The sequence below is a fragment of the Onychomys torridus genome, chromosome 13, assembly GCF_903995425.1.
Source record: "Onychomys torridus chromosome 13, mOncTor1.1, whole genome shotgun sequence".
NCBI lineage: Eukaryota > Metazoa > Chordata > Mammalia > Rodentia > Cricetidae > Onychomys > Onychomys torridus.
In genome coordinates this window covers 20,491,094-21,067,809 of record NC_050455.1, presented here as the reverse complement: position 1 = coordinate 21,067,809, position 576,716 = coordinate 20,491,094, and the positions used below count along the sequence as shown (strand labels likewise).

General features: G+C 37.8%; 2 protein-coding genes, 1 non-coding gene and 3 pseudogenes across 4 annotated transcripts; 5 read left to right on the top strand and 1 right to left on the bottom strand.

Moving 5' to 3' along the window:
• The first annotated feature begins 52,868 nt into the window (after positions 1-52,868).
• Positions 52,869-62,541, top strand: Syt4 (synaptotagmin 4). The gene is made up of 4 exons (XM_036205093.1): positions 52,869-53,177; positions 55,982-56,796; positions 58,555-58,675; positions 59,810-62,541. Exons 1-4 carry the CDS (start codon positions 53,144-53,146, stop codon positions 60,115-60,117), a joined length of 1,278 nt encoding a protein of 425 aa, XP_036060986.1. The 5' UTR covers positions 52,869-53,143; the 3' UTR covers positions 60,118-62,541.
• A 14,256-nt stretch (positions 62,542-76,797) lies between these two features.
• LOC118594955 lies at positions 76,798-77,532 on the bottom strand (annotated as a pseudogene).
• A 108,115-nt stretch (positions 77,533-185,647) lies between these two features.
• Rit2 (Ras like without CAAX 2) lies at positions 185,648-503,072 on the top strand. 2 transcript variants are annotated; one of them, XM_036204820.1, is made up of 5 exons: positions 185,648-186,098; positions 247,704-247,760; positions 281,292-281,362; positions 330,943-331,134; positions 501,964-503,072. In XM_036204820.1, exons 1-5 carry the CDS (start codon positions 185,996-185,998, stop codon positions 502,189-502,191), a joined length of 651 nt encoding a protein of 216 aa, XP_036060713.1. In that variant the 5' UTR covers positions 185,648-185,995; the 3' UTR covers positions 502,192-503,072. The 2 variants fall into 2 exon arrangements, with proteins under 2 accessions (XP_036060713.1, XP_036060712.1); XM_036204819.1 differs by having other exon boundaries at positions 281,289-281,362.
• Positions 498,002-499,652, top strand: LOC118594921 (annotated as a pseudogene).
• A 43,252-nt stretch (positions 503,073-546,324) lies between the features above and the next one.
• On the top strand, positions 546,325-549,833 carry LOC118594954 (annotated as a pseudogene).
• Trnak-cuu lies at positions 546,914-546,986 on the top strand. Its single transcript has one exon. It is a non-coding gene; the product is annotated as a tRNA-Lys (tRNA).
• Positions 549,834-576,716: the final 26,883 nt, after the last annotated feature.

Below are 576,716 nucleotides of genomic sequence, written 5' to 3'. Positions count from 1 at the left end.
ACCCTAAGAACTCCACCAGAAAATGTCTATGGATTACAAACACTTTTACCAAACTCGTATGATACAAAATTAACATAGAAAATAGGCATACTTCCTATATACAAATGCAAACTGACTGAGAAGGAAATCAAGGAAAATAGTACATTTCACAACAGCCTCAATTAAAAAAATATTTTGGGGGTAACTCTAATGAAGCAAATGAAAGACTGTATAATAAAAGCTTTAAGATATTGAAGAATGAAATTGAATAAAATATCAGAAGATCTCCACACTCATGGATTGGTAAGATTAATATATTAGAAGTGGTCATCCAACAAAAACCATCTTGAGATTCAATGCAATCCCCAACAAAATTCCAACACAATTCTTCATAGAAACTGAAAGGACATTCTTTATCTTCATATGGAAACACAAAGAACCCTAGTATGCTTAAAACAACCCTAGGTGAAACCCAAATACTACTGTTCTGATAAGGAACATAGCAGCAGATGATTTCTAACAGCATTCTTCTATACCCATAGATCAGTGTCTTGCTCAACCTTCATCAGAGAAGCTTCCTCCTGCAGTAAATGGGAACTAATACAGAGACCCACAACTGGAGAATGTGCAGAGAGTGGGAAATTATTGAGCACTCAGTCCCGGATGGGATATGTCCATCAAAACCTTCCCCTCAGGGCTCAGGGAACTATGCAGAAGAGGAGTCGGAATGACCATAAGAAATGGAGGGCATGGATGACTCCAAGGAAAAAGTATTCTCCAGACACAACAGGACTGATGCACATTTGAACTCACAGTCTCTGTTGCAACCCCACAAGGCCTGCACGGATTCAAGGCAGATAGGGTCCTAGGCTTACAGGGGGAAGTGGACATTAACTTCTGTTCTTAGCCAAGAAGGTATCTCAATTGTCAAGTGCTTGCAAAGAAAGAATAGTTTTCTCCAATGGAGTTTCACTGGGTATACAAACCACACTTATGGGCAAGCCCCATGCTCAACAAAAAATGAACTCAATGGTATTTTTGGAGGTCTTTTTTTTTTTTTTTTTTTGATCTTATATTTCTTTGTTTGGGCATTTTATACCTTACTTGTCTTTACTTGTATATTTTGGTTCTGATTTTGTATTTTTGTAAGGTACTTGTAAGCCACGAGCCACGTGGCAACTTATAGACTAATAGAAATGGGTTAATTTAAGATAGAAGAACTAGATAGCAAGAAGCCTGCCACAGCCATACAGTTTGTAAGCAATGTAAGTCTCTGTGTGTTTACTTGGTTGGGTCTGAGTGGCTGTGGGACTGGCGGGTAAGAGAGATTTGTTCTGACTGTGGGCCAGGCAGGAAACTCCAACTACAAAGAGAAAACTACAGCTACATATTTTTATGGATTTTATGTTTTTTTGTTTTTTCTCATGCTTTTTCTTTTCTTTCTCTAAACTATTTTTATTTGCCCTTTCCCCCTAAAGATTGAGTGAAAGGAGACATGGAGTTGGATGAGTGAGGGGAGGTGGGAGGAGATGAGGGAAGGGATGAGGGAGGGGAAACCATGACCAGAGTATACTGTACAAAAATGTCATTTTTAATTGAATCAAGAAAACAAAGGAATGAACCATCCTCTAAAATTTATTTCAAATGACAACTATTTCTCAAAATTGTTGTCTATCCCGTGTTTATGAAGGAACTGTTGTTTACTGGTCTTCTCTCTTCGCCATCACGTATAACATGGTATGTTTTAGATATCCAGAAACAATTCAAACGAATTAGAATCACTTGAGTGAATATACAAAGAAAAAAGTCACTCCAGAATTATTCTCTAGGAAGTTACTTTTATTTTTTAATATAGAAAAGCAACTTCAACTTTGCCCCAAACACAAGCAACACTGTATACACATCAGCGCAATTTCCAAGACCGATGTTTGCTGGATTATTGGTTTACTTGAATGACTTTGAAGTCAAAACACACATACTTGAATTAAGCCCTTCAAACAATGGCTTAGTATAATGCCCCTCTTACTTTACAGGAAGTATAATGTATTGAAACTATCTACTTTTAAGTGTTTATATTTCTGGTAAAGGCAGATGGGTGAGGATTTCGATTTGCCATCTTTCACTTCCGTGTCCTTTGTTGGTGGTTCCTCTAAATGTTCTAGGGGTGATGTTGCTCTGTCATCCACAGCAGTTGCACCCTTATGGCCATTACCACGGACAGTGATGAGCCTCACAAAGCCATTATCTTTTACTTTGACACCTGCATTAGCTTCCTACCTGACTAACTGACCTTTTGCATACTCCAAATGTTCTTTTCCTTTCGACTCACAACTATTTCCCTGTGCTCTAGGTTTACTTTTTCAGATCCAAACTAAACTACTTTGAATATGTTCTAACTTTTGGATCCAGACAACACCTGAAACCTAAATTTCCTGTCAAATAGGACTTGCATGTAAATTGCAGTAATTGTAAATTATGCCAAAATATAACATGTTATATTTGTAGATTTTTCAATCACATTCTTTGGACAGATTCCAGATGTGTGCAAGTATTCTCAGTTCTTAATGGAGGAAATCCTAAGAAGTTCTATAGTGACACTAAATCTACTCCACCACAGAAAACTGTATAATGTCCTTGATTGAGTTAGTACCTGACTGTCATATTATTCTGGCAGTTCCTTGGTTCTAATTCAGGATCACAGCTATGGTTAAATGTTTCATTGATAAAACACTAAATTTGCTACATTATTCTGCATATAACTTAAATCAAACTAGTACCAACCTGGGATTTTCAACCTTACTGGCTAGATTTCATGTTCTTGGAATGTTGTATACATGTTACCAGAGGAGAAAAGTAATCAGCAGTCTTACCCAGCTGTGAACCTTGTAAACTACAATAATGACTGACCTGGTAAAATACGCCCATTGCTACAATAATTATGTGAATGTTTTGGGAGTAACTAACCACTTTTTGGTTTGATTTAAGGCCCCTATCACAAGATTGAATTCATGGCATATACTTTTAACAGGACCAAAAATAAACAAACAAATAAAACCCCTGAAGAACCTCGTCCTCCAAACAAAAATAAAACAAAACAAAACCTCCCAAACAACAAGAAACCCAATGGATGGCTAGGTCTTAGGCCCTAAGGGAAAGCCTACTAGTCCTATTCTGCTAAATGAATGTAGTAACAAAGTGTGCTGTAAGTTCTTATCTTTATAGAGAGTAGAGCATTTCTACACTGTCACCAGTGAAGCTTCTTTTCACACTAGATGATGATTAGTACTGAAACCCCTAACTGACCAAGGTTCAGAGAATAGAGACTAAGTCCTTAAGTCTAAGTGGGACATAGGTATCTCACCTCCTTTCACTGAAAGCTCAAAAATTGCTGTGGAAATGGAAGTAGGAAGATCGTGAAAGCCACAGGTAGTACAATGAACAACATAAACTGAAACAGTGAGACAGCTGAAGTGTACCCTACCAAATAGAATACTGAAAAGAAAAAAAGACAAACAGTAACAGTTACATTTGCAAACCAAACATCCATTTTTTTCTATCAAAACACCAATAAAAAGACTATAAAAGGAACCCTCAAAACTCAAAGGAAAAAGTAAACATTCTACTTAGAAACAAGGAAAAATAAATTTAGGAAAAATTTAAAACTAGGAAAAATAAAATAAGAATTTCATTGCAGAAAAACATACACCAAAAATAAGCACACAAATTGTGTTCAATGCATTAATAAATGAAAAGCAACATTTCAGCTGGGCAGTGGTGGTGCACACCCTTAAACCCAGCACTCGAGAGGCAGAGGCAGGTGGATCTCTGTGAGTTTAAGGCCAGCCTGATTTACAGAGTGAGTTTCAGGACTATACAGAGAAACCTTGTCTCAAAAACACAAATCTTAACCAACCAATCAACCAAAGAAAAAGCAAAGCAAAGCAAAGCAAAGCAAAGCAAAGTAACATACCACTAGGAAATGAATGCCAACACAAAACAATACACCTATCAGAATAGCTAAAATGAGTAACCAAAACTCCAAAATGCAAATGAGAACGTGGTGAGACTGAGTCATTTAGTTGGAAACAGAGATATGGCACAAACACTCTGGCGAAAGGACTGGTGTTTTTAAAATAGATTGCACATGGGACTGATGCCTGTGATGAAGGACATCTGTCAGGGGATGTCCTTCCTTGGCTTCACATATAATCCAGAGGAAGAGGCTTCATGTTCATGCCCTTTCAAGGCCTCCTGATAATTTTGCCGACAGAGAAAGACTTTCTCCTTTGTTATATTTTGCACTGTCATGCTTTGGGCCTATTTTTGAACAGTGATACAGTATGGTGTTTATTTATCTGCCGAATCCACAGTACCACACTAGAAAACTGCATGTGAGATTTCAAGGGTGTTTGACTACTCACCCACCTGACCTAGATGCTATGCTCTCAGCAGACTCAATTCTGCTTCTATTTTTTTCTTTAATAAAAGCTTTTGCTTTTATGGTGCCTTATACTTTAGGTTGAAAGGTATAATCTATAGATAGACAGGTATCCCAGCCCTCCCTACAGGCTCAGCTAGCCAAGATCCCAGGGGAATTTTAGGAAATTACACTGCCTTCTACCATTAAAATGCAGGGAACACATTTCCTCTATGGTGACACAGGTTGGGATTTTATTCTAGTAAGAAGTAAAGCATTTCCATTTTCTTCTAACAAGTCCAGAACAAGGTTGCATAGTTACTTCGTAACTATTCCCCAGAACTACTTTAATAGTAATAATAAAACAACTTTGATTTTAACAATTAAAATCATGTTAATATAAAATCTCATCTTAATATTGGATTGCCATCCCAAACTACCCAATATTAACCACTAGTGTCAAGAACAACAAGAAACAACCAGTAAGAAATTGCCTACCAGCAGATTAAAGTATCCACTATATCAATGATGACAGGGCACTGTGCAGGTAAACACAATGAACAGCAGCACTTGTGAGTCACATTCTAGTCATGAAGGACACCTTAGGGATAATCCTCCTGCCTTAGTGTTAGCCTCCCACTCACGGCCACAGGCATTCCATGTGAATGCAGAAAGAATTCACAGAAAGCTCTTCACAAAAATGTGTTAGTCTCCCGGTCAGAGCCCCTTTGCTCTCTGCCTCTATCAATGTCGGATGTTATCCTGAAGACTCATCTCCTGCTGCTTTCCTTTCTGAGTTCAATGAAACTGGGGAGTGATTAGTTGATCTTAGAAAATCCATTTTTATTTCTCCTAACATCAACAACTGTCCTTGCTGTCCCCAAAACTACCTACTGAATTTAGTTCAGTGTTTATGAAAATCAACTTTCTAAACATTTATGTTAGAACAAGAAAGGCATATTTTAAAATGATTCAGTATATTTTTATATGTATGTCTTAGTTTGAGTTTTTATTGCTGTGAAGAGACACCATGACCACAACAACTCCTATAAAGAAAACATTTAATCAAGGGGCTCCCTTACAGTTTCAGAGGTCAGTCAGCTATTGTCATGGCAGGGAACATGGGGATGTACAGGCAGAGGTGGTGTTGGAGCAGAGACTGCTACATCTGTCAGGCAACAGGAAATCAACTGACTCACTGGGGTGGTATCTTGAGCATAAGAAACCTCAAAGCCCAGTTCCATGGTGACACATTTCCTCTAAGGAGGCCATACCCACCCCAGCAACGCCACATCTCCTAATAGTGCCACTCCCTATGAGATATGGAGGCCAAATACATTCAAACTATCATAATGTGTTATTAATTTCCCACTAAATTGTATTTAAAATGTTAATTTTCTTTCTTATAAAACTATGTAGTATATTTTATTTCTTGCCTGTTTTACATTTTGATAATTAATACAGTGAATTAATGTCCTTTAGGTAGATTTCAAGATTTCAAAAATAATATACCAGAGTGGTAAAGAGTTGCTATGACAGCAAGGTAAGCAAAGAGGAATGTATCATATGATCTTGCTTTCCGAGGAACATCATTTTAACTGTTTTGTTAAATAAAATCAAAGTGGTGTTGTTATTTCCTCCACCTCAATTTAATACCTTTACTTATCCCGTTCTAACAGTCTAAAATGACATTTTGGTGAGATAGAGCTAGTCAGTCTCAATCTAATACTTTTATCCCAAAGAAAAAGTTTTCTAAGATAAGCCCGCCCCTACACACTGTATGTGGCTACATGTGTATGTTTCTATGATACTTTACTGACAGGGCCTACTCAGGGCGCCTGCATCACCAGCATGCTTGCACTCCACTCAGATGTACTAAATTTTAATATCTCATCCTTGACAATTCCTTGTGTTTTTTGTTCTGTTTATTCATTTTTGATTAAGATTAATAGATTTTAAATTTTAAGATTATAATTGCATTTCTCATTTCCTTTTCTCCCTCCAAAAACTCCCATACACTTCTCCTTTCTCTTTTTCAAATTTATGACCTCTTTTTCCTTTAATTGTTGCTACATATATCCTGGAAATATGCTTATAAGTAACATTGTATAGATTGAGCAGGTTATCCTTACTTATTTAGAAATCCTTGTTACAGCCTCTAGGCAATCCTTGGGAACTCGGAGAGTTAAGAAGCCCTAAGTATTTTTTATTGACATCTTCAGACTAGTTACTGAGTTCTTTCCAAGTCAAGGAGCTCTGCTAAGTGGGGTGGACACTAATCCTCTCTGGAGGGTGCTAGCACTACTGTGTGGCTGAAGTGATCCAGAGAAAGTGTGATGGATAGTGTGTATGAGACAATTCTTTCCAAGTGAAATGCTTTCTGAAATGGTATAGTGAAACTAGGTTACAATAGATTCAGTTATAGAATTTAAAGATGCAGGAAAGGAGAAGGGCAGTGTTATAGAAGAGAATCAAGACTGTATAAGGAGGGGGTACATGGCCAGGGTACAGAATTACAACCAGTAAGAGGTAACTGCTATGGCTAGAAATAGGAACCGAAACACATACTTAGCTCATATGAAAAGCAAGATTAAGATTTTGAAGGAAGTCTATCTTTTTTTGAAGTTATATGTTTTAAATATAATTTTAGCTTAGTCTCTAAAAAGGGTGTTCTCAATAGAAACACTAAGAATTCCTCAAAAGCTTGACATCTTTGTATCTGTGTGTACAGTGTGGGTCTCAACAAACTATACTTTCAATACTCTTCCTGAATGAATAAGCAAGGTTTTTATTGATAGCTCCTAAAACTTCAACAGTAAACAGAAAGTCCAGCATTTCATAGCTTCACACATCTGTAGGAAAAAGTCCCAACATGCCACAGAAAAGTAATGGGACTTTATTCTTCTGACTTATGAAATCATAACTGCCAAGGATCAATTCTTTTTGAGAAATAAGAAAATTGTATTCTGTGCCTTTTTTGATAAGGGTGATATTGAATTCTTCTTCACCTATTGTAAAGAATATGCAACTGTAACTTTGGCAGAATTCTAAAGGTTGGGTCCAAATGTCGGCATGTTGACTGGTGGAATCATGATGCAGGTCTTGTTTAGAAGATCATAGTTTTGAGATTTCATGGGTGTGGTATCTCTGCCATGTCTCAGAGCAGAGGTTCTGGTCCTCTGGCTCTTACAATCTTCTTACCCCTCTCCCTTTCCTGCAATGTACCCTGATCCTTAAGTGGAGATACATGGACTGGGTTTGGGTACCCCATCTTCTTTTCTTCTCTACATTTTGATGCATTATGGATTTCTGTAATAGTTTCCATTTGGCTCAAAAAGAAGCTTCTTTGATAAACACTGAGAAATATGCTTACTGTGGGGCTAAGCATATGATTTTAGAATGCAGTTAGAAACTACTGATTTAAGAAAACAGAAGCAGTAGGTTTTCCTCTGTGCCCTATGACCTCACTGGCCATGGGTCATTGGCCATATTTACAGTAGCAGACATGATTTCTCTCTTAATGAGTTAGACTTAAGTCCAATTAGACAACTGCAGTTACCTCCAGGATAGGATACAACTGTCACTATTGCATCCTTGGTGATGTTTTGCCATGCTGGTTGATGTTGTGGGTCCAACCTTAGATGAAGAATTACAGGCAATTAGTGGCTGGTGAGAAAGGAAGAATCAGTCTTCTCCAGGGACAATTTCCTTGATAGGTTATCCAATCCCAAGTAGTCCGTCTTTTTTTAATGCCTAGATTTTTCTAATTAATTAATTATTTCCCAGCCTGATCACAGTTTCCCCTCCCTCCTTTCCTTCCAGTCCCACCCCAACCCTCCTCTTCTCCCCTCATCCACTCTTCCTTTCTCTTCAGGAAAGGGCAGGCCTCCTATGTATATCAGCTAGCCATGGCATATCAAGTTGCAAGAAGGCTAGGCACCTCCTCTCCTATTAAGGCTGGATTAGGCAACCCAGTAGGGGGAAAGGGTCCCCATTGAAGGTAGCAGAGTCAAAGACAGCCCCTGCTCCCTCTGTTATGAGTCCTACAAGAAGACCAAGCCACACAACTATAACACCTATTCAGAGGGCCTAGTTCAGTCCTATGCAAGTTCTCTGGTTGGCAGTTCAGTCTCTGTGAGTCCCTATGAGCCCAGGTTAGTTACTCTGTGGGTTTTCTTGTGGTGTCCTTGGCACCTCTGGCTCCCATTATCCTTTTTCCTCTTCCACAGGATTTCTTGAGGTCTACCTAATATTTGGCTGTGAATCTCAACATCTGTTTCCATCAGTTGCTGGATGAACATTTCTAATGACTACTGGGCTAGGAACAATCTATGAATAGAGCAGAATAACATTAGGAATAAGTTCATTGGCTTTTTTTTTTTTTTTGGCTAGTCATGTTTGGTTCTATCTTAGGTCTCTGGGCTGTCCAGCCTCTGGGTTCTGGCCCTCCAGGCTGTGTCAAGGGTGGGCTTCCTTTCATACTGGAAACAACCTAGATGTCCATCAACAAAAGAATGGATAAAGAAAACATGGTACATTTATACAACAGAGTATTACTCATCTGTTAAAAACAATGATGTCATGAAATTTGACAGCAAAATGGATGAAACTAGATAAGATCATCCTGAGTGAAGTAGCCCAGACCCACAAAGACAAACATGGTATATACTCATTTTTAGATAGATATTAATCATATAATGAAGTATAGCCATGCTATAATTCAGAGACCCAAAGAAGCTAAGCAACAGGGAATGCTGGAGGGGAGTCACACGAATCTCACTGTGAAGGGGAAATAAACTAGACATCACAGGTAAATGAGGGAGATGTCAAGATGGGGGTGTGTGGGCATAGGAACAGGAGGAATTAGATGAGAGGGGATGGTGGGAGACAGTGCCAGGAAAGACAACTGGAATCAGGGGCACCTCTGGGATAAGCTAAAAACCTAGTGCAATGGAAACTCCCAGAAATCTATGAGGTGGAGCCTAGCTAAGACTCCTAGCAATGGGAGATATGGAGCCTGAACCAGCCACTTCCAGGCAAGACTTCTGGTGGAGGGATTTGGGCCCCAATCCAGCCACATAATCTCTGACCTACAATTTGTCCTGCCTTCAAGATATGCTGGGACAAAGGTGGCACAGAAATTATGGAAATAGCCAACCAATGACTAACTAGTTCAGCTTGAGAGCCAAGTAGTCAGTTTAAATACACACATGAGCAATACTAAATGGACTCAGAAGGATGTGTGTGTGTGTGTGTGTGTGTGTGTGTGTGTGTGTGTGCTCACCCACACACATGTGCACACGTGCATGTATATGGTTATATATGAATTAATGCAACAATAATAATTAAGAAGGTCAAATTTGAGAGAGAATGGGGGACTGAGAGGAGTTATATAGAGATAAAGGAGAGGTGGAAATGATATAAACACAGTATTTATGTAGGAAATTCTCAAATAAAATAAAAAATTTTTTTCTAGCTCTGTGATCCAATCATGAAATGGTTGGCTACTCCAATAACCTTTGTAGTACTATTGCACCAACAGGCATATCTTGCTAAGTCAGTCCTTGTTATAGCCTTCAGGGTTCACAGCTGGGTGAGACTGAGGGTTATTTTTCTCCTCTATCAGTAAGCATAGCACCTTCTAGCATCATAAACACAGGCCAATGGGATAAAGCTTCCAGATAAATATCAGCTTGATTTCCCTGTGTCCTTTAGATTCAAATATATAGTGTCTTCATTAATGGGGTCTTACCACCAAGTTTTGAAAGCAAGTTAAGAATATTGATTAAAGGTTTATGTGATTCCTATTGGCCAACAATCTAGAAAGAGGTAACAAACTTCTGGTACTGGAGATTTTTTTTTTTTTTTTTGCTAGGATGGCATATCTAGTTGAGTTATTGTCTCCCATATAGGGTAAGTAGGGTAAGCTATACAGATCCTCTTTTATATATGTAAATGTGTATATTTTATGATACTTCTATAATAGTAGGTTTCCATATGACTTTTTCGAAAGGTCACAATACTAGTCATCTTTCTTCATACTTCTTTCTCTATATATCCATCATACATTCCAGTATTTTTAATTGAATACATTTCAAGAAATAGTTCAGGGTAGTCTAGGTTTTAGGATTGGCATAAAAACAGACATGCTGATTGATGGAACTGAATTGAAGACACAGGCGTAAGTTCACACACCTATGAACCCCTAAGTTTTGACAAAGAAGCCAGAGATACACATTGCAAAAATACAGCATCTTCAACAAACAGTGCTGGTCAGATTCAATAGCTGCATGTGGAAGAATGTAAATAGATCCATACTCACCACCCAGCACTAAGCACAACTACAGATGGATCAAATGGACCTCACTGGAAGGCCAGAAACCCTGAATCTGATAGAAGAGAAAGCAGGGAATAATCTTGAACTTATTGCCTCAGGAAAAGAAGTTCTGAACAGGATATTAATAGCACAGGTACTAAAAGCAGCAATTAATAAACAAGACCTCATGAAATTGAAAAACTTATGTATGAAAAAGGTCACTATCAATCAGGAAAAAGTGGCAGCCTAAAAAATTTGGAAAAGGTCTTTATCAATTACACATCCAATAGAGGGTTAATATCTAAAATATATGAAAGACTAAAAAAGTGGACATCAATAAAAATAACACAATTAAAAGTTGGGGCCCAGAACTGAACAGAGTTCTAAAAAAAAAAAAGTGAAACACAAATGGCTGAGAAACACTTAAAGAAGTGTTAAAAATCTTTATTCATCAAATAAATGCAAATCAAAACTACTTTAGGATTCTGTCTTAAACCTGTTGTAATGGCCAAGATCAATAAAATAAATATCTCATCCTGGGGAGGATGTAAGGATAGGAGAGCATTTATTCACAGTGGGTGGGAGTGCAAACTTTCACAGCCACTATGGAAATCAGTATGGCTGTTTATCAGGAGGCAGGGAGTAGATCTGCTTAAAGATCCAGTTATATCCCAAAAGACTCTGCATCCTACTACAGAGATACTTGCTCATTCATGTTCAATGCTTCTTTATTCATAATAGCCATATATTGGAAACAGTCTAGAGGTCCATCAACAGATGAATGGAAAATGAAAATATGCTACATTAAACAATGGAGCATTATTCAGCTGTTAAAAATGAAAATTTAAAATTTGTAGGTAAATGGAGCTAGGAAAAAAACCTCATATAGAGTAAGGTAAATCAGACCTCAAAATTCAAATATTTTCTCTTATATATGGATGTTAGCTTTTAAGCCTTTGATATGCATGCTACAATCTATATAACCACAGATGTTAGTTAAGTAAGGGACTATTAGGGAGGGGAGGCTCTCCCAAGGAAGGGGAAACAGAACACATAGTTATAGAGAGATGGGGGAGACTAGAATGGAAATATTAAATGGTGAGAGGGACAGAAGAGAGGGGGAGAGGGGATGTGGGGAGGGACAACTAAAACTATACGCCATGTGAGGGATCATATGGAAACCTACTACTGTAAGGGATCCCTAAAATATGTACATATATGGAAGAAATATAAATGGAGTCACTAAATAATGTGAGAGACAGTACCACAACTAACATCTTTTTTTTTTCTTTCTTATTCATGAATGCTCAGCCTTAGCTTGGCTTGTTTCTAGCCAGCTTTTCTTAACTTAAATTAACCCATCTATCTTTTGCCTATGGGCTTTTACTTTTCTCTATTTCTGTATATCTTTTCTCTCCTCCTTATTCTGTGTCTGGCTGTGTGGCTGGGTGGCTGGCCCCCAGCTTCCTCCTCCTCTTCTCTCTTCTATTTAGTCTCTCTGCCTGGTAGCCCTACCTATCCCTCTCCTGCCTAGTTATTGGCTGGTCAACTCTTTATTAGAACAATCAGATGATTTAGACAGGCAAAGTAACACAGCTTCACAGAGTTAACCAAATATAGCATGAAAGAATGCAACACATCTTTGCATCATTAAACAAATATTCCACAACATAAACAAATGCAACATATATTAAAATAATATTCTATAACAGAGTTACCCTTCAACAGGGACATAATACCTCATTCAGACATCATTCCTGTCAGAGAAAAAGCCTTGTCCCAGATATAGGATATTTCTTTTCTAAATATTGATTACTGGGGTCTCATAAGCTTGTCCAAACATTATGGTCTGTCGCTATTGCTCTTGGTTACTGCCCAGAACTTGAGGGTATGATGGTATTGCTGAAGGCACCATATACTTGGGTCACAGAACATGGAAAAATCAAGCTGGTATTAACCTGGAAGTTTTCTCCTGGCTAGCTTTCATAGACCTTAAATGTTTTTTTAACATTTAAAAATAACATCTTTATCACTAAGTGAAACCTCCAGTGCAAGGAATGGTTTACATCTACTTGAATTGTTGGCCAAAGATGTCCCATGGAAACCCCAAACATCCCAGGCTAGTATCAAGATTACTGGTTGCTCTCCAGATACTGATGGTTTGGCTCTAGTGCTGAAGACATGCACACAACTTATTGAACACAGGGAAGCTGAGCTGGGCCTAACTAGAGTCTTCACCCTACTGACTAGTATTCATGAAAGTACTCTGCATGCTACCCAAGAAGAAGAGTAAACTGTCAACTAGCTGTAAACCATGTGACTTACAAACATGTCCTACCTGTAAGACATGCTGGTGAAACCGTGGCACAAACTTTGTGGGAGCAACTAACCTCTCTCTAATTGTGTTTAAGGCCCACTCCATGAGATGGAACCCATGCCTGAACTTCGGCTGGCTAAGAACCTTAGACTAGGTATGCCATAGACCTAGGTGAAGACCAAATACTATTGTTCTGCTAAAGAAACACAACAATTAAATGACTCCTAATGAAATTCTTCTATACCCATAGATAAGTGTCTCTCAGCCTTCATCAGTGAAGCTTCCTCCTACAGTAAATGGGAATATAGAGACCCACAGTTGGTGAATATTCAGAGAGTAAGAAGTTATGGAACACTCTGTCTTCGTCAAACCTCTTCCCTTAGGGCTCAAGGAGCTATGTGGAAAAGGAGGCAGAGGGATCGTAAGAGCCACAAGGCATGGATGACTCCAAGGAAACGGTGTCTTCCAGTCAATAGGATTGATGCACATATGAATTCGTAGGTTCAAGTCAGAGGAGGTCCCAGCATTGAGAGGTGGAGGTAGAAATGGCCTCCTACTCCTAAACAAGAAGCTATCTGCAACTGACGTCTGACTGCAAAGACAAAAATAATCTTTTTCAAGGGAGTCTCACTGCATACATAAACAGCCCTGAAGGGTAGGCCCCATGCACAGAGTGGATGGTATCTTTGTAGACTTTTTGAGTCATATTGCTTTGTTTCTTTGTTTGGGCTTTTTAAAAATTTTTTTTATTTTTTTTTATTTTGTGTGTCTATGGGTTTTGTATGGCTTGTTTCTTGTGTTTTTTCCTCTTATTTTTTTAAACATTCTTGTGTTTTTGCTCTCATTTTTAGACTTTTTTTTGGTTAACTGTTTGTTTTCTAGAGAGAGAGAGAAAGAGCATGAAGTTGAGTGGATGGGGGAGGTGGGAGGATCTGGGAGGAGTTTGGGGAGGAGAAACCATGATCAGAATATACTGTATAAATTTTTTTTCAATAAAAAGAAAGTATTTTATTACATTTACTTATTAATTATTCACGTGTGTGTGTGTGTGTGTGTGTGTGTGTGTGTGTGTGTGTGTGTGTTGGTGCACTCCTGCTGTAGTGTTCATGTGGAGAAGGTCAGAGGACAACTTGTGGGAATCAATTCTTTCCTTCCCTTATGTGCATCCCAGGGACTGGACTCAGCCCATCAGATTTAGTAGCAAGCAACTTTACTTGCTAATTGTCTTGTTGGACCAGAGCCCCCATTTTAAATTATATTCTTTTAATTTTTGACAATATATTGTGGAAATATTTTCCCCCGTTACATTTTTTATACTCCTCTCACTCTTGATGACCCCCTTTTTGTCCCAAATTATTTCCCCCCTACTTCCCCATTTTCTCTTTCTGCACAGGTCATAGGTTGTGTGTGTCTGCAGCATCTATGCCGTATCCAGAAGACAGCGTTTCGTAATACTCCTTCCTCCCCATCATTTGGCTCTGACCGCCTTCCTCCTTCCTCTTCCTCAGTATTCCCTGGGCTTTGGAAGGGAGGATGCAGATGTCATCATATAAAGGGTCATGCATCCCCAGCACTTTGGCACTCAGCTCTGCTTTGTCACCCATTGCAAAAGGAGTCTTCCTTGATCAAGATGGAGAGTAGCACTGACCTGTGGTTAGTTAGATAGTTAGCAGGTAGTTTCACTACATGTTTGTCTGACAAGAAAGCAGCCATAGACTCCCATGAGGGCATGCGACCTTCCCAGGCATAGGCTTATGACCAGGTTTACAGTCCTGGGGATGTGTTCCATTTTCACTGACAAGGAAGAGGTAGCCTTGACATCAGCATTCTGATAATCCCAAACAGATAAGTAGGGAAATTCACTAGTTATAAGTTGGAGGATCTTAACCTCCTTCTAATCTTTGAATTTAAAAAAAAAATTCCAGTGTTTTTTTATTTGAAATTTATTAGTGTTTGAAATGTATTCATTAACACACCATTTTTTTTTTCACTTGTTGATAAAGCTGAACTGACAATCTTAAGGTCAGAATGAGTTAATATTTGTTCAGGGCTACCTCCAATCTAACAGCCTGCTTTTGATACACAAGGAAAGACAGAATGTATTGCTACAGAATCTCACAGTTTCTGTTGAGAGTCTCAGCTCAGAAAGAAATCACAAGCTCTTTACTATCAAAAAAAAAAAAAAAATCACGACAAATTAGTGGTAACTCCAACTGGCTTTTACTCCAATCAGGATGGATTCCATTCTGAAAAATTGGAATAAGAGGCAGGTCCTTGTGGAAGTGGGAAGAATGAACAGTAGTACAGAGAAAGCTGGTTAGCTTCCCTCAATCTGCATCAGATCTCCTTTTCTGTAGTTTGAGGCCTGGGGGGGATGAGGAGTGTGGGATGGGGGATGGGGGATGGGGATGAGAGTGGGGGAAGGGGACTAGAGGATGGGGATGGGAATGGGGGATAAAAGATGGGGGATGAGGATGAGGATGGGGGAAGGGGGCTAGGGGATAGGGATGGGTGATAGAAGACAGGGGTTGGGGAACTGGACAGGTCAGGACTTCTTATTACACAACCCTTGTTATAGTCAGGGAGGCTGCAGTCTCTTGCTTTCAGGATAAACTGGTCTGTGGAGAACTTGTCTTCTATGAAGCTGCTGTTGGATTTGGAAGCAAAGTGGCTCCATGTTGGTCCATTTTATCTGCTGGGTTCTTGTGAGAGGGCCTCAGTTTGAAGTCATAACAAGCTCCTATAATTTTTGTTTAACATGACCTAATGTCCAACCTCATATTGACTAGTGAGATTTTATGAAACCTGCTCTTAAGACTAATTATTCACTCAAAAAATAGAATGTTGACCAGGCAGTGGTGGTGCATGTCTTTAATCCCAGACAGAGCCAGGTGGATCTCTACGAGCTTGAGGCCAGCCTAGTCTACAGAGCGAGATCCAGGACAGGCACCAAAACTACACAGAAAAACCCTGTCTCACCGCCTCCCCCCTAAATAGAATGTTGTAAGAAAAATTTCATTATTTAAGGCAAATGATTGATCATTGATCCTGGGAGCATCTCCTGTGTGGGTTTGTAAGATCCACATGGAAAGCCCATTTCCTCATAATAGTCAGTTAATTTAGTGCTTAAAAGGCTCACAAACTTTTCACCTTATACTTACTTAAATCTCCCAAAAGCCAAGTTATAACATAGTATAACATGAGATGACAACAAAATCTTAGCAAAGTGTTTTCTATTAACAGTTGTAAAGACAATGTTTTCACTTATTTATGAATAGTGATTACCTGGATCTGACATGGCAACTTGCCTTCCAACGCCTGCTCAATATAAGCATCACAAGACACTTGCTAGGGTTGTAGTTTTTGAATTAAAAGCACTAGAATTATAATTAGGGACAAGTGTGGATGTGGTTTTCTTATTATAGTGATCAATGCTATAACTATCCTCCTGTTTTATAAGTGTAATAAGCATTGTCAGCTGAATCTACGTCTCTGGTAGATATGAACGTATTCAATCCCATAAAGCCAAATACTAATTTTACTTTTATAGCTTTCTAATTTATTTATTATATAGAACATATTTAAGCCACATTTATGAGGTAAGAACTCATATTTGAATTGCCTACATTCTTGCTTTTAAGAATTCTTCCTTTCTGGAAATACATAATAACTCAGATAAGAGAAATGCAGTCAAAGTATTAAGGAAAAGTCTAGGAGATAACTGGCTGAGAATGTCTTGTAGTCCCTGTACTTAGGTAGTGATAGCTGCCTCATCTCATTCCTTGTTAATAATGGTGATTTTGTTCATTCCCTGATATGTAGAGTGTGGTGGTGACTTGCTTAAGATAATAATATTATCTTACAGTATAATCACCAATTAAAAATAATTTCCAAATAGGCAGACCAATTCCTGATTCATAGAGAATGTCTCTCAAACTGATGCAGTCTGTAGACTCCACTGAGACCGCCTTTCCTGTAATAGACCCTTGGGAATATTACTGAGCCATTGATTTTTAGTTTGCTTTTATAGTAAGTTTCCCCATGCTTATCAAGAGGGAATTGAGCTTTGTGCTCTTTAGTAATTTGGTTCTTTGTGTTTTGGATTGAGGGTAGGGGATACATTGTAATGTACTTACACCCAATCGATATTTATTGCTTATACAATATGCTAAGGTATGGGCTAGTTGTGATTAAATTGTGGATTGCTAAAATTCCTCTCAAGTTCTTGTATATAAGAAACTAGGTGAAAATAAGAAAAGGTTCCGTTACCTCCACAATTTAGGGTGTCTTTATGGAGAGCAAGCAGAAGTACTTAGATATGTCTGGGTGCTGACTGTCCCTTCTGCAGCCACATGTGTGCAGTTGCAGCTATATATGCAATGTGTAATTATAGATCATCCTAGATAGCAAACAACTTCAGGAAAAGAGTTATGGCTACAGAGAGTAAATTTTGAATATTTGTGACATTGAAAAACTATTTGCTACAGCATTAGTTGTTTTGAGTTTTAGAGTTTCAAGTTAGATACAGTCTTCGTTATTTGCGTGCCAGAAGGCTGAGTCTGCTCAGTCTCCCAGACCATATCTGTTTCACAGGACCATCTCTCAGCTTCTGAGTGCAGAGGCATGGTTATATGCACTGTTTGAGATTTTCTTGTGGGCGTATTTGGTACTCTGCTACAGGCTTTTTAATTAACTGAAAATTCACTAAAGAAATATTCCACTATGGGAGCTAGAGAAATGGATAAACAAAAGGGAAATACAGTTTTATTGTAATCAGATGACTCAGAATCTCCAATAATTTGGTTAATACAAGCCCAGTTTTTTAATCAGCCATCAGGGAACAAGATTGTCTGATGAAAAAAAAAATTGGTCGTGTATTAAGAAGGGAAGCAAATCATCATGGAAGAATTAGCTTTCCCATGATACCCAAGTGCTTGATGATAGCAACTCACTCACTAAAATGCATCCCCTGGATACTACAGAACAGTACACAACTAACTTTTAGACCTTTACCACCATGAAATAAAAAAGAAAAGTCTAGGCACAGTCTAATATTGCCTTTGAGGCAACCAATATGTATATCCATTGAAAGATAAAGGAGACAAAGATAGAGATTTTTATCATGTAAATGATGCTCAGCTTAAAAAAAAAAAAAGATTCCAGAGAATGACATGATTTACAAGTGAATAATTTCTGTCATTAGCTTTTGTTCAGACATGTTTCTTGAATTGACCAGTAGTCATTGCTTCTTCATGGATTTCACCTTGGACTCCAACTTCAAATCTGCATTGGAGCCTCACCTTCCTAAAGGCTTATTAAATGTTTCCCTTTAGATTTAATGCTGCTTTTCATCACTGAGGCTACTTCCCTTACTGACCTCATCTCTGTCATCAATGGAGACACTGCATAAAGCCCATTACTATTAGATGATTCAATGAATATTTCCTTTAGCAACAATATTTTATTTTTGTTTTTTGAGACAATGTCTCACTATGTAACTGAGATTTGCCTCAAATTTATGATTTAGTACAAGCTGGCCACATACTTGCAAACTTTCTGCCTCTGCCTCTCAAGTGCTGGAATTACAGGACTGTCACACTATGCCTATATGCCTTATGTAAATAAGAAACTTAGGAAGTTTATTTTGCATGACACAGTTGTTGAACACCTTGATTAGTTATAACATGTGATCTATGTAATCTAAGGTTGACCATAATGACTGTTTACCAATATTGCCATCATCAATCTGGGGAAATGTGGTGAGATTGTATATTTTAATATAGGAATATTTTTTTACATTGATATATATATCAATTTTATATATATATAAAATGTGAGTACAAATGGAACTTGTGTCTTGGAGTGGGAAAAAAGTTAATTACTAGCAATCAATTATTTCAACTTTCATTGTTCCTCTCACATAAGGTGAAAGCATGATTATCAATTGGTCAGTTTTCATTCAGGATACTCAGAACATTTCCTCATGCTCCTGTTGGACATATAACACAAGGAAATATATATAACAAGGGAAACTTCTACTTTATCTTTCTTATATTTTGTGCTTTTGGCTATTATTGAATAATTTATTCCATCCAAATTAATTCAACTTAAAATTTAAATATAGTTTGTCATATAGAACCATCACTACATAGTACCTTTTCGTTTTAATAATTGTTTCAACCAGGTGGTGGTGGTGCGCACCTGTAATCCCAGCACTCGGGAGGCAGAGCCCGGTGGATCTCTGTGAGTTTGAGGCCAGCCTGGGCTACCAAGTGAGTTCCAGGAAAGGGGCAAAGCTACACAGAGAAACCTTGTCTTTATTTTATTTTACTCTTTCTTTCTTTCTTTCTTTCTTTCTTTCTTTCTTTCTTTCTTTCTTTCTTTCTTTCTTCCTTCCTTCCTTCCTTCCTTCCTTTCTTTCTTTCTTTCTTTCTTTCTTTTTTTGATTTTTTGAGACAGGGTTTCTCTGTGTAGCTTTGCACCTTTCCTGGAACTCGCTTTGGAGACCAGGCTGGCCTCCAGCTCACAAAGATCTGCCTGGCTCTGCCTCCCAAGTGCTGGGATTAAAGGCGTGCGCCACCACCGCCCGGCGAGAAACCCTGTCTTGAAAAACAAAAAACAAACAAACAAACAAACAAAAAACAAAAAAAATTATTTCAATAGACCACAGAGCACTAGCCAAGATTCTTAGTGTATTACCGATAAATATGATTATAAAGGACTAGTTTTTATTCTTAATCATACAAAATGATTTCTCATTTAGTGTGAGCTTTGCCTTGTGCAGTTTCATAGATCTATTCATGAGACTGTAATACACACACACACACACACACACACACACACACAAACACACACGTTTTCTTGTCATCAACTGGAGGCTGAATTTTATCAAATATTTTTTAAATTTACTATCTTGAAACTGTGGATTTTTAAAAGATTAATTCTTTAATATGAATTATATCATTTTATTTTTTTAAGTATTAAGCCAAATTTGTCATCATCTTTTGAAATATAAAGCCAAATTTGACTTTATCATCTTTTCAAATTAATTGTTATTTTCAGGTCATTTCCATTTTCTTTGAAGATTTTTTTTTGCATACTTTCTTAATTAACATTGGCTCGAGGTTATATTGAGGAATATATATCTATATACATATATATGTTTGAATGTAATAATAATATATTTAAAAAAGGAGGCCATGAATTTGAAGGATAGTGGGGAGGGGTGTATGAGAGGATTTGGAGGGAGGGAAGTGAATATTGTAATTAAATAATAGTCTCAGCAACTGAGCAAGGCTCATATGAACTCATAGAGACTGAAGCAGCGGGCACACGGCTGATACTGGTCTGCACCAGGTTCTCTGCATACATATTACAGCTTTCAGCTTAGTATTTTGATAGGACTTCTGAGTGTGTGAATGAACAGATCTTGAATTCTTGTGCCTTCTCTTGGGGCTCTTTTTTTTTTTTTTTTTTTTCTGTTGGGTTGCCTTGTCCATTTTTGATGTGATGTTTTTGCTTTATCTTATTGTATTTTATTTTTGTTGTGTTGGTTGTTATCTCTTAGAAGCCTGCTCTTTTCTAATGAGATACAGAAAGGGAGTGGGTCTGGATGGGAGGAGTAGCCTGATAGGAAACCATCATCAGGACATAGTGTATGAGAAAAGAATCTGTTTTCTTTCTTTTTTAGGGGGGGCAGGAGGGAAGAGTTTATTTGGCCCACAGGTCACAGTCTTTCATGGAGTGAAGTGAGGGCAGGCTCGTGGAAGCAGGAGCTGAAGCAGAGGCCTTGGAGGGATGCTTCTTACCGGTTTGTTTTTATGACGTCATTAGCTTGCTTCCTGCTTTCTTGTCTCAGGACCACCCACCCAAGGGTGGCACTGCCCACAGTGGACTGGCGCCTCCCACACCAGTCACCACTCAAGACAGTGTCCCAAGATATGCCCTCAGGCCAGCTAATAGAGACAATTCCTCAACTGAGGTCTGTCTTCCCTGGTGTCGCTAGTTGGTGCCAGGTTGACAGATCTAACTTGCCAGCTCTATGTCTCTCGAGCCTGAAGTTAGGCTGGGGGCACCCAGCAAGTTCCTATTATCCTCCTGTTTCTGCTCCACGGCAGGGTGAAAGGCATGCATGGTTGCACTTGGCCTTTTACGTGGGTGCTGAGGGTTTAAACTCAAGGTCTTGTGCTTACAAAGCGAAGTCTTGCTGACTTCTCACAGAGGCTGTGGCAGGAATCTATCCAAGCTTGAACTGGGTCCTGCTTACTGCACTAGGTGTCCCAATGCAGTCTGCCCCAGGCTGGTATCTACACAAGTAGCTGTCCTTCCTGTGAAGGTGGTACCACCCTCTGAGCTCTGTTTTCTTTTTCAAAACAGTTTTGCTTTGCAATTTAGGCTTGCATGGATGGCACTTGCTATGTAGCTTAGGTTGGCATCGAGTTGGCTACCCTCCTCCTTCAGCCTCTTAAGTGATGGTATTATAGACATCACATACACCACAATGCTTGGATTGCAAAATAGAAAACTTTTTTTTTTCAGTGTTTGGGACCAAGCCTGGTGCTTGGTAAGCACTTTGCCAACATAGTCATACCTCCAGTCCTTTATCTCCCCTTTGTGAAACATTTAACAGAGGTAGTGATGAAAAGAATTTATTTTAATAAAAAATTATAAACTCAAAAAGAAAACTAAAAAATATAATACCAATGTTAGAATGGCTAAATTTTAGTAATGGTATAGTCTATTAAATTATAATATTTGTAAAATATTTTAAAATGTTCAGTGCTATAGCAACATCCTCCATATTTTTAGCTATGAGGCTGTAAAAAATAGGGATGGCATAGCACTATTTCAGTTTGGATCACCACATATTTATGTATTATATTCATAGAGGAAAAACTAGAATAAATTATTCACAAATAATGAATTTTGTGGATGCAATAAGCAAAGCTTATGGAAAACATGGAGATTGAGTACACTATTGAGTAAATATACATATTTCGTATATTGGTAAATTTCCTGAATGCATATTGATTACGCTGATTTAGTGAATAGATGGTAAGTTAAGAAATAAATAGAATAATGATAGAACCAAATTATGATTTTAAAACATTTAATATTTTTCTTAACATTACCTGTATATGTATCTGCATCTGTGGGTACACATATGCCATGGCTCATGGATGATACTGAGTTCGGAGGACATTTTATTTGTATGTGGGCAAGGTAATATGTAAGTAGATACATATTTTCCAAGTATGCTTTATAGTGGCTTATGAATTTGTACCAATGGATCATGCCACATTGATAAATTAATGGCCAACTAAGTCTTTAAAATTCAAGAACGACAGTCTATTTGGTTTTTATTTATAGTTCTTTTCAGAATTCTTACTGGGTATGGAGTGAGAATAAGTGAAATGAAGACTCAGATGCTGATTATATCCATTTGTGTGGTTGTGGGTTCATTTCAGAGGCTTAGTGAGCATATATATGTTGCTTTTATATAATTATATATATGCAACATATATTGCTTACAATGATGGTAGGCATACTGGAGCAGCATAAATATATTTTAGTATTTTAAATTATTAGTGCAATTTGATATATTAATTAAAAGCATAGTATTCTAAAAGAATCATGAGACACCTAGTTGAGAGGGGTTAGGTAACCAAAATTGTATCTGAAGAGAAAATTCCTTTGTATAATGATCAGATATATTCATTATATTTATTCATGTCTCGTTTCTTCCCAGCTAGTAAAATTAGGACCAGGCATATTTTTACTAAGCAAAGGTGTTAGTAATAAATGTAGCTGGAACATAAAATACTGAGTTTAAGTTACTGATACTCAAATAAATCAGAAAGTGTGTTATTTTCACAGCAATTTCTCACAAGAGGTATTTTTATGGCTTCTGTTAAAGAGACAAAGGTATGACAATTAAGTCTAAGAGGATTATTTTGTTGAAGGGAGGAGATTAGGAAGTTTACATAGTAAAATCTTTGTGAATGCTCTTCCTGTGTTACACCAGCTTTGATCCTTATTATTCCCTGACATTCTTGCAATGACAGCAAAATGTGTTTTTGAATAGGCCTAAACCAGTTGCTGTCAAACCTTGTGTCACCCATGACTTTTGTGAGTGGAGTGCCAGAAGCTGAACAGTGCTAACTGTTCAGAACAAATTCCTTCATTAAGATCCAGGGAGTATCTGTGACGAAGGCGTGCAGGTAAGGTATTCCACCTCCTAAGGTAAGAGATAACAGATGGTGACCTTGTCTGCACAGCAGGAGGCTTATCTGAGGACTAGGGTTGCTGACTACCTGTGAGAACCCAGGGAAGATGGAACCAGTAGGAATTTTCCTTGAGTTCAGATTTTGGGATATTGTCTATTTGAAATGGTGAGTGCATGTTAAGACTTCATTGGACATGACTGTTGTAGTGTGTGTGTGTGTGTGTGTGTGTGTGTGTGTGTGTGTGTGTGTGTGCATGTTTGCCCATGCACAACTTCAATAGTTGTTTCTAAGTAGCTGTATAACTTACTTTTTCATTCAGGGTCTCTCACTTTGTTTTGAAACTTCCTGATCAGCCCAGCTGGCTGGCCAGAAAACCCCAGGCATCTACCTGTCCACACTTCCCCATCACTGTGATTATAAATGACCGTCACACCCTGCTTTTTTATGTGGTTTCTGGGGATTGAACTCAAATCCTCACGGTTGTTTGACAAGGACTTTACCAACTGAACTATGTACCCAGCCCCTAAACATGACTTTTGAGTTAATTTTCTAATGTTAATTTTTCATGTAAAATTGCAGTCCCTCTAATTGGATAAATGACCCTCTTTTACCTATTAGCATTTTGGTGAAACCTCTTCGGGAGGCAATCAGAACTTCAAAGGGACCTTCTTTAGTCATGGATGAAAGGGGCAGAAATATCACGGGGAATATGATGAATCTAAAAAGATATTTACTGCCTATTAAATACAAACTCCATGCTCAAATTCTACATTAAAAATGTGGTTGTAACAGTGGGAATTTGTGCAAATTAATTTAATAGAGGGGATTTTTGTCATGTAATGGAAAGGTTTCCAAAAGTGCTTGCTTGTTCAGGACAAAAATGGATCCTTCCTGATGTTTCTGTGGAATCACATATTTAGTTCTTTCTAGCATTAAGGACTTTGATCAATTTTCTATTTTTTATGATAAAGATTCATCTTTTCAGGTCTTCTAGCAGAACTCTTTGGGGATAAATATGTGGGTAATCTTTTAAATAAGTCTCTCCATTGCAATTATGCCATTGTTCTTGTCTTTTCTTAAGTCATGTTGGGATTAATGAATATTTCATGAACAGCTGTAGCTACAATTATCTATAGTCCATGGACTATGTATAAAGAAAAGAGTATGGCAATCTGCTATTCTTTTAACCTCTTTAGAAAAATTGTATTCAATAGGTAGATGGAAGACTTCATGTATTGTTTCTTGTAAAATCAAAGGTCTCATCAATTCCCCTGGGCTCCCAGGGGTCATATACGAGACTCTGTTCCCCAACCTTAGTTCTCAAGAGCAGAATTGATGCAGCCTATATATTCAACTCATGCATACTTATGTACTGTAGAGTTCTTCACACCTTCCCATCCTGCTGTCTCTCTGCCTCTCTATTTTTCTCCTAGCAGTCTCCAGGATAATGATATATGAGTTACTGTCTGACAGTACCAGAAGCCTGTGTGCTATCACCTTTGGCAGATGAATCTTGCTGCTCATCTGCAGAAGAATAAAGGTTTTGTTCCTATCACTTTTGGGGGTCTTACCAATAAGATATTAAGGGATTTTTTTTTACAAGAGCGAATACTTTTTCATGTAAAATCATTTGTGAAATTTGGCTGTGCAATATAGATCTTGTAATGAAAGATAAACAATATACATATACGGAGTGCTCAGACTTCATTTATCCACTTATCACCTTAACATTTCATTAGGCCCGGGTGGCATCATGACTTGGAGTTAGTATGTACTGTCCTAGATAGGGTCTTGAGCATATGTATTCATCTCCTTTCACTTCCCAGAAATCCTCAGTTTTACTTGTCTTCCTAGGCACCTCTGCAAGCTTTAAGTCAAAAACTTCTTTCTTTAGGTTGCTTTTGCTAGGCGGTTTTTCTTTCAAGACAACAAGAAAAGCAATGAATAGAAAATTGCTACTGAGAAGTAGGGTTGTTGTGATTTACTTGACCATGTAGTCCTTAAGCCTTTGGAACTGCTTTGTGGAAGGCATGTGGGAGAGTTTGGAACTTTAGGCTAAAGAAGTATTATTGTACTATAAGCTGGCTGTAATGGGCCATTCTGCTGTGAATGCAGAGATCAGAACGTTGAGAAAATCGTGGACAGTGGAAGCCTGGCTCATAAGGACTTAGAATAAACCTGGATTCTAATAAGAAATGGGTTAGTTACCATTCATAGTACATTATGTTAAATAATTTGGATGAATTTTGCTTATTTTCTGAAATCTTAATTGAAGCTGTACTAATAAATAATGGGTTAATTTGGCAAAGCATATTTCAAGAGAGGATAACGTTTAGGTTGTGCCGTTCTTATGCTTACTTGTCTTATCAAGGTAAGGTGCCCACCCTTCAGAGGTTCCAATGTGAAAAAACAAACAAACAAACAAACAAAAAAACCAAAAAAAGCAAAAAACCATGCAAGTTCATTTGAACGGTGAAAGCCTGAACTGAGAACGCAGATGAAGGGATTCCTGCTGGAAAACAGCTGTTTGTACAGATTCAGGGTATAGAGGTCACTGCAGACCAAGGGACCATCCTACATCTCAGGCGGGTAATACAACTTGGCGGCATTGTCCGTGTAATATACTGGTTTTTACTGGCCTGAAGAACTGTGGGAATGGAGTCGTCGAGGTTTGTGCTAAAGTTCCAGAGAGCCGGTGTGATCAGGTAATGTGTGACAGGGTCAGATTTCCTCACAAAGATGCGCCGAGAAGCTATTCCATGAAGCTGTGAGGTTAAAGCCTACGTTTCGGCGGTAACCCCAGGATGCTGGCGGTAACAAGACTATGCAAAGCTGAAGGAATAAAGCAGACCTGGTCCAAGAGAGGACCGGTGAGTTAGAGGTGGCAGAGCTGGAGGAGGGGAGGCTATTCAAGACATCCAGAGTGCAGATGAACTTATCCTGAGCTCCAGGTGTTAAACACAGAGCTTCGGGATTTGATGTTTTGCCTGGAAGGTTTCTGTCTGACTTTGGCACGAGCTTTGCCTTCTATATTCCCATTCCCCCATTGAGAATGGTAATGCTAGATCCACAACAGTGAATACAGGAAGTGTGTAATTGCTTAAACATTTTATTTTATAGGAGTTCACAGCTGTTTCAGGGGAAGTTTGAATGTTGGATTTTAGACAATCTTGGAGTTTTTAAAGACTGGAGATTTTTAGAAGTGGAACAAATGCATTTTTCATTGAGATGAAAATGAGACTTTAGGGGCCTGAGGTGGAATGTTATTGTTGCTTTTGTTTTTTGTTTTTTCGAGACAGGGTTTCTCTGTGTAGCTTTGGAGCCTGTCCTAGAACTCACTCTGTAACCCAGGCTGGTATTGAACTCACAGAGATCCACCTGCCTCTGCCTCCTGGTGCTGGGATTAAAGGTGTGCGCCACCACTGCCGCCTGTCGAGGTGGAATGTTTTTGTTTAAAAGGTTGTGTTTAGAGGTCAAGCTATAAGGTGCAGTGTTGCAATGTCTAAAGTCAATTGTCAACTTGACAGGTTTTAGAATTGCCATGAAACATATCTGGGTATGTTTCACTGAAAAGGGAAAACCCACCTGAAATCCGCACATTACTTGAGAAAACAGTGGCTATTGATACTATGGGGAATAAAAGAAGTTAGAGTTTCATCAGTTGGGGGGTATACAAGAAAACTTTTTTTTCCATCTGGAAGAGCCCACCCAATGATGCATTACATCAGTACCATGAGTGAAAGGACAGATAGACAATCATTTCTACCACCAGATGGTGTTTGTCTGCCTCTGTGTACTAATTGCTATCAATAATTAAACACAAGCCTCAGATTCATATGCACAAATGCAGCGATTATTAAACATTTAAAAATCATTAGAGCACATTTTTATAGGTTCAGCCAAACATAGCATCCTGATTATGATTAAACATACAGATAGTAAATAACATACTGATCCATAAATATCAATGCATGCCAAAAAACAATGAGAAGAATGCTTATGGGTAGAGATATTTTAATTTTAGATGAGAATTGGGACAGCTATTAATGCAAACTCATGCAAGACTCCCTGCTACTCCAGTTGATTTTTATCACATAGGAAGTGTCTTATTATTTCTGTCATACTAATAAACACTAATTATAGGTGTTTTCTAATATTTTGAAGTATATTGGCCACAAAAATAGACAAAATAATAATAAGAATGTCTGAGAAAGCCACATGGAGTCATATATTAGCTATTTAACTAAAAAAACTATAATATACATAGTCCTATATATATATATTTTTTTTTCTTTTAATTAACTTTTCTCATCTGGGCTGATGGTGCTCCCTCCAAGAAACCAAAAGCCATCTAACAAAACCACCAACACCAGGTGTGAGAAACCATCTTTAGAGTTGTTGGTCAAGGCTGTCCAAGAGACTCCCCAAACATACAGCCAATTGTTATTGCCTTTGGTTTCCCACTAGAGATGGAAGGTAAGTCCCTATTGCTGAAGACATCATGCACTTTCAAAATAAGTCCCAGAGACTCCTGATCTGGAACTGAGCTGAATGACTCCTCCCTGAGGACTCACTTTCATGGTAACAGAAGGTACCATGCAATTTTCCAAAGGAAGAAGGTAATCAATAGTCCTACCCAGCTATGATGCCTAGGAACCACATCAATAACTAGCATGGCATAATGATCCTAAGAGTGCAGTAAAGGTATCTTTTGTGGTAATCAATAGCTCTCTCATTGGACTTAAGACCTGCTTAACTATGCCTGGTACTGGAAATCTGACTACTCAGTGCTGGTGATGTCATAGTAATTGGAGGAGCATCTACAACTACTAATCTATACTACAATTACTACCGTAATCCTTAACAACAATCTGTAAATATTTTGTCCTTAACCTCACAAATAAGTGTAGTCTTCACTCCTGTTCAAGGAAACCTCTATTCACAATAGATAGAGACCATTACAGAGCACCAGAACCAATCACAATTCAAGTTGTGCAGCCCAGTCTTGATGGATCCATCTACAAAGCACTCAAGCACCTTAGGCTGAGGGAATACTGTGAGAAGTGGGAGCAGACAGACTGTAAGAGTCAGAGGATCAGGGAGTTTGCTGTGAGATTGTCTTCTAGTAATATCAGAAACTACATAGAGATGATCTGAACAAGGATGGCACAAATGGACTTGCCAAATTGGGTGAGGAAGAGCTCACAGGGCCTGCACCCTATGCAGAGGACTGTGGGTGACTTAGGAAAGCTGGGAGTGGAAGAGTTGATCATCCTCAGGGAAGAGGACACCAACTAGCTGTCCAGTGCCAAATCATCATCTCCGAAAACATACATACAAGTAACACTATGTGGACTGAACAATATGCATTTAGGAATATATATGTATATAATTTAAAAACATTTAAAAAGTAAATTTAAATATCTTGGAAAATGACAAAAAATAACTTGGGTTTCCTTGGCACATTTTTCTTTGGCACACTAATATACTAATGTAACTTGAAGGTGTTTCTACTGTCTTACATATTTATCTCTAAAAGAGAAATGGAGTATAGGACTATAGCTCAATCTCAGGACACTTTCTTATCATACTTGAGGTCCGCTATCAGAAAGAGGTTCAGAGAGGTAGTGTCAGAGACATAGAGACAAGGATTTCATTCTTCTAATATACAAACTGTAAAAGTAACTTTGAATTGGTTAAAATATTGCAGTATCGTTTCTTCTAAGGAAAGGTCACTACCATCTTATATGACCTTGAACCAGGATACTTACTGGGTAGGAAATTTGTATTATCATATTGATTTTAAGAAGAGGGTTAAAAGATGTCTGAGGCATCCAATGACTCTAAGAATGTGTGATTCGGTTTCATTATTGAAATAAAGCATTTGGAAGGAAGTTGGAATAGTACAATTGGGAACTGAGATTGCTCATAAGACCTGTAAGTCACACTTGATGATTCATTCAATTCCAGGCATTCCATCCACAGAGCCATTGACTGATATACTTTATGTTGCCTGATTCATCATCCACCATCAAAGCCATCACATGATGCAACCTGTACAAAGGCCTCCTTTCTGTTATGAGTCATGTGTTTAGTTGTGCTTGAGGAGCCAATAAATAATGAAAACATTCATATGGGGAGAAGAAGGTCACTGTTTTTTATGTAAAAATAGATGAACATTTTTATTACTAAATTGTTAACTGTTTTGAATAACTCCATGTCCCAAAGTACTAAATTTATTAGAAACTGTGAAAAATTACAGTGTGGGAGATAAAGAACAGGTAATCTTCTTTTAGAGATTTTTGTCTCCATGGGGCTCCAGAAACTCAGCAGATTGTCAGAAAGGTCACATTTGACTCATCTCTGTTCCTGTTCCTTTAGTTTGTGACCAGATTTCCAGAAACAAACTAGAGGTTAAGTGCTGTGGTGGGGTAGCATAGCACTTGGGGTCAAGGACAAAGGATACAGAAAGTAAATGAGTTGCCATCACAATCAAGCTTCCTGACTTTGATCAGGGTTTTGCAGTGTGCCCTCAGAGTATTTATCAGTCCCTTGCAGGGCAAGAGGAATCTCCACTGTCATCATACTGGTCTTATGATGCTCACCTGTGATAAAATTGTTATTATCATATAACCATTAAAGAAGACAAGAACTAAGCCTTGAAAATGAATGAAATGATACCAATTTCATGCTAAAACCCATTATAACAAGCAATGCATTAATCCACCCCTGGCTTCATTTTCCTTCACTTTACATGCTGTTATCAGTGAATCTTCAAATTCTTCCTAATACCTGCTGACACTGAAAATGTTTGGGCTTTGTGCTTCAGAAACTTTATCTAATGTGTATAAAAATAAAATTGTGGTGTCTTTTTAGGTCCATGAAACTTTCAAATTATTATGTTAAATTTCAACATAAATGTGGGAATATTTTAGACTACTTGATTAGGGTTTTGAAGTAATTGACAAACTGGCTATGTGAGTTTTTAACGTATTTGTCTGCCATGCATCTGATAGGGTAAAAAAATATATATATTGCATGATAAAACAAAACAATGAATTACAGTAACAGGAGTAACTGATAATTACAAGGCCTAAATATCCAAATAAAGTTAAGGATAGAATGCACACACTGCTCATACTAAGTTCACTGTTTCTTAAAAAAAAAAAAAAAAAAGAGAGTATTGTAGCAGATTCCATATTTTTATTTTTCTAATGGTGTATAAGGGAGCGAGTTTCCAATAAGTATTGCAATAAAGTAAATGGAAGGAAACACGGAATTTCAATAGAGATGTAACAAAAATGTTAGCAACCCGTGTGATTGAACCCCAACAGAGAGTCGAGCAGAGAAAATGCAGTTCATGGTCCACGCACAAATATGGATAATCACATTCTCGTGCCAGCTGCTGCTCAGACAGGAAGGCAGCAGTACTCATGAACTCAGAAAGGCTGCGGGAACTGTAGAAACAGTGAACATGCTCAACAGCATGCAAGCACGGGACATTTGTGTGCTCATGTGCTCTGGACAGAACTCTTAACTGAAGCATCTCCAAGCTGAGGATGTATTTTGAGTGGGCGAGCTTCTTTTGAAGCACTCTGTAAGGACACTCTTTACTCAATGGGGACTTAGGATAAGTGTGGCTGATAAGGAGTCCACGATAAGGGGCACTTAGGATATTGATCCTGAACCATGCCAGAAGTCACAAGCATGAGGTAGGAATGATTTGGGTTTGACCTCCCTCAATGTTTCCTATAATTGTTCAGTAACTGAGCTTGAAAAGGACTCAATAACTGTCAATAATCCAACATCTCCACAATAAAGGGAGTCACTCCACCAGATACTTCATTTATTGTACAATTTGCTTAAAGCCCAGTGGCAACTATGTTCTACTGCATATTAGTAAATTGTCTCACTGCATTACATGTGCCAAGTAGTACATGTTCTCTTTTTCTTAACTTGAAAAACAAATGTCCAATTTTCACCTGAGGATTTATTATCAGTCATCTCTTCTAAGGTTGTATTTTGACATGCGAATCATTGAAATGTTTCAAAAGCAACAAAGGGAATTGACCTCCATCCTCATCTTCTGGAAAGAACTCTTGTTTTCAAGATTCTCCTATAATTTTTTTTAAAAGCTGATCCCTGACTACAAAATATTCTGATATGGAATTTAAGTATATTTTTGATCATGGGGACTAGTAATTTAAAAGACATAGTCATGGGATTTTCAAGGCGGGGCAATCCTTTCAAAAAGCAGCAGATCTCAATATGATAATGCACATGAAGTCTGCAACCCCAGTATCTCCATTTCCTTATAAGGTTCCAAGTGCTTTGATGGTTTTGCAAATGCAGGGGCTCTTAAGTTGTAAGTGGTTCCTGAAAGCAGCAGCTAGGGGAAGCCAGTATGATACAATGCAGAACTGAATGAAACCGTTAACAGTCCTAGCAGCCCTGGGGCCAAGGGAAAGCTTAGACTAGAGTTTAAAAATAAGGAGGAAAAGTTTGAGTGATGAATACTCTTCCTACTTTGTGTGGGACACAATTTGGTAAAATTTTGGAAGTCTTAAATACCTGGTGAAAATGTACATAATGAATATAGAAAATCCTTGTTTGAAGATCATTATCAGTTCTAAGACTTAATGCAAAATTATAGCACAGTGTAGTATTAACAAAGAGGTAGAAACATTGATCAATGACACAGAAGAGACAGTCCAGAATTATGACTGTGAAAATCTGATTATTTCATTTTAATAAAGCTTGTATTATTGTGTTTTGGGGCTGTGTTTTATAAATACCAACAGGATGATCTGTAAACAAGACAATAACACATTGATATTTTCCAAAGTTTAAAAATTTTGCTTTGGGGTTGGGGATTTAGCTCAGTGGTAGAGCACTTGCCTAGCAAGCACAAGGCCCTGGGTTCGATCCTCAGCTCAAAAATTTTTTTTTGCTTTGCCTAGAGTACCTTCAAGATGAAGCAGAGACAAGTTACATATTGGTAGAAAACTTACTAGATCACATATGCAACAGAGATTATCAATATATTTACATTTCACTAGAGTATACAGGAAATCTCAAAAAATTAGTAATAATCAAAGTCAACAATCCAATTTCAGTAAGCAGTTAAAGGTCTTGAGTAGATATTTATCCCCAAAGCTATAATAAGACTGGTATGTAAGCAAGTGAAAAAGGATATTCAATATCAGCCATTAATAACTACAACTTAAAACCTCAAGATACCACTGAACAGCTTACATTTGAGAGAATGAGAGTAGTTTCAGACGTACTGATAGTACTAGCTACTGGGAGAGCAGAACAAATGGCTCACTTACACATGACTGATGGGTGTGCAAAACAGTAGTCACTTTGGGAAGTAGTTTGATTATAGATTATCAATGGCAACTTCAGCTTCCCACAAGATTCTACCAGTCTCATCCCTTGGTATTTAGTTTAGAGAAATAAAAAAAAATGCAAAGTCTTATACATGACTGTTGCAGGCATTTTGTTTGTTTCTTTGTAATTTTTTTGCAGTCCATGAAAACTTAAAGCAAACTTTGCTGTGGATATCGCTCTGCATGCTGTAAATGTGTTGCTCTGAGTTGGTTGATAAATAAAACCCTGATTGGCCAGTAGCCAGGCAGGAAGTATAGTATAGGGAGGACAAGCAGAGAAGAGAATTCTGGGAACAAGAAGGCTGAGAGAAGAGTCGTCAGCCAGACACAGAGGAAGCCAGATGTGAAGGCAGAACTGGAAAAGGTACCAAGCCACATGGCTAAACATAAATAAGAATTATGGGTTAATTTAAGTGTTAGATCTAGCTAGCAAGAAGCCTGAGCCATTAGGCCAAACAGTTTTAATGAATATAAGCATCTGTGTGTTTATTTGGGTCTGAGTGGCTGCAGGACTGGGCAGGACTGGAGAAAACACCAGCTACAAATGGCACCCAACGTGAGGCAAGAGTTTCCACCTAAAACCTGAGAAAGAAGATTCTAAAACAGAGCTAAACACAGCTTTCTAGTTGTCTCTCTCAAGTTAGCTGCAGCCTGTGGGCTTGAGCTACTATGGCGGGTTTGTGGCATGCAGGCTTGACCTACAGCATGGTGGGAAAGAGGTGTCTGCAAGCCACTCAATACACTGCATGGTGGATTTAGCCTTTGTTAGTACAGACCAAAAAGAAAAAAAAGAGGTTTGTGGGCTACATGCTACTTTGATAGAAGAATAGACCCACTGCTTCTGAGAGTTGATGGTACACATGGCTACCAGACCCAGAGCTGGCAGTAAACATACCACTGCCATGCTGGGGAGCTGAGGTGGGCAAAAAATGCTGTAGTTTAAAGCAATAAATTCACAATAAGACACATTCAGATGGAATAAACCTCTAAATGGTTTACAATGTGTGTAAAAATGTATATAGGCTTAAAAGAGAAAAAAAATATACAGTTATATAAAAATAGTTTTTTAAAAATAAAGTCTTTAAAGAAAAAGTAAAAGGAATATAAAAAATAAGCCAAGCAAAGATGGATATTACACAGAGAATTTGGATTGTGTTGTCTTTGGGATTTTTAACTGCAGAGAGACATGTGATTATAAAGGGCTGCTAAATTAAGCCAATATATATATTTTAAAGGTACCTTGACTTCAAAATTTGGATGTAAGGATATGTTGCTTTGGAAAGGAGGCTCTGCTTTTGTTTCCACCAAAAGCAAGAGGCTATGGATTTGTTCCAGATTAAGATGGATCATATTTGACCAGTAAAGACCCCCTGAAAAGTCTCCAATGACACCATGGCCCAGATGATCCAACATCCAGAATGGTTTCAAGGCAATTGGCTTAGACAATACAGCCTCACAGACTAATCCATAATACTAAAATTTTCTTTGTGTCCCTATAAGAATACAGTGCCCTCATCCAGCAGGAAGTGGTATGAAAAGCTATGCCCAAATTCCCAAATATACCAAGCTGGTTTTGGAGATTGTATTGGCTCACTTCTTCTCTAAACCCAAGCATATTGCTGAACAATAAAAGGTTGAGAGATTATTTTGCCCCATATCAGAAGAGCCCTCTGGTGTGGGACAGAGGAAAACCAACATTTGTATTTAAATTAGGTTGATTATAAATACAATCTCTTTCTAAAGAAGAAAAGGGGATAGTATAGATATGATAGGATGAAAGGGTAGATCAATTAACTTACTTTTAAAGAGCAACAACTTGTTTAGAAATGTTTTATATTACTATGGATTTTAGTTTATTGATACAAGTTTAAACTTAATTTTTTTATACTATATATATTTCTACTCTCATTTGAGGTATTATGTTTATGTAACTCATTTAGATTGTAATGTACAATTAAAAATACAGATTAATTAGTCATCTATGGTAATCACACTTGTAATCATGTTAGTTAAGTTTTCTAGATATAAATAGATATATTTCAGTTAAGTAGGTAATCTTCAAACGCTTCAAAGACCTACAGAATACAGCATTTAAAATGTTTTAAGAACTTAGACTTTTCTCGACAATGAGATGCATCTGCTCCTGGCAGCACCAAATACATCAAGGAAGATGATGGGCATCAAAGTCACTCTCTATGGAGTTTATCTTCTTCTTGGCAAAAATAGCCATTTGGGCAAGAAACTATTCTTGCCTGGACTGCTTGACAAAATGATGTATTGCCTGGACATGAAGGACCCATAGGAAGGTAATCACAGAACTTTGCTTGGTGAAATGCTTCAGGTTCCGGCTTTGCAGAGGAAACTGCCAGACATTCTACAGGACACAGAGAGAAGTAACTGAGAGACTCTAGTCTTATGGGCTGAAGACAGATGCCCCAACTTTTCAAAGGAACATTAGGTGACTGTCCAGGCTGCCAGCTGTCTCTATCTACTCTTGCAAGACTCCTAAAAGTTGCTCTCATCCTTCTCCCATTTCCCAGGTAATATTATATCCTTCTGAGACCTTTGATGTAGTTGAAGACTAGATAGTTATAATTTCCTTAGTTATGATAAAAGATAAGTTAGATATAAAACCTTAGACTCACAAATGTAGGATAGATAGGATATCTCTTCTTTAATTTTACCAAATACAAATAGACTAGATATTATAGCTACAATTCTTGCTTGATAATTATTTTGTTATATGTAATTTTATTGTATTAAAGTTAAAACCTTCCTTTTTGAAAAACAAAACAAAACAAAACAAAAGGGGAAGTGCTGTGGATATTGCTCTGTATGCTGTGAATGTGTTGCTCTGAGTTGCTTGATAAATAAAACCCTGATTGGTCAGTAGCCAGGCAGGAAGTATAGTATAGGGAGGACAAGCAAAGAAGAGAATTTTGGGAACAGGAAGGCTGAGAGAGGAGTCACCAACCAGACACAGAGGAAGCAAGATGTGAAGGCAGAACTGGGAAAAGCCACATGGCTAAACATAAATAAGAATTATGGGTTAATTTAAGTGTTAAGACCTAGTTAGCAAGAAGCCTGGACCATTAGGCCAAACAGTTTTAATGAATATAAGCATCTGTGTGTTTATTTGGGTCTGAGCAGCTGCAGGCCTGGGCGGGACTGGAGAAAATACCAGCTACAGCTTCTTTTTAATTTTTTGCAGTCAATGAAAACTGAAACCAACCTTAATGTTGTTCATTGGGCACATGACAATGAAACCATTACTGAGTTTTATGAAGTAACACTACTTAGACATAAGAAAATCAAACTACTAATGTGTATCACATCTAGATTAATCTTAGGAGATGCTATGCTGAAAGAAAGCAGGAATTCAAGAAAAAGATGTAGAATAATTCAATCTTTATGACCTTTTTCAAACCTCCCAAAAATATAGTCCAAGAAACATTTGGTGGTATGAATAGGAATGGCCCCATAGGCTTGTAGATTTAAATACTTGGCCACTAGGGAGTGGTACTATTAGGATGTATGTCCTTGTTGGAGGATGTGTGTCCTTGTTGGAGGATGTGTGTTCTTGTTGGAGGAAGTGTGTCACTGGGGTGGGCTTTGAGCTTTCAAATGATCAAGCCAGGCCCAGTGTCTGTCTCTCTCTCTCTCCCTGTTGCCTGCCAATCCAGATGTAGAACTCTTGGTTCCTTCTCCAGCACCATACTGCCATGCTTCCCATTATGGTAATAATGGACTAAACCTTAACCCTGTAAGCCATCCCCAGTTACATCTTTTCCTTTATAAGAGTTGCCATGGTCATGGTGTCTCTTCACAGCAACAAAACACTGACTAAAACATTAGTAGATTCCAAAGTATATGCATGGTGGGTGAAGTATAGAGCTATAAATTTTGATTACAGTAAAGGTTACATGAATACATATACAAATTAATATTTATTGAGCAATATGTACAAAGCAAAGCAAATTTTACTCAATAAATTAAAAATATTCTTAAAATAAATTTCAGGTAAAAGGGCAACACACAAGACAAGAATAACAGTAGACAGAAGAGGAGTCGTGATTACTAACCTGATGTTTGTAGACTACTAAATAATACATATATATATATATATATATATATATATAAAATCAATACTAAATATATAAAAATATATACTAAATTATATAGAGGCCTGTTATATAATACAAACTAGGTACTATTATGTATAGTAAGTATTTTCTAAATTATATATATAAAACTCTATTTAAAATGTAATCATTCTCCCTTGTCTGCCCCCTTCCTTATGTTTCTCTCCTCCTCTCTTTCTCTGCTTCCTTTAACTTCATTCTCTACCCTACACCAAACCTTCTTACCTCTGTTCATATCATTCTTTCTCTCTCATTCCTCTGCCTAGTCTTTCTTTCCTACATTCTTGCTACTCTCTTTCTATTTCTCTGTACTCTGATCATTTATGTTTTCTATTTATTTGCCCAGGTTACATATTTTGGAAATTTTCAGTCATTTGATCTTGGATATTTAAATCATAGCTCTTAAGTTTTTACAGCTCCAGTAGATATAATCAGCAGTTTGGAGCACTATGCCTGCACGTCAGATGGACTAAATGTATTTAAATGCCAAACGTTAGTAGGTAAGATGCATTTCATTAAAAATAGTCTGATTTCAGTGACAGCTAGGAGAGGTCAGGAACAAGTATAAAAGAGATGCCCCCTTAGGCACCAAATGCTTTCCAAAACGGAACTTTTCATTTCTTGTGGTTTTGCCTCCTTCCCACAGTTAGAGACCTCTTAACTTTGGTTTTAATCTCCTAGGACTGCTTGTGAGTTTCTCTGATGTTTTCTTTTTTTTTTTTTTAATTAATTTTTTTCATTCATTTATATCCCGACTGCAGTTTCCCCTCAAGTCCTCTCCTACTGTTCCCTCCCCCATCTCCCTTCTGCCCCACCATTCACTCCTCCTCTGTTTGTGTTCAGAAAGGGGCAGGCCTCCCATGGGTGTCAACAAACATGGCATATCAAGTTGGGGTAGGACTAAGCTCCTCCCTTTGTATCAAGGCTGGATGAGGCAATCCAGCATGGGGATCTCTGCTGCTTTCTGACAAGAAATGCTGTGAAGAGAGGTAGAATGTGTTCATTAAAAGGACTTGGAGACTTGGGTGAGACAAGTGATTTCCATTTCTTTCTTCAGTTCTTGATGCATAAAATAATATCTGGCTACATTTCCACATGTAAGTCTGTAAGCTGCTTTCCTCCAGAGAAAAACCCAAAGGGCTTTATTCGAAGGTGTTCTGTGAGCAACACTTTTCACTTGAGATGAAGGGTGGGTTTGTGAAAGGGATAAGTTTTAAAAAAGCAGGTGAATATAATTTTGTGAGATGAGCATTGTGAGGTAACAGATATTTGGAGGGAGCACAGGTGAGTAATTAAAGACATTCTGGGTTCCTTCTGGAATATGGATGAGAATATGAAGCTAGGATGTGGTCATGCTGCGTGTGGGTTTTTGGCATTGAAGTTAGTGTCTAATGCAGATGGGGTCTAGCAATATGAAGGTCAAGAGTCATTCTGGGACAGACAAGAAACTTTCAGTGGTAAATACTGAAAAGTTTAAAAGTCACAGTTATAGACCTTCTCATCCTTGCTGTCCAAATCTGGACATAACCTCTAACTGCATTTACACATGTACTTTAGATCTCCACACGTTCCTGCTTGAATTGACACATGAAACCAACCTACAATTGCCCTTTCTCACTTGATTTACTAATGTTCAGACCACAGGAATGGATACTGATAAGCTCATATTTATGAGTTTAATAGTTTACTGTTATTTCTTTCAATTCTTGTATTAACTATCCATACACATCTACCTGGTTGACGGATGTCGCACAGAGGCCTTGTGTCTGCAGTCCCAGAGGGGATATGCAGATTTGACTCTGAGACAGTTTTCAAAGTGAGTAGACAGCCATACACTAAAGGCTCAGAAAAAACCCTCATTTTTTAGAAGACATTTTAATCTCTGTATATTTCAAATTCCATTTACTTTTCTCCTATAAATAGGATCAGTGGTTGGTTATCTCTCTCTCTCTCTCTCTTTTTTTTTAAGATTGATTTATTTTGTATACAGTATTCTACCTGTATGTGTCCCTGCAGGCCAGAAGAGGGCACCAGATCTCATTACAAGTGGTTGTGAGCCACTCTGTGGTTGCTGGGAATTGAACTCAGGACCTCTGGAACATCAGTTGGTGCTCTTAACCACTGAGCCATCTCTCCACCCCTATATATCTCTTCTTTTGGGCATCCATACTCATTTGTTTGTGCATGTCTTTACTATTCTATTAACTCAGGAAACATGCAGCAGTTAAAAACAAGTGCACACGTTGGTGAACTTTTCATTATATAGCATACATAAGGACAAACTCAACAATTACAAAATGACTCAGTGAGTTAACGTCAAATGAAAGCCCCTCCTGCTCTCAACATCAGAGCTCTAGAAAGCTACTGGATGCTCCATCCCAACTAATGATCCCCTGTGACGTCTCCTGACACCATTTAGATTTTCTTGTTTACGTTCTCCTATGAGGAACCAGACAGTATATACTTGATTTGGTTTTCTTTTCTCTAATTTGAGAAATTCATTTTTTCGTATATAATGATATTTATTTGTTATTTTGTATAGTACAATATTGTATTCAATTAAATAGCCAAGCATTCACAGTACAGGGAGTTGTTTCCAACGTTGACAGTTATAAGTATTATTATTATTATTATTATTCAGATGTATGCTGTCTGTCATGTTAGATTTCCACAGCGGGGGCACTGCATGCCCACTACATATCTGTCTTTTGCTTGCAGATTAGCTACTGTCAACAGTTTCACAAAATACTTATGTGAATACAGACACGCAAAAGCAGTGACTAAAACATATTGTTGCCCATTTTTCAATGGTTAGCAAACATTTAAATAACATTTTATTTAGTCTTTCATACATTGTATACAATGTATTTGGGTCATAGCCCCCCTCCACTTCCTCCCTCTAGCTCTCCAACACATCTCCCTCCTAATTTCACACCCTTATTTGGTTTGTGTACTTGGTAATCCACTGATTCCAACTGGAGCTTCCCATCTGCTCTTGGGTGTGGGGCCATTCACTGTGGCATGTATGGCCAAAACTTTTTATCAAAAGCTAGTAAGTCTTGCAGTGGAGCTGAAGTCCTTCCTACTGTGGGAAGTTTTCATTGCCCTCAGGATCCTCTGATCCTTTCCTAGGATCATTCACTACTATGATTTCACTGGTTTCTTTTGCCTTTTTTCCTATCTTTAATTGGAATGTGTCTTTTAGACATTGATTTTCTTGAAAACAATGTGTGTATAATTTCTATTTCATAAATATATATTGCAATGCTTTTTGATTTTTTTGTGATGGCCTTCTCTGCTTTTTTGTGCCAGTTGTAATTTAGATATGTTCATGTGTTACCAGAAATCCTCAACAAGGTTAATACTTCTAGCACAATGACTTCAGAGTCTTAGATTCTCTTTTCTGTGATGTTTTAACAATTTTGGTAAATACGTTTCTGTAATTTTCCTTCTGTGCATGCTTGTAAGCTGAATCCTTCATTTTTGAAATCATTTTGGGATGAAGGGTGGTCACTCTTTTTAGATGCTGTCTTAGGGTTTTTATTGCTGTGAAGAGACACCATGATGTGGCAACTCTCATAAAGAAAACATTTATTTGGGGTAGCTCACTTTCAGTTTCAGGGGTCCAGTTCATTTTCATCATGGTGGTAAGCAGGCACACGTTGCAGTGCTGGCTACATCGTGGCTTGAAGGGAACAGGAAGTCAGACACTGGGTGGTATCTTGAGAATAGGAAACTTCAAAACCTTCCCCTATAGTGATGCATTTCCTCCAACAAGGCCACACCCATTCCAACAAAGCCACACCTCCTAATAGTGCTACTCCCTATGAGATGATGGGGGCCAATAACATCAGACTACCACAGATGCTTTCTGCTCTGTTTTATGCATCTAATTTCTATTGAAAGTTACCTATGACCATAAATTATTGATAATTTTATTCAGATGTCAAACAATAAGATTTCATACTTATTTGTGGTATGATTTTCTTTGCTTAATGTCCTTTGGCTATGGGACAAACTGAGTTACTTTAATCCTGTAGATGCTTTGCAACTCAGCCAACACAAGTTCCATTTCCTGTGTTCCAGGACTTACTTGTAAATACTACTGGGTATGCTATTTGATAAGTGGGCCAAACGAGTAAATTTATTCAGGTATTCTCTATTTGTACTGAATTTTTCTTCTGTCAGTCATGAGAACGTTTGGATGCTTTTAAAATCTAAAACATTTTAACTCAACTCATCTCTCTTCCTTGGAATCACTGTCATCAATACATTTAATCTCTCTATATTTTGTGTTCTACTCCATATTTTTTTAAATTTAAAATTCTTAGACTCACATTTTTCCTATGTCATTGTATACAATCATTTCTTTCATCTAATTGATACTTTATGATAATACATACCTTCTGCTTTTATAAATGTCTTCCTTTCATCCTGATTTTACTGGTACAAAATTCCAGGTTGATAGCTACTCTAATTTCACACATATTTCCATTTTAAAAAATAATTATACATTGAGTCCTGTATTTACATCACTTTTACCCCTTTCTCTCTCTCTCTAACTCCTTCTGTGGCCCCTACCCCCTCTTAAATTTATGACCTCTTTGTTTTTGTATGTATTTATGTGCATATAAATACAACCTGTTGAGTCCATTAAGTGTTATTAATTTGTATATGTGTTTGAGGCTGACTGCTTAGGATTGGATTACACATCAGGGGCTCCTCCCAGGAGAAGACTGACTCCCCTTCTCTCAACAGCCCTTTTATTTTAATTACTTGTGGTTCTACATCTAAGATGGGGCCTTGTGAGATTTCCCCATACAGGTTGGCATGTCAACTGGTGTTAGATTGTGCTGCCATTGTCTAAATGGTCATATTGTTGAGATTTCATGGGTACGGCTTCCCTGCTGTATTTAGAAGACACTACTCCACAGCAGGTTTTGTGGTCCTCTAGCCCTTAACATCTTCCTGCCTCCTTTTCGGTGATGTTTCCTGAGAATAGGGATGTATTATGGATATGTCAGTTGTTCTTTGCATTTTTACCTGTTGTGAACTTCTGTGGTGGTCTTCATCTACTGAAAAAAAACAAACCTTCTTTGATGAGGAATGAGTGTTGTACTTATTTGTGGACATAAGGATAAGGATTTGGACTCTAGTCTAGCATTATACTGGTTTTAAAAGTTGTTATTCTGTTATTTTCAGGTGCCTGTCATTCTATGGTGGTGTCAAGTCAGGTTTTATGCTGCTCTACACACATAAGACATAATTTTATAGTTATTCTCAAGATTTAACTGAGGTCTATGTTGATTGATATCAATCATCCCAGCAGTTAGAATTTTTTAAAAAAAATATATGGGTTGATACTTTTCAGTGGCTTTGGATATTGCAATGTCATTTTCTTTTCAGAGGGACTGATTCTGTCTCTTATAATCTCAGTCCATTTCTGGCCCAGCAAATGCTACTCATGTCTTTACACTTTCCCCATCTCATGATATTCCAATGACACTCAGAAACTTCTTGGCTTTGTTTCCTTGCACGATTATTCTGTGACTTTTTTTGTTTATAAGGAATAGAGCCAGGCAGTGGTGGTACATGCCTTTAATCCCAGCACTGGGGAGGCAGAGCCAGGTGGGTCTTGATGAGTTTGAAGCCAGCCTGGTCTACAGAGCAAGATCCAGGAAGGCACCAAGACTACACTGAGAAACAAACCAAGGGGGAATAAAAAGGAAAAAAAAAATAGAAATTTACCTGAAAAGAAAGGTGATTTGTGAACTTTCAAATTACCTCTGTGTTCTTTCTCTTGTATCCTGTCCTTGAAGTGAAATTGTTTAACCCTCAAATGGAATATTGATTTTAAGAAATTGTTAGAATGAAATCAATTAAATGAATTTATTATAATCTAAACAAAAGTTTGCATATGATTTTTTATTGTTGAAAATCAGGTGTTGACTCCTTCATGATAAAGTTCTGGAGAGATTAGGGATATAAGGGATATACCTCAACCTAAGAAAGGCAATTTGGGGCCTGGAGAGATGGCTCAGCAGTTAAGAGTACTGGCTGCTCTTCCATAGGACCTGGGTTCAATTTCTAACACCCACATGGCAGCTCACACCTGTCTGTAACTCCAGATCTAGGGCTTTTGACACAGACATACATGCAGGCAAATCACCAATGAACATAAAAGTAAAAAGAAAGGCAATTTACAGCAAGCCCATAACCAACATCAACCTGAATGGAGAGAAACTCAAAGCATTTCCTCTAAAATAAGGAACAAGACAAGTTGTGTCCACTCTCTCAATACCTATTCAACATAGTACGTGAAGTCCCAGCTAGAGCAATCAGACAACTGAAGGAGATCAAGGGAATACAAATTGAAAAGGAAGAAGTCAAAGTATCTTTATTTGTAGATGATATGATAGTGTACATGAGAGACCTTAAAAATCCCAGGGCTGGAGAGATGGCTCAGAGGTTAAGAGCACTGCTTGCTCTTCCAGAGGTCCTAAGTTCAATTTCCAGCAACCACATGGTGGCTCACAACCATCTGTAATGAGATCTGGTGCCCTCTTCTGGCCTGTAGAGATATGTGCAGATAGAACACTGTATACATAATAAATAAATATATCTTAAAAAAAAAATCCCACTGGGGAACTCCTATAGCTATAATCACTTTCAGCTAAGTAGCAGGATACAAAATTAGCACACAAAACTATAGATCCATACTTATCATCCTGTACAAAACTCCAAATGGATCAAAGACCCAACATAAAGTCAGATATGCTGAATTTGATGGAAGAGAAAGTGGGGAATGTTCTTGAACTCACTGACATAGGAAAAGACTTCTTGAACATCAATAGCACAGCTACTAAGATCAACAATTAATAAATGGGACCTCATGATACTGAAAAGAACATACTATGTGGCAAAGGACACTAACATTTGGATAAGGTGGCAGGCTACAGTATGCAAAAAGATTTTTACCAACTATACATCTGATAGAGGGCTAATAACCAGAATATATAAAGAACTAAAAAAGTCCTGGATATCAAGAAAACAAATATCTCAATTAAAAATGATGTATATATCTAACCAGAGAATTCTCAAAAGATGAAACTCAAATGGCTGGGAAACATTTAAAGAAATGTTCAACATCTTTAGTCATCAAGGGAATGCAAACCAAAACTACTTTTGAGATTTCATATTTCATGAGTCAGAATGGCCAAGATCAATTAAAAAAAATGACAGCTCATGCTGGTGAGGATGTGCAGTAAGGGGGACACTCTCATCCATTGCTGGTGGAAGTGCAGTCTTGTACAGTCACTGTGGAAGTCAGTGTGATGGTTTCTTAGGAAGTTGGTTATTGAACTACCTCAAGATCCTGCTAGACCACATGGCATCTACCCAAAGCACCCTTCATTCTACTGTAGAGACATTTGGTCAACTATGTTCATTGCTACTCTACTCATACTATCCAGAAATTGGAAACAACTTAGATTTCTATCAGTGGTTGAATGGATAGAGAAAATGTGGTACATTTACACAGTGGAATATTATTTAGCTGTTAAGAAATGAAATTTACAGGTAAATGGATGGAGCTAAAAAATAATTCTGAATGAGGTAATCCAGACCCAGAAAGACAAATATGGTATGTATTCACTTATATGTGGATTATTAGCAGTTAGGTCATTGGTAAACAAACTATAATCTGTATAACCACAGAGGGACTAGGACCTGGGTGGAGGATTGGCTTTCTCTAGGGAAATAGAATAGACAGTTACGGGTGATCGAGGTGGGCAACCAGACCAGGAGGACCAAATGGGGACAGGAAGGGAAGAGGGAAGGAAGAGGGAGGGAAGAGGGAGGGAAGAGGGAAGGAAGAGGGAGGGAAGAGGGAGGGAAGAGGGAGGGAAGAGGGAAGGAAGAGGGAGGGGAGAGGGAAGGAAGAGGGAAGGGAGAGAGAAGGAAGAGGGAGGAAAGGGGGAGTATTAAACCTAAGGGGTATTTGAGGGGTCCTGGGGAACCTAGCACTATAGACACTTCCTAAAATACACACATTTATGTAGGTGTTCTAAGTGAAATCTCAGGAAGACAGAGCCCTGATTCTACATCTCTTGCCACCAAATGAAGATCCCAATGCTGGGAATGGGTTATATCTAATCTATTGTTGGCCAAAGATGTTCCATGGGAACCCCCAAAATACCAAGGCTGTTGCCAAGGATATTGGTTACTCTCCACAAACTGATGGGATAGTAAGGTTCTATAGCTGAAGACAATATGTATACAACTCATTGAACATGGAGAAGTAGAGTGGGTCACCACCTAGAGCTTTTACCCACCATGTGCTAGTGTTCACAGTTGTGGAAAACATTCTGCTTGCTACCAAAGGAGAAAGGTAAACACCAATCCTGCTACAAACCCTTTACTCTATAATTAGTGGTCATCTATCTGCAAGACACACTGGTGCAATAATGTCACAGATCTTGTGGAGTAACCAACCATATCTGGTTTAATTTAAGTCCCAATCACTGAGAGGGAACCCATACCTGACACTGCTTGGGTGGTCAAGAACATGAGATTAGATAGGCCATGGTCCTAGGGGAAAAACAAATACTACTGTTCCAAAGGAATGCAGCAACAAAATGACTTCTAATAACATTCTGCTATACTTATAGATCAGTGCATTGCTCAGCTATCATTAGAGAAGCTTCCTCCTGCAGCAGATGGACACAAATATGGAGACCCACGTCCAAAAACATGCAGAAATGAGAAAAGAGAGAGATAAAGAGACAGAGACAGAGACACAACACACACACACAGAGACAGAGAGAGAGACAGAGAGAGACAGAGAGACAGAGAGACAGAGAGAGACAGAGAGACAGAGAGAGAGAGCGAGCACTTGGAACACACAGCTCTAAATGGGATGTTTCCTTCAATCCCTCCCCTCAGGGTTCAAGGAACTCTGCTGAAGAGGAGGTGGAAAAAGTATAAGAGCCATAGGAGATGGAGGACACCAAGAACAAGGCTTTCTAAACACATCATGCCAGACATACAAACGAACTCACAGACTGACAGCATGCACAGGGCCTGCTCGGGTCTGCACCAGATGGGGTTCTAGAGCTGAGAGGAGAAGTGTACACATGACTCCATTCCTAACTCAGAAGCTAGCTCCAACTGATAACCACTTGCAAATGAAAACTTTATTTTCTCCAGGTGAATCTCACTGGGGAAGCAAACTCCTCTTAAGGCTAGGCTCCAAGCCCAGCAGTGGAGGGCCAACATGAACTCAGTGACATCTTTGGAGGTTCTTTGTCATGTAATGTTGTATCAAGGCTTGTTTTTTCTTTTTTCTTTTCCTTATAGGTTTTCGCATATATGTTAGGCTTCCAATCTTATGTTTTTATGGGATTCTTATGTGTGTGAACACGTATGTTTCTCATGCTTTTTCTTTGGTTCTTTTCTTCTGTTTGTTTTGCCCAATTCTGATTTGCCTTTTTTTTTTTAATCTTATTTTATTATTCCTTAGATGCCTGTTTTTGTTTTCTAATCAGAGACAGAAAGGGTGTGGACTAGGGTGGGAGGGTGGGAAGGGAAGAGGAGATGATCCTGGAGGAGTTGGGGAAGGAAACCATAATCATGATATATTGTATGAGAAAAAGCTATTTTCAATAAAAGAAAAAAATCAAGTGTTGATATTTTTGGGTTTGTTATGCATATTTGTTTGTTCCTGAAATTCTATTTTTATTTAAGAAGTGGTGATACATGTGCACTTGAAATACTGTTCACCCACAATAAAGGATAATGTCCCAAAGTTAAATGATCTAGACACTGAAAACAAACAGCATCTGGATTCATTGCTCTTGGAATGTACAAAGACTGATCTCAAAGAACCTCAGGTACACTGATCATTGCCAGGTCAGAGGCAAGTTCACCAATGGATAGTAAGTTTTAGTCCTAAGCTAGTATAATTTCTAACTCCATTCTGAATAAACTATCCTTGTTCCCACAGATAAGTGTTAATGTCATCCCTCATCAAAGAAGCTTCATTTTGTAGCAGTTAGAGATGATCACAGAAATAAACAACTACTTAAAACACAGGAAAGCTGAGTATGGGGTTCCCAGTCCCAGCTTTTCCAGCTACAACACAACATCCACACTAAAGGTTCAGATAACATTGCTGAAGAGGTGGCGGAAAGGGAGCCAGAGGGCCAAGATGGCTACTGTATATGGCAGGGAGGCTGTGCTCATGAAATTTCAACAATGTGGTCACCTAAACAAGACCCTCACAGAGACACCAAGTGACATACCAGTGTTGATGAGGGAAATCTCATAAGGCCCCACTCTGAGGTGAAGAGCTATGGGGAATTGGCAGCTGTTGAGAAAGGGTCTTATTCAGGATGGAGACCCCTGATATTAAATCCAAAGTGTTCAGCACTAAACATGTATACATATGAACAACAATAAATGGACTCAGCATGTTGTATGTACACACACACACACACACACACACACACACACAGTGTCAACAGTTTGAGAGGAAGTGGGGGACATGGGAGGAAGTGGAAGGGAAAAGAGGGAGTGGCAAAATGATGTAAATATAAAACTCATGTATGAAATTCTCAAAACATTGAAAAAAGAGTAAGAATTTCTGGTGTTCTCTTGAAAAATAGAGTAACTATAAATGGTCATAATGTACTATGTGTTTTCAAACACTAAAGATAGGAGTTTAAATGATTTTACCATAAATAAATGCTAAATGTTTTGAGAGAGAGAAATGTTTGAAATGATTTAAACATTTCACAAAATAAACACATGAAGAAATGTCACATGGCAGCATATAAATATGTATGATTCCTATGCATTTATGTCTCAGTTAAAATAAGCCTAAATTAATATAAAGGAGAAAAAAACTAATTTTGTTTCTTAGGCATAATATTTTATAAGATAAAATTATGTTGGAAATTTATATGGTATTTTGATGTTTATTTTTCATCTACAGAATCTTTGAAAAATCTATTTGCTCATGTGGGAAAGACAATTTCCTTTTGACTTTAGCTGCTTGTTGTCACAGAAGATGTTGTCATCTGCACTACCTCCTGGGCCAGCAGAAGAATATCTCTGGGAGGTCTGTGACATGTGAAGGGCTTATTGGTTCAACAGGTTAATTTGTTTAGGTTTTCTTTCTGGTGTAATCATTATTAACATTTAAACTTTATTCCTGTTTCATCATCATGTAAATTTTATACTAGATCACAACTCTCCTTCAGTGATTATTGGACATCAGTTTCTCCTGTCATTACCCATGTTTGCCTTTACCATGTGAAAATAGCTATTATCAAATAATAAAACATCTGTAGAATCTCCATGGTTTAAGGTAGAAAATTTGGTGTGCTTCTACCCTCCCTACACTCCCCAACACACATATAACATATCCCAACATTTTATTGTTACAGTAGCATGAGGGACATTCCATACGATCAGAGTTGAAAAGGGAATATGGCATCTTGAGGAGGTAGAAGGAAGGCCTTCCAAGGTGACCTGAAAGAAGAAATGCTTACAAAGATTTCTAGGCCAAATTCTCTTTGAGACGCCAAGATCTACAAATTGAAGAAATTCATTTGGCCACACCTTCAAGATGAGTTACAGCCCCTGGTTTCTGGTACTCACTGGAACTCCTCTGGCATATCCCAGGGCCGCCAGAGTCATGGAGATCCTGCTGGTATTGCTCCACAGGAAACAGAACTGTGACTTAGTGCAATGAACATTTGCTGGTCAAGCTGATTGATAGAAGGGTACACCGTGTGATACACCTATTCCAATGCCAGCAGGACGAATGGAAGAAGTGTGGGAGAGGCGAGGAAAAAAAGGAGAAACAAAGACTTTTTTGTTGTTGTTGTTTTTTGTTCTTGCTTTTGTTTGTTTGTTTGTTTGCTTGCTTTGCTTTGTTCTGATTTGATTTAAAAAATTGTCTTTTGGGGTCACTGTGGAAGTGAGGGGAGGACATGATGGACCAGGAGGTGAGCAGAATTAGGGTGTATAATGTGAAATTCCCAAAGTATCAATCAATAAATTATATTTAAAACCTCCAAAATAAAAAAGATGAGTTATAGCCCCATGGAAAATTGTGTATTAGTATTAGTGAAGGCATGGATCATCTGTGTGCAACTATGGGTGTAAAGACCAAGGATGTACCAAGATGGCTTAGAAGACTAAATAGGAAAGGAAATCGTTTTTCCAGGAATGGAAAAAGTAAACCCCTTTTTCTCAAGTCAGAAATGAGACAGGATGTCCACTTTTTGCACTTTATTTAATATAGTGGTTGAATTCTTAGATGGATATTAAGGCAAAAGAAAGAAAAGGGATGTAAATTGAAAATAATTATTGCCCTCTGCTAATTATATGATCCTATATGTAAAAGACCTTAAGGTATACACTAAATAACTCATAGTTCTGGTAAACACTTTTAGAAAATCAGTAAGATTAAAAAAAGATCAGCATTAAAAAATGCAGTAGCAGTTCTATACAATAAGTAACATAATCAGAGAAAATCATGAAAGCAATTCCATTCACATTAGAATAAAAATTGAAATGAAAATAACCATGAAAGCAAAAGATCTATGCAGTAAGAATTTTAACAGTGGAGAAAGAAATTGATGAAAACCCCAGATGATGGGAAGATCTCTCAGGTTCATGGGGTATAAGAACTAATGTGGTAGAACTGGCTGCATTAATGAAAATGATCTAAAAATAAAGGCAATTTACATCAGCATTCTTTTTTACCTACTTTTCTATTGCTGTGAAGAGACAACATGACCAAGGCAACTTGTTAAAGAACTAATTTAATTGGAGAATGAGTCCATGAGCATCATGGCGGGGAGCATGGCAGTAGGTAGGCAAGAAAGGAACTGAAGCAGTAACTAACAATTTATATCCTGATCTGCAAGTAGGAGCCAGAGAGAGAGAGAGAGAGAGAGAGAGAGAGAGAGAGAGAGGAGGGAGGAGGTTGGGCTTGGCCAAAGTCCACCACCAGTGACACATGTATTCTAACAAGGCCATGCCTCCTCATCCTTCCCCAAACAGTTTTACCAATGAGGGACGAAACATTCAAACATATAAACCAGTGAGGACCATTTTATTCAAACCACCACACATTTCAATAACATTTTTTTTACAGAAATAGGAAAATATTTATTAAATTAATATGGAAACATGAAAGATCTAGTATAACTAAAGACATCCTGAGCAAAAGCAACAATCCTAGGTGTATCACAACAGCTGATCTCAAGTTACATTATGGAATTATAGTAACAAAAACTCTGGTATAAAATCCAACAGAACAGAGCATATACACACCTATGCAACTATAGACATCTGTTTCAATACAGTTCCTCAAAAAGAATATACATCGGAGAAAAGAAAATTTCTTCAAGAAATATCAATACTGTTCATTCACACGTATAAACCTGAAACTAGAATCCCATTTTATTCACCTTGTACAAAAGTCAATTAAAAATGGACCAAAGACCTTAATGTAAAACTTGACTCTTTGAAACTCCAACAGGAAATCATAAAGACACTTTGGTAGCAAAAATGGATAAATAGAATTAGGTATGTGTGTAATATAAAACCTTCCCGTTTGTGTCAGGGCCAGCATTCTTAATACAGTGATTGGAACATGGATGCCATCATTTGTTTTCTACAACCAGATATTCAGTTCACTCCAAACACCAGAAATCACCCAAACTTATTGAGGAGCAATTTCCTTTCACACACTTTTAAAGTTTCCTTGTGATTAAGGAATACCACTTTTGAATAAGGGAATGCTAAAATCATAAAGTATATATAATAAATATGGACTTTACCAATCAGATTCCATACTAAATTAAATCAAATTAACTGAATGAAGAAAACAGAATAAAAATCAATCAGTGAGTTATCAATTAAATTTACCTGGATTTTTTTAAATTACTAAGTTGAATTCAAGGGTTTTGCTAATTGTTTCTCAGAGCATAGTATGGGAAGATGTTTTTAGTGAAATAAACACACTGAAGTATAAACACTGTTGCTGGGACAGAACCTTCTGCTCCTCAGGACTGGAATTGTTTGAGGTCGTGTGTTTTGGGTGGTAAAAGGGCTGTTACCTAGCAACAACCCCTCCTCCCTTCTCTGTGCTGCAAGAATCAGCTTGGGCATGTCAGTAAATTTATTACTAGTTTGCTAGATCTGAAAGAACAATGCTATAATGTGGTAGGGCGTATTTCTCAATCATAAGAAACTTACAATTTTCCTCTGTGGATTCCATTCTTTATCTGATGTGGCTTGAAGCTTGTCTAGAGATTGCATAAATGCTGAAGTGATATTAATCAAATGAAAAAGAGAGAAACTTCCGGTTTTGATTAATGGCATTTATTTTCAGTTTGCTTTTGAAGCAAGCAATGAAATAGTTACTATACCATCAGCTCTGGGCAAGTGGTCATCCTTATCTCATTGGACCCTCTGAAACAGGGCAGCACACAATGGGTTGGGTTTTGAAGAAATACTGTTTAAGAATCCAGACAGGTTTTATACACCATTTTACCATCTGAAGGTATAGTTAATGAGGTACTAATTTTTATATAATATACACAGAATATACTTCTGTTTATCACAAATGAGCTTCACCATATGTTACAATAACTTAGCTGGGAAATATATACTTTAATACAATTTGCATCATATAATCAGTTTACTTTGAAAAACATCCCAGCTGAATGCCACTGTCATCTAATGGGGCAATTCCACTGGTGCATGCACAGGGCTGAGAAGGCAGCTACCGTGAATGATCAGATTGTTTAGGACACTACCACAGACACTGCCACAGGAAAATTACATGCAGCAACTTAGTTTCTGTGTTTTCATAGCAGGAGTATGTAAGGCTTGAAAAAAAAAGGGCTATTCAAAGAGTGCTACCGTGCCAAGTGTGTGGGAGCTGATAGAAAGGGAGAGGAAAGAGCCTTCGGCTTAGAAAATTTTCCATGATGCAGAGGGCTGAAACCAATGTCTCCCCAGACACACTGCTGACGCTCGGGGCAGCTGTTTGCCAGTGTGCAGACACCTGTCTCGTGTACAGTAGTTTTCTGAGACACCCTCATGCCTCATCTTTCTTGAACACAGCACATACTGAATTCCATTTGTTTATTAAATTTCAGAGCAAAGGACATTGTGTGCATCTGTGAAACATTAATAGGTGCAAGCCACAGCTGCTTGTTTCTTCTTTGTAAATCTGCTAAGTGCTTATTTTAAAGACTAATACCCTTAAGAGTCAAATTAATCAACATATGAGATCTTATTTTTCCAGATCTTCATTCTAAAGAATAGCATTCCTTTGAAAGTATCTGGTAATAACATTATTTCAGAATTTGGTCCAATTCTTATAACTTGTTTGCAGAAACCCAGTAGAAGCTAGGGCCTTTGATTGTAAGTGTGACTATATCAGTAGTGTCCAAATATTAAAAATCATATCTGAGAATAAATTTGACACAGTCAGAGTTAATTCCAACTCTTCCCAAGAATCTTAACTGATCAAATGTCAGATATTAAAAGGAAATTAGCGACAGACCAGAAAACAGCAGGAACATCAACCAAATGTCTAGACTAGAAATTGTTTAAATATAAGGCATGGTAGAGGGAACATGGTTATTTTTAATACATCGATTTGCAGTGGATTTCCCTAAAATGTGATAAGTATGACATGCATTCAATAGTTCACAGAATATTTTGGAAAACAAGGGTGCATTTTACAGTGGGTATTTTTTCCTTTCCCTACTCTTTATTTTCCTTTATAAATTATGATATTCTGATAACTAGGCCACATTTATTTTAATATCTGTAGATGATCAAGAGAATTTTGGATTAAGAACTGCCAGGGATGTGTTTCAGGATGCTTCTCCGCGTGACTCTGAGCCTAACAGAATAGCATAGTTAATATCTAGTAGCCCAACAGTTAAAATAATTGGTGAGTGTGCGCTGAATCCTCAGGAGGGGAGGGAGGGGAGGGTGCCATAAGGAGGGCGAGGAGGAGCGGCTGGAGGCAGGCGGGGGAGGGCAGGTGCTGATTTCAGCCCTGTAGCGTCAGGATTGCGTCAATTCGGGTTTCTGCCACGTCTGGAGTCTCGGAGACAAGCTTTTCAGAAGAGCCCAAACAGGAACAGGGCAGGGCGGCACATTGCTGATAGCAAGCGCGGACCTTCCTCCAGCCCCTCCCGCTGCCGGTGCGGGTCCCCGGATCGGCTGTAACTCCCCGGGAAGCCTTGTTCCAGGGTCCTTCCAGGTGCATCTGCCCGGAGTTCCTTCAGCACCTCGGACAGAGCACGCAGAAAACATGGCTCCTATCACCACCAGCCGCGTGGAATTCGGTGAGCAAGTTGCTGAACTTGGGGCTGTGGCTGGGCTCTGGGCTGTGCTGAGCTTTGCTCTCCACTGGATGTTGAATATGTATATTTTCAAGTAGCTAATTTGAAAGGAAGACGAGAGCAGCAGATGGTTAATTGTGGCTTACTTCCTTTGCTCGGTATCTTTCTCCTTAACATCGCCTTCTGTGATCTCACCTTCCAGAAGTTCCCGAATGTTCACTCAGCTCTGTAAGCCTGAGCTGAGGAAAGACAAGGACATCTGTTGTTAGAACGCTGCTTCATTTCTTTTCTGGATGATTCCTATTTGTGTGTAAATCTTTTAAGGAAAGCCACACACACCTTTGGTTACATAAGAGTTCGGTATGTCATAACATAACTTGTAGGTTGAGGATTTGGGATGAGTATTTTATTACACTGTCATAATTTTTTTCTGCTCTGTTTTCTTGTATCCCTGAAGTATGTTGCTAATGACAGACAGGATTCTGTGATAGCATAGTTCTGAGGACTTTGAAACCAAACTGGCTTCGGCCTGTTTCAAGTCCCTGGTTGATCTTTCTGGAGTCCAGCACTGTGTAGTTTCGTGAAAGCTGCTCGAAACTTGGATTAAGGGTCCTGCTTTCTGGATTGCTTTTCCTGTTTTTATTCCAAAATTTTGTCACTATGGTCTCCTTGTCTGCTCCAGCAAATAAACTAGACGTGCCTTTTAGAAAATCAATTACCATGTCTAGGTCCAATTATATTCTAATGGGAAAAGACCAGGGTTTTTATCTATAAGTATTTTTTAATTAAAGGATGGAGAAATTTTAGAACAGTATCTCTAGATGTATCATAATTGTGATTAAAGTGAGTGGTATGGCATAATCTCTGCTCTTTAAAGCTAAATACAGTGTCAGTAGTTACATTAGCAGAACATGAGTCCATGTTATCTTGGGTGTTTTGAACATTAGAGATAATAAAATATGCATAAATGATTTTCTCAAGCCTTTCATCATTGGATTTCTATGCGTGTATGGGTGTGCGATACACCCAGTTCTTGATTTGAAATCAGAATTTCCTTCATAGTGAGGCATCTTCAGAGACTATTCTGGTCATGCCCAGTTGTCTGTCTACTTAGAAAATATTGATTTCAACTGCTTTTATTGTTCTTCTTATATTGGCTGAAGCATTTCTTAGTTCCTGAGTTTGCTTTTGCTGCCTTGCTCTGAGTTATTAGATTGTGTGTGTGTGTCGGGTGGGGGAGGCACAAAGATTTGAATAGAAGGGAAGAAGCTGATACTGTTCAGTTGATTAACTCTTCCTCCTCCTCCTCCTTTCCTCCTCCTCCTCTTCCTCCTCTTCCTCCTTGTCCTCCTCCTTCTCTTTTTCTCCTCCTTCTTCTGTAGCATTAACTTTTTTTCTGTTTTGGAGACTCACAGCTATACTTCATTTTTATACTATTTAATTTAGTCATACAATTGAGTTATAGAATTTTTTATTGTTTTATTTTTTTAATCTCACATATGTCTCTTACCATTTCTCCATTTGATTATCTTTGAGTTCATTTTTATTATTATGAAGTAAATGCTCAGAATATTTAGGATATGGAGAAGGGACATAAAAAAGATTAGTCTTGATCTTAGAAAGTGTTAACTCTTTTTGGGCTGGGACTTTTATGTTTATTATTCACTATTTGAAATGAAACATGGATAAAATAGAGTTAAATGTGCATAATGTGTTATATTCACTTATGCAAAGATCTACTCAGTTGCTTCAATGCTAGATGTGATAGTTCAACTACAAATAATTGTTAGAAGAATCTGCTTACATATGAAGTGATATGTGCTTCAGGCAAATCACTGCTGGCATGCCACTTGGTGCCAATGATTTAATGTGTTCAAAGTTAAGAAAACAATGCCCTTTCAATTTTCTCACCTTTTGCCATATAGAAATAGACAAGGGTAAAACTGAAATCTAAATTATCAATACTCACTTTTCACTCACATTTTGGGAATGATTATGGATTTATGGCCATCATTTGCTTTTAACCCACATAGATTACTTTGTGCTTTGGATAATCCAGTGCTTGAAGAATTTTAATTTCATATTTACAAAGGGATTATAATATTATAATTATATACTATTATCAAACTATGTTTTTCTTTTACTCTTTTTTATCCTTATTAATAGATGTTTATCTTTTTTAAAATCACATTCCCACAAAGAATAAAAAACATTAATGGGTTTGTAACAATACCAATGGCCATGATGTTTTTTTTCCATAATTTTTCTACTTGTGTAGACTACTGTCTTTAGGTATTCTTTTTTTTTTCTGCTTGAATCCTGGGTGAATAGAGATGTATTAAAAAGAGTTCTCCAATATTTGTTGGTTATATATGTATATAAATGCATATATATATATTAATAATGCTTTTGGAAAGCCTCAAAATGTCAATGAAAAAAACAATGAAAATAGTACTTTCTCATATTATTGTAGTTGACTCATGATATCTGAGTAAAACAAAGTTAGGTGAGAATATTAAACATGACCCCATGTTTGTTCCAGATACACTTTTTCATTTATTTATGAAAACCTAGTGAAGTAAGGAGTTTTAAATCATAATATATTTCATGTGTGTCACAGGGCTATGTATATATAGACCTCAAGTTAGTGGGAAATATTACTATTACTCATGCCCAGAACTGTGGGGAAGTAATTCAATCTTCCCCATTTATAGCAAGAGCTAGCTCTATTATGCTCTTCCAGGAATATAGTCTCTCACTTCTATTCTGATCATTTAATGTATGTCATTGGTCATTTGGCTTTTCAGATGAAATTCCCACTGTAGTGGGGATCTTCAGTGCATTTGGCCTTGTCTTCACTGTCTCTCTCTTTGCTTGGATCTGCTGCCAGAGAAGATCATCTAAGTCCAACAAGACTCCTCCATACAAGTTTGTGCATGTGCTGAAAGGAGTTGATATCTACCCTGAAAACCTAAGTAGCAAAAAGAAATTTGGAGGAGATGACAAAAATGAAGTTAAGAATAAACCAGCTGTGCCAAAAATTTCATTGCATCTTGATCTGGAGAAGCGAGATCTCAATGGCAATTTCCCCAAAACCAACCTCAAAGCTGGCAGCCCTTCTGATCTAGACAACGTGACCCCAAAGCTCTTTACAGAGAGAGAAAAGGAGGCCATTTCCCCTGAGAGCTTGAAGTCTAGTACTTCCCTCACTTCAGAAGAGAAGCAAGAGAAGCTGGGGACACTCTGCTTGTCTCTTGAGTACAACTTTGAGAAGAAAGCGTTTGTGGTGAACATCAAGGAAGCCCAGGGTTTACCAGCCATGGATGAGCAATCCATGACCTCTGACCCGTACATCAAAATGACCATCCTACCAGAGAAGAAGCATAAAGTGAAAACCAGAGTGCTGAGGAAGACACTGGACCCTGTTTTTGACGAAACCTTCACCTTCTATGGGATTCCTTATCCCCACATCCAAGAGTTGTCCTTGCACCTCACAGTTCTGAGTTTTGACAGGTTTTCAAGAGATGATATCATTGGAGAAGTCCTGATTCCTCTTTCGGGGATTGAATTATCGGATGGAAAAATGTTAATGAATAGAGAGATCATCAAGAGAAATGCTAAGGTAATCTTTAAGCATTTAAAGTATTTATAAGGAATCTTTAGTGCAGGTTTAAAAAAATACCTCGTGTTTTCATTCAAATGATGAGTTGGTATACCTTATCATTAGTTACTGAAGGTGACAGCAAACAGAGAACAAGAAAATGGAGCAGGCAAAAAGAAATTTAATACAACCGAAATGCTCAAGGAATCTTAATGATATAAAATAAGAAGCCATGCTTTTATGATATTAATACATCATTTATGTCAAAGACATTTTTTACTTTCTATTAAAATATTTTGAAAAAGACTGCTACTTTAAAATTTATGTATATGTCTCTTAACATAGGTTATCAAAAGTGTTTCAGGGCCAGGGTAACTTAATTTGAAAGTGAAATTAAAAATTAAACCAATTCCTTCTCAGGATGTGGAATTCGAATGCAATGAGGAATTTGAATGAAATTGCTTTTGAACAAGGGCTCACTCATCCTGTCATGTTGACTTATGAAAGTCTATTTTCCTGCTACATAAAGGAAGTGAATTACTCTGCCTTCCTACATGTACAACTTTGATAGTTCTTGGGTGATTAGAAAATGACATGACATCAGTTTAGTAAACAGAACGCTTTTCTGTTTTAAATATAGAATGTCATTGATTCTAATAGTGGCATTTCAGAATAATTTATTCTCCCATACCATAATTGAAGATAAACAACAATCACATTATTTATGTCGTATTTTAAATCACAATATTTTAGAGCTAAAGTGTCTTTAGAATACTTTGTAACCACTTTCTGGTCTTCTATGTATTGATAACAGTGAAAGCCCAGGTCAGGTTCAGAGGGTTGCCCAGCTTGTCAGAGGTGCCTGACTGGTTGGGACCACCCCTTAGGAGCAGAGAGCTCCCTGGCTGCCTTTTTGCTCTCTTTGCTCTTCCTTTTTGTGCAGCTGCTTAGTTTTAGGTGGTCTTTCTTAGCTTTAGAAATATAGCCATATATTCTTTTTTTTTTGACAGGTTTTTCTTTAGCTGTTCTTAATCGTAAGAAAGTCCTATATTACTGTTTTGTTAGTTTTAAAGCTTACACTTAGTTGTCTTAGCCAATGTCTTTAATATAAAATTAAATGCAAGTAGCTTGCAATGAAGGAATCCATATTACTGTCAAAAGCAAGTTATAAAACTTGAGTCAATTCTCTTCAATACTGAAATTCATTTATTTTTTCCTTAAATTAAGGAAAGACTTTGACTATGTAGGACAAGAATTCTAACTTCATCATGATCCTGGTCCAGAATAGTGGTTGGGTGCAGAATAAGTTTTCTTTGGCTTGAATTCAAATGTCAATGATGCCAATAATAAAGAATTTAAACTAAAATAGAATATCAGCCATGTGATCCTACACATGTCAATTAACAGTATTATGTATTATATTACTATTAATAACTTAAAAGATTAAAGATATCTTTAAATAGCAAAAACCAAAGAGAAAATCTTCTTGGGAATAGAATATAAATACTCTTCAAAACATGTGTAAGTACTGGGTGTGGTCAAATCCTTGCAAATTTTAGCATCATGTAGTACCTAAAACAACCACAAGATGGCAGGCAATGGTTTTAGTCATTATAGGGCTGCACAAAAGCGTTTTCTCAGATTCCCTAGCTTGCTGTAATAAAAACAAATAGGAACATGACATTGAAATAACAAAGCCATTACACTGCTGTATGTTTTGCGATGAGAGTACAAAAACTCAAAACAAAAACTATGTCTACTGTTTTTGCCTTTGTTTAGAAGTCTTCTGGACGGGGTGAACTTCTGGTCTCTCTCTGTTATCAGTCCACTACAAACACGCTCACTGTGGTTGTCTTAAAGGCACGGCACCTGCCGAAGTCTGATGTGTCTGGACTTTCAGGTGAGAATACTTGTGAAATCCCAGAGTCCAGTCTATAGCTGGCTAATGTATTTCACAATTGTCAACCAACATTGCACTCTGATTTTGTTATTCTCAGTCATGAGTACTGGGATGTTGTTTTTTGTTTCCTTGTGTTGTGGGAAAAATTTGTGAGTCATTTCTGCCAACACTACAGAGAAGTTCTTACACCTGTAAGACAAGAATAGTGAGGAGGGAACATTTAAGGTAATGGTTTACAGAAAGTAGTGATGAATGAGGGAAAGATGTAGCCTAACGCTGCTCAGAAAAAGAGATTTTAGTCTTGCAGTTCAAATGACTTACTCACTCACACTCTTTGGTGAGCTTATTACTTTTCTTCTCATAATATATACGCTTTAAGAATTAAATTTCAGTTTTTGAATAACTGAAATAGTAAAGTGTTTGTTGTAGATTATGAGAAAGCAAATGGGCTACGTTATGGGTTAAAACAGTCTTAATTAAACTTTTCACCCTTCTATTTCTTAGTGTAGTATCTTCCTTACATTTCTTAAACACAGTAAGAAATGAGATCATGAAAATGAGTAAAATATATACTGCAATAAAATTGTAATTATGCGATAAAGAAAGTTACATAATCCTAAACCCATTTAGTAAGAATGTCACAGGAGACATCAACTCTGGTAAACTGAAAGCAAATTCTGCAAATGGCTAACCACCTTCAGAAAAGCTAAGGTGGAGGGCAAGACCAGTAGGGTTTCCAAATCCCTGTTCAACACCAAACCAGCCCTCACATAGAGACACACTCACTCACCGAGAGCATCAAACCAGCAAGCTCAGATTCTGTCCTCATCCCACTTTCTGGATTTTGTTATTAGTAGGCAGTGTGTAGCATCCTCTTGTCTTCCCCTTCTTGTTACGCTCTTGTCCTTCTGCTATTATGGTTCCTTCCCTAATGTCAGGTCCAGAACTAGTTTCTATCCTCCATTATTTCCAGTTTTATTGATGAGAAAGTTCAAACATATCCACACTTCCTATTTGTTTATACTCGTCTATGTTGTCATCTCCACTCTACTGGGGTGACATAGTCAACTAGCCATCTCCTAGGTTGGATCTGCAGCTGATTGTTGCCAACATAACACTTGTGTGTCATTGCAGATCCCTACGTCAAAGTGAACCTGTACCACGCCAAGAAGAGAATCTCTAAAAAGAAGACTCACGTTAAAAAATGCACTCCCAACGCAGTGTTCAATGAACTGTTTGTCTTTGATATTCCCTGTGAGAGTCTTGAAGAAATAAGCGTTGAATTTTTAGTTTTGGATTCTGAAAGGGGATCCCGAAATGAGGTGATTGGGCGGTTGGTCCTGGGTGCCACAGCTGAAGGAAGTGGTGGGGGGCACTGGAAGGAGATCTGTGACTTTCCCAGGAGACAAATTGCTAAGTGGCATATGCTCTGTGATGGGTAGTTTCCTGGCCATGAGTTGGAGCTTAAAGATTTTTACTAGGCGAGAAGCAATTTTCTTTGTTATACATGATTATAAGCTTGTGGCACAGCAAGCTAGCTTATTTATTTATTTATTTATTTATTTATTTATTATTTTGGTTAGAAGTGGATTAAATTAGTAGACCAGAAAACAGTTGTAAATGTGTATCTTGATAATTTTCTCCTTTATTAGAGGTGTTGGCTAAATTTTCCTAAGATACTCAGTTTCCCTCTGTGTGGTCTTAAGTGGGCCAACCAAGCCTATTATGAGCGAGCACTCTAGCTTAATCTCAAGTCACAGGCAGGTGTGCATTGTAGGTGATGATGTCACTTTTGCCTTTGTAGCAGGAGTCCAGGTGATAGTTAAGAGTTCAAAATGAAAACCACACCTTTGTGTATGAATATTAACCCATGTTTCTTCAGGTTGGGGAGATAAGGTTTTATTTAAATCCAAAGATATTTCAGAAATGTCCTCAAGTCTGTTTCTTAGTTCGATATGTCATGTACAAATGGTTGTCCTATATATCAAAGATATGCTGTCATTTCCATTTGGTTTGTAATTATTTGATACAATCTCATCATAAAAAGGGTGACTTGGGTTCATTTCACAAAGACAGCAAACAAGTTGAGATATTAATTTATTAAAGGGCTGAATTGAAGAACACTGTGGTTGCGATGAGATTTTTTTTTGTTCCTTAAGATCATGTAAAATGTAACTTCACATAAGAACCATGGTCTTGAATTATTCACTGCCCGTTACAAGCCTCAGTGTGGCCGAAGATACTCCTATTTACCTTTGTGAAGCTGTTGGACTATCTAGTGGAAAAAAATAAACTTAAGCTAGAAATTCAGTTAGGAATACAGTTTTTTTTTTTTTTAAATAAAAATCTATCAGTGTACAGATGTGTTTTCAAGGCTGTCTTTCCCCCTCAAAGAGGGCGTGGCTACCTAAGTTTTTGGCTTATTCTTTCCCAGGAAGACCTAAGCTACTTAAAGAGAAACAAAAGAAAAGAAAACATGTGTTAAATTCTGTGTGTTGTCAGGTTGAAATCAACCACATTAAGTAAAAAGACTAAGACAAACGACGAATAAGCCTATCAGAATTTACAAATATTCATAAAATATACTTAAGCTGTAAAATTAGCACAGACATGTGTGTTCTGCACTATCTTTGGAGGCCAACTTGTCTTGAGCTGTTATTTTTAAGATAGTTTAAAGAATCGTGTCTTGTGCTACTCCGAGTTGCTAAGCTCTGAAATTCTTGCAAAACTTGTTGGAGGCAAGCAGAGCTCTGGCATTTTCTGGGAAGACTTAACTCTATGGTGATGTCTTTATATTTGAGTTGTTAGAGAATCCTGAGTGTGACTTAGGTCCAGCCGAATTATTAAATATGCAAGTTAGAGATGATGTCTCCTGAAAACTTTACCCTTTGAGTCCAGTTTTGTGGCCGTACTTTAGACATTGTTGAGAATGTGTTTGATATCACAGTGTTTGTAAATTCAATGAAGACGTATTTCCAAACTACTTGTCTGTGCTTTTTACGATGACAACAAAAGTCCAACTTCCTGTAAGGAAGTGTATTCCATTCTGTCTGGACAAAAACTGAAATGACCTCTTTCATGCTTTTCCCATACTCACTGTCATCCAGTGACAATGTCATCTCACACCCCTGTCTACTCTTGCAGTCTGTGAAGACAACACGGAATGAACTGCCATCGTGTGAAATTTGGGGAGGCCAGAAGGCCTTTGTATGGATGGACATTTGATGTCATAGGCCATGGAATGTAGTATAGCTTGGAGCTCTAATGTCACGAGGCATCCTTTCCAAGTCTCCTACAGAGAGGCAGGAAGTTGATGGTGATCCAGTTTATAGGATGTTTACTGGAAAAGATTTTTTTTTTTTTTAAAATAGAAAACAAGTCTGACAACAGATGCTTTTAAAATCACGTTAAAATGTTTGTAAATAGTTTTTTAGTTTCACAATTTCAAGTGTTTTGAAGGTGGTAAGTTGATTAAAACTATTTATAACTGGTTTTAAGGAAAAGAAAGAGAAAAGCAAGGAAAGAGTTGAAACAGGCAGGGAGGTGAGTGATCTCATCGTTTCTGAAAATTGTACTGTTTATAACGTATTACAATATCAATGTGAATATCCAACTCTGCTAAAATTCCTGCACTGTATTAAACATGTAAATTAATTACTGTCTGCTTAGCCAGGCAAGCCACCCAAATAGGGAGGTTGCCGTGTCTGAAGAACTGTGTGATTCAGTAACTGACTTGTTCTGACTTGTTGTAGTTCAGTAGAAGTGATCTGGAGGAAAGCATGGTGTAAGGGAGATGGCGTCTGTTCTTTTGTGCCAGCACTGTATGTTTGTAAGACATGAATAAACTGCTGCTTTTGCCCAAACAATCTCAAGTAAGTGTTTCCTGCCAGTGGTGCCCCCATAAATCTTATCTTATTGCTTTCTGAGTTTTTCTCTTTTTCTGATAGACCACCTACACAGGTTGGGGAGCACTGGAGACTGAGCAACAAGTTCTTTCATGTTTGGAACTCTGAATTTTGTCTTGTTTTTGACAGTCGTCGGGGGCAAATATACCTAACCTGATGTGAAGTCCAATTATTAGGAAGCACAGGAACTGGGCTCCATGGTACAATAGATGGATAGGTGAAGGTTGCTTTTGGCATTCCTCACTCCTTCCTCCTTTCTGTTCTTCTCTCTTAAAGGGTGGGGATAGGCAGGAGTTTTGTCAATTGACTTCACTAGATGTTTCTAGCTCTTCTCAACGAAGCATGGCTTATCAAGTTGTAGTAAGACTCAGCACCTCCCCAGTGTTTAGGCTGGGCAAGACAATCCAGTACAAGGAATATTTTTCCAAGAACCAGCCAAAGCATTATGGGCAGCCCCTGTTCCCATTGTTAGGAGATACCTATGTTCTAAAAGCATTCAGAGGCATTAAGTATTTTCCAAGGGAATTTATCATCAGGGAAATGCTAGTTAAAACTGCAACAGAGGATCAGGGAGTTTGTTGTGAGAATCTGTCTCCTCATAATGTCAGAAGCTATATTGTAAAGTCTCAACAAAATTATTGTCTAAACATGAGCTGAACAAGAACAACAACAGACAAGCCAGAGTGGATGGAGGAGAACCCAGGAGGCCTCAACCCTACACAAAGAACTCCAGGCAACTAAGGAATGCTGAGGGTGGGAGAGACAGTCTTCTCCAGGGAAGAGCACATCAATTGGTTCTCCAATATTTATAGTTTATGAAATATTACATTGTTCCAAAGTTCAATTACAAAGAAAACACATTTTCCATTCATATCTCCAATATGTTCCCTCTTTCCCCATACTTAATGAGGGTGCTTTTCTCAGTTTTACTGTAGGTAAGTACATTTGTCTAGATATTTTCTTTCTCCTTACAATATGAGAAAAGCTGTGATACACACTTCCTCTCTGCTCTATTTTCAGTGAACAAGATACCATGCAGGAAGTCTCCTGGCTGTAGGTGATGATAATCCTTAATCTAACTTAAAAATCTATGGAGGGCTCCCTTGCAGAAAGGACTTTATGTGTATCATGGTCAAACTTACATGTGTCAAGGCTTTGTCAGAAAAGTGCGTTTCCTTCCTCATTATTGTAAGCTTGGATCCTTATATGGAAGAAGTGTGCGTTCTGTTGATCTTTATATATCTACAGTGGGTGGGCTGGAGTTTTGCATGCAATAAATACAATGAATATTTCCTTAACTAAAGGAATTTGAGCCAATAAAGAAATTAGATTTGAACTAAATTTAGGAATACTATTAGACAGCCATGTTTAGCCCAAATATGCCTGCAGGAAAAAGTGGGAGCGCACTGAAAGTATTGCAACAGTCTCTGCTACACTCATAGGTCACTTATCTGGTGAAGAATCTTTGGACAGGATCCATGCAGGGAAATTAGACTGAATTCTCATCCCTAAACAGTCATCCTAACTAGGCAGGAGGTGACAATGTTTATGTGACGACTGCTGTTCACATCAGGTACTGAACCCTGTACTGAGGTGATTTACTTAACGTCTCTATTTCTATATTCTCAGCTGGAGTTCTTTTGTAGTATGGGTACTACATCTCCAGCATCTGTTCATGGTAGTAAGTCACTCAAACACTTATTAGGTTGAAACCTCAAAAGCGCACTGCATTTTCTCATTCACATCATTTCAGTTCACAGCATGGTATAAGATGTAGGCAATATCACTCTACTTTTCTCTGATGGTAGACTCAAATGTTGGAATGCTATGTAATTTAAAGCTGGCAGTGATGGGATGGAACCTCAGGCTGCTAAATACAAAACTTCCAGTTTGTGTCACTATGTAGACCAGCCTAAGCTACTGAAGTGACATATTTTTTTCTTTACTTGCACCCTATGATAATGTTAAGTATATAGAAAATATTGAAAATGATAAAAATACTCTTTGAAACAAATTCCCAGCTTATCACCACTACCACCATTATTATTTTGTCTGTGTTTGTGTGTGTGTGACAGTGAGTGTGTGACTAACACAGATCTTTGATCATTAAGCAATAGAACTGGGATTTTCTCTAAATGATTTTAATAACTTTGTCAGGATCCCTGAACATTAATATTTGAACATTAAGATAAATTAGGAGGCCAAATCATAGAACACAGCATAGCAGAAAACTGATGCTGTGATCATTTGTGACATGAGAAAAGGGTTCAGTAGTTTAGCCCAGAATTACCATTTATTTTCTCTTAAATATCATTTTATAGATTTTACATTCTTATGTTGGTCATATGTAACTGGACTAAGAGATCCCTCTACCCTAATCTCTAAAAGTGAAGCTCAATGTTCAGACTCTTTCAGTGTGAGCCTTTACTCATCTAGGGAGCATCTTTCTACTACATATTTCTGCTTCAGTTTCTCCCTAGCTAAAACAGAGTTGAAAATACCTGCACCATGGCAAAATGTTCAAATTAGACAAAAAGATAGGAGGGAAGGTCATTAGTTCTACGTGGATACTGGTCTTCTGAAGATGCCTATTGAATTTCTTTTGATCTAATAAGTTAAAAAGAAAATCTAGTAAATTAAACTATGATGCTTTTAAAAGAGGTATTGATATGTGTAACCAGTTCAACTCTACTTAGGAATTCATAGATATATTTTAAATGATAATACATATCCATTTCAATATTTAGTTTTCACAAAAAGTCTGTAAAATTGAAATGATACTGTTTTTTTTTTTATCATTAGGTAGCTAAAATATTTACCAGGGGTTAGAATTTGCATTTTATCAGTAAAACCAAATTAGGAAAAGAGAAAATGGGAGGACTAAGTCAGGGAAAGCAAGAATTTTAGAGAAATTTTAGGTTTGAGATAGAAGAGAGCTTCCATACTCAGAGGGCAGTAAGAAAAAAAGTTCAATTACCTAAAGAAAATAACACTCATAATGACGTGACAGGGAGTTTTGAGGGGCCCAGAGGCAACCAGACAGTGATGCCTATATCTGAAATAGTGTATTATAGAAGAATTGAATCTAAACTATTTGACTGGTAACCTTCCTACTCAAGTGTTATGTGATGTGAATGCTTCTCTGCATTTTCATAGACATTAATGTGAACATGGTGTGTGTGTGTGTGTGTGTGTGTGTGTGTGTGTGTGTGTATGTGTGTGTATATGTGTGTGTTCTCACATAGCTCAGATTGTCCTCATTTTGCTATTTAGCTGAAGATGACTTTGAACTTGTGATAATCCTTTCTTTACCTTCCTACTCCTGGGGTTCAGATATGCACTACTATGTCCAATTTATAGAATACTTTTATTCAAACAATGATACTGAATGCACAAAAAGAACAATAGAAACAACAGTGAAATAATTATACAACAATAAATATAGACTAGAACTTCAAGTAGTGAAAAAAAGTAGGTGCTGAGGTTTGCTAGGCTTGACAAGGCAAATACTGTGTGTAGGGCAGCTTAGACAAGAAAAATGTATGTTTTTCTCACAGTTCTGAAGGACAAGTATATGAGATCAAAATGTCACCAGAATTATTGACTTCTGCAACACAATGGCTTCTGTCCATCCACCCACCCTCCTCTCTCTCTCTCTCTCTCTCTCTCTCTCTCTCTCTCTCTCTCTCTGTCTCTGTAGGTGTGTTCTTTATGTTCCTATGTCCTAATGTCTTTTAATTACAGATAGAGGGTCCTATTGGATCAAGCCTTTCTCTTGTAAATGCATTCTACCCAAATTGACTTTTAAATGCTGATCTCCAAATACAGCTACACTTCTGGATTTCCAGGGACATAGTTTAGAATTCACCAAATCATAAATAAGAATAGAGAAAAAAAGCATTTTCTTGTAAGGCAATATAAACACTAGTTTGTATTCAATATAAAACTATGAAGTTGAGGCCCTATTTATGAAGACATTAAACACTCCAGGTACAGTAGTTGGAGGAATCTAGCTACTGACTTGGAAGCCTACTCTTTGAGGACTAGCTTCCGTAGTATCCAAAGGTGCTATGTACGCTGCTAAGGGAGGAGAAAAGTAATTGATAGACCTACCCAGCTTTTAAGCTTACACAACCACAGCCACCATGGAAAGATACCCCAAGGATGCAATAGGTGCACTCATACCTTGGGGGTAACCGACAACTACCTGATTGGACTTAAGACCGGTTTCATAGGAAAGGATTCATACCTGGTCCTGTTAACCTGGCCAATTCCTCACACCTGGTGAGATCATAGTACCTAAAGGAGAACCCTCTACTCTCACTTTTCTAAGCCATTATAAATCTAACTGCATTTTAAAAGCATATGTTACACCTGCAGATAAGTATAGCTCTCACTCCTCACCAGAGACTTCTTTTTCACAACAAGTGGAGACTCTTACCGAAACCCACAAATGGTCAAAATGAAGAGAACTGATTGTAGGGTGCATGGTTCTAATCGACGTCTTTGCAATGCAACCCCTATACTTAAAGCCCAGAGATCATCATAAAAGAAGAGGCACAGAAAGGTAGTGCAAACCAGGAGACCAGGAGGTATACTGTACATAGTGCTTTCCATACATGCCAGGAAACCACAGAACCACAGCAATGTGGTCACCTAAGCAAGACCAGCACAATGACAACACCAGTCTACATATCAACACAGATGGAGAGATCTCATAAAGCCCCACCCCTAGGTGAAGAACTACAGGTGATAAATGTCTTTCGAGAGAGGGAGAATCAGTCTTCTACAGGAGTGAGCCCTGTGATGGGCTATCCACTTTGGAAGTGGTCAGCCTTAAACACACTCCCCACAGCCCCCCCACAACCCCCCCCAGCAACATTAAATACTCATCAGGCTCTCTCTCTCTCTCTTCTCTCTCTTTACATATCTGAGGTAAAAGAGACTATGAATTGGAGAGTCAGTGGAGGAGATATGGAAGGAATTGAGGTGGGGAGAAAGGGGTAGTGAAATAGTGCTCATAGATCAAATTATCAAAAATAAATTAAAAGAAAAGTGTGATTGTCTAAAAAATATCTCAGCTGCTATCTAAAAATTCAGTCTAAAAGTTGTCTGATGAGTAATATGAGAAATCATATTAACTATCTTTCTAAAAATACCCTGTAAGCTTAAGTATTTGTATAAACATCCATTTATATTTTAAATAAGTACTTCTCATCTGGACTGACAATGTTCCCTCCAAGAGCCAAAGACCATTTAACACTCCACCCACCCACAATACCAGGCTTGAGAAGTTTTCTTTGAAGTAGTTGGCCAGTGTTGTTCTGGAGACTCCTCAAACATTGTAAGTTATTACATTACTTTTGGTTACCCACCAGAGGTGGAAAGTAAGATCCTATTGTTGAAGACACCACGCACTTCGGACACAGGTCCCAGAGATCCTGAGCTGGAACTGACGTGAATGCCTCCTCCTAGAGGACTAGCTTCCACAGAAGGTGCCATGCAAGCTTCCAAAGGAGAGAAGTAACCAATAGCCCTACTCAGCCATGATGCCTATGAACAATAATGATCAACATGGCATAATAGCTCTAAAAATGCAGCAGTGGTATGCATACCTTAGTGGTAACCAACGACTCTCTATTGGACTTATGACTCAACAAGAGGGAAATTATACCCGGTACTGGAAACCTGGCTAGCTACCAGGGCTACTAGTGAATTCATGGATCATGGAATAGAATCAGTAACTACCACTTTACTAAACCAGCATAATTCCTAACTAAATTCTAAACATCTGTCTTTATACCTACAGATAAGTGTAGTACTCAACCCTCATCAAGGAAACATCTCTTTACCACAGACAGATACCACTACAGGAAAGAACCACAACCAATCAAAATGCAGAGTGTGAATCCAAGCCTTTTTTTTTTTTTTTGTTTATTTGTTTGTTTGTTTGTTTGTTTGTTTTTGTTTTTGTTTTTTTTTTTTTGGTTTTTCGAGACAGGGTTTCTCTGTGTAGCTTTGTACCTTTCCTGGAACTCACTCTGTAGACCAGGCTAGCCTCAAACTCACAGAGATCCACTTGCCTCTGCCTCCTGAGTGCTGGGATTAAAGGTGTGCACCACCACCGCCCGGCTTGAATCCAAGTCTTAATGGATACATGTACAAAACTACTCCTACACCTAAGCCTCAGGGAATATTATAGAAGAGGAGGCAGAAAGATTTTAAAAGCCAAAGTATCCGGGAGTTTGCTGTGAGACTGTGTCTCCTAGTAATGTCAGAAGCTACACCAGTGAAGTCTCACCAAATGACTACCTAACCTGAGTGGAAGAAGGACACTAGACAAGCCAAAGCTGATAAGGAAAAGCTCCAGAGACCTCAGCCTCACACAGAGCTACAGACAACTATTATGCTGAGAGTTGAAGAAAGTGTCTTCTTCAGGGAAGAGCACATCCCTCGACTGTTCTAAAGCATTGCTAATAGTGAGACCTATCCATTTTTACTACCCACTCTCTATAAAAGGAAGGTATTGACTGTATCTGGTATTGTTTTCCTAACATATATAGATTTTTATTGGTTGTGGTTTTCTGTAGTGGTATCTCTCTGTGGTAAAGAGAAGTTTCCTTGATGAGGGTTGTGTGGTGATATTGTGTTCCCCGAAATATTGTGTACCCTAATAAACTTATCTGGGGTCAGAGAACAGAACAGCCACTAGATATAGAGGCTAGAAAATGGTGGCACACACGGCTTTAATCCTATCACTTGGGAGGCAGAGATCCATTCGGATCTCTGTGAGTTCAAAGCCACACTGGAAACAGCCAGGCATGGTGACACATGCCTTTAATCCCAGGAAGTGATGGCAGAAAGCAGAAAGGTATATAAGGCATGAGGACTAGGAACTAGAGCTAGTTAAGCTTTTAGGCTTTTGAGCAACAGTTCAGCTGGGATTCATTCTGGATGAGGACACAGAGGCTTCTAGTCTGAGGCAACAGGATCAGCTGAGGAATTGGCAAGGTGAGGTGGCTGTGGCTTGTTCTACTTCTCTGATCTTCCAGCATTCACTCCAATATCTGGCCCAGGTTTGATTTTATTTGTAAGATCATTTAAGATTTGTGTTACAGGGTTGAGTACTAACTATACTTACCTGTGGGTATAAAGACAGATGTTTAGAATTTATTTAGGGATTATACTGGTTTAGTAAAGTGGTGGTTGCATGTTTTCTTCCGTGATCTATGAATTCACTAGCCCTGGGTAGTCGGCCAGGTTTATATACTGGTACTAGGTATATACATATATGCATACAACAACAGTTAATAAAAAAGAGGTCATGAATTTGAAAGAGAGCAAGGATGGGTACAAGGGAGGGTTTGGAGGGAGGAAAAATAGAAGGATAATGATTTTATTATATCTAAAAAATAAGTGAAACAGTAAAAAAAGAACTTAAAATTTCCTTAATTTAGAAGCAAAAGTTCTCAATCCTTGCTTTTTAGAGGTTTTATAAGACTTTTAACATTCTATTTATTGGTTAATATTTATTAATATTAAGGTTTTAAATATTCTATTTGTTTCTCCTTGCTATACATGAGCAAGGAATGTTTGCTTTATCACAACATCTAGCACAGGGAAAGTCACACTTGTCCATATCAATTTACTGTAAATATCATAATCTGACTCTTGTTAAAACTACTTTTGTTTTGTTTTATGCATATTGGTGCTTTGCTTGCACGACCTTTGCCTCTGCCTCATATACACGACTGGTGTTCATGGAAGCCAGATTATTTGATTGTGAGCCACCATGTAGAAGCTTAGAATCGAGTCTGGGTCCTCTGGAAGAGGAGCCAGTGCTCTTGACTGCTGGGCTAGCTCTCCAGAACCCCAGTGATCTGACTCTTGAAACACAATGTATATATAGCACATATATAACTGTATAGTGTAATTATCTCTAATATCAATGATGCTTTTAGTAAAATAGATGAGTACATACAGATTTGATGTTTTTATTAACATAACAAAAAAGCAGGACTTTCTGTGAATTGTGGCTTTTTCTTTTTACTTAAAAGTGAAAACAAGATCTATTATAAAATATAAAAAATTTCATAGTGCAGATTATTATATCAATGCTCATATTGTAAAAATACACGATCTCTTTTAGTTGTATTATTGCTCTATCTAGTACTTTAAGTATTATATTGAATAGCTATGGGGAGAGTGGGCAGCCTTGCCTTGTTCCTGACTTTACTGCAATTGCTTTGAGTTTCTCTCCATTTAATTTGATGTTGGCTGTTGGCTTGCTATAAACTGCCTTTATTATGTTTAGGTATGTCCCTTGTATCCTTGTCTCTCCAGTACTTCTTTCATTAAGGGATTTTGGATTTTGTCAAAGGCTTTTTCAGCATCAAATGAGATGATCACATGTGGTTTTTTTCTTTCAGTTTGTTTACATGGTGGTTTACATTGACAGATTTTTTTCATGTGTTGAACCATCCCTGCATCATTGGGGTGAAGCTCACTTGATCATGGTGGATAATCTTTTTGATGTGTTCTTGGATTCAGTTTGCAAGTATTTTACTGAGTATTTTCATATCAATGTTCACGAGGAAAATTGGTCTGTAATTTTCTTTCTTTGTTGAATCTTTGTGTGCTTTGGACATCAGGGTCACTGTGGCTTCAAAAAATGAATTTGTCAAGATCATGATGGGGAAAACCACATAGACAGCTGACGTGAGCTAGTTGGAGCTCATTGACTTTGGACTGACAGCTGGGGAATCTTCATGGGACAGAGGTAGGCCCTTTGAAAGTGGGTGACAGTTGTATGGTTTAGGCAGTTTTGGGGGCCACTGGCAGTGGGACCAGAATCTATTCCCAGTACATGAACTGGCTTTTTGGATACCATTCCCTATGGAGGGATACCTTGCTCAGCCTTGATACAGGGGGGAGGGGCTTGGTCCTGCCTGCCTCAACCTTGATAAGCCAGACTTTGTTGACTCCTTCAGAAGGCCTTATCTACTCTGAGGGGTGGATGGAGGGTAGGCTGCGGGGAAAGTGGAGTGTGAGCAGGAAGGAGGAGGGGAGGAAGGGGGAACTGTGGTTGGTATATAAAATGGAAAAAAATTTAATAAAAAAAATTTGACAATGTTCTTTCTGTTTCTATTTTGTGGAATAATTTGAGGGGTATTGGCAATTAGCTTTTCCTTGAATTCTGGTAGAGTTCTTGCTAAAACCATTGGGCCATGGGCTTTTTTGGTTGAGAGAGTTTTAATGACTGCTTTTATTTCCTGAGGGATTATAGGTCCATTTAAATTGTTTATCTGATTTTGATTTAGTTTTGGTAAGTAGTATCTATCAAGAAAATTATACATTTCTTTTAGTGTTTCCAATTTGTGGAGTACAGGTCTTTTGAAGTATGGTCTAATGATTCTTTGGATTTCCTTGGTGTCTGTTGTTATGTTGCCCTTTTCGTTTCTGATTTTGTTAATTTGGATATTTCTCTCTCTTTCTGTTAATTTGGGTAAGGGTTTGTCTGTCTTGTTGATTTTCTCAAAGAACCAACTCTTGGTTTCATTGATTCTTTGTATTGTTCTCTTTGTTGCTATTTTTATTGATTTCAGCCCTCTGCTTATTTCTTGCTATCTACTCCTCCTGGGTGTGTGTTTGCTTCTTTTTTTCTGGAGCTTTCATATGTGCTATTAAGTTGCTAATATGAGATCTCTCTATTTTTTAATGCAAGCACTTAGTACTATGAACTTTACTCTTAACACTGCTTTCATTGGGTCCCATAAGTTTGGGTATGTTGTGTATTCATTTTCATTGAATTCTTGGAAGTCTTTAATTGCTTTCTTTGTTTCTTCCTTGACTAAGTGGTAATTCAGTAGAGAGTTGTTTGATTTCCATGAGTTTGTAAGCTTTCTGTTGTTTCTGTTGTTGCTGATATCCAGCTTTAATTCATGGTGGTCTGATAGGATACAGGGGCTATTTAGATTTTCTTGTATCCATTGAGACTCGCTTTGTGTCTGAGTATGTGATTAATTTTGGAGAAAGTTCTGTGATGTGCAACTTTATTTATCAACCATTCAGAGCAACACATATTCACAGCATACAGAAAGACATCCCACAGTACTTCCCCTTTATTGTCTAATCAAAAAGGAAGGTTTTAAGTTTAACATAGTAAAATTACATATAAAAAAAGAGTTATCAAGCAAGAATTACAGTTACAATATCTAGTCTTTCTATTTGGCAAGATTAAAGAATATACTCTATCATCTATTCTATATTTGTGAGTCTAAAGTTTCATATCTAATTTATCTTTTATCACGACTAAGGAAAACTATAATTATAACTATCTAACCTTCAACTCCATCAAAGATCCCAGAAGAATATAATATTACCTGAGTAAACAGGAAGTGCATTGCAAAGCAAATTCCATAATTCTAGAAATGACAGAGACATCTAGCTGCCTGGACAGTCATCAAAGTTCCTCTGTAATGCTGGGGTATCTATCTTAAGGCTATAGGCCTTGAGTCTCTGGCATAGCTTTCAATAAAGCAGGAAATTTTAATGATTGTCTCACCTATTGGCAAAGTTCATCAGTCACTTCTTGTGTCCTGCAGAATGTCTGGCAGTATCTTCTATGAAGCAGGAACCTGAAGGACCATCTTGCCCTGTTTAGGCAAAGTTCAGTGGTCATTTTCCATGGGTCCTGTATGTCCCGTCTATACAATGTACTGTCAAGCAGTCCAGGCAAGAGCAGTTTCTTGCCCAAATGGCCAGTTTTACCAAGAAGAAGACAAAACTCCAAATGGAGTGTCTTCGATGCCCATCTTCCTCTTTGAAGTAAATTGGTGCTGTTAGGAGCAGATGTGTCTCACTGTCTAGAAAAGTCTAAGTTTTTAAAACATTTTAAATGCCACATTCTGTAAATCTTTGAAGTGTTTGAAGATTATCTACCTAATTGAAATATATCTACATATATCTAGAAACTTAACTAACATGACTACAAGTTTGATTAACATAGATGACTAATTATTAATCTGTATTTCTCAACTATACACTATAATTTCAAGTGAGCTGCACAGACGTAATACCCCAAACAGGAGTAGAAATATTCAGGAGCTGCTGTAGTACTGTAGCTAGGCTCTGGTGGTGCTGTATTGTCCTGATTACTGCTGATTGCGTTCTTACACTAGCATCTAGGTATCTAGGTTTGGGATGAACATAGGACTAGATGCTGATTTCTGAGTTTTTCTTTGTTGGATGGGTGTTTTGTTCCTTGGTTTTTGTTTCCTCTTTGGTCTTCTCATTTTTATGGTCTGTATTTCTGGAGGCCAGTATGACATCTGGCCCAGTAGGGAGTCTCCATCAGAGATGGGGGTTGTATTTCAGGTAGTAAGTGTGGCATTTGGTCGAGCAGGGGTTCTCTGTTCTGACTTGCATGGTCTGCACCTGAGCAGTGGACATCAGTCCATGTAGGATTGCGGGGCATGGTAATGGGGTATGGCAGTGGGGGCCAGGCTGTGTTTGGGAGGGAGTGCCAGTGTCTTGGGTCTTTTGTCTCTGAACCAAGGGCAGCATTCTGAGGACAGGTGGGGGTTCTTACCTGTTCTGACTCTGTTAGGAGTCATTTTATTACTACATTCCACCCCCCACCCCCCGTTTTTTAGACCAGTATTATTTGGTTTTACCTTAGGTTCCTGGGCCATCTGGTCTCAGGTTCTTGGATTGTGTCAGATATGGGTTCTATCTCATGGAGTAGACCTTAAGTCAAATCAGTTTTTTGTTGGTTACTCCCACAAACTTTGTGCCACCATTGCCCTAGCGTATTTTGCAGGCAATACACCATTGTAGATAAAGGGTTTGTGGCTGTCTTAGTGTTTATGTATCTCTTTTAGTAACATGTAGAGAACCTTCATATAACTATGACACTGGAATATAGGAGTGAAGCCTCCATGTAGGCACCAGCTCACCATCTTCATGTTCAATGAATTGTGTAGGTATTGTTTTCAGCAATGTAGCTTTGCTATCAGTTTGTGGATAGCAACCTATAGTCTTGGCAACAGGCTGGGTTGTTTGGGGATTCCTGTGGGGCCCTTTGGCCAACAACTCAATTAGATGTAACCCAAACTTGATACTGGAAGCTTCATTTGGAGACAAGAGATGGCTAGTTGTGTCTCTGTCTTCCTATTATTTGGTGACTTTATTTAGATCACTTTTATATATGTATATATTTTAGGAGATTTCTTCTATATTAGGTTCCCATGCTATTTTTATATTTTATATTTCCCCTCAAGTACTCTATGATTTTAGCTACCTCTCTCCATATTTTCTCCAACTACCCTTCTCCCTTTCCCATCCTCACTTGATCCTGTCATTTCAGATCTCCCACCATCCATCCATAGTTACTCTATTTACCTTTCCTAATGAGATCTATCTTTAAACAGATGCATAACGATTTATCCTGACTTCATGTCCACCATCCAGATAGAGTTGGTATACATCTGTGAATGGCTTTTAAGGTCCCAGAACTGTTTTTTTTCCTTTTTTAAATTGTGAATACTCAGTCAGCACTTGCTAAATTGTTGTGTGAATAGAACCAAGCCATGTGAAAGTAGAAGAGAGCCTCCACAGTGTGTGGTTCCTTAGAAATTTCTGAAAGATTATTTAGATTTCCTGCTCTTCATTAATGGGTGAAAGAACTAGTTACACCACATTTCTTCAATATGCTGTCTCATGTCTAGCATCCTAGCAACCTTTTGTACACATATGTTAAAAACTTAGTTGCTGGTTAGTTTCAAGGTCCTGCATCCCAACTCATTCGCCATTTTAAGGAAATATAGAATTAAACAATTATGAGAGTGGGAGAAATAGCCTTTTTTAGGGAAGAATACACTACTTGGGTTTTCAATATAAAACAGCCCTAAAAACATACATCAAAGTAACATTATAGTGGCTGAGAAGATGGTATATGTGTCTTCAGGAACATACACATACACACACACACACACACACACACACACACGAGAGAGAGAGAGAGAGAGAGAGAGAGAGAGAGAGAGAGAGAGAGAGAGAGAGAATAATGATTAATGGGAAAACGAGGCCATGAATTTGAAAGAAAACAAGGAGTGGTTAATATGAGGGTTTAGAGGTAGGAAAGGGAAGGGGGAAATGATATAATTACACTATAATCTCAAAAATTAGAAGAAACAACTTTTAAAAAAATATAAAAGGATGCAACCACATGACTGGAGAACTTGGACTAGTTAAGTTTAGAGCTTATCAGATTTATTTTTGGGAGGCTTAACAAGAGAAAACAGCATAGACATGTCTCTGAGTGTGAAGCATACAGTAACCTCCAAGATTCTTTTACTTTAAGAAGATGACTGCCACCTTTAAACTGACAACATTCCCCTCGCTACTGGAAACAAAAAGGCTAAACATGTCAATAGTTTTCTGGGAGCAAAGTGAAGACTCATGAAATCTACCTGAAGAATGCAATGCTCTTCTTTCCATTTGGTTGTGACTTTGCATAACTTCTAAGAGATGAACATTTACCAGTCATTTGATGCCTCATCTAAATTGATACAGAATAAGGTAGAAAAGACCAATTACTAAATGCTGATTTATTACCTGTCTAACTGCCTAAGTTTGTTCTTTTAGAATTCTTCCAGATTTCACTGTAGCATTTCACTGTAGCCATGAATTACCATCACATAGAGATACACTCATAGCTTCTGCCACATAACACAACCAAATTAAGTCACCTTCGTGATATTAAAGTCTTTCTAGACATTGCTGTCACAATTACAGACTCATTGCCATAGATTTAAGCTAAGATAAAATGGACTGGGAAGATGAAACAGTCAGTAAAATGCCTCTTGTGCAAGCATGAGGACTTGATTTGGATTCTAAACACACATGTAAAAGCTGGACGTGGTGTAGTGTTACACTAACAATGGCAAGAAGATGAGTGGGCCTAATTGGCTTGTTAGCTTAGTCAAAACAATGAGCTCCAGGTTTGTGAGGGACCTTGTCTAAAAAAGTATGGTGTGGTGACACACATTGTTTTCCCAACAAAGACCCTTTATTGAGAACTCCCTAAAACATCCAGTCCTTGACTTGAACAAGTTTCACCTCAGCTGATGGCTGACTTAGGTAAGGCTTCTTGGTGACAAGAAGGCTTCCCATCTATAATATTGAAACAGGTTCTTGACTCATGCATGAGTGTCCTCAGGGCCTTTCTTTAATCTTTTCCAGGCTTTGATTAAGCTCTTCAAATTTGTGGATATGTCAGATAAAGAAATCTCATAGCATTTGGTGACCTTTGTTTCTGCAATGTGGATCATGTCCTTACCAATATAGAAATTCACCACTAAGGCTGACCGGAATTTGCCACCTAGGGCAGAGATGCCACTGTCCACATCTGGTTCTTCATCTTGTGCTTGAAGACAAGCAGCTGAATGCAGAACTCCTGCTCTGCTCTGTAAGGTCCAGGAAGCCAGCCAGCTTGGCCACTGGCATGGTGTTGTAGAGCTTAAGGAAGCTGCAGAGGGCGGAGAGCTGGGCCTGCTGATGTACTTTATCAGAAAACACCTTCAGCTGCTTCAGGAAAGACTCTTTGTGGTCGTTAGGATGTACATTGTCATAGTTGGGCATCACAGGTGACAGGAACTTGAGGCAGGCATAGCTAAAAAGTTTTTCATAGACCTTGGGGTTACCCTTCTACATATGGAACATCTTGTCCAATTTCTCATGCAGCTGGAGGTGTATACTCTCATTAATCTGCATGGGGGACATTGTGAGAGCAATGGCCAACAGTGCATAAATCTACTCATTATGCTTGTTAATCATTTCATACTTGTATGTGGGCCTCTGGAAGTACAGGAGGATGTTGGCAAAGACCCAGATAGCATCCTGGTAGTGACACATCATCAGACACTCAAAGCCAACATGATAGTATGGACACACATTTTAAATCCCAGCTCCCAGGAGGTAGAAGCTGGTGGATATGTTTATGTTTGAGGCCAGTCTGGGCTACATAGTAAGTTTCAGAGCAGCCAAGGCTGTATAGAGAGATCCTGTCTCAAAATAATGATAATGATGATTATGATGATGATAACAACAATAATTTGGCTGGGGTTTGAGTTTAAAAGTGTTTACTACTGTTGCAGAGTACCAATAGTTGATTCCCAGAAGCCACATCAGTGGCTCATCATCATTTGTAACTCTAGTTCCAGGGTATCTCATGCCCTCTGACCTCTATGGGAACCTGAATGCACATGGTGTACGCAAACTCATGCTAGTTCACATACATATAAAGAAACAGAATATCTGAAAAAATTAGATGGAGAGAATCTGAGGAAGACACTTGGAATAGACCTCTAGGCCTACGCATGAGTATCTATGCTGTACATGCATGTATACCAACACAAATATGTGCACATAACACATGTGAACACACAAGCACACACACAGATTATACATCAAATTGCTTTTCTTTTGTTTTCATTTTCTCCCAGAGCAAGTAGTTCTTCAAATTTTGAAATTTGTGTATAATCCATATTCCTGCTGTAGAGACTACTATTGTCTGTGGCATTGGAAGAATGGATCACATGGCCTGGATTTCCAGTATCTATTCACTGGCCTCAAATCATGTGCTGTGCTATTTTCTTCTTCTTACCTAATAAAATACTCTGAAGAAAGCAAATTAAAAATGAAAGGATTTGTTCTGTTCAAGTGTACAGTCCATTATAGTAGGGAGGTTAAGGCAGCTGGAGATTGAAGCATTGGGAAAGCAATGAACACATGCATGCTGGTGCTCAGCTCACTTGCTCAATTTTATACAGCTCAAGATCCCAACCCATTCTGGCTAGTTTTATGTCAACTGGACACAAGCTAGAGTAATTTAGGAATAGGGACTTTCAATTGAGAAAGCACCTATGTAAGGTCATGCTGCCAGGAAGCCTGTAGGAAATTTTCTTAATTAGCGATCAATGTTGGAGGGCCTAACCTATTGTGTGTGGTGCTGCCTCTGGTGGTCTTGGTTCTTTAAGAAAGCAGGCTGAGCAAGCCATAAGCAGTAAGCCAGTAAACAGCACTACTCCCTAGTCTCTGCATTGGCTCCTGCCCTCCAGGTTCCTGCCTGCGTGGGTTCAGTGATGGACTATTACTTGGAAGCATAAGTGAAATAAACCCTTTCCTCCCCAAGTTGCCTTTAGTCGTGTGCTTTTATCACAGCAATAGTAACTCTTAGACACCACGTTAGGAATGATCTTCCCTACAAAATGTATGTCTTCACTTCTCAATTAATACAGTCAAGATGATGCCACAAACATGCCCAAAGGCCCACCTACCAAGTGAGTCCAGATTCTGTCAAAGTTGTCAGTTAACACTAAAAGTCACAGGTAGTGTCCAAAATTAATATAATAATATCACAAGTCATTAGAACTCATATCCCTGAAAAGCTGAAGTTAGTATAACATTTTGAAATTACTTAATTACCTAGTTCTGAGCAGTTGGATTTTCCAAAGGTCTGGGGATATTTTGAAAGTCAAGGTAGAATTTGTGTAATACCAAGAGGTACTTTGGAAGTAAGTAGTGTACTAGAAGATCAATGGCAATTTATTTCAAGTGAAAAAACATATTTGGGGTGTAAAATCTACTGGAATTTGTAATGGACAGGTATAAGAATTGAGGAGGGCTGGGTGGTGGTGGCACACGCCTTTAATCCCAGCACTTGGGAGGCAGAGCCAGGCAGATCTCTGTGAGTTCGAGGCCAGCCTGGGCTACAAAGTGAGTTCCAGGAAAGGCACAAAGCTACACAGAAAAACCCTGTCTCAAAAAAACAAAAAACAAACAAACAAACAAACAAACAAACAAAAGAACTGAGGAGGACATGAGATACCACTAAGTGAAGTCTACAAGAGAATTGTCACATGAGAAGATGCCACCTGTCTCTGCTCCAGCCTGCTGCTGTCACTCACTGCTGTCAAATGTGGAGAGACACAGACTCTGCCAAAGGGGAACACTTGCAAAGATTCTCCTTGCCCACTCATGACTGAGAGAGCAGAATGACCCCACCCACCCGTAGTTACTGACTGGTAACTATGATATAACGACATGCCCAAATTCATAAAATTTGATATGTTAAATATACACAACATATAACATTAACAAATAAAAAATACCTCGAAGGAACAATCCTACTTCATCCCATAGCCACATCCTTGAGTCAGTTTTTCAAGTTTTATTTTTATTTTTTTTCTTCCATTGCCCCCTATCACACATACACATGCTGGGTCATTTGGGACTAAGCCTTCTTCCTTCTCCCTTGAGAAGGAGACTATTTGTAGCTTATTCCTACTGAGCTCTTTTTTGTTTGTTTGTTATCATAAAAGAATTATTATTAGTGAATGTGGATTAGAGTACTTGCCCAGTGTGTACCAGATCCTGGACTTAATTCCTAACATACACACAAATATACAAGCATTAGTGAGTTAGATAATCTAATCTTTAGTTGCTTTGATGGGTCTGCATGAGCTGCACAGAGCCAAGGGATGTTAACAAGATTCTTAATACTCCAAAAGATGACTCTACTTTCTGGTAGTGATAATAGCTATTTAATTACCTTGACTTGTTTGTGCTAAATGCATAGAACCAACTGTGACATGTTTATCTTTGATGTTGAGTTGTGTTTCTCTTATGCAGCTGAAGGATGGATTCTGTGTTTGTATCCATTCTGTTAGCCTGTCTTTTTACTGGTGAATTGAATCCATTTATATTGAGAGATATTAATGATCAGTGATTGTTAATTCCTGATATTTTTTTTTGTTGTTGGTAGTAGTAGTAGTAGTAGTAGTAGTAGTAGTAGTAGTAGTAGTGGTATGCGTGTGTGTGTGTGTGTGTGTGTGTGTGTGTGTGTGTGTGTGTGTGTGTTTCCCTTATGTGGGTTTTGCTGGTATGATATTATCTATTGCCTATGTTTTCTTGGGTGTAGCTAACTTCCTTGGGTTGGAGTTTTCCTTCTAGTGCCTTATGTAGGGCTAGATTTGTGGAAAGATACTGTTTAGATTTGATTTTGTCATGAAATACCTTGTTTTCTCCATCTATGGTAATTTACAGTTTTGCTGGGTATAGTATTTTGGGATGGCATCTATGGTCTTTTAGAGTCTTCAGAACTTCAGTCCAGGCCCTTCTGGCTTTCAGGGTCTTTGTTGAGAAGTCGGGTGTGATCCTAATAGGTCTGTCTTTATCTGTTACTTGGCCCTTTCTTCTTGCTGCTTTTAATATTCTTTCTTTCTTCTGTATGTTTAGTGTTTTGGTTATTATATAGTTCAGTGATTTCCTTTTCTGATCCAGTCTATTTTTTGTTCTCTAAGTTCCATTTCTTTCTTTCTTTCTTTCTTTCTTTCTTTCTTTCTTTCTTTCTTTCTTTCTTTCTTTCTTTCTTTCCCTCTCTCTCTCTTTCTTCCTTTCTTTCTTTTTTTTCTGAGACAGGGTTTGTCTGTGTAGCTTTGAGCCTTTCCTGGAACTCACTCTGTAGACCAGGCTGGCCTTGAACTCACAGAGATCCACCTGCCTCTGCCTCCCGAGTGCTGGGATTAAAGGCGTGTGCCACCACTGCCCAACTGTAAGTTTCTTATACTTTATAGGCATGTCCTCTTTAAATTAGGAAAATTTTCTTCTATTATTTTATTGAATGTATTCTCTGGGTTTTTGAGCTGGGATTCTTGTCTTTTTAATTCTGTTATTCTATTGGTGTTTTCACAGAGTCCCAGATTTTCTGGATGTTTTATGTTAGGAGGCTTTTAGCTTTAACATTTTCTTTGACCAATGAATCTATTTCTTCTATTGTATCAACACCTGAAATTCGCTCTTTCATCTCTTGTATTCTGTTGGTGATGCTTGCATCCATAGTTCCTGTTTGCTTATCCAGATTTTCCATTTCCAGAATTTCCTCAGTTTGTGTTTTCTTTATTGCTTCTATTCAATTTTCTGGCCTACTTTCTTTCATCTGAATGTTTTTTCTTGACATTCTTTAAGGGATTTATTGATTTCCCTCAACTTTTTGGTTGTCTTTCCTTCAATTTCCTTAAGGGAATTTTTCATTTCCTCTTTAAGGACCTCTATCATCTTCATCAAGTTGTTTTAAAGATTGCTTTCTTGTGCTTTGACTGCCTTGGAATATTCAAATCCTGCTGCTGTAGGCTAGCTGGGATCTGGTGGTGTCATAGTGCCCTTGCTGTTGTTGATTGGATTATTACACTAATGTTTAGGCATCTGGTTTTGGGATGATTATAAGTCTAGGTTCTGATGTCTGAGTTTGTCTTTTTTGGATGGTATTTATTTTAATTTTTTTTTTTGTCTCTTGATTTCTGTTCCCTCTTTGGTCTTCTAGTGTTTTTGTCCTGGATTCCTAGTGGCCAGTGTGGCCTCTGATCTAGTAGAGAGTCTCTATAGAAGTTGGGAGCTAGCCTTCTGGTGGTTAGGTTGGCCATTGATGCAGCAGGGGGTCTTTGTTCTTCTGACTGGTGTGGCCTGTTTTTCTGACTGCTGTGGTCTACATCTGGTCTTTCAACTGGTATGGACTGTACCTGAGCCAATGAGGTCTGCTCCTCTGATTGGTTTAGACTGCACCCAAGTAGTGAAATCCTTCCAGTTGTGGGCAGAGCCCAGCAGTGGTTTTGGTGCTGAGGTGGGAGAGGGAGGGCCACAGGGTGTATGCTGGGGATCAGAATCTGGAGAGTGGGGCAGCTCTCCTGGGAGGCAGGTTACTCACCTGTTCTTCCAACTGATGTGGACAGTACATAAGCCAATGAAGTCTAACAAAGTTGAGGGGAAGGGCTGGTTGTGGGGAGGATGATGAAGTTGGAGGGTGTGGATGGTGGAATGATTCTTGGGGGAATAAGATGAGGGGTGCAGTCCAGTTGGCCAGGTGGATCACTCACCCACACCTCCACTTGGTGGGGACTATACCCAAGCAGTGGAATTCCACTGGAGTCGATATCAGTAATTTTTATTATTTTCACATCATCACTTTAAGTAACCATTATTGTTGAAATGAAGAAGTGATTGTAATTATACATGTATGTCACTGTAGAACTATGGATATATAAAACTGTAGATGACAATGAGGTAAAGAAAATTCAAATCCATAGATAAGCTCTACTTATAGTAAGATTTGAAAATATGAATGGGATTTTAAGAAAATCTTAACATTTGTACAGAGAATTGGAAGTTCCACTTGAATAAACATATTTGTATACACATGTATATACATGCAAATACATGCATATCTAGTTAAGTTTGCTCATTTTTGCTTAACATAAGTGACTGTTAGAACTTTCCCTAAAAAACATTTTTTTTTTAAATTTTATTTTACAAATAGCTGTTAATTTCTGGGATAAACCCTAATAGTTCACGTAGACTGGCTGCTACAGCCCTGTCTAACTTTGCTGATAGCTGGCTCCTTGAGGGCAAGTCACCAATCTATCTCCACAGGCTTCAGCCTGGGAAAAGCCTGTAGCAATCACTGTTAGAGGGATTGGTGTCTGAAAGGTCTTTTAAAGGTCTAAATACAATTTAATCTTCTTAGTCACAGTTTGGATAATTGGAAACCTATTGAAATGTGATGTGGAAGCATTGCTTTCTAAATGATAAAGACTGGGAGGTCTGAGATGGCAGATTTGGAGTAAAAGGTGGTGCTTTATTTGAAGCTGATACTTCTATGGAAAAAACTAATTATAATTGGATATATTTGACAGATATATGTCATATTTACATTACATACATATAGTCCTTTACCCAACATACCAACCCAATTTATATAACAGTTATTAGCATCATAAACATGAGTTTCTATAATATGATAAATTTTAATTAAATTTAAAATGTTTTTATCAATCCACTCAAAATTCACTGGAAGACAAACAATGGTGAGTTCAGGTGACAAGATTAGGAAACAGAGAAATATGGACTTTAGCTTTCAAAGTGGCAATATTGATGCAGCATGAACTTTGAGTTAGACTATTTCAATTTAAAGAGGCTAAAGGAGGAAGGGGATAAACTACCACGCCTAGTAAACACTGTAACCAGTAAGACATTTCTGCATACATTACCTTACCTCTTTGTGATGCCCTGAGCTGAATTCCCTCTGTTCTCTCTGCCTCATCTTTGCTGGAGTCAGCAGTTTCCCAAACTCTGACAGAGTCCTAGTTCATTCAGAATCTCACCACAGTTTATCTTTAGAGCTTTTCTGAAGGTAAGAGAGAGCACTGTCTTTATGTACACACAACACTGAAGGGCATGGGAAAAACAGTCTAAGTGGTTATGGAATGTATTCTGAATTGGTTCACAAATGGGTTGAGACACATTTGCCCACAGCAAGAGGCAGGCCTACCATGTTCTGAGCAGCTTTCCTCCCTTTGATCTCCAACTGTGTCTGAGATTATCTCTAAAATAAACTCATGGTTTGAGAGTGACCTAAACAAAAGTATGCAGAAACTCAAGAAAATGATGTAACAAACACACGTGTTATTTCTGTATCGATCATTGCTTCGTTACATTTTCATATTTTGATAAACGTATTTATATTTGTATGTATGAAAAATTATTTCCTACTGCTTCATAAGTGTTCCAGGTGAATTAAAATACAAAATTTCAGGAATATTCTTTCAGCTATTTTAAATATTCCTTATCATTATATATCAGTCCACAACTAATGAATTTTAGTGTGTTATTTATAACACATTTGAAATCCCCATAACATCTGTAAATTATTCTTTTTCACTGTGTTTTTAACCCAACATTCCATAGCTTTTTAGTTACTCCACTTTTACCTAGATGTATTTTATTTATTTCCTTTAAGTCCTGTGAGGCATATTACTATGTGGATTTTACAAAATTTATATACTAAATCTCCTTTTGGGGATAGTAATTCATTTCCCCTTTTCCTTTTCTTTTAAATTTTGTGCCATACAAAATATTCCAATTGGCATATTAGTATATGTCCCCGTGTCCCTGGTTTAAAAGTTCTTTAGTCAGTGATTTTTCAAACACCAGCATGAGCTAGGATCACACTAGGATGGGGTTCTGGACTTCTCTTAGGGATTTTAGTGAAGAACAAGTGGTTTCAGGTTCTGATTTCCAGCAAGTTCTTGTGATGTGTAGACTGCTTGCCTCATGGCATGCTTTAAGTATAAATGTGATACTTTATCTCCCCTTACCTCTCCTTCCCTCCCCTCCCCTCTCCCCTCCCCTTTCTTCTCCCCATCCCTCCCTTCTCCCCATCCCTCCCTTCTCCCCATCCCTCCCCTCTCCCCTCCCCTCCCTTCTCCCCATCCCTCCCCTCTCCCCATCCCTCCCCTCTCCCCTCCCCTCCCTTCTCCCCATCCCTCCCCTCTCCCCTCCCCTCCCTTCTCCCCATCCCTCCCCTCTCCCCTTCCCTCCCTTCTCCCCATCCCTCCCCTCCCCTCTCCTCTTTTCTCCTCTCTTCTTTCACTTTACTCCCTTCTATATTACATCTTTAAAACATTTGTTTTGACTACAGAACTTCACAATAAATTCATACTATTTTAAATGTTCTTGGATGTTTTTCTGTGTGGTCATTTCCCCTTTTGAGAGTTTCTGTGGCACAGTGCTTCATCTTAGGATTTACAGCGTGACACATATGTGCAGACTAGCACAGCCTTATTGGAAGCCACACAGAAAGCCTTGTTTTTAAGTGGATAAAGGGTAGAGATTGACATGTACATATAAAGTTTGATTTCGCTTGCATATTTGCATAACAGAGATGGAATTTTGGGGAACATATTCTCTCTACACAAAAGTTCAGGTAATTTTGTGGTAACTGTATGCATTGACTTCTTTACTATTTTACTTAAGATAATAACTCACTGTATTCCATTTACTTATTTTTCTAATTTAGTCCTCTAAAATGATCCTGCATTTGTCACTAAAGGGTTCCATTACATGAATAGTAGACTTGTGACCGAAAAAGCATTAAATCTTTCAAATATGCAGATTTCACAAGAGGGTGAAACAGGATTAAACGTAAGTACCTATTTTTCCTTTCACAAATGTCTGTGTTCTTTATTTATACCAAAGCTGGCTTTATAAAAGAAAAGGAAATGATTTTAATGTGTAAAAATAGAACTGGGCTACTTAAATTGAGGCAGCCATTTCTCTTGTTCTTCCTCATGTACACCCAGAAGTTGGAGTAGGTTTTGGGAGTTGAAATCTCTTTAGGAGAAAGCTGTGCCCAGAGGGCCACAGGGAGACACACCGAGGATGAGCTAGAAGACAGCCAGAGTGAGCAACCTGAAATCTGAAAGTATTAATGGATACTTGTGTAGTGAAGAGAGATTCATTTTAGTATTTGAAGTAATTAAATAAAAATAAATTATAGAAATAGTTTTACTAACGAGGAGTTCCCCTGCCCCCAGAAAGCTCTGTATACTATTATATCCATGATTTTGTTAACTTTTTATTGTCTAAGTCATAATATTGCAGAATACAGCAGTCTGCTAATTTCTCACAGAACCACATAGAAACCCACAGAGAAGCTTTCCCCTAGAAGAAACAACACAGAAAAAAGGATTAGTTAGGAATTCTTTTACAATAAGACATGGCTTTTATTGAGTAAGTTTCCTTCAAGAAAAGTGCAGAGATATCAGTGTGGACTATTTTACCTTCTATGTAGGTTTAAATTAAAGTAGATTCTGGGGGAAATTACCCCTTTATACAATTTGCACCTCTGTTCTCAGAAATGCCCATTTTCCCCCCTCTGCCCCTAAGAAAAGACTATGCAAGGGACAGTGTTCAGGAAAGACTCCAGTTGAGAAGTCCCCTTAAAAGGTTGAGGAGATGGTTCAGTTGGCAAAGAGAGTGAGGGAGTCAGTATGTAAGCCTGTACGTCAGGTGATTCTGACCCAGAGGATCCACGTCATTTCCTGCAACTAAAATAAAAAATCACAGTGATACCTATTTTCCTGTGGCAAAGGTTTTTGTGAGGAACTGGTACTGAGCTCATTGACTGACAAATGGTGTCTTGCATGAGAGCCTGGGATTTCTCACTACCACCCTTCACCACCAAAAAGTGGGTTTTGTGGGGGCTCAGAATGAGAACAGGTTTGAAGATGACACTGATTTTTTTCATTTTTCTTTATTAAGAATTTTTCTACTCACTTTACATTCTATCCATAGATCCCTCCTCCTCCCTCCTCCCACCCCCAGCCCTCTTTCCCAAGCCACCCTGAATCCCCCACATTCCCCCAAATTGAGCACACTGAGCCTAAGCTGGTCCAAGCCCCTTCCCACTGCACCAAGGCTGTGCAAGAACACTGATTATTATATTATACATGTTTTGCTATTATGTTCTTATTTGTTCTTTCATGGTTCTTATAGCTGGAATGTTTTTCAGTCCTGCCTGGCCCTGCAGTCCCACAGAAGCTTATAAAATAATCACTCCAAGGCTTATATTAATTACAAACTGTATGGCCTATGGCTTCAGCTTCTTGATAGCTAGCTCTTTCATCTTAAACTAACCCATTTCTATTAATCTATATGTTGCCATGGGGCCATGTCGTTTCTGGTCTGCTGGCATCTTGTTGCTCTTTTGTCTCTCTTGACCCCGCCCTTCTTCTCTCTGTATCTCTGCTTGGATTGCCTGCCTGGCTGTAAGCTTTCTTGCCATGGGCCAAAACTACTTTATTTATTATCCAATGGGAGCCACACATATTCACAGCATACAGAAAGACATCCCACAGCAAGTTGCGGCTTCACTCTAGGAGCGGAGGTATATCAAAGCTGTAATACCTTACTTAGGTGGTGAAGATTATAGTTACCATACCTCCTTGTGCCCTAAATTGTCTAAGGACTCTTTCATTTACTTAGACACTATTTATTCAGGGAGGCACAGCATTTAACTGTTTGAGCCACAGAGGACAGTTACAAAAATTACATAAAGTCAAGAGAATGTGCAACATCAGATCTTTGACCTGGTTTTGAATATGGAGTACAGTTTTGGAAAACAAGTATACTAGAGTTGTGGGAATTTTCGGACCAAAAACATTCACACAGAGAGTGTTGAGGGAGACTCTTGACTCTGTCTAGGAGGAATCATGGAAAGCATTATTATTATTATTATTATTATTATTATTATTATTATTATTATTTACACATATACACTATTGTGGATACTACCCAAGTGCAATATTGGCCAGCCTGAAGAAGTGAGTGGATTGTGACATAAGGAGACAGTTTGGAACTCACAGTGTTCACCTTGAGTGCAACTTCCCAAGTGATACCTGGGAAAGTGCAAGGAAGGACTGTGGTTTAGGAGACATTAAAGTAAAATCAACACACTTGTCAAACAGCCCCTAATGTGCTAGAGCCTGAAGCTTCCTCCTGTGTGCAAGTCTCATGGCTTCAGAGGGAAAGGTACGCTGACTGTCGGAAGCCAGGCTATACCTGAAAGTGTTACAGCTCTGGAGGAAGAGGTACCCTGACTGGTTAGGAAGTCACATATACCTGAAGCTGGGTTCCACAGGATGTGGCAATCCTGTTCCTCCCTGAGAGAGAGCCCTACATCTGAGCTCTGCTCTGTTCCCCTAAGGAGTTTCCCAGCAGTGGTTTCTGTTCCTTCTCTTCTTTCCACAAGGGAGTTTCCCAGGAGAGAAGTCCACTGCTTCTCAGTTTCTGCCAAGTTGTTACTTCTCTGCTTCACTCTGCTAAAGGGGAACCTCTGCAGAAATGTAGCAGTCTGCTCAGGCTCCAGCAAAAAGTTGTTACTTCTGCTCCACGCCCCTAGGGAAGTTTCCCCAGCAGAGAGGTCCATTGCTTCTCTGTTCCACTCTGCAAAGAGAGTTTCCCAGCAGAGATTCTGTTCCATTCTGATGAAAGAAGGTCTTCATCCAAAACTCTTTCAAGACATTTATTTGGGAAGAAGGAATCCAAGGTAGCTGCTAACTGAACAGACACAGGGCTTATATGGCTTCTTGGGGGTGGAGATTTTCCAGGGAGAATTTCAGGGTGGGAATTGGTCAGAGTTCAATCCCCTTGAGCTTGGACAAGCTCTTACTGGTTGCTTTTGTGCTCAGGGGTTGGTTGGTTTAGTGCTAAGAGATTGGTTGGTTTCATGTTCAGTTGGTCAGAGGCAGATTTGGCTCTGGTTTCAGGGCCAAAGTGTGTTTCTTTCACTGGCTGTGGTTGCAGGGCAGGGGGGATGTGTTTCTCTGGTTTCAGGGCCAGGATGAGTTTCTTTGGTGGGCCCATTTACCCTGCAACATGTGCATTTCATATAGAGAACCAAGTCAATTTCTGAGGAGCTTCATTAGCTCGAGAAGGCAGAAGTTAGTGAGAATAAGGTAAAAAAAAATTACCAGGCTTTTGAGCATAGGTGCCACTTACTAAGTGAGCTTGGGCTGGATTTGATTCTGAATCTCAAGCTCAGGAAAATTAACTTCCAAAAGAAAAATCAAAAGCAAGACACCATAACCATAATTTGGGTCTCCTTAAACCAACTTATCTATCATGTTGCTTGATTCCTTCTTTACATTTCTCTATCAAGTCGATTATAAATGATCAAAACTAAAACAGATGTCTTCCACATCTCAAAACAAAGTTGAAAAGGCCGTTAAGGTGGAAATGGTAAAAGCAAAAGGACACACACTTGAACTGTTGTTAACGTCATTGAATCACCTCGTTAATCCTTTCTTTGTTAGTTTACCATTTGATAATACCTTCCTTTTCTGAATTACACGCATGTCTCATACAGCCTAACAGTGGAAATATTCTTGTTTCTTCAGGAAGGGAAGGTCTTTGATTGTAAATACTGTGAGAGCCTGTGTAAAACTCTAAGGAACAGATCAGATGACTAATATAGTATAATTAACACACGTGAGTAATAGCATAACGTGAGTAATCTAAAAAAGTAAACGTTGAAGGGCACACCACTGAATGAAAATGAAACCTCCCAGAATTCTCATACTAGAGCTTCTTAGGGGATTTTGGGAACTCTGGCATTTTAACTGTTTCAGTCACACTGAAAATAAGCTGACAACTGTCAGAGAAACTTGAACCCCACAGGCCAAACGAAACAAAACAAGACGAAAAGAAAGACCAAAGTCATTTAAAACCTAATCATGTTGTGATACTTACAGTCACCAACTCATTTATTCATATTTGAAAATTAAGATAAGTCTGAAGTAATTATGGCAACATATATCACTATTATAGGAATCCCAACAAATGTCCAGAGTATTGAACTAAATAAAGCAGTGTGTTTTACCAAAGCTGGGAAAGGGATCTATTTCATTTTTGAACCCATTTATTATGAACTCAGCATTTATCATCTCTTCTGTCCTCTCCACATGCACACCACACCACACACACACACACACACACACACACACACACACACACACACACACACACCAACCTTCTTTCCTAGCACAGAGAGTTAGGGTAAATGCAATGAGGGAAAACAAACGTTTAAACTGTTTACTAACAATGGATGGCACCGTAGGAAAGATCACTAATAACTGAGGACAATTAACTCTTCACAATAAAGTCTCATGCCTATGGGTTGGTGATTTCATTTTTAAACCGTATCTAGTTCTAATTAGGTGAGTTTGCTAGGTATTACCATCAGAGTTTTGGTAATTATGGAAACCCTTGAAATGCAAAACAGATTACAGTGTTGTGTTGTTCTTTCCTTATATTTAAGGGATTTTTTTGGAATGTTTCCATTTTTAGTTTAAACAACTACCATAAGTCATGGAATGTTTTGTGGGTCAGTGAATCATGTTCCTCGGGATGAAGAACCTAGCTGAAAACTAGCACCACCACAAATGACTGGAATTGAGAAAGGAGGCAAGGTAACGCAGTGCACGTGCTCTGGAGCAAAACCAGTCTGTGTTGTAGAGACGCACCGAGTCTTGTCTTTAGCAAACAGGGTTCGGAGGTAAAGAGCGAAAGGAGTCCCCGGTGAACTCTGCCCGTGGCCTTGAACTTTCACCAGCTCCACAATGTTTGTGTGGAAACAGGAATCTTACGGATTTTTTTTTGTTTGTTTTTGTTTTTTGTTTTTTGTTTTTCGAGACAGGGTTTCTCTGTGTAGCTTGCGCCTGTCCTGGATCTCACTTTGTAGACCAGGCTGTCCTTGAACTCACAGAGATCCACCTGCCTCTGCCTCCCGAGTGCTGGGATTAAAGGCATGCACCACCACCACCTGGCTTTTGTGTCATTGTTTTAGGGTTCAGAATAAAGGACATATTTAACATCACCAGCTAGATATACACTGAATTTTTTTAAAAAGCAAAGACTATTTTTAAGGTATAAATTTTGTGATATTATTATTCAATTTGAATACAATTTCCATTTGTATTAGAGTTGCCAAGACTTTGAAAAGTATGACAAGATGGACTCCAAAGATCTGATTAATATTGCAGCATTATCCATGAATAGAGGGTGAGAAGTCCTGTCCTAGCAATAGTCCCCAGAGAGGGGAAGTGACTATTTGAAGATGTACAGCTAGTCAATAGAAAATCTTCCATATTTTTTGCAATGAGACAAGTTAGAAATATATGCCATGGAGGTCCATATAGGATCAGAGTGAGGTATCTTGAATGCATTAAATAGTTCATGGCTAATCAAATCTGATTAAAACTTGTTTCAATTACATTTTAATGATTTATCAATTATTTGGAATTCAGTGTCATCTCGGATGGGATCATTTACCTTTCCATCTGCATTTTTTTGTTGAACTACCCAGAAATGCTGTAGTGAAGCAGGGGACACCATTAAAACGTTACTGTTACTGATAGCGGCAAGTGCTAATGAAGAGCTATGAGCACAAAACCATTTGTTTCCTGTGTTAGACTAGAAGGCCACAGCTCGCCCATGGGCTTACACATCAGGAGTTCCATGCACTGTCATAATAAAGACAAGGGCATATGTTCTTATTTTCTATCTAGATTAAAATACCCTGAGGGAATGGCATATTACTTACAGACTTACAATTCTTTAAGGCCTGCTATTAATAGCTGTCATTTTCTTGCATTTATTCTCTATGTTAGGATCTTTAAAAACATCTCTAATTCTCACATCACTTCTATAAAGAAGATATTATTATCTGTCTGTGTCTTTACCTCTGTTTATTTCAGATAAGGAAACTAATGAATAAGGCAGTTGAGTAATTTATGGAAAGTCCCACAGCTGACACATGGCATAGATTAAAAACTAGACCTTTTATAGTCTGGCTTCACATGTGTCTTATTTTGTTCATTATAATTTCAATATTTCTGTGGTGTGGCATGCACGATATTAAGGTCAGAGCTTACAGATGATGAAGGGATTCCAAAAGGAATTTTGCAGTTATAGTTCTACAAATTACAATGCATTTTTAATTAATAGTAATTTCACAATAATTTTCTTTTTTCAATAAAAGTTTTCAGCAAAGTGTATCATAGATTAGAAGAAAATAATTATGTAAAACCCATGACTTTTAGATGTATAAGATAGACTTTAGGTGTTGCTAATACAACCACATAACTTGATAGTAGTGATGAATAGTGCTTTCTAATTATTCATTCAGGGCTCACCATGTTAAGCATGATTAAAGTTTTATTACAGCCAATTTTCACGTCAGTCCCGAGGGCTGGGAATATACAAGGTTAGAGAGCAGAGAAATTAAGCATATTACTCAAACTCCTAACTAGTTGACAGAAGAAGAGAAGTGAAGATTCATTCAGAGCTCTGTACTCAGGATGCTTAATCTTGTTTCTGCCCTGTCTTAGATGTTTAGGTGTCACCCAGAAAGTGGTGTTATGGTTTAATATTGATTGTTGGTTTGACTAGATCTAGAATCAGTTTGAGTACAAATCTCTCTGCATGTCTGTGAAGGATTATCTATACTAGGTTAATGGATGTAGGACAATTCACCCTAAATGTGGACGATATCATTCCATAGGCTGGGGTTCCACATTACGTAAACAAGAAGAATCTCGTTCAACACAAGAACTCATCATTTTGTTTCCTGACTACACATGTAATGTGATCAGCAGCTTCATGATCCTGTTACCATCTTCTCTGCCACAATTGGACTTCCCCACAAACTATAAACAAATACGAACCCTTCTTTCATTAAATTGGTCAGGTATTTCATTGCAGAAACAAAAGAGATAACTAATATAGAGAAACAAATGTAGGAGTGTGGCCATTGATGTGATAAACCTGATCATAATGTTCTTAGGCTTTTGGAACTGGTTTGTGGGAAGAATGTAGAAGGGCTTGACACTTAAGGTTAGGGAAGCCCTTGGATGATGTTAGCAGAGCTTAATGGACAATTCATGTGGGATTTAGAAGACCAGAAGGCTGGAGGAAATGTAGACAGGTAAGGCTTGGTTCATTAAGTTTCATAGAGAAACAAAGACTCTGTCAGAAACTGGGCTAGGAGCCACTCAAGTTATATTCTGTGAAGAATCTAGCTACATTCTACCTGTCCTGAGAACTTGAGTGAGATTGTTATAATTGCTAAAGAGAAACCATCCGCATTGGGACCATAGGTAAGCTAATCCTAAAGGCAAGATATCACCCACCAGCTTTACCTTGTGAACATTTAAATTAGTTTAAATGAAAAAAAATTCAAACTGAGAATGACACAGAAAGAGCTCTCTCCCCCAAAACAACAGCCTAAGAAAGAGATTTTCAGACTGAATCACCAAAGCACACAGGCACTGTAGAAACTATAATCTAGGAGAGGCAGCCTACTACTTGACATGGCCTGCAGAACTTGGCAATCCAAGCGGTATAGCTTTTGCAGACATGTAGAGTATTGCTCCATGGTCTTAGAATACTTCTAATGCCAGCAATATGTGGCAGAGTCAGAATGGTGGTTTGAATGAAAGTGGCCTCCATAAGCTCATAGGGAGTGACATTATTAGGAGCTGAGGCCTTGCTGGAGTAGGTATGGTCTTGTTGGAGGAAGTGTGTCACTGGGGGAAGGCTTTGAGGTCTCAGATGCTCAAGCCAGGCCCAGTGTGTCACCCTCTCTTCCTGATGCCTATGGATCCAGATGTAGAACTCTCAGCTGCTTCTCTAGCACCATGTCTGCTTGTGTGCTGCCATGCTTCCTGCCATGATGATAATGGACTAAGCCTCTGAACTGTAAGCCAGCTCCAATTACATGCTTTTCTTTATAAGAGTTGCCATGGTCATGGTGTCTTTTCACAGCAATAAAACCCTAACTAAGACAGTTGCAGTCCCTGCAAGAGACTCTGAGGGCTCTAGTATGAAGCTGCAAAGGTGAAAACTAAGTTATAATAGACACCCAAAGATATTGGAGATGTCAGACCCATGGGAGTCTGCTGAGGAAAGCTGTAGTTATGTGGTAGATTAGCTCAAGACAGTATGCTGCAAGAGGCAGAACTGGAAGGTGTGTGCTGCCCAAGCCCTTTGGAACTTAGACATTTACATCATCAAGTTGTTATGCTAGACATGGAGCTTCAGTTTTTTGGCGTTTTCCCTCCTGGGCTTTGGTCTTGAATTGGTCTAATATTTGATTTCTATGCCTCTTTTCCTCCTTTTTGAAATGGGAGTGTGTGTTCTGTTCCACTGCATGTTAAAAACATGTGAACTATTTTGATATTAAAGGTGTTCAGGGGCTGGGATCCCAGATGTTGCTTGAATATCAGAGGAGACTCTGTAATTTGGAATTAACACATTTGAATGATGTTAGAACTGTTAAAAATGACAGGATTTTTTTTTTTCAGGTTGGACTTAATGAATTTTTTCCTGGAGGGTTTTTCCTGAGTCTGTGGGGACAATGACTGGTAGGTTGGGACTTAAAAGTGATATGTTGCAGTGTCAAGATGACTAGGATTGGATTTGTGATGATTTATGTCTCAACTTAACTGGATATAGTACCTTGGAGTCAAGTCTCTAGGCATGCCTGTGATGATTATCTTGATTAGGTTAACTGAGGTAGGAAGACCCACCTTAAATGTGAATGGCAACTTTTCTGGGGCTAGGGTTCCAGACTACCATAGAATGGAGAAAGTGAACTGATCACAGGCATTCTTTTCTCCTTCGGCTCTGCAGTATGAACAATGTCTCTTGCTCTTGTTACCACAGCTTCTTCACCTCGATAGACTGCCCCTCACACTTTCAGCCAAAATAATGATCTCAGTCAAAGAACGATCTCAAAAATCACAATTTCAGATAGTTGGGTGTCAGAACACATGTGGTTACAGAGGCAAAAGCTTTGACACACCAGACAGGATTGACAGCGATGGAAAGGTTATCTGCAGGAACACACACTAGAACTCATGATTGTTCAGAGTTTATCTCCCACACTGAAATCAGTGACTAAACTCGAACACATAGTTCCAAAACGGCCTTCCCTTGCTTAAAATCCTTCTAGGGGTGTAGAGAGGGCTCAGCAATTAAGAGCACCTACTGCTCTTCAAGAGGAACCCAGGTTCAATTCCCAGCACCCACAGGGCAGCTCACAACCACCTATAACTGCAGCCTCAGGGGATCTGACAATCACGTTTTCTGGCATCTGGGAACACTAGGTATGCAAATGGTGTAAGAAAGACTCATAGGCAAAACACCCAGACACACAAAACAATAAAGAAAGACTGTAGAAAAATCTTTCCAGCTTGTAAGAATGAAAGATGGCATGTTTTCCATGAGAGGACATTCCATAAAGTTTCAATCTTTTTTTTCCTTGTGGCACCTTCCTTAATCATAAGCCCACACAATTGCTGAGAGTTCTATAAAAGACAGATTAAGAACATGTGTTTGGTGACGTATCTCTGAGCAAACAATTTCATATTCATTTTCAACTCAATAAATATATATATATATATATATTTGAGACAGGGTTTCTCTGTATAGTTTTGGTTCCTATCCTGAATCTCATTCTGTAGACCAGGCTGGTCTCAAACTCACAGAGATCCCCCTGGCTCTGCCTCCTAAGTGCTGGGATTAAAGGTGTGCAACACCACCATCTGGCTCAATTCACAAAATATTTAAGTGGTATATTTACTTATTTTTTTCCCAATACTCCTGTAACTGAAAGTTTTTCTGTGTCCCGGCCTGCTGGTGGTCTGGACAAATCTCTCCCACTTGCACACCCCAAGTAAACACATAGAGGCTTATATTAATTAAAACTGTATGGCCATGGCAGGCTTCTTGCGATCTAGTTCTTATACCTTAAATTAACCCATTTCTGTTAATCTATCAGCTGCCATGTGGCCGTGGCTTACTAGTCTGCTGGCATGTTGTTCTTTGGTAGCTGCTGACGTCTGCCTCTTCCCAGAATTCTCCTTGTCTGTTTTTCTCACCTATACTTCCTGCCTGGCTACTGGCCAATCAGCTTTTTATTTATCAACCAATCAGAACAACACATTCACAGCATACAGATCAACCCACAGCATACTCCATATCTGGCAACCTGAGTTTCAGCTAGGTTCAAGTCTATCCCATCATCACAAGCCATTCTCCTGCATGAAATCCCATTGGTGACTACTAGAACCACAGCTAATTTTTGCTATTAACCATGATCTTGACTGTGTAAGAAGCCAAGATTAGCTGAGACCTGTGTTTTATCTTGGTAGTATGAAAGTCATTTACCAAGGAAAATGATAAGCAAAGATATTTATGGCATGAAAAGCAACAATGTTTACCCAAATTGACATAGTTACAGGGGAAATTACTTCTTTTCAAGAGAATGGAATCTCTGGCCTGGGTAACCTAACATTCCAGAAGGACTAGTGAATCACCTGACAGGACCATTTCTCAGGAAGGCAGGATCACCTCTAGGAATGCAGGCTTACCTTAAGCCATGCTAAAATGACAGGCAGAATAAATGATTCCTTTAATGAAGTAATATGCCTTTCCTTCACGGAATCCCTGTCCCATAGTGCAGCCAAGGGTCATGGGGTCTACTCATCGTTTTGACTCCTGATTTAGAAATGTGCAACTTTCCCTCTTCCTTTTCCTGTCTCTTTTCTGTGCTGGCCTAAACCTAAGTAAGCTTTCTCTAGCATTTTGGGATTCCTTATTCTTTCTCTAAAGCTCCCCGCAAGCCCCGCCATGTTGTTGCTTATCTGCTGTGTGATTGGCTGACCTCTAGGCCACTGCTACTCAAAGGCCCTGGCTCCTTCAGTCTCTTCCTCCATACAGTTGCTGAGATTTACAACTTGCCTGCTCTGTTTTCCCCCCTGTTAAACTAATAAAACTGTCTCTCAGCCTCTTTTGAATCTGTTCTTAAATTATTTTAATAATGAGACCAAGAACCCCAAGAGTGGACCCTGACATCCAGGAATCATCTGACAACCACAAAGGGACTCATTAAAATTTTCAGTCACAAAACTATGTCACCATCTGAGTACCTGGGATACTTACATTTTACATTCCTTCTGGTCCTTAGGAACAATTAGCTCATATGGACAGGAAATTGTAAGTAGAAAAAAACAACCCATGTCTGTGTTTTGCCCTCTTTTCAAGAATCTAGGACTGTGGACACAAAAGCCCTTACGGAGTCCCCACGTGTAAGACAGATGTTACTTGCAAGTGAGTCCTTTTTTCATATACTGGGCAGCTCAGAGTGGTGTACTTTATTAATATATAGCTTAGCAAGCAGTATAACTTATTACTTATATTTTTAAAGAAAATCTTTGTGTTGCCTTTTAAGATACAGTTTTTTCTTGATATCTCTTCAATGGAAATAAAGTCTTATTAGTGGTACAGTCTCAAATGTCTAGATTTATGCTAACTCTGTCTCTTTTTCTCACTCTAGTGTGAGGCAGTTGTCATATTATTTGGAAAAATAAACTTCCAAGTGGTTTGGCTGGCACAGGTAATATTGTAACCCATTTCTTTTAGTGCTGGACAAGCATCTTAAATTAACAAAAGTTCAGTACCAATGAGAAGTTTTTAGTATCTCATGTCACTGTTTTAAACTTGACTTAAGTTAATTTTCCACTTATCCATTATCCATTATATCATTTATGTTAATTATGCTTAAAACATATTTCTTTCTTTTTCTTTTTCTTTTTTTGAGACAGGGTTTCTCTGTGTAGCTTTGTGCCTTTCCTGGAACTCACTTTGGAGACCAGGCTGGCCTCGAACTCACAGAGATCCACCTGCCCCTGTCTCCCGAGTACTGGGATTAAAGGCATGTACCACTACCGCCCGACAAAACATATTATTTCAATGCAGCCTATATTTTTATTTATTTACTTTGAAGAATGTAATGACATTCCTTGATGTAAAACCCCTTGGTGTTTCACCTGTTCATCTCTCTTTCCCATGAACCCCTGACAACTACAGATCTTTTAGTATTGTTTCCATTTGCCATTTTGGAGTCTGTCAAGTAGTCAAATTATGCAAAATGCAGTCTTTTCGAATAGACTTATTTTATTTAATTACATATATTTAAGGTCAAGCATGACTTTTGATGGCATACAGATAATATATAGGCAATATTGACCAATATTCCATTGTCCTTGCATGACAAAATTTTCACTCTCTAGATGAAGGACACTTTGGATGCTTCCAGGCTTTGGCAAATTTTAGTAGCACCACTAGAAACCATTATATGCAAGTTTTGTATAGCCGTATGTTGTATGGTTATTTGTGCAAATACCAAGAGTGATTTCCTGGGTTATATTGTAAGAGTATGTTCAGTTTTCTAAAAAACATCAAAGTGTCTTCACATTGCTCAATCTTGGCTGTCTATACTATTATGTTGTTCATGCAGATATCCAACTGTTCCTGCACAATTTATTGAGAAGACTGCCTTGTCTCCAGGGACTTGTCAAGAACCAGTAGCCTCAGCTTGTATGTCTGCAATTATGGTTATCTGCTCTGGCCTTTGATCTATTTTTTGGATGGGTGGGGCTCAGTCCAGATTTGAACTGATTTCTACTATAGGGTATAAAGAATTCCAAGCCTTTGCATTGGGAGATCAGCCTATTTTTCAAATCTACCCAAGATTCATCATCTTATGAAAGCCTAAGCTACTTTTTACCCATGAAACTTCATTACAATGAGGTATTACATCCAGAAATTGAAGGAGAGTGACCATGTCACTTAAAATATACGATTAATTAAAAGTTAAATTAAATGATGGCATTGATCAAAACAATAATTTGCTTCTTTTTCTTGAAAATTAGCATAGTTTACCATCAAAACTGAATCTTAATCTAATCTTTCAAATCTATTATTTATGAAGACCATCATCAGAAATTACTAATAATTTGTCCTAAACTCAAAGCACTTTAAGTAATTTATATTTTGTTACTCTTATTTTATTAAAATATTATTTTTACCTCATTATACTAGAATAACTTTTAATGTATTCAAAAGTAATTAGATTGTTTTTATTAGAAATACTGAAGGAATGAATTTTATGTTTCAACCCAAGAAAAAAACAGTAAAAAACAGAGACAGAAAAATTTCCTTGTACAGTGCTTTCAGACTAGAAGATTCAGATAGTGTTTTCTTTATTTTTAGCCTATACCAGACATGATTCCAGATTCACAAGCATCTCTGATGATATACTTGTGGGTATGTTTTCTAGGATGAATTATAGTGAGTCTGAGATGTATTTCTGCAACTCCACAGCTCAGCAGGTAAAGGTACTTGCTGCTAAGTCTGAAAACCTGAGTTTGATCCTTAGAACCCATATAGTGGAAGAAGAAAATTACTTCCTGAAAGTTATTCTCTGTGGCATATGCCACTGCCCATCCCCAGAAATAAATAAATGCAAGAAGAGGTGTAAAGTTACTTTTTGAATTTGCATACTAATTGAGTGGCATTTCAGCCTTAGTTTCCCTTTAATTTTTGAGATTATAATTTAATTGCAACATTTCTCCCTTCCTTTTCCTCCTTCCAAACTCTCCCATATACCCCTCCCTGTTTTCCTTCTATTTATAGCTTCTTTGTCACTAATTGTTATTGCAAACATATATGTATTTGTATATACATTGTATCCCTAAATATAACCTGTCGAGTCTGTGAAATGCTTCTTGTACATAAGTGACTCTGACACTGGACAAAAAATTGGTAAGCTCTTCCCTGCAGAGGACTCACCTCTCCTATTCTGAGGCTTCTCAGTTGCATATATATATATATATATATATATATATATATATATATATATATATATATATATATAGTGTGTGTGTGTGTGTGTGTGTGTGTGTGTGTGTGTGTGTGTGTAGGTTAAGGACTCATGGACATTTCTGTATCCAGTTCGGCATGTTCTTAGGTGTCATCCTTGTTCAGCTCATTTTTAGGCAGTCATGTTGGTGAAACTTTATGGGTATAGCTTCTGGTATTACTAGGAGATACAATATTATAGCAAATTTCCTTATCTTTTGGCTCTTTGAATATTTTTGCCTCCTCTTCTGCAATGTTCTCCAAGCCTTTGGATGGGGAATGTTTTGCACATATACCCATTACAACTTTGCATTTTAATTGGTTGTGATATTCTGTCAACTTGTTGCAAAGAATTTCCTTGATAAGGAGTTTACATTTAGTTGTGGGTATAAGGACAAATTATTATATGTTGTTGGTTGTTTTTTATTCTTTGTGTCTTTGGAGGGCCTGCCATCCAGCTCCTAAATAAATCCACAGAGGCTTATTCTTTCTGAAGCTTCCATCAGTGTTACAGTCTGTTGATTTCCTGTTGCCTGCAAGATGTAGGACTCTCAGCTCCTCCAGCATACCAAGTTGCCTGCATGCTGCCATGCTCTCTGCTATGATGATAATGGACTGAACCTCTAAAACTGTAAACAAGCCACCCAATTAAATATTTTCTTTATAAGAGTTGCCATAGTCATGGTGTATCTTCACAGCAATAAAAATTCTAAGACAATCACATTAATGATAATCAAATGCTCATCTTTCTAGGTGTCTTGCTCCTGTATAATGCTGTTTGACTGTATTGTTTCCCAAGTGGAAATGATCATGATGAATAATTTTCCAACTCTAAGATTCAATGATTCTATGATCATAGTCTAATAATTATAACCCAGAACTGTTAATGCTTATCAAACTACTTTATACCTGACACATTAAGTATACCTCTTCAAAAGATCCGAAATCAGAAAATTATTGCCATTTTCGAGCCTGGAAAATGAAGATACAGAATGCATAAATTGCTCATTGCAAAAATAACTCATTCAGTGAAAAGACTGGAGAGAAAGAACATTTGACAGGTTTTTAAAAAGCATTCTTCAGGGGTAATACCTTGTTTATATTCATTTATGAAGCTTCTAATGATAATAGCTTCACCAAGATACTACCAATTATTTAACAAGGGAATCATCCCTAATCTGAAGACAGCTTAAAGTTAAAATAGCTCTTTGCAAACAGTTTTTGAAATGCTTATTGTACACAGTTTTTATTTCAAAGACACAAGCATCATATACAACTCCCAATTTACCGACTCAAACCATTGAATACTTGACTTTTAAAATGAATTTTATTGGACAACAAAACCATTTTATCTGAAGATGTGGTTTTTCTTGGTCAATTACAGACCCAATAACATTTCCGTTCTTCCTTGAATTTTCTTGTTGTTTACCATCACAACATACTTAATTTCAAAGACCTGTTCTTCCATGTGCCACAGTGCTTAGTGAAAACTTGATTGTATTGGGCATCTGTTATACTAGAGCTTATTGTTTTGTCTGTTACTCTGGGCCTCTGTCACCCATTTCTCTGTCTTGTTCTAATGCAGATGTGTGCATATACATGCCCACTTGCTCACACTGTTGCACACCTCCTCTAGAGATTTATTATTAGTGTTGCTGAGAGTCACTCTTTTTTTTTTTTAAATTAAGAAAATGTTTTTATTCATTTTACCCACCAATCAAAGATTCCCCTCTTCTCTCTTCCCATCCCCAGCCTCCCCCTCAACTCATCCCCACTCCCCTACACAAGAAGACAAGGCCTCTCATGGGGAGGTACATCCACTAGAGGCAAGTCCAAGACCTTCCCCCTGCCTCAAGACTGCACGAGGTGTCCAATCACAGGTAGTGGGCTCCAAAAAGACCCCTTATGCACCAGAGATGGATTCTAATTCTACTGCCAGGGGCCCTCCAAAGCAGATCAAGGTACAAAATTATCTTGTCATGCAGAGGGCCTAGTCTAGTCCCATGCAGGCTCCACAGCCATTGATCTAACTTTCATGAGTTCCCACTACTTTAGTTTGATCTGTACGTTTCTCCATCATGATTCTGATGTACTTGCTCATAAAATCGCTGAGGATCATTCTTACACCATTAATTTTAAACATTAAAATGGATATGTTCAAGAAGTAAGATGTGTTTGATGCTGGTCAAGAAAAACAAAAAGCACATTTATCTATCTATCTATCTATCTATCTATCTATCTATTTATTTATTTATTTTGGTATTCTATTTCTGAACCCAAGCAATGGGTTGCTTATAACATTAATGGTTCACATGGTTCTCAATGTAATGATGGCAGGACCATCATGAAGCATTACCAAGCCACTGGAAACTGTGGAAGCAAGGAAATTCATACTAATGTCATCTTCCTGACAGCTAGAAGGCTCAAAAATCAACCTAATTAGTATAATAGATTTTTCACTGAGTGCAAATTCTTCCAGTCTCTCTCTGTATTTCTGTTGTTGGTGGTTGTGTGTACTTTGTCCTCTCTCTCCTTGGCTGGTGTTCTTATCATGTGGGTGGTATTTATTTTATTAACCCTTTCTGCTTATATGTAATTATCATCAAATTAAATGGAGAGAAACTCAAAGCAATTCCACTAAAATCAATTTTGAAAATGATTGGGAAGCTTGCGAAGTTTATTGAATACTATTACCTGGTATCATGAATTTTAACGATCTAGTTCTTATTAAATACTCATAGTTTTCTTTATTTCCTTGTATATTTTATTGGAAGGAATGACTTGGAAACAGAAAATAGAAAACTCTAACTCTGATAGCACATAGGGACCTTTTGAAATTATGCAAAAAAAACCCAAACAAAACCCAAAAAGTTTTACCAAGGATTAGAATTAAACACAGGGTCAACATCTAGTGTGAGATGCTGATTAAATTTTAATGATATTTAATTTCTAGCTTATGTCTCAGGCAGACAAGTCTAGAAAAATGTAGACTATCTCAGGAGCTGAAGATGACACACTGTGACTCTGCACATAATTTGGAAACTTTGGTCGTTTTTTACCTTCATGTAGCATCTCCTTTCCTTATTGTTCCTTGAAAGGTAAAGTTTCTAGTTTCAAGGAGCCTTCTTGATTAAATTAGATTATTTTTTCTCTAGGAGATCACCTTCTGTACTTAAGTTTAGGTTTCTAATGTAATCTAGATTAAAACTAGACTGAGTATAAGCAGAAAATCATATACATGTATATCTCTCTAACTTTACTTGAGAATAACGATATTTTAAGTAGCCATGCAAAGTCAACAGCAGTCAGCTGCCATGGTTGACTTTTTTTTTGGTGCTATTTAAAGTGCCTGTATGATAAGCCTAGAGGTTGCATGTGAAAGATAAGTTAGTTTATACAGATTCCCACTTCTGTCAGGCCCAGTAGAATAATATCCAAGATCATCTATGTGTTGTGGGTAGTCATTCCAGCTTTGATCTAGAAGTTCCAACCCCCATTGAGGCTTCGGTAACTGTCTCGTTTACAAGGCAGGGCTGAGAGAGGACCCTGAAGACCGGAGATCCAGATGCGCTGGCTCTCTTGGTTCCTGGACCCTGGATGCTGGAGGTAGACCAAGCAGAGTTCTCCAGAGAACACCACCGGACTGTGCTACACCTTTCCCAGACCCTGTTACCTATCCCTTTACTTGTAAGTTACCCCACAAAATAAACCTCCCTTTTAACTACATGGAGTGGCCTTAATAATTTCACCAATATCTATGACCATATAGTGCACTGAATATCTTAAGTCTCATCTAAACTTGGAGTGAAGAAGAGTTGGCACGGGTTGTAATTTATTGAGACAAATAGGTCCTGGCTTGATTGGTCAATAATTCATGTTAGCAAGTGTATTAACTATGACTAAACAAAGCACCCACATCCACTGAGGTAAGTTCTAGGAAGAGTGTCATAGCACACTCCCGCAGGGTCATTCTGATGCTTCTGGAGATGCCTGTCTGCTTTCTCTTATTTTCGCATTGCCTCCATCCATCTGAATCTTAATATTTGGTGCCATAAACTAGGAGGAGTTGGGAGTCCTGCATCCCAGCCTGTGCAATGTCTATCTCCCCAAACCCTTCTTCCTCTCTCTCTCAGACCAATCCCATCATGAACATGGCTACCCATTGAGCCTACTAGGGCTTACTGGTCTTCAGTCATACTCCTGAGCTTTTGGTATGCTGTGTAAACTCAGAGTCTTTCCTTCATCTGCCCTTCTTTCTCACTCTCTCCACCACTATCTGCCAGCCTTTCTTTTCCTCTCACTAGCTTCTGACCTCCAGGGCAGAGGCCAGTCACCATTTGTCCATTGGTCTACACACACCATAAATACGGAGGGAATGTAAGGCCCAGCCAAGGCCTGCAGATGCCCCAGATTTAAGTTCCCACAGTAACTCTGGGAGGTCTTTGGCTTTCGCCCTCTGCTTTTGCCACCTGCTTTCCATAGGCAGGGATACCCTCTTCTATAAATCAGGATTGCCCACCCCTAGCTGTTCAAACCTTGGTGATGACTTGGAAAATGACTGTAACCTCTCTCTACCCTGCCTTCTGAGATGGGCTCCTAACTGCCTGTGCCCAAGAACACTCCCTTAGTATACTTAAAATTATGCATCGAGACTTTGGGTCTTGACAACCTCAGACCCATCCCTCTTATGGGGCTGTCCATTCAGATCCTGCCCCAATATCAGTTAGAGAATGGGCGCATCTGGCCTGAATTTGGGACTTTCAACTTCCAAATCTTTATTAGTGTAGTGAAAATATCACAGGGTCTAAAGCCTTACCTCCCAAGTCTCTTTTTACCTTCACTCCTGTCATTCGATTTATGCCTCCATTTATAACCCCAGGTTTTACCTGTTCAAACTTCTAAACACAATTCCCTAATCTTTCCCCATCCTTGAACAGGGCTGGTAACATCCCTTAGGAACTTAATCTTCAGAGTTCTTTACTCTTTGCCCCTTAACTCTTTTGAGACTTTGTGAGATGCTTCCTCCTGTGATTCCAGCTGCTCTATCAGCTGCTTATGGACCCAGCTTTCTGGATTTGAGACCATGAATTTTTTCCCCCTCATTTCTTTATTTTGCTATTTTGCACTTACCTGCTTAGGCCTTGGGTATCATCTCCTCTGATATCCATATGTAACTTCTCTTACAAAGCTTCCAGGTACCTGATCCTTATGCAGGAGTCTGTTGTAACTCACAGCTGATAACATAGTTACCTTATCCTTCCTTCTACAGGGCTATGGGACAGGGGCCAGGTAGCTATACAATTACATTTTACCTTACTAAACAAAACTCATGTTAATCATGATGTTCAAATTTTTAATGTTCCCTACAAGGAGATCCAATGCCTGATTCTGAGCTTGGACTGGCCAATGAAAAATGTCTCAAACTCTTCTGCCAAACCAAAGGGACTTACATCTTGAAATCCACAACAGTGGCAAATACTGTCAGTTTTGCTAACACCGATGACAAAGCCTGCTAAGTGTTTTTAGATTTTTTTCTTTTTTTGGTCTTCTCTTTGCTCCAATAGGGGTAAAGATGTTCCAATTATTTTCTTATCTACACCCTCAGTAGGAATTATAGTATTCCTAATACTCTTATTCATTTGTGTGTCACAGATGCACCTCCCTCACATAACATACTCCAAGGATGCATACTGTCATCAAATGGCTGTCTTATGCTCTGTTTTTTTTTTTTGACATCTGTTAAGTTGCATTGTGGGCTCTGAGATGGACCATCCTCTGAAGCTCTCTAACTGCTGCCCTTTCTACATCACCCCCTTTTGTCAGCTTGAAGCAGTAAAGAGAGACCTGGGCCCTACCCAAACTCCTTAGAGCAGTTCAGGTGACCTCTGAAAAGGGAACTAATGAGCCATCCAACTCATTAGCCTTAAACAAACAAACAAACAAACAAACAAACAAACTACTCTGGACACCCCCCCTCCACACACACACCAGGACTCAAAACTAAAACAGTTGCAATGAAGGCTACTTTGCATTGATTAATCTAGGTGTCTTCACCAGCTCTCAGAAAATCTTAAAGAAATTTCAGATCAGCTTAGAAGCCTTCAGGACCAACTTGATTCTTTGGCTCTTGTGGTACTCTTAAAAATGAAAGAGGATTGCTTCTGATTTTTGCTAAGGATGGAATTTGTGCCATTTTTCAGGAATATGCTCAACACACTACTTCTTGTACAATTCCAAAACAGGTCCAAGATGGGCTCAAAGGCACAGGGACCAGACAAAAATTCAATGGCAGGCTTCCTCTTACAGAGGGATGGCCTTTGAGCTGGCCCATCCCCTTGGTCACTCCATTCCTCCTTGTCATCCTCACACTTAAGTTTTCACTTTGTCTTTGAAATCCAGAATTTCCTCCTGGATTAATCACTGCTGTCACTAGGTCCACTTGAGGATAGTGGTTACTCTAGCTAGGTCCCCTACTGGCTTCCCTAATCTTCTTTACTGTAGTCCCTAACTATCTATTTAAAAATGTTTTCCTAGGAGTGCATAATGGCAATAGAAGAGCCATTGCAGCCAATCAAGTCCAAAACATTCTGACCTACGATGCCCCCTGAGATCCTGGGTATAGAGCCTAACCCTCCCACCTCCACTCCATTATCCCTTGCAGGAAACAACCAATATGATAATACTCTGCCCCCTTTCTTTTTATCTGTCCTTGGGGTAAGGAATGAAGGTTGAACAGAGAATCTCTGGACAAGAAAGTTGACATCACTGTAACACCTGTGGGCTGTCAGGTTCCAGGACACTTCTGATAAGGGGATCAACACACCTCTTGGACTGGTATTTACCACTCTGAGACTGCAGAGGACATGACCTGCAGTGAATCTTCTATCCCCCAAAGCCACTTTCCACCCAATAAAATCAGCCAAGACTATCCCCATGCCACGTGAGCACAATCTCTTCTCCCGCAGACTGTGGACACTCAGTTGTTCTGACTAAGGAACAATTCTATATCTGAGGGGGGAAAGAAATGTTACATAGTGATTTGAACTCATATAACCAGTAGACTTAATTTTTAATTATAAAAATAACATTTTACCTAGGGTGAAGTTTATAACTTTGCAGTTTTAAAATAGATCTAGAATTTATTTATGCTACACTATTGGCTTAGTGGCTGGTTCTCTGTTTTCTCCTGGGTTTATTTATGGGAAGGACATATTAGAAAAACTGTCAAGGGTTTGTTTTTTAGATTAATTCAAATTCACCAAATTGATAAATGTTTATCAAAACCATCTGGGCATGTGCTATAATTGCTTCCCCCTGGTCCCCCATTAGCAAGTATGCTTTTCAATGGGGGAAAAAGTTGTTCTGTTTACCTTACATAAAATACTAATTTTGCCACATTAAAATAGTTATATGAAAACTCAGTATAAAAGTAATATTTTAATAGATAACAAAGCAAACTTTTTGAAGCTGAAATACTCAAAAATTTATTTAAAGGCAGAACAATTATTCCTATCTAACCCTGATTTATACTTATGTATAAATTTTGTGTAGTATAAAACTTTAAATTAACATCTGCTAATTTGCTTCAACTATAATTCCTATGTGAAATAAATTAGTTCATATCTGTGATTCCCTGGCTAAATATTACAATTCTATTGTAATTTTATAATTATATCACCTGCAGGTTCCAGTCAGTCATAAACACAATAATCCTAGTCTCAGTAAATACATCCTTTGCTTAATCAAGAGACTCATTAAATGGTGTGTAGGTATATGCTGATTATTTCATAAATCAGACACTAAATCCAATTTGTGTTGGCTGTTGCTGGGGCCAATAAGAAATGGTTTCCTTTTCTTTTAGATTTCCCATGAGTTCATGCCAAGTCAGTAGGAGCCATTTACATTAATTAATACAAGCTGTTGCTCATATTCCCTGGAATATTGTTGAGGTCACAAAAGATAAAATTCTCCAGATTAAAACAGAAGACATGATAAAGTATAGGGTAGTTTGAGGGATTTAAAAAATTCATCAGAAATTAAATAAAAATAAATAATAAATAAATAAATAAATAAAAAAGGGAAAGTATCTATCTTGAATTGTATCTTTGAGGCCTTATAAAAACAACCTTGTTCTTTCCAAGTCTGTGAAGAATTGTGTTGGGATTTTGATGGGGATTGCATTGAATCTGTATATTGCTTTTGGTAAGATTACCATTTTTACTATGTTGATTCTGCCTTTCCATGAGCATGGGAGATCTTTTCCATTTTCCGATATCTTTGTCAGTTTCTTTCTTCAGAGACTTAAAGTTCTTATCATACACTTCTTTCACTTGCTTAGTTAGAGTTACCCCAAGGTATTTTATATTATTTGTGGCTATTGTAAATGGTGATGTTTCTCTGATTTCTTTCTCAGCCCCCTTTTCATTTGTATTTTGGAGGGCTACTGATTTTTCTGAGTTAATCTTGTATCCTTCCACTTTACTGAAGGAGTTTATCAGCTATAGGAGTTCCCTGGTAGAATTTTTGGGGTCACTTATGTATACTATCATATCGTCTGTAAATAATGAAAGTTTGACTTCTTCCTTCCCAATTTGTATCCCATTGATCTCCTTTTGTTGTCCTATTGCTCTAGCTAAAACTTCAAGTACTATATTGAATAAGTATGGGGAGAGTGGACAGCCTTGTCTTGTTCCTGATTTTAGTGGAATCGCTTTGAGTTTCTCTCCATTTAATTTGATGTTGGCTGTTGGCTTGCTGTAAATTGCCTTTATTATGTTTAGGTATGCTCCTTGTATTCCTGATCTCTCTAGAACCTTTATCATGAAGGGTTGTTGGAGTTTGTCAAAGGCTTTTTCAGCATCCAATGAGATGATCATGTGGTTTTTTTTCTTTCAGTTTGTTTATATGATGTATTACATTGACAGGAAGTCAGTATGGTGGTTTCTCAGAAAATTGGGAACAAGTCTTCCTCAAGACCCAGTTATACCACTCTTGGGCATATACCCAAGGAATGCTCAATCTTATAACAAGGACACATGCTCAACTATGTTCATACCAGCATTATTCATAATAGCAAGAACCTGGAAACAACCTAGATGCCCCTCAACTGAATAATGGATAAAGAAAATATGGCACATACACACAATGGAGTACTACTCAGGAGTAAAAAACAATGATATCATGAAATTTGCAGGCAAATGGATGGAACTAGAAAATATCATCTTGAGTTAGGTAACCCAGACTGAGAAGGACAAACATAGTATATACTCAATCATAAATGGATACTAAATGGGAGGGAAGGGATGGCCAGACTACAACCCACAACTGCAGAGAGGCTAGCTAACAGGGAAAGACCCTAGTAGGGACACATGGATGACCCTGTGAAGGAGAAGTGGATGATATCTACGTGAGTGGACTGGGTGTGGGTGTGGGTGGCAAAGGGCAAGGAGTGGGGGATAAGAACATAGGGAAATGGGAGGGTCAAGCTGGAACAGGGACAGAGTGGGAGGGCAGGGAGGAAGATACCATGATAGATGAGGACATCATGGGAATAGGAAGAGGCAGGGTGCTGACCCCACCTTGGTCTGCTGGCAGTGGTCCAGAGGGTGCATGGACTGGTCTACTCTGGTGACCAGCCTAGAAAATAACCTTGCTGTCATCATAGAGCCTTTGTCCAGTGACTGATGGAGGCAGATACAGAGATCCATGGCCAGGTACCAGGCTGAGCTCCAGGAATCCAATTGATGAGAGAAGAGAGATATTGCGGGACGTCGAGATCATGATGGGAGGACGTGCAGAGATGACTGGCCATACTAGTGGACGCCCATGAACTGTGGACTGGTGGCTGTGGAGGCCCCATGGGACTGGACGAGGCCCTCTGGATACAGAAGATGGTTGTTTGGCTCGAACTGTTGGGGGGGGGGCACCCAGGCTTGGGGATCGAGATCTGTCCCTGGTCTATGGGCAGGCTTCTGGAATCTGGTGCCTGTGGTGTTACACCTTAAGCAGCCTTGGAGCAGTGGGAAGGGGCTGGGACCTGCCTAGGCTCAGTGTGCTGGGCTCTGCTGACTCCCCATGGGAGACCTTGATTTAGGGGATGTGGAGATGCGGGGTGGCTTGGAAAAGAGGGCTGGGGGATGGGAGTGGGAGGAAGGGGGAAGGGGGAATCTGTGGATAGTATGTGGAGTGAGTAGAAAATTTCTTAATAAGGAAAAATGAAAAAAAAAAAGAAAGAGAAAGGAATGGAGGGAGAGAAGAAGGGAAAGAAAAAAATAACCTTTTTATAATTTGTAAGCTACCTTGAGTACTTTTCTTTCTCCCACAATGAGTTAACTACCTTTCTTTGAAGTATGTTAGGATGAGAATTGCATGTCAAGGATCAGGGGAGAAAAGAGGCTTGCTGAGTTGGTGGTCTTCTGTGTTTAATTTAAATTCTGTACTTTCAGTTTCCCAGAAGTCAAGACTTACCTGCTTCTGCAGCTGTGGGCCTACACCCTGGTGAGGCTGTATCTTGGTAGGAAGCTGTGGTTTCAATACCCGTATGAGGCTGAAGTAGAGGAAGGTTGTCTCTAAAAGGTAAATCAGATGTATTCAGCTCCTAAATTAATTACGGTGTAGGAAATAAAATAACACAAGCATATCCAATATTTGGTAAAAATTAGCTTCTTGTATTGTTTAAGAACATCTCAGTCAGTGCTAGCAGAGAAGAAACACAACACATTGGACGGAGCTATAGGAAGTGATAAGGATATATAAGAAGCTAGTAACTGGTAAGTCCTATTATCATAGAGCAAATGGAGCACGTTTGTTCTGAATCAAGATAAAGAGTAAGGAATGATGAAGAATGTCTCACAATAGAAAAGAATAGGAACACCAAGAAAAATGTAAGAGTTCATGAAAACTCCAGTTTGAAAAAAATTCTAATCTTATAAATTCTTAAACACTGATGTGAGGTGCGTATTTACTAAATGGGAATCTAGGACACCCAATTAGCATTGAATTTTAGATCAATAATGTGTTTTTGACATTAAGTATGATCTACATGCTATTGGAAACATACTGAAGACACACATATTTATGTTCATAAATTTGTTGATTATTCGATATTCCAGTTCTTGATTGTTCTGTTTTATCTGGAAAATGTTTACTTGTGACACCTATTATAGACTTATTTTAGTCCCATGCCGATAAAGGCATGCTAGACAGTGAAATGTAGATGTAGTAGGTACTCTTCTGTGGATATCTCTCTAATAGTGCAAGTAAGTTTTGTTGCCCATGTACCATTATGTCAATATTCATAATAGAAATATAATACTTATGTAAACTCTTAAAATCTAAGAATTCCCACAAAATAGAAAGCACAGCACACATTCAGAAATAGTAGTTAATGGTCCCCTGGCTCTGTCCCTTTGGGCACACTTGAGGCAGAGCATATGGCGAGGGGCCCATTCTGCTCTTCTCCTCACGGCCAGGTCACAGTGGCAAGGAAGAACAGGTTTTGGTCCCAACATGCTGTTTAGGTACATGACACCAGTGACCTTCTTCAGCTAGATGTCATTGACAAAAGCAGCTGTCACCTGACATTACCAACAGCTGGGGGCCAACTCCTTAACAAGTCAGCTTTGGGGGTACAAATAACAGTAACAAAGATAAAATCATGACAACTGCTATATTGGATTGCTTCCATGAATTTTGGTAGCTTCTAAACAGCAAAATAAGAATATCTGGGATACTGTCCTGAAAAGGTTAAGTGTTAGAAATGTAAATCATTTCCCCATAAGCACTCTTAAGGAGGAACTGAATAGTTATAATGAATCTTATTAGCCTTGTAGCTACTAGCCCAGTGCCCCTTCCTCCAGGATCCATTTAAATTTGTTTACTTACACAGTGAACAGAAGGCATGGGGGCATTTGCCTTGTACCTCCGGACGTGGGAAGCAGAGACAGGCAGTTATCAATCTCTGAGTTGAGGCCAGGCTGGTCTATATAGTAAGTTCCAGGCCACCCAGAGCTACATAGTGTGGTTCTGTCTGAAAAATAAAATAAAGGACCTTATTAATATAGAAACAAACAAACCCAACTACAACATGTTTTCAATGCAATGCACACTTTTAATTTTGAAAAACAACAGTTCTTTTTCAACTATGGATGTGAATATTCTAATTGTAAAAATACTCAGTGCACACAGTCCTCCTGCCTTTGTGTGCGAGACAGTCTAAAACAACCTCAAATACAGATACATATATCTGGGAATAAACACAAAAGCTATTGGATTCATTCAAGTTGAAGCCTTCCAGCTGTTTTCATATATAAGCTAATCTGACTTTCGTTTCTGTCCCACCGACTTTCTCCTAGGAGGTGTGTTTTTCATCATATTATAGTGTCCCTTTTCCCTCCTGAGGCACCAACAATAACTCAATTCTCATTTTCTGCAAGCATGCATGCCCAGTAATATCTTTTTCATTATTTTTATTTTACCAATTTAACAAATTTAGAGACTAAAAGTTGCACAAAATGCTTTGAAATCACATAATATACATTATTTTCATATAATCATTAGTTAATCTATGATATGCGTTTACCTGATACAGTGTAACAAAATTACTTTAATAAAATAATCTGCATAAAGATAATATAATTCCTTATTGTTCTAAAAAATTAGACTGGTAAAAATATTTTAAATATACAAATAACTTTAGAAAAGAAGATAATTATTACAGTAACACAGATTAGAAATAATATGAGCCTGAATTAGCACAAGGACAATAGAACTGAAAGTATAACAAGAAATATTGTGAATTGGAAATTTGCCAAATTAGGAGGTTGCCACTTCCATCAGTTATCACCATGCTCGGGTGGGATTTTCTTTTTCTTTTTTTTTTTCCTTTGCATGGTTTAACTTTAAAAAAAAAACTTGTCTTTTTATTGTTTGATATTATAGTATTATTACATCATTTCCCCCCTTTCCTTACCTCCCTCTAAACTCTTAAACCCATTTATATGCCTCTACCCTTGCTCTTGAAATTCATGCTCTCTTTTTACTTTGTTACATACATTTATATGCCTAAATACAACCTGCTCAATCTGTATAATGTTACTTGCATGTGTATTTTTAGGGCTGAGCATTTGGTATCAGATAACCAATTGGTTTACTCTTTCCTAGGAAAGAATTTTTTTCTGCCCTCATAAATCTTTAGTTGCCCATGGTTCTGTCAATTTCACGAAATGTACTTTTATTATATTCACCTCTCTCCAAAAACTCAGATTCACCTGACTTCACTAATTGCCCTTCATTGTGTTCTTTTCTTTTTATTTAAAACCCACCAAGTCCAGTTTGTGATGCCCATATTCTCTTGGATGTGTGGCCTTCCACTGATGCTTGATCAGTATACTAAGGGAAAACTGATTTTCTCTCTCCTAGAAACTAGCAATTGCTAATAGCTCTTTAACTAGGGTAGGATTCTGTGCCTACCTCTGTTCCATGATGGGATTTCATTTGGCTTGAGCTTGTGTAGGTCTTGTGTATACTATCTCAGATAATGTGGATTTGTTATACAACTGTGTCCAGAAAAGACTGTTTCCTTGCAACAGATGAATAGATAATGAAAATATGGATATTTATACCATGGAATATTTATTATTCAGTTACTGAGAATTACTCCTTTTGGAGTTGTTGGACAGTGAAGCCTGATAGACCATCAGATATTACAAGCTATTGGTAATGCTATTGATTAGCTTCCAGAACTTGATTTTTGATTAATTATTCATGTGGGAGAGCTCAGCTCTCTGTAGGCAGTGCCATCACTGTACAGGTGGTCCTGGGAGATACGAGCAGGCTGAGCAAGCCATGGAGAGCAAGCCAATAAGCAGCACTCCTTCATGGCCTCTGCACTCTCCTGCTTCCGGGTTCCTGCTCTGTTTGAGTTTCTATTCTTACTTCCACTAATTATGAACTCTGGGAACTATAAAGAACTATAGTGGAAACTATGCAAAACCATAAGCTGAAAGAAATTCTTTCCTCCCTAAATTGCTTTTGGCCTTAGTGTGTTATCACAGCCATAGAAAACCTAACTGAAACAGAGGGAAAGCCAGTTTTATTTGTGTGTAACCCATAGTAAGTTGACCCTGCTCCAGGAAGGCCAAACATCCAAAAATATATAGGCAGCAAAAATTGGAATTGACATATGTAAAAATAAAACAACAACAGAAAGCAGGACACAGGGATGTGTGGCTAGGGAAGATGGTGGATCTGGCAGACACTGGGAAAGGGAGTGAACATTATTAAAGAGCATTGTATGAAACCCTCCAGGGTTAGTAGGATGCTTAGCACAATGTGTAATGGGTGCTGCTCTTCAGGCCTGCTTCTGTTTCTGCTTTTGCCTTCTCTTTCCTCACTACTGAATCAAATCTGCCTAAAAGTATATCCTAAGCAATGGAGGTGCCGAGAAACTTTATTTTTCTTGGTGCAACTTCTGATCTTCTTCCTTCATTTCCTTTATTGAGTAAACAGAACAATATGTGGACATAAAAGGTGCTCAGGCTTTCTTCTGTAACTACTGCAACTGAGACATTATGTGGTTACAGTTATCCACAAGTATGGGCCAGATTTCATCCTGGCAGTTTTCTATCTTCACGAGTACACAAATGCTAGATGTGAAGAAACCCTGCAGAGTATACAGCATAGCTACAAGCTTCAGAAAGTGAACATCCAGGCTATGTATCTACAAGACTGTGTTAGAATACTATGGCATTTTGTTCATAGCCACAGAATCACTTAGTCAGAAAAAAAAATGAAATAGATAAACCAAGACTTTAATCTCACCTTCAATCCTTGTGGTTAAGTCCTGGGAATATTGCTTTGTTTTTTAGAAATATTCTCTTTACTTGAAAGGCAGCTATGCTTACACTATATCACCACTGCACTCTCTTAAAAGGAAATCAAGGGGTGAAGGAGTTCTGGAGTACAGAACTGCACAACACAGGCACTATGGAGAGATAAATGGATAAATAAGGTGGGATTTATTTGGGGAGGGAGTTTGCAAGAAAATATAGCTACCCATGACTGGTGAGGCCATAGGCTTAGGAGAAACACCTATTGTCGACAGTTTACTGCATGAGTTTAATTCTTAACTGCACTGTAAAATCTATCCTCAGAGGTAAGCGTGGTTGTCATCCCTTGTCATAGACACTCATTTTTTGTAGCAGAAAAAGACCTTTACAGAAAGCAGCAACTAGTCAAAATACAGTGAACAACTGACCATAAGGTGCTTAGCACTAACTGATACAGGTGTAACACAACTCTTGCCCCTAAGGCTCGGGGGACGTTGAGGAAGAGTGAACAGAAAGAGCATGAGAGCCAGAGAGCAGGGACTCTACTTTGAGATTGTGTCTTCTAGATATAACAGGAAAGCTATCTTCATGAACTCTCAACAACATGGCTGCCTAGATGAGATCTGAACAATTCCAAATTCAGTTGACATCCCAGCATAGGTCTTATGGGCCTTCACCCCCAGATAGAGAGTTATTAGCAATTAACAATGGCTGAGAATGGGAGAATTATTGCCCCCCTTCCCAGGGATGAATTCCGTGATTGTTTTCCCAATATCAAGTAGTCAGCCCTAGAAACATACACATGCAGGCAACACCTAATGAACTCAGCAGGTTGTCTTTCTGTATTTACTCATTTATGTATATATGCAACAACAATGTTTAAAGAAGATGAGGCCTCATGAGTTTGGGAGGGAGAAAAGGAGGATGGAAATGGTGTAATTATAATTTAGTTAAATAAAAAGATCCTTTAAGTAAACACAGTTTGAGGTGAGATGGGGTAAGGTGAAAAGACAGATTTTTCAAGTAAAAGCCCTGAATCTAACACTTGTGTATAACACGTGTATTACAGTAGACAGCTGTATAATAAAAGGGCAGAACTCGTCAGACCAACGTGTCGACAGTGCTGCTGTTCTGCATTACTCGCTCTCTTCCCTTCCACTTTTATCACCATGCATTCACTTTGACTTTGGGTTGTTCACTTGATATTTATTTAACAACGCAACACGAGTGAAGTGACAAATGTCTGAAAACTACAAATGTGACTGCCTGCGTTGACTGGGATTATCACATCTCTCTCTCTCTGCTGTGAAAACAGCATGCTTTAGGTAAAGCCTTCTGCTCCACCATTAACTCCACATTGTGAAGTCAGGGGCAAAAAAGCCTGGAGTCGAGTGACAATGTGACAAAAGTTACTGCCGAGCCTTGCTGTACAAGTAACACAAGTGAAAAATAAATATTTGCCGTTATATGACACTGAGATTTTTTAGTTTTCCTTCTTACAAATCCAGTGATCAGAAAGCCTCATGGGATAGTTTATTTTTCTCCCACATAGTCCAAAGCAAAGTAGTCAGAAATACATGCTTTGGGCTATGTGAAAGAGAAGGACTCCAGGAGTCATTACTTCATAACTCCCACTTTTTCAACAAATACTGTGAAAATTCCCTTGTAATTTGGAAGCTACACATTTGGGTAAACATGTAGAATGTGGGATGGGAAGAGTTCATAGATTCTAAAAGGGGATACAATACTGAACTCACTCTTTGGCTGGAAACTAACCCCATGGCCACATCTTACTATGTTTGTGATTTTTTTTCCCACTTCAAACACAAGATGTTCAATGACTACTTGACTTTCGCCATAGTAGTCTTGCAATTAAGTTGATTTCCTTTTTCTTCCCATTAAAAATACCATTCATTTAAGCTTCAATAATCATTTCTTTCGTACTGTCAGTATCTAATAGGGAATTTCTTCTATGCTTTGGCCTGGTGTTTTCACACATTTATGACAACTCATTCAAAAGTCACTTGGGTTTAATACATAAAAGCAAACTCTACAGCTGTTGTAAGTTGGTATTCAAGCTCTTCTGCTACCCAACACTGGCTTAACCTGTTATCATATATTCCCCATCTTCTTGTATTGTATACTAGATTTAAATAGAGCAACATCATTATCATGGTTGGCCAAGGATATTGCCTAATGTGTGTGAAGACTATATGACACAAATAACAGCAAACAGCAGCAGCAGCAGCAGCAGCAGCAGCAACAACAACAACAACAAAAACAACTGTTGTGGTAAAGCTGTCATTCAAATTCTGTATTGTGGAGCATGCATGTCTATGTATTGAGATTAGACTTCTATTAGTTTTGATTAATAAAAATCAAATCCTTCTTTTGGTATATATACTGAAAGATCAATAATTTCCAACAGGACTGCTGCCTTATATATAGTAATTTCTGCCTTTTCTTGTGTTGTATCATACTAAGTATGTTATATTTACATCACTGCACCAAATGCTTGAGAGAATTCGGATTAAAGGATGAGAATTTATTTTGGCTCTCGGTTTGAAGGGCTCAGTTCATGGTCACTTGATTTGAATACTGTTAGGTCAGTGGCAAGACAGAACATCATAGAAAAAATTATATGGTGGAGGAAAGAATCTCAGATGATGGTGACCAGCAAAGAGAGAGAGAGAGAGAGAGAGAGAGAGAGAGAGAGAGAGAGAGAGAGAGAGATTAGATAGACAGACAGACAGATAGATAGATAGAGACTCCTTTCATAGTAATATCTGTCTCCAGTCCATTAAGAGACCCCTGATCATTCATCACCCAAAGGCCCCACTGCTGAACACTTCTGCACTAGGCACTAAACCTTTAGTGTGTGAGCTTTGGGAGGAGGAACTTCAAATCTAAATCATACTTCTGAGAGTAAGCAGTATGTTCCAATTTTACTGTTGGAAGTAGACAAATGAAACTGAAATCTGAAAAGACCACATGATACCCTCCTGATTTTATTGAATTTAAGCAATGCTTCACAGTTACAAATTAAAACACTAAGAAAACAGATTACCCTTCTATTCCCTCCCCCCCCCAAAAAAAAAGTTAAAGAACTAAAGAAAAGTGTTCCTCCAATACTCTAACCTCAAACATGGATTCTTCTTAGTGCTTCCTTTGGAATCTGCTAAAAACTGTTATGAAGAAGTAGGGCTTCATGGAATTGCAAAATGGAGAAACTTCTACTATCTTTGAATTATGATACCACTGCTCTCATTCCCTGGGAACTTTCTCAGCATCCTTACTTTGAAAATGACCTTTTAAAGCTCACTTTTATTGAGTAGCTCCTGCATATAGCTTGATATGCTACATTTTATCATGTTTTTATTTGGGTATAGCCCATAATGATTTTTCTCAAAGAGTCACTTATTATATACCATAATTTTGTAAGCTAAGTAATGAGTTTAAAGAAATGAGCATGTCAGACCCCCCCACATGATCCCAAACTTCCTGCTTTATTATGAAAGTTTTGTTAACATAGTACCTGAAAGGGAAATTTAATAAATGTACTACAGAACATTAGATGCATAATAAAATATCTTGTCACCACTAACTATGACCTTGGGTGAATGTTATACTGTCACTGGAAGCTGTTTCCCTCATGTATGAATAGGACTGTTAGACAGGAAGTTCTTTAGTACGTATTGACTGAGTAATGTAGTTCACCAAAGTACTACATAATTGCTCATTCACTACTTCACAGTTCTATGTGTGCCAAAATAAGGACATAGAATAACTCAACTTGGTTGTCTGCTCAGGTTGTCAGGATACAAAGCATGGTATCTATAGGGAAAGAACCTTATTTGGAAGAACAAGCCAATCATTCTACTTCCTTTAGGGTTGTGGAAGATATTAAGCCCTTGTAGTTACAGAAAGTCTCTGTTTCCTTGACCTAGCACTTTGAGCATCTTGTGTGAGTGTATTAATGGATAAATGAAACTAGTGCTAAGTCACTCTGGGATTTCTCAAGCTTTGTTTATCTCTCTTTGCCTTTTGTCGGCTTCTCCTCCTCCTTCTCCTCCTTCTTTTTTCTTCTCCTCCTCTTCTTCCTCCTCTTTCTCTGTCTCTCTCTATCTCTGATTCTCTGTCTCTGTCTCTGTCTCTCTCTCTCTCAGACACTGGAGATCAGTACCTGGGTCTTATATTTGCCAGGTGGGTGATCTCAGACTGAGACCAACACCCAGCCCTCATCTGCTTTCTGTTCCATTTACAGTAATCCGTTCACTGTATGGTGTAATATAATAACTCTCAAAGGAAATGAAGAACATGAATACTGAAGTTCTTCTGGCTGTAGATGTGACATTTGAAGAACCAGAGACCTACCCAGATAAGTCAAAGGCTATGTAAAATAATTATTAAGCATTCATTTGGAAGTTATACACAGAGATACTTTAGAAAGACAACTATTGGGTCATATAATTTATTCAAACCTAAAATTAACAATTATATATTATGGAATTGTTATGTTATCTATTTGTATGTTAATGTTGTCTATTACCAAAGTTGACACAGGTATATAGTGTCATAAAGAGACTAACAATAGGGAAAAAAGTTACTTGAGAGCAGAGCAAGGGCAAAGAAATTATCTTATTGACCTCTTTTAGTCTCTGTCCAAAGATAAACAACCAAAAATAGTGTGCTTAACATGTGAACATGCCCTTAATTTATGCCTTTAACTTAGTTCAGACACTTAAGCCTGACATAAGCTTAAATATTAATTAATGCACATATTGCTACATAGCTGACAAATTTGCAAATGTATGTGAATGTATTTAGGAAGAGTATAAATTCAATGCCTAAATTCTTCAGACATATCTGGAATGTCTTTGAATGCAGAATGAGCATCATTTGGGGATATTCCAGCTTTACCTGCTGTCATACCTCTCCATATTATTTCAGAAATGCCATGCCTGGTTGAATGCTGCATGCACAGGTGGCCTTGTATCAACAGAGTTTGATGATGTGATTGTACAGTAAGGAGGGAGGAAGAAAAAAATGTCATAGTGAAGTGTATGACTTTTTAGCAGAACTACATTAGCAAATGAGAAGCACATTATAATAAAACTTTTATCATCTGTAGAGCTATTAATGAATAAAACATGCTCTAGACACCAAAATTTTCTCATAATAAAAAGTTTTGGCATCATGAGCAATACTGAATTTCTTAAGAAAACAAAGTTTAGATTTTTGTTAGATTTTTGAATGAAGGATCAAGGCAAACAGATGGTGATAGGTTTGAACCTATCATTAATTCTCATTGATGTGCCAATAGTCTGGGTGCCAGTGATGGGCACAAGGCACTACAAAATTAGTCAGAGAGACCTGTGTTGTGGTCTTTTATTTCTAAGATTGAAAAGTGATTAAATCAATCACTTGAAGGTACTGATAGGTGTGCTTACCTGCCAAGTGGAAATTAATACTAGCTCTTTTACTATATTATTTTGAATTCTCGAAGTTTTATGTTAGGCTAGAGGTTGATAAAGGATGTGTATTTTCTATCCCCCGTGACCTTAGCAAGCTCCCTGAGACACAGATTCTGCCAGCTCTGATTGGACCAAGAGCTCTGATTGCATCAAGAGTGCCCACTGGACCAAGAATGGCCCCTTAAGTTACAGACACAACCAGGACAGATTGGACCAAGAGCAGCTTTCTCTGTCACAGACCCCTCTTGCACCAATTTGAGGAAGAGATGAGTAGATGCCAGTAAAAAAATACATGCAACAACATAAAGAGCAATACGGCACCACCAGAACCTAGTGGTTCTTCAATAGTAAGACCTGAACATCACACCTTAGAAGAATCAGAAGAAAGTGACCTTAAAAATAACTTTATGAAGATGATAGAGGCCTTTAAAAAAGAAATAAAAAATTCCCTTAAAGAAATTGAGGACAAGACAAACAAAAAATTGGAAGAAATCAATAAATCCCTTAAAGAAAAACCAAGAAAATCATGAAAAAGCAATCAAATGGGTGAAGAAAACAGTTCAAGACCAGAAAATTAAAAAAGAAGCAATTAAGAAGACATAAAATGAGAGAATGCTGGAAATGAAAAAGCTAAGTAAACAAACAGGAACTACAGATGCAAACATAACCAGCAGAATGCAAGAGATGAAAGAGAGAATCTCTGGCATGGAGGATATAATAGAGGAAATAGATTCATCAGTCAAAGAAAACACTAAAGCTAAAAAAGTCATAATACAAAATATCCAGAAAATCTGGGACACCATGAAAAGGCCAAACATAAGAATAATAGGGATAGAAGAAGGAGAAGAATACCAACTCAAAGCACAGAAAATATAATCAACAAAATCATAGAAGAAAATTTTCCCAGCTTAAAGAAGGAAATGCCTATGAAGATACAAGAAGTATACAGAACACCAAATAGACTAGACCCCCACCAAAGTCCCCTCGTCACATAGTAATTAAATCACTAAACATACAGAATAAAGAAAGAATATGAAGAGCAGCAAAGGAAAAAAATCCAATGACTTATAAAGGCAAACCCATCAGAATAACACCTGATTTCTCAATGGAGACTCTGAAAGCCAGAAGGTCCTGGACAGATGTTATGCAGACACTCAGAGACCATGGATGCCAGCCAAGACTACTATACCCAGAAAAACTTTCAATCAACATAGACAGAGTACAAAACCAGATTTAAACAATACCTATCCACAAATCCAGCCCTACAGAAAGCACTAGAAGGAAAAATTCAACCTAAGGTAGTTAGATGCATCCACAAAAACACAGGCAATAGATCATCCCACAGCAGCAAATCCCAAACAAGGGAAAAACACACATCCCACCACCACAAAGTAACGAGAATTGACAATCACTAGTCAACACTATCATTTAATATCAATGGACTCAACTTGCCTATAAAAAGACACAGGGTAACAGAATGTTTATGAAAACAGGGTGTATTCTTCTGCTGCATATAAGAAACACACCAAAACTTCAAAGACAGAGACTACCTCAGAGTAAAAGTTTGGGAAAAAACTTCCTAATCAAATGGACTTAAGAAGCAAGCTGGTGTCGTTATCCTAATAGTTAACAAAACAGACTTCAAACTGAAATCAATCAAAAGAGATCAGGAAGTACATTATATATTCATTACAGAAAAAATCCATCAAGGGGAAGTCTCAATTCTGAATATTTATGCCCCAATTACAAGGGCACCCACATATGTAAAAGAAACATTACTAAAGCTTAAATTGCACATCAAACCCCCCACACTAGTAGTAGAAGACTTCAACATACTACTGTCACCAATAGACAGATCTACCAGACAGAAACTTAACAGAGAAATAAGGGATCTAACAGATGTTATGACTCAAATTGACTTAATAGATATCTACAGAACATTCCACCCTAACACAAAAGAGTACACCTTCTTCTCAGCACCCCATGGAACCTTCTCTCAAATCAACCACATACTCAGTCATAAAGCAAATCTCAACAGATACAAAAAAATTGGAATAACCTACTATATTTTATTGGACCACCATGACCCAAAGTTAGAATTCAGTAACAACAAGAATTACAGAAAACCTACAAACTAATGGAAACTGAATAATGCTCAACTGAATCACCAATGAGTCAAGGAAGATATAAAGAAAGAAATTAAAGACTTCCTAGAATTCAATGAAAATTAACGTACAACATACACAAACTTATGGGACATTATGAAAGCAAGGTTAAGAGTAAATTCATAGCATTAAATGTCTACATAAAGAAGTTGGAGAAATCTCACTAGTGACTTAACAGCACACCTGCAAGCTCTAGAAAAAAAGAAGCAAATTCACTCAGGGGGAATAGACACCATGAAATAATCAAATTGCAGGCTGAAGTCAATAAAATAGAAACAAAGAGAACAATACCAAGAATCGATGAAATAAAGAGTTGGTTCTTTGAGAAAATCAACAAGACAGACAAATCCTTATACAAACTAACCAAAAGTCAGAGAGAGAGAGAGAGAGAGAGCACCCAAATCAATGAAATCAGAAATGAAAAGGGAGGCATAACAACAGACAATCAGGAAATCCAGAGAATCATCAGGTCATACTTCAAAAGCCTGTACTCCACAAAATTGGAAAATGTAAAAGAAATGGACAATTTTTTGGTTAGGTACCACATACCAAAATTAAATCAAGAGCAGATAAACAATTTAAATAGACCAATAACTCCTGAAGAAATAGAAACAGTCACTAAAAGTCTCCCAACCAGAAAAGGCCCATGACCAGATGGTTTCAGTGCAGAATTCTACCAGATTTTCAAAGAAGAGTTAATATCAGTCCTCCGTTTTCCCCCTGAAACAGTGTTCTCTGTGTAGTTTTGGTGTCTGTCCTGGATCTTGCTCTGTAGACCAGGCTGGCCTCAAACTCAGAGATCTGCCTGGCTCTGCCTCATGAGTGCTGGGATTAAATGTGTCATGTGTCATGTGCTGTGGGATGTTCTGTATGTTAAATGTGTTGCTCTGATTGGTTAATAAATAAAACACTGATTGGTCAGTAGCCAGGCAGGAAGTATAGGAAGGAGAGAGGAGAATCCTGGGAATAGGAAGGCTGAGCCAGAGAGATACTGCCAGCTGCCGCCATGACAAGCGAGATGTAAGGTACCAGTAATCCATGAGCCACATGGCAACTTATAGATTAATAGAAATGGGTTAATTTAAGATATAAGAACTAGATAGCAAGAAGCCTGCCACGGCCATACAGTTTGTAAGCAATATAAGTCTCTGTGTGTTTACTTGGTTGGGTCTGAGTGGCTGTGGGACTGGCAGGTTAAGAGAGATTTGTCCTTACTGTGGGCCAGGCAGGAAAACTCTAACTACAAAGAGAAAATTTTAGCTACAGTCATGCTGCCTGGCTGATACTAATATTCTTAAAATTGTTTCCACACAATAGAAACAGAAGGAACATTGCCAAACTCTTTTATGAGGCTACAGTTACCCTGATACCCAAACCCCACCAAGACGCAACAAAGAAACTTAGTTTGTGCTAATATTTGACCTTGCTGGGGTTTATTCACTAAGTAGTCATGTTGTTTTTCACTTTAAAAGTAAAAAAACAGTACACTTACATATTAATATAACGATATATTTATAGCTTAATAACTATCATCTCATAAATTATATCTTATCACATATAAAATAGAGATCACAAACAATTCAATAACCAAAATTAATATTTTATCATAGTTACTTTTGTTTTATTGATACTAAATTATGATCTTGAATCTAATTGGTGTAAAAATATGGCTCTGGAGTATTACTATATACTATGCCTTGGAATTATATTTATATCTGTGTCATCATAATAATTGCATGCATATAATGTTTATATGGTTATTACCAATAGAGCCTTTGTTTGATTTTTTTGAAGAAAAATATGTTTCCAGAATTTTACCAAATTCTATCAGTAAATAATTACTGGATGCAATTTGAAATAAAAAAATTACATGGCAATACTATAAATGTTTAATTTATATTATAATTTCATTGGACTACATTAAAATTATAATACAAATCTAATCAAATCTAATTCAAAATATCTCAACCTAATATAGGAAGCACAATATACTAGGCTCTGTTGAGTCACTACTCAGAGAGGTTACGGGGTGATTTGATTGAGTCATGCTTTGGTTGGGAAGCTCTCCATGCCTTCTCCCTAGTGAGCTGTGTTCCATTCTCACTGCAACCCTCCTGCATGCTCATTTTGACTATCAGAACCCCAGTGTATAAGAGAGACTACACAGGCAAAGGCCTGAGCAAAGGAACATGACAAATCTCTGCTGACTTGCCCTAAAACATCTTATGGTGCTGCTGAGTACATGGCTTAGTGGGTAAAAATGCTCACAGCAAGCACTTAGCCTGACATACCCAAGTTCAGTCCACAGGAATCCCGTGAGAATCTGTTCTCTCTGCATTCCTCTGGTGAGATGAGAGGAAGAGACAGAAGAAGAACTGGGAAAATCATGGGCCAGCTGTCCTGGAGTTCACGGAATAGACAAAGAAACAGGAGAAACCTTGCATCAGCAAGGTGGAAGTAGAGAACAAACTCTAAAATAGAGCTCTGAGCTCCACACACATTCCTTGGGACATATGTACCTGCATATACAGACAACACCCACTGCCCATATTTTTTTTTAAATTAAAACTTGTTGTATAAAAAATGTCTACAAATGATCAGAATCTGCTTATATGTCATTCAAGCAGCAATACAATCAGAAATTCAAGTCATAGTTCAGTGAAATAATTTAGCATATGGAGATGGAATGATAGTCCATTTTGCCCACATGCTAAAATTACCTGCTTTATATGTTTCAAAAATGACTTGGAGATTATTGATAAGAACAAAAAATGAGTTAAAGAATGTTTCCTTATATATTAAGATACAGTGAAATTTGCAGTTAGTAGTTTTTCCAGCAAGTGAAACTTTGAGTCAATTAATAAAACAATCATAGATCAATTTTACATAAAAATTTCTGTTGACAATTTTTTTGGAAAATGGATGCTTTTAAGCAACTTTGAACATAGTTACCATACAATGCACACACCTTCTACATAGCAAAGAAATACTATGCACACTCACATATATCACACGTTCTCATCATATGCACACACACACACACACACACACACACATGCACACACACACACACACACACACACACACACACACTACACACAACCAAGTAACAGACTCACCTATTTACACTTTGCTTGTAAAAGAGCTGAGCTTTCAGATGAAGTGCCATGACAGCCTAATATATTCAAACAATATTTTCTAGGCATTCCTCACCCCCAATTCATGAGTTTTTCTTCATAGGTGAATCAGTCAAACACACACTTTTGACAAAGCTAGAAGGCAAAATAAAAGTTGTCTTCAATAAGTACTTAAATTACAATCTTAAGAAAAGTTAATGGGTGATGTTTGAAATACATTACATGTATAAAACCTTGAATTCTACCATTGGTATTCTCAAATTTCAAAAGGAAAAGAAGACCAAATTACATGGGGGAATTCCTAGAGAACATTGGACCTGAGTTGATCCAGAAAGAAAAATGTTAATGCTCAACCCCAAAGGCTGTTTGACATTAGTTACTCCGCAATGCTGCCTTACAAACAGCACAACTAAATGAGACGTTGTAGAATCAGGGGTGGGGGTTTTCAAAGGAAAAGTAAAGTACATCGTGTGTTAAAAAGCTCATTCAGAGGTGCTGTAGAGATGGATATAGTTAAGAGTGCTTGGTGCTCTTATATAGGACATGGGTTCAGTACCCAGTATCCACATGATGGTTCACATCCAGTCTCTTCTGACTATGTGATGAACACACATACATGCAGGCAAAACACTCATACATGTAAAATAAATAAATCTAAAAATGATTATTTATTTTATCTGTCTATCATCTATCTATCTATCTATCTATCTATCTATCTATCTATCTATCTATCTATCTGTCATTTATTTGGGTTTACATCCTGACCACAGTTTCCCCTCCCTCCTCTTCTCTCAGTCCCTTTCCCCATCCACCCCTCCATTTTTCTTCATAAAAGGGTGGGCCTCCCACGGATATCAACCAGCCATGGTATATCAAGTTGCAGTGAGACCAGGTACCTCCTCTTCTATTAAGGCTGGATGAAGCACTCAGTAGGAGGAAAGGGTCCCAAAAGCAGGTAACAGAGTCAAAGACAGCCCTTGCTCCCATTGTTAGGAGTCCCCCCACCCCCAAATCCAAATTACACAACTGTTACACATATGCAGAAGACCTAACTCAGTCCCATGCAAGATCCTGGGTTGTCAGTTCAGTCTCTGTGAGATGCTATTAGCCCAGGTTAGTTGATTGTGTGGGTTTTCTTGTGATGTCCTTGACCTCTCTGACTCTTGCAATTCTTCCTTTTCCTATTCTACAGGATTCCCTGAGCTCCAACTACTGTTTGGCTGTGGGTCTCTGCATCTGTTTCCATCAGTTGCTGGGTGAAGCCCCTCTGATGACAAATGGGCTAAACTCCAATTATGTTTGTCTTTCTGGGTCTGCATTACCTCACTCAGGATGATCTTTTCTAGTTCCATTCAAATCCTGCAAGTTTCATGATGTCATTGTTTTTAACAGCTGAGGTAAAAATATCCATTGTGTAAATGTACCACATTTTCTTTATTCTTCAGTTGAGGGACATCTAGTTTTTTTCCCCCTCAGTTTCTGGTTATTATGAATAAAGATGCTATGAACATAGTTGAGCAACTATCCTTGTAATAGGACAGAGCATCCTTTGGGTATGTGTCCAAGAGTGGTATAGCGGGTCTTGAGGTAGATCAATTGCCAATTTTCTGAGAAATTGCCATATTGATTTGCAAAATGGCTATACAAGTTTGTACTCCCACCAGCAATGGAGGAATGTTCCCCTTGTTCCACATGTATGCAGCATGAGCTGTTACTTGTATTATTAATCTTAGCCATTCTGACAGGTGTAAAATGGAAACTCAAGTTGTTTTGATTTTCATTTCCCTGATAGCTAAGGATGTTGAACATTTCTTTAAGTGTTTCTTGGCCATATGAAATTCTTCTATTGAGAACTCTCTGTTTAGGTCTGCATCCCACTTTTAATTGGGTTATTTGGTTTGTTAATGTCTAGTTTCTTGAGTTCTTATTATATTTAGGAATCAGCCCTCTGTCAGACGTGGGGTTGGTGAAGATCTTTTCCCATTCTGTAGGCTTCCCCTTTGTCCTTTGATGGTGTCCTTTCTCTTACTGAAGCTTTTAAGTTCCATGAGGTTGCATTTATTAATTGTTGGATCTTAGGCCTACGCTATTGGTGTTCTGGTCAGGAAGTTGTCTTCTATGCCAATGCATTCAAGGCTATTCCCCACTTTCCTTTTCTATCAGGTTCAGCACATTTGGTTTTATGTTGAGGTCTTCAGTCTACTTGGATTTGAATTTTGTGCACAATGGAAGATATGGATCTATTTGCATTCTTCTACATTCTGACATCCAGTTATGCTAGCACCATTTGTTGAAGATGCTTTCTTTTTTCCATTGTATAATTTTGACTTCTTTGTCAAAAATAGGATGTTTGTAAGTATGTGGATTTATGTCAGGATCTTCAAATTGATTTCCATTCATCTACCTGTCTGTTTATTATGCCAATACCATGCCGTTTTTATTGCTACTGCTCTGTAGTAGAACTTTGAAGTCAGGGATGATGATACCTCTGGAAGTTCTTTTACTGTACAGGATTGTTTTATCTATCCTGTTTTTTGTTTTTCCATATGAAATTGAGTATTGTTCTTTCAAAGTCTGTGAAGAATTGTGTTGGAATTTTGATAGGAATTCTCTTGAATCTGTAGACTGCTTTTGGTAAGATTGCCATTTTTACTTTGTTAATCCTACCTATCCATGAGCATGGGAGATCTTTCCATCTTCTGATATTTTCTCCAGTTTCTTTCTTCAACGACTTTAAATTCTTGTCATATAGGTCTTTCACTTGCTTAGTTAGAATTACAACAAGATATTTTATATTATTTGTGGCTATTGTGAAGGATCTTATTTCTCTAAATTTTTTTTGTTGGCTCCCTTATCATTTGTACATAGGAGGGCTACTGGTTTTCTTTTAGTTAATCTTGTATCCAACCATTTTTCTGAAGGTATTTATCAGATAGGAGTTCCCTGATAGAATTTTTTGGTCACTCATGTATACTATCATACCATCTGCAAATAGGGAAACTTTGATTTCTCCTTTTCAGTTTGTGCCTTCTTGTTATCCCTAAGTTGTCTTATTGCTCTAGTTAGAACTTTGAGTACAATATCAAATATATATGGAGAGAGTGAACAGCCTTATCTTATTCCTGATTTAGTGAAACTGCTTTGAGTTTCTCTCCATTTAATTTGATGTTGGCTGTCAGATTGCTGTAAATTGCCTTCATTATGTTTAGGTATGTCCTTTGTATCCCTGATCTCTCCAATACTTCTATCATGAAGGGGTGCTGGATTTTGCCAAAGACTTTTTCAGCATCGGATGAGATGATCATGTGGTGTTTTTCTTTTTCTTTTCTTTTATTTCAGTTTGTTTATATTGGTGGATTACATTAAAATATTTTCATATGTTGAACCATCCTTGCATCTCTGGGATGAAGTTCATTTGATTCTGGTGGATGATCTTTTTGGTGTGTTCTTGAATTCAGTTTGCAAGTATTTTATTGAGTATTATTGCATGATTTATTAGATGGATGGATCCTGTTTTCTTATCCATTCTGTTAGCCCATGTCTTTTTATTGGCAATTTGAGTCTATCAATTTTGAGAGATACTAATGTCCAGTGATTGTTAATTCCTGTTATTTTGTTGTTATTGGTAGTGTGGTGTGTGTGTGTGTGTGTGTGTGTGTGTGTGTGTGTTTGTGTGTGTGTGTGTGTGTGTTTCCCTTTGGATTTTGCTTGTGTGAGATTATCTATTGCCTGTGTTTTTGTGGGTGTAGTTGACTTCCTTGGGCTGAAGTTTTCCTTCTAGTACCTTGTATAGGGCTGGATTCATGGATAAATTAAACACTGTTTAAATTTTACTTTCACTGGCTGCCAATAAATACCTCATCAAATGTGATTAAAAACCATGCTGCACAGTTTAAGGAAGTCAGAACACAGAGGTAGCTGTCCCTTTTGTATCTGCAGAGTTTAGTTGCATGTATTTAGTCAACTGTAGAGAGGAAACATTTGGAAAAATTGTGTCCATTCTGTGAATATGCAGACAATTTTCTTTTTCTTGTCCTCTGTACAACATTGTGTAACTACCACATACAATTTGTATTTTATTCAGTATGGCAAATAATCTTGGGAAAATTCTAGTAGACTAGAAGATGAAAATAGAATCTGAGGAAATACTAAATCATATTTTATAAGAGACTGAGACTTCTACAGTTTTGATATTGTAGTATTCCTGTAACAAATGAATACAGACAGTAAGTTTTTTCAAACTGATATTGGCATTTTTCCCCAAATAGACTCTAATAAAAGAATGCAAGTGATTACAGAAAGAAAAACTCGAGCAAACTAATCTGACTAAATAGAGTCCAGATTATCTTGACTGCTAAGAAAATATATCTTCAAATTCAGATACCTTTTAAATATTCTAAACTCAATTTTAAAATTAATATCCTAAAATAGGAAATACAGTCTTTAAATAACTATGAAAATCTTCAGTGAGGTAGGTAGTCTTGACTAAATCCTTTGCCATATGCAGAGTCCTGTTGTGATGATCAAATAGTTATGGGACGTTCTTTGGCTAAAAGGAAGCGGATGTCATGACTCAGAAGATCTAAAATGGTCTTGTGGTGGTGGTGGTGGGGCTTCTCTGATATATAACTTCCATTGCCATGAGACAGCACACTGAGGTTAGTCTATATATAGAGAGAGATGTTAGAACATCTAAGAGTTGACTTTCACAGGTTTCTGAAATGTCATTGTTAAATATACAGAAATTTTATGAGCCAATTATTAAACTACTGATATCTGAAAATATGATCACATGTGAATTTTCATATCATAGAAAGGAGGAGATGTATATACTAAGATTCTCCCTTTCTATTTTGAAAGGCAGTTTACTAACATAGCATTATAGCTGGAGCAGAGCCACAGCATACCTACCATTCATTTCACATATCAACTACCAAGTAGACAGAGATGAGGAGACTTGACTATGGTGAACCAATTGACCTAGCTAATCCTTTCTGGTCCCAAGGATTTGAGCAACAGATTTATTGTACATCACTGGAGGTTTGTGGATAAACTTTACATATCATAAGACAATGTCTTTCTTAATGATTGAATATGAAAAGTGATTTAAAAATTAATTGATTGGATATGTATCATTGTGAATTATAACTTGAGTAGTTTGCTTGTAAAGACTTGGGCCAAATGGAAGCAAGAGGAGTATACACTGAATAAATCACCTCATATCTACTAAGAAAAAGCAGATGGTAGATTTTTATTGGATAAATGTAATGTTTTAAGAATTTTCTATTTAATAACCATAGCAATGTAGTGATATTATTTAGGATGTCATGGCATATTGAAGCAAATTGTATTTCCAAGTTGTTTGCACCCAAAATGTTTAATATGCATTATCTCCTGAAAAACCTCAAAATCATTATCCAAAATGAAAACATTGTGTATAATTTTCTTAACTCAAATATATTTGTCCCAGATAAATGAACTCATTGTTATAGAAATTATATGCCTTCACAGTGAGAAATCACTCCTCACACTTAGAGATTAATAAAGCAAAAACTCTTTAATAGCACTTGACTTGCTCTGGCTAATGCTCAAAGAGCAACAGCATCAAATAAAAGAATTTTCTTTTATGTAGGCTTATGTATTCTACATATGCTGTCATCAGGTCTCATTCCTCACTACAGACACACTTTGAATGATAAACAAGAGACAACAAGTATGGTCACTTGGGCAGATGGGGGATTTACACAGCAAACATATTGCCAGGACTATTTTTTAACTACACCAACATTCTTCTTTCCCAACAGTTGTTACCTGTAGGAGAAAAGGTAGGCATGACCTGGTGGCCAGCCTACCTGGAAACACTGCACTTCTAAATAAGAAACATGCATACCATGCCCAGAAGTCAGAACACTGAATTCTGAAGTAGCGTAAATAAGTAGCTGTCCTTCAGATGAGTCTGCACTCCCCATGTCTCCTTCAATGTGCTTCTTCCAAATAGAGACTCTGGTGGTATGAGTACTCACTATCCAATCTGGGGTAAAGTGCTAACTGATCATAGTAGATAGACTTCCACTGTGCAAGAAGTTGCTCATGTGCAATAAATCAGACACTGTTATCTGAAACCATCTTTATAGTGACTGACTCATCTCCTCACTCTTTACTGTCCCATGGCATTGCAGTCTTGTTGGGCATACCCTGGTAATGATGTCAGTTACCCACTTATCTTGCCCACCTGGCAGAACTATGCTTTTCCTGATAAGAGCACAGGGAACTTAATGGCAGACCAGGACTTAATGGTGGTTGTGATCCTGAGCTGCTTCCTTTAGCTGTCCCTTAGAGGCATGTTCTTTTATATCAGGAGAGGCCTATTGGCCAGTTGCAATTCAGGGATGTCTCCTTTTGTTATAGGGATGGAGCCTAATTGGAGGTCAATTTTGTTGAATACACATTAGAGGAAGCTTTCTCAGCAACCCTGAACATCAACTATGGCACAGAATTTTCTTACTTTCTAGCAGCCCTGGTTAGAACACTATTTATCTTCCAGTTATATTGGAAGGAACAGTCTTTAACTAAGTTCTACTTTGTATAACTTGATATTTCCTAAGCAAGTGTATTATTCAATCCTGTATAGCAGCAATTTTACTACTTGAAGCATCTCCTGCATCATAATGACACACAGAGAAATCTGAAAAGTTCATGTTAGACAACTTACCATGTGGTCAGTCTGTATCACTTTGACCTTTTCTCCCAGGAATGGAAAGAGGATGGACAGGGAGAGTGCATTGCCTGTGGTCTCTGAGGAACAATGAAGGACCTGCTATGGTACCCTTCTTCAAATCCAACTAAACTGTAGAAAATCTGTTATCTTTTAAGTAAAATTCTCATTTCTCCTCTTCAAATAGAAGCCAGCTTCCTTTCTTGCCATCCTTGTTTTGTACTCATTACTTCTCTTTTGGATTAGAACTTTGTAGGTATTACCTTATTTAAAACTCATCACACTATAATAAAATGTGCATTGCTTGTCTACTTCATACTTGAGGGAACAGAGACAAAGATACACAAGATAACAACCTTATAGTCCTCAGCAATGAGTGTTAAAGCTTGCCCTTGAACCTTTTTCTGAGTTATTCCAAAGCAAAAACTCAGACATCTCTACCATCCTTCTTGTTGGCTTTCAGTATTTGTAAGCTAATTATAATACCCTTCAAAATGATCTAATGAACTATAGCTCCACCTCAGTTAATTTCTTCTAGATAGCCACATATTAAATTTGTGTGAAGGATTTTAAACATAATGAAATTCATCATTATTTCCTCTTAAACAAGCACAAAGAATATCACATTTCTAAACTTGTTTTTACAACCTTCATTTTAGCCCAGTTTTATCTTTCATAGTTTCCCATTCTGTCTTGAGCCATCCAGTTGACATTTCACATCCTTAAAACATTTTGTGTGTTACTAGTTATATATTTTTGTACACTGTACCATTGTAGGATTTTGTGAATTAAAACTCCTGAAAAGAAGCCATATCTTCAGAGACTGAGTGATTTCAGTACTGTGGAGATTTGATCACCTTCTCTTGGGCTAGGTGTAGGCTTCCAGAGCAGCTATACCTTGCCTACCTCAGTATCAGAAATAACATCTTATTATTAATAGGTAAGAATCTTTTGAAGTCTATTACCTGACAGACCCCCAGTTTCCACAACTCAAAAACTCGCATCTTGAGGCTATAGAAAAATGTCTCCCATCTGGTTTTTATTCCTGCCTCTCTGAGGTAGATACTGTTATATTTTAAACTTGCCTCAATTATGACTTTCTTTGTTCTGTGAAAGTATAAAACTTCATGAAACTGCTTCCATGTTGGGGTAACCTAAATCTGTGTTCCTAGGCCATGGTCATTCAAAATGACTCCAGAATAAACTATCTCTTATTCCCTTTAAGATGAGAGCTTTGGTTTTAGGTCAACAATTCATATGTATGCTACACATTGAAGCGTGTTTATTATAATTGTTATATAACATAAATGCACATACTTATTATACATATGATGACACAGAGAGATAAATTAATAAGCTGCATCCTACCATATTACTCATTTTATTTACTACAAATTAGGTACTTCAGGAAACTCAAAAAACACTAAAAAAAAAAAAGGCAAAACAAAAACTTAGTATGTTGTTGGTCTCCTCCATTGTATGCTCCAAAACTGTCACTATAGAATTTCAAATGGTTGAAACAAATCCATGGTGGTTTTCTATGTTCCCAGAATATTTTCTTCTAAAATATAGTAAACATACAACCAATATACCATCTCCCACTCTTCAGAATATGCTATTTTCCACAAAATATGTATAATGAAATTTAAAATTCTGTTAAATCATAAACTTACTTTGGGTAAATATTTGCCAAAGCCCCAAGGCTTCTTTATTAGGTAGAAGAAGACTGGAGAGCATTTTCTCAGCCTGTAATTTTGCCCTGATGCATCATTCACCACCCCACCCCCATCCTTAACTCTTAAAGAAGATAACTCTATAAAATATTCACATTGTTTTAGAAATATTTGGATAACATGAGCAAGGAAAGTAAAAGTCATATAAGTCAGCAAATGCTTTGAAATAAGGTAGTATCTTAAAATATGATATAACAGTACATTATTATAATAATGATATTCTAGGATACATTGTGCTTAGTTGCAGACACACTGATTTTTTTATCTCATATTAAGCTACATTATTTTCTTTTTTAATAATAAAAAATTATTGTTTTTCATGTATTGAGTTTGAGCAAGCATTCATATTCTAGACTTTATGTTTCAGAAGCAGCTATCTTCAATTTATTTCTGATAGGATTAACATGCCAGCCTAGACTTACATCATCTCAGTGAGCTGAATTTCCTGAAGTAGCCTATCTTACTGCTGTTCAAAGATAGAACTGGCATGGATTCTCTCCAGTACTTGGGTTTCTGTTTCACTGGATTGTTTCCTTAGTTGTACAGAAGCTTTTTGTTTTATGAGGTCCCAGGTGTCAGTTGTTGGCTTTAATTCCTTGGTAAATTCAGAAAATCCTTTTCTCCCATATTGTGTAGAGCATTACCTATGTTATCTTCTAGTAGTTTTAATGTTTCAAGTCCTAAATTGAGGTATTTGACCCATAAAGATCTAATTTTTGTGAAGGATAAAATTTGACTGTAAAATTTGAGTTCTGACAAGGCTTGCCTGTTGTCATTTCCTATGTGGGCAAGGGTGTGACATGTGACAATGTTTTTCACTATCCTCCAGTATTTTCTTCAGATGATACCAGTTTTAGTGCTTGACTATGCTAAGCAAGTAAAGAAGAAATAAAGATAGGTTTTTCTTTGTGGAACATTCTAATATAAAAATATATGGTATTAAGTTTTTGGTTTTTATAGGTGAGTATATTGAAGAGTAAAGGCAAATTCCCACCCCCCTCTTACTTAAGACTAATTAAAGTGTCAAATATAAATGAATGAGGGTCTAGGTTAAGTGCTGTGGGATAATGCTTTTGTACATTGGTTTAATAAAACACTAATTGGTCAATAGCCAGTTAGGAAGTATAGGTGGGTTAAGCAGACAAGGAGAATTCTTGGAAGAGGGAGGCTGAGTCAGGAGACACCAGCCCACCATCCAGGAAGCAGCATGTAATGGCACACAGGTAAAGCCACAGAATATGTGGTAACATAGATTAACAGAAATGTGCTGAGTTTAAGTGCAAGAGCTAGTCAGTAGTAAACCTGAGCTAATGGCTGAGCAGTTTTAATTAATATAAGCCTCTGTGTGTTTACTTGGGTCTGAGTGGCTGTGGACCGGGTGGGACACAGGAAAACTTTTAGCTACAGTTAAAAGAATATTTTATTTGAAAAAAAACAAAAACAAAAACTGTTACAATAAGAAGAGAATCTCAAATTCAAGATTTGCAAGTATGTCAAAATCAGAGAAAGCCTTTTCCTTACAGAGAAGGGCAAGCAGAGCTGAGGGCACCATTGACAGCAAATTGGGTAAGTGAATAGAAGCAAGTGGTGTGAACAGTGTGGATGATGAGAAATATTTTTAGCATTGGTCATGTAGTTGCTAAAAATGAGGATTTAATGAGGCAAGCTTTTTATATATTTTATTTTGTTATTTGCTCAGCTTTTAGATAAATCAAAGGTAGGAGAGTAGGTCAGGGGGTGAGTCTAGAAGTTGAGCTGTTTTTTTTTTTTTGCGGAGTGAAAGGCTGCAGGATCAGCATACAAAGAAGCTGGTTGGTAAGAAGGAAAGCTGGAAAGTCTCTGGCTGTGGTCAGGCAAATTTTGCTACTGCTCCAGGTCCAGAGGCACATGTTGCCTGAATCTTAAAGGTTTTCATTAATAAAAACAAACCTGGGGCCAGTTATTGGGATGAATGCTGGAAGATCAGAGAGACAGAACAAACCACAGCTACCTCATCTTGCTAGTTCCTCAGCTGATCCTGTTTCCTCAGACTGGAAGCCTCTGTGTCCTCATCCAGAATGAATCTCAGCTGAACTGCTGTTCAAAAGCCTAAAAGCTTAACCAGGCTATAGTTCCTCATCCTCACACCTTAAATACCTTTTGCCTCCTGCCATTACTTTCTGGGATTAAAGACGCAAGTCACCATGCTTGGCTGTTTCCAGTGTGGCCTTGAACTCACAGAGATCCAGGAGGATCTCTGACTCTGGAATGCTAGGATTAAAGGTGTGTGATACTACTGCCTAACCTCTATGTTTAATAAAGTGGCTGTTCTGTTCTCTGACCCCAGATAAGTATTAGAGTGCACAATATTTTGGGGAACACAATACCACCACAGGCACAACATATTGAAAGTGAAACATAAGTCAAAATGATACTTAATTGCACACCTCTAGGTGGACAGTGATGGTGCCAATGAGATATGAAATGTATGAAGTTGTGTATAGAGGTACATGGAATGGACAGCATGCACCAGGTAGGCCATGGTATGTACACGACTCCACCCCAAAAAACTCTGTACAGTGGTGCCATTTGAGCTGCTAAACTTGCACTTTATTCTGGCACACTTCCTTTCTTGGGAATCTATTTTTTGGATAAGCTGTCTCTGCTTCTGCTGTTGCCTAATTCCTTGTTTCAGGACACAGGGACCTAGATCCCTCTGTAGTTGCCCATAAAACCCCAAATCTACCTATATAAAAAGTTCAGGGACCTGTAGGGAGTTGAGATTTCTGACCAAGGTTTGGCTAAACTTAGTCAGTAGGTACAGGGACAACCATAAGCATTTGGCCAATAGCATGGCCAAAAATAAATTCTATTTTTAAATCTAAATCAAACCAGGTCTAAAAACATGTTTAAGTAAGTGTCTACCATGCACAGGAGACTATATTATGAAAACTGACAAATTCTAAGATAACTTTATCAACATGGTGCTCTTTCACAGTTGGAATTGACCATTGAGAACACTGCATTCTACAGCACTTGAATATCCTTGATTGAATATCCTCTGGAGAGGCTTCAGTGAGTAAGGGTAACATAATAAGGCAATAGAAGGAAAGGTTAAGACTTACAAAGTTGCCAACATACAAAGCTAAGTAAACTGGAGCAGTATGTTTTCATTGGGTTCTTTCTTTAAAAGTAAATTATACAACTAAAAAATATTACTATATGTGTATGTGTGCATGAGTGCACATGTGTATATGTGTGGTTTAAGGTATCATTGAACAGGGCAAATAGGAAGTAAAGTTTGATGCAAGGGCAAATATTCTATGGGTGTCTTGAGTGTCCTTTGTTCAGACTATAAGTTGAGAAATTGCTAAGTAGAACTATCATTCAGCTCCTGTGTAACTAAAGAAAGTGCATGTCAATGAGGTATAGATATCTGGTTTTTTTTTTTTTTTTTTTGTAAAAGACTATGAAACAATACAGGTATAGAGAAAGCCAACAAGCAATATTTTATTTGTTTAGAGACAACATAGTAGATATTAACTAGTATCTGTGATTAATTATCAAAGAAATTCTGACAGTATATGTGTGATAATAATCCAGAGAGGAGAGAGAGCATGGTCAAAACACATGAAGGAAATTACAAGAAGCTACCCAAAATTTCAATTCTCAAGGATTTATTTTTGGTTTGACAATGTGTTACATAACTATATTTGCTATATGTTTTAAAAAAAGATATTTGTAGCTAGAAGTTTTCTCCAGTCCCACCTGGCCCCTGTGGTCCCATAGCTGCTTATAAAATAATCACTCAGAAGTTTATATTAATTATAACTGTGTTGCCATTAGCTCAGGCTTATTACTGACTAGCTCTTACACTTAAATTAATGCACAATTCTTAATCTATGTTTTTCTTTGTGTTCCATGGCTTTATCAGTCTGCTGGAATATTGTTCCTTCAGCAGCGACTGGCATCTCTCTTCCCTCTGCCTTTCCTCTTCCTGTCTCTCTCTTCAATTTCCCGACTAGATATAACCTGACTTACCATAGTCCAAACAGCTTTATTTATCAACCAATCAGAGCAACACATATTCACAGCCAACAGAAAGACATCCCACAGCAGCTATTAGAAACAAAAAAGGCATTAAGAGTGGTGGTTTGTTTTTGTCTTGCCAAAGTTTAAATGTACTACTAATGAAAATATTTTCTCAAACTACTCCATGTTGCTAATTGAATTTTTATGAGAAAATCTTGGGCTCCCCTAAACACAAGCTAGATTCAGCCACCCATCCCTAATACATTCATTATAGAGGTATTTTAATAATGTAGAGTAAAGAGATTTATTGAATATGGCCACACTGGGAAGCAGAACAGATTAAGATGGCTAGTGACACCCAAGTCCATGTTCAAGTTAATGTCAGCAAATTTAGGTTTAAACAAATTTAGGTTTAAAAGGTCTATATAATTGAGTAGTCCAGGTCAAGGCAGGATTCTGCCCATCATTGAGTTATCATTCATCTCTGGTCTGTTTGCAAGGTGGTTTGACAGATTGCAAAATGTTAACCCCTGGGAGCCTCTTCTTCAGGGATAATGGTCCTCCTCTGGGGTGTGGTCTTTTTTGTGACACACCCCTCTCTCAACTGGAGCTCAACTAACTTGAGAGTAAGAGATAAAGACAGTTAACTAAACCTGCTTCAGCCAAAGTCAAGACAGAATGAAGACAGCGATGCCAGGCTGTCAATCATCTGAAGGAATCAGTACCTTGACTGTTTTAACATGTTTATTTATGAGATGTGGGTGTGAAACATACGATATCCTTCTATGTATGTATTGATATGGTTTTAAGTATTAATTAAAAATAACAAGTAAAAATATATTTGTCAGCAGGGTAAGGTAATATTTTGATTACAAAATATGGCTTTGGGGTAATAATAATAATAATACCAATTTTCAAAAACTCAAGAGGATGAAATATGAAATGACAGGTTTTGGGAAATATTATCAACATAGAGATAACATTTTGGTTAATAATACTGTTTAGTCTCACACTAAGCTGAACTCAGCATTTTTAGTAGAGTCTGTTAAATATTTTGGAGAGAAAATAAACTTGTCAACACAGATAAATAAGCTATAAATAGAGTTCACTGAAATATACTAATGTCTCTTACACAGCATTCCTTTAAGCTAACTTTAAAACATGGAGTATTCAAACAGGATATTGTTACTACAGCCGAAATAGAAGTGAGGGTATGAATGTCCACATGAGAGAAGAATATTAATCTGTGCTTTAACAAGAAATGTGACATGTTGCTGGCACTATTTTGTGTAGGAGAAGATGACTGTTACATGATTTGCTGCAAACTAGCAAAAAGGATTAATCTCTATTCATCTGTCAGGAAAGCTGACAGTGCCTTTGCTGGCTAATTCAGGGTCCCTTTTTCAAGTATTGGATGTCTCTATGACACACATTATCTGGCTCAACAACTTTCCAAGGTTACAATATTTATGAAGATGAATTATCTGCCACTGCTGAGTGACAACTGAAGTTTCGCTGTGGGCATGAGAAGCAGTCGAAGATCAGCTCCTACAGATTTGGGAATTAAAATATCAACAGTTCAGGCTCACACACACAAAGACCTAATCTCATACTGTGTGAAGTGTTCTGTACATATGATTTTAATATGATCAATGTATAAGGAAAAAGGGCTTGTTTTGTTCTGTGTTGAAGGGTCAGTCTACAGTTAATCAGTACCTCTCCTTTGGGCCTGTGTCAAGGAAGCACACCACAGCAGATAGCTGACCTCACATACAGAAAGTTAAATGAACAAAGAGGCCAGGAAACACACTCTCCTTCAAAGCATATATTCAGTGACCAGAGACCTCCTTTTGGCCTCAAATCACTTTTTAAAAAAATTTTTAAATTCTTTTATTTTTTTTTGGTTTTTTGAAACAGTATTTTTCCACATAGTTTTGGTGCCTGTCTTGGATCTTGCTCTGTAGACCAGGCTGGCTTTAAACTCACTGAGATCCTCCTGAGTGCTGGGATTAAAGGTGTGAGCTATCACCACTCGGCTTTTGGCCTCAAATCTTAAAGTTCCAACTGCTTTCAGGAGTTTCACTTTGGAGGCCAAGATTTTAACACATGGGCTTTGTGAGGCATTTAACATATACTCAACTCAGTTTAATGTGTATTTAAATTTACTTTTTTCCAAAACATACACTGAGTTTTCAACTGGTGAAAATAGAGACAGAACTTTTGGGAAATTTCCTTAGAAATTTACAAAACAATCAAAAACGTCAATTATCCTTTATAACAATACTCTTAATTTGGCACGAGAAATCTAAATGCATAGCTTAACATCTACTTAGAGTTTCTTATACCCTTAAATTTATGCCACATATGCTATCTAATGTAAGTAAGAAAACTGATTTATTACTGTGAATATTTTGTATTCACCTAAGTGAGATGTTCAAGGGAAAGAAATGTAATAAATACACTCATCTCTCAAAAAACAGAGTATTTCTGTCCCTAAATCATAAAACTGCTTCAATTAAAGTCTGAAGAAGTAACAACCAGCCCAGTGATCTGAGAGAAGGAACATACATAGGCATTTCTGAATTCAACATCATTAAAGACCGCCAGTGAATGGCCAGTGTTATTCAAGTGTGACAGGTATCAAGGGATGATCTAAGAATTCATGAAAATGGGAATTCAAGGCACCATGGGACCTCAAGAATCTCTGTGAATACACAGAATTTGAAAGAACAAAAGGGATCCTGATCCTGAGGTCAGGGCAAAGAGAGGGTAAAACAGACCGAATAAATCTATTCTTTTTACCATCTTCTTAATTACCAATTTTTTGGGGGGCAGTTCCTTATTTTTCAATCAACTATTTCTGGAGGGGCATTACAGATTATCATCACATGCATATGTCTAAAATTTGTGTGTATTCTTCAGACATCTCTTTTTTTCTGTCTTTTTTAGCATTTTATAATTTTTTTTTTTTTTTGAACTGAGGATCGAACCCAGGGCCTTGCACTTGCTAGGCAAGCGCTCTACCACTGAGCTAAATTCCCAACCCAACATTTTATAATTTAATTTAATTTTACATATCAACCATGGATTCCCCTGTCCTCCCTCCACCTGCTCCTCTCCCCCTCCTCCCAACCTACCCCTCATTCCCATCTCCTGTCCTTAGTGCATGAGTTGGCAGTTTGGAGCCTGGGGCCTATGCAGGGACACTTTGCTCAGCCTGGATGAAGGGAAGAGGGGACTGGACCTGCCTCAGACATCTCTTTTTAGTTTCTATGTCAGTAAGTGGATACACATGTAATGATATATGAGTATATATTAGTAACTCATATGCATTACTGATTTTTCTTCATTGAAGACGTCAGTAGATTTCAAGTGTAGGTGAAGGATACATGATAGACAATATTGACATTAGCATGCATGATTACAGAATTCTATTATTCCCTGAAGGTAAATGTATAAATGGAGTTTTCTGAATAACATACTGCGCACAGTTTCAAATGTACATGTTTTTGGCAAATGTCTTCATGTTCTAGGCATCGTCTACTGTCAAATAGTCAATGAACAGTTGAAGCCACAGCCTGGCCTTGTGGTGTTTACGTAGTGATATGAGTGAAACGATGAGCAGATGGATTGCTCCTCAGCAGACTGACAAAAGAAGAGAAAGCAAACTGTGTGGACAGAGTGGGACAAAGGAAGGGGTTACTTGAGCTTTGAAGAGTGGTTTGCAGTGAATGCATGAGCTATCTGGGGCTTGCCGCCCAGCTCCAGGAGAATTTGTAGGAATGAATTCTGACTCAAAGTACCTTATGCTCTTCTAAAATGGATGACACAGGGGGCTGAGAGTGGCCTTGGTAACCTTAGACAAGATCTCCAGAGGTTGATCGGACATAAGTCTATAGTGAAGGACCCAGTCATTCAACTTCAGGGCTGAGAAGGAGTCATGTCCTTACACACTGAATATGGGATGACCTAGGGCCAAATTTCAATATGTATGAGCTGGCAGAGGTGGAACCTGGCCCTTTGGTTTGGGACAAACATGTCTAGCTGGCCTTAAACATTGGTAGCTTGTGAGCCCTGACTCTATATAAAATGCTAGAGAGCCAGCTCTGGAGGGGACATGTTGAAAGGGGGAGATCTGGGAATACAGGTGACAATTATTTCATCAGATAGATAAATAAATAGATTCTAAATTCCATATAATTTTTCTGTATTTCCACTAATTTATATTCACATGTGTCATGTGTCCTTTTGCAGAGACCGACACAGGCTAAGGAAGAGTGTGGGAAACACACACCTGCCTCCTACAACCCCTACAGCAGATGATGAAGAATGAGGGGGGATACTTATGAAGTTTGTTTCCCTTCTAGACAGCCCTTCAGGGTTTGGCTTCTCCAGCATGGCTTCACTACCTCATGCTGGGTCAGAGAGTGCAGAGGTCTCTGGGAACTCACTGAACTGGCTTCTTTTACCTGCTCCACCTGCTTTCCTCTTTTCCTTGAAGACTTTCTGTAGGAGCCTGAATCCTTGTCTCAGGCTCTGCCTCAAGGAAATCCAACCTCAGACAAGAAAATTTGGTAAAAGGAAGTTTAGCAAAACACAGGTTATGACTCATACCAATTCAATTCTCCCTTGCTTCTTTTATAAATAGAGTTTTATTGGAGCATGACCAGACCTTTCTACAAATACAAATGGTAAATGGTGTGTGTGTGTGTGTGTGTGTGTGTGTGTGTGTGTGTGTGTGTGTGTGTGTGTATAGCTTTCATTCCACACTAGCAGATTTTGTGTGTTGTTTTAGAGGCCTAGTGATCTGCACTTATTTTATTTCTTGACCTTTGACAAAAGTAAAAGAGAAAACAAAAGCTTGCTGACCCATGTTATACCTTTTCCACCAGTATTTTACTGACACATTGAGCAAGTATCTTTTGTGCTTAATGAGGTAGAGCAAGTTGTTGGAGTTAATTCTCTCCCCCAGTTGATTTTCAATATAGAACAGACCAAATAAAATCTACATAAACACAGATACTCAGTTGGACCAGGAAGATGCCATTCCTGCACCTCAAGAGCGTATTCCCAGATTAATCATTCCTTGTTATATATTGGTAACTTATGTATGCCTTAACTACCTAGAAGCATATTAAACACAAGCATTGCTTCATGTTAAGTAAGACATCAGATTATTTTCATGTGTTTGAAAATTTTTATGAAGAAGGTAATTTTAATCTGGATTGTAAAGAGAAAAGAAGGTTTTAAATGGACAATTGTCGTAGCAGATAAAAAAATATAAATGAATTAAAATGCAAAACCAAGAATATAGATGCTAATTTGAATTTCATATATATTTAGTGCTGCTGCTCATGTTATTTTTTGTCTTTTAATTTTTTCTTCTGCTCCATTTTCTCTACTCATGTTTACAAACAGAAGGCTTTAGGAAGTGGATGGGAAAGAAGTCTTTCTCAGTCTATGGAAGTTTGCAGAGCAATGTGGAGATTTTTATTTATGCTGAGGACAACGAAAAGGTTGTTGAGTGAATATAAAAAAATAGTGCATTTCCAACAAAGATCCAAAGTCAACTCTATAGACAAAGGATTAACATATTTTTTAAAAATGCAACATATTTTATTCTTCAATGCAAATTACTGCATTCACCACAAGCTGAAGAGGAGAACACACAACTATCTGTACACACACACACACACACACACACACACACACACACGCACGCACGCACGCACACACACACACACACACAAACATATATATTTGGATTTATGGAAGACTAGCAAGATACAGAAAAATCCAGCACCCCAGCAAGTACAGCCAGGAAGGAAGTCACTTCCATGGTAGGACAGGTTTAATGAACTACAAACAAGAAAGAGGGAAAAGGTAGGAAAAGAATGTGCAGTGAGTTTAAGACACTGTAAAACTCAGAAAATATCTATTGGGATTAATGTATTCTTGAAATAAATGTTTCATGACATCAGACAAAGATTATCAATGAATGCGATCTTTTATTTATCTCATACAAAACCTCTACAGTTACTGGAGTTGATGTCTACTGAGCAGTGTTTGCTATACTAGCAACCTCCTCATAGTGTTTTTGCATGGCTTGACATATAAATGATTTTTTTTATTGATTTTTCTTCTTAAACAGTGTGGATATTGGAACTTTAGAGCTCTGCGTCTTTATAATAGATGGTAGGTACTCTACACAGTGGTAGGGTTTTGGTCAATCCTCAACTGTCTGCTTCCTCTTTGAACTGCTCCCTCTCTATTCTCTTTGGCATACTACAATCATGAAATCTTTCCAATGTTTTATAGTAAACATAACGGTTATCCTTCTGATCACACTTATCCGTTAAATCATGAGTAAAATTTCAACATAGTATATTTTAGAAGTATAAGAAAGTATCAGAGATCTTATTAAAAAATGAATCTTCAGTTTGCAGTGCCTCTGGCTTTCCTCTTACCTCTGACAGTCTTGAGATCTTGTTCGACTTTTTCCACTTTTGCAAAGTCAAATATAGTGTACTAGCCAATAAATTATAATCCTTACTCAACTGGTTACAAATAGTAAGCATGGTAAAGCATGTAAAATGGATGAGCACATGGATTAAATAGATGGAGATTTGGTCAGTGGCTGGATGACACACATTCAGTAGAAAAGGCCCTTGTGAAAACAAAGGGTCTATGATTATTACTGTCTGTGCTCATATTATGACTAATTTTCTTTGCAAAGGAAAGATCAAGATCATGCTCAGAACTCTGTATAATAAACATGATTTTCTTTATCATCATGGAAATCACCTCCAATATTGAGACAAAGTGCAGAGAGAACACACTGTTGAAAGGTGTTGTCACATCAGAGCATGACCTCATAAACACTGATAGGCTATTTCACCTGAGATAGAGAACATCACCAAGGGAAAACTTGGGGTGTCTCCAATTACTAAGGAGGTAGGGACATCCATTCGAGTGCACAGCTGTATGGTTTTGTCTACTAACTGTACTTTTTTTTTTTTTAAATATAAAGCAGAAATGGATAGTTGGGAGAAAATGTATCTTGAAAGTTGTGTACATGTTTTCTTTCTAGGTACTTAAGATATGACAGTGGCTTTTAGATCAGTCTCAGAGTTTAAAAGCTTCCTTGGATTATAAATTCTTTCCTGTGAGAACTTCTAGGCATTTTATTTCTGTAACTAGTAACTAATTCAGCATTATTAACGGCTGATTGCACATATATTTTAAGATCAGATAAACATAAAATGCTTGTTTCTAAATGAGTTTTAAGGAGCTCATGGAAGTTTCCAGGGAGAAAAATAATGAAATATTTCCTGGTAAAACAATACAATTTAAGTCTTACAATTCCAACAATCTTGACTCTACATGGCTCTAAATTTAGAGCTTTTTCGGGTGAAATATCATCGTCAGGCTTCTCAAAATGTATCTTCAAATGATTTAGATTTCTTGTCTGGCTTAGATAAGAGGAATCTAATGTCTTGGACATCTTAAGATATTTTATGCCTTTCCTCTCTAGTGGTCATAGCTCTTTCAGATGGCTATTTGTAATGCTATAAGCCAGAGGCAAGACTGGAACAGTAAGAAGTAATTTGTGAAAGGCAGGCCTGTTTCACAGGGGCCTGTGCTAATGTAAACCATTACGAACAAGCGTGCTAATGTGTTCACTTGTACTTCACTCTGTATTTTGTGGTTGCTTTTTCTTTGTCTTTGTTTCTGAGCTTGGACTTCCCACTTTGTCCTGCATCCTTCATTACCCAGTACAGGCTGAAGTGATAACATCATCCTTTCCCTCGATAACATGCTAGTGATTGTAACGTGCTCTTCTGACCTGGTACCCATCTTCTAATTTCATTATAACACACAGGACAAGGTTTTCTGTTTTATTCCATCAACTTTCTTTCTTTCTTTCTTTTTATTATTATTATGTGTTTTAATTTTATACATCAGCCATGGGTTCCCCTGTCCTCGCCCCTCCCGCCCCCACCCCGACCTTCCCCCCAGCCCCTCTCCTCCATTCCCATGTCCTCCAGGATCAAGAGAATCTCCTCCTGGAGATTCATTTAAACCTGATGGATTCAGTACAGGCAGGTCCTGTCCCCTCATTCCAGACTGAGCATGTGTCCCTGTATAAGCCCAAGGTTCCAAAGAGCCAGCTCATGCACTAAGGACAGGTCCTGGTCCCACAGACTGGGTGCTTCCCAAACAGATCAAGCTATTCAATTGTCTCATTTATCCAGAGGGCCTGATCTAGCTGGGGGCTCCTCAGCCGTTGGTTCATAATTCATGTGCTTCCATTCAATTGGATATTTGTTCCTGTGCTTTTTGCAATCTTGGATTCAACAATTCACGCTCCTGCAGTCCCTCCTCTTTCTCGACAGTTGGACACCTGGAGCTCCACCTGGGGCCTGTCTGAGGATCTCTGCATCCACTTCCATCAGTTATTGGATGAGAGATCCAAGACGACTGTTAGGGTGTTTAATCATCTGATCACCAGATTAGGTCAGATCAGGCTTTCTCTCGACCATTGCCAGCAGTCTACAGAGGATGTATCACTGTGGATTTCAGGGAACCTCTCCAGCACTCTGACTATTCCTGGTCTCATGTGATCTTCACTTATCATGGTCTGTTATTCCTTGTTCTCCCTTTCTATTCTAGATCCAGCTGGGATCTCCTGCTCCCCTAAGCTTTCATTCCCTCAAATCTTGCCCTTCATTACTCCCACTGTCGTCCAGGTTGTTCATGTAGATCTCATCCATTTCTCTGTCACTGGGTGATCTCTGTGTCTTTCCTAGGGTCCCGTTTTCTAGGTAGCCTCCCTGGAGTTGTGTAGCAGTCTAGTCATCTTTGTTTTACATCTAGTAACCTCCTATGAGTGAGTACATACCATGTTTGTCCTTCTGAGTCTGGGTTACCTCACTCAGGATGGTTTTTTTCTAGATCCATCCATTTGCCTGCAAACTTCATGATGTCATTGTTTTTCTCTGCTGAGTAGTACTCAATTGTGTATATGTACCATATTTTCTTTATCCATTCTTCAGTTGAAGGGCATCTAGGTTGTTTCCAGGTTCTGGCTATTACAAACAAAGCTGATATGAACATAACTGAGCAAATGCCCTTGTGGTATGATTGAGCATTCCTTGTGTATCTGCCCAAGAGTGCTACAGCTGGGTCTTGGGGGAGATGGATTCCCAATTTTCTAAGGAAGCGCCATATTGATTTCCAAAGTGGCTGTACAAGCTTGCATTCCCACCATCAGTGGAGGAGAGTTCCCCTTGCTCCACATCCTCTCCAGCATAAGCTGTCTTCTGTGCTTTTGATCTTAGCCATTCTGACAGGTGTAAGGTGGTATCTCAGAGTCCTTTTGATTTGCATTTCCCGGATAATTAGGGATGTTGAGCAATTCTTAAATGTCTTTCAGCCATTTGAACTTCCTCTGTGGAGAATTCTCGATTTAGTTCTATAGCCCATTTCTTAATTGGACTGTTGGGCATTTTGGTGTCTAATTTCTTGAGTTCTTTATATATTCTGGATATCAGTCCTCTGTCAGATGTGGGGTTGGTGAAGCCCTTTTCCCATTCTGTAGGCTGTCGCTTTGTCTTGTTGACCGTGTCCTTTGCTCTACAAAAGCTTCTCAGTTTCAACAGATACCATTGATTGATTATTTCTCTCAGTGTCTGTGCTACTGGTGTTATATTTAGAAAGTATCTCCAGTGCCAATGCATTCAAGAGTACTTCCTACTTTCTCTACTATCAGGTTCAGAGTAGCTGGATTTATGTTGAGGTCTTTGATCCACTTGGATTTAAGTTTTGTGCACGGTGACAGATATGGATCTATTTGTAGCCTTCTGCACATTGACATCCAGTTATGCCAGCACCATTTGTTGAAGACACTTTCTTTATTCCATTGTACATTTTTGGCTTCTTTGTCAAAAATTGTATGTTCATAGGTGTGCGGGTTAATGTCAGGGTCTTCAATTTGATTCCATTTGTCTACATGTCAGTTTTTATGCCAGTACCAAGCTGTTTTTATTTTATGCCTCCAGAGGTTATTTTATTGTACAGGATTCTTTTGGCTATCCTGGGTTTTTTGTTTTTCCATATGAACTTGGGTATTATTCTTTCCAGATCTGTGAAGAATTGTGTTGGTAATTTGATGGGGATTGTGTTGAATCTGTAGATTGCTTTTGGTAAGATCGCCATTTTTACTATGTTAATCCTGCCTATCCATGAGCATGGGAGATCTTTCCATTTTCTGACATCTTCTTCAATTTCTTTTTTCAGGGACTTAAAGTTCTTGTCATATAGGTCCTTCACATGCTTAGTTTGTGTAACCCCAAGGTATTTTATATCATTTGTGGCTATTGTAAAGGGTGATGTATCTCTGATTTCCTTCTCAGCCAGTTTGTCTATTGTATATAGGAGGTCTACTGATTTTTTTGAGTTGATCTTGTATCCTGCTATGTTGCTGAAGGATTTTATTAGCTGTATCAGTTCCTTGGTTGAATTTTTGGGGTCACTCATGTATACTATCATGTCATCTACAAATAGGGAGACCTTGACTTCTGCCTTTCCAATTTGTATCCCCTTAATCTCTTTATGTTGTCTTATAGCTCTGGCTAGAACTTCAATTACTATATCGAATAAGTATGGGGAGAGGGGACAGCCTTGCCTTGTTCCTGATTTTAGTGGTATTGCTTTGAGTTTCTCTCCATTTAATTTGATGTTGGTTGTTGGCTTGCTGTATATTGCCTTTATTAAGTTTAGGTATGTTCCCTGTATTCCTGATCACTCCAAGACCTTTATCATGAAGGGGTGTTGGATTTTGTCAAATGCCTTTTCTACATCTAGTGAGATGATCATGTGTTTTTTTTTCTTTGAGTTTGTTTATATGGTGTATTACATTGATGGACTTTTGTATGTTGAACCACCCTTGCATCCCTGGGATGAAGCCTACTTGATCATGGTGGATAATTGTTTTGATGTGTTCTTGGAGTCTGTTTGCCAGAATTTTATTGAGTATTTTTGCATCAATGTTCATGAGGGAGATCGGTCTGTAGTTCTCTTTCTTTGTTGCATCTTTGTTTGGTTTAGGAATCAGGGTAATTGTAGCCTCATAGAAGGAGTTTGGTAATATACCTTCTACTTCTCTTGTGTGGAACAATTTAAAGAGTATTGGTATTAAGTCTTCTTTGAAGATCAGGTAGAATTCTGCAGTGAAACCCATCAGGTCCAGGGCTTTTTTTGGTTGGGATACTTTTAATGACTGATTCTATTTCCTTAGGGGTTATTGGACTATTTAAATGGTTTATCTGGTCTTGATTTAACTTAGGTATGTGGTACCTATCCAGAAAATTATCCATTTCTTTTAGATTTTCCAGTTTTGTGGAGTAGAGGTTTTTGAAGTATGACCTGATGATTCTCTGGATTTCCTCATTGTCTGTTGTTATGTCCCCCTTTTCATTTCTGATTTTGTTAATTTGGATGCTCTCTCTCTGTCTTTTGTCTATCTTGTTGATCTTCTCAAAGCACCAACTCTTTGTTTCATTAATCCTTTGTATTGTTCTCTTTATTTCTATTTTATTAATTTCAGCTCTCAATTTGATAATTTCCTTGTGTCTGTTCCTCCTGGGAGACTTTGCTTCTTCCTATTCAAGGGCTTTCAGGTGTGCTGTCAAGTCACTAGTGTGAGATTTCTCCAGCTTCTTTATGTGGGCATTCAGTGCTATGAATTTCCCTCTTAGCACTGCTTTCACAGTATCCCATAAGTTTGGGTATGTAGTGTATTCATTTTCATTGATTGTAGTTGGAGTTTTTCTGCCTGACCCAGAGTCAGGACAAATCTCTCTTACCCGCCAGTCCCACAGTCGCTCAGACCCAACCAAGAAAGCACACAGAAACTTATATTGCTTATAAACTGTATGGCTGTGGCAGGCTTCTTGTTATCTACTTCTTCTATCTTAAATTAACACATTTCTGTTAGTCTATACTTTGCCACATGGCTTGTGGCTTACCAGTGTCTTTACATGTTGCTTCTCATGGCGGCGGCTGGCAGTGTCTCTCTCCAGCCTTCTACTTCCCAGAATTCTCTTCTCTCTTGTCCCACCTATACTTCCTGCCTGGCCACTGGCCAATCAGCATTTTATTTGTACAGAGCGATATCCACAGCAATTGATCTCTAGGAAGTCTTTTATTTGTTTCTTTATTTCTTTCTTAACCCATTGGTGATTCAGTTGAGCATTATTCAGTTTTCATGAGATTGTAGGATTTCTGTAGTTTTTTCTGTTGATGAAATCTAACTTTAAACCATGGTGGTCTGATAGAACACAGGAGGTTATTCCAATTGTTTTGCATCTGTTGAGATTTGCTATGTGGCCAAGTATGTGGTTGATTTTAGAGAAGGTTCCATGGGGTGCTGAGAAGAAGGTATATTCTTTTTTGTTTGGGTGGCATGTTCTGTAGATATTGATTAAGTCCATTTGAGCCATAACATCAGTTAAGACCATTATGTCTCTGTTAAGTTTCAATTTGGCCGATCTGTACAGAGGTGAAAGTGAGGTGTTGACGTCTCCCACTATTAATGTGTGGGGTTTCATATGTGATTTAAACTTTAGTAATGTTTATTTTACATATGTGGGTTCCCTTGTGTTTGGGGCATAAATTTTCAGAATTGAGACTTCATCTTGGTGGATCTTTCCTGCGATGAGTATGTAATGTCCTTCATCATCTCTCTTGATTGATTTTAGTTTGAAGTCTATTTTGCTGGATATTAGGATGGCTACACCAGCTTGCTTCTTAATACCATTTGATTGGAAAGTCTTTTCCTAGCCTTTTATTCTTAGGAGGTGTCTGTCTTTGAATTTGAGGTGTGTTCGTTGTACGTAGCAGAAAAATGGATCCTGTTAGTCTGTGTCTTTTTATAGGTGAATTAAGTCCATTGATATTAAGGGATATTAATGACCAGTGATTGTTCGTTCCTGTTGTTATTTTTATTTTTTGGTGGTAGTGTGTGTGTACTTCTCTTCTTTGAGGTTTACTGCTGTGGTGTTATCTATTGCCTGTGTTTTCATGGGTGTATCTGCCTTCCTTAGGCTGGAATTTTCCTTCTAGTGCTTTCTGTAGGGCTGGGTTTGTGGATAAGTATTGTTTAAATCTGGTTTTGTCTTGGAAGGTCTTGTTCACTCCATCTATGATGATTGAAAGTTTTGCTGGGCATATTAGTCTAGGCTGGCATCCATGATCTCTTAGTGTCTGCATTATATCTGTCCAGGTCCTTCTGGCTTTCAAAGTATCCATTGAGAAATTGGGTGTTATTTTGATGGGTTTGCCTTTATAAGTCACTTGGCCTTTTTCCTTTGTTGCCCTTAATATTCTTTCTGTATTCTGTACATTTAGTTGTTTAATTATTATGTGGCGAGGGGACGTTTTTGGGGGTCTATCTGTTTGGTGTTTTATAGGCTTCTTGTATCTTCATAGGCATTTCCTTCTTTAAGTTGGGAAAGTTTTCTTCTATGATCTTGTTAAATATATTTTCTGTGCCTTTGAGTTGGTATTCTTCTCCTTCCTCTATCCCTATTATTCATAGGTTTGGTCTTTTTATGGTGTCCCAAATTTCTTGGACATTTTGGGTCATGACTTTGTTGGTTTTAGTGTTTTCTTTGACTGATGAATCTATTTCTTCTACCGTATCTTCAACACTAGAGATCCCCTCTTCCATCTCTTGCATTCTGTTGGTTATACTTGCATCTGAAGTTCCTGTTTTTTTACTCAGATTTTCTATTTCCAACATTCCTTCTGCTAGTGTCTTCTTCATTTTTTCTATTTCCCTCTTCAGGTCTTGGATTGTCTCCCTTGCTTTTACATGATTTTCTTTCAAGGACTTATTATTTTCTTCTGCTTTAACTGTCCTTTCCTCTAATTTTTTATAGTGTTCTTCCCATTTTTTGTTTGTCTGTTCCTCTACTTTATTTTTGATTTCTTTTCTATAAGGCTCTAGCCTCTTCATGATGTTACTTATAAGGTTGTTTTCTTCTTCTTCTTCTTCCATTCCGTGATGTTCAGGTCTAGCTGTTGGAGAAGGGCTAGGTTCTGTTGATGTTGTATTGCCCTTTATTTTGTTGTATGTACTTCTGCCTTGACGTCTGCCCATCTCCTCTTGAGTTGGTTCTTGGTCTTATCAGTGTACTTGGTCCAGAGAGAGCTGACAGACTTAGGGAGCCTCTCTCTGGTCCAGATGAGAGTGCTGGCTGGATAGGAGCTGGGGGGCTGGACTCTGAGTCTCAGGAAGTCCCTGGGGTCTCCTTATTTTGTCCAGATGGGAGCTCCTCTTGTCCAGATGGGAGTTCCTCTAGTCTCTGGTCCAGATGGGAGTCCCAGGGCAGGATGGAAGCTGGGGGCTGGTCTCTGATTCTCAGGAAGTGGCTGGGGTCTCTGGCAGATGGGTGTGGGGGCAGGGTGTGGAGACTGCAGTGTCTGCCTGCAGTCTTGGAAAAGGGGAGCCTTCCCACAGGGCCCCCGGATTTGCTGGAAACTGGGGCCAAGTTGGTCAGGTCCTCCAGGGATGGCCTATGTCCAGCAGTGGGACCCACGGGCAGCTGCCTCTCTGACTATAACCCCAGGTACTCACCTGTGGTCCAGATGGGAGTTCCGGGGTGGAGAGGAGCTGGGGGTTGGTCTGTGAGTCTCAGGAAGTGGCTGGGGTCTCAGGCAAATGGGTGTGGGGGCAGGGTGTGGAGACTGCAGTGTCTTCCTGCAGTCTTGGAAAAGGGGAGTCTTCCGGCAGGGTCCCTCCATCAACTTTCATATGAACTCTTGTCAAAGGTTCACAACATTGTTTGCCTAATTATAGAAACACTATTTAAACATTGGGTGAAATGTCACTTTCTGTTAATTTTTATTGTTTTATTCTTTTAAAAATACTTTAAGTGTTAATTTAAAAATACAGTCTTCATTTTATTCTAAAATAGGTATGTTGAGGACCTATAGTTGCTGGGCCAGTAGCTCGGACCCAGTGGACTTTGTCCTTATCAAGGCTACAGGTCATATGGTATAGATTCCTAATGAGACTTCTTTTTTTTTTTTAATTTTTTTTTTTTTTTTGAGACAGAGTTTCTCTGTGTAGCTTTTTACGCCTTTCCTAGAACTCACTTGGTAGCCCAGGCTGACCTCGAACTTACAGAGATCCACCTGCCTTTGCCTACCAAGTGCTGGGATTAAAGGCGCACACCATCACCTCCTGGCTTCCTGTTGAGACTTCTGTCCAAATTCTTATTCTTATTTATCCTGAGGTGCTCTTGGACAGAGCTTAAAGAAATCTCATAAATGTCTTACCCACTTTAAGCTTTAACCAGTGTTAGAATTTATCAGTCTATTTTGTAGTATTTACCTTGTCCATTCCTTGATAACTTTGAACTCTGGAAAAGTTGATTCCTTTGCCAAGTAGATTTCTGTGTCAGGGAAGACAGACATGAGTTAGACATTCCTGGTTCACATGCCATACTCAGCTTATGAAACCATTCTTAAAATATAGTATACTATCAGGACCAAATACTTCAGATTGCTGCTTGCTGATGTCTTTTATAAATATTAAGCATCACTCTCAGATTGATGGTCTTGTGTTTAAGGTTTTGAAAGTGTTATTTTATGTGTTTGAGTATTTTTCTTGTGTGCATATATGTGCTACACATGTCTGTAGAGGTTAGAAGAGGACCTCGGACCCTCTGGAACTAGAGTTACTAATGGTTGTGGGCCACCATGTGGGTTCTCGTAGCTGAACTTGAGTCCTCTGCAAGAGCAACAAGTGCTCTTAACTGCCAAGCTATCTCTCCAGGCATACACTGATAACCTTTTACCTCTTCTCAATTAAGAGTCACTTAATTAAACAAATAGCTTAAAGGTTACTTACAGTGTGAAACTCTTTTCATACCATCAACAAAATCATATTCCTATTCTTAAGACAGAAAAAAAAAAGGAACTCTTAGTATGGATTCATGCTGTGTATACTACTGTTCTGTGCTTTCTGTCTTTAATAATACCTGCAGCCTTTCTTTCAGAGTCAGAAAACGTATATGGATATGCCTGAGCTCTGAAACCATAGGTAAGACAAATTCAGATGTCTGTATAGCAGAATTCCTTTTCAGATTTTTTTCATCAATATTATTATATGGAAACAGGTAAGTATATCTTACACCATTGATTTCTCCAAGTTAATCCACCCATCACACTGCAAAGTTTTATTTCCCTTTGATGGAATCATCATCCCCATAATTTCTCCTGACTGTATGTATTTATGAAGTCCCTTCTTTCCATATTAACATCTGTCACCACTAAATTAGCAAATCCCATTTCCATTCAGTGTTTCCATTACCCAGCCCCTCTCCTCTTCCCTGTCTGACATCCATTATTCACAACTAAATGGATCACTAATATTAGCATCTCTTTCTATTCCTCTGCTGAGGATTTGCCTTCCTGATATCTTATATCCCATGACTGTTCTAAGGCATTTCTAACAGTTTGCTAGTCTAAATCACTGCACCGATTTTGCTCTTAATTAACAATCATAAGACAAAAGTCTCTGTTTGTTAATAAGCTGATTAATTTGCAAATGACTTTTTAATCTCATTTTTAATTTTCCATGGAACTTTTACTACTTTGAACAAAAATCTGGAGCCAAGATTTTATGCACAAATAATACTCAGTTTACTTTTTTTCTGTCCTTTTATAACTACAAGCTATTAAATCTAACATAATTTTCTGAAACTTTGTAGGCTACCAGCACACTCAGAGACACATACAATTCATGCAAAGGAAATACTATAGAAAACTGTATTCTTAAAAAAAAAAAATTAGAGTAGAATTCATTTTAAAGTAAATTATTAAGTTTTATTTTTAGGGGACCTCTTACCAGGGTCATACATTTTTGTTTCTTCCTCTGCTTTGGGTACAGAAGGGAAAGTGGAGTCATTACAGATTTTGAGCTCTTTATATAACAACCTGTCTACTGACAACGTTGAGCTATTTGTCTGAGCATCCTCTTTGGTGGTTCCAGATCCAATCCCCTGCCTCTTTTGGTTTTAGTGATGCCTCTGACCCATTTAACCATTTGGGTACCCTTCTGCCTTCACTTAGTTGGATTCAGCTCTGGAGCATCAGTAGATGCACAGGAAGGAGATGGTAATGACAACTGAAATTCTTGGAAGAACTTTTCAAGCAATTCAAATTATTTTAACTCAAAATCATCACTTCTATGTTTTCACCACCCTGATTTTATTTCCCATGTGACTAGTAGAAATACACACTAAAATTATGTGTGTGTGCGCATGTGTGTGTGTGTGTGTGTGTGTGTGTGTGTGTGTGTGTTAGGGTTACCATTGCTGTGATGAAACATCATGACCAAAAGCAACTTGGGGAGGAAAGGCTTTATTTCAGTTACAGTTCCATATAATAGTTCATCATCAAAAGCAGTGAGGGCAGGAACTTCCATATAAGGCAGGAGCTGATGCAGAGGAGGGTTGCTGCTTACTGGCTTGTTCCACATGGCTTCATCAGCCTGCTTTCTTATAGGATTTGGGACCACCAGCCCAGGAATGGCGCTACTACAATCCCCCATTGATCACTAATTAGGAAAACGCCTTACAGCTGGATCTAATGGATCCATTTTCTCAATTGAGGTTCTCTTCACTGATGACTCTAGCTTCTGTCAAGTTGATACAAAACTAGCCAGTACAACTGACCCTTGTCACAAACACAAACATCACTTTTTCATTAATTAGAACCTTTCCTTTCTCATTTATCCCCAAGATGGAACATTAATATTAATATCACAATATAAAACACAAATAACTTAAAAAGTCCCACAGTCCTTACAAATTCAAACACATTCAAAGTTCAGTCTCTTTAAAATATCTAATCTCTTTAAAAATCCAACATCTCCTTGAAATGTTCAAAGTCTCTCATCTGTGGGCTCTGGTAAAAATAAAAATTAAGCTAAGTACCTAAATCTTTATTAAGTTAATAGCTTAACTAAGTTCAATTCAAGAGGGAAGAGCCAGGGAACAAAGCAAAACTGAACTGTGTAAATAATGCAATATCCATTCAAGTTGGTGCCAGGATTGTGGGGCATTGCTGTGATCCAGAACCAATGAATGTGAATTAGGTCTGCAGTCACCTTTGAGCTCTCTGACTTACAAATTGTTTTTGTAAGTCTTGCCTTACGTCCCCTGAATGGGACCAATGGGTCTGTTGCATTGAGCACTTGGTTCACAGATTCTGTTTGCTGAGAACGGTGCTTCAGGTCCTCTTTGGGGGTTTTCCTACAGGAATACGGCCAGAGGATGCATTTTTTGATGTAAAGTGAGAGAATAAACAATATAGAAACAGTAAATTTATGAGAGTTGTGGTCCTGCACATTGTGATCATAGTGCAGAAATGCTAGTGAGAGATTTGAACACTTTAGTGAATAGCTATCATGACTACTATAGTGTGCCCTGGGGATTAATTTAAAGAACAATGTTCACTTGGATGAACGAATTTTAACACATTAGGAATCAATCCAGTTAATTTATAAGCACATTAGATATTTCAGTTAGGGGCCTAGAGGATTGACCTGGAGAGAGCTGATTATACTTTTAAAAGATAATTTTCTGGGTGGGGGAGATAGCTCAATTGGTAAAGGACTCACCTCATAAGCATAAAAACAGAAATTAGTTTAGATCCTCAGAACTCAAATCAAAAGCTTGGCACAGGAGCACACACCAGTGAACTCAGGGCTGTGAGAAGGGAAGCAGAGACAATTCCCTGGAAGCTCATGTGGCCGCTACCCTACATTACATAGGAAAGTTCCTGGTCAGTGAAGAGGAGGCCCTGTCTTCAAAAATGTCGAAGGCATCAATGGATCAATACTTGACGTTGACCTCTGAACTGAAGGAGCACCATTAACTTGCTCATAAATATGAAAGTTATGCAGATTAGAAATTTTATTCCAAATGCTAAGATATTACATCAGAACAGATTGCTGGAAACAAAGGAGGGTTAGGAGGAACAGTGGGTGAAATCATGGGGTTCGTTGGGTCAAGCACCATCAGCAATCAGTACTTCCACTTCGACCAAAAAGGTAGAAAGAAGGAACAGAGTGAACACAGATGAAGGGAGTACAACTTGATTTGAGGCTCTGGAGCATGGTGACTGTTGATATCAGCTCCACATTGCTCACCAGCTACAAGAAGGACACTTTTGGCCACTTCAACTTGAAAGCAATTATTCTAGTTTCTGAACTTTAAATTCCTGACAAACGTCAGATTTCTGTAGTGCCTCTTAGTAGAGAGGCATGATATTTAACTCTGAATATAAAGGCACTTTATTTAGGGACTAAGCCTAAGATAGCATGAAAAATAAGCTGTGGAAAAATGAGTGTAGTAAAGAACACACCAAATTCTATTGGTTTGGAAAATAGGAGGCCCACTATGTATATGACTAGAAAGATCTCAGCAAAAGAGAAGTTTTGACTTACCCAACTTGTGGATGAGGTTTCTGAAGGACCCTTCCAGTCTGCTACATTCTCTATCACCGTGTCACAGCAAATAGTAGACCATCTGAAAATAGCTTTGTTGGTGTTTTATTACATATCCATATAGAATTATGATGCATAAATAAGAGATGACACACCGAGATTTGGATTTCTCAGCTTCAGTGACCTGGAATGGATTTCTAACCATCTGTGAACCCTCGTTATCAGGTGTGATTGTGAGTCTTCGCTCAACACCTACAGAAATGGGGAGAGAATGAGAGGGTAGCTGCTACTGCAGAGTCTGGAGGAGAACAGGTAGGAATCGAATGTCTTACTCTTCCAGTTCTGTGCCTGATATACTTTGCTTTAGTTTCTCTAAATGCTCCTGTCTCCCATCAAATACGTGCTCCTCCCAAAAGGTAAGAAAGATATGTTATCCTAAAGTAAAAGGTATTTCCCCCCAGAAGACCAGTGGTGGTCTCCTCATCACACTGCAAGCGTTCTGCTTTACTGTGAGTTACGCTCTTAGGTAGTCCCTAGTAACCTATCCATTTACCAAAAGTTCTTTTTAGGTGAAGTAAGAAGTTTGAAAATGTTCATATTTAAGAGGAAAAATATAGTTTTTGACTAATTTATCTAAATTCTCATTGTTTCCTTCTATTTTAAAGTTAGGTTCTTCTGTCTGTCACACATACAGGAATATATGTATCTGTCATCTCTTATTTATGCCTCATAATTCTATATGTATATGAAAAAAATACCAAGAAAGCTATTCTCAGATGGTCTACTATTTGCTGTGACATGGTGATAGAGAATGTAGCAGACTATAAGGGTCCTTCAGAAACCTCATCCACAAGTTGGATAAGTCAAAACTTCTCTTTTGCTGAGGTCTTTCTATTCATGTATGCACACACACACACACACACACACACACACACACACACACACATATATTTATATGATTCTACACACATATGTATATGTATATGATGATTAGATACACACACATAAGATTTTCCTCTTTGTATATATAGAGTGAATTTTTCTACCAAGTTATTTTTCTGTTTAGAATCAATTAACTTGACTCTTGACTCATCAAAAATGAACTCGTTTATTATCTAATGTGTACTGATCAAGCACATTGTTTATATTAAAATCAAGGGTAACAATTAGAAAGCTTTTTATAAAGTTAGGAGAGAATAGTTTCATTATCAAGAAACGTAAGACACATGCCTGACTGATACTTTCAGCTCCTCTGCTCTTTCCTTCAGTACTAACTTCTGATTTGAGAAAACTCATTTTTCCTAGAAGATCATGGAAAAAGAGCTGAGCTCCACATGGAGACATGCAGATTCAGTATTGTATTTCTTTTCCTGGGTCTAGGGGATTAATAGAAATGGTTCATCAGAGAATCAGAGTCTTGGGAATTGGGCAGAGTTCTATATTTGGTGTTTTCTTATTAGTTGCCTTTGCTTTACAACAATTTGTTTGGATGTCACAAATAATATGTCTCAAGGACTCCCCCCCCCCCCCAGATACTTGCCACTTTCCTAGTTGAGCTATATTTAAACCCAACTAACCTCTGACTTGTCATGCATCCCAAGAGCAAGCTCAAAATTAGGAAAGTGGTGGGAGAAAATAGAATCTAGTGTGCTGTCTGAATGTAATTTGTTCTGGAAACTCAGATTATTTTTTTTCCCCTTTTTAGACAAGCCTTCACTAAAAGGCCCAGGCTGACCTAAGCTTGTGATCCTTCTGCTTCAACATCTGGAATGGTACACTTAGAGACAGGCCATACCTTGCTAACCTTGAAAAACAGGTTTTAGGGACTAAATTTAGAGAGGAAGGACAGAGCAGTTTGGTAATCATCGGTCACTAGGATGCAAACTTGGGAACTTGATTCATGGTTTCCCACTACTAAACAGTAGAGATAAGGCTGACCACAGCTCTGCCTTTTCTCAGCTGTCTCCCTTATCTGAAAATGAACAGACACAAACAAGTCATTTCCAAAACTTACCCCATTATGTCATGAGTTACGGTAAGTCATTGGTTCTCAGAACACAAGATGGCACATGAAGAAGACATTTGAAGGTAAGTAAGACTCTGTTTAGCATTCTTTAGTCCCACATCAAGGGAACGTTATGTCATAGGGTTCCCACACAATTTCTAATGATCCTGAGCCAACACACAAGTTCCCCATGTGAATGATCTGCTTTTCTGTATCAATCAACCTGTTTATTCCAAGCAGATCATTCACACGGGGAACTTGTGTGTTGGCTCAGGATCATTAGAAAGATTGATACAGAAAACATATGTGTATATACTATGCATTCAAAATGTCTGAGGAATGTTTTGAGATAGATGATTTTTTAAAAATCAGAAAATGTCTTTGAGTTATTTTCCATTTGCAAATGAGTAATCAAATTTTGGAATACTTTATATATCACAGTAAAAAAAACCTTCTTTTCCATTTAAAATTTCCTGTTTTCAATTCAAATTAAAATGTATTTTTCATCAACTTGTTATTTAGAAATGCTAATGAAGCTTCTAAATTAAAAACAGGCCACTCACCTGTGGCATAGGCTACATGAAGTGTGAGGTGGATCTTTTCCCAGCCTGTTTCTGTTTCACACATGGCATCACACAAAACCAAGGTTTTGTACCTGTTATTATTGACTCACAATGACCTCTTCAAAATGCGAATTCTTCACTGTAAATTTGATCTGTATCCTAGCCACTCTTCACTCACTTTACCCAGTAAATACTGAAAAACTATAATATTGATTATTTTAAAAGTATTAATATTGATTATTATTTTAGTGAGTTCTTTTTGTAAGAGAAAGCAAAATAACCTCTCCCCCCCCAAAAGGGAGGACTCTAGTTAGCTCTGTTCTTTTTTCTCTTCTTTCCATTTGTTTTTCTTTGTTAAAAACCAGAGAGAGCAGTGCGCAACTTTTTTCATTTTGTGAAAATGACTTGAAGTGAATATCATTTAATGTTGATTCTTGTCAAAGGCTGGAAGTGACAGGCTGCCTTCTTCTGCAGTATGAGCCTGAGTAGCGTCAGCTAAGATCTCAGAAGCCCTGTCTTCCAATTTGAAGACCCTGCTCCTATTCCCAAACTCCCTCCCAGGGAAGCCTCCTACTGGACTAACCAATCAGATCATTTGTGTTTCCTGAGCTTCATCACAGACTTTACCACACTGAGGTGGAAATTTAAAAGGCTCCTTGGATATTGGTAGCTCAGTGGGAAGCCCAGGTTATTTAATAGAGGCTTTCTAATTGACCTATTCACATATCATTCCAGCCAAGAGTCCTGTTGAAAAACAATCGTGATTTGCTAAAATGTCAAAAATTCCACTCCAGAGTTTTGAATATTACTAAAATACTTTAAAAAGTAAATGCAATACTAGCCATTTGGGATAAAACACTGAGACGAAAATGAAACAAAGAAAAGGCGAGAAGTATGCAAGTATGCAATCTCTTTCCCTTTAATTATACATACACATATATACTCATATATTATATATATGTATACATATATGCATATAAATGTACATATAATATATATTGGGGTGTGTGCGTGTGTGCGCACACATGTATATGCATGGAAGATAAGACAAAGTACTGTCATTTGTGGAAAGGGTTGTTCAGGATGATGTCAGCTGAGTGTTTGAGCCTTACTCAGGAAACAGCATATGCACTGTGGGAGGAGCAGTCCAGAGCTCTCTATCCCCTGCAATCATGGTGTTCTGAAGTCTCCTCAGCAGGTTACAGTTTACAAGTCAAACCCTTATTTTCCTGACTTGCACCTTCATTACCAGATGCTCAATTTTTCCCCTCCTGATCCTAAATTATTAATGGATTTCAGCTCTTTAGCTTTAAGTTTTTCTTACCTTCTCATTACCTGCCATAGACTCCCAATCAAATAGTTGATAATTTGAAACAACTGAAAACAATGGGAAAGTAGATGTTCTTAAGAATACCCTGGGAAAGTGGAGTTTTAAAGGCAAATAGCCATTTATTAAATTTTTTGATCACGGTATATCTATTTCTACTACTGTACACTCAGATGTTATCTAGAGCCGTGGAAAAGCTCTCTGTGGCTCTCAATCATACTAAATATATTCACAGTGCTCTCTTAAGTTGAACATCATAGACATGTATTGGTCATGTGGTCTTTCTACACATTTCTCATTCTTGTCTCTCAAATTCAAGAAAATTGGTGTGTGAAAAAACAAAATTCTAGGAGACTGCTAGACATAAGTTAGTTGTCTGTCTTCTGAAGTTCCCAACACAATTTAACTGGACCCAATTTAATACATAATCTCTTGGAGCACTCAAACCTCACCCTTATGCCCAGTACTAAGCCAAGCATTGTTAGGAGCACTGAGGAATCATCGCTGCCCATGCACTTAGCACAATAAGGCTCAATTACCAACTAAGCAATGAAAGGAGGGTTTGAATGTGCACCAAAGGGCAAAAGGCACGGGAAAATTATTGTATTTTAATGACTGTGTAACTGAGTAGGTTGAAGTTATCTTCCCAGAAGAGTCACCTTGAAGTACCCAGGAGTCCTCGGGGATATGAGAAACATCCTACTTATCCTTCTACCATTGTAAGAGCATCACAAGTCTGAAGACAATGTCCAGAGAGAGAGGTTAGAAGTTCAGTGTATCTCGCAAGAGAGAACATTCATATTTTCTTTCCCTCCCTCCCAGGGCCATTTGTCTTTTCTTTTCTTTCTTTCTTTCTTTCTTTCTTTCTTTCTTTCTTTCTTTCTCTCTTTCTTTCTTTCTTTCTTCTTCTCTCTCCCTCCTTCCTTCCTTCCTTCCTTCCTTCCTTCCTTCCTTCCTTCCTTCCTTCCTTCTTTCTTTCTTTCTTTCCTTCCTTCCCCTCCAACTCCCCTTCTCCCAAGGTCCAACCTCCCCTCCTACATTTCCTCTTCAGAAAAAAGCAAGTCTCCAAGAGATGATAGTCAGACAGGACAAAACAAGATACAATAAGACAAGGTGAAAGCCCTCCTATCAAGGCTGGATAAGGCAACCCAATAGGAGGAAAAGAGTCTCAAGAGCAGGCAAAAGAGTCAGAGACACACCCGTTCCCACTGTTGGGAGTCTCACAAGAACACCAAGCTGATAGTCTTAACATACACATAGAAGACTTAGCTCGGACCCGTGCAGGCTCTATGCTTGCTGTTTCAGTCTCTGTGATGCCCATCTGAATCCTGTGGGTTGATTCAGTGGCCATGTTGTCCTGGCGTGCTCAATCCTCTCTGACTCCTATAGTGTTTTCTCCTCTTCCACAAGATTCCCTTGATCTCTGAGGGGAAGGACCTTCTATTTAGACTCCCTCTCTCTGCATGTCTGGCTACGGGTCTCTTTACCCATTCCCATCTGCTACCAGAGGAATTCTCTCCGATGATGACTGGGCAAGGCACTAATCTGTGAGTATAGAGCATATCATTAGAATAATTTCATTTATTTATTTTTGCCAGTTGTGTTTGGTTCTACCCTAGGTCTCTGTGCTATTCAGTCTCCAGTTTCTGGTCATCCATGCAGTGTAAAGCATAGGCTCCCTCTCAGGGCTTGGGTCTCAAGTGAAACCAAACATTGGTTGGTCACTACATGTTCTGCAATGCCATTGTCCTCATACATCTTTCAGGCATGACAGACTGTAAGTGGAGGATTTTGTGGTACCCAGGTTTCTTGTCCATATCCTGCAGAGTACCTTTCCACCTCTAAGAAACTTGAACACAGGAGGGAAGGATCTAAGCACATGCCAGATTGACCTCTCTAAGTTCAATGAGCTGAGCGGAAATTATCCTCAGCAATGGGGCCCCATCATCAGTTTTCAGAGGATGGCCTTATGTCATAGCATCAGCCTGGGTTGTTTAGGGATCTCCATGTACCTACTCAGCCAACAACTCAACCAATGTAACCCAGTCCCACCAATTGAATCCTTGCCTGGCTACAAACGATGGCCAGTTTAGACTCCATATCCTCCATTACTAGGAGATCTCACTAGCGTCACTCATAGATTCCAGGAAGTTTTCACTTTACAAGGTTTCATCATTGACCCCCAAATGCCCCTCAATTCCAGATGTCTCTCCTCACACTCTCTCCCTCTATTCCCCCCTCACTTGATGTATCCCACCTTCTAGTCAATCCACAATCTATTCTATTTCCTCTTTGCAGGGAGATCCATCCAACTTAACTGAGGTCATTTGGCTTCTAAGAGATCAAAAGAGGATGAAAGCAAACAATACCCTTTAATCACATTTTTAGTATGAGACAAAAAGTGTGTGTGTGTGTGTGTGTGTGTGTGTGTGTGTGTGTGTGTGTATGTGTAATGTGTGTTGGAGCACAATGTAAAACTAACATAACATGTAAAAAAATAACAAGAAAACCATTTTCATTTAAACATATCACAATCTTTCCCCAAGATCATATGTTTTCTTACATATTAGATCGATGAATCCTACCTATGTATTTGCAGTAAATAGAAAGCTAAAAGTTAAAATGCCTTCTGGCTATACATTTGATTAAGTTGTGTGGGCACCATGTATTCCTATCCAAGATTGGCTTATTTGTTTGTCACTGAGGAGATTCCAGTTACAATGGCAGGAAAATCTCCAGGAATCTTTTATCAGGAAGTAACTTTGCTGGAACAGACTTAGTGGTTGAAGAAGTTTCAAATGGATACATGAGCCTTTTATGCTTTTCCTTGGGCAAGGAAAACAGATAAGTTACTTTCAATTAATGTTTTTTTTTTTTTTTTCCTGTTGGAAGTTTCAAGTTTTCTTCTGTTCTTTTCTGTGGAAAAACCAACTGGCTCACAAGTTGGATTTTTCTCAAGTGACCAATATGTATTGATGCTTCTGCCTCAGTCCTCAGCCAACTTCCCTGTTTTCACAACCCCCAAAGAACCTAAGGCTGAAGTTCTGATCTGTCTTCTGCAAACCCAAACATTTTTTTCAGCAGCATTTCTGTTCCTTTAAGGGGCTTAAGGTATGTACTTAAACTCATAATGAGTCAATACCTACCAATCTCAAAAAGGACTTTGTCTTACTTTTTCATGTGTCTAGTACTGAGCCCACACTATTGTCTTAGAGCTGCCACTGACTTTTCCTGTTAGAGTCTGAGATTTACCACCAGAATCCACTGCTTCACATCCCTCATCTATTTAATGGTATTTATATGATTCTCTGAGTGGTCTTGAGGGCAGCAAGAATATATCATAGAGATTCAGCTGTGTATTAAAGCTATACCTTTACTGGCCAAGGGTCTGTCAAGAGGCAAACCATTTATTATGAATATTTGGTGCTATCCAGCCTTTAATATTCCAGCTGTCTTCTACTATGAAATTCTTGCACACCCAAATATTTTCAGACCTGAAGAACTATGTTACTAACTCCCCCACTGAGCCTAGGAGACAAGCTGGCTAGAGACACATAGCTTTGCTTCTTGTGCAAATGAAGCTCAGACCATCCCCCTGACCTGAGGCTTAGTGGCTCTTCAGAGCAACTGACTGAGGACAAAAGAGCTTTTTTACATATCAAGGTGAGAGGTAGAATAACATTCCTGGGGAGGCAGAGAATTGGGTTCCCAGGGAAAGAAAGGCAGGCATTTTCTGTAGAAATGGACAGAACTGCATAGTAAGAGAAAAGAGAGGAAGACAGAGGTTCCATAGAGGGTAAGCAGATTTCAGGTAGAGTTTTCTGAGTGCCAGGAGTAGAGAGTAGCAGAGATAGAGAAGGAGGATACAGAGGACGAAGATGAGGCTAAAAGCATAGGAGTTTAGTTGTTAGCAGAACTGTGAGCTAGGGAGCTGGATGGAACTGAAGCGATATAGAGATGATTTCATCCCAGAGAAATAAAGTAGATGAATAAAGAGCTTGGTGTATCTAGAGTTATTCCTGCCTTAAATGCCTGTCAGAGCTATAGCTGTATTGATAGAATTTTGTTTTAGAGGAATAAAGTTAACAGACATAAGAACATAGTGTACATAGATTTTTTTCCCTTAGATATCTCATGCCAGACATAGCTAACCCCCCAGACTTCTGGGTACTCCATAGAGTGGTTTATAACATAAGGAGAAAGACAGAGTTAATGACTATTTTTTTCATGGTTTCTACTGTCCAGAAAATAGAAAAGGTATCTCTGTACTCAAATCCACATTTTTGAGAAGAAAGTAGACTGTGTCTATACATATGTAAAGAATCAAATAAGTGCAAGAATTAGTTAATCTGAAGCTTAGAGTTATATAAACTGGAACAGAATGTATATTGTATGCTATGAGCATAATGACCTTGTTTAAACATGGCCCAAGAATGGAGTCATGTGTGAGGAGATTTCTAATTGCCTGTGGGAAAATTCCAAGAAAACAAGGTAGAAGTCCTCTTACCTCAGTTTTTTCAAAAACTTGGAATTGTTCTTGGATGTGTTTTTGTGCTCCTCCCAAGTGTAGGCGATAGGAGTGAGCTGACTTCAGATTATATATTACATCTGGCTAGAGCTTTTGTTTATATGACTCTGTGGAAAAGTGTGGTTCTGCCACATGTTGTAACAGTACTTTCTCACTGGCACTGCCAGTCCACAAATCCTAACATGGAGACTTATTATTAATTATGAAAGTTTGGCCTTAGCTTAGGTTTGTCCCACTAGCTCTTATAACTTAAATAAACCTGCTTTTATTAATCTACATTTTATCATGTGGCTTTTTGCCTTACATTCACTCTGTATATCTGACTTTCTCCATGTCTTGTTGGCATCTCCTATGTGCCTAGATTTCTCCCCTCTTTCTATCTCTCCCCAGAAATCCCACCTACACCTCCTGCCTAGATATTGGCCATTCAGCTCTTTATTGTACCAATCAGTGCAATATATCTTCACACAGTGTACAAATATCCCACACCATTTCCCCCTTTTCTCTAAATAAAAAAGAAATCTTTTAACTCCAACACAGTAAAACAATATACAATAAGAATAATTATCAGGTAAGAATTACATTCAGAATGTCCAGTCCATTTGCATTTGGCAAATTCAAAGAAAGTACTCAATTATCTATCCTATATTAGTGAGTTCAAAGTTTTAGACCTAAACCACAGTATTACCATCCTAAAAAATATCTTTTTGGAACTTAAAACATATTTTTGATAAACAACTTAAGATTTTATGTTTCTCAACCTTATGAACTTTACATCTCTTATGTAAATCTCTTTTCTGAATTTTGCAACAAGAAAAATAGTAATTATCTAGTCTTTAATGCCCATCAGAGACCCAAGAAGGATATAATATTACCTGAGTAAACAGGAAGTGCAAAGCAAGCAACTTCTAAAACTATAAAAATGACGGAGACATCTGGCTGTCTGGACAATCACCCAAGTTTCCTCAGTAATGTTGGGGCATCCATCTTCAGTCTACAGGCCTAGAATACTTGGCAGATGGTTTTGTGAAGCAGGAACTTTGAAGAACTGTCCTGTCTTGTTTTGGCAAGGTTTGACAGTCACTTTCTTTTGTGTCTTGCTTGTCCAGTTTGGACAATATACTGTCAGCAGTTGAGGCAAGGGAAGTTTCTTGCACAAATGGCTAGCTTTGCCACATTGAAAGCAAACTCCATATGGAGGTTCTTTGATGCCCACAGTTCTGTTTTTTTTTTTTTTTTTTTTTTTTTTCTGAGACAAGGTTTCTCTGTGTAGCTTTGGAGCCTTTCCTGGAACTTGCTTTGGAGTCCAGGCTGGCCTTGAACTCACAGAGATCTGCCTGCCTCTGCCTCCTGAGTGCTGGGATTAAAGATGTGCACCACCACCGCCAGGCCATAATCCTGTTTTGAAGTAAGTTGGTACTGCCCTGAGCAGACGTATTTGATTGTCATGAAAAGCCTTAGGCTATTAAAACATTTTAAATGCTGTGTTTATAAGTCTTTAAAGTGTTTGAAGAGCATATATCTATGTAAAATATGTCTCTGTTTGACCTTAAAAACATATCTAACATGGCCAGAAATTTGATTGTTAGATGGCTAACTACTAACCTATACTTCATAATTATCTTAAATAGTTTGTAATAATAACTTTCAAGGACTAGAAATTTACATTAGATTGCTAAATGAACTGCACAGATATAACACCTTAAACAAGAGTAGAAACATATATACAGTATAACAAAAATAATCTTAAATTTGTATCAATATATAAAAATCAATACTAGTGTAAGATATTTGAGACTAGTAGTTGTTTTTTAGTTCAAAAACAGACTCAACAATCCACCTTTTTATCCTATCATTCTATATTCACCCCTTTCCCTTCAGAAAGAGATGCCTGAATCTAATCTCCTTTGTTCAGGTTTTTCCTGACCATGACCACCAACAAATTATAACCAACCCCTCTAAACAATGACAATCCATAATCCACTGAATGGCCAAAAACCACCCATCCTACCTCTTGGGAAGGTGAGTGCCATGTTTTCTAGACTGCTTCCTGTTATCTGGGGGCAATAGCATCTGTAGGGGACTCTGAGGAAATTGGGATAATTGTCAAGTCCTGGAAGAGCTAGCTATATTATTTTTTTGTTTAGTCTTTGTGTGATGGGAAAGTATAGAGATCATCTGAAGTCTTGGCTGGATAGTCTGTGAGACTGGGCCATCTAAGGTAGCAGCTTTGAAGTTGTTCTGGATGGAGAACTTCAAGGAAACTGCAATAGAGGTATTATGAGAGACTGGATCACCTGGGTTACTTGTGTTTATTGATGTATGGCCCTTTTTCTGAAAACACCTTTTAAAGGTAACATATATATCTGCATTAACATAGGTATGGAATGTGTAGTGTGCATATGTCAGTTAAAGATGACTTTTGTTTTATGTTTGAATACATAAAAGGCATTTATTAACTTTATAAGTCTATTTGGACTTTATAGCCAAACCTCTATTCATGCCACATGAAATGATGGCATGTAATAATAACTCATGAGGACTCTGAAGTCAACAAGTTTTATCATGTCTCATTCAGTCTCAGAGCTGTTCCCATGTTGAGAGATCAGCAGATATGTCATCTGTCTTATAGTCTTTCTTGGCTTTTTCCCTCATGTCTACAGCCAAGATCCTCAGGAATTCTCCTCTGGTCAAATCTAATTTCCATTAACTTTGAAGGAATCCATAGCTTTTTGTTTCCTGTGTAAACAAAAGCAAAACCTCTCCCCAATGCAACATATTTTCTCACTTCCATTCTGAAGTTAAGGTATTCTTTTTTTAAATTAAATTTTTTTATTTATTTTACATACCAACCACAGTTTCCCTTCCCTCCTCTCCTTCTATCCCCTCCCCCAATCTCCCTTCTACCCCACCACCATCCACTCCTCCTCCATCTCCATTCATGAAGATGCAGGCCTCCCACAGGAGTCACCAAATTATAGCACATCAAGTTGAGGTAGGATCAAGCTCTTCTCCCTGTATCAAGGTTGGGCAAGGCAACCCAGCATGGGGAATAGGTTTTCAAAGGCTAGCTCAAGTGCTGGGGACATGTCCTGATTCCACTGCTACAAGTCCCACAAACAGATCAAGTTACACAACTGTCACATACAAGCAGAGGGCCTAGGTTAGTCCCATACATGCACCCTAACTGTTGGTCCAGAGTTGGTGAGCTACCCCTGCTGTGGGATGTTCTGTATGTTAAATGTGTTGCTCTGATTGGTTAATATATAAAACACTGATTGGCCAGTAGCCAGGCAGGAAGTATAGGCGGGACAAGGAGAGAAGAGAATTCTGGGAAGTGGAAGGCTGAGGCAGAGAGATGCTGCCAGCCTCCATGATGAGAAGCAGATGTTAAGATATCAGTAAGCCATGAGCCATGTGACAACTTATAGATTAATAGAAATGGGTTAATTTAAGATATAAGAACAGTTAGCAAGAAGCCTGCCATGGCCATATAGTTTATAAGTAATATTAAGTCTCTGTGTGATTATTTTGTAAGTGGGCTGTTGGACTGCTGGGGCTTGGGCTTGGCAGGACCTGGAGAGAAAACTCTAGCTACATTCCCCAACTTAGGGCAGCTGTCTCTGTCAGTTCCCCTGTCATGACCTTGACCATCCTGGCTCATACAGTCCTTCAACAGGACTCCCAGGACTTGGTCCAGTACTTGGCTGTGGATCTTTGCTTCTGCTTCTGTGAGTTACTGGATGAATGCTCTCTAATGACAAATATCAATCTGATTACAGGAGAAGACCAGTTCAGGTACCCTCTCCACTATTGCTAGGAGTCTTAGCTGGGGTCCTCCTTGTAGATTCCTGGGAGTTTCCCTGGCACCAGGTGTCTCCCTAAAGTCAAAATGTCCCCCCTCATCAAGATATCTCTTTCACTATTCTCCTCATCTGTCCCATCCCTACTCCAGCCAACCAAATCCCTTATGTTCCCATTACCACCCCCACCCTCAGTTTACCCAGGATATCTCTTCTATTTCCTCTTCCTAGGGGTCCTCCTTGTTACCTAGCTTCTCTGGGGCTGTGGATTGTAGCCTCATTATCCTTTACTTTATAGCTAATACCCACTCATGAGTGAGTACATACTGTGAAAATATATAGGTTGTTTTAATTTAGCATTTCTATAATTCAATGTCTCTCAGAAGCTATTTTTTTGTTCATTAACATTAAAAAAATTAAAGTCAACAAAGCATCATACAGGATCTAGACCCTGTGTGTACTTCCCATATTTATGTGGTTTATTCTTTTATATTACTTTATTCTTAATTTAAAGACTTTATCATTTTTAAACTATACATGTTTTTATGACTCTGTATACCCATTTCCTTCAGCACCTAAGCCTATTCAAACATATATCTGTTTAGAGGTTTTCTTTGGTTTGGACCTGATTTTCTAAGTGCCTACACCATTCTCTGACCATGTGAGACAAATCTTAAACTGTTTGGCTAGACATCCACTGCATGGCTTTAGCTTATGGTGCTGGAGGCTGATTCCGCCCTCTTTGGGTCTATGAGAGTGGATCCTCATGCCTGTAGACTCTGGCCTAGAGTCAGTGTAGCTGTCCCAGCTATGGTAGGTGCCTCTACCTAGTCTCCTGCCATCACATAGTGCATTGCCTGCCACTCATAAACCTCATTCAAATGCTTAGTAGCAGGACCTCTTAAAAGAGCTGTGACTCTTGGTGCTTCTGCACCTACTTGGAACTTAATCTACATTCTGTTACATATTGCCCATCACGCTTCTTCTAGCATCTATCTCTCTCATTCTCTTTCTCTTGTGTGTGCATGTGTGCATGTGTGCGTACCTATATTCTTCTTCCTACTGCCTCTCTCTGGCTGGAAGTCTTGCCTATACCTCCTGCCTAGCTATTGGTCATTAAGCTCTTTATTAAACCAATCACAGCAATATATCTTTACACAAAAATATGTGGCTTGTCTGATAAGTGTTGCTTGTCCTCATGATTGTACATTTTACTCATATGATTCTTCTTAACCCTCAGAGTATACATTGTCTGATGCTCCAAGTAGAGTTAGCTATTGTACAAGACTTTAGTCTGCCTCATTTATTGGCTCTATTCTTCCAGGTCCCACTGCCTCTAGATTGGCAAGCAAGTGGCATCATGAACAGGGACCTGAAGTTGGCTATGAGATAAGAGACTGGGGAGCCACATAGAAGGAGGTGAGTGAGAACAATGGGTTATAAACCAAGGCTTTGTGTCGAGCTTGTGCATCAGTTCTTAAAGAAAGGAGGAGCACACACATTAAAACCACAACTATCAGATTGTTTTCAAGTTGTTTGTGATTATAATCCCTGGTTTCCAGAAGAAGGATCTTTAGATGAAGAAAGATCAGTCAGAGTCTGAAAGAATACTGAAAAGGCATATAAACAAGGGGAAGAGATCTCCATTCAGTTTTGGTCATTGTGTCTTAGTTAGTATCCTATTACTGTGAAGGGACACCATGACCATGGCAATTCTTGTAAAGGAAAACATTTAATTTCAGAAGTTTAGTTCATTGTCATCATGGCAGCAAGCATGGTAGCACAAAAGCAGACATGATGATGGAGAAGTAGCTACATCTGGAGTTCTACATCTGGATTGGCAGGCAGCAGAAAGAGAAAGACACTCTGCCTGACTTGAGCATTTGGAACTCCAGAGTCCATCCCCAGGGATACATCCTGTAACAAGACCACACCTTTTAACTCTACTCCCTAAGCATTCAAATATATGGGCTTATGGGGGCCATTCTTATTCAAACCACCACACTTGGGCATTAATTCAACTGTTACTAAAATACTTAAGGAAGGTATTAATTATGAGGAACAGATGGCTAATTCCTTGAATGAATATAAACTGGATGATCAAAATTTAAAAATTGATAAAAGAGGCAAAAAGGAGATTATCCCCATTCTGGCAAATTGAAAGTAAAAACAGTACCACTGATAACTGTGCTGGCAAAGGTTCCTTCAGCTCCCTTACTGGAGCCTCTTTAAATATGTATTCTCCATTGCCTGAAAATGACCCAAAGCATGGGGTGAGGAATTTGATAACCTAATCTTGAACTCTCTTCTCTTTTGATGAGCACTTAGGAGAGTCTAAGAAAAAGCTAAGTTTACAACCTAGGCAAGCTAGGGCTGGCAGGGAAAAGGAACTTGTTTACCAATTCCCCTCTGGCCTCATGAGCTGTACTTGGTATTCCCAGTGCAATTTCAACAAAATAAAAAATGTTATATACTCTAACCAATCAATTTAGAACTCTAGAAGAAGAGATGGCATTGGACAGTCCTTGCATGTATCTCTAGAGGCAAGGGAAGAACTACAACTATTTGAATCCAGACTAAAAGAAGCATTTGTGTATCATGTGGATACTTCACTGCCTTTCAACTTATGTATTTGCCCCTCCAAATTGTCTCTTACAGTTATTATAGCACCAGAGGATGAACCATTGGGATGTATATATGTACATACACCATAAGGGTCATAAAATACTGCTTACCTTACTTTTCCTGCTCAATTAGTAAATCAGGGGAGGACCTGATGTCAACAATTATATGGATTTGATCCTTGCTGTATTATATTATCCTCAACTAACAATCATTTTTAAAGAGTGTTACAAAACTCTATGGATTTTCAAATTTCATTTGCAGATTATTTTGGAAAGATAAGAATAGCATATGCTGCTTTGTGTCTGTTATTCTCTATCCCCACCTGTAGTATTTATCTATATCATTTTTTGCTTTTCTATAGATTCTCTTGAATTTTAGTAACTTCTTTTCTATAGAAACCATATTCTGGTATACCATTATAGTGTTGACATATTCTTTTGGAGAAAAATTATGGAATTTCCATAATCTCAGATGGCCAATGGCTGCTAAGCAAGGGACAATCAGTTTCCTTCAGGTACTGGCATAGTTTGTCCAATCCCAAGTGTTCAGCAACTAACATGCATAAATGAGTAACACTAAATAGACTCAGTAGGTTGTATACACACACATACACACACATACAGACACACACACACACACACACACACACACACACACACACACAGAGAGAGAGAGAGAGAGAGAGAGAGAGAGAGAGAGAGAGAGAGAGAGAGCGCAATAACAAGGAAGAGGTCATTATTTTTGGAGGAACAGAAGACACAAGAGGAGAGGAGCTAGAGGAGGAGGAGGAAGGCTCAGGAGTGTGTAGATGCACTGCTCATGCTCGAAATTCTCAAAAAGATAAAATTAAATAAACTATTAAAAGAAGCCATTGACTCTAGTTTATCATGATGATTCTTCTTTGTCTTCAACATTGTTTTGAGGTGTTATTTTTTGGTTGTTCATTTATAAATGTGTGTAACTCTCTGATCCTCAGTTTCCCCAGGCTGAATTTCTTCACTCTCAGTGTCCTTACAGGAATCCTTATATAATGTATATTATATAGTTTGCCTTCCTTTTTAGTATATTTTCTACCAGTTTTAAGAGACTTATCTTCCAGGATACTGCATATAATTAGCAAACTGTTTTACGTATCTGAAATCTTGCTACTTTGTGTGTGGTTAGTGATTATAAATAGATTTAAAGTAGGTATTGGGAACTCAACCAATTCAACTAAAAATTCAGCATCTGAAAAGTGGAATTGCCCATATTCAGTTGAAAGTGGGTTCAGCAAGAAGCCAAGCCTCACAGATCCAATTTGGTAGCAGAGCAGCAGACAAGGTGAATTCAACAGACATAAATGACTCCTGTGTGTGTGTGTGTGTGTGTGTGTGTGTGTGTGTGTGTGTGTGTGTGTGAATGTGGTGCATATATATGTACACACCAGTGTTCTGTTGTTGTAGGTGTTAATTGGCCTTGTCACTAATATAATTCTAACATACTGGTTAGAATGTGGGAAAAACACTGTTTTAATTTTTTTCTACACATCATGTCAAGCCTTTCTTTTCCACTCTAATTTCTCCATGCAATACTGACAAGCTATGGAAGTCAGTTGAGAGAAGCAAAATAAACAAAACAAAATAAAAACAGAATTTCAACAAAATGTGTCCTAGGATAAAGGATGAGACCTACAAGTTTAGATCAAAGATTTAAAGTTTATATGGTCTTCAGAACAGAGGTCTCCAAGGTAGTATCTCTATGACACCATCCATAAATACCATCAAGGCAACAAAATAAACAAAGCAAATTATTTACAGTCACAAAAAACAATAGGGCTAGAGTGATTGTTTGAAGCTAAGTTATGGAAAACTTTACAGTGGAACATAAAACCAGGATGTTTTGAATGAAAGCAAAACCAAACAATAAAATCAACATAGACAGATATTAAGATCCATCAGACCTGTAATAAAACAAAAATTCAGACAACCTACAGACTTGTGTGGGTTTTTACAGATTTTAAAACATGAAAAATGTAAAAATTAGAATGGAGGAATCTAGTCAGGATTTCTTGCTCACAATATGTAGAAGTTTTTTGAGAATCTCATTTTAAATGCAGATATAAATTAGAGTAACATTAATTGGTTTGGTTGAAGTTCATCCTTTTTTTAAATTCCAAAGAACATTTCCCACTGACTATGTAGCCATTGCAGTTCATACCCTGAGCACAAAAGTACATGATCTCTTATTTTTATATTTTTGAAATTAAAAATATATGACTGAGTCCAGTCTGTGACTCTCAGTAATGACTTGTACTGTTCAATTATTTTCATCTAGTTTTTCTACCAAGAACACATGAATTCACAAATGAGTTCATACTTCCCATGTGGAATGACACAATTCCAGGATTACCCTTGCACGACCACTCTGAAGCACTGGTCTGGGTAGCCCTGACTGAGATTTGCTTATTTGATGCTTTTTTAAAATTTTTATTATTTTCTTATAACAGTTAATTTAATTCTCTACATGCTCATTTTTGCATAAAGTCCCGAAAAAAATTTGTATTTAATCAATTAAAATTGCACCAAAGTTTACAGTAAGTTACTTGTTCAGATACTTAAACAAATATTTCCTTGTTCAAGAGGTTATTCATAAAACGTTATTTCTTGTATCTTTTGAACAAGCACAGCACAAAAGATCTCACTGCTTGTTGGATTTTCATTTGCCTCTAATAACTGAAAATTTTCTAATTCATATTCTATACCCCCAAACACAAGTATTTCTCCTCATTGACTTAAATTTACAGTTTGAAATTGATTTTTTAATATATCTGATTAGACATTCTAAAATAATATAAATTTTAATGCAATAAAGATTTAACTCATTATTCACATTTCTCCAGTTTACTTTATGCAAGCCATTTTTGACCAATTCTGTATCTTAAAAAGTAACATTACATCTCTAGTATAACCACTTAGACAATAAGATCTTACCTAACATTTAATTTTGTTCATTTCTGAACCCACAGAGCACCAGCCCCTGCCAACTTTTTTCTATAATAATATGTGTTTTCTTTCCAAGGTCTTTCCTCACAGACATTCAACGTCAAGCTGAGGTTACCATACTCTCTCCAATGGACAATTGAAATAATTACATGGGCATTTGATTGATGCCAGCTTCTCCAGATCTGAATCCACATTTTACAGTATCTCTGGAGAGGTTTGTAAATTGTACACCTATTAGTATCCTATCTTTGTTTGAGAATCATCCTTGGCTTCATGTCACCAGATAGTCAAGTTCACAGTTCTTAAAATAGCATGAAGGGTGGAACAAGACCACCACAATTGACTTTCAAATTATCTGATTCAGATTTCTCTTCTAACATTTGCCTTTACATTGTAGACCAAGAATTTCAATGCTTTCTAGTATGTCTTTTCCTCCATACTTTTGGAAGTAATGATGCTTCTTTGTCACTGATCCACCTCTACTCAACTTAACATTTACATCCTATGGAGCTGGAATGACTAAGAAGCTGAAACCATGACTCTTACAAGGTACTTGACAAATGAATGGGCTTCTTAATACCTAATTGTTTTCCACTAAAGTCTATTGCCAGTCTTAAATTTCTGTATCCTTTGAATGTCACAAACCACATGTATTAGGCTTCCATTCTGCAAATAGGTGACTGAATACCTGAGGGGTGAAAAATAGCTGTGCGTTAAACTGTTAGTAAGTTGTTAAGAAAGATCAGATTCACAATGAGGCCTCCTTTGCTATAAAATAGTTTCTTACTATCTCACATGGTCCATAATAATGGCTTTTCCACTATCTTGTGTAGTCATAATGAGCTCATTTGTAAAGAAATGCATGCCTGATACTTAGTGCCCTAAACATAGCCAATGATTATGGGATATCTTATCCAATGAATGTTATGCTATGTATTTAAGGTACACTACAATTCTAATTTACCTTTCAGGGAATAGAAGCAGTCTCATAACTAGCATTGGTAAAATGTGATGTTATCTCACTTCTCATTTAGAAAATTGCTGTATTAATGTTAACAGCAATAGCATGTAGTGGCATCTGAAGCATACTGTAAAATTATCCAAGCAAAATATTAAAAATATCCACCACAAATTTAACTTGTGTAGCATTTTTTGAGTTAATTATATCTGCTTCCTACTCATCTACACTAGGACTACAACAAAATAATCTGAATAATCTGCTGTGGGATATCTTTCTGTATGCTTTGAATATGGGTTGCTCCCATTGGCTAATAAATAAAGCTGTTTCAGCCTATGGCAAGGCAGCTTAGAGGCAGGTGGGAAATCCAAGCAGAGATACAGAGAGAAGAAAGGCGAGTAGGGAGAGATGCCTAGCTACTGCCTAAGGAGCAGCAAGATGTCAGCAGACTGGTAATGCCATGGCTACATGGCAAAACACAGATTAAAAGAAAGGGTTAATTTTAGATGAAAGAGCTAGCTATCAAGAAGCCTGCCATAGGCCATACAGTTTGTAAATAATATTAAGCCTCTTAATGATTATTTTATAAGAGGCTGCAGGACTGCGAGGCCAGGTGAGACCATGAGGCTGGGCAGGAAATGGCAAAATTTTCTACTACAATAATCTGTACTCAAACTGACAAGCAACTGATAACAAACTGTATAAAACATAGAGCTAAGATAAATAGAGTATATCAAAATTATAACATATGAAAACTAATATTTATTCAGATGTTAACAGATAAGATCTTATGTAGTTTTTGAGTCATTATTGCATATGTCAGTTATAATTGTACCAAGGACATACTAAAGTAAAATATAATTGAAATCTCAGGTCAATAAAATGCAGATGAATACTTTCTGATACTTGTTTGAGGTCCCCACTACAAAAGTTATTTTGTTTTATAGTTTAAATGTTTATTACAATATCTTGTATGTATGTTCAAGTAAGTTTAGTCTACTATATTTTCTTTATGTGATAGAAGGCAGTTTAAACACTGATTGATAGAAAAAGTATCAATTAGTATTATCCACATATTTACCATATGTATATTGAGAGAAAAAAGGCTCAGGAATAGAATTTTTAGGCCATTTATAACATATTGAGATTTAAACCCAGAGCCATTAAATATATAAATGTATATCTATAATATATATTATATAAATATATACAAATAAATAAGAAAACAGAAATTTCCTTTCCAAGTAAATGACAACTTAATACATCATGGCATGCTGTGCCAAGTTAGTGAATCCGTTGTTAAAAACACTGTAGGACTTTACCTGGATCCCAAATCACTGGAAATTGAAGATATATAAAAAAATAAGTAACAGAAGGAAAGTAATATGAGACAACTTTGGTTTTGCTCTAATGAGGGCCCTGCAATAGTCACAGTCCTGCTTCAGAGTAGGTACTGATCTATTCCAGCAGAAAAAGGTAAATGCTAGAAAGTGGCTGAGTGCAGTGGTACCTAGGAGGCTCAGGAAGAAGGATCCCAGGAGTTCAAACTCAACCTGATTGATGTGTAAAACTGTGTAAAAAATTCCTGGGCCTGAATATTTCAGGCACATCAAGGCTGATGCACAGAGGAAGTCACAAGAGACTGTGCCAGCCTGCGCAGGAATTGTGCAGGCTCAATCTGTACAAATCCAAGCATGAAGGAGAAGTACGTGTGAAACCTCTCCTACCCGGGAAGCTCTTCACAGTTGACAGCTGCCAGGAGAAGGAAAATCAGTCGTCTTCAATAGAGTGTCCTGGATGTCGACAACACTCCAGGGCAGGCCCTATGCTCAGGAGCAGTGGGCCACACAAACTGAACTGTATGGTTTTTGTCGATGTTCTTTTGTTTTCAATAGCCAAAAGCACCACAACGCTGGGTTGGGGATTTAGCTCAGTGGTAGAGCACTTGCCTAGCAAGCACAAGGCCCTGGGTTTGGCCCTCAGCTCAGGAAATTCAGAAAACAAAAAAACACCACAGCACTAGGTGAGTAGGGGGTAAATGGGGATGTGAGAGAAGTCGGGAAAGGGGGGAATAAAAAGATAAAGATATAGTGTATGAAATTCTCAAAGAATAAAAATATATTTAAAAAAATCTATAAGAGCCTAAGGGCACAGGGACGGTAGAAACACAAGTAATTTGTTTTGGGAAATCCTACAAATTGAAGGCATGAATTTGGAGGATTGGAGAACTCCATCTTCATTACCCTAGCAGGTTCAGCCAACTGACCTAGTCAAGCTAGTGCCCTGGAAAGACTGTGGACAAATCCATAGTTTCTTTTCTTTTCGAGACAGGGTTTTTCTGTGTAGTTTTGGTGCCTGTCCTGGATCTTGCTCTGTAGACCAGGCTGGCCTTGAACTCACAGAGATCTGCCTGGCTCTGCCTCCTGAGTGCTGGCATTAAAGACATGTGCCACCACATAATCCATAGTTTCTTACAGTATAGACAGACTGTACCATAATATTTTTTTTCTCCCTTTTCTGTTAATGGTAGGCTTATCCTATATGATTAAGGATTTGAATGCGAGAAGGATTTGAATGTTAGCCTGTGGGGGCCCATAAAGATTCCAACTTGTGGTTTGTTTCCATTTTGACTCAAGGTCAGAGAGCCAAAGTTTATGTTGCTCTCTAAGGCTGCATAATAAGTTGTTTTGGCCAAAGGCATGGTTATCAGCTGTCTTATGCTTCAAGGCCTAATTACAAGATGCTTTGCTATAAGGCATTGTTACCAGGTGTTTAGAGAATTTAGAAAGGGTCTATACTTGCTTGTACTTCATACTTTGATCTTGAAAGGGGGTGGTTTTTTCCCTCTCACTTTGCTAGTGTATAAAAATTCCATTAGGAATAAACTTGAGGCAACTCGGTATTGACCCTCCAGAAGCTATCCTGTCTCTCTCTCGCTTTTTTAGTCTATGTCTTTTTTCTTATCTAGCATTTCTCAATTTCCCTCTTCAAGGACCCTTCAACAGGTTAGGGCTGGACCCCGACATTAGCCTATATGACCAAGGCCCATGAACAAGCATACTTACTGAAGCAGAAATGATGATGTTAGAACAGTTACTTTATAACTATTTGTTTATAACTAAGAAGGGAATGGTTAGGCTGACACAGGAAATAAATGAGATTATAGAAGAAAATATACTACTTATAGCTACAAGTACAGTAAGAAAATTTTAACTCATTTTGGTACACTTATATCTCCATAAGACATAAATTCCTGGGTCTTTTCAGCACAAAGTTGATAAACTAACATCTGTACAGGAAAGAGGATCTGGGACCATGGTGGGAAGAGAAATGAGGAGACAAATTACTAACAATGAATATCATTAATATATATGACATAAAAAATAAAGGAATACTAACAGAAGCTTTTTACCATATTTCTAGTCAGCTGGAGCTGCAGAATTCAGACCTGTATAAAAGACTAGGGCCAATATTATATATAACAATAGATAAAACCAGGGTATCAGTATATAAGACATTAGGCAAAAACAGTTCACTTGTTTCTTCAGGAAGCTGAATCCTCAAGTTCCTGCCATGCATGGACCAGGTGCCTTCCAGCTTTGTACCTGGAGGAAATCTACTGTCTACTGGTGCCATCACAGCTTGACTTCTTCAGATGGTCAGCTGACCTGGTGTTGACAGGTCAAGAATGGATTCTTAGTTGCAAGAAGTGGGCTTAATTCTGTGGTGTCGGACCCCAGGTAGCTTCTCTATCATCTTTACTGTAATTGAGGTGGATGAGATCAAGCAAACAAGCATGGCCAGCAGGAGTTCCCATTGAGATTTTTAAGCATAATGCAAAGGGATTTTGTAGCTGAAGTTTTCCTGGTCCCACATTGCTCCCACAGCCCTGTGGTCCCACAGTCACTCAGACTCAAGTAAACATGCAGAGGCTTATATTAATTAAAACTGCTCAACCATTAGCTCAGGCTTACTACTGACTAGCTCTTACACTTAAATTCAGCTCATTTCTGTTAATCTCTATGTCGCCACATGTTCCGTGGCTTTACTGTGTGCCATTACATGCTGCTCCCTGGACAGCAGGCTAGTGTCTCCTGACTCAGCCTTCCTCTTCCCAGAATTCTCCTTGTCTGCTTATCCTGCCTATACTTTCTGCCTGGCTACTGGCCAATCAACATTTTATTAAACTAGTGTACAAAAGCATCATCCCACAACATTTCCCCTTTTCTGTTTAATTAAAAAGGAAAGTTTTAACTTTAACATAGTAAAATTATATATAGCAAAACAGTTATCAAGCAAGAATTACAGTTACAATAGGATTTTGTGCCTTACTTTGAGTATTCAGAACTTGGCCTCATGCTCTTACATGACTGGTTAACTCAAAAGGGTACAGCTGAAAATAAGACATAACTTTCGAGAATCTTGAACCCATGTTTTGATTTTTAGGAAATGCTGACTCTGGAGGATTTTGAATTTTTGGTAATGTTTTGACATAAAGGTAGTACATTTTAAACATTTTTATCTATTGACCATCAGAATACAATATTTGAGTCTTGTTATTATTTGGTCTTAAATGTATTTGGAACTCCCCCCAGAGACAAGTCAATATTGTCATCGAAGGATTTGGCTATTGATCTTTTAACCTTGGGGTTAACTTTTCTGAAAGGGGGAAAATTGGAAGGCCAGGGTAAAGGGTGTTGAACCAATGTACAGGCCCCAGACCAGTCGTCTAGTAGGCTTAGTTAAACATTCCCCTGTCCATGGTACCATCAGTGCTCAGGGTATATCATGGAAGAGGGAGCAGAAAGACTAGAAACCAGAGGTCAGGGAAGACTGGGCTGAGATAATACATTCTGGACCATTGTATTCATGAACTCATGGCAGATGTTGATGCCTGTACAAGACTTGATGGTAGTCTCCAAAGCAAGCCAGTTTTCTGAGGAAAACAAAACAGGAAATTCATAATAACCAATCCAAAGAAGCCAATATCACGAGTGACCTTGTTCATTTCCTTGGGTTTTAGCCCACAGAAGAGGAAAAGAACCTGAAAGCACTTGATGCCAACAATCTCGTTCCCTCTATTGAACCCTTATTCCTGTTCAGACTGTATTTCCAATCTGCCTGCACTGCATCTGCCATCTGTTCAGTAGCCTTGATGCTGTGCTACTCATGAATCATGGAATGAACAATTAGATCCTTAGATCTGATGTTGCTAAAATTGAGCTCCTAGAAAGTGCTGTACTCTTGAGAGATACAGATAAAAATGGTCCCCCTATAATCTTGTGGTCTGGGCAAGTGTGTATGCGGCAGTTCGGGAGGAAGGGAAGAGCCAGGTTCATGCCACAGAGGGCTGGGCTTCAAGCTCCTGAAGCCTCTGGAGCCTGAACTGATTATGCAGGGCTCACAGGAGAGTGGGAGCAGTCCAATAAAGGGACTTGAAAAGCAAAAAATAAAAAAAGAAAAAAGAAAAAAGAAAGAAAGAATAAAATGGAGAAGTTGCATCACTTTGTTAAGGTCAGTGGAAACATAAAATGCCTTTGTAATACAAACAATATATATTTCAATAAAGACAAAAATTGGCTTTGAAGAAAAACACACGAGGAAAACTATAATAGTGAGAAATGAAATCTTGCTGTTCCAAACTTCTCTCCTACAGACTCATCACAGTGACTCAATACCTTGGTAAGTCATAGAGAAGTTAAAAATGGCATCCATTTAAACAGAACGACATGTTCCTTTTCAAGGTATTATTTATTGGCTTAGTTTTCCCTTCTGTTTTTGAACAAGGCTATAGAGGAAAGCATGGTGCACAGAAGTAGATTAGATTGTGCTTGGACCATACTAGGAGAGTCCAGTGCTTCCTTTTAAACCTAGCACCTGGGTTTTCATGCAATAGAAATCAACTTTCAAAGGGCAGTGCCAGGGTATGTTACTTTAGACAATTTTCCCAAGTTCAAAGATTTCTATAATGTGATGATTTCAGTTACTGAAATGTTTCCTTTCACTCAACATTAATATCTCCTTGTAACTCCCTACACAGACACAGACACAGACACAGACACAGACACAGACACAGACACACAGACGCAGACGCAGACGCAGACGCAGACGCAGACGCAGACACAGACACAGACACAGACACACACACACACACACACACACACACACACACACACACACACACACATGGCCCATGGGTATGCTGGCTAAGACATAAATCAAAGAAAATACAAAAGTCACTAACTAAAATGCTTCAGAATGTGTTCACTATTAATTGTCCTTAGTAATACAGGACAAAAAAAAATCTAGACTCTTAGAATTTAAAAGAAGAGGCACAGTAGGCTCTAGTTAGGGAATTCTTTTCTGTTTTATTTTTTAACTCCATGTAAGAAGAAAACTGCTATTGATTTTCCAGGTGAGGAATATAGATGGACATGTTAACAACTGAGAAGACAGCTAATTCACTAGCCATAATTCCCTTTCACACTGTCTCACAGGCTTATCTGGCAAGCTACTAATTTGTTTGCTTTGAAAAACAATTCTATGTATTTCTTTTTCTTTTCCAACGTCAAAATAAGTCTTCTGAATAACACAGATGACCAATGACAGAAGTCTCAATACAATTTCTGTGCTTTACCAAAAATCAGCATGGCTGATATAAACTGAGCAGCAGATGGCCTGACAGCTAGAGAGGCACACAGTGTGCTCAGGGTCATGATATATCAGCAACAGATCTAGACATAAAACTCAGGATGACCTTGACACTAAATGCGGTTTATATTTTTTTGTTTCTTTGAATGATAACATTTCAATTAATAAAAAATTTTTTTTTCAAGACAATGTGTATCCTTGACTGTCCTAGAACTCACTCTGTAGACCAGGCTGGCCTCAAACTCAAAACAGAGATCTGCCTGTCACTGCCTCCAGAGTGTTGGGATTAAAGGCATGCACTACCACCATCTAGCTAACATTTCAATTTTTAAAAATATGATAATTATAATGTAGCCATACTTCTCTGTTACAGAAAATCACAGCACTGACAGTTCCGCCAGGAAGACAAGTAGCTCACAGCTCACCTATTCTGCAGAGTGTGAAGACAAAGTTGGAACCTGGGCTCAGGTAATGATTTGTGTCTGTGTGGAACACTGGAAGCCACTGGCTTGTATGATTTTGTATTTGATATATGAATGTGTCAGTATGGTCAGTAGGTTGATGGTTTATGTGGATAGGCTCAATTGTGCCCTGTGAAAATAGGAAAGGGCAGAGAGCTTGTGCTATGAGAGAGTAAATCACAGAATGTTTTAGTCATGAAAATCAAATATGATGGGAAGTGGAACCAAAACTGGAACTTGGAAGGTGCTGATGCTCTTACGAGAGCTGATGACAATACTGACTCCATTTATTGAGGCTGAAGGTGGTGTCTTTCTGGACACACTGAAGTAAAAATGCAAACCGAATTTTCATGGGTACATCCAGGAGGTCTTTAGATTTACTTCTGTAGCTCAAGGGAAAATACAGTTTAGAATTACCTCCAGACTGGAGAGTTACTACAGAAAGGAAGAGAATTAGGTCCCTAAGTGAACGCTAGTAGAAGGAGAATGGAAAGAGAAAGTGTACTGGAAAATAATCCCAAAAGTCCCCTGGCATATTCCTGAAAGAAAGCAATCATAAATTAAATTTAAATATCTTGGTATTTTAAAAATATATTTAGTTAAATTTTAATCATATTCCTTTTCTCTCCTTCAGCTCTTTGGAAGATTTTATAAGAAAAACCACAGATGGAAGTAAAATCTTATAGGGAATACACATATATGTATATGTATAATGCATATATGTATGTATATGTGTATATGTTATATACAATGACATGAAAGGAAAGACTAGAGGAGGGAGGAGGAAAAAGGAAGAGATTGAAGGCAGGGATAAAAGTAGTTGACCATGGTCAAAACACTTGAGAATAGCTATGTGAAAAAAACTGTACAATGAATATGCATCAATAAAATGCAATAAAGGATTGCACTCAGAATATATAAAGGATTCTCAGAACTCAACAATAAATCTACTTACATTGACAAATAAGTAGAAAATAAAAAAGACTTGGATACTTGCATAAACACATGAGAAGATATTTATTCCCTAATATACATTTATAAACAGTTGACTTTCAGCATTATGCGTCAAGAGAAAAACCAAATAATTTGATATTATATATCTATGTATATGTCTGGAGTGAGAATGTAGTTTTACATGTCCTTTTGTTGAAAACTTAGTTGAGTGAATCCGACTGAGCCAGTCTGAGAATTAAGTCATGTGTCTACAGAGTCTGATCTCTTGGTTAAGGCATTCTCAGCTTCTCCAACAACCTGGAAAATGTACTGAACACTTATCCTGTGTCTCTTACTTTATCACATTCTATAGTGATATCAGAATCGATTAAATATAATTTCTTTCTTTCTTTTTTCTTTTTTTTTTTTTCTTTTTGCCAGAGCTGAGGATTGAACCCAGGGCCTTGTGCTTGCTAGGCAAGCACTCTACCACTGAGCTAAATCTTTTTTTCTTTTTTTTTGGGGGGGGTTTCAAGACAAGATATTTCTGTGTAGTTTTGGTGCCTGTCCTGGATCTCACTCTGTACACAAGGCTGGCCTTGAATTCACAGAGATCTGCCTTGGCTCTACTTCCTGAACACTGTAATTAAAGGCTTGTGCCACTGCTGCCCAGGTAAATAGAATTTCTTTATAGAGGAGCTTAAAACCTAGAAAGACAAGTCAATGTCCACAAAACCCTTTGATATAGCCATGGTCGAGCTTAATAAGAAGTATAATATATGAAGAACATCATCACCTCTACATGGACAGGGTCTGATCATGACGATTAGAGATTATTGTTCTGAGACTTTCATGTTTTAGAAGATCACAGTGGAAAAGGCTATAAGAATTCAGAGGAGCAAGACTTTGGCCTTCTGAAGAACAGTCTAGATTCTTCTATCATCTAATCTAATATGTAACTATAATTTTTTAAAGAAGATCCATTTATTGTATATATCTTTCATGCTTGCCAGGGTCTTATAATCCACTTTGTTTCTAAGGACTTGGTACAAATAAGGATGATCCATATTCAGACATGACAATGAGCTAATTCAATAATCCCCCTGTGTAAGGACCTTTACAGAACAATGAGCAAGCAACCCCTCTTAGACATTATCTGAATCACATGGAAGACTCACCCTTATGTACCCCGAGTTACTGTTTGTTTTTTTGCTTCATTTGGGTAAAGTGGGTGCCTTCCTTTTTCCGGAAGGAGACCTGTGAGGGCTTATCATGATAGATGGCAATGATACAAACCACAGAAAAATTTCAATTAATTGACTCTGATGAGAAGAAAATAATGTCTCCAAAGCTGCAGTAACAGAAGCCAGCTTGTGAGACAGCATCTCCCCTGAAGTCTCTGATTCACTCTATTATAGCCCCTCAGTCAAATGTGTGTATCTAAAAACTGCTGCAAATGTGTGTACATCTCCACACTGCAGCTGCAGCCAGGGAGGGGAGCAGCCAGAAGAGAAACGGGAGAGGAGGAATGAGAAAGAGCAACGGAGAAACTAGAACTCAGAGGGAAGGAAGAAACCAGAATGAGCAAGTGAGATCAGTGGAGATTTGAAACAGTGAAGGATCAGAGGGAGGGGGAGGCAAAGCCTGATTTTTATTGGAAGCAGTTGAAGTGGTTGCTATGAGAACCGCTCCAGCAGAGGACCAGCAGGCAGCTGATGGTTCTTGTCATGCAGTAATGCTTTCCTTTGACACAGTTTGAGAGTTGTTTACTATCTGAGCAAGCACCTGACACGGGTGACTTTTTCTTCCTTTTTTCTCCTCGGGTCCCCCGGGTAAGATGGAAATAGAAAACGAAGCCCACTGCTGCCCTGGCAGCTCATCAGGCGGGTCCAGAGAGTACAAGGTGGTAATGCTGGGCGCAGGGGGCGTTGGTAAAAGCGGTAAGTTTTCAAACGCCGGGGAAGGGGGGGATCCGCATAGAGGCAGCTGTGTAGACCACCGCAGTTAACAGAAGAGCATCTGGCAGGGTGATTGAAAGTAAAGACTTAAGGGGAATCTTCTGAGTCAGGAGAATCCAGAGACAGCAGTCATGATATGTAGAACTTTAAGAGGATAATTTGCTCTTTTAACTCCATGCTGAGTAATATCTGTTCTGGGTTTATATGGTCTTTACATTAGTGGTGAAATATATTAGAGACACACATGAGAGAAAATTTCCAGTATTCTCAAAAAATATACAAATTAAAAGAGAATTTCTGTAGCTATTTAGTTAAAGAGATAGTTACAAATACAGGTACATCTTCAGTATTTTCGGTGCTGGTTGTTGGAAGGATTTTATTTCCATGTGTTTTGATGAAGAGTGAGTGTCCTGTCTTCTCCGTTTTTCTGTGTCTGCCATTGCATGTGCAGGCTTTGAGTCCTAAGAGAAAGTTGGATTTTGAAAGTGGTAGTAGTTTAAAGAATGTTTTTCTCCGTGGGAGGCAAGCAGGGTAATCGAGCATGCTTTGTGGTTAAGCTCATTGAAGGAAAGCTGTGAGGAGTATGAGGTGGTGAAGAGAGGAAGAGCTGGAAATTCAAGCTGGCATATCATAGCAGAGTTGGCAATGGTTTGTTTCTACAGCAGCTTAAAACATCAGCTATAACAAACCAAATGAGCAGAGACCCAGTGAAGTTTCAGGCTGAGTCTCACAGCTTGGTTAAGGATAGGACACGAGCTGATAATACAGTACTCCATATGCACTGGAGAGGATCCCCAGTGGGGATATGTGTTCATGCAGAGTGAGCCTGGACAAATGTTACCAAGGAAATTCAATATTTTAGTCCACAAAGTAAGATTCAAAGTTGAGGACAAATGAACAAAGAGGTCAGAAAGAATAATAATAGACAGAAGACTCCTTTTCTATCCAAAAGTGAAACAGAGTGCAGCAGGGAGGGGTTAGGTAGGTCTAAAAGTGGGAAAACGCTGTGTAACAGGAAGGGGAGACATGCCATCTAGGAAAGACGCATGGCGCTAAAGCTTTGTAACTTTATGAATGAGGAGTTTAAAAACATTGTATTTTCTGTTTAAGTAAGCAATGGCTTCAGAGGGAAAAATAAATGTCCATTTAGTCAAGTGAGTGATTAAAGGGTATAATCTATACAAACAAGTCTGTGCTTTGAAAGAACTGAGAAAGAGCCTGAGATAGAGAGAGATAGAGATGGAGGAGAGATAGAAGAGTGTTAGAGAAGAGGTTGAAAACCCTCATGTCAGAGAATCTTCCCTCGGCAGCATGTGAGCTGAGACAGATGTGGTGAGGGTCTGAGTACCCACAATTCATGTGTGTGCTGGCTGATGTTGCCTTGGGGGCGTGGAAAGAGAGTCAGTTCTCAGCCTGTTTCCTGGTCTTAGACCTGGAACTAGGGGCTGAAGGTAGTGCCAGTATCAACCTCCAGCAGGCCATTTACTATGTAGTCAGTGATATATAACAGTGGTCTATTTGGCCTTCCTTTCTGTTGGATTTTACTGACTATTCATTGTTACTGTCCCAATAGCTGGAGATTTTCAACAGTCTGAAGTGCTTTTATCTTCACTTAACATGAAAGAAATAAATTTATCACCAAATACTGGAGCAAAACATTTCCAGTATAATACAGAAAGATCAGGAAGCTGGCCTTTAGAGAAGGTGAGGGATAAAGGAGGGTAACCTTGTGGTTTCTCTGACTAAATGACATGCTTGGATAAGACTTCAGAAAATATTATGCACACTAAAATTTCCATACCAAGAGAATCTCCTTTGGGCTTCACAATGAGGGAATCACATCTTGTTCTTGAACTAGCTAGCCTCTTATTGGGTTTATTTTGGGCTATCAGTATGTAAATATTCATCATCGATCTCATTACTAACCTTTTGAATGTTGAAAGGTTTGCCTTCAAATAAACTAAAATGTCTTTAAAAGCTACTTTCATGTGACTGAAGACTTGGATCAACAGAGAAATTTCTGGAGACTATCTAGCCTGCAGCATTTGTGTCCTGGGCAGGAATGTTAGTGAGGGACCCCTCTGCAAAAGTTAAGGAAGCTATGTAGAATTCTTATCTATTTCCAGTTCTGAGCATCAGGTCAAAGTCATCCCTGATCAAAGACAAGAAAATCAATATACTGTCACAAAAATATTAAATGAACAAAATCTTAGAGATTTTCTATGTCTATTGAGAAATTACATGGCTTTTTAATTCATGCTTTACTAAAATATACAATGATGAGTCAAAACATTTGAAAAGACTTGTTACTTTGCTGAAATAGCAGTTTCTATAAGACTTAAATATGTAAATGAATCAATGCTTTGTGTGAGAAAATTTCAAACCATAAGTAACCAATCAAAGTTATTGAGTATGTGTTATGCACAGACCTTCAGTGGCTAGTCCAATGGGAATAGATGAAGGAAGCAGACACTTAGGAATAACCCCCTAGTAGTGATATAGGCAACATATATTAGATGCTCACATCTACTTCTCACAATGGTAATGAGGTGTATGCCCAATTAATAGACTGAAAAATCATGCAACAATTTGTACCTAGTCAGAAAAATAAAACACAGACTTCTAAGGCACTTCATCTAATTCCATTATATTATTTTTCATAGGGAAGAAAAGTGAGGACTTCTATTACTCACCATAAAAAAGAAAATAGGGCTGTTGTTAATGCAATATTTTTCCTTGAAAGTTATAACAATATCTGTTAACTACAACAAAACTCTAAATCTACATCAATTTGATTCTTTAATTGACATAATTAATAATGTTATACAAAACATTTAATCTGCATAAATATAGAAATATAAGCATATTTATATAATTAATCACCACATTCTAATATTGTTCAATAATGAGAGAACAGGGATTAACAAAAACCATCTCCATGCTATTTAAATGATGGAGAAATTGAGAGTTGAAAGGATTTGTGACCCACAGGTGAGGTGGATGATTTGTATCTAGAACACAATTTCCTCAACACACTGATGTGCTCTTCCACTGTTGGCTTTACAGAGGATGGCACAGAGAAAACTGGACCATGCAGTCTGCATGTAAAGTAGCAGGTTTGTAGGATGTAGTCTGTGGAGCTAATGTGCTATGAGAAGCATAGGCAACGATATCACACTGAATCTAAGTTTTGTGAAACCAGTCATTTTAGATGTTCTTGTCACACAGGAAAACAAGCAAACAAAAGCACACAGGGTAAGTATGAAATGCTCCGCTTGTTTCAATATGGCATGATCAATCTTGCTGTGTACATGCATCACATTGGATGTCTGAAACACAGTCATGTGCTCTGTGGCAGACTTTTCTTAGAGGTGACGGTACTGTGAGATTACAATGGAGCTAAATTACCCTTGAGATGTATTCATCCTAATATCATAGCACAGTTTCATTCATAGTTCATTCATGTGTTTTTGCTGATGCTGGGATATAGAATACATATAAATATATTAATGATGCATATAAATAATTATTAACAGGACACAAAACATGATTGTAATAATTAATTATTATGTTACCAGTTCAGATATTTTAGATTTTTTATATTCATCCATTGTGTGTGTTGTGTGTGTGTGTCACCACAGCATTCTTTGGTGGTCAGAGAACAACATGTGGGTATCCGTTTTCCTTTTTCACTGTGTGGGTCCTGGGGATCCAACTCAGGTCTTCATACTTGGCAGCTAATACTTTATCTGATGACCTGTCTCATCAGCCCTTGTTTATGTATTTATTATCTTATACTTTTTTGTCATTATTTTAAATACATATTTACATATATTCATGTGTGTATATGATATATTTTTAGTGTATATTAGACATATGAAAGCTCATGCTGATACTCTTTGTGATGCTTGCAGAATGGCAAATGACACAGTTGTTAGATGGTATCTTGGTAGTTACCCAACATGTGGCTGCATACGCATTAGTAACTGTTCTCACAATAATAGACATAAGATTCATGATAAGGAATCAAGTGACATACAAAGAACTACAGGCCACCAAAGCATGCTGAATGTGTGAGAAGCAGTCTTCTCCTGGGAGGAGCACAGTAATTGGTTATCCAATAACAAATGGTCAGGTCTGAAAATGTATACATACAAGTAACATTATACAGACTGGGCAGGTTATACTTATGTATTTGGAAATATGTATGCATATACATATATGAATGTAGCGACAATGAAAAGAGAGGCCATGGATTTGAAAGAGGCTAAGGAGAGGTATGTGGTATGGTTTGGAGGGAGGAAGGGGGAAAATTAGGGAATTATAATCTAAAAAATAAAATAATTGAAAATAAAAATGAGAAGAAATAATATTTAATAAATACACATGTGCTGTGGAATGTTGTTCTGTATGCTGTGAATGTGTGTTGCTCTGATTGGTTGATAAATAAAATGCTGATTGGCCAGTAACCAGGCAGGAAGTATAGGTGGGATAAGCAGACAAGGAGAATTCTGAGAAGAGGAAGTCTGAGTCAGGAGTCACCAGCCAGACACAGAGGAGGCAAGATGACAAGATAAAATGGAGAAAAGGTACCAAGCCATGTGGCTAAACAAAAATAAAATCTATGGGTTAATTTAAGTGTAAGAACTAGTCAGTAATAAGCCTGAGTTAATGGCCAAGCAGTTATAATTAATATAAGCCTCTGTGTGTTTACTTAGGGGATGTGAGTGGGAGAGATTTGTCCTGACTGTTGGCCAGCTGGGACACAGGAAAACTTCCAACTACATGTATAAGCCTGTTGTTTATAAAAAAGGACCAGAAAAAAATGCTATGTGTTTGTATCTGATGATGTTACAGAAAATGAGAGGAGAGCAAAAACCCATGTGTGACATGCATTGTAAGTATAATTGAAAGTAAAGACAATAGAAAAACTGGGTTAGACCAATGGGCTTGAGTTGTGCTATGTATATTCCTGGCCTCTGCCTCTCTTTGTTTGAGAGTTCATAATGCTCTCTTCTACTTTAGAAAAAGAAAAATCTCACAGCTGTAGTGGAAGAGTTTTGCTGAGGCTAAGTAGATCTTGAAACTATTTAAAACACTGACCTTTCTCATCTTTTGTGATTTGATCAATAATGCTGCTCCTGTGTCTTGGTGTGCTGGACTGCTGTTTGTTTTCCCGCTGTGTTCAAAAGTAGCTCACCCAGTGTAGACAGGAGCAGATGCTAACCAACAGCATTGCTATTTTGTTTTTTAACCTATATAATACCATTCTCACACTATTTGATAATATAATAATTCAATCAGGCCTGTATGTCATCTACTAGGTTTAGATGAAGTTGAGACAAATATTCAGAGATTCATCCAAGGATACACAGAAATAGGATTAACAACTTGAAATAAATTTAGGCTTTCTAGTGACACTATTTTCCACCTAATTGAAATGGAAGAACAGATAGCACACATCTTGAAGTTGTCTTGTTGAAACTATGTCTTAATGTACATTTCAAATGTCAAGTCTGCTTGAAACATGACAGAAGCCATTGAGAAGGCAGATAATTTATTCATGACCTGCATTTTTACAATGTTACTGATATCTAGGGTATACCCATTTTGTAGAGGAAAAAACGATACATAATACAAAATAATAGACCTTTGATGCACATAGTCCAGGTTGAAGGATATCTACATCCGGATGCAAGAGCTGAGCACATGTCACAATAGATAGCATTTGTACATTCCAAGAAACAGTGTGGAGAATGATAAGAAACATAATTTAACAGATAGTATAATATATGCAAGGAAAAGAAGGAATTTAGATATTGTCATGTTTCAGGAAGAGGTCTTCTAAATTAGTGTCTCCTAGGAGTAATAGGGAAAAATCTATCCTGGATAAGGAAAGATCTTAGGCAACTGAATATGTATATATGTATGTATGTATGTATGTATGTATGTATGTATGTATGTATATATATAATGCATGCCTATATGTACATATGCACATATGTATGTGTATATACATATGAATCTATTAAAACAAAAGACCTATACATACAAAAAGTATTAGAGGACTAGGAATTGCTATAACTGCAACACTGTAAAATGAAAGTTTACTTGTAGACCACGCAGATATATTCTCTCACATCCTTTTTTCAGTTTATCTCTTCTGTAAATTCACAGTTTTATGTAGTGGACTTTAAATTCATAATTTTATGTAATAGATTTTTGTAAAAGAAAGCAGGGCAATATGTTTTGAGGTTATCTGAAGGCAACACACGTAAGAATCTCTTCAACCTCAGTGAGTTCTTACAAACAGGTAGAATTGAACCTATCTGACATATTAAATAAAGGCAAAAGGCCAAGTACATCATTCATGACACTAAGGCCCAGTGTTTAGCCTTTTAAGTGAAACTTTGTGTCTAAGAAAGCTGAACAACTGTCATATCACCACTATGTGTGATACTGTGGATTCTGCAAAGGCAGAGGGAAAAAGAAGGGAAAAATGCAAGAGTTTAAGACCCCAGGGCCTCTGGCCTCACCCTCAGTTGTTACACCCTAATTGCGCTGCAGACCATCAGTGACTACAGTGCTGTCATGAGACTCAGCCTAAAGGTCCAAATAAAGCTCACCGGGAAACAGGAAACTGTTATCCACTCTTTCAAATGATGTCTGGAAACTATTCAAAAGTACTGACTAATACTATTTCCAAGACAATATGTGCTCTACAGAGATGAAACTTATGAAAGAGAGTTAGTACTGGTTGATGCCTTTATTGGATGAGTAACAGGTGATGAATGAGCCTGAATAAGTCCCTAAACCTCTCATTGTTGGTGGCCCCTAACATTCTGACAGTGTGTTATTGGAATGGCCTACAGCCTAGCATACTCACCAGCCCTTAAGTGCGGCTTACCTTGATCTTAGGAGGAGACTATAGAAATCTGCATTTAATGGATGAGAAGATGGAGGCTTACATAAAAATTAATTCATGATGTGCCTAAAGTTACATAGAGATTAAATGAAAAACCTAAGTGCTTGCACATATATCAAAAAGTTTAATTTCATTTTTTTGGGGAGAGGATGCTATGCATCTGAGTTCTAACAGCAGCTGCATCTTTTCAAATGTTTTCTAGACATCAAGCAAAACATGTACATTAAAGCTGAAAAATCCAACATTCTATCCTAACAGCAGTCAATGATGCCTTTATTTAAATGTGATGGGAAAACATGAGCAGTAGACAGCAAGGCCAACATCTGATTTATGGAGGGAGCTCTAGGGACCCGGGATACATACAGAAGGGTGATAATCTCAGCTTGAGATAGCCAAGTCACTGAGAAGATGACTTACTGAAAGGTGCAAGATTAATGAAGAAAATAGTGTGTTGAATGTATCAGACAGATTTAAATCTATGAAGTATTGACCTATCTTTGGTAGTATTTCTCTTTCTTTCTTTCTTTCTTTCTTTCTTTCTTTCTTTCTTTCTTTCTCTCTCTCTCTCTCTTTCTCTCTTTCCTTCCTTCCTTTTCTTCTTCTTCTTCTTCTTCTTCTTCTTCTTCTTCTTCTTCTTCTTCTTCTTCTTCTTCTTCTTCTTCTCCGCCTTCTCCTCCTCCTCCTCCTCCTCCTCCTCCTCTTCTTCTTCTTCTTTGCTTTTTTGAGACAGGGTTTCTCTGTGTAGTTTTGATGCCTGTCCTGGATCTTGCTCTGTAGACCAGGCTGGCCTTGAACTCACAGAGATCCGCCTGGCTCTGCCTCCCGAGTGCTGGGATTAAAGGCATGTGCCACCACCACCCGGTGGTAGTATTTCATCTCTCTCTCTCTCTCTCTCTCTCTCTCTCTCTCTCTCTCTCTCTTCTATTGATTATATAATATGTAAATAAGGAAGTATTTTCCATCTTTAACATCCTCTCTCCATATATATAGATATACATATATTAGAGATATATACATATATAATATATATGGAGAGAAAGTTACATATGGAGAATATCTTCCTTATTTCATTATTTTAAAGAACCCAGGGAACATTGGGATACTCCTAGAGAAGTAAAAAGTCCTTCAGTATTGCTAAGAATGAGGGCCAACCTTGGTCCTACACATAGGAATATAAATAAGATGATGTAGAAAAAGAATTGCAATGTCACATGTACAAAGATGGCAAGGTCAATTTGTCACATGGAAGGTGATGGAACTGAGAGGAATTAGAGCCATTTGTCAGGTTAACCAACCATTCGGTTATAGCCTTCACCACAGAAGTTTTCTGGAATCTTGGATGACAGATCTTTCCAACAGGCTATCCTGCTTTCTCTTACCCAGTAGGAATTTTGATTCTCTTAGGCAGAAAGAGGAGTGTCACCAGTGACTGACTGTGAACATATCTCTGTAGTTTGCCATATTTGTAACCGTTCCTGATGACAGTTGTTTTCTGCAATGCTGATGCACACAGAAGGGGTTCATCACTGAATCTGTCTGTTGTTTACAAAGCCAGTGAAAGATTTCAGCTTCATCAGTGGTGATATTTTATAAACACTGTCTAATGAATGGCCAAGCTGAGCTGTCCACTCTTTTAGTCATTCAGCAGGCCCCGGCCACATGCTTTTGCTATCTACTGTAGGACATCACCAGCTTTGTACTTCCATCTTACCAGAGCCCTATACAAGCTGACAACACAGGCTCAGCAGGAAGATACAGCCTTGTCCCATCTCCACAAGCTCTCCAGCACTTCAGCATCCTACACTTCCTGGTATCCTAGGGAATGGAAAGCTATATTGTTTCTCTCTGCAGTGTATGCGGGATGGAGAATGAAGGCAGGGTGGTACCACGAGGGATGCTATATTGAGAGGAAATGAAGGAAAGTGAGGTTTACAGTCCATACTAAAAAGTCTTTAATTAAACTGAAATTAGGTGGCACAGGAAATTAGTGAGCTCACCATATAAGTTGGGGTGTTAGCAAAAGAGAGAATTCTTTAATTAAGAAATTCACCGTACAGGAAAGTTCATATTTGGAGAGTTATCTATTAAATGGACAAGAATTCTTAGTTTTATAGCTCAGGTTCAGCTTAATCTACTTTAAACCAAGCAATAAATGCATGTGTGTGCTTGTGTGTGTGTGTGTGTGTGTGTGTGTGTGTGTGTGTGTGTGTGTGTGTGTGAATCTTTGCATAGTCATAAAGGACTAACTCTCATTTTGTATTAGTATTCTTTCAGTTTTGTCCCCGAGTAGCACCAACAGAGCTAGCCCTTTTAAGTATCGCACACATCTCAACCTGTTCATGTGCAGTAAACACAAAACCTCATGGGTTGTAAGAAGGCCTTGTATCGAAGACATAGCGTTTATCCCAGTGGATGATGAGATGAAATGAGAAAGATGAGAATATCTGAGCTGAGGCCTCAACCATGGTTTATATCCCTTGCCAATCTGTGTTCTTGTCCTCCCTTAGTTTTTAGGACCAGGATCCAATACAGAGATGAGAATAATGTGAGTGGGGGGGGGGGTGTCTAGATATCCTAGGAAATCTACATTTATGCTTTCTCATCTGCAATGGCAGCAACAACAGCTAACACAAGGATCATTACTCACAGATTATTAAGAGAAAACCCGGGGACATAGTGAAGTTTTGAGCCAGTCAGTTGGGGGCGATCTGCCCTGTCAGAAGAAGGCATTGGTAAGCAGGAAGGAGAGAGCAGACTGGGGTGGGGGTGGGGGAGGGTGGGGATGTTGAGGTGGGTGGGGGTGGTGTGGGAGCTGAACTGAGACACCTGCCTTGGGTCAGGAGGGATCAGCTGGGGACTGAAAGGGAGTGGGAAGACTCAGAACTGAGGTGGAAACAGTTGAGGTGCTGTAAGGATGTTTTCCGAGGTGGGTCCCTGTCAAAGTTCCCTCTGCTTTCCTTCAATCTGCTCACTCCCATCCATCTGCCCAGATTCTCTTTCTTCTCTAGTTTAATATATTCTCTCTTTTAAACATGTTCTTTATGATTTATTATTGTTTTCAACAGTATTTATAGTTGCCCAGGCTCTTCTGGAGTCTGATATATGGTCTTAAAGTGTTATTTAAATTTTGGATTTTTATTTAACTTGCTATTTCTTTAGACTGTGTATTTCCATCTTGATTATAAATTCTTAAAGGGTAAGAAATAAATTTTATGGGATCTTCCTTCTTTTATAGTATTTATGGCAATAAATTCTCGAAAATATTTATAAGTTTAATTTCTTTCTTCTGTCTTTGAAATAATTTAAAGCCTAAGACATCAGGTATTAGCATTAAAATAAAACTAAATGATACTCCAGAATTCAAGGATATAAAGAGTCATAGAGAAAGAAAACTGGTATTACAAAATGGCAGTGGTATGTAAACACAGTTTATGGGCATTGGTTATGTACAATTAACTCAAGCAAGCATGAAAGACTTTGGGTGACAATTTGGAAGTATAAAGGGCACTTATGTTCAGGATGCTTAGTGGCTTATAGAGGCCAAGGTAAGTTTGTGGACAAAATCTGTCAGATAGAAATGCAAAGCAGATGTGTCATGACAAGTGATCCCAAGTCAGCAGATAATGTAGAGTCAGGCATTGTGCATATTTCTTGTTAACCAGAGGATGGAATATCTGGCATACAGATGCATATAAAACTGAAAATCATTCACATTTTATTTCCCCAACTAGTTCCTATTGGACATTTCCTGAGGGTGGAGGGGAAAAAGCTGTTGGCGAACCTTGGTGAATAAGCCTACAGAGTACTGTCAATTTGACTGTTTTGAGTTCAAGGGGATTATAATATTTTAACAAATTATTGTTTCTTTTTTTAAATTGTGGCTTTTTTTTATATAAGATCTTTATTGACAGATAATTTACATAGTATACAATTTTCCTGTTTGCACAATTTGATAGACTTTAGTCCAGCATCCTCTATGCCCATGACTCCATCACCACTTCCTGTTTTAGAACATCGCTGTCTTCAATTTCTTTCTTTCTTTTTTTTTTTTTTTTTGAATGCTGAATGCCATTTATTGAAGGAGGGAGGAGGTCTTAAATATAGGCTTACAGCACAATTGGAGAACCCCAGAGGGCAGAAGTTCACTTCTGATGTTTTACAATCTTGCATCTAAGCTATTAATGCCCAATATGCAGGATACACAGACAAGGAACTTCCCTTAAACATTCAGGAGGGTGGAATCTCACCGGAAATTAGCATAGGGAGGATATCAAGGTCAAGGTCAGTAAGCAAGGTAACAGTTACCCAAAACAGGGGCCAGGGACCTACAGGTGTTCCCCCCCCCCCCCCCCCCCTGTTTTACTAAAAAATGAACTTCTGACTTAGGTTGCGTGGGATGTCAGCAGGTCACCTTACCCATCATGGAGACACTTGTCCAGGCCACACAGGCGCTCTGTCTTAGGTTGGTGAGTGCCCCCCAGACATTACCCATCTCTGAATACTCATTATCATACAGGCTCAATTGTGTGAGAGCTACAGAGTTAACTGTTGCCAAAGATCTCTAAGTGGCACTGGGCTTGCAATCTGTGTGTTTGACACAGAAAAGACCAACAGAAGTTTTAACCCACCCATAGCCAGTAGGCTAAAGGCAACTGAGCTATTTTCTTCCTTAATGAGCCTTACTGCAAATTGGAGTCCTTGAAAGATGGTATCCCAAAAGCAAATGGGACTTGAGTTTGTAAATTTATAACTTTCAAAGCCAATAGAGATGCATATAACTATTGATTTAAATTTGTCATGCCCAATAGAATTAAAGATTAATTAACTGTGATAGCTACTTTTGCTGCCAGGGTCTCCATTGTGCTAGCTGTAGTAACCCATTGTGAAATGGCAATCCTGGAAATGGTAGTAGTGGTGGTCCTCACTGTTATAACAGCAACAATGGAAGCAGTGATGTCAATTCTCGTCTGGAGCATGTGGGCATCCATTGGTGTGGTGATACTTTATTTGTACTGAAATGTGATTTTATTTGTATATTAATAAAGTTGCCTTGGGGTCAGAGAAAGCCATAGCAGAAGCTGGGTGGTGATGGTGGTGGTGGTGGTGGTGGTGGTGGTGGTGGTGGTGGTGCACACCTTTAATCCCAGCACTTGGGAGGCAGAGCTAGGTAGATCTCTGTATGTTCAAGGATATAGCCAGCATGGCAACATACACCTTTAATCTAATAACAACCATATAAGACCTGGAGGTCTGTACAGACAGGCAGTGACAAGGAGGTCATGTGGCTGGGTTTACAACCAATGAGAAGGCAGAACAGAAAGTCTATATAAAAGACAGGACACAAGAAGTAGCTCTCTTGTGGAGAGGAAAGACAGAGCAGCAGTGAAGGGTAAGGTTTTCAGCTCTCAGCTACTGCTCTGACCTCTTGGCTTTTAACTCTGCAATTGGCTCTGTGTTTCTTATTTAACAAGACAGTTACATCTACACATTGGTATGGACACAACTCCAGGAACACAAACCGTCAAGGCTTATTTTTCTTGATCCCAGCACGACTTAAGCTGGCATTTCTGCAAAAGAACAACTAAGAACCATAAAGAAAAAATAAGCAGCTCACAAGGAGCAGAACTAATGGTCTCAAAATGGCTACATTCAGGCTCACAAATTTTAAGGTATCTTCAAAGGGGGCTAAATGAATTTCAGGAGGCCAAAAAATATTGCACAGAGCCACTCCTGAGAAGTAGGTACTACTCCAGCTTGAATGGGATTATGAGAATGAAAATGCTTAGCTGGCATGCTACTGTTACTAAATGGAGGTCAGTGATCTTCAGTGTTATCCTTAATCTCCTAGGTGTCTGTGTGACATGTTCTCAAACATACTTGAAAGAGCAGTTACCATACATTACCTTCTGGAGAATCCAACCTCATGGCTTCAGTTCCTAGGTTTATGTTAATGTTTGCCAAAGCTGGTCATATTGGGCTTTCAGTCCTCATTGGCAACGGAAGGGGAGAGTTTTTCACGAAGGCTCAATAGGTCTCTGCCATGTTGGTCTTCATCTGCAGCCACAGGGCATACACAGCGCTCAGAAACCCAATGAGTAATTTCATTGTCCTGAGGAAAGATATAAGCAGAACTCCGGGCCCACACCAACCCCAGATCGGGTACCCTCCAAGTGTTAGTAGAAAGATCCTTCCATCACTCCAGAGAGTGATTTGCAACAGGAGCCCTCCGGTACTTATCTGTAGTGGATACTCCAGCAGAATCCACCAATAAAAAATTTAAAATGTATAAAACAAGGGAAGAAATAGAATGCTTTAGCAAAATATGTTTGTCTGTTTTTTTTAATAGTACAAATTTTTCTTTTTTTAGATTAATTAATAATTTATTTTTCTATTATCAGCTTGATACAGTATAAATTCTTATCTTAATAGTGTAATGTTTCATTGAGGGTTGCTCAGTAATTGAGTAAAACCAGATCTTATTATAAGGTACAGTCATCCTAGGGTCCCCCAAAATTATTGTTTCTTGTTCTACACTGAAAATAACTGAGGTAGGGACAGACAGTGGTGGCGCAAGTCTTTAATCCCAGCAATTGGGAGGCAGAGCCAGGCCTGATCTCTGTGAGTTCAAGGCCAGCCTGATCTACAGAGTGAAATCCAGGACATCCAGGGCTGTTACACAGAGAAACCTTGAAAAAAACCAATCAACCTCTATACTGGAAAGAACAGAACCTCTGTACTGTTTACAAGTTTCCTGACAGAACATTGCAGGAGGTGGGGATCTGAGATCAGCAGACAGAGCTGATTATGGCAAAGCATCATTTCTCCCAGATCATAAGAAACTCTGAAGTGAGGATGGAAAGCTTTATTTCAAAGGAAAAATAATTAAAAACTTCCAAGAATGGGGCTGGGGATTTAGCTCCGTGGTAGAGCACTTGCCTAGCAAGCACAAGGCCCTGAGTTCTGTCCTCAGCTCTGGGAAAACAAAACAAAACACAACACAACAACAAACAAACAAACAAACAACAACAAAAACTTCCAAGAAACAAACCAAAAATGGTAAAAACCTCAAGCAACGTTCCTCCCTAGGCTAGGGAGTTGCTCTTCATTTTCCCCGCCCCTTTGTTCCACGGCCTTTTTCTCTCCTCTGGTTTGATGTCGATGAGCGTTTAAATGACCTAGTGTCGGCTTTTTCATCCACTCGTGCCAACCCCACAAAATCCTTTTTATTTCTCTGACCCGAAAATCTGCTGCCTAGCTCAGTTCTTGCTTTTTTCTCTAAGTCCTGTAATCAAAGTGTTTTCAACAATAGGGTCTCACCATCTATTACTGGTGACTAATGACGAACAATGTCAATAGTCTTGTTCTGGCAAGTTTTAGGGCCTCCCTGACCGCCCACCAGAGGTTTGTGGAATAATCCATGGCTTGGGGGAGGACATTATCATTGCCCCCATCCCATAAAGGGTAATGCAGCTTAAACTTTTCTTCTTTAGTTATGTGTTTTAATATGTTTAAAGGACAGTCAGTTTCTATATGACTTTTTCATAACGTTTAGTATTGACTATCCCCTCTCCATCCCCTCAGATGCCATGTACTCCCAGACCCCTCAACATATTCACCTCCATTTTTTTCCTTTCTGCCTTCATATTGCCTGTGTTTCACTATCCACCCCTCCTCAAGGCATTCATTTTACACCCACCTCCTCAAACAGCACCTTTCTATCTTTTTGAACACTACATATGTTCCAAGTTCAACACACCACCCTGAAATTTCATAGCTAATATGTACATATCTCTAATGGGGTCATTAATATCAGACTCTACTCCCCCAAGGCTCAGGAAACTCATGGGAAAGGGGACTCAGGAATGTTAGAGCTGGAGGATATGGGGGTGTGTTGCAAAAATACTTTTGGGCATGGCGTGGATATTATACTTATAAATTAATTGCAGTTGTGAATACTGCACAAGACTTGTGCAAGATTGGGCCCCTTAAAATTTCATGTGAAAGGGCTATGGCTATGGCTCATGGGGCCCCACCCTTTCCTCAAGGACAACTAACAGTTAATATTAGTAGGGGAAGTGTATCACTTTCTTCAGTGGTATGGCCATTGATAAGTTGCCCATGTTCCAGTAAATAATCTCCTACCCATACTCTTAAAGATAACCCAATTAAACCCTAACACACACACACACACACACACACACACACACACACATACACACCATACACAGACACCATACATAGATATCTATACATACATGCATACACACAGACACACACACATAGACATGCACACACAGAGATTCACAAACACACACACACATGCATACACACACAGACACACAGAGATGTGCACATACAGAGACACATGTATGGATACATACACACACACACACACACACACACACACATACATGCTTGAAAGTAGGAGAGGGACTTGGGAAGAAGGATTCAGTGGGACAAGTAAAGAGATTGACATAATAGATAACAGGTAATAGGAGTAAAATGACTAACATTCATTATATACATGCAAAAAACTATTTAAACAAAAATAAATTTAAAAAGACTAAAAAAAGCTGTCTCCCATTTCTTCATCATAGAAAGCAAATTAAAAATATTTCTTTTTTCTTGCATAGAGTCTTCTTCAGTGACAAGCACACATGTTGTCTGCCTCACCAGGCTTATTTGCATTTTCTTGAGTGTAATTTTGAGACAGCCCAGCATGGTTGAAACAGCTTGAGCTCTGAAGATGGAGAGATGTGTGCTGAGTTTCAGTTGTCACTACTAGGCACTTCTGACAGCACTTCTTCCTGAAGATTTCTCAAGGGGATGAGCAGAGCTCTCTCCTCTGATGTCTTTTGGTTCCCGAACTATTCCATTCAGTCCCGTGCACCTTAATATTCAATGAAGTTTAAATTTTTATTATAACCATAAGTCTTAACCCAAATAGACAAGGTTTTGAAGATTATCAGTGTTATGTGGTCTAGGATATGATGCTTATAAACTAGTACTATCACACTGAAAAATGATGAGCTGCTATGTTTGAAGATGAAAAGGTGTGTGAGTTGAGCCTATGATCTACCAACTCCACTCCTACCTGTGTTTGCTCAACAGAAACTAACATATGTGTGGACAGTGAGGATTGGTCAGGTATTTATAACAGCATTACCCCTAATAGCGTCAAATTAAAATAAATTCTAAGTGTTCATCAATATGCATAAGGAAATCACATTTACATGTTTGTATTACAAATGAAAAGAGAGCAAGGCACACTTACATATAGTTCAAAGTGATCTTAGAAATCTTAGTTGCAGAAGCCCACACTGTTCTAGAATCACAAATCACCCCCTCCAAAACAAAAACAAAAACAAAAACAAAAATCTATGGTATAAAGGCCAAGAAAGGCATTATCAAGGCATAGGAATAACCTAAGCTACCCCGCTGATCTGGTTGATGTTAACTTCCTTGGTTATCTTTCCTTAGAAAGTCTTCCTTAGATGTTTTACTTAGAAACAACATTGAAAGTAAAATAACAACAACAACAACAACAAAAACAAAACCAAAAACCAAAAAAACCCTCTGAATCTGTCATTATTTGAGTGTTTCTGTTATGATCCTATGCTAATAACTTAGAAGGTTTCCTCATGAGCACGTCCCAGATGTGGGCTTCCTGTTTCTTCATATCATTCCAAATACTAACCACTGCTCACCCTTCCAAGGTTAAGTCTGGTTTGCAGAATGGATGTTGGAGAACAGGGCTTTAGAAATCTGCAACCCACATTCCTATCCTTGTTTGTTCACTGAGTAGTGTTGTGATCACAACATCTGTGGAGTGTGGATGAAAGTAGAACAGCCTTCCAAGGTACTCACAAAAAAAGTGAGAGAAGAAGTGATGGTACCAGCACCTGCCACTTCTAGTCAAGTAAGAGCATGCCACTGTTATTATTACGCCTTTCAAAACTAAGAACAAAAGCCACAAATGACAATCGCTGTTCAGCTCTCCTCAAGCTCAGGATTGTGTTTTGTTCATTTGGTTCAAGGCTGAAATGGCTTAATTTCTGTTTACTTACAGAAAACTGTTTTTTGTTTGCTTCGATATCTACATGACCTTTGTGTGTAGGATACAATGGCATCCTGAAGAAGGTGGCAAGAAAGAAGGGAACAGAACCCGCTGCTAGTGAGGAGCTTTCAGAGAATGGGGGTAACCATCTGATTGCTAACCTCCACTTCTCTCCCAAAAGGAAGAAACATTTTTTTTTTGAAATTTCTGGAAACTGTTTGACTGCAAAGAGTCACTGTCTAGATTCAGTTTGAACCCTAGAAAAAAGGCTTCTCATACATCCTAAAGCAACATCTGCTTCTGTGGGAATCTGCCTGTAAAATGGGTTCTTCAAGTCACGTGATTTCAAATGACAGTCAGGGAGGCCAGCATAGCTCTATTCTTTTGTTCAATTCCAATGAATTCCTCATGGAAGGTCACACATTTCAAATGTCTCTGGAAGGCTGAACACCGCTCCTGATATGTGCAGTCAGGTTTAAGTTTCAATTTTTATAGCTAGCACTTGCTCACACTAGCTAATCCCTATCTAACTAATAAGGTCCTCTACTTCCACCTCTACTGATTAATCATCTGGTGGAGTTTTTAATATCCATTTGTGTTTAATTTGCTGGTATTATAAATGCCTTGATCCTGAAAGTGATGAATGATCTTCCAAGAGACAGGACTTCAGTTTTGATTTATGTAGTTCTGAGCTCACTGAAACTATACCCTTGGAGATCGTTGCAATAAAGGGCCCTGGAATAATTTCTGCTATTTTCTGATGTTTGCCTATGCCTTGTTTTTGTTTGTTTGATTCACAGTTCCTTGTACACGCTCTAGCATCAGCTTCCAATTTCATTTCCCAGTGGGAACTATTGTCCTTGTGTAAGCTGGTTGCTTCTGTCAGTGGGGTCATTTCCTTGTCTCTCAAACAAGCTTTCTGTACTCTTATATACCTGCCTCATAAAGCACTATACTTGCTTTTAATAACCCTCTAGAACTTTCTCCCTGTCCTTAGATCCTACTTATCTTTCAAGAAGTAAGAGTGAAATTTCCAAAGTCACATTAAGCAAGTTTTATTGGCAATATGTCTAACTTTTCCTATTGGCATTATTTGAGTAATTTCTAACTGTAAAATTATAGTAATTGACATGGCATTTAATTTTTCAAATAAAGGGTTTTTTTGTTTTTGTTTTTTTTGTTTTATGTGTGAGAGAATGTGCTTGCTGGGAAATTTGAAGCCCAAGTTTGATCCCTGAAATCCATGCATTGGTGAAAGGTCAGAAGCAGCACACAAAATTGTCCTCTGATCTCCTTGTACACTCTGTGGCAGGCATGCTGAAGGAATCATGTCGTCACACACATCATTCACAAACACATACACTAATGAAAAGTAAAATTAAATATATATATATAGTCTAGGTATTTAGAATAAGAACAAAATAAACACTTCTGATCCTACCACTCAATCTATTAGCAAATTCTACTTAAAATACTTTTGATTACCAAAAACATGATTTTGAAGTTGGTATAAATATTATTACTTCTTCATAAAAGGGAACCATAAAATAATGGTGTCTTTTTAGTAGTCATTACAATATACACACATGACCCATTCCCATGCATCTGTTATCAAGTGTCTTTCCATGGTGAGGAAAATATAAACATGTATTGATGACATGAAATACTCATTGCAACCTTTCCATGACAATAATGAGTATTCTTTACTGTTCTTGCATTTATGAAACTGTTTTCAGATTTAGGAGGCTTGGCTTCACTTTAGATTTCAAGATAGTGCTCATATCCTAACAAAGCGCCTAGTTCAGGTCAATGGATAACTAGCATGTAGATCTTAGGCATTCAAATACTTCCAAATTTAAAGTCTCAATGAGTGTCTGTTTTGCTGGTACTGATGCTGAGTGTATTCAGTAGAAAATGTTCTTTTAGAGTTTGTTTCAGATTTGAGTAAACAACTGTTGGCAAATTATCATTTGCTTCCCCAGTTCCCTCTTTCTTTCCGTCCATCTTTCTCTTCAAAGTGATCTTTTTCACTGCGTTTGTTGCTCTGCCTCTTAAAACACATGAGAGATGAAAGACGTGATCCCTATATACACAACCTACCAACTCAATTCAGTGTTTTGCTTATGTATGTGGATTTAGGGCTGACCTAGGAAGGGTGGAAATGATGTAAACACAGCACTCACATTTCATTTGAAATTCTCAAGAAATTATTTTAGAAAATGTAAAAAAAAAGAAAAAGTAGTCACCCAAAATGAAAACAAACAAACAAATGAGCAAACAAATCTCCACAAACAAAAATCAGGATTTTTCTATTTTAAAAATATGATTTCTAATTAAGGACAATTGTGTGAAGTCTTGCTCATTCTAAATGCGAACACTGCTACATTCTCGTGTTTTCACATCCTAAGAAGCAGAGAGCTGAGCAGCCAAACTGCCCCATACCTCACCTTAGCATCAGAGAAAGGCAAACAGGAATCACATAGCACATATTTCCATATATTTTCCAGAAATAATAATGTTACACAGCTAGTCCAATCAAATTATCTAGGCAATTGAGTTAAATACTTAGAATCTGCATCTTTGAAATATTACACCATTTATCAAATCAGCCAGTGCATGAAGCTATGCTACAGATAAACTGGATGAATACAATCTTTCTTATATGATCTTGGTTTAAATAAAATGATTACATTGAATTTTATATAGAGCTTACTGTTTTGCATGTGAATTGTAATTTAAATAAATTTGATACTAAATAATAAGTTTTAAATACACACTTATTTGTGTATTTGTCTGTGTACTTAAACTAACTTTGCCATCTTCGTTTTTCTAATTGACAGAGAACAACAGCTTACTAATTTGTATTTGACATCTTGACCTTTGTTTTTTTTTAACTGTAAATCATTGGATTTATCTCTTCATATTTCATGGCATTATACCTATACTAATTAATTAATTGTGAATCTTTTATACAGGCAGGAAGGACTATATAACATAATGTAACATGATTTCTCAAAATATAACTTCACATAAAACTTAGTGCCATTTTTTCTATCATTAAATTTATGATTTTCTCAAAGTCATTTTAGCCTTTCAATGTCAATTAATTCAAAGAAATTAAAAGTCTTTGACATTACCAACAGTCAGATAATTATAAAACATATTATACAATAAGTGAATCGTGTTCCACAGTACTCAATACTCAAAACAAGAAGGAGGTGAATTTGAACTTCATCTCTATGCAGACATTTCAATTCTTGAACTAAGTCTGACAAATCCTTGGTATCTGTAATTCACTCCTCTGATACTTAATGTCATGAACATGAATAATTACTTTTTTTTTTCTGGGTATATTTGCTCATCCATTAGAACACTGCTGAGTTATCTCAGAGTTTGAGGAGAAGTGAAAAGAAAAAAAAGAAAAAGAGAAAACACGATTTTCCCATTTATAAAAAAAATATTCTTTGAGATTATAATAATTACATCATTTCGCCCTACCCTTTCCCTCAAAAAAAACTTTCCCATATACCCCTCCTGGCTCTCTTTCAAAATCCATGGCCTCATTTTTTTCATTGATTATTGCTGTGTCCATCCATTCATTCCTAAATACATAAATACACCTTGCTCAGTCCACATTGTGTCATTTGTGTGCATATTTTCAGGGCTGGTCATTTGGTATTGGGTAACCCTTCCCTGGAGAAGACTATTTCCTTGTACTTTTTTTGTGCAGAGTTGAGGCCTCTTGGGATTTCCCCAGCTCACTTTAGCACCCTGATGGTCCTTGTTCAGCTCATGATTGTGTGGTCACATTGGTGAGCCTTTATGGGTGTGACTTCTGACCTTACACGGAGACACAGTTTCACAGCACCTCTCTGATCCTCTGGCTCTTACACTATTTCTGCCTATTTTCACAGTGACCCCTTTGTTAGCTCTTTTCTGGGTTTTTGAAGGGTTTGTCCTCAGCTCAGATGGAAAATTTTTATTTAAACTATATATGTATATTTATACATAGATTTACATGTACTATAGATTTTTTGATAGATCATTAATAGTATGATTCCTTATGACTTCTTCAGACATCCTCACAGCTATTTTTACCCTTCTCTCTTCTTCTGTATTTATCTCTTTACTCTTCCCTAATTAGTCACCCCATTTCTCCAGTCAGATCACTTGTACTCTATTCCCCACTTTAATGCCTCCACCAATGATTCCTTCTTGCTCTCTGAGGTTTACACCAGTATATGTACTCATATTTGGTGATTCGAAGTTAGGAGTCTCCAATGAGATAGAACATGTGACTTTGTCTACCTGGGTCTGGGTTACCTCACTCAGTGTAATCTGTTCTAGTTCTGCAAAGTTCATGATTTCATTATTTTTGCATCTAAACCATATTACTTAGTATAAATGTACCATATTTTCATTATCCATTCTCTGATTGAAGGACATTTAGGTTGTTTTAATTTTCTAAGAGCAAACACCAGTGTTGATTTTGATATGTTGCTCTGTATGAAGTTTTTCTCTAATCTTTTATTTTAAAATAATTCATTAAGCAGTCCTTCTAAATTTTGTTAATGCTTCACCCTTTCCCATTCCTGGTTTCTCTTTCCAAAATTTCCTTGTAGGTACATGGTTTCTTATGCAGCTCAAACTTTGGTGGCTCACCTTGTAATAAATTTTAATAGAATGGGGAAATAAGACCATGTGGTGAGAGAAAATTTTAGAGTTTCCAAGAGCCAGGGGCAGTGTTATGAGTAGCAATAGAATCTCAGCATGGTTGGCATGATCCTTGCCTGCTCTTAAATGTCTGCCTCCTACCCCTTTACTTATACAGCATGCTGTTCATGTGTACAGAAAACAAGTTTTCTTTTCTTGTTTTTTTTTTTTTAATTCTTCTCTCATTCATTACATCTTGACTTCAGTTTCCCCTTCCCCTCCTCCACCAGGCTCACCCTCACATCCCCTCTTACTCAGATCCACCCTCTTTCCTGTTTCCTCTCACAGAAGAGCAGGCCTCCTAGGGACATCAACCAAACATGGCATGATATGCTGCTATAAGATCAGGCACATACTATCAAATCAAGGCTGGGTGAGGCAACCCAGTAGAAGGGAAAGGGTCTCATAAGTAGGCAAAAGAGTCAGGGACCACTCCCACTGTTAGGAATCCCACAAGAACCCAAAGATACTCAGTCATAACATATATGCAGAGGACCCCTACAGGTTCCCTGATCTCTATGAGCTCCCGTGAGTCTCAGTCAATTGATTCTGTGGATCATGTTCTCATGGTGCTCCTGACCCATCTGGTTCCTTCAACCCTTCTGCCCTTCCCCCCCCTCCTCCACAGAACTCCCTGGGCCCTGCCTAATGTTTGGTCGCTGGCTGAAGTCTCTCTGGTCTCTTTGATGATGATTGTGCTAGGCTCTAGTTGCAGAGCACTCCACAAGAAGAACAAGCTATAGGTCAAAAGTTTTGGGGCTGGGTTGGTGTTCCAATCCTTCCACTTGAGGCCTTGCTTGGTTACAGACCAGTTCAGGTTCTGTGTTCCCTATTACTAGGAGTCTTTACTAGGGTTACTTTAATAAATTCCATGGAGTTTCCATTGCACTAGGGTTTCCACCTCACCCCTAAAATGCCTCCCAATTCCAGTTGTTTCTCCCAGTAATTACCTCCTCCCCCACTTGATCCCTCCTGTCCCCAGTCCCACCTGCCCCTAGTCTACCCAAAAAGTATTTTCTATTTCCCCTTCCCAGGGAGATCCATGTGTACCCCCCTTAAGCCCTCCTTGTTACTTAGCCTCTTTGAGTCTGTGAATTATAGCATGATTATCTTTTACTTACCAGCTAATGTCCACTTACAAATGAGCACATACCATGTTTGTCTTTCTGGGTCTGGTTTACCTCACTCAGGTTGATTTTTTCAAGTTCTATCCATTTGCCTGCAAATTTAATGATGTCATTGTTTTTAACAGCTGAGTTAATACTTCCATTGTGTAAATGTACCATGTTTTCTTTATCCATTCTTCAGTTGAGGAATATCTAGGTTGTTTCCAGTTTCTGGCCATTATTAATACAGCTGCTATGAACATAGTTGAGCAAGAGTCCTTGTGATAGGATGGAGTGTCCTTTGGGTATATGCCCAGGAGTAGTATAGCTGGGTCTTGAGGTAGATTGTTTCTAATTTTCTGTGAAACTGCCATGTTGATTTCCAAACTGGCTGCACAAGTTTGCACTCCCACTAGCAGTGGAGCAGTGTTCCCCTTGCTCCACATCCTCTCTAGTATGAGCTGTCACTTGAGTTTTGGATCTTAGCCATTTTGACAGGTGTAAGATGGAATCTCAAAGTCATTTAGTATTCATTTCCCTGATGGTTAAGGATGTTGAACATTTCTTTAAAATGTTACTTGGCATTTGAGTGTCCTCTGTTGAGAATTCTTGGTTTAGACCTGTACCCCATTTTTAATTGGATTATTTGGTTTGTTGATGTCTGGTTTCTCGAGTTCTTTATATATTTTGGATATTATTTACAGCGATTGAAAGAACAATACTCAGTTCATATGGAAAAACAAACAAACAAACAAAAAACTCAGGATAGATTAAAAAAAAAAATCCTGAACAATAAAAGAACTTCTGGAGGTATCACTACCTCTGATTTCAAGCTATACTACAGAGTTATAGTAATAAAAACTGAATGGTATTAGCATAAACATAGACATGTTGATCAGTGAAATCAAATCAAAGATATAGACATAAATTCACACACATATGGACACTTGCTTTTTGACAAAGAAGTCAGTAATATACAATGAAAAAAACATCATAAATGGTGCTAGTCTAACTGATGCTGATATGTAGAAGAATGCAAATAAATCCATATATATATATCACCCTGCATAAACTCAAGTCCAAATGGATCAAAGACCTCAACACAAAGCCAGCTACAGTGAACCTGACAGAAGTGAAAGTGGTGAATAGCCTTGAACACACGGCATAGGAGACAATTTCCTGAACAGGACAGCACAGCACAGGCATTATTATCAACAATTAACAGGCCGGGCGGTGGTGGCACACGCCTGTAATCCCAGCACTTGGGAGGCAGCCAGGCGGATCTCTGTGAGTTCGAGGCCAGCCTGGTCTACAAAGTGAGTTCCAGGAAAATGTGCAAAGCTACACAGGGAAACCTTGTCTCGGAAAAACAAAAAACAAAAAACAAAAAAAAACTCAAAAAATTAATGGAACCTCATGAAACTGAAAAGCTTCTGTAAGGTAAAGGACGCCATCAATAAGACAAAAAGGCAACCTACAGAACGGGAAAAGATCTTTTCTTGTTTTTAATATTACAACATTTTTGAGAATTTTGTATGAGTACTGTATTTCCATCATTTCCACTCTCCTTCTCCCTCCAGCTCCTCTCATGCTCCCCTACTCCTTTCTTAAATCCATGGACTGCTATTCCTTAATAGTATTTACAAACACACACACATTTGTAAACACAGTCTGCTGAGTTAATTTGGTGTTCCTCATATATACATGTGTTTAGGATTGAGTGCTCAGGACTGGATCACCTATCAGGGTACTCCTCCAGGAGAAGTTAGAATATTTTCTCTTAGTAGTCATTGCTTGCCTGTATTTCTTCATATAGGGATGGGGCCTTGTGAGATTTCTCCCATTCATGTTGGTATGTCAGTTGGTGTCGTTTTTCAGGTTTTGTTTAGAAGACTATGTTGTTGAGACTTGATGGGTATAGTTTCCTTATCATGCACAGAAGACACTATCTTGCATTAGATGTCCAGTCCTCTGGCTCTTACAATTTTTCTGATTCCTCTTTTGTGATGTTCCTTGAACCGTCTGTGTGGGGGTTGTGTTATAAATCCATCAGATGGGGCTGGATTTGATGGGGGATGAGGGCTAGGCTACACTTACCTGTGGGGATCAGAGTAAGTATTTAGAATGTAGTTGGAAATAATATTGGTTGAGGAAAGTGGCAATAGTAGGTTCTCCTCTATGGCCTATGGATTAACTAGCCATGGACAGAAGTTAGATTTCTAGTGTCAGGTATTAGTTTCCTTTCATTGAAGTTAGATGGCTCTTGATTACCACCGAGATGTGTGTTACTTTTTTCTTTACTGGATATCTTGCTGTACTGGTCACTTTTGTGGTTCATAGATGTTTCAGCCAGGCTACTAGAATTTCCTAAATTATTTTTTTGGGGATTATTTGCAGGTCTTACAAACTGAAACACCCCCTCTGTATTCAGTGACTATGAACTCTGGAATCGCTTTATAGTGAGATAAGAAACTTGAAGTCAGTTAAGCAGATTTCAGGGAATAGGAAGATTTTTATAAAATATGCCCCAAGGAATCTCATTCAAATACCCTTCTTTTGTGAAATGGTCAATGGGTGTGTATTGAAAAAGAAATTAATCTTTAATTTTGGCTCATGCAAGTAAACTGGACAGTAAGCATTATAACTCTGAGAAACCTCAATGTGAACATCCAAGAGTGAGCTTTTTATAGAACCTCTTCTAAAAAGCATGCCTTTAGGGGAATAGGTAACTACATAGGCATCTTCAAGGTAAAAAAGACTGTTTTTCCCATTTCTTCAACAATTTTACTCAGGTAATACAGATCCTAGAAACTACAAAAATAAAAGCATCCTGAATGTTGTGTCTGTATTTGATCCCATCAATATTAGTGTTCTCTTACTAGATCACAGGCATCATTAAAAATTATCTCTTCAATTATGTGTGTAGAATGATAAATGAATTGGAAAGTCTGAACTTGGAAATATTCATCTTAGATAATTGTACCACACACTTAAAAATCTAAAAGGAGCAAAAACCTAAGGAAAAATAGACTATTGGTATTTGCTGAATATTTCTAAGGAATAAAAAGGTTAAATAAAACAGATGGAATCTTCCCCCAATTACTATTGGCTGAGATGGGACTGCGAACATTCAGAATCCAAATAACAAATAATCCAAAGGTCATCTTTGTTTTTGAAGCATAAAATCCAATTTCTTCTGCAGAACATTTTCTCTGCTGGATAACTGAATAGTGGACTCTGCTTTAATTTCCAGAGAACAATCCAGTGTAAGGTGAAGGGCTCCCAGGCACACACTGCTCTCAGGAAATCGGGTTCCGAGGCCCCATCAGAGGAAATGTCTAAATGAAGACAACTATGACCTTCTGCTGATGACATTATTTGCCAGGAGCAAGCAGTTTCTGATGGAGGTGTGGAAAAGCTGCTGCATTCTGCTATGGCCTCAACATTCTCAAGTTTTACAGAATCCAAACCAAACCCATAATATGAGCACCTGCAGAGATACCCAGATTACTAGTGAGTGATTTAGTGAAACTTAGTGATCTGTGGGCTGGAGGTGATCCACCATGTCTGTACCTGAGTATTTAACTCTTCGGAGCAGCAGGCACATGGATGAGTGTAAAAACACTTGAGGAAATGACTGTATGCCGTTTTGTGTCACAGTAGAGGCTGATGCCTCCATCCATGAAAAGAATGAGTAGAGATAAATTCTATTTATTTACTTTAAATTTCATGAGGACAGATTTGTGACCTAAAAGAAAAATTGCAAAAAAACTAACAAGATGGAATCACATAGGTTAACTCTTGGTTAATTCTATTTTCAGTGACCCCCTCATTCTGTACTTTCCTCAAATGTTCTAAGATACAGGCCTCGCCTTCTGTTTTCCTACAGCTAATACTTGCACACACACCCATGCAGACAGCCTCCGTCAGAGACAAACACTCTAGTCAGGATTATACTGAACATGGAGGAGCTTCAGTCAGCTCAGGAAGCTCAGACCTCAGCTAACACAGGGTGGCTGTTGGGTAATGACCCAGGCAAGTGGAATGAGGAGACTGAGAAGGAATGAAGGGATGACAGATGTGTTTGGCAAATTACACTGATTACACTGTGCTCATCAAAGTTCAGCTCAAGTTCAAGAAAATATTTGTGGACAATTTCATGAATAATTCAGTTTGAATTTTGCTATTAGCTTTTAGTGAAAACCATGAAGCAATTGATGTTATGGTAATTTGTAGCAAACTGTGTATTTTGCTATCTTGTGTCTATTTTAAATTCTACCAGTCCCTTTTTAATGAGAAGCCTACATAGGCTTGCAATAGCGAGGCTCTTTGTTTGTGACAAGGCTCAGGAAGATATTCATCTCATAGTATTTCTTAAATAAAAAAGAATCAAATTTGTTCTTTTAGAATTTCATACATGTATAAACTATATTTTGATCATATCATCCTGAACTCTCCCTCCAATTCTTTCCAGACCCCTGGTACCATGTACCATTCAGATCCTTTTCTCATGACTCATTCAATCTAATCAGTGCTGTCGGTAAGTGTACAGGTAAAGGAACATCCACTGAAACATGGGCAGCACACTTACCTGAACCTATTCCAGAAGTCTTCAACTGTCAAAGCTCCTCAGCAGAGGAGCTTTGTGACTCTCTTACCTTAACTACACTAGAATTAGGATTGGTTTAATCTAATGCAAGTCTTGTGTAGGCAGCCACAGCCACTGTGAGTTTATGAATGCAACTGCCTTGTCATGTCCTGAAGGCACTGTTTCTTAGCAGTCTTCCCCAACCTCTTGCTTTTACAATCTTTCTGTCCCATCTTAATCATGTTAATGTCACTGTACTTTCCATAAATAAATTCAAATAATTTGAAATATTTTAATATTGGGAAACTTGTAATTGGACATCTTTATTTCATAGTCACCATTTAAAAATATTTATGTGCAAATAGGTTTTTCTTTTTTTTAGCACCCCTGCTTCAGCTATTAACAGAAGTCATTTGGTAACACGTTTAAAGCCTTCCAAGGCATTTTTTTTCTGCCTTTACACAAAACAGGCTGTAAAGAATATTATACCTATTTCAAGAACGAGGACTCTGGGACACATTCACATTCTGTTCTAGGCTGATAGCTTTTATATAGCAGACATTGAACTATCATTTTGATTATTTTTTCTATCAAGATTTGTAAGATTATTCTAAGATCAGGCTGAGATTTTTTATAATAAAATTAATTGAAATATAGTAGATTTACAATGACAATGTGTACAGAGGCATGCTTCAACTTCTGTGGCAGGCCCCAAGGCATGTTCATGTTCCATGCTTCCACACACACTTGCCAGGTGTACTTTGGGCTGTTGATTAGAAAGGCAGCTGCCTTGAGCTCTACCACATTAAGAAATGCCAATAAAAAATGACCTAAATAGAACCCAGTAGAGCTATGTGTGACTCCAGTCATAATGCAGAAGTTAGACAAACTTCTTGAGAAACTGAGAAGACACTTCCAGGACACTCATGATGCAAGGCCTTGTGAGGTTAGAGGACCTGTGGCTTTCAGTGACAATATTGTTAAAGAAATGTGTGTTAGAAACAGCAGGAGGAAATAAATGCATTGCTATTTGTGGGAGTAGCGGTGAGTAAGGTAGACTTAAAACTAAATAAGACTAACGAGAAACCATAACTTGCCTTGAGTCACAAGAGGACAGAGGGAACGAGGTGTGTTATAGGGTAATTGTGGTGGTTTGGAAGTAAACAGTTTCCAAAGAGACTGGCACTATTAGGAGGTGTGGCCTTTTTGGAGGAAGTGTGTCACTCTGGGGGCGGGCTTTGAAGTCTCTTTTGCTCAAGCTTCCCTCTGTGTGACCATCAGTTGACTTCCTCTGAGCTCCAGCACCTTGTCTGTCTGCAGGCTGTCATGCTTCCCCTCATGATGATAATGGACTGAACCTCTGAAACTGTAAGTGATCCCTCAAATTAATGTTTTCATTTATGAGTTGCCATGTCATAGTATCTTCACAGCAATAAAATATCCTAGGACAGTAGTGTTAACCATAACTAAATTAACATAAGTACAATACTCAATTGTAATCGTTCTTGTTAATAAGAAAATACTGAAACAAATCAAAATGCTGCTACAATCAAATCAGTCAAATGTGATTTGATACATTGTATTTTGGGCCAGCTGTAACAAATCAAAGATGGGGAAGACTTGACTCTTTTTGAACTTCATTTTTTTGCTCCTTTAAGAAATTATCTTTGGAGGCACAAGAAATGGCTCAGCAGTTAAGAGAATGCATTGTTCTCCCAGAGAACTGGTTTCCAGCATCCACACAGGTAACCACTTATGTCACTAGTTCCAGGCTCTCCAAGCCCCTCTTCTGGCCCCTCAACACAGCATGTTTTATTGGAGTTACTTAGAGCTATATGGGTGAGGGTTTATAGAAAGCAGAAATATCTCAAAGACAGCTGTATCAACAATGTCTACCTCAGCATGATCGACAGCTCATGAAAGCTGGGAACCTGGAACACACTGCACAGACTGTAGGCAGCTCATCAGGTTGGAGGTTTTCTTTCCAGGTGTCTCAGTTGGTCTAAGCCTCCCCAGGCTACTAAACTGGTGTCCGTTTCAGTCCAGCAGCTTGTCTTGTCTGGGAGTCTTTTTTTGTAGCCTGACTTGTCTGAGAGTGGCTCTTACCAGTCTTCACTGTTTACTCCTGGAGAGAGGGACCGAGCTTGAATCTTGTCAGTTTCAGGGACTTCCTGAAGCTATCTTGAGTTGTTTACTTTCTGTCTTAAGGAGCTTTCTCTGCAAATCAGAACATTTCAATCTCAGAGGAAACTGCCATACAACAGGTCTCTAGGATAGAACCACTCACTATAGGGAGACAGATTTTTATCAGCTGTTCAAAGTTCAGACTGACTGCTGATGTAGGCATGGTCATAAGCTGTTTTGTAGTAAAGAATTTGGGTGACATGAAGACTATTTTACTACAGTTCTCAGAAAGAGGAGGAAGGAATAGAAGAGGGAAAATGAATTTTTAGGAAAGGAAGAAATTCAGAAATTAACTTACTGTATCTGATAAGGAAACTACCATTTTGAACACATAAACTACAGGCCACTGCAGAATGAGATGTTTATTCAGAGGCGTTTGATACCAAAGCCTGTTCTTTCTTGCTTTTAAGACTAGCATACTGTGGTACCCCAGTCTAGTCTTGCCAGTTCCCAATCTGATTGTGTATCTCCACTTTTTCTTTCCCTCTTGTCTGATTCTTGTCCTTTCCCACAACACTTCTCTGATTAGAGAATTAGAGTATTGACTATGTGGAGGCATTTCTTCTTGTTCCCTTCTGTTGTAGAAGCATAAGAGCTGGTGGATGAATGAACCTTCACTGAGTTGCAGAGTTGCAGACCTCAGGGTTAGCACACTCTGGGAATTCTTATTTCTGCCACTACCCTGTACTTTCAGGTCTAAGCCTTATTTTAACTTTTTATAAGGAAAAAATGATGGATACTGACAACCAAGAAACATATGAAGGTATCAATACCACAGTGGGGGCCAGAGAAAATTGAATAGAATGCAGCTAAGATACAAACCAACAACAAACAAAACAAAACAAAACCTTCCAGGGATCCAGCAACAGTTCATGCCAGGCATGTTCTTAACTGTTCTCAGCCTTGGTTTGTTTCTGATAAACTGGGTCCTATGTTAACAGGACAAAGAATGGTATACAGAATTGCAGGAATTTGCAAATATCTTTTTATTCACTAAAGGCAGAAAGGAAATGAACTTTAAGATTGATACAAAATTCAATCACCCCTCTTCCCTTCCTTCTAGTGTAGTGCAGTTTGGGTCATTTGCTGAGATTTACAGAGTTCTTAGGCACAGGGGAGCCAGGATGGAACTTTTAAAAAAGTGGCAAAACAGAAGTGACTTTGAATAAACTGTAACTAATTCTACGTGATCAAATTATGCTAAAGATAATGTGCATGTCTATTTACATTGAAAAGACAAATAACATGTTTAAGTGAAGTCCACAGGAACTTTGTTTTAATTGTGTCTCAAGTCAAAATTCAATTAAATTATTTTCTATTAAAAGTCCCCCTTTCCAAAAACACAACATGCATGTATTTGGCATGTTCAAGACCATCTATATACAAGTCTTAGATTCTGAACTAATTAAACATTAACATTCACAAAGTAATTGAATTCTTGGTCAAGAACTCATTTATGGATACAAAGAATGAATTGACAGCATATTTTTTCCACTATAACCACAGACCATCATGAAACAGCAAGCTAGCATGATTCTTCTAGTATCAGTTGTAGATTGCTGTAAATGCCTATATTAGAAATAAAGGAGGCAGGACTTCTGTATTAACAACATTGGGATTATATAAGGTTTCTTACTTGGTAAGTATATATAGAGCAAGATGTATTTTAAATTTACAACAATGACAACAAAACTAGTAATAAGAATAGAGTCTGAATTTTAAATAATGTAAAGATTTTATTAAGGTGGAAAGATGGGAATTAATAGCTAAAAATAGTTATAGCTCAATATGCATGTTTTTAAATTGTATTTACTTAAAATACACGCATACACATATGTGAAGTTATGACAATGGCACTGTATAAACATGCATTTGAAAATCTAAAGGTGGCTTGTGGCATTTTTATTCAAATATCAAATGAACTTAGTTTATATCTATTTTGTACTTACTGCTACTTCTAAATAGTACATTATTAGACAAGAAGGATTACTACTAGTAATCACTTATTTAACACTACACAGAAACCAGGCCCAGATGCCATCTGAAGTCTGGTTAGATTGCTGTAATTTTCTTTCCATGACACAGAGTTTGCTTGAACCACACAAGATTTATTAGTCTACATGTCCCCCGCAATGTGACAGAGACAGACAGCTTTTTTCTCTCTCTCTTTCATGGCTGTCAAATACTCATTTACGTTTCCACACTCATTTTATTTTCCACCTCTTCTATGAGGCATCTTGGCAACCCACAAATTATTTCTGATTTTTCAAGGGTCCATTAATAGAAATTCTACTCTCAAACGCCATTGGAATACTCTTATCTTTCATAGTTTGTTAGCACATGATAGTCTCTATTCTAATAGTTGCGTGGTGAGTTCAAAAAGCTGTCAATACAGCAAAACAAAATAAATTAAGATGGCTTTCTTCTGGCCTATGAAGGCTGACCTGACATAAAAGTAAATAGCAAGTTGTTGTCTGAGGAGCTGGGGACGGTTAATGTTCCACAAGCTTGCTTGGAGGCTGGCAGGGGCTGTTATGTTGTTGCTAGATTAGATCAGAGCTGGATATTTAGCTTTCTTTAGTTTTGGGGTTTGTTTTTTTTTGAGACAGTTAAGCAATATGCAGTTATGAAGGTTAATTTTATACCCCAGCAATGTAGCCCAGGCTTCAACCTCCTGAGTGCTGGGTTACAGTTAGACCTAGCTTAGACAACCTACTCCTCTTCATCTCAGTTTCTACCTCTATTTCAAGCTCTGTTCAGATATCCAAAGGTCTACTAAAGTCAAGACATACTTTAAAAGTTTTGATTTAGGCTGAAGTGAAGAGGCTGAATTATGAAAATGTTCTGTAGGACACGTAGTCAGTGATGATCCATAGTTCCATCAGAGTGTGAAAGCAGCATTGCATGGACAGATGATGACACAGTGATCCCAAATGCTCCAGATTCATTTAGAAGAACAAAAGTATTGGGCACTTTGAATTTCCTTCACACTTTTGTGCTGTTACTTTTTGATAAAAGGACTAATCTAATGTAGTGAACAGTAGGCTGTGGTAGTTTCTTTCCAAATAGTTATATGGTGGACTCTAAAAGCTGTCAGTAAAGTGAAACAGAACCAAGCAAATAGAAGTGCTCATCTGTTGTTAGAGTTTTCCTGCCTGGCCCACAGACAGGACAAATCTCTCTTACCCGCCAGGCCCATAGACACTCAGAACCAACCAAGTAAACACACAGAAACTTACATTGCTTACAAACTGTATGGCCGTGGCAGGCTTTTTGTTATCTACTTCTTCTATCTTAAATTAACCCATTTCTGTTAGTCTATACTTTGCCATGTGGCTTGTGGCTTACCGGTGTCTTTACATGTTGCTTCTCATGGCAGTGGCTGGCAGTGTCTCCCCCACAGCCTCCCACTTCCCAGAATTCTCTTTTCTCTTGTCCCGCCTGTACTTCCTGCCTGGCCACTGGCCAAACAGCATTTTATTTATACAGAGCGATATCCACAGCACTCATCAGTTGACCTAGGAGGCTTTGTTTGACAAAAAAATAGTGAAATAATGAGCTGTCAGCAGATGGGACATATAGGACATTCAGTTACCCAATTAAGAAACCCCTTCTTTTGTAGGTAGCTGAAATGTGGCCCATTGTGTAGTCCCACACTCAACTTTTAAGCAGTTATGTCACATTTTTAGTTAGCAAAGCAATTTAGACTAAAGTCACCTTTAAAATTCAGATACTCATGGTCTCCATTAAAGGGCTTGGAAGGAGAAGGGGATGAGCATTCCAGAGAATATCCTAAGCAAAGAAAGGATCTGAACTCATGGTTTCCCATTTGTCTCATGCCTGTGGGTCCTCAGTTGGTGTGAATGAAAGAATAAGAATGTATGGAAAGTTTCTTCTTTTTTTCCCCCTAGTTGTGTTACTTCCGATGCAAAATCAGTTATATAGCCACCTTGCCGGGTAGGGGAGGTTGTAACAATCCTGAGGAAATGTGATTCAAACAAGCAGAAAGGGTACATTGTGGATACTACACAAAAAGAAAGGGTACATTGTGGAAATCCAGCAGCTGGCTCAGCAATCCATCCATCCATCCTAGCTACTGAGCTGGAGCTGATGCCTATCTCATCAACTGCATTGACTGATCCACCCCAGCTGAAGCCTTATGACTTTAATTTGCTGAACACTTGAAGATTTGCTTTCTATTTATCTACAAGAATGACGGTTCCCTTTCAGCTCTATATCCTCATAAAAACCATAAAAGAACTTAGCTTGAAGTGACTGACTAGACTGCTAATTCTGTTTAGCCTTAGAAATAAACTAGTTTGAAAGAAAATGCAGAAAAAATAATTAAAATTCTGAAATTTTCTTAAAATTGAAATTCTACAAATTGTGAGATATGTGAAGAAACACTTTGCAAATTGACCATTTTTATTACAGTCAAGTTGAGTAAAATTAAGATTGTAACTAAAAAAATATAGTTACACACACACACACACACACACACACACACACACACACACATATATATATATATATATATATATATATATATATATATAAATTATATATATGATGCCTCCTTTCTAGCCATTGGGCTTAAAGTAATTTCTTTGAATGTCTATTGCCACATCTAGAATAATTCTCTAAACACAGAAAATAAAATAGGGGGGTTATGGAGGAAACCAATGATCCTGAAACCATTTGTGAACTATCAATTAATGTGGTCTAAAACCTTAAGAAAACATTACATATAATTTGTCAGAAAAGAATGTGGCTCCTGCAGCTCAAACTTTTGATATTATCAGCAGCATCCGAGGTAATTGTTCTTCTTACAGGTAATGTAGGACCAATTGTCATTTCTCCTGGTGAAAAAACCAACAGGCAGTGTTAACAAACCATAGTTTACAGAGTGTAATGGAAGGAAATTATTTCTTTTTTCTTTTCTTTTTTTTTCTTTTTCTTTTTCTTTTTTTTTTTTTTTAGACCAGGTTGGCTTTGAACTCAGAGATCCACTTATGAATGTTGAGATTAAGTTGTGCACCACCACTGTCCAGTAAAAAATATTTCAATACAAATAAAAATGTTCCTGTTTGTCCCATTTAAATCTAAGACCTCTGAGCTGAGAACCCATACAAGGTCTGAGTAGATGGCTGGGGAGCCACGTCGCCGGGAGCAGACATCATAATTAAATCCACAGTGGTCAGTGATACTTAAAGCCAACTAACACAAGAGCTTCAAAAAGTGGGTCCTCGGGACTTTGAAAGTATTTATTTTTAATTCCAGAGAAACAAGCCACTAAAGCCTGCTTTCAGGTTAGAAACTCTCCTTAGAGGACTGCAAAATCCAAGCAGTCCCAAAACCAACATTCCTTTTGTTTCTCAGCTACTTTGTTTCTGGGTCATGCTCTGTACCAGTTTAGGAAAAATATGAGCTGAAAAATAAGAAGCTTACCTAAATTTATGAGAAGCAAGTGACTGTTACCACATCATCCAGATCTACAATAGACATTTGGCTGATTGGGCTAGTGTGTTTCTCACGGTATTATTCTTCTGTAAAAAAGGGTACTCTGATTCTTTCAGCTAAATGTACTCATTGTGTTGGAGAATTCTTCACATAATGATGGATGCACTTAATGAATACTGTGGTTGAGAGCCAAAATATGTTTTCATGTAAATAACAAGATCAGGAAAGCTGCCTTTCTGCTCCCTTCTGCATTCACTCTGGTTAAAATGCGCCCAGTGTGACCTGAGAACAAGGGTGAGTCTTCAGTCCCTGGTCACATTCGTTCATCTAATAGCGCTTTATCTTTGGTATTTGGTACAGTCCTCAGCATTCAGAGACTCAATGGTTTGTCAGATGGAGTCAAATTGCCACTTTTTAATTACTTTCTGCATTAATCTGAATGAAGAAAACCATACGATCAAAGCAGGTTATGTCTTCTGTAGTACTTTTAAGAAAAGGAACTTACTGTAGATATGGTTTATCCTTTGTCCACTCACTCAACATATATATTTGAGTATCTGTCGAAGACTGTCATCTTTTGCAATTGACAGACTTTGTAGTTTAGTATAAACATATGATGAGCTATGTTGTATAATATATAACATAATAAAAGCACTGTGATAAAAATAGGACAAAGGAGTGATGGGGAGTTACTATCTGATGTAAGGATGCCCTCTGAGAGGAGACCAGAGGAACGTAGGGGGAAAGATCTGTGAGTATCTGGAGAAAGGCTACTCCAGAAAGGGGCGTCATTGAGGAATTATGCCACAAGTACAGCAATGACTAGTTGAGAGAGGACATGAGGCTTGGTCTTGACATTTAAATTCTTTTTCAAAATAGGGTTTCTCTGTGTAACCACTCTGGCTGTCCTGGATCTCGCTCCGCAGACCAACCAGGCTGGCCTCAAACTCACAAAGATCCCCTGCCTCTGCCTTCTGAGTGCTGGGATTGAAGGTGTGTGCCACCGTTGCCCACTGCTATTTAAATTTTATATGAAGTATCAGAAGAAACCATTGAATAAATTTTCTTAATAAGGTGGTATTACTGCATAGAAAGCCTGCAGATAGGTTAAGGCAATGGCAAAGCGGGTTGGGTCATTACAGAGATGAGCAGGTTCCCACTGGAATTAAAAATATAATGCCAATTCATTAAATTTCCAAATTGGTGGAAATAACCCGAAGAATTATTTACAAGAAGTTGAGTTTAGGGAACATCATATAATCATGCACCCATTCCCAATATAAATCAAAGCCTGTAATATTTGTAATATTCCTCTTAGAATCTCTGTCCTTTTTTGAACTCCTAAAGGATAACTTTTAGCCACATCAATAATTCCAGCTGTACCAGTTGCAAACAACACTTGCATACAATAATCAATGGCTAGTATCTTTAACATAATTTTTTTTATTGATTCTTTGGGAATTTTACATCATGTACCCCAATCCCTCTCATTTCCCAGTCCCTACACATCTGTCCCTCACCCCTGTAGCACCTTCCCTCCAAAAAAATTGTAAAAAATGTTAATTAAAAACAAACCAAACAAAACCCCACTTGGCTCTTTGGTCTTTCCCGCCTCTCCAACACCTCTTCATTCATCTTAGTGGCATTGGTGTGTTACAAGGGACATGTGGCATGGGAGCTGTGGTGTGTCACACAGTATACCCTTTTGTCCACTCAGCTTTACTTGCAAATATCCATTGCACTGAATTATTGGTTTGGTTCAAGGGCTTTTGCTTCTGGTACTCCATCAATACTACCTTCATCAAAGCTCCTCTTGGATATTTTGATCCTGCAGCTATGGTTTGGCAGGACTGGTCCCTTCAGGCACTCTGGCAGGTCATAGATGGGTAGATGTTGGGGTGGGACAACTCAAAGCCCAGGATGTGGGTCTGGGTGGTAGCTGATTTGGTCAGTCTGGGTTTTGAGACGGAAAGATTATGAGAACTTTTAAAGTTAGACTCACTGCATTTTAAAGTTAGACTCAGTGCATTTTGCATTATGATATGTGTGCAAGCCCATGGAGACAGGGGGATGGAATGTGGGGGTTTTAACAAAACGGCTCCCAAAGGCACATATGTTTGAAAACTTGGTCTTCAGTTGGTAGAACTGTTTGGAAAGCTCTCATCTACTGCTCTAGCACCATATCTGCCTGCCTGGTGCCATACTACCTGCTGTGATGGCCATAGACTCCACTAATCTCTACAACTGTGAGCCCTAGTTAATTGCTCTTTTTAAGTTGTCTTGGTCCTGGTATTTTGTCACTGTCACTGAGAAATGCAATGTGGTTCTCTGAAGCTTTTCTCTGTGATATTACCCCAATTAACTGTAGGACCACAAACAGTTAACCTCTTATGTCAATGCTCCATTTACCCATCTCTACTTATTCCAGAAATTCACTATGAGTCTTATCCACATATGCTTCTTCAAGAAACATGGGGAGGCCCAGTGCCTAAACTAGTTGACAAACCTCATCTTATATATCCTCTGAATTATTCAGCTACTGGGTTATCAGATAATAGAACTGCCTTTGTAGGTCACAATGTCAGCCAAATTGTTAGGTGTGTATTTTGTCTGCCAACACAGGCTGCAACTAAGTATGATTTCATACATGTGACATGTACAAGTTAAAACTTAATTCACTATATTCTCTCCAGTATTTCCTCTTCTCAGTGTATTCTCATTCTCAATGGACATTTATTTCAGAAGTTGGAAGCAGTTCATGATTAATTTCCTTTCAGTAACTTCCTGGTCTTATTGGTGACCATTTTACTTCTTGAATATAATTTTTCATTATTCCGTGATTTATCATTATTTTCAGTGCCCTATTCCAGAGACTCATCAACACTTTGAGAAATATCCCTAAATCCCTTTACCTTCCAATGTGACTATTTCTTTCCTCGGAGTTATCTTATTAAAATGTTAAGTCAACTATGTCATTCCTGGCTCCTGGGGCTCAAGGGCTCATCAGGATTAAAGACAAAGTTGGCTGCTTAACAGCTTGATTAATTTGTTACAACCACAGGGATCCAGTTGTGGTCTACTTTCTAGCCTTTGTTCTAAACAATCCCTGATTTAATTTCCCCTTTAGTAATATCAAAAGAACATTTGCCTATACTATCCTTTCTTCTTTAAAAGATCCACTCCTTCCCTACACACACATACCATATGTTTACTCATTGTTTCTATTCCTTAAGACTTAGCCCAGGGACTCAGTCATTTTTTTGCCTTAAGTTGTATGAAATAGCATAACTTTGCTTTGCCTATTTCTCTACCACTGTATCTTTATAGTTTGTTACTCTTGTATGTCAAGAGGTTTTCTCTAGTTAGACTATGAACTTCTTTATAAAAGAACCATGCATTTTCTTTGCTTCTCTTAGCCTCTGGGAGTTAATGAGAACATAGTCATAGTACTTTGCTAAGTGATAGAATGACTTAATGATTAAGCTGTTTCAAAGGTTTCCCAAGGTATCCTTTAATTTTATTATTATTTTGCTTGGTCAGTTAACTCAGTTGCTTAGAGTGTGGTCCTAATATCCAAGTAAGAGGTTTCTTTCTTTCTTTCTTTCTTTCTTTTCTTTTCTTTCTTTCTTTCTTTCTTTCTTTCTTTTTCTTTTACTTTTTTTTCATTGTTGTTTTTGTTTTGTTTTGTTTTTTGAGACAAGTTTTTGTTGTGTAACCAGGTGACAGGTTTCTTTATAACATTTTTTTTTTGTACACAGTTTTGGTTAATTCTTTAACCCAGTGTTTCTCAACCTGTGGGCCACAATCCTTTTTGGGGGGGGTCAAATAGCCCTTTCATAGTGGTCACCTAAGACCATCAGAAAACACAGATATTCATATTATAATTGATGACAGTTGCAAAATTACAGTTATGAAGTAGCAATGAAAATAATTTTATGGTTGGGATCACCACAACATGAGGAACTGTACTAAAGGGTTGTAGCATTAGGAAGGTTGAGAACCATTGCTTTAACTCATTCCTCTCTTCTAGATATTTTTTCTCATCTGTAAATTGTATGTTTTCACTCCCAGTGTTCCCCTCCAGATGAACTTCTCTGGGATAGTTCTTCTGGATAGCAACAGTTCTATATTTGCTTTAAACTCTAATGGCCCCGGATTATCTATGAGACAGCGTTTCTTAATAAAATTTATAAGCATTTGCGTATACAGAGGCTAGAATTTGATGCTGAATATCTTCCTCAGTAGCTCTCCAGCTTATTTTTAAAGGCAGAGTCTCTCACAGAGCCTGAAGCTCATGTTCATTAGAAAGCTGGCTAGCAAGCCTTTGAGATCTCCCTCTCTCTACTCCTCTTGGCAGTTCATGCAGCCGAATCCACTTTTATGTGGATATTGGGGATCTGAACTCATTTCCCAGCTATTTTCTCAGCAACTCAATTTAATTATTTTTTGAAAAGTCATAAAACATTAAGTATGAGAACTTGTTGAAAGTTAAAACCCTCTGTCACACAATTCAAGTGCTATATTAATCTGACATAATTTCACAGCCTTAGTGCAAATACTGCTCTCTAAAAAGGCCTTTACCATTATTTTATTCTATGTATGTCAACTATAGTTTCTAGTTTAGTCTTTATTTATATATCTAAGATTCCCCCTGCCTGACAGCTCTGCCTTTCTAAATGCTCTTTTTCCTGTCATCGTTCAGAACCTATGTTTTCTGGAGCTGGTTAGAAGCACTGATTGCTCTACCAAAGGACCTGGGTTCAATTTCCAGCACCCATTTGGCACCTAATAAGCATCTGAAGCTTCAGTCCCAGGGCATCCAACACCCTTTTCTGGCTTCCACAGGCACTGCAAGCATGTGGTGCACAGACATACATGTAGGCAAAAATACTCGTATATGTAAAATAAGATAAAAAAAATTGATAAATTCCCCCAGGTCTCTCTTTGCAAATGTTTTTACAGTTGCAGTGAGTGGAAGTCACATAGTTCTGTTTTCTTTTCCCTTTATATTATTTATCAGTTAATCCCTAACAGCATGCAAATGGGTCTATATAGCATTTTGTACTCTATAAACTCAAAGGGTCAGGGTGGGTGAGTTAGTGGAAAAGAATGAAATAGATAAACCTCTTAATTATTTGTTAGGGTACCTGTGGTTGGACTAGCTCAATGTAGAGCACTTGCCCAAAATGTGTGAGTCCCTGGCTTTTGTTGTTTATAACACAATACAACATGTGACTAAATAAAATAATGGCACACATGTAAATGACTAAAAAGAACATTGTAAGGTAGAAAATTCCACTTAATGTTTATCCACCAAAGAGCATAGACATAGAACAATGAAACAGCCCAGCTAAAATGGAACTAGTCCTTATCTTGCTATTTATGTGTTTGAGAAAGACCAAGGAGAGGCAGAACAATGTTTATTATAGGAAATTCCAGAAAAACACAATATGTCATAAAAATTTACCCTTTAAATTATTATGAAGATTATAGAAAATAAAATTTTGCTGAAACTATAGTGTGGCATCTGGCCAACCATCTTGCTTAGTGAAAATGAGAATTTAGCTCTGATTATGCATTTTGAAATTGTCTCTAGAAGATCCGTTGTTTTGTAGAACTTAGTTATAAAAGTCATCCCTGTATTAAAATGTAATCCATGAGCACAAATGAAAATTGCTCCAGAAATTCATATTGCACTTGTGTTTTATGGGCTTCCTGCTCCCTTCTGATCCATGTGTTGTGTTCTGTCCAATACCGTATCCCTTTCCTTAATCTCTCTGTTATTCTTGTGGAAAGGCACTGTTCAGTAATGAGTTGTAAAGAGACATTTGTCACTTCTAAAATGCTCATTACTTAGAGTTAGTGAGTAAGGAAATTATGCTAGCTACTAGTAACAAATGCACTTTCCTGTCTTCTGACAAAGCCTTGCATCATTCTAACTGAAAACAGATGCTTAAAATAAGATTTTTGTCTTCTCTTCTCTATATATGTTTATATAATACCAAAGTATGTTTATAAGTAGATGGATTATTAGTTAATTGCTGTATTTTTTCTCTAATTGGGAAGTTACATCAAATAATTAATTAAGAATTTTAATGTCTTTATCCAAGTTTGAACTTAATGACAAGGTTTATCTTGTAGCTTTGACCTGGAAGTACCACCACCATTGAGGCTTTGGTAACTGTCACACGTACAAGGCAGAGCTGAGACAGGACCCCCAAGATCTGAGATCTGAATGGGCCGGCTCTTTTGGTTCCTGGATCCTGGACGCTGGAGGTAGACTAAGCAGAATTCTCCAGAGAACATCGCTGGACTGCGCTACACCTTTCCCAGACCCTGTAACCTATCCCTTCACTTAAAGTGTTCAAAAAAAGTCATTTGTACTTCATTGACTTTCATCTTCAATTAAATGAGATAATCACAATTGCCGACATCATCAGCCTGCTGTGAGAAGAAGATGAAGAAATGCTTCCATACATTTTGGAAAAGTTAAAGCAGTTTCAACTGCTATCAAGAGATCACCCAAACCATAGGTGGATGAACCCAATATGAGTAACAAGGCTTACCATATTTTACATTGTGGAGATGGTTTTGTAAAGAGGATATTCTTGTAAATTAAGCGTTATCCTCAGAGATTTTCTTGGCTGAAAATGTACCACTGAGGCCAGGAGATGATGTATTGAGTCCCCTAGGACTGGAGTTGCATATATGGAGCCTCTGTGTGGATGTTGGGAACTGAACCCAGATTGTAACAGCAGTAAGTGCCCTGGACCAATCTTTCCAGTCTTGGGACTGAGTTTTAATTGGAACAAAAGATTCAGTCCTTCAATGAAACAGGATTCCTAAATGTGGATGTGTGAACAACACAGCTTCAGAATGTGTGCAACAAACAGTGATACCATTAAAAGGAGGATTAATAAAAGGAACAATGACTTGAAACTGAGCTCAGTATAAATGAGATCACAGCATTCCTTACAGAACAAATAATAGAAAAATGAAAACTAAGATTTAGAAAATACAAAGATATCAATAAAAATATAAACCAACAAGCAAAAATTTTTTTTTTCATTAGGGTTATCATGTATTTGGTGATAGCCTCATGGTGAATTGAGATTTCTGGAATTAGGAGGATACCATCATTGCCTTTGCCTAGATGCCCACACTCCACTAATCTGATTATATTCTGTTTATTTCTATTCTAAATTTGTAATCACTTGATGAGGGTATTCACCTCATCAGACTTTATTGACTGACAGGGAAGCTATGAAATCTTATTTCTTCTCCAATGCTGTCACCACAAAGGTTGTAAGTTGTCACTGCATCTCTCAAAGCCTCTGGATAGCTGTAAAGTAAGGGGTTGCTATCAGAACATGCTTTCCATTATAAGGGTTTATATTTGAATAACAAGCAGTTGGCATCCTATGATTTCCACTAATATCAATTCCTAGCACTGTGGGTACCTAGCATACATGTCTTCATATTCGTGGGTCATGCATGACCTTTTGACTTAACATGCCTAGTTTGTCTGTTTGGTAACATAATGAAAGAAGCTGTTAAGACTTAATTTTGAATAAGAGTGCTTTAGTCTTTATTACTTGTTAATCTTATAGACTGTCACTTAAGTACTAAATAATCTTATCATAATATTTAGAAATAAAGTGATACTGTAAATAAAAGAAAACAACCTGCATGAAAATGACTTTTAATGTTTTTTTGAGACAGGGTTTCTCTGTGTAGCTTTGTGCCTTTCCTGGAACTCACTTGGTAGCCCAGGCTGGCCTCGATCTCACAGAGATCCACCTGCCTCTGCCTCCCGAGTGCTGGGATTAAAGGCGTGCGCCACCACCACCATCCGGCGACTTTTAATGTTTTTGAGTTCGATTTCATGTTGGAAAAAATTACTAAAAGTGTTGACAAAAGTTTTTCAACAATCTTAAAATGATTTGCAAAACCATAGTTAACTAAGCATTTCAGATCAATATGCCAATGGCTTAGAGTCGGTCGTCCACAATCATTGCTTTCTAGTGAAAAAATTATTGGTGGGTCTTAGGTTTTAGATTTCCTGCATATAAACCAAAACATAGTATATTTTAAGCTCTAAATGCTCAGTGGAGGAGCAAATCAGTTCAGTAATCATGGGCAAGTGATTTCACCAACTCAAGATGTGGACTTGTACTTTGGTAGCTGTCTGGGGACAAAAGTTTTAGACAAAGATATGAAGAATCTCAAACTTTCCAGCCTGACTATAATGTAATTATTCCAATTTTATTTATTCAAATTTGTAAAATATATTATTGTTCTTTTCTTCATATCTCCTATTACTTGATAATCATTTTCCTAAAGAATGATTTCATTTATAATTTATTTTGTATAATTTGGCTCAAACAAGCTCCACAATAAATTAAACTTCTTGCCATTGCTATACCCTTCAAAGAAATCATGTGCCTGCCAGAGCCATCTTTCTTTTTCTTTTTTTATTAAAAGTAGATTTTTTTTCTCACATAATATACCCTGATTACTGTTTCCCCTCCCTTCTTTCTTCCTAGTTCCTTTCCATCACACCTCTCCTCCCATGCTCTTTCTGTCTTCCATTGGAAACAAACAGCCTTCTAAGGTATTATAATATGATATAGTAAGATAGGAGAGGATAAGATAGGAGAGGATACAAAAACCTAACACATCAGAATAGGTCAAAAGAAACAAAAGAAAGGAAAGAGCCCAAGAAAAGGCATGAGAAACAGATATAGACACAGAGACCCACAGGTTCACACACTCAGGAATTCCAATAAAAACACTGAGCCAGAAGCCACAATCAATATACAAAGGCAGAAAGAAAGAAGAAAAATTCTATAAATAAAATTTAAAAAAGTAAGAATGGAAAAGCCTGGACATGCCATTATGACAAGAAACCTCCAAAGATGCCATTGCGTTCACTTTCTATTGGCATCTAATACTGGGCTTAGGGGTGTACTCTTAAAAATTGTTTGTTTCCCCAGTGATATGCCTTTGGAGAAAACTAAATTTTTCCCTGCAAGTCAGTACCAATTAGAGATAGCTTCTGGGTTAGAGGTGTGTGTGTGTGTGTGTGTGTGTGTGTGTGTGTGTGTGTGTCCACTTCTCTTTTGAGCTCTAGGGCTGCATGTGGTGCAGACCTGTTCAGGCCCTGTGCATGCTGCTTCAGTCAGAACCATCTTTTCAATATGTCTCTTGGCTTTATCTTGTCCTCAGAGTTTCCCATTAACAAATAAGAACAGGATCTTCAGATGGCTCAGCAGGTGTATTGCTCTTTCAGAGGACTGGAGCTCGATCCCCAGCATCCACTCCAGGCAGCTCACAAATGCCTGTAACTCCATCTCTCCATATAATCTATAGCACTGGCTTCCAAGGGCATCCACACTCATGTGCACATATCCATGCACAGACGCAAACACATACATGAGTAAAAATAAAATAAATCTTTAAAAAATATTTGATGATTTTATTCTAAATTTTCTTTAATGAAATTCATAATGCACTCTCCCCACTTCCCTTTCTCCTCACTGTTATCTACATCATTATTGAGATAGAATTCTTTCATTTAATCAATACTTTGTTATTCTGAAGTCTCATTTTCTTATAGAATTGCTCTCTCTTTTTAATACCCCACATGGATAAGACATCGCCAACTCACACTCTTTTGAAGTATCTAGGGCTGCACACATAACTTAATGAATATTCAACACTGTGTAACAGTGTTTACTTCAAACAAGTTGAGGTTGTTTTTACATTATAACTATAGAAAATAAAGCCCACCAAAACAGATTTTAGCTTCAAAGAATGTGGAGTACAGGTAGTATCAAGACAGACAGAAACTGGATAAGAGAAGGATGGAAGGACAAAACTAGATGTCTTTGGTGCCTGGAAGCAAAGAATGCATATTTACTCTAAAGCTTTTGAAAGGATAATGAGGGGATTGTTGTACATCACACAGCCCACTAATCAATTGACCTATACACATGTTAGACAAAAACTAAAAAGGATCCATGCATCTATTCTGGAATAAAAAAAAAATGTCTAAATAAAAAAATGTCTAAGAAGTTCCCAACTCCAGGAGGAATTCATAGTATAGGTTGAGAAATAACATCTTTTTCCTGGAACTAAAACAATTTCAATGAATAAATCATCAAAGTTATGCAATCTAATGAACTTTCCAGAAGTTCAAAGTACGATAAAATAATATGCTGCAGAAAAACTTCGCGTGAGTTCTGTGCCTATGAAATCCTAACACAGAATCATTGGAACTCAGTGACATTATAGTAGTCAAATTTCTGACACATGTATTACCTGTAAGGGTTCTTCTTAACTCCTAACGTGGACAAAGTTTGAATGAGGGCTCAATTCACAAATTTGAATATTATGCTCAATGGAATAATAACAGTGATTTTATTGTACAACTCTTAGGTTGTGACGGCTGTGTGACCTCAGGCAATGGTCTTGAAGTTTCTGCAACATTCCACTGACAATTGTATAACAAAAGACAAACACATGTTGCAGTATATCTATGGTTAGATGAGTTAAGGCATGTAAAACCTCTCCAAGAATAGTTGTCACATTGTATGTATTTAATAAACATTAGCAATTATTCTTACTATCATAGGACAATTGTCATGATAACCCTTTTTGGAGAAACATTTCATTCCCTTTTGTTTTTTTTTGGCTCTCTCACCTATGTGCACACTGTGTACAGTTTATGGCCTGAAGAGATGAGCATTCACGTCAAATGGAAAGGGGGCCTTTGGTCCACTAGTTCTGAGGAACATGTGAGAGGAATCTTACTGGTTTAGGCTGACGTATTCTGAAAAAACATGATGCAGTTATTTTCTATGCACTGATTTCCAGTGACAACATGACTTTCTGAGAATTATGTGTGTTCTCCATACTCACACACCATTCAAGAGCTGTGTGTGATACAGCAGTACATCTCAAACTCATCATTGCTTAACTTGCTGCTAAAATTTCCTTTCTGATTTACCCTGCCTTGTTGGAATCTTAGTATTTCATTTCTAGCAAGCTCCCAGCTGAAGCCAGAGTCAGGCTGTTCTTTGAATAATTAGTGAATATAAGCTATTATTTGTGAAATAATAAATCACACATGGACTCTTTCTTGTGCTAGCCAGGTATTCAATTATTCATTCTGTATATGCCCAGGTAATGTTTGCACCAGTGTATATTCAAGTGATTATTTTTATTTAATATAGCCCAAACAAAACAGAACAAAATAAGAAAATATCTTATGTTGTTATAAGTGAAAAATATAATCAGGCTGTGATATTCTAAACATGTTGCACTACAAGGAAGTACTTGTCTCCTAAGCTACTAGTCATTTCATTTTTTTTCTCATTTTAATGTAGTACCATGTTTATTCCTTTATTTGTGTGTGGGGTGCATGATTGCAATTGTATACATGTAGAGATCAGAGGACAATTGGGGAGTTGACTCTCTTTTACCACCATGTGCAACCTGGGTATTGAACTCAGGTTCAATGAGCTTGGCAGCAAGCACCTTCCTTTACCCACAGAGCTGTTGCTCTAGCTCCTTGTCCCTACTGTTATTAGCAATGTTTATTATTAGTATACTATTAGTGTGTGTGTGTGTGTGTGTGTGTGTGTGTGTGTGTGTGTATGCACATGTGTGTGTGCACGGTATGGTATGCATATGCTGAAGTACACATGTGGAAACCAGAGAGCATCTTTCTCATTTAATTACTGATTGAAATGAAAGAATAATAAAAATATCAGATATTATGACAAAAATAAGTATTCCAGGTATAGTTCTGATTTGTTCTATATCTTCATTTTATGCTTCCTTGCTTTTACATATCAAGAGCAATTAGCATAGCGTTTTGTGTTACTTGGGCAAAATAGACCAAAATCCTTCTATTGCTGTTGGCTTCTAAGTTGCTTCTACTTTCTTGGGCCAAGACAGTTGCTACATCACGTAGTAGGTAGCTGTTCCAGCTTTGACCTGGAAATACTATCCCTGGACTGCACCTTACCTCTCCTGGATCCTGTAACCAACCCTTTTATTGGCTGTAAGTTACCCAAAATAAACATCCTTTATAAGTATGTGGAGTTGCCTTGACAATTCCCCACATTAACATCAGCCCCTGATTTAGATGAATATAAACAAAGAAGGGTCAATCCTTTGGTAGTTGACACAATTATTAGATATAGTATCAGCACCTGCATTCCCAGGATCATTTGATGTGCCTGGCCAAGAGAAGAAAACTGCATGATATTACAACCAAAATTTCAATCAATGTTAAGTGTGTTTCTCTTGTGTTAACTACATATTGAATTCCAGTTTAATGCATGCACACATAGCAACTCTTCACCCTGAAACAGTTCCAAAAGCTCTATGCCTGGTATTCCCAATTCCTTTACATTATTGTGAATGTGTTGAAAGACGAGATTCATAAATGCCTAAGTTTAATAGAGGCTTGCCTCTTTTCAATGCAAAGTAATTGTTTGAAAGTGTGTAGTGCTATTTGGAAAGAAAATCCCAGAGATGAGGTTGACAGGTTTATGGCAACAGCCCTTGTCTTATTTGCAGTAACTCATTTTATGTATAGTGTTCCACATTAGGAAAGCCAAGGGCGAGAGGCCTTTGTGATTTAACTCTAACAATAAAGGCGATTGCGATATCAAAGAGGGCCCCAAATTGGCTTGCTGATTATAAAATATTAGGGAACAGGAGAAGAAATGTGGGGGAGTGCCTATAATAAATATGAATAAATCTTTTTATTAGCTATTTTCCTTCCTTAATAAATAGCTAACTCATGTAGTTTATCCACAAAATGTCTTTGCTGACACTGAATTTATATTACTCCTTGAAAAGGTAGGTTTGCCTGTGGAATCTCCATCATAGGAGCTGGACTAAAGGGCTGCTTTTTCTGAACTCAGACCATGAAAAAGAAAAAAAATCATGAGTGTAGAAAAATATGTTTTGGGGACATTTTAAATGCTACTGATTAGGGCAGTAACAAGACATGGATTTCTTTGTTTGAAGATGGTGATTCAAGGGTTGTAACAATAATGTCTACTCAAAGGCTACTGCCAGGGCCATCACTATGTCAAAACCCAAGGGACTCATCCACCACAAAGCCCTCTCTGATGTTGTTTAAATGTGTTCAGTGCACCAAATCCACCCTCTGAATCTCTGCTGGGTTTGCTTTTTCTTCCCAGTCTTGAGGTTTCAAAATTCTTTATAGCCTTGATGATTTATTTCTTCAATATCTTCAAGGTGTAATAAGATGGCTGTAAAGTGTCAACTGCTTGTTCCACACGTGCCACCACTTACCTGGTCCCACATCAGTCATTTCTCAGCCTAAAATATGATGAGTGTCATGATTTTCTTTAAGCCATGGAACCCTGTAAGTATATATTTCCCTAGGAGAATATCCTTCTGAAAAGATTCCCAATAATCTTTTGCGATAAGTGTTTATTAGTTTTGATGACAAGTCCGCTCAATATTGAGAACAATATTACTTTTGTTGGTCTTCAAATTCAATATGCTGTGGTATCTATGGATTTTACAGGCGTAACTCAGCTTTTTAGATAACTCAGGTCATTTTTAATACCTTGGACATTCTCCTTACTGTAAAATGTTAAGGTGTAGAGAAACTTAATTATACCATCTGTTGTGGTTTGAATAAGAATGACCCCCATAGGTTCATATATTTGAATTCTTAGTCAACAGGAATGGCACTATTTGAGAAGGATTAGGAGGTGTGACCTTGATGGAGGAAGTGTGTCACTGAGGGTGGTCTTGGAGCTTTCAAAAAGCCAGCTCACACTAGGCCCAGCATGGCACTCTCTGTCTCTCTTTCTCTCTCACTGAGAGTCAGTTCTAAGTTACTGCTCCAGTGTTTTTCTGTGTGCTGCCATGCTTCCTGCCATGATAGTAAGGGACCAAGCCTCTGAAACTGTAAGCAAGCCCTCCGTTGAATATTTTCTTTTATAAAACTTGCCTTGGTTGTGGTGTTTCTTCACAACAACAGAACACCAGCTAAGACACCATCACATATGTTATTGTGAAAAAGCTCTGAGTGAGGTTAGCCTTACTGATTATGTAATAACACCAGCTAGATAACTTTTGCTTGTCTACTATGTGGAGACATGTTATGTTGTTTAGCTAACTTCATTAATTCCCACTTTTAAAGTCAAGGATAGACCATGAATAAACATCCACAGGTAGGCCACTAAGATAAACAACAGCAGCAAATAAACTTCCCACAGAATTTACCTTTACAGAATTCTCATATTGAGGTTGCTATTGCTATGGAAGGTAGTGCTAGAACCATAAAGTCCTGTTAGCCCTCAGCAATGTGTCTGCCTGACCATGAACCCAGACACACAACTGACTTCTTTGTGCTCACTTCCTTGCTCATGTGACCTATAAACTGCCTGTGGAATTTATGTTGCTTTGTATCTAAATCTTCCTCTCCTAGACAAACAGCAAGTGCAAAGACAACATAATCAGTGCCCTGTTAAATATCGTTTCTGGAAATTAATGGAGCCATTTATTTAATGTAAGACATGCTCATTCTGTCTTTGTGTTAAGTTTATGTTTTATCAGGTCTTCGACAAAATCATGTGTCTTTGAGTTCATGAAGTTATACTTGGGGTTCTACTAATGTACCACACAGTCCCCTTCCATGGATAATTATTAATATTTTCTATTTAATAATTTTCATTTTTTTTTCTGGAGAATTTGAAGGATATTCCATTTACACTTTCTTACATAGCTGTAGATACACTTTATGGAGAAACCGACGGATTTGCCCTAACTGATTTGCAGCTTCTCACTCTCGGAAACCAGCTGTCAGGCAGCCATGCTCATGCTCCATGGTGCTTCGGTGTCCTGGTGTCCTCTTCATTACCAGACAATCATGGAGGGCTCCCAAGTAACATGGTTCTGGATGAGATCTCACAGTGAGGGCAGAGAATTGTGCTCATTACATAGCTTTTCTTTTTTTCCTTTGATGTTAAAGTTATCATACAAAGTGATGCGTTTCTCCCGTGATACCATCACCATGGTAACAAGAGAGCTGCTGGCTTGAAAGGGAAGTGCTGGCCTTGTCCTGCCTCAAAGTTTCTCAGCATAGCTTTGGGGACAGTGTGGAAGCTGTCTGAGGGGAACTCAGCCTAGGTGAAGGTCTCTATCCTCAGAGATGCTAGGAGAATCTTCCTAATCAAAACAACCAAAAACATTTCCAGACTTTGATCAATACCAAAGCACCCTCTCTGAGACCCAGCAGGCATGGAATGACTCTGGTATGTTATGCTTTACATAGTTCATTCTCAATCTGAAAATCTATCTTCTGGGCTGTAAAGCTGGCTCAATGGTTAAGAGCCCTCACTGCCCAAGAATGAGGACCTGTGTGGAGATGGCAGCACCCACATAACAAGCTAGCTCTGGCCCTGCGTGCCTGTAACTTCAGCACTGATGGGAGACAAAGACAGAAAGATTGATGAGGCCTTCTGCCCGCCAGTCTATCCAAAAGCATCAAGACTCTGCCTCAAAGTCATCAGCAGAGGGTGATGGGGAAGGACACTGGACACCTTCCTCTGGCCTCCCCATTCATGTACAGCTCTGTGCACCCACCCATGTATGTGTGTGTGTGTGTGTGTGTGTGTGTGTGTGTGTGTGTGTGTGTGTGTGTATGTGTTTGTGTGTGCATACACTACACACATCCACCATAGTTATGCATTCAGACATGAAATTAAATAAATGATGGTTAATTTAAAAAGAAAAACGAAGTGATGGGTTTCATCATGTTGTATTCATACAGCTGTGGCATTATACTTTTGTCTGATTTATAGCCTTCCTTCATTACCTTCTTTGTAAGGAAACTATGACTCTTTTTGTTGTTGTTGTTTTGAGCTGAGGATCGAACTCAGGGCCTTGTGCTTGCTAGGCAAGTGCTCTACCACCGAGCTAAATCCCCAACCCGACTCTTTGTTTTTGAAATTGAGATTATTTATATAAATTTCTGAGAAGCAATCACTGATTTGTCAGGGTGTTCTTCTCCCATGAATATAAACTCTGGATTGTTCCAAAGGCAGAGTAAATGTACTCTCAAATTTTACCCAGTAGCTTATGCATAGTAATGCAGTAGATCCACATTACTGCCATATATCTGGAGGGATACCCATGAGCTGAGTCAAGTAACAGAAACGGAAGTGAATCCCATACACAGCACAATTGACAACTCAATGTAGAAGAAAATGACTATGAATAGCAGTAGTGAGCAGCAGCTATTACCACAGTGGCATTTCTCAGATACAATGTATCTTAGATTCATGCTCAGTTTCAGCAACAAGGTTTGAGTGACCCATAGGGATAATAAAATGTGAGGCTAATCCATACCAGAAAAAAAGTGAAGCATAATTTAAGAATTAGAAGGACCAATTTACAATAACAGTAATTTGTTTTAAATTACCAGAAGCTTCTTTTCTACAATTCTAGGAAACACTTTCATTATCAAAGCATCAGGCAGATAGATGAAACAACAACACAGCTTTTAGGACTTCTGTGCAGAGGGCAGGCACCACGGAGCATGAGCATGGGTAACCAATAGCTGTGTGTCCAAGAGTGAACAGAGGCAAAGCAGTGAGGGCTGCTTCTCTAGTAAAGTGTATCTACCGCTGTATAAAAACGGGTACCTGGAATATCCTTCAAATTCTCCAGAAAAAAAGAAAATTGTTCAATAGAAGAGATTAATCATTATCCATGCAAGGGGGCTGCATGGTGCATTGGTAAACACCTCAAGTAACTTCCTGAACACAGAGACACATAATTGTTTTTGTCTGAAGAACTAGTAAAATGTAAACCAAAATACTTATTTTTCACATGCTTTATCTCTTCTTCAGTCGTTATGCAAGGGACATTGACAAGGGGTCCTCCTCAATTAATTATCCTGAGTTTATATGGACCACCATTCTTAATGTGTCAGATACTTAGTTTCTCTTTTGAAATGAGTTACCAGAAATCATCCAATTTATCTCTGAGAAATTTTAAATTAGTCCTTTTCTGAAACTTAGCCATCTTTAGAAACTGCCTGTAAGGATTCTTTGGCCTCATCCTGGTAGTCTGGAAGCCCCAACTGGGTGCTGCGGTCATTTCACTCTGCTTATCTTCAGGTCCCCACACATCTCCAGAAGATGTCAGAGCCTGCACCCACAGATATATTTACAAAAGCTCATTGAGATTTGGGACAGGGGACCAAGTACAGAGAATGTTCAGCAAAGAGACGGTTCTACACGTTTCTTCTCTTTATGTGGAACTGCAAACAGAGTCCTGAGGTGTCCAAATCCTGCTTGATATTCTGTCTTGAGCACACTAAGATAATGGAATGTCATAAAAAGGATGATAGAAAATGATGGAACAGAGTCAAAGTAAACTTAGACTAATGTAGTATAAGCAAAGTTGATTAAATCAAGCATGCAGATTCTGCAGTAGACATATTAATGGCTAGTGGATGCCAGATGCAGTGAAAAGATTTTCTCATGTGGAGTTCAATTCTATGGTAGCATGGAACAAGAACCTATCCTTTATAGTGCTTTAAATATATATAAAAAATACCATTTGGATGTTTATCAATATTTGGTAACACATGTCTTTTTTTTCTTGCCACATTAAAAAACAAAGATTACATTACATTAAATAATGTAATCAGCAAATTTTGTGAGGTAGGTGCTATATGCAAAGAACTGCATTTTGGCAGTATGAAACTATTGAATCTCTGTCACACAACACAGTAAATCACTAAAAATAACAAGAAATGTTCTGCATTTAGTAACTATGATGTGCAAATCTTTAAGTTTACTTCCCCCTCAGCATCTATGTAATTTTCCAATCAATATTTACCCAGTCTACATGTAAGAAAACTACTTTTTAATAATTGTATTTTTATTTTTAAACATCTACTTGATAACATTTTAATTAAAGTCTAATTAAGTCATTTCCCCACTTTCTTTCCCTCCAGCCTTTCCCATCCCCCTTCCTAAGCCCTTCCAAACCCCTCCAACTCTCAAACTGATAGCCTCTTTTACTCCGATGATTATTGTTACATATATGTGCTGGGTAGTTTTATGTCAACATGTCACAAGCTAGAGTCAATGTGGAAGAGGGGACCTCAACTGAGAAAATGACCCCAGCAGAGTGGCCTGTGATCAAGACTTGGGTGAATTATCTTGATTATTGATCTATTTGTGGGGATCTGCCCACTACTGGTAGAGTCGTCCCTGTGCAGATGATCCTGGTTAGTATTAGAAAGTAGTCTTAGCAAAGCTATGAAGAGCAAGCCAGTAAGCAGCACTCCTCTGCGGTGTCTGCCTCAGCTCTTGCCTCCAGGTTCCTGCCCTGTTTCTGTCCTAGTCTGACTTCCCTCATTGATGAACTGTGATGTGTGGACTGGAAGTTAAAATACAGTCTTCGCTCCCCAAGCTGCTTTTGGTCATGGCATTTTTATCACAGCAGTAGAAGCCCTAACAAGGAACATAAATACAAGTTGTTGAGTCTGTTTTGCTGTTTCTATGTATATGGTTTCAAGGGTGACCATTTTGTATTGGATCTGTTAAGGAGCTCATCCCTGGTAGAGGTTAATTCTCTCAGTATTCATTAGTTGCCGGTGTTTCTTTGTCTAGGGGCGGGACCCTGTGGGATTCCCCACTCCCCCCTGCAACTCCTCATCAAAGAAGCTTCTATTTATAGCAAACACAACCACAACTGAACACGATGCAGAGATCAACAGATCCTCAGTGGTCGCATCTGCAGCACATCTCCTGTGGCTCAGGGAACATCTCAGAAGAGGGGTCAGAAAGGTTGTAAGAATCAGAATGCCTAGAAATCTGTTGTGAAGTTTCTCCTCGAACTGGCTGTATAAACAAGACCTGAACAATGACAGTATTAATGAAGAAACTATTGCTGCATGAGTACCCACAAAGGCACAGTGGTCAGTGCCAGTATTCTAAGAACAGGTTAAATGCCTGATGTTGATGTGCAGATGTATTTTTTTCTTAGAATGTCTTAGGCAAATATCCTACCCTCTCCTTTGCTGGAAGTTGGTTATTTATATTGTGAAGATAACGGGCCTTGTAAACAACCTTGCAATAAGGTAAACAAACAATTCTGGGAGTTTTTAATAACAGTCCATACAATTTACGATGGGCTTCATTGTAATTGAAGTACCAGAGCCATACCTGTATAGCCCATGCCCATGGCCTCCACTTCACGTTTCTTATGTATATTGCTCCATTTGTTATTGTTATTAATTTTGGTTACATGTCTTATGTAGCTTAGGCTGATCTTAAATATGTTATGTATCAGATAATGATTTTGAACTCCTGTTTTCAGTTCTGGTTATAGGCTTACACCACTCACTAAGCCTGGATTGGCATTTTATAAACAATTCTGTACCTTGAATCTTGTAAGCAATAAAACCAATCAATCAACGAAATACAGTATTAGTTAAAGCAAAAGGGAAATGCATAAGTACAATGGGCATGAATTAAAACTGAAATTTTATAGAAAGGAAATATAGAGTAGTAAAATATTTCCACAGGAAATAACTCTTAACATGTGTAATTAAATGAAAAGAATGACATAATTTTGCTTATTTAAAAATCTCTAATCTAGTTTTAGAAGCAGTATGTTGTTTGGGTTATCTGGAAGCACACAGTTTTATAGAGGCACAACGTTAAAGAAAGGAGGGCTCCAGTTCCCTCTGAATGACCCTCTCTGACGACTGGAATAGTGTGCCTATGCTTTAAGAATAACAGCCTTTGATATGATAGCCAGGATTCAATTCTCTACGTTTAGACTAAACAAGAACCTGTTCTTTCTAGTTCCCTGCTTGAGTCTCCAGGGGGACAGTGTCCAAGCCAATGGGTACTAGAGGCCAGCAGAAGAATCCCTCCTGTCAACTGCTCATCTCAGGGTTGTAGTACAGAAAGAGGGGTTGGGTTAAAGACAACTCAAGGTCTGTTGTAGCCAGCAGTCATTCATATGTCTTAAAAAAATCCAGTATAGAGAACCAGTAAGTAATATCTTGAAAACTGATAATGTCACAATCTATTCCAAATGGGTAATTTGGTTGTGTCATACAATTGTGTTCATCTGAATCCAACATTCACATCTGTTTTCCTATTTGAATGGATGCTCCACAATATTAAACTCATTCTATACTTCTATATTGTAACATTATTATATTAACTACAATATCAGATTTCCACACCAATCCATCTCTAGCTTTCGGTTTTGTCCTGTCATTCCAGTGTGTCAGAATTACCCTAATCATCCTAATCTTATGTATGACATCCGACATGCTAACCATTGTTTTTAGATTTTGTCACCTCAAAAATTCGATGAAGATAAATGCATCCTTGAAAATAATGTAGAAATAAAAGAAAACCCCTGTAGAACGTAGAGCATCATTATATCCCTAACGCCATTATTGATGTAAACAGATACAGTGTGGGTGAGAATACAGAATGCTGCACAGCTTGCTGCCAGTTTCCCTCTGTGGTGCTCCTACTGCTCATTAAAAGACTCTTTGATCTGGAAGAAGAGTAACGGTTTTAGAAAGTGGGTCTGGAACTTGAAGCATTAATAGCATCAGATGGTAATTTCAGGTAGGAAGAACAATGTAATAAGGAAAGATGTCTAGGATATCTATAACATATGGAGCCACAAAACTCACAAAGCAGCTGGCTAGCCTATTGCCAGTTTACAGTTATTACAGAATTATTGGATATAAGATGCAGAATACTCGAGTCAAGAAGAATGCTTAGACATTGTGAACTATTACATCACACAGGTGTTATACTTGGCTAATACTCTTCTAAACTTACAAAAGAGAAGCCTTCAACTTCGAGTGTATGATAGCATCTGTTCCTCACTAACAATTCTCTAAAATGCTGAAGTGATTTTATTAAAAGATTGCTATCTTAAGACAGAATGCGTCTGTATTACGACAAATAATAAGAAATTGCATTCTTGCATAGTATATATAAGGTTGTCTTTGGTAGCTCCTATGATAAACGACACACATTTTAAACTCTGAGAACTCTGAACTGTCTGCAGTTCCCTCACACATTCACATAAAAGGAGTTCCAATAATTGTCTTCATTAATTATTCTTCAAGAATGCAGCTAGAGGGAATGGCACATATACAGATGTCAGTACAGACTTTCTATTGTCAATAATAATTTATTACTTAAGGATGGGGCCTTTCATAAATGACAAAAGATTTCAGAAAAGATTGTTGAAAATGTCTATTTTTCTTTTTTTTTGTTTCACGAAATAATACAAAATTGTCAGCATAGAGCAAATAAACAATGACTGGTAATATTGAGTTTCAATATCCACTGTGTTTCTGTGTCTCATCAATCATTTGCTAATATCAGTCAGTGAAGATAAATAGACATTTTCAAGGCTGGAAAGCACAATTTCTTTCTATTAGCAGTAGTTTGCGGGAAAATATCAAAGTAACAGAAGGAATTCTATGCAAGGGAAATATCAGAAAAAAAAGGGAACTGAAGAGTCAGCTCTCCTCCCCAACTCCAATTGAGCACCATCCATCAACCAAATGGTGCATCATCCAATCTGTACATCATCCTTCAGCTCTAAGGCCCTCCCTCCTCACCTACTCTCTACCCTATCCACATACATATAGGAGAATGGATAAACACCTTCATCTTAATGAATGTCTTATGAACAAGTAAATTGCATTAGTAGATACTCTGTCCTTCTTTGACCTTTAATGATTTTGTTCTTAGGCTATAATAAATGGGTCAGAAAATATAACTTTCACATTTGCCTTTGTTACTGCATTTCATGTTTTTGGATTTAAATTTGATGAGGTGTGTTTTGCATTTAGAAGCCACCGTAGCACCCATGCAGAATACCTCTTTCTGAATGCTAATTTCATAAGTTTAGAGCAAATGGTGCCCCATAGAAAAGAGAGGAAGGCACATGTTAAAAGTACATCAACTAGAGAAAAGAAAAGGAGACACTAGTGCACTTAATTTTAAATTCAGCATTCTTTATAGTCTACTAAACAGTTAATGTTTCAGTGCTAAAACTACGGTGAGGATTAAGAAGTCTTTAGCAAATTCTCTAAATACATTTTACCTCTAACATTACATTGACTTTAGAAGGAATCTTACTACATTTCAGGTGAGTGCCTTTCTCACCCTTATTGAAGGAACTCAGCAGATGGCTCCTGGGCACCTCGGTATGATCTATCTTTCAGGTGTGCCACTTTTGGGAAATAGCATATGCTTTGATGTTGTTATAACACAATACATTTAAATTAACTACTGACATAAAAATATATGACACCATTTTAATTGAAGTTGACCTTGAGATAAGACAAGATTTTAGATTTTTTGTTTATTCAAAAAGTGGCCATTCAATGTATACTCATGTATTTAGAAGACATCTTTGACAAACTGATGATTAAACACACATTTTCAGTTAAGAGAAGAGAACTTGGAGTACATTAGAAAAATTAAAAAAAATGTGGCTTTAGAGACCTATGATCCAATCTATATGATTCCTCAATAGATCCTCAACCTAGAGTATACAGAGATCTTAGATTTGACAACTTGCTTCTTCTTGAAATATGTAAGGTTAAACATCCAACTTTCATGCTTTTAAACTGATATGCAAATGTTTCATCATAAACACATTATTTTAAAGATTATAATTCCAAGTTAATATTAAGCAATGATATTTTTTAAAAAATGTATCATAATTTTTAATATACTTGTTATTCTGTCTACTTTTATACCTACTTGACATGATCTTGAATCACTTGGAAAGAAGGACTTCAATTGAGAAAGTGACCCCATCAGATTGGACTATGGGCAAGCCTTTGGTACATTTTCTTGATTGATTCATGTGGGAGGCTTAGCTCACTGTGGGCCATGCCACCAGTGGGAGCTAGAAGCAGGCTGAACAAGCCATGTGGAGTAAGCCAGTCAGCAGTACCCATTTATAGCCTCTGCACCAGTTTCTGCCTCCAGGTTTCTGTCCTGGCCTGACTTGCCTCAGTGAGGTAATCTGCTGTAGAACCATAAGATGAAACAACTCCCCATTCCCAAGTTACTTTCATTCATAGTGTTTTATCATAGCAGTAGAAATTCTAACTAAGACAGAAGTTGGTGTCAGGTTGTAGAGTATTGTTCTGAAGAGTAAAAAACAGCAATTAAATGCTCACAATTACCTTTCTTAGGAACTACATGATTATAATCTCTAATAGTGAAAATATATTTTCCAATGGTGTTTGAAATTGTAAATCTATTAAATTATTGCCATAGAATTTTTTAAACCATATTTAGATATTCTGATAATTATCCAATGATAATTTTATTTTTCCATTGCATTATCACCATGCAGACATTAATATGTATGCAAGGTTATATGCATTTATTAGTGTTTCTCTGTCCATCTATCCACATTCTTTTAGCCTATACCACTCAAAACCAAGAACTTAATATGTCCAAGTACTTAAGTATTATCTATTATGTAATCAATATTTAGGGTTAAAACTCAGTGATTTAATTAATGTCAACAAAGGGACACAAGGAGTTTCAATGAGAAGGAAAGAGTTTTGATTTAAATTTAGAGATGATGGAACACCTACCAAGAAGTCCAAATGTAAGTAATAAAATGAAAATGTACGAGACTCAGCCCCACAGATGTCTGAAGGAAGAGCAGTCCTGGCATAGAGAACAGAGCTAAGTTCTCTCCTCAAGAGGGAGCATGATTGGAGGGGTGAAGAACTCCCAGAAGACCAGTGGGAAGGGGCATGACTGCAGGGAGGAAGAACTCCTAGAAATCCAGTAGAACTAGAAAAGAATAATGTGATAGAGACTGAAGTAACAGGTGATAGAATTATATCTCGTGTAGGTGAGGAAGAGATGATGAGGGTGATGACAGTGCTGGTGGTACTGGGGGCGGCAATGACAAGCCAATGGAGTGCAAATGAAGCGCGCCAGGTTGTGTAATCTACAGCCTTCTTTAATTTGTCTTCCCTCCAGCCATTTATTTTTGCTCACAATAAAATAGAAATGGTAAGTTTAAATAATTTTTCCAAGTCCTAATATACTCCCTAAATGAGAGAAATATGAAATCCCTGGTGACCAATCTCTTAGGTTCTTATTTCCCATTTCAGGCCTTCAGTTCCCAAAGGGATGGTGGGGACTGACTGTCCTCTGCCTCCGCTATTAGATTATATCATTACCCAGAGAGCTTCAGTCTAGTGCTTTCCATAGTAATCAGATTCCTTTTGAAGGGAGGGTGTGGTTAGGCGAATTAGTGATGAATGGTCTGCTTTTGTGCGGCCTTTCAGTTGTTTTGTGTTTTACTCTGTAGAAAATGACTCTTTTCTTTTTATGATTTTCCTTTTTTATAACTGACAGTCTGCCTCTGGCCATAAACTGCTAACATTCTAAGGAGGATGATATATGATATCGTCAGATTTCTCAGAAACGTAAATTTGATGGTTTAATAATGCATTATGCAAAAGAAGAACAGTTGATTTAAAGTTAAGTAGAAAATGGAATAGTAAATTATGGAAATTCCTGAATAAATAAAATGAAAATTTAAATTAAGACATGCCTAGGAAGGAGAGATCAAATAAAATAGGTTTATTTTTATTGTTTTAAATCTCTTATTACTATCATTGAATGGAAGTTTAAGCCATTTGGGGGTCATTATTCATTGTGTGTGTTTACTGAATATTTTATAAAGTTTTAGGAATCATTGCAGTTACACAAAATATGTTAAGTAACCACCAATAAAGCAAACATGTTTTTATATGAAACCTATGAGTATTTTCTCATGCTGTATATATCTTAGCTTTTCATAAATTCTCATATCTGTAGAGGTGGAGTATTCTTGCTCCCTATGCAGGTATTAAACAGTACCTGTAATAACCTTAGAAATAAAAAGATAATGCCTTAGAAAGAAAAGTTCTTTCTTTCATTTCTAACTTTTTATATTAAGTTTACAGTTCATCGTGCAACTTTTCTCATCAAATTTCCTCTCGACACATTTACATTCTGTCCATAAATCAATCAAAACAAGTTGTCACAAGGATGAATGATCACACCATGAAGCAGGACTTGTCCTCTGTTGCTGGTTTTTCTTAATTTTCTTGAGGGTTGTTCGATTTACCAAAACAAGAACATTTCACTCAGCAACGCACATACACACCATGTAAATAATTGTTTCTAAAACCATCAGTATATAGTTTGTTATCACCTACAGAAATGTAAACAAATGTGATTTCTTGTTATGGTTTCTTGAGGTGATCAGCAACGTGTAAAAGACATCTGTGTTTACAAAGCTCTGAAGGAACCTTGTAGAAACACAGGATATCAGATGATCTGAAGACCAAGATGGGGTTAGTTAAAGGGCTGTCGCTCTTTGATGGAGGAAGAGAGTGACATTTCATTTTCTTAAACTTGAAAATTTCACATTTTCTTTGGATGTTGTCCCCTACCCAGTATGTTTGAGCCTGTTATCTTTTGACAAGACATTTTTCCTTTTCCTCTTGACATTTACTACGGCTGCATTACAGACAAGGTTGGCAAATCACTAAGTTATGACACAGAATGCATGAGGAGGATTATGTAATGTTTGTAACCTTTCCTCCAAGATCTTCTCAGGCAAGTATCCATGAATTCTCTCTTCACTCTGTGACCACTGTGGTGCTTGAGCAGGTGGGATGCCCGATTGATGAAAGGATCCCACGCCTCCAGGAGAGTGAAGAGAGAATTCCTGCAAAGAAAGGGTTTAAAGAGGAATGTGACTCGGAACTGGGGCTGTAACAAAGGGAACCTAGACATACTGGAAAGGTGTTTCAGGGAAACTGGATATTTAGATTATATATATGGAGGATGAAAGAGGGGAAGGATCTAAAGATATCTTCAACATTAGAGATAAGCAAAATGAATTTGTCCTAAGATATTTGTTCAGACAGTTAGTCACTTCAGCAAATTCATGTGTGTTCCTTCACTTCTGATGAGACAGAGTGTGGTGATGTCATTTCTGTTTAGATGTCCTGAATCTTTCAAGTTGAGATACAGACTACCCAAGTTATCATTAGTTGTCCAATTTGACACCAGATTCTGATTGTTCAGCTGGTGACAGAAACATAGATTCAGCCAGTATCATAAAACTCAGGGCCAAAAAGATTCTGGAAACTTCTTGACAACCACCAACTAACCAGAGCTGAGAGGCTCTGTCACTAGGTTATGTTCTTCTCATAACAGAGATTGAAATACAGTTAAGCTTTGAACATATTTGCTACAAATACATGGTATAGACCTTTTTGTTTTTCATAACTATGTGTTATTACAATCATTATCATGTGTTAGCTAATGTTATATAATAAATGTAGTCACTCATACAAGAGAGCTGTTTATGAGAAAAGAGTAAAATGCAGAGCTATGTTGATGAATAATTTATAGGTAAGGGCTGACTGTATTTTTTTCTTCAGCAGTGACAATGCAGTTTATAAGCCACCAGTTCCCGGATTATCATGACCCCACAATTGGTAAGTAAAAGCTGCTTTTCTCATCTAGCTCAGATAGATACACTGTAAATAAGTGGTTTTTTAAAGCACTGTTGATAATGCTAGTGAATAAAAGTATAATTTGTTCTATCATCCAGCATATATACACATAAATATGTGTATGAATTTCTGAGTCATGAGAGAGTATTTGTCCTTCCTTCTCATAATGCACTTTCATATTTTATACTTTGTTCAAGTTATTCTGGTAAATGATGGTTGAAATCCATTATGCTGATTTCTTGACTCACTAATGGATATTTTCCATTAGAAAAAATGAATTAAAAACCTTTGCTCTGGGTATTATAGCTGATGTGATTACTCATGCACTTGATCACATTTTCAGTCTCTGGTATCCTAGTGTAGACTTAAGTTACTTTTCTCAAGGATGCATTTGGAGAAGCATTTAAATCTAGGCATCCTTTCACGTAGCATCCTTGCTTGTAGATGAGGAAACGGAAACACAATGAGTCAAAGTATGATTTGTGCCCCAGATCTAGCATGCTTACTCCCTCTATTGTAGTTTTATTCTTGGCATAACAGTAGAGAAACCCAGCTGCGAGGAACACGCTTTCTTCCTTGTTTGAAGCAAGAATGATGCCTTTAAAACTGCTTTACTCATTCAGAAAACTGCTTTAGAGAGAGTTAGAAATTCTTAAGCAGAGTCCACCATAAATGCATCAAGCTTGCAGATCACACTGAGCCTTACTTTCCCGCAAGTGAGGAACAGAACTGCAGGGCTCCTTACATATGGCTTGCTGGCAGGGTGAAAGCCCTTTGCTCTCCATAATTGAGAGTTCTCTATTCCCATCACTCAGAGTTCTCTGTTCCCAGTTACTTCCCTTGCTTCCTCTTTCAGGATGAACAGTTTTTATGCAGAAGTGAGATCTCCTAGTTTTTAATTTTTATCAGGAAATTTTGACTTAAGGTCTTAATTAACACATAAAATTATCTTTTTGATAATACTCTTGTACTCCTTCCTGAAAATTCTACAGAATATGTGAATGAATTATGTTGCTGAAATAATAAAAATGAACTAGATTTACTTTTTCAGATTTATTTAGTTTATTTTGTGTATGGGTGTTTTGCCTACATATATGCATGTGTACTCCATATATGATTGGTGCCCACAGAAGTCAAAAGAAGGCATTAGAAACCTGGAACTGGAATTATGAGTTGTTGTGCACAACTACATGCATCTTAGAAAGTAAACCCTGATCCTCTCCAAGTCCAAAAGTGCTCTTAACTGAAGAGCCATCTTTCCAGGCTCCAATATATTACTTTTAAGAAAGTGTATTAGTTTCTTATGGTCTCCTCTTAGGTTAACTGAATTACTAAGATTTAAGTATATTTAAGCATATTGACATACAGATGGATTCTCTAAGGAATTGAATTTTGTTTTAGAAATAATCACTTTGTGCAGTTTTAGAACTGATCAGCTTCAGTGATTGATTATTCTCTCAGCAGGTATTTTAAACATCTTAATTTGGGGGTGCTGTTAGCTTTTTGTCACTCACTTTCAGTAACAGACAAGGAAAAATCTCTGGCTAAAAGCTCCAAGTCTTGCATATTGCTGGAAAACTCAGTAATATAATATAGAATATATGATATCACAAGTGCACTTTGTTATTCATTATATGTCAACTTTGTGTCCTGTATGTATTGATGTTGCATAAACTGGCCTCGCATATAAGTCCTTCATGTAAAATAGAATTTCTGGGATAAGGTAATAGATGTAAATACATTGTCAGTGTCTCCTTTACAAGGAATGGATGTGACATGTACGGTGATGACTTTTGCAGATAGACTGCGAGAACATCCATTTCTTGCAATTAGGCTACCTGGACATTCAGCGCTAACAGCTGAAAATATACTTTTATCTAGAAATAAACAAGATAGTGTTGAAAGAGGTTGAAAACGGAAACAGCAGTTCATTGCTTTCAATTTGACTCTCCCACCATCTCATTTCTTGGCTTCTGTAATGGGATATTGGTTAACAATTTTCCATTGTTATCCTGATGGTAGAGGGTGAGAGGCTCAGATAATTTACTTTGTGTCTGTTCCAGACGCTTAGCTACACTTTGGCTGATGGCTTAATGACATCTCCAGGGGAAATTCATGTTAGCGTAGCTTGAATATCTTATGAAATTAGAGAAGAAGAACACCTGTCATGGGTACTTATCTCATAACTGAAAAGGGAAAGAAATATTTTCTGTGTTTATCTGGATATATTTACCATCATATTAACTGAGATTTCTGGGTATATTTTTCTGAAATAAGAGAATTAGCATGTTGTCCTTTTTTGCCCTCACCTTCTACTTAGTATAATCTTTCTTTCAAATGAATATCAAATTGAAATTTTTGGATTCTCTGTAATACAAAAGTTAGGAATATTGGTTATTGTCAATGTTGTTCTCAAAGGAAGGATTCTGCTCCATATCTACTGGTCACATATTCAAAGTTAGTAACCAGTGATTTCCGTATCTCAGATTTGCAGAAGATAGCTGTGGTATGAACATTTAACATTGGTTCAATTTTCTAATGGGAAAAGACTTCATGCAAGAAACACGTTAGTAATAATAGAGCAGAAATAGCTAGGTTGAAGTTAAAGGGAACATCTCTAAAGATTTGACATAATTATAAACTTAGCTTGATTTTCTTCATGGAAAATTTATTTTAGAGATATTAGGAAGTAATATCCATATTAAGACCCTGTTTTCTGAACTTTTGTGTCAGTAAATGGACATGCCATAGTATTCAAATCTTTAGATATGACCATTGCATGTCAGCCATTGAGCAAAGTTTACATTTCTACTCTATAATACAATCTTTTTGACCCCCATAAATAAAAATCTAAATAGCATAGCTTAAATCTTCAGGTATTTTCAATTCTGGAAGATAAGTTAGGAGATATTAGAGGAACTTTTTTCCCTTTGAAGTCAGTCAGTGGTCTAGGCAAGCAGCACGATGCTGCACTGGAAGGATTTAGAAAGGATGGAGAAGTACAGTCTGCACTCCTCCAAGCTCTGCTTGCTATGATCTAGGTTCATGTGCCATGCATTGGTCTCCAGGCATCCACTCTACAGTTCAGACGTCCTTGTTCAAGAAGGCTTTTCAAGGAAATCTGGAATTCTTAGATTATGAGAAAATAGTCTAGGATTGTTTGTTAAGCTGTGTTTCTTTGTAGATGTAACAGTCTTATTAAATAAGAAACACAGAGCCAAATTCAGAGTTAAAAGCCCAAGAGGTCGTCAGAGCAGTAGCTAAGAGCTGAGACTTAGAACTCTTTCTTACCCTTTACTGCCTCTGCCATCCTTCCCCTCTGAAAAAGGCCTACTTTCTGTGTGTCTGTCTTTTTATTGACTTTCTGTTCTGCCTTCTTATTGGTTGTAAACCCAACCCACATGACTTCCTCGTTACTGCCTGTCTATACAAACCTCTAGGTTTCTATGGTTGGTATTGAGATTAAAGGTGTGTGTCTCCGTGCTGACTGTATCCTTGAACACACAGAGATCTGCCTGCCATGTGATCAGGATTAAAGGTGTGTACCACCACTGTCAGGCTTCTGCTAAGGCTTTCTATTAGCTCTGACCCCAAGGCAACTTTATTTATTAACATACAAATACAACCACATTTCAGCGCAAATAAAATATCACCATATTCCTTGATTGTAACTTGAAGTTTAAAAGTCTTACTACACACAGTTATAATAGGATTTTAAAAAAAAGTTGTAGTTTTTTTTCTCTTTTACTGAAATAAAAGGCAAATTCTCTTAAAGCCAGAATATAAATATACACATCAAGCTTCTACTTGTAGACGAGGCATTTTAGTCCACATCACTGTTTATTGGTACCTTCATGTGTTTTGAATTGTCTCTGTTCATGATTACTGTTATTTTCTTGAAGACAGACATAAAACACCAGGAACTCAAGCACCTGACTTGACTAATTAACAAAGCTGAAAAATAAAATATCTTAACTCGCTTTCCCTGGATAAGAGATTAGGTGATAGTGGGAACACTGAAGGACTTGTCTTTCCTGCACATACAGAATATTTTGATTCTAAGTAAATCATGCATTAATCAGTGATTACTCCCACTCTCCTGCCATCACAACAAAGTATAATATTAAACATATTATATACTGAGCTCAAACAGAGTGGATGCCTTTTTAGTGCTCCTGGAAAGGTGGGGAAGATAAAGAACAAATGAGACTATATGATGAGCTAATTAAATAGAAAATCATGAGGTATTGGGGAGTATATCACAGGACTTGAGGGTGGAAATACACTTTATTAAAAGACAAAATTTGGCAACTTAAAGAATGAATTGGCTTTTGTTTACTATCCATTCATGAATTAGCAAAGTCTCCTTTTTGAAAACCGGATAGGAACTCCTACTAACCAATGTCAGAACAATGGCCAGTAGAATAAAAAAAAATGCCGATTGTGTAACGTCAAGTTATTTCATGCCACCTTTTTTGTAGGGTTAAAGCAGAGTTGATGTCCTTATACAAATATATTGATCGAGGTAGACAACTTTTCATGGTTAGTTATTGGCATGAAGGAAATTTCATTGAAAAATCTGAAATATTATGCAAATGTCATTGCTTTCCTGCTTTTTTTCTGACTCTTTTCAACCTCTTGATTTTCCTCTTTATTCAGTATCAATATATTCAGAAGTTATTTTCCAGGCATTACACAAGTTGTAAGAGTCAGCTCTGTAGAGAGATAGCAAGAATTGTTTTTTATTAACTTCCTTCCTTTGCTTTTCCTCCCTGTCTCTAAGAGCTGATTGTGTCTTTTTATCTGGAACCCTGTGTCCATTCCTTTCTCATTGCATTATGATGACTTGAGCTCATTATATTAACACAGGACCCAATTTAGTTAAGTTGGCCTTAAGGACCTATGCAATTCTTTTTTTTTAGCTGCTTTTCTTATGGAAGGAAAACAACTTGAATAAATCAGAATCAGTTGTGACACAGTTATCCCAACTATTGTGGTCTTTATTTGATTTTCACAGCACAGAAATTCATGAAACTAACTTTCTGGCTGTATTTATATCTTATTTTCAAGGAAGACACATTCTCATAGTTGAATAGATTGAAAACACTTTCCTTCTTTTAGCATTTTAGACCTTAATTTCACTTACATATCATGAATACTGCATAATATGCTCACCCAAAAGATTCATATTCTTTCTGAGCAATGGGCAAGGACTGTTACAAGCTCTATAGAAACATAATAAAATACACACATAGAATATTCTTTCTAAATTACTTGCATGATTCTCTAAATAAGGAGCTCATTTAAGTGGTAAAGTACTTTGATGGTAGGATCAGGGCATCTGAAGAGCACAGTGAATATTAATGTGCAAAACACAACCATGAAAAAATAGTGCAATTAACCAGCATGGAGCAAATTTACTACACTGTTTATATGTTTCAGTATCTCTGGTAGAATAAAAACTTCCTAAAGTGAATGTAGAGAAATAGTATGGTTTGTATTACACTAAAATGTCCTACTTAGCATCTAAAACGTACACTAATAGATTCACTTTTTTGTGTTACTAGAAAATTTCTGTTAAAATGTAAATGCTCAGAGTCGGGGGTAGTGCTTCAAGCCATGTAGAATCACTTACACATTAGTGCAGATTAATGTATCTAATTATTTTAAAGAGGAAAACAGAACTGTGGTCTAGAAATACTACTGAAGAGATGTTTTTGAGGGCTGGAGAGAGTTAGAATATAGTTACAATGGAAGGCTATGAAATAATTGTTGATGGAAATCAAGGTGAACTTGAAGGATTATGTAAATAATGACCTCTCCATATTTGAGCAGAGGTAGAGGGGAAAGGATATTCATATGGAACCCAGTAGATTGGAGATATGATTCTGTCTTCATGGAATTCCTCACTTGTTTGCCAAGCTCCAGTAAATCTGGCTTTCTTTTTGTTTAAGCGTACCTAGTAACCCTTTTTCTGCCACCTCTCACTCATATGTGTTCCTGAAACTCTGAGTAACTTCTTTATTTCTTACCAAGCAAGCTTCAGTTCTATTTTTAGATCCAAGCATGAATGAAAATCCTTTAGAGTAGATGGTTTTGAGTCTAGTGGTTATACCATATCCACTTCCTCTCCATCTCTCTGTATAAACTATTAGAAGTAGATATAGTTGACATCTCTTGGATTTCATATACCATTTTAACTTGGTATTCAAGATGCCAGGCTCTTCTTTTTCCCCTGCAACATTTTTATTAGTCTCTCTGACTTAACCTAGTTATTATCTTTTCATCTCATATTTCTCTCTGAATTTCCATGCTAGTTTATCTACCTTCCAACTTAGCTTTCCTATTTAGAATTCTGATGGCTTATATTTCTGGTCACAAGTTCCCCTTAATTTTCCTTTACACTTGTGGTAAAAGCTCACATATTGACCAAATCCTGTGAAGTCTATGATGATGAAATAACAAGTCCACGATTTGATAAGGGCTTGGCTACAGCTCAATGGCAAGCAATCTGCTTAGCATTATGAAGGCCTTTGTTTCAGTCCACAAACTGAAAAATAAACAATGAAAAGGTCTTCAAGGACAGAATGTGTTGCCTGCCTGATTTAATGCTTTGTTGTTGAACCTCCTTCATTTGATTTTATCCTCACTGGGCTCATTGTTCCTGGAGTGTGCCAGATGCTTGCTCATCTTGGCATGCTTGTGTTTGATCCCCTTTTCTGGGAAAACACTTCAGTGTTTAGAGCTGACCTCATTACTTCTTCAAGTATTTGCTTCAGGGTTTAAATGCTTCTTTTCAATCAACTTATACTAGCCATCACCATAACTACTGATAGCATAGATCATCTGTTTTTTCATAGATGTGTGTACATGCACAAGTACACAGGTGTATATTCATTTATAAATATTTATCTAGGTTCTACAAGTGAGAGAACATATATAGTATTTGCCTTCTTGAGTCTGACTTATTGTTATTTGTTTCTTATATTATGTGCTATACTCTTACTTAGCACTTTTCTCAATGTAGCACAGTGTCTGAATTTATAATTAAAGACTCATAAAGTCCAGATCAGTTTCTGGTTCACAGAAGATGGGCCAAGAAATTGGGTGAGTGAATGGCAAAAGTGTTTACTGGCCCATCAACTTCAGTCAAGTTGGTATATATCTATGATCTTTCTCATCTTTAAGAAGGAGGTGATGCTGTTATTTCTCTTGATAATTATGAGAGAAAATATGGATGTAACTGCTTCACACACTGCTTGTGATGAAATGGATGCTTGACTTTCTCAATAGAATTCAGTTGAACTGGAAAATAGTGGTGAAAACAAAAGCTGTCAGGGAGAAGACACCTGTGCCTTATGCTCTTTGGGGAACTACAAAATATCCATCCACTGTAGACAAAAAGTAACCTTAATATCACTTTATTGCCTTATATTTCTACCATTTCAGCTTGAATACTATAAGTACTTATGATTACCATAAATTTTTCCAGAGCCAAACTATGAATGGAGAACAAATTATAATTGAAATTCCTGCTTCTACTTGCTGTTTGAAGTCTCTTTTAGAAACCTGGATGTGAAGAGCATATCAACCATATGACAGCAACCTCATATGGAATATGAAAGATGCCTGGGAGATATTGAATCAGTTCAAGGAAATTAATAGAACTGAAAGCTTAATCATGCCAGGCTGTGGATATGTGACACATCCTTCCAGATTGCAGTAGTCCTCCAATGAAGAATGTTTTACCATCTTCTTCATGTCCCAAAAGAACAGGATTTAGATCAATCTGAGAATTAAAAGGACTCTTTCAGATTATTATGTGGTCACACAGCCATCGAAATTCTTAGGTAGCCATCTTTGATGACAACTATAATTAATTAAATTGAAATTACTGATGTAATACTAATTATAATTACTGTGGTTAGCCTACACATCTAAACAGACACATACCATTCTTTTATTTCACAGAGAAAAGCTTTGGGGGGATACTGTGGCCTACATCAGAAACACTCCTCAGCATTTTCTTTGTTTATTTGATGATTATAATTAGGGAACATTTGTTCTAAAGTCAAGTGGCTTGTAATTATATTTTGTCTGTTATTTCAGTAATTTCTTTTTAAGGGCATGGTTAGTAGTGTTCTATTGGCTCTTAATGAGCCAATTACATGAAGTTTGAATGAGAAAAAAAAAGTGTCCTTATAGAATGACCTACAAATTAGCTGATTAAAGTAAAGTGACAACGACACTATTTAGATACATCAGAACAGCTCTAGCCGGCTGTATATTTACCTCCTCAAACTCACGCTCATGTTTTCAAATGCAAAGTGTAAAATACTGTCTTCAGGAATATATTTAGAATTTTGTGTATGCATTGAAATTCTCAAGCATTAATAGATCAGTCCATGTAGGTCATTTGCCCAGGTTTTATGCTTTGAAATTAGTAGGCTTGGTTCCAAATCTCTCTTTTTTTATAATTGCATATGCAATATTTATTTATTTCACAACTAAATGATGATGTTGATATATCTACAGTGGCCCATTCTGGAAATATGTATCCATGTTATGTTTTCAGTTTTCTTTTGATGCTCTGAATTTTAAACATTTCATAAATGCACAGAAATATGAAGAGTGATGTACATTTTTTGTGATCTGCTGTATTCTCCAGCAGCATTCTCTCACAAATATGAATATGAACCATTTCCAGAAAATTATTTTTTCTAAATGAGTAGTTATTAGCCATTATGAAAAAATTAGGGGTAAGCAGTCTAGTCCATTGCTCCTTGCCATATGAATGTTAAAGAAGTTCAGAACTTTCTCCAGACTTGCATAAGAGTAGATTGTTGTTGTGAGTAGAAAGAGCTTTGGTATTTCTTTTATATATATATATATATATAATTTAATTTAATTTTACATATTAGCCATGGTTTCCTTTGTCCTCCCTCCTCCTGTACCTCCTCCCTCCAGCCCACACCCCATTCCCATCTCATCCAGGGCAAGGACTCCCCTGGGGATTCAGCTCAGCCTGGTAGATTCAGTCCAGGCAGGTCCACTCCCCTCCTCCCTTCACCCAGGCTGAGCAAAGTGTCCCTGCATAGGCCCCAGGTTCCAAACAACCAGCTCATGCACTAAGGACAGGTCCTGTTTCCACTGCCTTGGTGCCTCCCAAACAGTTCAAGCTAATCAACTGTCTCACTTATCCAGAGAGCCTGATCCAGTTGGGGGCTCCTCAGGTATTGGTTCATAGTTCATGTGTTTCCATTAGTTTGGCTATTTGTCCCTGTGCTTTTTCCAGTTGTGGTCTCAACAATTTTCGCTCATACAATCCCTCCTCTTTCTAGCCAATTGGACTCCTGGAGCTCCACCTGAGGCCTGGCCATGGGCCTCTACATCTGCTTCCATCAGTCATTGGATGAGAGTTCTAGCATGACAATTAGGGTGTTGGCCATCTGATCACCAGAGTAGGTCAGTTCCGGCTTTCTCTCGACCATTGCCAGTAGTCTATTGTGGAGGTATCTTTGTGGATTTCCAGAGACCTCTCTAAAACTTTACTTCTTCCTATTTCCATGGGGTCTTCATTTATCATGGCCTCTTTTTCCTTGTTTGCCCTCTGTGTTCTTGATCCAGCTGGGACCTCCTGCTCCCCTAAGCTCTCTTTCCTTCCACCCTTGCCCTTCATTACCTCCCCTCACGTCCAAATCTCTTTTGTTGACCTTAATTTCAGAGATTTTTGACTCTTTCCTTCAAATGTAGAGACTCTTTGAAGAGAATCTTTGTTAAGAACTATGAATGATTTGAATTAAAGTTTTTAATTTAATATTTTTATTTTAGATGCTATGTCAGTTTGTTTCCAGGTGAATAAAGAGAAAATATTCTGATATTCCACATAAAAGCTGTCCAGATCAGTATATTTTTCTACAACATGAAAAGAAAAAAGACACAGAAATAGACATTTAGAAATATCTGTTCAGAATAATCTAGATAAAAAGTTAATATGTCAATTGTCTGTGTTCTATGATTTAATGTTAATTGATTAAAGATAGTCCATAGTATGCATACTCACACAAAAGAAATTAGTTGTCTTTAACATGGGATATTTTTCAGATGAAAACATTTAGATTTTGTAAGCTGAAATTTTTAAAGAGGAATAAAACAAAAATCAAAATATTTTGTAATTTTATGTGTATCCTGTACAAACAGAGCATGCATGATAGACAAGGAATGGATTAAACGTCAAAATAGCAGACTCCAAATGAGACATGTAATTTTCTGCTAGCCATTGGTTCACTATGAGCCTTTGTTTTCATATAAGTGAAATAGTGCTAAATACGTTTTCCTTAAAAATAAAAGCAGAACTCTTCAAAGCTAAAATTAGCTATTTTGAAAATTGTTTGAAAAAAAATGTCAAGAACAACCTCTATATAAACAGCTATTTTTATACAATAGAAAATATAGCAAGCATGGGGGCCTGCAAGGGTCTGTACCAGGTTCCTGGGTATATGTTACAGCTGTTAGCTTGGTATTTTTGTGAGACTCCTACAGTGGGAGTGGATGTATTTCTAACTCTTTTGCCTGCTTTTGAGACTTTTTCTTCTTCTATTGCATTGCCTTGTCAAGCCTAGGGATGGGGGCTTTTGTCTTGTTTTTATTGTATCTGTCCTATTTGGCTATCATTTTTTTGAGGACTACTCATTCTGAAGAGGAAACCAAGGGGGAGTGAGGGGAGATGAGGAAGGACACTAGGAGGAGTGGGGGAGGGGAAACTGTGTTTGGGATGTAATATATGGGAGAAGAATCTATTTTCAATAGAAAAGAAAATGGTTTAATTTTTTTTTAAATATCCCATTCTTACTACTCAAGTAATATAATAGGAATCAATTCTTCTAGAAATATTTTACCAACAAAATGGACATAGGTAATTTGTTGAGCTATTTGGTGATAGAGTCAAGTTATATACAAGAGAAGTCAGTATATTTTCATACTTACTTGGCTGTTATAATATTTTATTTTAAACAATGCCTTCACTATTTAAGAACTGAATATCAGCATTTTAAAAGCATTTCACACTGGGAATGGTGTATGTGACTGTACTATCATTTCTAGACAGTAGAGACAAGGGGGAAAAAAAGTTCAAGGCCAGCCTAGGATTACACAAAGATGATGACCTAAAGAAATATGCCCATTAATAATAACCACAACAAAGAAATGATTATTTTTTATAAGCATCCTTTCATGCTCATGCATCAAGGAAGAAGGAAACATTTTTAGTCTGATACAAGTTGATGACCTGAGATCTCTCCTGATGTTGATCCCATAGCGGGAAGGCAGACTGAAATTACTGGCTGGTGGTTATACTTTCCTTTTGACCTTGTTAGATTGTCATGTTTTGTACTTGCTGCTCTCTCCTATTTAAATGGATTTCCAGTTTGTTGTTTTCATTGAGTTACTCCTTTATCTCTTCTCATGATGTTTTTTGTTTTGTTTTGTTTTTGTTTTTGTTTTTTGCTGGCACAGTGTTTTTTTGTTTGTTTGTTTTTTCTCCACTTCTCCACTTTCTTCAAGCTATTATCCTCTGGTGTCCACCACAAATAATTTAAGAAACATTATCATGTTCAAATCCAAGGGATATTCACCAGTCATACTTTGCTGAGATCATCAAGAATGTTGATCATGCCACTATGGTGAGAAGTGCTGCTTTCATGTTATCAACACCAGTTCACTGGGTCATTATTTTCAGGCCTCCGTGATGCTCTTGAGTTTTGTTGTGCCTTTTCTAGACAGCACATCTAAGCATCATTGAAGGATCTATTATAGACATTTTTCACCCTGACATTCCCTCCAATCTCAACTACCATCAATTTTTTTCTCTTTCTTTTTTTGTGGCAATGAAGATTAAACCCCTTTCATATTAAGTAAGCACTCATCCACTTAGCTACATCCTTAATGCCTATCACCACACATTTAATTGCCATAGATAAGTCTATGGCACCAGTTTATGTATCTTGTGTATTTTAAAATAGCTGTTGGATTACCTTTTTTTACTTCTATACTTACACACTACTACCTACTTGAAATTTATATTTGGATGTTTGAAACATCTTATATTTTATCTTTTCAGGTTAATTTTGGAGCTCAAACCTACCAAATTCTTCTCTTGTACTATGCTTTACCTGCATACATGTCACTCTTGTCCATCTGGAAATTCAAGCCCCAAAGCTAGTCATTATCTTCAACTTCTATTTTCTCTATAGTCATTTCTGTAGGCAGAGGTTTCCTGTTCAGGCAGCTGCTTCCAAATTACCACACAGAGGTTTATATTAATTGTAAATGCTCACCCAATAGCTCAGGCTTGTTATTAGTAACTTATATTTAAATTAATCCGTATTTCTTATCTATGTTCTGCCACATGGCTTGGTACCTTTTCTTAGTACAGCATGTCCATCTTGCTTCTCCCTGTGTCTCCTTGCAACTCCTCAGATTCTGCCCTTCCTAATCTCATCATTCTCAGTTTGGTTTTCCTGCCTAAGTTTATCCTGCCCAGCTATTGGCCGGTCAGCTTGTTTATTAAACCAATCATAGCAACATATATGCACACAGTATACAGAAGGACTATTCCATAGCATATTCCTTCTTTGACCTATTGTGTATCTTTTTCTGGAGAGACTAAAACAAATGTCTAAGACCCCAGATAGGACACCCAAGGAATTTATGTCTAACTTATGAACCAGCGAGTTTATTAGAGTCACTTAGAAGTGCTATAGCTCAGATGCCACTTAGAGGGTCATGAGTGACCTAAAGGTTCCTACATCACAAAATTTTACCTTACCATGGATAATGCTCATTGAAGCTACATCTGTGAAGCTTCCCACACAACTTTCAGGCAGTTTGAAGACTGATCAGATTGCTACTGATTATAACCTTGGTGAAGAACTTTGTGAATCTTGTGACTTTCAGGTGTTTCTAAACTTTGTAACTTTAATTAAGTTCCTGGGTCTTGTATGTTTAATTTACTTCCTAAGTCTTATAGGCCTTTCCTCTCTCTGGGAGGGAATGTTCAGAGGAAATAGCCATGCAACACCTGTCAATTCTGTTTCCTAAACATCCTTCAGATACATGTTTAGTTCATGACTGCTACAGAGCAGTTCACAGTAGAGGTAACCTCATATAATGACACTCCTGAGACAATGTATATATCAACATCACAGAAGAATCTCCATATTAAGGCTCATTATTGTACCCATGTTATCCATACTTTTAAAAGAGTTATATTGTGAAGAATACAGCCCTAAACATATTTTGACTGATTTTGCAAAGCACTTGCAGAGTATATATTATATGTGTGTGTATGTGTGTGTGTGTGTGTGTGTGTGTGTGTGTGTGTGTGTATGTGTGTGTGTGTATAGTATGTGTGTATTCATGCAGCCTCCCCCCCCCTTGATAATTATCTCCTTGGTAATTAGGAGGAAGATAACTTGTTTTGCTAATTATACTATTAACATATTAATTTCAGTGGGCACTTTTCCCTTTGCTCCACATGTAAACTTTGTTTTTTCACTAAGTTCAAGTCCCTTTGCCCCAAATGATGGTCTTCTCTAAGATGATTTTTGAATGTGAAGTCTATTTTCATGCTTCTCTTCCAGTCTAGCTCAATCTTCTCTGCTCAGGTTAATGAGCACAGACTTTTGCTTCAGCAGCTCAGCTTACATTTCCAGGAATGCATCCACAGACATGGTTTCTTCTGGTTCCGGAGCAATCCTGTGTTTGTCTTTTATTTTTTTCTGTTGGAAGTACAAAATTCCTATTTGAGCTCAGATATAAATATTAATTTTAATAAGTTTGTCTGTAGGTAAAATTCAACATCCTCTCCTCTGGTCATCGGAAACCACCAAGGCAGTAAAATGATCCAGGTCCCAGATGCAATATTAAATGACATTAGGACAGTGAAGATTAATGAGAGTTTCCTATTCATCATGAATATACAGGCCACACAGATAACTGTGTCTCATGTTTATATCACTATAAAAGAAAGAAACCACTGTGTGTGAACTTGCACTTCCACAGCAGTTTGTAAACAAAGGTGCCTACTTGTTTTCTCCCTTCAAAATGATCATTTCTACAGAGTTATCACGGCAGCAAGGGCACAGCCATCAAAACTGGACATATTCAGGTAGCACATGGAAGACATGATCAGTTGAAGAAAATTTAGCTTTTGGAAAAAGAAGATGATTTAAGTGATGTGCATGAACAAAATTCTCTGGAAGTAAGTCATATGTGCAAGCTTTTAAAATTACTTTCAGTTCATTGACACTAGGATTTGGTAACAGACATTTGAAGACATTTCTATTCTAGAAAATATTAGATAAACATGCAGCCTCTTCATGAGAGGATTTATTTTCTTCTCCAAATTTTCTAAGCGCATCACTTTGGTGGTCTTTGGGTACCAAAGTTACTTGAGTGACAAAATGTGCCTATTTGCCTCCTCAGAGTCAGGTATTATAATAATCACTGACTTAAATCATACATGTGATGGGTTTGGTGAGTTTTTGAAAAGGCCTGCTAAAAAATTAACTTGGCCCTTTTCATCATGTTTTCAAGTGCTTGTTTTTTTATTTATATTTGAGCTAATACATGGAGCTTATATTTACAGATAACAGTGGAAAGGGCATAAGAAACAAAGCAAACATGATGCATGTAAATAAAACCTGAAAGCTAGCGATCACAGGCATACAGACACTACCATTTGTATTTCTGTAAATTTAGCTGAAGTATGAAAATTATCATTTTTTAAATCTTCGGATGTGTAATCTATAAATCTTTAAGAATAAATGATCCCAGCTATATTTTAAACAAGGCTGTTGTATTACAATCCATTCAAGTTTAGAATACAGCTCTGAGGACTTAACATATAGAAATTACATTTAACATTTGAAAAATACGGTGGCTTTGATTTATAGGAGCTGAGAAATGCATGCAGTATCTGAAAGTTACGGGGTATTTTCTCAGTGTTCTCTAAGCCAATGAGCTTAAAACAAATCATCTTGACCTTTGCTCAGTGAAGCTCTGGCCACTGTGATTTATTCCCTTAGGTCACAAGAGCTGCAATGACAAATGAGGTGAGCAGTGAAGACTGCATTTTGATATTAACCCTGTTCACAACCCTGTAGGTACAGACAGACGCCTCTCATAGTGCTGCCCTAAGATTATATGGGCTGAGTTAAACATAGCTGAAGGAACGGTAATTACCCACTCAGTAATTTTAGGAATACCAAAAAAGGTATTCCAACAATTTATGTCTTCTCATTTGAAATGTATCCAGTGTTTGAATATTTAAATAGCACAACCCTGGTGTTCTCTACTACAACAAGAAAATAAGATAGATGTGAAATTAATACCATCTTTTAAATATTGCAAGAAAATATTGCCATGTTTAGTATTTTTTTTAAATGTCAGAAAGCAAATCAATCCTATTAGGAGAAGCTTTTCTGGAAAGCACCAGGAGTTCATGAACCTAGAGTAATGTTGAAACAAGTCTAGAAGAAACAGACTGGCTAAGAGCTGGGGATGTGTCAATAGAGAGAACTGATTCAAATTCACATTGAGTGACTAGAATGTTAAGTTTTTCTGTTAGGTCTAGGATTATTTTGTTTTCAGGATTAAAAATTCTTGTTTGAATAATTTTGAATTCTGTTATTACTCTGTCATCAAGTTCTCCTCAGTCTAAATGTATATGAGATATAGTAACATAAGAGGTAGCTCATGCAATCAATTCTAGAGAAATGCACACACAGACATGCACACGCACACACACACACACAGACACACACACACACACACACACACACACACACACACACACACACACACACCAGTTCTTTCTCTTGTCCGGGATAGAGCAACCAGAGTGATATCCCTGTCCAAACATTGCTGGCTGATATCTTCACAGTTTCATAATTGCCTGTCTTTCTAAATTTTACCTGGGTCATGTCCACTTATATCCCTCCTTCTTATTCTCCTGGCAGGATCAGCTATGTTCTCTTCCTTAGACACACCACTGTGTCTTATCTAGACTCTGGTGCATCTGTCCATCAGTTATTTCATATGCATAGAAGACCCCTGCACATCACATGACTGACTCCTCATCATTCAGGCATCAGCTTAATGTCATCTCTATAGAGTCAGTTTCTTCACTATGCCACCATTTCAAATTTCTCTAGGTAGTACTTATCAACATTCAGTGTTTTTCTGGGCCTTGTCCTTCATAGGACTGAGGACCTGTTATCTCTTTCATTGTTGTCTCGGCACTCTGAGTTGTATCTTAAGAATAGCTGTTGTTGAGAGGGCAATTATTCTTCCATATTTTTCATGGAATTATAGTGTTGAGTGTGGGCTAGCTTATTTGTTTGTTTGTGATCCTAAGCACTGTGTGCTAGCATTGAACATATTTTATTAACCTAGGTTGTCCTTGAATTAGCAAACCTCTTGCTTCAGCCTCTCAAGTAGTTGGAACTTAAGGTGTGGAAAAACTTTAGAGCTCATTACTTTGTTTATTTCTTCCATTGTATTCTCATAAAACTCATCTATGACCACATGATGGTATATGGGATGTGTGAACATGGACACATTCCAAATTAAAAGGTCTCAATTTCATCACGTAAACTGGTTGCTTTCTACAATATAGTTTGACCTAAGATGCCCAATGACTGTCTTTCCTTTGTGAAATAAAAACACAGACTGGTATCTCTGTCAGAAATGTATCTATTTTAAAAAGAAACTTTGTTTTTAAGAATTTATCATTATTAATAATTGGAACCTGAAATAGTTTTGACAATGAAATAAAATAACACAAGAAAAAATAAAGCCCATTAAATTGAGATAGGTATGTCAGAAAAACATAGAGCAAAATTTTCATATCAAGGCTGGATGTCCGATGAGTTAAATTTTGCAAAGTTCAATTAAACCTCAAGAAGTAAAAATACAGTGTTGAATAATCCATAAAGCCCCTTATTCATTAAAAAGCCAATTTTACACTCATTTATCCTCATAAAAGATTGCTACCTAATTCAAGTTCTAAAATACAGCTTCATTATTTTAAGAGTTTCCTTACAAAATCTATAGAATTTCTTCAGGGATTTGCGATGAAGTCTGTGGAGAGTAAATATTGCACGTGATAGATATGGAATACAGAATAGCTGAAACCTTGGTTTGTGGAAGGGGAATGCTTGCTGATTCACATTTTAACAATTAATTATACTCACTGATGGAAAACAATTTCCAAATTGCAGCGGATGTGATTGTTTTCTGGAGCAAATGAACAAGTCTAATTTATACTGTGTACACCACTTGGCAATAGCTGGCATTGTTAATTGAGTCTGGTGGCAGGAATAAGGGAAGTACAGCAGACGTGATAAAACTGGACATTCTCCAAGGCACTCATTAATCATGTGACTAATCTGAAAATGAATGCATTATGCAAATTATAGGTTAAAGAGTCTCCCTGGTTTGGAGAGATACCAGCGTGTGAAATTGTGTGCAGTCTAAACATTGAACCAAGCGGGGGCCTGGGATGTGTCAATGTCATGCTTTAATTGGAATATGGTAGTGGGTGGAGCATGTTTTAGAATTAAACATAAATTTCCATAAGATTTGGAGTGATTAAAATGACATCCAATGATGCAGAAAAGCATTTCTGAAATTGTCTTCAATAAGGCCATGGAAATATTCAGTCTGTTCCATGAAGTGGGGATGGGCCATAAAAATATTCAAGTGGCCTAGTTTCTCTAAATGCTATCACAGAACAATTTTGCCTAAAACTTCCTCTTTACTACTTCAGTCATATTGAAACTGGAGGCATCTACCTCTGTGAAGGATACCTGCTTCTTTCTAGACATGAACAGGGGAAATGAGTCTAATCGCTAATTCTGTCTTGTCTTAAATGATTCGCTCAGTTTTGGTCAGGTCTACTTGTTGAAAACTACATCTGACATTTTCTTTTATCAATCTTTCTTCTTTAAATTAAGGATGCATTTAAAAAATTAAATATTTGTGACTGGCTTAGATATATTCAATAAATCTTTTCCATGTTGATGTGGGAAACTGGAAGGTTGTAGGTATATTCATGTAAACATAAGTTTGTTTACTGGCATTCCAATATTGATAAATTAGTTTCTACTTCACATTTTGGAATGAACACAAATTTTAAAAATTATCACTTTGAAGAACCTTTGGAGTGGTAGCAGGTACCACATTTCCTATCAGTTATTAATGATTTGACTATTAATCAAGTATCCTATTTAATGTGTAGCATACTCTAGAAAGGTAAGCATGGCTTTCCATGTATTTAACCAATTAGGAAAGGAGTTTATGAAGTTGGGAGAATCTCCTGTCTTTTGTTTTTGTACTCATAGGAAGAAGTATAATGATACTATTTGATCAAACCTGGCGGATTGCCACATATATCTTTCAGTAGTAATTTCCTTTGAGATAAGAAATTCCACCCCACAGGGAACCTCATAAAAACGCAGCACGCTCTAAAGGAAGATGGAACATTCCACCCTGTGGGGGAAGGGAAGCTCTTTGAGACTCGGGAAGCCAACATCTCAAAAGGTTCAAAAGGTCTCAGAAATTGAATAGAAGCACTAGGCCTCTAAGGACTGCTGAGAAACACTCTTAGACCACCAACTCAGCTGCCTAGAAGAAGCTCACAGCTGCCTAGTTTCCCTGCAGGCACACTAATGAAGCTGCTCCTAAGTCAGGCCTTGAGCTCTGGGTTTCCAGGTTTTGTGAGCCCTCCTCAAGGCTATGGCAGGCTCTGGTGATGCAGCTGTCTTTGGCATTGCTGTCCCTGTATGTAGCCATCATCCATCCATAAGTGACCCCAACTGGCTAACCAAGTTAGACTTTGATGATACCCTTATTTTTATCTGTCATCTTTTCTCTCTATGGGATGGATGAATGTTTATAACTCCCTGGGAATTATCTCATATACAACCATTTATGAAATATTTCTACAGGTCCATCTTAACTGTCACAACTCATAGATGAATCAGATGTTCTTGGAGGTGTGGTGCTGAACTGCATAATGTTTGTTTAGTAGTAAATAGTCAATATAAATAGAATAATTATTTTCACTCTTTGCTTAACTTTTTATTATTGCTTACTAAAAATAACATTAAACAATTCAAAATGTAATGATTCCCTAGAAGAAAAAAAAAACTATTATGTAGTCACCAGTCATATAAATGGCAGAGTTTTCCTTGTTGCCCCCAAATTACCTGTACAATGTCCACTAACAAGCAACTCTTACTTTATCTTTTTTCTAAAATTACATTCTATAGTGAGTTTTGGAGAGTTTAGGGAGTATCTTACTCTGGTTGCTTACTGATCATCCCTTCCTTTTCTAAGATATTAGTAGATTCAGATGGTGCCTAGGTGCAGGCACTGAGGTCTACAGGCTTCCTGACCTCCGAGTGAGTGCTAGTGCCCAAGTTTATCAGGCTCCAGGTGTTGACTGCTATGTCCTCCAGCACAGAGCCTAACAGTATGTGATGTTGTCAGTATTGTTTCTAATCTACTTGCATTTGGGTTCTATGGGCTACTTAGTCATTTAATCAGTATATAATTCCTTTACTTAATAGTTTTTTATTCTTGAACTCCAATTAATATTTTTAATATTTTCAAACATTTTTAGTTAAGCTTAATCACAGCAGGCTTTTAAAGTAAACTAAAAGGAGACAGAATAGCTTCTAACATCAGAGGTAAAGAACTGAGGAGTTTGTGACTAAGTTACATAAATAATCTACCACACAATTGCTGTTTCTCTGATTTGTTTACTTTCTTACTCAGAATACATGCATAGTTCCTCTTTTCTATAAAGGGATATTAATATTTGATTAAAATTTTTTCCTCTTTACAGCTATAGATGTTTTACATGGAAATGTTAAAGATAGTTTTGGTACCATTTCAAATGGATTGTGGTGAGAATATGGGTTTTGATGAAAATATTTCTCAGTACTGTGGCAGGGTTACATAATAACCAAGATGTTTCTGGGCTAAGTATTCTTACAACTTTTATTTCACTTTACTGTTTAAGGTCATCATCAGACAGACAAAAAGTATACCCAGCAAGTTTAGACATTATATTTATATTTAAGACAAAAAAAGTCAATTCTTTGCCTTTTAATTTGCTGTTGAATCATATCTAGGAAATTGTCATTAAAAAGTCATATATCATTAATAGCAAAGGGATATAAGGAAGTGGATGAGCTTTGTTTCGTTGCTACTATGAGTAAAATTCTTCCTTCTGAATGGAATAATTCTAAGATGATGAATAGTGATAGATATGTATCCCTTCCTCTTAAATATTGGCATGACCTGGAAATTTTGTCCAACAGACCATTTTCCAGGTGACACTTCAATGTTCAGTGAAATGTTATACCACACGGCAAAGGTTAAAGGATTTTGCTGATGGAGTTAGGGTCACTAACTGGTTGACTGTGTGGTTGTTATTGTTAATCAAAAGAGAGACTGCCTTAGATGTGGTTGGGACTGATATTATCAACAAAACTATCAAAATAAGGATGTATAACCCATACCCAAAAGAGTCACAGCTTTTCTTGTTGCTTCTGAATAAATGAGCTGCCATCTTGTTTGGTGGATGCTCTCTGATAGGCTCTGAAAGTGGAATGTAGAAGAGTGACTCCAAACTCTACCCAGAAAGAAAATGCAAGTCTTATTTCTAACCAACAGCTGTATAATAGGACTTAGGACCTGCTCAAAAAGAGGGAAACCCTACAGGAAACCAAGCCAACTACTCAGGACTATGAAGTCATGGATCTTGGATGTGGTGGTATTGTGTTCCCTGAAATATTGTGCACACTAATAAACTTATCTGGGATCAGAGAACAGGACAGCCACAATATTAAACATAGAGGATAGGCAGTGGTAGCACACACCTTTAATCCTAGCATTCCAGAGGCAGAGATCTACCTGGATCTCTGTGAGTTCAAGGCCACATTGGAAACAGCCAGGCATGGTGACACACTCCTTTAATACCAAGAAGTGAGCCTTTAATTCTGGCAGAAATTAGAAAGGTATTTAAGGCATGAAGACCAGAAACTAGAAGCTTTAGACTGGTTAAGTTTTCAGGCTTTGGAGCAGCAGTTAAGCTGAGATCCATTTGAATGAGGACAAGAAGCTTCCAGTCTGAGAAAACAGGATCAGTTGAGGAACTAGCAAGGTGAGAAAGCTGTGGCTTGTTCTGCTTCTCTGATCTTCCAGCATTCACCCTAATAACTGGCCTCAGGTTTGATTTTATTAATAAGACCTTCTAAGATTCCTGCTATACTTGGATGAAAACCTGCAACCACTCCTTGATTAAACAAGAAAAATCCCTAACAACAACCTAGACATTTGTCCTTATTCCCACATATAAGTATAGTTCCTTACCCCCTCTTCAAGGAAACTTCTTTTTGTCACAAACACACACAACTATAGAAAACCACAACCAATCAAAATGCAGGGTTGTAGAGCCCAGTACCACTGCATTCATCTACAAAACACTCTCACACCTAAGGCTCAGGGAACACTGTAGAGGAGCAGAATAAATTGTAAAAGCCAGAGGATCAGACAATTTTCTGTGATACTGTTTTCTAAAACGTCAGAATCTACACCCATAAAGTTTTACCAACATGACTGCCTGAACATGAGCTAAACAAGGACAATAGACATGCCAAAGTAGATAGAGGAAAGCCCATGAAACCTCAACCATACAGGAACTACATACAGCTAACAAAGGCTGATAGTGGGAGAAATAGTCTCTGGGAAAGAGCACACCATGTGCTTATCTAATACCAAATGATCAACCCTTATATATGTAAGTTATATATGTAAGTAATAACAATATACAGACTGACCAGGTTATATTAGGAATGTATGTATGTACATATGTATATATACACATAAATATGTGCATGCAAGAGTAATTAATGAAAAATGAGGCCATGAGTTAGAAAAAGATCAAGAAAGACTATATTGGAGCATGCTGAGGAAGCAAAGGGAAGGGAGAAATCTTGTAATTTTATTATAATCTCCAACATAAAGGAAAATATATTTATTTGTACATATTTCTGGAGATCTGAGCACAGCATGGGCTTCATGGCACTGAGATTGAGAAACCAGAAGGCTTGTGTCCCTTTTTGCAGACATTTGAAGGGATAGCTCATCAGGGAGGCTGTCTGAATTTCTTGCTTAAAGCCCCTATTATACCATCGCCCATTTGATATATCACTAGATTTGTTTACCTAATCACATCTTTTTAATATTTTCTTTTCCAACTTCCACTTGCTTTTGGAAGTCCCTGGTGATTGAATGGGCACAGTTTAGAATCTAGGATAATCTCTATTTTCATCTTAAGTCTGTCTGCGGCCTCAATTTCTCTTGTAACAAGATATAATGCATTCATAGGCCCTATGGATTAAAGCACAGTCCCTATGTGATGGGGGCAGGCAGAATTATTGTGTCAGCCACAGATGTCAAAATAGATCATAATTCCTACTCAAGGAAAAGAATTGAAATGGCACAGACACTCTTTGATTGTTTCAGTGAGTTGACCCATACAGGGCTGCCTTAGTAGAGATTGTGTCTGACTGACTGCTCTTGTCTAGCTTTTACATAGACCCAGCTATGGGGATCATAAATGAAACACCAATATCTAGATATTTTTAACTATCTTCCAGTAGAGGACAGTTTTTGAACTATTTCCATGTCTTGAAATTTTGAATTTGTGTTACTTACTACATAGACATATCCACTAACAAAGAAATGAATCATTTTATCTCATTAATTGTGCTATGCCCAAACTAGAACTTGAAAAAAATGCTCAAGGTTATGTTAGTTAATGTACAGCTCTATGATAAAAGACTTTTAAATATATAGTGAGATGGTATTGTGTGATGAGGCAATAAGGAAAATAAAGTTAAAAATAAGAAAAACTAAACTTTTGTGCCTTCCGATCAAATCTTTTTTATAAATATTTTTATTTTATAATGAATTTAATTTTACATATCAGCCACGAATTCCCCTGTCCCCTCCCTCCTCCCACCCCCAGCCTTCCCCCCAATCCACCCTTCATTCCCATCTCCTACAAGGCAAGATCTCCCATGGGGAGTCAGCCCAGCCTGGTAGATTCAGCTAAGGCAGGTCCAGTCCTCTCCTCCCTGCACCAAGGCTGAACAAAGTATCCAGTATAGGCCCTAGGTTCCAAAAAGCCATCTCATGCATCAAGGACAGGTCCTGGTCCCACTGCCTAGGGGCCTCCTAACCATAGGGCCTGGTCCAGTTCCATGGGGGCTCCTCAGCTATTGGTTCACAGTTCATGTGTTTCTGCTAGTTTGGCTATTTGTCCCTGTGCTTTTTTCCAATCATGGTCTCAGTATCTCTTGCTCATAGAATCCCTCCTCTCTGTTGCTGATTGGACTCCTGGAGCTTCACCTGGGCTTTGGCCATGGATCTCTGCATCTGCTTCCACCAGTCACTGGATGAGAGTTCTATCATGACAGTTAGGGTGTTCGACCATCTGCCGATCAAATCTTATGTGCTCCTATGGAACAGGACATTTTAATCACCAGGTTCTATTCATCAGTCATTCTACTGTTATCTTTCCCATGTTTCATATACCTATTTCTATAACCCCTCCTAACAAAGTTGGATAAATTTTAAGAGATATCTATGTTGGACCCTTCTTTGCCACATCTGCAGACCGTGTATGTCTGTACCGTTTTCCTTTCTAAAAGTTGATTCTACTCATTGTAAGTGCCTTATGAACACAGCTTTTGCTCCCTTTTACACTGAACTAAAATATATTTCTAGAAGTTTTACCCAAGATTGAATAATTTGATTGTTTTCTTCCATCTCCTTTAGTGTCATAGGGTGGGGGATAGGGCTTAATTCTTGTTTACACAGGAACCCTTAAGAGTGAGAAGATATTAAATGTCTACTGAATGAGATCTCTTAATCTCTCCCTCAAATCCATACTCAACATACGTCCCTTGAGTCCATCACTACCATTATGAGACTCAGAGTTTCTTCCCCTTTGGAAATCAGAACATGCCATCTACAGGCTGAGCAGGAAAGGCTGTGTCTCCAATGCTGCAAAACAAGAGATGGGGTTTGGCATCTTTCTAACCCAATCCTTAAGGCTTTGTAAATGCTGTACTTCATTGACTCAAGTTGAAAAATCTTATCCCCCATATGTTTTATCAAAACTGCTATCTTTAATTCAACTCAATCTCACGTCCTCTGGAATTAAAAAGAAAATAAAGTTAGAAAATTATATTGGTCTCCACTGAGTGTTCTGCAACAAAGTACCCATTGCCAATATTGTCAAAAACCCTTTTCAATTCTGATTGTAAACTGTAAGCCATCATTATCATCCTCAAGTCTTACACATCTTCCCATATGAGTATTATTTTAAACTTCTTAAGATCATTAATAAAATGGTAAACACAGCATAGCAAATGGGAGAATAATCTAGAAGACTTTCACCATTCTGACAACAATCTGTAATTTATCATAGTGGAGGAAGCCATTCAAACACTTAGTAAACCTATCAATCATTTTTGCTGTCATGTTGTATTTCTCCGTTTGTCAGCTGGGATTACAAGTCAAACCCCTATCTAATGTCCTTTCCCTGCATAGTTGTGATTCAAATGCCATCATGCATTTCTTGTATTCATAAAACACCATTAATCATACAAAATAGTTTTTCAGTCCATTGAAAGAGACCTCAAGTCTAACTGCATATCCTGGGATTTCATTCTCTCTTTACAAATGTTAGTTCTATCTTCCAGTTCTCAATATGATTCTCCAACTAAAAGAGAAAATAAGAAGTCCAGGAAATGTAGTATTTCTAGAAATTGTCAGAATTCCACATTGCTTTTTTTAAAAAATAATTTACTTTTCCTAGATACATTGCCTTTGTGTCTTCTGTGAATCTTCTCTGAAGAATGGTAGAAACTCAAATCACCTAATAACAAGGCAAGATTCCCAATACGCTGTGACCCAAGTGCTATTTCCTGATCTGTTTCTGTACTTAATAATGGCTGGAGTTGTAACTGGTTTTGGAACTTAAAAACTTGGACAAATTGACAGATTTTCCAATATAAACACTCTTCTGCCCTATGATCATAGAAACATGATCTTTAACTGCCAGTGTATGATCATACACACTAATAAGTAACCATTTAGTTCTCTCATTTTCTAAAATCTACATCCTCTGATTTTCTCACTGGTAGGTAGTATGTATGTGTATGGATATGAATGTAAAATGAAGTTTAAGGTAAAAGAAACTTCTGCTTTTACAGTCTAAACAACCTATGTCATTATGAGTGTTGGCATTTCAAAAACATATGTACCTAAATTTTGAATATCAAGTTAATATGAATTGATCAAAGTAGCAAAGCACATTGTTTTTCTATTATTTAGTGCCTATAGTATAATTACATTTAAAACTGTGTTAGATTTAAGGGACAAAAGTTAAAAATGAAGAACGTCCCAAATTTAGCAAACAGCAAAGTTTCCTTCATAGGAAATTATAAATTATCTTTTCTTGATAGTTGAAAATGGGTCATGAAAAGAAAATGATATGTTTATCTTCTCCAGTTATAAAAAGCCTTTTCATCTACAGAGCTTGGCCAAAAGACCCAGATTCATAGTGATAGAGCTGTCACTCATTCAATTTTGCAAATTTCTTTCTTGTGGTGAGAATATGAAGTGCTTTTCACTGGCTCATGTATTGAATACTTGATTCCCAGGTAATGGTACAAATCTGGGAGGTTCTGGAAACTTTACAGGGTGGGGACTAGCTGGAGGAAGGAGGTTACTGGGCTGTGTATGACTTTGAAGGTTAGATATAGTCCCCATTAGTTGTTTCTGTAGTGCCTGGTTCTATTCTGCCATAAGGAGTAGCTGCTTCTCTGACCATCATTTCTGGTGTCATGACATTCTGTCCAGATGTGTGGTGCCAGGTGTCCATCCCCTGAAACCTCTGAAACCATGGTCAAAATAAAGCTTGCCTCATTGTAAATTGTTTATATCAGCCATTTCCCACAGTGACACAAAGGCGACTAACAACTACTTCAAACCAATCTTACATTTCTATACGAGTGTTTAGCATCAGGAGTGTTGGTTGATGCCTATAATCTCACCTACTTGGGCAGAAGAAGCAGAAGAACTGCAAATTTGAGTTTCTGCCTAATCTACACAGTGATTAGTATGTTTATCTTAATAGTCCCCTGTCTCAAAACATTTTTAAAGAAAGTCTGTTGGTAATCTCAGTAGTACATTTTCTTAGAAGATACTAGGCACTGAGTTCATTCTTCTAATAAGAAGCTACAATAAAATAATTTGCTCATTAACAGAAAGACCTGCGAATTATTTCCTCGATCCCTTTTAAGGTTTTGTTTGCCCTGTTTGCAATGCACAATGGATTCCGAGTCCTTGCTTACTATTGAAGGTGGAGCACACTTGTTTTTCTAGATTCTTATTCTCTACCCTCATAGCTGGTTTTGCATACAAGCCTAAGTTCTTGGTTATAGGAGACCAGCTCTGGCCTGTCGAAGGGTTTTTGGAGGAAGGAGAGAGGAATGAGGAAATATTAGATAGAAATATACATGGAGGGTTGGGGATTTACCTCAGTGATAGAGTGTTTGCCTAGCAAGCACAAGGCCCTGGGTTCGATCCTCAGCTCCAAAAAAACAAAACAAAACAACAACAAAAAAGAAATGTACATGGAGACAATGAGAAAGACATTGACACAGTATAGCTTTGGGAGGGCCTTGGGTCAATACCCAGCCAGCTTGAGTTTTATTCTAATGGGGCTTTTATACACTACCATGGGGAGTGGCAAAAGACACCCCCCCCCCCTTCAGGATAAAAGCACAACATACAGCACAACCCTTCCAAATACCTGGTAACCACACCTTTGGCCAAATCATCCCATTATGCAGCTCTGCTGGGTAAAGCAAGCTCAGACTTTCTGACCTTGAATAAGGACTTACTAGGAAGCCTCTGTGGGCCCCTACATTTGGGTCTTTAGTTTCAGCTTGTACTTGTACCACTTATTCTCTATGTTTTTGGCTTGTTTGCATATCGTGAACATCTCAATGTCTATCATAGAATGCTTCTGGACCAGTTTGTACAGCCTGACAGTTTATTAAAATGTAGATTACCAATCCAGCTCTGGATTAAACTAAGATTTGCATTTCAACAATATCTTCCAAAAAAAATCTGCCTTTCTGGAAATGTTTTTAAGCATTGATTTGGCATATTGTTCAAGAAACAAACATAAAATCAATAAAATAAATCATTCTTCTATCTGTAGAAATTTCATTTTTGCACCCCTTAGAGGATCTAATAATTTAAGAATGATCAAACTTCACAGAAGGCAAGTATGAAATTACTTACATTGTGTTCCTCTGTGCTAAACTTAGTTTTGGTGTGTATACATGGTTGTTCAATTGCTGTAACTCTGCTAGGCACTGGCATATTAAATCACTTGATATTTTCTCATCAGTTTGAGAAAAAAAACTAGAAGGAAATGAATGACCTCCACCCCCACCCCCATGAACACTGTTCTTTAGGATGTTTCTCCCACACTGAACCCTCTCAGGTCTTGGTGATCATGTGCCCCCTGCTCCTTTTTTAGTCCCTGACTACTCTCCTGCTTCTGCTTCCAAGGCTGTTTGCAGTGACTTCTGGCCTTTCCCATCTACTTCTCTCACCCCTGTTGATCACTGCCTCAGGATGCTTTCTACTTGCTCTCCTGACAGCTAATCTTGTGCAAAGGTAATCTTAGGATAAAGTGTTTATGGTTAATAATGTATTAATATTTTACCTTGCTGGTAACTTTATTGGAACTTGAAATTGCTTACCTTAGAGGGAATTAAGTTGCTTATCTTAGAAGGAATTAAGCACCAGGATGGACTTTGGGGGATCATGCCACACCAGTGGAAAAATATTTGGGGACATAAAGGATCTTTGAAATCATTCCATATTCTATCCCAGATATTGGTGAAATTATTAAGGCCACTCCACACAGTTAAAAGGGAGGTTTATGTTGTGGGGAACTTACAAATGAAGGGATAGGTTGTAGGGTCTGGCAAAGGTATGGCACAGTCTGGCAGTGTTCTCTGGAGAACTCTGCTAGGTCTGCCTCCAGCGTCCCAGGTCCTGGAATCAAGAGAAGCCTCTCCTCTTTATTCTGGGTCTTTAGCATCCTCTCCCAGCCCTGCCTTGTAGGTGTGACCATTACTGAAGCCTCAATGGGGGTTGGAACTTCCTGGCCAAGGCTGGAATGGCTACCCACTACACCCCACAGACCATATTCATTAGCACTGTCAGAAAAATCACTTAGTACAAATAATAAATATGAAGAAATTATCAGTACGTGAAATTGAACTGGCAGAGAAACTGGACAAAAATATGATGAATAAATAATAACTTTCTTTATATAGTATGATATATCTATATCTTGTAAATTCTTATATATGACTTCTCAATTCATATGTATACAAATACATTATATATATTTTCTATATGTAAATTCTATATTATATATAAATTCTACATTTACAAATTTTGTTAATTTGGCAAATTATATAACTGACTTTTTTTGAGTAAGGGAGGTAACAATGATGATGCAAAAAAAGAATTAAATAATATAATGAATAAAAAATGTTATGATGTCTATACTATTATAATATGAATCATGATAGAAAATAAACACATGTACAAATGTCCACAAGTACAACAGTCCCCTGTAGCTAGAGTTTTTTTCTCCATCTCTTGCCAAGCCCCTGCAGCCCCACAACCCACTTATAAAATATCACTCAGACACTTATTTTACTTATAAACTATATGGCCATGGAAGGCTTCTTGTTATCTACTTCTTCTATCTTAAATTAACCCATTTCTATTAATCTATACTTTGCCATGTGGCTTGTGGCTTACTGGTACCTTACATCTTGCTTGTCATGGTGGCAGCTGGCAGTGTCTCCCTGCTTCAGCCTTTCACTTCCCCGAATTCTCTTCTCTGCTTGTTCTGCCTATACTTTCTGCCTGGCTACTGGCCAATCAGTGTTTTATTTACTAACCAATCAGAGCAACACATTTGACATACAGAACATCCCACATCAGTCCCTACCTTAACAAAGAAAATAGATCACTCAATGTCTTGCCTAGTTTTCCCTGGGGAAGTTTTCTTCTTTTTAGAGGTTTGTCTAAGTGCTTTTTGTGTTCTGAATATGAACCTTTGTTGTTTTACATAGCTTATACCACAACATTGCTTTCAATCTCATTTTCAGGAATTTTGTAACCATGTGTGTGCATCAGATCAAGGTGAAGAGTCTGCAGGTCTTTGATACTGACTATAAAATTGATCTTTGTTTCTATGAAAAAATTATGAAGAAATAATCTGTATTTAAGCTTATTCTGTCTGATAGAACCTCTGAAAGACAGCTTTTGCAAAGATTAATAGTTTCATCTTGGCTTTGATGAGAGAAGACTTGGCTCAGAATGATATTACCCACTAGTAGACTTCTGCATATTCCTGTTTCCTGGCAGAGTCCTTAAGTCTCAGTGGACTGTGCTAGCACATGGAGCTAGATGTTAGTGTCAAACACAGAGCCAGGACAGAGGCATGATGTCAAACCTGCCATCTACTGAAGGCTGTTGGCAGATCCTCGGGTATGTGGCAGTCTACTATTTTGGCATCTGACTTTTCTTATCATCAGCAGGACATCATCATGCTAGCAGCAGGTAGAGCTGGGTGTTGCCAACTTCCCCCATAAGAACCCATCTTTCAGTTTAGGAAAACATTTTAACTGATATACACTTCAAATACAGTCCTCATAGATCTAAATAAACTAGGTTCCATCCTCACTGTTACAACCTGGGAAAACAATCCAAAGTGCCTCCTAGTTGCTGTGAGAGCCCAGGGTTCAGACCTTCATGACACTACTGCCTCAGCCTCTTCAGTGTGAAGAAGGGTTTTCCATTTTTGTCCAGATTCATTCTATAAACGAAACTGAGCTTGCTTTCAAAACCCTTTTACAGCCAATAACCTTAAATATTCTGGATATTCCACTGAATATTTATGCTTATGAGGGGGGTTACATCAGAGTTTAAATAATTTTATCTCCTCCTGAGACGTCAGTCTTCTCTGTTTTCTGTATGAAGCCTCTGAGGACTAACAGAGCTCAACAGTGAATCCTAGGAGTGCTCGCTCATTGCTTTCTGGCTAAATAAATTTACTCCTAAGAGTTTGAGATAGAATGCTTATCAAGATACAGTGTGATTGCCTGATTCGTTTTATGCATTCCCCTCAAATTGTAAAATCCAAGGGAGTAAACACAACAGATGACTTCTCAACTTTGTAGACTTTGTGCCCATCAGAGTACGGAGTGCACACTATATACTCAGATGTGCCCTGGATTCATTGTTGATGAGCAAATTGATGAAAATGCAAATTTTTATCCATGTTGTATCTTCTGGGTTTAATTAAGACAGAAGAGTTAGTACTGTCCATTTCCAAGTACTTCTGCTATACATACATACATATATACATATACATACACATATGTGTATGTGCACAATATATGCACATGTACACAAATGCCCTTATATGTACAACAGACAAGATTTATGTAAGAATTCCTCCAAGAAAGGCCCCAAAATACTTTTGTTGAGTCTTTGTATTATTTATTGCCTTTTGGAAATATTGGTTCAACAATTGCTATCTTGGAGACATATACAGGCTCAAAGGTATAGAAGAAAAACAGTTTCAGTGCAATATTACCAACAATATATTTGGTTTGAGCAATAAATCATGAAAGAATTATTCAAGTATTATAATATGTTAAAATCATGTAGCAAAAATTCAATAATAACTTCTCAATGACTTATTTTATGGCTTTAAGTGGCTTCAATATTTACAACTAAAATATTTTTAAATTACTTAAATAAATATTCATTTTTCTGGGAAAGAATTAAAAGGTCTATTTTCCAGAATGCTGCATGCATTTTAAACTAGCCAAAAATATATTTGATGATTATTGAAAATATTTCCTGTTAATCCTGTATGATATTCTGCTTGGTAAATATGCATTTATAATATGTACAAACAGAAATAGCAAATATGATTTAAGTTTCATATAATTTGGCTAAAAATTCTCAGCATAGTGTGCCTTGAATGTCAGTCACGCTTCTTTGTTTCTGATATACTATTGCATGTGCTCCTCTGTTGAACTATGGAAGATGTCTTGCTTTTTATGTACAGTTTTTTTTTTTACCCTTACAAACAAGGCTGACCAACACAGGATACATATAATGTGATAGATTAAAAGCTTTCATATAAGCTCTTACTGTTTTAGTTTATAAAATTTCACTGTAGAAGTGGAGTGAAGAACAGATACTCTAGTCTCATGTTAAATACCAGCATTTTGAGATGAATTTTAAGATGGTAGGTGCCTCCATGAATGCAGTCCTATTGTGCTTTTCTGTTTAAAAAGTGTAGCATGTGGCTGTGATCATTTATTTCTGAAGGGGCTTTGTGTACATTTAGCCTTTTGCTGGGGAAGATAAATGAGCTCACTTCAGGGTAGGCTCTATAGGCAGATGGTTGAAATTCAGGAAAGTGATTATATGCATTCAATAGAGTGTTTCTGACAGTCCGTTTCTGCATGGGTAGCCTCAAAGGGAGTGGATGAATGGGAACTGGAAAAAAAAAAGGTTGTTTATGGAGAGGAAATGAAAGGGATTAGCTTCTATTCAGGCCAGAAAGGTGACCCAGATTTCCCATACTAGAATGTATACACGGATGGGTATGTCTGAAAAAAACAGAGAAAAGTCTTGGCTCTACGGTCTGACTTTAGTATCCAGCTGGTTCACATCTATTCTTTCTGAAGAGGTTTTTTTGATCTCAAAAGAGGCTTCTGTTTAATGTGTGTCCCAGGTGCTGGCTTGTCATAGCATCAGATGGTCACACAGAGCTCCCCAGCCTTGGTTACTCAGCACCCCAACCTCTGCAGGCTGCTTCCCAGGCCTTCAAGTTTAAATGAACAAGCATGTAGTCAGTCTGGGGCTCACTTGTGATCCTCACTCAGAGTAACTATTTCTCTGTTAGAAGAAATAACCCTATGTACCCTCCAAATTAAAAACAAACAAACAAAAAAACCCAGTGATCCCGCAGGTAATCTCTTTTTAAAGCGAAACCAGTGGCTGAAAAAAAAGGAATAGTTTAAAAAACTGAAAATTTCTATGATTGTGCAATATTGATGGTGCTTTGGGTTCTGTCGTTCTGTCTGTATTCTTCTATGTCTTTGCACATCACATGTGTGTACATGTGCATACATGTCTTCCCATCTACCCGAGCAAACAGGCTTATAAGTTTGTGAGAGGTTCCCAGAACTGCAGATCAGAAAAAAAATCTCCTATGGTTGATCATTACTATTTTCTTAATAAAGATATTTAAAAAGAATCCATTTTACATGATTTTTGACAATGGATCTGTTAGTGCCTTCTTTCCAATATAGAGAGTGAACAAGGCATACTAAAATTTGGGGAATCCATGAACTCAAGGTTCAGGACTGACAGAAGACATTAACCCACTGTTAACACTTGACTAGCCTACAATGTGTAGTGGTGGGTTAACCGTCATAAGAACAATCATGGGTGTAAACAAAGAAAGACTTTCAGAGGCCTGCCCAGGGCTTCAGAACCAGGCAAACATGTTAGTTATCTTTACTGAACGATCCATAGACATACATACTCAGTATTTCCTGTACTGGAAATGTGGTGCTTTTCTGCCTTCCTTCTCTAAGGAAATATCAAAGTGATCTCTTCAGGTGTAAATATCAGAAGTGCAAAGGCTTTTATAATTTTGTGGCCTGTGCTTATGGCAACATGCAAGAATTAATTGCCAAATCCTGTGCCATGATGCTTTTCCATGTGGCTTTGCTTTTTGTTTATTTGGTTAGATAATATTTATTTTATTTTTATGTGTAGAATGTTTTGCTTGCATGTATGTGCACCATATGTGTGCCTGGTGCTTATAGAGGTCAGAAGAGGGCATCAGATCCCCTGGAATTGTAGTTACAGATTGGTATGCGCTATCATGAGGGTGCTGGAAAAAAGAATGTAGGTCTTCTAGAAGGACAAATGCTCTTAATCACCGAGCATCTCCCTAGCTCTGGCTGGCCTGTCACTCCTGACATAGGTCAGACAGGACTCAAACTCACAGAGACCCACCTGCCTCTGTATGTCACCACAACCAGCATTACTTTTAAGACAGTTATAGATTTCACTATCAACCCTATTATATTCTTTGCTTTCTTCATACATTATTTAAATAATGTATCAATAACTTAGATAGAGCATCTTTTTTTTTCAAAATTTCAAATCCAACCATGGCTTTTCTGTGGAAAACACATAACCGAAACTTTTTCCTATGTTTTTCAGAAGATGCTTACAAAACCCAGGTGAGGATTGACAACGAGCCTGCTTACTTAGACATCTTGGACACCGCCGGCCAGGTAGACCATGTTTGTTTTTGTTTTATATGTTTTTAAATAATGCTTGTTCTATTTTTGAAAGTACAATATAATTACATCATTTCCCCTTTCCTCCTTTCAGCTCCTCCCATATAGCCTTCCCCAACGCTCTCTCAGATTCATGGCTAATTTTCCTTTATTGTTGTTTAGATGATATGTTTAATAGATGTAACCAATCTCAGATAATTTCATGTTCAACTTTGTGCACACTAACCATAAAATAGATAGGTTTAACACTTCAAACAGGAGAATAAATTTGCAATATCAATAGAAGATTAAAGATGAAAAAGAATTGATTTGAAAAGGTAAGTCATATTTAAAATTCCCCTTGGTAGTGGTAAGTATTAATTTGCACATTCCAATACTGCATCGGCAATGAAATTATAAAGTTAAGAAAACAGCTTATTATTCTTACACAAATGTAGAAATTATATTTAGAAGCAGGAGAGAGAGAGGAGTGAAAATTATGTAAATACAGTGCCCTAATGTATGTAATTCTCAAAAAATAAAAAAATGAACCAATTAAATAGAATAAAAGTATTCAAGAATAATTATAAGAAAAAAGTGTGAAGAAATACATCACAGATATGCATGTCAAAGTTCTTGCTGTGTAGGAGGGTGGATGCTTTGTTTAACTTCACACTCTTCAGATGATTGTGAAAATAAACCTGTGTATTAAGTGCCAAGTGCAATCCATAAAAATTGAAAATAAGCAGAGTAATGAGGGAAGACTACAAAGAAATTTTTAATGTGATGTGACATACAAAAGTTAAAAAAACTGAAAAATTAGGTAAAAAAATCAATGTGCATAATATGTACTTGTATTTATATAAACAAACCGGAAATCACAATGAATGGAAATACATTTGCTTGTGCTGGAACACGCAGCAGCCATCAGTGGCATATTAAGTAGAAGCAAGGCTCACTGTATCGAGAAGGAAGAGATACAGAGTGAAGCAGGACTCAGTGGTAGTCCATTTGTCTTCAGTGCAAGTGACCCATGCTTCCCCCGACACACATATGCAAAAGGGAAAATTAAGTAATCCTTGTAACAACATCAGAGGAAAGATTTCATTTCAAAGCAATTTTAGCTGAAAAAAAAAAATGACATTCTGTAGTAGTAAAAAAAAAGCAAACATCTTTAAAATTCTAATTTTAATGTTAAGGCCAAATGGTGAGCCAAATTTAAAGAGAACATTATAAAATTTTAAAAATTCTGGGTTACAACAGAAATTATTAGGGTTTAAACTCTATTATGGACACAATTGTTTTCCTTCTATTATTGTTTTTGAACTTAAAGATTTAAAACTTAAATGTAGGAGTTATAGAGCTAGGTTTGATCCCAGCACCAAAAATAAATAAATAAATAAATAAATAAATAAATAAATAAATAAATAAATAAACAAGTTTATTTTTTCATCTCTTTTGTGTAACTATTTATTAATGACTGAAGAAATTAGGGTGTTGATAGTGAGTAATTCACTAGAATTGACAATCAATTTCGGTATTATGAATTGTATGCTAACAAACTCATTTATTTCTAGGGACTTTGGACAATGAACTAATGGAGAAATTTCTAAAGACTTTGGGGACATTAAAATGGAAATTTATCTCAATTATTCTAAAGGACATTGTCATGTAGGACAAAATATACTAATTTCCAGGAGAAATGAAAGCCTAATTTGAGAAAAATAGAGTAGGCTAAATAAAGAAATGAGACATTTTTAACTATAATCTTCAACCACTGAAATAGTTATTTTGATAAACCAACATGACATAACTAAAAATTTCATTAAAAATACGTTTTATAGAATGCAAACTCTTCATTTGTTGAACAAAAAGGTTGTTTCTCTTCTCCGCTGATCATAGATTTGGTTATATCCTCATAGATGATACTGTTTTATTGGAGGATCAGTTCATCTGTGGAGTTTGTAGGGGTGGTCTGCTATTTCCCCAAGAGAAGAGCAAATTTTAGATGGCCTCTGATCTACAGAAAAGAGGTAACCAGGGAGTAGACTTAAACCTATGAGCAGTGTCAATCAGATCTGGCTTCACAAAGATCTGTTCCCATTGCTACACAGACTTGTAAACTAGAAAATCATAACATTATTGCTTCATGCTTTGTTAGGTGCTGCTATTATGTGGCTGATCAGAACAACATATTAATGGAGTATGTTTTGCTCAGTATAGATGGAGATAGAGAATAGTACCAATCTGTAGACAAAGTGTTGAGCAATGAAACATAAATCTGAAACTTTGTGATAATACTGAGAAACCTGGGGGTACACAATGTAATAGATAAGGGTGTTAAATCTATACACCACATGTACTTGTCAAGCCAGGTATTAACTGTAGCCAAACATAGTCAGAAATACATAAAGGTAAGCAGATGGTGATACGTTAGCTTTTACACTATTATCAAACCTGCTTACACAGGAGGTGGTCTTTGCAGCTGATTTAACAGAAATTATATCCCTGCAGGGGACATGTGAGAACACTACTGAAGTATTTTAATAATGATGCATTGTTTGATTTTTTTTATAACATTAATTTCCATATTTGTGGAAATTCATTAATTGTACAATAAACCTAGAAGAGAGATAGAAAAGCTGTTGTTAATGTTATCACTTGGAATTCAAGTATCATGGCATACAAACAAGAGAAGAGGCTGTCCTCTTAGAGGAAACATTAAAGGCCACATCCAGCCTTTTTTGTGTTCATGTCAATAGAAGAGAAAAAAGGATAATTCCTTTTCCACCTGTTGCAAGTCTTATGGAGGACACTATGACAGGATACACAGAATAACCAGAGAGCTTTAACATATTTAATTAACCCTGCTATTATGTACATAAAAGCCCCACGGAATGAAGACAGATCTGCATATTCAGGGAAACACTGAATTCTTAAGCTTAGACTTGTTGACAAATGGACAGCTGTGCCAAAATGCTTGGTCACAAAGAGGGTAGAAGTTAAACGGAGGTAAAGAAACTAGGTTTGCTTGTTTATATTCCTTCTGGCCTCTCCTTGCCACATTTCTTTCTCCTGTGGTTAGATAGGATGTGTGTCATGTATAGGTCTTCGAATGATAGTGGGCTGGGTCAGTGAGATGGCTCATCAGGCAAAAGTACAGAAGAACCCTTATGGTGGAAAGAAAACTGCTTCCTGCAAGTTATCTTCTGATTCCAAAGTGTCTGCCACAGTACACGCACCCCGCCCTGCTCCGGGATAAATGAATAATTAAGTGCAATAAAATACTTTTTAATAAAAGAGTAGGCAAAAGAAGGTCAAACAAACTATTTCTGTAGTTTTGGCAACTTCTGAAATGCCATGCTTGAACATAGCGTGCCCTGCTCCTCCTCTTATGCTGTACAGGTAGCCTGGAAATTTTATGGAGGAAAGTGGGGTATAGTGAGAAATCCAAGGGAGTCTGCTTAAGAGTTATAAGGAATTTATTAGGACATAATTGGAAAAGACAACTCACTGAACAGAATAGGCAAATCACTGAAGGGTTCTGGAAGGCTGAGGTCCTGTCCCACACTTCTCCTGCCCCCTGAGTCAGTCCACACCATCCAAGCCCATGAAGGAGAGAAGAGAACAGAGTACCTGCCTCTCAGGTTTTAAGGGTAGCCCCAGAGGCCATGCCCCAAGGGCTGGTACTTCAAGGTCATAAGTAGAACAGGTATCCACTACAGTGGGGGCATCACCACATCTCAAATTAAGGAGGATTTTTAACCTGTCCTTCCAGGGTTTGAGTTAGTATTTCAATGCTCAATTCTCCCATGAATGCTCATGAAATGTATATTTAACTTCTCCCCTTTTTAGGAATTATATTTCCAAAAGCAGCCAGTCAACAGACAACTACAATGACTAGAAGGAGTTTTCTAGCCACAAATTAAAACATTCTTGTCCATAGCTTTATATGGGCTGTAGGTGAATCTCTTGAAAAAAATTACATATTTTGTAAATGTGCTGTTTGAAGGCCAAGGAGGATATGTGCTTTGTGAAAGTTGTACACTGATTTGAAGGCCACTTCAGACTCAGACAACCACACAAATTCTTTTATTTTACTTCTTTTATACAATATCATAGTGTGTACCAAGAACTTCCTAAACAAAAAACAAAAAAAAATGCAGGATGTAATAAAAGGGTGTCAGTCCTCAAACACCCCGAGGTTTGGAGCAGTGGGGATGCCATATCAGAAAAGGTAGCCAATTGTGAGAAAGACTATGGTGGATTTATACAAGTCTTGCTAATAGGCTTTCTGAAATTCCTACAATGTATCAGTCAAAAACAGGAGAGCTACACATGGCTTCAAAGGAAAGTCTAATTAAATATGTGAAGTTTAACTTAATTATAAATTTCTTGAATCATGTTTATCCTTATACGAAATAATGGAAATAGTTCTCTAACACCTTTGATACCTTTACATTTATTAATATGCTATTATATCCAGTAACTTAAGCTATTAATATGAAACAAGACTTGGAAATGACCACATACTTGGCTACTGGAGGGGCTCTATCACTGTAAAGTGAAAGGATATGCAGATTTATCTGGTTTACCCCCAACCAGCTCTGCAGTCAGAGAAGGCCTCTAGCCAATGTGAACCCAATTTACCACTCTGAAATGAAAGAACTAGACTGGATCTCTGAGGTGCCATCTAGATTTAAGGCTCTGTAATTTTCTGAATTACTGCTGGCTTGATTGGTGCCTAATTCTTCTATTAAAGTTTTAATTGCCAGTTCGGCTCCAACTTTTAATTTTGTGTGTTTGTGGATAATCCTCACAGAGAGGCTTCAGGGCACGGCCTTTTCCCTGAGAAACATCTCACTCTACAAATTGTTGTGGATTCTTCCAAGATTGGTAAATGGAATTTGAGCTGGAAGTGCCCCAAAGTGGACATAAAGTTCTGAGATGACCATGATATCCCCTTAGATAATTAAGGCCATGTCCCAAGGTCATGGCGGGTATACCTAACCCTTCTGTCAGCACTTATTGTGTGCTGATAGTTCTGACCATCTTTCTGAGTCGTTTTCTCAGTCAATCAATCGATATAATTTCACAGGAAAAACACAAAGCACGAGGAGGTAGACTTTTGAGAATTTAAGTACTCTCCTAATAAGGACACAGGTAGCTTTTCACTCTGAGTGGATGCCTTCAGAGCCATGTGGGATGTGCTGATTCCTGGATTCTTTTCACCTAAATTAGGACTTTTAGATTCCAACATTTCAGCAGGGGGTTTCTAAAGTAAAATAGTTTGACGGTTTAAGTTTAGAACAAGAGAAGGTAATTTTTAAATATAAGACTAAGTACCCTTCCCTTGCATCCTGAGTTGAATCCCAACCACACTAGAAAAAAAAGAAAACAAACTAAAAACATGAAATTGTTTAAAGTGTAGCAATGTGTTTTAAATGCTTGTATTTCTACAGTTGGCCACGTGCAATAATGAAATTCATAAATGATACCGCAAGGTCATCACAAGGGAACCCACAGGAACAACTAACCTGGGCTCATAGAAGCTCACAGAATTTGGACTGACAGTCAGGGAGCCTACGTGGAACTGACCTAGGCCTTCTGCATATCTGTGACCTAGGCCTTCTGCATATCTGTGACCTAGGCCTTCTGCATATCTGTGACAGTAGTGTAGCTTGGTCTACTTGTGGGACTCCTCACAGTGGAAGCAAGGACTGTCCCTTACATTTTTGCTGGCTTTTAGGAATCTATTCCTCATACTGGGCTGCCTTGCCCAGCCTTAATAAGGGGAGGAGATTAGTCCTACCTCAACTTGTTATACCATGCTTTGTTGATGCTCATGGGAGGCCGGCCCCTTTCTGAACAAAAACAGAGCAGAAGTGGATTAAGGGGTGGGGGATGGGGGCTTGTGGGGAGGTGGGAGGCAGGGGATGGGAGAAGAGGGAGGGGAAACTGTGATTGGGATGTAAAATAAATGAATAAATTTAATTAATTAAAAAAAAACCTTTCAAAAACATAGCCAAGATTTACATGACCTGAGATAGGAAGTAAAAAGTATATAATTTTTAAAAATTACATGTTAATCACTTTTAACGTGTTTTTTAAAAGTAAACATTTTTTTTATCCAGGGGTAAAATCACCTACACTGTTAACTGCAGAAGATCTGAAAAATGGCTATGCTATTTTGGGAGCAGTATGTCTTCTTAATGTGATTATTTGGGCTCTAATATATTTGCAACATTAGATTTTTGCATATTGAGATTAGGAATAAGTAAAAACCCTGAAGTTCTTGGCCTTGAAGAACTTGGACTTTTATTTTTGTATGTTAAGTAAGAGTTAGACTCAAAATTGAGGAAAGAAATATTTCATTGCATATTTTAATCTTATCATCTCTTTACCTTTCTCTTATACTTAATTTCATTATGAAATACTGATTTAAATATGAGTTATTTGGTTGTGTAATATGTAAGACATTAAAATTTATGTATTTATCATGAGCATCTTAGCTGATATTTGGCAATTTTCAACATTAAACTTGTAAAATTAAAAAAACATGATTTACAGTTTGCATAAAATCTTAAGTAAAATGATAACTAAGATTTTATTTGTGTTTATACTGGGGATTGAGCTCAAGGTCTCGTGGATATTAAGCAAGCACTTCATCAACTGAGCAACCTATCCAGCCCCTGCCAAAACTCTTTAAAGCACACTTTCCATAGAAATGTCTGATAATTAGAATTTCTTTCATAATTCACCCATAATTCATGTCTCAGATTCTGGGTAGCAACTAAGATGATGCAATCACTTCAGTATTCTACTGTGGAGGGTAATGTCAAAGTCTGTTCAGTAGTTAGTGTTGGGGTACTGTGCATAGAACTGTCATTGAGGAAGGTTCTTACACAAACACCATAGGCAATATAGAAATATTTCTGAGTTAATATTCATGTAAATGGCTATAACTGTGAGTACCAGAATGTTGAAGATGCCTCAGAGACCATATATTTCATCTCAGTTTACAAGTATAACACATTATAACTCAGAAATGGGCTTAACTAAGACCTGGTGGCTACTAACTGACAGGGAGGGGACATCTTTACTCTTTGTTCACAAGATATGCCTGGAGTCCTTTGGGAATGTTTACCTCCTCTGAAAGCAATCTTCCCTCAAATGAATAGTGCTGGGATATCTGTACATGGCAAGTCCTAAAATTTGTGTTTTGCTTTTTCAGTATCAGCATTTTCATGAAAATATTTGGTTAGAAACCAATATAGAATGTTGTGAGAACAAGGGACCAAACATGAAGAATAGTAAATCTCAAAAAGTAATATTATTGTAACATTTTTTATCACCATGCCACTCTTTTTTGTTATTTCATTTATGATATTTTTCTGAAAGGATTTTATGCATTTGGAGATTTTTTTCAGTTCTAACATGTTAAACATTGTCTACATATTGATGAATTGGGAATGTGTTTGTACTATATAAATGAATTATATTCTATTTGACATCTATATAAATGTTTGAATTATCAAGAACTATTGGTTTACTACATAACACAAGTAACTCCAGCTATTATTTTATGCAGGAGCAACACAAGTCGGAGTAAGCAAATGATAAACTGAGTGACACATATGGGTCACATGGCTTGTTTTCTTCTCATATCTGATGGAAATGGGTTCTATAGCATTACATAAAATATTTATTGTTACTATCATTTTTGCTTCATCCAGAACGTCTTATTTGGAGTGAATGTTATTTATGCATTTATGTTCTATTGTGTTGTCATTCTCAATACTACTTTATGTATTACTTCTGCAATGAAGTATTTTGGAGTGAAAAATGACTATGTTCTCTGGACAATTCTAAAAGATGCAACAAACATGTATGTTTTAAAATGTCTCTGGTAGTCAAGAAAATTTTGACTTTTTAGTAGATAGGCAAGATAAAATGCTGTAAAGGTAGTTCTCAATAATGTTTTAAGAATAATAACTTTTCTTCTTTTTAAACAAAATGTTAACAAAGAAGGATAATATCAGGGGCTCTACTCATGTCCTTTGTAATATAGCAACAATATTATGTTAAAAATTAATTATTTATTCTTAGAGAAATCTAGCATGATAAAGAGTCAGGATGTGTTTGGAGTTTTATGTGTATCTGGGAGGCATCAAGGAATCAAGAAAGATTCAGAGGAAGGCAAATGGAATATTGGATTCTTAAGCCTAAACACGATGTTAAGGAGAAGCTCTATGATACGTTCTAGACAATATTTCTGCATTTTACACTGCTATCATGGCTGGTTCTGTGTTCTAATATAGTTTGAGTTCATAAGGTTTCAGGGGTAGAAATTTGTTCAATAGAAAAGTACTATTGGGAAGAGGCAGGGATGTTTAAAAGGTGGAGCCTTATTCTTGGAAGGCCATGACCTCAGAGGATGTTCATGCTGCCTTATCAGGACTGTAATTCTGAGAGAACCTTGCTATGACCCAGTCACAAATGGACTTTCTTGGTCTCAGGCTTATGTGTCATCCTCTCATCTCTCCTGCTCTTGCACTTTCTACCATGATACCATCTTCTTTGCTGTTATATAGCCAGTGAATGTCAGTGCCCTATCCTTAGACCTCAAATACTATAACCTAAGTAAGTTCTTTAAAAATTCAATATAGAACCTAGCGTATTTAACAAAGCAATAGAAATTGTATCACCACATATGGTAATCCAGAAATAATGACATTTATTTGTTTGGAATGACATACATTTCAAGTTGCATAGGAAGGATGAAGCTGAAAATTCCCAAGGAAAATACCACAGTCCTTCTGATTGACTAATTTGTTTGGCTTTTTTTTTTTTTTTTAAACTGGCATATTTCAGAATTCAGGGTAATTTTATGTTTCAGAGCAGAAGTCATGCTGTTCCAGTTTGGTCTGCTGGGCAGGAGTCCAGGGTGAAATATCAGTGCAAATAGAAGCCTGAAAAATCGTTAACATCCCAAATACTTTATAGCTAACATTTTAAAGTTTAAATAAGTCCACTGGTTTTCTGTGTAAAATTAATTTTTAAGAGAAAGAGTATATCTTCTTTTATGTCTGTGTCTGTTGTCTTGTTAGATACTTTGTGATATTTCTTAATTATGTGGTTATTCAGTTGATGGTAGAAAAAATACTGTAGCCAAGATTTTGTGTGTGTATGTGTATGTGTGGTGGGGGTTGGTGTGGTGAAGGCAACCTTCCAGAAACTGATATTCTATTCAAACTATTCTTATTGCTAGGAATCCTCAAAGACCCTCAACACTGCACTTGAAGTAAAAAATTTGCAATCCAAATTGCTCCATTATAAATCAATTCTGCAACCAGGCAGCAGACTCCTAAAATGATCTCATTCAAAGAGCTTGTGAGATTTGTGGGACCAGCTACCAGTAAATAGCATGCTGGTTTTAACACCAGTGAGAAACTGGAAACAAATGGACCAAAAAAGTTGTAAAGTGTATTGCCCTAGAGCAATTAAATCTCTTATAAACATGTAGGGCCTTTCTTTCTGACCAATAGGACTTGGTGATGAGCTTCTATGTGAGGCTCTTCTGGAGAATGTGTTAATTTAGCTGTGTACCAGAATCCTCTGAATTCTGAACACAGACAGAAATGATAATGAATATCTCATATAAAAGCGATTCTCAGGGATAGGGGGACCACGTTACAGTGACAGTTTGAAGCTAAATAAGGAGTCCACCTGCCAGGCTAATAAGTATATTTGATGTTACCAAGAAATCTGAAGCCAGTTGCTCACCTGTCAAGCTGAGCCAGAACTCTGTACCTTGCCTTCCACTTTGAAGCAAAGCTGTCTGTTTCTGAAAGACCCTAAAATAAGTATGCTTTCATTTTCTGAAAGTACTACCTCTGTGAGTAGCTCTGTCAGTTATCTAGAATCTTCTAGCTCATTATCCCGACTACTGCTCTCTCATCCTAAATAAATTCGTGTTTCAAATGGAAGATAAAGCATCTAATGGAAAACTGAAATGTACTTATAGCAGTAATATTTTAATGGAGCTATAAACTAAGTACTTTCCAGAAAGAAAATAGTTTTAAAACCATTTAAAATGATTTCTCCTCCCATTTATGGCTTGCTTATTTTTGTATTTCTAATTTTCTTTTGTGATTCAGGGAAGTCTAAGTTAGGACAAATGCAAAGTACTACTATTTCTCTTTGTAGATACCCAGCTTTGCCTTCAAATCAAGCTTCTATTCTCAGAAAGCCCAAAGTACTTTCCGGGTACAAGAATAGACTTGTATTTCAGATAGGTTTTATATGTCAGACAGACAAAAGTCTGTCTGTTATTATAGCTACTTGTGTTCTTATTCATGTATCATCATATTTTCAGTGTCATAGGAATGGTGCTGAGTTGTGGAGAAAAAAATAGGCAAGATACTGTTGAGATGGTTTAATGGAAAAAAGTAATCCAATGAGCCGTATTAAGGTTACCTTGCATTGAACTACAAGAAGCCAATAGGACTGAAATGCTTCTGTGAGTTATAAGGACAGTACTATATAAATATGTCTCATCTCTCTGCTCTGATAGGAGACTTTGTAGGCTTCTCTTTCAAACAATGTTAAAGTGCCAAGTTATCCATATTAATAATTTTGGTGGTAAACATATATACTGCAGTAGATATCACTTCTTATACTGTGTGGCTCTGGAAAGGGTATAGAAAAGCTAGTCCAAGTACTAATCACCTGGTATCTTAGGAGAAATACATTTAAAAAATTAACTTCAGAATCAGATCTCCTAATGGTCTCAGGTCCTCATAGATCAATTAGTTAGGCCTCAACACGGATGCTGCCTCCGTTTGACTCAGGCATTCTGTCTACTTCTATCTTGATCCTGCACTGTGATTATAGATCAGAGAAGTCCATGGTTGCAGGTGATCATCAGGAAGCGTGGGGCGGTCTCACGAGCCAGCACAGAAGAGTGGTTCTCGTGGTCATGGTAGAGTGCTCAGCACGGCTGTAATCTTAGCAGACATGTTCCATCTCTATTGAATCTGAGTTATTATGTCCCACAATAAGCAGACTTACCTTACCAGACAATCATTTCCAAACCCAGACTTCTGACAACAACTTTTATATTTCTAACCATATATTTACAAAACTTTGAGAAAAAGAAAGATAATGCAAAAGTTTAGTCATTTTGAATGCTCATCATAGTTTGGTTTCTGTTTCTTTGAGAAAACATACTGACTGAAAACAATGGAGAGAGAAAAAGTTTATTTACAGATTATAGTCAATCATCAAGGAAAGCCAGGGCAGGAATTCAAGACAGGAATCCAGCAGCAGCAGGGAGTGAAGCAGAGAGCATGGATGAATGCCATTTGCTGGTTTGCTCTTCATGGCTTGATCACCTATTTTTCTTCTTTTCTTTCTTTCTTTTTATTTTCTGTCTACCACTTCATGTTTTAGATACGTGGGATAATATTAATATGAACATATTTGTAGATATATTTATCTGAGACCCTGCTTTCAATTTGAGGGTATAACTAAAATAGAATTATTAGATCAGAGAGGAATTCTATGTTTATTTATTATTATTATTATTATTATTATTATTATTATTATTTTACAGTTTTGATCATGTTCACCTCCCTTCAAGTTCTCCCAGATCCTTCCACCTTTCTAGGCACCCAATTTTATGTTATTTCTATCCCCCTCCTCCTCTTTCACTCCTTCCTCTCAAAATATGAAAACAAAAACAAAAAAAGCAAGAAACACATGCCTAATGAAAATAAAAATAAATAGGTAAGAGACCAATAAGACAAAAAAGTCAAAACAAAATGAAACATAAAATCCATAAAAATGCCATTGAATTCTTTTTTGTTGGCCAACCTATTCCTGAGTGTGGCCTGCCCCAAAGTGTGATTGATAAACCCACTGACACTCCATTAAGAAAATTGATTTTCCCTTGCCAGTGGGTTAGTTGCAAATAATTTCTTGGTTAGTGGTGGGACATGTTGTCCACTTCCCCCTCTCAGTGCTGGGAGGCATTCTGGCTTGAACCTGTGCAGGCCTTGTGTATTCTGCAACAGTCTCAGTGAATTTATGTGTGTCTGGAAGATACTGTTTCCTTGTAATAGTCTATCACATCTGCCTCTTACAATATCTGCCTCCTCTTCTGCATAGATTTCTGAGCCTTGAGAGGAGGGCTTTGATGAGTACTCTAAATTAATCTGTCATTCTCTGCACATTGTCTGATTGTTTTTCTCTTTGTTAATTTCCATCTCCTGCAAGAGGAAGCTTCTTTGATGTGGAATGAGCAGTATACTGATCTATGGGTATAACAATATGTCATGAGTCATTTTATTGCTATGTTCCTTTAGCAGAATAATAGTAGTAGGTTTTCTCTTAGTCCCATGACCTATCTAGTCTTGGGATCTTGGACACTTTACTAGGGTCAGGTGTGGGTTCTATGTTATGGTGTAGTTTTTTTTAATCCAATCATAAAGTTACTCCAATAACATTTGTGCCATTATTTTCCCAGTATATCCTGAAGGCAGGTCGATGTTAGAGGTTACCAGGGTTAGTAGCTGGGTGATATTGATGATTACCTTTCTTCTCAGTAGTGTGCAGAATGCTTTCAGTTATCATGAATGTTAGTCAGGAGGGATGAAGCTTCTAGCTAACTACCAGCTAGATCAGCTCCTTTTCCTATATAGCCCGAGTTAACCTGTCTAGAGAGGACACCGCCCACAGTAGGTTGGGACCTCTCACATCAATCAGAAAACAAGAAAATGTCACACAGACATATCCACAGGGCAATCTGATGGAGGTAATTTCTCAGGTAAGATGTCCTTTTCCCATGTATGTCCAGGCATGTATCAATTTGATGCAAACTATGACATTGTTCCCCTTGTCAACTTTGATACACCACAGCATTACATTAGGCCATATCCTTTTTATTACCTGTCTTTAAGATCTCATGTTAATTTTACAAAATAAAATATAGTACAGTTTTTAAAGTTCCACTGTCTTTAGCATTTTTTGAAACACTTAAAAGTCCAAGATCTCTTTAAGATTCTAATATCTCTTAACTGTGGGGGCTTCTGTGAATTCCAAAATAAATTTTATAATTTCTTATTTGATGAAAATCTCAGGAGCAGTTACAATCAGATAAAAGCAAAACTCAAGTCCAACAGAATGGTCTAAATTCTGCAGTTCAGTGTCCGACCTCTAGAACTCACTACTGTCAGATTACTGATCTTAAAATAGTGTGTAAGAGGCTCATTTTTAAAGGCTGTTTTTTGGCTTGATTGTGAAATAATACTTCATTCTGTTCTTGTTCCTGATTATAGTAGGACCTATCTGGCAACTTTCTCTTTACTTCATAAACCATGATAATCAGCAACCTTTATTCCCTCTCAAAATAATAATGATCACTACGCCTAATCCACTAAATGCTAAGAAAAGTTTATTGCAATATCCATAATCAGCTCTCTCCTGAATGCTTTCCAGCTACATTTTTCTCCAACCAGTTCATATTTTGTCTATAATTTTTAATTATCCAAATTAACTTAGTACAGTGATAACATACTCTGAGGGAAAAAAAGTCAATACTGATACTAAGTCGAGTGTTTTAAAACCGAGCATTTACAATAAATCTCAGCTTCCCTCACATTTGAAATTGTTGTTGAAATAAGGGTTGGCAAAGCAGTGTAAAAATTTGACATTTAAAAATCTGTAAGTTCTGAACTCTCATAGCTTCGCAAGTGTCTTAAATTTTTTTGCTCCACTTTGATGATACCAAAACTTTAAAGTTTGAAAAATGCATTATGGATGTATTATGCAAAAATATAGCTTTATTTGGCAGGCTTATTTTAAAAAGGGGCCAGGTTGACTTACCATCAGAGATTGGGGGATAAATATACATTTGTATATCTTAAATTATATAGAGTGTTCAACATATATATTATTTGAAGCTATTCAGCTTTCTAAGTGATAACAGCATAAGGCCAAATCTGTTTTTTTTTTTTTTTTATTGTCTCTGGATAGTCCTAGCAATAGGGCAGCACAGATACCAATGAGTTTTTACCTGAATCATCAGTAAACATTTTCTTACATAGCTCATTACTGATTTTCTAAGCTGAACCTGCTTCCACATTTGCAGTAGATTACAGTCCTGTTCCACTTACCTCATATCTCTTAGCACCTTAAGAGAACCTAGGATTTCACTGCACTATATCTTTCACCTCTGACCCTAAAAGCCTGTCTTACAAACTGTGAGGCAGTAAGTACATATGACCTTTTGGGGTTATTTCCTGTGCTGGGTTCCAGGAGAGTAATAATCTAGATAACAGCAAGTACAAGCCAACCCTCCTCCAGGAGACTGCTGCCTAATGCCAGCTCATGGTGCAGTGCCTTGGAATAATTAAAACAGACAATCTGACCACAATGCATTTCTCTTGTTAATTATCATGCCATTAGCCCCAATGTTCATCTGCGATTAGATGTAATGTGTCTCAAACAAATGTGGTGGAGCAGTGGTGAAATCAAATTTCAAGCATATATTTCATTTAGCTCTAACCTTTGTCCATTGTAAAAAGAGTCTGTGGATGCTGCAAATTTACCCTACTCATGCTCAAACAATCAAAAATTCATCCAAATGTTAGCATCCAGGAGCACATCAGGCAAAAGAACTAACTGGTGATCACTGTGGTGCTGAGCCAGGCTTGACTGGATTATTAGGCATCTGACCTATTTCTTACAGCTATCAGTGTTCTCTAGTGGGGATGTGAGGATACTGGTAGAAATTAACACCGCTCTTGTGGTGGAGTGATGGAGAGAGAGAGAGAGAGAAAGAGAGAGAGAGAGAGAGAGAGAGAGAGAGAGAGAGAGAGAGAGAGAGAGAAAAGAAGAAGAAGAAGAAGAAGAAAGAGAGAGAGAGAGACAGACAGACAGACAGACAGACACAAAGACAGACACAAAGACAGAGATGAAACAGACACACACACACACACACACACACACACACACACACACACAGAGAGAACCCTAATTCTCCTTGGATATCAAGGATTGTTTAAAAATCCAAAGCAAATCTAACACCTATACACTGCATACTTTCATTTAAATTTAGGAGCCAACTCATCTTCTTGCAGTGGTCACAATTTTAGCTACATGTTCAAATTGTCTGGGGAGCTTTGAAGGAGCTTGTACTAATGAACCTTTAAAACATTGTGGTTAATGAAAGAAGCTGGATACAAAAGAAGGCCATGTTGTTTCACTCTGTTTGTATGAACGTTAGAAAATCTGTAGAGATAGTAAGTGAGCAGTAGTTTCCAGGAACACAACAGAGAGAGACTGGAGAGAAGGAGCAGGTCTGGGTTATGAAAATCTCTGGGTTCAGTGGTGACTACTGTGCAACTCTGTGAACATACTAAGAGACTCTTACACAATTTAACATGATGGCTTTCAGGTTTTATGACTCACATCTCAATAATTAAAGTGTTAAAGTTAAAATTGTCACAAGACTAATTGTTCTAGAGCATCTAAAGCTGAGATTTTGACCTGCCTGTCCTCCCTCACTGGCCAGTGGTTTCACTCTGGACAGCCAGGATACCAGAGAAGGTGAGAAGGTGGCACTCACTGGCCCCTATTTCCAAGTCTTACGCTATAGCACCCTTGGTTGCCAGGAAAGTGGAGCAGGGCATCTTCACATAGTGAAAGAAGTCAGGACACCATTGACTTCTTGCCTCAAAGTGCTACCTTGCCCTCCTGCTCACCCCCCAGCTGACATGGTATGGGAAGGTTTGCACTTTTCACCTGCTCTCCTGAGATCACTAGGGTTTCCAGCTGAAATATTAATAGTAGCCTTGAACAGCTTCAACTTATGGCTTCAGGTCTTGTGGGCTCTATCTTTATGCAGCTTGAACAATTCCACTCCACTGACTTTTAAAATAATCTAACCATTGCTTATCTGGTTAAATAATCTTTAAGTAAAATTATTTAAAATGATCTTAACCATTGATCAGCACAGTGTTAAAATAAGATGTCAGGCATTCTTTGTATCTAACACAGCAACAGGATGTGTCTTTCTGGCCTTCCAGACCTCCATATAAAATAATTTGTCTGGCGCAAAATGTTTTGAGATTCTAAATGCACAATAAGTATTAAACCAAATGAAATGTATTGCTTTCCTAATTTAAGTACTAAACTGAGAAGGAGAAATAATATATTCAGAATGGTGTGAATGGTAATGAATATAGTGATTTATGGTTTTAGAAAGATAAGACTAAGGAAAAATACCTTATAAATATATAAAATGGTGAAGATAATAATGGAAAATAAACCAAAGAAGGTGACAAGAGTCACCACTCTATCCTCCTATAGACTAAGGTTTCCCTAGAAACAATGTAGGAGGAAGGTTGAGAGGAAGCAAGACCAATATATGGGGTAGGGGTCCCTGCAAGGGTCACGGCTGGCAGAAAACGATCTGTGTAAACTAAGAAGAAAACTCTGTTTAGCCAGTGCTGGTTCAAACTTCTGGAGTCTGTCCCCAAGTGGTTTATTTTTTACATATTTGAACATAGTAAAACTCTGAGAAAAAAAGTTTCCTCTTGTCTTCCTTAAGACATGTCTACATTGCAACTCCCCTGCAAAGTGCTTAACCTCTTCCACAAGAATGGGTTCTATTGACTGGGAAACAGTGCTTAAGAGTCTGGGGAATTTGGGTGAGGGCTGGCTTCACAGAACAGTAAAATATTACAGGTTATTAAACAACATCCACTCTAGCCTTCCAGGTGAAGGAACAGGTGTCAGTTTCTTCCATTGAAGAAAAAGGCTACATTCTGTTTTGTTTTTGTTTTTGTTTTTGTTTGTTTGTTTGTTTGTTTGTTTTCTACTACTATCTGTAAGCATGTGGACCTCATGCCCTCTACAGTATGGAATGGAAGAACACAAACAGAAAATCATAAAGAATGTGTGGTTATGAACACATACCATCAAGATTATTTCAGAAAATTTAAAAGGAGCATGAAAACCTCAAACACTCTCGACTTAAGCAAGAGAGGCTTAAAAACCAAGCACAGGTCAAACGAACATTCTGCAAGGACTGTGGGGATTTCTCAGCGCTAAATAAGGGATAAGGGTGTGGCTAGAAGGGTTGTTTGCCAGACCAAATTGCAATTGTTCATATATCTGGTTTCCTTTGAAGCTTCATATCCTTGCTGCTGCTTCCCTGCAGTGTTTCAAGTCCTGGGAATCTAGCCGTCTTTGAAATCATTGCAAACCCCTCCATGATATGGCATGGCCCTATAATAAGGTCCTTTCATATTTATAAAGCAGCTCCTTGGTCTTCTGTGTCTATCAGACACTTTTATGTCATTCTAAGGCGGTTTACTTTACCATAGACTATTATATTTCTCTTGTGGTTGTTTTATTTCTTTGGGGTGTGTGTGTGTGTGTGTGTGTGTGTGTGTGTGTGTGTGTGTGTGTGTGTGTGTGTTGTTTTTGTCATTTTGTTATTTTTTTTTAAAACACCTGTACATCTTCATGGGGTGGAATATAACAACTCAATGCATATATACAATTGTAATATAATATACCAGTAACACATTTTTCTATCTCTTTAAACAATCAATCCTACATGTTCAAACTGTTCAAACTTTTGTTTTCCAGTTATTATAGGATTATTGTGCATGCAACCTGTGCTCTAGACAAAAAAAAAAACCCAACAAATTACTGACTTTTGGGGAGTCTCTTATCTGACTTTCTTCCTTCATCGTGTTCTTTGCTTATCCTAGTTTGCAACAATGTCTCAACTCTGTTCTTCATTTCTATGAGATGATATGAGATGATGTTTTGGTTTCCACATATGAATAGGAATATTTGTCTTTCTCTGGCTTATTTCACTAATTAAAATGAGCTTCGATTCCATTCATGTTATCACAAAAGACAGATTTTTTTAAATAGCTGAATAGTTTTCTATTGGGCATGTGTTGTATGTCTTCTTCTCCCATTTCCAGTTAATGAGCCTGGAGTGGTTTCCATTTCTTGGTTATTTGTGAACAATGATTCAAATACACATGGGAGTGTAGTTGTCTCTTTGACAAACAGGCTTCATTTCCTTTGGAAATATACCCAGAAATTGGATTGCTGGGTCATATGTTCAGTCTATGTTCAGTCTCAAATGAATCTCCATGGTATTCTCTATTGTTATCATATGTTATCTTTTGTCTGCTTGATAAGAAGCAATCTTACTTGAGCAAAATGATGTCCCATTTTGATTTGCATTTTCCCAATGATTTTTAATGGTAAATATTTTTCATACTTGTGATATCTATTTGCCTATCTTCTTTTTTTACTATCTATTTAGGGCTACGTGACTTTTCAATATGCTTCCTATTCTGTGGGTTGATCTTCACTGTGACCTTTGCTTTTTTTTACTTTGTAGCAACATTTAGGTTAACAGCATGGTATTTGTGTATTTTTCCTTTTGTTTCTTGGGATTTCATGGACTTCTTCAAAATATCCTTGTCCATTTCCCTGTCTCAGACCACCTTCTAACAGTTTCATAGGTTGTGCATTCAAGGTTTAAATTGATATGGAATAGATGTTTGGCGCTAGCAAGAGATGGGGATTTAATGTCATTCTTGAATATGTGGATATTCAGTTTTTTAAGCACCACTTACTGTAAATAGAAACATTTTTCTAATGCATTCTCTAATCTCTTAAAAATGAATTGACTAGATATTTGTGTTTACTTCTGTAATTTCTATTTTGCCCATTGGCCTTTGTGTTTTTCATGTTAATATCATGATATTTGATTACTAGCATATTCTAGAATGTTTTTATATTAAATAGAGAAATGCTTCTGTATTTCTTTTTTCTCAGTTTGGCTTTTGAGGTGTTTTGAGTGGCTCCATACGAAGTTAACTGTTTGATTGATTGTTCTTTCTAGTTCTATAAAGAATACCATTGGAATACCATTGAAAGGACTGTATGCACTCAATATATAATATAGTTAATGCTGGGCCACATCTTACCAATACTGATTCTTCTAATCCATATCCACAGATGTCTTTCTTAGTGTGTCCTCTGAAGAGTCTTCCACCAAAGTTTTAAAATTTTCCTTGTATAGACTTGTCTTTCTCGGACTAAATTCATTCCTAGCAATTACTAAAGCTAGTGATTCAGCAAAGCCATGGAGTCCTAGTTATGTGAGATGTTTTGACCCAGAAATGGCTATTTTGAACTGGAAATAACTAGGTGGAAGTGTCTAGGTCCGCCGGGCAAGCCCAACTGTGTGGGTATGTTGTGACTTCATATCAGAAGCAACTAAAAGCATAGGGCTGCAAGAGCCAATTTCCATCATCTGGAAGTAAAGAGCAGATGCATGTTCTTTCTTCATTGTACATTTTTCTAAGGCCCAAATTCTCTGTCTAGGAACAGATTATAAAGTAAGTTAATTGTGTTGGATAATCAGCAAGATTTTATCTTTCTTCTTCAACAAAATATATTTAAATTGTCACATCCTGAAGAAACGTATTTCAGTTTATTGAGTCCAAACCCCTTGTGTATAATCCAGCCCATTGAATGTTCTTCCCCCAGAGATACTAAGGCCCTCAAGTCAAAAGGTCTTCATGGCTACTGTACCCCACCACACCCCTTTTGGAACAAGAGGAAGCGCACCATGCTTCAGTTACTTTTGGCTTGGAAGCTTTGGTCTATATAGTGGGGCTTCCAGTTCCAGTTCCTAGTTGTGAGCATAGTTACAGCAATCTCTATTTTCATTTCTCCCCAGCTGTGCAGCTGGCTGAAGTACTGTGGGGAGGAGAGCTGTGGGAAATCAGAACTGAAAAGCGAGTTGCAAAACCAATGGAGCCTAAATAACAATAGAGTTGAACTGAGAGTTCTAAGCTCCTCGAGATTCTCTCAGTGCCTCATTTACATTCCCAACTTACATCTGAAGGGGTAGTGGGGGAGGGATGTCATCAATGGCAGCAGCGCAGTTTACAAGAAGGAGCCTGCTGCTAATATGTTCTTTTTGCTTTGGACTTCTTTTGAGCTGAGACAACAATGCCCCAGATGAGGACTCTTTCTCTTAATTTTCCTTTGATTAGATGATCATACAGTTGGTCATGGAAACAGATACAGTGTATTGGTGGTAGAGTGCTGGGATAATTCCCTTCCAAGAGATAGAGTAACAAATAAGCAAGACTCATTAGGTATAACCCAGGAACTGCTTTGATCGCAATGTTGACAGTACAGCCATGCCAATTTACTCTGAAATATGCATGCCTACACTATGTTCATGTGCTATGACTTCCTAGTTCCCACTTAATCATCTTCCACCTGGCAGCTCATTCTTAGACTGATAACTTAAGAACACACTTTTCATCATGGTTTCAGGACTTAACACCCTGTTGCTCCTCTGCTCCCAGAAACTTTAGAATGCTCCCTGAGAAAGATCATATCCAAACCTTAGCTAAACATCTCTGTATTCTCAGTAAATTTGCCAATGCCTTTGAGGATTTGAAGATAGGACATTGTATTTTTTAAGAAAATTATTCCCATCTCGTATTTTACATTCCTCTTTATACTCAAGTTGTCACATGTTTCAATATCCTTTGCATAAGATTAAATGTAATTTATTCCAATTAAAATGTACATGTGCCACATTTAGAATGGTAGGAGGTACAGCCTATCACAGGCAGACAGAAATAAGTCTGTTGGGAAACTGTGTTATATAAGTTATATGCCAACTTTGTTTATGTAAGTAGAATATATCTAATTCATACAGACACACACATATGTGATACACACTTAAAAGAGCTAGTTAGGTCAAATCAGGCACAGAACAAGTAAAGGCACAGATAAAAATAACACATTGAAGGGTCAAAGTAACAGCAAGAACTCTATGCATTTTGTTTTTACATTGCCTTAAATATGCTCGATGCACTGTATCTATGAATATTGAACGTCTTTATTCCTTTCAGTTCTCTTTTCTGCATTAATTGCCAGCTGTCATTTTTCCATGAGCCCTGAACCCAATTTTGATCACTTTGTACCTCTGCCTATTTCTTATTACTTTGCTGCAATGGTAGCAATACCACATACTTCATTTTTCTGTGTTTCAAAGTTTTTGTTCACTTCAGTCTTTAAAAATTGATATTCAAGTTTTCCTTCTTCAATACAACATGCAAAATAAGCTTTATGAATCCTTGTTGCGGGAAGCAACAAAGGTTAATACAGAAAATCTAGAACAACCCAGGAAAAACTTAATTTCATTTTCTCTATGTGTTTAGCTATGGGAAATGAAATGTTTAGTCATTGTACTTTAAATGTCACAACATGCATTCACCATTTGACCGGGACTCCCCAAATGAATTAATTAATCCAGCTGTGAGCCTTGTTTGCAAGATATGGGAATTCAGTATTCAAGCCATTCTCACTGAAAAATTTTCAGCTGGAATCATTGCCATATACATCTCAGCTTCCAACATCCTTGTCTTATCTGATCACATACAGGCTTTTAAAAAAAGATTTATCTATTTTATCTTTGTGGATGAATGTGTGGCTCACATATATGTCTCTGCACCATGCATGTGTCCCTGGTGTCTTTGGAGGGAGGTCAGGAAAGGTTATTGGAGTCCTGGAACTGGAGTTAAGAATGGTTGTGAACCACAATGTGGCTGCTAGGAATCAAATCCTGGTCCTCCGTAAGAACAGGTTCTCTTAACTTCTGAGACATCTCTTCAGCCCTCTCTACCACCCATTTAAAGTTTTTAGGCTCACTTCTAAACCCCCTCCTAAAGGGGGCTTATAGAAAAGAAGAATAAGAATAAAACTAGAAGAGTAAGAAAGGAGGAGGAGAAAAGAAGGAAGAAGAGGAAGAGAAACATTTGCATAAGTGGTCAGAAAACTGTGTATCCTGAGTGAACTGTATTAGTGTCAATCAGGAACCTATCATGACCAGCAATTCTGGAATCCAGCAAACTGTGAATGAGGCCTCCAGGTGAGGCTGATTCATGTTAATATTTCAAATCCACTCTTCAACATTGGGACTATGGCATGGCTATAGTTTTGGTGTCAATGCCACAGTGTCTTAACACTTAGCCTTTGTTGAGTTAACTAGTTTTTTATGTTGTCTTTAAATCATATTCAGATTATTACATATATATTTGAGGAACTTTACTTTTTCTAAATATTAATAAACATTTATGTAAAAGTGCATCAGAGGTGTTCATATTTCAAATTTGCCATTACCTGATATTTTTAAAAACAACTGAAGATTAAAGAATGAAAAACATTAGCAAATCAGTGCCATTCCTATTTGTCTAGACCCAACCTAAGTTTCCCAATGTTGTTCCTTTTTCAGTTTCTCTCAAGCAAACATTTCAAGTGCTATAGCAGCTTTAGAGCCATTATGGTAGTCAGCGTTCTGTGACTCTGACAAAATAGTTGAGTTAAACAGTTTATAAATATGTTAATGATTTCAGTTGTTCCAGGTTATGGCTAAGGAGCTGCTGCTGTTGCTTTTGAGCTTGAGGTGAGCCAATTCACCATGTGGGTGTATCAGAGGTAACTGCTTACTTCCTGGTAGCAGGGAAGCAAAAGAAGAGTATGGGGGAGGCTATGGCCCCAATATTCCCTTCAAGGGGATGTTTCCACCCACTTAACTACCTTCTACCATATCCCATCTGGTCAGTTTTCATCCACGTAGCATCAAAGGATGGTGACTAATCCTTTAACAGGAAGATAATTTTCCAAACCATAGTTTCTATCAGGTATTATTTTGAGCACTTTTCTATTTTTGGTTCTCTTTGTTGGTAAGCTGGTTTGATCTGAAACTTATTTGGGTAGCTACCATATTTTGAAGATACGACCCTTGACAGATATAACATGCATCATTACATAAGTCGTCAGAGGAAATAAAATATATTGATTTTTTTAAAAAGAAGAGCAGATTTACACTAACTAATCATAATAGTAACCAAGCTATGTATAATGTTATTACTGCCTTATTAAAAAATTTACAATTATTTTGTTGTGGTGAAATACTCAATAAAAAAAACCATAATGTTTCCTTAACATTTTTTCTGTCAAAAACCTGTACCCAATGCACACAATACTGGTGTCTAAACACCCACAGCATTTTCAGCTTGTGGTCATCATCTAAAGGCTGAAGCTTTGCCATTTTAGAATTTTGCTTTTCATAGAAAAAGATGTATGCATAAATGAGTATAAGTAATACCTCAATATTATGACAAAGAATTTTTAAAGCAAGATTAATTTCTTGGCATTCATACTCTGTTATTGACATTCCAAGACATTGAACCTAGTGAATCCGATCTACATAGTAAGCACTTTATTGCCAAGCTCAGGCTCCATCCCTGACTATTCATGTTTATAAAGTGTATTGCCCTTTGCATGAAAAGTTATGAAAAAGGTATCAATGAGTTTTAATTTAATGGTGGATTATCAATGGCACAAATGTATCTATAGCATGTCTCATAAAGAAACCATGCTTAAGTTATCAGAATTACATTTAAGTGAATATAACTGTTAACAAGTCTGACACCTATATTAGTAATTAATCATTGATGAAATATTGAGAAATGTTATTCTATAATCAAGTTCTATTCTATATATGGGGATTCTATTCTTTTCTACTATTCTATTCTTTCTGTTCTGTTCTATTCTATATATGGGCATTCTATAACATAAATAAATGTTTATTTTTTTGTTAATGTGATCACTGAAACTCTCACACTCAAAAGGTCATTTAAAAATTTTTTATTGCTATGTTCTACTTGGGAGCTTGGGAGGGCAGTTTTCTTTAGATTTTTTTTTTTAAAGAGTTTCTCATGTACCACAGACTGATTTGGGACTTGCTACTGACCAATAATCACCTTGAACTTCTGATTTTTCTGCCTTTATCTCCTGAGTGCTGAGATTACAGGCATGGTTTAACAAGGTTCTGACAACTGAATCCAGGACATTTCTCACGTTAGGCAAGCACCCTGTTGACTGAATGCCTCTTTGAAATTCTTTAGTCATTGCAAGCACCTCGTCACCTCTCCGAGATAAAAATTAGACAGACTTCCTGGTAATGACACATCCTTCTCCAAGGATAATTGAAAACACTGTCTCTTATAAATTGCATTTTTTTTTGGTAAATAAGTCTGGTCCAGTATGGGCCTTTAGGAAGTATTTTAACCATTGTATCTACAAAGATTGTTAGCATCTCAGAGCTCAGGGCAAAGTTCCAAAATTAGGGCAGAGTTCAAATGCAGTGAATAGCAAACAAACTTTTCCTGTCCATGTAATTTTTTTTTTTTTTTACGAACTAAAAGTATCAACAACAATGTGGAAAAATGAATCATTTTCATTCTTAAAATTAAAGAATAACTCAAAAATCTGTATGTATGTCTCCCTCCCATAGGAAAATGGTGTATAAGTATACTGATGTATACAATATCTTGTATGTACACTTATAGCACTGACGATTTAGCATTTACTTGATGTCTGTTGATAGTTATTTTCATGCAGAGGATATTGTATTTTATTAGCTTGCAGAGTCAATATATTAATTTGTCTTTTAAAAACTACAGTCTGCTTTTCACATAAGAAGAGGCTCTGAGTTGAGCACTAGGTCTCTAATTCCCAGGCACCACTCTCATCCCCCCATAGTTTGTTTTTTACTGTGGGGTCAAACAACATAAATAAATAACCAAACTTGATAGCCTGTTAGATTATATAGGACCTGTGAAGAAAGGAAATAGAAAGTATTGGATTTCATTTGGCATGTCTGAAGCACAGAGAAAAGACCAAAATTCCTGGTGCCTAGTGAGAAGGGATGGTGTTGTAAAAGGCAGATGTTGTTGGTTGTTTTTTCTCTTTTGGGGGGTCTGCCACCCAACTGACAAATAATTTACACATGGAATTTATTATTACTTATAAATACCCAGGCTTATCTTGGCTTGTTGCTAGCCAGCTTTTCTTAAATTAATCCATCTATCTTTTGCCTCTGGGCTTATAACTTTCTCTTATCCTGGTATATCTTACTTTCATTCTTATTCTGTGGCTTGCTGTGTAGTTGGGTAGCTGGCCCCTCATGTCCTCCTTTTCTTGCTCCTAAATCCTCCTCTCCTCCAAAATTTCTCCTCCTATTTATTCTCTCTGTCCCTTAGCCCCGCCTATCCCTTTTCCAGCCTTGCTATTGTCTGTTCAGCTCTTTACTAGCCCTTCAGGTGTTTTAGATAGGCAAAATAACACAGCTTCACAGAGTCAAACAAATGCAACATAAACAAAAGTAACTCACCTTAAAATGATACTCTACAACAGGCTGGGTTATAGAAGTGGCTTGAAGTCTGTATAAAGCCAACAGCCCAGCAGCCAGGAGCCAGTTCCGATTTGGATTATTCTGAAGATGCTGAGTCTGAATGCTGGGGTATAAGCATCCCTGGATGAGCCAGTGTCAAAGCAGGTGGAATAGTTAATTGGCTAATGTAATAAATTAAACAGGGCAGTGGGCCCTATACCATGATACTTTCACTGCTGAGAAAAAGTATGGTATCTGGTGATAAACTTAAATGAACAAAACTTGCTAATGGACTTAATATGAGTTTGGGGAAATGAGCAGAAATTTAAGAATTATTCTGTAATTTATAAATATAAAGGAAAAGTCTGGCTGAAGCTAAAGGAAGAAAAAAGATATGCAGAAATGAAACCCATAATGTACTTAGTATACATAGCAAGTACACCAGGAGATACCAGAGGCTCTGGAGCAGGTAGAGGGTCCTGTGCTGAATCCTCTTTCTCTCACTGTCCAGAGAGTGGAGGAACACATGTTTCCTGATGATTGACAGTTTATAGGTATTGTTTCTGGTGTTGTCATATACTTGGTTTAAGGAAATTAAATAGTCCAAACACTACAAAGTGACCTTTTGAACTTTGGGGGAGAGTGACTGACATTTTTCAGTTCTAAATTAGTGTCTTTCCTTTGAAAAGGAAAAAGGAAATAAAGTACTTGACACATTATTTTCTTAATTTCAATTCAGGTAATACCTCTAAAACTTCTTGTCAGAGAAATTATATATAATTACAACTTGAGAATCTGAATACCAGTAAGATAATAGCATAGTCTTTCATAAATTGGTGTAATGGGACCAAGTGAAACAGGACAAATTTACCCCTAGTTATGATTCCAGCTCCCAATGAGCAGCTGCATGATCCCAGAGATGTTATTTAACATTCCTAGCTCCTTTCTGTTCTTTTCAGTTTTTTCAGCTTTGTAGGGTTGTTCCTAATAACGTATTCCTAATATCTATGTTTAAGTAGAATACAAAGTATATTGCATAACACCTGACCAGTAGAAATTGTAAGACAAATGCAAAATTAGTTTTTCTTTTCTGTGTGAACTGAACTATAGCCAGATTGACCTGGAATTTCCAATTCATTTTTCTCAACCTCTGAAATAGTGGTACTGTGGGAATACACATGCTCAGCTACATATTAGCTTTTGTGTTTAAATGTACCATGTGAGCTATTAAAACTTTAAAGACAACAACTCTTATGAAATTTTGAACACTTTTTCTATAGTAAATTTATGAGCTCTGTTTTATGAGCAGCAAGTGCTCACATCAGCATTTCTGAAAGCAGAGAATTTGAGTTGTGAGTTGCTGAAGCTCACAGGAGGTAGTCTCCTTTGAAGGAGATTGCATCCATAGTGGATTGCTGTTTGTCACACCTTGAATGATTCTTTATAGTCTGAATTTTCATCATGATCTTTATAGACATCACTATTCATGAGTAAGGACCAGGAACACTGAATTAAAGAAATGAAGCTCCAGAACCTTTATGGAAATGCCCTTTCCCCAAGGAGCAATGCACTTGAACTGTTTAAGGATTTTGTGATTCTTACCCTTGCTAACTGGATTGCAGTATTGCATATTATTCCTACAGGAAGGCAAGGTCCATTTCTCCAGTACAACAGACATGACTGTTAAAAGAAACTTTTGATTTTCTAACTCAGAAAAGCAAGTTGCACTGGTGGTGGGGAGGTCAGAAGGAAAAGCGTTTCTAGGCAAATGAGGGCTCGCTGTGCCTCAATCATCCCATCGTGACTGCTCCCTCTCCTGAGTCTGTGCACCGCCAGTCTATTTCCTCCCATGATGGGAGTTCTTGGCACCAGTGGTAAAAATCGACTTTGAATGATATATGTTGTTTGCTCACTTCTATTTTGCTTCTTAACATTTCCAGCCTGGCTCTGTCTTCCCACGTTTAAGATCAAATGATTCCTTTTCCCCATTAAATGTTGCTTAAGACTCTCTTCTGCAGAACAGCATCAGTAAACCAAATAACATGCATTAGTATCTCAGGTGTCAGGCTGGACAGAATGGACATCATTTCCAAGACATAAACTAGATGTATTCAAGACTTTGGTTTATACTATCTGAGCAGTTATCTTTAAAGCCCTATACACCAGTGAGGTTTTGGACACCAAAACAAAAAGCATTGTGTCTCCAAGACCCAGTAAACTTTCCAGCATGGTGAGACATACACTAGAATTATAGTTAAAGGGAATTAAATTCAAATCCTGTCTTCCCATGCAGCAATTCTGTGATTTTTGTCAAAATACTGAATGTCTCTGAGCTCCAATTTTCCTAATTTACTAAGTGGATTCATGCTAACTATCAGTATTATTAGGTTAAAAGAAAAACAAGAAAGAGAGCTTATGAAAAATGATGTGAATTGTTATGTATGTTATAGAAATATGATGACTCAATTAACAAGTATTGGATGATATATTGAGTGTCAAATGTGGAACTCTGCTGCAGTCCATTAATTATATTGATAAGAACTAGTGTCTGAGCTTGTAGCCACAGAACAGGCAAAAACATGGATTCCACAAAGTATGAGGAGAGATATATGTGAGACAGTTTCATGGTTTTTCATGTTATATACAGGTACAAGATTGGAAATTTGGAGATAGCACTCTTCTGGAAAGAAGGAAGGTGTGACCTGCAGCATTTAAACAGAGCCTTGAGGAATGAAAAGAGAACCAGAGGCCGCGGAAGAGAACTTCATAAACCAATGAGGGCACAAGGCACAAAAAACATATTAAATCATTTTTTAATTAGCAGTAAAAATTTCTGATGTAGAAGTTGGAAGTTTGATATCTGAGAAGCAAAATCATGTCTTAAACAATGATTGAAAGCTTAAACTTGTTTGCCATCTGTCTCCTGTCAGCTGTTTGAAAGGAGAGGATTTTAGGAAAAAATAGGAGAGAAGCATTCAAATTTAGCAACATCACATGCCAGGTTAAGTAAAACAGCAAGACCAAATGAAACATATGTACAAGTACCATTATATGAACCAAGGAGGCTATATTTAGGAATATATATGTATATACACACACATACACATATATGCACACAATAATGATGGAAAAAGAAGCCCTGAGATTGAAAGAGATCAGGAAGTGGTATATAGGGATTGTGTGGAGTGAGGAAAGCGAAGGGAGAAATACTGTAATTATATTATAATTTCAATAAAACTAAGCAAAAAATTATAAAGTAAAAGCATTTCCCTGTATACATTATATCTGGCTTTAAGCTTATTTGTAACTCTTCCAGTTTGACAGTGGGTGATACAAGAGGGCATATGTCTCTGCTGAGTCCTAAAGTTAAGTGAGAACAATTTATTTTACATTTCATTTTATACTGAGTGAAGTACAATGCGTTCGCCTTGTTGTGGGTACAACCCAGTTAATGGCATGAGAATAGAAGAGAGAGGAAAGGTTTATGTAGCAAATAAGGAGGGACCAGGGCTAACTGCCAAAGCAATATCTTCTCAAATACATGATACAAGGTACTTTTTAAAATGTGGAAATCTATGTATATACACTTGGGGGAGGTGGATGCATTCCTGAGTATGCTTTTTGAAATCATGCCTCTTCATGCACTGTATGGTCAAAATTGGTAGAAAAGAACTCCTACAGGTCAGATAATTTAACATTACAAGGAGATTATAATGAACTATCAAAATTTCCTGGGGGGCCTGCCCTGAGGATATTTCTCCCAGAGTCCTGGGTAAGAAGCTAAGAACATGGAGGGTAATCTGAGGGAATGAATCTAAGTACACTGAGCTCTTTTGTCCATCCACTTCATTCCTCTGAGATTAAATTCTCTCTACACAGCTTCAATTCTGTTTTCATACTTAGCTCCTCTCTGTCTCTTTTCCTCCTGTCCTATCCTCGTTCTAACTAAGCTCTTTTTGCCTCATCCTCATCCTCATTTCTCTCCATCTTGATTCCTTCCCGTTCCTCTCCCGAAACCAGAACTGATGTACCACCTTGCAAACAATAACTCTTGCAATACAGTGCAAGACTTCCAAGGTCCCCACAAGAGAAGTGATACCCAGCTTCATTTGCAACCAAAAAGGGCAATGAAAAGAGGAGATGGGGTCAGCTAAGGCCTGAGATAAGTTAGAAAGGGAATTTATATGCTCAAAATAGATTCTTGTAAGTGGTTAGGGGAAACATTAGGAGTTTATCATAAATGTCCTCAAACTACAATCTTATAGATGATTAGGTAAAGAGTCTATAAGCCACTAAAATGTAATTGCCTCTGTATTTCTCTGTCTCTGTATGCTGGCAGGGTGGGTTAACTCTGCTGGGGCCTGGGAAACCTGTCTCATAGCTATTACTGCATCTGGTATGCAAAAAAAAGCCCTTTTGTTCTGAGTCAATTGCCCTGGAATGCGGCTTGGGCTGTGAGGGAAAGGAGGGTCTGAGCTTCATTTGCATAAGAAACAAAGCTATTCACCTAAGTTTGCCTTTCTCCTAGGCCTAGGAGACAGGTGGTGTCCTAAGGGTGTTTACCTTAATTCTGGAGATTCAGTGGTTGGTCTGAAATGCTTTGTCCTGTTGTCTTTTGGCTTAGGATACCTGAGAGGTATATCAGATAAAGTGCACTGTTAGAAGTTCTTGGGGGAAGGTATGAGAGCACACAAGAAATTCATAGCAGGAAACAGCTGATATATTAAAGGCCGAATGTAGCTGAAGTTTTCTCTGGTCCTGCCCAACCCCATGGAACCTGCAGCCACTTATAAAATAATCACTCAGAAGCTAATATTAATTAAAACTACTTGGCCATTAGCTCAGGCCTACTACTGACTAGCTTACATTTAAACTCAGCCCATTTCTGTTAATCTCTGTTAATTTCTGTTGCCACATGTTCTGTGGCTTTACCTGTGTGCCATTACATGCTGCTCCCTGGACGGTGGACTAGCATCTGCTGACAGCCTTCCAGTCTTCCCACAATTCTCCTTGTTTGCTTATCCTGCCAATACTTACTGCCTGGCTACTGGCCAATCAGCATTTTATCAACCAATCAGAGCAATACATTCATAGCATACAGAGTGATATCCACAGCAGCTGAATAACACCAAATACTCCTTGAGATTTGGGTTCCTCTGGAAGAATTTTCTGATTCTTCCAGGTATAGCTTTACCATATTCAGCTGGATTTTGACTACACTCCTGTGGCTTGTAGCAATGAATAAGTTTAGGTCATCTAGAATAGGGTCTATGTGGCTTGCCTGGTTAGCACAGCTTAGGGTTGAACCATTTCCTTGTGTAGTTAATTTGTTTGGCTGTTTTTGAGAGATTGGACTTGAACAGGTATTAACTGTCATCCCTCCTCTCTACCAAAGCTCAAGCTTTGAGATCTCATAAGCCCACACCTGTGAGTTACCAATTTTATTCTTCCTAACATAGGTAGGAATTCTAGAAACTCAGATTTTCTGTCTGGTTTCTGATCTCTGGAAAGCACATTTGTAATATCAAGAGTTGCTTAATAGAGCCACATTTTTAGTTTTGTTTTCTTTGCTTCTTCCTTTCATTGTGTGGGTGCATTGTGTGTATGTGTGTGTGTGCATACACACATGTGTGTGCTATGTATTATGTATGTCTGTGGGCACACACATGTCACAGTAAGCCTGTGAAGATTAGTGGGAAAATTTCGGAATGAGTTTCTTCCTTCCACCTGGGTTCTGGGGATGAAGCTCAAGGCAATCAGACTCTCAGGCCAGCCAAGCACTTTCACTTGCTGAGCCCTGTCCCCAGCTCTGCTTCCTTTATGCTCTTTTTCTCAGTGTCTTAGGCACACTCACCCTTGTTTATAACTTACAAATACTGAGTTTGATTTATGCATTGAATCAAATAGAAGACATTTTCTTCTTCTTTGCTGCATCCCCATGTAAATTATATTCCCTATCTCTTTAATATTAGATCCTCTTAACTTTCCATTGGGAGCGATATTTGAACAATTTTCCCGTCATCAGTGACTGCCTCATGGTGAGTTTTCCTCTGCATACACCGCATTGCTTAGTCTCAGACTGAACTTTGGATGCTTTATTCCGGTCTTGCTCTTTCACATAGCCATAGTCAATTTATTTCCTCATTATGGTTTTATCTCGTTTCTACTTAAAATATTTACAATTACTATGTTTTGAGTTCTTTGAACTGCTAAGATAAGATTCTGGAGGGAGGGGAAACTCATTGGAATGTACTATATGAGAGAAGAATCTATTTTCAATAAAACTAAAAAATAACTTATAAAAAAGATTCATTATTCTTTCTCTTCAATACATTTTTTAAATCTCTGTTCTTTGAAAACCTGCGGTAGTTCTCTGAATCCATGTCTTATTTACAGTCTTTTACAGTCAGTCTGGATTTGAGCAAATTAGATCCAACTCTGAGATAATGAAGATGAGGAAGCTTGCGGTTAGGCAATAACTATGCCAGCCTTGTGGATGGGGTTGATGTTCCCCAGAGCACACTTGCTTTGTTTCTTTCCAACTTGCTTTTTAATCTGTGCTCTGCTACATCTCTGAGTTTCAAGTAGCAGAAAACTTAGCTGTAGAACAACTTTAACAAGAGAGTTCTTTGCACATGGGTACCTCACATGAGCAGAAAATTTTTTTTCCAAGGGCATTTGCAAAGAAAATCTGTGGCCAGATAATTCATTATGCAAACTAAAATTTGTTGTTACTTTTTGGTAAGTGTCTTAGGCTGGGAAACAAAAGAGAGGGTGAAAATGATTAAGGAACACTGAGAGCAGGGTGGGAGAAATAGTTTTCCCCAGAAATAAACCCCTAATTGGCTATCCAATACCAGGAGATCTGTTTAGAGATACACTGAGCAGACTGAGCAGGTTGCATTTTATGTTGGTGTGTGTGTGTGTGTGTGTGTGTGTGTGTGTGTGTGTGTGTGTGTGTGTGTGAACAGTAAGTATCATTAGGAACACTCTCTTCTGGAGGATGCTGGAGGATGCAGGAGGATGTGCAGGCGGGCCCTGTGAAGCTGGGCTGAGTCCTGTCAGCACCTGCTCTGCTTTGTCTCAAGAGGCCCCTGCATCTGTACTAGATTATTGCCTGGCTGGGTCCCAAGTTCCCTTAACAGGAGCTCCAGGGACTGGAGGCTTGGCAGCAGTTAGGACTGCTCCCCCCCCCCCCCCATTTGCTAATAACAGTGTTTGGAAGTTCTAAGACATCATCAGGGTTTGTCTGGATTATTCTTCTATCTGCTTCCAACTTTAGTTTTCATGAACTTTTGAGGTACTGTTTCCATCATTTGGTTTTTCAATGGGATAAAGAATACTAAGCAACAATGAGTCTGTGATTGTGAGAGACAAAGGAAAGAGAATTTTTTTCATCCCCTTGAATTGTTAATTTCTATTTTAAAAATAATGTTAAAATAGACATAGAAGTATTGTGTGATGTTCTCATATGTACTGGGCACTAAAATGAACTTATATAAATCCATGAGCTCTATAACTTTAGAATCTGTGCTTATAGATTATATGATATGTATATTTTATGATCTACATGTTTTCTAGCATCCATATTAACATGGTATTAATATATATAGTTTTTATGCTTCTTATATTGACTGTTGCAACTTACTAGCAACTCACAAAAATGATAATCTTGCCAGGCGGTGGTGGCGCACGCCTTTAATCCCAGCACTTGGGAGGCAGAGCCAGGCAGATCTCTGTGAGTTCGAGACCAGCCTGGGCTACCAAGTGAGTTCAGGAAAGGCGCAAAGCTACATAGAGAAACCCCCTGTCTTGAAAAACCAAAAAAAAAAAAAAAAAAATTGATAATCTTTCCCATCTCATAATTAAAACCATTATAATGCTGGTACTTATTGGTTAAAAGCTCAGATTTCTTCATATCTCATTATCTCAGTGTTTTCCTGGCAAACTGATATCTTTTGATGAAATACAACATGCAACTTAAATATTAATAAATTTAAATAGGTGAAAATTATTCTAAGACTTTAAAATAAGACAGCTCACTTGGTTCTGTCAGTGGGAAGAAGCAGTTATATCAGTGTAAACAAATTATTTACAGAGCATAGTTACTGCAGGATATTGAAGTAATTGGTGTTAACAATTTCTTTTCACATGCTTATTTCCATTATAAATCACACAAGGAGTTATAAATCCATTATTGAAAATGGACAGATGTTGGCTGAGCATAGAACTTATGCTCATTTTGCTATATAAGAGTGGCATTTGAATTGACAGATTTTGACAACATTTTCCCCTCTAAATTGTAAAAATAATTATCTGGAGAGATACAACTTAGGAGTTTTCAGAATCTCATTTAAAGTTAGAATCTAGCATGTCATTTCTGGTCTAAAATACACATTTCCCTATTGAACAAGCGAATCTAAGTATGTGCTTTGAATAGCTTTTCCTCATCCAACTGCAGTAGGTTAGAGCTTTTTGTATGTCCATGTACATGCTGTGCTATGCAGATATACCACATACCTATGCACCAAGATATTAAAGACGCGCTTTGTGATACCAGTCTGACTTCTTATCTAACAAGATTAGAAGGTATGGTTACAAGTTTTTGAGTCTTATAAGTGATGATAGCATTCAGAAAAGGATTATCAAAGACAGCTGAGTTTGATAACATACACATTCATGAAAGAAGCTTATAATTGATTGTGAGGAACATGTGTGACTCAAATAACTGGGATAAAAAGACAGTTCACAGTGGTCAAAGGTCAGAAGGCTGAGTTATCACAGGCCTTCTTTTTAAAATTTTATTATTTTAATTTTAATTGGAAATAGATTCTTTCCTCATACAATACATTCTGACCACCGGTTCCCCTCCTCCACTCCTCCCAGCTCCCCTCTTTCCCTGGTCTGCAGAGCCACTCCTCCCCTGTTTCCTCTTTCAAGAAGAGCAGCCCTCCAAGAAACAGCAGCCACACAGTACAAAATAAGATGCAATAAGAAAATGAGACGTCCTTATATCGAGGCTGGACTTCTTAAACTTCTTCCATTTGTGTAATAGTCTTGGTGGTCAACTTGACATACTCGAGAAGAGGAAACCTCAATTCTCATTTAAGAATTTCCTCCGTTAGTTTGGCCTGTGGGCACATCTATCTGTCAGGCATTCTCTTGACTGCAAATTGATGCAGGAAGGGGTGGCCTACTACTGTGGGCAGGGCTTCTTGGGCACGTGCTCCTCGGTTGCATAAGAAAGGCAGCAGAAAATAATAGTTTTCTTCAGTGGAGTCTAACTGGGTAGATTAACCACACTTCATGGCCAACTGGGTAGTTGGCCAACACAAAATGAACTAAGGAGTATTTTTGTAGACATCTTGTCTCATTTTGCTTTATTTAGGCATATTTTGGCTTATTGTTTTTTTTGCTTGTATGTTTCGGTTTCTGTTTTTGTGGGTTTTTTTTTTTTTTTTTTAGTGTTTCTTGGTTTTTTTGTTGTTTGTTTTATATAGAGAAAGAAGGGTCTTGGAGATAAGTGGGTAGAGAGGGTCTGAGAGGGATTGTGGGAGGAAAAAGCAGGTGAATAATTTTTCTATGAAAACAAGTTCAATTAAGAAACCAAACAAAACCAAGCAAACTGAAAGGTAGCAGAGCAAGTAAGTGAGGCAAGCCTGTAAGTAGCATTCTTTCTCTGTCTCTCCTTGATTTCCAGCCTTTAGAGTCCTGCTTGGGCTCCTGTCCTGGCTTCCCTTCCTGGTGGACTGTGACTTGTGATCCAAATATGCCCTCTTTCCCCATGTTGTTTTTGGTCATGGAGTTACTCAGAACATCAGAAACTAGCCTAGTACAACTTATAACCCCTTTTAACTAAGAAAGCTTTACAAAATCTTGAGTATGAAACTATGTAACATATGATGTAAATAAAAATACAGACAATAAATTAGAAGGAAGTTTATCTCCAGTAGTTCTTCCAGTATACATATAATTTTACTGTTTATTAAAGACAGAAGCTATGTTGAATACTAATAAATGGATGTGCTTATTTATTTTACATGAAGAATTAAATATTGGATGAACATTTGATACTGTAGGATATAGAATACCTTAGGTGTTTTTAAGAACTGATCAACATTTTGATTTTATGACTCAATGCTGAGAATGTCACTTCAAATTGTACATAATGGCAGAATCGAATGTTGGTAATTGGGTCCTAATCTCAAGTCAAAACTTATTTCATTACTCAAAATTCAGTGACTTAAATGGAACTATAATCCCTAAGGAAATAGAAGCAGTAATTAAATGTTTCCCAGCCCCCCACCTGCACCCCCAAATAATCTCAGGGCCAGATGGTTTCAGTGCAGAATTCTGCTGGAATTTCAATGAAGAGCTAATACTAACACTCCTAAAATTATTCCACAAAATTGAAACAGAAAAATCATTGCCAAATGTTTTTTATCAAGCCACAGTCACCCTGATACCCAAGCCACACAAAGTCTCATCAAAGAAAGAGAATTGCAGACCAATTTCCTTCATGAACAATGAGGCAACAATACTCAACAAAATATTTGCAAATTGAATCCAAGAACATATCAAAACGATCATTCACCATGATCAAGTAGGCTTCATTGCAGAAATGAAGAGATGGTTCAACATATGAAAATCTGCCAATGTAACCCACCATATAAACAACTGAAAGAAAAAAAACCCCACATGATGCTGAAAAAGCTTTGGCAAAATCTAATACTCCTTCATGGTAAAAGTCTTGGAGAGATCAGGGATAAAAATAATAAATCTAAGCATAATAAAAACAATATATAGTAAATCCACAGCCAACATAAAATTAAATGGAGAGAAACTCCAAACAATTCCACTAAAGTTGGAACAAGATGAGGCTGTCTACTCTCTCCATATTTATTCAATGTAGTACTTGAAGTTCTAGCTAAAGCAATAAGACAACTAAAGGAAATTATGAGGATACAAATTGGAAAGGAAGAAGTCAAAGTGTGACTATTTGTAGATGATATGATAATATACATAAGCAACACCAAAGACTCGAGTAGGAAGCTCCTACAGCTGATAAACACCTTTAGTGAAGTGGCTGGATGCAAGATTAACTAAAAAAAAATAGTATCCTCTTAAATACAAATGATAAACAGGCTGCAAAAGAAATCAGGGAAACCATGCACTTCAAAATACCCACAAATAACATAAAATATCTTGAGATAGCTATAACTAAGCAAGTGAAAGACCTGCATAACAAGAACTTCCAGTCTTTGAAGAAAGAAGTTGAAAAAGATATCAGAAGATGGAAAGATCTCCCATGTTCATGGATTGCTAGGATTAATATAGTAAAAATAGCCAACTTACCAAAAGCAATCTACAGATTCAACACAATCAAAATGATTCTAATAAAATTCTAAGGACTCTGATAGGACAATTCTCAATTTCATATGGAAAAACAAAAAAAACCAGGATAGCTAAAGCAAGCCTGTTCAATAAAAGAAACCCCAGAGGTATCACCATCCCTGATTTTAAGCTGTACCACAAAGGTATAGTGATTAAAACAGCATGGTATTGGCATAAAAACAGGGAGGTGGATCAATGGAATCCAATGGTAGATCCAGAAAACTCCATGCACCTATGAAAACATGGATTTTGGCAAAGAAGTCAAAATTATACAATGGAAAATAGAAAGTATCTTCAACAAATGGTGCTAGCATAACTGGATGTTGACATGTAGAAGAATGCAAATAGATCCATATCTATTACCCTGCATAAAACTCAAGTCCAAGTGGATAAAAGACCTCAACCATAAATCCAAATACACTGAACCTGATAGAAGAGAAAGTGGGGAATTGCTTTAAATGCATTGGCACAGGAGACAACTTCCTGAATAGAACACCAGTAGCAAAGACACTAAGATTGATAATTAAAAAATAGAACTTCGTGAAATTGAAAAGCTTCTGTGAGGCAAAGGATGATCTCAATGGGACAAAATGGCAGCCTACAGAATGGGAAAAGATCTTCACCAACCCCATATCTGACAGAGGGCTGATTTTCAAAATACATAAAGAACTCAAGAAATTAGACATAAAAAACCCCAAAGAATCCAATTAAAAAATGGGGTACAGATCTAAACAGAGAATTTTCAACAAAAGAATCTTAATGGTTGAGACACAAAGAAATGTTTGATATCGTTATCTATCAAGGAAATGCAAATCAAAATGACTCTGAGATATCATCTTTCACCTATCAGATGGCTAAGATCAAAAACACAAATGACAATTTATATTGGAGGGGATATGGAGCAAGGGAAACACTCCTCTATTGCTTTTAGGAGTAGAAACATGTACAGTCACTTTGGAAATCAATATGACAGTTTCTCAGAAAATTGGGAATCAATCTACCTCAAGATCTAGCTATACCACTCCTGAGCATATACCTAAAGGATGCTCAATCATACCACAAGGAAATTTGCTCAACTATGTTCATAACAGCTTTATTTATAGTAGCCAGAACCTGGAAACAACCTAGATGTCCCTCAACTGAAAATGGATAAGGAAAAATGTAGTACATTTACACAATGGAGTATTACTCAGCTGTTAAAAAATAATGACATCATGATATTTGCAGGCAAATAGATGGAACTAGAAAAGATTATCCTGAGTGAGGTAACCCAGACCAAGAAAGGATAAACATGTTATATATTCACTTATAAGTAGTAGATATTAGCCATAAAGTAAAAAGATAACAATGCTATATTCCATAGAACAAGAAAGGCTAGGTAACAAAGGCACAAGTGGGGGGAAGCATGGCTCTCCCTGGGTAGGGGAAATAAAAGAGATCTCCTGGGTGGACTGGGGGCAGGTGGGGATGGGAACATGAGGGACCAGGTTGGGGGGTGGATGGAGGAAGAGAGTACTGGAAGACATTATTGGAAAGTGGGGGCATTTCAGGGTCAGGTAGAAACCTGGTGTAAGGGAAACTCTAAGGAATCTATAAGGATGACCTCAGCTAAGATTCCTAGTAATAGTGGATATATAGCAAGAACTGGCCATCTTCTGTGACCAGGTAAGACTTCCAGTGGAGGGACTGGAATACTAACCCAGCCACACAACCTTTAACCTACAATCTGTCCTGCCTATGGGATGAGCTGGGATAAGGGTAGCACAGAGATTGTGGAAGTGGTCAAGCAATGACTGGTCCAGCTTCAGACACAAGCCACAACAGCAAGCTTGCACCTGACTATGCCTGGTGTGCCAGGACCCAGAGGTGGGATGACCCAGAGATCTAGGACAGAACCAAACATGATTGGAGAAAAAAATTGCTAATGCCATGATGCCTAATGATATTCTACTATATCCATAGATTGGTGAATTTCCAAATTGTCATTAGAGAGGCTTCATCTAGTAACTTATGGAAACAGATTCAGAGACTCGCAGCAGCCAAACGTTAGGCTGAGTTTGGGGAATTCCCCAAAATAGGGTGAGGAATGATTGTAGGAGACAGAGAGGTCAAGGACATCACAAGAAAACCCATAGAAACAACTAACCTGGGCTCATAGGAACTTACAGAGTCTGAACCAACAACCAGGGAGCCTGCATAGGAATGACCTAGACCCTGTGCATATATTTGACAGTTGTGTAGCTTGGTTTTCTTGTGGGACTCATAACAGTGGGAGCAGGGGCTACTCCTAACAATTTGGTTGGCTTTTGGGAACCTATTCCTCTTACTGGGTTGCCTTGCCTAGTCTTAATATAAGAGGAGGTGCTTGGTCCTACTGCAACTAGATATGCCATGCTTTGTTGATACCCATGGGAGGTCTGCCCCTTTCTGAACAGAAACAGCAGAAGAATAGGTGGAGCTGGGGCAGAGGGGAGGTGAGGAGGGGGAATAGGAGGAGAGGAGGGAGGGAAACTTTGGTCAGGATGTAAAATGAATAAACAAATTTAATTAAAAATAAGTCAGCAACTCAAGCAGCAAGTTTTAAAATGACAATAGTTAACAGTGGAATCCAAAGCTATACTAATGCAATGGTAAGGAATGACAGTAGGAAAATAATTAAAAAGTACTGGCCATTATGGTTCTACAACAGAGAATTTTCTGTACACCCAGCAGAAACACTGCAGCTCATGACACAAACATCTAAATCTGAGTTGAGATGTTCTAGGCAGTGTTTGCTAATGTACAGTGTGAAGCTTCCACACTGCTATGTACACATGGTATGTATTCAGAACCAAGGCTTCAGTGAAGTCAGAGGATGAAACACGTAAGGTGTTGCCAGAAACACCTTGGATTCATTAGGCTCTATAGTTTGAATTAATTACTGGCTAGTCTCTATGCAGGATCCAGGGGTTTAGAAACTGCATTATCTGAATAGGCCATATTTTGATTAATGATAAAATGTCATCACTACTTTCCCAGACTTAGACTTCTTTGCTTGCAGACTAAAAAGACGACATTTCATTATCATTACATTCTTGATTAGCTGGAGAAAGTTCAGGCAGGGAGAATACCATTGGTGTCCACAGTGAGGTTCAGAGCCATTGGAAACAATGGAGTCTTGGGAACTGACCCCATTAGAGTGTGCTTGCTTAGGATTAATTGGTTATAGAAGTAGATATGTAACATGATATCAGATTGAATTTGGTCTTAAACACAGGCAGATGAGAATAGATTGATGTGAAAGTATATGGATAACCACTGGTACTTTGAAATCTGAATCACTTCATAATAATGCCATAGTTAAAGAAGATTAATCACACACACAAATATAAGATTGATTGATTGGAAGAGGGGGACCCTGAAACTACAGTGGCTGCTCTTCATTACCAGGCATAATTGAAGTGGAATGAAATGTGTCCTATACTTGACAATGGTCAGGAAACATGTAGACTGCTGCCAGCGGTCCTTCTGGTTATCATGGAAGACATTTCCTTGATCTGAGCATGGCTTTTCTCACTTGTATGCAGGAGTGTTGGCTTCTTAATTCAACTCTAAAATCAGGATTATTTGGAGACAAATGATTGTAAATGATTGGCAAAACAATCTTATTATTATTTTTTACTGTGGAAGAACTACATATGTTTTATTCAATGAGCTTTCAAAAATGTGAACTACTGTTCAATTAGAAATTTTGTGTGTTTGAGTGAGCTCATGCAATTTTATTCTCTTTATTTGTAGTATGATATACTCTAAATCAATTAGCAACCCAATTTTGTCCTGTGGCTTTCCCACTTTGCTGCATTTTCACTGAATTGTGCTCTCAATATCACACTGACTGCCTGGAATGTGGTGGAATCCCACCAGTGGGATCCTTTCCCAAACAGTGATGCTGGTTCCTTCCAAGCTACATTCCAACAATGTTTAATTAGTAGAAAAACAGTTACTGACTGACCCAAAAATAGACAGGCAACTTACTCCTATTAGAAATAACTTAAAAAAGAGAGAGAAGAAGAAGAAAACCACTCAGAATTCTAGGGCAAAGAAAATTTGATTCACTCATAGGTAGAAAGATTTCTGTTTCCTTTTATTTTTTGAGTAAGACAAATAACATTAGCTACATAACGAAAATAAAAAACATGAAATTGGTCTTTAAAATATTCTTTTTAATTAAGATTTTTGTTGATGTGCAAAGTGCTGGCTTTCGTTATGGCATTTTCATACCTATGTATCATTCTACTCCAGTCTAGTCCATTTCACTTTCCCATTGCTCTCCCTCACTGCCCTCCAACTCTTTTCTTTCTGGTTCTAATTAATGTTAAAATTTCAATGATGGGTAATTTTGCCTAAAAGTTAAACTAGACTTAGTCCTATGCAGGCACAAGGAACAAAACCAGAAGACAGTTGTCAGCATCATCTCCAATAAATCTCTTTTCAAACAGATAAAATATACTCTCATTGGGCAAACTCACTTTCTCAAAATAGTTGTAGTCTACCAGAACTGATTCTGGACAAGTTGAGTTTATATCTTAATTATTGTTCCCACATACAATCAAAACAACTGTGGCTCTTAGTGTACCCTTTCTCCCTGTTCTATTCAGTATTTCACTTTCTTGCTTTATTAATTATACAAAATGTTTACCATAGCATCTCCTCACATACATATTATTTGCCATGATCATATTCAGCACCCACATTACCCTTCCTCATCACCCTTTCAATTTCCCACTGGTTTCCTTCCTCTTTCAAAATACCCTCCTTTCTGATTTAATGCCTTTTGAAATTAAAAGTTGATTCTGGATACAAGGGAAAATGTGAGACATTTGTCCAAGTTTGGCTTATTTCATTTAACATGATGATCTTCAGTTCTATCTAGTTCCTTGTAAAAGATATAATTTTCTTTTATTCATGGCTAAACAAAACACCATTGTATACATATGCATTTTATTTACTCATGCATCTGCAGATGGGAACTGAAGCTGTGTCTGTTCAGGCTTTAATCTTTCACAGAACTGTTAATTCCAGGAACCCGTGTCCCTTAGATATCTAGTGTAAACTCTAATGAGCACAAATCAGAGTAGCATGTAATGAACCTTCTGTATTTTCCAGTTAACACATTTCTGCCATTACTGCTCTGTTTCTCAGCTACAGAGTTACAAAATACAGAGACATACTTAATGACCTAATGCTACTCTTCTTTTTACTAATCTCTCATGGTAACAACACTAATTGCCTGAAAGTTCCAGGTTTCACATCTGACATGGATGGAGATAAGAATATAGGCCATGTTACATGGACAAAAACTTTATATAGTACCTAAAACATTTCTTAAAATATCTATCTGTCTGTCTATCTATCTATCTATCTATCTATCTATCTATCTATCTATCTATCTATCTATCTACATACCTATCTATTATTTATTTTGTTGTTCATTGTGTATCTACATGCCACATTACATGTGTAGAAGATCAGAGGGATTATGGGAATTGGTTCTCTTTCCACTGTGTGGGTTCTGGGGATTGAACATATCAGGATTGTCAGAAATCACCTGTATCTACTCAGCCATTTCCTCAGCCCCTAAAATGTCTCTCAAATTCCTGATTTTTTCTATCGAGTTAACCTAGAAACTTGTTTTTTTTGGGTTTTTAGTGATCTGATTTCACAGATCAGGAACATGGCATCTACTGAGTAAATAGAAGCCTAAAGTGTACCCCTTCCATCACATCACAGCATTTACATTTGAAGTGTATAGCCCCAATCCCACTCTCTGCCCTCAGTTTCCCCAACTCCACACCTCAGTAGTTTTCAAACACTTGTCATTGCATGCCATGCGTGGTCTCTGGAGTTCTCATAGGAGTGCCCAGCTGTTACTTCATGCCTGACTCGTTATAATGTGACTGATGTCATGGGCTGGAGACTTGTGCTGTTACCTGGGTCCTACTGCTCAGAAGGATCCTAAGCCTGGCATTTTTTTCCCTGGCTTTTGCTATCCTGAATTCTTAATCATTCTTATTGATTATCCATAAATGTTGAACAAGACCCTTACATTTTCATTTTTCACTCAGACCCATAACTTATAGACTGGGTCCTTTATTGCAACCTTGGTTTATTTTAAAATTTGTATTTGAGACAGACATTTTTCAGGACCTGTCTGCATGGTAGCCAAATTCTAGATCCCTTATATTCACAATGTTCATTGTCAACATTATGATCAACAGTATTCCCAGTATTTCAAGCACAAAAAATCAAGAAGATTTCAACTACTTTTCCCCATCTTTACACTCTGCTTTATTTTCCCCACTTTATTTTTTATGATAGATAAACTGTCCTTAGTATCTTGAGGTTCAGAGAAACTGCTTGGCCTGACTAGGGTTGGAAACAGACTATGTCTTTGGAAATATGCTACTGCAAATCCTGATGTGCTAGCATTGAAGAAATTTGCCCTTTTTTCTTTTCTTTTCTTTTCTCTTCTCTTCTTTTCTTTTCTTTTTAACCTTTCTTTTTTTTCAACTTTTTAAAAATAATTTAATTTAATGTTACATATCAGCCATGGATTCTCCTGTCCTCCTTCCTTATGCACCCATCTCCCCGCCCCTGCCAACCCCCCATTCCCATCTCCTCTAGGGCAAGGACTCCCCTAGGAATTCAGCTCAACCTGATAGATTCAGTCCAGGCAGGTCCAGTTCCCTCCTTCCAGGCTGAGCAAAGTGTCCCTGCATAAGCCCCAGGTTCCAAACAGCCAGCCCATGTACTAAGGACAGGTCCGGGTCCCACTGCCTGGTTGCCTCCCAAACAGTTCAAGCTAATCAACTGTCTCACTTATCCAGAGGGCCTGAGGAAAGACAATAGCCTCAGCTCTAAGACTTAAAGATCTGCAGTTGACCATTTTAGACTTTAGTTTTGGCTTTCTGGAAATTCAGACTGTCAGCCCAATTTAGTTTTCTCGCTACTTCCTGGTTTTAATGCCTAATTTCTATACATTCTTTTCTTTATTTAGCTATGAGTATTTTTCTTTCATTATGTGTATTCTTTTAAGCCATATTAAATATTACATGCCTGACATGTGTAAGTGCTCAATAAATATTTGATGACTAAGCTAAGCAGAGTGTGCATAGCATCCATGACATATTACATTTCTAAAAATATAGACAAAGAGAGCAACTCTGTAGTGATGGAGACAGTGGTGTTTTCTGGGGAAAAAAGATAGTATTTCCAATTTTATTTTTCATTTTAGGTACAATTTTATTCCATGCTACCAACATTTATAAACCTTTTTGTTCATTTTTGTCTTTATTGACATATTTAATGTGTCTAAGGAATCAGAGTGAGACTAGATTCACTCTCTAATGTTTTCAGTTTTGGGTTTCACATAAATTGTAATAAGTTTGTGTTGGCTAAAATTTAACTATAGATATGCTCTATTTCCCCTCTTTTAAAAAGATGAAATCAAAAGCATCAGTCACCTGGGAGTGGTGACACTCCTGTGAGCTCAGCACTTGAAAAGCACAGTTACACAGAGCTCCCTGAGTTCAAAGGCATCCTGATCTACATAGTAAGTCTTTGGCCAGCCAGGGATACATAATGAGTCTCCCAACAGGAAACAAATAAACAATGCTCCCTACACCCACATACACACAAAACAGCAACCATATGAATCATTTGGTGTCCTTCAAAAACTGTCTAGCCCCTTGGTAAGTAGGCGTTGGATGTTTTACTGCTGTGCAGTGGTAAGTTAGAACCATGGAAGGCTATTTAAGGTGATGGTATATTAGTTTTAAAAATGTTGTTGCATGAAACTTAAGCATCATTTTGTAAATAATAAATCATAGGAAAAAAAATCACATCTCATTTCTTCACCAAGACTGCTTTCTCATTCACTGGCATCCTGTTTTTGCCTTTATTTGAATCTCTGGGATTCACTGGGCATTTAATTCTTTCCATTCAAACATGGATAAGGTAGGCTTTTTGCTATTGCCATTTTTTTTTATTGTTTTCATTTCTATATAATAAATCACTAGGTATAGTGACAGGTACATGACTTTTGATTTGCCTTTTTGTATTAAGAGTGAATGTGGCATGTATGTGTGTGGGGTGTGTGTGTTATCCTGAAACTGGCAAAAATCTTTCTGATGAGAGTAAACAATAGTTTGTGCCTGTTACACTATGGAGTATCTAAAATGCTAGTCTGGTAGCATGTGTATTTGTTTGTTTTTTAAATGTGAGGCAGAGACATTTCATACTTCTGTCAGGTGAACACAGAAAGGAGGTGCCCCATCCCTTCTCCTAACACTCTTCAAAATCTTTACTCTGCCTTTCAAAAACCTTGAGTATGACTGGTGTATTAGCTACTTTTTTGTTGCTAGGGTAAAGCGCCATGACCAAAGAAGCTTATAGGAAGAGTTTGTTTGGGGCTTATGGTTCCAGAAAGATAGGAATCCATCATCGTGCATGTAGGGGTGCATGGCAGTGGGTAGGCAGGAATGGTATTGAAACAGCAGCTGAGAGCTCACATCTTCATCCACAAACAAGAAGCAGAGAGTGTTAGCTCAAAATGGAGCAAATGTTTTGAAACCTCAAAGCTGGCCCCAATGACATACTTCTGCTACCAAGGTCACACCTCCTAATCATCCTCAAATAGCTACCAACTGGAGACCAAGTATTCAAATACCTGTGATTTTGGGGGACATTTCATTCAAACCACCACGGTGATATTTATCAGAAATTATTTGTTTTCAGAATTCATAGAATTCCCACACTGTTTCAGTTCAAGAGAAGATATCAAAGAGAATGGATCAGACCGTAATATTTACTCAGAATAGCGTTGATGATTCCTGAAATGTTTACGTAGAGAGCATTTTCTACAGCCTGTTTTCATAGGTACTTTGATGCTTACGGATAGCAAATGGAATCTAGTAATATTCTTGAATAATTAACCAACAAGTTTCATTTACAGCAGGAAGTTACTGACATTAACAGATAAAATGCAGACAACGGACTGTTTCAGAATCTTTAATGCATGGGATAATGAGAACGGAAGTAGCATGTTAAACACGGCATTTTCCCCTGTGCAGAGATTCCTGTATCATGTTACTAAGATGATACATAGCTAGAGAGCTGATGCTCAATATTCTTGGTTCCATCAGCCCCCGGAGTATGTTCAAGAGAATCATGTGCCCAGATTCTGTGCGAGTGACAAAGACAAAGACGACTATTTGGAGTCACCCCATCACGGTGTGCGTTCCATTGTGTCTGCTTCCTTGGTGAAAGATCTCTGACTTGAATCTTGTGGATTTTCTGATGACTGTGTTTGCAAACTTTTCACATTCACACTTAGTGCGGCTCTCTGGGGTCTTGTGCTTACTTTCCCGGTGAGGATTTCTGCTGTGTCAAGTCTGTAATGAAGATAATAGTAGACTTGAGCTGTATTGTATTTAAAAAATCCATCAAAGCATTTTTACATTTGTTCTTTTATTTTGATTCTTTCTTCATCAGCCTATAGGGCAGGCTGAGTTTATTCTAATCCCTCTTTCACAAATGAGGAAATCAAGGGGCTGAAACATTATGTATTGAAAGATAACAGTCTAAGTGAGTTGCAGGCCTGAAAGACATGTCACCCTAACTCCCTTATTATGCCTTCAGGTTACAGAGGCAAAGACTGAACATGAACACAGTCAGTTACAAGGACTGGTATACTTGTTTTAATTTTGATGGAGTCCCACTTGGGATTGTAACCATTTTGATTCTGTGTCTGAATACTGTAATTGTAGGTGTGTTCTACTATCTTTCTCCCCACTTTAATATAGCTTATATATGACTTTTAATCTCATTACTAAGATATGCTGGACTTTCGTTCATTCTCTAAATATCGCTCCCTGTGAATTGTTCTTTTATATACTATGCCTGTCTTCCTTTGTCAGATTTTCTAGATTTTTATGCTATAGTTATCGCTGATGTAATCAAATGTATTGCTTTATATTAAATATAGAAAATATCATAGAAAGTCACATGTGTAGTACAAATTAAAGTATTTCTCAGTTGGGAAAACAAAAAAAAACACATTAAAAAACCTCCACAAACTCCTTCATTCAATTAATTAAGTCCATAAGTAGAGCAAATACATGAATGAATAACCAACATAGGAGATCATCAACATGACTCAAAAATAATGAGCAGATCAAAGAAACATGGTTCTTTTTATCCCAAAGTAAACAAATTAGTTCAAAGTAGCATTGGACAGGATGAAAAGAAGCAGCCACTTTTATATACAATAGCATTATTGATACAATATCTTTGTCAGTGAAATCATCACAATTTCTCAAAAACAGAGGCATGTTTTCTTTGAGCAAGTCTACTTCTCAGGCACACCTGAATCTCAGTGAGAGAGACTTTAAGAATATGCAATATAGTATAGTTTGTCAAGCAGCATGACTATGATGTGTGGGACGAGAGAGATGGCCTGCAGTTAAAAGCACTCACTGACTTTGCAGAAGACCGGAGTTAGGTTCCCAGCTACTACAATGGTGGCTTTACAACCACCTGTAACTCCAGCTCTAGAGAGATCTGATGCCTCTTGGGCACCTATACTCACATCACACTTATAGAAACCCCATATAAGCAATTAAAAAACAACACCTTTAAAAGAGACTATGATGTGTGACCCAAAGAAACTACATTACTTCATGGAAAAGCATATACAGCATATTTGATCTCAATATGCAATGACCTCCACAGCATATCAGGATCATTTTATTTAACTGCCTTAATGAATCTATGTTTATTTTCCCCAAGGATCTGCTGTGTGTCTTTGATAACTTTGTTGTTTCTATTTAAAAAGATTGATTTTATGTTTAGGAAATGTGATTTAGTATTTTGGTCCATAGTTTGCTGTTTGATTATTAGCATATGTGTGTTTCTGGTTGAAGAATGGACCTGCAAAATCACAAAAGTCAGAGTGTATTGCTTGAAATTTCTTTGGCTCTTTTCATTCTGTTTGTTTTTAACCTATTTCAGTTTTTTTTGTTTTATGTTAGTTAGTTTATTTTATTTTTTAGATGACTATTTTCTAACAAGAAGAAATAAGGGTGTGGATTTAGATGGATATGAAGAGGATCTGGGGAGGGGCAAGTCATAATCAGAAGCTATTGTATGAAAAAAATCTATTTTCAATAAAAGAAGGAATAAAAAAGAACAACAAGGGGCCACAGACATTTTATGGTCCATTCCTGTTTTAGAGGTAAAGACTCTAAGCAAAATAGGAGTTATGTTGAATCATGTGAATGTATTTTATTTACAGGGTGAAATTTAGGGCTGAATTAAAACTATTTAATGTTAAGTATATTAAGGATAGTGTTAAATGTCTATTTGTATTATATATTAAGTATATAAAATTTAATGTCAGTGGTAAAAATTTTTAGTTGCTTTTGTGGTAATGAGCTGTCTGTTTCTAGACATGCCTTCTCTCCTCTTTGCACTCTGATTCTTAAAACTTTGAAGCTCTTGGTTTATTGAAAATGTTTTAAAGACAATCACTAACTCAAGATCATTTTAGTTCTATCAGCGTGTCTACACTTGTAAGCATGTTCTCATATTTTGTAAATTTTTGGAGGGTCTAATGAAATATCTCCCTCTTTTGAAAGTTATGTTATATTAAATTAGCATTTGTTAGGGTAAGTACTCTAAGCATACATTTGAACTGTTTTTATATTGTGCCGGGTTAAGATTTTCCTTTTTCTAGTTCTGAAGTCTACTTTTAATTCCCACTCTTTGGTTACTCATAGCACAAATTGCTCAAATTACAATATATGCTCATGTATTCTTACTGTTGAGTGTGTTTGGTTTCATAGGCAAGCCCAGGTTGTAAGTTATGCATTGCATCTACCAAATCACCCCTTGTGATTTTAGCAGTCCATTCAGACTAAGAATAAATAATTAAATCACATATTTCTGACTTAAAGAAACTCTGTGGATTACAGTTTAAATGTTAGGATTTTCAGATGTTGGGGAATTGTGATAGAGATGGGAGGCAACATGAAGGGCTGGTATAGCAGGAACATGGGGACCATCTGGAATGCAGTCTGCTTTGGGCAGAAAGTTAGAAGGAGTTAGGAGAGGGTAGAAATTAAACTGTCTTCAAGCAGCCAGGCCCTGTTTTGTAAGCTTCTCTGAGACAAACCTAAGAACACTGGAATATACGAGAGCATCTGTACTATCATGCTAACAGCTTCTCAGACAGGCAGAGGCAATCAGAATTCTAACTCTAGTATGTCCTTCCCACTTCTGTCTCTCTCTCCTTCCTTCCTTTCTTTGTTGGGGATTGAACCCAGGACCTTTTGCATGCTAGGCAGGCTCTCCATCTCAGCCATCTCTCTAGCCTCTGTGTTCTTCTTCTTATTATTATTTTTTTTATATAGAAAAGTAGTTCATTCTGCCAGATTCTTCGGAGCACTTGCTCCAGATTTCCCCACACAAGTGGCCTCTCATTTGAAAAGTGAAGCCGGGTTCCTTTGATCATACATGTTTTCAATGGTTTCTAGGAAGAACAAAGTTTCAAAAGACAGGCTGTAAGAAAATGTTTAAATATTAAAGTAGGACATATCTAACATAACCTCAAAGACATAATGTTTACAATACACAAATTGATTCATTTATCAAGTGAGGGCATTACAATATAAAAACAAATCTCATGTTTATGACTTCTTATTTGCCAGATTTGTCCAGGAGCTCTTAAATCTAACCTATAATTAAACACCAACACTCTCAATAGTTTGAAATATTCACATTTCACAAGAATACATTACATTTCCTATCAACTCTCTCCAACCAAAACCTACCCTATTACTCTTCTCTCCTTCAGGCAGAGTTCACGGCCATGCGGGAGCAGTACATGCGTGGGGGTGAAGGCTTCATCATCTGCTATTCTGTTACTGACCGCCAGTCATTCCAGGAGGCTGCCAAGTTCAAGGAGCTTATTTTCCAGGTCCGTCACACCTACGAAATTCCCCTTGTGCTGGTGGGTAACAAAATTGACCTGGAACAGTTCCGCCAGGTGAGTGCAAATTTTCTATTAGCTTGTCTTTGCCTCCAGTGGTACCTGGTATCAAGTATGACTGCATTCTGTTTCAGTTAATCAACCACATGTTTTTTTTTTTTTTTCCTCCCAAGAAATAGATGTATTTTCCTTTATAGTGTGTTTCCTTCCTCTATAATCATCTGTCCCATATGCTGTTTCATAGTATCCTCACCATTCTCTGTATTCTTGAATCTGGCAGGTGTCATATTTGCTTTGAACAACAGTGTATAAAAGAAAAGACCCTATGGAGCTTTTGAGTTTGAGATTTAAAAATCCTGCAGCTTCTGTGTTTGCCACTTGGAATGTTCACATTTAGTTCCAAACTTCACATGAGACCCATGTGTCATGGGCACCAGGGTCAGAGCTGTCCTTACCAAGGTGCCATGCCTTGCATGTTTACTTAGCAGTCATCTCCTGTTGTTATTTGAGACACCTCAGCCAATCCACCTGGTACAGCAAATGTCCCCCAGTTGAACATTATTTGTTTTTTGACTTATGAAGTCCATAACAGACATAAAGATTTAAGTCACTAAGTTTTTGAGTCATTTTTCATGCATTGATGGATAAAAGTCTTCCCTTTGTGTATTGAATGAGAAATTGCTCTCATATACAGTTAGTCATTTCTAAACCATGGCTGCTCTACCATCATGATATTCAGATAGTTTCATGTATTCTTCAAGCAAAGTTCAGAAGGGAGAAACTGTATGTAATTTGAATGACAAGTTTTCCAGATTTGCCATCATTCATTACAGTGTATTCTCATCAGATCAGATACTGCTTCTTAGGCATCTTAGGGAGGCTGTAACGGTGCCCTCTCTGAGATGGCTGCATGGAACCTGTAACCCAGCTGCTATCTGTTCAGGGACCAGGAAAACCACCACAGGATTCCATTGCTGTGACTTAGATTATAGAAAGTAACTTGCATGCAAATCAAATTTTTGTAAATCTAATTCTCTAAATTGAGTTGCTTAGTTGTAATTTGGGATGCTTCATCTTTATTTATACTGACTTTAAATTTGAACCGGCTTTTAATAGTTTCTGTTATTCCATTTAGTGATTAATTTTTAAACCAACCACTACTATAACTTACTAATAAGACCTTTTGCTAAGGTAGGAATAATGGCTAAAGCAAACAGAGTTATTTCTCCCTAATTTGTGTATCTTACGAATTTGAATTTTCATGTTTAATGCATTTAATGTTTTCTTAAAATGGAAAGAGCTCATATAAAGCCAGTATTTAAAAAGCTCTGCTTAACATGAAAATGCAGCTATTTACTGCAATGTCTTTTTTGTGGTGACTTTTTTTCTGTTTTATATTGTGCTTCAGATTCTAAGCTTCTCAAGGTGCTAGCTAACTGTTGATATGATAGCTGTCTTAGTTACTGTTCTGTTGGTGGGAGGAGGCACCATGACCAATGAACGTTTACAAGAAAGCATTCACTGAGGGCTCGTTTACAGTTTCAGAGTGTTCATGATCTTCATGGTAGGGAGCATGGTGGCAGGTGGGCATGAAACTGGAGCATTAGCTGAGAGCTCACATGATCTCCAAGTTGCAGCAGAGAGTTGGGGGAGGGCATGGGCTTTTGAAACCTCAAAGCCCACACACAGTGACACAGGTCCTCCAACAAGGCCACATCTCCTAATCCTTCCCCAACAGTGCTACTAATTGGGAACCAAAAATTCAAATATATGAGCCTATGGGGAGCCATTTTTATTCAAACCAAAAACAGAAGCTGTGCTGGTTTGTTTCCTGTGTAATTGATCTGTTGCTGTTTTCCTACTTTATTTTGCTTTTGCAAAATTGTTTATTATGACAATTAACACAAGAAGTGTTCATCTCAATAAGTTTTTACCACTCTATCCTCACTTATTTTGCAAAAAAAGAAGAGGGTCATAGTGTCTGAACCTCTCAGATACAATCATCTGAAGAGTGGGATGCTTTGATCTCGGTCTTAGTTAGTTTTTGTCCACTTGACACAATCCAGGGTCATCAGCAAATAGGGGATCTCAGTGGAGAAAATGCTTCTATTAGATTGGCCTCTAGGCAAGTCTGTGAGTAGTGATTGATGTGGGAGGGAACAATTCACTGTGGGCAGTGTCACCCCTAGGATGGTGGTCCTGAATTGTATAAGAAATAAGTCTGAGCAAGCTGTGCGGAGCAAGCCAGTAAAAAGTCTCCTTCCATGATCTTTGCATCAGTTTCTGCCTCCAGTCTCCTGCCTTGGGTTCACGTCCTAGCTTCCTTCAGTGATATATTGTAGCCAGTAAGCCAAATAAGTCTTTTCTTTCTCAAGTCACTTTTATTATCTGTCATAGCAACAGAAACTTAAATAATACACTTGCCTTAGGGCTTCTAGGAAGAAGCATGAGGGAACACTAATACTCATACATCATTAGTTGTAGCATGAATCTTAAAAGGTCTTATTAATAAAAATAAACCTGAAGCCATGTATTGGGGTGAATGCCTGAAGATCAGAGAGGCAGAACAGGCCACAGCCACCTCACTTGGCCAATTCCTCAGCTGATCCTGTTTCCTTAGACTGAACTGTGCTGCTCAAAAGCCTAAAAGCTTAACCAGGCTCTAGTTCCTCATCCTCATGCCTTAAATACCTTTCTGTTTCCTGCCATCACTTCCTGGGATTAAAGGCTCTTGTTACCATGCCCAGCTGTTTCCAGTGAGCCTTTGAACTCACAGAGGTCCAGATGGATCTCTGCTTCTGGAATGCTAGGATTAAAGGCGTGTGCCACCATTTTCTGGCCTCTATGTCTATCTAGTGGCTGTTCTGTTCTCTGACCCCAGATAGGTTTATTAGGTTGCACAGTATTTTGGGGAACATAATATCACCAATAATTAGTGATTACTAGGAGGCAGTACCTGCACATCAGTGATTACTGTACCTCCTCAAGTGTACACTGAGAGTTCCTGGAGAACAAACAACATTGACTGGGCTACTCAGGGGAACTGTAAGTGATACTAAGAAAACAAGGAATATAAGAACATTAGGAAACAGGTTCAGTCCACACGTTGTAGAGTGATTTTGTGATTCCAAATACTGGTGACACTGGCTTCCCCATGCTTTCTAGGCACTGATATTTCTAGGATCAAAGAAGACTCTTGACTCAAAGACTCAAAATGATCCCTGAGGCAGGTTCAGGAGGGCCCATCACACCCTGGAAAGTTGGCTGCTCCTTCCCAGTCATCACTAAAGTGAATCACAGCAACAAAAACCACAAAGCACTGAAGCCAGCACGGTGACTGAGCAGAGGTAACAGTCACATTGGACTTCACAGGCTTCCTTTTAGATAAAACAAACACACATGAGAGTCACAGAGAGTGAAAAACCATGGACATACAATTACCACCTTCTTAAAGGTGCTTCTGCACCAAGTGTCCAGTAATGAAGTCTCTGAAAATGAAGTGCTGATGTGGAAATTGGGCTTCTGGCTGTGGTGTTTGTGATAGAAATGACCATTCCTGAAATTGCAGAGTGGGGTTTTTCTTTGTAATGTGATTTCAATTTACACTTTATTTTAATCTTTTAGCACTGTACTGTTAAAATGTAAGCATTTGAAGAATGAGACTATTAAAGAGATAAATCTATCAACAGAACTTGACTTTACAAAACTATTGTAGCTAGCAAGAAAATTAAGACTAAAACAGACTATGTACTCTATATTACATGTATACTTGAAAAATTATTTCTGTATTTTACATCTGAAACACAGACAGGTATCTATCTATCTGTCTATCTATCTATCTATCTATCTATCTATCTACCTACCTACCTATCTATCTGCCTACCTACCTACCTACCTACCTACCTATCAATCGTCTATCTATCATTTAAGTAAAGATGCTAACACCAAGACTGTTTATAATAAATCCTATGAGGCTTCCTGGAGTAACAAAGACCAGTAGTTAAAGTCCTGGACACAAAATAGGCTGGACTTGTGTAGTAATGAGGGACTAAGGATGAGTGTCTCACAAGGTATCTCTTCTTTCTCAGTCTTCTTTGAAATAGGTTAAAAACAGAAGAGTTCTTCTATTTAAAGCTGCCTATTTAACACTGTAGGTACTTATATTGCTAAGGTATTTGGGTGAGCTTTATGTCCTTTCAAGCAAAAAAAAAAAAAAAAAGATGAATAAAGAAATCAGTAGGGGTTGGGGATTTAGCTCAGTGGTAGAACGCTTGCCTAGCAAGTACAAGGCCCTGGGTTCGATCCTCAGCTCAAAAAAAAAAAAAAAAAAGAAAAAAAATAAGTAATGATGATTAGAGCATCAAGATTTTGTTGTTTTTTACCTGCTTGAGTTAAAATGAAAGAGTTCTTTGTAAGAGCTAATATTTTATCCGGGAATATTTATTCTGGTGCTGATGATGGCATTGATGAATTAGTCAAGCATGGGGCTTCATTAATTATATTTAATTCTAACCACAATCATGGAATTGGCTCCCAAATGATGTGATGCCTATTTATCTAGGAGTCAACTCAAGCTTCTAGACATTCAGGAATTTGCAGAATTTCATGCAGTCAGTTAAAGATAAGAGGTAAAACTTAGCGTTTTCTGATTTAACATTTCACTGCTGTGCTGTGGCCTGTCAAGTTCACCATGAATGCATTCTTTGTTTTGCTTTTGTTTTTTCCTAGATTAAGGACCCATAGGATGCCTCTCAGATAATAGAGCACAAAACAAAAGCAAACAAACGGACACTCCAGCTTTTTATTGCCAAGTAGTCACAGGGAGGATCAGAAAACTAATTCTTTGAGTGTGAATGGAGATCTTCAACTCCTGGACAAGACAGTTAGCCAAAGCAAGAAGAAAGAGTGAGGGAAAATAAGGAAAAGACAAGGGTCCTGTGTTATGAAAGACTGTTTCATATAGCTGGACAATCTTTTCCAGAATTCAATGCAAGGACTTTTCTATGTGTGATGTTAGGGTTTGACCCCAGTACTGGCGCAGGACATGAGGCAGCACTAACTTCTGTCCGACTCTGCATCCAGACTGTTCTGACTTCTGACTCTCTGACAGCAGCGCTAGGTCCTTGAGCCTCTGTGATCTCCTTGTTCCTCCTAGTCAAGTCCTCTGACATCACACTGGGGAGAGAAAGGATCATTTCTGTTTGTGGAAAACCCTAACCAATTCCATAAAGAAGGCTTATGAATTGGAATGACTTCCAGAGATTTGGGGGATAAAGTTTTCCATCAGTCACAGACTACAAGCTGTCTTATCCTCAAGACAGAACATGGCAAACCCTTCAGTTATAAGAAAGAAACTTGAAACCAGGAGCCATTACTCTCCAAAGCTGGGCAGCTCAGTAGTGCCTTGGAAGCATTTCTGTATTTTTCAATGAGATATCTAGTACCATAAATATTGATCTTAATTAGAGGTGGGTAAATATATCTCTGGGCATTGGGGATGGCTTTGTTGAGAAAATGGTATTTATGTAGAGTTATAACAAATACCTACTTAGCATAGCAGCATATCAATAGCTTGAAAATACTGTAAGAAAATAAGAAATCCAGTCCTCTTGAAAACCTTTCTCCCTAGGAATGATGCAAAATAAGTAAGTAGATCACCACATTATCTCACTGCCAGTGCAGACAATAGTTGATGACAAAGATGACACCCATCAGCATATTTGGGGAAAACACCCCAAAAGACAAATATTCTGGTCAGGGAGAAACAATCTGATGCAGGATGAGGGCTATTTTAAGAAGAGCAGAAAGAAAATAAATGTTAGGAAGAAGGAATAAATCTTGGTTTTAGAGCTGTACATAGCAGTAGCCAGTGATTTGTAGGGAGTTGGGAGATAAGCATATGTCATAAACATGTGTCAAGCATGCTCTGAATAATTGCACGGACAGTTCTCACCTTGGAGACACATTTCATCAAAGATAAAACAAACATGCAGATATCTATCAGGGTGTATGATATGAGAGTCAGCAGATTTTCAACTAATGAGCATTTATTTTCTAAATGCAAATGAAAAGTTTAGCAGTTCATTTCTACTGTCATGATAAACACTTGAATTTAACTAATAGTTTTATTTATCTCTAGTTATACATTTTATTTTGCTTTTGTTTTCTTTCTATAATTTAATTTATTAAATGTGAATGTTAACTCCAATTGATATGGAAGTAAAATAAAGCCTAGAATTTTACATAATTTGTCCAAACTTTCAATGTAGTTCTGGCTATCCTGAAACTTACTATGTAGACCAGGCTGGCCTTAGACTCACAGAGATCCTCTTGTCTTTGCCTTATGAGTGCTGGAATTTAAGGCTTGTGCCACCATACCCAGTTAATTTATATTTTTAATCCTTTGAGAATTTCATACATGAGTGCTTGTTTATATAATTTCCACTCCTCAATCTTCCTCCTCTAAACCCTCCCATGTAATCCCCGACTCATTCTCAAATTCACAAACACACACACACACACACACATACACAAATAAGTTCATTTAGTGTTGCTCATACATTCATTTGTTTTTAGGGCTCATTACATGGGTTTAGATAAATTATTAAGAGGCTTATCCCTGGAGGAGATTGATTCTCTTTCTCACAGTATCTGGTAGCTTTTCATTTAGGATTGGGACTTTGTGAAATTTCTCCCACCAACCTTGGTATGAAAAATGATGTTATCATTATTACAGTCTTGTTTAGACTACCATAATTTTGAAAATTCATTGGTGCCATTTCTTTGTCATCTTTAGATGACACTATCTCCTAGTAGACATTCTGATCTTCTGGCTCTCACAATCTTTTCAGCCCCTCTTCCAGGGATATTCTCTGTGCTCTAGCTGTAGGAATTGTGTTGTAGATTTCTCAGTTGGGGTTGGACACTCGTAGTCAGTTGTTCTTTGCATTTTGACCTGTTATAGATCTCTGTAACAGTCTGTCTGCTACAAAAGGAAGCTTCTTTGATGAGGGGTGAGAGCTGCATTGTCTATGAGTATAAGAATAAGTGTTTAGAATATAGTAAGAAATAATATTGGTTTTAGATTCCAAGCAGTAGATTCTCTTCTAGAATAGGTGACCTTCCCAGTCATGGGTGGTTGTCTAGGTTTACAATACAGGCATGAATTCCCTCCCATTAAGTAGGCCCTGTATCCAATCAAATTGCTGTTGGTTGCTGCCAAGACAAAACTGCCAATATTGTGCCATTGAGGCTATCTTGCAAGCTAGTTATTGATGGATTTCAGCTGGGTTGGACACCATTGTTTCTTCTTTGTCAGCCTTGCATAATTCCTCTGGCTTCTATGAGAGGTAATCCTCAGAAAGGAGGCTTCCAGGTCAGTTCCAGCTAGATTCCTCCAAGTCCTGTGTCCAAAGCATGTGGTATCATCAGAAACAGGGTCTTATCTTTAAGGTCTTGGAAGCCGTCAAGAGCAATACCAATAACCTCTAGTCTTTTTTAGTATCATGAACCCATACCCCAACCAACAGCTTGAAGTGAGGTTTCCCATGCATGGTACTGGAGTTTTTATTAAATTTGTCTATGGCTTACAGGAGGATCATTATCACCCCATGTAGCATAACTCCATTTAAACCACACACACACACACACACACACACACACACACACACACACACACACACACACATTACATATGTGATTTTAGGTTAGCTTATAAAATAATCTGCTTTTCTAAACAACTTTAGTGCTGTTTATTTTTCCTCCTCCTTCCTCTCTCTGAACTAGACCCCCTTCCCTTCCCTAGTTAACGACCCTCCCCTTCTCACCCCTTCTCTGTTTTCCATTTTAATTTATTTATCAAATGATTAACAGCTAGTCAGTAAATAACAATCACTTTTGGAATCTGGGTGTACAAGGGTGAACATAGACAAGAATCACTCTGTTCATAGCAGAGCAGTGGTAGTAGTGGATTCTTTCCTAAAGTTTATGGCCTCACATCATTGGCTTTTTCCAGTACCAGGCGTAATTTCCCTCCTGTTGAGTGACTCTCAAGTCTAGCGCAACAGCTGTTAGTTGCCACACTTTGCACCCTTATGCACAGTTTGCCGGGCTGGTAGTTGCCATGGTTCATGGGTGTAGCAGTTGGGTTGGACTGTTGAATTGCTTCCCTCACTTGTCAGCTTGCCTAATATTTTCTGGAACCATGGAAACTAGACTGCAAGAGAGATGCTTTTAGGTCAGATCCAGATCAGGTCATCTGCCTCCTATGTCTTGAGAGTGTGGTGTTTTCTAGGCTCTGGTTCCAGAACACTCCACAGGCAGGACAAGTTGTAGGTCAAAGGTTTTGTGGCTGGGTTGGTGTCCCAATACCTCCACTTGAGGCCTTGCTTTGGGAGGCCTGCTCTTTTCTGAAGGGTGTTGGAGAGGGCATGGATCTGGGGAAGAGGAGAGGTGAGTGGTGGGGGGAGGGGAGGGAGTGGAAACTGTGGTTGGGATGTAATATATGAGAGAAGAATAAACAAAATGAGAAAATAAAAAAATGAAGGAGTGTGATGTCTTCAGAAATTGTGACACACCCTCAACTCCTGAGAGGTAACTAAGGGCTCCATTTATTATCTGTATTTTTGGAGTCACCTGGATTACTCTGACCAACAATTCTAAAAGAGCTTTGCCTGGTACTAGGATTTTTATTAGTCTGTTGTTTTCGTGGGGAACCTTGTCACCCTAAGTGGCTTAACTTCCTTTCATATTATATATATGTGTATATATCTGCACACACTCCTTTCACAGTACACACACACACATACACACACACACACACACACACACACACACACACACACACACCTAGATTGTGTACAAGTTTAGGTAAATATCAGATAATATAACTCACTGAGTTTTTATCAATCAGCTTTGGTGTTATTTGGCCCCCACCTCCCATTCTCTTTCTGTATTGACCTCCTTCCTTTGTCTCTAGTTGGAGCCCCCTCTCTGTTATTTTGTTTCTAAGTTCATATCACCTGTAGAATTATTCTTTGGCCAGCTTCCTCTGATAACCTGGTTAAATCTTATATGTCTCATACATATAGCCAGCTCTTTCAACTTGAACATAAATTTAATTGTGGATGAGTCTAATTGAATTCCAAGTACGTTTTACAAAGATTTGTAAGTTTGGTGTGCTAGAACATGGCCCCTGAAACTTGTTGCTCTGGTTGAGAGTCAGGGATCTGTGCACAGCCCTTTAGAAGGGACAGGGAGACAGTGCTGACCTTCTTGGAGGTCAGAATGGAGGACCATTAAGCTGGTCACAGAAAGGTGAGGTCCTGGTTACAGTAGATTCTTCCCAGTCTGCTTGGTGGGTTTCTGCTTAAGTTATTTTTATTTTTCTCTAAATGCCCAGTAATATTAAAGTTCATCCTCCCTCTGACCACCCCCCCAGCAGTCTCAGCTCCAGAGTTTTATGTAAACATGGCTCATCAATATGTCCAATTGTGTCATTGTTTCCTATACCTTTGAATGTAATGTCATCACATTAAGCCCTCCTAACCTTGGCCTAAGGAATTGTTATGCTCTCTACCTAGGACCTTTCCTTGGGCACATTTCACACTATGTCCTTCTGTTTTTGCATGTGACTACACAGGTTGCTCACACAACTAATTAAGAGAGGAGTTGTCTTACATAAAATCAGGGAAAATCCTTTATGAAGAAAGACATTTAAATTAAAAAAGCAGATACTATGTCCTTTGTCTTCATGTCTTAAAAAACCAAATTGAAGGTGGAAAAAGAGGCAAAAACATTTGAGATTATGACCCCATTGAACATCTTCACCCTAAGAAAAGACAAATGCAAATGCATGGGAACAAGGAATGGAGACACATGCCTGTAATTCCAATAGTAAGCAAGCCGAAACAGGGGACATTGGTGTGTTATAAGCCAATTGGTGTTGATCCTGGTTCTGGGAGAGAGAGAGAGAGAGAGAGAGAGAGAGAGAGAGAGAGAGAGAGAGAGAGAGAGAGAGACTTGGAGATACCTGACTCAGAGGGTGATGGGCTGTGGTGAGTACAAGAGCCACAATAGGAAGGAAGTTTGCCTCCCCCAAAACTCTTTTCAGTTTTGGGTAAGGAAACCAGAAATATTTAGAAAAGATGAATTATTTTTATTAGCAATTCTCATAGTAGAGAAAATCAGACTATTCTCATAACAATCAAACAGAATTGGGGCAGGCAAACCAAGTTTGAAATGCAGTTTTGCATAATTAGCAGTTAGTGATTGAGTTTTCCTTTCCCAGTCCTTAAGAAATGCAGCTGAAAGGAGGATGTTGTGGTCTCATGGAGGAAGTTGTGCCATCGTGGAGGATGTTGTGTAGTTATGAAGGACTTTGTGCAGTCACAGAGTAGGATGTGGTGTCATGGGGATGTGTGCTATCATACAGGATGCTGTGCAGTCATGAAAGATGCTGTCTATTCATGGAGGATTTTGAAGTCTTGGAGGATGTTGTCCATTCATGGAGGATGTTATTCAGTCATGGAGGGTTTTGTGCACTTTTGGAGGATGTTTTGCAGTCATGGAAGATATTGTGCAGTCATGGAGGATGCTGTCTACTCATTGAGGATGTTGTTCATTCATGGAGGATGTTGTGCAGTCATGGAGGATATTGTGCAGCCATGGAGGATGTTATGTATTCATGGAGGATGTTGTGTTGTCATGGAGGATGTTGTGCTGTCATGGAGGATGTTCTGTAGTCATGGGGGATGTTGTATAGTCTTGGAAGATGTTGTGAAGTTATGGTGACTGTTACACAGTCATGGTTGTCCTTAGAGGAAGCATCACAGAAGTTCTTGGAAGCACTCTTTCTTTCAGACATCAGCAACTGCATCAGCTTTCTTGGATAGTCTTACTTATTCCATGCCACTGCTTAAGATTTATCTTTTCTTTTATCTTTGGTTTGTTTTAATTAGAATGAAAAGAATTTTTTGTAATCAGTGAGGTTGATATTTCATCCTGGCCACTGTTTTGCCTCCCTCCTCTTCTTCCAGTTCCTCTCCTTGACCTACCTCTGTTTCCCACCCCCCACAACCCACTCCTCTTCCCTTTCTGTTTAAGAAAGGGCAGGTCTCCCAAGAATATCAACAAAACATGATATATCAAATTGTAGTAAGTCTAAGTACCTCCCCATGTATTACAGCTGGGCAAAGTGACCCAGTGTGAGAAGTATGGTTCCAAAGCCAGTAAAAGAGTTGAAGGCTGCTCTTGTTCCCATTGTTAGGAGTCCCATAAGAGGACCAACCTACACAACTGTAACATATATACAGAGGGCCTAGGTCAGTCCCATGAAGGCTCCCTGATTGTCAATTTGGTGTCTGTGAGCCCCTATGAGCCCAGGATTCTGAGGGTTTGTGTGTGTGTGTGTGTGTGTGTGTGTGTGTGTGTGTGTGTGTGTGTGTATCCTTGACCCATCTGGCTCCTATAGTCCTTTCTCCCCCTTTCTATTAAAAGCCAGATAAATGTTAGTATTGAGGTCATTTGACTTTAGCATTTTTAAAATTATCATTTGCTGCACATATGGCACTGTCTCTGAATATATGGAAATGAGACATTATGAGAGATGGATTTGGTTTTAGTTTGAGGAAATAAAAACTCATTTAACCCTGGTTGGGTACCCTGACATGCTCCCAGTCTTAGTCAGTGTTCTTTTGCTATGAAGAGATAACATAACTACTACAACTCCTATAAAGAATATAATTTAATTGAGGCTTGCTTATAGTTTTAGAGGTTTAGTCTATTGTCCTCATGGTGGGGAGCATGGTACCATGTAGGCAGACATGGTGCTGGAGAAGTGGCTGAGAGTTCTACATCTGGATCCACAGGCAGCAGGGGGAGAGAGATACTGGGACTGGCTTGGGCTTTTGGAACTTCAAAGCCCACCTAGTGACACACTTCCTCCAAGAAAACCACAGCTACTCCAACAAGGTCATACCTCTTAATCCCTCTCAAGCTGTGCCACTCTCTGATGACTTCCTAGTCATCAAATATATGATGACTAAGCTAATATATGCTTCAAATAGGTGAGCCTATGGGGACCATTCTTATTCAAACCACTACTTTCCACTCCCTGGTCCCCAAAGACTTGTAGCCATCATAATGCAAAAACGGATTTAGTCCAACTTCAAAAATCCCCATAGTCTATCAAAGTCTCAATACTATTTAAAAGTCCAAAGTTCAGAGTCTTTTCTGAGATTCCAGGTAATCTCTTCACTGTAATCCCTATAAAATGAAAATAAAAACACATACTTCCAACATACAATGGCATAGAATATACATTACCATTCCAAAAGGGAGGAAAGGAAGCAGGGTAATGGACCACTGGGATAAAGCAAGGCCAAAAAACAGCTGAGCAAACTCAAAACTCTGCATTTGCATGTGTAATAACAAAGGGCATGTCGGATCTCCACCCCGTTTCAGCTGTTGGCTGCAACACACTTCTCTTTCTAGGGTTGGTCCCATACCTTGTTGGCACCTCTCCTTGGCAGATGTCTTGTGACTTTGGCATCTTCAGCATCTTAGGGTCTTCAACAAAATCCAGGCTCCACCCTCACATCTTCACTCAGTGGCCTCTCTGGTCCTCCATGCAAGGACTCCAATGACACACACCTGGCCTCATTGGCTTTCCTTAGCTGTGGATGGAGATTCCTCAACTCTTTTCTTATATTCTTGACTCTAAAGCCAAAATCATGTGGCCAAAGCTGCCAAGTTCTGCTGTTTTTTGAGGCTGGAATTTTAGTCCTGGTATTCAGTTACATATGCATTAGCTTTCTGTTTTTGATGCTTTACTTCACTGCTTAAACTTTTCTTTAATTTCTTTACACAAGTTGGAAGTTTAGCTGTGTGGAGTCCTGCCCTGATGTTACCACTCTCTCTATTCTATTTTGGGTTAGGCTTTTCCTCATTTTTTTTTAATCTCTTTGAGCACTGGACTTAGCTTCATTACATTTCTTGGGGCCCCTTTTCACCTCAAATTGTATGTTTTATGTATTTTCTTTCTCAGCTTGCTAATTTTCCTAATAGATATTCATAAGAGTGATTATTAATAACCACAGGATACAGTCAGTACTAGGTTGTCTTGAAATCTCTTCTGCCAGTACTGTTAATCCAAAACTCTTCAATTTAGGCTTGGGCAGATTTTTTTTTTTCGGGGAGGGGGGACATGAACAGAAAGCATCCACTTTCTTTGCCAAAATATCACAAGAATGATCTCTAGGCCACTTACTAATATTCTTTTGTTCTAAAATTTCTTGATCTGGGCTCTCACAGTTAAATTGCCCTCTGTACTGTGTTTCTTGCCCCTACCAGTATGGCTCATTAAGTCCCACCTAAAGCTTTCAATTGCTTTCTTAATCCAAAGTCCCAAAATCCACATTCTGCCAGCAAGCAGCATGACTAGTCCTAACACAGCACAAACTTCTGCTCTAGTCAGTGCTCTATTACTGTGAAGAGACACCATGACCATAGGAACTCTTACAACATAAAGATTATAATATAAATTGTGGTAAGGAACATGGCAGAATGCAGGTAGCCATTGTGCTGAAGAAGTGGCTAAGAGTTTTATACATGGATCTGCAGGCAGCAAGAAGAGAGAAACACTGAGCTTGACCTGAGCTTTTGAAACCCCAAAGTTGATCCCCAGGGTCACTTCCTCCAACAAGGGGACACTACTCCAACAAGGTCATGCCTCTTAATCCATTTCCTAATGACTAAGCATTCAAATACATGAGCCTATGGGGGCCATTCTTATTCAAACTACCACATCCCACTCCCTGGCCCTCATGGGCTTGCAGCTACACTATAATGCAAAAATGTATTTAATCCAACTTCAAAAGTCCCCAAAGTCTGTTCTTATTTGACCACCACAGTCTTCCTGTTTATTGAAGTGTAGCATTCAATATTGGGAATGCAAACAGGTATTTCTAGAAGTTTAAAATGAAACACTTTAAGAACAAGACATGAATCAGGAGCTATTTATATTCAAATTTACATCACCTTTATATCATACCTGAATGTGTGTATGCATGTATGTTTGTGTGTGCACTCACGCGTGCCTGCCTGCCTGTCTGTTTACACATGTGGAGGTCAGAGGACAACCTTGTGTGTCAGTACTGGCAATCTACCCTGTTTGAGATGGTGTCTCCTGATTGCTGTTCTGTATGCCAGGATAGTTAACCTACAGGCATGTGTCTACTTCCTATTTTTCTGTAGGAGCACTAGTATCACAATCACACATGCGTGATCATGCATTACTTTACATGGATTTTAAAATTAACTCATGACCCCAGTTTTGTATGGCAAGCAAATTCAGTCCCTCAATTATTTTTATATTATCTAAATCTACCCCTCTAGGATTAATGTTTATTGTATATACTAGCAACACATACACATACAAATATAATATTCTCTTCAGCCATTGTTCATAGTCACCTCTCAGACCAACTCCAACCCCACTGCCATTCAAATCTCTCTGCCACTTCTTTGGGTCCAACTTAATTCCTGCAAATCAAGGCATCAAAGACTAATTCATATTGCTGTGAAGATTCTGAACTCCATCCCACTGTGTGCTCAACTTTTATTGGATGATGCTCCACATTGTACATATTACTGCATTTTAATCTTACCTTTCCTTGAAGCCACAGAGGTATATTCTTCTGTATTTTAACCTAGGGCCATTCAAGTTTTGATTTTGACAAACAGTGCTTTGGTCACCCAATATTCATCTATTCATTTTGTGTATGGTGCAAGATATAGATGGAACTCTATGTGGTTATATATCAGATGTTAACTTAACAATATCAGATATATCATTTACATATTCCAGGCCCATTTCTAGGAACTCTGAACACTAGTCCATTTTTACATTCTTCACAGAAAAAGACAGATGCTTCCTTAGAGTGAAAGAATAGAAAAAATTAATAATCCAACCAAGCAGTTATTTTATACTAAGGACCAACCTGTAAAGAAGATAGTACAGTTTTCTACACACATGCACACCAAGGATGACAAATTGCTATAAAGTTTGTCTTTTTTCCTATTTGTTATATAGATAATTACTATAAGAAATATATATTTTATTTCAATGAGAGAGTATAAATTCTGTTCAGAGACTTTAATATTTTAACTTCCAACAAGAGTCTGTACCCTAAGTGTAGATATTTATTTCTAACTGGTTGTGCTAGTTAGCAACTTTAGTCTTTATAAGATCTGTTCTTTAAAATGGAAAACTTAATTTTAATAGTTAAAATTAGTTATTTCTACATTATCCAATTTGTATAAAAATGAATATTATACATACTGGGCCCAGGCTCTAGCAACAGCTGTAACTACTTATTCATGAGCTGATTTTATTTTTCTGTCTACAACTCTATACATTATATTATTTATGTATGAATTTTTTATTGTTTCAAAACATAAAGATGCATTAACAGATTATATTATGATTAAAGACAGCATTTTTCTCAAATTTTTCTGTTTGTTTTATGTTAAAGGTAACTTTATTAAGATAGACTTGACTTGGCAATATTGATGATTGCTCTTTCCTATTATTTTAATACTCTTTCTGTCTTTGGCGCACTATGCATATAATTCTAAAATAATATTTTTCTTAATCTTACCTAATCTTTGTATTTGCATATTAAAGGATACTATTTATTCTTAAATATGTCTTACAGTCCTTTAAAAATAATGTGAGTCCATTTTTGTGTGTTGTAATTACCAATGCAGTTCTATTTATTTAGTACTTTCTATTAGTGATGCTTTCTGTTGGCTTATTTTACTTTTTCCAGAGAAAACTCACAAATATTAAATACTTAGAAAGTCATCTATTTTATTTTTTTGAAATCATAACATATTACATCATTTCCCCCTCTCCTTTTCTTCTTCCAAACCTTTCTCTATGTCCCTCCTTGCTCTTTTTAAAATTCATGATCTCTTTTTTCATTAATTTTTGTTATATGTATATATGTATGGGGTTTTTTTTGTATGTGTGTGTGCATGTGTGTTCCTAAACACAAAAATGCAATGGCTCAGTCTGTATGCTATTTGTATGTGTGTTTTCAGGGCTGACCCTGTGGTATTGGCTAAACAATTGTGTTCTTCCCTGGGGAAGACTGTTTCTCCTGCTGTTAGCAATTCTTAGTTTCTTTTCTCTTGTGCTGACAAAACAGGTATTCATGTATTCAGTGATTGCCATTCTTCCCACTCCCCCATCCCACCAATTATTTGGAACCTTGGTGCTCTCTCTAAATCTTGAAAGTGTTGGTATATCATATCACACGATACAGCACATTCTCGCAGCTTGCATACCCACAAAGACTGCATCTAAATCAGGAAGCTAAGCATTCTCAGCATCACTGTTGCCCCTTCCGGGCTGTTCATAACTGGAATCCCAATAGTCCTCTTCTGAATTTATATTTGTAATAATTGTTTTAGTTTAGTGTCTTACTATGTCTCTATATACAACATCTTGGCCATTTATGCATAATTTACAAGCAAGAATGTAAAGACTGGTTTCCCGAGAGCCTTTTACATTTATAAAATTATTGATAACTTCCCAGGAGTGTCTGTTTATATGAATCATAAGTATTGGCAATTATTTCTAAATTATCTGAGTAATTTTCTTTGACAGTTTAACAAAATTGTCAAATATATTAATTAGTTGGACTGTGGAATAGAAATATCTATCAATGAAATTAAATATTTTCTTATATTAATGATTAGTCTAGCCATAATGTTAAATGGACATTATGAGAACATATATGGTTTTAAACATTAAGTGGTCATTATAAGAACATACATAGCAGGTATTGATCTTTGAAAGACTTTGAGTCACTGGGCTATCCAGATCCGAAGAGAGACTGTCATGTTGAACTGTGCAGTCTCAAACACCAAATTAAATACTTTGATTATCAACTTCATCCAAAATCCTTTTGGAATAGAAGATTGCCATATTAATAGTAATGGATTAAAGTGTTCCAAATGTTAATTGTTACTTGAATTTTCATATTTTATCTCTGGTCACAAATACTGTCTGGTTGTTCTTAAAACAGAAGTTTCACTTTCTGATTTGCCAAGGTAATATGTGTCAGATTCTCAAATTGAAATAGCTTTAGTTTTTGTGGTGATTATCCTTTCAAGGGAAAACAATGTCTGTTAAAAAATGTAGTTCGTTAAGCCACTTGCTGAAGTCTTGTACAGTGTTTTAATCCAGGAAAGCCGTCATTGGTAGAACTGCTTTCTGCTGACTTTCAGTTTCATTACTCAGAGTTTAAAGACTGTGAACTGAAGTATCAATATTGAATGCAATTATATATGATTATTACTTCTTCAAGTTCATTCTTGTGCCACTGTTCTTATCACTGTGAGCATGTGACAACAATAATCCAACAGTATGTGCTTGACTTCATGCTGCTACTGTGGCACAAGGTAGAACACCAGTCGTTACCTATCACTACCCTGTGTGACCAGAATAAATAACAGCCCAGTGAGAAAGCTCATTAAAAAAGATATTATGAAAGTATGCAGTCTGGATAATGGTCAAAGCTCTTCAGTGTCTACCATCACCTGCTTTTCACTGGGTGAGCCTACCTTGCCATTATCTCTGTGAGACACTCTCCCAACTTAACCCCTTTCACTAACATCTTATTTTTTTTACACATTTTCTTTTTTTTTTTTAAAAATAATTCTCTGTCTCAGTCTGAACAGTAAAACCTGTTTTCTTGTAGTCATTTTGTAAAAAATTATATCATTACTAATAAAAACAGAAAGAATAGTTAACAGAATATTTATTCTTTCAGTGAATCCTATAGTAAATTTTGAAGTAGTAATAAAACTGTGCCCTTTTGTTACAGCAAATACCTTTAGAAGGATAATGTTAATGGATACTGCAAGACAGTACTTTACCTTCTTGATTTTTTTAACTTAAAAAAAATTTTTTTTGGTACTATAATTATCCCGTCCCTTTCTTCCCTCCCAAATCTATGATATTCCCCTCCTCTCTTTCAAATTCATGGCCTGTTTTTTCATTACTTGTTATTGCATACATATATGCATATGCATCTACATTCCTATTCAGGAATATAGCTTGCTCAGTCTGTATAATGTTACTTGTACATATGTTTTCAGGGATAGTGATTTGGTATTGGATAACCAATCAGTGTACTCTTTCCTGGAGAAGGATGTTTCTATCACTCTTGGCAATCTTTACTGACATTCTTTGTGTGTAGTTGAGACTTCTTGAGCTTTCCCCATCCATTTTACAAGTCTACTGGTGTTGTCCTTGTTCAGCTCATGTTTTGGAGGCCATGTTGGTGAGACTTTATGGTATAGCTTCTGGCATTACAGGAAACACCCTGGTCTTCTGGCTCTTATCATCTTTCCTCCCCCATTTCCTAAATGTTTCTGAGCCTCAGGTAAAGAAGTGCTATGTAGATGTACCTGAACCAAGCTCCACAACTCTGTATTATTGTAGTTTTCTATAGTGGTGGCCATCTGCAGCAAAGAAAACTTTCCTTGATAAGTGGTTAAAAATACACTTATCTGTGACTATAAGGCAGATATTTAGATTGTTGTTGGGGATTATGCTAGTTTAAAAAATGCCCTAGCAGTGGTACCAGGATCTGTCCCTGGCTCATGAGCTGGCTTTTTGGAACCTATTCTCTTTGGTGGGATGCCTCACTCAGCCTTGATGCAGGAGGGAGGAGCTTGGTCTTGCCTCAACTTGATATGCTTTGTTAACTACCATGGGAGGCCTTACCCTTTCTGAGGAGTGGATAAGGAAGGGAGGTTGGGAGGAGGGAATAAGAAGAGAGGAGAGAGGGGAAACAGTGGTTGTTATGTAAAATAAATTTAAAAAAGATTAGGAAAAAGTAGTGGTTGTAGAGTCTCCTTCAGTATTCGTGACTTCATGAGCCCTGGGTTATTGGCTAGTACCAGACATTACTTCCCTCTTGTTGAGAGGGTTTAAGTCCAATAAGAGAGTTGTTGGTTTCCACCAAGGTATGCATGCCACCCCTGCATCTTTAGGATTATTTTGCCATGCTGGCAACACAGTTGGGTAGGCTTGTTGGATGCGTCCTTCCTTTGAAGTTTGCATGTGCCTTCGGATGCCGTGAAAGTGAGTCCTCACTGAGGAGGCATTGAGGTCAGTTCGAGTTCAGGGGTCTCTGGGCCCTGTTTCTGAAGTGCTTGCTTTCTTCAACAAGAAGGACACGCCTTCTGCCTCTGGGAGGCAGGTAAGAGTAATAGTAATAATTTGTATATTTTGGGGGGTCTCCTGGACAGCTCTGGATAACCACTCAAAAGAGAGTTATTCATGTCTATAATTTTGTTAGTTGGTAAGCATTATCAGGCCATATGAAAAAAGTTCATTAAAGGTTTATGTATATATATATATATATATATATATATATATGTATGTATATACACACACAAATAATATAAATTTATAATATATAACACATTACATTCTAAGTATAAATATATATTATGAATATAATATAATTATTAATATAAAGTATATAATTATGTGTATCATAGTCTTTTAATTTTAGTTAAATATTTAATAGAATAGTTCCTTAAGACTTCTTCAGACATCCTTATTGTTATTTTATCCTCCTTCTATATTTTCATACCTCCCTCTCCCTTAAGAGCCCCTCTCTTCCCATTTCTCTGATCAGATTACTTATACTCTGCTGTTCCCATCTCTGCTGCTCCCAACACCCCTATTCTGGCAATGTTCTCATTTTACTTTCACGGCTCCTGAAGTTACTCCAGGTTATGAACTCATATCTAAAGATTTGGAGCTACAAGGCTATGTATGATAAGAGTTGTTTGTGTTTCGGTGTCTGGGTTGCCTCAGTCAATGTGATCTTTTTAGTTCCATCCATTTACCTGCAAAGTTCATGATTTCACTTTTCTTTGTAGCTGAGTAGAATTCCACAGTATATTTTGTACCACATTTTTATTATCCATCCGTGGGCTGAAGGATATTTAGGCTATTTCAGTTATTCAGTAATATGAAAAGAGTAGCAATGGATAAGTACTTGTGGGATAGAATGTTGAGTCCTTTGGGCATATAACAGGGAGTGGTATAGTTGGGTCATATAATAGTTTTATTTTTAGCTCTTTGAAAACTCCTCACACTGATTTCCACAGTGGCTGGGCCAGTTTGCATTCCCACCAACAGTGAATAAGGGATCTCTTATCCAACATTTGTTGTAGGTTGTTTTGTTGTGTTGATCTTTGCCATTCTAACTGGGGTAAGCGATCTTTGAAATCTTAAAGTTGTTTTGATTTAAGTTTCTTGGGGCAGTGAACATTTTGTGAGATATTTCCCCATACTTTTTTTTTTCTCCTAAGAACTCTCTATTCAGGTTCCAGGCCCACTTTTCAGATTTGGTTTTCCTATAATTTTCTTTTCTCCTCAGAACTCTATTCAGGTCCCAGGCCCGTTTTTCAGATGGGTTATTTGGTTTTCCTCTCTGGATTTTTGAGTTCTTTATATATTCTGGATATTAATCCTCTGACAAATGGGTAGCTTATAAGATTACTTCCCAGGCTGTGTGCTTACTCTTTGGCTGGTGCAGAGCTTCTTTCTGTGAGAGGTGTGAGGTGTTTTGAGCTCACATTGCATTTCTTAAACTTGATTATTTGAACTATGCAGTTAACATTATTTCAGCAGGTGCCTCTGTCTGCCTTTGATGCATGAACTATTACCCTGACTTCTCATGTACAGTTGTGACTTTAAGATAGGTTTTCAGAAAAAATCCAAAGGCATTATTTTAATTTTAAAACTCATTATGTGACTAACATTGTCTTTCTCATATGAAGTATTATAATGGTGTCTTCCATCAAAGGCAAGCAGACATTTCTACCAAATAATCCTGTATTAAATTGTGAAGAATGAAGAGTGCCTTATTAAAAATAAATGATATTAGGTTTCTTAATCATCTTTAATTTATATTAATTGAGACATAAAATGCATATTCTAGGTACCTATTGACATTTAGTAATATTACTGGATTTGTCTAGCCATTTAGTTAATTAGCTATAGTGGTTTATTTTCATTAATTCAATTTCATTGATTGCTTTGAGATTGTATTTGAATATTTATTAGATCAGTCTGTTCAATTTAATGTTATATGGGAATATATGTTTATATATGCAAAATATATGGCACAATGTTGAGGCAATATTCACTTTTATAAAAAAATTTTAAATAAATTTTTAACTAAATTTTACCTGAGGCTATATATGTCTTGAATCCTTATATAATAACCTGGAAACTAAATTATTACAATAGTCAACAGACAGCCTAACTTAAGAGTTTACTTTGTAAAAAACAAATCTGGCAATTAGCCAACAATGCTGTTGATCTTCATGTAAGCATGGGGCACACACGTAACCTGCAACTCAGGGGCATAATGTTTATGGAGAAGATTGGCCTACTACCTGAACTCTTGACACATCTCAGACCCCTCCTTCTGTGACTCTTATGAACATGATTCAGGAATAAGATGATCACTGATGCTCTCATAGGGAGGGACAAAGAGGAGGGGCCTTAGAAGTTGGGGAGTCCTGTTATGAATAGGTTTTAGAGGAAAGATAGCTTAAACAGGCAAAGTTTAACTAGAAAAGACACGCCTGTTTAGGGGTATAGTAGAGCATAGTGGATACCAACACAGCAAGAACTCCCTTGCCTCAAAGAGTGTCTCATACTCTTTTACAAAAAAACCTTTCCTCATTCTTTAGAACTCTCTCTTATCCTCTGATATCCACTAATGGAACATCATAGTTTCTATTTGCACAGAAGACTATCAAAATCAGAGGGCTTAAGAAATATTCAGAGAAAATAAAAGTTTGGAAGCTCCCTTTTCACCACTGTCTGGGCTCCAGAATGGGTGAAGCATAGAGCATGCCCAGTGGTTGCACAGCAGCGTTCCAGTGAGCCTTTATGTGCGGATCACTACAGCTCCAACTGGACTATATACTTCTGCCCATAACTAGCTACCAAGTTACATTGCTGGGGCGCCGTAACTTGTTGCAAAAATCATAAATGGTCTTATAATAAAAACCTGGAGCCAGATATAAGGGTGAAAGCTAAAAAGATCAGAGAAGCAGAGAAAGCCATAGCCACCACCTCTTGCCTCATCAGCTCCTCAGCCTGAAAGAACCAGTTCCTGTTTCCTCCTGCCTTATATTCCCTTCTCTGCCCAGCCATATCACTTCCTGTTTCAACCTTCCCATGTACTGGAATTAAAAGCATGTGCCACTACTGCCTAGTTGTTTCTCTTTTAGACTGGACTTACCTTGTGTAGCCCAGTATGGCCTTGAACTCACAGAATTCCAGATGGATCTCTGCCTCTGTCTCCCAAGTGCTAGGGTTAAAGGTATGTGCTACCACTGCCTGACCTCTATGGCTAACTCTGTGGCTGCCTCTGTCCTCTGATCTTTAGGCAAGCTTTATTTCTTAGCTTACAAATAGATCACCACAATAAATCAGCACCCAAGTTGTGCTCTTGAACTGCTTATCCTCTGCATTTTGAGTAGGTCAGCAGCCAATTTCTCTCCTAAGTCTCCTGGTACTTTCTTATCCATCTTCTGCCCGCTTAGTTGCTTACTCTTTGCCATTGTCTTAGTAGGTTCATTACTGAACCCACTCTGATTGTCAAATATCATGTATCCTGCAGGAGGTAGGCAAGCAGTCCTCCAAAAGACATGCCCAAGCTTCAGTCTCTACATCTCAACAGGGAAATAGTAAGGTAGGCATTGTTGGTTACTTGGAGTACCATTGAAGTCTTTCCTGTCTCACCTGGTACCAAATTAAACTCTCTTCGCCTATCCTCAGACTTACTTTTCCCATTATTAACTAGCAACTAGTTTGGACATTCCTAGAGCCAATGTAAGTGTTATTTAACATGTCTGAATAGCACTGACCAGTATGTTGGGAAATGAGGCAAATGGAGAGAAAGAAAGAGGGGGTATATTTAGTGCACCCATATAAGAACTACAAGGAAAAATAAGATATGGCAGTGTTGCCCATTTCTTTCTTCCAAAGTCTTTATAAAATATCTGCTGTGCAGCGTAACTTGCTGTGATCTTGTGGCTCTGTGACACAGGGAACAGAAACAATCACGATGGTCTCAAGACAAGAAGTCACATCTAACTGAGAACCATTGCTCAGGACTGCAAAGTTGAAAAAAGTATCAAATTAGGCATTGAAAGTTGGGTGGGTGAGCTCTTCTCACAGACTGAGGTGAGTTTTTCCTTGACCTCAGAGCTGTTGCCTGAGCCAAGACTGGACTAAAGGCCCTTCAGTATCTTTCCCCATCACATTGTGAAGTATGCAGGTAACAAATAGCAGTTAGACAAACATATATGAACGTTCCATCACCAAGGAAGAATTCTAGTTCTCAGAAGCTGAGTTAAGGATCTGGAGAAAGGCTTCAGCTGTTAGAATGCTTTGTGTACAAGCATTGGGACCAAGGTTCATATCCTAGAACCATAAAACAAGCTGAGTGTAGTCCCACACATTTCCTGTAGCCCCAGAACTAGGGAGATATTGACAGGAGACTTGCTGAGTGTCAGCCTAACAAAGAAAAACTGAGAGCTCCAGATTCAGGGAAGCAAGAGGGAGACCCCTTCTGTCATCAACACATAGACACATTCACCCCACAAACATTACATACATTATACACACATGCACACACACATATGCTCTAAAAAAGGAAAAGCCCAGTTAATTGCTTCCCTTTAGATCTAATAACCTTGCCTACAACCAGCCTTAAGTCTTTTCAGCAATAGATTGGGTTTAAGGGTTTGAGTTCTTCTGGATATCAAGAGGATACAGAATTGTAGTCATGAGTGAGGAAAACAAAACAAGACAAACCGAGAGATACATCTTGAAGGCCCTGGCAGTATAGTGGAAGAGAGGGCAGAAACAGTGAAAAACCAAGAGGATAGGGATAACTGTCATGCAATTCTGTTTGGCTCACAAATTCATGGCACTTTTCGAGTAGAGCACAAGCTCTTATTAGAAATTGATATGGTGATATCTTGATTCTGAACTTCCTAGCTTCTATAACTCTAAGGCTTATGTTTATATTATCTGTAAGTTTCCCAATATGGAAGTCTAGCTGTAGCTCCTGAGTAGATGAAGAGAGCTGGTTCTTAGGGCTGAAAACATAGTTTAGTGTTAGAATACCTGCCTAGCACATGTGAGGACCCGAGTTTAATTCCCAGTACTACACACTTAAATAAAGCTTTTAATGAGCCTGGTGCAAATGTAATGTCTTCAAGTGTCCCGAGCATTGGATTTTAAGGCTATCCAACTAGCTACACATAAGAAAATGTTAAAAAAAAATAATGCTACAATGCTGTAGCAAAGATTTTGTTGGCATGTGGTATTGATGGAGGCTGACAATTAGTAAGCAGAAAGTCAGTTTCTACACAATTCAGGAATCTTAAGAGGAGACTACTTTGAAAATAGACAATCCAGAGAATTGCTAATACATAGTATGAATTTGGTTTCCAGACTTATTTCCAGCAAAAGAGAAATTGTGAGGTAGTGGGTTGGTGGGATTTCAGGTAATTCTGCTCAGCCACTTTTAGCTTTAGTAGGCATAAACACTCTTAGTTTTCTTGAATGCACTCTGCCAACAGTCCTGGTTTCACATACATGATTGTAAGTCTGTTGACTTACAATTGTTTTTGGTATTCTCTCCAACTACATTCATAAATGTGCTTTGTGTAGATTCAAAGCCGGTCCTGATTCTCAACCTTAAATATCAGGCTGTGGATTTGCAAAGGAGATTAACAAGAGTAAAACCCCATAGGAACCAGGATCTCAGCCTCTTAATCAGGATTACTTCTTCTGAAGCAGCCAGATAGTCTCAGAAAGGCACTTTTTTCTTCTTTTAAACTGTGGCTTAAGAACCTGTATAATCCATTAGGCTTCAATTAAGCTAGTATTAAAATATATTAATTCACGAAATATTTTAATCACTGTAAGTCTAGCTCTGGGCTAGGTTTTATAAAAATATTCATTTGATATGGGAAAAGAGGAACTAAACATATAAAATAGGAGCTCATGGTGCGTGAATTAGTGCTCCAGGCAAGGGGTGTAGCAGGGTTCAAAAGTAAAGAAATGTACTGAAGACTGGAGGAGCGAGTAGGAGATGAGTCCTTCTGTGCTGGATAGGTTTCCTACTGTGAGAGTCATTTTTAGATTTTCAGAGTAATTGAGTAGAAGTTAAGGGGTTCCCACATATCCTCACTCCTTATACATAGCATCCTCCACTGTCCATAGTCCCAGTTGGGTGGAGATTTGTCATCATCAACGAATTGACATTGGCTCATTGTTAGCCAGTCCCTACATTTGTATTCAGATCTGCACTTGCTGATATGCTCTGTGGATTTGACGAAGGTACAATGGCAAGCATCTACCACTGAAGTGTCGCACAGGAAAACATCACTGCACTGAAAATCATCTGTGCTCCACTTGCTCCCTGCTCTTCACTCTTCAGTCCCAGCTGTCACTGAACTTGTTACTGTTCCAGTCTGCCTCTTCTAGAATTCATACATTCTAATCATACCATGCAGCATGAAGCCTTTTCCCACTAGCCCTTACATTCAGTAACATGCACTTATATATTCTCCATGCCTTTCCATGAGCTGGTAGCTCTTTTGTATTTAGTGATGAATACAATTCCATTGACAGAATGTAGCGGAATTTACCCATGAACCTATGGGTGACTATCTCAGTTGCCTTCACCATCAACAACTATGAATATAACTGTTGTGAGCAAGTGATAGCTGATTACGTGCACACTGGGGAGTGATTATATGGCCCATGTGAACAAAGTACAGAGAAGTTTAGTGTGTTCAGTAACTCACACATCATAATCTTTTTGTATATTTGGTGAAAGTGAAGGGCTATGTAACAATTCAATGAAAGGATGCAAATATCTGGATAATTTTAAATATCATGAAGTGGTTCTATTTAAATATAAATTCATGTTTATTTGGATTAAAGATTAGTTCCATGATAAGAAATGATAAGAGAGAAGATTGAAGAGGCCAAGTTTGTGCTATTCACCTCTGCCTCAGTAGTGAGCCTCCCAAAATATAAATTTTGTTGTTATTAAGAGCTTTCTATGTAGTAGCCCAGGGCTGGCCTTGGACTTACAGAGATCCTCCTGCCTCTGCCTCCTCAGTGCTGGGATTAAAGGCGAGTTCAAGGTCTACAGAGTGAGAGAGTTCCAGGACAGCCAAGGAAAGCAACCTTGTCTCTAAAAAGAAAAAAAAAAAAAAGAGCTTTCTTTTTTTTTCAATCTAACAAATAATAGTTTACTTTTGGCTAGGTATGCCTATTAGAGAAGGCTTGTCCCTTACCCAGAAGGCTCACCCAACACTCATTCTGACTATATACTAAACAGCTCTTGATAGAACTTTTGTTAATATAAATCTCTTCACTGTGTCTAGTCCCAGTAATTCAGCATCCATCCTATAATTATACAGATGGCAGCTATTTATACTCAATATAGCTGTGTTTAGACAAGATTATAAAACAGAGGTGATTTATCATTATGTTTTAAATTGTGTTCAGATGTTCACATCTCACAATTGTGCTAGTTAGTTTTAACTGTCAACTAGCCACAGTCTAAAAATATTTAGGAAGAGAGTTGCAACTGAGGAATTATTGAAATCAGGCTAGCCTGTGGGCATTTCTGTGAAAGGTTGCCTTGAGTGTCAACTGACTCAGCCCACTGTGAGTGGAACCATTCCCCTACGCTGCCTGTTGTTGGGATGCTTTATTGATGCAATAAAAATGAAACTAGAATAGTAACACAGATGACGATGAACACAATTAATGAAACTAAAATCAAGGTTATATCAATGTTTTGGTCATCACATAGTGATTATCTAAGGAGGTAAATACTCTGGACCTTTCATTGACTCTGAAAATCAACCTACCTTCTTTCTTTCCTCTCTTCCCTCCTTTCTTCCATGTTTCTTTCCTTCCTTGCCATTTAAGAGTCAATAAGGATTTTTCTTGCCAATAGGCTTCAAACTGTCCAGTAAGTAAAATTAAATCAATGTTTCTATAAGAGATAAGTCAAAATTCTTATTATTATTTGTATATTTGCTTGCTTTTGAGGTAGTGGTAACTTTTAAGGAATTTTCTGCCTTAAAGATATCTGCAATAATATGACAAGATGTGTTCCAAATAGATAATGCTTATTTCTCTATAAAGAGCAAAATAATTAGAAAACAAATTGGTTACAAACTATTTCAATATGCTTAAACTGCTCAGGAATAACACCTGTCCTAAGGCCGCTTCACTGATGATGATAACTAAATCATCCAGAATGATGCATTATAACTAACAGTATGTAAGTGTTTAATGACTTGGAAGAGACTGGATATGAAAGCCAGACCCATTCAAGGATATCTTAGAGGCCCCGATGGAAGGACAAAGGGAATGCTACTACCGTGTCCCTGTTTTTGAGCAGTCATGGCAAGGGTCCAATCTGGATCAGGAGTCAGGGCCTTGATGAAGTCAAGGTTGCAGTTTCTGGGGATCTGACTCTTCCCCCTGGGATGTAGTTATCAGTCCTTAGGCAGCTGTGTCTGAGGTATCCTGTGTTCTCTGTGACAACATTGTCTGACTTGACTCTCTGCTGACCTTGGCCAATTCCCCACTGCAAATACTATGTAAGAAGCTGTGCTGCTTAATAAATTTATTTGGTTGGCATAAGTCATCAGCTTATGCAAGACCTCCTGGTCCCAGCTTTTGCTTTTGTCTTCTTTATTTCTCAGCCCTACTCCTTCCCCTTGACACCTTGCCATTCATGACCTGTACTCCTATCTGTCAACTAGCCTTTGGCAGGACATGGGAGTATCTCTTGAGGTACACATCTTTTGTGGAAAACAAACAAAGTATATTCAGGGCACAGGACAATTCTGTCAGAGATTCTATCCTTTGTGAGGCTATTCCGTGTAGTGGTGCAGAGCTACAATAGAAACTGTGATTCCATCTGCATTGTTTGGGCCAGTTGCTGTCAACACACATGCCTGCTTATGTTCCAGGAGTTCGTCTGTGTGTGTTTATCTTCTATAATTATATGTATAAATGTTTCATGGCAGTATACATTTTTAAAAGGAAGCTTGTCAATAATGTGTCCATCATGACTGACTTTGCTCTCTAGCTTTAAGGCATATTTGCTATTCACCAGCCTGTTAAAAATGAAACATGACTGACTTTGCAGTAGTACTGCAAACTAGCACCTTCACTCAGCTAACAGCCACACAGACTAAAATTTTCAGGGGCATAGGTTTTCCATCATGAGAAGGCTGTCAAAAAATAAAAATGTCTTAGTATTGTCCTATCAATAATGTTTTTGCCTAATTCTCTTGAAAGCAAATGATAAAGATATATTATCACCCAAATAGTACATATTAACTTTAACATAACAGATATATTTAGCTAAAATATTGTCATCACATTCAATTTTATTTTAATTATTTCAATTTTAAATCTACAAAAATTAGAAAAGTTTTATGTATGCAGAGAAACTAGGTTGGGATCTCAAAAAGTTCATAAAGGTCTCCTGCCCATGCCCAGGTTCTCCTCTGCTACAATATTCAGAATCATAGTGGTGCCATGTTACGATTGTTGAACATCAGTTATTGAAACGTTATTGCCACCTAAAGCACAGTTTACATTGGGACTCACCCTTGGTGGTTTGTATCCTGTCAGACTTGTCTTATGTTTAGAGACAGGTATTCAGCACTGTGGTGTCACACAGAGCAGCCTGGGTGTGTTAAAAGTCATCTGTGCTCTGCCCCCGTATCCCTCTTTCACTAGCTCTTGTCAATCATGGGCCTCGGTGTCTGTAGTTACCTTCTCCAGCACGCCAAGTAGTCAGAACTATCTAGTACATATGTAGCCTTTTGACATTAGGTCTTTATTAGCAGATGTGTTCCTGTAAGTCTTTAGGTACCTCAATAGCTCATTTTTATATTTTTATTTATTTATTTATTTATATTTATTTTTCTATTCTTTAAAAAATTATTATTATTATTATTATTATTATTATATTTGTGTTTTAATTTTACACATCAGCCATAGGTTCCCCTGTCCTCCCCCTTCCCACTCCCACCCCTACCTTCCCCCCATCCCCTCCCCTCCATTCCCATCTCCTCCAGGAACAAGACTCCCCTGGGGATTCATTTAAACCTGGTGGATTCAGTACAGGCAGGTCCAGTCCCCTCCTTTTTAAATGTTCAAATAATAGTCTCTTGATGGGATTTACTTTAAGACAGCATTGTTGCTTTAGGGTTTGGTAGCTGTTCATTAAATTTTAATAAATGTGCATTTGTAAGTTTTTGTGTGGACATGTGTTCAATTTACATGAGATAATGTTAGCACACTTGACTGATGCAAGTGTGTTTGGCCTTGTAAGGAATTGGCAGTGTCTTTCCAGGGGCTGTAACTACTTGCATTTTCATCTCCTCTACCAAAGATTTTTCATTGCGCATTTTCACCAGCATTTAGTATTGTCAGTATTTTGAATTTTAGTCATTAAAATATGTGAGTTAAAATATTGATACTCTGCAGTTTTTCTAATGATAATCTTTTTAATATATTTGTTTTATTGCAATATGTGTTGTTTATTAAGGTGTGTGTTTAGGGTGAGGTACTTCAATTTTATGCAGGTTACTAATTTTTAATTGCTGAATTTATTGCTGAATTCTTTAGCAAATCTTGAAAACATGATGTTGTATCATTAGTTGTTAGAACTAGTTTTTTTTTTTTTTTTCTTGTTTTCTTGGCTCATATTTCACTAGAGAGTTTACGGATTTTTTTAAAGTTTAGGTTGTCACTAATCTACTTCATGTAGTTGGTGTTGTCTCTAGAAGTCACTCCATACCCAACATTGCCTAGGTATTTTTCTGAACTATCTTACTTTCTAAGAATTGTATGTTTGTGTGTTGCACTTTATCTATGATATATCTTGAATTAATTTTTTATGAAGGGTACAACACATATATTTAGATTTATTTTGTGGGGAGTGAATATGGGGTTCTGTTTGCTCCATATTATTTGTTCAAAGGACATTCTTTGTTTCATGGCTTGGCTTTTGCTCCTTTGTCAAAGATCAACTGACTACATCTATATATATTGATTTCTGGCCTCTCAGTCCTGATCCATTTATCTGTTGGTCTGTTCTTCTTCAGGCACCTTATTGCATTAATTACTCTAGCTTTGGAATATGTCTTTTTGACGTTGGATAGTGTAAGTCCTCTGACTTTTTCTTCTTCTCCTTCTTCTTCTTCTTCTTCTTCTTCTTCTTCTTCTTCTTCTTCTTCTTCTTCTTCTTCTTCTTCTGTTTTGTTTTGTTTTTTTGAGACAGAGTTTCTCTGTGTAGCTTTGTGGTTTCCTGGAACTCACTTGGTAGACGAGGCTGGCATCGAACTCACAGAGATCTGCCTGCCTCTGCCTACTGAGTGCTGGGATTAAAGGCATGCTCCACTACCGCCCAGCGAATTTTCCTTCTTGAATATTGAGCTGGCTATTTTTGCTCTTTTACCTTTTCATATATTTCTTAGATAAGCTTGTTGATACCTTTAAAAAACTTACAGAGAATTTAATTAGGATTAGATTGAATCTTTAGAGTTATTTGAGAAAATCTTTATCTTGACTATTTTGGGTTTCCAGGCCATGAGCATAAATGACTGCCATTATATTATTTTTGTGTCTATTTTAACAGTTATGTTTTTTCTAATGTATGTCTTAAACATATTTTGTTATATTTATACCAAAGTTTTTCAATTGGAGAATGTTAATATAAAGTGTAACATGTTTTAGATTTCATGCGCCACTTTGTCCATTAGGCCTTATGCTCACAGTTCTTTTGTAACTGCTTCTAGTTCTTATTTTTGTTATTTGAAAATTATTTAAGACTTCCTACATGGGAAAGTTATCAATTATCATTTTAATTTACAGTCTTGTTACCATTTAGCATCTTTGTGTCACAATGCATTAGCTAAGATATCCAGTATAATGTTGAACCTTGGAGAGAGAGGGTCTATCCCTTCTCTACCAGGTTACTGATCTTTGTCAAAAGCTTCAACTTTCCATCTTAGTGATAATACCTGTAGATTTGAATGATTATTTTTAATGATGTGAGGAAGTTCCTTTTTGGATTTTCTGTGAATTTTTAAAAAATCAGTAATGGAGGTTGAATTTTGTCAAATGCCTTTTCCCATTAATAATAAATTGGGTAATTTTTTCACTTTTAGCTGAAAATAAGATGTAGCAACAATTTTGATGTTGGGATGCACTTGTAGAAAGAGTTGCTTTGATCCTCCACAGGAGAGTGTAAAAGATCTTTGAAGATTTCCTAGCATCTACCAAGGAATTGATTAGTGCCTGAAAGCTTTCTAAGTTTAGAAGACCATTGCTGATTTATTTTCTTTAAAAGACATGAGCATGTTAGCATTGGCTGTTTTTGGTATCTTTGTTGGAAGATTGTGTTCTTATAGGTACACCTGTGTGCAAGTGCATGCGTCCATATGTGTAAGTGTATGTGGAGGCTATTGGTCAACCTCACGCCATTCCTCAGGCGCTGCCCACCACCTTTTCAGCCAGTGTCTCTTACTTTGGATCTCCTTTGAGACTAGGCGTTCTGGACATTTAGGCCCATGAACCTCTCCAGCACTTAGATTACAAGTGTACACACTCTGTACAAATTCTTATATGTATTCTGGGGATCAAACTCAGGTCTTGGTGCATGAAAGGCAGCCACTTTACTGACTTAGCCATCTCCTTAGCTAGATTGGTTCTTATGGAGTGACCAGAAGGTTGTGTCTGGCCAAGGGTTGTCAGGTTTATGATCATAAATAATAGTTTTGTTGATTTTCTGTAGTAGTTTCTTGTTCTTGGGATTAATGATTTCTGCCCTACTTTGATTTTTTTAAAAAATCTTCTGCTTATATTAGATCTTAGTGACTCTACTTTTCCTAGTTTCTTAAGACAGGGATTTTTTTTTACATTGATTTTAGAGCCTTCTCTTTCTTTAATATATATGTCCAGGCTGTAAATAGTTCTTTAAACACTTTTTTTTTCTGTGTTCCACAAATCTTGTTGTATTTATTCTTTTCAGTTAATTTAATTTTCAAGTTACCTTGAAGTTATTCTTTTCTTCCCTTCTTTTCTTCTGCCTTCCCTCACTCTCCTCCTATTCTCCCTCTTCCTCCTCTTCTTCTTTCTTTATTTCATAAACATTTGTGTTATTTACAAATTTCTAATCTGTTATTGAATTTTTTTAATTTATTTAAAAAAGTGTTGTTGTTTTTTTTTTGTTTTTGTTGTTGTTGTTGTTTGTTTTTTCCCAAACAGCCAGCTCATGCACTAAGGATAGGTCCCAGTCCCACTGCCTGGGTATCTCCCAAACAGTTCAAGCTATTCAACTGTCTCACTTATCCAGAAGGCCTGATCCAGTTGGGGGCTCCACAGCTTTTGGTTCATAATTCATGTGTTTCCATTAGTTTGGCTATTTGTCCCTGTGCTTTTTCCAATCTTGGTCTCAACAATTCTCGCTCATACAATCCCTCCTCTTTCTAACTAATTGGACTCCCGGAGCTCCATTTGGGGCCTGGCTGAGGATCTCTGCATCCACCTCCATCAGTTATTGGATGAGAGTTCTAGCACGACAGTTAGGGTGTTTGGCCATCTGATCAACAGACTAGGTCAGTTCGGGCTTTCTCTCAACCATTGCCAGTAGTCTACAGTGGAGGTATCATTGTGGATTTCTGGGGGCCTCTTATGTGGGGACACTTTGCTCAGCCTGGAAGGAGGGAACTGGACTTGCCTGTACTGAATCTACCAGGTTGAGCTTTGCCCTGGAGGAGTCTTTGCCCTGGAGGAGATGGGAATGGGGGGGGGAGGGATGGGGGGAAGGCAGGAGTGGGGGTTGGAGTGGGGAGAACAGGGGAACCCAAGGCTGATATGTAAAATTGAAATACAAATATCCATATAAAAATAAAATTTGAAATAAAGAAGTTGTTCTTTTTTTTTTTTTAATTTTACATACCAACTCCCATCTCCCCAAACTCCATGCCCCATCCACCCATCCACTCCTCAGAGAGAGTAGAACCTCTCTTGGGGAGTCAACAAAGTCTGGCATAATACTAAGTTGAGTCAGGATCAAGCCCTTCCCCCCTGTATCAAGGCTGAGCAATGCTCAACCACACACACCACAGGGTTACTTGCTCAACCATGTCATAGCAGCATTATTCATAATAGCCAGAACCTAGAAACAATCTTGATGCGACTCAACTGAGGAAAGGATAAGGAAAATGTGGTACATTTACACAATGGAGCATTACTCAGTGGTTTAAAAAAAAATGACATCATGTAATTTGTAGGCAAATGGATGGAACTAGAAAGAATCATTTTGAGTGAGGTAACCCAGACCCAGAAAGATAAATATGGTATGTACTCACTCTTAAATGTCATTGGATTTTTACAATAATGAATCCTTCTGTTATTAATTTGTAGTTTAGGTCATCATTACTGAGCACAGTCATTTTATCACAGTCTTTCAAATGTATTATTTTTTTTTTACGACATAGAACAATGTCTGTCTTCATGACTGTCCATGAAAGCTTGAGAAGAATATGAAATATGCAGTTATAAGATCTACAGATATCAATTTTACTACACTGGAGGAAATTAATTTTCCCTTTGTCAATTGGAGATAGTTTCTTGGTTAGAGACGGAAGCTCATGACCACTTTCCCCTCTCAGCACTGGGACTCCTTCTGGCTTGAACTTAGGCAGGACCTGGCCATATTGCCTTAGTCTCTATGAGTTCCTAAGTTACCAGTTCTGATGTATTTGGAGGACACTGTTTCTTTGGTGACATCCATCCACTCTGTCTCTTACACTCTTTTTTTAAAAAAAAATATTTTTATTTTATAACTAACTTAATTTCACATATCAGACATGGATTCCCCTGTCCTCCCTTCTACCCCCACCTAGCATTCCCCACAATCTGCCCCCATTCCCACTTCCTCCAAGCAAGGTCTCCCCTGGGGAGTCAGCCCAGCCTGGTAGACTCAGCCAAGGCAGGTCCAGTCCCCTCCTCCCTACACCAAGGCTGAGCAAAGTGTCCCAGCATAGGCCCCAGGCTCCAAAAAGCCAGCCCATGCACCAAGGACAGGTCCCAGCTCCACTGCCTGGGGGCCTCCCAAACAGTTCAAACTGATCAACTGTCTCACTTATCTAGAGGGCCTGGTCCAGTTCCATGGGGGCTCCTCAGCCATTGGTTCACAGTTCATGCATACCCACTAGTTTGGCTGCTTGTCCCTGTGCTTTTTCCAATCATGGTCTCAATATCTCTTGCTCATACAACCCCTCCTCTGTCTCACTGATTGGACTCCTGGAGCTCCACCTGGGGCTCAGACATGGATCTTTGTATCCACTTCCATAAGACACTGGATGAGCATTCTATCATGACAGCCAGGGTGTTTGGCCATTTGATCACCAGAGCAAGTCAGCTCAGGCACTCTCTTGACCATTGCCAGTAGTCTACAGTGGAGGTATCTTTGTGGATTTCTAGGGACCTCTCTAGCACTCTGCTTCTTCCTATTCCTCTGGGGTCTTCATTCATCATGATATCTTCCTCCCCATTCTCCCACTCTGCTCCTGATCCAGCTGGGACCTCCTGCTCCCCTAAGCTCTCTTTCCCCTGACACTTGCCCTCCATTACCTCCCCCCAACCCCAGTTTACTCATGTAGATCTTATCCATTTCTCTGTTGTTGGGCAATCCCTGTGTCTTTCTCAGGGTCCTCTTTACTAGGTAGCCTCCCTGGAGTTGTGAGTTGCAGTCTGGTTATCCTCTGCTTTACATCTAGTATCCACTTATGAGTGAGTACATACCATGTTTGTCTTTCTGAGTCTGGGTTACCTCACTCAGGATGATTTTTTCTAGTTCCATCCATTTGCTTGCAAACCTCATGATGTCCTTGTTTTTCTATGCTGAGTAGTACTCCATTTTGTATATGTACCACATTTTATTTATCCATTCTTCAGTTGAAGGGCATCTAGGTTGTTTCCACGTTCTGGCTATTACAAATAATGCTGCTATGAACATAGTTGAGTATGTGTCCTTGTGGTATGATTGAGCGTTCCTTGGGTATATGCCCAAGCCACATTGATTTTCAAAGTGGCTGTACAAGTTTGCATTCCCTCCAATAGTGGAGGAGTGTTCCCCTTGCTCCACATTCTCTCCAACATAAGCTGTCTTCAGTGATCTGAAGCCATTTTGATCTTAGCAATTTTGATAGGTGTAAGATGGTATCTCAGAGTCGTTTTGATTTGCATTTCCCTGATGACTAAGGATGTTGAGTAATTTCTTACACTCTTTCTGCCTTCACTTTCACATAGCTCCCTGAGCACTGAGGGGAGTGGTTTGATGAAGACATCCCACTTAGAAATGAGTGCTCCAAAGTCCCCCACTGCCTGCACATTGTCCAGTTATGGTCTCTGTGTTAGTTCCCATCTAATCCAAGGAGACGTTTCTCTGATGATGACTGAGTGAGGCACTGACCTATGAATATAGTAAGATGTTGTGAGAAGTCTTTTTGCACCTGTGTTCCTTTAGCAGAACAATAATATTTGGTTTTCTCTAGGCCTATGGCCTGTCCTGTCTTAGATTCTTGGTCATCTGAGCAGTGCCAGGGGTGGATTCTATCTCACAGAGTAAGCCTTAAATCCAACCAGATATTGGTTGGTTACTCCCACAACATTTGTGCCATTTTTGCACTAGCATATCCTACAGGCAGGTCACCACTGTAGATTATTGGGGTTGTAGGTGCTTTAGTTCTTACGTTTCTCCACTGGTTTCATACAGAGTATCTTCCAATAAATATGAACACTGGTCAGTAGGAGTGAAGTTCTAGTTAGGCACCAACTTGACTTGTCTGTGTTCAATGGGATATGTAAGTGCTGTCTTCAGCATGAAGGCCTTATCTTCAGTTTGTGGGGGAACAAGCAGTAGCTTCGGCAAAAGCCTGAGTTTCTGGGGGTTTTCATGGGATCTATTTATCACCCTGTAGTATAAAACTTAAATGTAGTATAAACTCCAAATGGATCAAGGACCTTAACATAAAGTCAGTTACCTTGAATATGATAGAAGAGAAAATGAGTAATAGTCTTGAACTCATTGGCACAGGAAAAGATTTTCTGAACAAGACACTGCTAGCACAGGCAGTAGGACCAATAATTAATAAATGAGACCTCATGAAACTGTATCAACAGGATACCATTTCCTGACAAAATAGCAGACTACAGTATGGGAAAAGATATTTAAAAACTATACATCTGAAAGAGGGTTAATACCTAAAATATTTAAATTACTTAAAAAACTGGACATCTGGGGGAGAAGGGAGGTGGGGGTAACTGGGAGGAGTGGAGGGAGAGGAGTCTGGGGGACTGGGAGGGAATACAGCCAGGATGTATTATATGAAAGAAGAATAAATGAAAAGTAAAAAATTAAAATTTAAAAAAAGGAAAAAATTCCCTGGACATCAAGAAAAATATAACTAATTTTAAAAAATGAAATACAGAACCTAAATAGAGAGTTCTCAAAAGAAGAAACACAAATTGCCAAAAAAAAAAAATCCCCCCAAAAACCACTTACAGAAATACAGAGTGTCCTTAGTCATCAGGGAATTACAAAGATTACTTTGAAATTGTTTTTTCTTATATCAGTCTGAATGGCCAAGATCAATAGAACAAATGACAGCTCATGCTGGCAAGGATGTGGGGAAAGGAAACACTCCTCCATTGCTGGTGGGAGTACAAACTTATACACCCACTACAGAAATCAATGTGGCAGTTCCTCAGGAAGCTGAAAAATAAACCTACCTTAAGATTCAAATATATCATTCATGCACATATGCCCAAAGGATTCTACATCCCACTGCAGAGAAACTTGCCCATTTGTGTGCATTGCTGCCCTATTTACAGCAATACTGGAGACACCTTAGATGTCCATCAGCTGATGGATGGATAATGAAGACATGGTACAATTAAAGAGTGGAGTAGTATTAGCTGTTGAAAAATAAAATTATGAAATTCCAAGGTAAACTGATTGAGCTAGGAAAAAAATTCTCCTAATGAGGTAACTCAGACCATAAAAAGACAAATATTATGTCTTTTCTCATATGTGGATGTTAGCTTTTAAACCATTAATAGGCATGGTACAATCCATGTACTCACAGAGGTTATGTCCAGAGTAAGGGACTAGGGAGGAGGGAAGGCCCTCTCAAGAGAGGGAAAATAGAATGTATAGTTAAAGAGAGATGGGAAGATGAAGTGCTGGCTTAAATGGAGAGGGTAACAGGTGGGAAAGAGAGAGGATATGGGGAGAGACAACTAGCATCAAGGGCCATTTAAGGGATCATATGGAAACCTACTATTGTTGTCTTAAAATATATACATATATGAATGAAATCTAAATAGAGTCACAAAATAATGTGGTGACAATGTCCAAAGTAGACATCTAACCTCCTAACTAGACGTTGTGTAACGTCCAGTGCTAGGAAAGGGTTACATTTAGTTGAGTATTGTGAGTTAATTCTTCAAAGAAGTAAATTCAAGTTTAGGCATGTTTCCCAAGTCTTACTAATACACATGCATGCTCCCCAAACAACAACAACAACAAAAACAACTGGATTCTAGAACTTATGCTTTTTCTGCTCTCCATTTTCTTTAATTTTTTTTATTCTATATCCAACCTCTGGATGATTATACAATGAAAAAATTAAATTTGTAACATTACATTTTCTTTCTTAAGGTTATCTCAATTGTACCTCTGTCTTCTATTTTCCTCTTAAATCCTTTGGTGTAGCTTTGGATATCAGGAATTTTTACCCATACTTGTTCATTAATATTTTCCAAGGCCAATAATAGGAAGAAAGTATCTAATTGCTGTAGAATGTGCCCAGTGTCAATATCTTATGGGTATATTTTGAGACTGTTTTTTATTTATACATATCATTTTACAAACTGGATAGGCAGGTCCTTGAAAGTGGACACTGTTAACATAAAACTAGATTTGAAGGATGGAAATACCTCCAGTTCATAACAGACAGACATGGAATTTGTTTGCTATGTGTTAATGCAATCTGGAACCTAGAATACAGTGTTATAATCTCTGAATTTTAGCATGTAATTGGGTACATATCAGTTAAGCTAGAGTACTAACTTTGTGTATACTATACTGTACATCGCAAGATTGTTGCTATCATACTTGGTGTTTAATGGCATTTGCTTGTCATCTGTTTGCTTTCTGAACTCGGTCATTTATTATTTATTGGGACATCTAGACACTGTTATTAACAGTATCCTAGTTTTTTAAGTGATCTTGAACTAAGATAAAATTTTATTTCATCTACTTTTCAAATGCTTGGAGAAAACTTCATAGCATCACATATATACATTATGAGGTATGAAATCCTAGTTCACAAGAATCTTTTTTCCCCTAACTTTTCCTGTGGTATTTTAATTGGGCAGATTGTCTGCTTAATTTTGATTAGTCTTAATTGTATTACATCTTCTTTTCTCCAAGAGTTTAAAAACGGATTGTGGGACAAAATATTATTCTTAAACAGACATATAAAGTATTTTATACTAAAATGGATGTTTACATCATATTTTTGTCATATATAAGTGTTTCCAATGTTTTCCTTTCTTTGCTGGATATGACCTTGCATTGTCTGTGATTTGTACTCTGTTCGTAATCCTTCCTGAATCCATGCAGTGTGGTCTTCACAGGGAAGCATGACAGACCTCCTACATGCTTTCCTGGATAATTTGTTGCTGATCCTTAGTAATCTAAGAGGCAGCTAGATATCTCTGCTTTTCACACTTCAAAAACAGTCAGTTTTATGGCATGATATCTGTTTAAGTTTCATATTGCTTTCCTATCTTTCATCAATGTTATTTTTTGCTTTGTTGTACAAAAAAGTATATCAACATTGATACATGGTACAAAAAATCTGGCAATCTACTTAAATATTCACACTTTATTAAGTCAAGAAAATAAATAAAGCTGTGTGATAGCTCTCATCTCCTCTATAAGATTCAGAGTAGTTTATACAGCTTCTCAAGTTCTGGCCTACCATCTTTACCATAGAATTCTATTTTAAAAGCTGGTATTAGAATTTGTGTATTCCATAATAGACACAAGATAGTTAAAATGTTAGCTCATACAACAAAACATCTCAATTTGTTAATGTCCTGTCTTTCTTAGACTCTTCTCAAGCATGTCAATCATCTTTGCTAGAACAATCTAGTGGTGTTCTCTTGATTGTTATTAAGCTTATTATACTGCTTTTCTGCAGTGAAAATCTGTAAACTATTCAGTCTGATGTCTGGTTGTGCTTTCATGATGCTTTCAATGGGAAGTAAGTGCTGTGATTGGTGAAAATGAAAATGTGCTTGCAGTTTATTCCTTTAAAACATATACTTCTAACAGGAGCTTGTCCTAAAAAAACACAGGCAGCCATGAACTAAACCACTTTGCCTTTATTTCCTCATTCCATCTAAATGGAAAGTTTAAAGGAGTTTGCTTTGAAGAAAAAGTACTCTGAATTAGTACAGTCAAACATATCAGTTGTTAATAAGACACTTGTGAAGGAAAAGACAGTGAAACTGTAGACTTAGATTTTTTTCATGATCCTGTCATAGAAACAATATAATGGAGTTGTTTCCATGTCTGGTTCCTTACAGATCTGTGCAGATTATTATAATGTAAAGTATTGGTACCATGCATCAATGGGGTTAATTATGAGCTGGAATTGCAGAAATTGAATATGAAAATTAATGTCCAATGTCTCAAATGGTCTTTTATTTAAGTAATTTTGGTGGTTGGACTTTAAAATCTACATGAGAAGTCTAATGTTATGAAAACTAATATATTTTTTGCTATGCACCTAGCACTTTAATCTACTAGTAAATCTAAAAAGAGTACAGTTGTAATATTTATAATATATTCCCTACTGTGTACTGAGTTGACTATTCTCTAATGAACTACTTCCTTTATTACTTATATTTTTGATTAGTGCTTTTATTAAGGATATAATAGAGTTTAATTTTGCCATCTTTGAAATTAATTTACTTACAAAAATAGCACATAGTTTTTGAACTACTTGTTATTTTCATTGCCCATTTCTAAATTGTCATTTCATCTTGTGACAACAGAATCCTTCATAACAGCTGCTATGTTATTTAGAATGAAGTACAAGCAGAAGCAATTTGGTATCGCATCTGACTCCAGACTAAGCACAATTTTGGTATCTAATGGCTGACAATTCATTCACGTTGGTGCCGAGAGTGAGAGAAGACTTGAGGAAATTGTTAGTATTAATCTCTGTATATGATTAGGGATGGATAGATTATATGAGGTTATACTTTTAGATGCTGATAATCTATATTCTATAGATATCCCAAGTCATGTCATCTTATTCGTTTTCAGTGAGGAACCTTTGAAGAAGCGTGATTACATAGTCTAGGCGATCTAAAGTTATCTTTATGTGTATCCACTGATTGCACTAAAACTGGCAGGCTTTTTATCTGGAACTTTTAAAATTATTTCACCTTCTTTACTCACAGTTCTATGCTATGTTCTTCAAGACAATGTGTGGCACTTGCTTATCTGACAAGCTATGGTTAATAGCAGGCTATTGGATTCACTATTCAAGGTAACATAATGATACTGTTGAAGCTTTTTGTGTTCTTCTAACTAGCACCTCTAACAATGGGGTGAGAATGAAACATTTGAGATACACAGCATCTCTGGACCACACAGCTTGAGCGGTCTGTGTTACATTAATAACCAGGATGAGGAAGAAGCTTGCTAGACATTTATCAATCACATGGAAGTTACTTCTTATACTCCTTCATCCATCTTAGTGTTATATACAGAGACTGGGGAAGGGACTTTAGGTGTGTATAGTTTTAAATTTCTATATGGATGACCTTAGCCTTGATTGATGTGTGCCATTCTGTATACTGTAAATATGTTGCTCTGATTGGTTGATGAATAAAATGCTGATAGCCAGTATCCAGGTAGGAAGTATAGGTGGGATAAGCAGACAAGGAGAATTCTGGGAAGAGGAAGGCTGAGTGAGGAGACACCAGCCAGCTGCCCAAGGAGCAGCATGTAATGGGACACAGGTGAAGCCACAGAACACATAGCAAAACATAGATGAATAGAAATGGGTTAATTTAAGGCATAAGAGCGAGCTAGCAGGAAGCCTGCCATGGCCATAGTTTAAAAATAATAGTAGCCTGTGTATGTTTATTTGGATTTGGATGTGAGCAGCTGCAGGATGTGGGGCTGTGGGAGCCTGGCGGGACTAGAAAAACTCTTCAACTACAAATGATATTAAGATAATGAGAGAGGGTGATTTCCTTTGAGAGTTTGTGACCTGGACCAGCAAGACATTCTTCAGTGGCAGAGAGAGAACCAGAAGATGAGAGAATAAAGAAGATAGGAAAGTTTGGGACTAGAAGGTCTTATACAAGCTCATTAGCTGGGTGGTAGTGGCCCACACCTTTAATTACAGCACTCAGGAAGCAGAGGCAGGTGGATCTCTGAGTTCGAGGCCAGCCTGGTCTACAGAGCAAATTCCAGGACAGCCAGGGCTACACAGAGAAATCGTGTCTTGAAAAACAACAACAGCAACAACAACAATAAAATACAGGATCTTATATACTTACATGGGAAAAACGGGACAGGGTCAGCAGAAAGCCATCACACAATGGGATGAAGTCAACAGGAAACTAATCTAACAATCTTGCATAAGAGGGACAAAGGACCTAGCACATAGGCATTTGGACTGATAACCCAGTCTCTTCAAGGGGGAAAGCCAAGTTCCCAGGAACTGAAATCTTAACCCGTTTGAATCTCTGGTTCCAGCTTCAGCTCCAGCCAAATCTGCCTCTGGGTGAGGTTCCTTTTGTCCTTTCATCATGGCCTCCAGGGAAGCCTTCATCAGCCTCACTCTCAATAAGGTTTCACTCACTGTGCTGACAGATTTCCACAGATGACCCATGGAGGAGATAAACTCAACAGTTGCACAGTTCAAGACTTATCAGCTAACAGAAGATACCGTGTACATGCAGGATTAATCTTATCTTTTGAGGAAAGCCTGTGGAACTCTCTGTTTTGCCTGGTCTTCAAACTGACAGGAGTTTTAAGAACATTTTCCTAAATTGCTAACTCTTAAGTTATGCCAACTCTTAATGCTGAAGCATCCCTAATTTTATCATATTTGGATGATTACATAGAACTTTATTACTGTGTATGTTTTTAAAGATGGATAACCCTAACCCTCAGGGCTTCCACAGTGCATTGTATTGTACATGGTGTAGTAAACACTGCTCTGCTGTAAAGGAGATTCATCATTTTAGAAATGCCATTTGACACTTCTGGGATTCTGGTTAGAAAATATATGATTTTTGAGGTCCATTTTTTTGTAGAAGTATTGCTTGTATGAAGTTAAAAAATCAGTCATTGGATAGAGAAACTTGAGAGCTCACTCAAGATCTGAATGCAACTGTCTCCTCTGCATATGCCTAGAATCATAAAGTATTACATTGAGGTACTATTTACATATTCACAAAATTCACCTATCTGAAAATAGCATTGTGCCTTCCCACTGAGAGAAAAGATTTGTTATTCCTCTCATACATTAGATGAAGCAGAAAAGAAATAGAAGAAACCTGAAGCTTTCACCTGCAGTAAGCAATCTGCACAAGTGCTGTCTGGACTCTGGCTCCTGCTGTGACTCTAATGTCCAATTTCTCAGATGGAGGATTTACACATGAGGGACAATAATGTTTGGGAAGGAAATTAACATATCCATAGATGGAGCAAATGCAGAATACCTCAAATTAACTACAGAGCAATTACAATGACATTGTGCGCTGTACAGTAGTCCATTAAGCAGTATTAGATTACCATTTTCCTTGTTGCTGGCTTATTATTGGGGACAAAACTAACTTTAAACAGCATTTTGTGCAGCATTGAGAACATCAGGTCTGCCTGGGGTTCTGAAATTAATTTCGAAGAACAAACATATTCCCATATTTGCATATACACATATCTATATAGACACACACATACAGACATGCATACACATATTTACAAACTTTTGAAGATACATACATATATATTGTGCATGCATACATCATGCGTATCTACACATTCAAATATACATATACATGTACACACATACATACATGCTTGAATCACATATAAACACATGCACAAATGTATACATATACATATTCACACATACATGAATGAACATATGCATGTACGCATGTATACACATTCATATACATGTACTTATGTGCACATTTGCACACACATTCATACATGCATACGTTCATGTAGCATTTCAGTTTTCAATGTACATCTTTAATTGTAATTTTTTCAGTTATGAAATACAATGCACTTATTTTATAACTTAATAACATGTAATTACAAATTTTAGGTATGCATTAAAAGATATATTTAGATGCTGAATTTATTAATGTAAATTTGAAATGTACTAACACATATTTTGATATATGATCATATCATATTTCCAAATATTGTCCTTTTGTTCTGCTTTGCTTTTACTTTTAAAGATTAAAATAATTGAAACTTTTATATAACTACGTTATTTCCCCTTTTGTTTTCTCCCTGCAATTCTTTCCTGTGTATTCCTCTTAATTTTATTCAAATTCATGGACTCTTTTTTTTAATCCCTGCTACACACACACACACACACACACACACACACACACACACACACACACTCCTAGATATTTAACTACAACCTGCCCAGTCTATATAATGTTACTTGTAACTGTATATTTTCAGGCATGGTCATTTAATACTGAATAATGAATTGGTGTGCTATTCCCTAGAAACATTTCTTTGAAACAGATGGGGACCATTATAGAAAACCATACTGATAAAAGTATAGAGTTGTAGAGCCCAGATCCAATGGTATGTCTACAACAGAACTCTGGAGCCCAGTCCCAAATGATACATTTAAAACACAACAGCTCTTGCCCCTAAGTCTCAGGCTCTTTACAGAAGAGGTGTTAGAAAGAGTGTATGAATCAAAGGAATGAGAATTTTGCTATGGGATGGTGTTTCCTAAAAATGTCAAATGGTACATCTACAACGTCTCACTAACATGGCTGCTGAAACATGAACTGAACAAGGATGACATCAGTAGACCAGCTAGTACGGAAGGAGGAAAGCATTCAAGGCTTCACTCCTAGACCATGAACTACAGGCAACTAAGAAGTGCTGAGAGTAGGAGAAATCATCTTCCCTTATGTACTTTTTATTGAGACAGAGCTCCACTCACTTTATTCTACAACCCAGGCTTGCCTAGGACTCACTATGTTACCTATGTTGCTCTCAAACTTGTAGAGTCTTCTATAAGTGAGTGAGGCAATTATAACTGTGTGTCATCAAATGTGTAATTTTCTTTAAAAATTGTAGAGAAATATTTTCAAATAAGAGGATTTTACACTATAAAACTCTTTAATATCACACTGCCTGCAGATCTCCTAAGACATTATTTAATTACATTTGAAAATACTGTATGGAAACCAAACTTGTAGCTTTTCCCTGCGGCTAGAAGGAAGCAGTATCATTGGAACAATATGAGAAACAGATGCTTAACCTTAAACTAACCAGTGCTTTCAGGTATTCCATTACTATGTCTAGAATACAATTAGAGCTTTAAGACAACCATCTTTAATCTAATTAGCATCCTTTATCCACTACCTTAGGATATATTTTGAGTCATGAATATGATACAATTTGGGGCCTTAAAGCTAATGGGCAATCATGGGCAAACTGTTGCAGGTTCTGAGACGAAGTTATGGAAAGGAAGAACAAATTGGCACATCTTTCCATCCTCACTTAATTGAATATGATACTTAGATCTGAGTTGAGATTTCAGGGAAGAGAATGAGCCAGGGAAAAGTATACAAAAAGCCGAGAATTCAGAGAAGAGAATGAGTGTGGCCATTTTGAAGAGTTTCAAGTTATTTGCTGAGACAATGCATGTGGACAGAAGACAGAAGAAAGCTCATTGCACATTATCTGAAATGTATAAGAATATATTTATAAAAATTAGAAATTCTTTTAGTAATTTACCAGTTTTCCTCTTTGGCTTCAAAAATTTCTATCTCTGTCATAGAAAGTAGACCTCTGACAGTGACATTCCTCATGAGAAGTAAGAAGAAGAGGCAGAAGTATTCCTGATTCCCTGGGTGTCTTGACAAAGGTCCCTAAGACAATCTGTAAAAGAAAATGGCATTATAAACTAGAATAAATTTCTTCCATGGTTAATATTCTAAACATATCTTAAAACAGAAGGTCTTCTATATAAGGAATGTGGACTTTGAAACTATGATATGAGTACCTCAAAGGGCTTGTGTTTTCTAGTACTATTGTTAGAAATTACAAGATGTTATGAAACTTTCATGTTGAATTTCCTAAGAATTGCCCTTTAATATTGCAATGTGTGTTATAGCAACTAACTTTTGCAAGTATGATATTGTATAACCAGGATTTAAGTACACTTGTTAAAAACATATATTCTTTTTTTTGGTTTTTCGAGACAGGTTTTCTCTGTAGCTTTGCGCCTTTTTCCTGGAACTCATTTGGTAGCCCACGCAGGCCTCGAACTCACAGAGATCCGCCTGCCTCTGCCTCCCAAGTCCTGGGATTACAGGCGTGCGCCACCCTGCCCGGCAAAACATATATTCTTATTTTTACTTGACAATGTTCTTTTCAGACCACTATTACTCATTACTAAGAAAACCTACTTAAACAAAATTAATCTCTGAATAAATGAATATGAATATCATATGATATATTTGATTTCAAAATGCATTATGATTGTTTGAACACATGCCAAAAATGGATCTATGCTAGGGGTAGAAAATCTGACATGCAGTCTTGGAATGACAATGTTCTTTCCAGATCACTGTTACTTATTATAAAAAAAGAAACAACTTAAACAAAATTAATCTCTAATAAATGAAAATGAAGGATGCATTTCTCAAAATTACCTGGTTACAAGTTTTCCAGGACTTTTTTTTTGGTAACTTCATTGTACTCAGCAATAATTCAGAGATGTATATCAGTAGCATCTTTTATTGGAAATCTGAGTTTAACTACAAAATGTTATGCAAAACCCTTTCCGGCTTAAAAATTCTTTTGACCCAAATATAGTTCAGTAACCAATGGATTCCTTTTACTTTGCAATTTGGTCCTCGGCCAACTGTTGGTGTACCAAGAAGAACACAGGTTTAGGAAACCCCTTACTCTTTGAAGTGTAGGCTCTATCTTAAACTTCATTATGGTTAAGCCAAGAACAAAACCTGCCTATAAGGCATTTTCATGATCTTTTCAAATACACATAGTGAAGTCAGCCCATGTATTGCATCCTTAGAAAGGAGAATTTGAGACTAATGAAGAGACTCTAAAAGGTGAACAATAAAGAGCCATCAGATAGTAGGGCATGACAGATGGCAGGAAAGGAGAAAGAAGTGTGGTATGTGTGAGGCTGTGGCCCTCAGGTGACAATCATGTGGGACATTCATTATTGTGTTGTAACGTATTTTCTAGAAGCAAACTATGTGAATATATTGAGTATATGCCCCCTAAACATAGTCAGTTTGACTTCAGAGGAATAGATTACTGGATATGAGGCAGGATTCTCTGGAACTGTAGTAAGCTTTTCTTGTTCTTTGCAAATGATGACTCATCATTCCTTTCTTAATTCTAATTACAGATAGGTAAGACAATTCATATCACTAGAGATGTGAATTCTCCACCAAAATTTCTCTTTCCAATTTTCATGAGTCTTGGTCTTAGTATGATGGAAATACTGAGACGAGAAACCTAATTCAAAGAGAACTGCATTCAGACTAAGATGAGGAAAGAACTCTTCCATATGGCGAAGTTGTGGTCACAAAGTCAGTATGTGCACATGCCCAGTTAAAATTAAGCATCTAGCCAAATCTTTGTTTTCAATTAAAACTTAAAATTTCAATTCTGAACTTCAACAAGTCAGAAAACATTTCTTCTATTGTACCTATTCTCATTTTGGTCACATATAATTATTAGTTGTGTTTATGTGAAAGAGTTTGACTAAAACATGGCTCCTCAAGAATCTACAAGCATAAATATTAAAACTGAACAAAATTTCTTTTACAGAGACCTCAATTAAATTCCAATATTAAGCAGGCTACCGCAGGAGTCCATTAAAGATTTAGTTACCTTCTGTGGTGAACATTAAGAAGCTATTACTCAAATTCTATTTAAAGTGTTAAGAGGAATTAAAATGTATAAGAAAGGCCATTACACATCACGAGCTGATTTTCTAATGAATGCTTAGCAGCTGATAGTTTAAGCATCTCTGAGGTTTCAGTTTCATACTCAATAATTCAGAGTGGGGTTATGTTGATTCATAATTTGTACTCATCCTTTCTCAGCAGAAGATGTGTGATGTGGAGTCAGCCTTCATTTGCCATTCTATATCTAAAGCTGTGTTCTTCAAGTAAAACTCATAAGTCATCAGTGAGAAAGTGTCACTGAGTTAGTTCATCCAGGGTTCAGTTCACTGCCCATTGCACTCACTGTTCCCAGCACTCCTTGTACTGCACCATGTAGCCTCATCCTGTTCCACCATCATTGCAAAGGGTAGAGAAATTAGTTTTCTTACATTATCTTTGAACATTTGTCCCTTCATTCCTGCTAGAAAGCTATGGCAGGGGAGCTAGGGCTCTGTACTTTGAATTTTATTTCTGAAAAAAAAGAAAACTTGCTATGCTGAGTTTCTTATCTCTGCTTTCATCATCCCAAATACTATTTTTGTTCAATGGAAGGGTAGCGTCCTTACTCTTTAGTGGAATTTTGAGATTTTTAAAAATTAAATCATCATCAGGGACAGGCTAGGAGAAGATCAAAACAATGGAAAATTTCTGTAAGTATAAGGAAACTACAAAAAATCCATGTTGAAGAAATTGGAACATGCAGTGTAGGATGAATGTATTCCTTGTCCCATTTCTGTGTTTCTTATTACTAATTTGTCTTACACATCCATCTATTTGGAGGACCAGAGTTTCTCTACTTACTGCAGGAATCCAGAAACATAACTGTATAGACACTAATCATAGAAAACAGACTTTAAATGTATTTTCTTTGATAACAGAAATTTCTTTGAGAAACATTTCCAACCAACAGCAGGTAAGTATTAAGCAGATAAATTAAATATAATTTCATAATAAGGAAAACCATACTGAAAACAATGGACAGCTTAGTGCCCAGCAATGTGCCAAAGGTTTCTGTGGGACTCCTGACAGTGGGAGCAGGTGTGGGAGACTCTGACTCTTTTGCCTGCTCTTAGAACTCCTTTCCTCCTTTTAGGTTGCTTTGTCCAGGTTTTATGTGAAGTCTGTTTTTTTGTCTTTTATCTTTTTTGGTCCTGTTTGGCTGTCAACTCTCAGAGGCCTGCCCTTTCCTGAAGAGGAAACAGTGGGAGTGGATTTGGTGGAGAAGGGAGGTGGCAGGGGAGCTGGGAGGAGTCGGGGAGGGGAAAAATGTCGTCAGGATAGTGTATGAGAGAAGAATCTATTTTCAATAATAATAATAAACTCTTTATATTTTACTTGGGAAAACACTTGTTCTAACTCTTAGCCACATAAAATGGCTCTCAGGGATTGGGAGCAGATAAGATAGAGTAGAAATTCACTTGTTCTAATGATGTCTGTGATTCCTGAGTTGTGAGCCATGGAATATACATATCCAGGAAACAGGGAAAATCATCACAGAGATAAGAGATAAGACTTTGTTGTTTAACTTAACAAACAAGTGTTTTCATTTGTGAAGGCTGTTTTCAGTGAACATCATGATAAAAACAAGTAAAAACATACAAAATCACTACAGAAATGAAAATAACAGTGGATTTTACTAATTCCACATTCGAGGAAGGGTTCAATCAATGTCTCATGCATCTTCTTAGAAAATTTGATTATTTAAAAATAATTTTTTTCTTAATTTAAGTGTGTTATTGGGATGTAAATGCTATTGAGTTGCAGCTGGATCGTGGTGGTATATGCATTTAATCCCAGCACTCAGGAGGCAGAGGCAGGTGGATCTCTGTGAGTTCGAGGCTAGCCTGGTCTACAAAGCGAGTTCCAGGAAAGGTGTAAAGCTACACAGAGAAACCCTGTCTTGAAAACACCAAAAAAAGTGTTATTGAGTTGTATAAACTTAATAATTAATACACAATACTGTTATGTATACTTTTTACGTAAGTTGGCATGAGGAACTATTGAAATACAAGTGATCTGTTAACAGGTTTGGGGATCCCATGGAACATGAAAATTCATTTAAAGCTGGTTCAAAGGTAATAATCCAGTCACTGAGTCCATTCAATTGTTGTAGAGTAGCTTTTTCCCCTCAGTAATGCCTTATAGTACTTAATATTGAGGTGAGTTGTGGAGGACCCACCATCACCTGAGAAATTAGGAGTTAAGTAACAAATAGAAGACAGAATAAATTAGTTTCATAAATAAAACTAAGATTAATCCAAAAGGAAACTTTTCCTGTCAAATATTTGGGCTCCATCTTGGATAGCACTCACCAGCTCGAGCTTCAAGTATTATAAGCACTGTTTGGAAAGTATAAGAGTCCCTACATATAAACTGTTTAGGATAGAACTAGAATATCACCCATTGCAGATGTTTTACTATGAGCATGCTAAATTAAGATAATTAATGGTAAAATGGCCCTTATAATTCCTGAGTATAATAATTCTGTAATATAATTTGTAATTGAATATGATAAAAATAATTCATGAATTCCTTATGTATGTTAACCTCTATGTCACTGCTCCTATCATGTAAATTTTTTGTTTTGATATTAATATAGATGGGATTATTTCTTCATGAACCTGACATATATTCTATATGCATATAGTCAGGTACTATTCAATATTTATTTGTAGAGTCATTAAAGTTGAGAGCATCCCCATTGCCTATCTGATTTTTATAACATAAAAGAAACGCTTATCAAATAGTATTTCTATAAAAGGCAAAGATTAAAAACAGCACTTTTGATATTTCTACTTGCCATTTGTAAGACCGTCGTCAGCTTCCGTTACTTCGTTAAGGGAGCCTCACTTTGGAGTTCCAGAGTAGCAGCCTCCCTTTCCACTTCTCTAAAACCACTAGCATGTGATGTGTGGTTTTTAATAATCTGTTGAGTATGGAACTAAAACTTAAAGTCAATTATTAAAAGTATGTCCAAGAAGAAAAGTCAGGAGTACACACTAAACCCAGATCAATTAAAATAACCCAGTTTAGTTGATTGTTTGGGCAGAAGACACATGAACTGAGTGGGTAAATGCTTTAAAGAATGTATACATAAACACTCTGCTTGTGTTCATATTGGAGGTAGGAAAGTTATGCAGTACAAATTGATAATGAAAATTTTTATTCATCTCTCAAACGTTCAGTTTGATTTTCACTTACCTAGTGGGAAATAAGACCTTTGGTTACGCTGGGGGTACACTCAGTGCTGCCTATAGTGGAATTTCTTGTGGATGGTACAAACTTCCAACGCCTCAGCACCAGTGTCAGAAGCTCTGCCTTGACTGACGCAACATTTCAAAGAAGTAAGAACTCCACAGCAAACTCTGGCTTACAGCCTCTGTGGATAACCATAGACGCAGCCATGACCCTTTCACCTTCTTTGGTCAGTGCCTATTAGCTAAATATCTAGCACAAAATAGTACTGTATTATGCCAATTTTGGCTCTCAAAGTGAGACATTTTAGAAATGCAGATGGAGAATTTCTAATCTGAAAATGTATCACCGTATCAGTACTTAAACAATTTTGGACCTTCAATTTTTGGATTTGGGGGTATTCAAATGGGAACTCTATACCAATACTAAAAATTAAAAATACAATTTAAAATATTCGCAAATAAGAATGACTTCTGGTCCTAAGCGCTTTTGATAAGAATAACTCAACTTGTACAACTATTCAGAATCACCCAAGGCTTACTGAATCAGAATTCTGCATATACTGTCATTGGTAAGCCCTGGCCATAAGAATTTAGAATTTTAGAGACTCTCCACAAAACTTCTTGCCTTTAACCACATTATAATTAATATGCTAATGTTATCAGAACTTCCAGTACTAAAAATTGAAAACAATGGCACAGTGGGAAACTACAGAGAAGCACCTGCCTCACACAGACCAAAGAACAGTCTGTGGGAGCCCTGGCTAACAGTGCAAGTGGAAGAGGCTTTGACGTAGGTTTCTCAAAATGAAATATAACCATTAAAACTTACTCCAGTTTTGATGGTGTTAATTTAGGCACGATGGACTGTACATGCTTGTAGGCTTCTGTAAGAGGAGTACACTGCTCTGCAGTCACTGAGGACTGTGGGCACTAGAAGTCATCTTCAGTTCTGTCTTCTTGTGTCATTAGCAGTATGAAGCCTGCTGGTCTGGAGATTTTCAGCCCCAGACTGAGCGTTACCAGATCTTTATGGCAAAGAAATCCAAAAGTGCCAATTGCTCAAGAGACAAGGCTAACCAAAACATCGAAACAACATTCATAAACCTTCATGAGCCTGCCCCTACTAGAATAGCTTAAACTCCCTTTAGGATAGAAACACCTTGGAAGTGGCCCAGACTGAATTCAGGTGAATGAAAGCAAGGAGTCTACTACTAACTGAAAATTGACTCTAAATTTGGATACAGTGGTTATGTGATCCCCTCTAGCCTGGCCCTGCTGATCATTGCTCTGAAGAGTGTTATTATAGGAAGCTGCTTGAATAAGATGAGACTTACATAAATCAAACCACTAAGGAAAAGTCATCCTCCAAGAACCCGGTTTGCTGGAACTATCTAAGTCCTGAAGCATGAACATGCTTGTATGTACATAGCTAGTTATAATCAAGGCATACAGGTAAAATGAGTGTGACAGAAATAAATATAAGAAGCATGAGTTTAAGAAAGGTGTTTAGAGTTGTCTGCAGATATTTAAGTCCAAATATGCAAAATAAAAAAGTCAGGGACCCCAGCAGCAAAGGATATTATTTCTGTCCTTTTGCTGATGTAAAATGAATCCTGAAATTATTCAATTCAATGTCATGTCCTCAAAAGAAGAAGAATGATGTAATTCTCAATGTGGGAAATGGGACAAGAGCTACATGGTTTGGAGAGGAGACAGACAGAGGATGTGGGGACATGCACATGTTGGAATATGTTGAATATGAATGCGTTCATTTGAAGAGGACCCAAATGTCTTTTTGTTTTGTTTTGTTTTTATGAGACAGGGTTTCTCTGTTTAGCTTTGTGCCTTTCCTGGAACTCACTCTGTAGACCAGGAAGGCCTTGAACTCACAGCTTGCCTCTGCCTCCCAAGTGCTAGGATTAAAGGTGTGCACCACCACCTCAGCTGTACCTAAATGTCTTAACAAAGAATTCTCATCCCTTTTCTGTGCTTAATTCATTAAGATCTCCAGTGCACACTTCTGCCTTCAGCCCGTGATGAGTTCCAGCTACCCTTTAGAGGACCCCAGGATGTGGAGAATATATGGAAATACTCATCACTCTGTTCTTGATAAAAAAGAAAATAGCAGATAGAGTTGAATACTTAAATGATAAAGGTACCCTGTGGATTTGTAATTTATAAAACTTTATTTTCCAATTATTCAGGAGCATAATGTAGAAAATGGTGAAACTAAGACGCTCATTATTGGTGTGAATTCTGCAATTGTTGATACCAGGCTCAGCTTCTTAATCGACTTAAAATTTTTTTTTTTTCAAGTAGAAAGAAGATGGGGAGGGCAAGCAGCAGGCAGGCACAAGTGATTGATAGGAAACCTTACTTAGTGTGCACTGGGTTGGGAAGTTGTTGACTGCTAAACAGTGTCACCCTCGTAGTGTTTTGAATTTCTTTCAACAGTCCGTTAGATAATCTCAGAATGCAGTTCCTAGGGCCCAAGGACAGCACCTCATGTTATTTCAGTCCTGTTTGTTCCTTTTCTTTGGGCCCAGAACCTGATTCAGTTAGTTTATATCAGGCTTCCAATTTGAAGATGTCAATTATTTACTCTGTTTTCCTTCATTTCTTTTATGTTTATTTGACATATATATGTATATATATATGCATATATGTATACACATATATGTACTGTGGCTGGAATTTGAGAAAGATTTTGTAGAATTTTCTGCAGCATTCACTGATATTAGGATTGAGGTATTCTTTATATCTTTATACTCTTGAGTTTTTCACTAAACCTTGGTTTTCCCTCACCCCCAAATACTAGTGAAATCAACCTGAATGATGGAATAGATCAATGAACTAAATTAGAGAAAGTACTTGCTGTAGAGTCTGTTCCTTGGCTTTTCCAAGTGCATTAGAAATGTTTCTCATTGATGTGATCACATACCCGATAGAGAAATTTAAGGAAAGATTTATTTTGGCTTACATTGTGTGGGGAGAATCTATCATAGTGGGAAAGGACATATGGCAGCAGAGCATCTCACAATGGCAGGAGGTTGAAGTTTCCTGCTCATGGATTATTTTACAGAAACCGAGGAGATGGAGGCTGGTGCCCATTGGGTGTTCTCCTCTTCCCTCTTTATTTAATCCAGCCTCTCAGTTCACAGGGTGTTTGATTCATATTCTAGGTAATCTTCTTTCCTTAGTTAAACATCTCTGGACAGACAGATGAATAGACAAACAGATAGACTGACACACAGACACATAGATGGAGAGACAGACAGATACACACATACACACACACACACACGCACACACACACACACAAACACGCATGTGTGAGCACTCACACGTGTACTGAATTTTGTATCCTAGGTGATTTTAAGTCAAGTCATATTGATTAATAAAAGATTAACCTTCATTTCAATGTTAAATGAAATTATAGGTTCCCAGCACCCACAAGTACTCTCAGAACCACCTGTACCTTCAGTTCCAGGGGATCTGAGGCCTCTTCTCATCTCTGAGAGCTCTTGCACACACATGGCACACAGACATATGCTCAGAAATACACATACACACAATGTATCAGGTTTACTTGGACTGCCAGCCCCATAATCATGACACAGAGTCTCATTAAGTATGAAAGCTTGGCCTTAGTGTAGGCTTGTTTCTAACAGGCTTTTATTACTTAAATTAACCCATTTCTATTTATCTATGTGCTACCACATGGCATGTGGGTTTTACCTCTCCTCCTACATGTTCTGTTTCCACTGCATATGATGGGTGACTCTGCCTTTCTTTCTGAAGACCTCTATCTCCCCAGAAGTCCTGTTCAACCTCTTTCTTTTTAGCTATTGGCCATTCAGCTCTTTATTAAACCAGTCACAGTGACACATCTTCACACAGTGTAAAGGAATATTCTGCAACACATAATATCAATCAACCAATCAATCATACACATAAAATCAGTCAAATAAATAAATAAATAATAAATACATGAATAATATTTTTAAAGAAAGATTAACCATCACACCAAGGGAACATGATTTTCCACACTTAATTCAGAAGGTATTTTCTTTACTGTGCTATAGATGACCTAGTGAAACAGTTTATTATTTAGTATTATTTATTAGTTTCAATTAGATAACTTTTTTAGTGGGTGTGTGCAAAAAATTAAAGAAAAGACATAACAGAACAGTTTCAATCTGATTTAAATATAGCAAAAGGAAAATCAAGAATGATTAAATGTTGGTATTTAATGCAAGAGTGAAGGTGGAGATGAGCAGTGCTAGTTTAGACTCTGTGGCAATGATTAAAGCTCTCACAGGACGCTGAGCTGACACTGCATTCTCTTAGTGCATCCCAAATCCACACCAGTGACAGATGGCCAACCAACACTTAAATTAATGGTCTAGAAAATACCTTTGGTCCAAAATGCACCATGAATATCTGTTCAGTTTTCAGAAGCAGGCTGGATTTCCTACTACTCAGTCTGTCCTGTAGATATAGGATGGGCTGTAAGGTAATGCTTTACATTTTAGACAAGTATTCCTGAGGATACCAAATTGTGTCCATGGTTAGAAGTCTCTAGCCATTGCCCAATCATAAGCAATGTTTTTAAAGTGGGACTCTGAATCATTTGCAAAACAAATACACACAGAGGTGGTTATACTCCAGAATTCCAAAAGGTAGCAGGTGGAAGGCTCTGAGTATTAACTCTGAAAAACATCAGCTGTAAGAAAAAGAGTTTGTAACACACAGTGAATTCTGTATTTCTGTCTTGAGTGTGATCCAAATCTGTAATCATTAGCATGCACTTTCCTAGAATGAGGCTTCTTTGAACTCATTGGCAGAAGTAGCTAATTTTTAAACATTGTACCTTTTCACCTAAACAAGAGAAAGCAATATGGATCCCAAATATATCTTTCTGTGTAGAAACTCCCAGACTCGAAGTATTATCAGGTTCCTCATTCTGTTTTCCTGATTCTTCAAATTATTCCCAACTGAATTGTGTATGCTATTGAAAATATAAAGAACTAGGGGATTTGCCCTTGTTCACACAAGTTTCACAGTCTTGCTAGGGAAACTGGAGAAATTCCAGAGTAAATGGCAGTGGAAATAGGACTTGTTTGGAGGCTGTCATGGTATTGACCAGTACAGATCTCAGTTCAAGCAGTCTGGATCCTTGTGTATAGAGAGAGCCTAGCATGCAACATCTGGGGAAAAATACCCATAAACATATGTGAAAGATCTTTGAAGAGACACACCAAGTTTTAATAGGTTCACACAATAGTTTACTTGTATAAGTTCACAGCTAAAATATAACTATTCAGTCATGTTTCAAGCTCCAGCCATATTTTTATCTACTAAATCAGTAGCATTTCTTTGTTTCCTGTATGTAATATAAAATGTATATAGTTTAACTCTGATGGAGAGGGAGGGAGAGACAGAATATGTGAAATTTTTCTATCACTTCAGATGTAAATATTTAACATCTAGGCTGTGAAGTACTCTTATAGTTCAAAATAATATTATCATTTGAGACGATAAGATTATAAGCCATTTTTAAATGAAAATACAGTATTTCCTAATTTCCTTTAGTGTATCAAGGATAGAGGAGGACTATTGGACATGGTGATGGAGGTAAGACAGAGAGATTCTTTGCATGTTCACTTTTAGAAGATCTAGGACACGGTTTCTCATTAGGACCCCTCAGTAAAAATGACCCCAAATCAATGTAAGAAGAGTGTTGACAACATATTCATTAGGCATAACCACATGGCCAGATAGTAATTTTCATGTTCCTGAGCTTGAATCTGTGCTATGATACCTGTGTTCCGCTGAGAGCCAGAGAGCCTGCAGCAGGCACACTGGTAGGGACCATAGGTAATGTCATCAAACTGTGCAATAGAGACTCCAAAGTGAGTACCTAAAAATTACCAGGCAGACAGAGGAAAAGAGAAGTTGAATCCACTGGGATGACAGGCAATTAAAAATAATGGTGCTACTGTCCAAATTATAGTCTTTTAGTACTAAAAGCCCAAGATCATATTGAAATCAGATATAGTTCAGGAGATAGCATTCTGGATGGATATTCTTTGCCTCATCATTGTTAGATTATTTATTTAAATCACCTCTCCATACTGATGTGCTGTTTGAGATCAGCTGGTGGTTGAGATAAATGAGAAATCCCATGTATGTGGTATGTCTGTATGAACTGGGTGAATTACTGGATCAAAATACACTGCAAAGCAAGTTTCCCAAATATAGTTGCTATGTTCACTTCCTAACAGCTCATAATTATAAATATTGTAATTATAGAAATCATCTAAGGCTGTTACTTCTCTGTTGCTATGAATACAAAGTCAATTGGTGATGCAGAAACACATGCATCCTGAATAAATATTACTTTTCAGAGACAGATGATTTTAATGAAGAAATATTATCCCCTTACATAAAGTGCAATCCGCACAGCTGCTTTTCTCCTGGGAATATTTGAATATGGCTGTGCAGACCAGGGTAACTTTGGTGTTTGGTTCAACAATATAAAGTTATCGTTCACACCTTGTCCAAGGTTTTCCATAAGGAACATATAAAATATAGGCTTTGTTATAAAGCTCTCTGCATCTTGTTGAGGGTAGAAGGAAGACAGCCAGAAATGTTGCTGTATCTCAGAATAGGCAGTCATCCCACAGGAAGGACATCCTCATGCTATTCTTCTCCTCCTTCTGAACTGGAGAGTAACAGAACCCAAGATATCTGTTGGCCAAATTCTAAAGCACTTCCGGAGTGTGAAATAAGGACCTTTTAATATATCTGTCTCCATGCACATCAGAGAGATCTGAAAAACAGCTGTCTAAGTCAACATTTTCTGAACAAAGAACAAATAAAATTCACAGGCTAGTTGAAATGATAGTAAGTTTATGAACCTTATTAAACCAAAAATGTCTGAATCTTAGTAAATGATAAATGATGTGGCCAGTTAGCTTGTGCTGGCTCTATGCCCCACTTTCACCTCCAGGAGAACACTGAAAGATGGCTTTGGAACCATGGTATCCAAAGATCTGCAGCATGCCAGACTCAGGGTGGGGAGGGGCAGGCCTAAGGAAAGTACATTTTCTGAGAGAAAATGCAGTGTTCAAACTGAGTTTTGTTATCAGAGCAACTCAGCATGACGTGATACATCCCTAGGACATTTGCCAATAATAACAATTGGTGGACAATTGTATTTATGAATCTGCCTGAGTCCCACAGATAGAACAAACAAGACCAGAAGGGCTATGAACACCTTGGCCACATACATGGGGATGTGGGAAGTCCCAGCACATGCTCCAGAGATGTATGAGTAGACCACGATCTCAAAAGATGACTGGTAGGGAAGTTCTAGCCATGCAAAAATTAAAGATTAAGGCAGAAATGCAAACTTCTCAGAGGTCTCTAGGCAAGCTGTAAACTCACAGTTTCCCCCAGTAAATGCCAGGAAAATTATTGACAAAGATGCTTAAAGAAATTGCTAGCCCATTTCCATGTCTATTTTAGATTGTTACTGACTGCTGGAAGCAGTTCTACTTGAACCAAAGTGTTAAGATAAAATCTGCAGCGGATGTTGATTACATCAGCATTGAGTCTTCCTCAGTGCCCCCACCTCCAAGCATCAGGGTCTTGAGCATCACCAGACGCCATGCCTCCTTCACATATGTTCTTTGCTCATCATCAGCCTTAGACCAAAGCATTTCATGCATTCTACTTTCAAAATAAATAAATAAAAGTCTCACTTCAGATCAATGATGTGGAAACACCCCGAGGTGTTTCTCAACTGTGATGCTAGCATTTTGGAGTGCATGGTTTTGTTCTGACCTTGTGCATTGCAGTAAGTTTGGCAGCCTTTCTGCATTCTCTCCATTAAGTGTTAAGAATTCCCTTGACTATGTAATAATCAAAGCATCCAGGCTGTGGGTCTGCGACTGGTCCTTAGTGCATGAGTTGGCTGTTTAGAACCTTGGGCTTACACAGGGATACTTTGCTCAGCCTGGAAGGAGGGGACTGGACCTGCCTGTACTGAATCCACCAGGTTTAAATGAATCCCCAGGGGAGTTTTGGCCCTGGAGGAGATAGGAGGGGATGGGGAGAGAATGGGGGGGGGGGCGGGAGGGGGAGGACAGGAGAACCCATGGCTGATATGTAAAATTAAAACACAAATATAATAATAATAATAATAATAATAATAATAATAATAATAAATGTCTACAGACATTGATAACGGTCTTTGTGGAGAACAGAAAGTTCTTTTTTTCTACCAACTAAAACAATTTCAGTCAAATCCCTTCATGCTCACAAGGGAGATTTAGAATCAGTGATTTTTAATTGGCTGTTCTTGGAATGAAATTTAAAGTAGATGTTAATTAAGAGAATGACATGAATTTTTATTTAGTTCTTGATATCACCCTGGATAAAAGCAGGAAAGTGTTGTTGGATCTTGAAAGAAGTACTTGAATTTCAATGTTTATATTATTTGTATAGAATAATTATCTATCATCACTCAGAATTTATCAAATGATTGGGTGTCACCCTGCTTTGTAGCTTTTGATGTAACAAATAATGCTGAAGCAAGTTTGAAAACAATATGCTACAAACTAGAAAAAGCTAGTGCAGTATGTATTGTAGGCTAAGCTCTCTACCCATTTTCTATACTGCTCATTAGAATTTGTCCATTTTTTTAAGTAGAAAAGAATATTTTCAACAAATTTATCACTAAGTTATCCAAGGAAAACCACCCTAAGACTATAGCTCAGGGATGACTTTCAGAGGATGGAACCAGAATTCTCTTACCTTCTGTTTGCATACTGGGTCAAGTGAATAGATAGATTCATTTCGTTTTCTGTTCTCATTACAGGTTTTGTCAGGAAAAATGAATTACCACAGAGTTTCATTAGGTGATACATTTAGTGAATTATGGCAGTGAGCAAAAGATGGTTAACCTTCTCATAACTGTATATCCTGAGTGACGATTCTGCCCTTTCTTGGTGCCTCCAGAATCAAAATTTACCTCTTAATTGCTACATAAATTTCAAGATGATAATGCTTAAATTAAACTAATAGAATGGTAGAGAGTATCTCCCTGATAAAAAATGTCTCTATATAATAATCTAGCTTCCATCAAAAGTAAGATCCTGCCATACTTTACTCTCCAACAAATATAAAAATTACTTCAAAATCTCATAAAATAGCATTTGATAAAGTCAGGCACGTCTTACCCATGTAAAACATTTTCTTGGTTTCCAGCAAAGATAGTAGCTGAAATATAAAAGTCTGATTGTAAATTCCTTTCCTCATCTACTTGATTACTGCTCTTGACTCTTCCAGAATTTTACCAAAAAAATTTGTTATGGTTATAAATACAATAAGAGAGAGAGAGGCAGGGGAGAGAGAGAGAGAGAGAGAGAGAGAGAGAGAGAGAGAGAGAGAGAGAGAGAGAGATTTCACAGACTCTTGGTGCTTTAAAAGGATGAAGTCAGGGGAAAGCAATTGTAAGATTTGTCACCTAAGCTCTAGTTTGGGGGCAGAAATTGCAAGAAAGGTAAATGTTAAAGTTTATTCAGGATTTATACCATTGGCTAGATAGATACAGAAAGATAAAAGTCATAATATCACTTTTAATCAGCAAGACCTTGTTTTCATATCAAAATATTTTAGTGAGAAGTCTTATCTTCATGTGTGGTGGTTTGAATAAGAATGCCCCCCCCCCCAGGCTCATATATTTGAATGTTTGCTCATTAGGGAATGGTGCTACTTGATAGGAATTAGGAGCTGTGGCCTTGTGGGAAGAAATGTGTCACTGGCAGTGGGCTTTGGGGTTTCAAATGCTTAAGCCAGGCCCAGTATCACTCCCTCACTCCCTGATGCCTACAGATCTGGATGTAGAACTCTCAGCTCCTCCAGCACCATGTCAGTCTGCATGCTACCAGGCTTCCTGCCATGTTCATAATGGACTAAAACTCTGAGTCTGTAAGCCAGCCCCAATTAAATGATTTCCTTTATAAGAGTGGCTGTGGTCATGGTGTCTCTTCACAACAAGAGAACATTGACAAAGACAGTATGCTTGGTCTCAAATATTTGGAAATATGTCTGATCCTCATAATTCAGGGAAAACTGTTTGTTTCAGTCTCCAATATAATTTGAATGCACAGTGACCACTAAGATGAAAGGAAACCTATTGAAAGAAATGAATGTAGAAACTTGCATTAACAACAGAATGTGAAGAGTTTAATAAAAAGCTTCAATCAGCTCCTCACAAATGTTCTCAGTTCATTGTCTTTGAGAAGGTTGATAGTATTTTCCCTTTTTCTTTTGTCATAATTATACAATATCTTTAACTCTTAAGATATATCATATACATATTATAATAAAGGTTTTAAGCAAACAATTATCAGGATTTTGTATTTTGTCTTCTTTTTAATACTTTCACATTAACACACACACACACACACACACACACACACACACACACACACAATGTAATCTGTTTATATTGACCCTCCCTGTTTTCCTTCCCAACATGTCCTTCTCCTATTTCCATGTTTTATTTTAATCTACCATCTTTAATGAGGGTTGTTGTAGTGGGTAGCCATCCCAGCCTTGGCCTGGAAGTTCCAACCCCCATTGAGGCTTTGGTAATGGTCACGCCCACAAGGCGGGGCTGAGGGAGGAAGCTGAAGACCCAGGATCGAGAGGAGAGGTCTCTCTTGGTTGTGGGACCCTGGACTCTGGAGGAAGACCGAGCAGAGTTCTCCAGAGAACTCCACCGGACTGCACTATGCCTTTGCCAGACCCTGCAACCTATCCCTTCATTTGTAAGTTACCCCACAAAATAAACCTCCCTTTTAACTATGTGGAGTGGCCTTAATAATTTCACTAATAGGTTGTTTGTATGAACAAACATGAGAGTTATTTACTTTTCCAATGGCAACTAATGGGTGGCTACACCCCTGAGACATATCACTCACCTCCAGTAGCAACCATAAACTGCCTATGCTCTTCCATGGCCCAGTCTTATCTGAGTTTCATTTTCAGAGAACCAGAAGGTGCTAGAAATCCTCTTGATAATTGTTGAACATGTACAGAATATTGTAACAGCTCCAGTAGTAAGCAGAGTTTTGCAAGACAGCATCTTCAAATGCCGTATTCTGCTATAGAACAAGAACTCAAATAATAACAGCCAAAAATATGAGGACAGAAACCAAAAATATGACATTTCAGGTGAAGCTTGTAGGTTTCATTTTTTAAACATGCAAAGGTGAAAATGTAAATACATAAAACTTAGAGAAGAGAGATTTTGTGAATTCATTCTGAATCATGAATTCAATTTCTGTGTTCAGACTGTCCACATTTACTATAGTGACCAAAACAGGATCAGACTTGTAAATGGCCAGGTTCACATGTACTTAAAGTGGTGTTAATTATTACAGGCCAATATCCATCCTTTAGTGTGGGAGGACCCGTTCCTGCTTTTTCCCCAGGGTACTCTTGAGTAGGGAGAAGTGAGAAATATTTAGATAGAAATATAGAGGGGAGAGACAGATTAGAAACACAGGATAGCCTTGGGAGGGCCTGAATCAAGACCCACCAGCCAAGTGCAGACCCTTCCAAATGCCTGGTAACCACGTATATGGTCAATCTATCCCCTTATGCAGCCCCGCTGTGTAAAGCAAGCTCAGATCTCACTAGGAAACCTTCGTGGGCTTCCACACTTTAGATGCTCTCAAAAGACAGTGCAGAAAGATCTATCTTGGTCTTTACTAGAGTAAGAATGAAGGTACAGCTAGCTAACTTTGAGCAAACATGCACAAGTGTTACAAATTTATTTCAAGTCGATGCAAAACCCCTTACAAGAATCCTCAAGAATACTGTGTTTAGTTTTCAAATTAATACCATTGTATTTTGTGTGTATGGGTATTGTATATGTCTGTGTTTATTGTGTATGTATGTGAGAGTATGTGCATATGTGTAAAGGCATGCATGTGCCCCTGCAGGCTGTAGGTAGAAGACAGTATGTCTTCCTCAGTTGCTCTGCACTTTTTTTTTTCTTTTGAGAAAGGGTTTATCACAGACCCCAGTACTCAGTGATTAGACTGAAGACCAGTAAGCTCCCAGATCTGCCTGTCTCTGCCTCCTCAGTAAAAGGATTATGGATTCAGGTCCTTTTGGTTAGCTTTTTATATAGATGCTTGAGCTCTGAACTCAGGAACATGACTTCTGAGACTCCTTACTACTTGGTTTTGTTTTGTTGTTTTTATTTTGGGTTGTTTCTAAAACATTTCACCTCAATTTATCTTATTATATACCACTCAGACCCTATAAAATCCTACAGACAAAATTAGGATTTTAAAGTATACTCCTGGCATAGTACCAAGATGAAATATCAATTAATATTAGGAGGAATACCCCCTGTAAGGCAAAGGGAATCTCACAGAGGAAGAAGTATAAAGAATGTAGCAGCTGGAAGATAGCAGGAAGGGTTGTACCATGTCATGTCCTGGGTAATGCACAGGCACTGAAATCATGAACTCATAGCTGCAGCCAGCACCAGGCCTGAACAGGACTGCCTCTATAATCAAGGAGTCATGGGTAGGGGAAGCACATGAAGCCATACCCTTCATTGCTAAACTACTGGCTACTAATAGATTCTGGGAAAGGGGGAGTCATTGTCTTCACTTGTGTGCACTATAAGCTCACCAAACTCAAAGGGATAGTTCCAAAGACACAATCAAACAGACAACCCTTGCTAAACTCACTAGGTCAAAAAACACAACAAAAAGACATAAATGTGGGAAAAGAATTTGTGGGGAAGCAGCAGGTTTGATGTGGATGAGGCTTAGAGTAATCAGAATACATTGCATATGCATGAAATCAGAGAACAAATGTACCCAACAAAACTCCAGTTCATATCAGTCTTTGTGATAACGAGAGAAAGAAGAAGACTAAATAGTAAGCAAACCAATAATAAAAAATAATCTAGTGGTTTTCCAGAAGTGTGTTTCCAGAAACACACCTCAATTGTGGGACTCCTGAGTAGCAATAGTGTCATTCGAATAGAATTTTTATCAGTCTGACTGCAATTATGGACTCTATTTACCAACAGAAGATAAAGTTTGACTCAGGCATTGGTACTGCCAATTAGCTTGTTGATACATTCATTTATTTTCTTCATTCCTTTGCTGGAGTATAATGTGTACAACACTATTATTATAGATGGTGTAGAGGGTAAAAGAAGCGGTGACACCTGACTCCCAACTTGTGAAAAACACAGAGTAGTTAAGAGACTAAGGAAAAAATGGTGACAGAACAAACCACCACACAAAATGCCACTGTGTTGCCATGACAATCCCTTCAGAGGTAAATGAGACCACTAGGTATCAGAGCAGGGAAGAAAGACTCAATGCAGACAGAAGAGATGTGAAGTCATCTTGGAAAGTAAGCAGGTTCCTAAACCTTAACATCAAGGAGATGCCGTTAGTTGATTTTCATGAAATTCTGTAAAAGATCAAGTGTGGCACGAATTGCTAAACAGTCTTATTAATAAAAAACCTGGTGCCAGCTATTGGGGTGAATTCTGAAAGATCAGAGAGACAGAACAAGCCACAACCAACCTCACCTTGCCAACTCCTCAGCTGATCCTGTTACCTTAGATTGAATGCCTCTGAGTCCTCACCTGGAAAAGATCTCAGTTGAATTGCTGCTAAAAGCTTCTAGTTCCTAATCCTCATATTTTGTATACCTTTCTGCTTCCTGCCATCACTTCCTGGGATTAAAGGCATGTGCACTTCCCAAGCAAAGATGTGAGCTCTCAAGTGCTGGGATAAAAGGTGAGTTTCACCACACCTGGCTCTGATGCCAGTGTGGCCTTGAACTCATAGAGATCCACACAGATCTCTGCCTCCTGAATGCTAGGATTAAAGGTGTGTGATACCACTGCCTAACTTCTATGTCTAATCTAGTGTCTGTTCGGTTCTCTGACCCCAGATAAGTTTTATTAGGGTACATAATATATTGGGGGGACACAATGTACCACCACAATCAAGGCACATGTTGGAGTTTTCTCTAAATGAGAATTTTCTCATTTATACCTGCACTTTTAACTTCTAGAAGCATTGGAGTTTTGTTAGAAAATGAGGATATAACTATTTTCACCTATTCTCAATGATGATCACCACAATTCTGAAATCAGTCTCCTAGGGATCTTTGCTAGTGATTCTCCTTGGCATGATTCTCCTTGGCATGTCAAAGGAGTTAGTGCATGAAGGCTGCTATTACAATAATCAAAGACAGTCTGCACCAGCTTTACATCCAGACCAACCTTATCCCTTACAACACAGTCCATTAACTCTGCATAAACACATTCTAGCGATTGAGATAATGTGAGTAATGGTGAAAATGAGTGATGGATAGTCTTGCTCTAGGGCTGAATGATTCAAAATTGGAGGCATTTTGAATGTCATAGCCAGATGTTACCTGATTGTTTTGATAGCAAATCAAACACAGAGGAGTGGAAAGGAAGAGCAGTCCAAGGAATTACCCTTGCCAAGTACCTTTCTTCTCTAAATGTCCCTTTGAGGCACTGAATGGGTTCATCCCACATTACTCATCCTGCGGGGTTCATTCATGTGTGGTATGAGTCAGACACACCACGCGTGCACGCATGGGGGCACACACACACACACACACACACACACACACACACACACGCACACACACATTTTTTTTTTCAAAAAAACAAAAAAATCAATTAAGCAAAATGCTGTTTTCATCTCCATCCTTGTGATTTTCACTGAGCCTTGGTGGGAGTAAAACACAGCTCTGTTTTTTGTTTTGTTTTCACATTTACGACTGAGCACTGGGCCACCATATCACAGCACCTATTTAGAATATTTAAGGAATGGAAAAGAAATAAACTTAGAGCCTTAATCCAGAATGACTGGCTTTACAATCACGATCTACTTTGACGTAAAGGAAATTCAGTGTGTGATGTATTGTTCTTTTATATGTTTTGCGTTCTTAGTATTATATTTGAGCTGTCAGTATTTGTGTTTGGAGGAGTAGTTTACATTTTTTTTCAGCATAATTCCAGTTAGGTTTTATTATAAAAACTCATAATACAAGCCAACAGAGTTGTAAAAATTGTCTCCTAAATGTATGGTGGAACTACGGTGACAAAAACACCCATTTTGATCAAAGTTGTTGGTTATGGATAGCTTTATAAAAGTAGAAAGCTGTGTTTTTAAAAATACGTCTGTTGTCAGGGATAACTCCTACTTGTAAGCTGTACCTAATTGGGGTGGTAGTATGACTCACTTTCCCCCTTCATTTTATGTTATGTTCTACATCATCTTTCTCCATATACTCAGGGACTGACCCAGTTTTATCAGTTTTCGCCATAGTCTTTCTTCTGGGCTTTATTTTTTACTAGATAATTTTTTGCTCTTATGTTTATAATTTCTTTTCTATGTATACACCTACTACTTTGGGGGTTTTGTTCCTTAAGACTAATTTCTTAAAATGAACATTTAACTAGATTTCCTTTTAAAAAAAATCTTTATTTCTCATATATGCGGAAAAAGATGGAGTTTTAAATTTCCCTCTAGGCTCATTTTTAGCTATGTATGAGAAATCTTAAAATATATTTTTCTTTGTTTTTTTTTTAATCTTAAAGTATTTTCTGAATTCTGTTACAATTTCCTCTTCATTATTTGGCAATGTATTTAAAAAATTGTTATAATATGGGTACAAATTACTTCCCAATTTGCTTTTGCTTATGGTGACCTCCAGGTTAATTGCATGATTATAGGTTGATATAGAGTTTGGATCATGCCAACATATGATCTATATTTCTGTGTCAGGTATATTTAAAATGCATATTCTATAGTTACCAAATATAATGTTCTATATACCAATTAGATCAATTCTGTGAACAATATTTCTTAAGTCTGTGTATGTTTTATTTATGTATTTTCTGTTTTACTTGGGAGTTGGTAAGAGCAGTTTTTATAACTCCTATTATGATTGTGGACTTACTGAGTTCTTTTTGCTAGTGATGTCAGGCTGTAAAGCTACACTACTAAAATTATCCATATTTGAAGTGTATTTCTCTTATCATCTGAAGTGTTCTTTGTGTTTTAGATTATCTATTCAATCATAATTTAAACATAACGTTCTTTTCTGGGTTTTGTGTTCACAGTTTTGCCTGTTTCTTTTTCCTTTTAGATAGGGTTTCTCTATGTAGTCTTGGAACTTACTGTGTAGACCAGGCTGGCTTTGAAGTCAGAAGAGATTCATTTGCCTCTGTCTCCAAAACACTTGGATTAAAGACATGCATCACCATTCTTGGCTTTTGTCTAACTTCTTAATGTATTAATCATATTCTTGTCTCTCTTGTTCATCATCATGTGACTATTATAATATATATTTATATATCAGAATAAATTTTATTATGATATTTTCCTCTTGACCAGATTTTATATATTTTTTTTCTGAGTAGAGAAAAGAAAAACATCACCATTCTGGTGCAACTTTAATTCAGTTTCCATAGTTAACACCGTTTGAGTCTGGATTCAGCACTTTTAAAAAATACATTTCTACTTTAAACACATTTTTTCATACACTATATTCTGAACATTGCTTCCCTTCCCCACACTCTTCTCAGATCCTCTCCACGTCCCTACCTAACTTACTTCGTGCTCTTTCTTTCTCTTGCACTTTAGGCAACAAACAGGCAAACAAAACAAACAATAAAACTCCAAACAAGTCTGAATTTAAACAAACAGACAAACAGAAACACACACATATATTCACGTACATGCACATACCCAATAAAAACACAAAATTAGAAACCTTAATACACAAGCAAAAGAGCGATAAGAAAGAAAATGCTCAAACAAAGCAATATGAGACAAAACGTCTACAAATACACCGTGAAGTTCACTTTGTGTTGGCATTTGTAAAATACAGATTAATTCTCAGTCTTCCCTATGGTGAGGATTTTCAGTGTCTCAACACACAGACTTTGGGTTTGCCCAGGCCCATTTCTAGAAGTCCCAAGACTCTGATATTTGTCTCACTATCTTTTAGATGGCAAGATAATTTCTTTTCACCTTCAAAAACTCTTCCCCGTGTTTTCAGAGTCAGGATATAATATATCCACAAACAGAGGAAAGAAGTATTGAGTTTTAGGCTAATATCTCTGTATTTTCATATTTCCAGCTCATTAATTCTTTAACATCGCTGTAGCACTCTGATGCTCTTAAGCCCATGATTGTGGTTTTTATTTACCTGTGTATATGTTTGCATTTAACAAACACATACTTTATTACACAAATATATATATAATACACTTTCTCCTAAAGTTCTTATGCCATTTTCATTATTAGACAGAAAATAGCAATTGTCATATTATCAAACTTCAGCGTGTTCCTTTTTATTTGTTGTACCCTAAAATAAATTTATTCTTTCTACTCATAGAAAAAACTCCATGGCCAAATATATATAAACATATTATATATATTATATATGTATATAGATAAAATAACAGAGTTTGTACAAATATTAGAATTTTATACAATACAAAAAGGTAAATACAGTAGACATTTCTGGGAAGAGAAGAATGTTGTGTGCTAGAATGCTCCAGAGCCTTTGCTTTATGTGGCTCCTCCTCTTGAGTTTAATTAGTGATGAGCTTGATATGATTCCTCAATGATGTCACAGTACTTAAGAGACCTCATTGTGTTGGGACCAATCTAATTCATAAGCTCTAATGGCATTTCCCTGTTAGAGTTGGGAGAAGGAAGAGACATTAGCAGGATCAGAAGTATTGCTGTTCTTGAGATGGAGGTGGCTTATTAGAGGGCACGTGGACTGATTTCTGAATCCGAGAACTGCCCTTCATTAATGACTACCAAAATAGGGGCCTCAGACCTACAAGCATAACAGTCAAAACCTGAAAACCAACTAAAAGAAATTAAAAAGGACTTCTCTTTAGGGATGTCTAGCTCATTTAGCACCTTGATTTTAGCCTTACTGAGACTGTCCAGACTTTGATTTATATAATGGAGCACACATGGTTGTTTGTTTCCTCAAGACTCTCGATTAGTAGTTATTACACAACAAACAAGTGAATACTCAATACAGGTTACATTCTTGTCAATGTAAATGAGAGATGAGGGAATCATTGCAGAGAGGACTACATATGGACAAAGAGAAGGCATAGAAAGAAATCTGAAAATATGTTGATTCTGGCATTGCTTATTATCAGAGAGACTAACACCATTGTCTCTTTAGTTCTCGGTCATTTCTGCTGCAATGTACCTTTCACTCTCAATACCACGCACAAACTACCCTTGTGAATGTTATCGGTAACTTCTTTGTTGTCAAACCTGATAGACTGTCTTCATTTTAAATCTCATTCAATCCCCTTTCCCTGTTCATAAAGGTTTGGTTCACTACTGTCTGTATTCTATCATCGCTTTCCACCTTGACCTTTAGGTCCTACTGCCTATGGGGTTTCATTTTCCTCTCCTTTCTGTTTTCATTTTCAGACAGTTGCTGGGAAATTCCTTTCATTCTTTTTCCAATTGTGTCTGATATGCTAATGACTACTGAATCTGAATCACCATAAAATTTATTGACTTACAATCCTGTATTTCTAGCTTCCCCAAATTTGATGTATATCATGCTACTAAAACTTTAGGGATTTACATTTTAACTTATCTGATCCAAAATACGCTAGTGTTTATTTTTATAATAAATGTTCCCCAAACCTTATTATCACCTTGATTCTTTGAGTATCCACACATGCAACTAATAACCGCATTCGTAATGGAGGCCTCCAATGCATTTGACACTGTTTTAACTGTCACTTAGGTTTTCTCTCCTTAATATTCCTTAGTTGATTCTTGTTCTTCTCTCTCTAACACTTAATATGTATTGGGCTTCCTGCAATAAGAGCCTGTTTTGTGACTGTCTTTGGAGTTGTTGCTACAAATCTCAACATTTTTCCAATATTCTAGTCTCAGTTATATACCTTCAAAGTTCTATAGAAGTAGGTCACAATAACTTTTGTAAAATTAGAAAGCCCTGAGCTTGCTGGCTTCATTCCAATGTCACTAAAGCCAATACAATGATAAATGAGAGGAATTTTCTTTGAATCTATATATACTCTTAATTCAGCCCTCCTTGGTTGTGGCTTTATATTTCTGAGTTCTGACCATTGAGTTTCCTAATAGGTAGTCACAGCCATGCCCTACATACAATCTCAGCCAGTGCATCAAAGAGTTTCATAAAACTTTACCCCATAGCCTCCAAATTATTATCCTTATAATAATATCACATTTTCTTTTGGTATTTCATTAGTCGGGAAATAGAAGAGGCCCACATGAGAGCTGAATCTAGCATGGGATTTTGGAAAAGCTGAAGTAATAGACTTTAATGCTTGTGGTTGTGATGTTTGACTTTGTCAGTTTGAATTTACTTAATCACAGAAACCAGGAAAGTAAAGTGAACCACGAGAGAGGGAGAAGCTCTGAACAGGAGGACAGCTGGACATAGGTGTTGTGAAGGGAGTGAGAAAATCGAGGGACAAGACACAGGCAGAGGGGAAGAGGGGATAAATAAAACTAAGATTATTTGCAAAAGCCATAGAAAAACATTAGAATACTTAAAACGCACGCGCGCGCACACACACACACACACACACACACACACACACACGCACACACATGCACACACACACACATACACACATGCACACACATGCACACATGCATGCACACACACAAGCATGCATGTGCACACACAGTTTTTGTTGATATGTGTATGTATCATTTGAAAGAAGTTATATCACTTATGTTGATAATGCTTCCCCGAGAGCCAGAGAGTATTTACATACCAGTGTCAGGCATGGAAAACCTTCCTAAATTTTTTTTCTTTTTTCCAACATAATGTTTTTTTTATTAATTATTTGGGGATTTCTTACAATGTACCTCAATCACACTCACTTCTCACTCCCAAACAAAACTAAACAAAATCCCACTGAGTCCAATTTGTATTGCCCATGGTCAAACTGCCAGAAGCCAGCCCCTTAAAAAACAAAACAAAACAGAATTCAGTAAAGCCTGGTACAATTAGTTGAGGCAGGACCAAGCCCCTCCCCCATGCATCAAGGCTGAGCAAGGTGTCTCACCTAGGTAATGGGATCCAACAAGTCAGCTCATGCATCAGGGATAGATCTGGATCCCACTGCCAGGGGTTAGGGCTGGAGGGAGGTGGGGGGGATGGGGGGAGGTGGAGATTTGGGGAGAGGGAGGGTGGAAGGGTGGGAAAAGGGATGAGAGGGGGAAATCTGTGGTTGGTATATAAAATTAATTTAAAAAACCTTTGATAAAAAGAAAAAAAAAAGAAATTTAACAACAACAACAACAACAACAACAAAAATCTTTGATTAAAGTTCCAGGCCAGTCTGGGCTACAGAGTGAGTTCCTGGAAAGGCTCCAGAGATACACAAGAGAAACCCTGTCTCAAAAAAAAAAATACCCTAAAACCAAAACCAAACAAACAAAAAAAGTCTTCCATTACTACTGAAAAACAAAACAAAAAACTCAACAGCAACAAAAGAGAAAACCAGGTTCCATGCACCTCCCCCCACTCCGGCACTGCAGCCAGAAGCTATCAGTTGTGAAGAGCTACACTTCAGCAACTTTATCACAGTTTCTAAGGACTCTTTTCGATAGCATCCTGTCTAGACTATTTTTTTTTTTTTTTTTTTTTTTTTTGGTGGTAGTGGTGGTGGGGAGGATTGCCACAGTAGCCTTCAATGTCTCGTACAAGCTGTAATTTACAGCAATTGAGGAGATTCCCAAAACACTCCTAAGGTTATAGACATTGATTGCCTCACAGATCTTGAAGGTAAGACCTTTGTTGAAGATACCACATATTTTTGACACAGGACTTGGAGAAGTCAAGCTAGAACTGACCTGGAAGACTCCCTGATGACTAGCTCTCATACTATCTGAAGGTGGTATGCAAGCTTCCAAGAGAGAAAAATAGTCTACAATCCTACCCAGCTGTAAAGCTTATGGATTGCAACAATGACCCACATGGAAAGATGTTCCCAACAGCATAACAATGACATTTCTATTTTGGGGATAGCCAACAATATAATTGGACTTAAGGCCTGCTCAGTTGGAGGGAGGTTATGTCTGGTACAATAAAATCAGAAGCAAGGAACTTTTTCCAGGACAAGATCTCTGATAGGTTATCTCAACCCAAATGCTCATCCTTAAACATACATACATACATACGCATAATACTAAATGGGCTAAGAATGCTATGTTCATACAAGTATAATTAAAAAGAACATGTCATGAATTTGAGAGCAGGGGGACATGAGGGGAACTGGAGTAGTGAACAGAGCCATGAAAAGGATATAAATTAGTACTTCTGTATGAAATTCTAAAAAAAAATAAATTTAAATGAAAAATTCATCTAGGAAAATAAATTTAAATGAAAAATTCATTTAGGAGGCACAGAAGGGAGATCAACCCTCAAAATGACTAGACCTTCCAAAGGGAAATCCAGATAGAGAATAGCCAAGAAAAAGCAATGTATGTTACCTTCATTTCTTCTTTCTGAGTCAGCAAGCCTATTGCTGTTGTTACCGTACATCAGAGACATCAGACTCCAGCTGCTCTAGCCTTTCAATACAGACTGAATACTAGTAGCTCTTAGGAGTATTCTGGGCTTCCAGAGCCAAACAGAGACTGTTGAGTCGTAGACTGACAAGCTACCAGGTTCTCTTTCTCTCCAGTAGTCAAATGGCCATTGTTGAACTGTATATCCTCTATACATTAGCCAATCTAATATTTAGATAATTAGGTTTTTCTATTTGTTCTGCTCCTCTAAAAGAATCTTGCCTAATACAGTGGGTGTCAGGTATATGCTCACTATTAAACAAAGTCTTCATGAGTTATGTGTCAGTTTCATTGTTGTTCTTTTGTTATTGCTCCTTACCAGGCAGGTCTTGTTTCTTTATGTGGATGTCCATAATACTGTATTCCCAATTATAGCATTCTTCATACTCTGCAAAGTTGATTTTCATCAGACTGTTCTGAACTCTGGTCATAGCTTTTTCTACTCATACTTAACAGCATTCGCCATTGTATCCCCAACTCTATTCATAATGCATAGTGCTTGATAGGTATTAGGTAAATATGTGGACTTTATTTTTTTCCAACACAAACATTGATAATAGCAACATTAGTGGATTAGATATCAGTGAGGAGGCTGGAGAGATAGCTCAGTTAATGAAGGCATGTCTCGTCCACAAAAATGATTAATACTCATGAATGAGAATGTATTCCTTCTTTCCTCATGTTCATATAAAGCAAGTGTAGCTTTCTTGATTCCTCCTGTTCCGTGTAGTAACTGTGTACCAGCTATGTATCCATTAGCTTATTTCTGGACTGTCTGGCTAAATGATTCTATAATGAATATATAAGTAAATTAATGATCTTATACAGAGAATACACCTACATACATATTAACAACAGCTAAAGGATGGTTTTGTAGTACAACAGTCATTTTAAACCAGTAATTAATAACTCTTTTGCTTTGTGTGGTATTCTGCATGCTCTCTTGCTTTTATGGTGGTGCCATGCTCTACATGGTTACATGGCCAAAAGCCTCTTGCTAGTATGATGACAACATCATTTCCTTGGACAAATCAAACTTAGAGCAGAATAAACCTTTTCGTGAGTTACTAAATCTCAATTTTTGCACCAGAGCGACAGAAAACCATAATGCAAAGGTTGCATCAGACATCTTATGGTCATTTCTTATAAGAATCATGATGCTGTTAACCTAAAAATGGAGAAAGAATGGCTTAAGTGTTTCAAAAACAGCTCCATAAATGTGTAATTAGGTCAATGTCACAAATAACACCATATATACTGTGTATATCAAGGGGAGCTGTAATCTTTGGGAAGAAACCATATAAATGCCATCCTTATATACCTACAACTACATCCATCAACTGATATCAACATCTGCACAGATGCGCCTGTGGAATCTCGATGTTCACCTCTCACCTGTTGTCTTTCAGTGACATGCATATGTTAATGGTTTGTGTCATCAGAACTTTTTGCATGTTTATGATTCCTTGATCCCTCCTAACCTTAAAACAAACACCAGACATTCCTCAAACACTAACATGTCCACAAGATTATTTCTTGATTGAATTGCTAAATGGTTTGTTTGAAGTTTAGTTTTATCTAACTGAAAATGATCAAGATGGGATTTTTCATCAAGCTATAATATATTTCTTTTTAAAATTAATAACTAAAAGCATATCTCAGGTAAGCCAGTGTCCTCAGAAACTGTTTCTGCCTATGGTGTTTGATAAACATAAATAAATATGTTTACATCATGCCTTCTATAATGCACATACATGTAATTTAATAATTTTATACACAGAAATACACGAATACATTTATTACTAACAATAAAATTACAGTTGGAGTAAATCAGTTATTATTTTAAATCAGTCGTTTGCACTGCAAATTTCTGTTTCTGACGAGATAGTTGGTATATTTTTGATACAGGATGGCAATCATTGATAATGGAAGACCAAAGCCTATTTTATGTGCAAGACAATTTGATAACACTCTATGTTCTTTCCACTGAATGGAAATAAAGTTATGAATGACCTATATTAACATATGATTAAATGAAAATAAAATTAACAAATGGTAATCCCACTTGCATCACAGCAGAAGGTGAACCTGGCTAAGATCCTGCAGGAATAATTTGTCTGGAGCAATGTCATGAACAAGCAGTATCCATGTGACAGACCCCAGCAAAGATTGCAAATGCCTGAAAGTTGCCTGAACAACAGGAATAAATATAGACATATGATTTAGTGAAAATAAACAGGAAGTGTTAAAATGATGTCAAAAGCAATCCACCAGATGAATAGAGTATGCAGGATATTTTGTCCTGGGTAGCATGAGAGTTGCAGGAAAGCTATAGAGGGCTGAGAGAGAAAGGATTCAGTCTGATTTCTGAAGAAATAAACTGCTTCCAAGCACAAGAGCATTGGGACTAGATTAAGACAAAGAAGTCATTCTTTCACAAAATAAAATCCCTCTTTCATAGCATTAAAAACAAAAGTTAGCCGTACGGTGGTGGTGCATGCTTTAATCTCAGCACTTGGGAGGCAGAGGCAGGCAGATCTCTGAGTTTGAGGCCAGCCTGGGCTACAGAGCGAGATCCAGGACAGGTGCCAAAACTACACAGAGACCAAAACCAAACTCAAAAAACCAAAAACCAAACAAAAAATTTAAAAACCACAGTTAGGAAGGACAAACAGAAACAGAATGGCTAAACAGAATATTCATCACTTCTTCCATTAGCATAATTTGACTGTTAAAGCAGAGCTGTGGAAACACATAAAGATGGTCAGATCCTGAAGGAAGCTGAGGACATAGGAGCTGAAATCCTGAAGTTAGCTGTCCCAAAGTTGACTATAATTCCAGTACCCTGGAGCAAAAGTTGAAAACTATCATAAGCAGTTTATTTTCTTTTGTAGGTGAAAGAAACAATTACATTTTACAAAATGAATCGTAAACCCCTTCATAGAAATTTTTTTTTGTTATTTATTATATTTGTGTTTTAATTTTACACATCAGCCATGGGTTCCCCTGTCCTCCCCCCTCCCGCCCCCGCTCCCACCTCCCCCCCCCCCGCCCCTCCCCTCCATTCTCATCTCCTCCAGGGCCAAGACTCCCCTGGGGTTTCATTTAAACCTGGTGGATTCAGTACAGGCAGGTCCAGTTCCCTCCTTCCAGGCTGAGCAAAGTGTCCAAGTGTAAGCCCAAGGTTCCAAACAGCCAACTCATGCACTAAGGACAGGTCTGGGTCCCACAGCCTGGGTGCCTCCCAAACTGTTCAAGTTATTCAATTGTCTCACTTATCTGGAGGGTCTGATTCAGCTGGGGGCTCCACAGCCTTTGGTTCATAATTCATGTGCTTCCATTCGTTTGGCTATTTGTCCCTGTGCTTTTCCAATCTTGGTCTCAACAATTCACACTCTTACAGTCCCTCCTCTTTGTTGAAAAAAAATTATTTTTTTAAAATAAGATTTCCTGATTATGCGACTTAAAAATTGCACATTCCCCTAAAGAAGCCTCCCAATTCATTTGGCTTTGCATTTACAAATGGGAACTTGTGATAGGGTCAACTGGAGGCTAATTTCCATAAGCCTACAGTGAAAATGGGATGGGAGAGGGAGGAACATATAACATGTATGAGCTTGTCTAACATGATATGATATCCTGATGTGACTATGCATATTACTATATATGATATCCTGATGTGACTATGCACATTACCTGGAGTTTTCTAATGTATTTGCTGTTTTGTTTTGCATTCCTGCCATTCTGGGTATTGAACTCAGAACCTTATGCATGCTAGGCAACTGCTCCACCACTGAGCTCCACTCTCCCAAATGGTTACTTGAAGTATTTTAATGAATTTGTCATGAGAGTGCTTACTGAAACACGGATTGATGTCATGCATTTACTCCTATGTCCTTCCTAATCTCTCACACCATCTCTGTCCTCACACCAGTGTTTATTTAGAGAAAGAGTCATCTAGGACTGATGGCATTTTGTCAGAGACTCAAAGGCAAGCAGACTGATGGCATGGCTTTATAGCAGAGTGTGAGAAGCCTTCAGCTGTGCTTCCTTGAAAGCTGTTAGCTTAAGAAGACGTAGAGGTAACTGGGCTAACCTACAGCTGCCCTACATGACTAAAGGAGTAGTGTACTGTGTCTGTTTCAGACTGGTCCTAAGTTGGAAGCACAGATAGAATTGAGGAACTTTTGAGTTATTAATCCAGCACTGTTTGTTTTGGGCTGATAGTTATTGTCTTTGTGGATTGTTATTGGAGCTAGAAACTTCTTCTGAGCCTGATTTTAGCAGAGCAGCTCACTAAAGTATTAATGTAGATAAGCGTCTTGTTTCAGGTAAGGTTTCCTAAGGTGTGAATTAGTTATCTCTTTGTGTGTGGTCTGGCTGCTGCCTGTTTGTACATTCAATCTCTTTGCCCCAGATATTGTGTGTCCTCAAGAGTATCTCCAACACTATTAATTGATAAATGATAGATGCTATGCAACTAATGCTATAATGACTTGATCCCTTAGCCTCCTCAGGGAACTTCCATTTTGTAAGACCAATAAAAACCCAGTGCTTTATAAACTGATGTGAAGGTTTACTTCAGAATATGGACTTTTCTTAAGGAAGTTTTTAGGTCAATTAGGTTCTCCAGTTACACTCTGATTCTTCCATCTGCACTTAATATTATTAATTGCATCCAACATGAGCTTTTCCAGTTGGAGGAAATAATGCAGATAAGTGAAACAGAAGTAACTTGCAAGCCATGCCCTGCCTCTCATTCAGGCAAAATCCTACAGAGCATTCACTGGCTTTGTCTTTTTTCACTCTCTGTTGTCTTTCTAATGCTTATTGATTCTGTTTCCTTTATCACTTTCCATTGATTGCTGGGTCTCCATAGTCAGGCATTAATGGTATTGATCCTGAAGGAATAACCCTCTAATGGGGGTCAGCTGCAGTAAGACATGAGCTTGGCCCTCTTTTGACTTTTGTTAATTTGGTTTATTTGTATTTTGATCATTTTCCAGCATGTAAGAAGAAATTGGTTTGGGACGAGGGAAGATTTCTAATGTTTTCTAATTGAGATTCTGTTTGTCATTTTATACTCTCACTTGCCCTAGCTCCAGGACTCCTCTGTTTTGAACCTGTTTTTATGGGATGTAACTCCCAAGGTGCTGCACACGAGTGCTGGTTAGCTCTTTTTTAAGTGAGAGGACCATGTGCTTGCCAGTTACAATACCACATGTTGTCATCCTTAATGCCTTTTTTTTTTTGTTATAAATAAAAGCTAATATGGGCTCTAGAGTGCTTTCTCAGAACTCTTACATTCTAAGGTACTGAAATAAATTGATAGGTTTTAACTTTTGAATTCCGATTATTTTCAATGATATTGTAAACTTAGAAAGATGAACTTTCATACGGAAAAACCAAAGCAGCATGAAGAAAGGGGTGCTTGATCTGTGACAAAGCTCTTTTGAGGGTTTGCACTGCCACCAAGAACCTGTGTGAACCTGAGCAAATTAATCAAACTCACTGTGTTCCAGTTTTTTCCTCTATAAACATAATCCTAATTCCAATGAGGATCAGAGGTGGTATTGTATAACACATTTTCTAGTGTGTTCGCATCAACATTAACATTAAAAATAGTAGAAAAGAGGAACTTACACAAACCAATTTTAAAACTTCAGCAAGGTGTTAGCCTTCATGTTGATGAACACAAAAATGGTATTACAGAATACATTCTTTTGGGGGTGGGGAAATATTTCAAAAGAGAAGAAATTGAAGGACTGATTCTATTCTGAGAACCTAATTATTATTATCCTATGAAATCATAGAAAAAAGACAAGGATGTAGTGTATGAACCTACTCTCTGGGAAGATTCCAATCTGCTTGAAGAAATAAAAGGTAACACTATGTAATAATAATCCAGGATGTGCTTGGTAGTATCACTCACATCTCTCCGCACCTCAGTGAACAAGTTACTAGTCAACATCAGGCTTTGGAGATTCCAGATTATCTAAGCCCCCTCTATTCATAGCACCCCCAACACACACACACACACACACACACACACACACACACAGACACAGAGAGAGAGAGAGAGAGAGAGAGAGAGAGAGAGAGAGAGAGAGAGAATTGGTACAGTATTCTTCTCTCTGTAAAATACTTAGGAGCACATTGCATTCAGTTTCTTATTTAATGGTTATAAACTAGATGGCTCTAATGGTGACAAAGGCAGCCAGGGCCCTTATCATCAGGTTCCATTAAATACTATGCAAATCACACAGCATCAGACAAATTATTAAGGGTTCAAATTCATGATTTCCTTTGGTGAGGTGGGAGCAATAAGAGTGATACATCACCCCAGATCATTCTGACACTCTCAAAGCAAGGTGTCTACTACCACCACATTGCAAAAAGCAAAATGGGTCCATTCCATCTTTCTTCATTATCACCATTTACTACTTCTTAGGAGAAACTTGTCCTCATCTATATCACTATTGGGAAGGGTTAGTTTTTCCCAGGAGAAATATATTCTCAGAATATTAGAAATAAAACTCTGATGAAAGCAGACTTTGCTTATACATCTTACGTCACGTTTCCTGCTGATTCTGCTCTCTCTTCTTTACTCAGGACTCCTACACTGCCTTCTGGTGCCCTGACTGTTTCATGGGTTCTGGGTCCTAAGGCAGGCTGGAGGATTTTCAGTTAAAATCTACCTCCACTGTGTGGTTTCCATCAGTCTCTAACAATGGTAACGCACATCTAAAACATGGTTTGTTTGTCATAGCATTCATGGGGTACTCACTCAGCTGGAGATATAAATATCTCATAGAGAGACAGGTTTCCTAATTTTCTTTTGTTTGGTTTATTTTATGTTTCCTAAACCCCTGTGATTCTTACTGTCTAATTTCGTTTCTGCCTTAAATTTTGAAATACAGATAAGAAATAAGTAACATTTTAAATAAAAAGTAAGGAACCTAAAAAGGACATTTAAAGAGTACCTAGTTTTCCACCATATCATAAAGTAGAAAAATGAATTCCTAAGGAATGTGACATGATTTGCATTTATTTGATATAAATTAATGCATTATTATCAATAATGAGAAAATGGCTTCATTTTTGCCCAAATATTAATTTATACATTTTATTTAAACAAAGTCATCTTGAGCAAAAAACATACATTATGTCTGGGTGGTATGCATTAATTTAAAGTTTCTTTTTATTACATTCTGTTTATGTGTGTTTGTGTGTGTGTGTGTGTGTGTGTGTGTGTGTGTGTGTGTGTGTGTAGAAATCAAAGTACAATTTGGGGTATAGGCTCTCTCCTTCCGCTATGTGGGTGCCAGAGATCAAACTTGTCATCAATTTTGGCTGCAAGCATTTTTTTTCTGATCAGCCATATTGCTGCCCCTAAAGTTCCATTTTCATTTGTGGTCACTATTTTTTTTTTTTTTTTGCATTCACTCTTGAAGGTATATAGTCTTCGTGGTTTATAAAGTTGGACCTGCCTTTTCCATGAATTAATTCTTTCATGTGGAATACTGATCTTTATTATGCATGGATGCTATTCTTACTTTATGTTGTTTCTTTAAAAATCTGTATATATTTCTTTATTATACATGGATTTGGGGTAGAAAATATTAATAAACGAGGATTAATGGAAAATTTTTGACATTTAGAATACCAAATGACTACAGTGTACTAATGCAGGCATTGAAAATCTGTCTTTAGAAATGCACTGAGTGTGGTCAACCTAGGGGATGGATTTACAAGTACATTTGACTTGGAATTATAGTCAGAGAGAGTAAAAGTGAAAGTTTCTTTAGGTGAAACCTCACAGGTTACAACTGCATAATTCTTAGAGCAGACTGACCTTAGTCCTGTGTGCACTGGTAGAGCAAGGATGATCTGAGGACTCCAGCTTCACTAGTTCATGCCGCAAAATTCAACATTTTGTTTTGTGCTTTGCTAGCTTAACAATAATGTCTATTGTAGGGCTAATTTATGTCAAACATGTCAAGAACATTCTAAATAGTTGAGTGAACTCAATCAAAGTGGCCTGGAGAGTGACACTTTTGTGGAGGCCCTAGAAGGTTTCCTAGTGAGATCTGAGCTTGCTTTACCCAGCAGGGCTGCATTAGAGGATTGCTTGACCATGTGTGTGGTTACCAGGTAATTGGAAAGGGTCTGCACTTGGCTGTGCTAGGGGGAAGTCTTTTGCTCTACCCCTTGGCATTTCTATAAAAGGCTCTTTAGAATAGCTAGAAGGGGTCAGTAGATAATGTTGTAGATGGAGAAGTCAAGCTGCAAGGGACTTATGGGTACACTGTTCAAGTCTATATAATGTCTAAAATAGATGCAAATCTAGACTTTTCAACTCTTCATTCAGAAAAAATTACTACTGTACTGTGAATGAATCAAGCAAGAAACTTTGACAAAATCATGAGTGATATTCTGTGCATCATAGGCTTTTCTTGATAACAGAGTTTGCTTTTCATACATTCCTAATCCCCGAGAAAGAGCAAAGTATGGTATGGCAATGACTACTGAATAATCCGTCCACCTGCATCAGATGTAGAGAATGTTGAAAATTTATACTACCTAGCCTTCAATAAGAACAATATGGTCTCTCCCCTCTTCTTTTCTTAGAGCATGCTTATATTAAAAAAAATTGAATATGTGCCCTTATATTTCTTCTTTTCCGTATTTACCAAGAATTTAGACACAGAGCTCACATTCAATAAAGATTTGCCTGACTGAATTGAGTTGTATTGACTTACTTGGACCCAGTCAATCACTGAGAATACATTGAATATGTCTCATATTTACTTTAATTTGACATGGAGATAATAGGAACTTTGACTACAATGAATTGATATGAGCCAGTTTGTGACATTCAAGCTGGATAATTTTAGATACATTTTTTTTTTTGCTTATTTAAGTCACATAAAATACCATATGCACATAGAAGTTACATATACATAATCTTTATCTAGCTACAAATATATTAAAGTAGCATGCATTGTTACTGACTGAGATTATCTTTCCTTTTAAAAGAACATTTGAACTTGTGGCCTTTTATAGCCCTGTTTATTTATTTTTTTATATCCCTGTTTATTACAAGTGTTTATCAATCAAGATGTGACTTGGGAATTACACTTGGTGAAATCACTGAAGAAGGAGAATGTCTGTTTTTATAATTTTGTGGGTATAGTGGAGAAGGGTGTGACAGAGTTTATTTCATTAAAATTCCAAGTTGATATGTACATTATTTCAAACCTTTTTGATGATGCTGTGACATGGATAGAATTTGAATTTATTGTTACCAGTTTCCTGTACTGGAATCTTGCTCCTATGTGTGGTGGTGTTGGTGTGATACAATCTTTAAGAAGCCTAAAGTAAGATAAGTAGGTCAGGGAGATTTGGCTTAGAAATGGATCAGTGGAGCAGGGTAAATGAGAAAATGATTGAATTCCTGCCAGCACAGGTGGTTACAAAAGTCCACAAGCCTGGTCTTTGCCTAGCATCTAGCTTCTTGTCTCACTATAGCAGGCTTTCTTTTTAAGCCCACCAACCAGCTTCCAAATCATGACACAGAGACCTTTTTATTAGTTAGCTTGGCCTAGCATAGGCTCATTATTGGCTAGCTCTTTTAACTTAAACTAACCTTTTTCTCTTTATCTACCTTTTGCCCCAGGACTTTTAACCTTTATTTCTGTATGTCCTACTTTGTGTCTGGGGGCTGGCATCTTCATTTCTTTTTCCTTCTTAATTGTTCTCTCCTCTCTTCTTCTCCAGTTCCTGTTCTATTTATTCTCTCTACCTGCCAGCCTTGCCTATCCCTCTTTTGTTAGCTATTGGCCCTTAAGCTCTTTATTAGACCAGTCAAGTGCCTTAGGCAAGGTAAAACAGCAACACATCTTTTCATAATTAAACAAATGCAGCAGAAACAAATGTAACACACCTTTACACAGTTAAAGTAATATTCCCCAGCATAAACAAATGAAACACATTTACATAGTGATTAAATATTCCAAAACATCTCACCTTGTCATTCTTCATGGGCTTTGACTCTGATCTCCTTACAAAGGTGTGTGGTCGCCAAACAGTGCTCATCAGAACTCAACAAGTGCTAGCACTATACTCTAGATCTCTAAAACTGTGACCTAAATAAGCCTCTTTTCTATTGGTACTCAGTTTCAGGTATTCTATTATGGTAACAGAAACTGAGCTAAGAACATTAGCTTATTTACACATATGCACTATGGCTGTCTGCTGTTGTGTTAGTGCCAGAATTGAACTTTATAGTTGGTTGAATGATTAAGGGCTGAATCTAATGGTGGGAATGCCTCACTATCTCTTCTAGATGCCTCATGCCTCATCCTTTCTTTTTTTTCACTTTCAACATTTCCTGTACATATATTACTTGGATGACAGTGTGGCCCCAGATCTTCTCCTTTGAAACTACCTCTGACTCAGGAAAGGAATGTCAAGACAAGAACAGAAGATACAAACTTTAGATGTGTGCTTTCCTAATTGTGCTAAGGTCAGAAGAAAAACATGTGGGCTTAAGTTCATTCCTTTAAGTAAATGGTCTCAAAGCCAGGTAATCACCATGGGTCACAGCATTTCAGAAAACACATGAGGCAGGACAGAGCAGGAGCAGGCTAACCACTAAGATTACATTCCTGACAAGGATGCTTACATGAACCTGGGGATGGCAGGGGAGAGAGGATTAAGCCTCCTTGAACATAATTTAATTTGTGTTTTCTCTACAGTCTATGCTTGCAATAATAACTAGGAAAGTAAGACATGCTATTTACAGGCATAGCCCCAATTAAAGTTCTTTTTCCTGGCTCTAATTCTCTCTTCTCTCCTTGATGCATGCTCATTGTATTTTCTGCTCTTTGGGTTGGTCTTTTAGTGTCTCCAGTGCACCCATCTATATGCTCCCCCCAGCAGTCCTTGTATTCTTTCTGTTACAACTAACCCTATATAACAGGGCAAATATGTCCTAATTGTCAGTGGAGTTTAGTTAAAGTACAAGCAAGCAAACAAAACAGAACAACAACAACAACAACAACAACAACAACAAAAAATCCACAACAATAAGAATGGATATAATTAACTCAAAGGAAAAATCTTTGGAAAAGGAGAAACAAAGAATGAAAACGTCAGTCATTCATCAAGCTACTCTTTACCAGAAGCACTTTCTTGACTAGCTATCAGAACAGCTATATTCGAAGGACAGTGTTTTTAGCACTGAGATGATCCTCATCACTGATATTTAATTCATTTCATTTGAGAAGATATTCCAAGCTGTCTTAGTACATACTGTTAGGGATAAACTAGCAAGCATGCTTATTTACATAATCTGCTCAGTTTAAAATGATAATTAGTTACTTCCCGGCTAGAATATACAACTGAGTAGGCAAAAGTAATTTTAAAGTCATTACACTTCTACATCATGGTCAGAAGGTCAGTACACTTGAATTTCATTAGGCAACATGGAAGAGCACTTTCAGTGCCTACCTCATTGTCCTGTGCCCTTAGTTAGAAGACTAAATTAGAATACTATAGAAAGAAGCATCCATTTCTACCAATTACTTTCTGTAAGGAAGTAAAATTAGTGACCTCTAATTTTAAGTAGAGAGCGCTTTTAAAGTAGAGAGTGTGAGGAACTTGCATTCATGTAATCATCCTATAAAGTGCCAAAGCAGGCAAGCATTTCCATCACTATGATCTCACTGATGATTGAAGTAGAGTTTGTTCACTGTATTGCCTCAAATTCCTACAGAATCTCTGCTTTTCACACTTAGGGCTGTTAGATGGAAGGACAAGTTCTCATTTAGGTTAGGGTTGTTTGGGCATCCTTGTTTCTGGCTCTATATATTGATCAATTTCCTGCATTGTATATCATGTCTGTAAGTTGGATTCACATACTTATTAGGTGCAAAACTGGATCTTATTCCAACAAGTTTGCTTATGAAGTACGTAATTTCCCTGGGCTGCACATGGACCCTCTGCCTAGAAAACATCTTCAACAGCTTGGTGAAGCTAACACAGACAAGTGCTCATTGCTATCCAAAGATGTCCATTAGTGAAAGAATTGTCATACAGACTATCCTGTCATGGAGATATTCTTACATTGTTTTACCATTCATGATTCTATGTATCTTAGAAAATTTTACAAGATGCTGAAAACATTGGTATATAAAATAATATATAAAGAACAGGAGAGGAGAGAGGACTTAAGAACACTTACTGCTTTTGTAGAGAACCAGAAGCATGCACATCAGACAATAACTACAGATTCAAGGGGTCTGACCCCTCTTCTTGTCTTTGCAGGCACTGGCACAACACTATGTAAATTCACACACACACACACACACACACACACACACACACACACACACACTTAACTCTTTACAGTAGTTATATAAATCAAATGTCAATAATCATAAAGAGAAGTGTTTTAAAATAATCCTTTATAAGAATTTGAGAGTAGACAGGTCATGAGTGTAGAGAAAAACTACTATTATTACTCTGCTGAAGGAGCATAGCAATAAAACAATTCCCAATGACATACTGCTGTACCCTTAGATTAGTGAATCCCTGAACTCTTATTCTTGCATACAGTAGGTCATAATTATCACAAAGAGCAACACCTGCACTTTGTTCAGAGAGTGACAGACTTTGGAGCACTCAGTCCTAAATGGGATGTGTATATCAAACTCCTCCCCTCAAGGCTCAGGGATCTCTGCAGAGGATGAGGTGTAAAGATTGTAAGAGCCACAGGTGACTGAACACCAAGGAAATAGCATCTTCTAGACACAATAGGAATGATACATGAATGAACTCACAGAGACTGTTATAGCCCCTACAAAACCCGCACACATTCACACCAGGCAACATTCTGAAGAGAATGGGAAGAGAACACAAAGTCCCACTCCTAATGATAAACCTATTTGTTGTTGATACCTGCTGGGAAAGGGAAAAATCAGTTTTCTTCCATGCAGTGTCACCGGGTATACCAACCACAAGCCAGGGCAAGCTTCATGCCCAGGAATATAGTTGATCAACACAAAACATACTCTGTGTTTTTGTGTATGTCTTTTTTTTTGACATTACTTGTCTTACTGATTGTTTTAGTTTGTCTGCTTTAATTTTAATTTTTTTGTTGTTTTTCCTGGTTTTTTTTTTTTTGTGTGTGTGAGAGAAATATAGATAGATAGATAGTTCAATAGATAGATAGACAGAATAAATAGATAGATAGACAGATAGATATAATGTTAGGTAGGTAGGGAGGTGAACAGGATCTGAGAGGAATTGGAGAAGGTGAAAGAATATAATCAAAATATATAATATAAAAATTTTTAATTTGAAAGTAATTCTTTGCTACACACATTATTTTAGAGAATTTAAAAAAATTGTTAGTATTTTGATTTTCTAATCATCAGGCTGAACATGCCACTTGACATGACATACATAGTACCAAATGTCAAAATTATGTTCAAGGCCATTTCAGAAACTCTTAGTATTTCTGACCCTATCTCAAGCCAACAGAATTAAATATTTTTTTATGAAACTCGGGTCAGTAATTCAAAAACCAAGTATTAAAAGTAAACATTCTAATATCCCCCCAAATATTCTAATTTGATAACTTACATGCTCAGGAATGAGCATAGGAAATGATTGTGTTTATTTTTTATAATTAAACCACTATGTCTCTATAAGAGTAGAAAACTTTGAATGTACAACTAAAACTGTAATTGGTAATACACAGTAATGTTCTCTGTGCCCATCATTTAGGATAGGGATCATTGGCTTTGGGTGATATGATGATACTCATGGTGTAAAGCACAGTGTTGAACGTGCAGAACCAAGGCTTCTGTGAAAATACAGATAGAGTAAACATAGCCAGAAACACCCCAGATCCATTGCACATGTCATTTAAACTCATTTCCAGCCCTGCACATTTTTACTTTTGCTTACTGTCAGGATTGCTTTGAGTTATGCATCCTCATAAGTTTAAGAAGGCACTGGTTTATCAAATTCCAAAAAACACCTGCAAATAGGGGCAACAGTTCTGGAAACATCTAATGGGGATGTCTAACTCGCCCTATAATCTGGAAATTGATGAGTCATCGTGTTAGGACCCACGTACTCACTACTTCAGATTGTGCTCTGTAAACCTGGCCCTTAATGTTAGCTGAGTGAGTCAAGGTATTTAACCACGGCCATCCTCAGTGTCTGTTCATGAGACTAACACACACTGTGGGGCTGTGAAGGGAAAAACTGGACAAAATTCAGAACTCCGTGAGCTCTCAGTTCTTGGGACTAGTCATTTTCCTCTACTCCACAGTTTTCCTTACCTGTCTGTCATCTTGTTCTTAATCCTCTTCATTTCTGTTATTTTTTAATTATGTTAATTGATCCTTACATCCCTCTAATTTTGTATTGAAAGATTTCATTTCCATTTGACCATAAGTTTGTCATCTGGTTTTTTACCCCTCTAAATTATTGTCAGTGTTTATATTTTTTGTTCTCTCCATTTCTTTTATACCTACTCCTATTCTTATAACTTTTTATTGTACATCTCACCACACACTACTCTCTAGTCTGTGTTATCCTCCAATTTTGTGTGTGTGTGTGTGTGTGTGTGTGTGTGTGTGTGTGTGTGTGTGAGTTTGATTGCCTTCATGCTGCTTATTTGAAAGTATAGTAGGAAAAAAATCAGTGCTGATTCAAGAGACAAGCCCAGCGTGAGTCAGGTATTGCATGCCCCTGAGAACACACAACTATTGAGATTTCCTTGCTCCAGAGGGATTTAGAAATCCCAGCTTTTAATCATTCAGTAAATACACATTTCTATATTGTTGCATAATTTGACTTTATAAAATATGTTATTCCTGGGTTATAATAGTGTAGACTCCCTATGAGAACATACATGCTCCATGGTTACAATATTGCTTTTATTTTTGTAATTGTAATTTTAAAAAGAGCATTTACAAAGACACAAACTTTTGGTTTTTGATAATCAGATTCTGTATGAGGTGTGAAAATGGCTGCAATGAACAGTAAACCAAAAGCAAAACAAAGGAGTAGGAGGCTTTCCTCAGACCACAGCCGTTTGCTCTCTACCACACTCCCCTGCCTTGGGTAATTTTGCTTAAGAAACAAATGGTATTTGACCTCCAGTGAAGGGCTCATGTGTGACTAGTTTGTCTCTAATAGTTATTTCCAGAGGATTCCTCCAACAGTTTCCAAAAGGAGTGCTAATCTCACTAATAGAATATGGATTTAGTTCTAAGAGAACATGAGGGAAATAATAGGCTGTTATCTGTTTTGAGTGTGAGGGCAGGGAGCTACTTGTCTTATGCTGCAGATCAGGGTAAAAATGCTGTGCCATTTCCAGACCCCTTCCTTTGGTGTTGATTGGAATCCCCCTTTCAAAACATTGCCAAGACTTAATTTTAATTTCATGAGGGCTTTGGCCACTTATTGTCCACCCTATCAGATTTTCCTATACCGACTTTACCATTGGAATTCAGTAAATAATTATGAACTATGTGTCAACTCACCTAACGCCAAAACTGCCACTTTAAATGGGAAAGGGATTTGAAAAAGTCTGCTAGGAAGGTTAATAATTTATGCTTAATGTGACACATTCTATTAGTTACTCAGTAAATTTTTAAAGAATGACTAATGTTTTTGATGATAATTGCATTAAATAGCCCCTAAGCTATTTTGGGAGTTCATGATGCACATGGAATACACTAAATGATAACACACCCTATTTTGTATTATTTGGATTACTTAATTTTATGGCATTAGTATTTTCAGGTCTGTCTCTTTTTCTTATCAATTTACCCCCTTCTGACATGTATCATTGTAGAGCTTCTTCCCCTTTTTGCTGGATCTGATGGTGGAGGACAAACATCACATTCTGATTATCATTTTACATTTTTGGATTAATGGTCAAATCTCTCATCTGCATATTTCTATTAGCTGTTCCATTTTCTTCTCTCTGAATTGTTTGTTCATGTATTACATCTGCTTCCATTGTGTTTCCTCATTTTTTTCCCTCATTTTTCCCCAATAACTAAATAAAAAGGATCACTTTCTGCCATTCCGTCCACAGGGTTTCGAGGTCTGGAGGCAGGGCAATTTGATAAAAACATCCCTTTTCATAATGAATGTTCCAAAGTATCTCACTCTCTCCACATTGTCCAGCTGTGGTTCACTGTATTTGTTTCCAATTGCTGCAGGAGAAAGCCTCTCTGATGATGGCTGAGCAAGGAACTGATCTATGAGTATAGCAGAATGTTGTTAGAAGTTATTTTATTGCTATGTTATGCTGAAGGCCTAGATCCCTGGCCTGTCTGATCTTAGGATCTTGACCACCCAAGTATTGGTGAAATTATTAAGGCCACTCCACATAGTTAAAAGGGAGGTTTATTTTGTGGGGTAACTTACAAGTGAAGGGATAGATAACAGGGTCTGGGAAAGGTGTGGCACAGTCCAGCAGTGTTCTCTGGAGAACTCTGCTTCGTCTACCTCCAGTGTCCAGGGTCCAGGAACCAAGAGAGCCTGTGCATCTGGATCTCGGGTCTTCAGTGTCCTCTCTCAGCTCCACCTTGTAGGCATGACTGTTATTGAAACCTCAGTGGGGTTGGAACTTACAGGTCAAAGCTGGAATGGCTACCCACTACACACAAGCAGTGTTGGAGATGGGTTCCAGCTCATGGAGCTGGCCTAAAATCCAGTATTGTTTGGTTAGATATTGGTTGGTTACTCCTGAAAGCTCTGTGCTTAACATATACATATAACATAGTACAAGACATTGTACTAACACATCTTGCAGGCAGTTCACCATTATAGATCGAAGCTTGTAGCTGTGTTTGTCTAACTTTCTCCTCTTGTAGTATACAGAGTTCCCTGTTACCATGAACTCTAGTAAGTAATGATGAGGGCTATAGATAAGCACCAGCTTGACTTCTCCATGTTCAATGACTTCTTGTCTTAGTGTTGTCTTGAGCAATGGGGAAGTACCATCAGTTTGTGGAGAGTAACTGATAGCTTTGGTAATAGCCTGGGTTATCTGAGAGTTTCCATGGTGCCCCTTTGGCCAACATCTTGATTAGATGTAAACCATTCCTGGAATGAGAGGCTTCATTTGGTGACAAGTGATGACTAGTTGGTTGGTATATCCTGTGTTATTTGGATATTCCATTCACACACACACACACACACACACACACACACACACACACACAGCTCTCTCTCTCTCTCTCTCTCTCTCTCTCTCTCTCTCTCTCTCTCTCTCTCAGCTTAAGAGATAGAGGACACCTAGGAATCAAGGCCTTCTAAACACAGCAGGATCAATGAATATATGAACTTACAGAGACTGTGGCAGCATGCACAGGGTCTGTACAGCTCAGATGGGATACCAGCACCGAGAACAGAAGTGGACACAAGCCTCCAACAATACTCTAGATGCTATCTCCAAATGATCACTTACTTGCAAATGAAAGATTAGTTTTTTTCCAAGTCTCACTGGGTATACAAAACACTATTAAGGGTAGGCCCCCATGACCAGCAGTTGAAGGCCAACACAAAATGAACTCAATGGCATTTTTAGAGGGGTTTTTGTCTCATAATGTTTTGTCAGGTGGTGGAAGCCATGTGACTTCATTGGCGAACAAGGCCTGAGAATAGCATGAACAAGCTCTTCTTGAGGCAAGGCCCTGGAGATCCTGACCCATTTTGGCAAAGCCTGTGGACAGTTTGCTGCATAATTCTGGGCATGACCCCAAGGGCATATGTGCTATGTTCTTTAGTTTTGCTATCCAGGCCATATTGCTGGCTGCCCTTAGTTTCACTTTCTCAGTCACAGATGAAATAGCTATTACAAAAGGAAAACTCCCCCCAACAACTCTCCTCTGAGTGAACCAGAGGGAATGTTGTTAAAAATAGACCGGATCTGATTCAGCCCCTAAAGCCTTTGATTTTTCAGGTGTGACCATGAACTCAGGCTTTTAAAGAAAGGGATGTTGCCTTTCCAATGCATCCTGTGACTAGCCTGAAAGAGTCACAGTAGCTCATGAAGTTTAATATTACATATTTGCATAACTGTTCTGGAGAGAACGATTTTTAACCACAAGAGTCTAGGAGAAATACAAATAAATAGATGATATCAGGAGTTAATGTGAACAGCCTAGGAACGGATGAAGCAGAATCATAGAAGTCCACAGTTCTCTTGTTTTTAATAATTGTGCCAATACCCTAAGAAGTTAAGAGAGATGGACATAAGAATAAGGGATAAACAGTGAGAACCATTAAGAGTGAGTTTCTAAGTTACGATGCTTACAGGACAAAAGGAAAGACCTGGTATGTCTTCAGAGGAGGTAGAGTAGTACAGAATGTAAGAATGGATTGATCCAGCTTCGGCTGGTGAGTTGGTCATGAGAATGCAGACCCTACCAGATGTAAATATTAACCACTAGAGACAAAACTGTCTCTCACCTGCAGGATGCTGTAAACGCAAATGCTGCCAACTGGGCACATAGCTCTACCTGTAGGTGTGCTGAGTCAGAAAACATCCTTCGTGGCTTGCAACGCTGCTTATGCTTCTAACATTAGAACTATGAGTCAAATAGGTAATGGTTACTGGTGAGAAAGTTTGGAGATGGAAGGGGAAAGGGGCAAAGGAACAAGCTGGCAATTATTGAAACCATTTTTAGAAACTTAAGGAAACAAATATGATTGTAAAACTGTTCATGCAAACCATTGGCTATCAGGGCCACTTATTTAAACAGGTGGTCACAGTTTCTACCTTGTGCCGACTTCACACATCTATCCCAGGTTTGGAGAAAGGTTCCAGCAGTCAGGGTTTTCTTCCCTTATTTCTCTCTCTCTCTCTCTCTCTCTCTCTCTCTCTCTCTCTCTCTCTCTCTCTCCTTTCTCTCTTTTTCTTTTTCTTTTAACATTACAGGTCCTTTGTGTGTCTATTATGGGTTCTGTTTTTGTGTTTTATGGGATTTCTGTGTGTGCAAAAGGGTGTCTCTGTCCATATGTGTTTCTTGAGCTTTTTTCTTGGCTCTTTCTTCTGTTTGTTTGTTTTTATTTAATTTTATTGTTTTACTATTGTATTTTTAGATGCCTGTTTGTGTCCTAGTGAGAAAAAGAAAGAAAGGGTGTGGATTTGGGTGAATGAGGATATGCAGAGGATCTGGGAGGATGAGGGAGGGAAAACCATAATCAGAATATATTGTATTAAAAAAACCCTATTTTTAATAAAAAATCTAACTTGAAGACAATGACTATAATGTTCAAGTAAAATGGAAAATGAAAAAATTATAAAGGGTAACATATTTTAAACCCTGAAAGTGTTTTTATTTAATTTTTCAATGTCTTTCAAATTCATTTTTGTTGTTGAAAGCTTTTGGTAGGAAGAACAGTTTGAGATTTATGAAAATATATATCTAGTCTTTAGTTTATTACTTTTGTATTTAAGAGATCTTTTTCTTGCATGAATCCTAATTGTTCTTATAATTAAAAACCCGGAGCCAGATATTGGAGTAAATGCTGAAAGATCAGAGAAAACAAGCCACAGACACTTCTCACCTCACCAACTCCTCATCTGAAAGGGAAAGATCTTGTCTCCATGAATCCTCAGACTGAATGCCTCTGAATTCTCAGGCTAAAGAACTGAATTCCTGTCTCCTCCCACCTTATATGCCTTTCTTTGCCCAACCATATCATTTCCTCTCTCAACCTTCCTAGTGCTGAGATTAATGGTGTGTGTGCTTTCCAAATACTAGGAGCAAAGGCATGAGATCCCAAGTGCTGGGATTAAAGCTGTGTGCCACCACTGCCTGGCTCTGTTTCTCTTTTAGACTGGATTAAGCTTGTGTAGTCCAGGGTGGCTTTAAACTCACAGAGATCCAGATGTATCTCTGCCTCCCAAGTGCTAGGATTATATGTTTACTCTAGTGCCTGGACTCTATGTTTAATCTAGTGACTGACTCTGTTCTCTGATCTTTAGTCAAATTTTATTTGTTAGAGTACAAACAAAATATCACCACATATTTTATTATACTAATGTGCACTACTACACTACATTGAGTCTTTTGGACCACTTACAAATTCTATGATAATGGGTTCTAGTAATTATGAGTTTGATTAAAAAAAATATGCGCACGCACAACTCCCCACACCCCTATGTTTCTATTATATAGCAAAGAACTCAATATGAGAAACTTTAAAGAGAAGATTTATTTTGGCTCATTTGGGAGGGTTTCTTGCTGGGGATGTCTTTTTGTACACTGTGAATGTGTGGCTCTGATTGATTGATAAATAAAATGCTGATTGGCCAGTAACCAGGCAGGAAGTATAGTATAGGTGGGACAAGAGAGAGGAGAATTCTGGGAAGAGGAAGGCAGAATCAGGAGTCACCAGCCAGACACAGAGGAAGTGTGATGTAAAGATAGTGGTAAGCCATGAGCCATGTGGCAAAGTATAGATTTATAGAAATGAGTTAATTTAAGTTGTAAGATCTAGCTAGCAAGAAGACTGAGCCATGGCCACACAGTTTATAAGTAATGTAAGTCTCTGTGTATTTACTTGGGTCTGAGCGGCTGCAGGAGCCGGGTGGACACAGGAAAACTCCAACTACAGTTTCTGACCATGTTTGTTTGTCCTGTGATGTGATGGTTATGTTAGGGAGTGAGTGGTACAGCAAGATGCTATTGTCATGACAGAGAGGTGGATGAAAAGGGGTTGATGTCCCACTGTCCTCTTCAACAATATGTCCCTCTCTAGATTAATACCATTTGAAAAGAGTAAAACCTAGAGACAAGTAAAAAGCCTTTATCTACTATTCAAGTGCTTTAAAGGATGTGAAAGATCTAGGTTATAGGAATAAATATATATTTTTATGTGTAGACATGTACATATAGTTTGTATAAAAGAGGCATCAAATAACTATCTTTGGTGTTATTATTACTACTGGTATTTTATGAAATTATTTGCTTTTAATATTATGATACATTTTACATACATAAAATGTCCTGTAATTTTCTAGGAAAAGTTTTAGCTGCATATTAGCTATGCATAACATCTTGAATAATGCTATGTGATAATCTATCAGTGATAGATAAGAGAAGAGGTCTTAATGAGTGCTGGCCAGGTAGTTGCTCTTTTAAGTAAAAATACTTATTCGTTCCAGAACTAGAGCTTTTTAGTTTTCATTATACCACCATTTAATCTCTCCACAAAGACACAATTATGTGGCAAGTCATGTCTTGCCATTATTCTTGTCTGTCAAAAGTTTAGATCTAAATTTCTAATCTACTCTCATTTTATATTAAAGACATTATTGGATTTAATTTGATTTTTATAGGTTTTCCTTACTCTTTTGCCCTATTTTCATATACATGTATCAATATTTGTCTTGTTAAATTATGTATATTTATGGAAATTCCTTTAAGCAATTATTAAAAGGAAACTGAAGTGACCATTATTTTTCATTAAATGGAATAATACCAGTTTGACTAAATTATCAGATTATTTCACTAACTAGTGTAATGAATTCAGTCAAAATAGTGGAACTGGGTGTTTATGCTAAATGTCAAATTCCTGCAATTACTTGAGTTGATGAGAATGGTCAAATTCAATATTTTTAATTTTAGCCTGGAAATGGTAGTTAATTCAACTTCATGAATATGTCTCTCAGAACATGACCTTCTGTCCAGAACAGATATAACCTGTTGAAATTTAACAAGTAAAGCTATGATTATATATGATTTTTATTTTTCTTCTATCTCAAAAATTTTCTCCCTTGCTTTTTTCCCTATAGTGAAAAAATGCAAGTTTTAAACACATATAAAAAGAGATTCACTTAGGAAAAAAATCTAACATGTATATCATTATTAAAATCCTACTGCCTCAAATGGATTTTAGATTAATGTACCTGCAGAGATATAAAATTATCTGATTTATAGCCATGCACTATTAGATCAGAAATGTCAATTATGATCTCTCCTGCTCAATACTTACATTACCATATAATTTTATGCATCTTTGAGAATAAAGGTTGAAATGGAGCAAGGATATGAATCGTCTATAAATGCAGTGTCTCTCATAACTGTGAATATTGCACTCTCACACTGACTTAATTTTACAAAACAGGGACAGTAGTAATGACACCTAACTCATCCCTTGTTTGTGACCAATCTTCCTAAACCTAAATTGACTTATTGTGTCAAATGTGACCTTTCACCTGTTCTTTGGCTCTTAAATTGTCAATGTGTAAAATTAAACCACGAGAATCCATCAACTCAGCTTTCATTTCTTTCAGAATTCAAGGGTGAAAATGCACCTATTGTAACAGAGAGAGTCGTCAGGTCAAATATTCCTCATAAAGTCTTCAGTTTGGGAGTTGAAGTGATATTAGTAATATTAAAAATAAAATGAAGTTTTCATGAATTTTGCCAACATTTAATGAGTAATGATGTCATATGCATAACTGGGAGACTGAGTAGAAAATCTGAAGATTGAGAAAAGACATTTTCTGAAGAGATAATGTCTGTAATGACATCATGCTATAAACTTTCAAGGTCTTAGGAGTGATAGGTGTGCCACTTACCTGTATAAGAATAGAGAAGTGAGAAAATAGTGTTAAGAGCTTGAGGGTCAGTGTTAATTAACTAACTCTTGTTCAGTGTGTGAACTTGACTGTTTTCTTATCCACTAACTATGAGCATCTCTCACAAACATTGTCTATAAAAATAATTGATGACTATAGAAACTCACAGTATATTTTAATTCACATTGACATATGATAAAATGCACATGTATTATAATTTTGTTTTAATTCATATGTCCTTTAGGGGTTGGAACAGGTTCATGGAGGTCAGTTGCACACTGCATACAATTGCATTCCACGGACCTTAAAATCAGAAACTTTGATTTTCTTATGACACTAGTACTCTAAAATGGGCTTCTTTGTGTTTACAATAAAACAGACTGAAAAATAAGTGTAGAGGATAAAGACAGATTCTTTTCAAATGGCTATCCTCAAATGTCTGCAACAATGTGTGCTAAATTTTCTTTGAAAGAAAGAATTTTTAAACAACTTCTGAAACTAAGTTATGAATCTAAAGTTGTGTGCAGGATTAGCTATGGACCATTGGTAGGTCATTCTCTATGGCAGAAGGTTTAAAAGAAACAGGGTGGGAACATGGCGCCAATGTTAATGGGAGGAGTTGGAGGGTGTGTGTGTTCAAAATATATTGTATGAAATTCTCAAAGAATAAAAATATTGTAATAACAATGAGAGAGAAAGAAAGAGAGAGAGAGAGAAAGAGAGAGAAGACTCCAGGCTTGAGATACAGCTCAGTTCCTTAGAACATTTTAGAAAAGGCTTTAGAAAAGGCATTTGTGAGGTCCTGAGTTTTATTATTTGCTCAGGAGATGTTAAAAAAGAAGAAGAAAAATGGAAGGGGAAAGAAAAATGGGAAGAAGGTAAAAAGGAGGAAATGGAGAAGAGAGAAGAGGATAATAAGGAACATAATTATCTGTGCAGAAAAGCAGGAATGAAGTTCATTAATTCCTGTGATCACAAGAATAGGGAGGCTGAGGACAGAGGACTATGAGTTTCTGGCCAGCTTAGACTCATAGCAAGGATGAGGGCAGTTTTAAGCCTGTGCTGCCTGCTCATTGTTGTTATTGTTGCTATGATGAAAAGAAGAAGAAATGACTGGGAAGACATGACTTCAGTTTGGAAGGGCTCATTTTACTTTATAGTTTGAATATGGATACAGTTCAATAAGCATGGCATTGTGGTGGCAGAAAAATAAAGTGGGTTGTTCACATTTCATCCATAGTCACGAAGCAGTGAGGGGGTAGAAAGTGGAGCCAAAGAATAAAGCTGCAAGGCTCACCCTAGTTGCCATTCTCCAGGGAACCTCTACCTCCTACAGCGTCCAGTCTCAAAAAAGAACTCCACCAACTGAGTCCCAGAAGCTCAAGTATCCCAGCTTGTGGGGAACAATTCACATTCAAACCACAAGGGCTACACAATATAACCTGTTCAAGAAAGGAAGCAAGGGAGGAAGAGGGGTGGGGAGAAGAGAAGAGAATAAAAAGAAAGAAAAGAAGATGTTGCTAAATAATAGGAAACAGTTCTTAGTTATTAACAATCTTCTCTCTAATTGGAAATCAGTTTCAAACACTAATGAAACTTGTAATAAAAATAACACTGAGCAATTCATGGTTGGTTGGAGTTTCTTATCTTTGCCTTTTCACACTGCCTCCTCTAAACTCCATTCCTGCCTTACATAATCCCTTCTCAATTCTTGTGTGGCAAAGCTATTTCTCTTCCCACTGTTAAGAACAACCTTTTCTCCACTTCACATTCCAGCTTTCTTGTATTCTCAGTCTCTAGAATAAACAGTGTCTATTGTGTATGGACTTGTTTCTTTTACTAAATTATTTTCACGTGATTCTAAGCTGTGTGAGGTTAGGGAGTTGGTTTCTTTCTCTACACCACTTTGTCACAGTACTATTAATGATATACATCCATGAAACCTAGTTAGCAAATACGTATTGCATGAAATAAACCCTCCATGGCTTCCTTTATTTTTAGTGGAGTAACAGCCTGTCAAAGAATATAGAATGTGCTCTAAAACTGGCCTCCAAGTACAGCAAAACTGGCACCTTGTAGACAAAAGTTTTCTCTAGTCCTGTCCAGCCCCACAGTCCCACAGCCACTTATAAAATAATCACTCAAAGGCTTAATATTAATTATAAACTGTATGGTCTATGGCAGGCCTCTTGCTAACTAGCTCTTATATCTTAAATTAACCCATTTCTATTAATCTATGTTTTGACACATGTTCTGTGGCTTTACTGGTCTGCTGGCAAATGGCTGCTCCTTTGGCAGCAGACTGGTGTCTTCCCAGACTCCACCTTTCTCTTTCCTGTCTCTCTCCTTTCCCACCTGCCTCTAAGCTGCCTTGCCATAGGCCAAAGCAGCTTATTTATTAACCAATGGGAATAGTATACAGTAAGACACCCTCTAGCACTTACACTTTTCTATCTAATCAAAAGGAAGGTTTTAGCTTTAATATAGTAAAAGTACATATAACAAACAGTTATCAAGCAAGAATTGCAGTAACAATATCTAGTCTATTTGTATTTGGCAAAATTAAGGAAAATAGTTTATCTATCTGATATTTGTGAGTCTAAGATTTCATATCTAATTTATCTTTTATCATTACTATAAGTTTGATTATCTTAGAACACTATTAATCTATATCTCTTAATTATATATTACATTTTTAAATGAGCTGCATAGGCATAATACCCTAAACGAGAGTAGAAATATACATACAGTATAACAAAATTAACTTTAAATTTGCATCAATAAACTAAAATCTATAGCAATATAAAACATTTCAAACAAGCTGTTGCCCTTTAAAGAAGATTCATTAATCTACCTTGATCCTATCATATCTGTACTTCAACTGGATAAGGTATTATAGAGGATTTTCTGTGCATAGTAGGGTGTTTGGAAAGTCAAGTTTCTGTCCACTAAGCCAGTTGTGCCTCCTAAAACCTCCCTTGACACATCTAGTCCTGACACTCTTGGAAGAAACTCCCTCCCCTGTTTGAAAATCATTGCTTTGAGGTAACAGTTACAGAGTTATATTTAAAGTTCCCACAGCATTAATTGTCTATAAAACTCAGCCTTCTCATTTTCATGCAAATCCTCTCTGTGCCATCCTGATACCATGGGTTAAGGTGGCATTTTATAAACTTTAAAATTTTGTCTTTGTACTTCATTTCTGCAAATCCTCTTCATTCTGCAAAACCTGCTTCCAATTCCCACCAGTAGGATGAAGTTTTCTCTGCCCATCAGGATTTTCATTTGAGGCTTGTACAACTCTGGGGAATGTAGATAAGAGCAGAGCTGGAATAGGCAGTGTCTCACAACCTGTGCAGTCCCTGGACCAGCCAGGCCCCAGAGATGGGATGGATACCAGAACCTTCCAAGAAGCAGTTTGTAGGACATATCACTGTGACAAGTGTATGTCTTTCCATCAAGGTCTCAAACTTATCCAAAGTTAAGCTTCCTTTCCTCCACAAACTCTTTTCCTCTTTTTTTTTCCCTATGTAAGTAAGGACACACTACCCACCCCAAAATGATCTAAGCTGACATCTCAAAATAGCATATGAATAACCAGGTGAATTTCATGTTGATAAAAGTGAATCCTGTGCAGCACATTTCCCTTTCTGTCTATCAACATCTAATTCTGTGCAATCTGCTGTAGTTTGCCTTCTGAGTACCAGACCTGCTCAATTTCACCCTCCCTACACTGTACTTGTTTACTCCTGAGTCATCTTTGCTTCCTCTGCTGATGGAAGCCACCATTTCCTGTTTTATGTGAGCAGCTGCAGTCTTCCAATCGTCTGAAAGCCAGTGATACTGCAGATGTCAACAGTAATAACAACATGACACAAAGCAAATATCAAATGGCTCAAGTTAGAGCGCTGAGCAGAGCACAAAGACAGTGGCTGAAAGACACTGTGCAGAACAAGAACCAGAGTTCCCAGAACCAGGGAAAGGATGAGACTTGTGCAAACTGTGAGGTAGAAGATGATCAAGAATGCCCCTCAAAAATTTTAAAATCTGTACAACATTGGCATCCCTCTACCAGAAATGAAACTAACATGGATTAGATCACATTCTTGCATTTCTTCCATGAGTTTTTGCTATGATAGGATGCCCTGGTAGAGAAAAAAATGATTAGTACAGCAAGTGGGAAGCTCTTTAGAGCTGAAGGCAGTGGCACTTTTTTTAAAATCTGATTTGATGATATGATCGCCCAATAGTAATTTGCCTGAATGCCAGCCCCAAGAAACAGTGATAAATGAATGGATAAAATATCAACAGAGTGACTGCATTATATAATAGGCCACAAAGGCACTGGATATGTTGTGCTTGATGATGGCTGTACTCTACCTGGCTGATATGGACTGTAATTTTCTGATTAATATCTATTCTCCAGTAGTAGCTGTCTGCCATCCATTCTCCACACTGGCACCCAAAATATTTTAATAAATCTGTAATTGTGGCATGCCTTTGCATAAAACTTTACAGAGTTTTAAATTTTCTATATGTATAATTTTGCTGTTACTAATCACATCTATATGATTTCCAGTTGTTTTTTTTTTTTTTCTTAGCTTATATTTTAACTCTGGCTTCTTTAGTTTCCTAATTATTTTGCTCCTTCACTTTCATTGTTTTAACTTCCTGAACCATCTCACAGGGGCTAGGTGAGGAACTTGTACATTTACTTCAAGAACAAGCAATATGTTGCATTATTCCAACAAAGCTCCTCTGTCCTGCATCCTTCATTCCTGAACAAATTTATGCCCCCTCCTATGCACATATTACTTTGATTTTTTTGAGATTATAACATGATTACAACATTTCTTCCTTCCCATTTCTTCCATCCCCCAAACCTCTCTGAATATCCCTCCCTGCTATCCTTCAAATTCATGGCCAATTTTTAAATTGTTATTGCATATATATATATATGCATATACACCCCTAAATGAACCTGTGTAGTCCATGTAATGTGTAATGTGACATTTATGTACTTTTCAGGGCTAACCATTTGACACTGGACAACCAATTCATGCTCTCTTCCCTGGGAAAGTCCACCTCTCCTGCTCCCAGCATCTTTTTGGTGGCCTATAGTTTTTGTGTAGAGTTGAGGCCTCATGGGCTTTTCCCATTTACTTTGACATGCCTTTTGGTGTTGTTTCTGTTCAGCTCTCCTTTTGGCAGTCATGTTGATGGGACTTTATGGCTGCAGCTTCCAACATTAGTTGTAGACACAGTCTCAAAGCAAACTCCCCAGTGTTCTGACTCTTCTAACCTTTCTGCCCTCTCTTATACAATGTAAGCTGGACCTTAGGAGTGAGGTCTATGTCTATGTGTCCATTGGGGCTGATCTCCACAACTCTGCATTTGGTTGGTTATAGTGGTCTCCATCTGAGGTGAAGAAGAGTTTCCATGAGGGGTGAGGACTACATTTATCTGTGGGTATAAGGACAAATGTTTAAATTGTTGTTAGGGATCATGCTGTGCCATCATATCCTAAAATAGTTTGTTTCAGTGTCTTACCTTCAATACTCAGTTGCTCTTCAAGGTCAGGGTCCAAATAATAGTCACTCTTAAATGTTCAGTTCTCAATATAGTATTCAAACAAATGGGTGACAATCTGTTGCCCTATGGTGAACATAAAGCCAATGCTAATGGAGGCATGAAATGTACTTTGGTGTCTACTTGAATTAGAATCTGAGAAACACATCTAAGGAATTTGAATTCTTTAGGAAATTTTAATAAAAATCAGTGACTCCAGAAGTCATTTGGATTTTTTTCCCTTGGCAGGTTTTTTTCCATCTTTTAAAAACTGGGGATAACATGAGCAAGTGAATTTTCTATGTGTTACTCATAAAGCTTATGTTTTATTTAAAAATAAAAACAGAGTTAAACACATTCTAAGAATACATTCAGAGCAGAGCCACTCTTGTTTTAAAAAAATAAAAACAACACAACCACACCTAAGATAATAAGAATTGAACAATATCGTCTTAGGAAATAAACAGTTTGTGAATTGTAATAGCTTCTATGTGTGACATATTGCTCAGACAGTATTTCAAATCTCTAGCAATTGCAATGGAATGGAACCAGAGGCTTTCGGTGTGAAGTGTTAGAATACAAATGCAAGGATTCCAGCATCTGCGTTCTCTTTGCATAATCTCACTACCTTTTGAATACAAATTTCATCAGTAACTCCAGTAATTTAGATGCTTCCAGTCCCTCTAATTTCAACAGTGCTATCTCCCCATATAAGGCTGACAGAGAACATTTGTTTCGAATTGCAGTATTTCAATTTTGCTCACAAGCTGGATTTCAAACACCTCTCTCTTCATTTGTATTTCTTGAACAAATGGCTTTTCTGATCCCCACATGGATAGCCATGATTTCATTGTCGATCTTCTCAATTCTGGGCATTTCCATGACATCTTGCCCTTGTAATAAAGATAAAAAATAGAAAAATATTTTAAAGATTCAGTGTTTATGAGCCTTTTGGTGTTGGCCATAGCCTTTCTTATGTGAGGGTTTTTCCATTGTGATTCTTCTTGCACAGAGCAGCCCTAAAGGCTGGCTTTGCGGTGCTTCTGGTATGTTAGCACTCTGTCTCCTCCCACTCCCCAGATTCTCTGCTCTAGACCAGATGCTCTGTAATCTGCCCGACCTGATTTACTCCACTGAGCTACACTGACCATGTCTTCTGAAGACTGCATCTTAGCACCCTTTGAAGGAGTGTCTGAAGGGCTTTGTGCTTAAGGTCCTGGCTGTGTGCATTCTCTGTGACATTCTAAGAAACACAAATACAATCCACTGTTCTTTTTAAAAATTTTTTTCTTTATTATTATGTGTTTTAAATTTTATACATCAGCCATGGGTTCCCCTGCCCTCCTCCCTCCCGCCCCCAACCCCACCTTCCCCTCAGCCCCTCCCCTCCATTCCCATGTCCTCCAGGATCAAGGCACCCCTGGGGATTCACTTAAACCTGGTGGATTCAGTACAGGCAGGTCCTGTCACCTCCTTCCAGACTGAGCAAAGTGTCCCTGTGTAAGCCCAAGGTTTCAAACAGCCAGCTCATGCACTAAGGACAGATCCTGGTCCCACAGACTGGATGCCTCCCAAACAGATCAAGCTAGTCAATGGTCTCACTTATCCAGAGGGCCTGATCTAGCTGGGGGCTCCACAGCCTTTGGCTCATAATTCAAGTACTTCCATTCGTTTGGCTATTTGTCCCTGTGCTTTTTGCAATCTTGGATTCATCAATTCACGCTCTTGCAGACCCTCCTCTTTCTCGACAGTTGGACACCTGGAGCTCCACCTGGGGCCTGGCTGAGGATCTCTGCATCCACTTCCATCAGTTATTGGATGAGAGTTCCAAGATGGCTGTTAGGGTGTTTGGCCATCTGATCTAGAAAAAATCATCCTGAGTGAGGTAACCCAGACTCAGAAGGACAAACACGGTATGTACTCACTCATAGGAGGATACTAGATTTAAAACAAAGATGACTAGACTGCTACACAACTCCAGGGAGACTACCTAGAAAACGGGACCCTAGGAAAGACCCAAGGATCACCCAATGACAGAGAAATGGACGAGATCTACATGAACAACCTGGACGACAGTGGGAGTAATGAAGGGCAAGACTGGAGGGAAAGAAAGCTTAGGGGAGCAGGAGATCCCAGCTGGATCAAGAACAGAAAGGGAGAATGAGGAATAACAGACCATGATAAATGAAGACCACATGAGGCCAGGAACAATCCACAGTTCTTACAGGATCGTATATATTATTGTGGTGTTATATGACTTGCCATAACTAAATGACTCATTTAAATTACATAAATATATATATATCACATGTTAATAATTATAAAATGCAGTATAACAAATATTATGTGTTTTCCATAAAAGTCATGAAAATGATTATTTGCTACAAATAAATATCAGATACTTGCTTTGTGCTTGCAGTCTATCAGGCAAATACTAAATATCTCTTACTATTACAAGAGTCCTGACACATAGGTATTATTATCATAATTCAATATGCCAGAAAATTTAGGCTCAGAAAAATCATATGACTTGTCTCAAGCATGACATAAAATTACTTAGCTAACCGATAATTCAAACTCAGATTTCAATGGCTCTAAAACCTTGCTTCCTTTCTCTGGTCCAAACTCCATCTCTTATTTCCCATCTAAAGATAAATGACATTTCTCAAAATAATCTAACCTAGACAGACTTTGAATTTCAATTCAGTTTTATTTCCTTCAAATGCAATTGTCTTCAAAAGCAATGCTAATCTGTTATTTCAAACTCTTCATACATATCATAGTTATGACATGTAATAACTGTTAACCTTTTGGTGGAAGTAATTTCAAACCTACATGAACATTATCCAATTAATTATTCAAAGACATTGTTGGATAATAATCGTGAAACTAATTATTACAGATCAAACTGGTCACAAAATGGATTTTATTTTCCATTATGTGAATAAGACTCTTCAAATCTGATCTATTGTCTTTTATTCCATAAAACCATTTAACTAGATGAAAAGTATTAAAAGAAAATCAACTTTGCGAAAACAGTGGCTCAGATGATCAATTTAATGCTAACTGGATTAAATGCTCTACTGACCAGAGTTCAAACTTGTTAAGAAAGCTGTTTGCAACCCAAGTTATCTGCTGAAGCTTCTGCCACACTTCCTGCCTGAACTCAAGAATACCACCCATGGAGACTAGACATGGGACCTCCTGAGTCTGCCTGGCTGATGCTGCCACACATAGTGCACTTCAGCTTTGCCTTTTTTTTCTTTCCTTTCCTTTCCTTTTCTTTCTTTCTTTCTTTCTTTTTTTTTAAGGCCATGTAATCTGAGGAAAATATACAATCCAGGAATAGCAACAGCAAAAATGCTTCTATTTCTATCAGACCGCTCAGTATATTAAGCTTGGTTCCCAGGCAAGCTAGATTGCAACATTTCTAGATGCTAGTAGGTAATGAAGAGTTGCATCAGGCCCTATCCCAGAGCTTCCAACCAGAACCTGAATTTCTACACATAAATTGGTACATACACAAAATTTTGTGACTGAAATCACCAAGATATCTCAGTTGGCTCTCCCAGCTTTCCAGAGGACAGAGAGCAGTGGAATCAATGGTATTTCTCACTTTTTCTTGGGAAAATCAGGGTCCTCTGTTTGTCAGTGGATGCCTTTGATGTTGCAATAGAGTTGACTGTTTACAGTTTATGTATGTGCACAGTTAATCAGGAGTATATCTCACAATTATCTATTACTCACTATTATTGTATACCCTTTTAGTATTTTTTTTGTAGAAGGCTGACAGGAGCAAAGTCATTTAATTTTTTCATTACCTTATGATGTTGTGGCTCAAGAAATTGAACAGACTTGTTCAAATACCATAGATAGCAGGTTAACATTGGAGCTAAGACTAGAGAATATATCTCTTTACACTGACTCTTGTTTTTTTTGTTGTTGTTGTTTGTTTTGTTTTCTTTTTGCTCTCCATGTTGATATGCCTGCTTTGACAACAGAATTTGTCAGGCTAGGAAATTTGGTAAATTTGCCCGACAAATAGGAACACAGAGGTATCTCTGACTCAGTGGGCACTGAGACTGCCCTCATACTGATGTACAAGAACTTGTGAGGACTAATTGTGTACAAGCTTTGCTTTGCAAATCAGTTCACACACATGGTGGTATAATCAGTCACGTTGGACGGAGTTGAACCCTGGGACTTGAAAAACTCTAAGAATCTACCACTTCCTCCCTGGAGACCTGCTGTCAAAATTTTCCAAGCATCATATTCTCCTACTCTATTGCTATTTTCAAAAGAGGGCTTGACTGAATCAAGGGCCAAGCTGGAGGCAGGTCTTAGAAAGAGACTATGCTTTATGTTTGCTGGGCAGATGACCTGGAAACTGATGCTTTCTGCCTCTCACCAGTGACATTTAGGTGTAAAATATATTTGGCCTTTTGTTATTATGTTATTCTGTTGTTATTTTGAATAGTTTTAAGATTTTTAAAACATGGATTAATGTACTAAGTAAGATTTAGTAAATATCATATCCTGGTTATAATTATAGTCGTAATTTTGTGTAATTTGTATTTTATTGCTTGCCACTGCTAGCTTAAAGTTTTTCTTATCTTCCTAGTCACAAGAGAGGAATGACCCTCAATTAATTAATTCCCACCTTTTTATAACTATTGAAATTCCAACTTCTGCTTTATACCATTCCATTCCAGAATGGGCTTTTATAAATGTTGGTGTGTATTGTGAATGGACAGCAACACATTCTTTCTACGGAGTAGCCATTAGTTTGCATTAGCATTTTGTGTTCCAATTTATAGTAAACCGTGACCATAAAAAGCTGTTATTTAAACAGCAACGAGTAGAATTCCTGCTGAAGATATTCTTGCTGGGCACAGCAGCCTGACTTCTGGGGGAGAACATCTACCATCATTTTTATTTTGAGTGGTTCAGTGGCTGTGGTTTGGGCTGGCTTACAGGGCACAGATGGTTTAGTAAGTGATTTCAGAGGTGAAGTACCCTTCCTTTCATCTTTCTTTCCTGGAAGTGAAATTGGTTATCCTTGTGGCAGGTAGAGTATGGCAATAGAGTCATTCATCTTTGATCAATTAGAGCTCAAGTTCCTGCTTTGCCCACACTTCCACCTGCACGAGACTTTTTATCACCCACTATGCCTTTTGTGTTTAGAAAATAATTGGCCTATGCCAAAAGTAAGATTTCCTAAGGAGTGTGACTTGTGAAGAGCTTCTTCAGCAGCTTCACGGAGTAACAGCTTGTCGGCAGCAGCACAGCACAAAGCTGGACGAGAAAAGAGAACTGCAGTCTGGAGACAGAGACAGCCCAATGCAACCGTGCAGCTCCAGCCTCCTCAGGACTGCTTCGTGTCCACATGCACAAAGAATACCTACACTAAGTAAGACTTGCTAACAAACACAATGTTCCTTTCCAAAGTGAAATATGCAAGGCTAAACTTTTCTAATGATCATCACTTTACATCTATCTTCCTTCATTCTTCGTTTGTTTATTCTTCTCTCATCACATCCCAGCCACAGTTTCCCCTCTCTCTACTCCTCTTGGTTCCCTCCCCACTATCCCCTCCCCTAAACCCACTCCTCCTCCATCTCCCTTCAGAAAAGATCAGGCCTCCCAGGGATACCAACTGAATATGGCATAGCAAGTTACAATAAGACTAGTCATAAACCCTCATAGCAGGGCTGAGCGAGGCTACCCAGTAGGAGGAGACAGGTCAGATGAGCAGGCAAAAGGGTCAGAGACACATATGTTCCCACTGTTAGGAGTCCCACAAGAACACCAAAAGACCTAGAAAAGTTCCACTGTCATCATTCCCAACTAAATTAAAGAAATTCCATCCTCTATTAGCTCAAACAAAAACTGAAATCCTAAATTTTTTTTTTTATATATATAGGGTTTCGTGTAGTTTTGGTGCCTATTCTGGATGTCACTCTGTAGACCAGGCTGGCCTTGAACTCACAGAGATCCACCTGACTCTGCCTCTGGAGTGCTGGGATTAAAAGCATGTGCCACTGCCGCCCAACTGAATTCCTAATCTTTAACTGCTCTTATATCTTATGACAGCTACCTCAGCCTTACCTATTGTATGTGAGCTTAAAATATAATTTCAAAGTCTAGAAGGCCATTCGCATAGCAGACTGCCACCCTGAATCAGTTTGTCTTTGACCCTCACTTTTATTGTTACAGTACCTTTTAGGACAGTGATTCTTAAACTTCTAAATGTGACCCATTAATATAGTTCCTCATGTTGCGGTGAATCCCAACTACAAAATGATTTTCATTGCTACTTCATTACTGTAATTTTGCTACTGTTATGGATCACACCACAAATATCTCATACACGGGATGGTCTTAGGTGACCCCTGTGAAAGTGCCGTGACTCACTGGTTGAGAACCACAGTTACAGGATGTTTCTCTTCTCTTTGCTGCCCTGTCCCTGAGCACCAACATTGCCTAAGAGTCTGGCAAGCCCCTTCTTGGTCTCCTCCTATCTTCATCCCAAGCTTCTAGCCTACCCTCCTGGGTGACTGTCAGCCTCACGCTTGCTCTTCCTGTCAGGACTCTTCAGCTTTAGGGTCCATGGTGATTCCTCACAGCCTTTTCTCAGCTCTGTGTAGCTAATTCCTGTGATTTCTCTAGTTGTGATGAAATGTCCATTGGTGAGTCCCATGTTAATCATTCTGCTCAGAAGTTGTTTTGGCTTATCAAATGTTCCTTTTCTCTGTCCTCTTTATCCCCCCTCCCATTGGTGAAATTATTAAGGCCACTCCATGTAATTAAAAGGGAGGTTTATTTTGTGGGGTAACTTACAAATGAAGGGATAGGTTGCAGGGTCTGGGAAAGGTATGGCGCAGTCCGGCGGTGTTCTCTGGAGAACTCTGCTCGGTCTACCTCCAGCATCCAGGGTCCTGGAACCAAGAGCGGCCTCTCCTTTTGATCCTGGGTCTTCAGAATCCCCTCTCAGCCCCGCCTTGTAGGCTTGACCATTACTGAAGCCTCAATGGGGGTTGGAACTTCCAGGCCAAGGCTGGAAAGGCTACCCACTACCCCCACCCCCCCCAATTTGTAACCACTATTTGTCATATGACACTAAATATTATGCTTGTTTAATAACTTTTCTGTTTATGTCCTCCATCTAACATGAGAACATAAGCTCTGTCATGTAGAGATTTTGTCTGAGCCCCTGAGAGAGAAAAGATACTTAAGAGCCCTTCAATAGTTGATATTTTCTGTTTTCACAAATGTTTCCACCAATAGTGGTAACTGAATGTATCTTTTCATCTTGTTTTCTAACTTCTTACCTTTCCCTCTGTTCCTCAGATACCTATGCTAGTTGCTAAAACTGACATTCAATCTTGCTAGCTCATGTGACACTGGAGGCCACAGTCCATCTAATGATTTAACTTCCCTCTCCATCTAGTTGCTTAAATCAAGACATAACATCATATGCATTTGTTGTGTATGGTACGATGTTTGATTTTTATACATATGGCAAAATAGTTAAATAACAAACATATTATTCTATGTAGTTACCATTTTAATAGTAAGAGTAATGATCATGTAGCATATTGTCTGTGGTATGCATATACATGTGAACTCATGTTGTGGGCACGTGTGTTCCGATGTACATACATGCATGTGGAGATCCAAGGTTGACCTTAAGTGTCTTCCACAATCACTCTTCGTATCATGCTTTGTTTACTGAGGCAGGGTCTCTCACTGAACCTGGAGCTCACCAAATGGTCTACTCTCACTAACTGGCTGGCCTAGGGCAATACCCTTCCCCTTCTCCAAAACTCTGGGGCCACCAAGACTGGCTATTATTTATTATTTATTGCAGGTGCTGGGCATCCAGACTAGTCCTCATGCTTTTCCTTAAAGCATTTTGTCAACTGATTTGCTTCCCACTGACTCAGAATTGTTGATGAGTAAACAACTGACAGTGACTATAGCCACCGTGTTGTACAGCAAATATCTTGACTGTGTCCATCATAACCACAAATGGGTATTTTCGACCAACATTTTTTTCAAGCCTTCACTCCGCTACCATTCAAGCCTCAGATAATTACCACACTATTCCCAACTTCTAGAAGATCAAACTTACTTTGATTCCGCATAGAAGTAAGATTATGTAGTTGATTTTTGTTCTGCTTGTGGTTTATTTTAGTTGACATTCTGCCCACTAGATTTACTTGGATCGCCACAGATGGCATGCTATCTTTTCCTTCATCTCTTAATTAACAGTGTTCCATTGTATACAAATATCACATTTCCTAGCTAACTTTTTGGTTCAGGATAGTAAATATCTCCCCTTATTCATTCTTATATAGTACATGTGTCTCAAACTCCTAATGTAGCCAAGGATGAACCTGAACTCCTGGTCCTCACGCCTCTACTTTGCAAATGATAAGATTACAGGTGTGAGCCATCAGGCCCAGTTTGTGCTTCTTGTTCTTGAAATTCTGATCAACTTCTCATTGGTCAAAAACAGTCACATAGTCAAAGCTAATTTCAGATGTGGCCAAAATATTCAAACCTACAGCATCCAAGAATCAGCTGTAATTAGTGGTAAACCACACTATTAACAACCAACTACACCATGATACTAAGAATAGTTACAACTTTATGCATACTTAAGTCTTTTAGCTTCCTTCTGCTTTCAATATTTTATGTACTTACAGTTTCAGGATTTCAGAATTACAATTATAATATTTATATGTCATAGTAATACTTTAGAATTATTTATCTATTGTTTGGCTGAAGCAAAATCTAATTTTTGCAATATTTGCCTGTTTCTGTATTATTTACTATTTTTCTTTTGCATCTTTATATATATGGCCCTTCAATATATTGTGCCTTTTGCTAAATGATTATATATATGAATCCTAGTACAGATGTAAAATTGTTAAACTATTCTAGTTATCATTTTTTAACTATGACATGTATTTTATGTGTATGAGTGTTTCACTGGATGTGTCTCTATGCACCATGTGTGTTCTTGGTCTCTACAGAGGCTAGAAGGTGGCCCTAGGTCCCCTGGAATTGGACATGGTTGTGAGCTTCCATATAAGTTTTGGGTAGCCAACCCTGCTTCTGTGCAAAATCAGTAAGTACTCTTAATCAGTGAGCCATCTCTGTAGCCCCAGTGTGTGGATCTTAAAATAGTATTTGTTTTAATTTATTAGTTTTTAAATCATTTCAAGTATTTTAAAATTTACCTCTTTCAAAAGAGTAGATAAATTTTTAGACCTCATTGTTAAGGAATTTTTTTTTAAGATATGCAATTGTACAGTAAATATTTGAACTCCTGCTTTACCCAGAGATTATTTCAAAGATAGCTACAGCATGGTGACATTCTGGGGTAACATATTATGCCTCTGTCTAGTCCAGTTTTTGTCTCCTGGCTGTGGCTCTATCTAACAACCCTGGCTTTAAATATTCTTTACATCTATATGTCTCCTAAAATATGCATTCCTTTTGCAGATTTTATGAATTTTCAAAAGTATCTACATTATTGGAACATGGTGCTGTCAGTGTTACTGGGAACCAACAGCTAATGTGCACAAGTTGAAGCTGACTTTCATTTGTCTCAGGCCTGCAATAATCATCTTTTAGATCTTGTATTTGATTTGAAGCTTAGTGCATGGAAACTCTTTGAGATGAATAAAAAGCAATGTAATAGATTTTTGAACAGAAGGCAGAGTTAAAGTTGTCTTACTCTAACTTCCACACCGAAACATAAAATATCCTGCCTACTCCTAAAGATGAGAGAATTGAGCTGTCATTCTGGGTAGGAGGATGGTATAAAATTTTAGTAAAACCAAAAAGCATATCAAAGACTCTTAAATTTGTGCTTTATTAGGTTTGCCTGGAGATTAGAGGATATAGCAAGTCATTTTAAGTAAACAAAGAAGTCAGGCAGTTGTAGCACGTGCCCTTAATCCTATCATTTAGCACACAGGATCTCTGTGTGCTCAAGGCCATACTAGGGAACAGAGCCAAGTGTGATGACACATGCCTTTAATTCCAGTACCAACCATTGAGACCCAGAGATCTATACAGACAGAAAGTGACAGAGCTGTGTAAGAAGAGGAAGTGAGGTAGCTGGGCTAAGAGAGCCAATGAGAGGGCAGAACAACAAGGTAATAAAGGCGTGGGTAGACAGGAAGTAACTCGCATTTGGAAGCTGCAGAGTTGGTGATGTAATGCTAGCTGGTGGCTTTCCCTAGTTCCCTGATCTAAGGCTTTCACCCCTAATAAAGAAAAAAAAAAGAATATGTCTGGGAAGCTCAGGATGCAAATGGAAACAGAAAGAGCAGACAATGAAACATGAAAGATGAACACTGAAAGGTGATGTGGGTCCTGGCATGAAAGCCAAGCAGGAGAAAAGGTGTAAAACTAAAATCTGAAGGGCTAAAGACCAAATACTGGAGTTAGTTAAATGGTATAAACACTTTCCTACAGAGAAACTATTTGAACCTTAATACTTACTCTCTTTAAAAAAGAAATCCAAGGAATTTTCTCAGGAGTAGAGACTAAGGCATCATCAGTAAGGCTGTTTTCTAAGGTCAGTGAGATTTCTCCATTAATGGACCGCTCTCTTCAGAAAATGTACACTCACTTTCTGGTAGACAAATGCTGATGACCTCATGGCTCCCTTTTATCTTGTACTTTTATGGTACTGATTACATTAATTAGAAGATATTGTATAATGAAGCTTATCAGAAAAAAATTAATAGGTTTTCTTAATAAGTTTCTCTGTGATTTGTGTTGCCGATATGAACAGCAATTATCCAGCTAAGTAATGATCTGGTAATGAGCATGTCTATTTGAAATTACTTTGAAAGTGCATTGATTTTTTTTTTTTTTTTTTTGCTGTGAGTAAGGAATTTTGACAAGAAGATTTATAAAACCCCACAACAGTGAACCCTGTTATCTATTAAGATGGCCCTGAAACATCTCATTAAAAACCTAAAATTCTTTAATTCTATTTCTTGGTTCTTAGACAGTCCTGAGAAACTTTTTCAGGAATTGAAGTTAACAGTCCAATGTAGGATTTGTTCTGGTGAATTGGATCCACAGATTCTGTTTAGAACTGTCTTTAAATTAAATGACAAATAACTGAAAGTAGACTTTGGAATTATTTAAAGTGTTATATTTTTATGGCTCAAAATGAAATCATGTTGTACAAGAGTTCACATGACCTATGGCTGAGTAGCTTAGTGTATGGGAGAGAAGAGTGCAGAGATTTAAGTTCAATGGAAGTCTATTTCTAGCTGCATAACTTTGCATAAGTGTTTACATATCATCTTTTCTTTTATAATCGGAATAAAGATTTTCATTCATATTTTCTCCAACTTTCTTCCCTCCACTAAAATTTTATGAAACAAATGCAAAGATTATCAAATATAATGGAATTACTTCTTGATTTTAATGTTCTATAATCATATGATGGAACAAGAGTATAGAACTTTTTTAATTAACAATTTTCATACAATATATTTTGATCATGTTTTTCCTCTCCCCTAACTCCTTCCAGATCCTCCCCACTTCCTTATCCCTCAACTTTAGGACTTTTGATTTTGTGTTTGCATTTTCCACATCTGGCCTTGAAAATTACTTAAAAAAAAGGTCAAAATATAATTCAAATGTAACATCATTCTCATAGTTTTTTTCTTACTGTGAGGTTGCTGGATGCCTTAGGAATTCCATAGCCTTTATGTAAAACTCAAAGCATTTCTAGTATCATTGACTTATACAGATTAAAAAGCCTGTCCAAACAGGCCAGCAAAAATTATATCTTTGTTGTTCCTAGAGTTGGTAAGATTACTGATGCAGCCCAGTTTTGATGACTTTTACATGCAGTGATGATTTGCAAGAATAAAGTACATGTTCTGCCTTTCTTCCTGGTGTTTACAAAAGAGAATAAACAGAGAACAGGTTACTCATGAACAAGGATGGCCTGGTTTTCAATTGGATTATGTTTTATCTGATAGTTTATTAAGAATCTCTTCTGTCAATACAAAAACACAACTTTTGCCTCACAGGGAATGAATAAGTATTTATTCTGGTGCCAAATATGAACAACCACGGGCCCAGGAACACGTATTTATGTTAATCCAAATTTTGTATTCCAACATGATAAAAATTTGATAGTTTTATAGCTGTAGAACAAAGCAGGTCATAAGTACCTTGGTGGAAACATTAGATAGGTAGGCTATAGCATAGCTGGAAAATGTCTGCTATAGAACTGGGAATAAGTTGATGACATTCTATTCTTAGCCCCTTGCTTGATTGGAAACTAGTGGGCTTTTTCTATATGCCAAAGATTTACCTATGGGAGCAAACTGTTAAGTCACATACCTAGAGAGGCTCTGTGGTGGTTTGAAAGAAAATGTCCCCCGAAGGAAGTGGCAATATTAGTAGATGTGGCTTTGTTGGAATAGGTGTGGCCTTGTTGGGGGAAGTGTGTCACTGTGGGGATGGGCTTTGAGATCTAGGCTCAAGGTACTCCCAGTATCACAGACCACTTCCTGTTGCCTGTAAGATGTAAGGCTCTCAGCTACTTCTCCAGCTCCATGTCTGCCTGCATGCTGCCATGTCCCACCATGATGATAATGGATTGAACCCCTGGAACTGTAAGTGAACCACCCCAAGTAGATGCTTTCCTTTACAAGAGTTGCTGTGGTCATGGTGACTCTTCACAGCAATAGAAACCCTAAGACAGGTAGTAAGTGATCATTAAGGGGATAAATATACCCCAAGCTATTTCCCTCTGAACTTGCAACATTTCCACCTCTCTACATCAGACCAGTGAAGCAGTCTTGCAGAAAGTACAGTGGAAAGTTGGGTTCTTTGGGGGAACTTTCATTCATATTTCTTATTCATCAGGTTAAAAGATACTGAATTGTATTTTGTTTTGTCAACTTTTAGATTAAAATGTGGTGCTTTTCAGAAGATAGAGGATTTAATATGGTGTTGGGCTATCAAAACCAAGAAGAAACAAGCAGCTCTAATTCTAGGGAGAGGTCTATAGATGTTGCCCTTTGCTGAGCGTATGAAAGAATCTACAGAGAAAAGCAAAACTTCATACTTACATTGTTTCTCTTTCTTTTCCTATACCCTCTCTCGACTAGATTGAACCTTCGTTTTTTAAACATTTTGCTTTTAAGATTATAATAAAATTACATTTCTTCCTTCTCTTTCCTCCCTCAAAACCCTCCCATGTGCTTTCCTCCACTCTTCTACAAATGCACTGACTCGTCTTTTTAACTGTTGTTGTATGCATATATGTATATATGTATATATATATATATGTATATATATGTGTGTGTGTATATATACATACATACATATTTCTAACTTGTTCAGTCTGAATAATGTTACTTGTCAAAATATTCAAGGTTGGTATTCTAACACTGGACTACCATTTGGTATGCTTTTCCATAGGGAAGGCCACATCTCTGACTCTCAGCTTTCCTCAATTGCCTGTATTCCCCCCTTTTATTGAAAATAGATCCTTTTCTTATAAGTGTATCATGATTACAGTTCCCCCCTCTACCGTTGCTAGTTCTGCCCATCTCCCCTCTCATCTGGATCTACTCCCTTTCTGTCTCTCATTAGAAACAACAACAACAACAACAACAACAAGATTCTAAGAGATAACAAAACAACAATAAAATATAATAATATAAAACAAAAAAATATCACATTGAAGTTGGACAAGGCAAATCAACAGAAGAAAAAGAGCCCCAAAGAAGGCACAAGAATCAGAGGCCTGCTTGTTCACACACTTGGGAATCCCATTAAAAAAACTAAACTGAAAGCTATAATATATATATGGAGGAGCTGGTGTAGATCGTGCAGGCCCTCTGCATGCTGCTCAGTCTGCTTTGTGCATGTTGCTATGTTGATTTAGAGGGCCCTGTGGGTTTTTTTTGGGGGTGTTGTTTCTTGGTGTCCTCCACTCTCTTTGGTTCTTACATTCTTTTTGCTGCCTCTTCTTCAGTGTTCCCTGAGCTCTGAGAAGGATTTGATGCAGACATCCTGTTTAGAGCTTTGTGCTCCAAGAACCCATGCTCTACATATTGTCTGTTTTGGATCTCTCTCTATTTGTTCCCGTCTGTTGCAGGAGGAAGCTTCTCTGATGATGGCTTGGGTAACTAAGGCACTTACTTATCTTTGAGTATAGCAGAATATCATTAGAAGTCATTTTATCACTACTTTTTTTTTTTTTTTTTTTTTAAAGACCAGTGGTATTTGGTTTTACTCTAGATCTCTGGGTTATCAAGTCTCTGGTGTTAGCCACTCAAGCAGTGTCAGATATGGGCTCCCTCTCATGGAGTGGGCCTTAAGTAAAATAAGACATTGGTTGGTTACTCTCATAAACTTTGTGCCTTCATTATACTAGCATATTTTGTTGGCAGGACAGCATGTACTCTGCAGGCTACCAAAGGAGATGTAAACAGCAGCCCAGTTTATGAATGTAAACACCGACTGACTTTTTAAATCTTTGTGTAGAGTTGAGGTCTTTCACCTATCCAGTTTGTCATGTCCATTGGTGTTATCCTTGTTCAGCTCATGTTTGTGAGACTTTATGGGTGTAGCTTCTGATACTAGTGGGAGACACAATCTTATAGAAAACTCCCTGATTCTCTGGCGCTTAAACTCTTCCCACTCACTCTTCTACAATGTTCCCTGATCCTTAGATGTCAAGTGTTTTGCTGATGTATCCATTGGGACTGGGCTCCACAATTCCAAATTTTGATTGGTTGCAGTTTTCTATAATGATTTCCAACTGTTGAAAATATAAGTTCCCCTGATGAGGGACGAAGACTACATCTAACTATAGATATTTATTTATAGATTTATAGGATAAATATTTATAGATTATTGCTAATGATTATACTGGTTTAATAAATTAAAGGTTGTAGGTTCTGCTCCAACAACTATGACTTCACTAGCACTGAGTAGTTAGCTAGGTAACTAGTACCAGGAATTGTTTTTCTCCTTTTGAGCAGGTCTTACATCCCATTAGAGAGCTGTTGGTTACTGCCAGATTATTCATGCCACTACTGCACCTTTAGGACTGTCATGCCACACTAGTTGTTGTGATTCAGAGACATAATATCTGGGTAAGACTCTGGGTTACCTCGCTTTTTTGGTAGCTTGCAGCTTTCTGGAACCATGAAAGCTAGTGCTCAGGGAGGGGATCTTCTGCTCAGTACCAGCTCAGTGGTCTCTAGGTTCTGTTTCTGAAGTGCATGGTATCTTCAGAAATGAGGGCTTACTTTCCATATTTTGGTTGAGTCAAGGGCAAAAGGAATAGGCTGGATGTATTAGGAGTCTCCTGGACAAACTTCCCAACATTGCAGAAGAGGGAGTCTCATGTCTGGTATTGGAGTTTTGGTAAGCCTCTTGTGGGGAGCACAGTCACTCCAGATAGTAAAAGTTCATTAACACTATATGTGTATATTTATACATGGAAATACAGGTATTATGGGTTTTTAGGCAAATATTTAATAGTATGATTCTTGTGTCTTTTCCAAACATCCTTTTATTAACTTAACCATCTTCCTCCTGCCCCTGTATTCTCCCTCCCCCCAAAAGCTCCCTCTTTCTTGTTTTCCCCTTGGAATCATCTGTATCCTGCTATCCCATTTACCCTCTTCCCATCTTTTTCTGTATTTACCCCCTTGTTCTCCCTGTGTATTTTCTCTTTTCCATTTCTCCAGTCAGACCACTTGTACCCTGATAGTCCTCCTTTCTACCACCTTGACCCTCCTACCCTGGCAATGGTTCTGTTTCTCCATCCTGGTTGCTTTAGTTACTCTATATTCTTTATGTACTCACATCTTAAGGTTTGGAACTAGAAACCGCCAATGAGAGAAAGCATGCTGCTTATCTTTCTGGATCTGGGTTATCTTGCTCCATATGGTCTTTTCTAATTCCATCCATTTACCTGCAAAGTTCATGATTTCATTTTCTTTACAGGTGAGTACATGTACAACATTTGCATTAACCAGTTGTAGATTGAAGGACATTAAGATTATTTCCATTTTCTAGCTATTGTGAATAGAGCAACAGTAAACATGGATGAGCAGGTTTCTATGGAGTAGGATTTCAAGTTTGAGCATAGGAGTGATATACCTGATTCATACTGTAGATTTATTTTTAACTATTGGAGAATTCTCCGCATTGATTTTCAAAGTGGCTGTACCAATTTGCAATCCCACCCACAATGAGTGAGGGTTCCCTTTCCTCTACAACCTGTTCAGGATTTGTTTTTGGTGGTGATTGTTCTGTTGATATTTGCCATTATGACTGTGGTATGATGAATTCTCAAAGTTGTTTTGATTTTCAGTTAATAGGGTTAATTAACACTTTTAAAGATACTTCTTAGCCATATTTTCTTCATTTGAGAACTTTGTTCAGGTCCCAGGGACATTCCTTGAATGGGTCCTATGCTTTTTGACTCTGTTTTTTTTTTTTTTTTTTTTGAGTTGTTTCTATATTATAAATATTAATCCTCTTACATTCTTTAATGCTTAGTCTCTCTACTTGTGAAGTAGATCTTTTCCCAGAATCCCACGGAAAGTCTCAACAAAACAGACCCTGATGCAAACTTCTGCGTCAATACTGTAGTTCTTTCCAGCAGTAACTTACTCCCTTGGTTAGTCCAGACAACCTAGAGATCAGAGACACTAAATGACTTTGCTTTTGCTCCACTGAGCAAAACAACCTTGAGAGGTACCAAGCTATGTCTTCTGGAAACTCATAAATCCCTTGTTCATATTTAATCTAGCATTCTTAGGATTCTGACTGGCTGACACACTGACAGCTCATTAAAGTCTGCTGGGTTTTTCCTGACATATCATCTGCACATGCCCAAAGAGGCAGCTTCCATTTACATTTCTTCTCTGTATAAAATAGTACAATCAACACTACCCACTTAATAATCTTTAGCATCGACTGATAACTAAGCAAATACTTCCTGAAGCTCTAAACAAAGTCACATCTGATTTACCTACATTGTGTGGAAATAGTATATTCCTTTTTTTATAAAATAATCTTTCCTCTAGAATTTCTGCTTCTAATTTGTCCATAAGGAGTTGGGATATCTTGTTTTATTTTTTTATTCTGACTCAGGATATGTGATAGTTTTCAGATAAAATGCTTCAATATATCATTGGTGTTCTCAGAATATGAACACTTGATTCAGTACTTAAAATGTATGAAATGCATGGCACATTTTCTAAGAAAACAGAAGAGCAAAGTCTACAACTTGTCAGGAGAATTGTGAGGAAGAATGATCTCTCCCAGAATATAATGGCTTCATTTTTTTTTTTAATGACAAATTAACAAAATTATATACTGAGTGACTCAGAGGAACATAGTTTGAAAGATCAAAATCACAGGCACAGTGAAGTAAACACAGAAAGGAAGAAAACATGAAGCAGTTCAGAGAATGTAGCAAATACTTTAAAGCTCCGTGCCCCCATAAACACACCATAGGACTCATCCTTGAAAATTATTGTGACAAAAGGTAATTCTCTTCAAATGTCTTTTGTTTGTTTGGCCAGAAGGTTTCATCCACAACCACTTGTCATCACTTCAGCTGATGGAGTTTGCTCTCTCAGGATGACATTAAAAACCCTATGAGTGCCACATTTGCAGACACAGTAGCTATTTCTTTTCAAAAGCCAAATATATTTAGGGAAACTGTTCACTGAGATCCTATGATGCCAAAGCAATTCTGTAATCACACCAAGCCGTTCTCAGCTCTTTCCAGTGTGCTGTGCTGCTACAGACAATGGAATAAAAGATGCAGGTAAAGATGACCTTCCAGCATACACCGCGTTAATGTCACAGTTACACTAGTTGTTAAGTTCTTTGTGGTCAAGCAGGCCAAGAAAATACAATGAGTTAAAAATACATTTAAAGGACCAATTTCATTTAAGGGTGTCTTTGGGGGATTGAATACAATGGTTAATTTTATTGAATTTGTGCCTTGAGTATATCCTCGTACTCTTCTATGCATAAAATGGGAAGCCACACTTGAACATAAATACATTTGTAGTATTAAGAAGGAGAATTTTGCCATTGAGTTGTGAGTAGTTATAAGGTAGCCTCTTGTTATGGAGTACTATATTTATCTAAAATCACAATTGATATACAAACCATGAGTATTGTGAATTGACAAGTTGGTTGACAATTTCTCAAAAGTGTGGGAAGTGAGCCCATGTCTTTAAGGGAAAGCAGTGGAAGTCTATTAATGCTTGGTGTATGTCAATGCCTTTAAATTTTAAGGAAGGAACATGAAGAAATATTGAAAGCTTCTATCTGACCTTCAGCTTTGCTTCCTCACTACACATAAAAATTTCTTTTCTGAGATACATGGTGATATCAACAAGTGTATTTCCTTGGATAATATTCAAGCAATGTGTTAATGCTGTCAATATCAGCATAGTTTAGTGAAGCAATACTTTCCAAATAAACAATACCTAATATTACACAAGCAAATACTATTCAAAATTCAAGACAACCATATAGGTTAAATATAGTGGAGTATTTGATGTTTATTTATTTGGTTTGAATCCTACATCGCAGCAATATTTAATGAAGTTCAGGTAACAAGCAAAGAGTAGCCATGGTTACCTGGAAAGACTATTAAATACTTATTCTTTTTAACTTTGTGAGTCCAGATAGGTTTTGTAGGCTTCAACTGAATAATACATTGCAACATATTAAATAAAGAAATCATTGTGTTATAATACTGTTTATTTAGGTAGACATTAATGATTTAGCAATGAACAAAAATGTTGTTCTCCAAAAAGTTTTGTTTTACAAAATGGATTTTCAAACTATTAATGTTAACTTATAATTAATTTGTGTAATGATTTAATATGATAAAAAAGTTCTAGTGTCTTTTTCTAATTTGGTAAAATACAATAAGTATAATTCATATAACTGTTGTTCAGGAACTCAGACTCCAGTCTTGTGTTTTGAAATTCAGAGAAAGATGAATGTATTCTGGTTTGGGTTTTTGTTTTTGCCTAAATAGAATTGTGCTGGTAAAGATAAAAAGTAATCCAGGAGTGGTGGTGCATTTAGAAAGGTTGTGAGTTCAAGGCCAGCCTAAGATACATAACAGGACTGTATCAAAAAGCAAGCAAGCAAAAATAAGCCACGAGAAGCCACAAGACTTTCCTTTGGGGCCCCTGCTCTTCTTGCTGAAGCTCTTGCCCTGTCCAGAAGCTGCACCCCTCTCCATCACCTGCCATTCATGGCTCAGGAATCTGGGAAAAGCAGAATCACAAAGCTGAGATTTTAAAATACATCCTTGACTGAACACCAAACAGGAACTAGAAGTGACTGTCATGTCAAGAAAAAACAGTGAACCACTTGAGTGAGTGGATACCACTGACTCGTGCCTTGTGAATGTTGATGTCTACTTTGAGAGCCAAGGTCAGGAGCTAATAGGAATACATGGAAGACAGCTTTCATTACTGAGAATATCAGCTTTTATCTGTTTTGGGGGTGAACATTCATTCCTGTATGAGTGATGTTTGCTATATCTTTTCTTATCCTGGAAACACTGATGTAGTAAGATGTTTGGTGGAACACAGTGACTTTCAAGCTTACTCTCACCGTGTGGTGGCTATCTCTGCCACTCTGCTCTTCAGCGTGCATAAAAGTGGCTTGTGCCACTCATTTACCAGAACACATCAAGACACACTGACTACTCAGTTTTATTTCAGAGGCACAATTGTAACAAAAACTGTGACATCACTTACTTTCTTAAGAGCAGAGCAGTATCTGCATGTTGCACTATACAGAGTCTAGTTTTGGGTTAAGTAATTTTTTTTAAAGATTTTAATATACATATTTTGTTTCTTAAAAAGGAAAACATTTTTGAGAAGTAGCTAAAGCAGAATCATCCTGAAATCAAATTTTTAGTCATAATGCTTGCATTTTAAGCAAAGTGATGCTTTTTATATAAAACTTTTTATAGAAAAATTAATAAATACCTCAGGCAGAAAATAGCATCAGGTTAAAATGCACCAAAAACATATGTTAATTACCCCATAAAACATCTACTGGTTTTGTCTTATAGATACATTAAGTGTTGCCAAGGCAATAATGCCACAATGCTAAGAGAATGCATTCTTACTGTGATGGAACATAAAACAATGTTCCAGAAAAGCTGCAATGAAAAAGATTTCACATGTTTTATGCTTGACCAAGAACACATTGCTGTACAGTATTCAGTGACAGACAGTGTTATCAGGAAAGCAGGATGGGTCAGACATCTGAAACTAAACAAAATCTCCCAGGTGATCAGAGTGTCAAATATCTTTGTTAAGAGAGCTCTTTTTTCTTTTTGTGTGTGTTTTGTTTTGTTTGTGTATTCTATGTGTAATCTTGGCCCTGCCTGTTTCAGAACTTACTTTGTAGACCAGGTGGGCCTCAAACTCACAAAGATCCAACTGCTTCTGCCTCCAGAATGGTGGGATGAAAAGTGTGTACCACCACCTGGCTCTTATTTCAATCCAATTTAAAACATGAATATTGTTTTATCAGATGGGAAAAGAACAAGATAATTATAGCTTTAAAAATCTCATTGAGAATTAATAGGTATTTGTTTTATCTTTATATTTCTCAACTTATTTTTTTAATCTTTAAGCTGCATTAATTTTGTACACTTAGAATATTATTCAACTCCAGTGAATATAAAAATTTTAAATATTACTTTAATCTATGTCCTGATAATTTATTTTATAGATTTATTGTTTACCACTAATCTACATAATAAAAAATGACTACTTAATCTTATGGCTTTGATTCTGGTAATTCTTAGGACAGGGGTCCTTTTGGATAATTTATGGAAAATTTCAGTCAAATGGCTGAGGTATAAAAAGGTACCTGAGCTCCTGTGTGAGAAGCTTATAGTTTATGAACTATGAACACTGCTGTATGATCAGAAAAAGGACACTATACATGAAGTACATTACACTAAACTAAAAGCATGTGCCTTTTGCATTCTGGGACACACACACACACACACACACACACACACACACACACACACACACACACACAGAGAGAGAGAGAGAGAGAGAGAGAGAGAGAGAGAGAGAGAGAGAGAGAGAGAGAGAAACTAAGATGAAAACATGAATGTAATTTTTGACTCAGGAAAGTCACTCCTGGCCATGAGTAACATGGTTCATTCATGAAAACTCAAGCTAATCTTCAGAAAGTATTTGCAGAGTGTTTACGGAGGTTTCTGTGAAAGCTTTCATTCTTTCTGCAAACATGGAACAGTACCGTGTTGTTCACTGGGCCTCTCTAATGCCCTCTTTTATAGGTTTTGTTCCTTTAAGCACAATTCTTATCACAATACTACAAATACAGTCTTACCATGCCAAAGTGGAAGACAATTATCAGTTTCTTGTTTTTAGTGTTGTTCTGTTATTTAGCTTAGAGTCACACCTATGTTTTGCAAATGTTCTACCAATATTTTGCCATGTAAGCCATGCAATATTATAGGCTGGTCCTTTAATCTGCATAAGTTAATTTTAAATAAGAACTTAAGCACTTCTGCATTTTTTATGATATTTTTTTAGTCCCTGTACAAGGTTTAACATTTGCCTTAATTACAATCTTAATTAAAATTTAGACTTTTAGCTTTGGCCCTTGTTCAAATCTAACCATTTATAAATCTGGGAACTATTTCATATATTACAAATTTTGCTTCATATTTAGAGTTTCTTGTTCTGCTTACATATCTTTATCTGTAATTTTTTCTAAGTTAATGTAGTTCGAGTTTTCCTGCCTGGCCCACAGTCAGGACAAATCTCTCTCACCCACCAGGCCCATAGATGCTCAGAACCAACCAAGTAAACACACAGAGACTTACATTGTTTATGAACTGTATGGCCATGGCAGGCTTCTTGTTATCTGCTTCTTCCATCTTAAATTAATCCATTTCTGTTAGTCTATACTTTGCCACATGGCTTGTGGCTTACCGGTGTCTTTTCATGTTTCTTCTCATGGCAGTGGCTGGCTGTGTCTCCTTCAGCCTTCCACTTCCCAGAATTCTCTTCTCTCTTGTCCCGCCTATACTTCCTGCCTGGCCACTGGCCAATCAGAACTTTATTTACACAGAGCGATATCCACAGCAGGTTAAAATTATGATGAAAGTAAACAAGGTTGCAGACAAACACCTGTGATTCTAGACATTTAGTTAGTCAAAATAGCACTGAGTTGAGGTACAATGTGTTGTGTCACGTTTACTTAAGAAACTGACTATATTTAATAGCTTTAGCATCCAGTAAATTTTTTTTTGCATCTGGTAAAACAGTCTGTCATACCAAATACATTATATTGCTAGTTTAAATCAATCTTCTCTTTGATATTTGGAATACAGTATGAGAAAAGAATAGTCACCAGCAATTGTTAAAGAGGTGATGGGAAATTGTTCAATAATGATAAATGTTTAATATAAATACAGAAGATTCTAATAATTTATTTTCTGTCCCTATTGTTTGCCGTCAACCTACATGATGAAATGCTAATTTTAGTGTCAAAGCCTCGCCACAGGGCATGGCTAGGCTTCCACAGGACATCTCTAGCTGCTAAATGGGAATAGGATGAGAGAATGTGGCAGTGGAAGTCAGGTGGGCATTGTAATGCTTCATCTGGGAAATGCCAGCAGCTTGGGCTGTTGTGTTAGCAGGGAAGATACATGCATGAGTTAATTATTATTTATATTTATTTACTTTTGTTTGTCAAATGGATACAAAAGGTGACTTTGAGAAACTGAATACTGTGAAGTTCTGCTTTGAGCAATGGCCTTGAGTGGTTTGTCAAGTCCATCTGAAGAAATTTCATGATATTACTGTTCTGTAATACTTTTACAACATTATATGATTGGATTCCATTTGAACCCATTGCCCAGACTCTACTGAGTGCTGTGAGCATAGAGCATTGAATTGTAATGGGTTCGCTCAGTCTTTCCACTTTCTGCTGAGGGTTGAGAGATACTGTATTCTCAGAATAATTCATCAACTCCTTCCTGATAACTGCTGAAGGTAGTTTGTTGACAAAGTGACAGTAGTTGGGGAAAACAAGTAATTACAAACATCACTAAAACTAAAATAAGCACTATCTGCAGGAAGACTGGTTGAACTGAGCATGATTAACGTCCTGTGAAAATGTCCTAGAATAACTCCTGCTTGCTGAGATCCTGTGGTGGAGGTTCCTTATGACTCCCTCTGCATGTGAGATATCACCAAGCTCCCTTTCACAGAGGATCAGGAGGTTTATTAGCTAAATAATATAAATAAGAAAAAAAAAAAGAATTTTGCAAACAATTGTTTGAAATTGGTGGCAACTCAAGTTTGAACATACAATGTAGTTATGAGTTGGACAGGTGCCAATGATGAAAAGCATGGGATTCAGGAAATGTAGGCCGAAATATAAAGCACAGTTTACGATTCTCTGGCAACCTTGATTTCCTGTACTCCCATCTGGCACACTATTATTGAACATCTGTAGTTATCTTTCCAATTTAATAACTATTGGTTACATGCTGTATTTTTTATTTTTTATAATACTTTATTTTAGCTCAATAGACTTTAGAGAAAGAAAGTCAATATTATAAGAAGCTATTGGACATTGAATTAGAGAAAATTATCTTTCATCAAATATACATAATTCCAATGCATAGCAAACAAGAGGGCCATTGCTGCCAGAAACAGTTTCAGTTTTACAGTTGCACAGCTGGAGTCAAGTTTTCCATAAATTGAGATTCACTAATCTTCAAATATTTTGTTTTCTCTAGAACTAGTAGCAATTTATTTGAGTTAAAATTCAAAAGAAAATTGTTAGGTTTTAATAATTCAAAATAGTTCCTTTTAGAGTGGGAGTTTCAATAGATGCAAGTGACTAATGAAATTACTTCAAAGGAGATGTCATTTCAGATTCTAGTGTGATGGAATAAACAATTCAAGAGGTCATTCCATGTTTCCTGGTGTTATGTAGTAGGCTTCATGTCTTACAGCTATCAAGCTGTAATAACTAGGACCTGTGTGGTAGTTTGCACCTGCAATTCCAGCATGGAAGTGAAGTCTTACTATGTACAGTAATAGAATTTATAGAATCAAGCAGAAATGTGAAGCATACTATAAACCTCACTCTTCAAGTAAGTATGGGAAACAGTGTATAGTGCAAGGGTTGGAGCAGGTTTTAGCTCAAGACTTGATTTCTACTCTGAAATGTTTTCTAGTAATTACCTTTATAAAAAATTATTGTAAGGAGTTAGATCTTGCTGATTTTGGAAATTAAAAAAGTTACTTTTTATTTTTGATATTATAGTATAATTACATCATTTCCTCCTTCCTTTTATCACTTCCTTACTCTCCCATATACCCTTCCTGTTATCTTTCAAATTAATACCCTCTTTCTTCATGAACTGTTATTACAAACAGATGTGTATAACCAGTTCAGGCCATATAGTATTACTTGTATGTATGTTGCCAAGGCTGTCCATTTGATAACGGATAATCAATGGGTATGCTTTTCCCCATGGCAGACCATTTCTACCAATATTATCATTCTCTAGTTGCTTGTAGTTCTTGGAGTGGGATTGAAGCCTCCTGATATTTCCCTATCCACATTAGCAAGTCTACTGGTGCCAACTCATATGTAGGCAATCATGTTGGTGAGACTTTACAGGTGTATCTTCTGACATTACTAGAAAACACAATCTCACAGCAAACTCCTTCACCTCTGGCCCTTACAACATTTCTGCTTCCTTTTTCCTAGTGATCCTTGAGGAACAGGTGGAGGAGTTGTGTTATATGCATATCCACTGGGACAGGACTTTACAACATTGCATTTTCAATGGTTGCAGTTTTCTGTAATGGTCTCCATTGATTGCAAAGGGAAATTCCCTCAAGGAGGGGTGAGGACTACACTTATCTGAGGGTAAAAGACAAATATTAAGAATATAGTTAGAGATCTGCTGGTTTTGTAAAATGGTAATGGTAGGTTCTCTTCTAAGATCTATGACTTCTCTAGCCCTGGGTAGTTTGGTTAGGTTTCCAGTAGTAGACACTATTTCAACTTCTTGTTGAGTGAGTCTTATGTCAATTAGAGATCTATTAGTTACCATGGTTTACATGCCACTACTGAGCCCTTAGTGTTACAGTGTCAGTTAGTCTTTATTTGGCTCTTAGGCATCATAGCTGAGTAGGGCTTTGGTTGCCTCTTTCCTTTAGGATCTTACATGATGTCTTCTGGTACTATGAAAGCTGGTCCTTAGGGAGGAAGCTTACAGATCAAATCCTCTGGGCCCTGTATCTGGAGTATGTGGTGTCTTCAGCAATAAGGGCTTACCTTCCATCTTTGGAAGCAACCAAGAACACTGATAACTTAGAATGTTAAAGGAGTCTCGTAGATAGCACTGACCAACAGCTCAAAAGCAGGCTTCTCATGCTTGGTGTTGAGGTTCTTGTAAAGTGATCTTTTGTTCTTTGAAGGAACATTAGCAGCCCAGTTGGAAGTTTTTCATATAAACTATGTATGGATACTTATACACCAGCTTACAAGTATGATGGGTATTTTAGGTAGATAATTAATAGTATCATTCTTTGTGATGTTTTCAGACACCTTTATTGTTAATTTACCTTCCTTTCCCCCTTTTCAGTGTTTCTCTCTCTTCCCCCTTTCTAACTAGAGCAGCCCACCTTTATTCCCATTTCCCTTTCAGATAACTTATACTTTGCTATTCCCCTGTCTGTTGCTACCAAACTTGCAACCCTAATTTCCATAACTCCAGTAATAGTCCATTTTTAGCTTCTCATTTCTGCAGTTACTCCAGAATATGAATTTACATGTAAAGATTTGTATCTAGGAACCTTAAATGAGAGAAAACAAGCAACGTTTGTAATTCTGGGTCTGAGCTACTTCCTCTTCCTTCCTTCCTTCCTTCCTTCCTTCCTTCCTTCCTTCCTTCCTTTCTTCCTTTCTTCCTTCCTTCTTCCCCTCCTTCCTTCCTTGCTTCTGCTTCTCCTTCTCTTTCTCCTTTTCTTTTAATAGTTTAAACCATTTACCTGCAAGATTAATGATTTCATTTTTCCGTATAGCTATAGTACTACATCTTAACACCTAGGATAGTAATCCCTATGTCAATGCTCTTTTTGCTCAGGATCATGTTGGCAATCTGGGGTCTTTTGTGGTTCCAAATAATTTTAGAATAGTTTCTTTTTCTTCTGTTTCTGAGAAGAATGAGATTGGATTTTGATTGGGATTGCATTCAGTTTGTAAATAACTTTTAGTAGAAGGGTGGTTTTCACAATATTAATTCTAACATGACTAAAGAATTTCTTTTCATTTTCTAGTGTCTTTTTTATCTCTTTCTTCACATGTTTAAAGTTTTCATTATAGAAGTATTTCACTTTCTTGCTGAAGTTTATTCCTAGGCATTTTATTTTCTTTAATGCTACTGTGAATAAGAGTGGTCCATAATCTCTTCCTCCATATGTTTGTGATTTGTGTATAGAAAAGCTACTGATTTGTTCAAGTTGGTTCTGTATCCTGACATATTGTGGAATTTATTTATCATTTATCTAAGTTTTTGGTAGAATTTGGGGGTCTTTAATGCATAGTATCATATTACCCGAACATAAGGGTAGATGACTTCTTTCTCTATTAGTATTTCTTTAATTTCATAGCCTTATTGTCTTGCCTTATTGCTCTAGCTAGTGCTATGAGGATAATATTAAAAGGAGTGCAGATAGTGAACTTCCATGTCTTATCCCTGACTTCAGTGGGATTGCTTCAAGCTTTTCTCCATTTAGGATGATATTGGCTGTGTGTTTCTCATATACAACTTTTATTTTTTCCATTTTATTTATTTATTAATAATATTTGTGTTTTAATTTTACATATCAGCCGTGGGTTCCCCTGTCCTCCCCCTTCCCATCCCTGCCCCTGCATTCCCCCCAGCCCCTCCCCTTCAGAGGAATGTTCCATATCTAGGACTTTTACCATGAAGGCATGTTGGATTTTTGTCAAAGACTTCTTCTGTATCTATTGAGATGGTGATGTGATTTTTGTCTTTAAGTCCATTTATTGATTTATTTTTTATTGACTTGCAAATATTGAATCATCTCTGCATTTCAGGGATAAAGCCAAGTTGGTCAAGGTGGATAGTCTTTTTGATGTATTTCTGTATTCTATTTTCAAGTATCCTTTTTAATATTTGTTGTGATATTGGTCTATAGTTTTCCTTTTGTTGTTGTCTTTCCCTGGTTTCAGTATTGGAGTGATATGGCTTAATGGAATGAGATAGGGAATGCCCCTTCTGTTTTTATACAATTCAGTAAGGATTGACCACAGATATTCTTTGAGTGCTGGTCCAAGACTAGAGAGTGATGACATTGGGTAGTGTGCAAAGAGGAGAGGATCAGGAAAATTCACCATGCTAGATGCTGGAGAAGGATGCAAAGGATCTGGCTGGGCAGAGAGATTGTATATAACATTGGCTAGAATTTTTAAAATCAAGCTTATTTTAAATATTGTTCCTAGTCCTATCCACTAGTGACCTATATATTGTTTTGTGTACCTGTTTGCCTTATGAATTCAGTTTAGTAAAAAACAAAAAAACAAACAAAAAAAAAATGACTGTGAAACATCTAGGGTCTGCTTAGGTCACATGATGACCCAGGAAAAACACACACACACACACACACACACACACACACACACACACACACACAAACAAAACAAAACAAAACAAAAACAAAAACAAAAACAAAAACAAAAAAACAACTGCTCTGAGATTCTAAGATTTCCATGGTTTGTAAGAAGTTACAAAATATCCATTTAAGAATTAATGACTTTTAACAAAATTGAAAGTCAATCTCCACAATACACTTTGACTCACATCATAATACTTTTCTCTGACAATGGAATGGACAAATTTGTAGTTTGAATCACATGGATCAAATTTGTTGATCTCAGAAGTTCACAAGGAAATGGATTTCCTCATGTGTTTTGAGTGAATGAAAATATTGTGGTTAGTGTAGTACATATCACACCATCGTTCTTATCACAATATACTGGTGTGCTTCCTGATTTTCTAAATGACCTAAGATCTTGGGATCCTTTATAGCTTGTGTTCCTAGTTTCTTCTACTCCCTGATGTTTCTCTCATTCAACTGAAGACTCATCTTCCCATAATTCCTCTCTGAAAGAAGATTTTCACCACAGAAAGCCTCTTAATAACCCATGAAACTGTGAATGAACAAATAACCGTTAGTTATATCTGTAACTAGTTAATGAACAATGTAGATGAACATGGAGATTTTATCTTATTTTTGCAGTTCCTAACAACTCTAAGTACTCTATAGCTCCAATGTCCTAAGCTTTCCTGTCTTGAAGGAGATAAAAACTATAGACATTTTACCAGACAATGCATTCAACTCTGAACTTATGGTATAATCTGGAAGCAGAGGTCCTTGGAAAATGTGCATGATATGAAATCAAAGTTGGTTAATAAACTGATAAAAATAAAAACTTTAAAATACATTGTTTGCAAGATTCCACTTGGAGATTGATTGGTCAGATATAGAAAATGATGGACATAGTCAAACAAGGAGGGTGGCCAGACATGAAAGGCGGAAGATGCTTGGCAAACTGAGTTTTCTGAGCTATTATTCAAACTGTGATTTATAAGGAAATATGTGGATAAACATAAACAAAGTTCCAGGGATCTGGGTAAAATTAAGTCAAGATAAGGACTTTGTCAGATGGTAGTATCAAACACACAGAAAAGTTACCAAGAGAGTCATAAAAGCCCAAAGACTACTAAAACTCTTAATTATATATAAAAAAAAGTCTGAGATGAGAAGTCTCTGTGAATTTCAAGTTCAGTTATCAAGAGGTCAGAAGAAGGTCACATAATTAAAATACACGATACTTTTTGCACACTAGCCTGAGTACCGGAGTTCAATCCTCGATCCTACAACTTGTCCTCTAACCACTACACGTATGCACCATGGCACGTATGCACCCACACTCAAACATGCACACATGAACACACACACAAACACACACACTAATAATTACCATTAATAATAAGATAATAAACGAGACAAATGCTTTCTAGTGTCTCAGTAGACACCATAACCTTGACATTTATAACCATCTTGATAAGATTGACTTGTTTTCCTTATGGATGACTCATCTGTGGTATCCTGTGGTAACAGCAGAAATTAGAAAAAGAGATTTTAAAAATACAGTTTACACCTTGCCATGTACTAACGGTGCACTCAGTGTCCCCTTGGATACTCAGTTCCTAGTGAGAATTAGTAGGAGATAACTCAGGAGAATCCCAAGAACACCTGCCCAGGACCCTCTAAGTGTGATCAGCAGCACAGGAGGCACCCCCTGCTTTCACCTCTGTTTTCAAGGCAAGCGATGCTTAAAATGTTAATATCCAATTTACTACAATCTTTGTCATACTAAATATGTTTTCTGTGGAAAAGGAAATGCCACAAGTGAACAGGGTAAAGCTTTCTGCGCTGTCAACAGACTTGGTAGTTATTCCCATCCTTTTCATTGTGTATTATTCGTTTTAAGGTTGAAAGAAGAATTTTACCATCCACAGTTAGCAAGACAGGCCTCACAGCCTTTTTTTTTTTTTTTTTTTTTTTTATTTATATATTCCCTTTTGATAAACAGCCTGATGTGAAGCAGCTTTTACTGCACACTACGAGCTGTTTCCTATAATAAAAACTCAGCACATAGCATTCCCATCACCTTTGTTAGATTTGGGTTTTTATTTTAACTGCTTGCACACAGGCAAGCCTATGAAATTTTCTTGGTTTTAATCAGGAGATGAAATCAGAGATATAAACTGTGTCTCTAATATTGGACTATCTGTTTTAACTTTTAAACGGCTGGCTTATGTTTCCAGATCCTATAATCAAGAGAACTGTTAATGGAATTTAGGAGGAAAATATGTAAATACTACAATTGATACAAACTAGTTAATTAACTAAAGTCATTATTTGTATACTATGGCTAAATTCTTACCAGTGTGGTATCATATAATTGGTTTGATTTGGCCTGTGTGTTCTTGTTTTAAAATGCTTTCCATCTGCACTATAGAAGTATGTGGGACAATATTATAGCACTGAGAGGCACTATGGAGAGACAAGGAAGGTGCCTGGCCTTAGTCTCATCAAGAAAACACTTTTTAGGGAAGGAACTACAATACATGACCATGAGATAATGTTTTCTTTCTTGATCTCTGGGAGCTATAATTAGAACCAAGAAAATTTATATGATAATATAACACATGCCAGTTATAGAGTAAATCTGGGAACTTCAAGAGCATTGTGTCACCAGGCGGTGGTGGCATATGTCTATAATACCAAAGTAGGTGGATCTCTGTGAATTTGAGGCCAGCATGGTCTACAAACTGAGTTCTAGGGCAGCCAGAGCTGTCACACAGAGAAACCTTGTCTTGAAAGCCAAACAAATCAAAACAAAAAACCCAAAGAAAGAAAGAAAGAAAAACAAAAAAAAGAGCATTATGTCTAGAATATGGCTTTCATAAAAGTGGTCAGGCTGTCTCAAAAACTGCAGGAAAAGAAATCTAGACAACTTTCAGTTAAGCCCGGCCTGTGTGATGCAGATAAGCAAAATTACTCTGCTCTTTCCTCAGAACACTTTGTCTCACTTGAGTTTTTACACCAAGTAACCTGTCTGCTCCTTCTTTGTCTCGACAACGTTTGTTTTCTCTTTTCTTCATCATCTAAATTTGAAGTACTAAGGATATCTGTCGCTGACTTTCTTCTACTCCCAGTTTCTAAGACATCTCTGGGATCACAGGCTGAAGTTACTCAGCTTTATTACCTTGGCTGTGATGTCTCCCTTAATTAAGAATGAAGAATTTTCCCATAAGAAAAATGCCTGGGTTTGAGAAGTCAGGTAGGATTTTCAGAGCATTTCCGGGGACTGAAGCCACTTCTAAATGATGGGGTGGGTTGTAAATACAGAGAAAGCGTCATGCTGTTAAGAGTTATTCAAAATGCCTGTATTCTGCTCAAGAGGGTGGGAAATAAAATAGACCATAGGACAAATGGAAGATAAAATTTTTCTTCTATGACTGGTAATAAGATTGTGTTCGTGTAGACTAAGACATAGTGGGAAAAGCAACAGAACTGAAAGTTAAGCCTGATTGTTTGAAGAAGACTGATTTTGTGAATTGGAAGAAGTAGATTAAAGTGACTCAATTATGACCTTTTCTCTTTTTACTAGACTTTGCTGTCATTCAGCACATTTGTTGTGACTACTATGTTTTTCTCTTGGTGTTCATTAAATAATCTGTAAATTAGAGTATCTAAATCAAGTTGGGTTTGGGGAAAGAAACAAATAGAGGACATGAATCCATTAAATTCACAACTGAAATGAAAACATTTATATAATTAACACCAAGTACAAATTGTGTCACCAAGATGTACTTATTTTTCTCCATTATTCTTTTCTATATTATGGCTCCATCTTCAGATAGATTTTTCCATCATGATGTCAAGACAGTTACAATCAGTTACACATCCTTCCAAGTTTATTGCCACTGGAAAAAAATGTATCTCTCTTACCCAGGAGTCCATCAAGATCCTTCTGATATTTTATTAGCTATTATTTGTCCTGTCTATGAGCAAATTGCAGTGACCTCTAGAAGGCTGCTCTCTCTCTGGTTGCTCACACCGAACACCAAATGAACACCCTTTGAATCAGAATTGGAACAATAACAGTACAAACGCAGAGGGAAGAGTGAACAAATAAGAACAATGGAATTCTTATAAGGAAGGAAACAGAAAAGCATAGACAGAAGAAATCAACAATCTTTACCACAAAAGTGTGCCAATACAAAGCTGACAATGTCAGCAAAATTAATTTGTTTTTAAAGTTTAGTTTAGAATTTTATTAAGATTTAAAAGCTTAGAAGACTTACCTAACAAAATATAACCAAATTTATAATAAAATAAAAGCGAAGACAAATGTATCAGCATGACACTAACTATATCACAAAGTACATATTTGGTTATTTGAAAAAATTATTTTTAAATAATAAATAATAATGTACTTTCAGTAGCATACAAGAACAAAATATATTAAGGCTAATTATAAAGAATGGTTGGTCACATAGAATGACATCACCCTCCATGTTCGAATTAAATGAGAAAACAAGAATTTAAAGATACACTTTTAATTTAGTTACAGAAATACTCTGGGATCTGATTGGGGTTCATAGAAATAGCTGACAGATGTGCTTATGCCAGTGATATTCTGTAGAAAGAGAAAAGATGTGAGCCAGCATACGAACGTGCTAATTTAAATACGTACATTTTTAAAATCTGGGAACCTTTTATTACTGAAGCTTCTCTTCTGACATGGGCAACTTAATATGATCAGTAAATGAAAAGGAATTGTCACAAGATCAGATTGCCTGCTCTCTTAACAACAAAAATCTTTCAGGAAGGGATCCCTGGAGCCCAGAAAAGGTCAGAGACGAATTCTCTGGACTTGAGGCAAGCTGATAGTGGAATATGCCCAGTTCCTGACAAGGATGACTCCACCCAGAGGTAGTGGAAGACTATAAAGAAACTGTATTTTACAGCTGCACAAACGACTTCCCAGTCACGTGACTGTGTGCATGAGAGTAGCCCAAACTAAGCCGGACAAAATCCCAGCACAGAGGGGTGAGATGAGCAAGGAGTTTCACCTCCAGCTGTGGAGTTATTATTAATTGATAGCTTTTGGGAAAGGGGGAGTCAGTTTTCTTTATGGTATGGCCCTGGTAGGTTGAATATACTCTAGTGGATAGCCACACACCCAAGAGTATATAGAATACAAAACAAATAAGGAGGCCAACTTAGATTGGTGGAGATGTGGGGTGGATCTAACCGGAAGCCTAACCCTGAAAAACAGACTAATTTAATAGAAGGAAAAGGGTGATTATGATTAAAATACATTGTATCAAATCTTACCCTTTTCATAGAATTTCCGTTGTTGCCAGTGATAGATAAGTTACGTTGGGAAATCGGTGAATTTTCAGAATGAATCAAGTGATAACCAATCTTCTATCTAGTGTTCTATTAATATCATACATTCACAGCAAAGTCCTATTCCAGTGTCCAAGATGTAAATGGTAGCATATAACCCTATAAGTAAAAGATCTATAATGCCCTTGATAAACAATAATTTAGGGTATTATGATGAATAACCTTGGGAATTACTGTTTTAAATAAGAATTAATCATATTTGATAAATTTAATGTTTTTATTAAGTATTCTAACAATAAGAAAGAGTTATAAAACAACTTAAAGATGTATTTATCTGCTAAAGGCCAATAACTTGGTTGGGAGACAACATATATTTGTATTAACAGTTAGAGACAAGAGCAAATGGAAGTTAACAAATGACTTGGCACAAGATAAAGGACTTTGTCTTGGCTCCTACAATGCTCCTACAATGCTGAGTCATGGCCCAGAGGAGAATCTCGTGTTTCTCTCAAAGGCAGCATGCATCTTCTGTCTTCTTAGTGTTTCCTCTACCTTCTGTGGCCCACTGACCAGTGGAGCCTCTGAGGAGAGCTTTCCAGTTCTGGAAGCTCTCGGGTGTTGTCTCTTTACTTGAAAATTTCATTTGTTTCCTTTGGAGCCTCTGGTTTTTCTGTCTATAAATGTTGTGACCCTTCTGATCTGATTTTTGCCTGAAATCTGTGATAGTGTGGTGTAACCATGGGAACCGCAGACTTTCTGAACAGGGTAAGGATAAGGCAAGATGGAAAGAGGCAGGCGGAAGGCATTCAGAATGACAAGCTGAAATCTGAACAATAGGTTCATTTTAACAGAAGGGAAGAAAGGTGACAGGTTCTCAGGGGTGATGGGAAGTCATGGCCCTGGGAATAATGTGGAGCATGTAGGTGGGAATGAAAAGCATCTCATGACTGGAGCAAAGACTTCACATAAATGACTAGAGATCAATCCCACTGGTATAATAGGATTCGACAGGTTGAATGTCAGTCTGGAGACTTGTCTTTCTCTAATTGGGAAACTGTTCCAAAATGTAACATGTGAACTCATGACAAGTGAAAAGTATATAAATAAGCATACATTTAAATGTCAGTATTTATGAATGCTAGCATGTTTGAATTAGGGAAGTAAGTCTCTACTAGAAACAAATATATTAAGAGGTTATAAAGATTTAAGGGCAGTGATGTGAACTCCCATAAATACATTTACATTAGGTTTGTGACTGTATCACCTTTTTATTTAAAATACATTTTCTGGAATAAATAATAGAATAGTTGGAAAGTAGATACCTAGCTCCATAGTTCTGATTAGAAACTTATTATTACTATTATAAAGGAGACAGACTTGGAACTGATACAAAGTCTGTGTGTGCTGGAAAAACCACAATATATGAGGCTGTATCAGCCAGTCATCTCTCTACCTGAAACATCTCATAGCTAATACACTAGTCTGTAACATGAAACTTAAAGAGTCTTATTAATAAAACTCAAACCCGAGGCCAGTTATTGGGGTGCCTGCTGGAAGATCAGAGACACAGAACAAGCCACAGCTATCTCACCTTGCTAGTTCCTCAGGTGATCCTGTTTCCTCAGGCTGGAAGCTTCTGAGTCCTCCTCCACATGAATCTCGGCTGAACTGTGTTGCTCCAAAGCTTAAACTAACTACATGCTTTTTCGTCTTTAGTTCCTGGTCCTCACGCCTTATATACCTTTTTCTTTCTGCCCCCACTCCCTGGGATTAAAGGCGTGGGTCACCATGCTTAGCAGTTTCTAAAGTGTCCTTGAACTCAGAGATCTGGCTAGCTCTGCCTCCCAAGTGCTGGGATTAAAGGTGTGTACCACCACCGCCCAACTTCTGTTATGGCTTACTCTTCCCATTTTCTAGCCACCATTTTTGGCTTTGTTCTAGTGGCTGTCTGTTCTCTGACCCCAGATATGTTTATTTCAGGGAACATACAATATTTCAGGGAACACAATACCCACCACATTTCCCCTGTTTTTGTCTAAAATTTAAAAAAGCTTATAACTAATACAAGAAAAATCATATCCAATAAGTATATACAATATACACAGTCAAGATTACATTAATGATGTCTAGTCCATTAACATTTGACAGATTCAGGCGAAAAACTCCATTATATATAACAATGTCCAGTCCAGTAACATTTGATAAACTCAGACAAAAATTTTCATTACTTATCCTGTTTAAAACAAATAGTTCTTTTTTTTTTTAAAAGTATTTTTCTTTTTATAACAGATTCAGTAATCTACCTTTTGTCATTTTTATATCTTCTCCTTTTTTTAGAGTAGATTCAGTAATCTACCCATTTATCCTATTATTTCTTTATCTTTTTTTAAAGAGTAGATTCAGTGATCTACCTCATATCTCTCTCTATATTTTTTTTCTGAGTCAGTTCTCTCTCTGTTCTGCTCTCATGCCTAGCTCCTTTCTTGCCTGATTTCTCTCTACATTTACCTGCTGTCCCCTCTAGGTTCTATCTTTTTTTTTTTTAAAAGATTTATTTATTTATTATGTATACGGTGTTCTGTCTGCACTAGTCAGTACAATGGGTCTTTTTGCCAGTTAGATTGCTAAGGCTATTTCTCAGTATTGACCACTTTCTTCTCTATATTCATCTCGATTTTATGGCTTTTTAACTGTTTAATTTTCACCAATTGCTATTACATGAAACCTTTTCTGAAATTATTCACCGTCATGTAGCCAAATAAGAAGAGGAACTTTTAACTACTTCTACTAGTTAACTCTGTAAGGATTCTGAAAGTCTGGGGTTCCCACTGAAGCCTCATTGCATTGGTGAGGAAACTGGCCTCAGTGTTCTCTGGTGATAGTGGCTTCCTTCTCTAATCCTAACATTAATGGAGAACGGGAACACACTGAGTGCACAGTAGGTTTTCCACAGGCTACCTTACTTGTCTAATTCCCCTGTATTTTAAAACTGTAAGTATGAATTTCACAAATGAAGCTATTCCATTCCTGAAATTTTCTGTTTTGGCAGACTAACAGAAATTATAATATTTTTATTGCTGAAGGTGTTTTGTTATTTATTGTGAATTTATGGCCAGGTGCTATCCCTGCTAATTTCATACTCTCAACTGAGCAAATGCCCCTGTAAGATTGGCCTGTATGTTACTATTGTGCTGTATTTTCTTGATTGATGATTGATGTGAGAAAGCCCAGCTCACTTTAGATGATGCCACCCATAAGCTGGTTAGACCTGGGTATTGTGAGAAAAAAGGCCGAACAAGCTAGAACAGGGCAAGCCAGTAAGCGGCACTCCCATATGGCCTTTGCATCAGTTCCTGCCTCCAGATTCCTGCCTTGTTGAGTTCCTGCCCCATCTTCCCCCAGTAATGAGCTGTGATATGATATTGCAAGCTGAAAGAAATACTTCCCTCACCAAGTTGCTTTTGATCAGTGTTTTATGACAAGAGCAGAAACCCTAAATAAGACAAGTACCATGCAAAGCATTTTGGAAAACATCTCATTCAACTCACTACTCTTAAGAATTGATATTAATCTCATATCATAAAATTGAGGACCTTGAAGGATAATGAGCATAGAAGAATCTAAAACGAGGAAAAAACTTACTGTTTTACAAAATCAGATGGCACTGTCATTTTAGGTCCTGACATATCTGAGATTTTCTTCATTCACTCAAGTTAATATGCCTTCTTGCTCTACCTGTGATTGTCTTCCAGGGCCTGTGCTAATGAATGCAGTAGCTGTACACTCTCCACGGCTTTGCTTCCTATTATCTCTGGTCCCCTGAAATAAACATTTCGTAAGAATTGATTACATAGCATTCTGAGCAGTAAAGTGAGATATCAGACTATCTTCCTGAGTTCTGCCCTGGAAATTAACCACTCCTTGGGTTGGTGTTTATCCCCGTTGTGCATTTAGCATTCATTATTCATTCAGAAGCCATGCTGCTAGCTAGAACCAAGTGCTTGAGATCAAGTAACACTTTGTAGTAGTCCCAAACTGTACCACAATACTTACAGCTTTTATTTCATCTTAGCAGGTATGCCTTACATCATTTCATGTCATCATAAGAAGTAAAATAGCAGAAACAGAAAGAAAACATTCACAGAACTTTTATTTTGTCACAAGTATACATGTATGGGCAAAAATATAATTCATATGTATGTTTAGGGACTATGTATGAGCTAATTGCCTAGAGTCTTGGAACATTTATGGTTAAGGGGGAACTACTGTGTGCAAATAACTGAAAATAACTGACAAAGGAAAGGAGAATCAAGAAAATAACCCCCAATAACAAAAGCAGCCTATATGTTATACATATTTTCAAACATATTGTCAATATTTATCAATTACACAGCTCAATTCTACCATCCATCCCTCTGGGTTCTCAAGCTTCAGAATTGTGGAGAATATGGTAACAGATGTGTGGACCACAGACTTGACCTTCAGAAAGGCTGTCTTTGTGCCTCCCAGGGAGAGGCCTCAGAGGCTGCTCTGGGCAGGTGGCCAAGGAGAATACACACAGGATGGGTTACAGGTTCTGTCCAACATGCTTTTGGTTTACAGCAAGCACCAATTCCTATATGCCTCCTTTGGTGTTATAAAGAAAAACATTGATGAAAAGATTATAATTTCAACTCGGAAATACAGCAGCATTCTCAAATAAGTCAGAAAGAAACAATGTTAACTGAAAATTAGGAAATGGAATGAATAAGCAAAAAAACTGGTTGAATTTATTGACCCATGCAACAAAATTAATTACTCCATAAATTTTATTTGAGAAGTCAGCTAATTTCTATTTTTACAGTGGCCATGTGATGTTTTGATATTATTTATTTTCAGTTAATCTGATTTTTTAATATTTAAAGTTATATTCCATATACTTCAGTGAAATAAGCAGTAGAAAACAGTGAATAGAGTTTTTAGTGAGGATCAGTCAGTTACAAAAAGAATAACCTTGAGCAGGATGTTTGCAGTCACGGTGCCTCAGTTTCCCCACATATAAAGTAAGAATGCTGATAGTGTGACCTAGAGTTTTAAGGATTGAGAGGCATAGCACATGCACATCAGCATAAGAACTCAAACAACTAAAAAAAAATTATCACATACTGGCTCCAAGGTCTATAGATAGTAAGTGACCTACTCAAGCTCTCGGGATGAACTCAGGTATGCATTCTACAATGGTTCACAATTGTTTTCCAGTCATCTTGTGCATAGACAATATTCAAATTTCACTCTCCCCTGATGGTCTTACTTCCTCTCTATTGCTTTGTACATTTTTATCTCCATTTACCAAATACATTGTGAACTCTATAGGATGAAAACTAGTTTTACTACATTTTTTCACATATCAAGTTTTCAGTGGGTACTTGTTAAAAATAATCTTATTCAAGTTTGTAATCGTATGGGTCAAGACTTATAAAAGAAGGGAGACTAAACTTATTATCTCAATATCATAAAAGATGGGGATACTTATTATTTGTATTAGATAGTGAAAAATCAGGAAAATGCTTGAGAGAGATAGGCAGTGTTGTTGGAGCATACATATATGTATGTATTATGATGGCTATTTTTGGTTGTCAACTTTATGAAATCTGGAATTAACTAAAAACCCAAGCAGCTGGGTACATCTGTTAGTGATAATTCTTGATTGGCTCATTTGACATGGGAAGAATCACCCATGGAGGTAGAAAGATCCAGCTTACATTTGGAAAAATTTGGATCATTTGAGATCTAAAGACCCACCCTAAATCTAGGCCACACCTTCTCCTGGCAGCCTATATAAAGGACATGGAAGAAATAAGCTTTTGCCTTTTGCCTAGTTTTTCTTATTTCTCACTGGCAAATTCATATATCCTGCTGCTGAGGCACTCCTTCACTGGTATTAGAGTCTACTTCTTCAGGATTCCAATTATACAATGAAAACCAGCTGATACATCCAGCCTCATGTATATATATTCTCTAAGTTCTGTTCTCTAGAAAACTCCAATATATATATATGCATGTTATTCGCTTTGTTTTTAAATTTTATATGTCTAGGTTTTTTTGCCTGCATGTGTGTTGTGAACCACATGATTACCTGGTACATATGGAAGCCAAAGAAGGGGTATTATCTCCTGGGATTTAAGTTAAAGACATTGTGAGCTGTCATATGGGTGTTGGGATTCTAAACTGGTCCTCTGGAAGGAGAGCAATATTTTAAATACATAGCCATCTCTCTAGTCTGGTTATTCAATACTTAATTGAATGAAATTATATGTCTTTGCCTAGTTTGGATAGCAGAGTGATAATGACATCATAGAATGAGTTTGGGTCTGTGTTGATGTCCATGGCTCCTGTTACCAGTGAAGGTCATGCTGATGCATGGGGTTTGGGCTTCCACCTGAGGTCATGTTGGTATCTGAGGGCCATGCTTCTGTAGGGGCCAGACTTATCTGAGAGGCCTGTGCTGCTACTTGGGACTGTGGTGACATCCAGGCCAAGCTGCTGCTGAGGACCTTGTCCCGGATCCTTGGTCCTGCTACAGTTGGGGTCTGTGTTAATGTCTGTGTTACAATTGGGAGCAATATGAGCCATGCCTGTTGAAATCTGAGGAACAAGTTGAGCTGTCCAGCCTTTTCACTGGCTCTTGGAGACCTGGCTCTGCCCCTCACCTGTCACTGCAGCAAGAGAGCTGGCCCCACCACATATGGGAGAGTTGACTCCTGATGACCCATGTCCTGAGAGAGCTGCCACTCTCTCATGGGAGAGCTGGCCCCACACTTGGAAGAGCTGGTGCCACCCTTCACCATGGAACAAAATAGCTGGCCTGGATGGTATGGGCATAGGGGAGTTGACCTTGACCCTCAACTGAGAGGGGCATTCCCAGTGGAGGTATGGACTGACAAACTCAGGTACCACATCCAGAGTTTCGAGTTGGCCCACCCAAACATCTACCTCATCTATGGTCTGCTGGAGCAGGTGAAGGAACTGGTCCTATAGAACCATAGCATCAGGATCTCAATGATGCAGGGCAACAATAGAATATGTGAGATGTTTCAGTGAGGATCCAGTATTGATGTAGTATTGATCCAGTATTGAGTAGCAGAAGCCAGAGGCCTTAAACCAGACCAACAACTCATTGCAATGAACATTTGCAAGTAAAGCGGTTTGGACAAAAGGGTGTATTGCATGACACACCACAGCTCCCAATGTCACTAAGACAAATGAAGAGGTGGGAAAGATGAAGGAGAAAGTGTTTTTTTTTTTTTTAATTAGCAATTTTATTTTTTCTTTTTTGGGGGGGTTGCTGCAAGGGTGAAAAGTGGATATGGAGAGATTGGGAAATGAGTGGGGTTGGGGTACATGATGTGAAATTCCCAAAGAATTGATAAAATTACATTTACAAAAAGGAAGAAAAAAAAAGAATGGCTTATAGATCTTTGAATGTCTAGTATAATTCTGCTTTGAATGCATCTGGCCTTTTACTTTATTTTAGCTGAAAAGCTTTTTAATACCATTTTAATCTCCTCATTTTCTATGTGTCTGTTTAGATTGTTCATTTCTTCTTGATATAATTTTGATAATTTGTTTGACTCTAGAAAATCATCCATTTCTTTTAGAGCTTCCAGTTTAATAGAGTATAGGTTTTTAAAAATATTTCCTTATAATGTTCTGAATTTATTTTGAGCATTTAGTAATGTTTCCCTATTCATTTATGACTCACTGTGAATTTGGGTCTTCTCTTTCTTTGGTTAATTGGACTGGTTGATTTTGTTTACCTTCTCAAAGAACTGACTCTTACATTTGTTGATTCTTTTTGTCACTTCTTAAAAAAATTTTGGTGTTCTAATTACAACATTTCTTCCTTCCCTTTCTTTCTTCCAAATTCTCCCATGTACCCCTTCCCTACAAATTTCTCCTACAAATTTATGGCTTCATTTTTTAGCCAAATGTTAATTCATGTATACATAAAATTGTATATATATATACATATACATATGTATATATATACATATATGTGTGTGTGTGTGTGTGTGTGTGTGTGTGTGTGTGTGTGCGTGTGTGTATGTATATATATAAAACCTGTTGAGTCCATCATAACGTTACTTGTGTATGTGCTTTTAGGGCTGGCCATTTGACCATACCAGAAAGTGCACAACCAGGTATACTTTTCCTGGGATGTGACTCCCACCTTCTGCTCCCAGCTTTACTGAGTTACTTGTAGTTCTTTGTGTAGGGTTGAGTACTAGTGGGTTTTCTTTAGGTAGTTTGGCATGCTCATTGGAATCCTCCTTGTTCAGCTCATGTTTAGGCTATCATGGTGACCAAATGTCTCATGTTTCATGGGTGTAGCTTCTTGTGTTACTGGGAGACACAAACTCACAGGAAACTCCGTGATCCTTTGACTCTTTCCATATCTGCAATGTTGCCTGAGCCTTACTTAGGTGTGGGGGTATTTCGTACATACAATCAGTGGGACAAGGCTCCACAACTCCGCCTTTTGATTTGTTGTGGTTTCTATTTGTTTCAATGAGAATTTTCTTTGATGAGAGGTGAAGATGAAGGCTACACTTATCTGGGGGAATAAAACCAAGTGTTTATAGATTGTTATTAGGGATTGTGCTGGTTTAGTAGTTGTAGGTTCTCGTCCAATAACCATGATTTTACTAACAATGATTAGTTAGTGAGTTTTCTGGTATGAGGCATGGTAGCCCTCTTTTTGAAAGGATCTTTAGCCCAATGAGAGAGAAGTTGGTTACCTTCAAGGTACGTGTGCCACTGCTGTACCCTTAGGGTTATCTTGCCATCCTGTTCATTGATGTGGTTCATAGGCAGCATAGCTGTGTAAGTCTATTGGTTTCCTCCCAACTTTGGAAGCTTGCACAGTGCCTTCTTGTATTGTGAAAGCTAGTGCTTGTGGGGAGGTGGGGGAGGGAGCAATAGTTTTTTTTCTTTACCCAAATATGAATAATGGTGTCTTGGGAACACAGATTCACATTGCCCCAAATAAGATATTCTAAAGTGGAATCAATTTCATAAAGTTTTTACAGTTATAGGACAAAATAGTCATGAATCAAGATATTTTAAAAATATATTGGTGGGATTTTCAGCTAGCCGGTTACAGAAAAGAGGGGGAATTTTCTGTTATATATTTCAGATGCTATTGTATGCCATCCTTATCTTCTTGGTTAGTATAAACAATTGGTCTATTAAACTAATATAACCAAAATGTTTTCATGTGACAGTGAAAAGGATGTTAGGTTAGGTAGAGATGAACAATGAATAAATTCATGGGGCTAAAGATAGCTTAAGATAATTTTGGTCTAGTAACGCAGCATCCTAACTTTTTACGAGTGCAAAGTTCTAATCAGTTGGCCTTGTGGATCTTTACCTAAATATGACCCACCCCTGGACTTTGGTTCACACTATTTAGACTTAAATATTTGGAATGTTTTTATTTCAACAAACTTTGGCATCTCAGACTTTGGGAAAGGAAGATAGAGAGTGGAGCTGATAGATAGAAAGTGATGGAGTTGATGAGAATTTCTAGAGAAACACTGACCTTCTAGACTAGAATGACTACAAATAAATTTGATTGTAATTTCTCCTTCAAAGTGAATTTAAAATTAAGTGTTCATTAGCACTAAAACCTTATTTCTCTTCAGTATAAGTTTTAAGTTAAGGGTAATTTTACATGGAATTAAAAAACCCTACTTACTTCTAGCTGTACAGGTATTCACAGGTAAGTAATCATTAGTGAGTGGTCATAAAAAATTTCCATCATAGCTGATTAATAGAGGAGGAGGTGATATGTTTTATAGTTTGCTTTCCAAGGGTTAACTGAATGATCTCTTCTTGTAATAGGAAGTTGTCATCTGTGGATGCTGTACTTTTGGTAAAATTGTTTTTCTCTAGTAGCATTATAGGGGAGGAAATGAGTATATAAATCTAATGTAGTGGGAATTCGTTCTACCCATGACCTTGGGCTATCTGGCCTAATAGAGACAATGCTTCTTATCTGCCTCTATAACCATTTAAAAGGGAGGAGAAAGGGGGTCATGCTCTCTTGGGTGGTGAAGACCAGATCAGGTGGCATGAAGCAGAGTGTGCTTGGTTCCCAGCTTTCCAAGGACTCTGCAACTGAATTTACCTTAGCCTGTATCAGTGAGTCTGTTTTCTCCATAGAACCCCTTAATAAATTATATATTTATTTCATATATTATATCTCATTTCAAGTGGCACCCAATGTGGGGCACCATTTGAAACCAGACGTATCTCTCCCGCCTGCCTCTTCCCAAATAATCAGTCAGAGGCTTAATATTAATTATAAACTGTTTGGCCTATGGCTCAGGCTTATTGCTAGCTAGCTCTGACATCTTAAATTAACCCATTTTTATTAATCTATATATTGCCATGTGGCTGTGGCATTACCAGTCTGCTGACATTTGTTCCTTGGGCAGCTGGATGGCTTCTGTCCTGAACTCACCCTTCTTCTCCCTTTCTCTTTGCTTGGATTTCCCACCTGGCTGTTATCCTGTCTTACCATAGGCCAAAGCAGCTTTATTTATTAACCAGTAGGAGCAACACATATTCACAGCATACAGTGAAGACCATCCCACAGCAATCTAATTCTGACTATGTAAGGGAGCTGTATGATCCATAGATTTGCAGGGCTTGGTAATAGCATTTTAGAGGGTGTGAGCTCTCTGTGGTTGTCCTTGCCTTTCCTATGTATTCTCAGCAATTACCACCAGAAGTTTAAGAGCATACAGTGACAAAATTCTGATGGCAGTGGCATGGTAGAACAATTTGCAATAATGGTTTAGTATCAAGAGTAGACCAAACTGGAGTGAGGTAGTGTTTTATTAGTATTTTTTGATGATCATCTTATAAAACACTTTTGCACACATAAATTTTATTTTATAGTAGAGGCCTCATAGTTCATATGAACCAAAATAATTACATGTTAATGATCATATATTAAGGGCTAAGATGACATAATTCCTGTATGAACTACTCTTATTTGTACATGTATAGGATTTAATGTTTGAATGTTCACAAAAGTTTCAGCATTCCTATTTATCTAATACTGATTTTAACTAAGGATGTGATTTTAAGAGAAAATATCCAGCTTCTTCAATGGGGTAAGACTTGAAATATCCATTTCTATCAATGGTAACTTCCATAGATATAATTCCATAGAATGAAACCTGGGGTTGGGGAGTAATGTTTCTAAAATTTGTGAGAAACCAGAAGGAGACAGGTTACTATCTAAATGACAATAAGAATGTTGCCAATGAACTCCACTCAGCTGAGTCCTATTTTCTTCCCATAAAGCTAGATTCCTCCTCATTTGCTCCCAGGACTCAATATTTTTCACAATATCCTCTGAGTTTCCTTGACCCTAAACCTTCTCATTATGTAATTTTGTCTCTTCTGGACAAGTAGCAAATGTCTACCTAGTTGATCAGTACACCAAAAGGGCAACATTCCTCTTCTCCCGTTTTTAAATCTGCATGTAATACCTTCAAAACTACCGAATCCGATCATATTCTTCTACCTCTTCCGGTACTATACTAATCTAATCTACATTTTCAAAAAAATTTGCAGTAAATTCATTTCTATTATGTTCTAGATTTCCTCTTGTTTATTCCACACACATGTTGACTTGATATATTTGCTTAGTCAAAAATATCTAGCTATCCAGCTACCTTATTCCAGATATTTCCATGTTACATAGATAAAACTAGGGGAAAGGTGACTGAAGTAATTCTACCTATTGTCTTATGCCTTAGCTGAGTTCAAATGTGCTACAAAATGTAGAACTATGTCATCAACTTATTGAGCATAGAGACAGAATGATACTGCTTATGCAAGAGAAGATGAAATCCTTTCTGTTCTCCTCTGTGATTGTATTCCCATCATCTCCCATGTAGTTAGAAGGAGGGGAAAGGAAGGAAGAGGAGAGGAGAAGAGGGATGGTAAGGAGCAAACCACAGGAAGGAGAGTAGAAGGGAAGAGGAACAAAAGGAAAGAATCCAAGATAGAGCTTGAGTATGTAAATGTTAAAATGAAATCAATCTCAAATTGTGAATCAGAGAGAAAGTGTTTTGCAAAAATCTGAACTATCGTTTTGCTTTCATTTACCCAGAGTACTAATCTATTGGCTTCTAGTGACATGATTAACTGCTTTTGATAACATATGGGCAACTGTTATGCTGTGCCCAGCATTGTCTAGAGGTTCTTTGGAATATCTCTTGAAACGTAGAGACAAACCAAATAAAATGGAAGAGAGAGCTAGTCTTTTAGTTTGTTTTAAGTAACTGTATTTCTGAAGAGTGAAAGATAGGAATGTTCAGCCCTTCTGGCCTCTCTATGTTCAAGTTTTATATCCTCAGAATACTGTATTAGACTAACTTGACTTCATATATTCAAATTTTTGTACTAATTAACGTTTCCTGCAATTATCCTTCATAACTGACTACAATAAACATTGAAAAGTTAAATTAAATAATTAATCACTCTTTGTTTTCTACAAGACATCCTGATAGAGAACAGACTATGCTTCACGACTTAGTACCACTCACCCAGTAGACAGAACAGACCTTCAGCTAAATAAAAATTGAAATAAATGTGGTTAAAGAAAAGGATGTGTCAGTCTGTTGGTCTCTGTGGGACAGTTCTTGAAGCCTGCTGTGTCAGTTTTCAGTTCATTATCACCAGGGTCTAGAAATGAAACAAAGTGCGTTCTTGACTTTGCTTACATTACTCCCATGTAAGTTCTCTGTGTCTATCATTTATTCCAAGCATATACAAAAACCTCTATCCCATTGCTTTTGATCTGAACTATTTTCCTTTCAATGTGATTTTCTCAGTGATTCAGAGAAAGCAGTTCAACCTTAAACTTTGTGATCGGTTTATATATATCAGGAGCACTAATTTTTAGTTTATCTATACGTGCATGAATAGTTACCAAGAAAACACCAACATGAAGGCTTTGCTTCTCACAGAAGAAGGTTTAAAATGATTTTGTTTTTCCTTAGATACATAGATGCTTAGGATGAAAAGAAACAGATTTTTACAGAATGCTTAAGGCTGTGGCTCTTGTTGACAGGCACATTTCCTCAAACTAGAAAAGGGCTTATCTGCATTTCGTTCCTGACCTTTTCCAGGCTGTTGGCTCTTCATAGTCTCAGTACAGCTGGTGTATGAAAACAAAACCAGTAGAGCTTTCCAAAGATTATGGTGACTGTTGTTTCTAATTATCCCAATGCCCATCAGCTTCTAAGGGGATGAGATTGGTGCTTATGGGTCCGAGCTTCTTAATCATGGTCTTCTTATTAAAACAAGATACAACCATTTGAGGTGCTCAAAATTTTAGGATCCCAGAAGCAGGAGCACTGAATGTTAGACTGAAAATGTAGTTAGAAATGGCATTTCTCAGGAAATTAGTTAGGACCTCTGTCCCCAAGATGTGTCAGAACACGTCCAGTCGGTATATGCTATTGCCGCAAGACCAGAAACACAATGCAGATACTTCAACAAATCTTGATCACACGTATGTATTAACAAACAGAAGCTAGGATGGTTGAGGCTTCTACTGAGGGGGATCCTCACATGGTTATTAAGCAAAGACTCATGTTTGGAATAGAGGGTAAATCTGGGGAGGAACATACATTCCAAATTCCAAGATGCTGCCATCAGGGATAATAAACAATTTTGTGTCTTTACAAAAAGACTGACTGTTAGGCAGCATTGCATAAGAAGAAGAAACCATTACCATGCCACTTGGAGTACTTTCAGTCATTGGCTAGTCTATGAGAAAACAAGGGGTCCTATTGTCAACTTCCTGTGTGACCTATATTAAATCACTGAAGTATGAAAATACTAAATTCTGCACGTGAATAGCATCAAGCTTACCATCACTATCTAATCTTACAACCAGTTCTTTTCTTTGCAAGTCAAGAAGCAGCCTTGATTTGCTTTTGACATCACTATTCAATGACCTGACTGTAGATATTTTATATCTCTTTGGACAGATCATACATGTTATATCAATGCATCATGCATGGACTGAAAGCCATAAAAAGGGTTAAAAGCAAGCCATGTCTCAATCTTTTTTAACCTTGGTCCACTTAAAAGGTCATGTAATTCTTCGCATAGTCATATTGCTCATATTTGAGGTAGAAGTTGTGTCTGGTAAATATTTAAGCATGTGCCAAGTGTTGTTACTAGTTGAGCTACCACCAAACTAGAATGAAACTCCTGCAAGGAGAAGACCTGTGTGTCCTCTTCTCGCTCTGTCCCTTGCCTTGTGATCCATTCTCTTTCTCTCTCTCCTTTCTTCCCCGCTTCCTCCTTCTCTTGTGAGTTACTGTAGGTGTTCAGCAACAGGCACGCACTTGCAGGAAGGATTCTTTTTTGTTTGCTTGGTTTTGGTTTTTCGAGACAGGGTTTCTCTGTGTAGCTTTGAGCCTTTCCTGGAACTCACTCTGTAGACCAGGCTGGTCTCAAACTCACAGAGATCTGCCTGTCTCTGCCTCCCGAGTGCTGGGATTAAAGGCGTGCGCCACCAACGCCCGGCTAGCAGGAAGGATTCTTAACCAGTTCAACCTATAGAGGAAGCTCTGGTTCAAGCCCACTGTGACCTCTTTGATTGCTCTAGGTACGCAGGAGTTTCTGAAACTTTATCTTTGGTGTTAATAGTGATCTGGCCTCTGTGTGCTAAGAGAGAGTGTAGTTTAGTGTCTAGGTAGCCCACAAACTTCTGGTGGTAGAGATCCCTTGAGGATGCTCCACTTTCTCGTTTTATTCATAAATTACCACTGGTTTCCTTAGTCCTCTGAAGAAGACTCTAGAGGGCCAAACAGTAAGTTCACTTTTTCTCTATATCTGGCCCATCCCACAAGCAATCCTAGAAATTTTGGTTCTCACCCCCTCCCCATTTTATCCTACTTTTATCATGCCATTTCCAAACATTTTTGTTTCAGATGACACTTAGGCAGCCTTAGATTTGAAATAGGATGCGAAATGTTAAGGTCGAGTTCCAGAAACAGAGCTCCTACTGAGACTGACCGTTTGTAATTGTAACTGACCATTGTAATTCTGCTTCTCTCTCTTTCTCTCTCTCTGTCTCTCTCTGTCTCTCTCTCTGTATACATGTGAGAGACATATACATGTTTTTGTGTTCAGATATCTGTGTTTGTAAGCACATAAGTGAGAATGAGAGTGATGTATGCCTGAGGATGGTATATGTGTGGTGTGAGTACAATTGTGTGTTAGTGGATACCTATGCCTGCATTTGTACACATGCAAATGCTAGAGAAAGGCATTGGGTGCCCCCTCTCTGTTACTCTTCAACATCTTCCTTTAAGATTGGGTCTTTTGATGAACTTTGAATTAGGCTTGCTGATGTGACTGAAAGCCCCTGAGATCCTTATGTGTCTACCCTTTACACTTCACAGGATAGGGGTACAGTCCATGTGACCATTTTCACCTAATGAGTGTTCCTAACCCAGGCTCTCATACCTGGATATCAGTTGGTCTTGTCCATTGAGCCTTCTCTCCAGCCCCCCAGCTCTATGCTCTTTCCTTGGTGTTTTCCACAATAGTAAAAACCCCAGAGAATGAGAAAGGCATCCTAGGTGGTGTTTAACCATGATGTTCAATTGCTGAAATTTAAAGTAGTACTAGTCAGAACTCTTTCACTGTAATAGAACTTCATGCTTTTAAACAAACATGAAAGTAATAGAAAATAAATGCATTGATGCCAGTAACAAGAGAATCTCATCTTGTTTCCTTTACCCTTGACTAGCGTTAGAGCCTCTAACCACAGAATCAGAGTATTTCTTTCTCTATTTTCCTCACATTTCTGCTGTCTTTTTTCTGAGTTAGATCCTTTCTACAAGCATTTCCTTCCAACAGCATAACTATTTCCAAGGAGGAGGCATCTCAGCCTCTTTTGTTTATATGTAGATCATCAACATTTGGAAATATAAAATCTGCCAACAGTCAGAAGTAGGTACTTACAAAGCCTGGAGTCAGAGATAGTATCAATCCTACAAAATCTATCAAGCTTTTAAATATAAAAGGTTATCTATTCTAAGGGAAAATAAGGACAATCACTTCAAAAACAGAGAAAGTCTTCTATATAAGCAAAAAAATAGATGTGTATCATTGAAATATCCCAACACTTTCCATTTTCAACTTTCATAAGATGTTTATTCATTAAAACAGAAGCTTGGGAATTTCTGATTTAGGTAACTACAGATTTATCAACTGTACTACAGTAATGATACCCCCCCCCCCAGCCTTAAACTTTACTGCTCCACAATCCCTTCATCTTTCTTGGTCCTTAATTAAAGTGGTCTTCAGAAGCAGTTAGATGTTTTCTTCCCTTTGGTAACTAATTAGGCTGGCCTGCACCAAGCCTTCTGTCCAGAATGCTTATCCAAAGGGACCAAAAGAGCTATCATTTCACGTGTTCCAGGTTGAGGTATCCATGGAAACCCTGAACTCCTAATGTCTGGTATTTGGCAGGCTCTTGTACTCACAGGGCAATTTATTGCTAGACTCCCTTGAAACCAGCTCTTGAACTTGTGATCTAGATTCAGATAATTTTGTTAATAATAACCTCACACCTAATTGCATCTTGGCTGACCCCAGCATCATTCTGAAATACTCATTTTAAAGATAAACATGCAATCTAAGCTAAATAAGCTAGTGAGAGCAAAGAGCAGAAATCTTATATAAGGATAAGTAGGGGAACAGAAAAATTACTACTTTGTTTTCATGAGGTTATGTATGTGTGTATGTATATATAATTACCATGTCATAAACATATTGTGCTATACATAACATAACATATATATATCTAGATAGAAAGCAATTATGAACATGAGCCTTTATGTGTCTATTTATGTACATATACATGAAAGAATAGTCCTTCCCTTTAGGCTAGAGCTAGAGATCTCTGATGTCGACATGCTTTGTTCTTCAGCAGCCCTGTTTTCCCCAGACCTTGTATTTTGTTTTTGTCCTTCTGGTATGTGAGGGCAGACCTTAGCAGAAAGTTGGCTGTCTTAAATATGGCAGGTCATCCATCAATTTCTCCCCAGGCTGTCAGAACTCCTTTTAATACTGCTTGTAATTTTCCAGGGGAGTCTTACAAAAGCCACAAACAGAATTTTAATGCTGTAAAATACCTTTGGAGACAGTAAATATTTCATTTTACATGAAAAGAAGCTGCATGTCAGCTGGTCTCTGAGAAGATGAAGACACGTTCCCAGTTAAAGTTTATCGTCTTTAATTCTCCATGAATCAAGACCTTTGCATGGCTCTTCTGAAATGTGCAGTCACAGCTTAGCCACTTTTCTCTGGACAGTGACAAGTTGGGCACTGTTCTCTGTATACTTGTCATAGATGTGAACTATTTTCTGTATAGTGATGCCTTAAGCAGAAACATATATTTCTTGTTATTAGATATTAGATTTCTGAAAGTCATTTTCTCTTTTGATACAACCAAAACTATTAATTGCTTCCATAATTGCACAACATTCACCCAACTAATTTGCAAATGCTTTGATTATGCATTCCAATGCATCAGCTGAAGAAACTAATGACAAAATTAATAGCTCTTACAACCCCTATTGAGAAGAAAATTTAGGCTCTAGGAAGCTTCTCACAGAGGGTGGACTGCATGGCCCTAAATAGTAAGACAGTAATGACTTTTCACAATAACTAGATACAATAGACTCTAAAATCTTTCAAATCAGCTAACAAATAAATACTATATACTAAATAAGGCTATCTTACAAATTAGTATGGTAAATGAGGTTTCATTTTAATTTTTTATGATAATACTCCATATTTCTCTTAGAGATGGTTAATACTTAGTCAAATAAAGATCATAAAAACATTTCTTAGCAATTCTTTGCACAACTTGCAGATGAGAGGGCAATATCCACAGTTTATTTGTGAATTTAATTTAGTGAGCAAATGCTTATTAAACCATTTATATGGTTGAGTTCTAAGAATGAAAAAGAGCTGGTCATGACAGTTCATACCTCTTAGAAGTGCTATCTGGAGAAAAAAGGGGGCATCCACTGGTCCCTGGGAGATATGTAAGGTAAGGGTAAAATAATGCATCATTTTAGATAGAAAGGCTTTACCTTCAGGGAATGGGATACATTCACTAACAGGTATATTAAAAATAGGAATTAGATGTTCTGGGAAGAAATGCGAGCATGCTTTTTGATAGCAATAGTGATGACTACAGAGGATTTGGCAATGGGTACCATCAGATGATTTTAGTTCTGCTCCTGGAGATGGGGTGTGAAAAGAAGGCTGATTCAAAAGAAGATTGACAGGGATGGAGAGTTTTTTAAAAAGACTAACACATGGCTAGTTGGGGTAGAAGCAACTTCAGATACCTGTTACTACCTTTTCATAAATGATTGGTGTTTATATCACTATATTATTGTAATATTCAATAGTTCTGAACCCAGACATGATAATGCATCCAACTGTGTTGGATTATCTAATAATAGAAATCTGCCCCATCATGCAGATGAGAATCAGACTTCTCACTCATGTCAGAATTCATAAGTTATATGTTGAAATGAGCTGAATACAGAAATAAGAAGTTCTAAATATTTTCACATTCAAATCATTGTAAGCGAGCTTATTGTCTTCATTGTTTTTCATTGTTCCCATTTTAAGGTGAGAACACAGTCTCAGTGATACTGAGTAACTTAATTATATCACTTAATTAGCAATTGGCAGAATATGGAACAGCAGTGAGGTCCCCGGATTTCAGAGATCAGAGGTCATTCACTGAACAAGATGTCCTCCTGTTTGCATCTTGGTAGGTCGGGCTGTTTGAACTAACACAGCCTGTGTTTTCAGCTTCTTCCACAGAGGATGAGACACAGATAATGTCAGCAGGCTGACAAGTCCTTCCAGTGATAGTGTCTGTTGTCAGGTACTCTGACATGACCAGAATCCAAAAGTGAAACAGGTGTCACAGACTTGAATGGTCTCAGATTGCTGCTTTGTAACAGACTTGTCAAGAACGGTTGCTGTATGCTGGCATACTTTGCACCCAGCCACTGAGGCGGGTCACTCTGCTCACCTAAGGAGTGATCAAGCAACTGGCCTAAGGAAGCAACAAATGGAAGAAGTTTCTCAGGCCGCACAAGGTCTCCTTCAGCCATTAGAAACTGTCATGTGTGCAGCCACTTGAATCTGCATGAATATTCCAAGTTCAAGAGGAAGGGGACAACTATGGGATACAATTTTCAAAGTAAAACTTTATGGCAGAAACCCTGTATCTATATGTCTAGCTTCAACAGTTCTCCCAGCAAGAGGCATCCTGTACTTCTGGACATCCTTGGCAGATTTCCCCCAATTTTCTGTTTACACAAATGCACTTGCGGAAGGCACCATACAGTCTGCTTCGTTGTCTCTGTGTTCAGAATAAAGTGGAAAATGAAGTGGCATGAAATTAACCTCAGGTGCCATGGAAATTTGGGCATCTTCTTGTTCTTTTAGTTTATCTAAGTTATATAAGATGGATTCTTGAGCATGGTATGTAAGGGGAAATCCCAGAAATTAAAATTATTTTGTCATTGAGTATAAAGATCCTTGACAGAAATGTTCACTTTACAGAGAGATGGTTAATCAAGTACTTGCCTCTAGAAACTAGTGGAAAACACAAGAAACATCTTAGTGATTTGAGAATGATCCTAAAGATATTGCAATTGCAGCCATTCATCCCTTTGCATGGAGTTCTCTATGGAACCAGGTAATAATATGAAGGGGGAGGTAATAAGTTATAAGAGCTTGATCATAAAGGCTGAGAAGTTCCAGTCAGTCATTTTTGTTTTTTTAAGCTGGATGTCTTAGAAAGTCAGAATATAATTCCTATTCAAAGCAAAAGACAGTAAGCCAAGGGAGTTGGTGGTAGCTTGAATTCAAATCCTGCAAAGCAGGGATGTTTATGTCTTGAAGTAGGACAGCTTGGATGCTTTCTCTCTCAATCTGGAAACAAATCTATCTTCTCTGTCTTGTCACTCAATTCAGGCCTTTAATGGATGGAATGGTTTTTCCAGCACATAATTGATCCCAATCTTCCTTTATCTTCTGATTTGAATGATAATCCGAGGATGTGAGGGCGATCTGGCTGCGACATCTGTCACCCCATTGATCGCCAGGGTTGATTTGGCTGACCTGGCTGGCTAGGCGGGTGTCCCCTTCCTCCTTCACCGCTCCATGTGCTTCCCTCCTGAGCTGTGCTCGGTCAAAAAGGATGACCTTCCCCGAATAGAGGAGGAGCAGTCCCCTGCTAGAACCTCCAAACAAGCTCTCAAGGTCCATTTGAATGATAATCTGCTCTTGTGTGTGGGGGGGAACCCTTACAGAAATATCTAAGAATAGTATTTTACCGGCTCTCTGAGAATCCCACAGCCTAGTCATGTCAACACACCATCATAATAGAATTCCAGAACCTTCTAATATCATTAGCCCAACTGATGCTCTCTGCTCTTTTAGGGGTCTAAATTACTCCATGTTTATTTATTAGGACATTTGAAGGCCATAGGAAGGTTACCAACCATGTTATTACACAATATTCTATAATTTATATGAGTATTCTGAAAGAAATGCTATGTTATTAGTAAATAGTATTTACTATTATTGGACTTATTTTAAAGAATAGGGAATTTAAGTTTTAGAATCAAAGTTACTTATCCAAATATGCCTTTTCTATGTCCATAGCTGTAAAGATAATGATGTTATTGTATATAATTATTAAATGTTCTCCATGATATTTCTGACAATGAGGAATCACATAACTAATTAATTGGAACTAAAAATATTTGCATTAATTTTATAAAATATCTAGACAGAAGAAGGATTGATTTGATTAGGCAGAGGAATATATAAGTACTTCAAAGAATTTCATTCAGATTACTGGCCATACTGAAGGAATTGTGGGAACTTCCAAAGGGATTCCTCATCTGAAGGTTGTGCATATAATTTTATACTTGAGCTATGAGGCAAGACTTGAAGATATCAGTCTGAAACTTGAGAACATTCTGAGGATGGCTCTATGTATGGAACTGACCAAGACTGTATGAGAGGAAAAACAGCAAGGGAGAAAAGAAACAATGAAGATCACAGGTAGAATAAAGGGCACAATATTATGAGAAGAATGAGTGACGATTAAGGCATCAGGAAATTCAGACAGACTATTGAGGACGATAATCAGAAAGAGCTTATAAAATTAAGAAATATAGAGACCAAAAACTCAATGGGGAGTTTTGCATATGGTAAAACCTCATGGAAATGTGAAGATTGTCAGTGAGAATGGATGTCACATGTTTTCAATACAATGCTCTTGTAAGTCGCGTTAAGAGTAATAACATAGGCTGTTAGTACTAATGTTCAAACCAGACCTGACTGAGGAAAGATGGTATAAAATGCAACATACTTTGTTTTGAAAGTGGGCACTCTTTTCCCCATCACTTTTCCAGTCCCATCCTTTCTGCTTATAACTTCAAAGAAATACTTTTCTGATTAATCAGGATGTGATGGTGAATAGAATGACGGGTATATGAAAGTAACCAGAACTGAACTAAAATGAAATGTGTCTTTCTTTTTAATTGTACAGTAAATCTACCAGAGACAGGAATGAAAATGTTGAACACAGAAGGGTACCTAATGATGCAGAACTAAAGTAGATATCAAAGAAATTTGGAGCCCAGATGGAGGTTCTCCACTTGACAGAAATCAGCAGCCTCCTTTTCTCCAAGGCTGAATGAAAGACATAAGGCAAGATGTATAATAATGCAGATGAATTTTCAGGTGCCAGTCTGCAGTATTAGAGCTATCAGTTTTGGATGCTTCTGTTTCTTCACTAGGGTGAGGATCTGCTGAAAATGAGGATGAGGTCAGAGATATAAGACAAGAAGTGCAGATTCTGAAAACCTAAATGAGACATAGTAAAGAATTCCAGCTACTTACAAGTAAAATGATTGACAAGAGCATCGATGGCTCTGCTGAGCTTGACCCTTAAATATATAGTGGTGTCGGCAGGCACAGGCATATATAGCTCATTCAAAATATTCTCAAGTGTGTGTAAGGTCACAGAATGAGCAGCAGCTCATTCCCATCTTCCATACATTCCAAGATTGATTCCATCAAACTAGCTTGGATCAATTTCATACTCCCTTTCACAGCATGCCTTTTCTAAACATGACCCCAAATGATACATAGGCCAATAGTGAGTATGAACAATCTGTGACAGAATTGTGAATCCTAGAGCTTTCCTTTAAACATATAACAGTCATCTGCCACTTTGATCTGTAGACTCTACTCAAGCAAACATGGTAACCCCGTGTTTCTTTCATGATGTCCAGGGATTTTTTGCAGGGCATGTCTTCTGTCACAAAATTATATGTGAATATATATTTGTGACGCTTGAAATTGATTGCATATACATTTTAATGGAAATAACTTAAAATCTTCATCAATTCAGATACAATTGCAGCTTCTGAATTTTCTAATTCACAGGAGTCACTGTCATAAAAGTAGGTTGGTTCACCTTTGGTCATCTTTCTGTCCACTTATTCATCTATTCAGGGAAGAGATAGTAAAGATCCTTGTTTTGCACAGTTCTATTTGCAAAGTACTGAGGTTTTATAGGAAAGGCAGTGTTCCTTGCTCTCTTTTCTTATATTCTGCAGGGAGTAGACATTATACAGTCATACAATTTATTACTTAATTATAATAGTTATATGTGTTATGAGTAGTATAATTTCCTTCTTTATATTTTGTGTAATACAAATTTATTAATGTAGTAAATTAACCATTAATATATTTTGATGCTTAAGGAATAAATTCTGGGAATGCTTGGAAAACTGATCTATTCATACTAATTCACTGAAGGTTTTGGCAAACCATTGATTTAATACGTATCAAATGTACATTTTCATTTATTAAATGTATACATTTAATCTATATGGTAGAAAGAAATATCATAGCAATATGAATGTATATGCATACCTACACACACACACACACACACACACACACACACATATCTATATATATAAAACTACATAGAGTACATATACTAAGTCTATTAATTTATAATTTTAACAATACCTTTTCTAAATCTTTAGAGGAAAACTTCAAAGAAAAAGCTAGACATCATCACTGTTAGCAAAATATTTAGCATTAACCTTCACTTCTCTCCCTTTGTAGCAGCTGTTGGCTGCCATGGCAACCTTTCCCCCAGCTCTGCACAGTTCTTTTAAATGAAAAGCACAAGGCCTTGGAGACTTCAAATGTCTCCTTACAAAGCAGTCCCAAACCTTCACCCTGGAGCCATTACAATTCTGGGCCTCAGAAGCCCTGGCTACCCCATTTAATTTATTATGTCCTGCTTTAATCAATACCACTCTGGAGCACCAGGAGAGAGAAAGCCCATTGCATCTTGTTGTACAGTGTATATTCACAAAAATTAACAAGAATTCTTTTTAAAATTTCTCAGTTGGGTTCCAAATATTTCAGAAGGTGCTGACTAGCTTGGGCACTCACACTCATTTGTGCTGTTCTTGTTCACTCCCTTCCTGGTGCTCCACGAAAGTCCCATGTTCACTTCTTCATTCCCCATTGTTAGTCTTTTCCCTGACCCTCTCCCCTCTCGTCCATCTAGATAATTACTGTTTCAGTTTAGGTCCCAGATGGAGGCTCTCTACTTCTTGTTTTTAGAGAGAGAGTTGAGAACCACTAAAACGAAGTTGGAGGACACACTTGTAAAAATGACATCACAGTTCCCTGGGCCAGTGGTAGTGATCATAAGGTTCCTTTTAATTTTCCAAGCAGCCCATATCAGTTGGGATCCTAGCTGCAGTCACAGAGCTTAGGAGTAGTGGTGTCATTACGTAAATACGCCCTGTTTATAAGTGTCATTCACAAGGCTGGGATGAGGTATAGTGGTGACTAAGACAACAATAAAAAGACCCTGCAGGAATAACTAAGCTTCTATGATGAGGGAATGTCTTTTTGTGTGCTGTGAAAATATGTTGCTCTGATTGGTTGATAAAAAAAAAAAAAAAAGCTGTTTGGGCAGTGGTGAGGCAGAATAGGGTTAGGCGAGACATTCTAACTAGAGAGGAGGAAGGAGAAAGACCGAACAGAGGAGACACTGCCAGTTGTCGCTATGAGAAGCAAGATGTAAAGATACCAGTAAGCCACAGCCACATGGTAAAGTATGGATTTCTAGAAATGGGTTAATTTAAGAAGTAAGCTCTAGCTGGTGAGAAGCCTGAGCTAGTACGCCATACAGTTCGTAATTAATATAAGCCTCTGTGTGTTCATTTGGGTCTGAGCGGTCCTGGGACGGCGAGGCCCTGGGAGCCAGGTGGGCACAGAAAAACTTTTAGCTACATTTCTATGTATCACAGAGAGACAGAAAATAAGCATATTAATAAATATGTAAAGTTATCTCTGAAAGCAACCAAGTGCCCAAGAAGAAATGAGGCAGTGGGGTGGTGTGATATTTCAGGAATGCTCATGAAGATACCTGAGAAAAGGTGTTCATGTAGGTGGTATGAAGAAATCAGGCAACAGAGAAGCTGAGAGGAGACCATGACAGACAGGAAATGACACCTGAGACACCTGAAGGCAGGAGGGTCACTCTGGGCCTGGATGAATCTGTGCTAGGAGTAAAGGAGGGCACAGTGGTGGGACTGTAAAACCCGCTGTGCTGAGGAACCACTTCTTGTAGGTTTGCTGGTCATGGTGTGTAGCAAGCTTTCTTGTCAGACTATCTTTGGATTGCCAGCCCCCAAATATTAACCCAGAGACCTATGAATTATGAAATTATGAATTATGAAAACTTGGCCATTAGCATAGGCTTGTCCCACTAGCTCTTATAACTTAAATTTAACCTGCTTTTATTAATTTACATTCTGTCACATGGCTTTTGCCTTTCCTCAGTACAGCTCATCCAACTTGTTCCGAGTCTGCTGGTGAAATCTCAAACCTACATTCCTCCTCCTGGTGCCTCTCTCTCTCTCTCTTTCTCTCTGTCTGGAAGTTCCAACTATTCTCTCCTGCCTAGCTGTTGGCCATTTAGCTCTCTGTTAAATCAATCAGAAGGCACCTAGGAGAGAGACACATCTTAACTGTGAAAACAAATATTCTGCAACAAAGATGAGAAGTAGAAAAACTTTCCACAGGGTAAAAATGCAACCCAAAGATGAAGAATATTTCTACTCATCTTCAAAAATATCAGAAAAGTTATAGCCCTATTTAATGTGTATGAATACTATGCCAGCAAGCCTGCAAAGTGCTTACCTAAAATACTTGCTTGGATTCTTTCACCACGTCTATGAGTAGGTTTCCGTAAATAAGTAAACAGAAACACAGAAAGCTGAAGTAACTTTCCAAGAACTCTCAGTTGTGGGGCTCCAGGTCCTGATAGCTGGGCTCTGGAATCTTTACCTCTTCACCCACTGGGGAGAGACTTTGTCAGTATGCTAATGTTTATACTTCAATAAAAACAATCATTTGGAAATCACATCTTGGCCTTTGGAACTACAGTTTGATGGACTCATCAGAGTTGACCATGAGTCACTAGCAACAGCTTATGGGTGTCATCACTGCCATCATCAGGAGTAAATATTTAATGGACTTCTGCCAGCTGCATGCTTGTGGCTCAGCATGCTTGAGAATAACACTTGGTTGATAAGTAAAAGCCACTTCTGTGCCTATTGGCTCTTCATCAACAGATTCAAGAAATTGAGTATCCAAAATAGAGGAGAAAGAAAAGCACACCTATTCTGAACAAGTAGACCATTAAACATAACTATTTCCTAAAAATGAACTTGAGCATCCTAAGATTTTAGTTTCTATGCAGGTCCTGGAACCAAGTCTACCTTCAAAGACACTTAGGAACAACAACAACAACAACAACAACAACAACAACAACAACAACAAAACCAACCAATATGTGGGGACATTTGCTTCTCTTGTGAATATCAAGTTTTGAGGAAGAATAAAAGCAAGGTGGTTTGGATGGAGTAGAATATATCAAAGACCTCAGATAAAATAAAATAAATAAATCAGGCTAAATTTATCCAAATCATTTTCTTTGGAACTGGTCATGAAAACCTACAAGGCCACTCAGATTATTTAAAAATGAAGGGCTGCTGTCATGGCTCAGCACTTAAAAGCACTTGCTGCTCTTTCAGAGAACCTAGGTTGGGGTTTCTGAGCACACATAGTGCCACACAATGAACTGTAACTCTAGATCCAAGGGATGTGACATGCTCTTCTGGTCTCCACAGGCACCAGTCACACTCATGATGCACATAAGCACATATAGTCAAATTGGTAATACATTTAAGGTGAAATAAATTTTTGGAGCTTAAATGTTACAAAGGAAAAGGGGAAAATCTAAGTTTGGGGCTGATTTGTTTTCAAACTAAAACATAAAATGCTTTAGTTCCTACTTATTCAGAAAAGTAGGATTCCTGATGCATTGATGATATAGGATGTAAGGGGAAATTTAATAGCTCCGTGGATGAAAGTGGAGGAAACAGACATAATGATTATATATAGATTTTATATATATATTTCCAGATGTCGCTCCATACACTAAGCATTGTATCCATTGTAACCCTGTGGGACGGGCTTCACCCAGGAGACACTTTGCCAGCAGTACTTCTGCTTGGAGAAAATGAGCCACGCTTCTGCTGACCTCTCCTCATTCAACATTTGCAATCATAGTAGTTGGGACCAGTTTCCTTTTGTGCTATTAAGAGTTATAAAGCTTACTAGGCGCTACTATTACCATAATAACCTTCACTATCATTCAATTTATTACATTCTATTTTACATTCACTAAGCTAATGTGAAAAGTAGAACAGATGTAAAAAGCCGGGAAGCTCCTGGAGTCAGCAGATCTCTGTTCCCTCATGCACCAGCAGCTGGCAAGTCTGGTACCAGCTCTGCTCCCTGTGCAGCAGTGGTCTCTCCTCCTCCCAGCTGTGTGCCAAGGCCTCCTCCAGCTGATGGAGCATGGCTCCCCTAGGTTTTTGAAATCTTCTATTACTTATATGAAACAATTTTCTCTTTTATTACCCTGGCCATCTCCCCGAGGCTTCCTGGTGGCACATTAGTTCTTACACCTTTTCTTTGTGACTGAAGGGTTATTCCTTGTCACACTAGTTCACCAAGTCTTGCCCCCAGCACTCAAAACACAACATTCATCCCCCTTGCCAGTGCTGTGTTTTCTGAAAATTTAATTGTAAGACAAAATATTCTTTCTTCTAGCAGATGATATATCAGGAAAGTGCTGCTTAGTTCTTTGGATCTAAACAGGGAAGCTGTTACTTGTCTATTCTTGGGTTCTGACCAAAGCTGACCAAAATTACCAAATGGCAAGTTCCCTAAGTGTTATTTCTAGTAACACTGTGGCCATAATTACTTTCTTCGAACTGCCAATAATTACTAACTATAGAACCCCAATAATTGATGGAATTTTTCTTCAGGTATGTTTGGGAATAAGTTCCCCAATACATTTTTAATACATAAATTTAAAGCTTTAAGGTAAGGATGATGGATATGTGGTTTTATAATTTTGATGAAAGAACATGGCTGTAACATGGACATTTTTCCCAAGTATGTCTTCACTTTAATTTCCTTTTTGTAAAAGTGAGCTCTTCAGGTCACTGATCTAATTGGAATTTTGAAAAGATGTATAAGAAAAGATTCATATGTTAGTGTTTCATTTCCACTTAGATTTTACTACAAATGTGGAAATTACTGTGAGACTCAATTAGATCACTCAGAATTCATATTCTAGTAACTAACCAAAAGGTGAATGCTTGTTTGTAAGTGGAAGATATACCATTCCTTCATCACTGGCTGAGTGGTAAAAATGTGAAAGTTTGAGTTTACTTCAGTCTATACAAACATGCATTCCCATTTATGGTGCTATTTTGCTGTGTCTGAGTCTAACAAGAACATGCATGTGGAATGTGTTATTTGTTTTATTTTAGATGAACTTGAGTTTTGCCATAGACTTAAAAATTTTTTAACTTTATTATAAATTTGGTATCCTACTATGAGTGAGTACATACCATGTTTGTCTTTCTGAGTCTGAGTTACCTCACTCAGGATGATTTTTTTCTAGATCCATCAATTTGCCTGCAAACCTCATGATGTCATTGTTTTTCTCTGCTGAGTAGTACCACATTGTGTATATGTACCATATTTTCTTTATCCATTCTTCAGTTGAAGGGCATCTAGGCTGTTTCCAGGTTCTGGCTATTACAAACAATGCTAATATGAACATAGTTGAGCAAATGCCCTTGGGGTATGATTGAGCATTCCTTGGGTATATGCCCAAGAGTGCTATAGCTGGGTCTTGGGAGAGATGGATTCCCAATTTTCTAAGAAAGCACCATATTGATTTCCAAATTGGCTGTACAAGCTTACATTCCCACCAGCAGTGGAGGAGAGTTCCCCTTGCTCCACATCCTCTCCAGTATAAGCTGTCTTCTGTGTTTTTGATCTTAGCCATTCTGACAGGTATAAGGTGTTATCTCAGAATCGTTTTGATTTGCATTTCCTGGATAATTAGTGATGTTGAGTAATTCCTTAAATGTCTTTCAGCCATTTCAGCTTCCTCTGTGGAGAATTCTCTGTTTAGTTCTATAGCCCATTTCTTAATTGGACTGTTGGGCATTTTGATGTCTAATTTCTTGAGTTCTTTATATATTCTGGATATCAGCCCTCTGTCAGATGTGGGGTTGGTGAAGACCTTTTCCCACTTTGTAGGCTGTCGCTTTGTCTTGTTGACCATGTCCTTTGCTCTACAAAAGCTTCTCAGTTTCAACAAGTACCATTGATTGATTGTTTCTCTCAATGTCTGTGCTACTGGTGTTATATTTAGAAAGTGATCTCCAGTGCCAATGTGTTCAAGAGTACTTCCTACTTTCTCTTCTATCAGGTTCAGAGGTCTTTGATCCACTTGGATTTATGTTTTGTGCACAGTGACAGATATGGATCTATTTGCAGCCTTCTACACATTGACATCCAGTTATGCCAGCACCATTTGTTGAAGATGCTTTCTTTTTTTCCATTGTACAGTTTTGGCTTCTTTGTCAAAAATTATATGTTCATAGGTGTGCAGATTAATGTCAGGGTCTTCAATTCGATTCCATTGGTCCACATGTCACTTTTTATGCCAGTACCATGCTGTTTTTATTATGGTAGCTCTATAGTAGAGCTTGAGGTTGGGGATTGTGATGCCTTCAGAGGTTGCTTTATTGTACAGGATTCTTTTGGCCATCCTGGGTTTTTTGTTTTTCCATATGAAGTTGAGTATTACTCTTTCCAGGTCTGTGAAGAATTGTGTTGGTAATTTGATGGGGATTGCATTGAATCTGTAGATTGCTTTTGGTAAGATCACCATTTTTACTGTTAATCCTGCTTATTCATGAGCATGGGAGGTCTTTCCATTTTCTGACTTCTTCAATTTCTTTTTTCAGGGACTTAAAGTTCTTGTCATGTATGTCCTTCACATGCTTAGTTAGAGTAACCCCGAGGTATTTTATATCATTTGTGACTATTGTAAAGGGTGATGTATCTCTGATTTCCTTCTCAGCCTGTTTGTCTACTGTATATAGGAGGGCTACTGATTTTTTTGAGTTGATCTTATATCCTGCTATGTTGCTGAAGGTGTTTATAAGCTGTATCAGATGCTAGATGTAAAACAAAGATGACTAGACTGCTACACAACTCCAGGGATACTAACTAGAAAATGGGACCCTAGGAAAGACACAGGGATCGCCCAATGACAGAGAAATGGATGAGATCTACATGAACAACCTGGACGACAGTGGGAGTAATGAAGGGCAAGGTTTGAGGGAAAGAAAGCTTAGGGGAGCAGGAGATCCCAGCTGGATCAAGAACAGAAAGGGAGAACAAGGAATAACAGACCATGATAAATGAAGACCACATAAGATCAGGAAGAAGCAAAGTGCTATAGAGATCCCCAGAAATCTACAATGATACATCCACTGTAGACTGCTGGCAATAGTCGAGAGAAAGCCTGATCTGACCTAGTCTGGGGATCAGATGGCCAAACACCCTAACTGTCATGCTGGAACTCTCATCCAATAACTGATGGAAGAGGATACAGAGATCCTCAGCCAGGCCCCAGGTGGAGGTCCAGGAGTCCAATTGTTGAGAAAGAGGAGGGACTGTAAGAGTGTGAATTGTTGAGACCAAGATTGGAAAAGCACAGGGACAAATAGCCAAACAAATGGAAGCACATAAATTATGAACCAAAGGCTGTGGAGCCCCCAACTGGATCAGGCCCTCTGGATATGTGAGACAATTGAATAGCTTGAACTGTTTGGGAGGCACCCAGGCAGTGGGACCCGCACCTATCCTTAGTGCATGAGCTGGCTGTTTGGAACCTTGGACTTACACAGGGACACTTTGCTCAGCCTGGAAGGAGGGGATTGGACCTGCCTGTACTGAATCTACCAGGTTGAATTGCATCCCCAGGGGAGTCTTGGCCCTGGAGGAGATGGGAATGGAGGGGAGGAGCTTGGGGAAAGTGGGGGGGGGGGACAGGAGGGGGAGGACAGGAGAACCCATGGCTGATGTGTAAAATTAAAACACAAATATAATAAATAAGAAAGGAGAAAAAACTTTATTATAAATTTGTAAATAAATAAAATATACTCAATACTGAAGGTTGTGGAATATTTAACTAGGCAAAGATTGTTACATTTGTTTGTGCTGCATTGGTCTAATAAAAGGCTGAACAGACAATAGCTAGGCAGTAGAAGGATAGGTAGGGCTGCTGCGCAGAGAGAATAAGTAGAGAGGAGAGAAGGAGAGAAGAGAGAATGAGGAAGAAAAAAAGGAGATGACTGGCAGTTGCCAGACACACACACACATAGATGAAGAAAAAAAAGTTAAATTAAGCTGTAAGAGCTAGTGAAATGAGCATAAGATAAGGCTGAGCATTTATAATCAATAATAAGTCTCTGTGCCATGATTTCAGAACTGGTTAGTGGCCCTAAAGAAGGCCTGTTGCAACCAAAAGCTTAAAACTTTGTTTTAACTAAACAGAAATTCTTCTGGTTGTTCAGGTTTTGGGGTATGGTTTATTTTGGTGGGTGAGGTATTTATTTACATTTGACTTGTAAATGAATTTTGAGATTTGTATTTGTTTTCTTGTTATTTTTATAATTACAAAACATCTCATAAATCTACTTATATAGAAAATGTATTTATGAAAATATGTTGTTAACCCATATATACATAAACATAAATTTAAGGATATAAAAAGTATCAATTTAAACTACAGACTTTTCTATTAGATTTTGACTCTTCCCTGCCAAAATTGCCTTTATTTGTTAGTAGTAGAAATAACTACTAACTCCCACACATTTTATTCAAAAATATTCTCAAGGAATTAATAAAAATATTAAATTATTCACAGTGAATTTTGTATCAGGGCACCAAGGACAGCACTTCCAACTCATCACTCACTTGGAATGCCACCCCAAGAACACATCACAACCCTCATTACATGCTGAACTTCATCTAGGTTCTTGGTCACTGTTCAGTGTTCTACTATACGTCCTGTGCTTAAAGCATGTCCTATGGAGATAATTTGTTGAGTAAATACTTCAATCATTACACTCACCTGTTTATATTTCTCCAAAGCACGAATACACTGATATGTATATCATATGACCATAGATGTAGATAATCCTACAAATTTGCATATGCAACATTTCATTTCTTAATTTAGTAACAAATATTCTGTAATTTTAATGTAATTTCACTTTTACCTACATGGAGATATATTTTTTCACAAATACTTGGAGACTTCTTAGTTATCCTTTCTATTTATTTCTAGCTCAGTTCCATTTGTTTGGGAATATGCTGCGTTGTTTATTTATTGCAGTATTTTCAGATCTGGTTTAACATGGAATCTGATGTTTACTTGAAAATAATACAACTATTTGTGGCATCAGATATAGCCTCAAATACTTGAAAGTGATATCAACTATTTTCCTTGCTTTGCTCAAATCTATATTCTTACAGCCATTTTCTGTCTTGTTGTTTCACCTGCCAAGAGCTGAATCTCAAGTAACATTGTGGATTTTAGTAATGTCAGCTCTTTCTTCTTATAAATTGAAGGTTTTTTTTTTAAGTTGAAACAAGTTTATACATATATTATCTTTTTAGTGGATTGATTTTTATCATTACAAAACATTTCCCTCCCTGTCTTGAAAACCAAAAAATAAGAAACAAAACAAAACAAAAACACATTTCCCTTATAGTCTAGTAATATTCTTTTATATAGTGTCCACTTTATCTGATGTTTATGTCATATCAACTTTTTTCTATAAATTTAAATCTCATTCATTGCAATGTATTCAATGCAATCTCAATCACATGCAGGAGATTGTTGACTTGTATACACTTTGAGTCTAGTTAATTTTGGTGTGTGATGTTTTGTTAATTGGTATGCTGTTTTTAAATAATAAATTTTATATATAAAAAAAGAAAGAAATGAAAACAGAGGGAGCAAGTATCCCAGGTACTGCACCGTTGCCTGTAGTATATGCCTGAAGAAGACAAATAGAGGAAAGGAACTCTCCTGTGTGTAAGGGGTGTGGAGAGGGGCTGTCCTGTGTGTAAGGGGTGAGGAGAGGGGCTGTCCTGTGTGTAAGGGGTGGGGAGAGGGGCTGTCCTGTGTGTAAGGGGTGGGGAGAGGGGCTGTCCTGTGTGTAAGGGGTGAGGAGAGGGGCTGTCCTGTGTGTAAGGGGTGGCGAGAGGGGCTCTCCTGCAGGCAGCTTAAAGACATTTGGAATCAGGTCTTGTTCTTAGTGTCCAAGATTTTGATAAGAAGCTTATAGAGTCTTATGATTACTTATTACTTTTTTGTAAAAATCTTCTTTAATTTTTTAAAATAATTGTGGAAATTTTTGAAAGTATACTTGCATCATTTCCTCCTTCCCTTCCCTTGCTCTCTTTTCAAATTCATGAGTTGAAGCCTTCTGGGCTTTCCCCCTGTCCATTTCGGCATGGCTGTCTAAACATTATCTAAAATTCTGATAGATTTTTGATGCCAAATTGCAAATTGTAAAGATGACAAACAGAGAAAGAATGTGAAAACCCTTAAGGACACAGCAAGTAGCAGCATCCTAGAGTCAATGAAACTCAGCTTTCTGTGGCTGCAGGTTGCTCAGGACCAGAGTAATGCGAAGCAGCATGTGGTGGAATTGTAAGTGCTATTAATCCTATAGATGTACTTATGCTCCTAAGTACATACCTAGTCCACGGAAACCTGGGGTTAGCACAATGCCTTCTCAGACTCTTACCTTTAGAACCTGCTTAGTCATATGAGTCAGAGCAGCATCCACCTTCCCTACTTGTTGGAGCTGTGTTAGCTACATCAAGTAGTGGGAAGTCACCACCTAGCAGCAGCCTAACTCCTCTCAGCCAAGTCACCTTGTGCCCAAAGACAGTCCCAGAGTTCTCTTACTCTAGCAGTAAAGATACATTCTCTGATGCTGGTGAATTCCACCAAAGTGGCTCATCCTCAAAGTTCTTAATAGCTTCTTCTGGGTCTGCCTTCATCTTCACGTATGGCAGTTCAGGAAATAGCCTTACAGCACCCAGACGACTCAGAATCACTGAATTCCTCCATGCCCAAAAGAACAAATGATGATGATTTTTTTTTTTATTCACACGACAACAGAAATGAAAATGCATAAGTGGGGTCAGTGGGGAAACACAAGGACTTATCATGTACAAGCTAGGCTCTGAGTGGACCTTAGGAAGATGTTCCTCCAATACTTTCTCTTTAAAGAAAATACCTTTTAGAAATGTATGCAGATGTTTCGTACATCCGGGTCTCAAGGATCCCAGGGATTCAATGGTTCAGGTTGTGAAATGGTAGGGAGAGAGAACGCTCAGGAGGAAAAGGGACAGGTGGCCCAAAGCCATTCAATCCTATTTTGCGTGAGATTTTGCGTGAGATCTTTCCACTGGAAGTTTCCCAATGATACTAAAGAAAACAGAGTTAGCTACCAAAGGGGAAGTTTCCTGGGTTTCTTGAAACAGTGTAACATTTTTAAATGAGCAAGTTTCCCATCATCTATCACCCCAGTCTTTTATGTTTAGTGTTTTAACAGGAAGATACAATTCAATGCTCAGATCTGGACTAAATCAGCCCTGTGTCTCATGTCTAGACTATGGTGACCATTACATTCTCACATTCCTCAAAGGCTATGGAAAGTCTATCCTGACAGGACCCTAAGAGGAATTAGAGGAGAATGCAATGTTAATTACTCCTAAACAGGTTATCGTGTAAACTTCATCTTCCACACTAAATCTTTCTATGGAGGCAAGAAGCATGAATTACTAAAAAGATTATTTTCTCCGAATGACATGATGTCTTTTTGATCAACTGAAGCACAATAGAAGGACACCACATATCTATTTTGCACACACCAAGAAGTGCCTGTCATCAAGACAAAAGTGAGACAGTTGGAGTCAGGATGGTTAGGAGTCCTACTGCTTCTGGAGGGATGTCAAATTGAAAATCAAAACCACTTATGTAGTAACTGGAGCAAAACTCAAGCTTGAAGAAAACCAAAGTCCAGAAACCCATGAAAGGAAGAAAAGGGGAATTCAGTGAAGATGGGGCTTTTCCATGAAGATGAAGAATGCTGGGTTTATGACGAACCATTACAGGAACACCTTTGTGTGGTGAAGGCTTAGTTCATGTGGGGGACCCACCCTCTCTTTTTCTCCTAGGGTACACCTGAGTAGGGATAAGTGAGACATATTTAGATAGAAATATAGACAGGAGAGAGACAGATAGAAACACAGGACAGCCTCAAGAGCGCCTGGGTCAAAACCCACTAGCCCTTTCTGTTTCTTCTAAAGGGATATTTATAGAAATGTCAAGGGGTGGAGCAAAAGAACTCCCCAGCCCCAGCAGAGCGAAGTGCAGACACTTCCAAACACCTGTTAACCATGTGCATGGTCAATCCATCTCCTTATGCAGCACTTCTGGGTAAAGCAAGCTCAGATCTCACTAGGAAACCTTTGTGAACTCCCATAAGTTCACACCTGGTGATCAGGCCAATAGGCATAATTAAGCAACAGCTAATTGTCCTTCATGATAGACTATATAACTTCCTTCTTATTGTAGTGCTTGCTATCTCTGGGATACTGGATGTTGTGACCCAGATGAACAATCAAAGTAGAGGATGCTCCCTGACTTCTCCTCTGTGGCAGTTACAATTTTGACGTCAGTCCTAAGAAAAAAATTCAGATTTTAAAACAAGCAACACCTTCCTTTTCCAAATCTTATACTTTGACAAACAGTTGTAAAGCCAAGTCTCAGCATTCAGTATTCTATTTCTGCTGTTCAAGCATAAAACCTTCATTTCCTATTCACATATCTTTGATTCTAGACACACACCACACACACACATACATACACACACACACACACACACACACACATGCACACTAACACACCTGATGACAAAATTTTCAGAAGTACTTCTACCTGTAAATATTGCTTCTTCAGACTTTTAGGAAATTAGTGCCATGTATTAAAACCACGTGTTAGGAAACTTCATGGTTTCACCTATAACTTTATTTTGGAATTGAACTATTATTAGATAGTGTCTAAACCTGGACTATAGTTTAATTACATGCAGAGCTTCTTAAGGCTTAATAAAGTTGTTTCCCAACCTTAAACAACAACAACAATAGCAAAACAGCAAGAAAGCAAACAAAACAAAACCAGATTGAACTTTTATTGGAGACTTATGGCACTGTGTCAGTTTATTATCTTAATTTTTATGAATTTATTATATGGAGTTTTTCAATAGCCCCCTCTCCATCTTGTCATGCCTCGGTGTAAGCTGACCATACAACCTAACTTGATGACTTTTATTTTCTCACTTTTTTTGACCATTGGGATGTAGGCAAAGTTATCTCCTCCTATGGAGTGCCTGTTCTCTATCAGAGTGGCAGTGTAGGAACAGACTGCAGCCGGAACTCGATAGAGAAGCTTTGTTTATTCTGTTGTTATGCCACAAGTCTAACATGGGCTGTCTTGGAGGAACTCTCAGCCATCCCAAGCTTGTTACTAGGGCCACAGACTGTAATCTGAAAGGCTTTATGGAAGATCTAAATGTTGAGCAGGAATTCTAGAACCAGCTATAGTGCAATAATCTAGTGTTTAAACATAGCTGCATAATTTATGTTCACACGTCTATTAATACTTTTCAAACCTTGAATAATTTGGTGGATCGCTTTCTAACCTCTTCTACTACATCCTGCGGTATGTTTTCCTCCAGGAGCTGTAATAGACACTCAAGGGGTGATAAAGGAGGCAAAGTGTCTGACTTCAGCCCATTTATAGTTTCTAGAACATTTAGTGCAATAGTACAACTCATAGCATGTTAAACACCACAGATGATGTGTAAAGCTTTAAGCTGGAGAAAGGATGATTTATCATAGTAATAGTGTTTTTCTTACTGATTCCTTCATCAGAATGTTGCTTTTGAAAGTCCATCATGCACTGTTAGATGAGTTATGTAAGAATCAACATTTTAGAGCTTGAAATATCCCCAGCACATTCACTCTATAGATGATGGCAAGAGCCTAGCAGACTGTCTGTGGTGTTGGCGCTGCTCTTTGGTGTGAAAGAAGAGGAAGATGACACCAAATGATCAATGGTTACCTATGCTTGCAGAATTAAAAAGCACTTAAGCTGTGACTTAAAATGGAATTCACCTACCCCTGTGCTGTTGACCACTGAGCTATCATGCAGGTTTTGATAACTGAAGAACTGGCTTTCAGTTATACTCACTTATCCTGTGTGGGATTCAGATTTCTCATTTATCCTTCAAATTCAGAAATTTCTAGAACTTTTTCACAATAAAATTTCACATTTTACCCTTGTTCATAAGGCTGAAACCCAGAGGCCAGAGTAAGAAGAACATATATTTTGAAGAAAAGCCTTTCTTTCCTTCTCCTTTTAATATTGTTTGTTTATTTCGTTCCCTAGGTCTCTACAGAAGAAGGCACGAATCTTGCTCGAGAATACAACTGTGCCTTCTTTGAGACCTCTGCAGCCCTCCGATTTGGTATTGATGATGCTTTTCAAGCCTTAGTGAGAGAAATTCGCAGGAAGGAATCCATGCTGTCCTCCATGGAAAAGAAATTAAAGAGGAAGGACAGCCTATGGAAGAAGATGAAAGGCTCGCTGAAGAAGAAGAGAGAAAGCATGACATGATACTAGATTTTATCAACCAGGCAATTGTTCCTCTCCTTCCCTTCCCCCCACCTCTCAATATCTACCTGGAGGCAAAAATTAGACTTCTATAACTGTGGGTCTTGAGATAGTTTTATTTTGCCTTTAACAGCTGGATAGATTTTGTCAATCAGCTGGATAATGCTATTTAGATTTTACAATATATTACCAAATAAAATTAACATTCCAATTGCCTCATTTTCCTGTAAAGAGTAACTTCATTTCGTATGCTGTCTGGTTATAAAGAAAATATGCAAACTTGTAGCTGGGATGATAAAAGGCTTAGGGGATCTGCAGTTACCTGATAACTCTGGTTGTTTGAGTTTCACAAATCTGTAAATAATGAAGAGGCTGGAATAGTTCAAAGCAAAAGATTAAGTCCTAGTCTTCTCTTAAGTGGAAGAGTCTTGGTATTTCTTCTTGAGTCCTCTATAGATGAGCATTAGAGAAATTGCTGATAATATAAACTGATGGGTCATTAAAGGATGGAAAATCACATGTCCCCATATTCACAGCGCTCAGCCTGCCATACACTTTTAAGGAATTATCACAGTATTTACTTTGATGAAAGAATGTGGTTTCTGTTGTGGGAAGGCAGCAACACTATGAACTTGGTGATGCATATGCCCAAGAAAGGACCCTTTGATTCTCTCGATGAATTCCTCTTAGGATTGCTACACCTGTATAGTAGCCATCTATCTGCAGGGATATAGCATCTGCAAACAAAATGTTCTGTTTGTATTATTAAATTCCCCGTCTCATTTTCCAAAAAATAGTTCAAGAAGCTGTCATTGGAAGTATTGCTGTTATTTGTCTTACAATGGTTCATTGTGTAAAATAAAATCTCCCATTCACCCATTTTACCCGTGTGGAAATTAGTTTGTTTAAACCCAAGCTCAGAAAGCAACCACTGGAAAGAATGATAATGGACAAGTGTTAAGAGAGAAAACTGAAAAGCTAAGCCTAAAATGGAATCTGTCAAAGCAATTTTCATGGATTGAGGGCAGTTTTATCATAAATTAGGGAACAGCAGGGTTGAGGGACAAGTATCTCACTCACTCTCTTTCTCTCCTTTGGCTTACAATGCTCCTGGAACTGGCTAAGTGCTGAGATTGGAGAAATGAATCATTCAGACATGGACCCTGACTTCCTGTAGCTTAACATTTACCTGGCAGATTCACTCCACTGAAATAATACTGGAATCATAAATTCTTGTAAAGGAAAAAGACACATTCCTTGTATATAGATACAGGGGAAATATAGGTTGTCAATTCCTAGCTGTTGAAATAAAACTCAGCTTTTCAGAATATTTTATTTGGGGGTCATTTTATTACTTAGACTAGGATTCTTTTCTTAGGATCAAGAAGTTGATGTTATTGATCTTTTGCTGTTATAACTGGAAATACATCCCTTTGAGTTTTTCTCAACCCACATAATTTATAATTTTCTTCATCCTGAAATTCTAGTAAAATCAAATACACTACACATTTCTCTTCTACGGCATACATCATTAAAAAGATATGTCAAAAAAAGGAAAGAAAAGACAAAAATTAAGATTTCATAAAGACTGTAAGTCATTATAAATTTAAATTTGTATTTAGTTGACACATAAAAATTATACATGTTATAGAGGATGTATCATTGTGGATTTTGGGGGACCTCTCCAGCACTCTGCCTATTCCTGTTCTCATGTGGTCTTCATTTATCATGGTCTGTTATTCCTCATTCTCCCTTTCTGTTCTTGATCCAGCTGGGATCTTCTGCTCCCCTAAGCTTTCTTTCCCTCAAATCTTGCCATTCATTACTCCCACTGTCATCCAGGTTGTTCATGTAGATCTCATCCATTTCTCTGTCATTGGGTGATCCTTGGGTCTTTCCTAGGGTCCCGTTTTCTAGGTAGTCTCCCTGGAGTTGTGTAGCAGTCTAGTCATCTTTGTTTTACATCTAGTATCCTCCTATGAATGAGTACATACTGTGTTTGTCCTTCTGAGTCTGGGTTACCCCACTTAGGATGATTTTTTCTAGATCCATCCATTTGCCTGCAAAACTCATGATGTCATTGTTTTTCTCTGCTGAGCAGTACTCCATTGTGTATATGTACCATATTTTCTTTATCCATGAGCTGGCTGTTTGAAACCTTGGGCTTACACAGGGACACTTTGCTCAGTCTGGAAGGAGGTGACAGGACCTGCCTGTACTGAATCCACCAGGTTTAAATGAATCCCCAGGGGTGCCTTGATCCTAGAGGACATGGGAATGGAGGGGAGGGGCTAGGAGGAAGGTGGGGGTGGGAGGGAGGAGGACAGGGGAACCCATGGCTGATGTATAAAATTTAAAACACATAATAATAAAGAAAAAAAGAAAAACAAAACAAAACAAAAATTTATACATGTTAATAAAATTATACATGTTAATAAAGTCCAGTGTGATGATAGCTTCTGATAGTTCAGATCTGTCTTTGCTTTCTTTTCTTTTGGTTTCAAATGGCTAATCTTCTTCTTTTATTCTTTTATTGTCTCATTCACCTCCAGCACATCCTTTGTGTCCTGAGCCTGAGGCTTAAGTCCCTCTATCTATCTCCTGTTTGCAAGAAAATGCAATTTAGGAAATAATTGGCACTATTTTCTCCATGACCAGTCTGTCTACTTGTAAACCCAGTGATTTCCTTGTCCATGTGTTACACATGACACATTTTCTATACAACCAAGTGCTTAGGAGTTTTATTTTCTCTTTGATTTTCAAATCCTCTGCCATTGACTCTAAAGTCTCATTTCATGATACTTTCACTCCTTTTTCTTCATTATAACTCTTGCAAAAATGATTTGTGTCACTTAAAGTATTTGTATATAAGTAATAATTTATGTTAAATTATTTTAATCATTTAAAAATTCTCCATAGAAGTTCAGTTAGAGAATAGTTTTATTCTATAGCTACTTTGATATAACAAGAAGGAAGTTGCCAAAATTTCAGCGTCCGGGTAAAAGCATTCGAGGCAGTTATTGCCAGCGAGGGCAGAACTGTGCTTCAAGCACAGCTTTCACTTGGTTTTCCCTTCGTAAACCTGGAAACCAGAAGGAAACATGAGCCTAGGGATTTCTACTCAAGGGCTATTGAATCATTCTAGCTGGTGTAAGGTTGAAATATTAGGATTTCTGTCTGACCATAGTCTTATAACTTTGTAACTATACCTGGGTCATCTCATGAAATCCCAAGGGATAAGAAATTCACAATGTGACACCCAACTTCTAGTGTTTCTGGCATTTTCTAGCCTGGGACTCCAAACTTTACCAGACTTTTCCCATTATACAATCCCCAAACTTCTTTAGGTATAGGTATAATAGCTGCCTCACTCCTCACTACCTATTTTCTCTATATCAGGGTTTCTAGAAAAGTACAGTGAATAGCATGTAACCTCTATGCAAGATTTCTATGAATCTTGTATAGAGAATACAATTTCTAGAATAGACATATGCAGACTGGAGATCCAGAAAGTCATTAACAGCTTAGTTTGAAAAGATAGAATCTTCAGAAAGAGAAAGAGACCAATGATGTAGTCTCCACCTGAAAAGACTACATAAGGTCATGGTCACAAGCCCTAGTTTATGTGATGGTGCAATCCCCATTGATGAAGGTCTTTACAATTAAGCTCCTGACTTTCTGAGCCTTTCATTACTATAACAGGTTATTTGTGATAATTTACAAGGAGAAAAGAGTCTCACTTAGACATACATTTCAGATGTTCAAATGCATAATTGGTTGGTTCTGAGGCTTTTGGATCTATCACAACAACAGCATATAGTGGAAGAAGCCACTCACCTCATGGGCTGGGTGTAAAATAGGAAGATGAAGGAGATGGGATCCATTATCTCCATGAAGAGCACACACCAGGCCCCACCGTTCCAACAAATCTAAAGGGTTTGGATCAAGCTTTCAAGAAACAGAACTTTGGCATGTTTACCTAAACCATAACACTAATCTACTTGCCAATCTTCTTTGAAAACACACTGTGGAAATGTCCAGAAGGATGCTTTACTCACTGTCCACTCAGTCAGTCCAGACAAGATGACCTTCAGAAACTGTCATAGCAATTAGGCCTTTTGTCTGGCTTAATGGCTACTTGAAAAAATTGTACAGAGGAACCTGAAGTAGGAAGGACAAAGAAAGTGTAAACTTTGAAGGTGAAGAGGGTAGAAGAATATCTAAAAGGAATAAATGGAATCTAAGCATCAAAGCTGGAGATAGCAAGAAGGAAACACATAATTTATTTCTCTGGTCTGCACCCAACCACTCTTTGTCTTCAGTCAGGCTTCTCTCCAGTTCATAACCTGGAATGAATATTCCCCTTCAAGACTACTGATTCCAGTTGTTCCTTTTCACAGAAAAAAGTTTTTCAATCAAACCCTTACAAGAGCTTTTAAAAGTTCTTCCCAAGAGTGTAAACAATGCTGTCAGTGTTTTATCCCATTTACTTTAGAAATATTTCATAGCAAATTAATCATTAAACTAATTAATTCATTAAACAGAAAGATGAATTAAACAAATATAGTGTAGTGAAAGACTGCCATAAGAAAGTCTCCCTCTATAGACGAGGAAACATGTCTAGAGGAAAGACAGCCTCCACAAGTGATAGACCAGGCAAGCTTCTGTCCTGCCTTCTGGTTGTCCTTGCCCTGCCCTGCACTCCGTAGGAGCTTAGCAGGCCAGCAGCCAGTTTCAACAGCGACTTTGGAACCATCCTCGTTTTATTTTTACCTGTCCCTCAAAGTCAAGGCAGAAAGGGAGATGATACAATGATGCCAGTTTTATTAGATGAAAAATTCTAACCCCAACTTTGGCTAGAATGACTCTAGGTTATTGTTATATCACCCAGTGTTTGTAAAAATGTGCTTGGAAAACAGAGAAGTTTTCTGTCACACCTAGCATGCCATGGAGGATCACAATAAAGATTTATTCTCTGGATCAACTATCTTGAAATTGGGATATTCTATAGTTTTCTCTAGAGATATAATTTAAACCAGCTAATAAATAAATTTAGAAGTATCTTTTCTTGAATAGACCCATAGTGACTCTTTAAAGTACATGAAATATAATGCTTGCCTACCCTTCTTTTTAGGTTAGGCAGACAGGATGCTGAAAACATTTCATGATAGGCTACTTACTCCATGGTTAGTGAGTATAAGCATTGGTAGTATAGTCTGCTAAAATGTTTAAATGTATTGTTGGTAGGAAGCGCTGGACTCAGAAATTATACTGTATAATCATGTGTAGAAGAGGAAAGGGAAATATAAAAAGATATTCATTAGAATATTATTGTGAAACATGCAGTAAAACAGAACTATGAGATAAGATTCAGCATCTTCAGCTAGTGCCACAGATGAAGCATGGATGGTATAACTTGGGGTCACTCACAATCTTCATCTGTTTAAAGACCAAGAAACTCCTGTATAAAATGGGGACGGGGCATTTGTGGACAGTTTGGGTTGGCCTTTGGCATGCATTGTGCATTTTATTTCATTGTACATATTCTGATATTATTGTAGGTAAGTAAAAAAAGTCACTGTTAATTGTAGGTTAATAACACAAGTCAGTTTGTCCTTTCAACTCTCTCTGGAAGAAAATAATGCTATAGCAGTGCATACATGGCTGCAAAAGTCATACTAAGATGATAAATGACCCTCAAATTCACAAACAGCTAATTCATTCAGATAATTCAATGTTCATTTATTCATGTACTTATCAACTTACTCAATATTTTTGAACTCCTGCTGTGTGTATGATATTATTATTTAATAATAATATTTATTAATTGCTCAGCACTATTAATTAATATGAACAGTGAAACAAACTGTTGTGTGCTTATACAGATATTTTCTGACCAGTAACTATTTTAAGACCTGAACTAAGCTCTAGGGGACTCAAATGTCCCCAAAGAGCTTGGTTCTGACACGTAAGTCCTGGAGGTTATAGTTGTTTCACTAAGAAAGACAACCTTAAAGTGGAGTCATCATATTCAAATTTGTACCATATCCTATGGTGCTAAGGAGATTGTAGGATGCCAATATTGTCAATTTTAGAGAATTCAGAGGTGTCTATATTGTCTATATTAGGAAAACTCAGATGAGGAGGCCACTGTAATTTCCTGAGTAATGAGGGTTGAAGTAGTGTGAGAATATGGAACACCTTGTATATACCAAGAAGAGAGAGGAAAGGTTCAGATGGTCTATCAGAAATGACATTCTGGCCATCAGCCCTGTGGTAGGCATATGCATGGCAAACCGGTGGCATAGTTAATAAATGGATCTGTGTCATATTGAAACAGAAGATGACATTAGAATAAGGCCTGAGCATCCATTAAAGTTGAAGATAGATTTTGGTATCTATCACAGGAGAAGTAAGAGACTATAGAAGGGCTCAGTGGAGGAACGAAGTAATACACATTTGCCTTATAAAATGGTAGTTCTAGGTGGAAAGAACAGATAACAGACTAAAGTATCATGGTTGTGTTGTAGTTTCTTATCAGTCATCTAAGAAATTTGTAATTACTCAGAGCCAAGTAAACATTTTAAAGAATTGGGTTTTTTTTTTTTTTCTTTTTGAAGAAAAATCTCACCATAGTTTCCACAGTGATATGCACAACATTTTTGCCTCCTCTTTACAAGAATTTCATGAGGCTCTCCCCTGAGCATATCAAATCTGTTGTTCAGAAAAAGAATTCTGAACAACACCAGAATTCACTGATCTGTGTCCAGGAAACTGAGGCTGTTGACTGTCTCAGTGTGGTTGCTTCTTCCTGTTTTATTCCTGGGGTGCAGATCTACACTATTGCAGATCTACAATGTTAAGGCTGTCAGGCCTCCATGGCACTGTCCTGTGTGCTGACTTTCCCATGGTATTGTCCTGGGCACAGACACTTTCTCCTGTGTTGTTGAAGATGCTGACTCTTTTCCAAGTGCCACCCAGTGTGTCAGACTTTCCACAATGCTCTGCAGAGTATTTATCTTCATTATGTTTCTATTGCTGTGGTAAAAATACTGTCACCAAAAGCACTGTGAGTAGAAAAGGGTTTATTTCATTTTACACATCCATCATTTAGGAAAATCAGGACTGGAACTCAAGCAGGGCGGGAACACTATGGCAAGAACTGAAAGAAGTAACGGAGATATGCTTACTTTTCCCCATGGTCTTCTCTGCCTGCAGTTCCATAAACTCCACCACTCACCAGGAGTGGCAAAGCCAACAACAATCTGGGTATTCCCATATCAATTATCAATTAAGAAAGTATTCCCATGGGATTATCTGAAGGCCGTCCTCTCGGAAGCAGTTTCTCAATTGTGGTTCTTTCTCCTTAAGTAAATCTAACTTGTGTCAAATTGACAAACAAGTAAATAAATAAACAAAAAACCCAAATTAGCATGTGGTGATATATTGTGTACCCTAATAAACTTATCTGGGGATGAGAAGACAGAGCCAGCCACTAGATTAGACATAGAGACCAGACAGTGGTGGCACATACCCTTAATCCTATCACTTGGGAGGCAGAGATAAGTCTGGATCTCTGTGAGTTCAAGGCCACACTGGGGACAGAGTCAGGCACTGGTGGCGCACATGCCTTTAATCCCAGCACTTGAGATCTCATGTCTTTGCTTGGAAAGCACACATGCCTTTAATCCCAGGAAGTGACATGGCTGGGTGGAGAATGGTATATAAAACATGAGGAGACAGGAACTAAGCAGCAGTTCAACTGAGACCCTCAAGGATGAGAACTCAGAGATTTTCAGTCTGAGTATTCATGGAAACAGTACCAGCTGAGGAATTGGTAAGACGAGGTTGTCTGTGGCTTATTCTGGTTCTCTGATATTTCAGCTTTCACCCCAATATCTGGCTCTGGGTTCCTTTTTTTTTGTAATAAGATCATCAAAGATTCATGTTACACAAGCAGACACACCAAACTAGCCATCACACTGTCAAATCTTCCACAGTTCTATCTAGGGTACTATCATTAGAAAGTTAATGTACTGCATCCTTACCATACTGAGAATTAAGGTGTCTCATTAAAACTGCGGTTTGATGACAGGTAGAAATTCTCCAGAATGAATTCTTGGTGACTGAGAACATACAGTAGGAACTGATACAGATGAGGTAGTTTTTTCCTGTTATCTATTTTTCAATGCTGTGATTTGTTGGGATTGGGGAACAACATGTAGAAAAGAGGAAAAGTGTAGTTGGAAGTTTTCCTGTGTCCCGCCTGGTCTGCAGTTGCTCAGACCCAAGTAAACACACAGAGGCTTGTATTAATTAAAACTGCTCAGCCATTAGCTGAGGCTTACTACTGACTAGACTTTACACTTAAACTCAGCCAAATTCTGTTAATCTATATGTCGCCACATGTTCTGTGGTTTTACTTATGTGCCATTACAAACTGCTCCCTGGACAGTTGGCTGGTATCTCCTGACTCAGCCTCCCTCTTCCCAGAATTCTCCTTGTCTGCTTATTCCACCTATATTTCCCACCTGGCTACTGGCCAATCATCATTTTATTAAACCAGTACACCAAAGCATTATTTCACAACACAAAAGAGAAAAGAAGATGAGGATATCAAACTCAATTAGGAGAAGCAAATATTTTGCAAATGACTGATCATGGTTCTCCTGAAGAAAAGTTGTTAACTTGAAAGAGGTTTCTAGCAAGGGAAATGGGTGTGGTAAGGATGCAGGACATTTGTAATCAACTAAAGATTTGGAAATTTCAAAATGAATGAAAGAAAATGAACATTTAATCTTTCATGTTTTTCTTCCAACTGTACATTTCTTCATCAAGTTCTCTAAGCTAGCATGGTTGAATCCAGTTAATGATTTCTTAACATAAGTAATTAATACTTCTAAGTCTAAATTTTTAGATTTATGAGGGAAAACAGGAAATAAACACATAAAAAACAAATTTAAAACATGTTAAAGAATCCAGGTTTTCTCACAAACTTTCCCTTTCTCTAGTCTTAACAAATATCTCTTCTCAATAGGTCTGAGGATCCAACCTAATATCTTGAATGACTCCCTTTCTCGATCCTAATTTCATTTGTAATTTCTTCTTGTTCATAAAATGGATTATTTACAAAATTATTTTACAATATAATAAGGCAGAGGCAAAGAATTGGTTTTACTAATGCTCTATTATTAATTAATGAGGACAAGAGTGACTTGTAGGAGAAACTGTAAAAGGTTTACTTAGAAAATCAAAATCCTCAGCATCAATTATCAACTAAAACATGTTAGTGCAGAAACCTTCTTATAGAACAAAGCAAAAAAGACTCACCATTCCTTGAATATTCCCTTTGCAATGTACCATGAAAATTCTCCACCAGTTATCAAAAAAGAGACTAAATCTGAAAAGTGGTGGCTGGGTAGAAATCTTAGGAAATGAAAAACATCACATTACATCTCCTGAGTGTTCTTTTGCTTTGAGATGTCCTCAGGCTTCATGAGGAGGATAAAATCAGAAACAAATATTTAAAAATACCAAATAAGTAAAAGAAGAGAAAGGAAAGAAATGAATATAGCAATAAAGCTGTTATCTTCCAGCCACAGAGACATGACCCTAAAGAACTAGAAATGCTGTATCAATGCTGTATCTTTGTCTTGTATTCCTAACCCCAAGAATGGTGAGAAAATAAATATCAGTTATTCCAGCCACCACTCTATAGTGTTTTCTAGTAGCACCCTCCAGACTTAAAATAATTATATAAATGTAAACAGTCTCTTGAATATTGAAGAAGGAACATTTCTGAACTCATTCAAGAATTTTGTACTGATACCAAATCATACTTTTATAAATTTTATATTGATACCAAAATATGTCATAAAATCAAAGTACATAAAACATCTCTGACACACTAAGAAGCAAGAAGAGTGTATCAATATCATGAAAGGAATGTAAGCATGACAAATTTATAAATGCTTAAAAACTGTCACATGCACTAGCCAAGTGGTAGAACTTCCCTTATGTGAGAAGTTAAAGAAAGAAATCATTTGTCATATCACCTGATGTAGAAAAATAATTTCACAAAATGTAATAGAAACTCATGATAGTCAATAAAAAGAAATCAGAAAAAACTCTCACCCATTTAACAACAGAAGAACCAAACTTGGCTGAGTTTGAACATGTGCAAAAACCCAGCAGGAACATCATCCTTTAGCAATAAAAGGCTTTGAGTGCTCTGTTCACTGCAGTAAGACAAGGGCATGAAACAAATAATTTTAAAGGTATTCTGATAATCAAGAATGATTCAAGCTGATCTCTACTTGGAGACAATGTTGTCTCTATATAAATCTCTTAGGATTCTATAAAAAGAGTAAAACTAATCAGTTTAGCAACAACACATGATACTATTATGTCAACACAAAAAAATCATTCCAATTTATCTACACCAAAATTTTAGAAACAATTGAAAGGTACGCTCTCATCTACAATTGTTATAAAGATAATAAAATGGAAGCAAATCTATGCAAAATATACAAGGTTTATATGATAAAAATTTCATCTTTATAAGCTTCCAAACAAGGAAGGCCACCAACAGTCCTTCCCAGATATGGTGCCTATGAACCATATCAACAAGCAGCATGGCACAAGAACCCAGTAGTGGCACATACAACCTTGGCTGTAACCAACAGTTCTCTAATTGGACCTAAGACTCATACAAGAAGAAGGAAACCATTTTTGGTACTGTGAACCTAGCTAACTACTCAGTACTAGTCAAGTCATAGATATTGGAGGATAATCTACAACTGCTAATTTACTAAAACAGCACAAATTCTAACTATAATCTAAGTATTTATCCTTATACCAACAGATAAGTGCATCTTGGCATAGATGAAGAGTACTTCAGAAAGCCACCATCAGTCAAAATGCAGAGTTGTGGAGTACAGTACTGGTGAATACATCTAGAAAACAGTCCTACACTAAAGGCTAGGGAACATTGTGTAAGAGGAAAAGGAAAGATTATAAGAGCCAGATGATTATGGAATGTGCTGTGAGATTGTGTCTTCTAGCAGTATCAGAAGCTATACCTGTAAAATCTCACCAACATGAATGGCCAAACTTGAGTTGGAGGAGGACACAATTAAACAAGCCAAGCAGCCTAGGAAAAGCACACAAATCCTCAACACTACACAAAAAACTACAGGCAACTAAGGAATGCTATGAGCCAGAAAAATGGAATGCTAAGTGTCAGCACTGAAAACATCCACACAAGTAGTATTATACAGACTTAGCATGTTATATTTAAGAATATACATGTATATACATATATGCATGCAATAACAATTAATCAAAAAAGAGGAAATGAATTTGAAAGAGACCAAGAAGAGATATATGGGAAGATTTTGAGGAAGGAAAAATAAGGAGAAATGTAATTATATTATAATCTTAAAATTTAAAAACAAGTAAAAACAAAGGAAAAAGATAAAATGCCAAATTTATTACATATTTATCTAAATTTCTTGTAAAATGTTTGTTTTCAGATATGCAGAAAAATCTCAAAACTCAACTTTAAAAAGAGAATTAAATTAGAAAACAGGATACTAGAAAGAGACATTTCATTAACGATTATACAGATGGTGAATGGATATTTGCAGATTTTCAGGATCAGTATCCATCACAGAAATGCATATTAAAAATGAGCTAAACAACTGCATTAATATTAGTACATCTATCAGAACAGCCTAAAGAACAAATGCTGGTAATACCTAGTGCTTGGGAAAGATGCTGAGGCTTGGCTAGCCATGTACTCCTAGTAAGAATGAGATATGGTTAAGCTGCTGTGGTAACTACTTTGGAAGTTCAAAGTGAAAAATACTCATCATGTGGCCCTCCAATTGCAAACTTGAGCATTCAAGATTTAACATGAGGTTTGCATGTGCATGTTATTTATAGCAGCTTTAGTTCTTGCAGCTGAGTGCTGGGAACTACCCAAATGCCCTTAGAAATGTGAGTAGGATAAGCAGATGTGTAAACTGTGGCAATCTATCCAGAGCATACTACTCAGCAAGTGAACCAACATACTCTAGATATGAATGAATCAGATGAACTTCTAGGAAGTTATGTGGAATGAAAAATGTCAATTTGAACATATTGTATGATTTTTATGTAACACTCATGGAATTATGTCATTGTAGTTATGGAAGAATATGCCTGTGGATGACACAGTGTGGGTAGAAGGTAGGTTTTCATACAAAGGGTGGCACCAAGAACATTATGCTGCCGAGTGTCTTGATTTTCATGGTGTTTGCACAAACTGTGTGTGATGAAATCTCATAGAACTATACACACTTAAATGGAGTACTAGATAAATCTAAGGAATATAAAAGAAACAACTTATATTGCTCTGAATATGTGTGTAAAGTAGTTTTATGGGGTGCTAGGTACCAAGTTGGATCTAGTTACATGGAACAATAAAAGTATACATTATGTGAACTTGGTTTGTTATTAACAACTAAGCTGCAAGAATTGTCTACAGTTCATCACAGACTTCCCAGCTCTCAGCAAAACCATGCAGTGTGGAAAGAGCCCCATGTGTTTGAACCATTCACATTGCAGCTGAATGACATCTGAAATTACCTACCCCTTTTTTTGTTGTTGGTTTTCGTTTCTTGTTTTGCTGATGAGGAGGCAGGCTTGCAGCATTTTGTTTGTAGATGAAGGATCAGAACACAGCTAGGCTCTCCCTTTATCTCTCAGAATGTTGCATTCCAGCACATTCAGGTTATTCTTAAGAACTGCAGTTGATAAGTAGGACAGTGGAGTGGTGAGTGATCCAAGGCTACCCAGACAACTGTACTGTAGTCTGTTGATATATTAGTTATGTGAAAGGAGATGTTATAATCATCAGAAAAATGAGAACATATGTATGAGCAGAAGCTATAATATCTATCAGACTGAAATAAATCCCAAATAAACCTATGGCTTGCCAAATCATAAATTACAATAAAAAGTAAATGAGTTAAGCCCATAAAAATTTTTTAGAGTAGATAAGTAAGAAATTGCATAAAAATAAAATATGTCCAGCTATGATGCTTCTGATTATTTAAAATATAATTAAAAACAGTGTATGAAAATTATTTCATATGGAAACATCCACTCTATAACAGTGAAGAGGATAGAAATCTTGGAGAAAGTTACCTGGGAAAAAAATCCTGAAATGATATGAATAACTAAACGAACTGGGACCAGTGTCCAAGAGTGCCCCAACTTTTGTTTACCATTTAGACAAAATGGAAAATCTACATGTCTAACATAAAACAACAAGATGTCTTTGTGTGGGAAATGACCCATACACAGAATCTGGAGTGGCAATGCTTGGAAATCAGAGATGAAGAGAGATTCCCAAGATGGGATTTGTATTTAGCAAGTAAATACAAAGTGGAATCATCCAAAATTGAAAGAAAGAAAACAGATAATTTAAAAAATGTGCCAAATGTAACTTTGGTTTAATGTATTCCAAGAGCAGTGATGTAGGAGTGAGGAATCATGCGTATACTTTTTAGAAGCACCTTTTCTCCTAAGCAGAAGAAAATACTCTTCAGAGGCCAACTCTGGAAAAAGCTTCTCATGTGGACCCTGACCTGGAAAGATAATAAAATTAATGTCCCCAAGGACTTTGCCCAGTCTTTCACTTTGTTGGTAATTGTAGCCTTGTGATTTGATTGAACAAGTCCAAAGTTTTGTTCAAAGATATCTATCATTTGATGCTCAATTATTAAAAAACAAATAATCAAATAAGCCATAAATGTTTAAGCAAGTTCTTCTTTTTGAGCTGTAAGGGTCAATGTCTTTAACCTGGTTAGTTTTTTGTCAACTTGACCCAAGCTAGAGTCATTTGGGAAGATGGGATCTCAGTAAAGAAAGTGCAGCCACCAGATTTTCCTGTAGGTGAGTCTGCAGAATATTTTCATGATTAATGATTGATGTAGGAAGGTCTAGTCCTCTGAGGATGATGCCATTCCTAGAGGATGGTGCTGTTCCTGGGAAGGTGGTCTTGAGTTATATAAGAAAACAGACTAAGCAAGCCATGGGGAGCAATCCAGCAAGCAGTATGCCTCCATGGCATTTCCAATCTCAATGTTTCTGCCTTGAATTCTTGCCCTAACTTCCCCAGATGATGGATTACAAGCTGTAAGATGAAATTAAATCTTTCCTTCCCATGTAGTTTTTGGTCCTGGTGTTATATTATAGTAATAGAGATCGTAAATAAGACATTCAATCTGTTAATTGGCAACAATAGCAAATTCTATTTCACAAAGCATTATGAAGAATAAATGAATATCTTCTATAGATTGGTAAATGGGTATTTAGATGAACACAGCTAATTCAGAAGTAAACCACCTTTGCATTATGGTTTTTCCAGAGAAAAGATAGGAATTCTGATAATAAATACTCTTTGGCAAAGAATATCTAAGTCTATTTGGGAAAATTACTTAGGCTTATACCATCTAGGAATCAAGGGACTGCAATGCCTTGTATAAAACAAAGATGATTCATGATTCTTCAAATAGAAAGAAAGAAAAACTTTCTCTTTATTGTGACTACTCCCTCAAAGGTGCCTCTGCTGAGACCTCATTCTCAAAAGAGTGTTGTCCTCTGAGAATTTAAGGTGCTCCCAAGTCTCATTTCTTAATCAAGTCAGTGACCTTTAAATGAATTAATGTCACAAGCAAACAGGACTTTTGTTCTCACTGATATTGCAGCATTAGCCAACTTATTAAATATTCTTTAATTAAAGTGATCTTTCAACATATCAGTTCCTCGACGTATCAGCACAATAATTTACCAATCTAAAACAACACCTTTGTGATCTAGACAGCTCTCTTTTAATTATTCAAAGAAACATAATCTGAAAGGTCTTTGATACATATTGTTTAAGCAGGCATTTTCCAGAGGCAAAAGTAATAGAGTACAGTATGACTGAAGCTATAAGAAAGGCGAGGCTACCCCAGGATTAAATGCCTTGCTTCATTCTGAATCCAGATTGAATTCCACTCAACTATAAACATTAAGTCTTCAGAGAAGATCTAAGGGTTCCATGTTTCAAAAAGAAGGAGATAGAAAATGTAAAATTGGAAACAACATGTTCATTTGTAGTTTGGCCTTTCTAAAAGTTAATCCTAAGTAGATAGATTCAATTTACAGGGAACATTAATTCAATTTATTGTTTACTTTGAAAGTGGTTCTTAATCTGCATTCACATCCGTTTTCATGTATATGGACCTTACTCTGACCTCTTGCTTTCAAAATAAACTTATAATTAATAACAACTAAGAGCCACAAAAGGCAAAGCAAAACCCCCAAGGGGCAAATAAAAGAAAGAATTGCAGGGAAACAAGGTCAATGGCTTGTATAGTAGCATTTGGTGTTAGCACAAGATCATAAGGCTTGCAGAATATCCATAAAAACCTAAGATCAAAAAACCCACAAAAGATCAGAGGGGGGAAAAGGAGCACAAAACAATAACAAAGATTATATCTTATGTCTTTCTTACTCAAACCCATTAAAGGCTGCTAATTGTGGCTCAGCCTTAAGGCAATCCCTAAGTTCCTACATTTGTGAAGTACCCAGCTCTTCTTTCTGCTCTGCACCCACTTGTATCTCCTTGCCAAACACGGACCTCACAGAACACTTCCCAAAGTGCTTGTTATAACAAATTACAACTAACTTAATAGTTCAATGGTCAAACAACAGCAATTTGTATTGCAGCAGTCCTGGAGTCCAGGGGGATAAACCGGAGTATCACAATGCTCCTTCTGAAGGCTCTGGGAGAAGAATCTGTCATCATATCATCCAGTTTCTCATGGCTGCAGAAAGTCTTTGTCTTATTCTTCATCTGTCTCCTCACGGAGTCTTTTAAAGTCTTCCCTTTGAAAGGGAAGGCAGCTCCAAGACCCCTTTGGAGGACCTCTAAGCCCATTCATAAAGCCCCTGTTTCTGTGACCTCTTCTGAGTAGCATCACATTATGACTAGGTTTCAACATTTGATTTAGGTCTCCAACTGTCATTCAATTGCCATTTTCAGAAAGCACAAGAGAGAGCCTGCTTCTTTTCCCCCTGCCATGTGAGGACATAATGGAAGAACAGATACAGGAAAACTAGGAAGATTTCCCAGAGGTGGCATCTGCTGGAAAGATGGTCTAAACCTTCCAACCTCCAGAACTGCTGTTGTTTAACCTGTACACCCTATGACATTCCACTGTGGTATTCTAGACTGACTCAGATAAAGGGGAATATTCAGTGTTACAATCAGGTAATACTTAAATATTCTAGTAACTAAAAACTGGACGTACTTTTGAGGGTTTCGGCCCAGTGTGATATTCTATATGCACTTAACTCAACTAATAAAAAGTAGCCCATGGGTACTATCTAACCCAAGACTAGAAGGCATATAATTAATCTTACTAAAAGTTTGCACCTTCCATTCTTTCATTCTCTGTCTCCTCCCTAGTCACTGAACTCTTCACTGAGTTCTGGTCAGACCTGAATGGACCAGATTGTATTTTTATATTTAAGTATGTGTGTGTGTGTGTGTGTGTGTGTGTGTGTGTGTGTGTGTGTGTGTAAAACAATTAAAGAAAAAAGGGTCAAGCCTCCTGAGAGTTACCAGGGTCCTTGAGGACATGCTCTTGGAGAGCATTACAGAATCCCAGCCTCACCTTCTTTATTTCTTTTGTTTACTTCTTGTGAAACAAATGCCATACATTTCCTGACATTGTTATTAGGCATGCCCACCAGGAACCAAAAGCAAAGAGGTTGCCAACTTTTAGATGGGAACTTTGTAAACTGTGAATTAAACAGTAGCAACAACAAATACCCAACCCATTTTTTTATAAATTATTCACTCTAGGCATCATGTTATAATGACTGCAAGTTGACTAAGTTTGCAAAAGGCTGGTAAAGTTGTCTATCACGTGAGCAGTAAAGGGGAAAGGCTGAGCTAGCATTTGGAAGGGTCTGTCTTGAGAAAGACATTATACATAATGCCAAGAAATTGGGATTTTATTTAGAAGGATATGGGAACCCTTCCAGAACTAAAGAATATTGAGTAAAATTGATTGAAAGGGGCAAGATTTAAAGCAAATGGACTGATTAAGACTCCCTCCCAACAAGGTAATGGTCACATTATGGAAATAGATCAGGGAGCCAAATGAAAAAGAAAATCCGTGGTGAGGCATGAGAGGAGCATCTTCAGCCCCTTCGTTTTGTCTGTTTCAGAATCAGTTACTCATGGTGATTTGGTGCTAATTCTCTTTCTCATGGGCTATTTAGCACAGCATTTTGAAAATCTCCAAAAGTAATAACAACAGCTACGTTTGTGCTGCCACGAGGCCCGGGTTGGGAGGGCAGCTTTTGTGGTCCTCAGTCATCCATCCCCAATCCATTTGGCACTTCTCCCTTAGCAGTGACCTGTGAAGCCCCGAAAAGCATTGCCAGAGAGAACAGCTGGTGATAACACAGCTGAGAGGCTGAGCAGTCTGCATCAGAATCCTCCTCAGCATTTTGGCAGGTCTCGGAGCAGCCTAGACTGTCCAAATCCCATTCCAGGAAAAGCCCCATGCTACCATGCTTAGGGCTAAGGGAGTGCCAGGCTGGACTGAGACGTGGTGGCACATTCTGGGGATTTTCTTCATTCCTTTAAAGAAGCAGTGTTTTGTCCACTGTGCCAAAAAAGAAAACAACATCCTCCAAACATTTCTGATCATCACATTTTCTCTTCTGGTTAGAGAAGTGAGTCAAAGTTCAACAAAGTTAGTAGACTAGAAGACTAGGAGAAACAAGTTGATCTCTCTTTTATAATATTATTTCATTTAGGACAAATAAAAGAACATTGGAGTTGGCAAAGAGAAAATATTTGAAACAAGAACAAGAACAACAACAACAATTTAATGACAAAGCCAAGATCTAAATTTATGCACCTGTGGTGATATATTGTGTGTCCTAATAAACTTGCCTGAGGATCTGAGGAGAAAGCCAGCCACCAGGTGAGACATAGAGGTCAGGTAGTGGTGACACACACTTTTAATCCTATCACTCGGGAAGCAGAGATCCATCTGGATTTTTGTAAATTCAAGGCCACACTGAGCTACATAAGAGAAACAGAACCAGGCAGTGGTGACACAGGCCTTTAATCCCAGGAAGTAATATGGCAGGACACAGGAAGGTCTATAAGGTGTGAGGAAACAAGAATTTGCTCTCTTTAGGCTGAGGATTTCATAGAGGCAAGAACTAGTAGATGGTTGTTCTGATTTTCTTATCTTTCAGCTTTCACCCTGATATCTGATTCTGGGTTTTTTTTTTATTAAAAGATCATCTAAGATTTGAACAACATGCACCCTTGTTCCAAGCACACTGTCTTTGTGGGGGTCTCTGGATTTATTTATTCTTCCCAGTAACTAAGTAAAATAGACACCTGAAATTAGGTATGAATGAATGCTTAACAGGAATATCTGTGATAAGTTTATCTGTTTGTTTGTTTGTTTGTTTATTTATTTATTTATTTATTTATTTATTTATAGAGACAGGGTCTTTCCTATGTATCCTAAACTGACCTTGAAATCACAATGTTCCTGTCTCAGCCTGATGAATATTGTAACTACAGCATTCATCAACATGCCCAGCTTAAAATAATAGAACTTTTGCTCACAAAAATATTTCATATTCTTTTAAGATTTGTTTTCTTCATTTAGAAATATGAATCCTATCAGCCTCCTTATTGTAGGCATAAATTGGGATAGTGGATAATATATTAAAAAAAAAACAAAATTGTATTAATCATATGAATTATGTATATAAAGTACTTCCAGGGAATTGAGTGAATATATAAAGAGCAAATGAAATCCTGCGGGACTGTGTATTGTTGACATGGTTGTGGCCATGACAAGGATTCAGTACCTCATTATGGGAATAGCAGCAAAGCCTTTACTGTATTGGTCAGACTCAAAATGACAAAGCCTTCTTCTGGTCTGAGTGTGAGTGCTGGCTGTGTTTGTAAAAGCTAGGAACTAAAGATTTCTCTAGGATGTGCCCCACCTGAGTATGCTGGCCTACAGAGGCTTCCTATCCACATTAGCTAACTCTTCCTACATATGGCTATCCAATTTGGCCAGGTTAAAGGTGGTATTTTTTCTCCAGAGTGTTTTCTTCTTCTTCTTCTTCTCCTTCTTCTTCTTCTTCTTCTTCTTCTTCTTCTTCTTCTTCTTCTTCTTCTTCTTCTTCTTCTTCTTCTTCTTCTCCTCCTCCTCCTCCTCCTCCTCCTCCTCCTCCTCCTCCTCCTCCTCCTCCTCTTCCTCCTCCTCCTCTTCCTCCTCCTCCTCTTCCTCCTCCTCCTCTTCCTCCTCCTCCTTCACTGTCAAAGAAATCAAAGGGATAGACAACAACAAGAGACAAAACAAATAAAAATCAACCAAACAAAGAAATAAACAACCCCCAAACATAGTTATCTGTAGGTATTTGGGATTATATATGGGTCTTCAGCCCACAGATAAAGGCTCAGTCTAGTTTAGCTGCTTTAGAAGTGAATCAGACCTCATCAAGCCAGAAAAGTAGTAAAAATAGGCCCCTCCTGTATCATCAGCAGTTTTAAAACCAAAATCTTTAACTATAGGACTTTGATTATTGGTTAAAAAAATGAAATCTGGGTGTTATTTCTGGTACTGGGTGGAAGTATAGTAGTATAAAATAGCTAAAAGATTATAAGATTAAAGTCCAGCAGAGGCTTTCTGGTATGACATATCATTTTTCCACTCACCTAAGAGTTAATATAAGAAATTTCAGAGATAGCTAAGGGCTTGCTGGGCAAGAAGGAAAGTAAGTCCCTAGCACTCATGTAAAAGCAGAGCATGGTGACACAAGTCTATAAATCCAGCACTTGTGAGAGAGACAGATAAATCCTTAGTGCTCACTTGTCAGTCTTTATAGCCAATCAGTGAAATCTACATTTAGTGAAAGACCCTGCCTCAATAGATAAAGTGGATAGCAATTGAGAAAGACTCAATATTAACCTGTGGCCTGTACATACATATGTGCCTACATGCACACACATGTACATATACCCATATAACACACACACACACACACACACACACACACACACACACACACATTTAATACTAGTCACTAGTACTGTTGACCACTTGGATAGGATAATCCTTCCCACCAAGCCAACTGACCAAAAACATCAGGAAATCGTTTGAAGTCTATGTGAAACATGTAAGTGGTATGAGGATCTCTCTGGCCATTATCTGCTTTTACCTCTTGAGAGTTGAATGTTCCACCTCCCTCTGTGTAGATGAAACTGTCTTGTCAAATAAGAAACACAGAGCCAATTGCAGAGTTAAAAGCCACGAGGTCAGAGCAATAGCTGAGAGCTGAAAACCTTACCCTTCACTGCTTCTCTGTCCTTCCCTCTGCAAGAGACCTAATTCCTGTGTCCTGTCTTTTATATAGACTTTCTGTTCTGCCTTCTCATTGGTTGTAAACCGAGCCACATGACCTCCTCATCACTTCCTGTCTGTACAGGCCTCCAGGTCTTCTATGGTTGGTATTGAGATTAAAGGCATGTGTCTCCATGCTGGCTATATCCTTGAACATACAGAGATCCGCCTGGCTCTGCCTCCCAAGTGCTGGGATTAAAGGCATGCACCACCACTACCCGGCTTCTGCTATGCTTGCTCTGACCCCAAGGCAATTTTATTAATATACAAATAAAATCACATTTCAGTACAAATAAAATATCACCACACTTCTGTAACAAAATTTGTCCATTTATGACATGCTTTGGGTTTCTCGTCTGAGTTCTTTCATAGAGGTATCAAGAACTAAGAAGTTGGAAGTATGCCAGAGCAAGATCCTGATGATATCAGGATATTTTTTAGTGAGCAGAAAGCTGAAAAGAATGCTCAATCTGAGTCAGCAATAGCTTACGAATTGAGATGCTAGCATTCGAAGTCACCTAGAAAAAAGGAACTGAAACACACATTATTTCATTATCTATAAAGGATAACACCTAGGAATACCAGCAGGAATTCCTCTGTGTTTGTTCCCAATCTCTTGCCTGACCATTCCACAATTGTTGTGCATCTGAATCATAAATCTTTGTACAATTTATGTCAGGTTTTACAAATACGTGAGAATAGCTCTCGAGGAAAGCTGGATTAGGAAATCACTGCAGGAGATAATTCCCAAGCTCTCATTTACCCCTCTGGAAATTTATGACTTTAATGCATTTTACCAGTATACCTATGTGTCTAATAAACAGCACAGTTTCCACAGCTGAATCATTTTTCTTTGATTTTTTATTATCTTGTAAGTATATATATATATATATATATATATATATATATATATATATAATTTTTAATGTAATAACAGTAGTACAAACAAGACTAGGACTTATAACAAACCTTTATGACTTGTGCAAATGTCCATTTTTTTCTCTTTTCTTTCAAAATAGCACATAAGCGTCCATCTTCTAGGGAGCCAGGATGCACATAAAAGCAGTTTTTGTGTGAATACGCTAGGATTTTATCTGAATCTCTAAATCCACATGTCAGGCTACTCATGTTGTAAAAACCAAATGAAGGAGACAAAATTGAACATTTAAAAAAGTCAATTTTATTTGTCCCACAAGGAAATGCTTTCTTTACATTCAGACCAGAAAAGTATAAAGTGTCTTGGGTGGTTTCTTTGCTAGTTTCTTTATTAATCTTCAGTTTAACCTAAACAAAAGACAATGATTTAAAAAAAAAAAAAAGAAAGAAAGAAGTGTGACTTTCAGAAGACAGAAAGGAATTTAAATGCATTTGCCTGACTGGGAAGTGGGAGAAAATGAGGTAGAAGAGCAGTGGCTGGAGCTGTCGCAAAGCCTGCCAGTGCTGGCATCTAACAGAGATGTTCATTTCTCTCGGTGGCAGCAGACAAATCTTTCCAAAAAGATTTTTTTAATGTTTTATTTTTATAATTTTATGTGTAGGAGTGATTTGCCTACATGCATATATACAGTGCCAAAAGAGGCCAGAAGAAGGCAGTGTACTCAGTGGATCATGAGTTATAGAAGGTTGTCAGCTGCCATGTGGGGTGCTGGGAATAGAATCCAGATCCTCTCCAAGAACATCAAGTGATCTTAACCATCTCTCCAGGCCAAGGAGACTTTTTTTAAAGGCAGATTCTCAGGCTGGCCTTGAACTTGCCATGTAGCTGAGGACAAAATGTCCTTGAACTTCTGATTCTCCTGCCTCTACAACATTCAAGTGCTGGTATTATGGTTATGCAACATCATATCTGGCTGAAAAAGATATATTAAGCAGGTGCTACATACTCACCCATCTGGAGTGGTCTTATATTTAGAACAATTTGGAAAAGTTCCATGGCCACAAAACTCAAGTCTAATTAGAGAGCTGTTAGTTACCACTAAGGTATACTTGCCACAATGTACCCTTAGTGCCATGCTGATTGTATTTGTGGTTCATATATGCCAAACCTGGGTAGGGAGGTTGGTTTCTTTCCTTGGAATAGCAGGGTACAAGCAATTGATTGGATGAAAAAAAGGAGGGCTACTTAGGGAGGGATGGGGGGCGGGGGTAAATACAGAAGAAGTGAAGAGGAGGGTAAAGTAACAGCAAGATATCTGAAAAAAACAAAAGAATCATACTATTAACTACTTAACCTAAAAACCAACACAACCCCCATACAATCTTAATATCATAATTCTGTGTATGAATGTACATAGATAGTTCAAGTGAAATTTTCACATCTGGACTAACCATTCCTCTGCCAAGAGCCAGAGGCCATCTAACAAAAACCCCAATACCAGGCATGAGAAGCCCTCTTTTGAGTTGTTGGTCAGGGTTGTCATGAGACTCCTAAAACATATAGCCTATTGCTATTGCCCTGAATTTCCTCCCAGAGTTGAAAGTATGCTCTTCTCTGAGGACCAGCTTTCATGGTACCAGAAAAACCCACAATCTTTTAAAGGAATGTAATGAGTCTTTCTCTGTTCTACTAGCCAGCTTCCAAATAATGACATAGAGACTTCTTATTAATTATAAACACTAGGCCTATAGCTTAGGCTTGTTCCTAATGAGCTCTTAAATCTTTAATTAACCAATTATATTAATCTGTGTTCTATCATGTGGCATTACCTCTTTGTCCATCTTTCACCTCCTGTTACCTCTCTGTGTCTCCTGGCCTCTCTTGTGTACCTAAATTCTCCTCTCATAGCTGGAAGTTTTCCTGTGTCCCACATGGTCTGCAGCAGCTCAGATCCAAGCAAACACACAGGCTTATATTAATTAAAATTGCTCAGCCATTAGCTCAGGCTTACTACTGACTGGCTCTTGTACTTTAGCTCAGCCCATTTCTGTTAATCAATATGTCGCCACATGTTCTGTGGCTTTACCTGTGTGTTATTACATGCTGCTCTCTGGACGGTGGGCTGGAGTCTCCTGACTCATCCTTCTTCTTCCCAGAATTCTCCTTGTCTGCTTATCCCGCCTATACTTCTTGCCTGGCTACTGGCCAATCAGCATTTTATTAAACCAGTATACAAAAGCATTATTCCACAGAATCCTCCCCTTCCTTTCTCTCCCCAGAAATCCTGCCTGTACCTCCTGCCTAGCTATTGGCAGTTCAGCTTTTTATTACACCAATAACAGAAAATACAACTTTACATGTTGTACAAATATCCCACAACAAGTAAGACTTGCCAGGCAGTGGTGGTTCATGCCTTTAATCCCAGCACTCAGAGGCAGAGCCAGGTGGATCTCTGTAAGTTCGAGGCAAGCCTGGTCTACAGAGCGACATCCAGGACAGGCACCAAAACTACACAGAGAAACCCTGTCTCGAAAAACTGAAACAACAACAATAACAACAACAAAAAGCAAGACTTTTTTTCACCTGAAATTGCACAGATTATAATGAGCAGATCTAAAACCAAAGGTCAGATCTCTCTCAGAGACAGTTGACACATTTACATTCTAGAATATGCTTTCTATGGACAATATGATATTCAGCTATGGATAGTTTAGAGGACTAAACTTGTTTTGTGTGTGACCTTATTTAAGGCATATAGGACTGATTTTGTTTACTTTCTATTTTTGTTCTTTATCCTTGGAAACTCAAGTTAAAAGCCTCAGCACTGTGGATGTTTAATTCTATCAAGTAAGTTGAAATGGACTTGGGAGATCACACTTCGTACTGAGCACTCCATTCTTTAGTAATAAACAACAAATAAATGGAAGACACTCTTGAGAACTGTTGTTCATTTCTGTTCTTCTATCACCTATTGCCACAAGACAACCTGCTCCAAAATTGACTACCTCAATCTAATTTTCTTCTTGTATTCACTAAGTCAAGAATGGACAAATACCTCATACAAGTGATTAACACTTAAGATGTCTTGTAATGTTATTGGGGGTTTACAGTCCTAATTGAAAGTCTGATGAGAAGGCTGTCCACTTTGAAGAATACAGTTACTATAACTCTTAGAAATCAGTAGGAACTGAACATGCCTCAAAATGGAAGAGAAGCATAAAGAGGAAATAAGAAGTGATGCTTTACTGCAAAGGCATCATCACTGGTCAGGAAGGATGCATGCAGTATTTGTAGTAGGAAAACTAATGTCTCCTGTAGACTGGGATATCAGCTGTGAAAGTCATTACTTGTACTTGGTGCACATAGGTGAAATTGACTTAATAGTTTTCCATATGAATACTGGAGACAGAAGAAAATGAGAAGGCTGTTTTTATTCCAGCTCAAACACAGATCCCAGAGAGGTAGGCTTATGGCCTCAGCACCCCAGATAGACTTGATTGCTGGGGAACATATACAAGCCTTTCCCAATCTGATTTTTGCCCCATGTCTGCATGTGTGTATTTCTAAAAATGAAAGGTTCATATGTGATATCTGAAGGCATTATGTCATTTTGGGGAGTGACATGGTTGGGCAAAGCACATCTCAGTACAGTAGAACAAATCAAGGCAATCTTGGGTACAGGCAGGGCTTACCTTTTGTGTCCTTGCCTTAGATTCCAGCATTGCCATGCTCAATATTCAGGACGTGTTCCACCCTGCTCCCTGGTCCCCAAGCCTCAGTATCTCCTTATTGTTTTTCACCCACTGGCAAAGTGAGTTGTGCATCTACAACCTTATTTTTGTATTAAAGAGGAATAAGTAAGATTCTGGGTAAGACTCCCTATTTAAATAGCCATCTGGGCAGTGTTATATTTAGAGAAACCTTGACAAAATCTGAAAAATCTAACCTGTATAATTCTTGCTTGCTTGTTTTGAAACCAGGCTGAGTTTCCTGCCTGAGTGAACTCTCATTATAGCACTAATTAAGTCTGGCCTCACACCAGTGCCTTAAAGTTTATTTGGCTACTTCCTTTCAGTCTGGTTATTTTAGAGGAAACAATTTCTTCTTCAAGGCAGATCCTATTCCACTGAGGTTTCTGCTCACACCCCCACCCCACCCCAAGAGCATAAGCTTGTAGCCTAGGCTGCAGTTGACTGACTGTAGTGAATTCTCTGCAAACTGAGGATCCAGTTTTCTAAGATCCAGGGCCATGAATGTGTGGCTTCTACAGATTTCCCTTTTTTTGGACACTATGACTCAATGGCATTTTTTCCCCAGGGATCATCTTATATTCTCTGCATTTATGGTGAAAGTATATTCTGCCCACTATACAATGATTTCAGATGAGATCCAGTCTTGGGTTCCAAAAGGTCTTTAGTATAATGGACAATCTTTCTTCCATGTCTTTGGTCTCTGCTAAAATTTCTTAGCTTTCAATAATCATTTTCCTGATTCCTCTAAGTACCCTTCTAGATATTTTTCGTGACCCTGTCATATAATCGTCATGGTCCTATGACCTGAGCTGTAGGTCTTTATACATCCTAACTCTGAGACAGTTACAGCCCGTGTGGCAAAGCACTAGGCTGGGAAATAGGTGGTCTGCATTTGCTCACTTACTTACTGAATGTACTTGAGAAAGTGCATTTGCCCACATAGGATGGAATTTATTGTCCTACATGCCTTCAGTAAGGCTACATATACCAAACCAGTTTGTAAACTACAAAATTCTTAAAACTCTGTACAAAATGCTTATACCATCTTCCACATTTGAAGCCCAAAATATGAGTAACTGCATTCATGGCCTCCTGAAGCAGGTCTTGGTGTCTACTGAGTACTCCATTATTAGTTGTGCTGCTTAATACACACCTAATTGATCTGAAAGTTGGCATTGATAGTCAAACAGAAAAAAGCAAGACAACCGTGTCACTCTGGAATTTCTTTGTATTATTAATACTGTATTAATATTAGTATTGTTAATACTAGTATTGTAATATTAAATATCTCCATCTTGTTTAAACATAAACAGTTTTTGAGGTATCTCCTGAACCTCATGCCTACTGTTCTTGCTCGTGATGGAAGCCTGCCCCACCCTGGAAGGCTTCTATTTACAGCCAGCTCTGATTGCCGTGTGTTCCTTATTGATGGCTTTTAAAACCCAGCCAGACCTTCACTCTAGAGCAGCATCCCAATTCTCCTGGTGAATATTGTTCATCTGTTTACAAGGCAACAGGCACACATAACCCTTGTTGGCACAGATCACTGGTGACAAAATATGAGAGCAATAATTTTAGCTTCCAGGCCAGCAGTGAATGTTGTGTTTATATCCTCGAAGAGAGAACATTGGAAATGATTACAGCTTCCAGCTGCTACATGACCCACCTCACATAAATGAGGCTGACAAGCACTAGGAGAAAACTATATTGTGTGATTCTAATTGGTTGTGCAATGATGATGACAGTTAAAATAATGACTATTGTGAGGATAACCACATAAACAATAGTTTATTATTGTTTTAGAGCAAACTTTCATGTCTTAAATATCTTATTTATTTCTCATAGGGAATCTTTGTGGTAGGTAGGCATTCATTAGCATTAGTACGAGGAGACTGAGGCTTCAGATGCTTCTTCCACGCTCTCTCAGTATTCACAGAATTGATGAAACCTCATGAGTCCATTTCATGTTTCAGAAATATGGCAAAAAGCATCATGGTCTCTGGGCAGCCCGAGTTACAAGAATAGGAGTTAAAAGATGTCATGATAAACAAAGGCCTACAAGTAGTTTAGATAGTTGCTGAGGATATGGGGGCTAGTTGCTTCTTTAGAAAAGGGGGTCAAGAAAGGTTTCTGAGTGGGAAATAATTTACAGTGAGGAAAAGAGGAGACAGCCAAGTGGAAAGCTATTAAAAAGAGTGCTGGAGAAGGGAGAGTCTTTAAAAAAAAAAAAATCAGGGTGTGGTTCTTGTAGGTTGATAGAGCTCAGTGGAAAGGCCACATATGCAAAAGTACATCACAATTCAACTGTACTTGTTGGGTAAGAAGGAGAAGTAAAAAAGAGGACAGGGACTCCGGTGGGTAGGAAGGAGGAAGGTGGGGGTGGATCTGGGAGGAGTTGGGGGAGGGACAAATGCCATCAAAACACAGTGCATGAAATTCTCAAAGAACTTATAAAAATGAAGGGGGAAAACCCTTAAAAAAAAAATCAAAACATATAATAGTATCAGGAAAAGGGAAATGCAAACACCCAGACAGAGACAGGAAGGAGCTTAATTCTGTGGGCGGAGGCAGACATTTGAATTCCTAGAACTCAGCTACAGTAGAGAGAGTCATATTTAAGTGAAAACGGCTGAGGAAGTGGCTTTGCTTGGTGTAATACTTATCATTAACCATCTTTAAGCCTTGTCAAATCTTTTCAAAACATGATATATGTTTTCATATTTCACTGTTGAATTTTATTAGCTAATGTGTTTAAGTTTGTTTGCATCATTTTCTTGCTCTGTGTGTTTACCTGAGGATAAACTTTATAGAAATCACAAGAAAAATAAACAGTATTTCTTAACCTTTCTGTTTTCTAGGGACTATTGTACAAGATAAATTTCTGTTTCTTAAATATATGTTTGACAATATTTTAGCTATGTGATGGATATTTTTATATTTAAAGGAGAAAGGAAGTGGGTTTTCATTAAGTTTCTTATTTGCCCAATCTGGCTTCTAAAATTTTCTTAGGAATTTTTTGTTTGGTTCAGGCTAGGGATTGAAAGCAAAATATTTTTAGGAATTTCTATTTCTCATTTTTTTTTTCTGGACACACTTTTTGCTGTATAATTTCTGCTTCTTAACCCACATTTTCCTAACATCTGCCCTTTAATTATTTGATTGTTTGTTTTCGAGACAGGGTTTCTCTGTGTAGTTTTGGTATCTGTCCTGGATCTCATTCTATAGACCAGGCTGGCCTCGAACTCACAGAGATCAGTCTGTCTTTGCCTCCTGAGTGCTGGGATTAAAGGTGTGTGCCATTGCTGCCTGGCCTGCACTTTAATTTTTATGTCTGTTTTTAGTAAGTTCCCTATTTAAGACCAAGAAGTTTTCAGGAAACAAGGTGTGAATCAAAATACATGTTTATACACACACACACACACACACACACACACACCAACACACAAATATATATGAAGTGTTTTACATATATATGAATTAAAACACATCTGCATCTGAGGAAAACATTCAGTTGTTGTCTTCCCAAGTCTGGGATATTTCACTTAGACCATAAAACTATTTCCAGTTCTGTCTTTTTTCCTGATGTCTCAGTCAGTGCTCTACCGCTGTGAAGAGACACCACGACCACATCAACTCTTACAAAAGAAAGCATTTAATTGGGGCTGGCTTACAGTTTAAGAGGCTTAGTTCATTATTGTCATGGCAGGGAGCATGACAGTATGCCAGCAGACATGGTGCTGGAGAAGTTGAGAGTTCTGCATCTGAATCCACAGGCACCAGGAAGAGAGAGAAAGAGCCACTGGGCCTGGCTTGGGCTTAATGAAACCTCAAAGCCCATCTCCAGAGACAAACTTCCTCCAACGGGGCCAGACCTCCTAATCCTTCCATATTTTTTTAAATAGTGTCAATCTCTGGTGACCAACCATTCAAATCTATGAGCCCATGGGGACCATTCTTACTCAAACTACCATATTTTACTTCCTGGCCGCACAGGCTTATAGCTATATCGTGATTCCAGAATGCCTTCAGTCCAACTTCAAAATAGTCTGTAACAGCCCCACCCATGTTTAAAAGTTCAAAGTTCAAAGTCTCTTCAGAGACTCATGGCAATCTCTTAACTGTTACCCCCTGAAAAATCAAAATAAAAAAGCAGATCACATACTTCCAACATGCAATGGCACAGGATATATACATTACCATTCCAAAAAGGATGAGAGAGCATAGGGAAGAAATACTGCACCGAAGCAAGATCTAAAACAAGCAAGGAAAACTCCAAACTGCATCTCCATGCCTGATGTCAAAGGGCTTTTCAGATCTCTAACTCCTTTGAGCTTTGTTGACGGCACCACATTTCTCTATCTTGGGATGGCTCCACACCTGATCTGCAGCTCTCCTCAGCAGGTGTGCCATGACTCTGGCTCTCCAACATCTTCCAGTCTCCAAAGAGATCCAGGCTTCACTTCCACAGCTTTACTCAGTGGCCTTTTTGAGCCTCAGTGCAAGGATACCTCTGACATACACATGGTCTCAGTGGCTTTTCTTGCCGTAAAGGAGACTCCAAAACCCCTTTCTTGTATCCTTGACTCTAAAGTCAGAAACACATGGCTAAAGCTGCCAAGTTCTGCTGCTTGCTGGGGCGGGAAATGGCCCCCTCATTCAATTACATCTGCATCAGCTTTCTGTTTTTGATAGCTTCCTTCAGGGCTTAAGCTTTTTAAAAATTCCTCAGTTCGAGGCCAGCCTGGTCTACAGAGTGAGTTCCAGGACATGCCCCAAAGCTACACAGAGAAACCCTGTCTTGAAACCCCCTGCCCCCGCCCCCAAAATTAAAATAAATAAAATAAAAATTCCTTTCCACAAGTTAGAAGCTTAGCTGGGTAGGGCCTTGCCCTGAGGTCACCATTCTGTTTATTCCATGTAGGATCAGAATTTTCTTTAAGCTGTTTATCTCCTTGAGCACTGTGTTCAGTTCTTTTACTTCTTGGTGCTCCTTTTCTCCGCAAATTATACATTTTGTATTTTTCCCTCAGCTTATTCATTTTCATTATATATCTGCATAAGACTGGCCACTAATAACCAGGCAAAACAATATATGCTAAGCTGTTTAAAATCTCCTCTGCCAATGCCATTAATCCAAAACTCTTGAATTTAGCCTCAGGCAGAATATTTTTGACAAGGGCAGAAAGTGGCCCTATTCTTTGCCAAACTATCAGAAGAATGATCTCTAGGCCACTTACAAATTCAGTGTAGTTGCCATCAAAATTCCAACACAGTTCTTTACAGACCTCAAAAGAACAATACTCAAATTCATATGGAAAAACAAAAAACCCAGGATAGCTAAAACAATCCTGTACAATAAAAGAAGTGATAGAGACATCACCATCCCTGACCTCAAGCTCCACTATAGAGCAATATTAATAAAAACAGTTTGGTATTGGCATGAAAACAGACTGGTGGGTCATAATTATTTTCTTAGTTTGGGTTTCTATTACTGTGATGAAACATCACAAGAAAAAAAGCAAGGTGGAGAAGAAAGGGCTTATTTGGATTACTTTCATATGCTGCTCATTACTGAGAGAAGTCAGAATAGGAACTCAAACAGGGCAGAACCCAGAGGCAGGAGGTGATACAGAGGCCATGGAGGGCTGTTGCTTAGTGGCTTGGCAGCTTTCTTATAGAACCCAAGACCATCAGCTGAGGGATGGTACTACAATAGGCTGGGCCCTACCCATCAAACACTAATTAAGAAAATGCCCTACAGCCAAATATTATAGAGGAATTTTTTCAATTGAGGTTCCCTCCTTTAAGATAACTCTAGCTATGTCAAGGTGACATAGAACTATCCAGCACAAATGTCATAGCAGGAAACATAGTGGTATGCAGGCAAACATGGTCCTGGAGAAGTTGAGAGTTCTACATCTGGATCTGCAGGCAACATGGAGAGAGAGAGAGAGAGAGAGAGAGAGAGAGAGAGAGAGAGAGAGAGAGGCTCTGAGCCTGGCTTGGGCTTCTGAAACCCTAAAGCATACCCCCAGTGACACACTTACTCCAATCTGGCCACATCTCCTTACCCCAGCTAATCCAAATCTCCTAATTCATTCATAGTCCCTTCAAATAGAGCCACTCCATGGTGATCAAGCATTCAAATCAATGAGTCTATGGGGGTCATTCTTATTCAAACCACCATTCCTGGAAAGGTCTTTATTTAGTTTTTCCTTATGTCTGAATAAAACTCCATTGTGTATATCTGCCACATTTTTCTTACTCATTCATCTGCTTATGAACATCCATGTATGCTGCTCTACACTTGTATGTATATGATATGTAGCTATCCAAATAAAAACTATGACTTTCCCAGAGGTGGAAGGTGAGTTCCTATGCACTTTGGAAACAGGGCCCACAGACCTCTGACCTGGGACTGATCTAAGTGTCTCCTCCCTGAGGACTAGCTTTTATGGCATCAGAAGGCCCAATGAAGCTTCCAAAGGAGGGAGGGAGGCAACCAGCAGTCCCATCCAGCTATGATACCTCTATGATACCAACCACATCAACAGTCAGCATGATATAACACTGTGAGTTTTATTTTGTTTTAAAATCAAATGCATGTATTGATCACCTGGTGTGGTGATACATACCTGTAACCACAGCATTGAGAAAGCAGAGACAAAAGGATCCTTGCAAGTTCAAGAATAGTCATGGCTATCTAGTGAAACATTGTCTCAAAAACAAAATACATTTATGAACATGCTTGTAAACTTACCTATCATTTAACTTGTATGTATTAGGTATTGGTTGATCATCTGTCATCTATCCATCCATCTTTATTACTATCATCATCATTTTCTACTAATTTACCTATCTTTGAACCTCTAAGTTCATCCCACATGTTCCAATTACCATCTATAGTAACATGGTATATTTTCTTATCTAATTTCCCATCATCAAATAATTTTTTAGGGGGCAAATGTAATTAAACCAAGAAACTCACATATTACACAGTTTAGATTTTTGTGATTACTTTCTTATGGCAACACTAAGCTTTCCTTTGTTTTATAATTTCCATATATAAGATAATTATAAATATTCTGAATTTTGGTCAAAGAAACACCAGAGTATATTTATATCATGCACATTGACATTTATCTGTTTGAAGAACCATGTGGACAATGACTTTTCATTGACGCAAAGCATTTCAGTCATTACACTCATAATTGTTTTTCTGATATGTGCATTGCCACTGCTTATTCATCCTTTCAGATGGCATCTTTGTTGTTTTGACATGACTACATAGATATTTGATTTATTTTCCTTTTTGCACAAAGTATTCTGTGTTCCTTTCTACTTTCTCTAATTTGCCCAAGGAAAAAAATCATATTAAAGCAGAACTCTGGATTTTTTGGATTTCATATTTGCATTATGATCTGGTTCCTTGATAATTGTTTCAGAAAATAAAAAATGTGTATTTCCTTAAATGGTTTAAAATTCTTAGTTTTTATTTTTTATTGTGCACATGTACATGTACATACATATGTATGTACATGTGAATGCAAGTACCTAGCAAGCCAGAGAAGGGCATCAGATTTTCTAGAGTTGGAGTTCTAGGACACTGTCACATGGGTGAAGAGAATTGACCTTTGTTCCTCTGAAAGAGGAAATTAAATGGAGTAACAATATAATGGGGGAAACAATGTCCCAACTAGACATCTTTTGCTGTAAAGTAAAACCCCCAGTGTGAAGAATGGGTTGCATAAAATTGACTTGCTGGCAAAGGTGTCCCATACACACCCCTCTAAACATTATAAGCTAATGCCAATGATATTAATTACCATCCGCAATCTGACAGTAAGTCTGCATTGCTTAAGACACCACTTAATTATGCCATAGAATGTGAAGAAATTGAGCTGGTGCCCAACTAGAAACATCACCCCTACAGACAGCATTCATGATGCTGAAAGCTACTTTGCATTGTACTATAAGAGAAAAGTAATCATAAATATCACAGTTACAATGCCTGACCCTATAGGAGTGACCTGCCAGCAAGACCTATTGTTAAAATAAGAACATAAATGATGTGGATGTAATCAACTATTTCCTGATTCCATTTAAGGCCCACTTCATAAGATGGATCCTATACCTGACACTGCTAATAAGTCCAAGAACCTGAGACCAGATGGGTCATAAGCCCTAGGAGAAAACCTACTACACAGTAATAATAAAAAAAAATCCTTAGTGACATATTGCTATACCCATAGTTCATTTCATCATTCAACTCTCAACAGAGAAGCTTCTTCTTGTAGCATATAGTAATTAATATGAAGAATCTCACTTAGACAATGTGCAGAGAATGAGACTTGGAAAACTCATCCCCTCAAGGCTCAGGAATCTATGCAGAGGAGGAAGTGGAAAGACTATAAGAGCCAGAGGTGGTGGATGACTCCAAGGAGACAGAATCTTCCCGACATAACACAGCTGATGTACTTATGAACTCAGAGACCATGACAGCATGCATTGGACCTATACACATTCAAATCAGAACTATCCTAGCACAGAGAAGGGCAAGTAGGCACAAAGCCCAATCACCAGCCTGGAAGCTGTTTATTAATTACTAATATCTGCTGGAGAGGGGAATCTGTTTGCTCCAATTGAATGACACTGGGCATATCAACCAAATTCCAGGACAGGTCATATGCTCAGGTTTGGTTAACTAACACAAAACAAAGTCCTTGATTTTTGTGTGCTATTTTTTGTTTTGTTTTGTTTTGGTGGTTTTTTGTTTGTTTGTTTTGTTTGAATATTTATCTATCTATCTATCTATTTATCTATCTATCTATCTATCTATCTATTTATTTTTTTGGAAAGGAGGATCTGGGAAGACCTGAAAGATGGGGAAGAATATGCTCAAAATATGCTGTATGAAAATTAAAAAAAAATAAATGTATTAAAACCTACATCAGGGGTCTGCAGAGACAATTTAATGGCTAAACATACTTACTGCTCTTGCAGAGGACCTGAGTTGGGTCTCACAACTGACAATCATTTATAACAATAGCTATTAGAGATCTGACATTCTCTTTTGGCCTCTGCTAGCACAGCTCTCATATCCAAACCCACATACTCTACAGACACAGAGAAACATAAGTAAGTAATGGAATCTTTAAATAAAATCTTCATAAGATGAGGAAGATCTAAAATGGTTACAGTATATAGGAAAATTCTTTAAGAAAAAGAATACGCACTAAGCTAGACATGGTTTTCGTTTGTATCTTTCTTTTAAAATTAATCGATATAAAAGAATACCAATCAAAACTGTTCATCTGCTCACCTGCATTTTTACTTGAGAAACTATCGCCAAAGGGGAGGCAAGGAGCAAATAAAGTAGATTAAATATTTTCTTGGGCCCTTTATCATCAATTGTGATATCTCTTTCTTTTAAAACCACACAGTAAACTTCTTCCCAGAGCAACACTGATTATGTCTCGATAATAAATTTTCTAAAGTTGTTCAAAGTTGAACTGGTTCAGAGATGTATGCTGAATTAAGTGTTTCAAGTAGACTAAGCCAACTTCAGATTCTTGGAGGGATTTCTCTAAGGAATCTACCAGGGATGAGTTAACTATACAACACTGTATGAATATGTCAAATGTAGGGCTTCCATCTAGGGTACTGTATATTCTCAGCTTAAGCTTTCTAGAACTGTTATATCCAAGTTCACTGATCTGGCAAGACTGCATTTTGTTGGTGGTATTACTTGGAAGCAAACTGGCACGCAAGGGCTGTTGAGAAAATGTATTTCTCTCTGTTGAATTCCATAGTGACTTCCGTCCCTTCCTCAAGTCCCCTTGTAGACTGTACTTTGATGATGGCCAAAAAAAAAAAAAAATATGTGTAGGCAGAAGTTTTTCTGTGTCCTACCTGGCCTGAGGTCAGGACAAATCTCTCACCCACAGTCCTGCAGCCTTTTATAAAATAATCACACAGAGGCTTAATATTAATTATAACTGCTTGGTCATTTGCTCAGGCTTATTACTGACTAGCTCTTACACTTAAATTAACCCAGCCATGTGGCTTGGTACCTTTTTTCAGTTGTGCCTTCACATCTTGCTTCCTCTGTGTCTGGCTGGTGACTCCTGACTCGGCTTTTCCTCTTTCCAGCATTCATTTAGTCTGCTTGCCCCACCTATACCTCCTGCCTTACTACTGGCCAATCAGTGTTTTATTAAACCAGTGTACAACAGCATCATCCCACAGCATTTCCCCTTTTTTGTCTAATCAAAAAACGAAGGATTTAACTTTAACATTGTAAATTACATATAACAAAACAGTTATCAATCAAGAACTACAGTTATAAATACCTAGTCTATTTGTATTTGGCAAAATTAAAGAAAATATTCCATCTATTCTATATTTGTGAGTCTAAAGTTTCATTTCTTATTTATCTTTTATCATAACCAAGGAAAATTATAACTATCTAGTCTTCAACTACATCAAAGACCTTGGAAGGATACAATATTACATAAGTAAACAGGAAGAGCATTGTAAGCAACTTCCAAAACTCTAGAATGTCAGAGACAGCTGTATGTCTGGACAGTCATCTGTGGTTATACTATATTTGTAAAATGTGATTTTATTTGTATATTAATCAAGTTGCCTTGGGTTAAAGCAAGCCATAGCAGAAGCTGGGCGGTGGTGGTGCACGCCTTTAATCCCAGCACTTGGGAGGCAGAGCTAAGCAGATCTCTGTGTGTTCAAGGATATAGCCAGCATGGAGACACACGCCTTTAATCTCAATACCAACCATAGAAGACCTGGAGGTCTGTACAGACAGGCAGTGATGAGGAGGTCATGTGGCTGGGTTTACAACCAATGAGAAAGCAGAACAGAAAGTCTATAAAAAGAAAAAACACAGAAGTAGCTCTCTTGTGGAGAGGAAAGACAGCAGAAGCAGTGAAGGGTAAGGTTTTCGGCTCTTGCTCTGACCTTGTGGCTTTTAACTCTGCAATTGGATCTGTGTTTACTATTTAACAAGATGGTTACATCTACAGTCTTTCAAAGTTCCTCTGCAAATGCTGGAGCATCCATCTTCAGTCCATAAGCCTAGAGTCTCTCAGTCACTTTTTTCTGTGTCCTGTAGAATGTCTGGCAGTTTCTTCTGTGAAGCAGAATCTGCCATGCTGCAGGTCAAGCCCACATGCCACTGCAAACTCTCCATACTCAGGGCTTTCCTAAGAGAAACAACTAGGAACCTGTTTTTAGCTCCTTTTTAGAATATTATTTTTTAAGCTTTTTCAGGTTTTAGGTGAAAACTGTTGCCACCAGGTCTGGGCATCAGTTGTAGCTAGAAGTTTTCCTGGTCTTGCCCGGCACCAAGGTCCCACAGCCATTTATAAAATTCCTGTGTCCCACCTGGCCTTGCAACTACTTGGACCGAAGTAAACACACAAAGGCTTATATCAATTACAAGTTGCATGGCCATGACCTATTGCTCAAGCTTTTTGCTAGCTAACTCCTATATCTTAAATTAACACATTTCTATGAATATATAAGTTGCCACGTGGCTGTAGCTTACTGGTCTGCTGGCATGTTGTTCCTTCGGTGGCAGCTGGCATCTGTTTTTTCCTCTTCCCAGCATTCCTTTAGTCTGCTCTCGCTCCTCCACTGGCCAATCAGTGTTTTATTAAACCAGTGTACAACAGCATTATCCCACAGCAGTTAGGATGTCCTCTCCTTTAAGGAGTAGATTATATTTATTCATCTGAGCAGTCCAAAAATCTCTAAATTTCTGGTGTACATATGCAATTAATAATTATTTATAGAGAAGAATGCAAGATCTATAATTTTCTATTCAGATTCACAAAATGTTACCATAGAAGTTTAATAATGCCCAAGAAAAACAATACATCTTGAAAAGAGGTTCACAACAAAGTAAAGACTGCTCTGACCTTTTATTTGCATTTTCCACTCATGTATTTTGTCCTTAGTAGAAATTAATTGCTTAAATCAGCAAGGAAATACGGGGATGACACCGAAAGGTTATGGGAGATGTTAAGAAAAGATACTGAGGCAGTATGTCTGGTCTCATTCCCTGACAATGTTCATTAACCCACTTCTCAATCCCATGAGGGCAAATTAGAGCATATAAGGCAGGAGGAATTAAAGACACATTGCCTGTAGGTGACCTACAACTGCCACTAAATGTGCATCTACTCAAAATGCATGGTTCTGTTTTTTTCATTCCCTAAAGGCTAAAGCCCATGAAAATTCTGCTGCTTCACAGACAAATGTGTATGCCAAAGGCTCTCTTTGCTGTTCTGTGTAGATAAGAAAGCTCTTTACTTTAAATAAAACTTATGCTGCTGGCAAATCCTGCACTTGGGTTATTTGCCTCAATTAGCTGCAATATAAGGAAAGGTAATATTTCCAGGACTCTTTATTTCTATTTATGCAGTTAGGCTGTTTAGGAAATTAAACATGGTCCTAATATGTTGGAGGTAGTGATTTACATGCAATGTTCCATTAGTATCACTCTATTATCGTATTTCAATACTCATTCAGAAAAATATCAGAGTCATGAAAACAGAATATAAGCATAGAGGCCAAGGACTCTGGAATCATCACCAACATGTGGGGCGAATGAGACCAAGGAAGGACCTGAAATATTTAATTTCAGAATTGTCACAAAGGGTTGAAGAAATGGCTAATTTTGAAATGTTTCTTTGGGGAAAATATTTTCTGCTCTGTCACAAAACAATTTGCTTCAGAATTCTTTTTAAGAGGACATGTTTCTGTTAATGATTCTTTAAACCTAACAAAGTCCTGCACAATGCCACAAGTAGCCTGTGAAGCTAACTTCTATAATCATGCTAGGGAGACTGTCTTGTAGTTAGCTTCTGTAGAAGGTCTATGCTCTGCCACGATGTCCATGGGTCACACCACATTGCATGGCATTGTGCAGAGTAGGCAAAGGACAGCCTACCCACAATGTACTCTCCAGCACCTCATTCTTCAGCCCCTCATCCTTCAGTTCATCACCCTTCAGCGTCTATCCCTGATCTATAAATTTAGTTTAGTTGTAATATTTTTTTCTGGAATCTTTAATGCAGCTGCTCCTTGAACTTTTCTTAGTATCGGTACTCATAAAAAAGGACTTACTGACCTTCAATCTGTCACTTTTCCTGACTCAAGTCAGGTCACTAACCTTTATTGGTTGATTATATAAAGTAGATCTTTTTACTAAACATAGACCTTTTAGTGAGAAATAAATATACTTCATCCTTATGACCAGAATATATGAATAAGAAGTGGATGTGAGTGAATGTGTGTGTGTGTGAGTGTGTGTGTGTGTGTGTGTGTGTGTATGAGTGTGTGAGTGTGTGTATGTGTGAGATTGTGTGTATGCATGTGTGTGTATGTATGTGTGTGTGTGTAAGTGTGTATGTGTGTGTGAGTATATATGTGTGTGTGTGTGTGTGTGTGTGTGTGTGTGTGTGTGTGTCCAAGCACATGCACATGCACACATTTGTGCCTGCAAGTGCACTGACCTCTCTATGCACCCCTTTAGGTCAGAGATTGACATCACATGTCTGTCTTCCTTTGTTGCAAGTCATCTTATTTTTTCATTATTCATTTTTTTTTAATTTAGAGTCTCTTACTGTACCTGGAGATGCTGTTTCAGCTAAGCTGGCTGGCCAGGCAAGCCCCAAGGTTCAGCTTGCCTCTTCTTCCCAAGCACCGGGGTTACAGATGCTCAGCTCCACATGGGTATCTCGGTGGACACCAGAGACCCACACTCCACTCCTCATGCTTGCACAGTAAGCACTTATTCTGCTGAGCTCTCTCTCCAGCACTAGGAAAGGAATGGCCACAGATTTCTGTTATATTACTCCAGTCTCTTCATTAATCTTTAAATGGCTTCTCTACATGTCAGTGTACAGTCTTTTTTGTTTTTCTAAATCAGGGCATCATCCATAGTAGGTTAAGAGTCTGCCTTACTCCAGTAGAGTCTCAGATGATTGCAACTATACTGTCATACATAGAAGTAAAATCACTCCAGAAATATGGGAACTTAGAAGTTCATACAGATACTCTGGGAGAATACATAATCTAACAATAATATACCTGAAAGAAAACAAAGCAAAACAATGAAAGATAAAAATAGTCAATAATGAGTAACATCATGACAACACTGTCAGTAACTTAACAACTTAGGAGAGACAGATGAATGTTTTAAAAACACAACTTGCCAGAGCTTGCTTATAATAAAATAGACAGCCTGACTAGCTGCCAATTATAAAAAGTGAATTTATAGAAAAAATATTCCCCCCAAAAGAAGCTCAGATCTAGATGATTTCACTGCTAAATTCTAAAATATCTAAATAATTAATATTCTACACAAACTTTGGTGGAATTTTATTATTTTGTAAGCTATTTTATTAAAATTCTTATAACAGAAATGTATTTTTTCTCTTCTTCAAAAGCAACAGAACTAAACCCAGCATACCGCTGGGAGTTCAGGTCTCTGAGGCCTGCAGGGAAGGACCTCTCCTTGCTCCCTCCAGGTTCTGGTGTCTCCAGTGTCTTTGGCTTCTGGATACATTGCTTTCATTTCTTCCTTTGTGGTCAGGTTGCTCTCTCCTCCCTTTTGTCTGCTTCAAGTGGAAATTACCTTTAATCTAATCAGAATACTTGTCATATCATTCAAAGCTAACAGGATAAACTATATCTCTTAGGAACTTAAACTTCATCATATGTTTGCCTTATAAAAAGATAACCTAAGTAAAGAAAATAAGGCCAGGTGTGGTGGTGCATGCCTTTAATCCCAGCACTTGGGAGGCAGATGCAGGCGGATCTCTGTGAGTTCAAGGCCAGCCTGGGCTACAGAGTGAGTTCCAGGAAAAGCACAAAGCTACACAGAGAAACCCTGTCTTGAAAAACGAAAAAAAAAAAAAAAAATTCTCTTTTTTGCCATATTTGCCATATTCAGTGCTATTTACAGTGTCTAAGTATTAAGATGCAGACTAAACTTCAATATTAAAACTGAATAAAATCATTATTAAAAAAGCAAATTCTTAATCAATGGGAAAATTCTGAACATATTTTTAGAATTTGAATACAACACTAAGTACAACATGCATTTTGGTCAAAAGTAAGTAGGTTGTTTCAGAAATGCATGGTTTCTTGAGCTTTTGCAAATGAAAAATAAAATGTACTACACTAATGGGTAAAGAAAGAAAGTTAATGATCACCTCAATGCAAGGAAAAAAAAAGCTTTTAACAAATTTGTAAATTTATTCCTGATAACGCTTCACAGTGTGCTTAAAATGGAATGGAGGCTTTCAACCTAATGAGGGTCATCTATATCAGCATCTACACTCAATATTCTCCTTAAGACCAGAGATAAGATCAAAATTGTCTGTGTGTGTGTGTGTGTGTGTGTGTGTGTGTGTGTGTGTGTGTGTGTGTGTGTGTGTGTGTTTCCAAGCTGCACAAGTAGCATTCCTTTGGTGCAATACACCTTATTGTTAGAAATAGTGTCTCTCTCTTACTGGCTTGACTCTCTCCAAATAGGTTAGGCTAGTTGGCCAGAGAGTCCTGGGATCCACCTGTCTCTATCTCCCCAGTGCAGAAATCAGAAATTCATATCAGTTTAACTGATTATTCCATGAGATTTCATTCTTATAATATTTATTTAGTATTAGAGATTTTAGTCACTATAATGAGGCAATAAAGAATAGCAATAGAAATAAATCAGAATGAAACAAAAATTCTATTAACTTGTGTCTGTTATTAGAAATACAACACAAAGTGGAGAATAAACATAGCTATCACAAGGTAACTTTAGAATATATATATGGTGTAACTATGTTCCAAATTAATGACTTTCTTTACACCACCAACACATGCTAAGGTCTTGAAATATAAAGATAATACAACTTACAACATACAAGCATAATGAAACTTTTGCAAAAGGATGGCAAGAGCTGTAAGAACTATGCATACTGAGGATTAAAACCAACCAGGATAAATTAGCCAAACCTAAAAGACATGATATGCTCATTCATCAGTGTATCTAATATTGTTAAGAAATCACATTTTTCATCTTGATGTATACACACATCATATTTCCTTTCAAATTTCTTTTTTTGAAATTGAAAATCAGAATAATCTGGTTCCAAAATCCATAAAAAAGTGCCAGGGTCTAGAAAATCCAGATTAACTTTGGAGTTATCATATGAATGATGACAAGACACTCAACATGGTGCATGGTATTAAGATATGGAAATACATTCATGGAATAGAATAGAATAGAATAACTCAGAAATTGACATATATGTGTGCAACTGATTTTTAACATGCAAATAAATGTAATGAACATGGATAGAACAGCCTTTTCATCAAATGATACTAGCATCATGAAATGAACATATAAAAAATGATCAAATTCAGTCCATACTTTGCAACATGTAATAAATAATATCAATATTGAGGACTGGGCATACCTGTCTCCATGCCTGCCCTGTGCTCTTGCTCCCTTGGGGTACACTTTCTTTTGCTTAATAAGGTCCAACCTTGTTTTATACTGTAAAAACTTCTTAGACTTAAGTATAAAACTAGAGCCATAAATTTGAAGAAAATTCAAGGCAATAAAAGATAAACTATGATGGGTCCTCGGACTATCCGAATCACTATTCATAGGCAATGAAATAAATTTGTTAGGATTTACTGTATACTACGTGGAAGTCTATGTTATTTCTCTTCTGGCATTCCCTGCTTGGACAGCTTAGGTAATAGAGAAAGGAAATGAGTGTCCTCACACACAGTAGGATCCCTTTATGTTCTACAATCTTCTGACACACAAAACTAGTTGGGCCAAGGAGATGGCTTGCTCAGTGACCAAAGTACTAGCTGTGCAAGTCTGAGGAACAGAGTTTGCATCCCTCAATCGTACATGAAAGACAGGTGATGTTGGTGACCTCTGCCTACATGCCAGTGCTCAGGAGGTGCTTTAGTTGGTGTTCTATTGCTGTGAAGACACAGCACAACCACATGGCGACTCTTTTTTATTCTTCTTTTCTTTAAGAAATTTTTTTGTTCCAGCATATGTATACATCTTATGTTTATTTTTTCCTTTTTCAATTATATTTGTGTTTTAATTTTACACATCAGCCATTGGTTCCCCTGTCCTCCCCCCTCCCGCCCTCACCCTCACCTTTCCCCTATTCCCTCCCCTCCATTCCCATCTCCTCCAGGGCCAAGACTCCCCTGGGGATTCATTTAAACCTGGTGGATTCAGTACAGGCAGGTCCTGTCCCCTCCTTCCAGAGTGAGCATGTGTCCCTGTGTAAGCCCAAGGTTCCAAACAGCCAGCTCATGCACTAAGGACAGGTCCTGGTCCCACAGACTGGGTGCCTCCCAAACAGATCAAGCTATTCAATTGTCTCACTTATCCAGAGAGCCTGATGCAGTTGGGGACTCCACAGCCTTTGGTTCATAATTCATGTGCCTCCATTCGTTTGGCTATTTGTCCCTGTGCCTCTCCAATCTTGGTCTCAACAATTCACGCTCTTACAGTCCCTCCTCTTTCTCAACAATTGGACACCTGGAGCTCCACCTGGGGCCTGGCTGAGGATCTCTGCATCCACTTCCATCAGTTATTGGATGAGAGTTCCAGCTGGACTGTTAGGGTGTTTGGCCATCTGATCACCAGACTAGGTCAGATCAGGCTTTCTCTTGACCATTGCCAGCAGTCTACAGAGGATGTATCATTGTGGATTTCTGGGGACCTCTCCAGCACTCTGCCTATTCCTGTTCTCATGTGGTCATCATTTATCATGGTCTGTTATCCCTTCTTTCTTGATCCAGCTGGGATCTCCTGATCCCCTAAGCTTTCTTTCCCTCCAGTCTTGCCCTTCATTTACTCACACTGTTGTCCAGGTTGTTCATGTACATCCCATCCATTTCTCTGTCATTGGGTGATCCCTCTGTCTTTCCTAGGGTCCTGTTTTCTAGGTAGCCTCCCTGGAGTTGTGTAGCAGTCTAGCATTGTTTGTAATAGCCAGAACCTGGAAACAACCTAGTTCCCCTTCAACTGAAGAATGGATAAAGAAAATATGGTACATATACACAATGGAGAACTACTCTGTAGAGAAAAACAATGACATCATGAGGTTTGCAAGCAAATGGATGGATCTAGAAAAAAATCATCCTGAGTGAGGTAACCCAGACTCAGAAGGACAAACATGGTATGTACTCACTCATAGGAGGATACTAGATGTAAAACAAAGATGACTAGACTGCTACACAAGAAATATTTTTATTCATTTTATATACCAACCATAGATCCCACTCTCATCCCTCCTCCCACTCGCTCCAACCTCCCCCTGCTCCAAACTACCTCTCATCTCCTCCTCCAAAAGAGTAAATTCCCCCATAGGGGGATAGCAAAGCCTGGTACATTTAGCTGAGGCAGAACCAAGTCCCTTCCCACTGCCTCAAGGGTGAGCAAGGTGTCCCACCATAGGTAATAGGATCCAGAAAGCCAGTTCATGTACCAGGGATAGATCCTGGTCACACTGCTAGGGGCCCCTCAAACAGACCCAGCTATACAACTGTCTCCTGTAAGCAGAGGATCTAGTCTAGTCCCATGCAGGCTCCACAGATGTTGGTCTAAAGTTCATGAATTCCTATGAGCTTGGTTTAGTTGTCTATGAAGATTTCCCTGTCCTGATCTTGATCCCCCTTGCTCATATAATCCTTCTTCCCTCTCTTCAACTGGATTCCCAGAGCTTGGCCTGATGCTTATTGGGACCTTATTGGGGGATGCTCTATTCAGTCAAGACTCACTATCTAATTAGGCTCTCCAGGTTACCTGTTAATCAGAAGTTGTGTAGGGTCTTTCCAGCTACCAGCTTCAGGCTTGGCTTTGAAGACAAACTGTCTCGAGTAGTTTTCTTTGCTGTGAAGTGTGAGTTTTGCTTCCAGGAGCTGAACAGAGAGCATGGCCAAGCTGGAAATCCACAATATGAATGCAGTGACCTATAATGATGCACATGTCGATATCACTCAGGAAGAGTGGGCATTTATGGATCCTTCTCAGAAGAATCTCTACAAAGATGTGATGCTGGAGACCTATATGAACCTCATTGCTATAGGCATAAAAGAAGTCATACTACAGAGAAATCACATGAATATACTGAATTTGGTAAAGGCTTTAAATGTCATAGTCATCCTCAAAGGCATGAACAAACACATACAGGAGAGAAATCCTATGAATATAATCAATGTAGTAAAATCTTTGCACAACACAGGTTATTTAAAAAAACTTATGGATGTAATCAAAGTGGCAAAGCCTTTACTCATTGGAAAATTCTACAATTAGATAGAAGAACACATTCTGGAGAGAAACCCTATGAATGTAATCAATGTGGTAAAGCCTTTACAAAGCCCAGTCATCTTCAAATACATGAAAGAAAACATACTGGAGAGAAACCCTATGATTGTAATCTGTGTGGTAAAGCCTTTGCTCAAAACAGTACTCTTCAAATGCATGAAAGGACACATAGTGGAGAGAAGCCCTATGAATGTAATCAATGTGGTAAAGCCTTTACAAAGCCCGGCTAGCTCAGTCGGTAGAGCATGGGACTCTTAATCCCAGGGTCGTGGGTTCGGGCCCCACGTTGGGTGCCATTTGTAGTTAGAGTTTTCCTGCCTGGCCCACAGTCAGGACAAATCTCTCTAACCTGTCAGGCCCACAGTCACTCAGACCCAACCAAGTAAACACACAGAAACTTACATTGTTTACAAACTGTATGGCTGTGGCAGGCTTCTTGTTATCTACTTCTTCTATCTTAAATTAACCCATTTCTATTAATCTATACTTTGCCGCGTGGCTCATGGCTTACCAGTACCTTACATCCTCCTTGTCATGGCGGCGGCTGGCAGTATCTCTCCACCCAGCCTTTACTTCCCAGAATTCTCTTTTCTCTTGTCCCGCCTATACTTCCTGCCTGGCCACTGGCCAAACACCATTTTATTTATACAGAGTGATATCCACAGCAGTTGTGGATCTCTGAATTTGCTTTCTTCAGTTACTGGATGAAGGCTCTATGGTAAAAGTTAGGTTATTCACCAATCTGATTACCAGGGAAGACCAGATTAGGCACCCTCTCCACTATTGCTTATAGTCAAATCTGGGGTCATACTTGTGAAATCCTGGGAATTTCCCCATCACCATGTTTCTTCCTCACCCCATAACGTCTCCCTCATTCAAGATATCTCTTTCATTGCTCTCCCACTCTATCCCTCCCCCATCTTGACCATCCCAATCTTCATGTTCTAATCCTCCATCCCCTCCCCTCTATTGCACCTCTTCTTCCCCAGTTTACTCATGGAGAGCTCCTCTGTTTCCCCTTCCCAAGGTGACCTGTATGTCTTTCTTAGGATTCTCCTTCTTTCTTAGCTTCTCTGGAGCTGTGAGTTGTAGTCTGATTATCCTTTGCTTTACCTCTAATATCCACTTACAAGTGAATATGTGCCAGACAGTGGTGGTGCACTCCTTCAATCCCAGCACTTGGGAGACAGAGATAGGTAGATCTCTGTGAGTTTAAGGTCAACCTGGTCTACAGAGTGAGTTCCAGAAAAGACACGAAGCTACACAGATAAACCCTGTCTCAAAAGAAAGAAAGAAAAAAAAAAAGAAAGAAAGAAAGAAAGAAAGAAAAGAAAAGAAAAAAGAAGATTGAGTGAACGTGTACTATGTTTGTCTTTTTGAGTCTGAGTTACCTTACTCAGGATGATATTTTCTAGTTCCATCCATTTGCCTGCAAGTTTCATGATGTCATTCTTTTTACAGCTGAGTAATACTCCATTGTGTATATGTACCACATTTTCTTTATCAATTCTTCAGTTTCTTTATCCATCTAGGTTGCTTCCAGGTTCTAGCTACTATGAATAATGCTGCTATGAACATAGTTAAGGAAGTGTCTTTGTGGTATAATTGAGCATCCCTTGGATATATGCCCAAGAGTGGTATCAGTGGGTCTTGAGGTAGATTGATTCCCAATCTTCTGAGAAACCGCCATACTGATTTCCAGAGTGTCTATACAAGTTTGTACTCCCACCAACACTGGAGGAATGTTCTCCATATTACACATCCTCTCCAGTCGACAGTATTTTTGATCTTAGTCATTCTGACAGGTGTAAGATTGTATCTCAGAGACATTTTGATTTGCATTTTCCTGGTGACTAAGAATGTTGAGCAATTCTTTAAATGTCTTTTGGCCATTTGGGATTCTTCTGTTGAGAATTCTCTGTTTAGATTCTGTAGCCCATTTTTTAATTGGATTATTTGGTATTTTGCTGTATAATTTTTTGAGGGTTTTTTTAAAAATACATTTTGGAGATCAGCCTTCTGTTAGACATGGGGTTGGTGAAGATCTTTTCCTATTCTTTAGACTGTCATTTTGTCTTATTTATGGGGTCTTTTGCCTTACAGAAGCTTCTCAGTTTCAGGCGGTCCCATTTATTAATTTATTGTTGCTCTCAGTGTCTGTGCTATTGGTGTAATATTCAGGAAGTGTTCTCCTGTGCCAATATATTCAAGGCTACTTCTCACTTGCTCTTCTATCAGCTTCAATGTAGCGGGATTTATGTTGAGGTCTTTGTTCCACTTGGATTTGAGTTTTGTGCACAGTGACAGATGTGGATCTATTTGTAATCTTCTACATGTTGACATCCAGTTATGCCAGCACCAATTTGTTAAAGATGCTTTCTTTTTTCCATTGTATAGTTTTGGCTTCTTTGTCAAAAATCAGGTGTACATAGGTGTAAAAATTAATGTCAGGATCTTCAATTCAATTTCATTGGTCTACATGTTGATTTTTTGGCAATACCAAGCTGTTTTTTATTACTATAGCTCTATAGTAGAGCTTGAAGTCAGGGATGGTGATGCCTCCAGAAGTTGCTTTATTGTAAAGGATTGTTTTCTATATCATAGTTTTTCTGTTTTTCCCTATAAAGTTGAGTATTGTTCTCTTAAGGTCTGTGAAGAGTTGTGTTGGGATTTTGATGGGGATGGCATTGAATCTGTAGATTGCTTTTGGTACGATTGCTATTTTTATTATGTTGTTTCTACCTATCCGTGAGCATAGGAGATCTTTCCATTTTCTGATAGCTTCTTCAATTTCTTTCTTCAAGGACTTAAAGTTCTTGTCACACAGGTCTTTCTCTTGTTTGGTTAGAGTTACCCACAAGGTATTTTATTATTTGTGACTATTGTAAAGGGTGATGTTTCTCTGATTTTTTTCTCAGCCCATTTATCATTTGTATATAGGAGGGCTACTGATTTTTTGAGTTAATCTTGTATCCTGGCACATTATTGAAGATGTTATCAGTTGTAGGAGTTCCCCGGGAGAATTTTTGGGGTCACTTAATGTATACTACCATATCATCTGCAAATAGCAAAAGTTTGACTTTTTTCTTTATAATCTGTATCCCCTTGATCTCCTTTTGTTGTCTTATTGCTGTAGTTAGAACTTTGAGGACTATATTGGATAGGTATGAAGAGAGTGGACATCCTTGTCTTGCTCCTGATTTTCATGGAATCACTTCAAGTTTCCTTCCATTTAATTTGATATTGGTTGTCAGCTTGCTGTAAATTGCCTGATTATGTTTAGTTATGTTCCTTGTATTCCTGTTCTCTCCAAGACCTTTATCATGAAGGGGTGTTGGATTTTTGTCAAAGTTTTTTTCCCACATCTAATGAGATAATCATGTTTTTCCCCCTCAGTTTGTTTATATGGTGTATTACATTGATAAATTTTCAATGTTGAACCATCCCTGCATCTCTGGGATGAAGCCTACTTGATCATGGTGGATGATGTTTTTGATGTATTCTTGGATTTGGTTTGCCAGCATTTTGTTGAGTATTTTTGTACCAATGTTTATAAGGGAGATTGGTCTGTAATTCTCTTTCTTTGTTGCATCTTTGTGTGGTTTGAGTATCAGTGTAACTGTAGCTTCATAGAAAGAGTTTGGCAGTGTTCCTTCTGTTTCTATTGTGTGGAATAATTTGAGGAGTATTGGTATTAGCTCTTTTTTTTTGAAATTCTGATAGAATTCTGCACTGAAACCATCTGGCCCTGAGGTTTTTTGTTTGTTTGTTTGTTTGGGAGACTTTTAATGATGGCTTCTATTTCCATAGGAATTATGGGTCTACTTAAATTGTTTATCTGGTCTTGATTTAATTTGAGTATGTGGTACCTATTAAGAAAATTGTTCATTTGTTTTAGAATTTCCAATTTTGTGGAGTACAGGTTTTTGAAATATGATCTGATGATTCTTTGGATTTCCTTGTTGTCAGTTGTTATGTCTCCCTTTTCATTTCTGATTTTGTTAATTTAGATGTTCTCTCTTTGCCTTTTAGTTAGTTTGGAGAAGAGTTTGTTTATTTTGATGACTTTTCTCAAAAAAAACTCTTTGTTTCATTGATTCTTTGTAATGTTTCTTTGTTTTTATTTTATTGATTTCAGCCCTCAATTTGATTATTTTCTAGCATCTACTCCTCCTGAGTGAGTTTGCTTCTTTTTCTTCTGGAGCTTTCAGGTGTGCTGTTAAGTCACTAGTATGATTTTTCTCCAGCTTCTGTATGTAGGCATTTAGAGCTATGAACTTTCCTCTTAGTATTGCTTTCATAGTGTCCTATAAGTTTGGGTATGTTTTACATTCATTTTCATTGAATTCTAGGATGTCTTTAATTTCTTTCTTTCTTTTCCCCTTGACCCAGTGGTGATTCAGTTGAACATTACTCAGTTTGCATGAGTTTGTAGGTTTTATGTAATTTGTGTTGCTGTTGAATTCTAACTTTAAGCCTTGGTGGTCTGATAAATTCCAGGAGGTCATTCCAAATTTTGTATCTGTTGAGATCTGCTTTGTGACTGAGTATGTGGTTAATTTTAGAGAAGGTTCCATGGGGTGCTGAGCAGAAGGTATATTCTCTTATGTTTTCGATAGAATGTTCTATAAATGTCTATTAAGTCCACTTGAGTCATAATGTGTGTTAGTTCCCTTATTTCTCTACTAAGTTTCTGTCTGGCAGACCTGTCTGTTGGTGAGAGTAGGGAGATGAATTCTCCCATTATTAGTGTGTCAGGTTTGATGTGCAATTGAAGCTTTAGTAATGTTTCTTTTACATATGTGGGTGCCCTTGTATTTGGGACATAAATTTCAGATTTGAGACTTCATCTTCCTGGAATTTTCCTGTGGTGAATATGAACTGCCCTTCCCAATATCTTTTGATTAATTTTAGTTTTAAGTCTATTTTGTTAGATATTAGGATAGCTACACCAGCTTGCTTCTTAAGTCCATTTGACTGGAAATAATTTTCCCAACCCTTTACTCTGAGGTAGTGTCTGTCTTTGAGGTTGTGGTGTATTTCTTGTATGCAGCAGAAGGATGGATCTTGTTTTCATGTCCATTCTGTTAGCTGTGTCTTTTTTTATAGGCAAATTGAGCCCATTGATATTAATGACTAGTGATTGTTAATTCCTGTTATTTTTTTTTGATGGTAAGTTGTGTGTTTCCCTTCTTTGGGATTTGTTGGTACAGAATTAGCTATTGCCTGTGTTTTCATGGGTGCATCTAACTTCCTTAGGTTGGATTCTTCCTTCCAGTGCTTTCTGTAGGGCCGGATTTGTGGGTAGGTATTGTTTAAATCTGGTTTTATTATGGAATAGCTTGTTTATTCCATCTATAGCAATTGAGAGTTTTGCTTAGTATAATAGTCTGGGCTGGCATCCATGGTCTCTTAGTGTCTGCATAACATCTGTCCAGGATCTTCTGGCTTTCAAAGTCTCCACTGAGAAGACAGGTTTATTCTGATGGGACTGCCTTTATATGTTACTTGTCCCTTTTTCTTTGCAGCTCAATATTTTTCTTTATTCTGTATGATTAGTGATTTGATTATCAGGTGGTAGGGGGAAATTTTGGGGATCCAGTCTATTTGGTGTTCTGTAAGTGTCTTATATCTTCATAGGCATTTCCTTGTTTAGATTGGGAAAGTCTTCTATGATTTTGTTGAATATATTCTCTGTGCCTTTGAGCTGATATTCTTCTCCTTCTTCTATCCTTATTATTCTTTTCATGGTGTTCCAGATTTTCTGGACATTTTGTTTTATGACTTTGTTAGCTTTAATGTTTTCTTCTACTGAAGAATCTATTTCCTCTATTGTATCTTCAATGCTAGAGAGCCTCTTTTTCATCTTTTGCATTCTGTTGGTTATGCTGGCATCTGTAATTCCTGTTCATTTACTCAGATTTTCCATTTTCAGCATTCCCTCAGTTTGTGTCTCCTTTATTGCCTCTATTTCAGTTTTAAGTCTTGAACTGTTTCCTTCACCTCTTTGTTTGTTTGTTTGTTTGTTTGTTTTTACTTGGTTTTCTTGACTTTCTTTAAGGGATTTATTGATTTGTTCTAATTTTTGTTGGTCTTTTCCTTGATTTCTTTAAAGGAATTTTTCATTTTCGCTTTCAAGTCCCCTATCACCTTCTTAAAGTCATTCTTTAAGTTCATTTTCTTCTGTTTCTTCTATGTTAGGGTGTTTCGGCATTGCTGATGTAGAACCACTAGGTTCTGGTGGTGCCACATTGCTCTTTATGTTTTTGAATGTGTTCTTGCACTGGTGTTGTTAGGAATTGAACACTGTGGGATGCCCAGATGCAATGGTGGGCTGGCAGGTGTTCCAGTCCATGTAGGCATGGCATTGGGGCCGTTGGTGGAGATATACAACCCAGTCATGGCATCTACATGGAAATGGTTTATTATAATAGAGAGATTAAGAGGCAGAAAGTCAGAAAGAGGGAGACAGAGGAGTGGGGAGAGAGAAAAGGAGAGAGAGCTAGTGGGGGGCTAGAGGTTTGAGAGGTGCACAGCTCATGGGAGGAAAACAGAAGAGAGAGAAGAGAGAGGAAGGGGCAGAGTTTTCCCTTAAGAATAGGCTTTTACATCAGAGCATAGGGTAACGTCAAGGGGCAGGATCAGGATATTAACAGTGTCCAGACAGCGGTGTAGCAGGAATCTTAAAAGTTCTTGCCAGTTCCCTCAGCTGGTCTTGTTTCCTCAGACTGCAAGCTTCTGAGACCTCATCCCAAATGGCTCTTAACTCAACTGCTACTCCAAAGCCTGAATGCTTAACCAGCCAAAATGCTTAGCCAGCCAAATGCTTAACTAGCCAAATGCTGCTAGTTTCTGGTCTTCACGCCTTATATATGTTTGTCTTTCTGCCATCACTCCCTGGGATTAAAGGCATGTGTCTTCATGCTGACTGTATCCTTGAACACACAGAGATCCGCCTAGCTCTGCCTCCCAAGTGCTGGGATTAAAGGTGTGCACCACCACCACCCAGCTTCTGCTATGGTTTGCTCTGACTCATTTTATAGCCACCATTTTTGGTTCTGTATCTAGTGGCTGTCTGTTCTCTGACCCCAGATAAATTTATTAGGGTGCACAATATTTTGGGGAACACAATACCACCACACAGCGGAACTGCACCCCTCCTTTGGATTTTGTTCCTAGGGTCCCTTCTGCAGACCCACTCAGTCCCAGCTTGTCCTTCCCTCTGTGCTAGGCCCTGACTTCCACTACTCAGAAGCAGGCCACAGGAGCAAGAGCCTGTGTGTGACCCACCTGCCAGTGAAAATGCACTCCTCCCTGGATACTGTTTCCTGGGTCCCTTCTCTAGGCCCACTCAGTCCTAGCTGCTGGACTCTGTCCCCAACACCAGCAAACTTCTGCCACTTAAGAGCAGGGCCAACATGGCAACTCTGATAAAGGAAAACATTTAATTGGAGCTGGCTTACAGTTCAGAGGTTTAGTCCATTATTGCACTGCAGGAAGCATGGCAGCATTCAGGCATTCAGGTAGACATGGTGATGAAGAGGAAGCTGAGAGTTCTATATCCATATAGGAAGGCAGCTGGAAGAGAGACAACCATAAGACCTGGTTTGAACATTTGAAAGCTCAAAGCCCACCCCCAGTGACAAACTTCCTCTAACAAGGCCACACCTACTCCAACATGATCACACTTCCTGATCCTCTCAAGTAGTGACACTCCCTAATGACCACACATTTAAACATGTCAGTCTCTGGGAGTTATTCCTATTCAAACCACCATAGTAGGCAAAGATAGGATTTAGGGAAAGCAAAGGCTTTACTGACAACAGGAAAACAATTCAAGTGTTCTAGAGCAACCCCGAAACTCATAATTCGGAAGTTGAACATGAGATGGCAATTTCTCCTCATACCCCTCTTCCTTGGCCTTGGCCCTTTGGTATCATATTGGAAATCTAATTCCATGTTGTTACTATGCCAGTCTAGCTTTCTAAATGAACACTTCCCCAGTTCAACAACACATCTCAGATACAGGGAAACACTGCTGTCATAGTGTAAGGTTGCAATTGATCTTTAACCAGAAAAATAAGAAGAGGAAAAAAGTCTCAGCAGGCAACATTCAGAGTTCAGATCGTGCCCACATCTCTTCAACCTGCTACAGATGGGAAGTCTGGCACAGCCTCGGGGCTTACTCCAGCCTCGATTTCATCACTTCTGCACCAATCTCCTTTCTATTGCTTGGGCATTTTTTTCTCTTAATTTTTGCTTTAGGCATTTTTCATTCCAGTGATAAAACTCAGGCTTACATGGCAGACAACTTCAGAAGGAGCAAGTCACTGTCACTTCCTTGGCAGCTCTGACACAAGTTTCTGATCTGACAATATCTTCTCTCTAATTAAGGAAAAGAGCTCTTCCGTGACTCTTCACAGGAAAGTGAGAGAGCCAAGTGAAGGTATAGTGTATAAACTGTCTTCATCTCGTAATCAAGTACAAAGATGCGAATTGCATATAGATGCCTGTGCAAAGCCTGTGGCAAACTCTTTTCTGCTGAAAAGGAAAGCTTCTTACACTGTTCTTTCCTTTCCTCTAGGAATGTTCAAAAAAAACCAGTAGCAGAGCACCATGGCCATTTTTGTTTGTTTTTGCAAATATGAAACCTTGGGATATTTTTTTTTGTCACAATAGTATTTTGTAAAGCAAAGGAGAGAAAGACTAGAGAAAATGAAAATGTAGCAAACATTAAAATTCATACTTCTTTTTCAGAGAGAAGGTTCTCAGAGGGTTATGTCTTACAATGCTTGAATTACCAAGTGGGATGTTTAGATTTCACTTGTGAGGGGCAGGTAAACACACAAAGGTTCTATATCAGAGAAGGAAATGACACATTTGGAGATTGCAGAAGATGACTGTGGTGACTGTGCACCCACCCTTGGAAGCAAAAGGGCAGGTTTCAGTGTTTCCATGTTGAAACAGAAGCCTTCTAAATTAGCAGATTTTTTTTTTTTTTTTTTTTTTTTTTTGAGACAGGTTGACGTTATCCCAGGCTGGCCTAGAATTCTCTGTGTACCTAGAGTATCTCACTCTCTGAGGGCTATGAGTAGAGACAGATGCCACCCCACTGAGCAGTGGAAATCTTTCAGTGGCTTGCCAGATGCCACTTGTAAGAAACATGTAATTGCGTTACTCTCCATGTACGTCTAGGAGGGCCCTGACAGTCTGCACTCCAGAGAGAACTAGAGTGAAGAAATCCAAATACCACACACACACACACACACACACACACACACACACACACACACACACACTGCATTACACTTGATCTGAAGGTGAGCATTTTATAGCTATAACGTGTATATATAAATATATATTAGGTTACACTTCAATGACAAATAGCATCCAGATTTTCAAATGATTTAAAGCAAGATGTCCTCATTAATTCAGCTCTGTGGATCTGGGCTCCGTGCATCTGAGCTCCTGATGGGTTTAGATGGAGTTATTTATTTAACACCACTTTCCCAGGTGTCACTATTCCTTCTCCAAAGAGGAGCTCAAAAGCACTTTAAAAATGCTTTTTTGCATCTATTATCCACATTTGCACTTTACAGCACCTCTTTTTTTCTTAGTCACTTCCCTTGGATTTCCCATCTCCCATCGTGTATTTGCTAAAGAATGAAAAATTGTCAGTGTGCACTCTGCATCCACAACAGAGTTCTGTGTCTAAGAAGACTGCCTGATACCCTGGATTAAGTAGCAGGGAGATAGAGTCCCTTCCCCAAATTCCTTTCTCATTGGATAGAGCAGTTGATGAAATATCCACTGAAAGAGATCCTAAGTATTGGAAACTGACTCTCGCCAACATGTTTCTAATTCATAAATTCTTTTTGGAGAATACAAGAGCTACTAATATTTGTATGAGTTCATATAGTTGCCTTCTCTATATTGCAATCAATATTGTATTGAGATTCAGTTATTGGACAAATTCTGTATTGTTGATGTTTATTAAAAAAGAAAAGAAAAACATACTTAGTTTATAAGCAAGTACACTCCATTCACTACACTCTGTTCTGTAAGATTTTAGTTGCTCCGTTGTTTTCTGCCTAAAAGGTCCACTTGACATCACATGTGACATCCTTCCAGTCATGGGATTCTGTTGTAGCCTCATGAGGAAACTGAACTCAAGGGTCAACATAAGATTATCAGCATGATTCCCTACATGAAGATCAAGAATATCCTAGGTTTGCATGTTCTGTTCTTCTATATTTGGGGGCCAACCCATCCATATATGGTAAACAGCTCTCATTTTCACCATTGGACATGTATTTCTTCACTTACCAACCTAATTTCCAAATCAGTAGTCTCACTAGTAGAACTGTCACCACATTCTTTTATCTGAAACGTATATGGTGTGATGAAGAGAGTTTTCAGCAGGCTCATTGGTTCTGGGATTCTGCAGAACACTAACACTACCTCTACAGTATAGATCTCAGTGAAGAACATGACCTGGAGCTGGAACTGACCTGCAAACACATTCAGGATTTCACACACTGCACTTAGATGTTTGATGTAAGTTGTAGCTAGTGTAAGTAAGTGGCCTGCTTGGGAAATGCTGTTTGTGAGTAAATAGAGTTGGTCTGCTCCTAAGTGTGCTGTACATAGCACAATTACATCAAAGCTATTGATTTTCCTCATCTGAGTCCTCCATTTGAATTGAATCTCCTCCATTGAATCCTCCCCTTTCCTTCTTTCTTTCCCGTCCCTTTGCTATTGACTAGGTACTCTCAAATACACTTTCTAGAATATAGTAAATAACATTGTTTAAAACACTACTAGAGAATGCTATAATGGTCTCATCATTGCTAGTTTATTGACACAAATGGAAGACATTCAGGGTATGCTTTAGAGATTCTCCTGAGCAAGAACTGGTATATCAACTGAGATCAAGAGCAAGAAATTCCCAGTCCTATTTTCTGTGGTTCACCATTGAAGGTCAGTGGAAGGCCTTACTCTCTCATATATGACTTAGGGTCTACTAGTAATAGATTTTCAGAGATTTTTTTTTTCTCAGTCCTCTCTCCATACTTCTTGACCATGATCCTCAGTTCAAATCTGTTTAAGAGGCATGGATTCCTATACCAACTCTGTTTCTGGGTCAAGTTTTCCTGCTTGATTCTCAACTATGAGGATCTTCTATGATGCTTCTCTGTCTATCAATGAGTAAGCACTAATCACTGCACTTATGGACTGGCCAGGCAGCCAGCATCCATAAGTCTCCCTTCATTCATTCCTAACAATAAATAACTTCCATATGCCACATCAAAAAACCCTTCTTGGAAAATAAAAACACTGTCAATCATGCAAGCTGAACTGTCCTTTTAAGTCCTTGCCAGAATGTTAACTGTATGGGTTGGGGCAAAGGATAGATGTCCCTGCTCTTTAAAAGAAGGTTTCCAGTACACATCTTCAAATAGTAGTCATTTGCTTCCCCAAATCTCTTCATCATAAATGAAGATATCAGTCATTCCTTTAGTCTTTCTTTCATGCTTTGGGAGAAAAGCAACAAAGAGTTGAAGGCTGAGGGTTCCTTACAGATTGAATTGAAGACTGTACATACACATACACACACACACACACACACACACACACACACACTCTAGTTCTAAAGTGTGATTACAGCTCTTTTCTCCTTTCTTATCATCTATAGAGAGGAGGGAAGCTTGATCTCTCCACACAGTCTATTTTTCCCTGATTTGCTGTCTGACCACTGTATTTAATCACTTCCTACCCCACACTTAATCATGATCAAAGGCAATTCACATCACTACTCTAAATGTTCTCTCTCTCTCTCTCTCTCTCTCTCTCTCTCTCTGTGTGTGTGTGTGTGTGTGTTTGTGTGTATGTGAGAGTGTGTGTGTGTGTGTGTGTGTACATTTTCCTCCCTCCTTTCCTCCCTCTCTTAATGACAGAATTCTATCAAAGAGCTATGGTGCTCAGACCTGGATTGCACTTTCTTTAGGAAAACTTAGAAGAAAAACTATGATTAAAAATGATTCTCAAGCTTCCCTCCTGCTGTGTTTCCACACTGTGCAGTGCCCCATCAGGCCTTTCTTTTTCTTTTTCTTTTTTTTTCCATTTGAACATCAAAGTGACTAATCTCCACTCAGATAAGAACTTACTGTTTCAAATGACAGAAAAGCTCACATTCTCAAGGAAGGAGTTTCAATCAAGAGATAATGTCTGTATCATTCATTCTCCCACAGAGCTCTGCAGGTAATTTAGGGGAATAAACAGAAACGTGGTTCACAAAATTGCCATCATTGACTGATTCTTCTGTTGTGGTAAAAAAAAAGAAAAGCACATTTGTCACATTTGTATGACAGAATTTCTGACATTCTGGCTCAAGTGGAGCTCCCCTTACAGATGCCCCATGCTAGTAATGTCTGTCTCAAATGACATGGGAGTCAATTTCTACCAGCATTTGGAGCTGCTTTCCCATCATCGCATATACAGACTATTTTCCTCAGAGAGAAGACTTTGCCCTTTGTAGGTATGTGTATGTTTTCAAAGTTAAACTTCCTTCCGTGGCTCTAGAGATAATCTAGCTAGAGTTCTAAGCTTTCTTTTCCCTGTTGCCATTTAGTCAAGATGTTTGGAATTATCAAGTACAAAGTAAGCAGAAACAAACTGAGGCTTTTGAGATATTTCTATAATCATTCACTCTATGTAGAGGTCTGAGCTGTCATTTCTCAAGGCAACTACTTGCAGTTACTTGGAAAATATTTCATACAAGAAACTCTCAGCAGTATACCTGAACTTCTGAAACAGATGCATCTAGAAGAAGATGTGGTGGTACATGCTGACTGTACACTGCTGAACGGATTCCTTCTTGAAGTTAGCATAGTCAATTCACCTCTGCCTCCTCTAGGGTAAGATCCTGTATAAGCAATGGCATGGAGAAACTACTGAATTTGGCTGTTTCATGCTCAGAAAATAAGATTTATTGGTGATCAAACTGGTAAAGCCATCTTTTGGGGGTAGAGAGAAGAGTACCATGGTGGGCAAGCAAGCAGGTTTTACGTGACAGAGGGGAGGGGATCTGAACTGATATAGGCTGTGAGGATAGATCTGGAATTAGGTACCCTTCCTTGCCAGAGGTGGTTGACCTTTGGGGAAAGGTTAATGGAGGTTCATCTTGAATGGAAACTGCCCTCAGAGATTGGTTTTTCTAGTAAACAGAGACCTCTCGGTTTGTTTACCTCATAACAATATATGATTATTATAGTCACACCTAGGAAACTCAAGGCACTACCAGTTGTGTCCAGCTTGAAACTCATAAAGCAAGGGGCTGAGAGCTCTTGTTACTTTATGTTTATCAAGACATACTGTGTTAATAGTTCTAAAATCTATGGCTGCTTTCTCAGTTTCTAACAACGAAAATTCTTATAAAGTTTCTGCTAATAAAATTATTCTTTCTCAATTAGAGAAATAGTTGAATAGATTTTTTATATCTAAATAGAGTTCTTGGTAAGCTTTGTACTCCTACAGTTTCAGGCATCTTAAATAGCTGTTGTTAGTATTCATACACATTAATATATGTATGTATTTATGTATGTGTGTGCCCTAGAAAAATCAACAAATGTACCTAACAGTTGAATCAGGAAGGATATCACACTTCTAATACACCTTTACTGTCTTCACACACTGATTCCTGAGGTGTTCAATAAACTAGGGTATCAATTCATTTTTGTGTACAAAACACATTTTTAGAATATGTTGTGTAACAGTGACAGATTTTTAAATTAATTTACTTTCAAAGAATTTTCATGTTTTATATTATATTTTTTATTCCTTTAATTTCTCCCAATCACCCCCACCTCTCACCCCAGCCAACTTCAATTTTTTCATACTCCAATATGTGTTATTCACTGTTTTAATTTTTCTTTTATTTCTGATAGTATATAATATAAATGATGTATTGGTATTATATTTACTCTCCCTTCCCTTTCCGCACTTCAAACCCTCCCATCTACTCCTTCTTGCTCTTTCAAATTCATGTGCATATGTACACATATTTATATACTATCTTAGGATTGCTAGTACTGTGATGAAACACCATGACCATAAGCAAGTTGGAGAAGGTTTTTTTGACTTATACTACACATCATATTCCATTATTGAAGGATGTTAGGACAGGAACTCAAACAGGGCAGGAACCTAGAGGCAGGAGCTGATTCAGAGGCCATGAAGGGGTGTTGCTTACTGGCTTACCCCCATGTCTTGCTCAGATTGCTTCTTCCTTCCTTCCTTCCTTCTTTCCTTTCAGATTATATATATATATATATATATATATATATATATATATATATATATATATACATATACAATGTTCTGTACTGTTCTGTCTGCATATATGCCTGCATGCCAGAAGAGGGTGCCAGATTTCATTATAGATGGTTATGAGCAACCATATGGCTGGGAATTGAACTCAGGGCCTCTGGAAGAGAGGTCAGTGCTCTTAAACTCTAAGCTATCTCTCCAGCTCCTCTCCAGCCTGTATTCTTATAGAACCCAGGAAACTTACAATGGGCTGGGTCCTATCCCATCAATTACTAATTAAAAAAATGCTCTACAAACTTCCCCACTGTTGTAAAATGGCACCAGGAGGCCTTGGCTGGTGAGGGGGACACTCCATGCAGACGCTGTGGGTGGTGGCATGGTGCGGTGGGAAGTTACTCATACCATGCAGGCACATGTTATTATTAAAGGGGGAAGGGAGAAGAGAAGGGAGGGAGGAAGTAGGGGAGAGAGAGAGAGAGAGACAGAGAGAGAGAGAGACAGAGAGACAGAGAGACAGAGAGAGAGACAGAGAGAGAGACAGAGAGACAGAGAGTAAGAATAAGAAGAGGAAGAGGAAGAGGAAGAGGAAGAAGAAGAAGAAGAAGAAGAAGAAGAAGAAGAAGAAGAAGAAGAAGAAGAAGAAGAAGAAGAAGAGATGGGGGAGTGTTTTTTTCCTCTTAAAGAGAGCTTTATATAAAATGACTTGGTCAGGAACACTGGGTGGGTCCCCCAGGTGCAAGTCTGAATACCAACATCTACAACCCGATCTGAAGGAGCCGTTTTCTTAACTGAGGTTCCCTCCTCTCAGATGATTTGGGCTTCTGTCAAGTTGACATAGAGCTTTCCAACACACATCTATATTCTGAAATAAAACCTGCTCAGTCTGTATAATGTTATTTGTATGTATGTTTTCAGGGCTGACCATTGGGTATTGGATAACCAATGGTATGTTCTTCCCTAGAGAATAATGTTTCTCTGACTTTCAGAGTTCTCATTTGTTTATAGCTTGTTGTGTAGAGTTGAAGCCTCAAGGTCTTCTCCTCATCCAGGTTAGTGTTGTTGTCCTTGCTCAGCTTACATTTAAGCAGGCAAGTGACTGATATTTTATGAATGTAGCTGCTGGCATGCCAAGGAGACACAAATCTCACAGCAAACTAGAGAATCTTCTGACACTTAAAATCATTCCATCACCTCTTCTGAAAAGTTCCCTGAGCCTTAGGTATGGGAGTGTTTTACAGACATGACTAGGATCCACTTTTGATTAGTTGTGGTTTTCTGGCTCCATCAGTATCAAAGAGAGGTTGCCTCAATGAGGGGATGAGGGACAATACTCATCTGTGGTTATCAGGACAAATATTGAGAATGTAGTTAGACATTGTGATGGTTTGGTAAAATGGTGACTGTAGATTCTCTTCCAAGATCCATTACTTCACTAACCTTGCATTGTTGTCTAGGTTTTCAGTATCTGGGATGGTGTCCTCTTGTTGAGCAGGTCTTATGTCCAATTAAAGAGCTGTTGATTATTGCCAAGGTATTATGCCACTACTGCAACCTTACAATTATCATGCTGTACTGGTCATTGTAGTGATTCATAGATGTCATGGGTGGGTAAGACTGTTGGTTACTTTCCTGCTTTGGAAGCTTACATGGCACCTTCAGGTACTGAAGAACCTGCCTGACTCCATTTTGCAGGCAGGAGTCATTATGCTGTATTGTTAAAAGCAACTTTCTATTTACTGTAAGAGTTGATTTGCTCTGTTTCCTAGAACTTGACCTTCCCCAATCCATATCCTTGCCTTGCTTTGGGGAATACGCTTACCCTGCCTGAACCCTCTCTAATTGCCCTCCCTAATCACATGGTGACCATATGATGCTTTTTGAGATTTTTTTTCTGTATTTCCTTATTGCTCTGTAAACCTACTTTGCAACTAATTGTGATTTTATTCCTTAAAAGGGGCCTGAGAAATGGATTTGGGGTGTTAATCCCACTGACTGCAAGTAAGACCACTGCCAAAGTTTAAAGCAAAATTTGAAGTAAGCTTCAATTAAATACTGGCCAGGTAGATAGGCTCTGGCCAGGTCCATCTCCAGGTTTCCAGAAGATGGCCCTGAATCAAGTTTTGCAAGGGCTTAGGAAGGAAAACCCATAATTCACTGCATTTCCCAACATGTCCATTCAGGGGCAAACATATATGCCAATGTATTTCCTGCCTATGTACTTCCTACTCACATGTGATCAAGCACATCCTGTGCAGTCAATCAAACTTGTTTAGAGGAGTGAAAACATATGGCATGTTATCTTACATAAACAACAGCCCCTGGCAATCTGTCCTTGGGCAAGGGGCTTACAGATCAGAGACATTTGTTTTGTTTTGTTTCATGGTCCTCTAAGGCATAACAATTAAAACTTAAAATGTAACTTTGGCTCTCACAGGGGCTGCTCCTTAACCCAACTTAGGAGGTAGTCACTGGTCAGATCTTGAGTGCACCCAAGCTTTCTTCAAATGGGGTTCAAATTGTGGTGGTGATCTTACTCTCACTGGTGGGATGAACAGTACCATGAAAGCTATTCCTCAGACAGGAATTGAAATGGACAAATTTGTCAGTTCCAGGTCAGTGACCAATGGCCCTTTGTCTCAAGTATATGATGTCATCATCAATAGGAAGATGCCTTCTACCTCTGAGGGAACCAAGGACAATAGCAATAGCCTGTATGTTTTAGGAGTCTCTTACACAACCTTAACAAACAACTCAAAGGAGGGATTTATATGTCTGGTGTTGGAGTTTTTATTAATTGGTCTTTGGTTCTTGGAAAGGGCATTGTCAGCCCATGGAGAAATTTTTCTTTAAAGGATATATGTATTGTAGTTGGAGTTTTCCTGTGTTCACTGGGCTCCTGCAGCCATTCAGACCTAAGTAAACACACAGAGATTTATATTACTTATAAACAATATGGCTGTAGTGGCAGGTTTCTTGCTAACTAGTTCTTATATCTTAATTAACCCATTTCTATTAATCTGTAAGATGCCATGTGGCTTGTGACTTACCAGTGCTTTTACATCTTGCTTTGCTGTGTCTGGCTGGCGACTCCTGAATCAGCCTTCCTGTTCCCAGAATTCTCCTCCCTCTTTGTTTTACCTATGCTTTATGCCTGGCTATGGGCCAATCAGTACTTTATTTATTAACCAGTCAGAGCGACACATTCACAGCATATGGAGTGATATCCACAGCACTTCCTCTTTTCTTTTTCTTTTTTTAAAAAAGGAAGGTTTTAACTTTAACATAGTAAAATTACATATAACAAGCAATAATTATAGTTATAATATCTAGTCTATTTGTATTTGGCAAAATTAAAGAAGATATCCTATCTACCCTATATTTGTGAGTCTATTTCATATCTAACTTATCTTTTAACATAACTAAGGAAATTATAACTATCTAGTCTTCAACTACATCAAAGACCTCAGAAGGATATAATATTATCTAAGTAAACAGGAGTACATTGTATTCAACTTCCAAAAATCTAGAATGACAGAGACAGCTGGCTGCCTGAACGGTCATCCAAAGTTCTTCTATAAAATTGGGGCATCTGTCTTCAGCCCATAGGCCTAGAGTCTCTCAGTTACTTTTCTCTGTGTCCTGTAGAATGTCTGGCAATTTCCTCTGTGAAGCAGGAACCTGAAAGACCATTTTGCCAAGCAAAGTTTAGTGGTCACCTCCCTATGGGTCCTGCATGTCCAGTCGATCAAGCAGTCCAGGCAAGAACAGATTCTTGCCCAAATGGCTATTTTTGCCAAGAAGAAGATAAGCTCCATATAGAGTGTCTTTGATGCCCATCCTCCTCTCTGAAGTAAATTGGTGCTGCTAGGAGCAGACATATCTCACTGTCCAGAAAGTCTGAATTTTTAAAACATTTTAAATGTCATATTCTGTAGATCTTTGAAGTGTTTGAAGATTACCTACCTAATTGAATTATATCTATGTATACCTAGAAAACTTAACCTGACTATAAGTTTGACTATTATAGAAGACTAATTATTAATCTGTATTTTTAAATTATACATTACTATCTAAATAATAATAATAATAAATATAATACCTCAAATGAGAGTAGAAATATATAGAGTATAACAAAATTAAGTTTAAAATTGTATCAATAAACTAAAATCCATAGCAATGTAAAACATTTCTAAGTAAGTTGTTGTTCTTTAAAAGTAGGTTCATTAATCTACCATTTCATCCTATTATATCTATACTATCCCCTTTTTTTCTTTAGAAAGAGATTGCATTTATAATCAACCTGCTTTAAATAAAAATATTGTTTTTTCTCTGTCCCACACCAGAGGGCTCTTCTGATATGGGACAGAACAATCTCTCAACCTTTTCTTTTAGCAATAAGCTTGGGTTTAGAGAAGGAGTGAGCCAATTCCATCTTCAAAGCAACTTGGTATATTTGGGAATTTGGGTGTAGCTTCTCATACTACTTCCTGCTTGATGTAATTTTAGGATTATGGAGTAGTCTGTGAGGCTGTATTGTCTGATCCAGTTTCCTTGAAACCATTTTGGATGTTGGATCATCTGGGCCATGGTGTCATCAGAGACTTTTCAGGGGGTCTTTGCTGGTCAAACCTGATGTATCTTAATCTGGAATAAATCTATAGCCTCTTGCTTTTTGTGTAAACAAAAGCAGAGCCTCTTTTCCAAAGCAACATATCCTTACATCCAAACTTTGAAGTCAAGGTACATTTAAAATATACATATTGGTTTAACTGAGCAGCCTTTACAATCAAATGTCTTTCTGCAGTTAAAAATCCCAAAGACAGGGTTGGGGATTTAGCTCAGTGGTATAGTGCTTGCTTAGCAAGCACAAGGCCCTGGGTTCAATCCTCATCTCAAAAAAAAAAAAAAGAAAGAAAGAAAAGAAAAATTCCAAAGACAACATAATCCAGATTCTCTGTGTGATATCCATCTTTATGTGGCCTTATTTTTTATATTACTTTTTACTTTCTCTTTAAATATTTTTTTTTAAAAATACTATTTCTTTATATAACTGCATATATTCCCTTTTGTCTCTCTTCCAAGCCTACATACACTTTTACACACATTGTAAACTAGTCCAACTGAATCTGTCTTGTTGTGAATCTATTGCTTTAAGCTGCAGCATTACTAAGACTGAAAGGCAGCTGTGGCTGCTGGTTCCACCCACCTCAGCTTTCCAACATGGTGGAACTACATTTACTACCAGCTTTGGAGGAACCATGCTCACCACCAGACTCTGGGAGGCAGTGAGTCTATGCCTCAATCAAAGCAGCATATAGCCCAGAATCCTTTTTTTTTTTTTTTTTCTTTTTTAAACTAGCAAAAGCTATATCCACCATGTAGCATAGTGTGCAGCTTGGAAACACCTCTGTGAAATGTGGCATAGTTTAAGCCTGCATGCCATGAACCCACCATAGGATAGCTCAAGCCCACATATTGCCACTAACTTGAGAGAGACAACTAGGAAGCTGTTTTTTAGCTCTGTTTTAGAAACTTCTTTCTCAGGTTTTAGGAGGGAACTCTTGCCACACTAATGGCACCATTTGTAGTTGAAGTTTTCCCATGTCCCACCTAGCCCACGGTCAGGACAAATCTCGCTCATTCATCAGTCCTGCAGCCACTTGGACCCAAGTGAACACACAGAGGCTTAAATTCATTAAACTATATGGCCTAATGGCTTCTTGCTAGCTAGATCTTACATCTTAAATTAACCCATTTCTTTAAATCTTGCTTTAATGTGGCTCGTGGCTTACCAATATCTTTATATCTTGCTTTTCGTGGTGGTGGTGGCTGGCAGTGTCTCCTCACTCAGCCTTCCACTTACCAAAATAGGATAAATAATGGAATATTTTCTCTGAGTTTGTCAAATGCAAATGGACTAGACATTGTTGAGGTATTTATTGCTTGTATATATTGTATATAGTTATTGTACTTATTGTATATAGTTTTTCTTATATTAGTTATAACTTTTTTCTTTTTATTAGAATAAAAAGGGGAAATGTGGTGATATTTGTACTGAAATGTGATATTTTATTTGTATGTTGACAAATAAAGTTTGCCTAAAGATCAGAGGTCACAGTGAGCTAGGAACAGAAGTCAAGCAGTGGTAGCCCACATCCTTAATCCAATTACATGGCAGGCAGAGTCTCTGTGTGGTCAAGGACACAGCCAACTGTGGTGATACACACCTTTAATCGTAGTACCAACCATAGAGACCTGGAGGTCTATACAAACAGGCAGTGACAAGGAAGTCATGCAGCTTAGAACCAATGAGAAGGCAGAACAGAAAAACAATAAAAGTGCAGGTTAGATAGTAAGAAGCTCTCTCATGGGAAACTAGCACTCTTCACTATTTCTCTGATCTTTTTGGATATTACCCCTGTATTTGGCCCTGTGTTCCTTATTTACTAAGACTGTTTGGAAATTCGTCTACAATGTATATATTTATACACAGAATGTTGTGGGATATTTTGATCACACTGTGATACTCTAGACTGTCAATACATTTTATCTTGAATGGGGGGGCGGGGTGATGAGCCAGCAAATAGCTGACCGGAATTAGCCATAGAAAAGCCAGAAATTTGAGTAGAGAAAATGCACAGGAAGGAAAAGGCAGGGATAGAGTTTATCTTTCTTTTTGGTTTTGGGACAGGGGAAGAGATGCTTCTCTTGTGGTGTGTCCAGCCAAAAAAGCAAGGTTAGCTACACAACCTCTCTAAGCTAGTAGGTTTTCACCCCAGCCTTTGACTCCCCAGTCTTATTGATAAATAGAACAATGGAGACTTAATTTAAACCTACATTTAGAAGCCATAGCCTAAATGGCTGGTGGTGTACTGACTGTGGGACAATTGGATCACAGATGGTAATTAAAATATCAGTAGATTCATGTGCAGCCACTAAGCTGACAGAAAAACATTAACAAAATATATGTATTATAGGTTTTACTTTTTCAAAATTCATTATTGTTATTTTACCTTTTTCTTCCTTCTTCTGTATTAACTTCCTTCTCCCCTCCCTAAAGAGTCCCCTGTTAATGATCTAGTTGGTGGTATAAACCTGGGAGAATGGGGTCTAAAATTGAGGCAGGCTAAAGTCTCACATAATAGCCAACTTTACTCAGTGCATCAGACAATGTATATTTGATGGTGTTCCTGAGGGTTAAGTGAGGTCATATGAGCAAAGGTCAGGGATGGGGATACCTCAAGAAGTTCTTTTATTGTAAAGAATTGTTTTAGCTATCCTAGGTTTTTTGTTTTTCCATATGAAGATTAGTATTGTTCTTTTGAGGTCTATGAAGAATTGTGTTGGACTTTGATGGAGATTGTGTTGACTCTGTAGATTGCTTTTGGTAAGATTGCCATTTTTTCTATGTTAATTCTATCTATCAATGAGTGTGCTAGATCTTTCCATTTTCTGACATCTTCAATTTTTTTCTTTAAAGACTTAAAGTTCTTTCATATAGGTCTTTCACGTGTTTGGTTAGAGTTACCCCAAGATATTTTATATTATTTGTGGCTATTGGGAAGTGTTTTGTTTCTCTGTGTGTCTTTCTTATATCTGTGATAAGGATCACAGACAGTGACACTACAGGACTAATTAGTAAAAACATGGACTACAGTTTATCTGAGTAAAAGCCTTTGATAATTAAAGAGGATGAAATATAAAGGAGAAAATGAATAAAGTATGAATGAGAGGAAAGTACATGAATTACAGCTATGAGAAATTATATAAAAATATTATAGCATAAATGTAGATATATGTAGATACAGATATATATATATACAGGTGTAGATACTTTCAAAGGACAGCCATGAAAACCTTCTAAGGTAAGATAAAAGCAAAAATAAAACAACTACCAAACTACCAAACTAAAGTATATATTCATGTACATTAAAATAAAAAAAAGAAAAATTCTTCCAACAGACATAAAATAAAACAAAGCACAAAATGGTAACATATTCAAGGTCTACAGAGAAATCATGGAATTGATCGAATTGAAGAAAGTATATTGTTAGCATGTAACTCTCTTCTGGTTTAACATATGCTATGCAGAACAGGTAAACACTGATTGTATCCAGTTTGTATTTTTGAGTCCATGCAAACAATCAATGTTTTTGCATAATGTTGCCAGCAGTCTAAATCAGCCTGGCTAGAGAGAGGACAATCCATGTTTTCACTGGAAGATTTAGAACCAAGAACCACTTTGATATTCTCAGCCCTCTTTTCATCTCTGTCCTTTCCATACATCTACTTCAGTTTCTCTTATTACCGACTTGTAATTTTTTTATATTGTAGGTTCAGGACTGTTGAGAGCACAAAAAAAAAATGAAAGGGGGAAAGAATTATACTCAAGAATACTGTCTATGATGACATCAGTTTACAAATGCCTATTGGAACATTTTCAAATCATCTACTCTAAGATTTTAGGTATCCATTTCTTCACTGGGGTAGTGGGGTAGCTTTGTAATTTGTATATAAGAGAAGCAAAACATTTTTAGCAGGGCTCCTATAGGAAGGAGTTTCCAGAGAAGTACTGTTGCTCACAGAATCTAAACAAATCCAGGTTATTGAGCAACAGGCAGTCACTGCAGGGACCTGACAACTATTAAATTAGCATGAGGCACAGAATTAATTAAACCACAGTGAATGTCAGTTATAACTGAACACCTTATGGAAACTACAAAAGAGCTGTTTGAGAAAATGTCATTTAACTGGAAACATAGCGGGAATGGAAGAAAGATTATCCCTACAAAGGGAACAGTCTGTGCAGATGCCTTAAGGTAGTAACATGCTTAGCACTGCAAAAACCTGAAGGAAAGGTCACCATGACTTGGGTGCATCTCAACTTGAAGTCACAGTGGAAAATGCCTAGTCATGCCCATAGGAAGAAAAGAAAGTCATCTTGTGTATGGTTCTTTAGGTACAATGGGTGTTTATTTAAAATACAAAAATGATCCAGTGTCTTAAGAAGTAGGGAGGTCTGTTGTTCATAATCATCCGGAGAAGGTGTTCTTGGCAACAGGGCATCTTCCTATTTACCAAGATGCAGAGACACAGGCAACAGCAGCTCTACCAATTTCATAAATGAACCTATGCTGGTCATCTCAATAGAAAGAAAGAAATAGTATGAGAAGACTCCAATAGTGTGAGTCTAGGTGTGAACTAGTTTCTATATCAATGTTCAGTATAACAATGTCTGGGAAATGTGATCCAGTCAGACAGCTGAATCTCAGCTCTGTTTGTTGATTATGAAGGAGGAACTTGGGATCTGTGCATATGTTTCCATCATGTGTTCTGAAGACTATTGACAATTAGGAGAATTTGACTAAAATTGCTATAACTTATAGAAACTCAAGGCCATTCCCCTGTCCTAAAGGCATTCTATAGATCTCTATGAACTTGGTCCTTAGACAAGGATTCGTAACAGCATTGAGACATTCCTTTTGCAAATGGCTTTCCACTGCAGCTCTGTGATCCTTAGTATTCTCATGACAATATTTGGTACATTGGGTTTTGGTAGAAATATGATGGGGTGAGCCATATAATAAAACTGAAAAAAGAAAAAAGGAAAAGTCTTGGTTTGGAGCACAAGGGTTTTGAAAGCTTGACCAGGAGACTTTCTTTTTCTTTTCTTTTTTCTGGTCTTTTTTTCCCCTTCACTTATCTATATATTTTGCCCAGAAAGTTTTTATTTTCTGCTGGTTGGTAGGCTTAGAGCTTTAAGCAATATAAATTTGTTCTCTGACCAAATTCCTAGCCAAATTTAAATATGTAGATATTTTTGAAGATATGATATGCTCGAGAGTTCTACTCAGTGTCATACAAACACTCTTGTAGACCTTTGTACCTTGTGCCCTTGAGGTGTAGGGTCACTTTATTTCACCCAAGCACTGAAGACTCAATGAAGGAACCTCTGAAATCATACTCTGGCCTTCTCTGATGGAAACTAGACTTTTGTTAGTGAAGTTCTCAACCAGGTAGGAAGGTGCATGGGGAGATGGAAAGGTTAGAAGTCACAGAACTGTTCATGTGTGGGAAAATTCTTCAACTAGACAAATAAATGGGGTAGAGTGGGGGGGTAGAGGGCATCTGTCAGCAGGTACCTTTGTCAAGGTTCTTAAAACAAACATACAAACACACACTGCCCAAATACTTATGGAAATGTAAAAATAAAAGGAACCACCAGGCAGTGGTGGCGCATGCCTTTAATCCCAGCACTTGGGAGTCAGAGGCAGGCAGATCTCTGTGAGTTCGAGGCCAGCCTGGGCTACCAAGTGAGTTCCAGGAAAGGTGCAAAGCTACACTGAGAAACCCTGTCTCGAAAAACCAAAAAAAAAAAAGAACCAATAGTTTGTAGTGTGTTGAAAAGACTATGTATCTATGTATATAAAATAGGTTTTAAAAATGAAAAAAAATGAAACCATAAAACCTCATCCTTTGATAAATTCAACCAAAACATACTTCAAATAGAATTTGTGTATTGGAGAGTATGTGTTTCAGAACTGATTGATGGGATTACAGCACATGCAGGTCCAGAATCAATGGGCAGGAAAATCTGGTGTCCCATCCTTAAGCATCAGTTTCTTCTGGAATGTTCAGTCTTTGCTCTTTAAAGGCTTTCTTCTGTTCATTGAGTGTGACCAATTCATGTTATTGAACATATTCTGCCTTTTTCAATTGATACTGATTTAAATATTAATTAAACATAAAAACCAATCACAGTGCTGTCTAGACTGGTGTTTAGTTAAATAACAAGCATCACACCTCATCTCATTGTCACACAAAACTAACCATGACAGAAGGGATGCTTCCAAGCACTCAGAAACCAAAATGCCTGACCTTCCTCCTTTAGTATCAAAGGATGTGGTTCATCGTATTAATTAGGATATTTTCCTTGAGAAATAAAGAAGAAAGAAAGGAAGGAAGGAAGGAGAAAGAAAGGAAGAAAGAAAGAAAGAAAGGAAGAAAGAAAGAAAGAAAGAAAGAAAGGAAGGAAGAAAGAAAGAAAGGAGATCAAATAAGGATTTAGTTTCTTGTGAGAAAAACATTGACTCTTTTCTTTCTCTTTCTCTCCTCCTTCCTTCCTTCTTTTATTTATTTTTTTGGCTTGGCTTTGTCAAGAATAAATTATATGGATATTCATACAGTCATAAACAATGTGCAGATAAGTATAATAAAACTAATAATAATAATAATAAAAGAGGTAATCAATTTGGGAGGAAATGAGAGTGGGACAGAAGAAGGCTTAGAGGAAGGAAAGGAAAAAGGTGAAGAGATGTAATTATATTCTAATTAAAAGGTAGTTTTTAAAAATTAAGCAAGGAAAGAGGATCCTTACATGGACATTAAAGTGTCAGTCTCAGTGATTTTTACCACAGATCTTCCCTAAATAAATGATGCCTCTATGGAAGAGGAGGTTAATATTAATTATTAAACTTATACTTGTCTAAAGGAGTCAAGTAAAAGCTAGGTTACAGCTCTGGAAACATGCTTAAATGCAAACAATGTGATAAGTATTTTGTAATTTGTATTTTTACAAGTTTACTCTGAACAGATTTGATGAATATTTATTTATAGATTGCACGAGAAACTGGCATCCTTTAAATTATCCAAGAAGCCTAATAGTAATCGAATATACCAGAATGAATTATGGTTGAATTTATGCTAAGCACCAAAGCCACTCAGTAAATTTGCTTTAAATGAGGAAAGATAATGAAATAATTGAATTTTTTCCTGAGTAAGAAAAAGTATTTTAAGCCTCATAGTACAGTACTCACCTTTTTCTTTGTTTCTGGGGTTCAGATTTTTTTTGATATGTAAACAGCAAAGGGGGGAAATCTGTTATGGGTATAAAGAAGAAAACTGCCTGTATAGAAATAATGAAAATGAGAAATTAATCACTCTGGTGTATTTAAACAGTAGACATTGTGAAAATGTGTAATATACAGAGGCTCAAAATATAGGATGAAATCTCATTTGTGAAAGTAACTAGGTTGGGAAAACAGTCTATAAGACATCAATATCTTTTGTCCATTCATCCAGTTAAACATTTGGTGATGGAGAAAGCAGGGGCTAACGAACCTATACCCCTATAGGGTAACAGTTAAAAGCAGATAGCTATTGGGAGTAGGTGAATCAGTTTTATTTAGGGGCATGATCCACAGTCAGTCAACCAGTGGATGGACCTGTACTCATGAGTATATGAACACCACTAACTGGATCCAGTGGTTTAAAAAATCGGCACGAAGTTGAATGGAGAAATGGAGTCTGGAGGGCTTATCTGGGAAGGTAGAAGGAGGAGTAAGAAGTGAACGTGATCAAAATACATTGTAGTGTTTGGGGGTGTTGATAGGATGCCACTGCCTACTCTGAAGAAAATAAGCCACAGCCATTCACCCAGTACTGGGCTATTTTTGTTTGGTACCTTGGAGGGGCATTGTCTCTCTGTTATGGTTAACATCTTTTAAACTTCTTTTACAAATGTGTCTGTGTGTATACACACATTACACACACACACACACACACACATACACACACACACACACACACATACATATACACCCATATTTATATACATACATATATATTCATACACACACACACACATATATATGTTCATATACATTCTTTTTTAAGGAAGCTTCTACAGTAGTAGGTTTCCTTGTGTCTTTTTCAAAGTTTTTTATATTAGTAATTCCTCCCTATTACTCCCTTTCTACAATGCCCTCGCGTAAGCCACCTCATTTAACTCTTCCTACTCTCTTACGCCCTCCCTCACGTTCATTCTACCCATGCTCTATCCACTTAACATGGGAAGGAGTTTGTTTGGTGATGATGCAAGTTTTGATAACAAACAAGCAAAACATCCCAGGACAGTGACTCATGGAAAAGGGGGTGTCAGCAAGTGTTTCAGACTCTTTAAGTATTTTTCTTCTAAAGAAAAAAAATCACTAAGAAAGAAATCTGCGACTATAAGAACTAAATAGAATTGATGAAACCCAGGGATGATTCTATCTCTTGCTTGCTCTAGAGTAATGTGTTTCTTATCCTGCTGTCTTCAGTCCTGTGTCCTACTCATATATTACACATAATATATTCCCTAAATCATGTTACCATGTTTAGAGATAAATACTAACGTGCATGGGATTTTCATGAAGATTCTTGCCACAGGCAACTTTGTTATAAGCACAAATAAGAATAAATACCACCAATGCTCCCAAGTTTGTGTTCCAGGACAATGGAGCATACATATGTGATTTTTTTATAGCATCATTTCCTGCCTTTTAAATGGTATTTTCTTAAATGTGAAGGAAGATACACAATTCCTTGCTGCTCAGCCATGTTTATAGCCTTGCACCTATTGTAGTCATATGTAAATATGTATGTACACACACAAGCACATAAACAAGTCTTCGAATTTTTTATTCTTTGATTTGTTGGTATTAATCTTCAAGCATATTGGGTGGGCTAATACTTGTGTTTATCTCTTGGTTTTGTGTATTATTCTGTAAGAAATACTGAAGACTAGAGTTGTAGGTCCCCATGGTTCTGTCATCCCTTTCACTTCTTGCTCCAGCACTGAAGTACCCTTGCAAGCATCTATTCCAGCTCAGATACACAAGCCACATTTAATGTAGTAATCTTCAAGTCTGGGAAGAAGGAAGAAAACTGACTTTTCTAGAGACTTCACCATTACCATGGTGTCATGACCATTGGTGAGCAATGCTTTGTTTTAGAAGGAAGGAAGTCTTATCTTCATGAACTTGCTTCCATATAAAAGACAGTTTCTTATGTTGTGAACAATGTTCTCACACATTTCTGTGAATGGCCAAATGAAATTATGCATGGCTTTCTCCTCAGATTGTGGTACTGAAACCATGCTGTGTCATAAAACAGTCAATTCTACTCCAATTTTATTGAAAAGTTTCTCATAGGCAAATCTTCAATAACTGTTGGTCTTGATCTCTGAACATAAATTCCATCACTTGCCAAGCTTGCAGTGTGGAATGTGAGAAAGACACAGAAGCGTTTGGCTATTGCCCAGTTAACATCTAATCTTAGGCTGAAAAGCAATCTGCCCAATATTTCCATTTCCAAAGAGAATTCTTTATGAGCTTTAGGACAGGTTTGCCTTTCAATTGGAAGAGTTGAATAGTGTCTATAGTAGGGGAGATGCTGCCAGCAGGTGATAATTCTGAATTTCACCTCATCATTAATGCTTCGGACCTCCAGGGAAGTCACTGTGCCTTTGACGAAGGTCGAAGCATTTTATAACCTTAATAAAGGCTCATAGCCCTAGGAATAGCAAGTGTGGGGAACTGATTTAATAAAAATATAACTAAATTTCCACTTTACATTATATCGTCTTGAGAATTTAAAATGAAAATCAACACATGAATAGTATAATGCCCCTCAAACTTCAGAGCTATTAAAATATAATTCACATATATGACATTATTCAAATGGAAATTATCTTTTATTTTTTGAGACTAATATTTTCCTAAAATTTTAATATTTAAATTGTCTAATATTTTAAAAGATACTGTACAGAGACAAATAGATACCTTATTCGATAGGAACTCAAAATCAAAATCATGATACTTCTCATTGTAATTTTGTTTCCATATGGAATTTAGTTTTCTCCGTTTGGAGGTGTAAAATGAGAATAAAATCACAAGCAAAAATGATTATAAAATCTTCGTTGCCATTTACACCCCCAAGGGATGAGCCATCTGTGTCAAATGTTATTAATAAATCATAATTTTGTGGGATTTTTAAGAGGTAGTGATAATTTATGTCAGTGAATACTTTTTCCTTTTCTGAGGCTTCTACTGCCTTCCATCAATTGTCAGTCACTGGCCATGTTTTTGAAAACTGAGAAAGGAAACAAAGGTTGCTTTGTCAGCACTGGGAGGGAATAATATTTCATCTTTGTTGACCTTCACAGAAACCTTTAGAGGAAAGCGTTATTATTCCTATTCATAGACTGTCGATCAGAAAGGTTAAATAATTTTGCAAGGTCACCCTCTTGATGAGTATCAGAGCTGAGTTCTGATGAATTTTCTCAGTGCAATAAACCACACTGTCTATTGCAGAGAGAGACAAGAGTCCAGGAGTCTGGAAAAACAACATCCACTAGGTCACTAGCAGGAGTGTCTATGGTGATTCCTGAATGAAGCAGGAAATTGACCTGTGGATTGTTCCTCAAGGCAAATGTTAGAGAGAAAGGAATGTCAGGCTGAACTAGATATGGTAAGCGTGTGCTTTGAGTTGGAAACCCAAAATGGAAAGTTGAACAGTTAACCTTATAACTAGTAGAAGGCTTCTAGTTTTCCAAAAAACATGGAGGATATCAGAAGATCACTCTCACATCAGGCAATATAGTTGGAGGTTTATATCTAGAATCCCATAATCCTGCTTTTCTTTACCAAAGTCTGCTTCCCTTACAAGTATTTGCACACTTTCTGTTTTCTCTAACAGCTGTTATGCTCTGTGATAGCTATTCAACTATTTTATTCCCAGCACCTATGCATAGTATGGCATTAAAACATATTTGAGAAAGATGGAAGTGGGAGACAAGAAAGGGAAGAAGCAAAGGAGGGAATGAGAGGGGGAAATAAAGAAGCAGAAGAGAAGAAAGAAGACTTTTAAAATAT

Excerpts from the sequence above, each read along its gene's own strand:
- Rit2 (XM_036204819.1), top strand. The coding sequence starts at position 185,996 with ATGGAAATAGAAAACGAAGCCCACTGCTGCCCTGGCAGCTCATCAGGC. Across the intron at positions 247,761-281,288 it reads TTATCATGACCCCACAATTG|AAGATGCTTACAAAACCCAG; the intron begins GTAAGTAAAAGC and ends TATGTTTTTCAG. Across the intron at positions 281,363-330,942 it reads TCTTGGACACCGCCGGCCAG|GCAGAGTTCACGGCCATGCG; the intron begins GTAGACCATGTT and ends TCTCTCCTTCAG.
- Syt4 (XM_036205093.1), top strand. The coding sequence starts at position 53,144 with ATGGCTCCTATCACCACCAGCCGCGTGGAATTCG. Across the intron at positions 53,178-55,981 it reads CACCAGCCGCGTGGAATTCG|ATGAAATTCCCACTGTAGTG; the intron begins GTGAGCAAGTTG and ends TTGGCTTTTCAG. Across the intron at positions 56,797-58,554 it reads TCATCAAGAGAAATGCTAAG|AAGTCTTCTGGACGGGGTGA; the intron begins GTAATCTTTAAG and ends GCCTTTGTTTAG.